Genomic DNA, 576,716 nt, shown 5'->3' on the forward strand with positions numbered 1-576,716 from the left:
TAAGCACCTGTAATCCTATGTCTATTCATGTGAAAATGATCCCACACTCTCAACAGCAATAGATCCTGGAAACTTTATCAGGTGTTGTGAGGCCTTTAAATTTTTGTGAATATATTTTTCACAGTGTTCACACCATGCTGTGGGGTTAAATTCACTCTGTGATAAGTACTGTTTCATTTCCATTTTTACAAATAAACTTTAATCTGAACAAACTGCAACTCACTTAAGTATGAGGGAAATTAAGTCAACAGTCATTAAATGTTACCTTTTGTCCCAGGTCCAAGGAATGGCAACATCTAGACATCCAGGAATCATTCAGAGTATACTATATGAAATCTGAAGTATTAAATACAGAAAAGAATTTCAGAAAATACTGTAGAGTTATGTGGTTTTCTGAAAATGTAACGTATAACTTGACAAACAATTTAATATATTATAGTGCATATTTTATTTTATGGGTAAATGCTTAGGAATAATAAGAGAATAAAGTGTCATGAGTACATTATAAATGATAAAATAAAAACCTCTTTAAATGGAAGAAAATATGAGAGGGGCTAGGATATCACAAATCACATAAATAGAAAACCAATATAAGATTGTTGATATAAACCTAATTAAGACTACACAAGATAAAATTGCTAATATTAAACATTATCATCACCAGATCCCAGGGCCCTAAAATCAAACTACAAAAACATTTTTCAAAATAGGTGAATATAGCAACTGGATTGAGGCATATGGCAACATAAAAGTAAAATGATCATGATCTGGGGAGATGGTTTTCGAAGAATGAACTGCTCAGTGACAAAGTCTTAGCATACAAGTGAGAAACAGAATTAGGAATCCTAGAGCACACATAGGAACCTGAGCAAACAGGGCTCACTTATAACCTCAGAAATGAGGAGACTGAGAAGGGAACCTTGGAGCATTCTGGGTAGCTAATATAGTCACAATTGGCAAGTTCTGAATTAAGAAAGATGCCTAACAAATAGAGTAAGGACTGAATAAGTCCAGTGTTAATTATGCAATTACACAAACATGTACTCAAATGTCTTACATAAACCAAAATATATACACTCAATCATTTGTGTGTATATACATGAATATGAATGTACATAGATTATGAATGTACACCATAGACATATGCAAAATAATAAAAATAAATATAGCAATAATAATCAAATAAAGGCAGGCTTTCAGCTTAAGTGTAGGAGTATGCTCAGAGTGGATTGAAGGAGGGCATCCGATAGGAGTTAGAAAGAGGAAAGGGAGGCAATGAAATGATATAATTCTATTTCAACTAAAAACAAATTAAAAGCAAAAATAGTCCATTTTTGAGCCATGAAAAGATGTATCCTATACAAATAGTAAGAAAAAGTGTTGAAAGAATAGGTCTGTTAAGAGGAACCAAAAAAGACACAAAGGTAGGCATTGCAGGCGAAGGGAAACCAACCCTACTAGGAAAGGCATCTGGTAAAATTGAAAACCACTACAAAGGATATTGAAACAGTGAAACTAATTTTCTTGACCTAGAAGCTACATATGCACATCCTATAAAATAAAACCAAGCACCTTCTTTTTACATGAACAAAGATCATGTATGAAAAACTCATTACAGTTCTTCATTTTCTGAGCAAATATGTGGCACACTCCAAGCTTAGGAAGGAAGGTTATGCTTTAGGCCACCGAGGGAACATAGTCCCTCATGGCAGAGAAGGCATGGAAGCAAGAAGGAAGGCACCTCACTTCACCCCTCCAATCAAGAAGCTGAGACGGACAGGAAATCAACCCTGCTGATCCAACCTCTAACTTGAAACTCTGATTCACTTCTGCAATGTCACATCTGCTTGAATGTTTTACCCTCTTCCAGAAGAGCACTATCAGCTGGAGAAAAGGTGTACACTAATAAGTGTGGGGGGGGGATAATTCACATTCAAGTTATAACAGCAGCTACATAGTAAATATGTGTTCACAAACATGTTCTTGTAAATAGTAAGGGTTCTGATTCTGGAGCATTTCCCTAAGTAGAAATAGGAAATAATAACAGATGATAGCAAGTGACTTCCCTTCAAATTACTAACGTGGCTGTATATGTGCTCACAAGTCAATGTAAAAACCTCATAGTGTGTATTTCACTCTAAATAATAGTGGGAATACACACAGTTTCTAGAATAGAAATTAACCTCTTCAGAGTTGTACATGTCAAGCAACCAATCTTTCCTGCAGACTCCAACAAAGAACTTAAGTGGAAAAGGAACAAAGTCTATGTGTATGAGGATTTGAAAAGTAAATAAGGAAAGGAGAAGGTTGACAGTTGATCAGGATAGGGCAGAGAAACGGCACAAAGACCACCAGATGGAGTTTGGCTGTCAACTTTGCCTGCATCCAAGCTTTCAAGTTCTGGGCAGGATTCTGTCAGTGGTTGAAATGAAAACATTTGGCCCAGTGGCTTGTTTGTCATATTAGAAGCCATTCTCCAGAAGGTGATTAATTGTTACTCATCATCATCTTTGAGCCCCTATCTCCATGCTGAAGAAAGAAAGATAAAGGAAACGAGAGGCATCCTTGACCCCAATCTTGCTTTCTCTCTGGATAAGACCAATAGTAACTTATAACCAACTCCCAATGAAAATAAACATCTAAGGAGTTCCAAGGTGGTGGCGACTATCATGCACTGTATCTGATCTACCACACGGAGACCAGGGATCTGAATGGGAGCCACAGACTGCTAGAACTAGAGAATACTAGGTGAGTAGGTTCCTAGGTCAACCAACAGCCCATGGAGGTCCTGAACTCACTCTCCAGACTCTGGAATAGAACACACCTGTGGACTGCACCTAACCCCTATTCCCCAAACTTGATGTGTGTGACAATGGAACACCGGACCTCCTGGCTGGAGGAGGTCACGGAGAAATGGGTCAATCTGTCCTTGGACCCCTCCCACCCACCACATACCACTCTGTGGGGGGTCTTGGGAGCCACTGGGAAGTCCAAGTGGCTGTGACCACCATGCCCAGCCACAGAGCTCATGGTCTGAATGTGTCAAGATAGAAGCCAGGCTGCAACAGAGAGGTGAGCTTCTTTAACAGAATCCAAGAAATGGAGGAAAGAATCTGATGACTAGAAGATACAATTGTAGAACTCGAAGCAGTAATCAAAGAATATGCTAAATCTGAAAAATTCCTGACACAAAACATCCAAGAAATCAAGGATATTATGAAAAGATGAAACCTGAGAATAATAGGGATTGAGGAAAAAGAAGACACCTGACTCTAAGATCCAGAAATATTGTCAACAAAATCATAGAAGAAAATTTCCCCAATTTGAAGAAGGAAATACATATAAACATACAAGAGGCCTCCATAGCACCAAATAGAATAGGCCAGAAAAGAAAATCATCCTGCCACATAATAACAAAAAACAAAATATACAGAAAAAGAAAAAATATTAAAAATGGCAAGAGAAAAGGTCAGGTAACATACAATGGCAAACCTATCAGAATTACTCCTGATTTCTCATCAAAGACTACAAAAGCCAGAAGGCCCTGAACAGAGGTCCTGCAAACCCTAAGAGACCACAGATGTCAGCCAAATCACTATACCCAGTGAAACTATCAATAATCATTGATGGAGGAAACAAAATATTCCATGACAAAAACAAATTCAAATAGTACCTATCCACAAATCAGGCTTTACAGAAGTTACTAGAATGGAAACTCCATCCTAAAGGGACAAACTATAACCAAACCTACACAGAAATAGGTAACTATACCATTTCAAAACCACAACTACCATAACTCTACTGTAACCAACATGGAAAATTAAGGGACTTAACAATCACTTGTCATTAATATCTCTCAACATCAGTGGCCTCAATTATTCAATAAAAAGATACAGAATAACTGAATGAATGCATAAACAAGATCCAATATTCTTCTGCATTCAAGAAAAACATCTCAGCCACAAGGACAGACATTACCTCAGGGTAAAAGGATGGAAAAAAAGTATTCCAAGCAAACAGTCACAAGAAGAAAGCTGGTGTAGCCATTTTAATATATAATAAAATAGATTTTTAAACAAAATTTATTAAAAAGGATGAGGAAGGACACTTCATACTTATCAAAGGTAAAGTCAACCAAGATGACATCACAATTCTGAACATCTATTCTCCCAATACAAGGGCACCCACATTGGTAAAAGAACAACTAACAAAGCTTAACCCATACATCAATCACCACACATTAATAGTGGGAGACTTCACCATCCCAATTTCACTGAAGAATAGGTCATTGAAACAGAAACTAAGCTAAGAAATAATGTCATTAACCAACTTCATTTGGAAAAACAAAAACCCAGAATAGCTAAAAGAGCTCTGTACAATATAAGATCATCCAGAGGAATCTCTTTACCTGATGTCAAGCTGTACTATAGAGTAACAGTAATTATAACAGCATGATATTGGCAAAGCAGTAAGCTGGTTGATCAATGGAATTTAGTTGAAGACCTAGAAATGAATCCACAAACCTGTGGTTCCTTGATTTTTGACAAAGAAACCAAATCTACTCAAGGGAAAAAGGATAGGTTCTTCAGCAAATGGTGCTGGTCTAACTGGTTGTCTATGTAGAAAAATGCAATTTGATCCATATTTATCACCATGCACAAAACTCAAGCACAATGAATTAAAGACCTCAATATAAAACCAGAGACACTAAATTGGTTAGAAGAAAAAATGGGGAAGAGCCTGGAACACATGGGCACAGGAGACAGCTTCCTGAGCAGAATGCCAGCAGCCCAGGTCTTAAGGTCAACAATTAAGAAATGGGACCTCACGAGGTTGAGAAGCTTCTGTGAGGCAGGAGACACTGTCAAGAGAACAAAGCAATAGCCTACAGACTGGGAAAAGATCTTCATCAACCCTACATCTGACAAAGGTCTAATATCCACAACATATAAAGAACATAAGAAATTAAGCACCACCAAACCCAATAACCAAATTAAGAAATGGGGCTCAGAACTAAACAGAGAATTCTCAACAGAGAAATATTGAATGGCTGAGAAACACTTAAAGAAATGCTCAACGTCATTAGTCATCAGAAAATGCAAATCAAAAAACTTTGAGATTCCATCTTACACCCATGAGAATTGATCAGAATTGCTAAGATCAAAATTTCAAGTGACACCTCATGCTGAGGAGGATGTGGAGAAAGATCACTCCTCCATTGCTGCTGGGAATGAAAACTTGTACAACCACTTTGGAAATCTATCTGGCACTATCTCAGAAACTGGGAATAAGGCTTCCTGAAGACCCAGGTATTCTACATCTTAGAATATACCCAGAAAATGCTCTACCACACAGCAAGGACATATGCTCAACCATGTTCATAGCTGCCTTATTTATAATACCCAGAACTTGGAAACAGCCTAAGTGTATCTCAGTGAAAGAATGGATAAAGAAACTGTTATATCTTGCATTATGGAATACTGCTTCGCTATAAAAAGTTTGCAATAAATGTGAGGACATCCTATTGGTACTCTAAGTGGGAGAAGTATTGGAGAATGGGGAAATAGAAGGTTCCAAAAGGTCCTAGAAAACTACAAGAAGAACATCATGACAGGTGGTTCTTGGCCCAGGGGTTCTGCTTAAACCAAGAAAGGACAATGCATGCAGTAAATGTCAAACCCATACTCAGATCTAGCCAATGAATTGGGAATTCTCCACAGTTTAGTGCAGAGCAGGAACTGATTCTGACATGAACTCGGTGCCCCATATTTGACCACTTCCAGTTTTGGAGAGGCCGGGTGGCACTCAGAGAAAGGATAAGTAGGTTACAAAGATAAGACTTGACAGGCTGTGGTCGTATAATGTGGGAGTGATCTTCCTCAGTCACAGTACCTAGGGAAGGCGAATAAGGTGAAAATGGGAGGGATTGAGAAATGGGAGGATACAAGGGATGTGATAACAATTTAGATGTAATCTAAATAAATTAATTAAATAAAAAAGTAAATAAAAGTGGCTGATGGGAAAGCTGAAATAACACATGATGGGAGCGGTTTAAGGATACCAGGAATTTAAGCTATCAAAGATTAATTTTCTGAATGTTATTCAAAGAAAAACATTAAAATGTACAGTTATTTGAGAAAGCACTCAAAAATCTCTATGCATATTTATACTAAACTTCTGTGTAACTCAAATTGTAACTATAGAGTGTCATGTATGGTTTACATATATGTAAATATAACACTTAAAAATAATCATATGAAAGGTAGGAGAAAAGGCCGACAGAAGTATTCTGTATTTTATGTGAGGTAGCAAACTATTAATTTGTAGGGGGATGTTAACCTCATTATTACATCATATTATCATATTCTCATTAAATATACAGAAATATTGATTGATGATATTGACTAGAACTGCTCTTAGAATTACAAAATTTCTCAGAACTGAAAGTTCATAGCATATTATTTATTAGAAGTTAGCAAAAATAGGATAGGCTAACAACATTTAAGGAACCCAAAGGTACTCATAAAAGGAACAATAAAGGAATGTAAAAAAGAAAATACAATCAGAAGTAAAAACTGAAACAATAACATTCCAAAGCTGATCTTTAACTAGATCCCTTGAATGCTAATTGTGTAAAATAATTTACTAAAATTAGAATGTTATGAAGGATGGTAAAAACATAAAGTTCCTGTTTTTATGCAAAATATAAAACTTTAAACAAAAATAAGATGCAAGGAAATGTATTAAAGCAAAGTACGTTGTAGAGTAAGTATATAGAGATGAGGGGTTTTGTTAACATTTGGATACTAGATTTAAACTCAAAGATTGATAGATGCATAGATAGATGAAAGATAAGAGAAACAGATGACAGATAACAGGTAGTCAGATAGACAATGAATGGATGGTAGATGATTGATATGCAGATAAAAATAGTTAAGATTGATAGGGTTGCTGCTAATGTTTAAAACGTTACAATATTAGAAAAACCACAGTTATAATAGAAATCCTTAGTAATAGTTGAAATTTAAAATAAATGAAGAAAATCTAAAATATAAATATGGATAATTTAATGACCATAATAAGAAACTTAATACATTCTCTCACTAATATAAAAGAGCACACATGGATCAATAAATCCACTGAGAATCTTAACAGTACTACCTGTATCTTTGGACTAATTGCTAGCTTTATAACATTTGTTTTAACACTCTCAGAACAAACATACTTTTAAACACACGTAGAGAACTGATAGTGCAGACCATGTCAGATCATACAACAACTTTTGCTGAATGTTAAGAGTAAAAATACCTACAGTATATTATCTTAACAAGGACTTCAGAGTAAATGTAATAACAGAGTTCTCAGGAAACCACAACCACTTGGTCTTCAACAGTCCCCGGGACTGTGTTGCTTAGTAAGTGTAGCTATTGTGTTGGAAATATGTCAGTGATGTGTTCCAAAGCTACTATCATGGTTTAGTTAAAATCTTATGCTCTGTTCAGTTTGTGTGTTAGCAATTGAGTAGAGCATGGATTTATGAGTTAAAATGCCAGGCTTTATGTGACCTGGTGTTTCAGCTTAGAGTGAGGGAGGACTTGATACAAAACACAGAACTGCAGATATGAGTAACCCAACATGTAGAACTTCATTATCCAAGGGTGATAAGACTTCAGGTTGGGAAGGAACCCAGGCAGGGATTCAGGTTTTGACAGAATGAGTTTAAGATCTGTTCAAGACTTGACCAGTAATAAAGAACACAACTTTTTGAAATTGTTCCCCAAAATGTTTTAAATAAGCTATGAACTGAGAATGTGTGTCAAACAGCATTAAGCAGATTAGCCAATGTAATAATAGAAGGTAGAGAGAGAGCTAGAATTTCATAAAAATACACTTATGCTTTATGCAATATACTGATTTGCAGTGGCTTTCTGTATGTTACCAGAGCAAAATTATTTCTTCTTTGAGATCCATGTGCTTATTCTTTTCTTGGGAGCAATGGTCTCAGAGAGCTCACAGTTAGCATTTCTATGGCCAGGACCATCCTCTGTTCAACATATAGGTAGAGTCTAAACACCTATTTACCTGTCTAAAATATATGTCTCTATCTTTCTATGTATCAACTATTATCTATTGATTTATTTTCTATCTATCTATTTATCTATCTGTCTCCTATCATGATATTTTCATCTGTCATTTGTTGTTCATCATCTATCTGTCATCTATTTATCTATTTCTATCTACACATCAATCATCTACCATCCATTCATTATCTATCTGACTACCTGTTAACTATCTATCTCTGTCACCTGGTTCTCTTATCTTTCATCTATCTATGTATCTATCTATGTATCTGTCTATGTATCTATTATCTATCTATCTCACCTATCATCTATTTATCTATCATGTCTATCTATCTATCTATCTATCTATCTATCTATCTATCTATCTATCTATCGATCTATCTATAAACAATCTATCTATCCTATCTATCTTCTATCTAGGTATCATCAATCCCACCTGTTTATCATTTGTCTATGCACTATGTACTGTCCATCTATCTATCATTTATCTACCAGCATGCATCTATTCTATGCAGATTGTTGTATAGGAGAACCCATGTTGCTAAGTAATATTTTATATATCCATCTATAAAAGTACAGAAGCATGTATATATGTCCTTGCATATTTATACACACTGAGCCAATATGTTCACCTACAACTCCTAAATACATTCTGTGCTCAATATTTTTTAAGAAATTCCATTTTAATCTATATATTTTCCAGAAGTATTTTGTTTTAATATCAAAAGGCTTTAAGACAATAGAACCCAAGAAGGCAAGATAATCAGAAACAAACTCACTGCATTTGCTCTGGTAATTCTATATAGAACCTCAACAATTAAATAGAGAGCTTGGTGTTTAGAATAAGAATGGCTCTCGTAGGCTTATATACTTGAATGTTTAGTCATTGGGGAGTGCCACTATTTTAAAGGTCTAGCAAATGTGGCCTTGTTGCTGTAGATGTGGCCTTTTTGGAAATACTGTGCCACTGTGGATGCATTTTCAGGTTCCAAAAGCCCAAACCAGACCCAGAGCCTCTCTCTTTTCCTCCTCTCTGCAGAGCTGGATGTAGAACCCTCAGCTACTTCTGCAGTACTGTCTCTCTGCCTGACACCATGTATCCCACCATGATGATAATGAACTAAACCTCTGAAACTGTAAGCAAACCCAATTAAACACTTTCTTTTATGAAAGAAACACTTAGTTCTGGTGTCTCTTCACACCAATAAAACACTGCCAGAGACAGAGACCATGTGTTAGGAAGAGATACTATAGCCCATGCACCACCATATGAGGATGCCATCCGTGGAATATCAACTAATTTAAATGGAGATGACTCATCAATTATTCTTTGTAGACAACAAGGTTATCAGAAAGAAACAATGCAGTCACCACAGATATGAACATACTAGCTCAATATATTCATATTTTAATCTAGAATCCCCAGCGACTTTCTCATGCTTGGTTATGTCTTGTTTTTAATAGGATTCATTTCATTTTTGGTGACACAATGCTGTTTCAGCAAGAGAGAATCACTTATAAGACAAATTAAATTCTACTCATTTTCTGTATAATGACTCAAAACTATGAACATCTGTGCTTTGGGATTCTGGGAGATTTTATTACAAATCAGTAAAAAAAATACCTTTTATCTGTATATGCAATACATTTTGTTGAATATTAAAATATTTAAATGATGATAGGGTTCATTTCAGCTGTAAAACACTTAAGGGTATATTAGGAATAAACAAATGTCTCTCATTTCAATTATCAGTTACATATTGAATTTTTTCCATCAAGTGAAAAGCAAATTCCTGAAATTATTTCAACTTCAATTTCCTCTGCTGATGATTACAGCAGCAAGCTTAACACTGCAGCATGTGTTGCTTGACTATTTCTTTACATGCATAACACAATGTATAAAATAGGTCCTTCAATTATCATATATAAAGAAAACAAACAGAGGATTGCTTTATGAAAGTTGTTAGGGCTGTTGACTGAAATCCATGTCTCTTTTGCCTTTTACTCTCTCTCTCTCTCTCTCACTTCTCTCTCTCTCTCTCTCTCTCTCTCTCTCTCTCTCTCTCTCTGGGATACTTTTCCTTTCCTTTTCATTCTTTCCCAATGCTCACTTAATAAATCTCATGTGTGTATATATATATATATACACACACACACATATATATACATGTAAAATGAAAGAGATGCATTATCACAGACATTACAGATACAGTGGTCTTGCTGTATTGGGATATGCTCTTGGGATATTCAGAAAAATTTTTGACATTACAGGGAAATATTTAAGTGTGAAATAGCTGCTGTGTGCTCTAGTTTCTTATACTTTCTTCAGTGGACTTCATATGGAAACAGAGAGCTACAGTAGAAGGGACAGAATATTAAAACAGGAATACATAAGATCTTGGAGGTGTACCAGAACAGGACAGTGGCCTGGCTTCAAGGCAGCAAAGAAAGTAAGGGGCAGGGCCTATGGCACTTTGCATGTGACATTTGCATTGTGCTTTTCTCTTCCATATTCTTATGTGGCAGTATTTTACCATCATGTTCCCTTTCTTGAGTGTAGTGTAGGTAGACATTCTAAGGTTCCCAGTTCCCTGTCCTTCTACCTCAGTGTGCTATTTGGAGATCTATATATCTCTCAGTTATAAAAATATCTTTCCAACCTCTTTAAAATTGCTTTTTCTTTAGAGAAATTTGAGCCTTTGTTGACACCAGCAATTTGCTGGTAATCTTGCTTTCTCTTCTTTCTCCTTCCACCCATCCTGGTTTCAGAGTGGTACAGTTTAGCCACACTCCAACTTTCATATGTTTGGGCTTAACTCAAATGTAATCAAACTGAGTTAGTGATAGGGACATAGTGTCAGAACTCTTTTTGGGGCCAGGGAAAATATCTTTCCTGTTAGGTCTGGAAGTTTTGTTCCATATTCACAACTGTGCTTTCCTTTGTCCATCAGAAGCACATGTTACAATATCAGCCTTACTTGTATTTTATATATATATAATTCATTGATAAGGAGAGTTTAACTGCAGTCAAAAGCACATTCTGATCTTTTGAAATTGTGTTGATAGACTTTTTGTGAATGGATGTTTCTGTTTGAACTATTTGTCTTAAAGGTGATTCAGATACTCTAAGTGTATACATTTGCATGTGCTAAGTTATATTCTCCTGACTGGAGTCCTTTTGGTCTGCCCTGAGAGAATCATGCACACTTAAAGAGAAGCTCCCCCATGGCAGTTTTTGGAATAATCACTTTGCTTGACAATGAGTGACTGTAGCAGACCAGAAAGACTATTGGGATGCACAGCCCTCTGGTGGTGAGGCTCTCATGCAGGCCATGCATACTGCAACCTTTAGTTCCCAGTGGGTTATAGGCCCTGAAAACCAAGGAAGTCAGATTTAATTATTCCTTGGAAGCACTCCTATTGTAGTCTATGGGCTGGATTAGCAATTACTGGGATTTTCCCACTGTTGACAGGAACCACTGTTACAGCTGCTGGTCTGTGGTTTCTGAGGCTATTAGCTCTGAAGTCCTGAAAGCTCTCTGGAAGCCTTTCATCAACATACTTTGTACTTACCCTTCCCTACTTCTTACAGCTTCCTGTTATTCTTCACCCTCCTATCTGTGTTTCTTCTTCCTTCCTTCATCCATCTTGCTCCTGCTCTGCTACTTCTTTCAGTTTGTGAAGCTTCACTTCAGCTATGGAACAGTCAGTTACCTTCCCATTTTTGTTGCTTGCTCATGCTGATGACTCAGCTGTCACTAAAGCTTCTTGTTACTTTAGCCTGCACTGATGAAAGTACAAGAAGAAACCCTTTATAGAAACTTTTTATTGCAACATCAAATGGTGGAAAGGAATTTTAATCCAGCAACATGTCTGCTCTGCCAAGTGATAATATTCAAAGACCTAGGTCTGTGAGATTGCCTAGAATATAGTCACACCCTCAGTACACACCTTTAATTTATCTTGCTGCAATGCACATCTTTAATCCCTCTGTTTGAATTTAATACACACCTGTATTCACAAATAATTATGGCCAATTGAGGGGCAGAATCAGAGAAAGGTTTCAGAAAAAGTCAGAGATAGGATGCATCCAACTATCAGGAAAGAGAACTTAATTAAGAGCAGCAGAGAGGAGCAGAAGTTTATGAAGACAGTGCAGAGAGAGAAGTAGAGTGCTGTACAGGAAGACAATAGAGTGTTCAGTCAGTACAGTACAGTTCAGTGCAGTTTGTTGAGTTTGGTGCTGATCTGTTAGTGGAGTTCCAAGGCAGTTTTTCCAAGCAAAGCAATTCAGTGAGAAGTGTAGAGAAGTCAACTTGAATCAGTTATCTTATGGAAGAATTTGAGGGAGAACAACTGAGTTGAATCAGCCAGCCAGAGTTCAGAAGTAAATAGAAAGGGGGAGTTACTCAACAGTAAGTCTTAGATGCTGAACACAGTCTAGGCCTAGGGTAGCAGATCGAGGTTAGAAGCTAAGGCCTTCAATGCCCAGCCAGGTGGCTAATGGCCCCAGCTCTGAGCTTGAAATAAAGGAGACACTGTGTAATTTGCATCTGGTGGTTTGGGAGGGTTCACAACATGGGCATTACATTTGGTGCTTTCACCGGGAACTCTCTCATACCTCCAGGGCCCCTAGGTCTGGAGGATCCAAGGCTAGCTGCTAAGTGTCTGAGTGCTCCTGTCCTGTCATTGTTTTCCTCTGTTTGAGCAGCTTATTTCTTGTTATGTGTTACTTTTGTTTTCAGGTGTCCCCAGGTAACTCTATCTGTGGCAGTCAGGAATGACTTAGCAGACAAGCTGCATAGTCATGGCTGTGGGGGAGCTTGGAAAACATTCTAGTCCCTGTTGGGGAGATGAAAGTGTCCAGCTGGAGGCTTTAGGACCTTCATCTGGAGGTTTTAGGACTTCAGTCTGGAGTTCTTTGGACCTCAGGTTCTACCCAGCTCTAGGCATATTTCCAAACCACCTAGCTAGTTCTCTTAGCAACTGGCTGAATGTGTCTGTGTATTTGTACTCTGTCTGTTCTGTGTTTGGTCATGGTTGATAATTTGACTGACAAAATGGGATAGACAACTTCTAGCCCCTGGACTTAACACACAATTTTTCAGTAGACATTAGAAAAAAATGATGACATTTTGCTCAACAAATTGGCCAGCATTCAACCTCAAGTTTGTCTGAGAGATGGAGCAGGTTGCTCCTGTGGTACGGCAATATGCCAACATCTCATTACTTGTGTGCACTAGGAAGTCTGTTTTGTACTTTGTTTCATTTTTTTGTCTTTGTGTGGCTCTAGTGAAAAAAAAACTTTTGTAGGACATCCAGGATAGGTCTGGTTTTTTTTTTTATCTAGGCAGAGCCTGATTACAGGGTAGACTGCTTCTGGCTTGGTGTCTGGCAGAACAAGACAGAGCCTGCTGGCTCTCAGGACAGTCCACAATTCTGAATTTTGGTTCTTTTCTCTTGCTGTACTGGTACATTTCCATTTGTGTAGTCCTTTTTGGTTCTGTTTGCTTGCAACTGTCTCATTTCTAAAAATGGGCCAGGTCTCAGGAGCCATTCTGGCCAAGGCTTTCTACTACCTGCTAAAAACCTAAGAGCTTAAGCCTGGTGCCTCCCACTTCTTCCTTGAACACTGGGCTGTTGCTGAGTCCTGGGGAGAGGAGTGTGTCCCAAACATAAAAGGCCCTCTAGGGACCCCTGCCACAAACATAGGGGCTATTTGATTTATTGATGGTTCAAAACACCTGAGTGCTCAGTCAGCAGTGGCATGCCCCCACCTGCTTGTGTCGGGGCTTTTGGATGTCTGCTGCTTGGTCTTGGTAAAGCTTTGTACCTACTTGTAGTCTAGTTGCAAGCCTGGCCTGCAAAACTTGATATACTTGTCACCTGATCCAGAACACTGCAGAAAAGCCGCAGATCCTGCTGTATCTACTGAGTTCAACAGACAACAAGGTACTTTCCCCTTAATGTTACAGCTGGCAAATAAAGGGTTTTTTTCTGTCTGTCTTCAATATGTTAATGTATGTGGCCACAATATGTTAGATTCAACTTGTTTTATTTGAATATATAAATTTATTATGTTCTATACACCTTGGTTACCAATTATTGGTTATTAGAGATGGCTGAAGAAATCTTTGACATCTGTAACAACTTCAACTTATAATTTAAAGTTAAAGGCATTCTATTTAAGGATTTATAATTTGCTTATTGGGTGTTATGCTTAAATTTTAAGTTCAAGTTCTTATTTCAAACATATATTTGTGCATGTGTGCTTGTAACGCAAAAGTTTTTAAATAACAATCATGTGGACCACATGATGTGCAGTGTGCCATGTGGATCTACCATCTTGAGATAGCCATGTGATATAAGACAGCAATTTTAGAGCCTCTGGGTCCTAGTAAGCTGCCTGATTGTCATAAATGTTGATTCAACTTAACAGACTGCTGTTAAAATTTGGGTTTTGTTTCCTAAATTTATGGTTATTATGCTCTACATTTATTCTCAAAAAGATAAAAATCACTGCTTTAGATATGTTTTGTCTTATTTTCTTATTTTCTTTTTTTCCCCTTTTTTATTAATTTATTCTTGTTACATCTCAATGGTTATCCCATCCCTTGTATCCTCCCATTCTTCCCTCCTTCCCATTTTCCCCTTATTCCCCTCCCCTATGACAGTTCCTGAGGGGGATTTCCTCCCCCTGTATATGCTCATAGGGTTATTTTCTAAACATAGCTATGTTTTAAAATTGCCTACCAGGGCCTCTAATAACATGTGACTGGCCACTATATAAATTCTATGATTAAAAAAAAAACATTAAGACCTTAGCCTCTCCTAATGCATTCAGTTGCCCTGCTTAGAACAAAGGACAACTTCTGTTCTTTAAGCTATCTTTTGCTGTCCAGTCTCAATTGATAAAATATAACCAAGCCAGCAAGATTTCCAGGCCATGAATGAACTATATCTATGATTAAAATTTTTACTTTAATATTAGTTCAAAAATAATTTAAAGTTACCCTAAGAACTGATGCAGCTTGTGGTCACCTATATTGGTAAAACAGTTACTGACAGTTAATAAAAACAACTCCAAAAAATAATGTCCCTTTCCTTAGATGGGGTACATGGTTCTTAGTTGTTCAAATCTTTATATAAGATACAGTTTACAAGAGACATCTAAAGACAGACAAGGATTCATCTCAGATATGCTGGCCCTCAAACTTGTCAGACATCTGCTGAATATGTCATTTAACATGTATAAATTTATTATAAAAACAGAGTTTCCCAGTTCATAATGGTAGTTCCCAATGTCTCAGAAGACTTGGACAACTCAGGATTGTGGTTTCTGGCCACAGATCAAAACTTTTCCCAACTTCTACTATTGATCAGCCTAACTGTGGACAAACTGGACACCCTAAGAGTCACTGTCTTATGTTGCTGAATACAAGGTGAGGTCAATCTCTTCCATGTTCTGTTTCCACAGAAACAGCCTCTAATCCTCTGTGCCTGACACAAAATTCTCTCTTCCCATTGTGCCATTCTGCCTATAGATATGACAGGGACACTGTCTACTTACTGGGATATGAGTTAAGTAGTCATCTTGGTCATTTTATCATTCTCAGGTCTCTGAATACATTGATGGCTAAACCAATGGTAGCCTGAAAGATAGAAGATAATTAGATCTACTATTGATAAAAAAATGTCTGTCCAATATGTATGTCAAATCTTCTAGACAGGGAAAAATGTTAATACTTCTGCTGGGTTTCAAAGTCATAAGCCTACTCCATCTTCTTATAGACACAATTTTAACTTCTATCCTGAGTTTGTGATTGTCTCAGCAGATTTTTCACCTGGCTAACAGACTCCATCCAGATCTGCTGGGATTTGGACCTGCTGGAAGCTGATGTAAACCAGTCCCACAGGTGATTACTACCTGTCTCTTCAACTAGACCAGCTAAACAGAAGTGTCCCACTACCCTTCGAGTAGCTTTTCAGTCTTTGCAGGCCCCAATAATGATAACAGCACCCCTAATGTCAGCACGAAGAAGTTACAGAAAAGAGTGACTCTAACCATTTTCCTATTTTATTGGCTGAGAATATAAGCAGAGAGAATATAACTCTCTGACATGAGAGACAAACGACTACAAAAATAGACTCTTAGTTCTATTTATACCAGTCATGCTTTGTGGTCCCTTATATCAAGCAAAAGTTGAGTGCCATCCAGGTCTTAATCATGAGATTGCAGTGCCTAGCTCTAAAATGGGCTAACTCAGAGAAATAAACTTCAGGAAGACCCATCTTTGAATTTTCAGTGAACCTGTCAGAAGTGAGGATTATAGAGACCAGACCAATGCCACTTTATCTTCAGGGCCAAAGAATTTGACAACTCTATCCCCCAGAGATTCCAGGGAGACCCACAAACATACAGCTAGCAACTGTTCCTAGAAAGTTACTCCCAGGGCCAACCAATCAGAGCTACAGATCATCCTGACCATAACAAATGAAAAATTCCCTCCTGTGGTCTGGCCCTGGTCCCTTCACTTAGCCCTGGTCCCTTATCCATTCAGCTTAAAGGGCAACTTTGCTGTGCACCTCTAACCAATCATGTAACAGCAAAGCTTAGAAATGGCTTGGAAACCCCCACTTGCAGTTTTTTTCTTTAAAAACCCTGGTCCCCTAGCACAAGGGGCCAGCATCTTCCCTTCTCATAAGGAGGCTGATGGTCCATGCTCTGAACTTGAAGTGAAGGAAACCCAGTGTAATTTGCATCCAGTTGATTCCTGGTGGTCTTTGGGGATTTCTCAAATTGGGCATTACAAACTGATCCCTTTTTTGAGGAAATAAAAACTACATTTACAAATCAGTCAGCATTGAAGAGTGCCTAACAGTTACTCACTATACGACCATGAGCCTGCTTATATAGCCAGAACAGTATGTGCCCTGTCACCATCCACATCACACGCATGTGAAGGCTTACATTGCACTAAACACAGACTTAACTTTTTAGCACTATTAAATGCAGTCTTTCACCTACATGGAATGTTTCCAGGATCATCTTTCATTCCTGGAGCCTGCTGATAGTGAATACCCTAGTATGACAATCAAAAGCCGCCCTGGATGTGTCTGAACCTACAGATATTGGGATAATCAGCCAAACTCTTATATAGTTTTCTTTTTAAGGTTTCTGTCAGAGATAAAGGTGCTACTTTTGGCCAAAGAAAGTCCATCTGGCTATTGATTTACTGTGGTTTTGCACAAAAGAGCAGAAAAGGAAAGGAAGGGCTTAACAGCTGCCAACATGAGAATCAAATCGCCATTCCTGATGCTGTCTAACACATGAGAGTTAGGAAGGAGCACTTACTGTAAGACCTTAAGGACTTAACACCAATGATGATTTTTTTTTTAGTAAGATTTAAACCACCTTTAACATTTTCCCATTCAGCCAAGGGGACAGGTTACTCCTCCTTAACTAACCATCCTCAGTTGTATCACGGAAAATGACCTGAGCTTTTCACAGCCTCACTCTAGAATCTCTTCACTTTAACATGACTTAGCTTTCCCAACAAGTTACAAAAGCACCTCAGCTTTGTCAAGGTAAAGAGGGCAAACGTTTGTCTCAGAGACAGTACTGCTAACCAGGCAGGGATTCTGTACCACAGTCCTACAAACCAGCCAGGTTTGTTCTCTACATATATGCCAGGATTCCATTAACATGTCACTGTCATGCTACTTTTTTTAATGTTAAGGAAACTTCTCAAATATAAGACATGATCAGCCCACATACTGAAAAGATGTGTATTAGTCATTTATGATTTTGGTTCTGTGTCTCTAGAAATTTAATAAGTTGACCTTTCTTTTTTAAAAATTTTTAATTAATTTATTCTTGTTACATCTCAATGGTTATCCCATCCCTTATATCCTCCCCTTCTTCCCTCCCTCCCATTTTCCCCTTATTCCCCTCCCCTATGACTGTTCCTGTGGGGAATTACCTCCCCCTGTATATGCTCATAGGGAAAAAGCCTAAGTGTCCCTCAGTAGAAGAATGGATAAAGAAACTGTGGTACATATACAGTATGGAATACTACTCAGCTATTAAAAACAAGGAATTCCCGAAATTTGTGGACAAATCGATTGAGCTAGAAATGATCATAATGAGTGAGTTAGCCAGAAGAAAAAAGACTCAAATTGTATATACTCACTTATAAAGCTGACCTTTTTAAAGTTCTCTCAGCCTTATTCCTCTAGACCTTTCAACATTGGCCACATCAGATAATACTTTCTTATTCAGGATTTGTGAAAAAGCTAAAGATGACTTTGCAAGGATTTTGTGTCTACTTGTAGGGTTTTGTTGTTTTCTTTCTTTCTTTCTTTTAAAAAATTTTTTTAGACAAGATCTCTCTATGTAGCCAAGGACAGCCTTGAATATGAAAATGGACATATCCCTCAGCATCCTATAAACTGAGATTTCAAGAACATACCACCAAAGTAGGCTTGCTTTTGTTCATAAAATTTGAAATAATTATTGCAGAAGAAAATCACACAGCTTTATATAGTATCAACAATGGAGCTATTTGTCAAATGTAAGTATGTGAATGCTTTAACAGAAAGTTCTTGTGAAAATGAGGTAGATTTCTGAGTGTGAGGTGACAAGTTACTTCTGACATGGGACAAAGTGTTATGAGACTTTCTATCTACATGGGCCATATCAGACGCGTGAGTGTCTTTGTGAAACACTACAAATCAAAGCTAGACATGTAGATAATCTAGCATGATAATGACTTAATATTTGAAAAAACATAATACACACCAGTGTTTTTGCACAGATTCTTCTGTCATGACTTTGACTAGCTCAGTTACGTGACTTGAAAATGTTGAGATAGCATCAACCTTGACCTTATTCTCCTTAATTCACTGAATGAAAAGTGTCCCTTTGAAATAATGGCATAGAAACATTGGCCTAAATGATGAAAGGATGCTATTAATACTCTTTAAATGAATATAAAATAAGCAAACTATCATTCACCTATTGTAATATAAACATACAAACAAAAGCTCCTCAGTATAAAAACAAAACAACAACAACAGAAAACCTCAGTAAATAAAAAAAATCATTTAATCATTGGGTTTGTATATCTGTGGCATGTATTTTGTATTATATTCTCCAGAGAGTCAGGTGTCCACCTCAACAGGGAATAAATTTCAAACTGACTGGGCTAGATTAAACTAAACTTCTATTAAATTTCTTATTGTTTTACAGGATAACACAGCACTGAATTCAGTGAGAGAGAGGAAATTCTTCTATCTTTTGTGACCTAGATTCTGAACTGAGTGCACAATAACTTTGTTATAATTTTTTACTTAAGATTATCTTTGATTATTACTTCAAGCCAAAGTTAATCCATAAGATAAATAAAAATGAGAACAAAACCCTTACTGTTTGATGAAATATGCTGTGATATCATATTGTAAAGTATTATTTTTGTGTTATTTCCATCATAATTATTACATCTTATTCATTACTTGAAAATTTTCATGTAATGTATTTTCATCATATTAACACCCCTCTTACCTGTCTTAGATTCACTTCAACTTGGTTTCCCTCTTATTTGATTATGTTTGTTTATTTTCTTGTTTTGTAAATCCATAAAGTCTAATTTGTGCAACCCACATACACTTGGATGTGAGGTCTTCCTCTTGAGCATGGTCAATTACCAGTGAAAGCACTCATCAAAGAAAGTTACTGTATGTCTCCCAGAAGCTAATAATTACTGGTAGCTCATCAAATAGGGATGGGGCTTTATGCTAACACTCTTCCTCACTGTGCTATTATTGTGAAGAGAAAGGATAAGTAAGGTAGGTCTTACAAAGGAAATGATGGAGGCGTGTGTATAGTTTCAGAAATTTGGTCATTATTATCATGACAGGCAACATCATAGTAGGCATAAGAGCTATGGTGTTGGAGAAGTATTTGAGAGCTATATCCAGCTCCAGGCAGAGAGAGGGAGGGGATCTGGTATGATCTTTTGAGACCATAAAACCCACTTCCACTGATACACTTCCTTAATCAAATCATAAATCATAGATCATGATGCTTCTAATCTTTTCAAAGATATCCAGTCTCTGGTGACTAATCTTTCACATATATGAGCCTATAGGGGCCATTTTTATTCAGACTACTCCATCTACTTCCTCTCTCCATGCTGGGATTTAATATACTTGGCATTAGGCTCATGGATGATCACTGAACTACTGTGAAGTAATATATACGGTGTCCAGAGCACAAACATTATTTCCTTGTAGTCACATACTGCCTCAGGCTCTTAAAATCTTTATGTCCCTTCTTGAATATGATTTCTGATCCTTGGGTGGAGGGTATTGTTGTTCAGTTTCTGCCAGATGGCCTGGGTTCCACATTCATGGGGTCAGTTCAAGCATTACTTGCTTCCTGATAAGAAGAGATGGAACTTGAGAATACAGGTGTCAAGGTCTCCAAACCCATGATGATGCCAGTGCATCACAGTTCTTTGTGTAGCTGCTATGCTAAGCACAACAGAGGTAGCAGGCAGATATTTGAAACTGGCAGGCAGGCAGATCTGTTGAGGCACTGGCACTGATGGGACAGGCTCCAGGCACTGCTAAGGCAGTTTTGCCATCACTGCTTGACCATCAAGTGCCAAGTGGTGGTTCTCTTCTAGAATAATTGGAGTCTCAGATGGTCATGGTGGAGTAATGGTGAACATATGAGCACAAGCCAGCCAGCCAACCTTTATTTATGAACCTTGAGCAGTGGGGAAGGCTTTGAGGGTAAATGTGTCTGATCCTTGGGTCTAAGGGTACCTGGATGCTTAAGCTACATTTAGGGGTACACTACATCATTTACATGCAATAGCATGGGGTTCTAACACAAGAAGGAAAACACAGTGCTTAATTATACTATACATGGGGGAAGAATGTCTAAGTACAATTAAAAGTCATTTTCCGGATGCTAGGATTTCCTTAAGGTAAGGTGCATTAATCCTCAAGTGCTTTCTGAATAGACTTCTTCACAGGAAAGGGTTGGGCATGAAATTTTACATGAGGGCTATATTACACCCTTTAGAGGATCTGGGGATTACAGATTTCGGAGCTAGAGAACCCCACTGAAAAAAACAGCATGTCATAATAGAACAGGTTCAGTTGGCTATCCAGATACACCAGATTTTGTCTTTTCCAGCAATGCCTCACAAGGTATGTGTATATAGCTGTGTATTTGAATTTTGCTGTTGTTTTAACTTTGTATTGGTTGCTTGTGAATTTCACATCAAGCAGTCCAATCCTACAAACTTTCCTCTGCCCTTGAAACTGTGCCCTCAAATAAAATAACATAAGATAAAATAATAAATAGATAGATTAAAAATTTGTTGTAGAAATTGTAGTGTGTCAAGCAATACACTTTTTGTATATATCTTTACTTAAAATATTCACTTTAATGAGTCATTGGTCTATTTTATGGTCTCTGGCTTCTGCTATACTATCTCTACTGGATCCTCACAGGACTCTTCTTGGATATCCTGTTGTTACTTGTGTCATGGAGATCCTGACCCTTTCACACACTCTAACAGATCATAGACATTGGATGGGCCAACTCAAAACTGTAGATCTGGGCCTCTGAGGTAAGTGAGCTGATTAGCCTGCCAGCTCTTCTCCACCTGTTCCAACAAGGCAAGCTCTCCAGCATTGCCCTGGCTAGCTGTTCAGTTTTGGCCTAAGAATCCTTAGTTCTCTTATTCTCTGCCCTTTGACTACTTGTATGTTTCTTTATTAATAACTGTCTCCTGCAAATAGAAGCCTCTCTGATGAGGGTTGAGAACACTAGTGGGTATAATTATAATTCAGGAGGAGTGGGTTTAATGTTCATTTAGTCAAGAAATAATAAAGTGTTCTCTTCTAGGTGTATAGTCTATTTAGCCACATGTTCTCATAAAAGGATGTGCATAAAAAAAGAAGAAAGAGTGTAAGTACAGCTATTTTTGAAGTTATTATTACCACAGTACCTTTATGAAATATCTTGAGGATTGCATGTGATTGAAATGTATAGGAACCAGCAATGAGATAGTGCTAACTAAAGCATAGTAGGCAGCAAAGATGGGCACCCTAAATCACAGAGAACTGCAAAGGTTTATACTCCCTGGTAACCAATTTGGGTTCCATTTCAAGTATTATAGGAAACTTTAAAAGTTAAATGTTGGTGCTAACCTAACTGATTTATAGTTCTTAATATCTATTTTAAACTTTTCTTTCTAGCTTTTATGTGATGGTTCTATGGTTCTGACTCCAAAGGAGAAGCAAGGAAAGCAACTAATCTATAGCTATATGAACTAGGCAAGAATTTGGAATGATTGGCAATAAAAAGGCCAATAGGATAAAGGTGAGGGGACATCCTTCAACAATAGATCTGGATGTGAGAGGTTGACTTGCAAAAATGAATCTGGACCACTAGTGTGTAGTAACCACCTCCTGGTTTCTTTTTTGGATTAATGGGCTTCCAGCGAGACATGTTGCCTGTTACACTTAATTGCCCACTTTTTTTTTAATTTCTTGTTGCCGTTATTTCTCTAGTTCCTCTGGATTAGAAATTTTTTGTAGCAATTATTGTCTAGTCATACCTTCAATGTTCCATTTTCTCGTGCTATCATATCTAAGTTATTCTCTTTTCTACAGTCTCTTTGCTGAGATTACGGTGCCCATTTTTATCTTTATATTTATGTTAACGCTGACATCTTTCAGTTTCTGAAAAATAAAATCTAGTGTCAATTTTATGTCCCCATCTGTTTGTCTTAAATGCTCATAAAATGTGCCATAAATTGGGAAGACTTGCCAGTGGCCACTTTTCAAGTCACAGCGTAAGTTTCATCTCTTTGTCATCTCTCCTTCTGTCATGACTGAGCAGGCTTCTATGCCTGGTGTGGATTTTCATCTACCCCAGCTTTCCGTCATGGCTCTTGTCAGCAGCCTTGTTATTCTCTCCTGTAGCAGGCTTCCTTCCCAGGCAATAAGAACCAGTGAGTCCAACACTGCTGCATTCTAAAAAATGAATATGCAGCTGTATAAACTCACCAGTGATTAACATAATGCAGCTTATGGAAAACTTTCCTTTTATGTGTTGTTATATGTGGTGTATATTTGAGAATTTACAATCACAGATTATAAGGTCTTTTTTGATTTCCTCATTTGAAAGCCTGATTATTATTGATCAAAGCACATTTGTTTGTAAAGACTTTAATAAGTGATATATTTCCTGAGTTGAGGCATAGGATGCAGAGCTTCTCAAAGCACAAGTATTTAGCATCCATTATGTCAGCTTTCCTGGTATGATGACCACAAAATTTCAAGTACAGGATGTAGTTCTAATCAAATATTAACACAGAAATATAATAACAATAACAACAACAACAATAATAATAGTAAATCAAAACAACAAAGACCCATTGAGAAGGATGTAGGTAGCTACAGCGAATGGTATAGAAAAACACAACTATGCTAGAATAATCATATTTCAAAGGCATCAAAAAGTGATGGAAGCAATAAGGAACTAACAGACTGAATAGCAAGGGTAGAGAATTTCTTCGGATTTTCTTCCCTGCATTAGATTTGCTCCTAAGCCCTTTTAATTTTGTGTGCAGACTGAGGAGAGTGTTAGCATAGAAGAGAGGGACATGAAGTGATTGTTATGACTAGTATTTCGACTGAACATCTGTTGTGCTTGGATACTCCATAGGAATCAAGTAAAGTGTATAGGATTCTATAGGTAACATAATAGATCTGTAAGCTTCTGTGGTGTGTGTGTGCATTTGTGTGCATCAAAATTCAATACCATTTAAAATGTATAGTATAAAACCCTAAATATTCATGAAGGAATAAAAATCTCTATGTGTAAGTAAAAGGAATGAATATCCTCCAGTAAATATTTTAAAATGATCTGTGTCCTGAGGGAAAACAACCTCTAGCGTCAAATCTTGGATCTAGCTAGTTAAGCAAAAGAAAACCTTTCAAGATATATAGAAACTCAGAAAAAGAAAACCATCAGAATATTTTTGGATAATAAGTTAACATGTATGCCTGAAAATGCTAGAATAAGAAAATTCATTCCATTGTAATTGGATAGAATAATATGAAGTTTATGGGAGGTGGAGTTTCTATGTATGGTGAAATACATAGGTAGTCAATTCCATGAGGAGTCAGCTATGCAATAACACACATGCACATATACCACACACACACACCCATATTTATAATACATACATACACATTACCCAGACATACATACCTACATGTACTCACATATGTACACTATACTCATATATGTGTACACATACGTGCACACACTATACACACGTCAACCTCACCAATATGTACACACACAGAATACATAAACATCCACACACATCATAAGCATATTACACACATGTACTTTCAGACATATTCATAAAGATATACCATGAATATGTGAACCCCATCCATAGTTGCATATACATAGAAACCATACACACAACAAATACAATGTACACACATGCTTTCACATTCACCATGAACATGGGACTCTCACTTGCAGATGCAAATAAACACTCACACACATGTACAAACACACATGCACACTCCTAGACACACCATGCACACGTGAGCCCCACCCATAGACATACACCAACATATCCTGTTGAGAAGTATTGCAAGTTCTATTGCTATTAAGAATATATATATATTTTCCAGGTATAAATCAATACTCTCAGCGTAACAGTGGTAAATTAGACCTCTATTTGGATTCTTAATCTTTGTCTTGATCCAAGATGCCAAAAAACATGTATTATCAAGAGAAAGGCTGCATATAAGAATGAATAGCTGTGCTGATAGTGTTAATGCTCAGTTCAGCACTGTATGCACACAGAAATACTAATGTCTTAATGTGCAAATACATATTCAATATCCTGCAACAATAATGGGACACTGTCATTTACCATAGTGTGGTCTTACTTAGAGGCCATTAGGTCACATAAAATAATTCTGACACATAGAGGCAAACAGCAAGGTGTCACACATGGAGCCTTAAATAGTCCCAAGAATGTATACAAACCTGAGAAGCACAGACATCAGTGTATTAGTTACTGTAATGCAATGACTGACAAAATAAATACAAGGGAAAAGAGTTCATTCTGGCTCACAGTGGAAAGACACTGCCCCTTAGGTGGGAAGTCAAGGTATCAGGAGCTTGAGGGGGCTGGTCGTATCAAGTGCACTCTTAGGAATCAGGGTAGTAAATGTTTGATTTCCTTCTTCATGTATCCTGGAATCTCCTCTGCTCATGGAGTGTTATCACCAGATGTAAATGTGGTCCTTATGCCTCATGATGTCTAATCTACATCCTGTCAAGTCAACATTAACCACCATATCAGAAGCAGAGTTTGGAGTAACTGAGTTGAAGTTCTCAAATGTTACAAAATATTAGATACAGTGAAGTGATTTCTGAACTAGAAACAGAATGTGACCCACTCCGGAGACAAATGATAGCATAAGCACATTTGAGCCTTTAAAAAGAAAAGGTATATATGTAAGTTTTTTCCTCATTTTGGTGCCTTCTTCTGCCATGCAGGCACACATGTGGGATGAAAACTGCACAAATGATAAAGGAATAAATCATAAAAAATAAGATTGTGGAGGTAACTACCTTGAGTATATAAGCACTCTTCAATATAAATACTTCATAACACCAAACTGTAAATCTCAGACATAGACATGTTATACTATCTGTTTAATAGTTATTAAGAGTACTATAGAAAAGTTTGCTTGAATCTATGATAATTAATTACATCATGAATATAGAATAATCCATTCATAAAAGCAAATAACTTGTAAACAATGTGATCACTATAAGGATCACTGCAAAGGAACAAAACACTTCTATTGGAGGATATAACAGGATTTTAAGAGTTAAGCTAGTTTGTCTATAGTTCCTCCTCAATGTATGAGTGGGTTCCTTACTCCAGGAGGCTGGGCTGAGAACCTGGTCACACAGCTTTCTTTAGCCTTCTGGAGGCTAGCGGAGGAAGGCTCTGTCCGGAAAACCAGTCACAAAGAAGGGCTACTGGGCAGGGAGGGAGCTTTCAGGCCAGATTTCCCATCTCAAGGAGTATAGGACAGTTGGGCTTAGCCTAGTTGGGACAATGGGAATTTGCCTTCTTTCCAGCGGGGGAAGGGAGACTCTGACCTGTGAAAGGCCAGATAAAGGACCCCATTTGGTTAAAATAAAGACAGTCAAGAGTTGAAGAGCTAGATTTCAATTCACTAAGTTTAATGATAAAAGAGGGATAAAGACAAACACCAGATCTCTGGGTTTTTAAACCAAGGGTAACTGAATTGAAGGCACAGGACCAATACACCTCCCTGGTTAGTCTCCAGGGCAGCTTTGATATGTATTTCTTCAAAAAGAAAGCTTTAGACACCTTTTGTGTGGTTTAGGGTCTGTGCTTTAGAAGTGTTCCTGCAAGGAACCAGCCTTTTAATACAGTTGAGGTCTGGTGGGTTGTTGCCAGCAGGGGGTATGCTCACCTATGTCCAAGCAGGAAGCTTACTGGGAGTGAGCATTTCCTCTGCCTAAAGACAAGGGCCCAAAAATACTATATATTGTTGAGGTTTAAAATTGACCCAAGTTAATCAACAAATGTGATACAATATCAATCAAGATGTATGCAGAATACTAACACTTAGGATTTTGTTCTACATACATAATTATCCTCAAATGTATACTCTTAATATATTAATATTTTAATATTTTGATATATTCTTAATATGTAACATGTGAACAATAAGAATAGCTAAAATTAAAGACAAAATTATAATATTTTTATTTTATGCTACCAGAACATGAATTAATATATAGCATGAGAAGAATGTACATTGCTACAGGGCTAGACAATGAGTTGAACATTAAAGGGTGTGCTTTGCATGGAAATAGGAACATAAACTTTTAAGTATTGAATTGTAAGGAAAGATGGATACAGTATAACTTTTTCTCCTATGAATGATCTAGATCAAAAAGTGCATATACATATATGACATAAATCATTAGGACAGAGGCTGGAGACCAGCAAGAAAGAGAATGTAGAAGGACGTTGGGAAAAAGAAGGGCAAATAATGTGGAATAAAATAATGAAATATATCAAATGTCACAATGAAGCATTATTTTATATTCTACAAAAGTAACAAAATATATTTATGTATGCAGCATACAGATGGATTTTTCCATACACTGTAATACTTTGAGAGAAGAAAAATTATTTTCACATCTCAAGAGTTCTCAAACACTTACAGTTGAAACATATTATAAAGAGTGGCAAGAAAAATCTGTAATAGAGATGATAGGTTATGATACAATTGATGGAGATGTAATACTTCATCAAGTGGTAACCCAGTACTAATTACCATTCTACAAACTATGTAAATGTGAAAGCACTGGGAAGTAAAAAGACTTATAATTTAAAATTGTAAAATATATGAAAACATGTAATTTCTCACAGGCATTATACTTTCCATCATAAAATTATAAGCATATAAGTTGTGCATGATAAACAGAATGATTAAGGCTGGTTTTCTGTTGTTTGTATGAGCAGAAAAAAAGGCATCTGTAGATCTGCATTCATGCCATATGAAGAATGGCATCTAATACTAATTCATAGGGGTTCTATGGCCAACAACAAGAAGCACTTTCTATGCCTAGGCATTGATGTCTCAGCCAGTCTCAGAGCTATTCCTCTATAGTGAGATTAGCAATATAACTTACCTGCTTGTTCTGCAGTTTACGTTTTTCACATGCTGACTGTAGGCCTCCTTCATTCTCTCACAATCCCCGCTCCCTCCCTCATGGCCTCCCCTCCCTCCTTTAGTACGCAGAAAGTGGAACCCTCTTCCCCTACGATCAGACCTCAGCCTATCAAGTCTCATCTGTACTACCTGTACCCTCTTATTCTGTAGCCAGGCTAGGCCATCTTCCCAGTAGGAAGTGATCTAAGTTTGGTAGCCAGAGTGCATGCTGAAGTAGTCCCTACTCTCTACATAAAGAATCCACAAGGAAACTGTGCTACTAACTATGAGGAATGTATCTAGGTCCACATCATACATGGTCATTGGTTGGTGTTTCAGTCTCTGTGTTGCAGTGTAGTTATCCTGTATTATGTGGCTAATATCCACTTATGAGTGAGTATATACCATGTGTGTCTTGCTGGGTCTGGGTTACCTCACTTAGGATGGTCTTCTACAGTTCCATCAATTTGTTTGAAAATTTCAAGATTTCCTTATATTTGATAGCTGAATAGTATTCCATTGTGAAAATGTACCACAGTTTCTTTATCCATTCTTCAGTTGAGTGACATCTGGGTTGTCACCATATTCTGGCTATTATGCACAAAGCTTCTGTGGACATAGGTGAGCAACAAAAGAACCAGACACAGACATTGGATCACATCTGACAGGATGCATTCTTCTCAACATGGTGGACTGCTGAGAACTGATATCCTGTATCCTTCATGTTCCAGCAACAAGTGCTTCTATTGCTACTGTACCTCATAAGAACAAGATAGCTCCAAGGATGTGTTTAAAGAAAGCTTCCAATTCCAATTGGTCCAGCATTCCAGACTGTCCCACAAAGGACTCTAATTAAACCTTGGATTATCAACATTTACAAACTGGACCACAAATGTGATTTCTAGCTTGTTTAACAATTTACCCAATTTTATTTGGGCCCCTAGGCATTGTTCATCCATACCAGCCAGAATAAACCTTAAGAGAAAAATGTCCTATTTCTTTTAAGAAGGTCTGGTAGGTTTTAATTGCATTCTTGGGATATAGATGATTATTATCAATGGGAGTTGGTTACAAGTTATTATTGGTCTTATTTAGAAAGGAAATGAGGTTAGATTCAGTGATGTCTCTTTTTTATTTATCTTACATTCTTAGCTTTAGAGATAGAGACTAAAAAGAATGAACAGGGAAATATAGAAATATATAAGGAAGATAGAACAAAAAGTAGATTAGTGAATCTACTCCTCAAACTAATGCCTCAGTTGTCACTCACAAAGTTATTTCTAATTCACTGGTATAGAATTTTGTATATTGTTACAAAATAAGTTTAATTCTAGATACAGTGGTATAGACCTCAAATGTAAGTTTTGAATATATAATATATATAATGTGGCTGTGGGTCACTGTACCTGCTTCCATCTGCTAATTGAGGAAGCCTTCCTGATGACAACTGAACAAGGCACAGATATGAGTATAGCAAAATATCGTTAGGAATTATTTCTTTTTCTTTTTCTGTTTTGTTGTACCCTAGGTTTCTGGTCTGGGCTGTTTAGTCTCCAGTTACTGCACACCCAGTCAGGGAAATACACACTGGGAAAAAGAAAACATCTTCTACAAATGCTGATGGTCAAGTGGGTTGTCTGCACGTAGACAAATGTAAATAGATCTATGTTTATCACCGTATACAAAATTCAAGTCCAAGTTCATCAGTGACCTCAACATTAAACCAAGTACACTGAACCTTATAGAAAAGAAAGTGGGAACAGCATTGAACACACTGGCATAGGAAAAAACTTTCTGAACAGAACACAAGTAGCCACTAAGTTCAATAATTGCTAAATGACAACCCATGAAACTGAAGAGTTTTCAAAATGCAAAGAATATCATCAATCAGATAAAAGGGCAGCCTAAGGAATGGGAAAATATTTTTACCAAATCCACATTTACTAGAGGTCTAGTATCCAAAATATGTAACCAGCTCAAGAAACTAGATATTAAAATCCAAAATAATCTAATTTTAAAAGGTGGTACAGATCTAAAAAGAAAATTCTAAATAGAGGAAGCTCAAATGGGTAAGAAACATTTAAATAAATGTTCAACATCCTTAGCCATCAGGGAAATAAGAATCAAACCTACTTTGTGATTACATGTTACAGCAGTCAGAATGGCTAAGATGAATAATCTAAGTGACAGCTCATGCTGGCAAGGGTGTGGAGCAAGTGGAACACTACTGACAAGAGTGCAAACTTGTACAGCCATTATTGAAATCAATGGACTTGTCTAGCCTCAATAGAAGAAGATGTGCCCAATCCTACTATTTCTTGATATGCCAAGGCAGGTTGATATCCTCCTATGGTCTTACCTTCCCTGAGAAGAAATAGAGTAGCTGTAGAGTGAGGGGAGTGAGAGAGAGAGGGGCTGGGAAGAGAGGAAGGAGGGGAAGTTTCAATCTGGATGTAAACTTAATGCATAAATTAATTAATGAAAAAAGAAAAGACTAAAAAATAAATACGAGGAGTTAGTAGCACACATCTTTAATCACAGAATGCAGGAAGCACAGTCAGGTGGATTTCTGAGTTAGAGGTCAGCTTAGTTTGCAGAGCAAGTTTCAGTTCCAGACACCAGGGCTACCCAAAGAAACCCTTTTTCTGTAGCACAGCTCAACCAGAAATAATTATAGTGAATCTTATAACAAAATCAATAACCTTCAGAGAAAAAATAATTTAGAATATTATCTGGGTATGGTGGCTTGCACACATAATCCTGTGTCTTGAGAATCTTAGGCAGATATATCACAATGCTCAGGCCAGTCTGGCCTGTACTGTGCTCTTATATAAGAAAGAAAGAAAGAAACAAACAAACAAACAAACAAACAGGTAGAAGAAAAAATGTCAGTGATGTATTCTTTGTTATCAGAACATTATCATAAGTATTAGTCATGTTAGGTAACAAAAAATATGATCAAGAAGAAATCTCAAATATAAATATAAAGAAAGAAAATTCTGAACATTATTTTAAAACATAGACTAGAGACATCACCAAGTTAATACTACACATCACTATGTCTGTGATGATATATAACATATACTTCCCAGAATAAACAGGGAGTTGAAAAACATACTAACAAAATAATACTATCTATAGCAGGAAACAAATGTATACCCTAGACTTTTAAATTAAAATATGTGATATAGAAAGTTTATTTTATTTTTATATTGCTTTCTTCTAGTTTTCATTTTTAAAATAGATTTTTTTCATACAATATATTCTAGCTAGGGTTCCCTTCCCCTTGTAATACTGAGATCACCCAGATTGCGAGACCCCCAAAATGACCACGAAAACTCGATACAGATACAATGTACAGAGAGTCTTGTATTACAGACTCAGAGCTTCAGATCACAATCCTTCCTGACACAGCAGGACAGGAGAGTGATACTGGAGCTTCAAGGATAATGGGAAAACTGTATTTGGGGGTTAGGGTCACAAGAATGTAAGGAAAAAAACATAAGGGGGGATTGTGGGTCTCAGGAATGTCTACTCCCCAGGCAGGTTGATTGGAGACTGAGTCTGGAGGGGAAGTTTTTTGTTTCTTTTGTTTGTTTGTTTTTAAATCTCAGAGGAACATTGGGAATTAATTGTATCTAATTGTTCCAGTGGAGTACTGGAGATTGCTGGTAGGTCTAGTCTATGGCAGTGTGTGGTGTTTCCCAAAACACAGGAAGGGAAGTGTCCCGGAGAACAAGTCCTCATACAGAACATCATTAATTGTAGAATATACATTACATAAAGAATATAACATTAATTTTGCCCTTACACCCTAACATCCTTTACATTTGAGTCTCTTTGATGTGAGAAGGTACTCTGACAGACTATAGGCTAAGAAAAAGAAACCTGTACACCAAACCAGCCATAAAACCATGCACACAAAGCATGTCCTGCCTGCAAGATATAGTGGGGCAATGGCAGTGGTGGTGCAAACCATGTGAGATTGGCCAATCAATGCGTGATTTAGCTTGAGCCCCACCCCATGGGAGGGAGTCCATGTCCTAATTTGACATATATGTTCTAATCATAAGTTAGAAAACTAGTCATTACAGCACAATATCAGTCAGGAACTACATAACAAGAATAAATTAATAAAAAACATTAAAAAAAGAATAATAGCAAGCAATGGCTGCTTAATCAATCTCTCTCTCTCTCTCTCTCTCTCTCTCTCTCTCTCTCTCTCTCTCTCTGTGTGTGTGTGTGTGTGTGTGTGTGTGTGTGTGTGTGTTAGAAGAGTTTGTGAAATCAGCGTATGGTTAAATAGGGAAAACTCTTGTTTCACACCTGAGAGGCTGAAACCCTATAAATTTTCAGCCCTTTACCCTGTGGGCTGATTCTTGAAAGTGTTGCTCAAATTTGGGGTGTGTCTTTCCACATCAACTAAGGCAATCAAAATAACTCTTTAGGTGAGGCTTTCTATTCAGTAGTAAGTTGACATTCAAACCAACCATCACAAGTGGTCATATTGCATTTGACTAAAAGCCTGTCTCGTTAAAGAGGATTTCCATAGCTCTTATTTCCTGAAAACAGCCTTTGTCAATCACAACAGCTCTCCCTTAAATAAGGATACTAAAAATTTGCACAAAGCCTGGTGAGATGACTCAGCAAGAAAAGGCACATGCTCTAAGCCTGAATGCCTAGCCCTTTCCTATCCCAGAACTTATGTGTGTGGGCAAGGAGAATGGACCCTCTCTGGGTTCCTCTTTTCACCTCCGCACCAGTGTTCTAGTTTGCATTCCTCCACACAATACACAAAATAAAGATATAAAGATTAAAAATAAACAAGGACAATAATGCAATCACTAGAAAGGTTTATTTAATGTGTAATATGTGTTAACTTCAAAGATATATATATGTGTGTGTGTGTATATAAATATATACATATATGTATATATCTATATATAGTTTGTTTGTTTGTTTGTTTTCCTCAAAGCAAAACTCCATATTCTTCTGCCAGTTGCTGTTTTGAAGTGTGTAAGTATGTGTTCATGTGTATGTATATAGCATTTTCCTCAATTGCACTTACCTTGCTTTGTCTCTTTTTTATTGTTTTTATTTTTGCGTGTATTGTTGTTGTTCAGTATGATAGTGTCCCTCATGAAGCTGGCCAGCTAGATCCAGAATTCCATCTGACTCCATAGCTAGAATTTCAAATGTCGCCACTGTGGCTTTTACCAAACTTTATAACAGCCATTGTGCTCAGATGTTTCACATGGGCTCTGAGGGCTGAATTTGGGTCCTTGTTAAAGACTGTTTTGTGCTTTTTACATTTTGTTGGCTTTAGTGTACAGGGAGCTCATCAGTATGGCCAGGTTGCAGGTTCTTCTTAGAGATGTTGTTAGGCCTGACACTGCAGCCGCTGCATCAGAAAGCAATCATGACCACAGGAGGTCTTAACAACAGCTGCTTTTTAGACAAAACTTATTCAGCTATTCTTCTTTAGTTGTGAAGATACTTGGGCCAGGAATATCCATCTAAAATGTGTGTTCTCCTTATTTACTAAAGGAGGGATTTTGTAAAAGTGGCCCTTTAAAACTCTAAGAAGATTGTGTGATCGTGTAATTTTTAATTATGTATCTCTTCTATTCAGATTCACAACAATGATGGAAAGCACATTATAATGTATAGGCAGTGTAATATATACCAGCATTTATTTAAGATCTGATTGATATTTTATCATTCGTGTAAAATAATCCCAAAAGGGCAGTTGGTTATTTGTGTATTTATTAACAGAGGGAACTAGGAAACTGCTAATAAAATGAAAATTATCTCCTATCTCTTAGAAAGCTGCTTTTAAACATTTAAACAATCTGTTGATACTGTAAGTACACACACCAGTCTGCCTGAAGCCAGGGGATACAACAGAACATAGGATGGGATCAGCATGCAGAAGTTCTACTCTAAATCATCTAACTATAAATAAGATGCCTTTCTCAGGCTTGGCCTTGTTATCTGTTGAACAGAGATCCAGTGTGACTGCTGAAAAGCCCCTGTGTCCTGCAAAGCTTTCATGATGCTCTGTAAAAGAGAGAACAGTGCAGTGTCTGAGAACAAGAGCTGTGCAGACACTTTTTTCTTTTGGTTTCAACCAGACTAATAATTAACTGAAGGATGCATAGCCCTTACCAACTGTGCATTGATGCTCCATTCTGGACAACAGTGTTATTTGCCCACACCAACTGGATATTTACACATGGATGGAGTTAGAATGTATCGCTAGCGAATGGAAATATATACACATACAATATTCTTAATCAGTACTAGCTGAATTCTGCACAACCCAGTGGTGTTTGTTTCTTTTTAAATACTATTTAAGGTAGTAAGATACAAATTACATTAGAATAATGAATATATTCCTCATATTTTTCATTTTTAAATTTCTGGCCCTTTCCTTGGCTTGCAGCAACTTAAATTAGAGTGAAAGACAAAGGAGGAGATAGAAAAATATGAATAGGAATGAGAGTCAGGGAACAGGAAAAGCAGAAAGTATTCTAGGTTTGTCTAATCTTTTGTAAACTATATCCAATTAAACTCAATATATATATATATATATATATATATATATATATATATATATATATATATATATATATATATATATATGCCAGCAGTAGGAAAAGGTAAGTAAAAGTAAATAAATATGATGAAAATTCACATCTATATCTATTAAAGTGTAAAAATATTTTAAATGAGATATAAAAAATAACAGAAAGGGAAATCAAACAATATCTTACCTCTGGAAAAATCAACAAACTACAGGTTTGCAAATATTACTTCAGGGGCTTCAGATAACATCATCCAAATTTTGTACTTTGAAACTTATGTCTCATTAGTTTTTTGGTAAATCTACTTCTGTCATTATCGTTTACATGTAATAAAACCATCATTCTTTAGCATTATTAAATTGTTATTTAATTAAAGTAACAAGAAAAATGATCTTGATAAATGTTCTCATTTACAGGATCCACAAATAAATTGCCCTTCTCATTCTCAAATCAATATGTTAATTAACTTTAATTTTCATCTGTTAATAATGTGATTTGAGGCAGAAGACATCCCAGAAATGCATATTATATATTTATTAGTTTGGCAGTTTTATTTTGCTTAGCCTGGCCTAACACCAGAATTACAAATTAATCACATTTTAGTGGGGCAAGCAACTCATATAAAAACAAACACCACAAACACAATAAATCTTCTAGATAAATTAATGTGCAACTAATAAAACATTCCACAAACTCATATTCAGTGCATGGCATCAAGAAACTGAAAGTAGAATGCATCTATGCCGACATTTTGACCTAAATAAGGTCATGACTGATGACGTAGTGCTTGTAATGACGTACAAAGCTTTGCATCACACACATTCTGACATAACAAATCCATCAGGACTACCAAGTCTATATGAATGCTAACAGCTATCTGAATTGAAACAGTTGCTGTGGTACCTGGTGAAAGTAGTCATCCAAGGTTCTTTGGCAGAGTCATCATTCAAAGTATTTTAGCCAAGTAATCATCCAAGGACTCTAGCAGGATAAGTTATGCAAGGTACATTAGTTGAATAATTATATAAGTTATTTTAGACTAGTAATTTTCAGAGGTAGTGAAAGCAGAGCATGTTGACAATGTGTGTTCTGTCTCATACCTTCAAATAAAAATGAAGTTCTTTCTTCTAAAGATATTCTTGCTTTAGGTATAAGATACAATTTTATTTAATTTTCATTTTAAAATTACTTCTAAAAATGCAGTGGTCTTTATTTTCATAATCAATTTAAATATTTGTTTACATTTCATTTTAATTTTGAAGAACATTAGAATTGATGTCCAGTTTACTAAACATGTATTGTGGTTTCCTGAATTGAAGTAATAATGTCCTAATTCATCTTTCTGATTCTATGTGTCCCATTAAAAATAAGGGTTTTGTGTCTACTCTTAGCTCTAGCTATCTCTACTGGTAGAGGGCTCAGAGGACTTTATTTCTACATGTAAATGTACAGTCTTCCTTAACATTTCAAGGGCTTCACAAGCTTTTATGAAATGTCCAGACTATATTCAAGGATAGAAAGACTGCAGTCCCATCCTTAGATGTTGTCTGTATACGTCCTCAAATCAAGTTCTTCTTCAGCTAATGGTCTAGGTGAGTATGAGCTATCAACCCTTAGATCTTGTGCTCACTCTAAGGTAGCACCATAGGGGAACACAGGATCCGCTTCCTTACCTGTACTTACAAATATTCCTGAAAACCCATCCCCATCCCCAAATTCTAGTGGAATTAACTGGTACCTCAGTTACCACTGAGTTACAGTTTAACTTCTTTACACCCTCAATCCTGACTCTTTCGCCTCTTTTTTAACTTTATAAATGTTTTATAACTTGTAAAAAATAAGAATACCGCATACGAAAATTAACCAGACCCAACATCTATGCAACTCAGTGAATATCTACATAGTTTATAGTAGGCACTCAGATGGAAGCAGGAGCTTCCATTAAGTTGCACAATTCCAGTGTAAACAAGTAACATTTGTATGTCATTTATCAGAATATTCCTGCATGAGGTATCTTGTCTCCTACGGAACCAGCCCTGTACCTGTCAGTGTTAAACTTGACCCCCAAGGAACTGATCTGGTCTGAGATTGTGAAGAGAAGAAAGGAGCTGCTGGCAGCTGCTGTAAGCACTTCCCAAAGCCCAGGTTACCATAGCTGCCATGCCTATTGAGCTGTAGCAGCTGTTACTAGTTGACATGATGATCTGTTACATCCTTGACCCCAGTAGAATATCAATGCTCTCATTTATACTTATTGTTTATACATGGTTACCATTTTAATCAGAACAAAATGGAGGAGTATAATGCAATAGGATATTCAGAGACAGAGACATTTTATTGCAGAATGCTGTAATTGTGTCATTTTATTAGTTTGTTCTTTTTGTTTTGTTTTGTTCTGTTTTTTGAGACAGGGTTTCTCTGTGTAGCCTTGGCTGTCCTGGACTAGCTTTGTAGACCAGGCTGGCCTTGAACTCACATTGATCCGCCTGCCTCTGCCTCCCAAGTGCTGGGATTAAAGGCGTGAGTTTATTCTTAATATTTTACTGTACCTCATAAATGGATAATTATGTATAAATTTAACTTTGTCATATGGATGTTTATTTTAAAAAACCAACCAATCAAATTATAAACATTTTTTTTATTTTATTTTATAGGTATGAATGATCTGTCTGCATGTAGTCTGTGGTACCTACAGAGGTCAGAAGAGGGCATCAGATCCTCTAGAACTAAACTTGGGGATCGTTGAGCAGAACCACATAGGTTGTGGGAACCAAATCCAAGCACTTCAGCGAAACACCAGGTGACCATAACAGCTGAGCCACCTCCCCAAGCCACATTTCTAATCATAACTATTCAATACTCAACTTTGAATTAACGTGAGCCCTAAAATGATAAAAACAGAAAATGACCCTTCCAAATATGGTTCACATAAACAACTGAAACAAATATCACCTGGGCAGCTGCGAGGATCTTCAAGTAGGCAGTTTCCCAAAATTATTAAAATGTTCCAGTAGCCAGGGAAGAAACAGCATTTGAGAAGTTTGCAATTAAATGTGCTGACACAGTTTCCAAAAAACTAAATGCCTGTTTCTAATTACTTTTCCTTTAGAGTTGGAAGCTACAATTGAAGAAGTGAGAGCCCCCAGTTTTCTCTCAGCAGGTCATTAACCCTTGGAGCCTGCAAGGAGAATTCAGCCCCTCCTTAAAGGTAATGGGTCACTTACTCCATTGCTGACCTGTTTACCTCGAAACCCCAAACAGGTAATTTATAGGAAGCCCAAAAATCTTATAAAACTAAGAAGAACATTTTAAAGTTTTAATGAATTGAAAAAATTATGAAAAATCTATTAACTCATTTTCTGTTTTCTTCTGCCCTTTCTTTGCTCATATATGTACATATATATGTGTGTGTTCATTTGTATGTATATATACATTATCATGTTTATGTATACATACATATATATGTACATCTATACATGTATATTTGTGTGTATGTGCAAGTAAACATATAGATATATGTGTATATAACAGTTTTATGAACCAGAAAAGATACACCACTTATCTGTTTCTACATATACCGTGAGAAAGATTAAATTATAAAATTAGTTATTGACTTAAGCGTTACAATAAGTGCTTAACAGCAACTAATGAAAATTTTGTAAAAACATCTGTTTCTCTCAGAGTTCCTGGATAATGAAAGAAAGTTGACATTGAAGTGAGGAAAATCACTGATACTTTAGTGTGGAGAATGTGGTGATGAAGGCTGGGGCACCATAGCAAAGCATGCACAGCTACTAAACTGCAGCCACGAAGTCCTCTCATTAGGATAATGGCTTATTCTGCCTCAAAATTGCATTTAAAGGTGAATTTCCATGGCCCGAAGAGATGACTCATCAGCAAAAAGTAGTGCTGTACTTGCAGAGGATAACGGTCCAGCCACCATCCCCCACACCTGGCAACTCCAAACAACTTGTAAATCCAGTTCCAGTGAGTCCAACATCCCTTGTCTCTGAAAACACAGATACACATACACATATGTTCTTAAAAAGTGTAAAAATGATGAATTCCATAAACATGCCCAATATATACACTATATATATATATATATATATATATATATATATATATATATATATATTAGTTGTGTGCATAATGGTACATTATAGGTTGATAATGATGATGTATATAGGTAGATAAAGAATACTATTCCATTTTTATCTAGAAATTTTCAATTTAAACGGATACTTAACATTTATACAAGCAAATTAAAGCTAAGTAAGCTTATATTTCTTTGAACAATACATGATAACAATATTTTAAGTGCAGCTATAGAAATTATAATCCTTAATTTTATTGTTTATATTGAATTATGCTACCAAGAAAATGTAGGAACTTAATAATACGTTTTGTGGAAATTACTAAGACTCATGCTTATGACACTGTATGACATTTGTATGTCTGCCATGTGTTGAGCGTGAACAGCTAAACAATGTGGAGTGTGTAGAAAAAGGGCTGGTTCACTTTGGTCCTTGTGCACCGTAGTCTAGGAAGAGGGAGAACACCTCTGAGAACTTGCCTTCCAGACAGATGGCTGTACAGTAAAACAGAATGGCTAAGGGAACTTGTAATGAGGCTGGGGCTCACACTATGATCATATTTACTGCAGGGATAGGATTCACTTCAAGGTGCGTCAATGGAGAAAGAAACAAGACTGGTCATGCTGAGTCTCTGAGTCTTACCTTCCGTGAGAGAGGCAGGAAGACCACAATCTGCCCAAGAAAACTTGACAGCTCTTCAGCCACCATAGATCAAGAACCACACTTGTATTCTGGTATTGGCTCCTACTTTCAGTCAGTTGATAGATGTTCTGTGTAAATGACAATCAAATAGGAAATAATGAGCCATATTTATTGCCATGAGTTTACATCTCAGCTTTTGTTATCATTGGCCCCAAAACGATATAGCTAATTCTATTTACAGATATCTCCTTTCCTTTAACTGTGCAGTGAATTAAAAGACCTTCGGATTCCTTCATGTCTACCCTCACATTTTCAAGCCATGAGATGTCATTTCAGTTGACTTTTAACTTAGCAGTGGCAGGATATTTGAAGATCCTGCTAAAACGTTACAGTTGAAAATTTCACATTTTGATAATATGTCTCTTTTCTAAGGTAAAGGACCTAGTCTACCTGGTGTGTGCCTGTGTTCTCGTTCTTTCTCTCTCTCTCTCTCTCTCTCTCTCTCTCTCTCTCTCTCTCTCTGTGTGTGTGTGTGTGTGTGTGTGTTTACTAAGGATAGGCAAAAAATGACAGGAAAAGGAGAGGAGAAAGAGAAGAAAAGAGAAGAAAGAGAGAGAGGAGAGAGAAGGGGAGAGGAAAGAGAATTCTTAAATCATGTCAGTGATACATTTGAGTCAAATAGATGAGTAACCTCATATATACCTCATCAGGAAAGAACTAGCCTTAACTGCTCATTCTAGTTTAATTTTTTTTTTTACTTCACAAAGCTAGATTTTTTTTTTAGTACTTTTAGATAACGAAGGGATGCATGGGAGTTGTAAAGTGGCATTCTGCTCAACATTAGCCTAGATGACCAAACTTATGTTTTAAACTTTTCATTGTGATTTCTTCCATTGCTGATTTAATACTTAAGGTTAAGTCTGCAGTGAAAATACAGTCAGCAGGTTTGCTTACAATTACTTTGTGGTATTGCTTTACACTTGAAGCTGCATTTTGAGGAGTGTTGGATGTTTTTATTTAGGTTTCTTGTACTGCTCGTCACAATAAGAAGACTCACACAATGACTTGAGACATACATTTTTATACACAAGATTATTCTCCACATAATAGATCCTCTCATCTTTGCCATCTTCTTCCTGGCAGGGTTATTTGTTTGCTTTCATGTCTCATTTTGCAAATACCTTGAGTGTCTGATTGACTGAATGTTGAGTTATTTGACTCCAATGCTATGTTTGTATTGCTATGTTTTGCATGCCTGACCTTTAGCCTGTATATTCTGAAGCTTAACTACTAGGAGTATTTTTATTTAGGAGGTATTACATTCATCAGTGAAGTAATATCTGTAAATTCATTTAGTGATTTTATCTTCTTTGATGATGTCCTCTGAACTTCACTATATTTTATATGAAAGTCATTTAATGGCTCAATCTTTCCCCTCACTAGGGCCTCTGCAGCACAATTAATCTGGTCTTTCAGGTTTTACTTATCTCTAGGCCTTTTCCATAAAGGTTGTGGGAATTTTTGGTAGTGAAAATAGTTTGATATTTCTTTCTGAAATAAATAATCTGGCTACCTGTAACTTTTATCATATCAATTATTTTAATGTCATTATTAACATGACTAGGATCCAGTATATCATCATGCAATTTAACTCTTCCTTGTCCCAAATGACATTATATTTTATATTTTTATGTCCTTCTTTTATTAGTAAATGAATTCTTTCTTATTTTGTTTTTCTAATTTCTTAGAATAGTAGGAAAAGTCATTTTTTTCTGTTGCTGCAGTATTATTGTACATCTCTTCAGCACAATTTTTCAAGAATTAGTGTCCTATTTGTATAGTATCTAATGTCTTAAAAACTAATATTTGCTAATTTTTGATACTTTTAGGTAAAATTATATATGCATCACTTTACTTAAAATGTGTGGAGAAATATGCATGTTTATTTATATCAAGAGTCCATAAAACATATATTAATTCAATTTGCAAAGTCAATTCTAAGTGTACTATTTTAGAAAAGTTCAAAGTTAAGTAAAATCCTAAAAATTATAACTATATCTAGTATCTTCCCATTCAGATTTTCAAGAAATATTCAGATTTAGTAAAGTCAAAATAACATGACCTTTAACCTTTTACCCTGCAATGAAAGCCTGTCTCTATGTCATATTGCAAAAAGCTACTTAGCAAAAATGGGTTTATACTCATTGGTTATGAAATTTAAGTTTCTTTTCAATATGGTCATTTAACATAAGCAACGCATGTGTAAATACATGTGCATCTACATGCATACACAAACATATACCTGTAAATGTAATAGATCTCAGTAGTTATGTTAAGATACTCTTACCAAATAACAAATCCACTTTAAAGCCATCAGCAAAGCTTCACATATTTTCCAATGGTAAATTCTCCTTAATCTCTTAAAATGACATAAGACAACACCTTTGTTAGAATTACTTATTTTATTTGTGTATATCGCTGATTTTCACCTGATAATAATTTGTCAAGGAACTTTACATCTATTTGTATAACTTAAATAGCTCTTGTCTCTTTTTAGTGTCAATTCCATGTTCGATTATGAAAAGCTGAAGGATTTAAAAAACTGTGGTTGCCAAATACAATAACCAAAACACTTGCTGTATGTAGTGCACTGTATTTGTGTGTAAAATAAAAAAAAATACCTGTGGTAGATTTCTACCTTGTCTTGAAATCACCTAAAAACTGTTTTCATAAATATCATCCACATGTATTCATGTATCCATTTGTAGTATCATTTTATCTACTAAAATGATTTCAGTTTACCCATGACTGTTGCCATACTCAATTATCTTCTCTCTTATATAATTGTTTAAAGCTCAGAAAAACTAAATTTTACTTCCAGACAGAGTTCCATAAGCATTCTTTTACCCCCTTTTTCTTATGTATCACATTTGCTTTGCTAACAAATTCAGCAAATCTCTAAAGCAATTTTTTTTCTCCAAGTCATCACCGGCTTGGAGTTTTGCAACATTCTTGCTGTTGTTGTCACTTTAATAACTCTTCCTCTAATATCATACCATCAATTGCAAATCTCATTCCCCCACTTTCTTTCTCTTTTCTTTTTTTTTATTATTTAAACAGTTTTTATTTTTACACATGCATTTATATTATTACACATAGATACAATTAACTACCATCAGCAAGAAGAACCACGACACAATCAGGAATTATATAAATGCTACATTCTTAGTGTTTTGGCTATTTGTATTTGACAGCCTTGAAGAAGACATCTTTCCTATCTTGGTGCATCTAAATTTCTGAATGTAAATCAATCTCCATCCCATATTGTCATTATCAGTTTAAAACATCTATCTATACCTCTTGACCCCCAAACAACTAGGCTTTATTGTAAAACTAAGCTACCTGGTTTTCAACTCCAGCAGAGACTTGAAAAGGAATAAACGTGATTACCTGAGTAAGCCAGGAATGCAGGTTAGCAGCTTTCCAAATGAGAAGATGACAGAGACGGTGTTCTACCTGAATAGTCACCCAAAACTCTCTATAATGTTGGAGCATCTTCTTCGGCCTTCTGGCCCAATACATCTGACAGACATATTTGTGAGGCAAGAACTATTGAGAACTTGCTTATCACAGATGGACATCCTTTTGCATTAGTAATAGACAATACATTTTAGAATACTAGGAATGCACCAACACATATAAACAGTAAATATTTGGGCAGATGGAAGTGAACATGCATTTCATACCTTTTGTGTAAACCCCTGGGGATGTGCCAGCATGTCTCAATGAAAGCTAAATAATCTATGAAAAGAGCTCTTTCAAACTGTAAATTTAATGAGTTGTTAATGTAATTAAAATGTGTCGATCCCTCAGATTGCCTTGTTTATTAACACTTCATGTTGCTTCTTCTGCTGTATTCAACCCAGCTAATCTGTGTAATATACAATTCATTAATTTTATCATCTTTCCCCCAACCTATGGATTCCATTAAATTCTTGCTATTTCCTGGAAATGTGTGAAGTTTATATTCCATCCTACTGCTATTTTACATGCTATTTGTCAAGGACCTCAAATATGCTGGTTCATGTTTATATAGTTTACATCCATCCTCTTAGCATAAAAGCATACTTCAATATTATTACTTCTTCAATGTTGACAACATGCAATATTGATATAAAACCTCATGCAACACTTACATAACAATCTACTTGCTATACCCAAATTACTTGCTAAAATGTAAAGTACTCTTGATTTTCAAAGCAGTGGATAGGTTCACTGGTATAAGAGAGGCACAATGAAAATTAGTGTAATGGCAACAGAAAATAATTGGAGAGAGAATAAACTTTTAGGAAGGACTTCCTAGCTAAAGTGAACTCATTTTGCAGTTCTGTGTCAGCTGTTGAAAGGTAGCATAAAGTGAGCACATGTGAAAAACTGGGGAGAGACATGATAAAGGACTGAAGTCAATTCAACATAACTCCTCTGTACAGGAAATGCTTGGCTGGAATATGGAAGCCCTGAAAGGAAATGATAGAGCAAACTGCAAAATCAAAGAGTTTTATGAACTTTATAGATTATGAAAAGAGTGTATGCACCAGCTGATGCATCTGGGGAAGAGTTTTAATACGTCTGCACTGAAGTGACACTCTGAAATACTCATCAATGACTGTAGAACTTTCATTTGTGTATGCACAATAGATGTGCACAGTTACCATCTGGAAGTATGTCTAAGAATCTTATTCTTACCTGTCATTAATTGTTTCCATGTTACACTTCCAGTAAGACACCTCACTTCTGGCTGATGGATATTTATTGTTAAGAAAAAAAGAAAGTAAGCACTCAAGATTAAATCTAAGAAAGATATATATGGGCTATAGGAGAGATTTTCCTTTCCTTCTTTTGGCAGAATTTTTTTTTTTGGTAGAGAAAATATTTTCAAATTTCTAACTATATGAATCCAAGTAATTTCTCTAGTGATTTAACTTTCTCTTAGATTAGCCATTTTTTAAAAAAAAAAATTATCTTAATTATCTCAAATAGTCATTCCTAGTTGCCAGGACCCAGGATGGGAATCTGTACTTAGAACACAGGTCAGAGCAAAGGCTCTAGCAGGAGACAGGACACACAGCTGTGGTTAAGTCTAGGAAACTCTTAGCACAGTGGCCTATCAGAGCTTAGCATCTTTCTTTTAGGCTGAACTTTATATATGCCTGAATCATGATTTCTCAAAACTGACTTTTATGCCTCCTTTCAATGTGCACTTAGTGTTGGGCATTTCCTCTATATAATAAATTAAAGCAACATTGAAAATGTTCTGATGAATTTTATAAGTAGTAAAACCTTGTGGCTTTGATGGAAGATTAGAAAGTTATTCACTTGGAAAATTAGGACTTCAGGTTGTGATGATGAAATAACAAATAAATGTATTCAAGTTAGCAGGGAAATTTTAATACTGTCTATTTAAACTAAAATAGAAGTTTGAATTATATCTGTCTCATAGAACTGTACAAGAAATATATAAATTTATAAAAATTCAGAATCAATAACAAACAACATATAACTTCTGGTTAACTGAGAATATGGTTCAAAGGCTTTAACTTGTATACTTCAAACAGAGGCAGTCTGATTATTTTCTTAATTTACTCAGTTCCCTTTGAATTTCTGGAAATTCACTATAAGTTGTTAAAGTTCATTCATGACTAATATCATCTGTAGCACCCTGGTTCTCAGGTTCCATTTAATAAAATTGTGCTGTGTTTGTCACTAAATTTTTCTTTATATATGTTGATGACCATTAAATACAGGAAGAAGAACACATAGTTATGTCCCATAAATTAAAGAATAAATACTTAGGACAACAGCAATCTTTTTCTCACCTTCATAGTTCTAATATTCTGTGTTCCTGTCCTTTTTTTTCTGGAGTCTGCTGTAGCTACCATTTCCAAATCCCAACATAGAAACTAAGCAAAGTATTGCAAAACAAATAAAACTTGAGAAGAGGGTAAAGGCAGTCCTCCAGGAGGCTTGCATAAGAACTTAGGAACAGTTCATATGTCAGCAATTGAGGCAGGCTAAGCAGGCCTGACAAGGAGTTTGGCTGTACTTCAGAAGATGGTGAGAAGAAAGAAAATTGTCAGAGAAAAAGCAACATGTGACTGGAGTGCTCAGAGGGTAAAAAATTGCTCCTCTTGTAGAGGAATCATATCCCACTGCTAAAAACTACTTGTAGCTCTAGCTTCAGGAGTTTCAACGCCTTCTGTCAGTCATGTGTTCACAGGGTAATTACACCAGTGATCAGGCACATAAATATAAACATAAATAAAAATAAATTTAAAAGAAAAGACAATGTTTAAACCATACTGAGGTGCTGTACCACAATCCTGGGAAAGTCGTTTTCTATCGTGGTGGTACAGACTAAAGCATTGATCTCCATTATCAGAGAAGAAGCCAGATATTTAGGGAAAATGTTACGTATGCGTAAAATTGGAGTAGAAACACAAGTGTATGCCTTTTTAGCATAGTAAGGGCTATGCAACATTTACAAGGGAAGTGATACAAGAAGACTGTGTGGAGATTAAAAAAAATTGATAACCAGAATGAAATGTAGGAACAGGTGTGAAAGGGAGACGTTAAAAGGACAAGAAGAGCATTGATGAAGAAGGGTAGGTGAAGAAGCTAGCAGGGTGCCTGCAGACCGGGCGGTGGAGATGGAGTCCATCACAAGATGAGGAACATAGACTAAAACTGTCAACTGGGATGGCTCTAATACTTTGCCCCAGGGTGGGAAATACTTAGTGTCAGATGTGTGGCTCTCAGTTCAGCATTTTTGTTTAGTGAAATCTCAGGACCAAGAAGTAGGTGAAGAAAAGAAAACAGAAATGGAAATTAGACAAAAACATTTATACCCTTTGTCAACTGAGCAGAGTAATGTTGTTTGGGTTTGTCCTGGAATTTATGTTACTATTGTCTCATCCATGCTCACACCTTTAATCTTAAAATCAATGTGATTTGCAGGTCCCCTGCAGTCTTGATTTCCCAGGACTTGTGCTCTAAGCTTCATGATGGTGGGGATTTAGTTTCTAAATGAGCCTCAATTCCCTTAAATAAGACAATGGATCAAAATAAATAATGGCACTCTAATGTGTTTGAACTTTTGTAAAAGAAATAGTGTTGTGAAACTTTGTTACAAAGAAAGAAAGCACCTTGGGGCAACATTGTGGACTGCCATTCATTCACGAGTAATGCCTGCAGGGAAATATCAGCTTCCTACAGAAGTAGTATAAGAATTATGAAAATAACTTGATAGATAGTAAACTACATAAAATATTATTTCCTGTGATTGATGGTCTTGGGACTTCTGAGGTAAGCTGTACATGTATAGTATGTTTCATGTCAAAAATGCATAATAAAGATGTGTGTTTTATGATTTATAAAGTGCTGCATAGCTGGTTAAGATATATTATAAAGGTCATGTTCATTGATCTTCCAAGAAATCATAAGGCAGTTTCTTTGCGAGTATTTGATGGTTTGCTTGCAAACATCAGTGACAAAAAAAAAGTGGGGAAATGGAGGGATTGATTTGTGACTTGGAGGTAAAGACAGCACTCAAGGCAGAATCACAACCAAACACCATAGTGAATTGAATCAAGGAGCAGCAGGACTGTCCAGTACACATGGACCAGTCACTGGAGGCAAGCTTCCCCATGGAAGGGTGAGTCTGTGTAGGGAAGTGTATTACTTACTTCTCTCATGGCTTGTGACCAAACACCTTATAAGAAGCAACTCAAGGGAGGGAAGGGTAATATTGTCCCAAGTGCAGTTGACACATTCGAGGATGGCAGTGAGGGACCATCTTATGTGGGTAGTGTCAGATGTTGATGGCTGTTTCCCTCAGATGATGAGGAAAAAGAGAAAGGAGAGGTTGTTGCTACCCAAGCTCAGATCATAAGCCAATTAACCTTCTCTGGATACATTTTCACAGATACACAAAGATATGGCTACAGTAATCCCTTAGGCATTGCTTCAGACCACCAAGCTGACAATCACAATTAGCTGTGCTTGGTAGCTGACCTCTAGATGCGGCACTGCAGAACATGCTATAAAGAAAAGCTGTTTGCACTGTGTTCTGTGTGTAGGGTTATTGCCTGACATTTTTAAAACCATGGCTCATAAATCTGTTTTTAAAGAAAATGTCCTTTTTTTTTTTTTGCTTCATTTCTGGGTGGATAAGTAAGCATACAATTCTATCCTCCCGCCCACCAATAAGGAAGGAACTTCTGCTTTTTCTGTCAGTCTGAAGCAGCATGTAACTGATTTGTGGAATAAAGTGTTGTAGGAGTGTGATGCTATTTCAATCCCAGACACACATTATAAAACAGCTATTTTTATTTTAAAGCTTTAAACTATATTGTATAGAACTAATATATTGCGGCTGCTTTGACTCCTTATGAGTACTATGAAGATGAGACACTCAATTGATGTTAGTATGCAAACTATCTTACCACCACTAAAGATCCAGGCATATGCTTATGTATTCCAGCTAGAAAGTGGTTTCCAGGCCCAAGCTATTCTGGCAGTAATATTTCAGTTATAAATAAAATGTCCTCAAAGCCCTTCCTGAGTAAGCAGAGAAATGTATTTGTTTCCTCAGTTTTTTAAACTTTGAATTTTAGGAAGAGTTTAGTATATGGTATCAATTTGACATCATTCAGGTACGTTACTGATAATGAAATAATTAAATTTAACTCATTGAGTTTAAAGTAAAGGTTAGATAACTGTAAGATAAAATGTCATAATGCTAAACTAACATTATTGTGTTAGAAGAACAGAACTAATGGAAAAATAATAATATAATATATATAAAATTTAGGGAAATCAGATTATTTTCCCTATCCACGAAAGTTGACATATCAGGTCATCATCATAATTTCCATGTTGGAACCTGAAAGAGTAGGTTCTCATCAGCAAATGATGATTTGCCACCGAAAACGAGGACTAGCAGGCCAAGAGCAAAATCTTCCTTCTTCCAAGTCTTATGTATGATACCACCAGAATGTGTGCTCCACATTTAGAGTGAGTTTTCCAAAATCAAATGATTCATTAAAAAAATCCTTTACAGGTGTTCCCATCCACTAAAATTTTAAATAATTCCAGATGTAGACAAGTTGGCAACCAAGATTCACTGCTATGACTATTACCAAAACACTTAGGTTAACAGCTTTTACTGAATGTTTACCTTAGAATTAGCAATATACTGAAAGACAGAGTGAAGAGTCCATAGTTATTCCCATAGTCTCAATGTAAAGAAGAAATATATTTGTCTCTCATTATTCTTTGTTAATTTCTCATTTTGGCTATTAGCAAGGAAACATTTCTAAAAGTTGTAAATAACTTCTGACCCCAAGATGATCTATATTTTACTATAATATATTAGATATATTTAAACACTTGGCAATAAGTGAAAATAAACATGCTACTGATATGAGATACACCAAATCATGATTGGCAGCTGGGAGAACATGTTTGTAGAAAATTCATGATATGTAGAATCAACAATGAACAGACACACACAAAATACATACTGATTGGCTATATATTAAAAAGGAATACAATGTAGAAATAGATAAACAGATATCAATGCATTAATACTATATATGCACACACATAAACATACAGAAAATATGGGAAATTTATTAATCAACTGAGTTATTTATGCTTTATCCTGAAAAAGGAAAGGATCACCTCTCATAGAGAAAGCACACAAGGTCTGATAAAAGTGAATCAACATAAATCAAGATAGTGTAGGCTTGAATTTTACGTTCAAATCACCTTTATACCTTTGAGTTTGCTATAAATTTTTAAGTATTAAACTAAGGTCTTGAGATGAACTTAATATCTTTAAAAATACTTCATAACAGAAATATAAAATACAATGATTGTTAATGCCATCATGAAAGAAGAGTTTTAGAAAGATCAGTCTAGCTTTTCAGGTTTACTACGTAGGCTTTGTTTCTTTGGAAACAAAGAAAATGAATAAAAACCTAATTTTCATCTAGGCAGTTATAGTTTAGAATGTCCAAGTGGAATCTAATGCTGGAACTGAAGTTATTTTTGTCTTGCTGGTCATTTGGATGAGTAGCGATGAAAGACATAGGCAGATCACTAATACTTCTACAACTTTGTCTTGTGTAAGAAAACAAACTAATTGAAGAATGTAGAAGCTGTAACACAATTAACTATTGGGAACTTGAATAACAAGAAAGTGACCTTCTCAAAAGTTGGCTTACCTAGTACTGAACGTTGTTAGATAATGGCATTTTACATAGACATTTTACTATTACAAAGTGTTTACCCACTTCTGATGAACTTGGTTTAAATAAATATGATTAAGTAAGAGGATAAATTGTTTAGTGTATTCTGATTCTGTATACTTGGCTAAATGCTATCAAACTCTAAAAATGGATACTTCAACTCTGGGATCTACTAATGAAAGACAGAAAAGAAAGGTGGAGAATGTGGGAAGAAAATTAAAATTGGTTTCTCACATTATTTTCAGATATTACTTCTTTTGTTTCATGTCTATATGAACAGCTAGCTTTGCACAGCCTTGTACTGGAGATTCACATTGAATTTAATTTATTTTCAAGTTTCGATCTGCATAATGTTGTCATAAACCTTAATGTGCAGAGCAGTGATATTTCAAGTAGAGTTTTATACAACAAAGTTGCTGTTGTCTCCTTTTCAATTTATGGTAACTCCATGTCCTAATTCTTACACTGCTACAGAAGATATATCACTGATTTGTGATTACTCTTTGCTGGCTCCTTGCCAATGTGTTGGGGTTGAAAAATAACTATAGTGTGTCACAGAGACAAGAAGAAAGCAAGTCCACTCTTATGATAAGATTTTTTTATAATCCTTCTATTAGTGGTGTCTATTTGAAAGGAGGGATAAATAAAGATTAAATTAATATAATTCCAATAATATTGATTAAATTATATATCATTTGTCCTGCCAATCACTTAAATTTATATAAAAATTACATGAAAGATTATTTAAATTTACTTTATCAAATTATAAGTCTTCATTTAACTTTAACATTAAGTGAAAGTTTGATCATATATTAAATATGAAGAATAGGCTATTCAGTTTACACTCAACACAGGTATATGGTATTCACACTTTTGGCAACACATTTCCCTTTGTTCCCTAATCCTTTTTGAGTTTCTGTTCATTTTGAATTAAATTGAAGATTGTCATATATAAATACTTCCCTATGCATCTTAAAAAGCTTCTTCTTAAGTTATTTAGTATATTCAACATCCTTGACATTTTCATAACTCTTGATTCCTGGGTAATGCTCACTTATTAAATGATTAAGCCATAATCAAGTACCTTTTAGATCTCACTCATTGGTATTTGTTTGTTTATTGTTGCTTTTGATGATCATTTGCTATTGAAATGAGTCATTTTCCTATTAAATATAACCCTTTTCCTAATGGATAAAATAAAAAGGCGATTATCAGTTCTATAACTCATCCATTCTCTAATTCATTTTTTTTTGTTTTCTCTGAATGAGGGAGGGAGAGAGTCAATGAGGCAAAGACAGAGGGATGGAGAGAGGGAAGTCTGACAAGCTATGGAGGGAGAAAATATGTACACTCATTTGGACATACAGCACAACATATTGCTTTCATTGCTAAAAAAATAAACATAAAAAGTAACTTAATAATAAGTTGAAATGAAGTTATACAGTTTGGTTTTGGGTAAGCAAATATATTATCATAGAATAGTTATTCCAACATGATCCCTAATTGTGTCAATAAATGAGTGTTTGCATTTTGCAGAATGTGACATTTTATTGTTTTTCAACACATAGAAAAGATAGTCTTGAAATTTTTGAGAGTAATATTCTCAATGAAGAATATACAAGAAATTTAAGACAGTAAACATTATCTTCAAAGCATGCAGGTTTTGGAAAAAAATTTTGTTCACATGACCTATCATAAGCTCTAGTATAAGGCAGAAAATCCAGGAATATTACATGTATATAGCAATAAACTGGAGATCCTCAAAAAAAGCTTAATGGAGGTTAAGAATATGTATAATCTGAGTTAGGAATAAATATTTTAAGAAAATCACAAATGGGATTTTTTTGTTGTTGTTTGTAATAGTCCTGGCTGTCCTGGAAGTCCCTTTATAAATCAGGCTGGTGTCAAACTCACAGAGATCCACCTGATTCTACCTCCCAAGTGCTGGGATATGCACCACCATGCCCTGCTTTTTAGAAAGATGTTTTTAAAATAAGGACTAAATATGGGTTGGAGGCATTTAGGAAGATTATATGAATTGAGCAAGTAAGGAACCTGTGATTACCCAAAGGAAATTGAAGGTTCATGAGGTGACTCATGGACCTAGAATCTGAAAAAGATAGCAATCTCAAGTAGCAATGTATGAAAAAAAAATCATTAAACATTTGCCAATAACATGCACTTGTAAAGTGACCCAATTGGCACAGGGAAGTATTTCTAATGGTACAAAAACCAGAAGGAAAAGGTTCTGCTGAGAAGTTTTTGAAAACAGGAGAAATGTCAAGTTGAGAAAGTGTCTGTTTTTGTTTCACAGCTGTGAGAGAAGCTTGAGAGAAGCATGGGCCTCTGTGCTGAAGCCAGGGTCTTCATAGTAAAGGCAGAATGTGACTACAGAAGGGCAAGAGGTTCTCACTCAGAGATGCGCTGAGAGTTGTAGGAAAGAGTGGAGGGATGAAGGACCCCGAGGGTTTAGAAGCTCCACAGGGAGATATTCAAGGCCTGCAGATCTGGACACAGGTGGCCTGCACAAACTGATGTACCAACTAAGGACAAAGCATGCAGAGAACCAAGATCACCTGGTTAGATGTAGCCAATGGACAGCCAAATCTTCAAGGCATGGGGGGTGAGGGAGGACTGCCTCTGAAACTCTGAATGAACTCTGACCCCCAGGATTTGATCACTGCACCTTAGCAGGACAGGCTTGCAGGCACACAAAGGAAGGACATACAGGCTATCCTGATGAGAGCTGTTAGACTGTAGCCAGACAGTGGTGTAGGAGGGCTCCCCAAACAAAGTCACAGGTCTAGGGGAGGGAAAAGGGCAGAATAGTGAGGGAGGATGGGAACAAGAAGATAATAGATAATGTGTGAATAAATTATAATACATTTAAGAGATTGAGAGAGAGAGAGAGAGAGAGAGAGAGAGAGAGAGAGAGAGAGAGAGAGAGAGTTGAGAGAGTTATAGTTGGAGGAGGTGAGAGAGGGAGTCAAGAAAAAAAAGAGCTAATGATCTTGCATCACTGACATGCACCTGGCATGCTATTTAAGTGATAACTTTAACTTTTCATCCTGGACATGTCACTGTGTGTTTGTGTGGTGGGCTAGACTCCTGTACCTTGCCATGAGGTGAGAATGGCTGCCATTTGTCCTAAGGTTCCTAGGATCAATTTTGTGTTCTGAGGGCTCTTACACTAGTAGATGTGACCTGTTTCCATGCTCACAGCCTGTCTCTGTTCTTGTGAAATGAGGCTCCAGAGAAGACAGTCACAAAGCATTTCTGTAACACAGAGATATAATGGAAACCAGAGAACCTGAGAGGGTGTGGGCCTCAGTCCTGAAGCAGTGCATTGGACTGAAATCTTGATGGCCTTCATAAATGAAACCTATGGGACGCTTGTGTTTGGTGGCACTCAGAGGAAGGATAGCAGGCTACCAAGAAGATACTTGATACCCTATGAGCATATACATGGGGAGGAGATCCCCCTCAGTCACAGTCATAGGGGAGGGGAATAAGGGGAAAATGGGAGGGAGGGAAGAATGGGAGGATACAAGGGATGGGATAAGAATTGAGATGTAATATAAATTAATAAAATATGCTGGGCATGGTGGCACACGCCTTTAATCCCATCACTCAGGAGGCAGAGGCAGGTGGATCGCTGTGAGTTCGAGGCCAGCCTGGTCTACAAAGTGAGTCCAGGACAGCCAAGGTTACACAGAGAAACCCTGTCTCAAAAAACAAAGAAACAAAAAACAAAAAAAAAAAAACCAAAAAAAGAAAAGAAAAAGAAAAAAGAAAAAAGAAAAGAAAAGAAAAAAGAAAAGAAAAAAAGAAGAAAAAATATTTTTAAAATGTCAAAATTTCTCACACATTTGAGACCCTACTTTCATGAAACACTTATTTTCATGTTTCCTGCACAAGCACGTAGTCAAATGAAGCATTCTGAGATAGAACATTCTTTATCTGAGTAAGTTTCATTTTTAAGAAAGGAGGAGAAATCCAGGGAAAACAGACATCTTGATTTGAGAGACAAGGACAGGGTTAGAAGTAAGTTAGAAGATAAGATGTGCACAGAGAAAAGGAGAATAAACTTCACAATGGGATGGTATGATTTAGAACACCGAGTGAAATGATATCAAATGTACTGTTTCAACATGAAGGAATTTTTGATTCATGAGCTAAATTTACTTGTTTCCTAGGAAGATATAATTAGTGAATATACTAGTAAAAGTACAAGGCATTGTGCTCAAGAACACTTAAATTATTCTTAGTATTACATACAAATACGTTTTTATTTCTTTCCTTAAATTTTAATTTAAGTTTTAAAAATTTATTCACTTTATACCCCAATTGAAGCCCCTTCCTCATTTCCACCTGTCCCTACCCTCCCACCATCCCCCCTTCTTTGCTTCTCCTAGCCCTCAGAGAGGTGGAGGACTCCTCCCCTATCATCTGACCCCAACCTATCAAGTTTCATCAGGACTGCCTGCATCATCTTACCCTGTGGCCAGGTAAGGTACCCTGCCAGGGGCTAGTAATCAAAGTATAGGCAATAAAGTCCATGGCAGGGATAACCCCTGCTTCCCTTAATAGGGGATCTACATGGCGACTGAGCTGCCTATCAGTTACATGTGAGTGAGAGGATTTAGATCCTCTCCATGCATGGTCCTTGTTTGTTGCAAAAGTCTCTGCTAGCCCCCACCCCCCCCCCCCGCCCTGATTTGTTGGCCCTGTTGGTCTTCAGGTGGAGCTGCTTTCTGCACTGGGTCCAGTGATTGCCCCAACTCATCCATAGGACTCCCTGTGTTTTCCCAAAGTTCAACTGCAACAGTCAGCTTCTGCTTTTATGAATGAGAATTAAACATCCTCCCTGGGGTCCTTGTTATTTAGCTGTTTTAGGTCTGTGGATTGTAGTATGGTTATTCTGTATTATATTGCTAATATCTGCTTACAAGCAAGTATATACCATGTTTGTCCCACTGAGTCTGGATTACTTCACACAGGATAATCTTTTCCAACTCCAACCATTTGCCTACAAATTTTATTGTGTCCTAATTTTGATAGCTGAATAGTATTCCATTATGTAAATGTACCACAGTTTCTATAGCCACTCTTCTGTTGAGGGACATCTGTGATATCTCTAGTTTCCCACTAATACATATAATGCTTGTATAAACATAGTTGAGCAAATGTCCTTTTTGTGTTGTGAAGCATGTTTTCAATATATGCCCAAGAACTGTAAAGTTGTGTCTTGGTGTAGAGTTGTTCCCAATTTTCTGAAAAACCTCCAAATTGATTTCCAAAGTTGTTCTAAAAGTTTGCACTACTAAGAGCAATGGAGGATTGTTTACCTTTTCTGAGTCCTTACCTGCATGTGTTATCACTTGGGATTTTGATCTTAGCCATTCTGATAGGTGTAAGGTGGAATATCAGAGTTGTTTTGATTTGCATTTTCCTAATGGCTAAGGATGTTGATCATTTCTTTAATTGCTTCTTGGCCATTCCATATTCTTCTATTGAGAATTCTGTTTAGCTCTGTACTCTTTCTTTATTGGAATATTTTGTTTGTTGGTGTTTAATTTCTTGGTATATTTATATATATATTATTAGGTGTCTGTCAGAAGTAACGTTGGTGGAGACCTTTCCCCAGTCTATAGGCTGTTATTTTGTTTTATTGAAAGTGTGCTTTGCTTTACATAAAGCTCTTCAGATTAATGAGATCCCTCTTATTATTTGTTTTGCTTAGAGCCTGAGCTGTTGGTGTTCTGTTCAGGAAATTGTCTCCTGTGCCAATGAATTCAAGGCTTTTCCTCACGTTCTCTTCTACTAGATTTAGTGTTTCTGGTTTTGTTAACATCCTTGATCAAGATAGGAACTGACAAAGTCAAGATTAGCATATGGCAATAAGAGGAAAGTCATAACTCATCTTTGTTTAAATGTTTTATTTTTCATTCCTGTTTTGCATTAGCCTTGTTTTTTCTTTTAAAACACATCAAAATATTGTTTATTTCTATCACTGAAATCTTGACACACATTAAATTTATATCCAAGATAAAAAAAAAATCCTTGATCCACTTGGACTTGAATTTTGTTCAGGATGATAAATATGGATCTATTTGCATTTTTGTACATGTAGATATCCAAATTAGACTACCGCCATTTCTTGAGCATGCTATTTTTTTTTATTGGTTTTGGCTTCTTTGTCAAAAAAAATTTTTTTTTTTTGGTTTTTTCGAGACAGGGTTTCTCTGTGTAGTCTTGGCTGTCCTAGACTCGCTTTGTAGTCCAGGCTGGCCTCGAACTCACAGCGATCCGCCTATCTCTGCCTCCCGAGTGCTGGGATTAAAGGCGTGTGCCACCACGCCCGGCCCCTTTGTCAAAAATTAAGTGTCCATAGGTAGGTGGGTTTATTTCTGGGTCTTTGATTCACTTCCACTGATCCACCAGTCTGTTTCTATGCCTGTACCATGAGTTATTATTATTATTATTATTATTATTATTATTATTATTATTATTATTATTATTATCATTGCTATTGCTTTATAGCACAGCTTGAGCTCAGGGATGAAGATATGTCCTTCCTGATGATCTTTTATTGTACAGGACTACCTTAGGTATTCAGGTTTTGTTGTTGTTTGTTTGTTTTTGTTGTTATTTGTTTTGGGGGGTTGCATAAGAAATTTAGAATTGTTTTTTCAAGCTCTGTAGAGAACTGTGATGTTAAGTTGTTGGGAATTACATTGAATATGTAGATTGTTTTTGGTAAAATGGCTTTTTTTTTTTTACTAAGTTTATTCTACCAATCAGTAAGCAAGGAAGATATTTTCATTTTCTGGTTTCTTTATTCAGAGACTTGAAGTTTTCATCACACAAGTCTTTCACTTGCTTGGTTAGAGTTGGTCCAAGATGCTTTTGTTTTGTGAATAGTGAGAAGGGTATTGTTTCTCTAATTGATATCTCAGCTTGTTTGTCTTTTGTATACAGGAGGGCTATTGACATTTTTGAGTTGATTTTGTATCTAGCTACTTTCACTTTACTGGTGTAGTTCCTCAGCTGTAGCAGTTCCTTGGTAGAGTTTTTGAGATCATATATGTATACTATCTCATCATCCATGAATAGTGATAGTTTGACTTCTTCCTTTCCAATTTGCATACACTTGATCTCCTTTAGTTGTCTTATTGTTCTAGCTTGGACTTCAAATACTATATTGAAGACATAAGGAGAGAGTGGACAGCCTTTTCTTTTCCCTGATTTCAGTCAGATAGCTTTAAGTTCTCTCCAATTAGTTTGATGTCGCCTATAGGCTTGCTGTGTATTACCTTTACCATGTTTAGGCATGTACTTTTTACCCCTGATCTTGCCAAGACTTTTAACTTGAATGGATGTTGGATTTTGTCAAATGATTTTTCAGCATCTAAGAAGGTGATCCCTTTGGTTTATGTGGTGGATTACCTTGATAGATTTCCATATATTGAACTACCCCTGCATACCTGGGATGAAGGCTACTTGGTCATGGTGGGTGATTTTTTGATGTGTTCTTGAATACTTGCTTTGTGAGTATTTTATGTCAGTATTCATAAAGGAAGCTTGTATGAAATTCTCTTTCTTTGTTGGGTCTTTGTGTGGTTTAGGTATCAATGTGACTGTGATCTCATAGAATGAGTTAGGTAATGTTCATTCCATTTGTACTTTGTGGAATACTTTGAAAAGAATTGGTAATAGTTCTTTGAAGGTCTGGTAGAATTCTGTGTGGAATTCATCTGGCCATGGGCTTTTCTTGATTGGAAAACTTTTGATGACTGCTTCTATTTCCTTAGGGCATATAGGATTATTTAATTTGTTTACTTGATCTTGATTCAACTTTAGTAAGTGGAATCCATCAAGAAAATTTCCATTTCATGTTGATTTTCAAATTTTGTGTCATATAGGTTTTTGATGTAAAACCTAATGATCCTTTGATGTCCTCTGTGTCTGTTGTTATGCTCCCCTTTTCATTTCTGATTTTATTGATTTGTATAGTGTCTATCTGCCTTTTGGTGAGTTCGGCTTATGGTTTGTCTCTTTTGTTGATTTCTTCAAAGAGCCAGCTCTTTATTTAATTGATTCTTTAAGTTGTCCTCATTATTTTTAATTTGTTGAATTAAGACCAGAATATACCTCTTGGGTGTGTGTACTTCTTTTTTTTTTTTTTTTTTTTTTTTTTTTTTTTTTTTTTTTTAGAATTTTCAGGGGTTCCGTTAAGTTGCTTGTAGGGAATTCTCTAATTTCTTCATGAAGCCATGAAGCTTTCCTCTTAGTACTGCTTTTGTTGTGTCCCATAGATTTGGAAATGCTGTGCCTTTATTTTCATTGAATTTCAGGAAGTCTTTAATTTCTTTATTTCTTCCTTGACTAGTTGAATAGAGAGTTGTTCAGTTTTCATATACATGCAAGCTTTTTGCTATTTCTGTTGTTGTTGAGTTCAAGCTTTAGCCCAGGGTTGTCTAATAAGATACATTATTTGAGGTTTGAAGAAGGTTCTATGAGGTCTTGAGAAGAAGGTATTTTTTGTGTGTGTGTTTCAGTGAAGGATTGTACAGTTGTCTGTTGTCCATTTACTCATGCCATCCATTAGTGTCATTATTTCTCTGCTTAGTTTTTGTTTTGTTGACCTGTCCTTTTGTGAGAGTGGAGTGTTGAAGTCTATCACTATTAATGTGTGGGGCTTGATGCGTGGTTTAAGCTTCATCGGTTTTTCTGTTACAAATGTTGATGTCCTTGCATTGTGGCATAGATGTTCAGAATTGAGATGTCATCTTGGTGGATTTTTCCTTTGATGAGTATGTGAAGTGTTTTTCCTTATCATTTTCTGTTAAATTTGGTTGAAAGTCTATTTTATTAGGTATTAGAACAGCTACTACAGCTTGTTTCTTGGTTTGGAAAACCTTTTTCCAGTCCTTTACTCTCAGGTAATGTCTATGCTGAGGTGTGTTTCTTGTATGCATTACAATGGTTGGTCCTATTTATGCATCCATTCTGTTAGTCTGTGTCTTTTTATTGGAGCATTAAGACCATTGATGTCCAGAGATATTAATGTCCAGTGACTGTTACTTCCTTTTATTTTCATATTGGTTGTTGTGGTGTGTTTGTGTTCTTGTCTTCTTTTGGTTTTGCTGAAGCAAATTTATTTAAATCATGTGGTTATTGTGTGTCATTAATCTCCACCAGTGGAAGCATTCTTTCTAGTGTCTTCTGTATGCCTGGCATTATGCACTCCCTTAGCTACAGCCTTCCTTATCTCCAGAAAAGGGGAATACCCACCCCACCCCAACTTATCATGCTAAATCAGGACTCAGCTCCACCTAGTCAACTGAGAGCAGGAAAGGAAACCCCTTAGGGAGAAGTGATCAAAAGCAGGCAACAGAGTTCATGTTATAGACAGCACCCACTTAACCTACTAGAGAAGCCAGAGATCAATCTGTCCATTGGTCACGTATGTATAGGGCACCCAGGTCCAGTCCATGCACATTCTATGGTTGGTGTTTGCATCTTGGTAAACCCCAGTGGAATCTAGGATAGATGACTCTGTTGATCTTCTTCTGGTGGTCTTGTCCACCTCAAGGGCCCTCCATTCTCCCCCTACTTCCACAGGACTCCCCAAGTTCCTCCAAATCCTTGGCCATAAGTCTCAGTATCTGATTCTATCAGCTGCTGGATGGGGCCTGTCAGAGGACAGCTATGCTAGAATTTTGTCTGTAAACATAGAAGACTGTAATTAATGGTGTCAGGTGTTGGCTCCCTCCCATGTGGTGGGTCTCAGCTTGGACCAAGCATTGATTGGGCATTCTCTCACCCAAAAGATGCTCCACCAAACTGCAAGGACATTTGCACAACTATGTTCCTAGCAGCTTTATTCATACTAGGCAGAAACTGAAAACAACCTAGATGTGCCTCAACCAAATAATGGATCAAGAAAATATGGTATATTTATACAATGAAATACTACTCAGCTATTGCTAGTGTCCTTAATGAAACTTGAAATTTGAGAAAGGTTTTCTTTCTTTCTTTTCACTCCAAAAAGTTAGAATTAAGTACAAACTGGATATTATTTCATAAGAGACTTGATAGTACTTTTCTCAATTTGCTTTTTGAGGTCTGCTTCTTTTGGGTAGTATAATTATAGATATTTTTATTTTTGACCTAAAACTGCATTACCTCAGCATATTTATAAGGAAAAGCTCTCCTTGAAAGGTCAGGTTGACCAAAAACTGTTTATTTTCAGCATACTCTGTGGCCTTGTAACTCCTAGAAATTCACCAACCATAAGCACCCTTGATACTAACTATAAACTCCATTGGGACAAATAAAATTAAAGGTCAACTAGAACTGTTTTGTCTATTAAGCAAAAATAATTTAAGTCAGAGGTGACTACTCTGCTCCACTGCACCCCTTGTGAGCTTTATCTTCAAAAGTTAACTGTGAAAAAAACATACAATGTAAAGTTTGTCTGCAGAGTCCACTGTGTCTCTCACCATGGTCAGTCATGGAATATTGTGTTCAATAAGCCATCCAGATCTAGCGGAGATTGGTGTCTGAGTGTGCAGCTTCCTCTGTACCCTAACAAGCTTTTTTATAGATATTGTCAATTCATGATTCTCTTTTGATTCCATCTTGAATCATAGGCAATTACATCTCTGAGATAGTGTATGTGAATAGGAAGTTGTTTTAATTTCAAAATAGTAAGGCTAATGCTCACAATGATTTGAATACAATACAAAGCCATGAGGTAGGTGGAGGGATTTTCTCAGTCAACATATTTTAAAATCTGTTTTGCTTTTGTAACTGAAGATTCTGTTATGACCCATTGGGTTCCTGAGAATACAAGGAACAATGACTATTCTGTTTTCACAGAAATAGCAACAACATCATGCTTCTGTTTCTTCCTGGTGTTAATTTACATTACGTTTTCCAGAATTATGTTAAGTGGTCCAGGATAGCTACCTGTTTGCTTCTTTTACTTGAGGGATTTACCATCTGGACCTGCTGATTTACACATGCTCACTTTTCATGAGTACTCTCCTATCAGATCTTTGCTCAAAAACTACTTGGCAAAATTCGCATTAGTTTCCAGTTACTTAATTTTTGTTGGTAGTATAGTTATCTCAAAATTAGGTAGGCAAAAGTTAATCACTTCCAATTGTATCATCACTTAAATTGTTTCTTATAGGAAATACTATAAACAATTCCTGATGATTTGTAAGCTGAGACTCTCTTCTTTCTTTCTTTCTTTCTTTCTTTCTTTCTTTCTTTTTTTTTTCTCTGAATGACGACTTGATAATGGTGAGAGAATTGATCTTCACTCTTGGCTCAATCTTAGATCCAGTCATTATCCTTGCCAAACCACTTCGAAATGAATTCCTTTTAAAATTCAATGCAACATGGAATTACATTGTCTAATTTTACTGCCATGACCAGTTTCATTTAAATGTGACAGAGGAAATGCGAAAACCCTCTCATAGCATCTATGATATTCCTTCAGAGGTTAAATAAGTTTTTCTTACTTTAAGAAGAATTGTATTACAGAAAAAGAGCCTATGGAAACACCTGCTTGTAAATAATCAGTCCAAAATATATTAACTACTGAGTTTATCCTTGAGTTGTTAACTGGGTGCTAATGAGACAGTGTTCACAAGGACAACATACAATGCTTTTCATCTTGTAGCTTCAATTCTTTCAAAGAAGATGATCGATAATAAGTTATTAATGGTAGCACTTATAATTTCTCTTAGAGTTTTGTTTATTACTGTGGCATTACTACACAGGTTTACCTGTTTAGAATAATGATGAGAAAATGAGTGTTGTGTGCGACAGCTGTGTGATAAATAGGGCGACATAGAATGCCTCTCTGAAAATAGTTTATCCCTGCTGAGGAAAATGAGGGGATCTCAGGATGTTCAGAGTTAAGTGAAACATGAAGGACCTTGCTGTGTTCTAGAAACTGAGCATTGCATGTGCATGGGCTTTAAAGACATTGAGGAAAAGGGGGTGCATCAGAATAGTTTTACCAACTGATTTGTATATCAAGACTATTCTATCTACTTGGGGTGGGGATGAGATATTCTTCAGTTGTATAGTCTCCATTAAATAACATTCTATCCTAATTCTGATTAAATTCAAACACACACACACACACACACACACACACACACACACACACACAGCATGGAAATGGAAGAGAAAATTTGAGGAAAAGGATTCCAGCACGAAAGAGAGGATATGAGAGAGGCAATGAAAGATGAAAGTGACTTGGAATCATTACATAGTTTAAACTGTCAAAAACTGCAAGAGTAATAAAGATAAACATCAGGGTCACTAATTACAAAGATGAACCCAGGGATAATGTTTCACAAGAAGCCTAAGCAAAGAAATACTGAAGCATTGTACAGCCAATGAAGCTTGCCAAAACTTAGAAACAATAAAAGAGAAGGAGTCCGCCATCAAGTGAGGCAGTGAGGACCTCAGAAGTGCCAAGAACCATTAAAGGAATGAGTGATTAAATAATTGAATTTATGTATTCTCTACTATAAATGCAGAGATTAATTTATGTACTGACAGTCATGGTGATTCTGAGACACTGCTTTGTCTTTGGGGCTAAAAAATGGTAAAACACTGTCTTCCCTGGATTAATACTCATCTGCCCTATTGCAACTCAAATATACCCAAACATATTTTTCTGAATATACAACAACTGTCATCATAGAGAAGATTTTCATGAAATGTTAAAAATTGTTTCAAATTAAAGAACTTAAAATTAATTGAGAGGATATTAATAAAACAAAATAGACATAAAATAAGTAAGTGGGTTCACTCCCAAAACAAAGGGAATAATGCTTCATTTGAAATATGTACTAATTAAATAACCTTAACAGTCACATGATTGGACATTTCAGTTTTTATTCTTATGATAGCAATATAATAAAAAGCTTAAATTTCATACACACACACACACACACACACACACACACACACAGACACACACACGGGAGAGGGAGAGAGAGAGAGAGAGAGAGAGAGAGAGAGAGAGACAGAGAGAGAGAGAGACAGAGACAGAGAGAGAGAGACAGAGAGAGAGAGAGAGACAGAGAGACAGAGACAGAGACAGAGAGAGACAGAGAGAGACAGAGAGAGACAGAGAGAGAGAGAGAGACAGAGAGAGAGAGAGAGAGAGAGAGAGAGACAGAGACAGAGAGACAGAGACAGAGAGATTTAAATCTGGCTTTGATTTCTAGTAGATGAAACCAAATAGAAAAAGAAGTGAGTTAGGAGACTTTAACAAACTATTTTAAAAGAGTGTGTACAGTATTAAGAGAACCAGCAATGAGTCTACAGGACCCAATATTGGAACCCCAAGTCTCCATGTCCAGTGCACTGCTCTCCACGGTCAACTGAGACTCGAGAGTTCTGAGTTCCACATTAGCCTAGTCTGCATGGGCTCCATGGTTCCATGATGACAAATGCATACAAACAAGCATACAGACTTGATTACTAGGCCAGGTCTTTCAGACAGTGGAAGGTGTGTGCTGTGATCCAGAAGACAATGTGTCAGCTGAGGACAATTCTACTATGGGGGAGAGTAGAGTAGAGTACATATGTCCACATGTAGAAGACAACAGCCTTCATGGAGGCCACATATGCTGTATTTCTGTGCTCTTTTTAACTATCCTTCTTTCTATGTCTGTCCACAGCTTTTCTTTCTTTTGTGCACTCTATCTTATTTTTGTTTTGTAACTTGAGAAAATGATACTAAATATAAGTGAGTGACTTTTTTTTAAAGTTGGAGTCTCATCTGACTGTGAGGAAAAATGAGATGGGTTTTTTTTGTTTGTTTGTTTGTTTGCTTGTTTGTTTGGTTTGGTTTGGTTTCGTTTTTTTTTCCCACTAGTAAGTCTGTCAAACTGCAGGCATGGGAGCAATTGCCTCCTGCCTCCCATATGTTTTACTGTGCAGGCATTTTCTGATTGAGCTAGTGGAAACTTTAGAGGAATGGCTGGTCAGGTGAGCATACCAATTTATTTTCCTTCTCTAGAAGTACTAGGGATTAGTCATATGGTCTCATTTGTAAAATCAGTGAGAAGAATGGTGACAATTTTGATTTATATATGGAAAGGAGACATAATTAATTTACCACTCAGTAAGATCTCCCTAAAAAGACAAATACTGTGACTATGAAACAGTCAGCTTAAAGTTGAAAATAAATACTTTCGGCTCTCTCAGAGTCACTAGGTACACAGGTTTCTAAAATGGCTTCTGTACCTCTTAGTTGTCAAGGCTTTAGCTCAGAGTCTCCTTTCATGTAGCTATTTTTAATAGGGGGAGATTAACACACGTTAGAATGATTATTCCATCTCATGGGGTGTCATTTTGGAATAGTTCACAGTTTACTATTCTGGAGGCAATGGGACTATGGAAAGTCAAGCCAATAAGTGAAGCAGACAAAATAATCATGGAATAACCAACTTTATTTAGAACCACAGACTATTTATATTCTGAATGTTAAGAAGAATTGCATGGGTAAAAATAAAAGAGTCCAATCACAATGGCAAGCTGCACAAGGCAAAAGCATGGTTTTCCTATATAAACAAACCAATAAAAATAGCCAATTGTATTGAATGATATGAAGTAAAGGAACTCCTATCCACTACACCTTGGAGGGATACATGAGTGTGATCCAAGAACAATTTCTTGTTTTTCAAAAAAAGAAAACTGGGATGACAAGGCTCTTGTCTTTGTTTCTTAGAGTTTTTTTCACAAGCATTCAGAAATCTGCTCCCATTTTTGTATGGTGTTTCCATATTTCACATAAGACAACCAGGTATAGTGAATTGAAAGTTATATGATGAGTATAACGTAGAATTACTTTATCATAAGTATTCAGTTTGGACACAAGGTTCTATTGTACATAAGGATTGCAGGAAAAACACATATATGTGCATGCATGCACACACGTGTGTGTGTGTCCATATGGATGTTCTTGTTTACAGGTGTCTACGTTTACAAGCATATGTGTATGTGTGGAGAACAGAGGTCAATGAGATATCTTTTGCAGATGCCATCTAGGTTTCTGTCTGTGTTCTTAAGACAGGCAGGCCCCTCATTGACCTTGACTCATTACTTACTCAAGATTGACAGTAAGGAAGTCAGAGAATCTTCCTAATTATATTTCTCCAGTATCAAACTGCCATGCTTAGGTTTTTTTTTTTTTTTGCTTGTTTTTGACATTACAGTATAATTAGATTTTTTCCCTTCTTTTTATCCCTCCCAACCCTGCCATATACCCCTCTTTGTTCTCATTTAAATTCATGACCTTTTAAGAAACTAATCATTGTTACATGCACATATGTGTATATTTTTCCTTAAGTATACACTATTCTCTATAGTGTTACTCCTATATATGATTTCAGAGCTGATTGCATGGTATAGATGAACAGTTGGTATTTTCTTTTTGAAGGAGAATATTTCTCCCACACTCAGCATTTCTTGATCACCTGTAGTTCTTTGTGTGGGGTTAAGTGTAGGCCCCTCCAACTCACTCCCATCCATTTCCACATGTCCTTGTTCAGGTCACAGCTGGATCGTCATGGTGGAAATACTCTTCTGGTGTGATTCCTAAGATTATTATCTTGAGACACAATTTTGCAAAAAGTTCCCTGATCCTCTGTCTTTTATAGTTTCTCTAATTCTTTTTTGTAATGATCCCTAGTCCTTCAGTGTAAGAGTATTTTATGGTTATATCCTTTGGGACTGGGCTCCACAACTCTGTGTTTTGATTGGTTGTGATTTTCTGTAATGCATTCTGTTGGATGAAAAGAGAAGTATTGTTGATATGGAGTAAGGACTACACTTACCTGTGGATATAAAGAAAAATGTTTGGAGAATACTATCATCAAGAATTCACCGATTTCCATCTGAAATCTAAAAATTTTCATATCAGAAGCCCACTAGCATGTACATCAGGCATCTACTTGTAGAGAGCAGTGTTTGTGAGCTGTACGTACAGACCCTTTACTGATGGCAATGCACATGGATTATAACCATTGATAAACTCAGAATAATGTCTTTCCAGGCCAATATCAACGATCTTCCTCTTAAGTCTTGCCCTAGTCTATGAAGTTTGAACCATTCCCTCTTCATTTAGGAACAAACAGTAAAGTCGATCATGTGTAGGTGACTGGAGCCAAAGAGCTGATCCAGATGGAAGGCTGAAATCCAAGCAGGAGGAAGCCCTTGGATCAATAATAATAAGATGAATGATGTGTGGCAGGGAAGGAGGCCAAGAATAGCAGGAAACTTCTAATGTTGTGGTAAAGACAAAAAAATAAAAGAAATATTTGGAGTTTTCCAAATGTCAATTTGGAACAAATTGAAACCAAAAAGTAAAAATTTCATTAAATTTTCTCTAAATGTATAATTATTTTTAATAGTTAAATAAGTATAAACTTTATTTTAGGCAAAACAGTGTTGCCCACTGAGTCCTGACAGATAATGATGAGTAGTTAATGAACTACAGTAATTACAAAATACTAAACTATTTAATAATATAGCTACTAAAATAAATCAATAATCACCTTTATTAAAAATCAAGACAATGACACAATATTTTATGAAAGATTTTATTGAGTTTGGCTGGGCTGAATACCTGTCTCTCAGCCAAGTCAAGGACCAGATGAGATGTGAAATGTACGTAATTTGCCATTTTCTTAGCCTTCTACTTAAAGAACTTGACCCATCCTAAGTGAGCTAACCCAGACCCAGGAAGACACACATGGTATATACTCACTTATAATTGAATAATAGTCCAACATGGATGTCTTCTGAGAGTCATCACTCATAAGGGGATTGAGACAGATGCTGGGACTGGCTGTTGGGATGCCAGGTGAGAGAGGTCTGGAAGAATGGGGCGATAGAAGGACACCGTACAAGAAGACCATCAAGGTTAGCCAGGTGGGCCTTCACAAACTGCTGTACCAACCAAGGATGATGCATGTAGTAAACCTAGACCTCCTACTCAGATAAGCCAATGGACAGCTCATTCTCTGAGATTCCATCTTACACCCATCAGAATGGCTAAGATCAAAAATTCAAGCGAAAGCACATGCTGGCGAGGATGTGGGGAGAGAGGAACACTCCTTCATTGCTGGTGGGAATGCAAACTAGTACAGCCACTTTGGAAATCTATCTGGTGCTATCTCAGAAAACTGGGAATAGGGCTTCCTCAAGACCCAGCTATTCCACTCCTTGGAATATACCCAGAAGATGCTCCAGCACACAACAAGAAAATTTGCTCATCCATGTTCATAGCAGCCTTATTCATAATAGCCAGAACATGTAAACAGCCTAAGTGTCCCTCAATAGAAGAATGGATAAAGAAACTGTGGTACATATACACTATGGAATACTACTCAGCTAATAAAAACAAGGAATTCCCAAAATTTGTAGATAAATGGGGGGTGGGAGGGGGACTGCCTCTAACATCAACTTTGGTGCCTCCTATTTGACCACTTCTCCTTCATGGGGAGGTCTGATGACATTCAGAGGAAGGGGAAACAGGCTATCCAGATGAGACCTGATAATCTTTGACCATATGGTGAAGAAAGAGGTCCCCTTCTGCCACAGATGCAGGGGAGGGGAATAGGGTAAAAGAGGGAGGGGGAACAGGAAGATGGATTTGAGTTGGTAGTAATCAGGATGTAATCTGAAGAAACCATTTTGGAAAATAATTCAACTTTAAAAATTATCATGATTTCCTAGGCCATGGTGGTATATGCCTAAAATGCTGGCAGTTAACATAGGCTTAGGCAAGATGATAAGGAAAACCATACCAGTCTGGACTAAATATTGGGAACTTGTCTCAAAAAGTCCTCCAAATGTGATTTAAAATTTAGTTTAATGAATTTAGTACTTCAATTCTGCTAATTAATGAATGAATTGAAGTTAATTAATGTCATATCTGCGGGTCATATTATGTTACTGTAAGAAATTTTGGAAAAGAGAGATGGAGGGGTGGTAATCTTCAAATTCCAAACACTATTCTCTCTAACCATTATCATGAAAAACAAATTGAGTGAAGGCCTTATCATTTGTCCAGCAGCAAGGATAGTTGGTCCACAGTGGTGATGTGAAGATGGTGTTTAATCAAACAGCTGTTAAATAAAGTGGTTCAGAAAAAAGACCATGTGAGTGGTTCCATGGCTATAGGAAGGGATAATTTGTGTGGCTTCTCTCCATTTGATGGAGGCTGGGTAGCCTGACCCTTGGATTACAAAATCACCTCTGAAATTACCTAAATACAAAGAAATGGGAAAGTGCTATACAAATTGTTTTATCAAGCAACTCCAAGGTGTGTGTGTGTGTGTGTGTGTGTGTGTGTGTGTGTGTGTGTGTGTACACTGGCAGATGGTGTTCAGGTGTCAGTTCTTACCTGTATATCTTGTATGATACACAGCCTCTTCCCAGTTATATGAACCAAGACAGCTGGTGAGTGAACTTCTGGGAAGCTCTTTTCTCTGGTGTTTAGATTTGCAGTGTAAGATCATTTACCTACAGAGCCTCTCCCCAGCCACTGAGTAGCTTTCTGAAATAATATTTAATAAACATTCCCAGTAATCTTAGTTTTAATAGAAAAGAATTTGATGTCAAATTAGAGAAATACGTTTTAGGAAATGATAGCTTAAATGCAACCCATTCATTCATTTCCATCCTAATAATTCAAGTAATTATTAGCACAGGAAAAGAAAACAAGGACAATTTGTGCACAATTAAAAAACAATATACAGAAAGTAACTTAAAGTTATAAATACATTTACTAACTCTAAAGAATGAAAGTTATTTTTAAAAATCACCTACAGGTCTACATGTCTGAAACAAATAATTACATAATATTGCTTAGAAAATATTATCTGACTTTCAAAGAACATCACTTGTCTAAAAGTAAATTAAATGCTTAGATGGAAAATATGTTGGAACAATCAGGAATTAAAATGAACAGAAATTGTTAATACTTTTCCCACAAGGAAGTAATATTTGTTCTCTAGCAACACTCTTTGATGCTCTTCTTAGATGGTAGGATATGGCAGATGAAGCATCATATGCCTCCAGGTTTGATGCTGAAGGACATGACCACTTTCAGTCCTTTTCAAAAGAGCAATGTTGAACCCTGCCCCTACACACACACGCGCCACTGTGCTGAGATCATGGCACACAGAGCTCCACAAAGGGACCTAAACCCAATACCCTCAGCCAAATTAATAACTCAAAATCCTCCCCAGACTGTTTCAGTGTGATCTATCTATTTTGTCCCTTGTCTCAACTCTGTGCAGAGGGAGATAAGAGAACTGTATTCATGGGCACCTGGTCTGAATGAAGATTAATGGGAAAAAGGAAAGAAACATTTATTCACTGGCTTAAGTCACTAATTCTGCATCTTAAGGGAAAGCAGATTTAGTCATGGTTTTGAGTAGTCAACATTTTAACAAATTACTTTTCTCCAGATTGTTCCATAGACTGACATAAATCTGAGATCAAAGGTCCATGAAAAGGAAGAAAGAACACAATGCACAGCAGTGCAAACATGTAATGTTTAAAGCTGGTCAAAACAAGTGTTTGCTTTTAGAACTGCACTGCTGGTTCCTGGCATTATTCCTACGTGGGGCCACTTGGAGAGACCAAGGCATAAATCCTTCATGGGTTTAAATATTCTGTTTGCTAATTTGGGTGTTGTTTACATGATGTATTTGCTGTCAGAAGATTAAACTGAATTTGCACTAATTGAATTTATTTATGTCTGCTTACTTAATATTTACTAAATATTTACTGAATTAAGGAAAAAAAAACATGGGAAAACATTCTAAAAAGATAAAAACATTGATTCAAATCATCCATGACTATATGAAGCTCTACTAATAAAAAATAATTTCAGGCATAGTTTTACTTTTGAATATGTAGATATTTTATATATATATATATTTGTTTCCTGAAAATATACAAGAAGCAAACTTGTGGTGATCAAGAAAATACTGAAGGATTGTCCAAACCAAGAAAGGGCGATGCAGGCAAAGGAATAAACAGTGAGGCACCACATGTGGAATTCTAGACCAGCAGATGCATAAGTAATCACTAAGAAAACCACAATGGTTCATCAATAGAATAGATGCCTCCCACCATCCTGACAACCTGCATTGTCACCCTGGGGGCCTATAATATGGAAGAAGAGTCAGTTGTTCTCTGACTCTACACATGGGCTCCTAAAGAAACACTCACACGAAGACATAAATGCACATCATAAAACATGAAAATTGCGTGCTTTATTTTAAATTATTTTATTAAAATAAAATGTTACTATCAGTATAGTAATTGTAGTAAATACACCATATAACCCAAGCTGTTCATAACAGACAATTTCATGTAAGATAAATTGTAAATTACTTGTTAACTAAAACACACCCACAAAAAAAAAAATAATTCAACAAACAATAACATTTACAAGGTACTTTCATTTTCACATCTGACTTGGAAAGTTCTGAAATGTACTCAAATAATTTTACAAAGATTTTTATGAGATAGTTTTCACAAATGGAGAAAATTGGCAATGCTGTGGGTTTATAGAAAGTATCAGCCTGCTGAGTAATGTTGATTTGATTCTTTCTCCACTGTCCTGGGACGTTATTACCACAAGTCTAGAACAAAATTATCATTATTTGATGTAAAGGGAATTTTCAAAGGAATTGCTACTGTGTTGCTAACTACATTGGTCCTTGCCTTGGTGAGGAAACCTACCTGAAGAGGTAACATTTCATTGAGATTAGATCAATATGAAGAAATGGATCCCTCAAGCACAACTGAAACAGTCAAAATAAAAAGATCTTCCCACATAAGGCACAAAAGAGATTGCTGTTTTGAGTGGTATTGTAAACACATAAAATAGTGATTGAGAGGAGAAAGTACAAGTTGGAGATTCGCTAAAGGGTGCTAAGAATAAACATAGCTGGGGTCTCCATTTCATGGCTAGCAAATAAGGAGTAGGGACTTGTATGCAGGACAATTGGAGCTAGCACCCACCCATTGCCAAGTGGTAGCTGTGGCTGCTCTTCAGGAAGAGTTCTAGGATAAGAGGCAGGTAACATACCCCATGAGAAGCTAACTCTGAGAAGTGAGGGGAAAATAGAAAATGACTCTAGAGATACGTATTTGCTACTATTAACTTCCTCTTACTTTTCCTGATATTGTTTTCATTTTTGTGTGACAGCTAGGAGCTAACTCTCTTCAGACAAAACCATCATTGAAGAAACAAGCCTAGGCGTCTCCACCACCTTCCACAATATATCTGCTTTTCATAGCAAGCTCTTGCGCCATCTCAGCTTAGACAATATGTACTTGGATGTAATCCACACAACATAGTATAAGGGAACTGGAAGCAAGATCATCTCTTGGTCATTTTTCTGGACTTCACTTTAGATCTTTTTCCTTCCTTACAAAATATCTTATAGCAAAGATGAACATTTTTGAAAATACTAGTTTGAACACATCTTATTATGGGGATGAAATTGGACTCCTAAACAAGGTAGGAGTTGCCATTCACTCCCGTTGGCACTGTAGCCTATTTTATTTAAATTTATGTTCTAAAGACTCTTAGACAAATATATACATTGCATAAATCATCAAGGAGATTGTCTGCTCTTCAGAAGAAGATGTTCATGTTAGACATCCTAGCAGCTGGACAGGGAGAGAAGAAGCCAGGTCATTGTCATGGTTTCTTTGGCTCTTAAAAACAGATAAGAGACTCAAGCAAGACAGGACTTTCTTTTAAAAACTTTGCATTGTCAAGGTTACCTTTTGTAGCATTGACTTAAGGATTCATACAAAACATTTTCTAGTTGAAAAGCATAAATTCTGATTATTTGACCATATACATTTTGAAAATTCCTATAAATCATTATGTAAAAGCTCTTTCAAATTAAAAATATAAATCATTTATAATTAGAAGTTTGCTATTGCTAGTAAAAAATTGTATTTTTAGAAGTTACTTTAATAAGATTATAAATTTTGGACTACCAAAACAATTATGAATCAAATTAGTTAAATGAGTAAGGCAAAAATATCATCTGTTACTTAAAAAAATAAACATAGCACAATATTTTAATAAAATCTTTCCTAAAAACAATTTTTTACTGATGATAATTAGCACAGATTCTCTTGTAAGTAAATGTATATGCTTGAATTACTGAGGCTCCTCACATAGCACAGTTGTTCTGCCACTGAGCCTGCCCTTAATTTAGACTTCAGTATTCTTCCCTTTATGACCGAATAATTTTCTTTTGTTTCTACATACAGTTAAATGTTTGGAAATAAAATGCAAAAAGGACAAAGTATGGTAATTAAGAGAGAGGAGATGTAGTAGTCAAACCTAGTAATTGCATATTTATGCACGGATGATAACCAAAGACACAGCCATGAAACAGTACTAAAACCACCTCCAGCAGCTTCACATGGATGGCCTCAAACTGCTTCTGTTGCCTCTGAAGCGTCTGGGCTTTTTATATTCATTATTCCTGTATGAAGACAATCACACACTTTCATTTCTCTTCATTTACCATCATGACTATACTTACATTCCGTTTGTTCTTAGCATAATAGGAAATTGTCTTAAAAAGTGATGGCATCTGGGGATTGATTTTAACACTTTGCACTTAGTCACTCAAATTTCATCAAGTCTTGTAGGGTCTTTAAATTATCAGTAGTGTGTTTGCTATATGCTCATGAATTGAAAATTATATGGACATGTTATCTGTTCTGTGTTGGTTCAGTTCCTGGTAATTATTATGTGGCCACAGCAATAGTGTGCATGTATGAGACCCATCCAACTACATGTGCTAGCCATATATTTAGGAACTTGATTGACCTTTTTGATTTATTATTTTTATCAATGAAATGAGAGATTATAGTGCTATAACTGAAGAAAGGGATATAAGTTAAGAGGGTTCGAGTAGAAACATCCTTGTCTAACTAGAATCCCCTGGATAATCTATGAAAAAATAATTAAATATTGTGCTAATGTTTGAAATTGGTAATGCAGCAATTTTCAGAGTACTGAGCCCAAAATTATTTATAAAATCTAGTAATAAACATTTGAATTTATTTCTTTTGATTAATTTATAGTGTAAGAAGGTCATGAAAATTACAAATAAAAGAAAATGACTACTCTACTTAAGTGCCCCAAACATACCAACTAAAAGTCATTTGTGAGAGAAGCCAAAAATAATCTAAACAATAAATCTAAATATGGTTGAAATTGTACAAAAGTCATTATGTTGTCCCATCATTATCAAGTAATCCATACAGGATATGAATTTTCAAGAAAATTACCTGCTTATAATATGCTCATTCCTATAAGACAGTTTACAATTTTTTAGAAGATTGTGAATTAGAGTCATCATGCATTTACACATCTTCACAAGCATAAAATAGAGTGTTGAATTCATAGGAGAGATGAGTGGTGTACCAAGACACAGGGGTTTAACAAAACACACACACACACACAAAAGATAAAATCCAGAAATACTTGAGTTTAAATAGGGGAATACACAATGAACCTTATCATAAGGCATTAGGAAAATGTCGTAGGGAAAAGAGTGAGGTATCTCCCACCCCAAACATGGCTTTTGATAAAAAAAAAAAGAAAAAGAAAAAGAATAAAGTTGAACTCACAAGTTGTCACCCTGGAGCTACAGCTAATGATGGAGACAGGAGTTACTGGAATAAAAGAGTCAATGTCTGGAGAGATGGCTCAGCTATTGAGAGCACTTGTTGGTCTTGCAGAGGTCTTGGGTTCAGTTCTCAACCCCCTGTAACTCCAGCCCCAATTCACTACTCTGGCATCGAAGACTCTTGCACACAAATGCTATATTTGAATACATGCTCGTGTATTCAATTGAATACTCGCAAATACACATACAATATATATTTAAAATAGAAAAATTTTAAAAAAGAATCATCTATTGCTGTACAGCCAAGGTTTTGATATATCAACCTGGTTTGTCTCCTGCTTAGTAAACACTATGAAAAGGGGCAGAAAGAATCCACAATCCAAAGGATGGACAGTCACCATACAGTCCACCATGATAAGGAATGTCTGCTGCGGCTCCTCTCCTACAAGAGGAGATATTGGCAGTTGAGGAAGAAAGTGTTGCTTTTTTATTTTTAGATGAGGTTGATGAACGGTTACCCATGCCCCAGTTGATGACCCCATATACCTACGAATTGAACATAGGGGCTTACTGATGGTAATAATGAAGAAAGAGGAAGTTGTGAATAAGACCAGTTGGCGACCTGGGAGAGGTGGGTAGAAGGAAGTGAGAATGCTTATGATCAAAATATTATATGTATTTGTGAAATTTCCAGTGAATAAGTAGATTTATTATTATGCAAAATGTATATATGAGGCTTAAAATACATTTTATCTACTTAAAGTTCTAACTTTTTGAGTAACCACCAGCTGAGTACTCAGAAATGTTTTCTTTCCATCTTCTGCAGTGTAGAGGATGTCATGTGCAACTTGCAAAAAAAAAAAAAAGCCAACCTTATCTGAACTGTAATGCATTAGCAAGAATTAACATGGTTTTAGTAGATGATAGATTAGATTATATAAATGTGGAAAAAAGAGAATCAGCCAAAGAAGGCATGATAAATGATTCAGATGAAGATAGAAAACCATATTCAGGGAGGAGTAGACAATTGATTTCTCAAAAGAGCAAACAAACTCCAAAAAGTAGGATGGACATGAACATTTCTGTAGATGAAACTAGGGGCCTCAAGTGCCCTGCTAAGTGGCCTACAGTCTACTTCATGAGCCATTTCCAGGAACCTAAGCAGGGAAGAATCAGCATTGCTATTTGCCGTTACGCAGTGTTTGGGAAACGATGATACTCCATTCTGAAGAGCAGCTTGCAGCTGGAAGAGGGAGTTAGCTGACTGTGTTTTCAAAATTAGCTATAACCGTGATAGCAATAAATAGTTAATGTTGCACATGTTCTTGAAATATCAAAGCAATTTCACATTTTAAGCATGGTTTTTACATGTTCTATAGATTAAGTCCCTGACTTAAAATGTACAATATCATAACATCAAGACTAATATTAAGAAGTGATTATGGGATAACCATTGAGATGTAACAAGAATAAATTAATAAAGTAAAAAAAAAAGTGATTTTTCTAAAGTGCTCAAGAAATCTTGGAAAATCCCACAGTGCTCATATTCAAAAAAGAGAGGTTCATACTTGAGGTTAATTATTTTGTGCTATATAAATTTGCCTTTATTACATGTGTTTCCAGAAATAAACACTCACTTCAGTTGTGACATTGGTACAAAGGTCTGAATTCTTTTAAAATCATGGAAACCTATGTGATTTTTCCATAGTGCCACATATCAGTTTTCTCTAGTCTTGGAGAGATGTAGGTAATATTTGGAGAAAAGAGAAGAGTGCAGTTGAGACAAATCCCAAAAGCCTAGCATCACTGCTTCTGGAAATAATAAGAGTAGTAGTCAGCCTTCACCAGGGATATTTTTAAATTTTTTATTAATTCATTCATATTACATCTCAATAGTTATCCCATCCCTTGTATCCTCCCATTCCTCCCTCTATCCTGCTTTTCCCCTACTCCCCTCTCCTATGACTGTGACTGAGTGTGACCTCTTCCCCCTGTATATGCTCATAGGGCATCAAGTCTCTTCTTGTTAGCCTGCCATCCTTCCTCTGAGTGCCACCAGGCCTCCCCATCAAGGACACATGGTCAAATATGGGACACCAGAGTTCATGTGAAAGTCAGTCCCTACTCTCCACTCAACTGTGGAGAACATCCTGTCCATTGGCTAGATCTGTGTTAGGGTTCGATGTTTACTGCACATATAGTCCTTGGCTGGTGCAATAGTCTGAGAAATCCCCTTGGGCACAGATCCACCCATTATGTTCATCTTGTAGATTTCTAGGACTCTCTGGATCCTTCTATTTCAAGATCTGAAGATAAAAATCGAATCTATGATAAGGGACCATGGATATTTCTTGCACCCCAGTTTGTTTCTATTTCCTATAGTGTTATTCCAAAGTAACAGAGAAAATAAGTGCAACTTGTACAGAAAAGTATCGAGTATAGAGGGGCCATTCATAGGCAAGCTGTCTCCTGATAGTGAATCATCTTTAAAAGAAGTTTTGGTAGGACTTGATGTTATATTTGTGTAGTCTGTCCTTAAATATCAGCAGAATTTCAAAAGCAGTTTTGAGAACTGTTATCTATTGAAAGCATTAGTCATAACTTCTCATTTTCTTGTTTTTCTCTTCTGAATAAAATCACCTCATAATTTTATATTTCACATGACAAGTATTTTGATTTTTTTTCTTAATCACTTGTTAAAGCACTGCAACTGTATATTTTCTCATCATACATACATTCAAGAAAAGAAATTAAAGCATATATTCAGAATAACTGTCAGGTCCCAGTAATGATTCTGAAAATGATTTAGTGTGATTTATCACTTCTCATATTGAGTTTGTGTTATAGATTACTACCTAACAGACACTATAAGTAGCTAGCCAAGTGGTACATAACTTGTTATTACTCCATTTCTCCTGAATATTGATTTTTTGTTACAGTGCCAATCTATATTGCTTTTAATTGTCAGAGATTCCTCATTACTAAGCCAAAATCCATTTCAGCAGACTTTAGTGTAGTTATATAAAAACTATGCAAAGTTGCTACAGTTAGAAATCAAGTAGAAGTCTGTGTACTATTCAGTAGGTTGGTGAGATGAATTATTTTAATCTTTTGGGTGTATGCTGATGGCTTAGGCTAGTTAAAATCTACCTAGCACATTTGCGACTACTACCAGCTTTCAGAATGCTAATGTTACTCAAGCTGCATATTTTACCTAGCAATATATAGATATGGTTGCCCAAACACCAAAACCAGTACCTTATAAGATGTTTATTAGATCATCTGGCATTCAGTGCAGTCATTAAGTAAAGCCTGCTTCTCCTTTATGTGCAGGAATATCCAGTTTCCCATAATTATAGAGCTACAATAGATGCAACAAATACAAATATGTTACAGGAAAAATAGCCTAAAATATATTGTATGACACTTAGATATGAACTAAGTGTCTAGAACTCCAATAATATACTTAATACTTTTGTGGATTGTTAATGAAAATAAAGTAGCAAATAAGAGAAAGATAAGTGAAGTATGTCAAGTTTCTACAGGCGAGCTACACAGATTTGTATCTAGTAGAAATAGTGATTAGGGTAAGTAAGATAAATTGAATATAATTTTATACCTATGGTAATTATAACATTGATTTAATTTTGGTTGAATTTTAGGAAGGTCAATTGCCCTTAAGGGCTTATGCTACTTGAAATATTCAATACTTGCTTTTTGTTTTTTAACACAGTTTTTTTTTTATAGTTTTATTAAAAGTAACTCCATTTCCTCTATTTTTGGACCAAGGAGTTTAGTTAGCACTACTTACAGGTGCATTAGGCACTTATGAGCAGCCTTTTCTTTATTATGTAAGTGAAGTAGAGATTAAGAGAAATGAACATCATAAGTCTATAGATAATCAGGGTAGTAAAACAACTTTATGTGCCTGAAAGAGGAAAGATAGATTAATTATGCACTTCTCGAATTTGTATATAATATATTCATCCCTCAGTCCAATTTGTATAACCTCAATTATGGAGCAACATTGTATTTTCAGTCTGATTTTTTTGTTTGAAATCTTGATGAAGAACAAGATAGACAGATGATGGGCAAGCATTGCTATAGATTAAATCTAAATATTATTAGAGAGTAAATCTAAGCCAAATTAAGCTACTATTTTTTTCCACATGGAGTTGAAAGTGATGGAAAGAACAAGTTAATTTTCTACAAAGGTGTACAAATTCATAGCATTTCACAGGTACACAAAATACAATAGACATGAGCACACACAATATATACTCACCAGACACATACACAAATACACACCACAAAACCACAAAATACACATGCTAGCACACACATACATGACCCATACAGAAACACATACTCAGAATGAGAAGGCTAACTGGAGATGGTGAACTTGTATTAAATGTTCTGGAAGAGTGCATGCCTATTATTTATAGGCAAAATGAGTAGAATATTTATTCCTACAGTTAAAATATAACAAACAGAACATTAACAAACAAAACTTAATATAGAAATATAAAAATACACCCTAGAAATAAAAGGAAATGAGGCAATAAAATAAAAAAATCCTCAATACTTTTTTTTCATTTTTCTTTTTTTTATTTTTTATAAATTTTTTTATTAATTTATTCTTGTTACATCTCAATGGTTATCCCTTCCCTTGTATCCTCCCATTTTCCCTCCCTCCTCTTTTCCCCTTATTACCTCCCCTATGACTGTTCCTGAGGGGAATTTCCTCACCCTGTATATGCTCTTGGGGAATCAAGTCTCTTCTTGGTAACCTGCTGTCCTTCCTCTGAGTGCCACCAGGTCTCCTCCTCCAGGCGACATGGTCAAAGGTGAGGCACCAGAGTATGTGAGAAAGTCATATCTCACTTTCCACTCTACTGTGGAGAATGTTCTTCTCCATTGGCTAGATCTGGGTAGGGGTTTAAGGTTTACCGCCTGTATTGTCCTTGGCTGGTGCCTTAGTTTGAGCGGGACCCCTGGGCCCAAATCTGCCTATTATAATGTTGACTTGTAGGTTTCTAGGACCCTCTGGATCCTTCTACTTTGCCATTTTCCCATGCTTCTCTCATCTAGAGTCCCAATAGAATGTCTTCCCCTCTGTCTCAGTTTCCTGGTAAATGAAGGCTTTCGTGGGATTTCCCCTTGGGCTAATATGCAGATATAAGTGAGAATATACCATTTGAGTCTTTCTGCTTCTGGGTTAACTCACTCATTATGATCATTTCTAGCTCAATCCATTTATCCACAAATTTCAGGAATTCCTTGTTTTTAATAGCTGAGTAGAATTCCATAGTGTATATGTACCACAGTTTCTTTATCCATTCTTCTACTGATGGACACTTGGGCTGTTTCCATGTTCTGGCTATTATGAATAAGGCTGCTATGAACACGGTTGAGCAAATTTTCTTGTTGTGTGCTGGAGCATCTTCTGGGTCTATTCCAAGGAGTGGAATAGCTGGGTCTTGAGGAAGCCCTATTCCCATTTTTCTGAGATAGCACCAGATATATTTCCAAAGTGGTTGTACTAGTTTGCATTCCCACCAGCAATGAAGGAGTGTTCCTCTCTCCCCACATCCTCGCCAGCATGTGGTGTCGCTTGAATTTTTGATCTTAGCCATTCTGATGGGTGTAAGATGGAATCTCAGAGTTGTTTTGATTTGCATTTCCCTGATGATTAAGGAGGGGAGCATTTCTTTAAGTGTTTCTCAGCCGTTTGATATTCCTCTGTTGAGAATTCTCTGTTTAGTTCCAAGCTCCATTTCTCAATTGGGTTATTTGGTTTGGTGGTGTTTAATTTCTTGAGTTCTTTATATATTTTGGATATTAGACCTTTGTCAGATGTAGGGTTAGTGAAGATCTTTTCCCAGTCTGTAGGCTGTCGCTTTGTTCTCTTGACAGTGTCTCCTGCCTTACAGAAGCTTCTCAGCCTAATGAGGTCCCATTTATTAATTGTTGACATTAATGTCTGGGCTGTTGGTGTTCTGTTCAGGAAGTTGTTTCCTATGCCAATATGTTCCAGGCTCTTCCCCACTTTTTCTTCTAAGTGACTTAGTGTCTCTGGTTTTATGTTGAGGTCTTTAATCCACTTGGATTTGAGTTTTGTACAAGGTGACAAATATGGGTCCAGTTGCATTTTTTTACACATAGACATCCAGTTAGACCAGCACCATTTGTTGAAGATGCTTTCCCTTTTCCATTGAATGGATTTGGCTCCTTTGTCGAAAATGAATTTACCATACGTGTGTGGATTTATATCTGGGTCTTCGATTCAATTCCACCTCAATACTTTTTAATCTAAAAAAGATCATTCATATTATAAAAATAATATGGTCTGTTAGCATTTATGTATAAGAATACCCTCCTAGTTTTAGCCACTGACAGAATTCTGCCTAAAGATGGACAAGCTTGGATGCAGGCAGAGTTGACAGCCAAACTCTGCCAAGACAGAGTAAGCAGGTCCTCAATAGTTCCTGCCTCACAAGTATGTCTGTCAGATATACTAGGCCAGAAGGCTGAAGATGATGCTTCAATGTTATAGAAATGGTTGGGTGACTGTTCAGGCAGCACATTGTCTGTCATTGTTTTTTTCACTTTGGAAGTTGATAACCTGCACTTCCTGTTCACTCAGGTCATTAATTTTATTTCTTCTCTGGTCTCTGATGGGGTTAAAGATCAGATAGTTTAGTTTTACAATTAAGCTTGTTTGTTTAGGGGCTATGTTTTTAGGTTTAGATACATGTTTTAAGTTGATAGAGATGAGACAAAATAGATATTGATTTACACTTAGAATTTTAGAATGAGTTAAAGGTCAGTCTAAATTTTCTAAATTTTCTTCAAGTTTGACAAATACAAATAGCCAAAGTACTATGAATGTAACATTTATATAATTCCTGATTGTTTCATGGTTCATATATATATATATATAGTGTTTGTGTGTGTAGTATAAATGTATATGTTAAAAAAGATTAATTAAAAATATATTGTTCTAAATATGACTTGAAAATTCACCGTATACAACATACTAAAGTAAAAGTGAACATTTTCAGTCTAGAAAGTGCAGCATTTCTAATGAAAATGTACATACAAAGAAAAATGCAACAATGAAATTTGTAGGTAAATGGAACAATGTGGACAGTATTATATTAAGTAAAGTGACCTATTCTTAGAAAGACAAACATTACACATTCTGTGTCATATGCAGATCTTAGCTTTTAATATTTAAATGTATGCTGTTGACACACACACACACACAAAAACACAGCTCTCATATCAAAGGGGATAAAATGTAGTTTATGAGCATAGTCATGACTACACACTCATGTTATATCAAACTCTCTGTTCCAAGGTGAATATAATTTGGTGAAGGTCTTATAGTAACAAATAAAAAAATTTACAAAACAAGGCACATTTTAAATACACTGGTGGAAACATTAGGTCAGTGTATTAGAACAACTACAAGAGACCTCTGCCACAGCCCTTAACTGCTACCTGATGATATTCCTAGATTTTATTTATTATTCATAAGAATGTTAAGCCAGGCACAAAGTAGACAAACAAAGGCTTTTGAAGAAGCTACAGATAGTTCAAAATAAACTGTAATGAGACTATGGACCAGCAACATTCCAACTTCTCTGCAGGAAAAGAAGTTCTAAACAGTTAATTAATTGGAAGGATAAGTAGAAGGGCCTTTTCCCTAGAAACATCTCTCTCTCTCTCTCTCTCTCTCTCTCTCTCTCTCTCTCTCTCTCTCTGTGTGTGTGTGTGTGTGTGTGTGTGTGTGTGTGTGTGTGTGTTTGTGTGCTGTGTACAAGTAGGGGTATAATTTTGAAATAAAACAAGAGTATCATGAGAAGAGAGAATGAGATGTTGAAAAATGATGGGAGGATTTTAAAATAAGTGATATGAAATTGGAAAAGAAGGTTATTGGAGGAAGGAAGAAAGAGGAGACAGGGAAGAGATGATATATAACAAAGTCGGACAATTTATTTAACTGATACATATATACATACATACATATATACATATATACCAAGCAGAAAATTACTCACACAATAATAAAACAGATCCGTAAATTAATTATATTTTGGTCATTACTTGAAACATGAGTAGGCCTTTCTTATGCCCATACTATATTTAGTTTGATTTTTCCTTTTCCTTTTAATATTTAAGTATTTACATCTGATTTTAATAAAGAATTTTAACACAGGGAAGATGCCATATTTACAAGGTAATTTTTAGCATACACTTAAGTTGAAAAATCATTACAAAACCTATTACTTTTTCTTAGAGCTTTATCTAATTTTAAAGGATTACTGTTTCAGTTTTTGAATGTCACATGACACTTGTACGTATTTCTGAAATTACATTGTATTTTAAAGCATCTTTAGCTTATATAACTATCAAATCACAGTCATTAGTGTTTGCAACTTTTCAAGCATTTTGTACTTCTCTGTGCTTGGACCTTCACACCATTCTAGTTATTTGAAAATGTATGTTAAATTGTTTAAGCAGTAACTGTTTAATTCTTATACTATAGAAATCTAAACACCATTTTCCTATGGAATTGTATTTAAGTACCCCTTATGCATCCCTTTATCATTTCTACCATCTGATTGCCACTATTTTATTATTTTCTCACAGTAGAACACTTTAAAAGCTTGCACAAACCCCCAGAACCTGAAGGGTCTCTGTATTCTTCTTATGTAGGAATGATCATTTCTATTTCTTTTTATTTCTCAATAAAACTTGGTTTCTAGGACCCTCTGGATCCTTCTACTTTGCCATTCTCCCATGCTTCTCTCACTTAGAGTCCTAATAGGATGTCTTCCCCTCTGTCTCAGTTTCCTGGTAAGTGAAGGCTTTCATGGGGCTAATATGCAGATATAAGTGAGTATATACCATTTGAGACTTTCTGCTTCTGGTTTAACTCACTCATTATGATAATTTCTAGCTCATTTGGACCCAGGGGTCCCACTCAAACTAAGGTACCAGCCAAGGACAATACAGGCCGTAAACTTTAAACCCCTACCCAGATCTAGCCAATGGTGAGAACATTCTCCACAGTAGAGTGGAGAGTGGGATATGACTTTCTCACGTACTCTGGTGCCTCACCTTTGACCATGTCGCCTGGAGGAGGAGACCTGGTGGCACTCAGAGGAAGGACAGCAGGTTACCAAGAAGAGACTTGATACCCTATGAACATATACAGGGTGAGGAAATCCCCCTCAGAAACAGTCATAGGGGAGGATAGTAAGGGGAAAATGGGAGGGAGGGAAGAATGGGAGGATACAAGGGATGGGATAACCATTGAGAAGTAATAAGAGTAAATTAGTAAATAAAGTAAAATAAAATAAAATAAAATAAAACTTGGGTGGTTGGGAAGCTCACAGACCATAAGAGGAATGAACCCACTATCATAATTTTCCAAAAAATATATATTATCAAATTACTCTCAAACTTCATATATCTTCCTGGAGTTGAGCACAGTTTCAGATCCTATCAGTGACTTTTCTTTATGAAGTAGAGAGTGGTTACTAGAAATTCCCAACTGGCCCAAGTGCAGAGAATAAGTAAGAGTGGAATGCTCAGCAGCAGATTAAACATTGATTTCTCACCCACTCCAAAGGATCATGGACCATTGCAGAAGAGACAGAAAGATTGTTAAGAGTCGGAACTCAGCAAGGAATGGAGCAAAACATTGTCTTCTGGACCTGCAAGGAATCTGCACTCATGAACCCACAGGAGCTGTGGTTGCTTGCATAAGACTTGCACAAGGATAAGCCATTTGACATCCTATTATGAAATAGAAAAGGTTCACCTGTAACCTTAGAATGTATGAATAGTTGACGTCTTCTGGGGAGTGACACAGTTTTTTCTATGATGTGACTCATGGTCGGTCTACTATAGGCCATTACATAGCTCCATATCTAGTAGTATACGGAGTGGACAAACGGAAGTAAATAGGTTACTAGAAATGAAGAGAAAAATGTGCGGAGGTAGGGGAGTTCAGGGAGATCTAATAATAGTAAAAGGAAGAAATTAGTAGGAAATATGATCAAAATATATAACATAAAATTCTCAAATAAATAATAAAATAATTTTAAAAACAAATAATCCTCTGAAAATAAATAAATGTCTTACAGAAAGAAAATGAGCATATTTGTGATGGTCCTGCTTATGAGACTTCATTGCTGCCAGCACATGTCCTTGTACTTTTTCCTCTATCATTTGTTTTTTCATGTTCTGTCTTATTCTTCTGTCATTAATTACAAGGCACTTCAGAATTTTGTGAGCAAAAAACCAGCGTCTCCTTAATAGGATGTACAATGTCATCAATAATACTTCTGTGGACACTGACAGCTTCATTCTGGCTGTTGTTTCTGTGGACTGTTATCTGACCCTCTGTAACTTATGACATATTCTTGTCTTTTTGTCCCAGGAACTCTGCATTCTGCTTCTGATTGGCTTGAATACTAAGTGTATTTTTAGATGCTCCAGCAATCTTATCTTTTTTGTTTCTTTTTTTTTAAATTCCATGCAGTTGATCATGTTACTTATGACACACATCATTCTCACTTTATTTTGCTCCAGTATTGACTCCAACACCGTGGTGTCAGCTGTCTTTTGGGTTTATCTTGTCATGGATTGAATCCATTGCAATCCTTTTTCTTGACTACAATCATAAGGATGTTGTCTCCCACAGGAATGAGAAAGGCTTTTAAATGTGCCATTCTCCATGAGTACAGTCACCATTTCATAGAAGTCTCTTATCAATGTGTGTTTCATGAGAGGAAAAAATTTCAAGGACAGCAAAAGTGGCTTTTGTGTTCTATAATATTATTAGCACCATGCTAAACCAACTTGCGTACAGCCCAAGAAACCAAGATGTGATTGAAGCCCTAAAGCCCATAGGAAATAAATATTTCTGGTGGAGACCATGAGTTCAGTGTCAACAGCCTTCAAATAGAAAGATCACACCACACACACACACACACACACACACACACACACACACACACGATTAGTCACTGTTATTTGACCATGTCCCCTGGAGGGGGAGACCTGGTGGCACTCAGAGGAAGGACAGCAGGTTACCAAGAAGAGACTTGATACCCTATGAGCATATACATGGGGAGGTAATCCCCCTCAGGAACAGTCATAGGGGAGGGGAATAAGGGGAAAATGGGAGGGAGGGAAGAATGGGAGGATACAAGGGATGGGATAACCATTGAGATGTAACAAGAATAAGTTAATTTAAAAAAGGAAAAAAAAAGAAGATGCTCTAAACATACTACTTAATTATCACAAAAATGTATTATGTAATTACCAATAGCATCTGATACCAACACCAAATTCTTAAATAAATGTCTTACTTTCTTGGGTTACAAATTAAATTCAGCTCTCACATCCTTATCCATATTTTACTACTGAGCTAAATACCATGCCTCCCCCCAAAAAACAGGCTTTTAACATGAATGTTTCTGACACCAGAAAAAAGAAAAGAATGTATAAACAGGTAAATATCACTCACTCAGTGTGGGCATTTGAATGGGGAAATGTGTGACCAATGTGTTTAATCAGTTAACCATCCCAGTATTCTCTGTCCTGATTTTCCTTTTGCACTCAGGTTTATTCATTCCATGTGGGAATGGATTTTTGTCAGATAAATGATTATTGCCAATGAAGAAGTCTTTCTTTGATATATTCTCATTGAATTTTAACACTGTTTCATGAGTCTCATTCTTTTTGTGCTCAGGACTAAGGATAATTGTGCCAGTCTTAAATACTTCTAAATAAAATTCATTCAATAAGTTATGAAATCAGTATTTGATATCTTATTACATTTTTCTGAACACTCTTTCTTAAACTTTCCATAACTATTGTAGATCTCAGCCAACAGTTTCTACAAATTTGTATCTGACATGTCTTATGTTTACTCCTACTTTTCACTTTGTTCAATGTCTAAGAAACCACTAATATTGTTTTATATTTTAATACCTTATTATACATTGATTACACATAAAATATGCACATGTACATTAAAAACATACATACATATAAATATACATGTCTTAGTTACTATTCTCATTTTGTGTCAAAAACGTATCTGACAAAAACAAATTAAAGAATTAAAGGTTTGGGGAGTCATAATTTGGAGGCACACTACATCATGGTGGACAAGGCATTACAACAGGACCAGGAGGCCATTGATCACACCACTTTAGCAGTCTGGATGCAGAGAGAAAAGACAAGTACCCAGATTAATTGTTTCTTCTCCTACAGCTGAGGAGCCCATCCCAAGAAATGGTGTCACACATATTCAGGGTAGCTCATTTGATGCATCCATCTACCTCATAAGCATACCCATGGATGTCTGCAGGGTAATTTTAGATCCTTGAAAGTCAGCTATCTATCTATCTATCTATCTATCTATCTATCTATCTATCTATCTATCCATCTACCCATCTATCCATCTATCATTTATCTATCTATCTATCTAACTATATTCTACTCTTATAAATAGTGTGCCTTTAGTGCCTTTAGTACTAAAAGCATAAGCAAACTGATATTCCTTTCACAAATAAACTTGCAACTCAGGAGAAGACAGAGACTATATATATATATTTGGTTTTTGTTTAACTATGCTTTTTGAGATTTGGAGACTTGATTTAAAAATCATGACATCTAGAGATCCAAGACAGCAGCGCTAATCAGATAGAACATCAGAGTAGCAGGATAGTCTTGGCTGTGCAGCCACCTAAAGACCAAACAGAGAGCTATAAAACACCAGTGCTGTCGATCCCTAGTCAGGGCCCAATATGTCCTCACTGTGTAGAGCATGGGTGAGTCCAAACTATGGCCACCCAGCTAATCCACAAAAAAGTCCCAGAAGACAAACCACATTAGCTCCCATCTAGAGAAGGACTATGAGACACCCAAACAGCTTTGAGTTTTGGATCACTCTCTGCCCACCAGCTGAATACCAGCCTAGGCCATCTGGGTTACAGAGCAGATAGGCAGAGCCCTGCCATCTCTAAAAGGCCTATGGAGCACTGAGCAGTTTTAGGCTCTGATTTCTCTCAGCTTTCTGGCTGCTTACTGGATCTGGGACACAGAGTGGACAGGCAAAGCTGAGAACCTAGCACCGGCCACAGGGTGCATTAGCTGCCATCCAAAGAAAGGCTGCAGGCAGCACTCGGGAGGCAGAGGCAGGCGGATAGCTGTGAGATCGAGGCCAGCCTGGTCTACAAAGTGAGTCCAGGATGGCCAAGGGCACACAGAGTAAACTCTGTCTCGAAAAAAACCCAAAAAAAAAAAAAAAAAAAAGAAAGGCTGCAGGGCACCGAAGCAGCTTTGGGCTTGGATTTTTCTCTGCCTGCCAGATGCTTACCAGCCTAGCTCATCTGGGTCACAGAGCAGATAGGCAGATCCTTGGCAATTTGGGAAGGCCTATGGAGCACCAGAGCATCTTTGGGATCCGATCTCTCTCATTCCCCAAACTGCTTACCAGCATGGACCATCTGGGACACAGAACAGATAGGCAGAGCTGTGTCTGGTGTTGGCCATAACCCACATTTGTTGCTATTTCAAGAAGGCCTGTGAGGCACACAGTATTATTGGTCTCAGATCTCTCTCAGCCCCCCAGCTGCTTACCAGCATATCCAATCTGGGACAAAGAGCAGATAGGCAGAGCTGAGTATGGCATGGGCCAAAACCCACACTTGCTGCCATCTCAAGAATGTCTGCAGGGTACTTGAATAGCTTTGTGCTCAGATCTCTCACAGCCCCCCCAGCTGCTTACCAGCATAGCCCATCTGTAACAAAAAGAAGATAAGCAGCTCTAAAAGGACTGTAGGACACCTGGGCAGATTTGGTCTTGGAACTTACTCAGCCTGTTCCTTTCCTTCCTGACCCAACTGGAATACAAAAAGGGAATCATGAAGAGATGAGCTGGGTGCAAGCTCCAACACCAACTGTCCACCATCCTGAGGAGGCCTCTGGGGAGATCTAGAAAACAACCTTCAGATTTAAGCTCTTGTTGCTTGCTCCCAACCTGCCTAGTCCATGTGGGACAGAGACAGTGACCATGTTGGAGGAACCTCTAGGCCTACTAGTACCTGAGACAACCAGATGCCTAGAGGGTGGTGCAAGAAGACAAGCAACAAAACTGAGAACTGTACAACAACAACCTGGAGATATAAAGACCCATGAAGCACAGGAAGACTTCAAACCTGAGGTGCTAAAAATGATAGAAGCCTTGAAGGAAGAAAATAAATCAATCAAAGAAATACAGGAAGATACATCTAAACAGATGAAGGAATTAATAAACCCTATAAGCAATTAGAGGAAAATTCAAACAAATGAGAGAAAGAAATGAAATAAATGAATAAGACTATTCAAGACCTAAAGAGGGAATTAGACGCAGGGAAGAAAATGCAATCAGGGGTGATCTTAGAATTTCAAAACAGGGAAAAGAACAGGAACCACAGACACAAAGCAGCACAAACCAAATACAAGAGATGGAAGAGAGAATCTCAAGCATTGAAGACACAATCAAAGTTATCAATAGATCAATCAAAGAAAATGTTAAAACTAAAAACTTCTAACATAAAAACCCATAAAATCTGGCACACTATTAAAAGACCAAATATAAGAATAATAGGAATAGAAGAAAGAGAAGACTGCAAGCTCCAAGGCCCAGAAAACATTTTCAATAAAATCATAAAAGAAAACTTCCCCTCCCTAAAGAAAGAAATTCACCTAAACATAGAAGAAGCCTACAGAAATCCAAGTAGATTGGACCAGAAAACAAAATCCTCTTGCCACATAATAATAAAAACATTAAATGTAGAGAAAAAGAAAGAATAGTAAAAGCTGTAAGAGGAAAATGCCAAGTCACATATAAAGGCAAATTCATCAGAATTACACCTAACTTCTCAACAGAGACAATGAAAGGCAGAAGGACCTGGAAGATGTCATACAAACATTAAGGGACTACAGATGCCAACCCAGACTACTGTACCACGCAAAGCTTTCAATCAACATAGATGGAGAAAACAAGATATTCCATGAAAAAAAAAACCAAGTTGGAACAATACCTAGCCACAGATCCAGCCCTACAGAAGGTACTAGTAGGAAAACTGCAACCCAAGGAGGCTAGCTACACCTAGGAAAACACAGGAAATAAATAAACTCAAACTAACTAATCCAGAAGAAAGGAAACATGTACATACTCTATCACCACAAACATAAAAATAAAAGGAACTAACAACCACTTGTCACAATATATCTCTCAACATAAATGGCCTCAATTCTCCAGTAAACAGATACAGGCTGCCAGAATAGATGGGAAAACAGGACTTATTATTCTGATGCATACAAGAAACATACCTTAGCAATAAAGATAGACATTACCTTAGAGTAAAAGGCCGGAAAACTGTATGCCTGGCAATCAGACCTAAGAAGCATGCTGAAGTATCTAGTTCTAGTATCTAATAAAATAGACTTTCCGACAAAACTAATCAAAAGAGATGGGGAAGGACGCTTCATATCCATCAAAGGAAATTGATGCAAAAATACTCAATAAAATACTCATAAACCAAATCCAAGAACACACCAAAAATATCATTCACCATGTCCAAGTAGACTAATGCACCAAACAAGGACAATGTATGATGTGGACCTAGACCCTAAGTTTGATAAATTATTGAGCTATCACTCTAAGTGTTATGCCAATATCTAAGTGTGTCTAACTCCAGTAGATACCGGATTATCAGGAAGTGTGAAGCCTCTCAGTAAAGGACAATCATAGAAGTTCTTCCCATCAATGTAAGTTTAAATTTCTGTTTGCACTGTTTATGCCAATCCCTCCTCTGGAGTCTCTACTTTCAACAAAGCCTTAAATGATTACACCAACTATGTGATGAAGATGGAGTTCCTTCTGCATCTGTTAGATGGCAGGAACTCTGGGTTTTGGACACCCTGTGGAGGCCTCCTAAGTGGTTCACACTAAGGATCCATTTCATCACAGCATCAGGCCCCATCGGAACAACCATTTTCAAGAGGAGAGATACCAGTGTTGGAAGTAGCATTTAGTTGCAGAAGCACTGGGTTATTAGGAAAGATCATCACCATTAACACATGTTAGAAATGTGAACGGGATGCACAGGAGTCATGAACCAGAGATAATTGCCTCAAAAATTACAATTTGTGTGTGTATGAGGCAGTGACAACGGGAAAACAGCTGGAAATTAAAATATCATGACTAATCTTGCACCTGTCCACAACAGAAATAAAAATAGATGAGAATCTCTGAAATCACAAAAGAAAGAAACTTATTTAAAAGAAAAATTCAAGAAAAGAAAGAAAAAGAATGAAAGAAAGAACACTGGTGTATTTCCTTTCTGTGATCTGAAGTTGATTGTTAACATATCCTTTTATCCATACCTATTCTCGAGGACAGATACATAGATAGATGCAATGTGACAGCATTATGAAACTTTAGAGACATGCATAGCTATTTTTCTTCAGTTATCAATTAAATATTTTTGCAAAGCCAAAGTTAAAATATAATATTATACAGTCATGTAAAGATTTTCAAATGAAGCTTTAAAATGCTGAGAAAAAATTGATTTGAACATTATAATTTCCTGAGTAGCAGGTCTCACATTCTGGAAGAAGAAAACAAAACAAAATAAAACACACACACACACACACAAACCAGAGTGGCTTGTCATTTAGTGACCAGAGTATAAGTTATTGTTCACTCGTGAATATGCTGTGATATTTATTGCCTTCAACATATAAAATTCTTAAATTGATAGGAATTTTTTATACTTAGTTAACATTGTGGTTATATTTTAAATGATTTTAATATGCTCTAAATTTATGAACATCTATATCCCTTCTGAGAAACACACACATACATGTATATACACAGACATGTACACACAGACACACAGACTCTCACACAAACACACACACAAAAGAACAACACAAAGTTTCCATAGGATATATGAGATGAGCTGGTTTTAGGTTTAGATTTCAAATGAAATGACTGAATTTTTGTGGATTCTTTTTATTCCTTAACAATGAAAGCTTAATCCTCCAACCTAATTAAAAAAAAAAAAAGACATTTCCAGAGGTTTATGAAATAGAGAGTGGAGTAGTTTTCAGGCAATAAAATTATAAGATGTAACATGGGTTGGAATAATGTTTACATAGGAATATAGAAGCCATGACAGGGAACACAAATATTTGATATGATGGGGCTGACAGTAGCTCAATTGGTGAAGTGGTCATTAATGGGCTTTTTTCTCTCTTTCTTTCTTGATGATGCAGATAAAGGCCATATTAGGTCAGATAAAAAGCAAATAAAGGCTGTTTCACTAGGCACTGCTCCTAGGCAGCTTCATTAGATTAAAACAATAGGGTTGAGGAAGGCATGTACCTTGGCTAGGGCTGAGAAGTTTTATAGACTTGTTGCTTTCTTTTTTATTTTATTTTTATTCTTTTTATTAATTTTTTTAAAATTTTTTTCTCCTTTATTAATTTATTCTTGTTACATCTCAATGGTTATCCCATCCCTTGTATCCTCCCATTCTTCCCTCTTCCCATTTTCCCCTTATTCCCCTCCCTATGGCTGTTCCTGAGGGGGATTACCTCCTCCTGTATATGTTCATAGGGTATCAAGTCTCTTCTTGGTTTCTCACATACTCTGGTGCCTCACCTTTGACCATGTTCCCTGGATGGGGAGACCTGGTGGCACTCAGATGAAGGACAGCAGGTTACCAAGAAGAGACTTGTTGCTTTCTTAATCTAGAAGGAGATACAATAATAAACAGATAACTCAGTAGGACTAAGATGTTTAAAAATTGTTACTTTATACCATGTGGTCATGTTAAGTAAATGAAGTCATATGGCAGGTTGCCAGTCATGTGCATACTTACATCCTGGTGGGGACATCAGCCAAGATGAAGGAAAGACATATGATTGTTGATTAAAATGCCAGAATGAGCTAATCGCAAGACAAAGTTATAGTATATAAGTGCAGATTTATTGGGAGTAGCTCTTCACTGCTATGTGAGGGGATATGGGGATATGCATACAGAGACAGGAGAGAAAGAAGAAAAAGACAAGGTGAGAGAGAGAGAGAGAGTGAGAGAGAGAGAGAGAGAGAGAGAGAGAGAGAGAGAGAGAGAGAGAGAAGGAGGGAGGAGAAGAGAAGGGAAGAGAAGAGAAGAGAGAAGGGGAGCCAATATGAAGTATAGATTACATAGTGAAGGGGGAAGAGAAGCCCTTGCTCCTGCCCTTGGCATGGAAATTTCATGGTAGAGGGCAGGTATGCCAAGCATTCTCTTCAGCAGGTAGAGAACAAGGGAGGCTGGGAGAATCTGGGAGGCAAGGTCCACTTTGGTATGGTCTGAATCCAAACATTTCTGATATAAAAACATTTGTTTTCTTAGTAGATCTTTATATTTTTAAAGGATAGATGTATGCATATATACATACAGAGTTATATCCATATATATAACACAGATATAGGAGGCCAAATAAAGCTTATTCAGATGGCCACTCAACTGTCACTTACCATGTGTGAACTTGAGTTGCTGGGCTTGAAAATAAATTGCAAGTTTCTCATTGTGCACACCTATGTGGAGTTTTAATAACTAAATGTCTTCACTTTTTATATTACGTTAACGCTGGCTGAGTTATAGGGCCACCTGCTGCTGATGTACTACTCCATCTTAAAAATATTAAGAGTAGATTAACCAAGTCATTATATCTTAATTTAATAATAAGCATTACTGTGGAGTGAATGTGTGTAGGTGTCTATTAGGTGTGTTTTTAAATTATTTTTTATTTTTACATATACCATTATATTATTACACACATATAAAATAATCTACATACAGCAAAAAGCATTGTGAAAAAATCAGGAATTATATTACTGTTGCAATCACAATGTGCTGGCTATTTTTATTTGGCAACCTTGAAAAAAATATATTTCCTATCTTGGTGATGCTAAACTCTGCCAAGACAGGGTAAGCACGTCCTCCATAGCTCCTGCCTCATAAATATGTCTGGGCCAGAAGGCTGAAGTTGATGCTCCAATGTTATACAGAGTTTTGGGTGACTGTTCAGGAAGCAAACTGTTTTAAATTATCCTTAATAGCTTACTTAATAGCAAACTGTTTCTGTCATTTTTTTCACTTTGGAATCAGCTAACCTGCATTTCCTTTTTTCTCAGGTAATTAATTTTATTCCTTCCCAAGTTTCTAACAGGGTTGAAGACGAGATAGTATAGTTTTAAAATTAAGCTTAGTTGTTTAGGGATTAAGATGTTTTTAGGTCTAGATAGATGTTTTAAGTTGATAGAGACAAGATATGTTAGGTATGTTTTCATAAACCTGATGTGCATATGTTTGGTTGGGGGTAGCATTAGGAAGGTGAAGTGTGCAGGGGTTGTCTGCATTGAATGTGCAGAAGAGCAGGTACTAGCTCTGTTTGGGCTTTAACCCCAGAAACCACTAGAAGTAGCAGGACAGTACCAACATCACATGAACACAGGCACCTCATGACAAACCAGGCTGGCTTGTTCAACTGCATAATGCTCTGGCACTGTATTTTAATGGCCTGAATTCATTAAATTAATTTTATATAATCAGAAAAGCAAAATCAAAATGAAACAAAACAAAAGCTTATTTGGGTAATTAATCTTCACTATAAGTATAGTTATAAACATATTAAAGATTATGATTATTTATGAGGTAATTTATAATTAACTTGTATATTTTGATTATGCTTGACAATTTATAACAAGCATTTGTGTGATTAGGCTTAAGCTGAAGGCTATCTTAAGACAGTAAAGGGCTAAAAAGTTGGGAAAATGGCAAGGACCTTGGATGAGGAAGCTGCTATCAAAAGGTCATAAATTGTATTGGAATTTATTTGGATAGCAACAGTGCAGAATTTAGCTTTGGGAAGGTCAGGGGAGTAGCAGCTAGGATGAAAAGAGTAGCTATTTTGGCACGATGGCAGTGAGGAGGAGATGGGAATGTTGGAGTGGTACAGCTGAAACAAGTTTCAGGACCCAGAGTAGCAGAAGTAGGGTATGTCTGGAGCTCAGACAAACTGAGAGGATGGAGGGGAGCTTTGCAAGAGCCAGAGCCACATGGAGGACACAGAAGGCTGAAGAATCAGACTCTAGAATTTGGAATCAAAATTTCAGATAAATATTGGTATATACCTCAGGAGGGTTAAATTAACATCTTGGTTTGGAGCAGCCATTGCATCTGGAACAAGGTGACTGTGTTGTGGTGAGGAAGGGGGAGGGTAGGAAGGATCCAAAGGAGGGGACTCAATTGAAGGCCCAAATCCTTGGAAGCAAGGAGGGGGTCTGTCGACCTGACCATCCTTGATGGTAGGACCTGAGCCATAGAATGTTGCCTAAAGAGAGAGGGACAACGGAGTGGTTCCCAAAATACCTATAGAGAAAGGAGTTCAGACTGTCTATAAGTAGGCAGAAAATTCCAGTATCATGGAGGATGTTATAGTCAAGAGTCCCCTCTCACGGCCATTTAGCCTGGGTACTGAAGCCAAGGCACAGAACAAAAGAAAATCAGTGGTTTGGGGCACAAAGTGTGAGACAATCCCGATTTAGATAAATTTAGTAGCAGGTACCCGGGGTGACTAAGGAGAGGGTTTAGTCTAGGGGTTGGGGGATGGGTGTTGTTCATTTCTCAGCCTGTGCTGTGGACCAAAGAGCTAGGTTTCCTTTGGAACAGCCTAGAGTGAAACATTGGCGGTTGTTGTAGTGTAAGGAAGGATGTCTCCAAATTCCTAAGGTTCCCTGCAACAAAAGCTATCTTTGTTCTTAAATGGATTGGCTCGTCTTGGCTCAGTTGCAGTTTGGCAGAGGATGTTGGGATCCTGCATCTGGAAGAGGCACTTGGTACCTCTTAGGCTGTGACTAGAAAACTTACCCAGAGTCAAAAGTCTATCCCATCAAGGCAGAGAGGAAGAGAGAGGGTGAGGAGCAGTTTCCATAAGACTGAGGGCCAGCCCACCAGGCTAGGGGCTAGACACCTCCCAGATTTCAGCACCAAGAAAATACAATTCTCTCCTCCTTTCCTCCCTCCCTCTCTCCATCATCCCCCTCCATCTCAGGGTAGATTAGATGAGATTAAAAGCAAAGGCAGGTTTATTAGGCACTGCTCCCAGGCAGGTTCACCTGTCGCAAAGAATAGAGCCTAGTAAGGCATCCACCTGAGCAAGGACAGAGAAGTAAAGGATGATGGCGAGTCAGCCAAAAGATGCATTTGTTCCCAAGTATGTTCGAGAGCTGAAAGGGAATTTGGGTGGCAGGCAGCACCAGGGAGGAGGTTGTGACAACTGGCAAGAATAAGGAAGTGGGCTGTAGCTCCTTTCCTTTGATGAGAGGGATCCCAATGTGGGTGGGGTTATGGAGAACTGCAGACAGGGTTTTCCATCTTGTGCTGGGGTTCCAGCCAAACAACTATGAGGACTAGAATTTGATCCCAGGATCCATGTGAAATAGCCAGGTATTTCCATATTCAGTGCTCATATGCTCTGCACTGAGGAAGAAGAGTAAAGGACCCTCAGGTTTTCTAACTAGCCCAGAATAATGGATGAGCTCTTGTCTCATTACATTGCCAATCACAAATAACAATTAAACAAACATCCCCAACCCAAACTTGACACAGAAGTCCTTACATAAACAAGTGAACACACGCACACACACCCCACTCCAGTTTTTACTTAACAAATAGGTTTGTACAGGATAAGAATGGCCACATTTTTGTCAGCTAGAACCATAGTTTCAATCTGAAACACATGGAAAGAAGGCTTTTGCCATACTAATTTACATTTAAGGATGTACTCACCAGTCCCAGCACCAAGTTCATAAATTCATTTAATTCTCATAAGCAAACTCCAGGATGTTTACAATGGGTGTCCTCACATTGCAGGTCAGAGAAACTAAAAATGGAATTTTGCCTATGACAATATAACTAAAGATTATCCAAGCTGAGGTTATTGTGTTAACATGGTGAGTTCAGACTCATTCATGTTTAACCACTTTGCTGTAATAGTTTTAAAAAGTATGATTGAAGTTACCAATCAGAATTAGACAGATGCATACACACGGAAGCCAGTATTATGGATTTTCTAAACTATCTAGTGCTAATGAAAGCAATATAAAATGGTACAGAGCACTGGAACTGATGGATTGATTGTGGTGAAAGATTCAATTAGGATGAGGGATTCCCAGCGTAACCATTCCTTCAGCATTGTTCTTCTGTAAGACAAAGTTAAACTTGACTTTACTTAGCACAGGGAAAGAGATTCCAAAAATGAAGGGGGTATTATAGAAACTCTCTTGGAATTCTGACTTTGATAAAAATAGCTTTAATGATGATGAAGAGTAACTTGAACAGGATAAGATGGAGGAGGCTCATTTCTTCCCCATGGACTCAGGATAGGAACTTGAGATCTTACCATGTAGTTTTGGGAATTTAGGAGGCATGCAAATTAGGGTGTCTCTTTCCCTCCCGCAGGCATGTCCTCATGAAGAATTTTAGCTTTGTGCAACATTGTAAATATTTTCCTAAAGTGACTTTCTAAGACACAGAACACAGAATATGGCAGCTCTTTAACTTCTATAGCTGCCTCTGCACCATGTCTAAACTGATCTGTGAATAATAAACACTATAACTTCTACCATAAGCTCATCTTAGAGAAGGCATGAAATTTACCAAACTTCAGAATGAAGATCCTAGACACACAAGGTACTTTGGCTTGAGCTAGATTCTTAGTCTTTTGATTAGTTAACAGTAACTGTAAATCCTTGCTTTTGTTCTTTCTGCTTCTGATATGCTCATTTACCACAAGGCTTTCAGCAATATTTACAAAGACTCACAAAACTTATCTGAATTTGACTCCAAACTATATACTGATAGCCTGTACCTACTCTTGAATTATACCCCAAAGTAAAATTATATTGAGTCATCTAAATTTTAATTTGTCTAAACAGTTTCTTTTCCTGAATCATTTCTTCCATGTGGGGAGTCCCTCCTTTACTCAAGCATGAGGAGGAAGCATCCTCATCTTTTACTTGTGACTAAGGCAATCTTTGACTGATTGATGCTCCTGATGATGATGAGGATTGAGGTCTTTATACTTCTCTCTTATTATTCTTGGTCTATACCATCCTTGCAATAGCACCCTTTTCTAAGCATTCTTATTTCCAAATAAAAGGTGACTTTAAGACATGCATATTCATAATAAACTCGGCCAGTTCAATTCATTGGTAAAAAATAATTAAGTGAACACATTATCAAAATTTTATCATTAAAGTAATTATAATGGTTTTCTTAAGAGTTCTCTTTAAAAGAGATTAGTTATATATTAGAAGATTTTTTTTTCATAGTGTTTCTAGATAAAGTAAAAAGACAAAGTAGACAAAGCAGTCATCCTGTTAGAACAAAATAAATTAAGGACATTGTAGAACCTAGTAAAACTTTTAAAATTTAGTATATCTGAAAAAAATATACTTGATTTGGTATAAACAGAGTAACAGAATGTTGAATTGCAACCTTTATCCTTATTTAAATTTTTAGAACATTCTCATAACAATTGCCTTAACTAATCTTATAGTCCAGATTATTCATTATATTAAATAATAAATATTGTTTAATCTTATCTTCATACAGTGTTAAATTTTAATTTTCTCATTCCTATATTAGAACTAATTTTATATATGTATTATCAGATATCATGGAAATATTTCATTGCCTACTATGACTATGATGTGGAGTAATACAAAAATATTAACACCCTCACTTCAATTTATATAACCACAGGATACTGCTAATAGTAGTATTTTTCCACTACCAATAGTGGAATGATTATAGACTTTTGTGTTATACATGAAAGAATCTGTACACAGAGGTGTGCACTCTAAAGTCTTCGTTTAAACTCTGATAAGACATTATATCTTCAACAGAGAAAGAAAAGAAGCTCAAGAAAGATCTTCAGGGAAAGATCAGACATTCTGTCTTGGTCATGGGGAATTTAATGTGGTCAGGAGACATTTAAGTAGAGATGTCTGGCAGACAGAGAAAGATAAGAGACCAGACAGAAATAAAGAGGCAAGAAACAAGATATACCTTCCTATCAGCACAGACAGCAAGCTGTGGGTAAATGAGACCTTTGTGATTATAGGTAGGTCAGAAAGCGGAGGAAAGTCCATGGAACATAATGACCAGTGGCATCCATAAAACACACATATTGCTGCTCAAGTCATTTGTATACCTTTTTCCCATTTATTAAAAGCCTTCATGTGTATTATGTAATGATTTTAATGTGGAAAGAGTAATAATCATCATTATTTGACAGAAGTCAATGGCCTGTTGGAATGACATAGTGGATGTGTTTCTAGTGGCATGGAAACATGTCATAAAACACCCCAGACCATCCAATCAAGAACTACAACGGTATAAATAAATTTGAAAAAAGGTCCTGTTTTGCAATATTCTTTATTGATGCATTTACTTCCCAAGAAATAATAAGATCAATATTATTAGGTTGTCTGTCCATCAAAGTCAGCTTCTCTGACCTTCTACATTGTAACTCACACTTGTCAGATCTCTCCATATTTCTGAGCATATCCTGTTTCCAGTAGTCATCCAGACCCCTCAACTATAACAGTTACAAAAAATGACTATGTAGTGGATATAAACATGTTTTTGTTTTGATCCCAAATTTGGGATGAAGAATGGACTTATGAGAGAGCAAGTGATGTTTATCCACTTAGAAGTTGTACCATGGGGGAGGGGAGGCTTTGTTTTTGCCAGCTGAAAAACATCCTAGTACAGAATAGATAGATATATATACCAAACAGGAGGCGTGGTGTTTGGGGTCTTGGGACTGTTTGGCTGTTCACCCCTGCACTTAAGACACTCAAAGAGAGAACAACTCCAGCGGAGGCTTCCAGGCTCTTGGCTCTGGCTGCTGTTCCAGGTTCCAGCAACAACTTTTGTGAAATTGTGGGTCTGCTGAAATCCTGACAACTATGCCAGGGGAATCACTCCCGGGAACTGAATTCAACAAAGTCTACTTCTTCTGTTCCCTTAAATCTCCTTTCTCTTATATTTAGGGTAGGTGGATTGGAAGGGAGGTATAATCATTTAAAGAACTCCAATAGAGTAGGTTTGTAAAAGTTGAAAGCAACATAACTATAGCAATTAAATGCTCTAGAAACAATAAATCAATTATAATTCATGAAAACTCATGAGTAAGAACTAATATCATTTGCAATTGATGGGTGCGAAATGGATAGAAAAGTTAAATTCAATAATAAATCCTAGAAATGGTATTTGAACCTAAACTGTGTTTTTGTGTCTGTGTGGGCTACTTAATAATGGTTCTCTGAAAGTGAGAATAAGTACTACTGAACACTGCAAATATTTGTTATAAATCAAGCATTAATTTTTTCTAAATGTGAATAGTAAATAAAACTTATATAATAAGTAGTACTGTACAGAGTAGGCACAATAGTACATAAAACAAAGGCTTTTCTATTAGGGATATGTGGACCTGTAAAAAGCCCTTAAGTGAGACAATAGGTATGTTCCAGGAAAGTCTATATCTGTGTACACATACAATATTTGCATGTAATTATGTACCAAATAACCTTTCAGTGTAGATGGCCCATATTTGGTGACCAAATAAATTTTTTGTAATGTAACTGAAAATTCTTGTCACCTACTGACATTATTCTAGTCATGACAAAATTGTAGGGATTCATTATAGATACAAACACCCTTCTAGTCGTTATAAGCATTTTTTCCCCTGGGAAAATGTGAACAAATGTCTACTTTCCCTAAAAGGAGAAGTAATTAAAGAAGAAATAAGTGATTCTGCCTAGTCTAGTTTAGTGAAGGAGTGATTTTATTGTGGCTTTAACAGAAATATGGGTGAGGAGTTACTACAGAGACTGTGATAACTGACAGGCATTTGCATCACTCACAGTTCCACTACATCACATATAAAGACTCATGAAATGTGCAATGCTGGAGCCTTCTCCATGACATGCATTTGCTTTTGCTGGTGAGAACTCTCCATCAATTGTAATTGCTCCTATATTCTGCTATAGAATGACTATACTATATTATACTAAACTATACTATACTATACTATAGTCTATATATACTAAAGTTTTATAAAATATGAGGGAAGGTGTTCATGAGTGTTATGTTTCAACAACTTTCTGAACTTTATTAGATGTGTACTTCCTAAGCCTTGTAAGTTTAATTTACTTCCTCTGTTTTAATGAGAAACTCCCCAGAATAGAATATTTTCTTCAGTGAAAGTTGTTACAAAAACAACTTTCTGTGAAAATGGGGCAAAGTAATGTACACTCAGCATGCAGCAGGCTACTCCATTGGGCATTGGTTCAGTGCATGGTTTGTTGTTCAGAAAAGAGCAAAGGCACAAAAGTGTCCAGCAACACATTCTCAGAAGCCATCTATGTATGCTGATAGGAAACATACAATATTATAGTATAGGTGGGGAAGCTACAGACTGCCGCACACATATAAAATGAAATTAGAGTCCTTACCTTTTGGCCAATGAGCAAAAGTAATCTAATACCTCACAAAAACTCTTGGTGTGTAAGGTCAAGGATAAAACATTTTTAAAGGCAAAAGACTAGAGAAAAAAAAGTTACATCAGTCTAAAATAAGAGTCAGAGTAACCTTGCAACTTCTGTTATGGCAGATCATATGAGTTATTTCTAATAAAACATGACAATTAATTTTGATTTATACTTTGTTAGCTATTTTAATTTATGTTTAATATGTAAAAAAAAACATTAATTACTTTGGTTTAAACTTCTGATCCATGGTCAGTGCCATAGAGAAATTCCAAATACATTACCAAGGCAGACATGGCTACTAAGGAGGCTAATGGGCTGAGGAGCATCAAGCAGATAATAAATGGAGTCCATTCAAGATAGCATTGCTCTAATAATTTCAATTGTTCAATTCATATTCTGTTTTATGTGTTTCTGGTAATGTGAGTTTATGGCGAATATTATGAGAATTGTGCATGATCGAAAGCCTAGAGCATTGAACACCCAAAGTCACATAAGGCAGTGATTTGAGATCATTATCTTCCTACAATGGATATTAGAAATGCATAGAGTTAAAAGGGGACTCCAAGAAGGGAAAAAGCCATTAAAGTTTCTTGTCCAGGATGTTTATATTGTGATGGCAGAAACCAAACAAAGCCTAAGGTAATTGCTATGAGATTGTTCAGTTCTGCAGGCAATCCTGGGCTGACCAATGGAGGGCAACATGTTCTATGAAAAATCCTGTGGATCAAATAGGGAGGTATAATGGACTGGTCAGGTATAGCCTATATAGTGAATGGTAGTCAAAGCTCTCAGTTATCCATCTTTTACTTGTGCTTTGTAAGCTGTTGCCCTTAACTATTTGATAGCTATTACCTCTAGATGATGTTGTTACCATAAACCATGCACGTGTCTCACTGGTGTTCATTAGACAGTGTGTTCTCTGTTCTCACATTTACATTGTCAGATTTTATCCTGGTAACATAATTATGTATAGGTTTTATGAAACTACATGAAAATTCCATGAGGGTCTGTGTGTATTTACAAGTTTATATGCATGTGTATATGCAGATCAATGATAAATTTCTGTGGCATTAGGAGTTCTGTCCCTGGGTCATTTATTATGTGAACTCTCATGGTTATGAGCATGTTTAGGAGATTTGCGTGAAACTGGGCTCATTAATGTTTCATCATGGAAAGTGGCAGAAGCCATCACAAACTTGGAATTTAAGGTGGTTAAGAAAGCTACTGCAAAGAGACACCATAATTGCTCATTCTCTGTAATTAATCTCAATGAGTTCAGAAGCAAGACTTATGTGGCACTGTTGGTTTGGTCTGATTTGGGTATCCCATATGGGGATAAGCACTTTTCTTTCCCCAGGAAAAAAGTATAATCCTTATAAACTATAAAAGTCCAAGTGTTTCTCTTTTAGCACCAAATATGATTAAAGTTGTTCTTCTCAATGTCAACAACCTCTTAGAGCTACATTAGTTAAGGCTCAGGTTTTTGTGCTTTTATGTGATTTCTCTGTGTGCAAACATGTGTGTCTCAATGTCCATATGTGTTTGAGCTTTTTCTTTGGCTTTTTCCCTACTGTTATTGCTTTGTTTGTTTTTGTCTTGTGTGAGTTGGTTTTTATTTTCTTTTGTTTTTTATTACTGTTCTTATTATTTTTAGATGGCTGTTTGTATTCTGATGAAAGAACAGTATAGATTTGAATAAGTAAGGAAGTAGGGAAGGTCAGGAAGGAGTTAGGAGAAAGCAATTACAATCAGAATATACTATAAGAAAAAATCCATTTCCAATTAAAATATGTCACTACCACTAAGTGTTAAATACTATATCAATCTAACTATCATAAAATATTAGTTTACTGTAAAACTTATCATAATAATTGAATAGCACATTCATAGCATATCCATGTGTGCAAGCTCTGCATTATTTACATTGTACTTGATTATTAAAAAGACTCACAACAGCTCAGTCTGTATCATTCCTTCAACTGTTACTGACAAGTGTTAAAGAAAATATGTAACAAAGGGATTCTTGTATCTATCTCCCTCCTCCATTCTGTGGCTTCTTAAACCCTGTAACTCCAGATCTAATAGATAATGCCCTCTTCTGGCCTCTGGCCATCTGCACATGCGTGCACATGCACACACACACACACACACACACACACACACACACACACACACTAAAAGTCTTTTAAAAATGTTTTATATGATAGTTTTAGTTTTACAGCATATTAATTTAACTAATCACCAGCAGTAATTTTCGCCTAGATATTGTGTTTTCTCTCAGATATGTTTTGACTAAGTTTCCAATATCAGACAGGGTTTCATGTCTTTTGTATCCATAATATATGATGTCTTCAGTAAGAGGGCCTTATAGTCTATTTATGGTGGACAACCAAGAGGAATGAAGGAGGTTTTGTTTTAGAGGACTAAGGATCCTCCCTGGCCATACTCTCATACATGGGTATCTGATATCTGGAACTGTGATTTTTGTTTAGTAATCTACCACTTCTTGCACCACCAGTATCTGGCAACACAGGGTATCTCCCATCTAATTCTCTTCTTAATTGTATCTTTCATTGGGTTTTAAACTACCATGTTCCATCTGATGTTTACATATAGCTTTTGTTTTTGTTAACCCTTCTTCTTGAACTTTCACCTCATTCATCTTACTGTCAACTTTAAATAGAGCAGTTTTTCTATCCAGTTAAGAGTGGTGAACTCAAAGATTCAAGGTTGCTTATGATGCCAAGAACACATGATGATTAAATGCTGAGTCCTGAACAAGGAATTCACACCATGCCTTATAAGACATAGTGAGCACTGCAAAAAGGAGGGTACAAAGATAGTAAAAACCAGAAGCTGTGAAGTGTTATAAAAGTCTAAAAATCCATGAATACATTACATATTTGAAAATAAAATAAATCTTGTAGGTAAAATCCTGAGTCATAATGTATGCCTGCATGTGTAAGAGAGATAGAGAGATAGACATAGATTATAGGTACATGATAGATAAATACATAAGATAGATAGATAGATAGATAGATAGATAGATAGATAGGTACATAGATAGATAGATAGAGGATAGATAAATGATCAAACCATCCGACTTTCAAAATTGATAGTCTTGAAATCTTTAAAAATCATGTAGTGTAATGAGAAAAAAAAAGACAACTGGAAATGAAATCATTTCTGTGGGAATAGTAAGGGGCTTACTTAAACAGTAGGAGGATGGATGAAGGTTATTGTTGTTTTATGTAGGGCTATATTTATCCAGGCATGTACAACTATGAAAACACCCAACTGCGTGCATGTCATACATCAGACCCTGTTGATTGTCAGCAAAGACAGACCATTCTTACAAAACAACTTCATAAATTACCTCAATCCCAATTATCAATTGACTATTTGTTGACTTTCTCAGAATATTTGTGTGTGTGTGTGTGTGTGTGTGTGTGTGTGTGTGTGTGTGTGTGAACTGTCAGTGATAAGGAAATTTGTGATGCAAAACATGTTATTAGTATTGAAATGTACCAACTACAAATAATAGCCATATTGTAGTCAGTGTAGAAAAGGATAACTATACTGTTAGATATCCAGTTCTCTTGAGATTACATCTATTATTTACTGAGATTCCTACAAAAATTTTAATTAACATTGTTTGCATCTGTTTTGAAAAATAGAGGCTGTTTAGGTTCTCAAGATCTATATGGTAATTGTATGTTGGCAATTCTTTAACATCATTTTAATAAAAGTTATCATGTGCTATACAGTATCTACTATGCTGTATAATGGACATGTAATCAAAAATCACTAGGCTAATTAATAAGATATGCAGTGTGCAGGAGAGAAAAAGATTATGTTAAAATAGTATTTTATACATTAGAAAAAATTCTAGCTGTGGGGTCTTAGCTCCAAGTTGAACCCAAAACAAAGAAACAATAATCATACCATAATGGAACTGGGCCTTGTGCAGCCATTCTATGTACAAACTGTATCTAGTGAGTACCCAAGGACCAGGCCATGAAGAAGGTCATCACTGTAACATTGTACAGGCCTCTACTGTCAGGGACCTATTCAAAGAAAGTGTCTTCTTTGGTTATTATGTACTTCCCAAACTCAAGGCCAAGACACATTACAGCATGAGTTATACCATTCAGGGCAAGGTAGAAAGGAATCAATTTACTAAAGCTGAACCACAACTCTACCATGACTTAAACCAACATTTCTCAATCACTGGATTGTGACCCTTTGGGGTCACATTTCAGATATCCTGAGTATCAAATATTTACATTATTCAAGTTCAAAACAGTAGCAAATTTAGTTATGAAATAGCAATAAAATAGTTTTATGTTTGGGGCTCATCATAATAGAAGGAACTGTATTTGGGAAGGTTGAGAACTACCCACTGCCTTAGATGCTGGTACTGCATTACAACTGCAACCATAGCCACAAAAACAGGTGGCTTCATAAGGACAGAAGGAAAAAACCCTCCGGAAAAAAATAAAGTTAAAGTTTTGTTTTAAAATGAAATTCTACAAATAGAATGATTTAATAACACTATTCCATTTCCACTAATGTGAAAAATAATATATGTCTTATTGACGTAATAAATATATCCAGATATACACATTAAAATTATAGAATATGTTGGAAGAAATTGATGAAGAGGTAAATGAGTAATTATGATAAATATTAACAGATGGGCTTACATACTATCAGGGTGAGGCAAATTAATCTGTGCCTCAATATAATACTTATCAAAATTCAAATGATTGTTTATGGAAAAGTAAAACCTTACAAAACATGTATAAATGCAAACAATACTGAATAGTCAAAACTGCTTTGAGTGAAAGACAGTATTGTGCTATATTTACCTATTTTAAGTTGTTTTACACATGCACAGATTCCATTCTGTTCTATATTGTCTTTTACATTCTCCAATAATAGTAGATGTCATTATATAAACTGAATTTTCATGAGTCTTTAAAAATAAACAAGTACAATGCAAATAATGCAGGGTTCACAGAGAAATCAATTCCATGAATGTGTTATTAAATTATTTGGATAAAGTATTAGAGTAAACTAACATTTTACAAAATTTAGATTGATATGTTTATCATAGTGATGATGATATACTTTTTCATGAAAATAATTTTACATGACATATTCTGGGAATTAATATTTTCCTTCCACAACTCCTGTTAATATCTGTGCTTTCCAGTGGTAGTAAGTAACCCCTATGAAAGGGACCTCTATTTGACCCAAATAGAGGTCATGACCCACAGGTTGAGAAGCTCTGTCTCACAGGATATTCTTGAGCTCAGGATTATAAACCTCCATTAGAAGTGTGTGTTGCCATCCTTCGTCATATGTCTATTTTTGGAATATAGTTTGGGAGACTGAATTATGTTTTTCCCCTCGTAAAATTCTTTCCCCATTAACTATCACTTTTTTTCTAAATTTGTCAGTAAGGTCTGTTTACCTCTTGTTTGTGTGCAGAAATGTAGCCTAAGGCAAAGTTGTTGGATGCATCTTAGATGCTTAGTTTCTGTGAAGTATCACCTCCAGGCTTTCACTGTGTGCTATAGTCACTTGACAGCATCCTTCTTGTTAATAGTTAGCAAGTAAAAACAGGAGGCAGAGGTACCTAAGCTGTAAATAAGAGCTGTCCAGAGCAACCATTTTAGTGCTGAAGAAACACAAATCACAGTAAAATACATTGACTCTCACACACACCATGATTCTACATTTGATGAGTTCAATTATAAAAAATTAAGATTAACCCTTTACAAATGAGGTGCATGTTGACTCTTTTTTTGAAATCTACAGTGCTTTTTTGCTTCATCTAAGTGCATTATCTTATAGTGATATTAAAATCTCTATAAAATCCAAGCTCATCTTTCCCTCATCTACCTATTTTTTCTTGAACAGGCATGATCTTCTTTCAGTTTCCTAAACATCCCCCACTATTGTGATTTTAGAACATTGGTTTAGTGTTTGCACTAAGTAACTTCATAATTGCCTTCAGTTAATGACTTTACTACTTTTTCACTAAAGTCTAAAGCCAAGAACCTCCTACTTCCCAAACGTATCCTACTGTTTTCCTCCACTACATATTACCTTTCAATATCTTTGATAATTTATTTATTTAATGTATTTATTAATTACTGTTTTCTTTATCAGAGACTTTGAATTTTGCAGAGGAAAAAAGAACTGTACCTAGACCTGCAAGTCTAAAAGTATATGCTGTGATCCACAGGTGCTTGTAAAAGCAAGCAAAGGGGAAAGAATATATTTCTGCATCATAAGGCTGTGAAAGATATCTTTATCTGAGATACAAAAGCTGAAAAAATATTGGAAAGACCAATTTTATATGTTTAAGTATTGACTGTGGGATACTTTGATTTGAGAGTTTCTCCACCATTTATACCATATGTACAGAAGAAAATAGTATCAATGTCTTTTCCAAATCATTATTATCATGGTTAGAATCCAATCACTGCTCTCAAATGAACAAAGGATTGTTACAGGAAAAAAAAATATGTGATTATATTGTACTTAACTTTTGCACTGCAAAGCTGATCAGCTAGATGACTTAAGGGTGTGGTTCCTGTTAAGTTTTACTTCTGGATATGAGAAAGTATTCAGAAATATGATAACAGTTTCTATTAATACTAAATAGTTATCTAAGAACATTTCACAAAAAGACTGCATCAGTGAATATGTGATAAAATAATAGAAACACGTTACAGAGAATTTTCCATTATTTTCATAAATATGAATATGGAAGCAACCTCTGTCTTCAAAATCAAAAGCTCAAAGATATTGTTTTTCAAGGTGAAAAATTATGAGACACATGCTGGTGAGAATGTAGACAAAGAGAAACACTCCTCCATTTTTGATGGGAATGCAAACTTGCACAAAAACTTTCAAAAGCAATCTGGCACTTTCTCAGAAAATTTGAAAAAGCTCTACCCCAAAACTCAGCTATACAACTCCTGTGTATATACCCAAAAGATGCTCTATAATACAACAAAGATATTTGCTCAACTATGTTTATAGTAGTGTTATTCATAATAGTCAGAACCTGGAAACAACTAGATGTCCATCAACCAAAGAATGGATAAAGAAACTGTGGTACATAACAGAATACATTTCAGCTATCAAAATCTGTGACATAAGGAAATTTGAATGAAAATGGATGGACCTGGAAAAGGTCATATTGAATGAAGTAATACATATCCAGAAGAACACACATGGTATATACCCACTTAAAAGTGGATATTACCCATATAATACAGAATTACCATATTACAATACACAGACATAAAGAAGCCAAGTAATAAGGAGGACCTCACAGAGAAGGATAATTAATCCTTATTTGGAAGGACAATTAAAATAGCCACTGTGGGTAGCTGAACAGAGGGAACCTAATGAGAGTCTACCATTGATGCCCTCTGAAAGACTCCACCCATCAAGTGATGGAAGCATAAGCCAAGTCTTGTAGCGAAATTTTGGGCAGATCACAAGGAGTCCTATGGAAGAGTAGAAAGATAGAAGGATCTGGATGGGACAGAAGCTTCACAAGAGGACCAACAAAGTCAATAAATCAGTGCTAGGGGGCTTGGCAGAGACTGATGAACCAAAAAAGGATCATGCATGGAGAGGACCTAGATCCCTCACACAGATGTAGCTGATAGGCAACCAGTCTCCATAAGGGTCCCCTATTAAGAGGAGTAGGTGCTACTGCTGCCATGGACTTTGTTGCCTACACTGTCATCACTTTTTTCTGGTGGGAAATCTTACCACGACAAAAAGGAAAAGCATACAGGCAGTCTAGATGAAACTTGGCCTGCTGAAGTTAATTGGTAGAGGAGAAGGGCTCTCTCTCTCTGAGGACTAGGAGAGGGGATTAAGGCAAAGAGGAAAGAAGGGTGGGACCAGGAGGATAAGAAGGAAAGGACTATAATTGGGATGTACAGTGAACAAAGTTGTAAAAATAAATTTAAATTTTAAAAAAGAAAAAAAAAACAGAAAAATTATGTGACATTTTTTACAGACTAGTACCAAAATGTGATGAGTAACTAAAATATACAAGAAAAATACATATTAAAAACTCAAAATGGGGACAGATTGCTGGAAGCCCAGCTGCCTAAAGCTTTCCAAATCCCAACTTCCACTGTCTGGTGCTCTCTCCACCAGGCCATCAAGCCAAATACTCAAGCTCTGCCCTGCAGCCCAGGGACACATTCAGCTGCCTTGAGGTGAGAGTGGTCCCTGACCTCCATTGGTCAGGTGTGCAGGCACAAAACTGGAAATACCAGCTTCATCCAGGTTTGTCTATCCCTCTTCTAAGCCCCCTCCTTTTCTGAAGGCACAGGGTCAGTTTCACTGTTTTGACATCTATAGTTTGCCACCCCCTCAGTCTCATCCACTCATCTCCATCCACCCAAGGGTAAAAGGTTCAGCTGCTGTGAATTGAGAGCTCTCCCCAACTCCCATTGATTGGTCTTGATATCCCAACTTCCTCTAACCACCTAGTCAGATACCCTAGCTTCATCCAGGAATCCAGCCCAACCAAGGTCACCAATTGGACACACCAGCACTAAACAGGAACATCTAGGAACAATCAAATGGGTAGAGCAGGATATGAGCACAAACAACAGGAGCCAAGGTAATATATCATCCACAGAACACAAGGCTCCTACTATAGCAAGCTCTGGATACCCTAACATAACCTATTCACAAGAATTATCCCAAAATCCAATCTTTTAAAGATGATAGAGACCTTTAAAGAGCAAATGCGTAAATCACTTAAAGAAATACAGGAAAATTCACTCATATGGGTAGAGGAATTTAAAGAAGAAATTGATAAATTTCTTAACAACATATAGGAAAATATAATTAAACAGGTTAAAGCCTTTAGAGAACACACAAATAAATCCCTTAAGTAAATACAGGAAAACATAATTAAACAGGTGAAAGAGATAAATTAAACTGCTCCAGACATGAAAATGCAGTAGAGGTAATAAAGAATGCACAAACTGAGGAAATCTAGGAGATAGAAAACCTAGGGAAGTGATCAGGAAAAATAGATATAAGTCTCACTAACAAATAATAAGAGATGGAAGAAAGAATCTCAGGCATAAAAGACACAATAGAAGAAAATTATAGACCATTCCAATGTGTGTGTGTGTATATATATATATATATATATATATATTACATCTAAAAGATTCCTGTTACAAACATCCAGGAAATCAGGGATACTATGAAAAGACTTAACTTAAGAATAATAGGAAATGAATACCCTGAAGAGACTCAGTTCCAAGGACCAGAAAATATTTTCAGCCAAATCATGCAAGAAAATTTGCCTAACCTGTGAAAGAAATGCTTATAAATATTATAAGAAGCTTATGTAACACCACTTAAATTTGGCCAGAAAAAAAATTCTCTGGCCACATAATAATCAAAACAATAAATCTACTGAACAAAGAAATAATATTAAAAGCTGCAAAGAAAAAGACCAAGTAACATACAAAGGGAGACCAACCAGAGTCACATCTGACTTCTCCACAGAGACTTTAAAAGCTAGAAGGCTCTAGACAAATATCTTGCAATTCTTAAGAGACCATAGATGCCAATCTAGACTATTATACCCTGGAAAACTCTCAATCGCCATAGAAAAAGAAAACAAGATATTCCAAGGCAAATCCAAATTTATACAAATTCTATCATCAAATCCAGCTCTACAGAAAATACTAGAAGGAAAATATATCTAATTCAAGGTTATTAACTACACCCAAATGAACACATGAAATAAATAATTCCACACCAGCAAAAACAAACAATGCAAGCACACACAATCACACACACTAACGTCTCAGACAGCAGATTAACAGGAATTGGCAACCACTGTTCTTAATATCTGAATATCAATGGACTCAATTTCCCTAATATAAAGATATAGGCTAATAAATTGGACATGAAAACAGGATCCATCATTTTACTGATTACAAGAAACACAAGTCAGCCACAAAGATGTACATTTCCTCACAGTTACAGGCTGCAATTTTTTTTCCAAGCACAGAGACTCAATAAACAAGCTGGAGTAGCCATTCTAATATATAATAAAATAAACTTCCAACCAAAATTAATCAAGAGATGGGGAAGGACATTTCATATTCATCAATGGAAAAATTCCCTAAGATTATGTCTAAATTTTGAACATCTATGCTCCAAATGCAATGTCACCCACATTCATAAAAGAAGCAGTAGTAAAGCTTAAATCCCACCTTGACCCCTGTGCATTAATAGTGAGATACTTCAACACCCCATATTTACCACTGGACTGGTCATCAAGACAGAAACCAAATGTAAAAGTGATGAAATTATTTGACAGTATGAATCAAATGCACTAAAAGGACATCTACAGAACATTTCACCAGAATACAAAAGAATATACCTTCTTCTCAGCACCACAGATAATCAAGAAAATTGAAAAAGCTCCAGTATTCTATCAAACCATCATGGAATAAAGCTGGACTTCAACAACAACAGAAAGCCTACAAATTCATGGAAACTGAAACACTCTCTACTCAGTGATCACTGGGCCAAAGAGGATTTAAAAAGTCAAACACCTTCTAGAATTCAGTGAAAACGAGGTCAAAACATACCCAGTCTTATGGGACATAGTGAAGGCAGTTCTAATAGAAGAATTCATAGCACAAAGTGACTTCATAAATAAATTGGAGAGATATCACACCAATGACTTATAACACACACACACAAAATCTCTAGAAAAAAAAAGCCAACACATGCAAGAGGAGTAGACATAAGAGATGATCAAAATCATGGCTGAAGTCAATAAAATAAAAGCAAAGAGAACAATACAAACCATTAATGAAACCAAGTGCTGGTGCTTTGAAAAAATCAACAAGATAGAAACAACCTTGTCTAAACTAACTAAAAAGCAGAAAGACAGTATCCAAATTAACAAAATCAGAAATGAAAAGGGGACATAACAGCAGACACTGAGCAAATCGAAAGAATCATTAGGTATTAGTAAAAAAAAAAAAAACAAAAACAAAAACAAAACCTGTCCTTGACAAAATTGGAGAATCTAAAAAAAAAAAAAAAAAAAAAAAAAAAAAAAAAAAAAAGGACAAATTCCTAGATAGACACTACTTATGAAAACTAAATCAAGACCAAGTAAACTATTTAAATTGTCCTATAATTTCTAAAAAGAAATTGAAGCAGCCATTAAGAATCTTCTAATCAAAAATATTTTGCGGCCAGATAGTTTTAGTGCAGATTTCTACCAGACTTTCAAAGAAGAGCTAACAGTAATACTTCCCAAACTATTATACAAAATACAAACAGAGAGTACATTGACAAACTCATTCTATGAGGCCACAGTCATCCTGATACCTAAACCTCACAACAACTCAACAAAAATTTTCAGACCAATCTCCCTTATGAACATTGATACAAACATACTCAGTAAAATGCTTGTAAACTCTAATCCAAGAACAGGTCAAATATATTATCCATTATGATCAGGTAGGGTTGATCACAAGGATGCAAGGATTACTCAATATATGAAAATCTATCACTCTATTACACCATATAAACAAAGTGAAAGGGAAAAAACACACGATCATCTCACTAGATGCTCAAAAAGCCTTTGACAAAATCCAACACCCATTAATGTTTAAAATATTGGAGAGAACAGGATGTAAAGCACATACCTAAACACAATAAAGGTAATATACAACAAATAGCTCACATGAAATTTAATGGAGAGAAATTTAAAGCATTTTCCACAAAATCAGGGACAAGACAAGGCTGACTTCTTTCTCCCTGTTTATTCAACATAGTACTTGAAGTTCTATCTCGAGCAATAAGACAATTAAAGGAGATTAAGGGGATACAAATTGTAAAGAAGGAAGTCAAAGTATCACTATTCACATATGTTATGATTATACACTTAAGGGACCCCAAAATTCTACCAGAGAATTCTTATTCTGGAGACATGGTCCATAAGGACTACAGATCGCCAAGCTGTACATCTCCTACATATGTTTAAGGGGTCTAGGTCCAGCTCTTTAACTTCTACAATTGGTAGTTCAGTCTCTATGAGTGCCTATGGGCCCAGGTTTGCTGTCTCTTTAAGTCTTTTTGTGTATCTGATGCCGTCCAACTCCCTCAATCTTTTCTGCACTCTTCCACATAACACTCTGAGCTCCACCTATGGTTTGTCTGTTGGTCTCTGTTTCTGTTTCCTTCAGATACAGGATGAAACCTCTCAGAAGACAGTTACTCCAGGTTCCTATCTTCAATCACTAATGGTGTCAGGGGTTGGCTCTTTCCCATAAGATGAATCTCAAATTGGGCCAGTCATGGGTTGGTCATTCCCTCAATCTCTGTTCCAACTATATCCCTACACTTCTCGTCAGCAAGACAAAATTTTGGTTGAAGATTTTATGACTGACTTTGTATGTCCTTCCATCCACAGGAAGTCCTACCTGGCCACAGAAGGTGAGAACTTCTAGCTCCATATTTCCTGCTGCCAGGAGTTTCAGTTCAGTTATCCCCACAGAATGCTGGGAGATTCTGGGGATCCTGTCCTAGAGATGCCCTCTCACAGATTTCTGTTCTCTTTCATGGTCTTCCCCCCTCCTCACACATCATCTCCACCACCTTTACCCTCCCCATCCTTTCCTTCCAGATACTTCCTATATCTATTTTATTTCCCCTTCTGAGTAAGTTTCAAGCATCCTCCCTTGTGCTCTCCTTTACTTCTTTAGATCTGTGGATTGTAGCATGGTTATCCTGTATTTTAGGGCTAATATCCACTTATAAGCATATACATACCATGTGAATCTTTCTGGGTCTGGGTTACTTCACTCAGAGATATGACTTATTATGAGAAATAAATTTACCTTAATAAAGAAAATTTATAAATATATACCAGCTTGTCTTCTGCATATTCAATGAGCTGTTCAGATGTTATTTTCAGCAATACTTCATTATTATCAGTTTGTGGCAAGCACTCAATAGCAATGGTTTTATCCTTGTTTATTGTAGGGTTCCCATGAGCCTCTTTTGATCAAAAACTTGATTAGAGTTTCCTGAGACTGAAAGTTTCATTTGGTGATGAGAGGTGTCTAGTTGGAGTCCTATCTCCTCTATTATTTGGTGATTATATTTAGATTACCTTCATATATGTGCGATTTAACATTTAGTAATATTTCTTTTATAAATGTGGGTGCTCCTGCATTTGTGGCATAGATGTTCAGAATTGAGACATCATTTTAGTGTAGTTTTCTTTTGATGAGTATGAAGTGTCCTTCCCATCTCTTTTGATTAGTTTTGGTTGAAACTCTATTTTATTAGATACTAGAATTGATACTCCAGTTTGTTTCTTGGGTCTCTTTGCTTGGAATACAGTTTTCTAGTCCTTTACTCTGAGGTAATGTCTGTCTTTATTACTGAGATTTGTTTCTTGTATGCAGCAGAATGATGAGTCCTGTTTTTACATCCATTCTGTCAGACTGTGTCTTTTTACTGGGGAGTTGAGGCCATTGATATTGAGAGATATTAAGGAAAGGTGGCTGTTAGTTCCTTTTATTTTCATGTTAGTAGTGGTAGAATGTGTGTGTGTGTGTGTGTGTGTGTGTGTGTGTGTGTGTGTGTGTGTTCTCTTTCTTTTGAAATTGTGTATTGAGATTACTTATTTCCTGTGTTTTCCTTGGTGTACTTAGCCTCCTTAGAATAGAGTTTTACTTCTAGTACCTTCTGCAGGGCTGGATTTGTGGCATATAGGTTTTTGGAAGTATGACCTAATGATATATGGATTTCCTCAATGTCTGTTGTTATGTTTCCCTTTTAATGTATGATTTTGTTGACGTGAATATTCTTTCTTTGCCCTTTAGTTAATTTGGTAAAGGTTTGTCTATCTTGTTGATTTTCTCAAAGCATCAGTTTTACTTTTGTTAATTTTTTTTATTGTTTGTTCTCTTCAATTCTAGTTTAGAGCTTTCAGGCCTGAGTTTGGTTATTTCCAGCCATCAACACCTCTTGGGTGATTATGCGGTCTTCTTTCCCCTTGAGATTTAAGATGACCTCTTAAGTAGCTAAGAAATTTCTTTATGAAGGCACTTAGTGACATGAACTTTTTCTCTTAGCATGGCTTTAATTGTGTTACATAAGTTTGAGTACATTGTGTCTTCATTTTCATTGAAATTTAGAAAGTCTCCAACTTCTTTATTTCATCCCTGACTGAGTGGTCATTGAGTAGGGAGTTGTTCAGTTTCCATGACAGTACAGGTTTTTTTGTTATTCCTCTTCTTGTTGAAGTACAGCTTTAATCCATGGTGATCTGATGAGATACAAAAAGTTAAACCACTTTTCTTGTATCAGGTGATGCTTGCTTTTGGAGGAGTTTCCATGAGGCTCTGAGAAGAAGGTATATTCTTTTGTGTTTGGGTGAAAAGTTCTATAGATTATCTATTAGCTCCATTATGTTCATGATTTTTGTTAATTTTGTTATTTCCCTATTTAGTTTCTGTCTCAAAGGTCTGTCCATTAGTTAAAGTGGGATGTTAAAGTCTCCCACTATTAATGTGTGGATATTGAGAACAATGTGTGATCTACGTTTTAATAATATTTCTCTTACAAATGTGGGTGGCCTTGTATTTGGAGCATAGATGTTCAAATTTGATATGTCCTCCAGGTAGATTTTGTGTTTATTGAGGATAAAAAGACTTTCCCTGACTCTTGATTAATTCTGTTTGAAAATCTACTTTATTAGATATTAGGATGGCTACTCCAGCTTGCTTCTTGGGTCTGCATGCTTGGAAAACCTTTTATCAGGCCCTTTACTCTGAGGTTGCTGAGGTGTGTTTCTCATATGCAAAAGAGTATTGGGTCCTGTTTATGCATCCATTCCGTTACCTGTGTCTTTTTATTGGAAAGTTGAGTCCATTGAGTTTGAGAGATATTAGGAACAATGAATGTTAGTTTCTTTTATTTTAGTGTTGATGCTGATAATATTTGTGTGCTTATCTTCATTTGGTTTTGTTCCAGCTGGAGTTGTGCATCTCTGTTACTCAGGAGTTGTGTTTGGGTAGGCAGAAGGTGCTGGGTGACCTTGTATTCTTTTGGCTTTGAAGCGATCTACAGTTTGTCTGGGACTGTGTATCCCTAGCTCCCAGAATTCCTCCTGTCATCCAGGAAAACACAGACATTCTTGCTAAAGTGTCTGAAGCTGAGATACATGCTTAGTACATAGTCTCTTATATCTTTGTTCTCAGATAGAATTCATATTCTGCTTCTCCATCTTGGATCTCTTAAAAGATATCCTTGATGACTGTGTCTTGACTATGAAGTTGACTAAACTCCCTTCACAGCACCCAATAACAGTGCTCAGAACACATCACATTGAACCAGTCAAGCTTGCTCAGGTACATAAACATTTCATTAAGTGCTTTTCAGCTACTTTTATTTTCTTTTTGAGACCTCCATAACTATATCTGTATGCCATCTTTTAATTGGGTTATTTGTTTTCTTGATGCATACCTTTACTGGTTAGTGTTCAAGGTAGTGTTCCAGGTACTAAAGGAGACAGGTAAACAACAATCCATCTAAGAACCTTTCAATTTACAATGATGACCTACAGCCAAAATGTGGTAGTGATACAAAATTTGTTTGTCTAACCAACCAATATCTGATTGAACTTAAGTTCCACTCCAAGAAATGGAATCCATTCCATAAAACAGCTTGAGTTACCAAGAACCTGATAGTGCATAGGCCAGGACCTTAGGAGAAAAACAAATATTACTGTTCTGCTAAAGGAATATAGCACTGAAATGACTCCAGATATTCTGCTATATTTGTAGATCCATGCCTTGCTCAACCATGATCAGAAAAAAACCCTGTTCATTGCATAGGAATAAATTCAGAGACCAAAAGCTGGACAATGTACAGAAAGTGAGAGAGTCATGGGAACGCTTAGTCACAAATAGGATGTCTCTATTAAATCCCTCTCTTCAGGGCTCAGGGATTCCTATGGAATATAAAGCAGAAATGTTGCAAGAGATAAAGATGGAGGATATTAAGGAGACAAGACCTTCTAAACACAGCAGTACCATTCCACACAGGAACTTACGTATACTGTGACAGCATGCACAGGGCCTATACAGGTCTATTCCTGATGGTGTCCAAGCACTGAGAGTAGCAATAGATACAAACTCACACTCAGAGTGTAGAAATGATCTTCTCCAATTTATAACCACTCACAAATGAAAAATTAGGTATAAAAATAACAGTTAAAGCCAGGCCTCATTCCCAGCACTAGATAGATAAAAGAAAATTAATTCAATGATACTTTTGGATATTTTCACTTTTTCTTTATTTCTTTTTAAAATACTCATACTGGTTTTTTCTGGGTATTTTTCTTTTCTTTAGCTTATGTGTCATGATTGTTTTATTATGTGTTTAAGGGATTTATATGCATGCCAATGTGCAGATCGCTACATCTATATGTGTTTCTTATGGTTTTTTTTTTTTTTGGCTCTTTCTTTTCTACTTCTTTTGTCCAGTTGAAGTTTGCTTTTATTTTATATTATCATTATTTATATTTTTAGATGCATGCTTCTTTTCTAACAAGGGAAAGAAAAATGTGTTTACATTTGGGTTTATAAAAAGACAGAAATGATCTGGGAGAATTTGGAGAGAGAGGAACCATAATTAGAATATGCTATATGGAAAAAATCCAATTTATCCAACAATATTTTTATTAATTACTTAGGAATTCCATGCAATGAGCTCTGATCATATTCACTTCCCATTCTTCCCAGGCCAACCTTTCCACTCTTTTACCCTTCCCCCTTTCAAAAAACCCCCCACCAAGTCTAAACTGTGTTGTCCATATACTCACTGCAACATAGTCAACATCATCTCCAAGTGGCCTGTTCCTGAAAGAAAACTGGGACCTTCCACACCTCCCACCCCGCCACCCAATAGAAGTTGTACTGTGTATTTTTAAATATATTTCAATTGCATTCCTTATTCCTCTTCTTCCCATCAAAACCTTATCCTACCTAACACCAACCCCTAACACTAAGTAGGAGATAAGAAGGTTTAGAAGTGAAAGGGGAGTAGTTCTTTTTAATATTTCTTGCTGGTTATGGTCCTTGGCCTTCTTGGGCAAGTGCAGTCTTTGTTTCATGATATCACCAATTTCTTTTTTTTCAAACTGCATCAACAGCAACTAGGAACAGCAGGGGGACAAAGAAACCTCCTTTTTATGGATCCCCCTCCCATCTCTGGCATTTATACCCTCTCAGTCCTCAGAATTAAACTATCTGCAACTGGCAAAGATCATGGCCCTCTATGAGCTCTCAGGTGGCAATCATAGTTAACAGGCGTGGACATACTAAAAGCAGTCCCATATCCCACACTTAAGACAAAAACATGTTTAAATAACATGCTTTAGTTATTAAAGAAACTAATAACTTCCACTACAAAAAGGCATTATTGAACAGATACACTGCAACATCATTATCACAGGTTTTATGAACTCCCTTTAATAGCAATCTCTCTGGAATCTTTCTTTCTTTCTTTTTTCTTTTCTTTTCTTATTTTTTTTTGAGGGTGGCAATTTGTCACAAAACCTTCAATATCTCTGTATTGTAAGTCTTTAGTCATCCATACCTCTTCAAAAGAAATTTACTTTACCATAGCACCTGCTGGCAGCAAGGATTATGGACTTTCACATGGTCTCTAGCAGCCTCATGGATGGTGAACTGCAATGTGGTTTCCATTTACAGCACAGACCATGGACATCAATCTGGTCCCAGGAAGCAGCAACCCAGATTGGATTAAGGACATCAATATGTGTTAACATGATTGCCAGAAGCACTGATCTAGAATATGAACATGGTTTCTGGCTGTTTTCAATAAAATAAAATGAAATGAAATATTAAAGTTAAGTTTGTAGTTTATGACACTGCCCCTGGGGTGATGTGAATTAAATGTCTGCTTTAACTTCCCATAGAAAGACCAATAAAAAATGATGCTAATAATGTTCTATTGGGTAAACAATATTTTTTTTGACTTACTTACAGAAGTATGTGTGAGGGGATACCTTCAGAAGAAGAAATATAGAAAAGACATCTATATCACCAAAACAATCAATACAGCATGACTGACAGCTCGTAAAGACCTGGAACTCTGAAACTTGACACATAATTTGCAGACAGCTTGACAATTTGGAAAGTATCTCTTGTAGAATCTCAGCTGGACTGGGTCTTTTCATCAGTCCTGACTGATTAACAAGTTTGAGAATGGAGGGGTCTGTGCATCTCATAAGTTTTGTGGAACCTTTTGAAGTTTCTGGCTTGTTGACTTCTTGAATTAATCCATACCATAGGCTGGACTGGCCTTAATCTGGCAGAGATTTCATGAATCTTAAAGATCCTCTCTTTGTAAATTTTTAAGTTTTAAGGAGATTTTTCTCCACAATGTGATGCTTCACCTCCCTTTAGAACATCATGAAACTCTATATAATTTTTGATTCTTATAGTGAGACTCTATGTCAACCATAACCTCACTGCCCTCCAACTGCAGTACAAGTGAACAAAAGTTCTATCTAGGGCAGATTTGACAAAAAAATCTGCTTGTCCTTCTCACTCCTAATCAAGATTTACTATTATTCACTGTGACAAGAAGACAAATGACACTTCTCACTCCCTATACCAGGACTGTAGGGACATTTTTCTGATCTTCAGTGTATAATAGAGGTGTCTATACTAGAAGCTGTGTTAAGACACAAGGGCTACATTGTGTGAAGAGACTGAAGAGGTAGCACAAAAAGTATCCATGGGCAGAGGTAGTTGCTATGGAAAATATAGCTCCAAGGCTGAGTCAAATAGAACAGATCTTGTCTGTATGAGACTAATGAATTTAAGCTAAAGATCTTATTGAATAAACAGCTTCACCTAATTAAGTGCAAGAAGATAAGACCAGTTTATTTACTAGAGGGAAACAGACAAAGAAGGAGAGCTCTCCAGGATCAAAAAGATCACTTATACTGGCTTTAAAAACCACTCTTGCATAATTTACTATAATAGACTTCTGTGTTCCAGGGCAACAGAACAATCCAACTACAATTACAATTGCAGACAAAGAGGAAAAATGTGAAACTAACCAGTGAGCAGGCCAAAAGACCAGGAGAATAAACAGAGGAACCTACTCAAACCACTGTTACCCAATAGCACTTCAGACTGTGGCATCCAAGGTCATAATGAAGGCCCCACAAAATGGTGGACATTGCAAGAAAAATAGTGTTTCCCAAACTTTTATGACTTTCACTATTTTATCTAAGTCACAGAAGAAATAAGAAAAACACTCACAAAACCTTAGATAAGAAGAAGTAAATTCATATCAGGACTATGTTCCACACATTACCAAACTGGCAATCTTTCAATAGAAAAATATGACACTCAATAAGACAAGAGTGTGTAACTCAATGACATAAAAGGAAAAGTGGGTTAGTATACTTTTACTAAGTTAACAATAAAAGTCCATATTTGTAAAGTAATCCAAGAATTACTTCCTTAAATGTTCAGAAAGATTCTAGTTAAGGATGAGTGATTCCTTTTTCTTTGTCTTTCCAGAAAGCATGTGGATCAAAGATAAATTAACTAGTTTATGCATGCATCTTTGTAAGGTAATTTCTTTAAGAATCAGATATAGTATAAAATCATTGTTGTCAATGAAATGATAAGACATAATTATGAATCAAGGTAAGTTATTTTATGTAAAACAAAACTTTATATTTTTGCAGAAGATTAAAGTTCATTTAGCTGTAATATTAGTTAGATTGCAGAGGCAAGTGTTCACTCTGTGTTCACACTACCATATCCACAAAAATAATGTTTATTTCTAATTGAATCTTCAATCATCAATATATGTCATTATCTTTTTAGAAACTGTTTCCAGTTCAAAGATTAGTTTCAGGTAAATTATTTAATTTCTCAATCCTGGAATCTGTATAAATAATATGTTTTCTGTAAAAATAACCTTCACCTGCAATGGGTGATAAGGTCACAAAATTAAAAAAAAAAAAGAATAAGCAGCAGTTCTCAACAGAAAGATGCTGCTATAAGCCTGTGCAACTGACATCTGTCCTGAGTTTGGCCTTTTAATAAAACTAGAAGCAGAAGTTACAGAAGCTCAAAAAAAAAAGTCAGTGACTGCTAAGAAAAAAAAAGAAGTGGGTTGTGACCTTAATTCTATAAGTGCTTTCTTCTTACTTTTGAAAACATCCTGTGATCGGCAGAACAGCTGCATGAGCTGTGGCTGAATTCCCTGTCAGATGCTTTGTGGTGAGTAAAAACCAGGCTGGAATGTCCAAGGATCAGTTAAGGGCTTAGAGCAAAAGTTAAAATGGCATGGCATTGTTGCTGGTCTTCAGGGAAATAAGAGAGCAGCAGATGAAACAGAACACAGAGTGCCATTCGAACTTGTGTAGCCCATCAGAAACCCAGCATTATGGGGCACATGGACTCTGCCACTGGGGAAACAGGAACCGAGTTACAGCAAGGTCAAGATGTGTCCAGACTTCAAAAATTTCAATCTTGAGATAGGGAGAAATAAAGATCAATCCCTCCTTATTCTCAGCCTACATGTCCCAGCCCACATAGTCCTGATACCAAGGTAGTCACACACAATATCATGTGGTATTCCTCTGTAAGCAATTGAAGGCTTTCTAGCACCGCGGGCCCCAGCCAATGATGTTAACTCACCTCAAAACACCTACTACCTTCCCCAGGTTTATATAGCCCTTATTCTCCACACCAAGCCACAGAGCTAACAGAACTCAGACAAAAAGTAAAGGAAGTAAAGGAAGATGACATTCATGTCCTTTGGACAAAATCCCTCCTACAGAGTAAAATTGCTACCTTAAATTCATTCAAGTTTGGTGGGATAGCTGTCTCTCATCCCTGCCAAGTCTAATATTTTTCTATGAGAATCTTTCTTCCAGGATGAATGTCTCAAGCAAGTTATAAAAAATCAGGACTAAGTTGACATTCAATGGGTATGATGAACTTTTTGACCAGAAAGCTCTCTCCATGGAGACCCAACAAGCAACATAGTCCCAACAAGCATATTATTATGACCAAGTGCATTTTTGCACTCCAGACCTGGCATAGGATCACCCCACCCACTGGCTCAGAAGACCCAACTCCTCCCTGCTTTTACTCCACCAAAATCCAGGGGAGGCTCTATCCAATTGTATTCTTAGGACTAGAGACTTTCTTCTTAAGAAGATCATCTGGGAGGCCATGACTTCTGAGTCCAGGCCAGCTTGCAAAGGTCACCAGGATGTGTACTATGATAGGTGGTTGGTAGCCACCAAAGATGTAGAAATAACGTCACATTAGGCTATTTCTGTAGTCCAAGCAATAGCAGCAGCAATAAAAAACAAAAGATATCTGCTATAACTCTGGATAGACAGGATACCGAAAAAATGAATGCCTAAACAGGACCCTTCACACAAAGTATTTCAATGTCTTTAAGACAGTCTTGCCACCTATGGTTGGAAAGGTTTTTACTGAAAGAAAGATGGTTTCTCCTGTTATGATAAATATGGTAAACAATTAGAGCCTTAAACATAAAAGATGGCAATCATCATCTCCCCTCTGCAGTAAGAGGGAAAAGTGCTTACACAGAGGCCTTATGTGTATCCAGCATCTCTGAGGACTGCAACTCAAAAATAACCATTAAAAATAGACAACAAGGCATTAAATGGCATATTAATACTGGGGCAGACAAATCAATTTTCAGACAAGAGATCCCATGATATTGGCAGCTAATCCTTGGGCCATGACTTCTAGGCATAGGGGGCTCCTCCCAATGCATTTATCATTTACATACGCTTACACATGGGAAGACCCTGATGGAGTTACTGGTCTAACATGTCCCACACTAGCTCATGTGGTCATTAATATTCTTGGAAGCAATATTTTCCAAGCCCTACAGGTGATCCTTGCCACCTAATCAGGAAAAAAAAATAGCACCAGATGTCAAAATCTGTTCCTTTTGGTATAAATATAGCCATTTTTTTTCAGGCCTATCTGCCACGTTAATCTCAGCTTGTTGATGTAGAAGAATCTCTGTCCAAGGTCAGTTTGACTATAAACTATGTTTATATTCAAACTCTTTTTTTTCCCAGAAATTCCCTAACCACAAGTACATCTGGCCCAGCTGCCAGGCATATTTTCAATGTTAGCCAAAATTGCTTGTCAAGTTAACAAAATAACTTCAGTCAGAGTTAATCATCATGTTTCACCATCCATCCCCCATCTAAGTATGAACTAATTGTGGCTTTTACCTTTATAAGCTTACTTTGAGAAACATTCAAACCAACAGTTTAGCTATTGAGTCCCTGACTGCAATTGTTCTTGGGGTGTGTGTTAAATAAACCAACAATATCTGAGAGAGATTAATGTCTGAATGGTTTGTGCAGCTAATCTTGCATTATAACACAGGATAGGTGATCATAAATATAAGGAAAATTAAACCCCCCAAATCCTTTAACAAATCTCTTCCAAATCACTCTTAATTCTCTGGGCCATTGTCAAACTTAATACTGTCTGATTCAATTGGCTCTCAGATGAACTGGTTTATGTTGAACAATGGCCTTTATCAAGGTCAAAACTTGAAGCCCTCATACAATTAGTAAAAGAGCAGCTTTTACTACATCATATTGGCTCCTCCAGCAGTCCATGAACACCTCTGTGTTCACTATAGAAAATGAGGTCAGGAGGGGTGGAGATTGCTACCATACTTAAGGGTGATTAATAAAAGCATGAGAGTCTGGAGTTTTGCACAAAGGGGTTACCCATGTCTCAGCCATCCTTACCAATGTCTATTTATTGGAAAGGAACATCTAAGACTACGTTTTTATTCCGCTATCATAGAGACTATGAAAATTTTGGTATTTTTAAATAACCCCGATTAACAACTCAGGGCCATCCTCACAATATGAATGAACAGTACTTCCTTAGGAAGTGGCTAACAGTCTGACTCTTCACCAGGAAACTGTGGACACTTCATGAAAACCTTACTGAAATAAAAGGCTCAATGTATATCATTTAATGGGTGACATTCTGCTGATATGTGGAGATTCTTCCATTTCCCCATCCCAATGTAAAGACCAATTAATACCTTCCATATCCTCTCTAGGATTTAAAATAGTCCCTCACAAAATACAACTATTCCACTTATCACATTTTTGGACACATAATTTTTCCTCACGTCAATATATCCTCTTAAATCCACCCTTTCCTTCCCCCAAAACTTAACTCTTGCCTTCCTCCTGAGCTTTTTGCATAACCTTCACTGGCTTTGACTCCCTTCCCACAAGCACTCTCCAGCCACTCTTTTACCTCTTAAGGGAAATAAAAACCACTCCTCCACACAGACACCCCAGAGGTAGTCCAACCTCTAAATTATGTCAGTACCCCCTAAGAGACATGGCTCTTGCTAGATAGGACCAAACTATGCCTATACAGCTCCTTATCTTTTTAAAATTATTGTAAATTTAGTCACATTACCTCCTGATCATATCCTCCTCTCTATTCTCCTTTTGGTCCCACCCTCCCTTCCTCTTTCTCCATATCCCTCCCCTAGACTTCAGAGAGAGGGCCCTTCTCCCCTATCAACTGACCCCAGCCTACCAAGTCTCATCAGGACTGACTGTACCCTTTTCCTCTTTGGCCTGGTAAGGCTGACTCACCATGCGGAAGTGATCCAAGAACAAGCAACAGAGTCCGTAGCAGACCCAGTTACAGTTCCTCTTACTAGAGGAATCAGACAGGCCACACAGCTCCTTATTTTAATGCCTCCTCTATGCCTGTGGAAGCCCTGTAGCAGACCTGGGAAGTGTTAGAATAGCTCCACACCATGTCTTCTGGTGCACCTAGACTTCTGACTGAGATGGATGCACTTGCTATTATGATTAAGAATAGCAGGGATAGGACGCTGCAAACCTTAGGAAAATACTCAGATATTCTTGACACCACTTTTCTTCTCACTGATATTCAATGTCTACTCATGATGTCATTCCCACTTTGCTATAAGCTTAATAGAAGTCCCAGGACAAATTCATAACCATTACACTAACAAAAATGATCTTGTTCTACTACTCAGCCCTCACAGTTCCCAAGGTGATCTCCCACACCTACACCTATGCCCACCTTCCCACCTACAATTTCCTACCCACACTTACTGCAGACCCACTGTCCCAGCTAAGCTTCATTCCTTCGAGTTAAGCACCTGTATGCATTTTGATTTCTGGTTTCCCCAAAGGGAAGTTTCAGACTCCAGGTCCAGGCTAACACACAAAGGTACTTATACAAAACAAGAAGGCAAACAAACCCTAGCAGGCTGTAGAAAATGCACAGTGTATCAATGTCCATTCCCCATGGGCAACACTGTGCAGATTTTCTTCATTGGTTGTATATAAATATCACTGTGTTAACCGACTGACATAGATTATTGGGAATCTTTAATGTTTTAAGTGCAGGTGACCCACTGTTTACTCTTACGGAAGGCAAATAGAAGCAGTCCATGGACTCAATCACATTCCAATAGTGATGACATAGTTTTTACCTAACTGTATTATAAAAAGACATGCATTAATTCTTTACCTTAGACCAGTACTATTGGGAATAACTGTTATGATATTAAAACTCAGAAATTCTGAAATTCATAGCCATGTTTAATCTCTGTCTTTCTCTCTCTCTATCATCTATCTATCTTCATCTATCTATCTATCATCTATAATCTATCATCTATTTATTTAACAACTAATCTGAATAATTGTGATTGAATATTTTCTTTTTTAAAATATATTTTATTAATTTGTTCATATTACATCTCAATGGTTATCCCATCTGTTGCATCCTCCCATTCTTCTCTCCTTTCCATTTTCCCCTTACTCCCCTTCCCTATGACTGTGACTGAGCAGGACCTCCTCCCCCTGTATATGCTCATAGGGTATCAAATCTCTTCTTGGTAGCCTGCTATCCTTCGCCTGAGTGCCACCAGACCTCTCCATCCAGGGGACATGGTCAAATATGGGGCACCAGAGTTTGTATGAAAGTCAGTCCCTACTCTCCACTCAACTGTGTAGAATTTTCTGTCCATTGGCTAGATCTGGGTACGGGTTTGAAGTTTACTGCATGTATTGTCCTTGGCTGGTGCCATAGTTTTAGCAAGACACTGGACCCAAATCTGCCCATCATAATGTTCTACTTGTAGGTTTCTAGGACCTTCTGGGCCCTTCTATTTCCCCTTTATCCCTTGCTTCTCTCACCTAGAGTCCCAGCAGGAAGTCTTCTTCTCTTTCCCACTTTCCTGGTAAATGAAGACTTTCATGGGACATGCCCCTTGGGCTAGTGTCCAGATATAAGTGAGTATATACCATTTGTCTCTTTCTGCTTCTGGGTTAACTCACTCATTATGATCATTTCTAGTTCAATACATTTGTGCACAAATTTCGGGAATTCCTTGTTTTAAATAGCTGAGTATTTTTCCAAAGTGTAAATGTACTACAGTTTCTATATCCATTCTTCTACTGAGGGATACTGAGGCTGTTTCCATGTTCTGGCTATTATGAATAAGGCTGCTTTGTACACAGTTGAGGAAATGTTCTTGTTGTGTACTGGAGCATCTTCTGGGTATATTCCAAGGTGTGGAATAGCTGGGTCTTGGGAAAGCCTTACTTCTAATTTTCTGAGATAGTGCCATTTGGTGTTATCATATAGATTTTCTTCAATTCAGGATATGATTATTAATCTCATCACCAGATGGCCTGACTGATTCATTTAATGCCAAATAAATAAGCAAAGCAAAGCAGTGGTGTAGGCAGTTTGTTCAGTGACCGAGCTTCTTCTTTGAAGCTTGCATGAATGAGATATATATATATATATATATCACTGGAGGATATTTTGTACTTTACGCTTTCAGTCTTCCGGAGTCCTATGGGCTTCACAATAAAAAGTATTTCAAAGTGTTGTGAAACAAATAAAAGTATATTTGTTACTTCATAATTACTTTTGGTAACGAGAAATGATTTTTAATCTTCACATAAATCATATAATAAAAAATGAACTACTGTCTATTCTCTATCAAAATACCTACACAATTTTTTAAAGACATTGAAAGTTCAATTCTGAACTTCATATGGAAAAACAAAAACCCAGAATAGCTAAAACAATCTTGTACAATAAAGGATCCTCTAGAGGAATCCCCATACTTGATCTCAAACTGTACCATAAAGCAATAGTAATTAAAACAGCATGGTACTGGCACAGCAACAGGATGACTGATCAGTGGAATCGAATCGAAGACCCAGATATGAATCCACACACATATGGTCACTTGATTTTTGACCAAGAAGCCAAATCCATTCGATGGAAAAAAGACAGCATCTTCAACAAATGGTGCTGGTCTAACTGGATGTCTATGTGTAAAAAAATGCAACTGGGCCCATATTTATCACCTTGCACAAAACTCAAATCCAAGTGGATTAAAGACCTCAACATAAAACCAGAGACACTAAATCACTTAGAAGAAAAAGTGGGGAAGAGCCTGGAACATATTGGCACAGGAGACAACTTCCTGAACAGAACACCAACAGCCCAGACATTAATGTCAACAATTAATAAATGAGACCTCATGAGTTTGAGAAGCTTCTGTAAGGTAGGAGACACTGTCAAGAGAACAAAGGGACAGCCTACAGACTGGGAAAAGATCTTCACCAACCCTATATCTGAAAAGGTCTAATAACCAAAATATATTAAGAACTCAAGAAATTAAACACCACCAAACCAAATAACCCAGTTGAGAAATGGGGATTGGAACTAAATAGAGAACTCTCAACAGAGGAGTATCAAATGGCTGAGAAACACTTAAAGAAATGCTCAACCTCCTAAGTCATCAAGGAATTGCAAATCAAAACAACTCTGAGATTCCATCTTACACCAATCAGAATGGCTGAGGTCTATTCTCAAATAAATGTTTAATAAACTATATTGGAGTGATTCATATAATTATGTGCAGGTTTTTGAAGCATAGAATAAACTTGGTCTGTATATTTTAATTATCATTTTTGATTTTTGCAAATTGTATATGTTAACAGTTCCCTATGATAAGCAAAATTATAGTATAATAAAAAAGCCAATATATAAGGTATTCACATTCATTTCATTTTATAAATACAAGTTTAAAATACTAGTTTAAACTGGCTTTATACTTTATTTAGTGCTTAGCTTTTTTCATATCTTTTGACTATGTCATAATAGCTGCATGCAACACCAGATGGTCCTGTCAGTGCCAGGCTGCTGACCTCAGCAGATTGAGCTTCCAAAATTGGGCTGATAGAACTAACCAGGTCAGTCCCCACAGCCTGGAAGGGACTTCCACACTCGAGGGAGAAGCTGGACTTCCCCGGGGGTCTAGAAGGGAGTCTGACTTGTGGCCACAGCTCAGTGGGACTGAATCATCAAAGGTGGGCAATATAAGCTGATCTGCTCTCTAGACTGATATGGGCAGGAACATGTCATGAGCCACAGTGGTCAGGGCCTGGACAATTGGGCAGGTAAAGCCATAGTCTCCATAGCCCAGCAGAGACTTACATGCGTGTGGGAGGAGCTGGAATACCTTGGGTTTCTGGAAGGGAGTTTGAGTTGTGGCTGTGACTCCTTGGGGCTGAGTTGCCAAGGGTGTGCAATTTAGTCTGCTCTCTAGACCACTCTGGACAGGAACCTATCTGTGGAATACAGCAGGCCAGGCCTGTACAATTGGACAGATAAAGCCACAGTCACCACAGCCTGGCAGGGACTCCCCATGCTTTTGGGAGAAGATGGACTGCCCTGGGTGTCTGGAGGGGAGTCTGAGTTGTGGCTGCAGCTCGGTGGGACTGAGCCACCAAGGGTATGCCATCTAGACAATTCCAATATCTAGACTGCTCTGATCAGGAATCTTTCTGTGGACAAGGGCAGTCCGGGCCTGGACAATTAGGCAGATAAAGACACAATCCTCATGGCCTGGCATGCTCTCCTACACACAAGGGAGAGGCTGGGCTGCCCCGAGGGGTTGGGACAGAAAATTAAACAGTGCACCCCCACCACAGCTGGTCTGAATCACCTCAGTAGTGTGAACAGAATCAGGCAAAAGCCTGCCTCTGCTGACCCAGTCAGGAGCTTAAGGGGTAGAACAAAGTCTCCTGGAGCAGATATCAGGTCACCTGCCTGTTCCAGAGAAGAACTCCCTGATTACCACAGGGATCACTCATCAACTTCCCACTCTCACTGACAAATGAATAACACCAGAAGCTACCACAGAACAACAGACATAGCAAAATGAGTAAAGGAAAACAAAAACCGAAACAGATCATCGTTCTCAGATCCCAGCTGTACCAAAGAAAGTAATACTGAGAACTCAAACACAATCAAAATACAAGATAATGACCTCAGATCCGTAGTAATGTATATGATAATAGAGGAAATGAATAAAATTCATAACCAAATGCAGGAAGATGCAGCCAAACAGGTGGAAGACATAAAAGAAGCCTATAGAGACGCACTGCGAAAAAATTCAGGAAAATACCAACAACCAGATGAAGGAAATAAATAAAACAGTTCAAGATCTGAAGATGAAAATGGAAACAGTGATAAAAGCACAGAGAGAAGAAAAACAGGAACAAGAGACCTTAGAGAAGAAAGTAAGCACCACAGAAGTGAGCTTCTCTAATAGAATCCAAAAAATAGAGGAACGAATCTCAGGACTAGAAGATACAATTGTAGAACTAGAAGCAACCCTCAAAGACAATGCTGAATCTGAAAAAAAAAATCCTGAAACAAAATATCCAAGAAATCAAGGATACCATTAAAAGATGAAACTTGAGAATATAAGGCTTTGAGGAAAGAGAAGAGACTCAGCTCCAAGGTCCAGAAAATGTCTTCAACAAAATAAAAGAAGAAAATTTCCCCAATTTGAAGAAGGAGATGCATATAAGCATAAAAAAGGCCTACAGAATAAAAAATAGAATAGACCAGAAAAGAAAATCCTTCCAACAAGAACATCAAAAATTAAGAGACTTAAGAGTCACTTGTCATTAATATCTCTCAACATCAATGGTGTCAATTCTCCAATGAAAGGACAAAGACTAACTGAATGAATACATTAAGAAGATTCAACATTCATCTGCATTCAAGAAACATATCTCACACACAAGGACAGACATTCTCTCAAAGTACAAGGCTGGAAAAAATATACAAAACAAATGGTCACAAGAAGCAAGCTGGTATAGCCATTTTCATAGCTAATAAAATAAATTTCCAACCAAAATTAATCAAAATGGATGAGGAAGGACACTTCATGCTCATCAAAGGTAAAATCAACCAAGAGGACATCATAATTCTGAACATCTATGCTCCAAATACAAGGACACTCACATTTGTAAAAGATCTATTAAAAAGACTTGAACCACACATTGATCCTCCCACATATTAATTGTGTGAGACTTCAGCACACCACTTTCACTGAAGGATAGGTCATTGAAACAGAAACTCAGCCGAAAAATAAAATCATTAACCAACACCATAAATCAAATGGATCTAACAAATATTTACAGAAATTTCACCCAAACAAACAGGATTATACCTGCTTTTCAACACCCCCATGGAACCTTCTCCAAAATTGCTGACATAGTAGGTCAGAAAGCAAGCCTCATCAGATACAAGAAAATTGCAATAATATCTTGTATCCGATCAGACCACCATAGTTTAAGGATGGCCTTCAACAACAACAGAAATAACAAAAAGCCTACACACAAATGAAAAGTAAACAACTCTCTACTTAATGACACCTGGGTCAGGGACAAAATAAGGAAAGAAATTGAAGATTTCTTGAAATTCAATGAAAATCAAGGAACAGTGTACCAAAATTTGTGTGACACGTTGAAAGCAGTGCTAAGAGGAAAATTAATAGCACTAAGTGCATTTAAAAAGAAAGTGGAAATATCTAAGATAAGTAACTTTTTAAAACAATTTTTATTAATTTATTATTATTACATCTCAATGGTTATCTCATCCCTTGTATCCTCCCATTCCTGCCTCCCTCACATTTTCCTCTTACTCCCCTCCCCTATGAATGTAACTGAGGGGGACTTCTTCCCCATGTATATGCTCATAGGGTATCACGTCTCTACTTGGTAGCCTGCTATCCTACCTCTGAGTGCCACCAGGCCCTCCTATCCAGGGACATGGTTAAATATGGGGCACCAGAGTTTGTGTGAAAGTCAGACCCCACTCTCCACTCAACTGTGGAGAATGTCCTATCTGTTGGCTAGATCTGGGTACGGGTTTGAAGTTTACTGCACATATTGTCCTTGGATGGTGCCATAGTTTGAGCAGGACCCCTGGACTCAAATCTGCCCATCACAATGTTCTTCTTGTAGGGTTCTAGAATGCTCTGGATCCTTCAACTTTGCCATTCTCCCATGCTTTTCTCATCTATAGTACCAATAGGTTGTTCTCCCCTCTGACCCAGTTTCCTGGCAAGTGAAGACTTTCATGGGACATGCCTCTTGGGCTAGTGTCCAGATATAAGTGAGTATATACCGTTTGATTCTTTCTGCTTCTGGGTTAACTCACTCATTGTAATCATTTCTAGTTCAATCCATTCATCCACAAATTTCAGGAATTCCCTGTTTTTAATAGCTGTGTAGTATTACATAGTGTAAATGTACCACAGAGCCCTTATCCATTCTTCTAAAAAGGGACACTAAGGCTGTTTCCATGTTCTGCCTATCATGAATAAGGCTGCTATGAACATAGTTGAGCAAATGTTCTTGTTGTGTGCTGGAGCATCTTCTGGGTATATTACAAGGAGTGGAATAGCTAGGTCTTGAAAAAACCCTATTTCCAGTTTTCTGAGATAGCATCAGACAGATTTCCAAAGTGATTTTACTAGTTTGCATTCCCACTAGCACTGAAGGAGTGTTCCTCTCTCTCTACATCCTCACCAGCATTTGGTGTGACTTGAATTTTTATCTTAGCCATTCTGATGAGTGTAAGATGGAATCTCAGAGTCATTTTGATTTGCATTTCTCTTATGAGTAAAGACGATGAGCATTTCTTTAAGTGATTCTCAGCCATTCGATATTCCTCTGTTGGGAATTCTCTGTTTAGGTCTGAGCCCTATTTCTCAATTGGGGGTTTTGGTTTGGTATGTTTAATTTCTTGAGTTCTTTATACATTTTGGATATTAAAACTTTGTCAGATGTAGGGTTGGTGAAGATCTTTTCTTAAGGCAGGATCCCCAGGCAAAATATCACACAGTGGTTGTAATTGGGAATTAGTGAGTTTTATGTAGGGTCACAGCCATTGTATATCCCCCAGCAATTTTTGGAAATCATTAAGTGTTTTCAAACTATCAGTTCTTAATGTAATTTTTTTGTGGGGTAACTCTATCCTGACATATTCTTGCTCCTAGGTAATCAATAATTGTAGTCTTCTGCACCTTCTTTGGAGCAATGAACAATCCTTTTACCTTCAAGCTCAGGACTAGCCGGGTGTAAGCTTGAACTAAAACCTCCTCACTCTTTGCACAAATCAAAATATCATCCATGTAATGAAAGCACTTAAGTTGAGGAAATTCTTTCCTAAATCCCCAAATAGCATCAGCGACATATAACTGCCACATTGTAGGACTATTAGCCATTCCTTGTGGTAACACTACCCATTCATATCTCTGATCAGGCTCTGTATGATTTATTGAGGGTACTGTGAAAGCAAATCTCATTGTGTCTTTTGGAGACAGAGGAATGGAGAAGAAACAATCCTTGATGTTTACCACAATAATATGCCAATTTTCAGGTAAAGTGGATGGCAAAGGGAGGCCTCTTTGGACTGGTCCCATCATTAATAGCTCGCAAGTCATGTAATAACGTCCATTTACCTGATTTCTTTTTTATAACAAAGATGGGTGTAGTCCATGGTGAAACTGAGGCCTATAAATGACCTAGTTCCAGCTCTTCTCTAACCAGCTCATGAATGGCTTGCAATTTTACTGAGGGCAGGGGCCACTGGGGAAGCCATACAGGTTCCTCAGTTTTCCATGTAATGGGAATTGTATCCTCAGTGGCCCCTAGGAAAAATCCAGACCCTTACGGTCAAGCTTAGGGATGCTGGAAATAGGATCTGGGCATCCCTGCAAAAATTTTCCAAGTCCTTTTCCTTCAATATATCCCATATTATTCATCATCTCCTGGGATTGTCTGCTGTAGGATTCCTGATTAGTGATCTTATATCCCATTGCATTCAATAAATCTCTTCCCCACAAGTTTATGGCGACTTCCTATACATAGGGTTGGAAAACTCCTCCATGTCCTTCTTCATCTTTCCAAGTTAGCATTCTGGTACAAATATTTGGGGTTTTCTCGAAACCCAGCCCTCTGAGTAAGTGACTAGAGGTTTGATCAGGCCATCCGGGGGACCAATCACCTTTAGCAATTATACTTATGGCTGCCCCGGTATCCATAAGATGAGTGATTGCTTTTCCTTCTATTAAAAGTTTTAGAGTGGGGCAATTTTGTAAATTCATAGCCACGTAAACCGAAGCTCCTAAGGATCCAAATCCCTTCCCTCTACATGTTTGATCTTTTGCTGAGAATAAATTATGACAGCTAGGAAGAATGAGCAACTGTGCTAGATGGTCACCGGGCGAAATTGCGCTCACCCCACAAGGAGATGAGATCATAATTTTTACAGTGCCTGTATAATCTGAATCAATTACACTGGGATGAATAATAAGGCCTTGCAATGTAGTAGAACTACAGCCAATTAGTAGTCCCACTGTATCTTTTGGTAGAGGGCCAGTGAAATGAGTGGCTACCAACTGAGGCCCCATTTGTGGGGTCAGTACGAGCCTGGTGGCGGAACAGAGGTCGAGGCCTGCGCTCCCTCTAGTAGCTCTCCGGGGCATTGGCATTCTATGGGAGGACGCAGACTCGGCCACTGTTCTGGAGCTCTGGTCTCCTCCATTGCCCCATATATTTGAGGGCCCTGAGGATGAGGGCCCCGTGTCCCGTTTTTTGGCCATGCTCCTCCAAATCCTGCTGCTAGTGGTTGACCATTAATGTATTTTTCTGACCGGCATTCATTAGCCTAATGATTTCCTTTCCTGCATTTGGGACAGAGGCCAGGTGTAAGTGGAGGAAGATTTTCACTATTCTGATTAATCCCCTTGGGACACTGGCATTTGAAATGTCCTTCTTTGCCACACTTGAAGCAATGTTGAGGACCAGTAATTCCATTTCTATTCCTTCCTTGGGCTGCCTGCATCACGGCTGCAGCCAATCCTGAATTTGATAATGGTCCTCCTATCTCTCTGCAGATCTTTAACCACACATCTAAAGATTTATGTTTGTAAGGATTTATGGCTTGTCTACACTCCTTGGTACATTGCTCAAAAATAAGTTGTTTTATCAAAGGCATTGCAGTATCTGGGTCACCGAAGATCTTTCCAGCGGCATCAACTAATCTGGCCACAAAGTCGGCAAATATTTCATTGCCTCCTTGAATAATTTTAGTGAGATTTCCAGATACTTCCCCTCGTTTAGGAAGGGCTTTTCATGCCCTTGTGCCAATAAAATTAATTTGCTCAAAAACTTGCACCAGATATCCTGTCTGTTGGTTAGCAAAATGTCCCTGCCCTATAAGCATATCCTGGTCCCATGCTGGTTGTCCATTAGCTGCATTGGCAGCTGCCTGCTCAGCTGAGAACTCAATGTAATAAGCTTTCCAATCTAAATAGGCACCAGGTGAAAGACAGGCTCGTGGTAAATTTTGCCAATCTGAGGGTGTCATGCAATATCTCCCTAGGGATTCCAACTGCACCATAACAAAGGCTACGGTCATGCCATAAGCACGAACAGACTCAGCCAGTCTTTGACAGTTTTAAAAATCCAAGGGTTCATGATAACGATTCCCTTGTGCATTCTGAAAAACTGGGTAACAATGAGGGGCATTTTGCAACTGAAATTGCCTTCATACCTCAGGACAGGTAGACCTGCCTCCCCCTGGTATATGGGGCGGGGGTCTTATTCCGCCTGGAGATTTAGGTAGCTCTAGTTCAGGAGCTGAAGGCTGTGTAATCTTGATCCCTTTCTTTATTGGTATAATAATACTATCTAGCCGTTCAGCCAACTCCTCTAATTCTTTATCCTTGGGGCCATAATTGTCCCCTTCAAACCGTTCCTCTTTCACTTTCCCCAAAATATAATTCCCCATTTTGTCCGAGTCCCGGAACCTTATTGTCTCAAAGCCTGAGAACTTAACAATTATGTCCCACTGACCGGGAACTTACCAGCTAACTGCCCTGGCTGCCGCAAGTTCTGAGATTCCCCATATGGGCCACCAAAATGTCGATGCCGCCCCCGACCAGCAGGAAAGACACCAACACCGGGAACTCTTCTTGCAGCAGTTTATTCAGGAACTTTGACTACCGGAGCGACCTCAGGAAAAGCTTCCACAGAACCTTTATAGTGTGCCTGGTCCTATCAGAGACTGCCACATTGTCACTCTTGGTTGGTGTGGTCAGATCACCCCACCTCACGCTATGCCTTGTTCGGATCAGGCCACCTCACACTATGCCTTCAGGCATGCACATAAGGGGCTTGCTCAAAGGTGCATTGCACATGTGCATAAGGGGTGCATTGCACAGGGGAAGCAGCAGGGGGTGCTGCTATCTGTGGTTCTCCACACAAACAAACAAACAAAAATAATCCTAGAGTCAGATGATTTCAGGGCCGAATTCTACCAGCCCTTAAAAGAGAAGATAATACTGATATTCTTCATGATACTCCAAAAGATGGAAATGGATGGAACATTACCAAACTCTTTCTATGCAGCCATAGTCACATTTATACCTAAACCACACAAGACACACACACACAAAAAAGAGAATTTCAGACCAATTTCTCTTATGAACATTGATGCAAAAATACTCAATAAAATACTCACAAAATGAATACAAGAGCATATCAAAGCCATCATACACCATGATTGGGTAGGAGTCATTCCAGGCATGCAGGCTTGGGTTAACATAAGGAAAAACATCAATGTAACCCACCATATGAGGAAACTGAAAGAGAAAAACCACATGATCATCTCCTTAGATGCAGAGAAAGCATTTCAGAAAATCCAACACCCATTCATATTTAAAGTTTGGACAAATCAGGGATACAAGGCACTTACCTAAGCATAATAAAGGCTATATAAAGCAAACCCATAGCCAACATCAAATTAAATGGAGAGAAAAATCAAGGAATTTTTCTAAAATCAAGGATGACACAAGGTGCCCACTTTCTCCATATCTCTTTAATATAGTTGTTGAAGTACTAGGCAAAGCAATAAGAAAACAAAGGAGATCAAGGGGATCCAAATGGGAAAGAAGGAAGTCAAATTATCCCTATTTGCAGATGATATGATAGTATACATATGTGACCCCCAAAATTCCACCAGAGAACTCCTATAGCTGATAAACAGCTTTAGTAAATTGGCTGGAAAAATACTAACTCAAAAAATACAGTATCCTACCTATATACAAATGACAATCAAGCAGCAGAAGAAATTAGGGAAACCACACCTTTCATGTTTGCCACAAGAAATATAAAATATCTAGGAATTACTGTAACCAAGCAAGTGAATGAATTTTTTGGAAAAAAAAAATCTTTAAATACCTGATGAAAGTGATTGAAGATGGCACAAGAAGATGCAAAGATCTCCCTTGTTCGTGGATCAGGAGAATTAAAACAGTAAAATTGCCCATCTTACCAAAATCAATTTACAGATTCAATGCAATCCCTACATAATACTTACAAAATTAAAAAAAAAACATTTTAGGTCAATCCACTACTTCATATGGAAAAAGAAAAAAAAAACAGAATAGCTTGAAAAATCCTATATAATAACAAATCCTCAGGAGGAATCTTCATTCTTGATCTCAAACTGTACTATAGAGCAAGAGTAAATAAAACAGCATGGTACTGGCACAGCAATAGGCTGGTTGACCACTGGAATCGAATTGAAGACCTAGATATGAATCCACACACAATTGGTCACTTGATTTTTGACAAAGAAGCCAAATCTATTCAATGGGAAAACTATAGCATCTTCAATAAATGGTGCTGATCTAACTGGATGCCTATGTGTAGAAAAATGCAATTAGACCTGTATTTGTCACCATGTATAAAACTCAAGTCCAAGTGGATTAAAGACCTCAACATAAAACCAGAGACATTAAATCAGTTAGAAAAAAAATTGGGGAAGAGCCTGGAACACATTGACACAGGAGACAACTTATTGAACAGAAGAACACCAGCCCAGGCCTTAAGGTCAATAATTAACAAATGGGACCCCATGATGCTGAGAAGCTTCTGTAAGGCAGAAGACTGTCAACAGAACAAAGTGACAGCCTACAGACTGGGAAAAGATCTTTACCAATTCTACATCTGACAAAAGTCTAATATCCAAAATATATAAAGAACTCAAGAAATTAAACACCACCAAACCAAATAACCCAATTGAGAAATGGGGCTCAGAACTAAACATAGAATTCCCAACAGAGGAATATAGAATGGCTGAGAAACACTTAAAGAAATGCTCAATGTCTTTAGTCATCATCGAAACGCAAATCAAAACAACTCTGAGATTCCATCTAACATCCACCAGAATGGCTAAGATAAATAGCTCAAGTGATAGTGCATGCTGGTGAGGATGTGGAGAAAGAGGGACACTCTTTCATTGCTGGTGGGAATGCAACTTGTACAGCCAGTATGGAAATCTATTTGGTGCTATCTCAGAGAAGTATGAATAGGGCTTCCTCAAGAACCAGCTATTCCATTCCTTGGAATATACCCAGAAGATGCTCCACCACACAACCAGGACATATGCTCAAACATGTTCATAGCAACCTTATTCGTAATGGCCAGAACATGTAAACAGCCTAAGTGTCCCTAAGTTGAAGAATGGATAAAGAAACTGTGGTACATTTACACTATGGAATACTACTCAGCTATTGAAAACAAGAAATTCCTGAAATTGTGGACAAAAGGATTGAACTAGAAATGATCATAATGAATTAGTTAACACAGAAGTAGAAGGACTCACATGGTATATACTCACTTATAATTGGGGACTAGCCCAAAAGGCATGCCTCACAAAGGTCTTCACTTACCAGGAGATTGGGATAGATGTGAGGACATCTTACCGAGTCTCTAAGTAAGAGAAATATAGGAGATGGGGATATAGAAGGACCCAGAGGGTCATAGAAACCTATAAGAAGAACATAATGATGAGTGAATCAGGGCCCAGGAGGGTCTGCTAAAACTATTGCACTACCCAAGAACAATACAATAGTAAACATTAAACTCCTACTCTGATCTCGCCAATGGACAGGACATTCTCTACAGTTATATGGAGAGCAGAGACTGATTTTGATGCGAACTCTGCTGCTCCATATTTGACCACCTCCCCTTGGTGAGGAGGCCTGGTGGCACTCAGAAAAAGAATAAGCAGGCTACCAAGAAGAGATTTGGTAGCCTATGACCATGTAGTGGGGGAGGATGTCCCTCTCAGTCATAGACCTAGGGGAGGAGAATAGAGTGAAAGCAAGAGGGATGGAGGAATTGAAGGATACAAGTGGTGGGATAACAATTTAGTTGAAATCTGAATTAACATATTTTAAAAATTAAACCATCATGTTTAATGTACGTGTTTCAATCAGAGATTTTTTTTGTAGAGTTCATATTTTTAAAGATAATAACTATGAATTATTGACATTTATATCACATGAGGAGCAATCAATAAATGTTATTTAGGAATAAATTAAAAGTGACTCATTTTTAGTCCAATTCTAATATTTCAGGTTTAGTGTCATTAATTTAACAATAAACAACATAGAAAATCATCCTGTGTTTGAAACAACTACTGCTAATATGGTCTCTACAACTCAACATTAGTAATCACTCTGTGAAGATCCAAGATGACACCACTGAGTGTGCACAGGATTTGAACCGCAAAGCAGCACTAAAAGTAGAGTGACGAACAAGCTGTTCTGTGTATGCCAAAACCCCAATACCCATTTTTCCAAGGCGGAACAAAAGTCTACAGTAAGGAAACTTGTGGGTACAAACTCAGGTCAGCCTGTTAAACCCAAGAAAAACTCCTGGCATCCCAGAAGAGTTGGCCTTATTCTCAGGCCACAGATACCCACTCTGACCTTCTATGAATACCTTCAGGGTACCATTGACTACAACATCAAGCACCCATTCTCACTGCCATGTCGCACATATCTTCTTGGCACCTCAGCTAGAGGCCCAAAACATGGATTGTCATGTAGAATAGACATTTTTCTGGTATTGTGGCATGCAGCTCTAACCTTTGGCTTCCCAATTCAGTGAGCATATTGGGTGAGCAGTGTCTGAGCACATTGTCTGGGCAACAGGACCACGTTAACTTTGGAGCAAGAAAGACAGTAATGGGGCAGTGGAAGTGGACTACAGGAGTTACCTTGGCTAGAAAAGGGTCTCTTGGCTCCAAAGGAGCTCACTTGGTCCCCAGGATCATACATCTAAGGATAGCTGAGGAAACGTCCCTGAGAACCACCTTCCATTCCATGGTAATTCCAACCACAATCTGTGGAGGACACCTACAGGAACAAAGAGGTTCATACTTAGGGATCTTCCCTCATCCCTGAGATCTCTGGAGGGCAACAAGTTCTACAAGGCAACACCATAGACAAACAGATGGGTAAAGGCCAGCATAAAAACACAATCAACAAAAACCAGGGCAAAATGGCATCTTCAGTTTATCCTATTGCATGAAGCCCTGGTTCCACTAACACAACTGAAACTCACGATAATGACACTAAATATTTCCTTATAAAAATGGTAATGGATGACATTAATAAAATGTTTTTAAAAACTACAAAAAGGTACAGCCAAACACTTTGAGGCCTTTTGAGCAGGAATGAATAAATCACACTAAGTATTACAGGAAAATACAAAGAGGAAAAATTTTAAAATCATTTTTAAAAATGCAGGAAAATATAAACATGTAAATGAAATCAATAAAAGAATTCAAATTTTGAAGATGGAAATAGAAAAAACAAAGGAAGCATAAACTGAGGAAATCCTGGAAAGGAAGAACTTAGGGACGAAAACAGGAACTACAGAGGTAAGTAACATCAAGAGAACATAAGAAATGGAGGAAATAATATCAGATACAATGGATGAAATTGATGTGCCCTTCAAAGAATATGTAAAATCTCAAGAATTCCTGATTGAAAATGTCCAGGAAATCAAAGACTCCATGAAAAATTGAAATCTAAGGATAACAGGAATAAAAGAAAGGGAATATTTCCAGGTCCAATGCCCAGAAAATAATTTGAACATCATTATATTCACCAGTCACAACTGACTTCTCAGCAGAGATCATGTAAGCCAGAAGGGCCTGAGCAGATGTTTTGCCATCCTAAGAGACCACAGATGTCAGTACAGACTGCCATACTCAGTAAAACTTTAAACTACTATAGATGGAGAAGAGAAGATATTCTGTGATGGAATCGAGCTTAAACAGAATCTCCCCATACACATATCCAGCAGTACAGAAAATACTAAAAGGCAAATTCCCAACTGTGCAGTTTAACTACACCCCACCAAAAACACAGGCTATACATAGTTTCACTACAAGGAAACCAAAATAGACAAACACAGAAACACACTTCCACAACCAACATCAAAATGAAAGGTTCTAATAGCCAGTGGTCATTACTAAGTCTCAACATCAGTGGATTCAACTCATCAATGAAAACACATAGTCTAACAGAAAGTATGTATAAACAAGACTCATCATTCTGTTGCAAACCAGAAATACACCTGAAGCACAAAAATAGACAATACCTGAGAACAAAGAATTGGTTAAAGCTTTTCCAAGCAAATGGACCCAAGATGCAAGTTGGAATAGGCCTTCTAATATGCAATTCAAAAGACTTTTAACTAAAATTATTTTTAAAAGCATGAGGAAAGACACTTCATACTCATCAAAGAAAACTTCCACCAAAATGACATCTCAATTATGAAATTCTGTTCCCAAAATACAAGCAGATACATATACATAAAAGAAATGTTACTAAAGCTTAAATCATGCATTGAGCCTCACACATTAATAGCTGGAGCCTTCAATACCCCACTATAACTAATGGATAGATCAAAGAGACAGAACCTACATGGAGAAAAAAAATGAAAGTAATCAATGTTGTGAATAAAATTATCTAACACACACCTACAGAAACTTTCACACAAACAAAAGAGAATATAGCTTCTTCTCAGCACCTCACAGAACCTTCTCCAAAATCAAACATATAATCTGTCACAAAACAATCCTTAACAGATACAAGAAAATTGAAAGAATCTCTTGTATCTCATCAGTCAACCATGGACTAAAGCTGGCCCTCAGCAATGACAGAAATAAGAAAAAGCCTACACACACATGGAAACTGAACAATTCTTTGCTCAGTGACAACTAAGTAAAGTTAAATACTTGCTGAAATTTAATGAAAACAAAGGCACATCATACCCAAAACTATGGGAACTAAGAGGAAAGTTCATTGCACTAAGGAACTTCATAAAGAAATTAGAGACATTATATAAGATAACTGCAAGCCAGAAAGCCCATTGGAAAAAAAGGAGCACACACCCAGGAAGGGTAGATGAATGGAATAATCAAATTCAAGGTTTGAAATCAATAAAATAGAAACAAAGAAAACAATTCAAACAATCAACAAAATCAAGAGCTGGTTCTTTGAGAAAATCAAAAAAATTGACAAACCCTTAGCCAAACTAACAAAAAAACAAAAAAAGGAGAGTATCCAAATCAACAAAATCAGAAAGTTAAAGGGAGAAATAATGGCAGAAACTGAGATTATCCAAAAAATTATTAAGTCTTAGTTTGAAAGCATATATGCCATAACATCTGAAAATCTACATGAAATAGACAATTTTCATGATAGATTCAACTTGCCAAATTTGAATAAAGATCATGTAAACAAATACAATATTCCTATATATCATAAGGCAATAGAAGCATTCATGAACAGTCTCAAAAAAAAAAAAAAAAGAAAAAGAAAAGCAAGCCCTGGGCCAGATAGCATCAGCCATCTGCAAGACCTTCAAAGAAGAGATAATACCAATACTCTTCAAACTATTCCACAAAAAAGAAACAGAAGGAATATTACCAAACTCATTCTGTGATGCCTCAGTCTCCTTGGTACGTAAACTATACAAAGACTCACCAAAGAAAAAGAATTTCAGACTAATTTCTCTTATGAACACTGATGCAAAAATACTAATAAAATACTCAGAAATCAAATCTGTGAACACATCAAAAATATCCACCATGAGCAAATATGCTTCTTTCCAGGCATGCAGGGGTGGTTCAATATACATAAATCCATCAATGTAATCCATCACATATACAAACTGAAAGAAATAAAAATACATTATCATCTCCATAGATGCAGAAAAAGAATTTGACAAAATCCTACACCCATTCATGTTAAAAGTTTTGGAGATATCAGGGATACAAGGCACATACATAAACATAGTAAAAACAATATACAGTAAGCCTATAGCCAACTTCAAAGTACATTGAGGGATGCATAAAAAAAAACTCCCTCTCAAAGCAAGGACAATACAAGGCTGTTCACTCCTGTCTTAACCAAAGCAATCTACAGATTAAATGAAATTGCGATCAAAATAACAACGCAATTATTTACTAACTTTTAAAGAAGAATTCTCAACTTCATATGGAAAATGAAAAACCACAAATAGTAATGATAATCTTGTACAATAAAAGATCTTCTGGAGGTATCTTCAAAATTGATCTCAAGCCATTCTATAGAGCAACAGTAATAAAAAACGGTGTGGTACTGCCATAGAAACAGACAGGTGGATCAATGGAATCAAATTGAAGACCCAGATATAAACCCACACACCAATGGACACTTGATGTTTGATTTTTAAAAAGCCAAAATCATACAATGAAAAAAGAAGATAGCATCTCTAACAAATAGTGCTGGTCTAACTGGATCTCTACATGTAGAAAAATGCAAATAGATCCATATTCATCACTCTGCACAAAACTCAAGTCCAAGTGGATTAAAAACATCAACATAAACCCAGACACAGTTAATATGTTAGAAGAAAAAGTGGAGATGAGCCTTGAATTTACTGGCATAAGAGACAACTTCCAATAGAACACCAAAGCTTAAATTGTAATATGGGGAGGCATGCTAGGAGAAATCAGCCATGCCAGGAGAAATCCTCTGTGTAGGCCACATGCTGTGATCTTAGAGTTGTAGACCTTTGCAGAAGGAGGTCGCCGTCTATAGGCTATCTTTGCATTATTTACCTTTGAAAAAACAAGGAAATTTTGACAGGGAACTACTCAGAGGAGTGTATTCCTGCTGTGGGACTAGGAGGAATTGAATTTGTACTGGAGCGTGTGGTGTCCTTACTATGTAAGCTGCACTTGCATGGAATAAAGTAGAGCCTTGGTCAGGACTTCTTGTTTGGTTCCATATTTCTCATCTTTTTCCCCCCCTTTCAGTCTGCACTCCCTCTTTCAGTGAACCTGTTCTACTTGTCTCATGGGAAGGGACATTGTAAGATCAACAATTAATAAATGGGACCTCTTGAAAGAGAAAATCTTTATATAAGGAAAAAAAAAACCCACTGTCAACAGAACACAACAACAGCCAACAGACTAAGAAAAGATCTTCACCAATCCTACATCTGACAGAGGCTAGTATACAGTGTATATATAAAGAATGCAAGAAATTAAATACCAACAAAATAAAATAATTGAATTAAAAAATAGGGTACATAACTAAACAGAATTCTCAACAGGAGAAGACCAGATAGTAAAAAAAAAAAAAAAAAAAAAAAAAAAAAAACAATTAAAAAGTACTCAACATTCTTAGTCAAATGCAAATCAAAACAATTTAGATATTCTATCTTATATATCTGATATTCCATCAGAATGACTAATATCCAAAATTCAAGTGACAACACATGCATGTCGAGAAAGGAACACATTTCTCCATTGATGGTGGCAGTGCAAATTTGTACAACCACTTTGGAAATCAATCTGGTGCTTTTTCATAAAGCTGGGATTAGTACTAGCTAAATCAGGACCCAGATATACCAATCCTGGGCATATACCCAAAAGATGCTAAATCACATAGGATGGACATTTGCTCAACTATATTCATAGCAGCTTTGTAATAGCCAGAATCTGGAAACAACCTATATATGAATTACCAATGAAAACTAGTAAATATTTTAGTAAATTACTTTCTAAAAATTTAAGCATATGTTGACTACGTATGTAAACTTATATTGGGATAGAGGTGTTAAAAAGTTAATTTAAAAAGCCTGTTAGAAATAAGGGAGAAACCTTTAAACAGGTGTCCAAACCCAATTATATTAGTCTCATGTTTCTTTAATAAATACCTCTTAAATACTAAGAATTTAAACATTCAACTTAGTATCAAAGCAAACTTTTTAAATATGTTATATTAATAATCTATAATAGGTGCATTGATGTATCAAGAGTAGCTATTTGTATGAAGAATTAAGAACCCATATTCTAGGAAGTAAACATTTCATTTTCAGCGAAATTTTATTTTCTAATGAATTCTAACTTTATTACTAGCAACTTGTTTAGTACCCATCTGTGAGTGTTGTAAATTACTCATATATTATACCTCACCTCAATAAAAGAGTAGATAGTAATAACATTTAGAATCAGAAGTCAATGCTCTTCCATGTTTAAACTGTGTAGCAAAAAGTTAATATAAAAATGTCATTCTGTGAAATGTTAAGTCTTGGGAAACTATGTAATTATCCTTGAATGAAGCTCTTGAAAATATTTTTTGATGCTAAGCACATTTATTTTCTTTAAATATATTACATGTATAGATATTTTGTCTGAATATGTGTCTATGTAACATGTGTGTATAGTACTCATGGAATCTACAGGAGGATTTCAGATCCTCTAGACTAAGACACTTATGTTCTGTATTATGTCCAATGTTGGACTTTTAAGAATTTATTTTCCATTTAAAGGTCATATCAAATGGCCTTCAGATTCTGGGTTAGGGACATTCATTGAAGTTCCAGGAGGTCTGATGAACTCTTTTGTCTTCTTCAGGCCCTACACCAAGGTAGCACAGAGATAAACACTCCAGTAATAATACTCATATACGTAAGACAAATACTTTCAAAAATTTACACATCTGTCTCACTTCTTTCATCAACTCTTCTAGAAATGTTTTTTCAACTCCATTGTATCTAAGTTTTAAAAAAGCCTTTCTGAAGGATTCAGATTCAATGCAAGATCTAATATTGATTTCAACTGCAGTAATACTGTTTTTACCATCTGAGACAGTATGTCAGGCTTAATTCAAATGATATTTTCCCAATGTTTCCCAAGTCAAATATTTTTGAGGTTTGCCAAGACTTTTCCCATAGCAAAAATTAAAATAATTGGTGTAATGGTTCTGATCACCTCTGAAGTGTTTCATGGTGAGTCTTATAGTCTTCCATCTGATCTTTGTAAATGTACACTAATATTTCCAGAAGTGCCCATTTTTGGTACCGTTTTCTGCAATCTCAGAACTTTATGCTTCCTGGAACTGTGCACATGTATCTTTCAACTACATCCTCCTATTCCTCTGGTGCTTTTCAGTTTTGCTGAACATTTGTTCTCTAATGTTGAGTGGCTTTGCCCTAGCAACATATAATACACCATGACTTTGGTGTATTGATTGATGATGAAACTTTACCAGGCACATAAAAGTATGGAGTGGATGGACTTATTGACAGCTGGCTAGTTATTACTCTTGAAGAAAGCCCATAGGGGAAGGTACAAAACACTAACTTATCTTAGTGGTACTAATGAAATTAATAGGCATTTCACTTATTTATGTGCAGATGTTTGAAATGTACTCTATAAAGTAATTAATAATATCTATCCTAACTGATTATACTTAATTCAATATATCAACAATTATGACTAACCATGAGCTAATATTCAAGAAATTAATTCATAATCATTGGAAATATTCTCTTTATAATGATAGAAATTTTAGATACATTATTTTCTAAATTACAAACGCATGTTTCTCACTATAATGCTCTCATAAAAAGCTTATTTAATTCATTCTCTTCGTGAGAAGAGCCCAATTAGATGGCTATTTAAGCTTAGCTTGCTGTTCAAATTTAAACTTCACCTGTACCAAATTAGAGGTACTAAAAATGAATTAGATTATTGATTAGGGAACAAAAGCCTTCTTACTTTCAATGTCCTTATATAACCATTTTATTTCTAAAGAAATGTTCATTATAAATGTGCAACCATTTTATCAAAAATAGAATAAATAATTCTAGATTTGGACACTTTTGGACCCTTACTCATAAATAGCAGTTAATTTCAGAATTATTAGATATTGTCCCAATGATCTAGCTGAAGAAATGATCATATATATAGATTTAGCTAAGTAATATCACTGTATTAAAGCCCTCTCTTGGGAGAAAGTTATATTAATTTAATCTATAAAATGAAAAATACATACATACATATATATTTCACCAAGAGTAATAATATATATATGTACATATTATACTAATTTATTTAATGAATTTTTCTTTTGAAATAAAGAAAGTAATTCCTCCTAAACATGTGTGATAAAATTATGATATGATAATAGCTAGACTTTGGTGTTACAGGAAGAAAAATTAAGAATAATATCTTGATCATAATGAGATTAATGTGTTGAATTCAGTTGAATTCTTACAAAAATTAAAAAAATATATATATAAATTGGTTATTAAAAATATGACTCAATTATTGAGAGCATATACTGCTTCTTCAGAGAACCCAAGTTCAGTTCTCAGTACCCATTTCAACTGCCTGTTACATGTACTGATACAAACCTGCACACAGACAAATGCATGCATATATAATTAAAGATTAAAAATATTTCAAATATACTAGCAAAAAAGGACAAGAAGTGTATAAATTACTAAAGAATATTAACAAAAGAAAAGTTACTCATCTCTTCTCACAGAGAATGAAATATTTAAAAATGTTAGGAATATAGTCTAATCTGTTTTTTATTTTGGAGATGGCAAAATTTAAAAATAGGCATACTATTCCTTGTTAAAAATATGTAATGAAATGAAACGTTGTTATATAAAATCCTTGACATTCATACTGAAATTACATGTCAATAAAAGTACGTATAGAGATAGTTAAAATTTCAGGGCAAGAATAAAACCACTTTTAGAAAGATATTGTGTTCATTTCCATATTCAAATAAGTCAGTACAAGCTTTTTCACTAAATTATTCTTGAATAAATACTTCTTTTACTATTTGGAAATAAATTGAAGAAATGAACAAAAACAGGACTGTTCATTTAGCATGCTAAAATACATAGAAAGAAGATACTTTTAAATGATCATTAATATTCTTTATTGAATTTTAATAGTGACCTATTGAGGTTCATAATCTACTTATATTTCCTTATATTATTTAGTTACTTGTTTCAAAACACTTTGGTTTTGCATTTAAAAAACAAACATGCTACATAAAAATTTTAAATCCTGATTTATTTCAAGCATGTTAATTGATTGAATATCTCAATTTTTAACACATCCAAAGAGATGAATTTTCAAAGGATTTATAATACACTTTATTCAAAATAATCTTCTAAGTTTTATATGTGTGCATATTTAATGAGTAGATATATTTATAGCCATAATGACTATCTTATTTCTAACTTAATATACAACAGTAATTTAAATTAAGTCCATAAGCAACTTAAGAAATATTGTGATAATGGGTAGTTGTAGTGCATGCCTTTACTTTCAGCATTCAGGAGCATATTCTGGCAGATCTCTGAATTCGAGGTCATCTTGGACTACAGAGTGAGTTACAATTCTGCCAGGCCTAAGTAGAGAAACTCTATCTCAAAAATCCAGTGTGTGTGTGTGTGTGTGTGTGTGTGTGTGTGTGTGTGTGTGTGTGAAAATATTTTTACAAAAAAAATATGTCTTCCAAAATTTAAAAGCTTATTTCACTGTGTTTCTTGTTTATAGTACCACTTCAATTTCCATGGTACTTCAAAATATTGGAAACCTGTTTCATGCACACACATTCATACATTTTAATCTCACAACACTATGGTTGGTTAGCTCTAAGACCTGCATGTAAAATATCTTTTATAAAATAGCCTCATATCAGCATGTAACTTACTCATGACCTCACATCATTACATTTCTTACAGCATCTGGTAGAATGTAAGTGACTTATAGATCATCCTTAGACCATGCTATTTAAGGAATAATGGTAAATACAGTCTGTGTATGTCTATATCCATCCCTTACTTCAATATTGTTTCAATATCTCAACAAATTCATTGAGCTATAGAGATGGAAACTACACTGTGTTGATGTCAAATAACCTCTAAGATGACTTTCATCAAGGGTTCAGGAAAAACTCAAATGTAAGAATAAAATTCCATATAATCCATTTTAATGTTTGTAAAAGTATACTAATATTTGTAAACCTTTAAAGTAATTCCCTGACAATATGATGCAACATGACTCATTTACTAAAACAGTCACTCTTCTATAAAAGTGAACATGGAGTCACTGTAAAGCAAATGTGTTTTCCTGAGATGTATATTTCACATCTTCTCAGTAGCTTCAGTTTTCAGATAAAAATCATCCTTTGCACAAATATATTTCTATGGAAGTCCTGAAAAGGATGTCATAATCTTTAAAAAGAAATGTTAGTAGTAGTTTCTACTTCTTTTGTAATTAAGAAAAATCATGTAGAATTTGAATAACCAGTAATGTAGCAAAACATGTTAACAGTTCTCTTTAGTTTCATCAGAATTCATGTTTAAAATGCAAAAATTGAAGGCCTTTCTTCCCCCTTGTTTCTGAACAAAGGATTCAGATTTGTAGAATTTATTTGAGTCTCAATGGAAACCTTCCATTTCTCCCAGTCAAAAGCAGTTTCGTTGCATGACCATTATATTTTCTTCATTATTAAACAATGCAGAATAAATATTATGTAATATAACTGAACTTGTAGTTTATAATTCGTCGAATTAGAGAGGGAAATAAATCATTTAATACATGGGGACCAAAAGTCCAAGTAGAATTAAGTTTGTATAGAAGTCATGAAATATTATGCATTGACATTTAAATTTTTCATAAGTATTTCATTGATATTTTAATGCATAAATTAGATTATCATCTAGATTGCAATTTTTTTAAAAAGTTAAACAAATTATATAGGATTGAAGTAGTCACTACATTATAAAAACAATATATTTTATTAGAAATGGATAAATGCAGTTTATACATGTGTGTGCTTACATAATTTAGAGAATATAAAAATGGTAATATATATTGACATTTGACTATTGTATTTTATAATATTGCTCATTTACTCTTTGCTTTTTTCAAATTAATTTGAATCTTATTTCCTATGCCCTCTGAAATTTTCATGTCTGATTGTCTTTGTGTTCAAATTGACCAAAATACTTTTGCATAATTTCCCCAATATTATAAGTACACTTCTTCATTAAGTCTTACTTAAGTAAATATTACTATTTCATTTGGATATGCTATTTGGGTTACATTCAAGCAATCTGCTTAAATATCTTTTAATGTATCTTCCAAAAATATATAAAGCAAGATATTAGAACTTTAGGACTCTGAAAAGGAACAAATACACTGTTATATCCAGGGATTCCCTTCCTTAAACAGTAAAGAGAGGTGGCTGAGGTCAATATTGAAAACTCTCTTATCAAACTAATCTAATTAATGGTCATTTGTTCCTTTAAGAACACAAACACAATGAATGAGGACATGAATTTGGGGTTATTTGAATGATTAAAAAGATGCCTATTCATTAAGATGGTACATAGGTTGAGAAGTTGGAACTGTAGAGCTTAATCAATGAGATACCGAGTTCAAAGCTCCTCACATGTGAAAGACCCTTATGAAAGCTACAAGTTTTTTCTTCTTTCTTCCAGTTTGTTAATATGGTGGACTATACTGATAGATTTATATATATTGAACCATCCCTGCATGACTAGGATGAAGCCTACTTGGTCATGGTGAATATATCTTTGATGTGTTCTTAGATTCAGTTTGCAAATATCTTATTGACTGTTTTGTATCAATGTTCATAAAAGATATTAGTCTCAAATTCTCTTTTTTTGTTGGGTCTTCATGAGGTTTAGGTATCAAGGTGACTGTGGCCTTATAGAATGTGTTGGGTAGTGTTCCATTAATTTCTATTTGTGGAGTAGTTTGAAGAGTATCAATATTAGCTATTCTTTGAAGTTCTCATAGAATTCTGCACTGAATCCATCTGGCCCTGGACCCTTTTTGGTTGGAAAAATTTTGATGACTGCTTCTTTCTCTGTAGGAAAAATAGGACTAATTAGTTTGTTTATCTTCTCTTGATTCAATTTTGGCCAGTGGAATACTTCAAAAAATTGTCAATTAAACAGGAGCTAAACTAATAAATAATGACACTAACAGATCTCACTAAATAAATGGATCTAAGCAATATCTACAGAACTTTTCACCAAAACAAAAAAGATTATAGCTTCTTCTCAGAACCTCATGAAGCCTTCTCCAAAATTGACTATATACTAGGTCACAAAGCAAGCCTCAACAGATACAAGAAGATTGAAATAATACCTTATATCCTGTCAGACCACCATGGACTAAAGCTGGACTTCAACAACAAAAATAACAAAAAGCCTGCACACACATGGAAACTGAACAATTCTGTACTCAATGACAACTGGGTCAGAGAAGAAATAAAGACAGAAATTAAGGACTTCCTAAAATTCAATGAAAATGAACGTATAACATTCCAAAATTTATGTGACACATTGAAGGCAGTGCTAAGAGGAAAGTTCATAACACTAAGTGCCTTCATAAAGAGATTGGAAACATCTCATATAGACAACTTAACAACACAGCTGTAAGCCCTAGGGGAAAAAAAGGATGCAGAAACATCCAAAACAGCTGGAAATAATCAAGCTCAGGGTTAAAAATCAACAAATTAGAAACAAATAGAACAATTCAAAGAATCAACAAAATCAATAGCTTGTTTTTTCAGGAAATCAACAAGTTTTTATATTCTTTATGTGGGCTCCTCAGATAGTATGAAAAAAGAATAAAATGCAGACAGGTTATCTCCAGGAATAATAAATGTGATTAAGTAATTTTCAGTCAGTAGTATAAGGTTAGATTGAGTTTAACTCTTTTTATAATTAATTATTTTATTTTTGTACATATTCATTTATATTGTTACACATATATACAATAGATTACCTATGACAAGGCGAACGATGACATAATTAGGAATTTTATAAATGTTGCATTCTTAGTACTTTGGCTGTTTGTATTTGACAGCCTTTAAGAAGACATCTTTCCTATCTTAGTGCATCTAAATTTGTAAATGTAAATCAATCTTTATCACATATTGTCATTATCAACTTAGAATACATATCTAGACCTAAAAACATCTTAACCCCTAAACAAGTAAATGAACAAAGCAAAGTTATTTTAAGTAGGTTTAGAGTACAATGGCCACTTGGAATTTCTCAGAAGTTAAATATGTAAGAATAATGTAAATAGAGAGATAAAAGATTTACATTCAGCATACAGGGTCATGGTGAAAAATCATTACAGATGGAGCAACATACTGTATTTCTGGGTGAATTTTTTTTTTTTTTTTTTTTTTTTAGGCATGGTTTCTCTGTATAGCTTTGGCTGTCCTGAACATTGCTCAGTAGACCAGACTGGCCTCCAACTCAGAGATTTGCCTGCCTCTTCCTTCTGAGAACTGGGATTAAACATGTATGGCACCACTGCTGGATAACCTGGGTGAGCTTTCAACAAGTAATATATGTGAGTGCTCACAATTTGATGAATAGATTTACTACACTGACAATAAAAATTCCAGTAAAAATTTTTGCAGACATAGACAAAATATTTCACAAAATTTAGATAAAGAAAAAGGAAAATTTTAAAGCAGTCTTGAAAAACAGGGTAAAGTCAATCCAATAAATATATCAAATTTGAATATATTCTATTAAACTAGAATGCACAAAGTTTTGTGGCTGGAAAAGAGATGAAAGTCCGCACAGATTAACATATGGAAGAACCCAGAATTGGACTTCTGCATATTTTACATAACTATACAGAAGTGTTTAAATGATAAAGAAAGAGTCCCCCACATATGAAGCCATAGAAAATGATATACATTTAAATAATACACATATTGTATATAATATTATAAATGCTATACAATAATTTGTATAATATACTGAAAATAATTCATGTACACACCACTAGTGGGAATATTTAATGGGACATACATTCAGGGAAGCAATATATCAATCGATAAAATAATAAAATATACAGGTAACCATGTGACCTAGCCATTGCATTCCTCAGTATATACTACAGAGAAATTAAGAAATGTTTGAGTGTAAAACATTATATGAATGTTATGAATACTTTGTTCATAATGATTAAAAGTTGAAGGTATCAAAGCTATTATTTAATATGCAAAAGATTTTAAAAGTAATCATCGATCCTGTAAAATAATATTTATCATAAAAAAGAATAATTAATATATATTACATTCTAAGTTAATTCCCAAATTAGTATAGTGAATGAAACAATAATACAAAAGTTTACCTATGTTGGCTTATATTTATATAACATTAATGAGGTACCAGAATTAAAGAAGAAGGATATATGATAGGTAAATAAATAGACAAATATATGCACATATACATATATGCACACATAGACACAAATGCTATAATTTAATGGTTCCTTGATGCAAAATACTTTATATAATGTAGGGTAAATTATGGTGGCATCTTATAAAGCATATAAATATGTATAACTCTAAAAATTTTGTAACAGTTGAAAATGTATACAAAATATTGAATATTATTCATACTTAGGGAGAATGATGAAGAAAAGAAAACTGTTTAAATATAGGGTTATAGAATATTATGAGATAAAATGAATTGGTCTTCACTTAAGAAAGTTTAAGGCCATAACAATATAGCTAATGGACAGTTGTAAGTCCTTAGGGGTTTCATTTTCTTCAGTAGAGTATCACTGGAAAAATACAGTTCTAAGCCGTGATCACTCAGAAAACATTTGTGAAACACAGTGGAGCATAAGTCAAAACAAAACAAAACAGAGCACAAAACCAGAAAATCAAGAACAAGAATGGACTTGTAGGAGGAGGTGAGGTCAACAGGTGTGGAGAAGAAAATAAGTAAGGATGGGAGCAGGAATAATTAATAAGCATTCATTATATACACTTATCAAATTGCCAAAGAACAAACTTAGTAGAGGACTTTTTTCTTTAAACAGCATGTAAATGATTTATTAGCTGTGTGATGTTGGGTAATTCATAAAACATTTCCTCTGTTTTCTCATCTGTGAATAAGAAAAACAGCCACTGTTGTAACAAAGGAAATTGTGAGAAATGCGTCTATGAATAATGTATGTGGAAGGAAGTCAGAACGGTCAGTTCATGGGTTGTATAAATCTTAATTACTATGATGGTGAATTAGGTTCCTTTCTCCTTGGATATTTGACTCTCATTAAGGATGTTAAGGATGTGTATAGTGACTGTGAAGGTTTCTTTTCTACATTGTATTATTTAATTCCCAACATTACTTCAGGGTAAATATGCCAAATAAATTTGTCAAAACCGTACTAAAGTTTTTTGGATGAGTGCATAGTTGTTCTAGGTCTTTCTAAATTTGTTCCATTTTCAGAACATTATAAAGAAACCCAAGTTTAACTTCCTTATTCTGTATGTTCTAAAATACAAGGTGAATGTTCAACTAAATTTGAGCTGACTTTCCACTACCCTTCATTATACTATTTCAAGATGAATGGCTCTTCATGCATTTCCTTGTTTCCTAATACAGCACCCAGGGAGATTTCAGTTACCAAAGGGTCATCCTCACTCTAAATATTCATTTCATCCTAGGACTAATAAACTATCTTTGCCTGATGAAGTGTCTGACACCACACCACACAACATGGTACCGGTTTCATACCAGCTGTCAAATTCTGACCAGTCAAATCACTCCTCATCAAGGTTAGCCAACCATATTAGTAATCTCTGTATACTTTTGCTTTGTTTTGATTTTTTTCAGCTCATTAGTTTAGCTGACATATACCTACTGAGCTACCACAATGGGTCAAGTGAATCTCCAATGTACTATAAAAAGTAACCCAAATATCTCACCTGAAGAAAAAAATGTATTTAATCATGAATAAATGAGAAAAAATACACATACAAAGGAATTTAGCCAATAGGAATGTTCAAGTAGCATACATGCTCACAGAAGGAAATAAAATACCAGTAAGAAGGAGTCATATAATCTACATGGAAACACACATTTCAGTCAGACAGTGATAGCTATAATAGGTATAAATCCTAAATTTTCTATGAAAAATTCTATGGAAGAGCCACTATTGAAACCACAATTCAACAGTTAAAGAAACCAGAAAGCAAAATAAGATTTAGATATATGTGTTTATGAGTTAGAAGATACAGTATTTAAGAACTGTCAGTCACCTCCAAAACAGACAATCTTAAATATCCAGGTATAAAAACTGTAAGTCAACAAGTGTAACATAAAATGCATGTGAAGTAGAGTTTGAAGTACATAGTACTTAAAAACTTAAAATACTGGATATGTCAATTAAAATATTTAAACATAATTATACTATCTAAAAATTTAGCAATTATATTTACAAATTAATGTTACAATATTTTAAATAAAATAAGCAAAAATAGATGAAAAACTTACAGGTAAATTATTCTGATAATCAAAGAACTAATTACCTATTATTAATATTTTCCAAGTATATATTAGATATGGGAATATGAATGTATAATTACAACTCAAAACAAATATAACATTATTATATAAAAATGTATATAAACATTAAACCAATACCATCGAATTCTCATTAGAGAAAAGATGATGCAAACTTTGATTGTCTTAGAATTGCTCTAGAAACAAGACAAAGATTCATTATTACCAATAAATAATGTTAAAATATGGCTAACAAGAATATGCATTAATCAAACATTCCCTTAAAGTTTAAAAATAAATATCTTAAATTTATGTCTTATGTGGAAATGAAGGGAAGCAGTTGCCATTTTAAAATGACTCTTTGTTCTTGTTTCACCATTTTGTGTATATAACTCTCACTTTACAACCAGACATTTATGGTAGATACACAGGACACATAGTTCCTCTATACATCACCTCCACATATAGCTAGATGATGCTGAAATGTATTTGTTTATATATAAAAAACATATATACGTAGATTTGTATATATTTTCATACATGTACATGTGATACATGTGACACATAAATATCTATACATATCTATATATTTGTATACATATATACACATAAGTACTTATGTGTATACATAATGAATATATATATATATATATATATATATATATATATATATATATATGTACATCCATATATGTAGCCCCATACATTGTTATATGTGTAAATGTGATATATGTGACATATATGTGATATATGCATTAGTAGGTAGATATCTGTGTGTATATATGTATATATATATATATATATATATATATATATATATTATATGTATCACAGCCTATTAATGCTGCCCTCATATGAATGTATTTTTTAATAAATAATTTAAAATAGAGGTATTTCTTGAGAAGTATCATTCCTCAATGAGTGACAATGTGCATCTGCCTCATGGTGGAAGGAGTGAAATGACTTCTATAAGTTATCCTCTGGCCTTCAGGTACATGGGGTGACATGTTTCCACACTGGTGCATGCAGCTACATGAACTCATACAGTCACACTCACTCACTCACAATTTAAATGAGGGGTGAAGGAAGATAGGAAAGACTGAAGTCTGACAGTTTTTATAGATAATGCAAATTATATATTATGGATATGTTTACAGTAACTTCAATTCACTTCTTGACATTTTTATGCTTCAAAAAAGTAAAATAATTTGCTAAATATTTCCCTTGATTAAATTATAAATAAATACTTTTTTATAAAAAATTGTGTTAGCATCGGTATGACTTTGTCATTGTTTGACTATATCTAAACTTATTTTATTAGAATTTCAGAAGAAATAATTTCAAAAAAGCTTTGACAAGCATAGAATTTTCAATTGTATACATATTATAAATCCCAAAGGAAAATCTTGACAGACTCAGAAGTGTCAGCATAAACACAACACAGCATGAGAATTGCTGCTATGTTTAAGGAAATCATTTACAGAGAATAAGGGAGGATAAAATAAAAATGTAGTAACTCAAAAAGAACATCACATAGAGCTTGCCAACTTGATTTCTATGAAATTAAAAACAAACAGGAATGACAACAAATCAAAACGCTGCTTGGCTAAGTGTATGAATGTGGCTTCGCTGTCCAGTATAGAGTTTCTTCAAAGGCTTAGTTTGTGACTATAGTTAAGACCACTTTTATTTGTCAAGAAATAGTCACAGAGTTAGGAAACAGGGAAAACAGTAAGGAAGATATCAGAATGCTTCATTGCACTCTCCAAATCACTGGAGATGCATGCTGGGTTTTGGGGGTAAGATTGTTGCATTTCACAACTGCCTAGCTCTTTTTTGAGGTATAAATGTCTTTGATGTTTGTAAGTAATGATATCTTTCAGTAATTAAATAAAACTTACTCAAATCTATTAAACATTTGTTTCATAATGATTCTTCTGACATGTGGAAGTTTGAGGCCATAATCCTTACAAATCTAATTTTATTTTCCTAGCTACTATTTGTTTATTATGGGACATTTCCAAATTGTTTATAATAAAATAATGAACTTTGTCAAAAGAATACATAAATAATATCAATTAGTAACATCCCACATATGTCCTTGGACAGTTTCAAAACTTTATAAAACTAAACACTCATTTATGTCAAATTTGTTATGGATTCTGAAACACTTTGCACTTTAACTTGTATATTTTGGAAGTATGATGTACATACTAGAAGCTATATATTGTAAGGTAGCTTCTGACCAATTAAAATCCCTAGTGCAGAAATTCAACTTGAATATTATGACACTCTCCTGCTAAGTTTTGAACTGTGTATCCTTCTTTGCTTTCTCTTTGTTCACACATACTCACACATGTACACAAAAAGTTTAGCTTAGGAATCAAGTTAAATTCTCACACAGAACACTTTCATCAACAAGTGTGACACTAACTCCTTTGATTAGTTTTGTTGAAGCTAATATGACATATGTAAGAACATGCTCCTTGTTTGTTTGGCTGTTTTATTTTGCTTCTTCAGACTCCCTGTCTACCCTTATTAACCCAAGCTGACTCTTTCAGCCCCTCCATTCTCAGTTTCTTCTTCACATTTTTGTTTCATATGTGAGAGTGCCCACTCTCCACCATTTCTCATCTCCTTGTGTGGCAATTTAAGAATGGCTCACATAGCGTCATATATTTGACGACTTAGCCATCAGAGAGTGGCACTATTTGAAAAGGATTTAGCAGGTGTGGCCTTCTTTGAAATAGGTGTGGCCTTGTTGGGTGTAATGTGTTATTGTGGGTAGGCTTTGAGGCTTCATAAGGCCATGTCAGACTCATTTTTGTTCTCTTCCTGCATATCTGGATGCTCAGCTACTTAACATATTTGAAAATTTTCACATATGGGTACTGCATTGACACTCTTTCTACTCTTCTGTGCCCACTTTCAAGCCTCCTGTGTGCCCTCCCCATTTTCATCCCGAATTCATGCTGTTTTTCTTGAATTCTTTTTGACACATGCGTACATTAACACCACTGACTGAGTCTACTTTGTGTTGCTTACGAATGCATGCACTCAGAGTTGACCACATGGGATTAAATAACCTATCAAGACATTTTCCCCGAAGAAAACTGATTGTCCCTTACTCAATAGCCATTAGTTGCCTTTAATGCTTCACCTAGTGTGAGGGCTTTGTAAGATTCTCATATTTATATCAACTAGAAAATAATAAAAGTCATATTTGATATTACAAAAGCAAACACTGACATAATACAGTGCTGAAATGTACTTCTGTCCTTATTAAGTTTATGAGGTAATATCAAGTTGCCTATTTTCATAATAGAAATCACATGAATGCAGACATACAGGTAATTTTAGTGCCCCCTTGCCTTCTGATCACTTCCTTTTTGAAGTAAAATTATTCCATTATTGCTTTATTTACATTTACTTTTACAGGATGGAATTTTAGAGAAAATAGGACTGCTTTTCTTTGCTTTAGATTTACTTATTCTACAGTCTAACTGGCTTTAGAAATTTTTTAGAGAAAAACACTGATTAAAGTGAACTTAGGGCCAGGCGGTGGTGGCGCACGCCTTTAATCCCAGCACTCGGGAGGCAGAGGCAGGCGGATCGCTGTGAGTTCCAGGCCAGCCTGGACTACAAAGTGAGTCCAGAACAGCCAAGGTTACACAGAGAAACCCTGTCTTGAAAAACAAAACAAAACAAAACAAAAAAGTGAACTTAGACTAAAAACAAATAAAATACTGAAATTTTCAATAATGTTCTCATTAGATGTTGCAATGAAATGCCAGTTCGAAGACCTGTTTTGTGATTATTAGCTTTTGTAAGTAGCAGAAAGGCAGATATATTCTTCTGGACAAGAAGGAGGGAAACGAAGTCCTTGTCCTACATTTTGGTTGATGCCTTTGAAAGCCCCAAGTGTGCCAGCATGGTAACCAGCTCCTGGAATCCTCTCTTGCTTCCCAGCCTAGAGCCTGCTATTGCTTACATTTGAGACAGAACATGAGATCCAGAATTAGAGCACACATAGCTAATTTTAAGTCTATCCATTCTTTGCTCTCCCTTGAGGAACTCATCCTCTTCTTTTGGGCCCACTTCTTCTTCTACTAGTCCTTTTTAAGCACATACCCTTACTAATATCCTACTTTCCTTCTTCTGAGCACCTTTTTTTTCTATAAACTTTCAGAATAAAAGTTGCAAATAGAAATCTCCTACAGAGGACACAAGCACATTTTACTGAAAAGGAATTTGACAGTTGATGCCAACAGAGGGACCGGACCCAGTTCATCTCCTCTGCTTTCTGAAAGTTCAATGACTCCTCTTGGAGTTCCTAGAAATGGGGAATAAAATTGGTCTTCCAAGATGGTCCTGTCAATCTTTGGAGACTTTGCAGGAGTTTCTTATGCTTCATTGAAATTTAACAGAACAAAACATTTCCTTCTCTCACACTGAGGAACAGAAGCACAATAAATGACGGATTCAACTAAAGTAGATATTTAAACAAACTTGTACAGATATGGATGTATTTTTATGCACTGGAACTATTTAGAATATTTTACCTTGAAAGACTTTCAGATTTGGGAGATATGACAGTTTATCTAATGATGGCTGTATTGTCATTGATGCACTAGGAAAGCACTTTGTACTTAGGCATATTGTTTTGTTGTTAACACTAACAGTATGTGAAGATCAAGAATGCAGAATATAGCTATATCCCAATGACCATTAAGTTTTCTAAATTGGTTTAAGGAATTTTCATTTTACTCAGAAAGTGTATTTGGAGAACTTCCACAGTTAATGACTAAACTTTAGACTTTGTTTTGGAATAGAAAAAAATAAAGCTAACCTGGACATTTTACAATTTTACTCCAGTTAGCATTTTTTATGTCAAACCTTTAAAGTACTAGTTAACACTTCCCCTCAATGAGATGTAATTACAGTGTGTAAATTCCTTGAAATACAAAGGCAATGTAAAGAATGGGAAAATGTTTTGTTTTGTAAACTTTGTTCTTCTATCTACATTTTATTCAGATATGGATTTATTTAAATGAGTGTGTCTGTCATAAAATGGTGGAGATACATGTTCTTTCTGTTCAGAATATGCAGAGTTAACATTAACTGTGCTCATGGTTCTTTTTGCCCTTTCTGGTAGGTGCTCTAAACTATGAGTCTTGGTCTAACATATACTGTCTGTCCCTTAAAGACACTTCTGATGAATTATATAGTAGAATCAAATAGAGGGTGTCTCCTTCATTACCATGTGGCATCCATGTATAAGTATGCAAGAATTTCATCACATCCCGTGTTAAAGTTCTGATATATTTACATAATCTCTTTACTAGTAAAGTGGATCTGATGAGACAATCCTATAATCCTAGCCCTGTAAATAAGAAGGTATCCCAGCCAGGACTACGTGAGTTTGCCTTAGGAAAAATTTTTTTTACAAATTCCTACTTGTTTTTAAACTTTAAACTTGGTTTCAGTCTGAAGGATTCCTGAAGTAATTCATATTTGACACAGGAGATAAGTGACATAGCACAGTTCCTCTGGTGAAGCAATCCATCCTTCAGTTACCACTTACTAGGGATCATTGGAGTAAAGAAATGGTAGTCTAATGTTTTACTGTAAAAAAAAGTGAAATGGCTTTATACTACAATTTGAAAACAGGTTGCCAGATGTGGGAGCAAGACACATATATATAATCTAAGTTCCAGAGCCTGAGAAAGGTGAATTGTGAGTTCAAAAACTGACTTAAACAGAAAATGGCAAAATACTAACAAATGTTCTTTCTTTAAACTTAGACTCCATTCCCTTAGTAACAATTCATAGATCATCACCATCCTGCTAACTAGAAACTGGAAGTGCTCTCAGGCACCAACAGACTGAAAAAAAAAAAGTTATGAGCAGTAGTCCAAATACATGACAAGCATTTTATTCATCATACTGGGCAACTCAGTTTTGCACACATGCTGTTGTTCCTGTTCAGTATTACAATAGTAATTTTTGTGCACAAACTTAAAGTCATGTTCAGTTGAATTTTGCATTTGAGATTGTGTTTATTTTTTAAAAGGATATTTCTAAATATATGGTTTGTTTCTTCCAATGTACTCTGGGGTGTTTTTCTTTGTATAACCCACAGCTTCCAAACATCAGTAAGGAATGTAGAAAGAGAATAAAGGGAACATATAGAAAGGAAGATGTTGTTGATAAAGCTGAACAATTGTGTCTAACTTATTTCTACAACCATTGGAGTAAAAGGAGTGCAAATGTCATTTTATAATGCAAAGGTTTGGCATAAGGGGACCTACTTTCAACAAAAGGAGGAGGGTGGTTTACAAAATAAAATAGCAGGAATAACACAGTTATTCCCATGAATCCCTGCTTCTGAAGCAACATATTGGCAGTGACAGCGTTTGTAGTGTGAAAGCTCAAGTCAGGAAAGCCAAAGCTCCTTTCTGTGAATATGAGTTTGTTATGCAGCTCTTGTAATGCTAACCAAATACACATCTCATACATACAAACAGTATTACTTACTTTCTACAAAAAGGAAATAAAAAAGAGTTGTGATTGCAAGCACATCTGAGAGTTTTCACAGACAGGAATAGCTGCAAGGTTTCTTTACCTTTATCGTATTAAGCAAGTGTCATAAGTCTATGGAAATGAGTGATACAGCCATTCAATATTAGAATACAGCAATATAAATATTAGAAAATTAGAGAAATAGCTACTTTCTCCAGTTAGTTTGTTAAATAAATAATTATGGGAACATAAAATCAACACAAGTCAAAACATTCTTTTGGAAAGATAAGATCTTTGCTATCTGGAGACATTACGTAGGTGAAAAACACAAGTAACCTTCTACTGAACTCTAATTAAGAGACCATGATGAATGTAGCATTTAACAAAGATAAATCTTAGGTGCCTTCTGTGGCTTTTTGTTTTTAATAAGAAGACTCAACAAAGATAATTAGAGTTGTATTTCAATAAGAGTCTCTTTAATTATTTGTGAGATCTTAAAGCATATGGGATATAGCACCTTTCTCTCTCATTTTCTCTCATTTTCTCTCATTTTCTCTCTCGCATTCTCTCTCTCTCTCTCTCTCTCTCTCTCTCTCTATCTATCTATCTATCTCTCTCTCTCTTTCTCTCTCTCTCTCTTCCTCTCCCAACCACATGCCTGATCGTGCAAGTGGCCCCCACCACCACACATCATCACACATGCTCAAATACAAATAAACATATGCATATGCAGCTACACAACACCTATGTGCATGCTCTCTCTCTCTCTGTCTCTCTCTGTCTCTCTCTGTCTCTCTCTGTCTCTCTCTCTCTCTCTCTCTCTCTCTCTCTCTCTCTCTCTCTCTCTCTGTCTCTCTCTCTGTCTCTCTCTCTCTCTTTCTCTCCTCAAGGACATTTCAGTTGTCCTTGCTTGGTAGAATGTAGATCCTCATATTCAACTGAAATAAGTCTCCAAATTACTAGACTTAAAAGAAAAATTTAAATGATCGTACAATTGAGAAATTTAAAATGATAAGAAATCTGAGCAGAGTAAGAATTAATTTCAGAGGAATTTATACAGTTAAGTCTGGTATAATTTTTTTAGACTGTTGGCTTCAGAAATCTGAATAGGAGTCCTTGATTTACAATTTGTCCACCTTAGTGACTTAGTGGTAACCTCAAAACCCCAACTAGGGAATGAACAAATGTCAAGATATAGATTAAACACTTTATTACTGAGCCAAGAGCTAGGCTGTTAGAACCATTAAAAAGCTTAATGGTAAATGTAGACCAACAATTGACATGACCATGATTTAATATACTAATGTTTAATGTGTATAACTTATTTCTCCTAAACAACTTGATAGCACTTTCAAAGCATTGAAATTAAACCTTGTATTATAATTGAGTTATGTGGGTACAATCATTCATATTAGAGTGTATATATAATGTGTCTGAAGAATAATCTTATATATGATTTCTATACCACTGTATGTAGAACTTATTTTGCATGTATATACAAAATTCTATATCAGTAAATTAAAAATATCTTGTGAGTGACAGTTGTGGCATTAGGTTGAGGAGTAGATTCACTAGTATACTTTTTGTTCTATCTTCCCTGTACATTTCTATATTCTCCCTCTCTTTCTTTTCAACCACTTTCTCCAAAGAGGATGCCAATGTCTAGTATACTGCGAGGAATGCCTCCTGTCAGGTTGGGTCCAATGTCAGTGTCTGATTCTTTTCTTCTGAAAGCATATAATTTCTTATAAGCATCATACAGTCCTAAAATTATAAGTGTATTAAAGTTGTGCGTGATGCATGGAAAAATTAAGGCTGGGTTTCTGCTCTTTGTATGAACAGGAAAAGAAGGCATCTTAGGTATATCAGATAGATAGGACTCTATAGAAAGGCAAGGTCTTCAAAAACTCCAGAGACATGCAGAATATGACATTTAACAATATTTTTATTACTGTAAACATTCATTGACAATGGGACAGGTTAACTCTTGGCAATACCCAGTCTACCTCGAAGAAGATAATGAGCGTGAAAGAACCTCCTTATGGAGATGGTTCAAGTGCGGCAAACAAGCCACTGTGTAAAAGAAATGAAGATTTCTAACACAAACAGAATTCTGCCTAAAAGGCAAGATTAGATGCAGGCAGAATTGGTTTCCAAGCTATGCCAAGACAGGGTAAGCATGTCCTCAATATTTCCTGCCTCACAAATATGTCTGTCAGATATATTGGGCCAGAAGGCTGAAGAAGATGCTCCAACATTACAGAGAGTTTTGGGTGACTATTCAGGTAGAAAACTGTGTCTGTCATCTTTTCATTTGGAAATCTACTAACCTGTACTCCTGGCATACACAGGTAATCAAGTTTACTCCTTCTCAAGTCTCTGAGGGAGTTGAAGACCATGTAGCTTAGTTTTACATGAAGCTTTCTTGTTTAGGAGTTAAGATGTTTTTAGGTCTAGATAGGTGTTCTAAGTTGATAATGAGAATATGGGATGGAGATTGATTGCTTCAGAAATTTAGATGCACCCAGATAGGAAAGATGTCTTCTTCAAGGCTGTCTAATACAAATAGCCAAAACACTAAGAATGTAACATTTATATAGTTTCTGACTGTGTCATGGTTCTTCTTGCCATAAGTAATCTATTGTATCTATTTGTAATAATATATGTATATGTACAAAATAAAATGATTTTAAAAAAGCTTAATGGATAAACACTATCACAAGTGGATCTGAGAATATGATTGCCAGTTGTTAAGAAACTTATTGATGCAAACAAAGGAAATTTTAAAAAGTGTTTAAAATTTTTTTCTTGTGACAGAAAATACTTGATCCTTCTTCATTCATAGATCACCTACCTGAATTGTGATTTATGGAGTGGTAAAAGAAAAAGCCAATTGAAAACTTGACAGATAAACTCTAAAACATTTACTAATCTGTTTGACTTTCTTTCAAGAATTGACTCATTTCAATGATGAATTTATAGTAAGTGTTGGGCTAATGGAAATGTCAGGTTTATATTTATACATTTTCTACTATATTTTTTAACATTAAGTTTTAAAATGGATATATATGTACCTTTTATTCAGATGCATGCATTCTCATAGCCATAGGTGGTTTTTTTTTTTTTGGTTTGTTTTTTGTTTAAATTTTGTCTTTTGTTCTTTCTTACCATGAGTTTTACTGAAATGCATGATATATTTTCATATGCACACAACTTCATGGATATCTCTTATATATGCAGAAAATTAATAGCATAAGCAACTTTGATATATAGATGATGAAATGATGGGTTAAGGGGATATTTTTTTATTGTGGATAGCAAAACATAAGCACATTATCACCAAAGCTCAGACTGTATGTAATACATCTGAGTCTTGTTTTGCTGCTCTGCCCATATTTTCAATAACTAAGCAAGTTTTGCTTAGTTAATTACACAAAAAGAAAATGATATATTTTACAAGCCATTATAATTTGAAATTTAATTTGAATTCAGAACAGTAGGAGAAAGGTCCCAAGACATATATTTATGTTAGAGCTTTGGATAATGTCTGCCTCTTAAAATTCATTTTTAACTTATGGACTGTAGGAAAATATTCAATGTCCTAATAGCACAATGCTACTCAAGAAAATATGTAGAAAGACACTGTAAAAGTGTATCATCATGTATCTTTTAGGAGGAGATTGTAACAATTGGGTGTTTTAAATGTCTTTTTGGAGCTAAATGTTACTAAAAATTCCCTCAAATCCACCTCTGTTATCAAAAAGCAGTGTTTTAGGTGGCCATGATGTCAAAAAAACAACAACAACAACAACAACAACAAAACTGACTAGGTCAGAAATTCCATGGAAAATTACAAGTAAAAATATGTCAGTGTTCAGGACAGGATACAATGAGATGTGTTTGGTCTCTTCCTTTGTTTTATACACAACTTCCCCAAATTCAAGGAAATGTGGATGCTTTGCATAACAGCTTTGTACTTGTTTTATATTCATTTTTGTGTTTGTCATCGTTTCAACTATTTCTTTTCTATATTTGAATATGAATAAACTTTAAATAATAAATAAAATAAAGTGTGATAGTATGATATGAACCAGACAGTCTTCAATGAGGGAAGTAACTTGGTCAGTTGACTTACGTCTATGAAATCAACTACAAATTCTACAGTTCAAGTATTAATTAGTTAAACACACAACACTATAAAATAAATCTAGGTTATAATTTACATATCAAGAAAATTTTAAGGAGCATACTAAAATTTAAGTGTGCACTCACTATGTTATAGATAAAATTAAAATCATCCACATCTATTTGTATATAAAACATAAAATCCTACAAAGGAGAACCCTTTGGAAACTTAAGGATAAAACTTAGTGGTAAGGTGGTTAATTTAATATTAAACCACAGCTCTGAGGCCACATAATACAGCTTTGACTCTGGGTACTATTTGGAAACAGGTTCTTCATTGTCATCTAGCATAACATAAAAGCATGGTTAAGACACCACCAGCAGGGGTCCTGGTGTCTACACACACACACACACACACACACACAGAGGCACCCACCAGGTTGAACAACTCATCCATATATATTGACTCATCAAATTACATTCAAAAGAGATAAATAAATCAGGTAAGAAAACATAATAGATGCACAATAAGCACATATATCCTCCTTTAGTAATCAATTATAAACATTTAATTTACATATTCAATATGGAAAGACAGCTGGTAAACTGGACAAACTGAAGCAAAATAGAGGACAAACACTATTACTGGATAAAATATTGAAATCACAACCACAAAGCAATGCAATAATGACGACTGGAGTTTTCAAACTGTAGTGTTGATGCTTTGTACACTTACCTATCATAAATTTATACATAAGCATATACAGAACTTATTTTTTATAGGCTATAGAAGATTAATCAGGATTAATTCACAATGGGGCTGTTTGGTAGTTTTATGTCTGGTGTGGAGAAGGGAGTGAGAAAATAGACTTGTTTTCTCATTGGAATTATTCCTCCATTACCTCAAACCATATTCCTATGTGGAAGATCTCTTTGAGAGTTCATAAGAGAAAAAGACTATTTTCCATGAAGTGATGTGGAGGTTGAAGCACAGGACTATAGGTGCTAAATGGGGTGTTCAGCATACAATATGGGACCCAGAAAACCTCAAAGCAAACAAACAAAATAAATATAAATGTAAAATACTTTGACCTTTTAAAAATGAAGAAAATTGATGCTGTCACAGCAGTTAAGAGATTTTGAACAGGACCTGGGCTTCATTCTCAGCACCTATATGGCTTGCATAGTGGTTATTTGCCTCTGAATTTTCTCTGGCTCTCTTTCAGAGCACCTGATGCCCTCTTCTGGCTTCTTCTGTAAGCACCAGGCTTGCACATGCATGCAAACAAAATATTCATAAATTATCATTTTTTCATTCTTGTTTATAATTACATATTGACATTTAGGCAACATTTCTAGATAAAACTGAAGATTTTCAAGCAAAGACATAAACTTTTCAATGTGTTAGCATCACAGAAACATGTGAAAAAGATGGGAAGTTTTATCAAGCTGAGGAACTGGGCTGGGTCTAAGAGTTTCCATGACAGCATTGTATACTTATAATTAATAAGAAAAAAGAAATAATGACATGTACCCTCACCTCACTCTGTCTGTCTAATATGACTTCATAACACTTCAGTTCATAAGAGTTTGCTGATTAAATTTGCAATAAGTTTTTAAAGCAACTCGTATCTATGTCCCACATTTATTTTGTTGGAAGTCGAGCCAAATCTTACCTTACAGCTACATGCATGATATTATTGCCATTTCCCATCATTTCCCTGTATACTTGGCTTTTCTTTTCCTCTGGAATTGAGACACTTTGCAGACATTATCCAATTAAACCTCATGAATTCTGCTTTGAGGGAGGTAGGAGTAATAGTTAGTCATATGCCCTTCTAAATTTATATCACCACTGAGCAGTGTAGAGGACTTAGGAAAACCAACAGCTTATAATTATCTTTCTTAAGTTTTAGAGGCATATTCTCATACAGTGAGGCAGCCTCCATTAACTCAATATATATAATAGCAATAGAAAAGAAAATGCTTAACAATTTAAAAATACGACCTTCAGTTCATACTGTGTGAATTAATTGGTAGAGAGGATTTAAGCATTATTGCTTGATATTAGAGTAGATTTGGGCCTTTTGCACGATATTTTCTGTTTAATCTTTATGCAAAATTAAAAACATACACACATCTTACACTGAACCCATTCCTAGTCACTGGAAATTGTGGTACCTAAGAAAATTTAAAATTGTAATATATTTATTTCCATAACTTGAGAGAACAGTTTATTTTTTTATAAGTTTTATACACTCATATGTTTCTTGGGACTACATAGTCAGTTATCTAACATCAGATATTTTAACAATGCTTTATTTTTTTGTTGAGAATTTTATTCAATATTTCCTCTGTCTGTCTGTCTGTCTCTCTGTTTTCTGTCTCTCTCTTTCTCTGTCTGTCTGTCTCTGTCTCTCTCTCCCTCTCATAGATTACATCCCAACCCTCTATTCTGTCTTGTCCTTCCCCACAACCTCCCATCCTACCAGATACACTCTTCCTTCTTTTCCATTCAGAACAAAGCAGGCCTCCCATGTATATCAATTGAACATGGCTGAACAAGTTTCATGAAGACTAGACACAAACCCTCATATCAAGACCAGATGGTAATCCAGAGGAAAAAGTCACCAAAAGCAGGGCAGAGAGTCAGAAACTCTCCTCCTCCTCCTCCTCCTCCTCCTCCTCCTCCTGCTGCTGCTGCTATTAGGGTTCACACAATAGGACCAAGCTACACAATGCTAATGTAATCAGTTGACACAGATCAGATGAATACAAGCCCCATGAATGTTAGTTCAGTCTCTGTGAGAACCTATAAGCCCTGCTTAATTGATTGTGTGGGACGTATTTTTGGGTGTCCTCAGGCCCTCTGACTTCCACTATCCTTCCTCCACCTATATTTTGGGTTTCCAAAGCACTAATTATTATTTGGCTGTGGGTCTCTTCATTTGTATTTGGTCCTATCAGTTGAAGGACAAAGGTTCTCTGATGACAATTGGTCTATGAGTATAGCAATATATAATTTAATACCATTTTTTTCTTGTTTTGATTAGGTTTAGTCATGTTTAGTTTTATTTCAGATTCTGGGTTGTTCAGCTTCTGCTTTTTGGCCATTCAGGTGGTGTCAGGTATGGCCTACCTTTCAAAATGTGGAACTCAAATGAGACCATCCAATGGTTGGTCACTCCCACAAGTTCAGAGACACAATCATCCTAGCACATCCTGTACACAGGACAAATTGTAGATCAGAGGGATTGTGGCTGGTTTGATATCCCAGTCCTACAACTGAAAGGTTTTTCTTGGTTATAGAAGAAAGCCAGTTTCCCCAATCCAAAATCTTTGGATTCTAATTAGGGTTACCTTTGTAGATTCCAGAGAGTTTCCATTGAACTAATTTTTCATACCACCCACAAAGTCCCCTACCCAATTCCAGTAATCTTTATTGACACTCTCTTTCTTTCCTTTTAAAATATATTTTATTAATTTATTCATATTACATCTCAATGGCCCAGGCCATATGCTGAATTAAGCCAGAGTCTCAGGGCCAGGACTGCACTCTAAGCTCAGCTATAGTCTCTGGACCCAAACTGACCACCGAATTCAGCTAGGTTCTCTGGATCCAAATTGCCCCTCAAGTTCAGCCAGGGACTCTGGGCCCAAACCACATGCCAAACTCAGGTAGAGTCTCTGGGCCCAAACTGCCCGCCAAGTCCAGCTAGGTTCTCTGGGCCCAAACTGCGTGCCGAACTCAGCTAGGGTTTCAAGGGCCATACCACACTCCAAGTCCAGTTTGGTTCTCAGAGCATGAGCTGCACACCAATTTGAACTTGTGTCATGGGGCCCAAACCATGCACCGAGTGCAGCTAGGGTCACAGGCCCAAATCATGCAAGGAGTCCCCTTTCTGGCAGCAATTTCCACCGGTTACCACGCCAATTGCCTCTGCTGGAGGATTCCCAGCTGCCCCTCTGCTGCCGATCTGGTACAAGAAAATCTGCAATCCTCCCGTATACAGGTTTTCTGTATTTTGGTCCTTTTTAACTGTGGAGTACTCCCACTGTAGTGAGGTGGGGAGCTTGGTGTTCCTGGTTCAGAATTCCGTACACTTCCCTGAATTGTTTACTGGAGTTTCTAAACATGGTCCACACTGCTCACCACCATCTTGGATCAGCTGACACTCTCTTTCAATCCATCCTCCAGCCACCATCTTCCTATTCTCATTCATCCTTACTTGTCCTCAGTCCACTCCCCCAAAACTATTCTAATTTCCGTTGTCAGAGAGATCGATGCTTCCCTCTCTGAGCCCTCTTCGTTACTTAGGCTCCCAGGTGTGTGGATCATAACAGGATTATCTTTTACAGAATTGCAAATATCCTCTTAAAATGAGCCCATGTTTGTCTTTCTGAGTCTCAGATAGTTCGCTCAGAATTATTTTTTCTAGTTTCACCCATTTGCTTGCAAATTTCATGATTTTTTAAATAGCTCAGTAATACTCCATTGTGTAAATGTACTCGATTTTCTTTACCCATTCTTTGGTTGAAGGACATTCAGGTTGTTTTAAGTTTCTGACTGACTAATAACACTGCTATGAAAATAGTCAAGAAAGTGTTCTTGGGATAGGACAGAGATTCCTTTGGGTATATGCCCAGGAGGGTTACAGCTGGAACTTAAGGTAGATCAATTGCAAATTTCCTGAGAAATATCCATATTGAATTCCAAATAAGTGCACAAGTTTGCACTCTCATCAATTCTGAAAAAATAGTTCCTTTTGCTCCACATCCTCACCAACATGATTTGTCATTTGTGTTTGTGAACTTAGCCATTCTAACAAGTATAAAATGGAATCTTAAACTAATTTAATTTTCACCTCTTTGATGGCTAAGGATGTTGAACATTTATTTCCTTATTATTAAATATTTTTAACATATATACTTATATTATTACACACAAACGCATATATAATAAACTACCCACAACAAGAAGAACCATGAAGCAATCAGGAATTATATAAATGTTACATTCTTAGTGTTTTGGTTATTTGTATTTGTCAGCCTTGAAGAAAACGTCTTTCCTATCTTGGTGACTCTAAAATTCTGAATGTAAATCAGTATCTATCAACTTAAAACATCTATCTAATCCTAAAAACATCATAACCACTAAACAACTAAGCTTAATTGTAAAACTAAACTGTCTGGTTTTAAACCTCATCAGAGTCTTGAGAAGGAATAAAGATAATTTAACCCAAGTACACAGGAGGTGTAGGTTAGCTGTTTGCCAAATGAGAAGATGGCAGAGACATTGAACACTTCTTTAAATGCTTCTCAGATATTTGAGAATCTTCTGTAATAATTCTCAGGTTAAATATAAATACAGTTTTGAACAGGATTATTTGATTTGTTGATGTCTAGATTCTTGATTTCATTATAATTTTTGGATATCAACACTTTTTCTGAGGTGGAGTTGGTGAAGATCTTTTCTCATTCTGTAGGTTGCCATTTTGTTATATTGACAGTGTCCTTTGCCTTATAAGAGCTTTTCAGTTTCATGAGGTCCCACTTGTACTTGAGTGACAGATATGGATCTATTTGCATTATTTTACAGTTAGACCAGCATCATTGGTTGAAGAAGCTTTCTGGTTTCCATTTTATATTTTTGGCTTCTTTTTCAAATGTAAGGGATTCCTAGGTGTCTGGATTTATGTCTGTGTCTTTTATTTAATTCCATTCATGATCTTGTCAGATTTAGAGGAATACTATTCTGTTTTTATTATTATATCTCAGTAGTAGAACCTGAAATCAGAATTGATGATACCTCTGGAAATTATTGCTGTTCTTATTTTTGTGCAGATGGTTTTAGATATCCTAGGATTTTTGTTTTTCCTTGTGAAGTTGAATATTATTATACCAATATCTATAAAGAATTGTACTGGAATTTTGACAGGAATTCTGTGGAATCTATATATTGCTTTTCATAGGATGGCCATGTTTACTATGGTAATTCTATACATCCATGAACATGAGAAATCTTTTATAATCTTATGATTTCTTCAATTTTTTTCAAACACTTGAAACTATTACCAAAGAGATATTTCATCTCTTTCCCTTTTCTTTCATTCATTCTTTTTTGTGTGTGTGTGGTTATTTTTGTATTTGTTGTTATTTGGTTTTGATTTTTGTTTTGTTGGGTTTTTTTTTTTTTGGTTGTTGTTGTTTTTAGTTAATCCAACTACTTTGCTGATGGTGGATATCTATGGTAGAAGTTCCCTTGTTGTTGTGGGGATTGGTATTATATATTATCATACAATGTATAAATGAAAATACTTTGACTTCTTTCTAATTTGTATTCCCTTGATCTCATTCAGTTATCTTAATTCTCTAGTGTGGTATAGTGTTCTTGTAAACTGTATACAATTTACCCTTGTTCATTCAAATACTGATTTCTCTACCCCAATCTTTTGTTTGAATCTGGACACTGCATTGTGATGTTTATTCTGGACATCTCCTGTTTCAAATTGTGTAAATATATCATCATTTGCTCACTGTATTGCCAATAAAAACCAAATAGCCTATACTGAGTAATAACAGAGAGTAGGGTGGGACATCCTGGGTTAGTGAAGGAAGAAGAAAAAGCAGGAGAGACAGGTACAGTGCAAGTGGAAAGAGCCAGGAAGTACCAAGAGCAGTGATCTTGACCTAGGATTTGAGTAAAAAGCAAGAATAATGTGAGATTTCAGAATAGGAGGAAGCTATACTAGCTTAGAGGTTTTAAGATTGAGTAATTATTGCACAGTATTGTTCTATAGGCTAATTAAATAGATCTTAGTCTCCTTGTGTGGTTATTTGGGCATACGCCTGGTTAAGATTGTATATTTATTAAATTTATGATTTATTAAAATTATAAATGTTAAATGCTAATAATCATTTTAATAAATGGTGAATCAATATGTGGTTTGAATCTTATGTTTATAGCCTGAGAAGTCATAAGTGAAAGACAGTTCTTTGCCAAAGAGAAGGGAAGCAAAGACTTATGCATTTGACAAGTGCTGCTCCTTGCAGCTGCCCAAAGACTCATCTATCACAGAGCAGCAGCAGCTATTGACACAGGCAAGTAGCAGAGGTGAATCTAGGAGGCAGGCAGTCTTCTAGACAGAGATAGGCCTAAAATTACACTTAAAATGAATAGTGCTTTGGCAGAGAGCACTTGGAACTTTCCTGGCTTTGTTTTGGTTGCTGTTGTTATGGGCCCGGTTCCAGTGCCTTTAATAGTGATCACAATTTTTCATGACTTTTCCCCCAAAGTTCAAGGAGAAAGTAGTCAGAAAGCCTAGGAATGCAAGGCTAAATTATGGATACTAGGAAGGGAAAAGGAAAAGGGAGCTCTTACCAACAGAAACTAGGGTAATAGCGACTGGAATTCAGAATGCTCTCACTGAAAAAGTTTGTTATCTCTTTCTAGAAAGGGTATGCCAAATACAACTTAATAACTGAAAAAGTTTGTCATCTCTTTCTAGAAAGGGTATGCCAAATACAACTTAACAACTAAATTCCAAGGAATTATAAATAAGGCTTTGCTTGTTGAAGCCTAAATTGACACAATTGGCCCAAAATTTAAAATTTTTTGCCTCTTTGCTTGAATTTTATTTCAAAGGTTTTTATTTTCCTAATAGAAGAAATACATTTTGTTTGACATTGCTAAAATATAAGCTTTTTAAAGATATTGCCTGGATTTGAAATTTATAAAAAAAATTAAACAGGTTGATTATAGCACAAATTTTTTGTTCCAACACAAGAACAGGCAGATTTTGGAATTCTGGATTAGGTTGCTTACACAATGAAGTTACAGTGGGAATCCCTGGCTGATAATCTGCTTTTCAAAGCCTTGTTGCTACAGAAAAAAAAAGAAAGAAAGAAAAGTTTAGTTTAAAATCACTGCTGCCATTAACAGTGGTCAGATGATGTATTTTTTCCTTGAAATTATGAGACACCATTGACTCCAGATGTGAGCATTTAGATCTATACATTCTTATATAGTATCTATACAAAGTATCTATACACAGATACTTTTTGAGTTCTCTATTTTTTCTGTAGTTGAGCCAGGAACACCAAGGTCCCCACACCACAGCAGCAGAAGTGCTCCACGGTTCGGAAGGAATAGGGTGCAGAGGATCTGCTTGCCCCTGCACCCGGAAGGAGCGTGGACTTTCTCAGATCAGAGCAGCAGCAGCAGAGACAGCAGTGGCACCAGTGGCACCAGCGGCGGTGGATGAGGTTTGCAGCTCAGAGCCTTCCAGTGGAGGCGATTGGTGTGGTGGACAGTGGGAGTTGCTGCGGGAGAGGGGACTCTGGACAGGATTTGGGCCACGTGGTGCCTTGAGACCCAAACTGGACTCAGCAGACAGTTCAGCCCCAGAGTCCTGGGTTTGCTCAGTGAGCTGTGCTGTGGAGAACCTGGCTCAGCTCAGCAAGCAATTCTGCCTGAGGCACATCTCCCCTGCTGTGACACAGGCTGGGCCAAGTTCTCACTTCCACCCTAGGCTCCAGCTCAGCGAAGCCACAGTTTTCCTGATGTGATGCAAGCTGGGCGGAGTGCTCACTTCCACCAGGTGCTTGCTCAGCACAGTTGCAGTTTTCCTGTTATGATGCAAGCTGGGTGGAGCACTCACATCCACCCTAGGTGCTTGCTCAGTACAGTCACAGTTTCCCTGCTGTGATGCAAGCTGGGCAGAGCACTCACATCCACCCTAGGTGCTTGCTCAGCGCAGATGCAGTTCTTCTGCTGTGACGCAGGCTGGGTGGAGAGCTCACTTCCACCCTAGGCACTTGCTCAGGGCAGTCGCAGTTCTCCTGCTGTGGCAGACGGCTCAGGCCCTGAGAAACTAGCTGAGCTCGATGCATGGTTCGGGCCCAGTATCCCTGGCTGGACTTGGCAGGGAACCCAAAAGGCTGTGGATACCTTGGCCTGATCCAACGCTCATTCAGAGACCCAGAATAATTGCAGGACACACAGCAAAGGGGAGCCGAGGATCACTGGCTGTGAGAGCCCAAAACAACAGGGCTAACCTCCTGACATTCACACCAGTGAAGTATCAGGGCTTCCAGCCTATAGAAATCGTGAGAAAACAAGTGAATCGATCATCCGACTCCCTCCACCCAACTCTGGAAGTTACCCAACAAAAACAGAGATAGCAAGATGTCTAAAGGACAGCGTAAAAGCATACACAAAAAAACCCAAAACAATATGGCGTCTCCAGTTCCCAGCTATCCCAAAGAAAACAACCCGGAGAACTCAAATACAATGGAAACACAAGAAAATGACCTCAAATCCTTGGTAATAAGGATGATAATGGAGGAGACAAATAAAATTCGAAATCAGATGCAGGAAGACGCAGCCAAGCAGGTGCGAGACATAAAAGAAGGACATAGAGTAGAACTGGAAAATTTTCAGGAAAATGTAAAATACCAGATGAAAGAAATAAAAAATCCATTCAAGATATGAAGATGAAAATGGATTCAATGATAAACACACAGACAGAAGAAAAACGAGAACGTGAGGCCTCAGAGAAGAAGGCGAATGACACAGTGCTGAGCTTTTCTAACAGAATCCAAGAGATGGAAGAACGAATCTCAAGTCTAGAAGATAGAATTACAGATCTTGAAGCAACCATTTAAGAAAATGCCAAATCTGGAAAACTCCTGACACAAAACATCCAAGAAATTAAGGACACCACGAAAAGAAGAAATCTGAGGATAATAGGCATTGAAGAAAGAGAAGATATCAGACTCCAAGGCCCAGAAACCCTTCTCAGCAAAATCATAGAAGAAAATTTCCCCAATCTAAAGAAAGAGATGTCTATAAACATACAAGAGGCATACAGAACACCAAATAGAATTGACCAGAAAAGAAAAACTGCCCGTCACATAATAATCAAAACACAAAACATACAGAACAAAGAAAAAATATTAAAAGCTGCAAGGGAAAAGGGCCAAATAGCATTTAATGGCAAACCTATCAGAATTACACCCGACTTCTCAGCAGAGACCATCAAAGCCAGAAGGGCCTGGACAGAGATCCTGCAAACGCTAAGAGACCACAGATGCCAGGCCAGACTACTTTACCCAGCAAAACTATCAATAACCATTGATGGAGAAAACAAAATATTCCATGACAAAACCAAATTCAAACAGTACCTATCCACAAATCCAGCTTTACAGAAGGTAATAGAAGGAAAACTCCATCCCAAAGGGTCAAGCTACAACCAAAACTACTCAGGAAATAGATAAGTATACCATGGCAAAAACACAACTACACAAACGCTCGACTGGAACCAACATCAAAATTAAGACTCTTAATAGTAACTGGTCATTACTAGCTCTCAACATCAATGGTCTCAATTCTCCAATAAAAAGACACAGACTAACTGAGTGGATGCATAAACAGGATCCAACATTCTTCTGCATTCAAGAAACACATCTCACCCATAATGATAGGCATTACCATAGGATAAAAGGTTGGAAAAAATATTCCAAGCAAATGGTCACAAGAAGCAAGTAGGCGTAGCCATTTTAATATCGAACAAAATAGACTTTCCACTAAGATTAATCAAAAAGGATGAAGATGGACACTTCATACTCATCAAAGGTAAAGTCAACCAAGATGACATCACAATTCTGAACATCTATGCTCCTAATCCAAGGGCACCCACATTTGTAAAAGATCTGCTAAAAAGGCTTAAACCACACATCAATCCCCACACAATAATAGTGAGAGACTTCAACACCCCACTCTCTCTTAAGGACAAGTCATTGAAACAGAATTAAGCCGAGAAATAACATCATTAACCAATGCCATGGGTCAAATGGATCTAACAGATATCTATAGAACCTTTCACCTAAACAAGAAAGAATATACCTTCTTCTCTGCACCCCATGGAACCTTCTCCAAAATTGATCACATCGTAGTTTACAAAGAAAGCCTCAACAGATACAAGAGGATTGAAATAATACCTTGTATACTATCAGATCATCATGGGCTTAGGCTGAAATTCAACAACAACAGAAATAACAAAAAGCCTACACGTATGTGGAAACTAAACAACTCTCTGCTAAATGACAGGGAAGAAATAAAGAAAGAAATCAAGGAGTTTCTGAAATTCAATGAAAATGAAGGAACAACATACTCAAATTTGTGGGATACATTGAAAGCAGTGCTAAGAGGAAAATTCATAGCACTAAGTGCCTTTAAAAAGAAATTGGAAGCATCGCACATAAACACCTTAACGACACAACTGGAAGCCCTAGAAAAAAAAGAAGCAGAAACACCCAAAAGGAGTAGACTTCTGGAAATAATCAAACTCAGGGGTGAAATTAACAAATTAGAAACTAAGAAAACAGTCCAAAGAATCAACAAAACCAAGAGCTGGTTCTTTGAGAAAGTCAACAAGATAGACAGACCATTAGCCAAACTAACTAAAAGGCAGAGAGACAGTATTCAAATCAACAAAATCAGAAATGAAAAGGGAGATATAACAACAGAAACTGAAGAAATACAAAGAATCATAAGATCCTACTTTGAAGGCATATATGCCACAAAATTTGAAAATCTAAGGGAAATGGACAATTTTCTTGATCAATTTCACTTGCCAAAGTTGAGTGAAGAACAGATAAACAAGCTAAATAGTCCCATTTCCCCTACAGAAATTGAAGTAATCATTTATAGTCTCCCAAACAAGAAAAGCCCAGGGTCAGATGGTTTAAGTGCAGAATTCTACCAGACCTTCAAGGGCGAGCTAATACCGAAACTCTTCAAGCTACTCCAAAAGATAGAAAGGGATGGAACATTACCAAATTCATTTGATGAGGCCATAGTCTCATTGATACCTAAACCTAAAAAAGACTCAACAAAGAAAGAGAATTTCAGACCAATTTCTCTGATGAACATCGATGCAAAAATACTAAATAAAATACTTGCAAAAAGAATACAAGAGCACATCAAAGATATCATTCATCATGACCAAGTAGGCTTCATTCCAGGCATGCAGGGATGGTTTAATATATGGAAATCCATCAATGTAATCCACCACATAAACAAATTGAAAATAAAAAACCACATGATCATCTCTTTAGATGCAGAGAAAGCATTTGATAAAATCCAACACCCATTCATGTTTAAAGTTTTAGAGAGATCAGGAATACAAGGCAATTTCCTCAACATAATAAAGGCTATATATAGGAAGCCAATAGCCAAAATCAAAGTAAATGGTGAGATACTAAAGGAAATTCCTCTAAAATCAGGAACAAGGCAAGGCTGCCCACTTTCTCCATATCTCTTCAATATAGTACTCAAAGTTCTAGCCAGAGCAATAAGACAACAAAAGGATATCAAGGGTATTCAAATGGGAAAAGAGGAAGTCAAATTATCCCTATTTGCAGATGATATGATAGTCTACATAAGTGACCCTCAAAATTCCACCAGAGAACTCCTACAGCTGATAAACACCTTCAGCAAATTGGCTGGATACAAAATTAACTCAAAAAAGTCTGTAGCTTTCCTATACACAAATAACAAGCTTGCAGAGGAAAAATTAGGAAAACTACACCCTTCACATTAGCCACAAGCAATATAAAGTACTTAGGAGTTACTCTAACTAAGCAAGTAAAGGACTTGTTTGAAAAAAATTTCAAAACTCTAAAGAAAGAGATTGAAGATGACATGAGAAGATGAAATGATCTTCCTTGCTCATGGATCAGGAGAATTAACATAATAAAAATGGCCATCCTACCAAAAGCAATCTATAGATTCAATGCAATCCCTATCAAAATACATACACAATTTTTTAAAGACATTGAAAGTTCAATTCTGAACTACATATGGAAAAACAAAAAACCCAGAGTAGCTAAAACAATCTTGTACAATAAAAGTTGCTCCAGAGGAGTCTCCATACCTGATCTCAAACTGTATTATAAAGCAATAGTAATTAAAACAGCATGGTACTAGCACAGCAACAGGCTGGTTGATCAGTGGAATCAAATCGACGACCCAGATATGAATCCACACACATATGGTCATTTGATTTTCGACAAAGAAGCCAAATCCATTCGATGGAAAAGGGATAGCATCTTCAACAAATGGTGCTGGTCTAACTGGATGTCTATGTGTAAAAAAATGCAACTGGGCCCATATTTGTCACCTTGTACAAAACTCAAATCAAAGTGGATTAAAGACCTCAACATAAAACCAGAGACACTAAGTCACTTAGAAGAAAAAGCGGGGAAGACCCTGGAACATATTGGCACAGGAGACAACTTCCTCAACAGAACACCAACAGCGAAGACATTAATGTCAACAATTAATAAATGGGACCACATTAGGCTGAGAAGCTTCGGTAAGGCAGGAGACACTGTCAAGAGAACAAAGCGACCCCTACAAACTGGGAAAATATCTTCACCAACCCTACGTCTGACAAAGGTCTAATATCTAAAATATATAAAGAACTCAAGAAATTAAACACCACCAAACCAAATAACCCAATTGGAAATGGGGCTTGGAACTAAACAGAGAATTCTCAACAGAGGAATATCAAATGGCTGAGAAACACTTAAAGAAATGCTCAACCTCCTTAATCATCAGGAAAGTGCAAATCAAAACAACTCTGAGATTCCATCTTACACCCATCAGAATGGCTAAGATCAAAAATTCAAGCGACACCACATGCTGGCGAGGATGTGGGGAGAGAGGAACACTCCTTCATTGCTGGTGGGAATGCAAACTAGTACAACCACTTTGGAAATCTATCTGGTGCTATCTCAGAAAAATGGGAATAGGGCTTCCTCAAGACCCAGATATTCCACTCCTTGGAATATACCCAGAAGATGCTCCAGCACACAACAAGAACATTTGCTCAACCATGTTCATAGCAGCCTTATTCATATTAGCCAGAACTTGGAAACAGCCTAAGTGTCCCTCAATAGAAGAATGGATAAAGAAACTGTGGTACATATACACTATGGAATACTATTCAGCTATTAAAAACAAAAAATTCCCGAAATTTGTGGATAAATGTATTGAGCTAGAAATGATCATAATGAGTGAGTTAACCCAGAAGCAGAAAGACTCAAATGGTATATACTCACTTATATCTGCATATTAGCCCAAGGGGCATGTCCCACGAAAGCCTTCACTTACCAGGAAACTGAGACAGAGGGGAGGATATTCTAGTGGGACTCTAGATGAGAGAAGCATGGGAGAATGGCAAAGTATAAGGATCCAGAGGGTCCTAGAAGCCTACAAGTAGAATATTATGATAGGCAGATTTGGGCACAGGGGTCCCGCTCAAACTAAGGCACCAGCCAAGGACAATACAGGCGATAAACCTTAAACCCCTACCGAGATATAGACAATGGACAGAACACTCTCCACAGTAGAGTGGAGAGTGGGATATTACTTTCTCAAATACTCTGGTTCCTCACCTTTGACCATGGCCCATTGGAGAGCGAGACCTGGTGGCACTCAGAGGAAGGACAGGAGGTTACCGAGAAGAGACTTGATACCCTATGAACATATACAGGGAGAGGTAATCCCCCTTAGGAGCAGTCATAGGGGAGGGGAATAAGGGGAAAATGGGAGGGAGGGAAGAATGAGAGGATACAAGGGATGGGATAACCATTGAGATGTAACAGGAATAAATTAATAAAGGAGAAAAAATAAAAAAAGAAGACAATAGTTCACATATATGAAGACAATATACTAAGAGAATTTCTAAAAATAAAAATTAATTTATCGTTTATCAAAATATTTACATGTACAAAAATTGGAACACTAGTATTACTCATCTTTCCCATGTGATCCTGGGATTGTTTTAATTTGTGTTGTCTAAAGTGGGATTTTTAATTTTTATTTTTTATTTCTTACTTTAAATACATGTCTGCATGTGTATCAGTGTTTGCATATATGCATATTAATACAAGTGTATGTGTATGGAGACACTCTCAATGGCCAGAAAAGAATGAAGGATACCTTTTGAGTTAAGGGTTGCAGGCAATCCTGAGTCATCAAACAAAGATGTTGGGAACAAACTTGGGTCCCCTGGAAGAGCAGTACATACTGTTGAGCCATCATTCCAGTTTCTTTGAAATTAGATTATGAATAAATGACTCTAGCCAAGAAATTCTGGGTGTAGTGGAATTGATCCTGATTGTGACTTATTTAAATCATGGTTTTCAAATTGTCTTTTCTGAAAAAAATAGTAAATGAGATTTCTTTCCCTTTCATTTTTATTAAGTCATTGTTAGCAAGGCTTTCATACCTACATCTCTCACTCATATTTATAGTTTCTCAAAAATGTTTAAAAATTTTTTTATTCACAGAAAATGATTAAAACCTGTGCCTGAGTACATATACACTTCAAACCCCACTGGGAAAAACCTTGTCAATCAAATTTCATACTTAAAATACATGTAAATATACTTTAGTAAATAAGGTGAAAAATTATATTCATACAATTCTTTATATTTCATTTCTTTTCTTTCTTTCTTTCTTTCTTTCTTTCTTTCTTTCTTTCTTAATCGTCATGAATTCCATTGATTTCAATTAACTTATTAAGTCATTTCAAAGGCAAGATGAGTCTCCATTCTATCTCACTGCTTTGTTAGGTAAGTTGTCACTGATGGCAAGTACTACATTGATGCTCTGATAAGTCCCTGGTTCTCTACAGCTTTGACTCCTTTCTCCCACACTGAGATGTTCTCTTTGTGTAGTTCATAAGCTGCAGCATTGCCCTAACAGTAACTGTTAACTTGAGGTGAATACACAGCCATCACCATGCCACAAAAATAATTTGGTATGATTTACATAAATGGGAAAGCTGAAAAAAATTTAACTTGTTATATTAGCATCAAACAATGCCCTACATCTCTTTCTCTCCACTTCAATCTGTACTCTTCTTGTTTTCCTTCCCTTGTCTGTGGCTCAATTCAGTGTATACAAAATTACACATATTCCAGTGTGCATAATTTTGCATAGAGGATTATTTTGATGTAAAATCAAAATATCAATAGCACAATGGCCCGAATATGCTATCTATCTGTTCTTCCCTCCCTGTGAAGAATTTTCTAAAGACTTCATATTATAGAATGTTAAAGGCAACCTTGCCTTTTCCTTTGTCACAGACTATGTGCCTTAAAGTTAGGCAAAAAGTTAGAAATATCACTAAACATGTTTCCTATGTTTGATCACAACAGAGTTTAGGAAGAGTATCAAACTAGAAAACCAGTTAGGACCACAGGCTGCTCCATGTTGAATTCCTACCACACACCTATAAGTTTCAAACTGTTTAAGCAACACCAAGGGACCCAATGTCATGGCCCACATATGAATCCTGAGGGCACTGTACACCAGTAGTGCACAAATATACATGCAGACAAATTATAGCATAAAGTAAATATTTAAAACAAAGTATAATATCATCAAATTCCCACTTGAAAAATGAATAATTTCAAGAGTACAGGATTAGAAAATTGTGAAAGAACTAAAAATATTCAAAGAATGCACAAAAACATGTTTTCAGTAACATAAGAAATAAATATAAAGTTAGGAAGCATTCAATGACTAAGTTTTTCTCATAGTATTGATCATTTTCCCCATTACTCTTGCACTTATAAGAGTACTTTTTGGTATGACAACTTCAGTTAGATAAAGGTTATTACTTTTTCAAGCTGGAAACACCTTCTAGAATTAATTTTAGGCATGCTATTAGAAAGGCCCAGATTTGAGTTTCTTTCCCTCTCTGAATACTTAGAAATTTCCAATTTTGCTAATTGAAATTTCTTCATTTTTCAAGATATCAAATGTGTCATTTATTTCCAGCCACTCAGAAGTGGTCAAAGATACAGAGAAAAAGAGATTAGGGTATGTTCAGATCCAACAGGACATTCATCATACTCTCTCTCAAGGCTCGGAGACCACTGTAGAATACAGAGCTGGAAGACTAAAATCTTGATGTGGTGGGTGACTACACAGAAACAGTGTTTTTCAGATACAGCAGAGTGGTTGCACACACAGGCTCATAGTGGCTGTGGCTGAGAGAAACAAGATCTACATAATCTCAAGCCAGATAAAAATCTAACATAGAGAAGGGATTTGTACATTATGTACTTCCAACAAAGAGAGGGGGTGGGAGAGAGAATGAGACAGAGAGAGAGAGAGAGAGAGAGAGAGAGAGAGAGAGAGAGAGAGAGAGAGAGAGAGAGCCTGGAAATACTCTTGACATTGTAGACGTGAGAGTTCATATGGGCATGATCAGCTTTCTGTCTCATTTCTACTAAGAAATCCCAATACATTCGTAGTGGTGGACTATTTATTACTTGCCACAACCTGAATATTGTCATCAGAATAATAGAAAATAGGACAAAAAGAAACTGTCCTTGAATTTTTTATCTCAGCCATTCTGATGGGTATAAGATGGAATCTCAGGGTTGTTTTGATTTGCATTTCCCTGATGACTAAAGATGTTGAGCATTTCTTTAAGTGTTTCTCAGCCATTTGATATTCCTCTGTTGAGAATTCTCTGTCTTAGCCCCATTTCTCACTTGCTTTATTTGGTTTGGTGGTGTTTAATTTCTTGAGTTCTATATATTTTGGATATTAGACTTTTGTCAGATGAAAGGTTGGTGAAGATCTTTTCCCAGTCTGTGAACTGTCACTTTGTTCTGTTGACAGTGTTTCCTGCCTTACAAAAGCTTCTCAGCCTCATGAGGTCCCATTTATTAATTATTGACCTTAAGGCCTGGGTTGTTGGAGTTATGTTCAGGAAGTTGTCTCCTGTTCAATGTATTCCAAGCTCTTCCCCACTTTTTCTTCTAACCAATTTACTATCTCTGGTTGTATGTTGAGGTCTTTGATTCACTGGACTTGAGTTTTGTACATGGTGACAAATATGAGTCTCATTGCATTTTTTTACACATAGACATCCAGTTGGACCACCACCATTTGTTGAAGATGCTATCCTTTATCCATTGAAAAGATTTGGCTTCTTTGTCAAAAACCAAGTGACCATACGTTTGTGGATTCATTTCTGTGTCTTCGATTCAATTCCATTGATCAAGCAGCCAATTGCTATGCCAGTACTATGCTGTTTTAATTACTGTTGCTTTATAGTACAGCTTGAGATCAGATGGAGAGATGCTGGCAATGATGTGGAGAAAGAGGAACACTCCTTCATTGCTGGTAGGAGTGCAAACTACTACAGCCACTTTGGAAATCTCTGTGGTACTATCTCAAAAAATTGGAATAAGGCTTCCTAAAGACCCAGCTATTCCACTCCTTGAAATATACCCAGAAGATGCTCCAGCACACAACAAGGACATATGCTCAACCATGTTCATAGTAGCCTTATTCATAATAGCCAGAACCTGGAAACAGCCTAAGTGTCCCTCAGTAAAAGAAACTGTGGTACATTTACACTATGGAACACTACTCAGCTATTAAAAACAAGGAATTCTCATAAATTATTGACAAATGGATTGAACTAGATATGATCATAATGAGTGAGTTAACCCAGAAGCAGAAAGCCTCAAATGGTGTATACTCACTTATATCTGGACACTAGCACAAGGGACGTGTCCGATGAAATTCTTCACTTACCAGGAAAGTGGGACAGAGGGAAGGACATCCTATTGAGACTATAGGTAAGAGAAGCATGGGAGAATGGGGAAATAGAAGGATCCAGAGGGTCCTAGACGCCTACAAGAAATTTATGATGGGTAGTTCTGGGACCAGGAGTCCTGCTCAAACTATGACACCAGTCAAGGATAATACATGCAGTAAACTTTGAACCCCTAATAAGATCTAGCCAATGGACAAGCTATTCTCCACAGTTGAGTGGAGATTGGTGTCTGACTTTCACACAAACTCTGATGCCCCATATTTGACCACATCCCCTGGATGAGGAGGCCTAGTGACACTCAGAGGAAGGATATCAGTGTACCAAGAAGAGACTTGATACCCTATGAGCATATATTGGGGGAGGAGGCCCCCCTTAGTCACAGTCATAGGGAAGGGGAGTAGGGGGAAAGCAGGAGAGATGGAGAAATGGGAGGATACAAGCAATGGGATACCAATTGGGATGTAATTGATATGTAGTACAGCCACTTTGGCTGTACTAGTTTGCATTCCCACCAGCAATGAAAAAGTGTTCCTCTCTGTCCACACCCTTGCCAGCATGTGGTGACACTGGAATTTTTGATCTTAGCCATTCTGATTGGGTGTAAGATGGAATCTCAGAGTTGTTTTGATTTGCATTTCCCTGATGACTAAGGAGGTTGAGCATTTCTTTAAGTGTTTCTCAGCCATTTGATATTCTGTTGAGAATTCTGTTTAGTTCCGAGCCCCATTTCTCAGATGGGTTATTTGATTTGGTGGTGTTTAATTTCTTGAGTTCTTTATATATTTTGGATATTAGACCTTTGACAGATGTAGGGTTGGTGAAGATCTATATTTTCTTTCTCATTATACCTGTGTGTACTGTCAATATCATCATACAATGTTATTAAACTGCATAGGTTGTGTTACATAGTGAGAGCAGTACATGGAGAAAATGATATGTTTGTGTGACTAGGTCTTTTACATCTGATAATGTCACTATTTTAATCAACACAATGTTACTTCAGCAGAGAAAATACATTTAATCTCACTGATTCTAAGTTATTTTAATAACAGTAATTCTTTATCCATTCAGTCTGATCTTAACTACATATTTTCAGTGATTTGTATGTAAGTTAATTGAACATGAGATACATTTTGAAGTTTACTGGGAAATCAACCTGCATTCACTTGTGTGATGATGTGTATTGCACTCCTAATTAACACTTCTAGATGTAAGTTGGTTTTACTTACATTTCACATGAATAAAGCTGATTAGGTGACAGATGCCTTCGAGGATTTTGTCTTGGTGGAAATGCATTTGGTTAGCTCTCCATGGTAAGTAATATCAATAAGCAGGCACACTTTCAAAGTAATAATTTATTAAGACTGCATTTTCTCCCTGAGGAGTAATTTTTAAATAAATGCATTGATTCAAAATCTGTTTTGTAGCAAATAAAGTGATCCTAAACTTTGACTCACAGGTTATTTAAATCACTGAGAAGTACTGTGCAAACTATGGCACTGTCACTTAAAATTATTCCCACTCTATATCTTCACAGTTGTGACATGTTTTAAACTCCATAATCTATCCCAAAGAGGAGCCCACTGATGGCAAAATATCAAATTTATTTATCCATTATAACATGATCCATCCATAGACGATATCTTGTCCTGACAGGGTCATCATATTGCAGTTCTTGGCAGGGCTTGTTCTACCCAAGAGAAGTTCCGCTGTCTACCATTTACACTTGGTGCTGTTTTGCTGCTATCTCCTGCTGATGAGGCTTCCATCAGCAGACAGATGGAGCCATCCACTCCAAACCTGCAAGCAGTTCGTAGGGGTCAACCCAGAATGTGAGTTCAGTTGGGGAAAGCCTGAACAACTCTTGACTGCTCAGTTTAATCTGTTGGGCTACTTTCCTAGGGAGTGAAGTCACGGGAAGGTTTCAGATTCTCCCATGCCTTCTATGCAGTTTGACAACATCAGATCCTGTAAGGAAAATCTTTATTTCCAAGAACCCCTTTTGCAGTCCATCTTGTAGGGGAATTTGCACTATTACACTTGAAAGTTATCACTAACTTTTTTTGGCAGCTTATAGGAAACAATGTTTGAAGTATGTTAGTACTGGAAATTTTACAGGTATATTTTTACATAGCACTTAAATATATAAATGTACATAAATACAAGCTAGTACACATGACCCTGGGGGAAATGGTCAGACCTTGTTTGTGGTTTTGGCTTTGAAAGTAGCAAGTTACCAGAATCTGCCGTGGCAGCAGGCTTTTAAAAGACCCTTAAAAAGACACTGTCTCAACTGTGGTTGTTAGCACAAGATAGCTCTCTGTACATTTGCTAGTTTCTAATTTTCTAAGACTGAGTGAGTAAACCTCTTACATTTAGAAAGTAGAGGTCTGGTTTGTAACTTTCCATGTATTCAACTGGGTAGAAGCCTTTTCCACAAACCACCATTTATTTTATGAACTTTGTTAGTCATCTTTTATTTGGTAAATTGTGAACTGGTGTAAATTTGTACAGTTCCTGTAAATTGATTGTGGCAAAGATGTACAGATTTCTATATTTTGGATGAGAAATTTTTCTTCTCTATATAATACATTGTATCTTATCTTGGCATTTTTATTTTTAAAAATCTCTTTTCTTGCAGTGTTAGCAGTGTTGCCATGAATTTGGCTTCAGAAATAACAATGATAATTCCTGTCAATCTCAGCTCAGATTGTCAACTTCTGGAGGAATGTTTCAACTTTTACATCCATGTATGAAAAGAAAAGTACTATGTTTTCTTCTAAACTTGACTTTGGGAAAATAAAAAAAAATCAAATTATATTTGGTACTTGATTTCAATTTATGTTCTGGCATTGGAACTTCTATTCATTCTCATGAACAAATAAAATTTAATCATGTCCTACAAAAGCAATGAAAACAGAAATATATTCATTTCATAAAATAGGTGACATGCATATAACTTTGTAATTGGTGAATCCCATTTTTTATGTCTCCCTTTCTCCTTCTATGAAATAGCAAATCTAATGAATGAAGAAGCTTTCTTTCCTTCTGTTAAGTTCAAATGCAGAAAAGTTTCACAAAAATGTGAAAAGATCAGTGCCAAGAGTGGATTTTTGGTCAATGAGGTTGCACAGACTCCAGAACATTACAGGTTATTATGAGTTCTCTTAATTGCTTTCCTGAATTTGAGGATAAAAACCACATCCTCTAGTAACAAAGATCAAGAAAATTATGAGCAGAAAGTATCAAGCTTATAGTTAACTTTCAGAGTGTTTTGCATGTACTAGAATAGTAAAGTACTTATCAGTCTTACCCATCTTGTGATACCTGTGATATACAGTAATTACCATCTTGGCAAGATATACCCACTGGTGCAACAGTGACACAAACATTATTGAAGTATCCAACTACTTTCTGATTAGACTTATACCCTCCTCCAAAAGAGTGTAGCCATATGTGACAGTGTCTGGCTACAAATCTGTGACTATGCAGACCATAGCCCACAGGGGAAACCAACTACTTTGTCGGTGTTGTTTTTCAAGACACGGTTTCTCTGTATATCTGCTCTAGCTATCCTATAACTTGCTTTGTAGGACAGGCTATCCTTAAACTCACAGAGATCCACCTGCTTCTGCCTCCTAAATGCTGGGGATAAAAGCTTGCATCCCCATGCCTGTCTTCAATTACTTATATTGTGCCAAATGGGCAATATATTAAACAAAGTCATGATAGCTTGCCTTTATGCCCATGGGCTAGTGCATCTCTCAAACTTTCTCACAAAAGCTTCTTTATTCTCTTTTTTATTAATTAAACATTTTTATATACATGTATATTATTACACTTATACAGGATAATTACAGTACAACACAGAGACTGAAATCTCAACCAAGGACCATGTATAATGTGGACCTAGACTTACTGCTCAGATGTAGTAGCACAGTCTCCTTGTGGATACAACATGTGGAGAGTATGGACTACTTTGGACATGCACTGTGAACACTGAATTTAGATCACTTCCCCCTGGTAAGACAGCTTTGCCAGGCTACAGATGAAGAGGTTACAGGTAGAAAAGCTTCTTTATTAAGTAGATGATGATTAATAAAGCAGCCCACAACTGGTCAAGGTACAGAGAAAAAAAATTATGGAATGTTCAGCTTATATGAAATATTTATAATCTATCCTATTTCCAAGGATCAGAGACCTCTGCAGAAGAATGACTAGGAAGACTGTAAGAGCCTGAAGTAGAGGAGACAATTTTCAAGACGCAAGAGTGCAGATACAATAAGAGACATTCCTCTGTGATCTCTGCTTTATAAGTTTGGTTGATATCCATATTTTTCACTCCCTGTGGAAACATATGCATACCCACAACCGCTTCTCAAAACTATTGCAGGTTTCCATTTCATACTCAACATATCCTTGTAGAATATGGGTTGTCCCAGCTCCTCAGTTTTTTTCTATTACCCAATGTCTCTCTACGGCTGATGTCCCTTCATCATTAACATTAAGAAAATTTAGAGTCAACAAAGCATTATTTAATCGGTCCCTGTGTGTCTTTACTGTTTTCTTTTGTTTAATAAGCATTTCTTTTAAGGTACAATTAGCTCTTTCCACAACTCCTGTGGAGTTGTGAGGTATACCAGTAACATGTTTTATATTATAATACATAAATAAGTTTTTCATCTTAAGGGACACATATGCAGGAGCACTGTCAGTCTTAATTTATGCAGGTATTCTCATAAGTGCCCTTATTTACAGTCAATGAGTAATCACACAGTCAGCCCTTTCAGAACTTAAGGCAGTTGCCCATTGAAAACCTGAATATGTATTAATGGTATGATGCACATACCTCATTTTTCCAAATTCTGCAAAATGAAACACATCCATCTGTCAATTTTCATTCCTTTTGTTACCTCTAAGGTTAATTCCAGCAGGTAATGGTATTTGACTATATAAGGAACATGTAGGACACTTATTAATTATTTCTCTGGCTTGTTGCCAAGTGATAGAGAATATTTTCTTCAACCCCTTACCATTGACATGATGTTTTTCATGAAATTTTGAGGCCTCAAATACATTACCTATCAATAATTTGTTGATCTCTTCACTTCCTTGTGCCAATGGACCCAGTAAACCTGTATGGGGTTGAATATGGGTAATATATTAGGAATAATTTCTGCTTCTGATGACCTATTGCAGTTCTGTAAATAATGTAGTCAGTTCTATGTTAGGAGTAGATTCAGCAGTTTCTATATGCAAAACAACTCTTTCAGCATATTGAGAGTTAGTAATTATATTAAGAGATTCAGGAAAATTTAACAATACCATAAGGATTGCATATAATTCTGATTTTTGAACTGATGTAAATGGGCTTTTAATCACCTTAGTTATTTTCTCAGACTTATAACCAGCCATACCTGATTTATTTGCATCAGTGAAGAAGGTGGGTGCCCCTGACTTTGGTGACCTCTTTACAATACTTGGAAGGATCCAATTAGTTCTTTTTATAAACTGTATACATTTGCTTTTTGGGTATCTATTGTTAATGTCTCCCAAATAGTTACTATAAGCTTTTTGCCAGTCTTCCTTAATTATCCATAATGACATAATCTCAGACTCAGTAAGAGGCACTACAATTTCTGCCGGGTCCATCCCTGACAGTTGGTGCAACCTTATCCTTTCCTTTCTAATCAATTTAGAAATTTTCTCTCTGTATGTTTTCAATTTTTTGCTTTGTTTATTTGCCAGGAATATCTATTATATGATTCTGTCTTCCCTTTGCATAAGAAGCCCAGTAGAAGAATGTTTTGAAGGCAAAATAACCAGAATGCAACCAAGTTCAGCATCAATTCTATCCACATATGCCTTTTGAAGTTTTTGTTTCACCAGAATTAACTCCTTTTCTGCCTCGGCAGTTAGATACCTTGGACTGTCTAAATCTGAATCCCTCTTTAATGTTTGAAACAAATTACTTAACTCATAGGTAGCTAACCTTATTATAGTTCTTAACCAGTTAATATCTCCCAATAATTTTTGAAAGTCATTAAGAGTTTGCAATTGATCTCTATGGATCTGTACCTTTTGTGGTCGAATTTTTTTGTTCAGTTATTTTATAGACTAAATAGGTAATTGAATCTCCTCTTTGTATTATTTCCACAGCAATCTGTAATCCAAAGCATGGCAGAATTCTTTGTGCTTCCTGAAACATTTTTTTCTAAAACACTAGGATCAGATATATGATATATATATATATATATATATATATATATATATATATATATGGTATATAATATAAGTATATGATATATGGTATATGGTATATGATGTAAAACACTAGGATCATATATATATATATATATATATATATATATATATATATACACATATGTTGTATATATATGGTAAATGATAGATTGAGGAAACTGACTATGCATTATTTCTAAAGGTTGTTGCACAAAATATTGGCATAAAGTTGGGCTATTCAACATTCTCTGTGAAAGTAACTTCCAATTATATCTCTTCATTAGAGAATTACTGTTAAGAGTAGGTACTGAGAAAGCAAAAGTTTCCCTGTCCTTCTCATGTAGAGGTATGGTGAAAAAACAATCTTTTAAATCAATTGTAATTATATGTCAAGACCTAGAAAACAAGGAAGGCAAAGGAATTCCAGGTTGAAGTGAACCTGTGGGTTGAATCACCTTGTTTATGGCCCTCAAATTCATTATCATTCTCCATCTACCTGAATTCTTTCTTACTACAAACACAGGGGAATTCCAGGCACTGGAAGATTCTTTCATGTGTTTAGCCTCCAGCTGCTCTTTCACTAAATAGTGAGGCTCCTGCAACTTTTCTTTTGCTAAGGGCCACTGGTCTTGCCATACAGGTCTGTTTGAAATCCATGTTAGGGGCATGGCTGTTGGTATCTCAACAGTGGCCCCTCTTATAAATTTTGACAATCTAAACCTGAAAAGTTCTGAGGTTGGACAGTGGGTATAGCTTGTGGTCGCCCATGAAAACTTACATTAATCTCTTCCCCAGAAGTGCGTACTAATTCACTGCTAGTTTCAAGATTGCTTATCTCTGTATTTCCAGGAATAGTAATCTGAGTACCCCATTGTTTCAAGAGATCTCTCCTCCATAGATTTATGGGAATGTCAGCCACATAGGGTTTCAGCCTACCTGTCTGCCCTTCTGGTCCCATATACTAAAGCCACTGCACACTTCGTTTTATTTGAGATAACTTACCAATTCCTACAATTTCTGTATAAACCTTAAGTGGCCAATTTTGGTTCCAAGACTTCTGACACATGATTGAGACATCAGCTTCACTGTCCACTAAGCCTTCTATTTTAACACCATTCAATTGTATAATTAACTTAGGTCTCTTATCATTAATTACTGTTTGTCAGAACACATGTGTCCCTGTGCTTCCAAATGCATTAGTCCTTTCCACTTGAGCAGCTTTGCCCTTAATGTAAGGAAACAGTAGGAGATGAACAATTCTATCCCCAGCATTGATTTTCAACTCCTTCTTTACACATGTCATGATTTTTATTTCCACCTTAGAATCTCCATCTATAATACCTGGATGCATAATAAAACCATGAGAAGTCATCCCATTTCTTCCCAGAACCATTCCTACTGTGCCTGAAGGCAAAGGACCAAAACCACCAGTATTTAATTTGTAACATTCAACCTGGGGAGACAAGGTAAGAGACATATTTGAAGCTAGATCCAAGACTGCACTGCCTTCAGTAGCATGCATTAAATCACAAATACCCAGTTCCCGTTTTCCTGCGTGTTTGTCACTTCCTGACTGGCCAAAGGAATTCGGCTGGCATTGTTTATGGTGGCCTGAGCCGGTAGCCCCCTCCTGCCATTTCCCATTGGCAAGATATTGCCTTGCAATCTCTCTTAGACTGCCAATCCTGAGACAAATGTTTCCCTTTCCCACAGTGACTACAGTACCCTGGAATTCTTGGTACCTCATTACCATTATTGCCAGAACCTCTTTGTTCTCTCCTATGAGTTTTGTTTTCTGCCAGGTTATTGTGCTTTCTATCTCTACAGTTTCTTTGTACATGACAAATTTTACCACAATTAAAGCACTGAGTATTATGATATCTGGAGTCTCTGGCTAAAGCTTGTCCCACAATATTATTTTGATATTCCTGAGAGTTATTATTAACTGACTCTTTTACCCAGTCATCTAATGGACTGCTTCTTTCCTTTAATGGTCTAAGCATTCTCTTACATTCAGTGTTTGCATTCTCATAAGCCATGATAAGTTTTAATGCCTGTTTGGTGTCAGAATCTGGTGACACCCTATCCATAGCAGATCCTAATCTCTGCAAAAATTCTGTAAAGGTTTCCAGAGGTCCTTGGAATACTTCAGTAAATGGAATAGTTGTTTCCCCAGGTTCTTCTACCAGCTCCCAAGCTCTCATGTCTGCATTACAACATTGTTCAATCACTCTTATCCTCAGCTTGAATTTTTCTCTTAAATTAGTACATTGCCCTTCACCGAGCAATTGATCTCTATTAATATTTATTTCCTGTGTCATATTTTCTTGTTCTATTCTTACAGCCTCCGTTCATCACCATGATAACCACTGTAACTGTTGTGCTGCTTCCAATACAGCTGAAACTAAATTTTTCCAATTTTGGGGAACAAGTTTATTCTGCATGGCCCAGCTGTTTAACATTTCTTTAATGAAGGCAAAGTGCATACCACATTTGATGATAAATTCCTTAAAATGTTTTAAATCTGTCATGTCTATAGGATACCGGGTCATTTCCTCATAACCTTCAGCACCATTTTGCATGGGCACATGTCTTACAGTGACTGGAAAAGCTGAAGGTGTCTGGGCTACTCTGGATATGTCCTCCACTGGGACATCCCTCCAAAGACCTTTTGGTATGCCTGCCTTCCTTTTTTTCTCCTTTCTGACCTTTTCCACCCTTTTTAACCAAAGGTGACTTCTGCTTTTTCAGCTCTTCCAGTTTTTTCTGCATTTTGCCCATTTGTTCAGTCAAGTCAGTAATTCTTTCCAAAAGGATAGAGTTTATTGACTCTTCCACTTTTTTCTGGCTTCTTGGTTTCTCCATTTTCTGTCCTTCATCACTCCCAATTACCAAAAATTCTATTTGCTTTCCCATCCCTTCATTTTCTTTCCCCGGTCTTTCTATCTGTCCAGTCGAATATGCAATCTTTTCCAAAAGGATAGAATTTACTGACCCTTCCAGCTTTTCTATGTTATTAGCCTTTCTTGTAATCCTTCCAAGAATGAAATACAATAAAAGAAGAAAAAAAAAAGAAAAGAAAAGAAAAGAAAAAACAGAGAATTCTCTCTAAGTATAAGGCAGCAAAGAGTTTTGCAATGGTAGTTGCTACTTTGCTGATACCCTGAAATAGCATTTCTGTATTTTGAATTCAGAATCTTTCCTCATAACATTAAAAACTGTGGTACCCATCGGGCCCCATGTCATGCGCCACTTGTTGACTCTGTCTCTTAACAGTTAAACTTTATTATACAACCCAAATAGCTTACACAAAAGGGAAAATTGGTTAAAGGGAAACAAGAGTGAACCTTCCAATATCCATTCCATGAGACAGGTCTCTAGGTGTCTCTGGCCTGCTCGCTGCTCTGGCCTGTTCCCTGATCCTTTTCCTGATCTATGTACGCTCAAGCCCAGTCTGAACCTGTTGCTTCTCTCTCCTTTCTCCTGCCTGTCTCTCACATGCAAAGGGTGGTCTCTGCCTCCCATTGATGGTTGATTAGAAACACAATAGTCCAGGTGGAGTCCCTAGGTCCCCTTCCTGAATTTCAGGCCCAGGATGGTTCGACCCAGTCTATATCAAGGTTAATCTCAGGGAGTTTCTGTGGTATGTCCAAGGACAAAGCCTGCCAAGACTGCTTTCACCTGTGACAAAGCTTACAACCTTTCCCATAGACACCATCTTTTATGGTCCAATCTATTTGGTCTTCTCTATATTCTCTTCTTTCCCTCCTCCTCTCTCCTTTAGGTTTTGAAATTTTTCTATGATTTTGTTGAAAATACTTTCTGTCCATTTGACCTGGAATGATTTTTGCTCTATTCTTCTCATTTGTACATTTGTTCTTCATAGTATCTCAGATTTCTTGGATATTTGCTCATGGATGATAATGATGATGATGATGATGATGATGATGATGATGATTGGATTTAACACTTTCTTTGACTGAATTATACATTTCTTCTACCTTGTCTTCAACATCTTCCATGTATTGAACCATGTTTATGAGGATTACCTCTGAGGTTTTTATTTGACTTGTAAATCTTTCATTTCCAGTTTCATCTCAGTTCCAGGTCTTTCAAGTGTTTCAGGTTCTTGAACATATTCATAATAACTATTTTGAAGACTTATCTTTTCAAACCACTATATTACATTTCTCAGGTACCACTTTAGTAATTGTGCTAGGTTATGGCAACAAAATATTATCTTGGATATTTATTATTATGTTCTTGAGCTACTTTCTGGATATCTGAGTTTGGGAATGATTGTAATTGTAGATGTTGATATCTGGTCTTTCTTGCATGGGTGTTCTGTTGCTTTACTTCTTTTTCCCTCTTTGTGCCTTAGGAATGTGTGGCTACTGAAGGTTGTGTGTGTAAAGAGTGATTTTGAGTCCTTACCAGGTATGGCCACTGGAGTTATCTGGTAGAAAAGCTTCTAGATATTGGAGGCTGGCAGAAGGAATGGAATGACCTGGTATGAAGCTTGTCTGAGAAAGTCTACAGGAGTAAATAAAGACTGGTCATCCTTAAAGTCCAGTCTCTAGGGAGTGGACGCAGAAAGAGGGCAGGCCTTGCGAGGGGTCAGTTATAGGACTGGAGATGAGAAGGGCAATTAAAAATGCAGGGTCACTTACCTGGTCAAGGCTGGTATGTCTGATGGGTTCCTAGGTGAGGAGTGCTTCCAGTTATTGGTGGCTGACACAAAGTGATGGGAAGGAGGGAATGTTGGGTCCACTGTGAGGCTCTGCATAGTCCTCAGGGAATCAGATATCATTTTATATTACTTTTAATTGGGTGTATGTGTGCCAGTGTGTGCTTGTATATACATGTAGAATATGTGCCCAAAGAGCCTAGAGGCCATCAATTGCCCTGAAGCTGGAATTAGAGAAAGATGTGAGCATCCCAATTAGAGTGTTAGGAACCAAGTCAGTTCCTCTGGAAGAGCAGTAAATGCTCTTAACCACTGAGTTACCACTCAATTCCTTAGCAACCCTTCTAGAATGGCATAATATGTTCACTGAAATTGTTGACTGGTTTTTATATGTACTCACATCTTAGTAAAAAAAATCTTGTCTTCATTTATTTATTTCCTTACATTTTAAAATAATTAGTATTTATTTAAATAAAAGACATTTCAATGTAAAGCAATGCATAGCTTCATCATCTTTCATGAGAAGGAGTGCTTCCCAACATCATTCAGTTATTCACAGGCTGATGATGAGTTTGTAGCTTTGGTTTGTTCTAAGCCCACCAGTCACAACACAACACTCAGTTATCTTTAAAGCTTCACTCAGTGCCTAGTATGTGTCATACTTTTGATCACATGTGAATTCATGAATACATTGATGAGTATAGACTTAGTCTATTTGTTCACTTATATAATATACGTATCAGAGAAGTAAATTTGATCCACATTAAGAAAAAGAATAAATAAACAGTGAAGAGAGGAAACAAGTAAAAAAGGTAGAGGGATTAATATTAATAGTTAGGAGCATGTGCAAATGAATGCCAAAAGTTGGCCCTATATTGTTCTGCTAGATGTAAATAAGGCTTCACTTCTTACTACCTACACAGACTCTGTGCCCCTTTTGTGGGATACTAACTCTCTTCTGAAAACTTTCTTGAGGATTTTGTGAATTTATTTAGAACATCAAGGTAGATTATTTCCAACACAGCATACTGTGAATTTATTGTTACTCATTAGGTTTTATTTGAAGAATGTAATATAATAACATTTGTTTTGTTCCTTGCTGTCTTTTCATACTACATAGCTTCTCCTTGCTAAGCATAGCACTTCAGATTTTTATAATACTTATTTATTTATTTATTTATTCAGTTTAAATCCTCATTGTAGCTGCATCCCCAAATACATGCTCTCTTTCTCTCTCCTATCCCTCTTCTACTCCTTAAAAATGGGAAGCTCCCCCTTCCTATCTATCCAAGCTCATCAAGTCATTTCAGTACTGAGCATAATCTCTTCTCCTATGGCCTGGCAAGGTAGACACAACAGGGGAGGTAATTAAAAAGCTGGCAAGAGAGTCTGTATCAGGGAGAGCCATGCCCCGGCCCCCACCACTCCACTTACTAGAGGACCCACATGAAACCTGAGCTACCTATATGCCACATCTTTGTAGGGGGCCAAGGTCCAGTCTATGAAAGGTCCTTGGTTAGTGTTTCAGTCTCAGCAGGCCCCTCTGGCCCTTGGTTAATTGGATTTGGTGTTCTTCGTGTGGAGCTCGTGTCACCAAGTGCTTTTCTCCCTTTCCCCACTTGGACACAAGATACTCTATGCATCACCCAATATTTGGCTGTAAGTCTCAGCATCTGCTTTGAACCACTGCTGGGTAGAGCTTCACAGAGGACAACTTTGCTATGTTCCTGTCTGTAAGCTTACCAGAATATTATCAATATTGTCAGAGGTTGGCTTTCTCCCACGTGATGAGTCTTTGGTTGAGCTAGGCATTTTTTCAGTCTCTGCTCTACCTGTTCTATCTTTATCCCTGCACATCTTGTATTTGTGAGTGGGTTATTTTCCCCTCCATATACTAGGGGACTTGTCTAGTTAGAGGGTATCCTCTTATATCTCTATGACCCTTGCTACTAGGTGTCTCTGCTAGAGTCCATCTCATATCTTTCCAGAAGCATACCCTGACTTAGCTCTCCAGCTTGCCACAAAGATGCTCTTTCCCACAGTTTCCCTTTTCTCTACAGGCCCTTTGTCTTCCTGGCCCTGCTCTCTCTAGGTCTGATCTCTACCCTTACATCTCTCTGTGTTTCCTCTGTTACCATGTTTCCTCTCTTTACCAAGTACTTCTGTCTATTCTATTTTTTTTTCTTCTGAGTGAGATTTAAGCATCCTCTCTTGGACCCTCCTTGTTACTTATCTTTGGGTCTGTGCATTGTAGTATATTCATCCTGTGGATGGCTCAGAGGTTTAGAGCATTGTCTGTCCTTCCAAATATCCCAAGCTCAAGCCCAGACAACCACACTTAGGAGTTTATGGGCATTAGTCATAAAAAAAAAACAAGCAAATTGAAATGTAAATATTTAAATAGGTGCTGGTGTCTGCACTCAAACGTTATCCCATATTTATACAAGCTATAACATCATTGCACACCTTCCTTATTTTTTCAGTTTTATGTTGTCTTTATATAATGTCCTTTGTCTTCTGAGAGAAAAGTTAAGAACAATAAGGCAGCAAAACTCTGTAAAGTCTGGCATAAACAAAAAATTACAAGACTCTGGTATTGAATCTTGGTTTCCTGACTATCCAGAAACAACAAACAGGGTATCAGCTTTGCTGTCCACATGTTAAATGATTGTGGACAAACTATTTGAATTCTATACAGACCTTATGAAATAGGAGGATCATTCAGGAGCTCAAAGTCATCCTGACCTACTTAGTGTGCTAGCACCAATTGTGGGCTACCTAACTCCCTGCTTTAAAAGAAAAGAGCGGTAAATAAATAAATAAAATCCAAGAGATAAATGTTTACTTTTGTAATCAAATGGTTTTAGTCAAAATCCCAAGGTAAGATAGTCAGGGAGTATATAATCCTATTTAACACACTGAGCCGAAACTAAATATGCACATGCTGTACCAAATACAAAAGTAATATAAAAATCTATCACAATTCTGGAACTACACATGAGAACAATACCAATCTTAGCAGACAACGTATGTATTTATCTTCAAGATTAGCTTCAAGTAATGTTTACTCAGAATTGTTTTTGGTATTGTTGTTTGTGTGTGTGTGTGTGTGTGTGTGTGTGTGTATGCATGCACATGTGTGTGTGTGTGTGTGTGTGTGTGTGTGTGTGTGTGTGTGTGTGTGTATGTGTGTGTGAGATACAGTTTGGAAACAGGGTTTCTCTGTGTAGCACTGACTATCCTGGAACTCTCTGTAGACTAGGCTGGCCAGGAACTCAGAGATACCATTTCTCTGTCTTTTGAGTTCTGGGATTAAAGGTGTGAACCACTGCCACCCAGTTAACACAGAATAGTTTTAAAGCATAAATAATGGCTGCAGTAAAATTATATATTCCTTTGATAACACCTAGGGCATCAGGCATGGTAGACCACTATCACCAGCACCCCTTAATTTTGAGATGTCTCTAATTTTGCCTGAAAAACTTCAATTTTGTGATCTTCTTCCACAGCCTTACAAGTAGCAAAGATTTGACAAATGTACCACTATGACTAGTTTTAAAAATTAAATATTATTATATGAATTTTCGGTTTTTTTACTTAATTAACATACAAAGTGATGTTTGGCTGTGGCATTTCCATATATACTTTATTTTGGATGGTCCACCTTCCTAATTCCTTTTTTCATCCCCTGATCTACTTGCATCATTCCATGTACAGCGGTAGCTTTTAAATTTTCATGTGACATATGTTTCATTACAGTATCCCTATTTCTTCCTGAAGTATTTTTTTTTCGTTGAATGGCCACTTTTCTTATTTCAAAAAATTCACAGACATTCACAATCACATAAACACATGTATATAAAAATATAAGCTGGTGTTTGAGAATGAACTAGAATATGATATATTGTCTATGTGAGCCTGGGTGTCTTCACTTAGTGTAATAATTCTCACATCCATTCTTTTTCCTGATAATTTCATGGTTTTCCAAACTGAATACAATTTAATCTTGTATATATAACACATATTAATATATGTTGTAGATTTTTGGTCATATTGCTCTATCTAGTCTTGTTGATGTATTACTGGTCTTTTGCTTATATAACATGGGTCTTAATTGTCAATTTTTATGAGTTCTGTATATGTGTTTAAAAAAAGTGTTTGATAGAGCCTGCTTTCTCCACCTCTCTACCCCTTCAAACAATGACTATAGGTTGTTGGATATTGTTCTATCTCAACTCCACCTCCTAAAGTTTTAAGGGAAACTGCTGGAACTGCATGCTGGGAGGGGGGTACAAAAGGAGACAAGTGATCTGTTAGATGATTAAGATGATTGTTGATGACATTGCTTCCCTGGATAACATTGATTGGACCATTGTCCCTGGACAGCAGACACAGATCATAACTCAGACTCAGAAAATGAGATGAATTTTCAGACTTCTTCACTAGTTCTGTCTGTAACTAAGTTTTATTCAATACCAGCCAAATAACACTGAGATGATGGCCGTATTTTCACAGTAATATATCAGCTTATTAGAGGAGACCTTGACAATTTCATTGTTTTGTCATTAGAACCACACTGGCCATTGTAAAGCAAATATACTCTAAACTGTTTTGTATATGTGTATATGCACCAATAATAGCACAGAAGACTATGCTATTTGTTAAACAGATGAGCACTTATTAGATGTGCACTAAATATAGATACATTTTAATGATAAAATACAAAACTAATTGATACTCTTCATGATTTTTTAAATACTGTGGTTTAAAATAAACTAAACTTTTGAAAATAACTGTTTATATTCACTTTCTTACATGATAATTGAGAAAAATGTATTTAAATACAAGAAAACTATATGAACACCAACATCATACATGTTAGTGTTAAATTAATACTATACTTTTTTATTTTGTTTGGTGGAAGGCAATTATAGTTTCTTGATTTTTAATTTATATATATATGAAATACCATATAAAAATTTGAAGCTATAAATTGTATACAACGTGTTTCTTTATGAGAATGAACTTGACCATTTCCAGTGATTTATATGATTCAAAGTGTCATAGACACACATTTTTAGCATACTATGATGTTAATAATATGCATCATAGTTGATTTTTAAAAATCAGCAAGAGCTGCATTATTATTTTATATTCTTATAGTTTCAATTAATTGATAACTTTCAATTTATTATCACAGGTTATGACCAAAGCCTTAGCCATATGGTACTACCTATCTTTTCTCTTTTTTTTACTTTAGTTTATTATAATTTATTCAGCTTACATCCTAATTGTTATCCCCACTCTTGTATTTTAGCATTTCCACCCTCCCTCCCTCTTCCACCCTATTCATTTTCTGTAGACCTCTGAGAGAAGAGGACCTCCACTCCTACAATATGACCGCAAACTATCAGGTTTCATCAGATAACCTGCTTCTTTGTTCTGTACATTTACTGTTTTGTTTATTATGTGGCAGGCAATTTTTCTTTTCTAGTCAACTATATTTTGTGTTCTATGTGCATCTTGTATATTTATAGGCATCTCTTTCTTTAAATTGGTGAAATTTTCTTCTATGATTTAAAAAATATTTTCTAGGCCTTGGAGGTGGGCATTTTCCTTTTCCTCAATTCCTATTATCCTTAGGTTTATTCTTTTCCTGGCTCCTTGATTTCTTGTAGGTTTTGTGCCAGGTTTTTGTTTTTGTTTGTTTGTTTGTTTGTTTTTAGATTTAACATTTTCCTTGATGGTTGAATCAAATAATTCCACTGTATCTTCTACACCTGTGAATCTTTGTTCCATCTTTTGTATTCCTTTGGCGATGCTTACCTCTACACTTCCTGTTTTCTTCAAGGTTCTGTCTTCCCAGGCTTTCTTCAGATTGTGCTTTTATTATTGTTTCCATTCCCATCTTCAGAACTTGAACAATTTTATTGATTTCTTTCACGTGAGTGTTTGCATTTTCCTGAATTTTTTCCAGTGATTTCTTCATTTCTTCTCTGTAGGCCTCTCTAAGGGCCTCAATCAGTTTGGCTATATCTTCCTTTATTCCTGTATTTGTTTGTGGGTTTTCTTTGCTCCCCTCATTATCATCTTCATTAGGAAAAAATTGAGGTCATTTTCTTTTGTTTAAGGGTGTTAGCTTTTCCAGGGCTCATTGTTTTGGGATAACTGGGTCCTAGAGATGTCAAAATATTTTACCTTTTGTTGTTTGTGTTTTTACACTGGCCTTTAGCCATCTTGTTATCTCTGGTATTGAGTGGTAGTTTCTTCTGTCCTTCACTTGCTGGTGGGAGCAACTCTTAGGTGAGTAGCTCTAGGTTGATATCTCTAACCTGAGGGAACAGGGAGCTCTTCAGGTGAACCAGGTAGTGACCTGAGATCAGACCTGGGAATTTCTATGGACCAGCTGGGTGACATAAGATCAGGTCTACCTGTGTTCCACTGTGATTATTCCTCTTTGCATAGAAACTCAGACACTTTTGTAGTTCACAGTTCCCTCTGAGACATACAGTGCTGGTAAAGTATGCCTTGCCAGACATGTGGCTAGACCTCCAAGACAGTGTTTGTGCCTTCCTGGACCCAGAAACCTTCCTTGATAACTTTCCTTAGATTGGCTAGTTGACCTGAGGTCAAATCCACTTGTGTTCCAGGCTGTGGAGAATCCTCTGAGATAGAAAACCCAGATACTGGTTTTTATAGCCCACAGTTCTGTCTGAGACACCGAGATCAGGTGTTGTGTGCCCTGCAATGTGTGGCTAGATCTTGGATCCCAAACTTGTGCCTGGATAGATTCAGGAAATTTAAATGCATTGCTCTGGGGACATGAGGTCAGATCTACTTGTGTTCTAGACTGTGGGTTGTCTTGGGGACTAGAAAAAACAAACACTGCTGATTTGTAGACTCCAATTCAGTTGGATACTCAGAGTGCGGATGTTGTCCACAAGCAAGCAAGTGGCTAGACTTTGGAGTCTTTAAACATGCCTGCAGGGAACTACGGTCCTTTCTGTGATTATGAGGTGGCACAAAACAGACCCACCTGTGCTCTACATATTCTGGACCTTTCTCACCTGGGAATGACCAACACTGGTGTTTCGTAGTTCTTTGTTCAGTCCTTAGGTCACTGTACATTCCTTGCTGTTACACTAATCAGACACTGTGTGTGTTCAGTGCTGCCATCTAGGATTAAGCCCCCACCTATCTTTTCAAGAGTTCAAGTGTTCTTATCAATTTTACTAAATAAACTAATGCATTATCACTGACTTAAAAAGTGATAACCTATCAGAAATTATTACTGATTCTAAAAGTTCCCTAACATATGGAACACAGACATGAGTAATTACTGACCACCACATTTGTTTTCTGTGAGGATAAGTAAATACCTAGGCAAAAGTGCTAGGACTGAGAAACTGATGGAATGGGGGGGGGGTGGACAGACAGAGAACTAATTATTGTGCCTATTTACATTCCATTGCATGTATACCTACCTTTTGAATATACATAATTGTCATAGAAGAAACTAAAACATTCTGAAAGAAAGGAATCTAACATATTTCCTAGATGTTCAAAAATAGGTATGTGTGGCTTAAAATAAACACAGAAGAAAGATAAGACTACTAGGTTCAGATATTCAATCTGTAAACAATAAATAATATAGACTGGTTCTTTTCATATTATAATAAGGATTTGAGTGCAGGAATTTTATGACTAGGCTCAGTTAGTACAGACCTTTCCAAAACCATCACAGTACTGTGAGAAATAAGTAGTTTGTCTGCTCAGAGTTGTCTCACATCAAAAGCAAACGATTATAGCAGCCAAATCTAGCTTTAAGAAGGTGAAGAGGTATTTCAATAAGCATATTTCTAAAGACCTCAGATACTCTATCTTCAAATTTAGGATAATGACATTTCTATAGCATAGCTGATAACCAAAATATCTGGAAATATCATTTCTGTATCTATTTACATCAGGAACACCAGTTGAGATAAATGGCACAACATTTATGTCAAATTTTCACAAAATAGACCAGGATAATGAACAGAATCATTAGAATGAAATGTATTAGCCAAAATATCAGAATTAATATAATAGTTCACCTTTTCAGAGAAGCATAAATACAGTGATTGTATTTTAATTATGTGTCTGATATATGTGTGTGTGTGTGTGTGCAAGTTTGTGTGCATTTATGTATATATGCATGTGCTATATTATATTGGGAAAATTATATCTAAGGGAGTGGCATATTGTGCTATTTAACCACATAATGGGTTATAAGTATTCATAATATTTCAATCATCATGACAGCTGATAGTTCCAAAATTTTTTTACAGTAGCTTTAGAAAATTCTAAGAGCTATACAGTTTGTAATACAAGGCATGACATATTTTTTGAAGAAATGTAAAAATATATGTTAAAACCGTTTTTTGATCTTTGTAAAAAAGAGGAAGGAAACCATTCTTTTTAAGACATCTGACCTCAATGAGCCTGAAATGCACTTTCAGGATGAATTTATGTGAGCCAAAATGACAGCAACACAAGTGTCAGAATCAGACCTACATGAAATGAATAAAGAACAAGGCACCAGAAAATTTGAACTATTGAAATGTGAATTGTATGTGAATGATCTCCATGAGAAAGAAGATGTAAAGTAATTATAAACATAAAGACATGCACTTGAGTTACTGGTCCAGCCTAATGATGGGAAGACAAATGAAGAGGCAGACACATTCATGTCAGGAAGATAGGCTAGTAAGCACTGATCTTTTATAACGACCTACATGATAACACTAAAAATGATCCTATATAGCATATACACAAATTTTTAAACATTTTGCAGAATGTTTTAAGAAAAATATCATAAATAGAAATGAAAATTCATCTATTAAATAAAATCTATAGTTCAATTATAACACATTTGTAACATAGTTTCATAGCTATTTGCTCTTCTTTTTATCATACATTTGTCTACTTGGGGATATAATTGAAGAGTGACTAATCACCTAATCAACAACCAATAGATCCAGCCTTGGGTTCAGCCCTGCTAACTGTCTTGAAGGGACTAGCAGGATCTCAATGGATCACAAAGTTTTTAGAAACACAGGAGGTTCCAGGAACAAACATCCAATGCCACAGACAACCAGATAGCTAAAGGTGAACATACAAACAAAGTAAACAACAATAACAACAAAAACCCAACCAAACAAGTAAACAAACAAACAAACAAGAAACAGGGTAATATAGCTCCACCAGAAACTTCTATAGGCAATGGATGGTCTAATGCAACTGAAACAAAGGAAAATGACCTTAAATCTGTGTTTATGAAGTTTTTAGAGGCATTGAAAGAGAAAACAAATGAATGCCTCAAAGAAATACAGGAAAACACAGTCAAACAGGTGAAGGAAAAGAATAAAACTGTTCAAGATCTGAAAATGAAAATAGAATCAATAAAGAAAACACAGACCAAGAAAATCCTGGAGATGGAAAATTCAGAGAAGAGAACAGAATCCCCCTCTATATGCATCACCAATAGAATAAAACATATGGATAAAAGAATCTCATGCCTCGAAGATACAATGGAAGAAATCAATGTATCTGGCAAAGAAAATAATAAATCAAGAAAATTTCTGGCACAAAAATTCAATAAGCCAAGACACCTTGAAAACATAAAACCTAAGAATATGAATTGAAGAAAAAAAAGTTACAAGGGTCCAAACACTAGAAAATATTTTCAAGAAAACCAAAGCAAAAATGTCCTCAACCTAAAGAATGAGATGCCTATAAACATACAATACGCTTACCACCTTCTTCCCACCACATAATAATAAAAACACTAAATATACAGAAAAAATGAAAACGATAAAAGTGACAAGGGGAAAAAAGCCAAGTAATGTATAAAGAACTATCAGAATCACACATGATTGCTCAGCTCTGGGCCTTTGTCTGTAGGTGGAGGACAATCTCTCTCCTGGTAAGCTTAGAGCTTGGATATAGATGCAAATTTATCAGTGCCTTGCAACAGTCCTCAAAACCCTACAAAAATGTGTCAAAAGGCTAGTTTCTTGCAGAGATGCTTTCAAGGGAAATTGTACAGACTTTAGTCCAAAAGGTGTCAAAAGCTGGATCTTTGAAGAAACATGTATCAAAGCTGACCTGAATTGATCCCAGAGGCAAGCCCCAGGAGGTGTCCTGGGTATGACTCCTGCAATTTACATACCCTTGGCTTAAAACTCAGGGTTCTTGAGGTGGGAGGACACTCTCCTCTAACACTCTCTACACATGCTCTTGTACTCTTGTCTCTCTTTGTTTTGGTGCTCTGTCTTTGTCTCTCTTTTATCTTTATGTGGCTTAGAACTTTAGTGAATTAAAAGGTTGCTCTTTGACTCTTAGTTATTTTTATTTTGACCAAATGCATTCAGTTATTTGGCCTTTTCTCATGTCTTTGGCTCCTTCCCCCCTCCCCCCTGCCTAAGGGATGTGGACTCCAGGCCTCTCAATCCAGCTAAGAGCATGGCCACCTTATGCTCCCTCAAACTAGGGGATCTGATTGGAAAACTCCCTTCCTACTGAGGATGCCTTCTGTGTGATATGTTCTCAGGGCAAAGTCTTCCTCAGATAACCTCCTATAGGCTGAAGAAAACTCTGCAACCACATTCTTAGCCCAGCTTCTCTGAGAATGAACCCACATTCAACAGTGACTGTGAAGGTCAGAAGGGCCTAGACAGATGTCATGCAGATGTTAAGAGACGTTAAACACTAGCTGAGCCTATTATACTTAGAACACTTTCAATCACCATAAGGGAGAAAGCAAGATATTACAACACAAAAGCAAATATAAACAAAATCTATGCCCCAAACCAACCCTACAGAAGAGAGTAGAAGGAAAACTCCATCCCATGAGGTAACTTACACCCAATTATAGATAACATCACCAAAGCAAAACCAAAAGAAGAGCAGCACACAAAAACATAATCACCACCAACACCAAAATAAAAGGAACTAACAATTAATAGTTACTAATATCTACTAACATCAATGGACTCGACTTTCTAAAAACAATACACAAGCTAACAGAATAGAGGTGTTGACAGGATCCAACATTATGCTGCATACAAGAAACATACTTCATCAACAAATATAGTCATGCCTTCAAATTAAAGGGCTTGGAAAAGGCTTTTGAAGCAAATGAGACCACAACCACCCTGATACATAAACCACACAAAGAATCAACAAAGAAAGAGATATTCAGACCTATTTCATGCATGAACACTGATGCAAAAATACTTAATAAAATACTATCAAACTGAACCCAAGAACACATTAAATACATCATCAACCATAATCAAGTAGGCTTCCTATAAAGGATAGAGATACAAAAATCCAACAGCATGATCCATGATATAAACAAACTGAAAAAAATCACATTATCATCTCCTTAGATACAGGAAAAGCCTTTGATCAATCCAATACCACTTCATAATAAAAGTCTTGTAGAGATGTTATATAGGCCCATACCTAAATGTAATAAAGGCTATATACAGCAAGTCAATGGCCAACATCAACTTAATTGAAGAGAAATTGAAAGCAATCTGATTAAAATAAGAGACAAGTTAAGGCTGTAAACTCTCTATATATCTCTTCAATACAGTGCTAGCAGTTGTAGCTCTAGTTACAAATGGAAAAAGAAGTAAAATTATTGCTATTGCAAGATGATATTATAGTATGGCTAAGTGACCTCAAAATTCCAATATATAACTACTATAGCTGATAAACACCTTCAGCAAAGTGGCTGGATACAAGGTAAACTCAATCTACAGAGTGAGAGAAGATCTTCACTATTCCTACATCTGACAAAGGGCTAATATCAAATATATATAAAGAACTTCAAAAATTAAAGAGCAACAAACAAAATAACCCAATTTAAAAATAGAACACAGAGCTAAAGAGAAAATTCTTAACAGAGGAATTTCTAATTTCCAAGAATTGTTTAAAGAAATGCTCAAGTCCTTAGTCATCAGGGAACTGTAAATCTATAATCACTCAGAGATTCCATCTTACACCTTTCAGACTGGCTAACTTTCAAAAACTCAAGTGACAAAACATCCTAGCCAGAATGTGGAGAAATTGGAACACTCCTCCATTGCAGATGGGAGTGCAAACTTGTACAACTTTGAAAATCAATCTGGCACTTTCTCAGAAAATTGGGAATAGTTCTAGCTCAAGACACAGCTTTACCACTCTGGGACATAAACCTAAAAGATGCACCGCCATATAACATAGGCATTTTCTCATCTATGTCCATAGTAGCTTTATTCATAAAAGGAAGAATCTGGAAACAGCCTATGTGTCTCTCAAAAAAAATGGATAAAGAAACTGACACATTTATACAATGGAATACTACTCAGCTGTTAAAATCAAGGAAATAAAGAAAATTGTAGTCAAATGGATACAACTAGAAAAGATCATTATGAGTGAGGTATTGCAGACCTAAGAACTCACACATGTCATATACTCACTTATAAACATATTTTAGCCCAAGAAGATAAGTAACAACAATGATCCAAGGAAGGATGCTTAAGTCTCATTAAACAGTGTAAAGAGGGAACATGGTAGGAGCAGGAGCACAGACAGATATAAGAGTTCAGATCAGACCTGGGGAGAGCCGGGCATGGGGGTAGGAAGACAGAAGGCCTGTAGAGAAAAGAAAAACTGTGGATGGGAGCATCTCTGTGACAAGCTGGAAACCTAAGTCTGAATAGCCCTCCAGGAATATATGAGGGGAGCTCTAGCTAAGACTCTTAGTAGCAGGAGTTATGCATGCTTAAGAGGAAACACTTCAACTAGATAAGATTCCTACAGGAGGGAGGAAAACACCAACCCACCCTCAGCTACTTGGATACAAAATGTACCCTGCCTACAAGACATGGAGGGATAAAGATAGAGCCAATAAAGTAGAGATTGAGTAAATGTACAACCAATGCCTGGTCCAACCCAAGACCGACCCAATGGAAAAGAGACAACCCCTGACACTATTAATGATACTTTGCTATGCTTTCAGTCAGGAGCCTATCAGAGGTGTCCTTTGAAATGCTTTACTCAGCACATGTTGGAAACATTTGCCATCCAAACATTGGGTTAAACATAGAGTCTATTAGAAATGTGGGCAGAAACATAAAAAGACCTAGAGGTGACAAGAGCTACACAAGACCAACAGAGTGAATTAGCCAGGGCTCAGAGAGGCCTGTGGTGTCTGAAGCACCAACCTAGGACCATGAATGGACTAGTCCTAGGCCCTCTGCAGAGATATACTTAATGAGCATCTCAGGCTTCATGTGGGTCCATTAGTAAGGGGTTGGAGGCTGTTTCTGAATGGACTCTCTTGCCTATATTTTGATCACTTCCTTTTAGCAGTATTGCCTTGTCGGGCCACAGGGGAAGAGGACAAACTCTGTCATGATGCACCATGATGATCTAGGGTGGGTTGGTACAAGGTGGGGGCTTCTCTTTTCTGAGGAATATGGCTAGGGAAGAGATGATGGGACCAGTATGAGAGGATGGAATGCCTATTTGAGGGGTGTAAAGTGAATTAATAAATTAGTTAATTAATAACAAGTTGAGAATGAATTCATTGTCTTCTACATTTCTGTGCTTTACCTCTGAGAATGATGTAAATGAGATACAGAAAGATGGAGTTGAACAAAGTGAAGATAAGAGAACTATGCCTGATTTAAAATATATAAATATTATAAGCCTGTCATCTGAAACTATGTCCCTCCAGTTATATGTATAAAATAAGTTGCTGTACACAAGTACACATAGTTTATATGTTCTTCAAGTGATTTATAGTAGTGCAAGCATTAGCATTTCTCAGTTAATAGAGTAAACCTTTCCTTTTTTAGAGATGAGTATCTCATGTACTTTCTGTAGGATAAAAAAAGCTCACTAAGTAAATAATGAGTAGAATATACTATTATACATATAGAGATTTAATCAGTGTATAGCAAAACCATTGTTAAGCCTCATCTTTATTGAACACATTTTCAGTGTGGAACACTGAAACATTTACTTTCTGCTTATGTTGAATTAACTCATTCATTTTTCTTCTAAAACTCAGTCTCCCATTCCTATGGTTAATCTCAATCTAATGTGTACATTAGTATACAGAATTATTGGACACAATGTAAAACACCTGATTTGGTTGTGCTTCCTGTAACCTGAGGGCATCTCTATCCAAAATGTCTCCTTCAGACAGTGCAACTGGAGTGAGTATCTTTGTCTGAATTGAGAATATTCTAAGCAGAGGCTTAGTGATTAGAGGCATTCTTAAAACAAATAAAATAGAAATCTATAGCTATGTTACAATGAATTATTTGGTCAGGAATCTAGTTAAAATGTACAAACTGTTAATAGCCTTCCTCCTTTTTGGGAAACCATTTTTTTAAATTTCAGTACAATGACTTGCTCACTGATGCTGCAAATGTGAGAACTTGTTCACAGCTAATTAAGTGCAAAGGTGTCAGGGAAAGAACAAATATGGGACAAATAAAAAGAAAAGTAGGTGCTTCTAAACTTATCAATCTAGGGGGACTCCAAGCCAGCACAATTAAAATCCTGTAAAATTTATTTGAATATGGTAGAAAATAATATAAACATGGGGGATGTTAGATGCATGAAAGAACAAAATGAAAATGTAGAAAATGAGGGAAATAACATAAAAAAATACATCAAGACAACAACAGTTTCAGAATCACAAGGGAATAAAAAAAATTGTATAACACTTATGGGAAAGGCCTTTTTATAAGAAGGCAAAACCATTTCACTTTACTAAATGAAATCTTCCCAGTAGTAAAAAAGTCAATCACTGTTAACAGTGGCATCTTTCCAGAGATACCAGTTTAATGCTAAAATAAAATCACTTTATTGATAGTATTTTTAATTTCTGTGTCTTTCATTCAAAATATCTTATAGGCTTTGAGCTAATTACTGAATCATCATGCATATTAAAATGGTAGTGTTATTAAAGATAAAAGAGAAAGAGCTTGTAAGAATGTAAGAGCCAGAAGAGATAAAGGAGGGGGTGTGTCAGAGGAGTGTTTGTTAGAATTGAAGTGGTAGATTGGATATTAAGATTAATCTGTTATATCTTCAGTTTTTAATTCATTCAAAACACATGAGGTACATGGGTCAATATGAAACGCATTGTGTTATGTCATCCAGTCTATGCAAAAATGATGTGGTGCTTGTTTCTTGTTAGAATGCTTTAGGGAGGATTTATAGATATATTCAAAAATTGTTAGTACACATTAGTTATTTTCCTAACTGCTATTACAAAATACATCACAGAAGCAACCTAAAGGAGCATGAAATTTTTTAAAATATGTTTTATTAATTTATTCACATTACATCTCAGTTGTTATCCCATGCCTTGTATCCTCCCATTCCTCCTTCCCTCCCATTTTCCCCTTACTCCCCTCCCCCATGACTGTGACTGAGGGGACATCCTCCCCCTGTATATGGGAGCATGAAAATTTTAAACTATTTTATGTATATGAATATTTTGTCTGCATGTATGTCTATTCACCACATGCATTCCTGATGCCCACAAAGGCCATATGTGGATGTTAATGAGTCATATGAGTGCTTGGGCACAAACATGAGACCAGCTAATATGAGTACTCTTAAAATCTGGACCATGTCTAGAGACTCTAAGAAGAGATCTGTTTTGTCTCATAGTTATGACTATATGTAGTTTATCACAATGGGAAGGATCAAAGATGGAGCACAAGGTGGCTAGTCATACTGAGTCCACATCAGGTTGCAGAGAGTGATGAATGCTGGTGCTCACTTCCTTTTATTTATCACAGGACGACACAGAGCTCACATGATGACACTGTCCACACTCAGGGTAGGTTTCTTCTTCTCAGCTAAATCTCTCTAGAAATATCCTCTTAAAGCACCCAGAGATGCATTTCCTAGGAAATCCAAAAGCTAATCAACTCAACAGTGAAGATTAATTATTAGTGTATTATATTAGAAATATTTTACAAAATATTTTATGAAAATAAAGAACAGATGTTCCATTTCCAATAGAAAGTATAAATGACAGAGGTTCTGTTCTGAGTAGGCCTGCCCCACTTTTATTTGGTTTTGTTACAATCTTTAAAGCTTTTATTGTAATGTAAACTTTCTTTTTCTCTGCATTTTCAAGTTTATTGGGACATGATTAAATATAATGTAAGATTTGAAACAACAAAGAAAGGCCAAAGAAAGCTGACCTAAAGATGTAACTATATATATCTTTGGTAACTTGAATAAGATTTATCTATTTGGAAAAACTGAGTCATATAAAAACTGATATTTTGAAAAAGTACACTATAAAATATTTATAGTTGATATTCTCTGTCTTTGAATTGATGGTTTAAAATTTATTTTGACACTACATGTATTTCAATTCAAAACTATAAATTGTCAGACTAAAACTTAACAGTGATAAATTATAAAATCCTAATCTTACAAAAGTTACTAACTTATAATGAATTGTTAAAGATAATTAAATCCTGCTAGCTAATGGCCAATCACTTATAAATGATCAAATTTTTTATTTTCTCAGAACCATGTTTATATTAATATTAAGTACAAATGTAACTCATTCACAGAGACAAATTTTGACCTTTTGTATATATGGTCTGAAAGTTTAACCTGATAAAATTAACAAAAGCCAGATTTGTTTCATTTAAAATAATATTCAAAATCAGGCACTAGATAATATTCCCCAAACTTTCAAACAGATCTACTGACTGTACACATAAAGTGTTAAATGGAAGGAGCAGGAAAAGGCTTCCCATACAGGTTGAAATTCCAGGCAACAGTTCTAAGGCTACCTCCAAATAGGCCTAAAGGCTTCAAATGTACACTCAGGAGAAGAATGCCCCTAAGCTCTTTAACTTTGCCTTCTATCCAGTCTCTGTTTCAGCAGATTTCCACCCAGCTGATGGATACTAATCTGGAATCAATCAACCTTGGTTCTACAACTACTTTGAAACCAGCTCATCTCCCTAGCTTGGCACTCTTCTAAGCAACGGGTCTTTGTCCTGATGACTGCCAAAAAAGGAGTCACTTATCTCTTCCTCAGTGGAAAATCTTGTTACTACATAAAAAACCTGGTCAAGTAAAAGAGCAGATTAAATCCTATAATAGCCAGCACACCAAATCTGACCCCCAGGATCTGATCCCAATACAGGACTCTCATTATGTTCTTGTTGTGGCCTTGTGGATTACGACTCTGATCTCTGTTCCCCTCATAGCAGGATGGTTTCCCATCCTTTTCTGACATTTTTTACAGAAAGAATTAACAATGCAATTTGCCAATTCACAGTGAACCAGCTACTTCTGACAGAATTCTGTCTGATCTCCTAACATTGTAAATTGACAACATTCTAGATTCAGTTTTCCCCCAAAGTTCCCACTCAACTAGAGGTAGCCAGAGGATGGCCACTTACCATTAACATCAAAAAAGGCTGGAATAATAGGTCACAAGCCTACCCCAAGATGTAAGTGTTGCTAGAAATGTTTTAGAATAACTGCCTTACTTGCACCAGAAATCTACAGTGTTTCTCAGATGCCCTTAATGGCTTGCTGATTGCTGTTAACCCCAACTGTTGCCCTGTCCTCTTTTGTACCTAATCTCTACACCTGGATGTTCCAGGATCTGAAGGCCACCACAACCATACACCATATACCCCAATTCTCTCATCCCCATGCCAACCTGTCCACAACTCATTATTTACCCTTAAAAAAAAAAAAGATCTTCAGATGTTTACTGTCTTCCACTATTCATGGAAGCCAGGTGTTTTTGTTTTGCTTTGTTTTGTTTGTTTCCACTACACTGTTCTCTCTATTAAGTGGCTCAGTATTTTCCTGTTTCAATATTTACAGTGTTTCAAAGTCTAATTCAAAACTAAAGATAAGAATGTCCCAAATTGCAAGCCAGGTGCTGGTGGCACACACCTTTAATCCCAGCACTTGGGAGGCAGAGGCAGGTAGAGCTGTGAGTTTGAGCCCAGCCTGGTCTACAAAGTGAGTCCAGGACAGCCAAGGCTACACATAGTAACCCTGTCTCAAAAAACCAAAATAAATAAATAAATAAATAATAATAAAAATAAAAAGAAAATAAAAGGAAAAAATTTCCCAAATTGCAAATCAAGAACTCTGAGAATTTCACGCATCTCAGAAATGAAAAATGTTTGTCTTGGTTTCTAGACCAGTTAGGAGTCAAGAAATCAGCCTTTCATGACAAGGATCTCAGGACACGCTCTCTCTCAAGAAAGAAAAGGAAGAGTCCTGGTGTATGAAGACATACACTTGTTTGTAGTTCTTTTGTTTGACATCACTTAATTTCTTTGTGTCTCAAATCCAAATCTCTCTCTTATCTGGGTGAGGCTATGGTGCTGGTGCTGTCAGAGTCCTGAAGACAAAGGTGATGAAGCAGCATCAGAATCATGGAAGTTGCTCTATACACAGGCCACAACAGGGATTTTTCCATGTATAGATTGGAGGGAGTAATGGTAGTGACAATGGAGAAGGTACAAATACACCACAATTTCACCACCCTCTGTGAGGAGGCTTTAATATGAAAGGGAATTTCTAAAAGAAGGAAGACATTTCTGAGCCCCAGATATATTGAGTGGCTACATCAGCATTTCCGTGGGTCATGAAATCCATTCACAGGAATTGCATATCAGATATCCCACATATCAGGTATTTAAGTTATGATTCATAACAGTAGCAAAATTACAGTTTATGAAGTAATAACAAAAATATTTTTATGGTTGGGGTGTTACAACAACATAAGGAACTACATTAAAGTGTTTCAGCATTAGGAAAGTTGAGAATTGCTAGGCATCATGGGTGATGAAGTGGCAGCAGTATTAATTTCTTATTTCCCAACTTTAAGGATTAGAATAGCATGTCTGATTTTTTCCCAAACATTCTAGCCATTAATTGGCAAGTTGCTTTGGCGGTCAGGTTTGACTATGTGTTATCTACACCATGGGAATATTAAGCAATAGTGCCATCCTCAAGAGTTTTATTTTCAATAAATAAAAGGCAAATGTATCGGGGATATTACTAAAACTAAGACTAAGAACAATAAATACAAATGTGAGGGGTTGCATTTGTAGGGCTACACAAATCAAATAATAAGCAGTTACTTTAAAAGGGATGTTGCTTCCTCACACACTTTCCACATTAGTAAACAGTGCAAAGTTCCATCTTGGTCTTTTACGTGCTGAGCAGAGCAGAGGTAGCTCTGACCTTCAACCCAGGACCTGCCTATGGATCAATAAAACAATTATATTAAATTAAGTCTGTGTCCATAAGTGAGACTGGACAGTAAGATGCTATTTTTAATCACTTAAAATCTTATTTTTTTCCTTAAATAAGTTACCTTTACACCAAAATGAAAACAATTCTATGTGAATTATAACACAGTAAATTGTTGGCTCTGTTTCTTAACAATTAAACTTTATTATACAACTCAACTAGCTTACACAAAAAGGAAAAAAGGTTAAAGGGACAAAAGAGTGAACCTTCCAGTAACCATTCCATGGGACGGGTCCTTTGGTGTCTCTCTGGCCCGCATACTGGTCCAGCCTGTTTGTTGCTCCACACGTGCTAAAGCCCAGTCTGAACCTCTTGTTCTCTCCTCCCCACCTGCCGGAGTCATGTGGGAAAGGCGGTCTCCTTCTCCAGTTGAGGATCAATTAGAAAAACAATAGTCTAGGTGGGGTTCCCAGGTCTGCTTCCTGAATTCCAGGCCCAGCATGGCTCCACTTAGTCTGTCACAAGGTATTCATGGGGTGCCCCATGGGTAAAGCCCACCATGACTGCTTCCACCTGTGACAAAGCTTAATCTTTCCCACAGTAAATCAAATCAAATGTTATTGTTTTATTTTGTTTTGTTTGAGACATGGTGTCATGTATCACAGGCTATCTTGTGCTCAGTAGGCTGCCCAATTAAAATCTTGACTGTATCCCCTACTGCCTCTTCCCCAAAGTTTTGGATTGAAGGTGTGTACTTCTGTGCCTGGGATAAAATTGAGGGCCTCACCCATGCTAGACAGGTGCTACCTCACTAAAGCCTTATCTTCAGAGTAAATCAAAATAATTCATTATCACCAAGTCACCTAGGAAGAGACAGACTGTTGAAGGGACTGTCCTAAGACAACATAAACAAGTGTTTCTTTCTTCTCTGATTACACGTTATTAAATACATGTGTCAAGCATTCCTTGAAGCTCCAGGAACTCCACTGAATTATACTGTGCACAGAATATATCATTGTATGTTGCTACTCAATTGCTGCCACTATTAAGAATTCTAATTTATGCCAAAAACATCATTAGAACTTTTAAGTTCACAATGTCCCCTCAGCCACACAGAGAAGTCCATCTCTGGGTTCTTTATGCAAGTCTCCTGAAGCTGCTATTGCTTTACCTATTGGCCGAGCCAGGCTTTGCTGATGGCATAAGCACTTTGTCACAGTCGATGAAGCTGATAAATGGAGTACCCTTATCTAAGCAAGGACTATTAATAAAACAGCACTTAATGGGGGGCTGACAGCCATGCAAGCCTCTGTACTGACACAGAGGAGGAGACAAAAGACACATCCATCATCACCCTTCATCGATCAACACCTAGGTCTCACTGTGTGGACAAAGACTACAGCAACATTTAGTAGTTTGCCATCCCAGTAGTCAGAACATTTGTTCTTTCAAATGTATGCAACGGAACATTTAAAAAGGAAAAGAGATGTACTTAGCTGTGCCTGTATACAATAAATCCCTTTAACAGTTTATTCCCCTCCTCTAATCTTTCCAGTTCCTTCTTTCTTCTCCTCCCATTCATACCCACTTCCCTTCTGTCTCTCATTAAAAAAGGACAGACTTCTAAGAGATAACAACAAACCATAACAAAATAAATATAGTAAGATTAAACAAAACCTATCACATTGAAGTGGGACAAGGCAACCCAACAAAAGGAAAAGAATCAGAAACACACTCATTCTCATACTCAGGAGTCCCATAAAAAACATTAACTGAAAAACATACCATGTACACAGAACCTTGTGACTCTTGCAGGTCCTGTGCTTCATATGAGTTTTGTGAATTCACATGATTAAGAGGCCCTTGTCTTCTTGTGTCATCCATCCACTCTGGTTCTTACACTCGTTTTTCCTCTTCTCCCATTGGGCTCATTGAGCCCATAGGGGAAGCATTTGATGTAGTCATCCTGTTTAAAGCTGAGTGTTCTAAAGTTTTGCTCTCTTATCATAATGGCTGGCTAGCTGTGAGCTCTGTATTTGTTTCTTGTGCTGCAGAAGGAAGTTTCTCTGATGATGACTAAATAAAGTGCTGCTCTATAAGTATAGCAGAATATCATTAGGAGTGTATATATATATATATATATATATATATATATATATATATATATATATATATATGAGCAGTAATATTTGAATTTGTACTAGGCCTTTGGGCTATCTAATCTCTAGTTCTTGATAACCCAAGCAGTGCCCAGTATGAGTTTCATTTCATAGAGTGATACTTATGTCAAATCAGACATTGGCTGATTATTTCCACAAGCTTTGTAACACCATTGCCCTAGCATATCTTACAGGCACAACTATTACATGCTATAACTGGGTTGGTGAATCCATTTCTCATTTGGTATCTTTCTGTATCAAAGACACAAGAACATAGGGGTGATGATTGTTTGTAGATACAACTAGACTACTTCATGTTTAATGAGCATGTGGGTGTTGTCTTCAGCAATGGGGCCTTGATATCAGTTGGTGGACCACACCATATTTTCTTGCCAACAGCGTGAGTTTTACAGATTTTTCCTGGAAACACTTTGACTAAGAATTCAATTGGAAGTAATTCAGTCTAGGTACTGGAAGCTTTGTTTAGTGACAAGAGATGACCAGATGGGACTCTGGTCCCATTATTTGGAAACTTAATTAGGATTGCCTTCTATATTTTATGAAGGTACCATTGCACTAGGTTTCCATATCATCCCTAACATATCTCTCAGTTCTAGCTGTTTCTGTCCACATTCCCACTTCTTCCCCAAATAATCCTCTTGTTCCCATCAGCCCATGGCCCTATTCAACCCATAAAATTTATTCTATTTCCCCATCCCATGGAAATCCATCTATCCTAGTGCACAGTACCTTCTTCCTCTTGAGGTCTTGGTTATTATTGATTAACAGCTAATATCCATATGTAAGCAAATACACATCATATTTATCTTTCTGGGTCTGGGTTGTCTCATTAATCTTGAATTTTTTCTAGTTCTATCCATTTGTCTGCATTTCAGTATGTAATTTTTTTGGCAGCTAAGTAACACTCCATTGTGTAAATATACTACATTTTCTTTATCCATTTTTTGGTTTTGGTATACTGAGGTTATTTCTACTCTCTGGCTATTGTGAATAAAGCAGCAATATACATGGTTGAACAAATGTCCCCATAATAGAACAGAGCATCCTTAAGATTTGTTCCCCAGAGTACTATAGCTGGATTTGTATGTAGATCAATTCACATCTTTCTGCAGAACAGCAACACTGATGTCAACAGTGGCTGTACAAGTTTGTACTTCCAGTATGGAGGAAGGTTCCCTCTGTTTCCATATCCTTGTTAGCATGAGATGTCACATGTTTTATTGATCTCAGAGATTCTGAGAGGTGTAATATGGAATCTCAAAGTAGTTTTGATTTATATTTCCCTGTTGGCTAAGAATGTTTAATGTTTCTTTTAAAGGTTTCTCAGACATTTAAATTTCCTTCTTTGGGGATTCTATATTTAAATATACACACCACTTTTAATTGGATTCTTCATTTTTTTATATTTACTTTCTTGACTTCTTTTTAATAGTTTGTATATTAGTCCTATATTGGAGGTAGAGTTGATTATAATCTTTCTTCTATTATAAAGGCTGTGTCTGAATAATGGTGTCTTTGCCTTCTATATACAGAGAGAAAACCAGAGTTCTATTGATAAACAAGTTGCCAGGAATACTAGTTTGGGTGGGAATTAGGGATATATAAGAAAAAGAGGAAATAAATAACATGGGGCTGATACTTTCCTCTTCCTAATCTTTCCTAAGAATATAGTTGTATAGCTCTATCCAAACTAGGTGTTGATGTCTGTGAAGGTGAAAGCTAATACTTATTGTTGCTAGAAATGTTTCAATACATCTTCCATATTTCCTTCCTACTCTTTTTTTTCAGTTTTAAATATCATCTCAGAAGATTTAATATGTCATCGCTTTCTATATTCAAAACCTTCATTATTTTCAGCCAGAGTTATTTTTTTTATCCACTTTCAACACACTACAAGCCAACAGTTCACTATAGCATAGAGTTCCTTGAATATTTACAAGCCATTGATCGTGGCGTAGGGAGGCTTCTTGGAAGTTACCAAGAAGAGACTTGATACCCTATGAGCATATAGAGGGGGAGGTAATCCCCCTCAGGAACAGTCATAGGGGAGGGGAATAAGGGGAAATTGGGAGGGAGGGAAGAATGGGAGGATACAAGGGATGGGATAACCATTGAGATGTAACAAGAATAAATTAATAAAGGAGGGAAAAAATAAAATAAATAAAAATAAATTTTGAGAAAAAAAAAAGAAAGAAAATTGTGCAACAGAGGCTAAAACAGTGGCGGTCATAACAACTGAGGCTGAATTCCTTCCTACTCTTTTTAGGTATAGGTGAAGGATCTTAGCTGCAAAGCTGTAATAAGTTTTGATTTTGCCTTTTTGCAAAGTACCTATCAAACTGAATTAAAGTAAAATCAAAACATCAAAATGGGTAAGGACATTTGTAGACATTGTTAAAGGGTGAAGCTGGTAATGGGAAATATTTAATTTTTATGGGCTTTTGATAGTTTCTTTGAATGAGATTTATTTTTATCCTCAATCTTTTGATTTTGATTATAGCAAACATTACATAAGTAGAAAAACTCATGTCAGATCTTCCTTTAATACAGTGTCTGTATGGATTTGGATATATATCTTTCTATTAATATATTAATATATATTAATATATATAATATACTCTTTCTATTAATGTAAATGCTCATCTGTAGGATACAGTTGATGAAGGCAATATAGAAACTCTGTTTTACAAAAACTCAAAACCAGATGCCAGTAGTTTTGACTAAATGAAGCATTTTGCACATTAACTACAATTAAAATGTTAAAAAAAGACATTTCCAATGGATAATTTAGAAAATTTGTCGATAAATACCCTGCATGGAACTTTCATTTCTAATGTTAAATCAAAAAATAAAAAGGTTAACCAATTTCATGTCATTCAGATAAGCTACTGATGTGTTGAAAAAAATTTTTTTGACCTCTGGTTGGGCAGAAGGTGTCTGCCAGAGAGAACTGAGAGGGTGGGAAAAGTACATGGGAAACTGGCCTACGTGGTCTTCTGCTGGGTATGGCCTGTGTTTGATACTGTGTATCACATGATCTAAGTCGCAGTAAATTGCCCTTAGGAGAAAGATCAGAAGCCAGAGCTTTACCAAACTATGTACTGAACACATATCAGAGACAGATCATAAAGGATTGCCATTATTTATACAGTTGAAAAACAGAAAATAAACTCAGAGACAATTAATATAGTTTTGAACACATATCCAGTCATGAATGATCTTGAAAGTCAGTTGATTAAATTATAAAATAGGTACTAGATGTGATCATAGTATTATAGATCTTTAATTAGTTTTTAATTTGATGTGTTTTTGTGTATCTATACTCACATGTGCATGTGAGTGCAAGTGCCTTAGAGACCTTCAGAGATTCTTGGATCTTCTGGACCTGGAGTTATATGTGTTTGTGAGCCAGACAGGGTCCTGGAAACAGAACTTATGGCCACTGCAAGAATGTCACCTATTCTTCACGGTTCATCCATCCCTCTAGCCTGAACAACTTTTGATAAGGAAAGTAAAGAATGTGTTGGTACAAAGTCAAAAAGTGATTTGCACACATTGTATTGATAGCACATTTGAGTGACACAGTAGGCGGTATGTAACATTTACAGAACTAAGGTGATAAATCTGTCACCTCATTAAAGTCATCCACAGATGTATGTTGTGTCTTATAAATTTTAATTCAGCATTTCTCTGCCCTATACTAGTGTCTGCACATTCAGAACTGGAATTCAGTCTACATTATTTTTTGATAGTTTCTATAGGCTCTGGCCTGGACGTGTGCTTGACAGTTATTACAAAGGTATTATGGAGGTATGTTTCTTCTAGTACTAGATATCTACATGAAGGTTGGGTTGGAATGTCAGCACTAATGTGCAACTGCCTGAAGGCCAGAACTGTGGGATTTGATATTGTTTCTCATGTCTAATGAAATCATAGTAAGTATGAATTTTTCAGATATGTATCTGTTAAAAAATACATTTTTCTGTTTTCAAACCTATCAAAGGAGGATTATTTCTGGGTTTTTTTTTTGTTGTTGTTGTTTTATTTTGCCCATATTTCATTTCATCATGTCATATAAATGTCATTATGGAGAAAAAAATGCTATGTTGAAAAAGCGATCATATCTGACACTAGGATAGGCTCTCTCATAAAATTTACTAATTAATCCCCAGTGGTGTGGAATTAAAATATTCTGTTATATTCAAGTATAAGCAGTATCTTTCTTGACTTTCCAGTGAGCATTCCAAATTGCAGAACATTCCAAATTCCTCAAATGCACCACAAGATTCCAAGCATCTGTTTTTGCACATGCTCTTCTCTGTGAGAACTCCCTGTTAAATATCAGTTTGCACCTTAATACTGCAGTCTTGAAAGTTGTGGGTGACTCAATAGTTTATAGAAGAATCTAATTATCACATTCCTCTTACTGTCTGCAAACTACTTCAGAGAAGGACTGTGTCATATCCATTTCTAGCTCATTACCTGATGCTGTTCCTTGCATAGAGCATACTTTGCTAAATGAGTGACAAGTGAGGAATTTTTAACACACTTTAAGTATAAATAAAAAGGATTACAACATTCCCTATCAAGTGTCCTACAAAATTCAAGTATACTTCAATTTCATGTGGATATTTTTTTTTGTATCTGTGTACCTGCTTGTGCATTTGCAGGGACATTGATTATGAACATGTGTGTGGAAATCAAGGGAAAACCTCAAGCTTCTGTTCTGTTTTAAGATGCTGTATCTTTGTTTTCTTAATTTCTTTAGATAAAGACCCTTACTGGCCTTTAAATAAACCAGAAGGCTAAGATGGCTAGTCAATGAAGCACAGGTATCTATCTACCTACATCTGTTTTCTCAGCATTGGGATCAAATTCAAGTCCACATGATGCAAGATAAGTTCTTCTAACTAGGCTAATTTCCCTACCTTGTGCATTCAATTACTGATGAATAAATTCATATATAATAATAAGGTTTAACTCTTACCAATCAACATTGACAAAATTGAGAAATATGCAAATCAGATTTCCCCATTTGAAAGTAAGTTTACAGAATGCAGTGTACTTAAAATTGTCATGAATAAAACCAAGTAGCTTTAGTTTAAGGATGTGGATTCTTATTTCTGAACAGATCAGAACATTATAAGAATTCTGTTTCATTGTGTATGGTTGCATATGCGGGCACTTGCAAATGAAATATAATGAAGTGATTTCACATGATAAGATGTTTCTGACAAAATGAATCTGTCTTTTATTAATGATGTAACTGAAATTATAATGTCTTTAATAAATGTACCACTGTATCTCACATGCTCAAAATGAAAAGGAGGAACTGGGACATATGCACATGGCACACAAGTTCCTTGTACTTGTGTTGTCAAGGGCAGCCACGGTTGTGGGTTGTAAAAATTACAATGTTAATTTTAATTGTTTTTCTATTTCTACTTTTATTTCACAGTATAACATTAAAATGGAAGAAAAGAGTGTAGGGATGTTTCTTTCTTCAAGTGAAGTCAATGAGTATTTATCCAGTTCACTTTATTCATTATGAGGACTCAATCGAATACTCCACTTTGTCTGCCTGTTAGTCAAGGAGCCTGTGGCAGCTGTTCCCCTAGGACAGGGAAAATTTGGTCTAGAAATAGAATTTGACAGCATTTGACTCTCACTGATGCTTTAGGCAATTTTTCTCAGGAAAGATACCCACAATGCTAAGGTTCCATTATTCTTTGCTGGGCAATTTGTATCATTATTATTCAACATTTCATTTGATTGAGAACAGAGTATTCCAGACTGTTGAAATCACTGAATGCAACGTGCAGCCCATTAGAGAACATAGCTTAGAGCATTTGGATTTCTGCTGCTTTGACAAGGTGGCTGACAGCTAATCCTGCCATCCTGACACTTGTGCTCCTGTCTTGCTCTACTCTAATAAGGTTAGCATTCCAAAAAAGTGTCCCCATGTTGAAGAGGACCCATCAGAATTCATTGCTCTGGTTGACTGGTAAGTCAGAGATGGCCTGGAAGGTGTCTATGACATGTCTGTCAGACTTTGATGGAAGCACTGTTTTCAGTAAATTCTTAGCTTCTGTCTGATGATTGGTATGTTTTCTTAAGATTCTGATAGAAGCAATGAGTTTTTATTGCTAAGCACCTCTATTTGAAAGAGATTTTACACATTCTGGTTTTAAAATTGTTCAGATAATAGTTAATTAAACAGTGTTCCTCTCTCTCTCTCTCTCTCTCTCTCTCTCTCTCTCTCTCTCTCTCTCTCTTTGTCTCTCTGTTTCTCTCTCTCTGTTTCTCTCTCTTTCTCTCTGTCTATCTCTGTCTCTGTTTCTCTGTCTTTCCCTCTCTCTCTCTCTCTCTCTCTCTCTCTCTCTCTCTCTCTCTGTGTTTGAATGCATGCATGCATGCATGCATGCATACATATCCATATGGCTAGACTGTGTAGAAAAACGTGCACATCTATAAATGTGACTGAGGTCAGTTATGGACTTCGATAGGTCTAGCATTTAACTTCTTTTAGACAGGGTCTGTCCTTAGCCTGGAACCTGACAGACAGGGTAGCCTAGCCACTCAGAAAGCTCTGTGGTCCCTCTCATCTCTCCCTCTTATCTCAGCGACACTGATTTACCAAGACTGCACCACCAAACAAGTTGGTGCCTTCTTAAGATCACATTAGGGTCCTCAGTTGCAAAATAAGCACCTCAACAATGAAGCTGTCTCCCAACCCCAATAAAAGAATCCTGAAATGTGATGGAGTTCTTTTGCTGTGCTGTGGTAGAAAGGTAAGGTGCTGAGAAAAAGAAATTACAGCAATCACAAAGTTAAACCAAGTCATAGCTGCGTCTGGACATTCAATTTTCTGGAGTAAATCACACTACACATTTATTTATTTATTTCCTGCAAGTTAATTCTTAACACTATAATCTAGTAAACAATACAGCATCACATATTATAAACCAATGCATGTTACTTTCTGGCCATTTATCACCATTTTATTTAAGTACATACTTATGCAAATTTGAAGAGAGAGAGTCAGTTTCATTCATCACTAGAATCCTAACAGCTGCAGGGTATTGGTTTATTTGCGCAGTAGAAGAGAAACAGAGCAAAACATTGTTACTTAAATAAAGCTCTCCACTGTGCTCCTCTACCTGACAGAGCCACCAATCTGGCTTCAGTCAGGCTAGCTGGCTCTTGCTCTGACCTTCTGTCTGCTCTTTATACTTAGTCTTCCAACCGTCCTCTTACCAACTTCTCCTCATTACAAATAATGCACAGTGACTCAGTTCTGCACCAGTATTTTTACTTGTGTTCCTAAAGTAGGTGTAATTTTTGTTTACTAAGTATATAGCAAGGAATGTAAAAGAAAAAAATTGCAAGTAGCAGGTAGATATAAAACATTTTCAACATCAGGCACTCACATCAAAGTGAGAAAGCTAGAGTAGTCCAGATACAGGAACAAATATAGGTGGTGTCATCTCATTTAATGGTCACATTTAGCCTAAACTGGGGAGATGACATCATGCCAAATCTTCCAGACTGAAACTCTCCATTGAGTTTGTGCTTCTGGATTCTTGTCCCCACTGGAAGCATTTCATGCCATAAAAGAAAGAATAGTAATATCTATTGGAAATGGCTTATGTACCTGATAATTTTACATCCTCTGTTTTGATGTTTTCATTTCTTCCTCTATGAGACTAGGGTTCCAGTCCAGTCCAGGACAAGGAGTTTGAGGGGATGTTTAAAATATACATGTTTTCTTATTCTCACAATCTTCTCTCTAATAGCATAAACAGCAAGTGACAATTCACCAATATGTTGTGCATTGTAACAAGCATAATGAATCTGTAGTACACTAATGACAGGTCAATTACTAGCTTCATACTCTACAATGCAATAGCTGAGGTCTAATTGTTAATTTGTTCTTGTTTCCAAAGGAGCTAACATGGTACAGTGTGAAGAAGAGCTCTGTGGGATTGCAGGTATGTACTCACAGTCTGCTTGTGCCTGGAGCTTCAGTTCTCTCAAACAGTCAAAATAATTGTACCTCTGGTGCAGCCTTGATAAGGAGGGGATACAAGTGACTGATGTATGGGGATGGCTTACATACCTCATCTTTTATCTTCAGGGTGGAAACCAAAACAAAAAAAAACAAACAAACTCTCAGCCCATTTTTCTCATAGGATCTGCTGCATAGATTTCCATTCAATGTTTTCTGGGTTTTCTTATCAGAGGGTGCCATGCTAAAATTAGTGCGGCTCTTCTCTAATGCTCATCCTTTCACTGTTTAAATGTCTCCCAATCTTGTCTCAGTTGGGAGCTGCTTTTCTATCCTCAGTACTGCTGGAAACTCTGACCCTTCTCTCACTGTTTTTGCAAAACTTCAAGTTTATATGCTATGGAGAAAAATCATATGCTGTAAGTTTTGATCTTTTTAAAACTTACTTTTTTGGAGTTCTTTAACGCCTCTATTTCCCTTCCAACCCATCTACCATTGACAGCAGAGAAAGGAGGTTAATAGAGGCAGTGAAAGTAGACCTTTTCAGACCCAGTTCCTTGGTATTATTTCATTCTTTGTCAGCAGGATTCCAGGACACTCATTAACTGGCAAACCTGTAATTTAGCAAAAGCAACTGCAACAAGTGTTTTCTGGAGCATTTCTCTCTAGGAGCATCTTGAAGCAAAACAGTGATCAGCCAGGTGATGTGTAGTGATGTACATTTGCCCAATTGTTAAAAGCACATTTTTGTATATAAAAGCTAAAACCACAGTATCACACTAACACCTGCATTCCTGTGCACATACCTCCAGATAGACATGAACACACATCATTTTAAAATTAAAATCTTTGGGAACAATTTTGTCATTTACCACTTTGTTAAAATTGTTACAGGCATCACCAAAGTCCTCTAAACCTGTAGTCCATTTGCATTTCTCCATAGTTGACCTTATTCTTTCCTCAAGTATGTTGCTATTTGTGTTAGAAATGCATGCGGTTCAGTTTACAATAAGAATTCTTACATGTTCATGAATCAGACCAGGTTCACACTGAGAATCTTGACACTACTTTTGACTCCTGTGGTGAGAAAGGAAAAGTCTCAATTGTGGCTCTCTGTACATAGGAAAGGGCTATGTTTGCTGGGTGTGGAGTCAAAAAGCACAGCTCTGAAATTGCAGCAAACTTTTTGGTAGTGAATGCTTCTGCAAGGGCAGCACTTGTGAAGGACTACCCACACTCAGAGTTTAGACTATCTTGCTGATTATGTGCTTACCTTTATAAAACAAGCTTTTGAAATATGGTTAATGCTTATTTCCCATTCCTATTCTCATGGAGTGAGAACTTATTTGAGCTAAGGCACTGGACATGCACTAATATCTCTCCCTTAAAATTGTGTGAATCGTATATCTTCAAGAACAGGAGCCATCTGTTTAAGAGAATAATCCAATAAACAGGATTATCCCAGTGTCTCATGTTGTTGCTGAGGCTCAGTGTTAGTGTCATTTCTGAATCCTAATGAATTCACTGGAGGTCAGAAGCATCATGTCCCAGATAATCCTTCAGCAAATACCTAGCTTCTTGCCTTCTGGGTCCATACAGTGTATAGCACAGCTTTTTAATTCTAGGCAGTATTATTAGCTGAAAATAGGAATGTGGTTTAAAAATAATCAAATATACACAATGCAACCTCCTATATTGCTCAAATAGATATAGCTCAAAGAAATGGGTTTCTTGTCATATTCGTAGCATATTCTAAGGCATCTTTCATAGAGTTAATTTTCTATTTTGATCTGTAGATGTCATTCAGGTGTATGCTGCTGACCTTTTTATTACGGGTAGATTTCCTTCATCTATTTAATCTGTGAGACAATGCACAAGCTTTATTTGTGATTTATTAATTTTAGGACATTCTACTACATGTATGAAGATCAATGAAATTCTGCCTAAATATAAGGCATTATTCCATTCAATTTTAATGATTCTTCCACTCTGAGCAAATGAAGGGCAGTCACAGTCAATTTGACTCTAAGTGACACATGCTTACTTGGAACATGGAATGAATGATCTGGTTTAAAAGCATTCCTATTTGAGACTTGTTTTTAAGGATATGACGTCCATTTATCCTGCCTTATTTTCATTCTTCTTCTTCAATAAACTCCACTCTTCTCATTACCCAGTTTAGATTCACAGTATTATAAAGTAGGTTTCCATGTCGACTCTCCCAGCTTCCAGTTCTGTTTCTCAGGACTGTAATCCCAAGCAGATGCCCCAGGCCCTGCTGGGGAGCCCCTACCTGTGGCAGGTTCTGAGCTTTTATTCTACAGACCCTGCTCCAGCTACACAATAAACACCTGTTTCTTCCTCAAGATATTTTTCTGAATATTCTCTCCCTTCCTCTGCAAGCTACTCACTGTCTATCACTTTCCAATAATTTTGTTCTCCGGAATCCTTATTTTCTTCCTTTTAGGTATCTATTTCCAAACTGTATATTTATCTCTAACGTTAAATCCCTGGCGATAATGTGCTTCACTGAAATATGATGTTCTCTGAATTCTCACCTATCAACCATTGTCTAAGCCATAAACATGGCATGAATTTTTTTCTTTATCTTACATTCCTGGATAAGTACATGGAAATTTCCCTTGTTGGACCTTTTATTTCGTAAATGTCTTTTCAAGTGAAGCTTCAGGAATTTCTCAATTTGAGTATTGCTCAATTGACTATCATCTTGATGCTAATTTTGCAAAATATTTTCAAGAAAACTGAGAATACTTTTGAAGAATTGCCATCATTTAAAATCTTCAAGTATATCTGCTTATCATGGTGATTTCATATGAAGTGAACCAACATCAACAAACCAACCAACCAACAAACAAACAAGGCCCTGGTACTCAGCTTCTCAGTTCATTTACAAAAGGAAGCAAATCCTTCTTTTACAATGGATTTATATGTCAGCAAGCTGTAAGTGCTCCGTAGTCACATTTTACACAGTGTAACTGATATACTACCTAATGTAAGTACCAACTGTGTGTGTGTGTATGTGTGTGTACATGTATGTGTATGTGTGTGTATGTAAATAGCTGCACATAAGACCTAATGAACAGTGTGTGGTGTGGTTGTATTCTAATGCAACCATTCTAATAGCCTTCTAATTGCATTCTAATTGCAAGCTCTTAGCCTGGCCACATTGTTTATATCAAGCCTACACACAAGCCTTCACTCACAGACAATGCCACTTAAGTCTTTACAGCCTTCATTGCCCTGCCCACCCCTTCTGGTGGCATATTGATCCCTAACATGCTCTATCCGGCCTCCTGGCTCAGGCCTTTGCAGTGATTCTTTGGCGACTCTACAATATCAGTTGGGTTTCCTTGAAGCTCCTTGGGGCCACTTCTGTGCTCTAACTCCTGAAGCTTGCTGGAGTCACCATGCTTTATGTGGTGGTTCCCTCATTTCTTTGTGGATGCTTTTGTTCCTCATCTTTTTTTTTTTTTACCCCAAAGCACACTCAAATCTAAATTTGTCTCCTTCTGTGTTTCTCTCTCTGTTGAGAGAGTGGGCAGTTGTCTTTGTGGCCACTGTTTTATAAACGTAGGAGACTATAACCGTTTGTTCATCTTCCATTAAACACTATGAAGTATAAATTCAAGGACACAAGAAGACTCAGGATGCTTGAAATACATAAGGCACAATGAACGCAATGGAATCAAACTTATGCTTTGATTTTAGGCAACAGTATAAGAATTACAAATTAAAACAGAAAGATAAGTGTGAATTTTTTTAACTATGAAGTCAGCAGTATTTGAACCTGCTTATATGTAGTTGAGAATTGTATCCTTGAAGACAGGATTGAGACTCATTAGAAGTCACCCACTGTAGATAGGATTTCATAGATTCAGGGTAGAAAAAAGCCATCTTGTTACCATTCTCAGTGCTCAGAATGGGATCCACATGTTTCACAGGAGGGAAGCATTGAGAACAGAGCTCACCCCTCTCAAAGGAAAGCCTGCACAAGTCACTTTACTCTCTGTAAATAGATGCAATAAAGCATTATGATTGTTTTTATTTAACTTGCTAGTAACTTAATCCCAGGAAAGTCAATGAAATAAGTTATTAGTAGTAGACAGTTAGTACTTCAGACACAAATAGATATTTCTAGAAAGAGAAGTTTGGGAACCACTGGCCCCTTGATAGAGAGAAGTAAGGAAACAGAGACCTGTAAAAGGAAGGACTATGAATTGCAAGTTTTTTTTCTGTTTTACCTGCTAAATGATGAGCTGAGATGGTCTAGACCAAGAAGCCTGAAGGTGGTTATCATGCTGACCTGAGTGCAGTCTACCAAAGGGCTAGACGGCAGTGCAAGCGCAGTCCTTCTGAGATTTCCTGTGCCTGACCAGGGTTGAAGTGACTCTAGTATTTCACCATGAACTCTGGCGTTCAATGACACCCTTCTGGACCTTCAATGTGAGCAGTTACTCATGTTCCTAGGGGATTATTGTTATCCCCTGGTAGAACAAAGCTACTCTTCTGAAAGTCCAAAACAACTAGATTAATCATAGGGATCATGTCTACAGAAGAAGATTCTATTTTTTCTCCAAATCATGGTCTGGGTAAAAAGTGTAAACAGTATCTTCATTTTCTCGTTCCTGGTCTCCTACCAACTTCTCTAAGAGTTTCTGATATTTTCCACCCAGTGTTTGCTTAGAGCCAGCTCAAGCTTGAGGCTCTCTGCTTCTTGAGATCACTTAAGTCCAGTGCTTGTCCTGGTTGATCTCACAGCTGCCTCATGCTCATCTTCTGCTTAACACTCACTGCCCAGCTCAAGTGGGTCTAGAGTTAATGCTGAGCTTCCTGGGTGCTGGGATAACAGACATGAGTCACTGAAAACATGTTTATCACTGAAAAACCAAGAAAGCAGGACTAACTGGGTCAATGTGAACAAGCCAGCAATGATGGGAACCTTACATGCTAACTCAGATAAAGAAAATACACATCTCTCTGTTATTGCTCTCTCCTCTGTCCCCACCATCCCTCTCCCTCTTTTGTTTGCTAGATAATTTTCTGCATGCACATACACTCATCTGCCTAACAGAAACTGTATTTCCATAAAGTCCTAAAAAGTGTAACAGCATGATGGAACTGTCACCCAAGGTTTATGATACTGTTCTGAGTAAAAAAGATTAAGTTGTATGGCCTGTGTACCACCTATGGAAATTTAACTGGCCAGACACCTGAGACCCATTTCAGTCTCTTTGATTCAGAGATTTTCTCTTCAGCTTAATCCATAGAGAATGAATTTCATTTCAGCCTTGTGGACTTGACAGTGCACATATAAAAGTATTCCCAGATTAGGTATGCTTGTTTAAGAAAATAGCAGGGCAAGACCACAAGAAGTTACTGTGAAATCACCAAGAATTAAGAGGGAAAAAGGGGGTTGACAGGCAGTGAGGACCTTCTCCAGAGGGCTCTTATATCTTTTAGTTTATGTATTTCCTCTGGGCAGGGAAGGAGGCAAAGGAAGGTTTATGACATAAGGGAGTGCCAAGGCTTCATTTATACCTCTAAGGATAAACAGTCGTGCAAACTGCTGCTAATCACCTGAGCATGAGGTTGGCTTAGGATTTCATGTGTCAAAACAAGATGTAGCTGACCTAAATAAGGAAGGACTGTGGCTGCGCTTTGGAAAGGAGACAGGTTTTTTTTTCCCTTTGGTGGTTGTTTACATATGAGATGTTGGACAGTCATTTTATGATAAATATCAGGGTATTTAAGTCACAAAGGCTGAAGCCTCACTAACTAGTTTTAAATTCTCACTCTATTTCTTTGATAAGAGCGAGCAGGTTAATGGGTATTCATGAGTCAAGAAATATGTAAAGTCCTCATCCTGTTTTCTGACACATTTTAAGCAGTTGCTGTCATTTAGTATAAAAGGACACAGTTTGGAAATATAACGGAGGTAGATAGTATTCTATGAAATGGAAAAGGCAGAATGGAATTAAAGTCACAGTTGAGCAAGAAAGAGCTTGCTGGGAAAATTCAGCTCACCTGTTCACTTGTTTCCTAGGAGGGAAGACAGGGTATGTCTGATGAGGTAGAGATGTGACTTTTGCTATCATGACTGGAAACTTACAAGAGAAAAAGTATCCTTTTCTTGTACTTCAGTATGTAGTGTATATATATATACACACACACATATATATATATATATATATATATATATATATATATATATATATATATATATGTTTCCTCTGATGGGAAATTGTGATTTATTCCATATCATCATTGTTTGTATAACAAAAATAGAAAAGAAAACATTTTTAACATCCCATATCCATACTCGATATTTTCTATCTGTAGACTGCAATCTGAAATATGTTGGAAAACATAGAATTAGCTAATTATTTTGATTTGCTGAGTTTCCACCTATTTCATTATAAATAAATATGTAAATGATAGAAATGAAAGTTTATAGAATTAATATCATTCTGTCTTTTAAGCTCAAAATTTTATTCAGTTCTCTCAAATAAGGTAAAGATATTGATGTCCACAAGTCCACAAATAAATTGACCAAACTATTCTCAGTAATTATATGGCCAGCAAAAGCAGAAAGCAAACACTGCATCAACATTCCAGTGTATTGACGCCTAACCTTTGTATTGACACTTACTTGTCTTTTGCTTTGGAAATCAAAGCCAGAGATAATTTCCTTCCAAAATCATGATTCAGCATTTGACTCAGTCCATTAAAATTGGGTCATATTTCAAAGTAAGTATACATGTCATATTAAGTTATTAAAAATAAATTAGTAAGGGCAGGTTTTGGAATTTCAGGTCAATAAGTATAGTTAGTGTTCTGCAGTCCCTCTCCTCATAATTACTTTTAATATTTCTCTACAAACCACCTGAGTGAGTATAAGGGAACTTCTAAGGAAGCAATAAACTTAGTTATATAATAATAATATAATAACATTACCTAAAAATATAGTGAAGATGTTGTCATTAAAGATGAAGGGATCAATAAATTTGGTTATGTTCTTAATCCAGAAACTACCTGTAGTATCAAAGCAAGGAGCATATATCGCTGTTGATCAAGAGTTGTCATTACAGATACAGAGAGAAAATTTTGAAAGATCAGATTAATATTATAATATTGTTTTAAAATATGGACTGAGAGTTATGCATATATATGCATATATATATGGAGAGAGAGAGAGAGAGAGAGAGAGAGAGAGAGAGAGAGAGAAATCTGAAAAACTCAGAATAATATTATATATACTATTGCCTTAAAATATATATATAAAATAATGAGGGCAACAGATCCATTTTAAATGGACTAGACACATGAAAATGATTTCAATGTTTACTAAGATACAATCAGTTATAGGGGAACATTAATAACATCATTGTGTTACATATGTTAATGTAAAAGTTAAATTGACTTTCTATCTATCTCTCTATATATACATAAATATGTGTGGAAACATTTATATCTGAGCTTAATTAAATGATACTATTTATTGTTTCTTTAGTAGTATCAAGGAAGGGTTGATGATGTTTTTTTAAACTCTCTCTAAACAGTCAGGAGTAGACTATTGGTGCTATTAGCCATTTGGCTTCCATCAAAACTTGTCTACTGTAGGTCTACACTGTTATGGGAACCATGGCCCATTTGTAAGTTTGCTGAACTGACTAGATCCCAGTCACTTTAGTCAAGAAAACGAGGCATTGTTTGACCTTAGTGACCTTGTTTGATCCAGGATAGTTTGACCACTAGACATTTCACATGAGGATAGCAAGCATTGGCATCTTTCTTCTCTCTACCTTATGGTTCCACTATCAACCCTAGTAAGAATTTTCTAATAACAGTTATTAGGCCTCATTCAGAGTTTGGCCATATAAGGTTTTTCTCCTTGCCCCTTCTAGGCCTTGATGTATAGATGAAGTGAGTTACAGCACCCCATCCTAGCCATTATATTTGTCTACATAAACCTTGGCCAGAGACACGGCTCACCTCCACAAGGTCATAAATGTGATTCTTTGCCCCAAATAAATAGAAACATATTTCCAAAGCTGTTCCTTATTCCCTAACAAGATCCCTAACAAGATCATGGAAACAGCCTAAGTGTCCCTCAATAGAAGAATGGATAAAGAAACTGTGGTACATATACACTATGGAATACTATTCAGCTATTAAAAACAAGGAATTCCCGAAATTTGTGGATAAATGGATTGAGCTAGAAATGATCATAATGAGTGAGTTAACCCAGAAGCAGAAAGACTCAAATGGTATATATTCACTTATATCTGCATATTAGCCCAACGGGCATGTCCCACGAAAGCCTTCACTTACCAGGAAACTGCGACAGAGGAGAGGACATTCTAGTGGGACTCTAGATGAGAGAATCATGGGAGAAAGGCAAAGTAGAAGGACCCAGAGGGTCCTAGAAGCCTACAAGTAGAACATTATGATAGGCAGATTTGGGCCCAGGGGTCCCGCTCAAACTAAGGCACCAGCCAAGGACAATACAGGCGGTAAACCTTAAGCCCCTACCCAGATCTAGCCAATGGACAGAACACTCTCCACAGTCGAGTGGAGAGTGGGATATTACTTTCTCACATACTCTGGTGTCTCACCTTTGACCATGTCCCCTGGACGGGGAGACCTGGTGGCAATCAGCGGAAGGACAGCAGGTTACCAAGAAGAGACTTGATACCCTATGATCATATAGAGGGGGAGGTAATCCCCCTCAGGAACAGTCATAGGGGAGGGGAATAAGGGGAAATTGGGAGGGAGGGAAGAATGAGAGGATACAAGCGATGAGATAACCATTGAGATGTAACAAGAATAAATTAATAAAGGAGGAAAAAATGTGTCTATAAAGAAAAATAATTGTTATCCTTTACTTTATGGCTAATATCCACTTATAGGTGAATACATGCCATGGATGCCTTCTGTGTATGGGTTAATGCACTGAGGATGCTATTTGATTGCAAATTACATGTGCCTTTGTTTTTTAATAGCTGAGTTGTATTCTATTGTGTAAATGTACCATATTTTTATCTATTCTTTAGTTGAAAGATATCTAGCTTGTTTCCAGTTTCTGGATATTATGGAGAAGCCAGTTGTGAACATAGTTGAGCAAGTGCCCTTGTGGTATGGTGAAGCATCTTTTGAGTATATGCCAGGAGTGGTATAGATGGGTCTTGAGGTAGAATTATTCCCAATTTTCCAAAAAATAAAAACCCACAATATTAATTTCCTAAATAGTTGTACAAGTTTGAATTTCCACCAGCAAAGGAGGGGTGTGCTCCACTTCTTTCATATCTTTGGTAACTTGTGGTGTCACTTGAATTTTTGATCTTTGCCATACTGACAGGTGTAAGATAGAATCTCAGAAACACGTTGATTTGCATTTCCCCTGATGATTAAGGACTATGGATATTAGCCATAAAGTATAGGTAAACTATGTTACAATCCACAGAACCAAAGAAGCTAAGTAACAAGGAGGGCCTTCCAGAGAATCCTTGAATCTCACTCAAAAGGAAAAAAATAAGGGAATTCAAGACGGTGAAGCCAAACACACACTTTGTTTGATCAAGAGGATAGCAGTAACTATTCAGCAACCTATGGACTGATCTGCAAAGCACAAAACACCAGTAATGCTGACCTAAAGGTAAGAGTGGTCTAAACTGTGTGGAACAAAGTTGGTTCTGAACTTTGGCCACCCAGCAAGACCACAGAAAAGTCCTGGGTCCCTCCAGAAATGGGCATACAATCTCCAAAGACTAGAGCCAGATGACTAGCTGGTTGGCAGCTCTTGAACTCCTGGAGAGAAGAGGGAACTGTGGCTTGCAAAAACCCACAGCTGGGGTCTGTGTGTTCCAGCACCAAGCAGACACCACAAACTGGAACCCAAGTGGTTATGACCTCAGGTCACCCAGAAAAGCCACAGAAAGGACCAGAGTCCAAGCAGCCACTGGGCACAAGCCACAGGCCCAGCTGCTGGACAGCTTTTGACCTCCAGGAGCACAGAGGGATATATGGACTACAAAAACACCAGCATCTGTAGCTTCTGATATAGAGGAGACATCACAGTTTGGAACAAAAATGGATCTGACATCAGGTCACCCAGATAATCCACAGAAAGTTCTGATGTTCAAGCAGCCACTGGGCACAGTCTCCTCCAGAGAAATCACAGTGAGGAGAGGTCAGCATAAGAAAACAAGCAACAGTCCCCACGATCATTTGAATCAACCAGAAACCAGCAGTCCCACCACCACAAAAAGCCCTGGATGTACTATCATATCTGATATACAAAAGAAGGGTTTCAAATTTGAGGTTATGAAAATGATAGAGAACTTAAAGGAGGAAAATAAATCTCTCAAATGAGAACAGGAATACAAAAAGAAAGAGATGGATCAATTGAACATATCACTTAAAGAAATTTGGAAAAGACAGGAAACTACTATGAAACAGGAGAAGTAAATGTATAAAAGGATTCAAGTACTAAAAATGGAGAGAGAAACAATGAAGAAAACAAAATCCAAGACAATCCTGGAAATGGAAAACCTAAAGAAGACAGGATCTACAGGCATAAGCATCACCAACATAATACAAGAGATGGTGGACGGAATATCAAGGTTAGAAGATATGACTGAACAAATCAATAAAACAGTCAAAGAAAACATTAAATCTAAAAAGCTCCTAACAAGAAAATCCAAGAAATCTGGAACAGCATCAAAACACCAAACATAAGAATCATAGGAATAGAAAAAAAAGAAGATTCACAACTACAAGGCCCAGAAAATATTTTCAACATAATCATGGAAGAAAATTTCCCTAACGTAAAGAAAGAAATGCCTATAAATATACAAGAAGCCTTCAAAACTCCAAATGGATTGGACCTGAAGAGAAATTCCTCCTCCTACATAGTAATGAAAATACTAAATGTATAGAACAAAGGAAGAATATTATAAAGCTGCAAGAGAAAAAGGCCAAGATGCATATGAAGGCAAGTCTATCATAATTACACTTGACTTCTCAAAAGAGGCAATGAAATCCAGAAGGGCCTGGATGGATGTCATGCAGAAACTAAGAGACCACAGATGCCAGCCCAGACTACTCTACCCAGTTTCATTCACCATAGACAGAAAAAACAAGATATTCCATGAGAAAACCAAGTTTGTCAATACCTAACCACAAATTCAGCCCTAAAGAAGATACTAGAAGGAAAACTCCAACCAAAGAAGGGAAACTTTACCCTGGAAAACAAAGGAAATAAATAACCCAACATCCACAATAACAAAAGAAAAGAAGCTCACACACACAATCTACCATTACCAACATCCAAAAAAAAAGAAAGAAAGAAAGAAAGAAAGAAGGAAAGAAAGAAAGAATAACCACTAGTCATTAATATTTCTCAACATCAATGTCCTCAACTCCTCAATGAAGAGACACAGGCTAACAGAATGGATGTGAAAACAGGACCCATCATTCTGCTGCATACAAGGAACACACCTCAGCAATAATGATAAACATTACCTTAGAGTAAAGGGCTAGAAAAAGCTATTCTGAGCAAATGGATGCAAGAAACAAGATGCAGTACTCATCCTAGTATCTAATAAAATAGACTTTCAACCAAAAGTAATCAAAAAAGTGGTGAAGAGCAATTCATACTCATCAAAGGAAATATGCACCAAGATAATCTCTCAATTCTGAATATCTATGCCCCAAATGCAGGAGCACCCACATTTATGAAAGAAACATTACTACAGCTGAAATCACACATCAAGCCATGAGCATTAATAGTGGAATACTTTAACACCACACTCTCACCCATAGATAGATCATCAAGGTGGAAACTAAATGGAAAAATAATGAAACTAATAGGTGTCATGTAGAAAATGGACCTAACTGATATATATACATAACTTTTCACACAAACATAAGAAAATTCACTTAGCTATCAGCACCTCATGGAACCATCTACAAAATCAACCATATACTTAGTTACAAAGCAAACCTCAACAGATACATAAAAATAGAAATCCCTTGTATTTTAGCAGACCAGCATAGATTAAAGATAGAACTCAACAACAGAAAGAACAGAAACCCTACAAACTCATGAAAACTGAATAACTCCCTACTCAATGATATCTGGGCAAAGAAGGAAATAAAAAAGAAATTAAAAGCTTCTTAAAATTCAATGAAACTGAAAGCACAACACACTCAAACTAATGACAAACAATAAAAGCAGTGCTAAGAGGAGAAAGATCATAGCACTGTGTGCCTTTATAAAGAAATTTGAGAGATCTCATACTAGCAAATTAACAACACATATGAAAGCTCTAGAACAAAAAGAAGGAGACTCAGCAAAGAGGAGTAGATGGTTGGAAATAATCAAACTCAGGGCTGAAATAAATAAAGTAGACAGAAACAGAACACTTCAAAGAATCACCAAAACCAAGATCTGGTTCTTTGAGAAAATCAACAAGATAGACAAACCCTTAGCCAAACTAACTAAAAGACAAAGGGAGAGTATTCAAATCAATAAAGTCAGAAATGAAAAGGGAGACATAATGATAGACATTGAGAAAATCCAAAGACTCATTAGGTTGCACATCAAAAGCCTGTGTGCCACCAAATTTGAAAATCTAAGCAAAAAGGACAATTTTCTTGACAGATACCCACTCCCAAAATTGAGTTAAATTCAGGTAAACAAATTGAATAGCCCTATATCTCCTAAAGAAATTGAGGCAGTCATCAAAAATCACCAATCTGAGAAAAGCACACTGCCTAGATGAATTGAGTGCAGAATTCTACCAGACTTTCAAAGAAGACTAATAGGCACATGACCAAACTCATTCTAGGAGGCTACAGTCACCCTGATACCTAAACCATAGAAAGACTCAACAAACAAAGAAAAATTTGAGACCAATTTTTCTTTTGAACATTGATGCAAAAATAATCATTAAAATACTCACAAACCAAATCCAAGAACACATCAAAATATCATTCACCTTGACCAAGTAGGCTTCATCCCAGGTATGCAGAGATGGATCAATATATGGAAATCCATTAATGTACTCCATCGTATAAGCAAAATGAAAAAAAAAACCAACAAACACATGATCATCTCCTTAGACACCAAAAGATCATTTGAAAAAAATGCAACACCCATTCATGTTTAAAGTCTTCAAGAGAGTATGGATACAAGGCACATAGATCAACATAATAAAGGCATTATACAGCAAGTCTATAGTCAATATCAAACCAAAGGGAGAGAAACAAATCAATTCCACTGAAATCAGGGACAAGACAAGGCTGTCCACTCTTTCCGTATCTCTTCAATAAAGTGCTTGAAGTCCTAGCTAGAACAACAAGACAATTAAAGGAGATCAAGGGACACAAACTGGAAAGGAAGAAGTCAAAATATTACTATTCATGGATGATATGATAGTATACACAAGTAACCCTAAATTCTACCAAGGACCTCCTACACCTGATAAACACATTCAGCAACAAGGATGGATACAAAATCAACTAAAAAGATCAGTTTTATACAAACTGTATACAAATGACAAAGTGTCTGAGAAAGAAATTAAGGAAACTACACCGTTCACAATAGCCACACGTGGTATAAAGTACCTTGGTGTAACTCTAAGCAAGGACGTAAAAGACTTATATGAAAAAACCTTCAAGTTGCTAAAGAAAAAAATTGATATCAGAAGATGGAAAGATCTCCCATGCTCGTGGATCAGGAGAATCAACATAGTAAGATATCTTACCAAAAAACAACCTACAGATTCAATGCAATTCCCATCAAAATACCTGCACAATCTTTAAAGATCTTGAAAGATAAAATCTAAAATTCATATGAAAAAACAGAAAACTCAGAATAGCTAAAAACAGTCCTGTACAATCAAAGATTTTCTAGAGGTCTCTCCATCCTGGATCTCAAGCTGTACAATAAAGCAACAGTAATAAAGACAGCACGGTTCTAGCGTGACAATAGGAAGGTAGATCAATGGAATAAAATAGAAGACTCAAAAAAAAAACAAAAAAAAAAAAAAAAAAAAAAAAAACAAACCCCCACACACCTATGGGCATTTGATTTTTGACAAAGAAGCCAAACCAATACAATAGAAAAAAGATAACATCTTCATCAAATGGTTTTGGTCTAACTAGAGGGCTACATGTAAAAAAAAAAAAAAAAAAAACACAACTAGACAAATATTTACCACCCCGTACAAAACTAAAGTCTAAGTGGATCAAAGACCAGCTAAAACCTGACTCACTAAATCTATTGAAAGAAAAAGTAGGGAAGATCCTTGAACTCATTGCCACAGGAGACAACTTTCTGAACAGAACACCAATAGCTTATGTTTCAAGATAAACATGAAACTGAAAGCTTCTGTAAGACAAAGGACACTAACGACATAACAAAACAACATCCTACAGACTGGGAGAAGACCTTCACTAACCCTACATCCAACAAAGGCTTCATATCCAAAATATATAAAGAGCTCAAGAAATTAAACACCACCAAGTTAAATATCCCAAATGAAAAAATGGTGTACAGAGCCAAACAGAGAATTACCAACAGAGGATTGTCGGTTGGCAGAGAAACATTTAAAGATATGTTCAACATCCATAGTCATCAGGGAAATGCAAATCAAAAGGACTTTGGGATTCCATCTTACACTTATCCAAGAGGCTAAGATAAAAACTTCAAGTGACAGCACATGCTGGCAAGGATACAGTGAACAGAGAATACTCCTCTATTGCTGGTGGGAGTGCAAACTTGTATATCCACTTTGGAAATCAATCTGGCACTTTCTTTTAAAACATAATAATTCTACCTGAAGAGCTAGCCATACCACTCCTAGGCATATACCCAATATTTGCTCTACCATATAACAAGGATATTTGTTCAACTATGTTCATAGCAGCTTTATTCATAATAGCCAGAATCTTGAAACAACCTGCATGTTGCTCAACCAAGGAATGGATAAAGAAACCGTGGTACATTTACACAATGGAATACTACACAGCTATTGAAAACAAGGAAATCTTGAAATTTACAGGCAAATGGATGGAAGCAGAAAAGAACATCCTGAGTGAGGTAGCCTTGACCCAGAAAGAAAAGCATATTTTATACCCACTTATAAGCAGATACAAGCCACATAATACAGGATAACCACACTATAATACAGACTGATTCACCGTCAAAGGACCATGTATTATGTAAACCTAGATTTTGTGGTGAGATGTAGCAGATAGGCAGCATAGGTTCATAGTGTGTCCCAGAATATGGGGAGTGGGAACTACTTCTGCCAGGGACTCTGGCAACCCAATTTTGATCATTTCCTCCTGGCAGAGTGGCCTTGCCACAGAGAAAGAAGATACAGGCAGTACAGATGTGACTTCATAGACTGAGGCCAGATGTTGGGGGAGGAGGGCTCTCCTTTCTGAGCACTGGGGTAGGGAAGGAGAGGCCATGAAGGATGGAAGGTGGGATCAGGAGATAATGAGGAAGGGGGCTACATTCTGGATGGGAAGAATTCAAACTGCAGAACAAGCAGGTAGCTTATATTGCTATTTTCACTGCAGAGGAATAGCTCTGAGACTGGCTGAGACATGAATGTCTATGCATAGGAAATGCTTCTTGTTTACTACAGATTTCCTGTGATTAATTATGAAATGCCATTCTTTGTATGACATGGATGAATATTTACAGAGGTCTTTTTTTCAGCTCATACAAGAGCGGAGAACCACCCTTAATTGTTCTGTGCTCCTGTACATTAAACCTCACAATGCTACACAACAGATGATATTGTTAACTTTTGTTTGCTTTATGCATGCTTAGCTGTGAATCCGAATATGAACAAGTGAGTGTTTCCATATGTGCACATACATTTGCATGTGTGTAGTTCACTGTGTGCCGGCATATTAAGGCTGTTTTTGGCAGTTGGTGTGTTCTTTGATTGCTTCTGATTTTATTTACAGAGGTTACTGATGAACCTGAAGCTTGCCTGTCTAACAAGTTTAGCTTTGTCAACTTCACGCACCAGGAATCTCCTAGCTCTACTTCCCAGGAGCTGGAATTATAGGTAGCCACCACTCCTGTCCAGCCTTTGTGTGGTTCTGTGTGTGAGGCAGCTAATCCTCAAGTTTGCACCGTTGGATCCACTGACCTATGTGCTTTTACTTTCATTAAATACTTACATAGCCTTCTGGTATTGACAAAATTGTCTATTAACATTATTATGTTGGTAATCATTTTATTGTGTTAATATTTAAAGAACATCTGGCTTGCATTCTAGGCTTTCTTATACTGTTTGCTGTAATGGGATGGGATTAAATGGTTTGAATCCAGATTAATGGATGTGAATTTTATATGAATTTTCACAGACTTCTGTGAAACCTCATCAAGGGCTGGTGGGTGACAAGAGGAAAAGACACTACAGGATTTTCCTCTGGAAAACTCCAAAGACATAATATAGATGATCTAATGAATCCCATCATGGTTATGTGTTGAAAGAAATTACAGTGAGACACAACAGACAACAGATGAGTATTTTCATTATTTTAGTATTTGGCTGGTCAGTGTAGAAATTGTCAGTAGATTTTCCAACCTCCTCTCTCATAAAGCTCAGCACTGCATTTGTTCTGAGCTTTGGACCACTCCCGCAGGTATCACAAAGAGTGGCAGTGATCTTTCAGATAGATGTTTGATGTGATTCACAAAGGAAAAAAAACAGTTTGCTAAAATTTATATCCTCCTTTGAAGAGAAAAGATGAGCTATATTTAACAATACATGGAGGAAGTAAATGTTATTTAGTAGTAATCACCAGCAAGCTGAGAATTGTAGAAGCTCCAACTTAAATTCCTGAATGAAATAATTTTGTTCAAATGAAAGCTACAGAGTTGAGTGGAGTAAATGCTGTTCTGAATATAAGAAACACAAGAATTCCTCCAAGAAACGCTCACATAGTCCAGCCCTTTAGCTCAACAGATATTTAAAATTGAAAATAAAGAATGATTTGGCTTGTGAAATGAAAGGTTTCAATTTTCATACAAAGATATGCTAAAAAGAGTTAAGCACAGTGATAGCTACTTCTGATGAACTGTGTAACTGAAATGGAATTCTGAAATTCCTTCAAAATGAATACTAGCAGAAAATTTATACTGCATTTCCATTCAGCATCTGTATATGTTTCTTTCAACTTCAAACATGGCATTTCTCACAGCACGCTCATGTACACATGCATGAACACACACACACACACACACACAGAGAGAGAGAGAGAGACAGACAGACAGAGAGAGAGAGAGAGAGAGAGAGAGAGAGAGAGAGAGAGAGACAGAGACAGAGAGACAGAGACAGAGAGACAGAGAGAGACAGAGAGACAGAGAGACAGAGAGAGACAGACAGACAGACAGACAGACAGACAAAGACAGTGACAGAGACACAGAGAGAAACTCACATGAACATATATACATAAATATACATACATACATACATACTCTGTACTAAAATATGTTAAGCATATTTTATTGCTATTCTTTATTCTGTATGAATGTACATGTTTCCTTTTGTGATCTCTGTATTAATCTTTGTCCTATTGCCAGAAAAATAATATCTAAGCTCACATAATAATAAAGAAGGAAGTTCAGTTAGCTCCTTGGTGTTCTATTTTTATCCTAAATAACGTAGGAAATGAAAAGATAAGTTTGATATGCACTGAACTCAGGTCCCATGCAAGAGAAGAAAGAGCTCTTGTCTAATGAATCCTTACTATCCCAAAGGAAAGGGGAGTGACATTTACACTACATGATCACAGATATATTAAGAAATAAAAATATCTCCTAGTTTTTGTTTCTCTTTTCCTTTTATTGAAAACTAATTATTTTCTCATATAATATATCCTGATTGTAGTTTCCCCTTTATTTTTTGGTTGCTTTTGAGGAGCTTGTTTTTAATGAATGAAGAAAACAGAAAAAATCTAAAAATTTGAATTCAGAATGTGTTTTCAGTATGCAACCAAAATCAGTTTAATATCCATGAAGAGGGCTCTGACAAAAAAGAAAGAAAGAAAGAAAGAAAGGATTGGAGGGAGGGAAGAAGGAAAGAAGGAAGGCAAGCCAATATAATTGAGTCAATGTCTGGTGTGAAACAGACCTTAATTTACATCCTGACAATGGGATGAAAGAAAGTGCCAAGACCAAAGTGGGCTATGCAGACACTGGATTCCTAGCTTGGGCTGTGACTATAACTCATGTCTTCTATTTCTGCATTGCAAAGTTCCATCTAAAAATGTGGAAAATATAGTATATCATAAGCATTTTACCCAGTATGCATCAAGTGTGTTTAAACTTATTGCTTGTCATTTATAGAATCTGACCACAAAGAAAAATCAAGAATAATGATTGAAAATCGCTGTATCAAAAGAGTATCTAAAAGAGATATTTGTGACAAATCTGTAGCACGAAAACCTGGAGAAGAAGATGGTCATTTGGATAGAGCTCAGGTGAAACATGGAAGATGATATAGAGTCTCAAGGAAAAGTCTTATTTAAATGTCCAATTATAATGACAAAAATATTTGTCACACTATATGCTAAGTGACACAGGTGCTATATAAAACATTAAGCAACACCTTATTTATCTTTTAAATGTATTTATCTGTGTGTTTATGTGTATGTGCCTGTGTCTGTCTGTCTGTCTGTCTGTCTGTCTGTCTGTCTGTCTCTCTCTCTCTCTCTCTCTCTCTCTCTCTCTCTCGTGTGTGTGTGTGTGTGTGTGTGTGTGTGTGGTTTTACAAGAGGTTATGAGCCACCAACAGTTGCATTTGATTACAACATAGATGTTATAATTGTAATAATGTATTATTTTTAACGTCACCAATAGTGGACTTTGAAAAAGATAAAGTAGAAAGAAATACAGAAAATCACTGGACATCAACCTCTCTGGATTTCACAGACACACAGACACACACAGACACACAGACATACACACACATACATGCAGCCTGAAAAGCTATGTTCACACATCTGTAATAAGTTCATATTGCACATACATAAAACAAATTGTATAAAGAAGACTACATTACATCTTAGGAGATAAGAAAATAACTGTGTATAAATATAGGCACACTTGTGTGCAGTTGCACTTGTGTGCACATGCTTTTGCAAGATAGAAGTCAACCTTACATATTGTTCCTTAGGATCTGTCCTCTTTATGTTCCTCTTTATGTTTTGGACCAGTATTTCATTGACCTGAAACCCACTGATTAGGCTAGTCTGTCCATTCAGTGAGACTCAGGGGCCCACCTCCTCCTGCCTCCCCTCAGTTTGTGATTAAAAGCACATGCAAACATCTCTGGATTTATAAATGGGTTTTTGGAGACTGAATTAGGGCTTTTAGACATGTGCTGCATATGCTTTGCTGATGGAGCTATCTCCATTGTCCATTTTACCACACACATCTTTTGTGTACTTTAACAGTAGACAATAATAAATATAATGAAGAAATTAAATTTAGTTCCTAAATTATATTGTTCTTGGTCATTTTTAAACACTTCTGAGTTGCTAATACTAACTGGAGTATTTTGTAAATATTTGATATATTAATCCAACAAAAGAGTAAAGCTCAAACACCCTGTTTTAGGACTGTTTTAACACCACAGAAAACAAGTATAAAACAAGGCCATGCAAAGTGTCATTTAACATGAAGATAAAGAGCTCTAATGCTATGTAGTTTTCAACTTAGTATTGAGGAATTTCCACCTTCAGAAAAGCAGTTAAATCTCAAGCTAACAAAGCTTACATGTTTTAGTAAGGTTGGAAAGTAATAAGACTCACAAAACTCCTCTTCAAGTTCACTGAAGCAATAACTTGGAAGAAAATATTCAGGACTATGGAAGTGCCTTCAAGTGGTACAGGATCCTCATACACATAACGTCTACAAGTCTCAGTCATGTTAACTTTTCCACAATGTCGCTCATGCTCCTGTATGTAAGGCCTCACCCACACTCCTGTAAATAACACAGAATGTTTATCCTTTCAAAAATCTGGACATAGGTAGAATTTGTGCTTTAGTCTTCCCTTGGTGCCTTGTCTAGATTGAGTGGATATTGGATCGTGCCTCCACAGATAAAAATCAGCTGCTCTCAAGGACAATACAGGCCATAAACTTCAAACCCCTACCCAGATCTAGCCAATGGACAGGACATCCTCCACAGTTGAATGGAGAGTGGGGTATGACTTTCACACGTACTCTGGTTCCTCATATTTGACAATGTTCCCTGGATGGGGAGACCTTGTGGCACTCAGAGGAAGTACAGAAGGCTATCGAGAAGAGACTTGATACCCTATGAGCATGTAAAGGGGGAGGAGTTCCCCCTCAGTCACAGTCATAGGGGAGGGGAATAGGGGGAAAATGAGAGGGAGGGTGGAATGGGAGGATACAAGGGATGGGATAACCATTGAGATGTAATAAGAATAAATTAATAAAATAAAATTTAAAAAAAGAAAGGGTGAAGGAGTTGGAGGGAAAAAATCAGCTTCTCCTCCATTGTGAGCCGAACAGCTGAGCACAATGCCTATCCAGAGATTATGTGTCAGATTAAATAGGATCTTTAAAAATACATGTAGGTAAAGATCATAGAAGGGGAAAGTGGTATCAGATAGGAAATACAGATGATTTGTGCATGGTGGAAGAGACATAGAGATAAAATGCCAGCCAAAGAAGTGGAAAGATGATGGGCATTCATGTGTTGAGCAAACTGAGACTTAGTTCTTAACAGAATTTGATGGCTCTGGAAATAGGTTATACACAATAGTCTAATAATCTTGCCTTTCTTGAATGTCGTTACTGTCTCACCAATTCTACTTACATGTTTCCTAATGAATTTATTCACCTTCTCCCCTTTTTGTTTCTTTTTTTTAAATTATAATTTATTCAGATTACATCCCAATTGTTATCCCTTCACTTGTATCTTCCTGTTCCCAATCCAATCCCCCTGTCCCCTATTCCCCTCCCCTAGACCTCTGACAGACCACAGCCTATCAGGTCTCATCTGGATATCCTGCTTCCCCTTCATCTGTGTGCTGCTGGGCATCTCCACGAAGGGGAAGTGATCAAACTGGGGGCACCAGAGTGGAAATTTATGCAACTGCTTTGGAAATCAATCTGACACTTTTTTAGAAAATTTCAATTAGTCATACCTCAAGACCCAGTAATACTACTTCTGGGCATATACCCAAAAGATGCTCCACTATACAACTAGGATATTTGCTCAACTACGTTCAGAGCAGCCTTATTTGTAAAAGCCAGATTCTGGAGACAACCTAGATGTCCCTCAACAGAAGAATGGATAAAGAAACTGTGGTATATTTATGTAATGGAATACTACTCAGCTAATAAAAACAAAGAAATCTTGAAATTTGCCTTTTTCTTTTCATTTGTGTTTTTCTAGTTCTGGAACCAACCCAATTCCTTTTATGTCTCCACATTCAAATTCTTTTTCTATTAGAGATGTTCTGCCACCCTGAGAATGGGCCTCACATATCATTTTGGCACTCTACAAGCATTTTGAAGAATTTGGTGTGTGTTTGTGTGTGTATGTGTGTCTATGTCTGTGTGTGTATTATGAATGTTCATAAATATGAGGATGTTACATTGCAGGGGAGTGTGAAAAAGAATATTGGGTATCTCTGACACACCTCACCTTACTTTTTCAAACAACAACTCATAGTGAACCTAAAGTTTGCTTTTCAGCTATACTTTCTATCTAGTAAATTGCTGGGCTACGCCTATTTTCATACCCCAGCCCTGGGTTTCAGTTTTATATCTGCTATGAACATGAAGTCAACTCTACTTATGTGCATAGAAAGTACTCTTACTTATGGAGCCATCCCCTAGCCCTTGGAATTTCAGTTTATACAAAAATAGCACTTGGAGAGATCTTGTAGTAGTGTCCATTTAATGCAATTTCATTTAAGTATGCACCACTTTGAAAACAGTGGAGCTGTATATTCTCTCAAATTTGAAGATGGCAAACTGAATTGTAGAATGACAAAGGACCTGCTGATCAACAATAAAGTGAGCTTTAATGGTAAATATATGTCTTCCAAGGAGTAAATGGCATTTTTATATTCACACATTTTAGCTACTCACCTGCTTCTTTCATAGGCTTTATCATACCATAGTAATCCATTGTGTGTGTTTGTATCCATGTGTGTGCGCACAGGTGTGCACACTCATCTGTGCTGTGGTGTGTGCATGTGGAAGTCAAAGGCTGGCTATTAAGAGATTCTATTTCCTCCATATAAGTCTCAAGGATCAAACTCAAGTCGTCAGACCCGGCAGCAGATGCCCTCATGCTGAGGCTTCTTGTTTCCCTTCTATTCACTGTATATACTTCTGGAACAAAAGCCTAACTCTATTAGTTCCTCTGGCCTAGGCAGTTGGTCTAGGATTCTGCAAACTGCAGTTGCTTTTTTGTAAAATGGAAAATAATATAACTGTAACAGTTTATGTTTTTTTAAGATAAAAGAGTGACAAATAACTTAGCCTTTCTTCTTAAAATGCCCTAAAATTCATATCATATATATGAGTAAATCCCATACTCAGCTGCTACATTACACAAGATAAAGTTAGGAATTAAATTGTCTCAGTTATGAATGTATGTCAACATGGAGCATAAATCAATTGTGGTAATCTATTAAAAATAAAAAAAATGAGTACTCTTGGAAAATATTTGCTTCTGACTAAATATGTAGCTGTGATAATAACCTCAACTTGTTTATTTTATCCAATTAATGAGTAACTGAACTCTGTGGCAGTGAGCTAAACTGTATTTAAGCTGGTCAAAAAGAAATTTAAAATTAATGTATCATCATTGCAACAGAGCATATGCATCCTTAAGATTGATGGAATCTCTTTTCTTCATACTCCAATGTATTAGCCTATACCTTGCCCTTTAAAAGACAGTAAATGTCACTTCTTTAAAGACAGCTTTATACTCTTTAGCTTTCTGTTGATTGACACATCTTGTGTTTATGACAAAATCATTTTAACATAATGTCAAGTTTATTACAAAACTTGATAGATGACAGGAGGCACCATAGAAAGCTTTTATCTAATGGTCATCTGGTATAAAGCAAAATGAAGTATTCTTCACTTGATTATTCAACTATGACATTAAGGTAATGATGCATATTTTTTAATATCAGGGAGCATTTTAAAATCTTCTGCAGCTGTCTATTGCCAGCCACATGAGATGTAGCCACCACTGTGAAGTTTTCTAGAGTGACTCATCCTCATTCTCATCTGTACTGAGAACCCATGCTTCTGGAAGAAGACACGGTCAAGAAAACATGCACTTAAAACCTAAGGGAGGGAGGAATGAGAGGATACAAGGGATGGGATAACAATTGAGATGTAATATGGTTAAATTAATAAACTATAGCATTAAAAATAAAACTGAAGGGTTGGAAAGAGCCTGGGAGCCTAGCTGAGATCCTTATCTGCTAGAATAAGTTGAGACTCATATTTTGTAGGGACTGAAGGCTGCCTTGAAGAAGAGAAGATACTTCAAAGAGACACCTGAACACCTCCTGTTGGCTAAAAGACTACTAAAAAACTTCCAGAGAAATCTTGTGCTGTAGGAAAAAGGGAAAGGCTGAAAACCCAGTATCTGTTTGGAAATGTTTCTATATGCTCTTGCATTTTATTGCTCCCTCTCAATGGATCAGCAGACCAAAGCACAAACTATGATGGATCAATTATAAGTGGGGACACATCTCAATCAGAACTCATTGGTAATGGATAGCTTTTGCCTCTGTTTAAACCTAAACCTCATGTATGTGCAAATATGTGCTTATAATTTCACTGTAACCATTGCTTGCCATGCTTCCCAATATCTCCACTGTTGTTCATTATTAATTGTCTCTTTAGTTGGCCCATTGATGATTAGCCACCTGGCTAAGCTTCTTGGTGGTACAACTGAACAGACTTGGACCCAAACAACTCTAGCAATAGAAATGCTAGACAAGAAAATATGGTGTGAAATATCTAAAAAATTTTCCTTAAGAGGTAATAAAGTAAATATTAAAAAAAAACAGTCAGGGGCTGAAGAGACATATCAGTATTCCAGATAATTAGATGTTCCTGTAAAGGGCGATGTTTCCTTTCTAGCAGACACATGACAGGTATTTCTAGAGGACCTGTCTTGCTCTGGCCTCATCATGTGCAAGTCATACACACGGTGTATATACATATATACAGACTCTCACAAACAAAAAATAAATTTCTTCTCTTTAAATAGTCATTTCTACCACCATTTTATCAACTACCTCAAAATAACATGCTTTCTAACAGTTACAGTAAAAGGAAAGAGACATCATAACTGACTATAAAGTAAGAAATAAAATCCACTTAGTTTTTTCAAGCACTGAGTTATTGCCTTAAAAACATTTCTTGTTGAAAACATGGATGATTTATGAAAAGGTATAACAATAAATTATGAGAAAATAAACTCATTTTCAGTCCACATTACTTTTCTTTATTCTGTAAGGCTGCATCATCTTATTAAAGATTTAGATTAAAAATGTTACGTTTATTCAGAGGGAAAACAAAAATAAGTCACAGTTAAAATTTTGTCAGCCTGACAGTATCTAATTGGTTAAAAGCAGCCATAGATTAAGTAAGTGTTTTTCTTTGAACTAATATGTCAAGTCAAGCTTTCCTTACACTATGGGGAACAGTAAAGTGATTATTGTGTTCATAATTTATGCATATGGACATCATATTCACCATGCAAGCATAACGCATTTTTCTGGAGTATTCCTACTAACTTCCTTGCCATGTAAACTCCCACAACTTATGTCTACCTCATGTAGAAAAAGAATTGTTCTCATCCTCTAAAAAGTGATTTCCTGGAGACTCTTGTGGAAGACTGGAGTTGAGTTCTCACCACCTATGTCTGATGGTTCAGGGCTACCTATAATTCCAGCTCCAGGGCATCTGACATTCTCTTCTGGTTTCTGTGGGCACCTGCACTCATTTGGACAAACCTACATAGAGACACAAATGCACATAATTAAAAATAAACCTTTTAAAAGTGACTTGTTGAGTAAAGGTGTCATATGTTACTCTGTTGCAGATTTTATACTTTACTTCCCAGTTTCTCCTTACCTTTACTTTTGACCCAAGAAAATACTTCTGGAAATGGTTATGTTCAGTTATTATCTAAGACTAAAATATCTTAAAGTATGAAGCATTTGTTAGTATACTACTTCTAAAACAGGGAACAAAGAATGTCAGTTTCTAAAGGGAAACTGCTGGTTCCTGAGTCAGATCTTACTGAGTCTCTGATTGGTCATAAGAGTTGTGCAACTAATTAAAAATATGCCTTAGTGGCCAGGTCCTTCCATTGTGATACATTCTAACAGAGTTATGTAGTTATTCCTAGTAGGTATTAGTTTTCTTTTCTTGGTAGCTCTGTTTTAAGGGCTTTATCTAATTCTACTCGCCACAGCATATGTCCAGAAGAATGATGCCCAGAAACGGTACTGAAGATGTAAAATCAATTGCTCATTTCATACTTTAGTACCCAAAGACATCTGGCCTTACAGCTAGACCTTGAAATGTGAAACTTAATGCTACCTTGGAGAAAGAAGTCAGGTTTTATGAAGTGTCATCTTTTAAGACCCAATGTATTTATGAACACAAGAAGACACTCATATTGTATCCTATACTCCTAAGGAAGAATGTATGAGTTCAGGGCACTATGGATGGAAGCAGGTCCCACTTAACAGTGTTTTGAATGATCCACTAGAGGATTTTCTGTTTCTTATCAACACAAACCTGCAGGGTTGTATGCTTTAGGCCAAAAAGGAATCATACACTTACCAGGCAACACATAAAGGTTTCTATAGAAAACAACTTTACCATAGCTGCTACCAGAACTCTGCTTTAGGAATCAGCAGACAATCACAGATTTTTAAAAAGCCAAAGTAAATGAACATGATTAGCAGCTAACAAAAATGCCACCTGTGGTTGAAGTGATAAAAAGAATATGACCTAAGTCGCTGGGTCTGTTTGAGCACCTCTGACACTCACGTGGTTTATATGTCCATAAACCTATGTGATAAAGTCACACCAAAAAGGCACTGTTACAAAGGTTTGGATCTTTAAGAAATAAAAGTTTGGCTGTGTCTAGTTAAGGTCCAAACACAGATGATTAGTAAGCATGAAGAACTCAGAAATACTCTGCAGTGAAGAGAATTATAGCAGGAGTATCCTCACATCCTTGCAGGGAGGGGCTGTGCAGATAGAACCCCCATGACTTCAAGTCTGATTTCCCCATCAGAGGAAAATGTCCATAAAACTTGCAATACAGTTGGTCCTTGAATCCATGCAAAGAAATATATGTACATGATGCAATAAATTGACTGACAGTCATGAGAACACACCCTATACTGTACACACTGTAAGGATTTAAAAAATATTTTTTATTATTTCTTTGAGAATTTTATGCAAAATATTTTGGACATATTCATCCTACTCAATTCCTCCTCTTCATGCCCTTTAAACTCTGTCATTCTTGACCAGACATCTTTTATTTTTCCTTTCCTTTCCTCCTCCCCCTCTTTCTTCTTTTCCTCCTCTTCCTCATTCTCCTCCTCCTCCTCCATCCTCCCCTTCCTCTACTGCTTCCTCCATCAAATGTGTGTTGTTCATGCAGTCTCTGTATCGGCCCTCCTCTTTTGTGCAGTCAGCCTACAAGAAGGCTAATAATTTCAAAACAATACCAAAAACTGTTTCCCATCTCTCAGGAGCTATCAAATATTACTAGTGACTCACCTAGTGGAGAGACTGCATGTCCATACTGTTGTGCTGGTAATTTCTGGTTCTGAAGCTTGTATCTCTGTTCTGAATCCTCTAATTGTCCAAGAGTCATATGTTCTACACACTGAACTTCCTCTCCATGTATGCACCAAGTTCATACTTTCCTCCACAAGTGTTTGTGCAATTAATGATTCTGACAAAGAAAACAAAGCATAGCTGTTCCTAAAAAAATAAAAATAAAAAAAGAAAAAAATAGAAAAAAGAAAGAAAGAAAAAGAAAAAATACACTGCCTTTGATAATTGACACTGAATACTGAGTTCCCTAACAGTCTTGACAAGACAATTACTTAAATTATATGGCAGTCATGGTTATTTTTGTTTGTTTGTTTGTTTGTTTGTTTGTTTCTACTTTGTGTTTTTAAATCATTGTAATTCATTTTCTTTGTGTCAGGCTTAAAATCTTTTCTCTCAGTTGTTTTCCTCAAAATCAAGATTTCCATCTCTCTTCAATAAGCACTTCCTATAGTCACTGTGTGTATATTTGTGTGCTTCCGTCATTCTAGGCAATTTTGTCCATGATGCAGCCCATGAGACAGGAAACTGAAAGAGAAGATTGTCCCAGAGGAGACAGAATCAGAGGATGTGTGAGTTTATGCTGCCCAGCAGTGTGCATTGCCCTTTACCTCCCAGCAGAAACTCTTTTCTGAAGGCCAGTGTAGATATAAAGAAACTAAGGCATGGAGAGTATTTTGTTTATTGCAGTTGAAATGATGGCACCATTTGCAGAAGAGACAGGATGGTGTTATTTAGCACTAGGGTCTACAGCATGGTAATTAGGGAAACCAAGTGGGTTTGCTCTTCAAGCAGACTAGAAAATGATAAACAGAACAAAAAAAATCAGTACAAGCTAAAGTTGGGGTAGAGGGTAGACATACAATAATATATATATATATATCCCCTGTTCCTACCTTGCTTACCATTTATAGCTACAATTCAAATGCGGATTTTTTTTTCTGTTCAGTATTGACACATGAGTCAGTTTGAAGACACTGACATTTCTTATGGATTACAATAGAAAGTACATCATCAAGAGAAGAAGTCCACACAGCACCTTGGAAATGCCACACAGCAACAGGTGCCAGGTTCTGACACCAAAAATGCTAGAAACAGTAGCTTATGGGATTCAAGTTTAAAGATACATGAGGATCTTGTTGCACAATGATCAAGAATGTCAATATTGTGATAATAAAGTGCCTGAGAAGTTACTGAAACTCGAAGCTGGACATTGGGCAGAGTGCTGAGATTTGTAGGGTGGCCTTGCTGGGCCACAGAGGAAAAAGTTACATGTAATACAGAGGACACTGGATAAGCTGAGGTCAGAGCATAGGGGAAGAGGACTCCCCTTTCTAAGGACTAGGGGATGTAGGGAAAAGGGATGAGGGAGGGGATGGGATTAGGAGGTGCTGTGGGAGGGGGCTGCAATCAGGGTATAAAGAATTCAAACTACAGAATAAGCAGGCAATTTATATTGCTCATCCCATTGCATGGGAATAGCTCTGAGACTGGCTGAGATACAAATGTCTTTGCATAGACAGGCCTCATGTTGGTCAAAGATTATGAGTTATCATCAGAGGCCATTCGTAGTATGGCCTGAAGAAACATTTGCAGATGTCTTACTTCTGCTCACGCAATAAGCGGAGAGCCATCCTTAATAGTTCTGTACATCCCACACACCTCATACAATTATAATGTTAGAACTATATAAAACTTGTGAGAAATTATGTTTAAAAAAAAAGAAGAAAAAAAAAGAACTTGGACAGTGATGCTGGATAAGACCTCACAGGATTCATTCCTCTCAGCATGCTGGATAATGGCATCCTTCATCCTCCAGGTACCAGCCTCAGGTGCTTCAGTTGCTGTCACACATCAGAACTGGACAGGTTCTGGACACCGTTGTAGAAAGCACCTGATCCCAATTGGTCCAGTATTTCAGACTGTCTCACACAGGACTCCTATTAAACCTGAAATCTCTCAACATTTAAAAACTGGACCACAAATGGTATACCTGGATTCCCCCCACTTTTTGGCCCCTTCAAAGGTATTACTTGCCCTAAATAAGCCTGAGTAAACCTTAAGAGAATGATGTTCCAGTTCCTCCAAGGGAGGTTAGGTAGATTTATGTTTTCTCTCTTGGGCTACAGACGCTTATTTTCATTGGGAAGTGATTATACATTATTATAGGTTTTAGAAAATGATAAAACTATGTTGGACTGAAGAGTGTCTCTCTTTTTCTCTACCTTTTCTTCTATAGGTAAGGAGATACAATCTGAAAAGAAAGAAAGGGGGATATAGAAATATTGAGGGAGCATAGAACAAAATGTAGATTATTGAATCCACTTCTCAACTCAAGGCCTTACTTGTTACTCACAAATAAGGTAATTTTTAATTCATTGGCATACTATTTTGTATATTGATGCAAATCATGATCATGCCAAAAATTAGTCTAATTTTATCACAAGAATATATATCCTAGGTCTAACAGATAGATATGCTTCTATACTATGACATTTAAAGGTGTTTTTATTACTCATAAAGATTTTTTTTTAACAATTAGACTAGTTTACATCTAGCAATACCCAGCCTACCTCAAGGAAGATGATCAACATCAAAGAAATCCTGATGGAATTGGCTTCAAATATGGCAAGCCGGCCATGGGGGAAAATGCCCTCCTCTCTGCCACAGACAAAATTCTGCCTAAAATTGGCAAGCTTAGATGCAGGCAGAGTCGATGGCCTAACTTTGCGAAGACAGAGAAAGAAAGTCCTCAATAGTTTCTGCCTTGCAAATAAGTCTGTCAGAGATATTAAACTAGAAGGCCATAGATGATATAGAGAGTGTTGGGTGACTGTTTGGGCAGTAAGTAAACTGTCTCAATTAGTTTTTCATTTTGGAAGCTGCTAACCTTCACTTCTGCATCACTCAGGTATTTAAGTTTTATCCCTTCTCAAGTCACTGTTGGTGTTGAAGATCAGATAGTTTAGTCTTACAATTAAGCTTAATTGGTTAGTGAGGCATGTTAAGTTAATAGATATGAGATATGATAAATATTGATTTTCATTCAGAAATTGAGACCTGACAAGAGAGGAAAGATGCTTTCTTCAAGTTTGACAAATACAAATAGCCAAATCACAATGAATGTAATATTTTTATAAATCCTAATTTTCTCATGGCTCTTCCTACTGTATTTAGCTATTTTATTCATGTTTAATAATATATATGTATATGTTAAGATTAATAAATTTTTTTAAAGTGTCCAAGCCCACCAAGCACAAGTTCCACATGACCTTGTAAGTCACACACCCTGCACACTGTAAATGAAAAGACAATCTGAAGATCTGAATACTATTGGATAAAACTCTTCCCTGCTATTAATAAAAGTTTGAAATTATGTCATGCTCCAAGTATTTGAATGAAAACAGTCAGCCTGTTTTACAAATGGGGGCCTAGGAGCAAAGAAGATACTAAGTGCAAGTTCCGTTCCTGGCCATAACCAGTAATTGTGTCTGGAATCTCATGATGGCTTTGGAAGTTGACATAACTTTCTAGAAAATTGTTGACTCAGAGCAAAAGTTCAGGGCATGTCTCTGAAACACCTGCCTCCAAGATAACCTGAACAAACAATAGACTCGGGTTCTCTAGCAAGCAGAACATGTGCTGTCTCTGACATGAACTCTGCTGTCTGCTGTTAGATCTCTTTCCCCTACCTGGGCTGCCTTGTCTTGCCTCAGTGGAAGAGAATGTGCTTAGCCCTGATGAGACTTGGTGGGCTGGGCTGGGTTGGTGGTGAGGGGCGACACTCTTTTGAGTAGAGTGGGATGGGGCCAAGGGGCAGAAGACACGAGGTGGGACCAGGAAGAAAGACAGGAGGGGGCTGAGATCAGGGTGTAAAGTGAATAAATACATGAACAAATGAAAGAAAAAACATTTCTATCTGATAAATTAATGTCAATTCATAGTTACTAAAATTTCCAGAGTTTACATTTAGACTTATTTTAAAATTTCTACAGGTTGATTGCTGTGTCTGAATCATATGGAGCCATTCTCCTTTCTCCCAGATCAGGAAAGAAGGTAATTTTTGAAGTGTGTTTATAGACAGGACAAGTACAACAACATTTGTCTTCTAAATGACAATAATTTACTCTGTGGGGTATACATTATAGATATTTTCCCCACTGTTTGTCTCAGAAAAATCATTTCAAAGAAAAGATTTTAACAAATTTATTTGTCAATCTGTAATTTTCAAATAATCTTGTAGCAAAGATCATTTTTAGATTTTAAAATTATTATTTCTTTTTAATTGCACTTGGTTGTGTCCATAAATGCATTTGAATTTTCTAGGCTGCCTTCAATTTTCAATGGCAAATTTAAGATGGGCTTTTATTTTTAATTCAGACTACTACATTGAAAATTCGTATTTGTTTTCTTGTCTGTCTCCTACAAATGTTTTTCACCCTCTCTGCAATAAAATTATTATTTCATTTGGAGTAAGACTCTGGAATCATTTACATGTATTATATGCTAAAAGGACAACAACAATAGACTTGTCCTTCTTGTCCTTCAAGGTACAGTATTTTTGCATTTGTGTCACAAAATAATTTTTACATTCTGTGGAATGAATGTAGCATCCTCAGATATGATAAATATCTCTCTCTCTCTCTCTCTCTCTCTCTCTCTCTCTCTCTCTCTCTCTCTCTCTCTCTCCAACCCTTCTGACTTCTCTGTAGATCCCTGGGTTTTAAGGCAGGGAGTAGGGGATGGAGAAATGGCTCCAAGGCCATATTCTTGCCAAGGACCTAAGTTTGCTTCCCAGTACTGAAGTAGGACAGTACACCTGTAACTCCTGCCCCACAGGACTGGACACCATATTCTGGCCCCTGTAGTAACTGCACTTATTCACATGTAGAAAGTCATGAACAACCACATTCATATACACTAATTAAAATTAACCATAAAAATCATAAATATAAATAAATAAGTAAATAATACAAACAAAAGTTTTGCTGAGCTGCAAGAGAGTTCTTATTTCTTGTGACTTTTAAGATTACCAAGCTTAGAAAATTGAGAACAGCTCTACCTCAAGACACAGCTATACAGTCCTGGGCATATAGACAAATGATGTTCCAGGATACAACAAGGACATTTACCTAACTATGTTAATAGTGGCATTATTCATAATGTCTAGAAACTGGAAAAAAGAGATGTCCCTCAACTGAAGAATGGATAAAGAAATTGTGGCACATCTACACAATGGAATACTATTAATTTTTCCAAACAAGGACATCATGAAATTTTCAGGCAAATGGATGGAGCTGGAAAGGTCATCCTGAGTGAAGTACCCTAGACCCAGGGAGACATGTACAGAATATATGCACTTATAACTGGATATTAGCCATAAGGTAGAGGATAACCATATTAAAACCCACAGATCCAAGAATCTAAGTAACAAGGGAGGTAGGGAGTATGCTTAATTCTTTCTTTTTATTTATTTATTTATAAAAAATTAATTCACATTACTTCCCGATTGTTACTGCCCTCGCTACTATCGTCCTGTCTCCAAACTCCTTCCTTCTTCCACCCTACTCCCTTCCCCTAGTCCTTTGACACAGGCAGTGTGGCTCCTCCCCCACCATCTGACTATAATCTATCAGGTCTAGTCAGGAGTTCTTGCTTCCCTTTCTTCTGTGTGCTCGAAGGCCACCCTGCCAAGGAGAAATGATCAAATCCCAGGTAACAGAGTGCATGTTGGAAGCAGTCCCTGCCCCCACCAACACCACGTGGAGAATAAGCTGTTCTTCAGCCACATATGAACTGGAGGTGGTCTAAGGTCTCTGAATGCATTGTTTTCTGTTGGTATATCAGTTTATGCAGGCCATCCTGGGTCCAGATTCCTTGAGCTTGAAGGTCTCCTTGTGGAGTTCCTGGGTTCTTCTACCTGCCAACTCTTCCATATACCACTCAGTGCTCCACCCAGAGTCTAATTGCAATCCTGATCCACAAGTGCATAGATTCTCTCAAAGGATATCTATGTTGGGCTGACATCCACTTATAAGTGACTGTATATCACGCATGTCTTTCTGGGTCTGTGTTGCCTCAGGATGATTTTTTCTAGTTTCATCTATTTGCCTGTAGATTTCATGATTTGTTTTTTGATAGCTATGTAATATTCCATTGTTACATTTACCACAATTTCTGTATCCATTCTTTGGTTGAGAGACATCTATGTTTTTTCCAGATTCTGGATATTATGAATTAAAGTGCTACGAACATAGTTGAGCAAATGTCCTTCTTGTATGATGGGTTATCTTCTGGGTATATGCCTAGGAGTCCTATAGCTGGGTCTTAAATAAATTTATTCCCAGTTTTTTGAGAAAGCACCACATTGATTTACAAAAGGGTTGTACTATTTTTCACTTCCACCATCAATGGAGGAGTTTTCCCTTTCTCCACTTCCTCACCAGCATGTGCTGTCACTTGATGTTTTTGATCTTAGCCATTCTGACTTGTGTAAAAAGGAATCTCAGAGTCATTTTGATTTGCATTTCCCTGATGACTACTGACGTTGAGCATCTCTTTAAAAGCCTTTCAGCCATTCAAACTCACTCTTGAGAATTGTCTGTACCCTATTTTAAAATTTGATTATTTGATTTGTTGGTGTTTAATTTCTTGAGTTTTTTTTATATATTTTGGATAATAGCACTCTATCAGATGTAGGGTTGGTGAAGATCTTTTCCCTGTCTGTAAACTGCCATATAGTTCTATTGACAGTGTCCTTTGATTTACAGAAGCTTGCCATTTTCCTGAGGTTCCATTTATTAATTGTTGATCTTAGAGCCTGAGCTGTTGCTGTGAAAGACTTCACCAAGCAGGGGATCAAAAACCAAGATGAGTCTCACAGACAAACTTTCGGCACAGTGCATGGAGTCATATGGAAGAGTTGGCAAGAGTGATAGAAGAATCAGGAATAGAGAGGAATTCCATAAGAAGACCAAGAGAGCCAACAAATCTGGGGCTAGGGGTCTGGCAGAGTGATGTACCTAACAAGGACGTGAATGGAGAGGACCTAGGGGCCCTACCTATCTGATGTAGTTGATAGGTTGTTTAGTCTCCATATGGGTCCCCTTTTCAGGGGAGCAGAGGCTGTCCCTACCGTGGACTCTGTTCCCTGCACTTTGATCACTTCTTCATGGTATATGCCTTACCATGCCACAGGTAAGAGGATGCAGCCTTGATGAGACTTGATAGGATGAGGTCAGTTGGTAGGGGAGAAGGGCTTCCCATCTCTGAGGACTAGGGAAGGAGAGAATTAGGGAGTGGGAGGGAGGGGCTACCTGGAGGATATGAGGGAGGCAGCAATGATTGGGATTTACAGTGAATAAAAATTTTAAAATAAAAAATGGTAACAGGAACATAAAAAAAGATTAGCAAGTTTATAGGTTCAAGAAGCAATATTCGTAAGGAATTGTTGGTTCAAACTTGCAACTTCCTATATTCATACCAGTAAAATCCTGTCCATTTCCATGTAGCAGAGGCTCTATGCTTAGAGGAAAAATTAACACTAAAAGGACTTTCTTAAGAAATACTGTACCTCTTACTGTGAATAGATATGTCAATCTATATAGTAAGTCTCCTTGTTTCTTAAATATAAAGTGTGCATTATTTGTTAGATGGTGTTCTAATTGTTTCTTTATACACTTATTTTAAACAAACACTATAAGCCATGAGACATTCATAAAATCTATTTTCTACATGGCATTCAGCAAATAATAATGAAATCTTGGAAAACTGTAAATTTATACAGACAATATTCTGGAGTACTAGGATCTGAGACTTGTTTGTTTTGATCAAACTAGCTCTACCTCAAAACTCTGCTGTCTTGATATGTAATGAACATATAAAGGTGAGATTAGTTATAATTAGAATTTTAGAAAATTGCTTCATGAGGTTAGTGTCATCAAAAATGTTAAATTTGTAATTGTAGGGTTTTTTTTAGATATTTTTCCATCTATTATCTCCCTTTCATGTTCCAGAAACTGTGCTGGAGACATATCAGTAACATATAGCCTCTGGTCCCCCAAAGCTTGCACTGAACCCCAAAGAGAAAACCTTCAAAGCAAGTAAATAAAGTGAAATCTTTCCTTCCTTATTTCTTGCAGAAATACCAGCTCTTACTGCAGTTGATGCTATACATTCTTTTAAAAGTTATTTGTGTATTATTTATTGTTTATTAATTTTTACTTATTCTTCTCTCATATAATACACCCAGTTACAAGAAGACTAGGAACAGACTGTCAGATCAAGGCTGGATGAGGTGACCCAGTAGGAGGAAAAGGGTCTCCAAATCAGGCAAAAATTCAGAAAGAGCGCTCAGTCCTACAAGAAGACCAAGCCACACAACCTTAACATACGATCAGAGGACTTAGTGCAGTCCTATACAGGCTCCCTGAATGCCACTTCCTGAATGTCTGTGTCAGCCCTTATGAGCACTGTTTGGTTGATTCTGTGGGCTGTGTCCTTGTGTTGTCCTTGACACTTTGTCTCTATAATCCTTAGCACTCTTATTCCTCTGGATTCCCAGAGTCCTGCCTAATGTTTGGCTGTGGGTCTCTACATTCTCTCTGGTCAGTTTGCTGGATGAAGCCTCTATGAAGAAAAGTATACAAGGCTCCAGTCTTTGAATGTTGGAGAATATCATTAAGATATTGTCATTGTTCTATCATTTCTAAGTTGCTGAGCTATCCAATCCCTTGGCAATGCAGGCAGTGTCAGGTCTGGGCTCTCTCTTGCGGCATGGATCTCAAGTTGGACCTATCACTGATTGGCTACTCCCAGAAGCTCTGAGCCACCTTTATCTCAGCATATCATGCAGGCAGGACAAATTGTAGGTTAGATGTTTTGTGGCTGGGTTGGTGTCCCAGTCTTTCCACTTGCCTGGTTACAGAAGATGGCCATTTTTAAAAAATATTTATTTATTATGTATACAGTATTCTGCCTGCATGTGTGTCTGCATGCCAGAAGAGGACAGCAGAGATCATCGTCAATGGTTGTGACCCACCGTGTGGTTCCTGGGAATTGAACTCAGGACCTTTGGAAGAACAGACAGTGCTGAAAATCATGCTACAATCCAGACTCCAAGAGGCTAAATAACAAGAAGGGATCAGGGGGGATGCAGGAATCTCCTTGGGAAGGAGAAAAATAGAATAATTTTCCAGGGTAGCCTGGGGGTGGGAAAGTTTATAATTACAAAATATATTTATTGTATTTTATTCTTTATACTTATATTTTGTAGTTATTGGTTTTGTTTTTTGCTATGCTTTCTTCTTTTCATTTTCTTTACAAGGATGTCATGAATTCCAGACTGAACATGAACTCCATGTAAACTTCAGACTCGCTTTGAACTCCTGATCTCATTGCTTCTACCAGTCAAGCACCCCTTGCCTTGCCTCCATCCATATTTTCTATTAAATAACATATCTACAAAAATATGAGGTTTAATCATAAGCTAATATACATAAATACACATAGGCATTTCCAAATTATTTTTGAAAATTGTAGCAAAATAAAGGGAAGTGGAAATTAATAATGAATGAAAATGCATATGTACTTGGAATTTTTATATTCATTTATTTATGTTGTGTCATAATAATTCTCTGTTACACTGTTAGCTATACTGATAAAGCATCATTCTTTAATCATTATTCTTACCCTAATGCCTAAAATGCTTTACTACATAAAGTACATTCTTAATAAATATTTATTGGGGTGGCATACACAAATTTTTATTTTCCTATAGTCCCTCAAACCAGGTGCTTTGCATATTCAATTACCCTGAACATAAATCCCTTTGCAATCATCTTTCTGAAAAAATTGTCCAAACATCAGCACTATTCTCAATAGTTACAAGTTTATTATTGTGACAGAGAAATGCAAGGCTTTAGTATTAAAAGCCTCAATAATTTAATAATAACTTCACACTTTGTGTGCATAGGAGTTGAAAGTCACATAAGTCAGCAAATTTTCAGAAGTCACTGCCCTAAGTATGATGTGTAGTTCCACAGATACTGAACCTGTGTCCATCACCCACAGAGGTCTGCTCTACCTCAGGTTTGTGCAGCTATGACAAAAATCCTTTTGCTCCAATCCAGTATCCATAAGAAGATTACATGGACCAGCAGGAAGTGATGGCCTTCAGACACATAGCCCCCTTCCACTGCCTGAAACAAAAGTTCTAAATGTTTTTTCCCCCCTCACTGCATGACTATAGAGTGTGTCTCATTAGGCCGCCTGTGGTGCAGCAGTTCCACAAAAGCCTGACAGATATAAAATGTCACTACAATCACTTTTACCAAGTACTGTCACCCATGTTTAGTCGGCTTTTAGTTTTGTGGAAAGAAAATGTGGAAAGGCCATAAAGGTTGTTCTTAATGGGAACAAGCAATTTAGTCTCAGCTCTAAAATAAGGACTTTCATTAAATTATGTGAGCATCATGACAGAAATTCACCCTAGTGAGCACTGTATTTATTAAGATAAAGGTCATCTCATCTCCATGCACCCACCTGCTCAATGGCAGCTTCAGGATGTACCTATTTATCAAGATTGCTCTCTGAATAGATCTGAGCATATTTTAATGAGTAAGTATGAGTGCAGATATTAAGGAGAAAGCAATTTTATAATTGATTTAATATGTTGTATGTTTTATTAGGATTGAGGTCACACAGTGCACCTCTGCTTTCTCTTGCTTGGGCTACAAATGAATTAAACAACACTCAGGTGTATTCAGCAGTTGTAAGGCAAAATATTGCACTGAAGCGTGGTTGATGATTATGCCAACAGGTCAACCAGCTAACACTGAGTTCCAGATCCAGATGGAATAACTTCCTTATAAACAGAAGTCTCACTGTCCTTCCTATCCTTTGCTGTTTGGGACAGTTCCTGAAAACACAAAGTCAGTGGAAACATCAACAAAGGATTATCAAAACACACACACACACACACACACACACACACACACACACACACACACACACACCCCAATTTAGTAAACATCTAGATTCTTCTCTCCCAAATGTCCAGCAGATACACTAACCTTTTTAAAGGAAGATCTTTGGGTATGGACAGGCAAATACAGTTTTACTAATGAATAATTACTCTTATAATAAGCACATTGAGAATAAAGAAAAGCATTACTTTATTTTCTAAAATGTCTCAGGTAAAATTGTTTGTTGCTTATAAAACTTCAAGATTTTAAAAACACAATGATCTTTTAAGAATATTCTCTTAATAAGAAGAAATATATTATTTATTCCACATCAAAGAGTAATTCAAGAACTGCGCAATCATTTTAGGATAGTTGTCACAAATATTCCAGGGGGAGTAAACTAACTGTGAAGGACTTGAGGCATGAGGACCCTGAGCAGTGTGCCAGTCACAAGATGGAGCACCCCTGCAGTGCCTGAATCTAAAGCTAGTATGTGCATCTCTGGCCCTTGCTTTGACACACGATAGCTATCCAGTGACAGCTATTTGTCATTACTGACTGTGATCACTCCTGTCATGCTTTATAAGGTGATGGCTACTGTTCATGCAGGTATGCGGAACACTCATGGGCTTAAACATATAATCTGCAATATATTACTGGCTTACCCTGCAATGATGACCATCATTTTGTAGAACCGGGTTGAATATTTCAAAACAAGAAGTGTCATTGTCTATGCCAAGGTGCCACACTGTGATGGAGTCTGAACCTTCAGCCAGTTCAACTGGTGATTTGCCTTATTTTATTTACAAAATAGTTACTTGAGTTTGCCCAAAGTTATTGTTTTACCCAAAATATGCATCAGTGAGGTAGAGACAATTTAAGCCATGCACTATGTATTGGGACCAAACCCCAATTCTCATTCTCCTCCATCCTTTTCTTCATCTGTGTGTGTTTGTGTGTGTGTGTGTGTGTGTGTGTGTGTTTGTGTTTGTGTGTGTGTGTGTGTGTGTGTGACCCACTCCTTATGCTTGTGTGTGCCAGGGGATTATTTTCATCTGTGTGAGCATTTGTGGGGTGAGTTTGAGTGTATGTTCACTTGTGTGCACTTGCATGTGATAACCAGAGGGGGACACTGAAGATATTTATTTGTTGCTTGTACTTCATGTTTTTTTTTTCACACAGGGTTTATCACTGACCCTGGAGCTCATTGATTCAATAGAGGTTCATGGGCCTAAATCATGGGCCTCAGGGATCTACCTATCTCTTTCCTGACATCACTGGAATTACAGGTCTATACTGACAACACTATGGTTTTTCCTATTTGTATGGTTTTTTATTTGAATTGTAACTATGTATGTGTACCTGTGTGTGACTTAGCATGAAAGCAAAGGCAGAATATAACTTGCAGGTGTCAGTGTTCTCCTTCCACCATGATATAGGTATCAGAAGTTGAAGTTTTTTTTCAGGTTTAGCAGCAGATGTCTTTTTTTTTTTTTTTTAATTTTCTTTCTTTCTTTATTTTTTAATAATAACACATTTTTATTGAAAATTAAAAATAATTCCTATTATATCTCATTTTCTATCCCATCCCATGCATCCTCCCATTCCTCCCTCCCTCCCACTTTCACCCCAATCCCCCTTCCCTATGACTGTGGCTGTGGGGGACCTCCTCCCCCTGAATATGGTGCTAGGGTATCAAGTCTTTTCTTGGTAGTACGCTATCCTTCCTCCGAGTGCCATTGGGCCTCCCCAACAAAGGGACATGGCCAAATATGGGGCACCAGAGATCCTGTGAAAGTCAGTCCCCAGTCTCCACTTAGCTGTGGAGAATGTTCTGTCCCTTGGCTAGATCTGGGTAGGGGTTTGATGATGACTGCCCGTTTTGTCCTTGGGTGGTGCCTTAGATCAAGCAGAACCCCTGGGCTCAGATCTAGCCATTATAATGTTCTTCTTGTAGGTTTCTAGGACCCTCTGGGTCCCCCTACTTGCCTATCCTCTATATTTTCCTCATCTAGAGTCTCAATAGGATGTCCTCACCTCTATCCCCATTTCCTGGTAGGTGCAGACTTTCATGGGACCTGTCCCTTGGGCTAGTGTCTGGTAATAAGTGAGTATATACCATTTGACTCTTTCTGCTTCTGGGTTAGCTCACTCATTATGATCATTTCTAGTTCAATCCATTTGTCCACAAATTTTGGAAAATCCTTGTTTTTAATAGCTGAGTAATATTCCATAGTGTATATGTACCACAGTTTCTTTATCCATTCTTCTACTGAGGGGCACTTAGGCTGTTTCCATGTTCTGGCTATTATGAATAAGGCTGCTATGAACATGGTTGAGCAAATTTTCTTGTTGTGTGCTGGAGCATCTTTTGGGTATACTCCTAGGAGTGGAATAGCTGGGTCTTGAGGAAGCCCTATTCCCATTTTTCTGAGATAGCACCAGATAGATTTCCAAAGTGGCTGTACTATTTTAGCAGCAGATGTCTTAACACACTGAGCCATTTTTCTGGCTCAAGCCTAGCTTTTCACGTGTGTTCTGAGATGAATGAAAGTGTGTGTGCTCACGCTAATGACACAAACACTCTATACTAGCTGAGCTATAGCCTCACCCACAGTGTTTCCTGTAGACCATTTCCACTGTCTACTTAAGTCTAATAGAACATTTACTAGGCTGTGTCATAAGTCACACCTATTCCTGAAATTGCAAGTCATGTCTATAAGCTACATAATTCCAAGACAACAGTTGCTCAGTAAAAGCAAATATTTCATCATGGATTCACCATATTTTCATGTACAATGATTCTGTACCCCTCTCCCACATCCGCTTCCTTCCTTGTTCCCCCTAGTTCCTCCCAAACTCATGACCTGTTTCATATTTAATTAGTATTGTTCCACAGTGAATTTACAACCTGAGTCCATTTAGCATTGCTTATATGCCATATGATCATAGCTGACCACTTGGATTTGGACAACTGATGCAAGTTTTTCTCCATAGAGTAGGCTAATTCTTTCTCAGTATCTGTTGACCACCTGTGGCTTTTTATATAAGAGGAAGTCTTGTGGAATTTCCCCATCTTTTTTAACATATCAACTTCCTTTGTCATTATGCAGGTCCTATTCCAGCAACTATTTTGTTGAGATTTTATGAGTTCAATTTCCCTATCTTGTCCAGAGAGCAGTATTTCACAGCTGGTGTCCTGAATCTCCAGCTCTGACAGTCTCCTGACCTCCTTTTCACTATTGCCCCTAAGCCTCTGTATGGGGGTTGCAATTCAGTTTTAACAAATGGCCCATTGTTTAACCACCCCATAGTCACTTATTTTCTGTATGTTGATCAGTAATAGATCCCAATAATAGTCCACTTGTGGTGCAATAAGAAACTTCTCTGAGGAGGGGTGAGAGATATACTTATCACGTTGGGCCATCATCAACACAGTCGTCATTTTTCACTATGCGGTCTTTATGCATCATGGTGTTAAGTTTCATATGTATATCAGTCATATCAGACAAAACTGACAATTGGGATATTAGTAAAATCTTACCCAAAACAAAAAACTCTGGGCCTTTCTATAACTTGTTCACATCAGAGTGAGACTGCGCACAAATTAGGCACAGCCCTAATATGAAGCAAGCCATCTGGATTTTCCTTCCTGGATGTATTTCTCTGTGAGTGCCTTAACACTGGGAACTCAGATGTTAAATATAAATTTCATCTGAATTATCATAGGACTAGTTCGGTTCCATTGTTAAAATTTTAACTCCATGAATAGAGAAGCTTTTGTCTTTTTTATATATATTAACTATTATCTAGTAGACCAGAGTCTGTAGACTCCAACCTTTTTCAAACCTACTTTATTTGGGGTACTGTAATGTGTATACAGCCCATCCAACACACCTACCTTAGATGGGAGAGAAAAGAAGTTAATGGGAGCAGGAGAAGTAGACCTGGTTGAATTCAGTCCCTGGGAGTGATTCCCCTGGTGCAGTTGGCAGGATTTCAACAGACCAGCAATTCCACCAAAGTCGCTGCTGGAACCTGGAACAGCAGCCTGAGCCCAGAGCTTTGAAGCCTTCCCTGGAGCGATTCTCTCTCTTGGAGCATCTTGAAGAGTAGCGATGAACAGCCAAACAATATCAAGATACAAAAAGGCATGTCTCTTGTTTTGGCCTCATATATGTATCTCCTCTCAGAGTGTGTACAAAGATGTGTATCAGCTGGCAAAAATCAAGCCATCCCATGAAGTGGCTTGACTTCTAAGTGGATAAACATTACCTGCTCTTTCATAAGTCTGCTCCCATCCCATACTTGGGATCAAAACAAAAACATGTTTGTATCCACTACAAGAGCCCTTTAAAAGGAAAACTGCCACCCTTTATTTGTCAGATATGCATCATTCTAGTTTCTTTCTGGGATAGGTCAATCTAATCTTCTTTGTGGATTGTTTCAGCATCTCACAGTTACTAAATTCCCCTTTAAATTTGAATACATCATGTTCAGACTTAATGTCTCAACTCCCACATTATGAATAGTTCGGGACTTAAGTCTGAAACACAGATCCTGTCAGAAACCTAGCATTCTTTCCAGGCTCTTTTAAATGAGCTGGGAGAAGGAGCCCCTTCCTCCTGCTTGAGGCCGAGGCTTTATTCTTTACCCATCAGGATGAACAGCTTCATCCACTAAACTGCAGCAGGCATTAAGAGATACCTTTGTTGTTTCTTTTGACATGCTTCTGTCAAGGAGATGGGAAGGGATTCCTGGCAGAGAGCTCCCACCCACAGTGGCATATTGAAGAGCAAGGCCACTGGGGAGATTCTTAAATTGCATCTGTTTCTCTTTAGCCCACACTGTTTGCTAAAAGAAACCCTTTGCTTTCCTCCATCCTGTGATGGAAGCTGCTGCTGTGTTGGGTAGAAACTTCATTTGAGGAATCTGAGAATGAGTTCAGACTTACTGAGTTCAGTTAAATATGAAAGCTACCATGAGATGCAACACTTGAAATGTACAGCAAGTCCAGTGCTAAATGTGGCTGTTTCAGTATTTCCCTAATTCTCATACACTCATGGACATCCATATCATCCAGTGTTGACTTTGTGTTTAGAAAATTTAGAATTTGAGAAATTTTCAAATAATCCTTGAAATATATATGCCAAACTTTAAATGCATCTGTTTTCAAGAATGGTGCTATAATAAGTATAAATGTGTAGATATTCAAATATGCCACAATTGTTCCTCTCTTTTCTCTTAGTTTTGAAAAAAACCAAGACATGCTTTTCTTTCAATTTAATATCTATTGAATTATTTTCAAATGATCATTCTAACACTTGTGACTTTTTTTCTCACTTTCAATTGATGTTTTCTTAGTAATTTCTAAAATCATTTTAATGATATCCATGTTCTATGTATGACATTGTCTGTTTTTATCTGTTTAGAAATTGCTATGTTTCCAAGTGTCTTTGTTATTATGTTCTCTTGAGTATGCCATTTTAAAACTTATTTATAGTACCTCTTTAAGCTTTTCTGAATAAAACAATCACTTGTACTGTATTTATCTTGTACCTATCTTATTTTATTTCTGGAAGAAATGCATTTCTTAATGTCCTTGATATCATTTAACCTGCTGACATAACAATACTAATGTTTACTGCTCTAATGTCTTTCACATTTAAACATATCTTAGACCAGTTGTGATGAATAAAAACTGCAAGCCTTTTCTTGACAGTTTGGATAGAGCCAGGATAGACTGTACCTGCGGGATCCAGAAATAGACAGCCTTAGACTGAAATTCTGTTCTCTGAACCATAATGTAAAAGTAACCTTTATGTTCTTCCTTACCTGTCATATGGTGGTAATAGGTATGTAAGTTTCAGAGTAAGAAATGAGTAGAATGCCCCAGCTTTTGTTCTTCACAGGGCTTGAATGAATTAATGTTTGGTATAGTCACATTCCAATGAGTTAACAATGGCTTAATGAAAAATACAGTTATTAAAAAAAAACAGTAGTACTAACTACAAATTAAATATTCCATTTAAATAAGCAATTTGTCAGATTGCATCTATTTCTGTTTAATTTTGAATTTTATTTTATTTTAAACTCTCTCCATCTCTCTGTTTCTGTCTCTCTGTTTGTCTCTGTCTCTGTGTATGTATGTGTGTGTATATGTGTGTGTATTGTGTGTATGTGTGTGTATGTGTGTGTGTGTGTGTGTATGTGTGTTTGTATGTGTGTGTATGCAGTTGTACTTGGCCAGAGAAGGGCATGGGATCTCCAGTTACCTTTCTTCAGTTTTGTTTTGTAACTTATTGCTTAACACTTTAGTAAATATCTGCCTGTTATATGAATATATTAAACATTTAAATAATCCAAATTGCACCTCATTCAAAACAGCAAGACTGTTGCCTGTGGGATTTCTAAGGGAGGAATACAGTGACTTTTGCAAATGGTTTTACCATATTCTCTTGAACAAAAGCATGTATGTGCTTAGCAATAACTCTAAAACCCAGTCTTCTATACAGTATTGCAGCATTTGAGATGCTAAGACTTTTTCAAAATCTGTTTAGGCCTTCAAAATTAAACATGAGAGGGAGAAAATGAGTTGTAAAATAAAGATGAAGCAAACAATAAGACAAATTGAGATTTTTTTCCATATGAAATCTAAGTTTGGCTTATGAAAAAACATAAAAGAAAGCATAGGGGAGGGACACAAATAAGAACTGAAGCAGTTAAGGTTTTATTTGATCCACTCACAATACAGGCTAAGTGAAGGTATTCAAGACCAGACAATTGAGCTTAGAAAATTGAGCTCCCAAAAGGGGAAAAAATATGAAGAAAAAAATGTGAAAATGATCAGGGCAAATGAAGAAGGACTAATTGAAAACTGACAAAGGTACTGAAGTGAGAACCAAGTCCAAGCAACCAAGACAGTCTGGGATTCTGAACCTTTGTTATAAATAATAATATGCAAGCACTAGCTATGGGAACAAGTTATAACAGAACAAGCTGAGTGGTTAGCTGAGTCAGTAGTCTGCTTCTTCCCAAGCACGAACATGTCAGTAGGACCCAAAGCACCCAAGTAAAAGTTTGTTCTGAAGCTTGAGCTGGGCCTGGCTAGTAAGGCTACAGGGAGCTCTGTGTGGTCCAGGCAGAGGTAAGTCCAGTCTCCAAATGCAAGATGGAGTAATTGAGGAGGTCACCTGACTTGATCTTTGGTATCTTTTGCACAATAGTGCACACATACATACATGCACGTGAGCGCGCGCACACACACACACACACACACTACAGAAAAAAAGAGAAGAAGAAAGAAAGTCAGTCTCAGAAGAAGAATAAACTCCCTTGTAGATCAAATCCATTACTATCAATAGCTATCAATGAAAGGGACTGGCTCACTGAAAGGAAGTTGAAAATATGCACTCAGCTTGGTACAAAGTGTCTGCCTCATACTACATAACATTCTCTTTCTCAATAACATATTACTTACCAAAGTTGTATCATGCATTACCATCCTTACACACACCCTTCATGTCTTTTTGCATTCAGAAAAGAGGCACATTTTATTTCCACCCTTTTATGAACCATAGATTCTTTTCTCATATGCTATATCCTGACTATAGTTTCCCTTCCCTCTACTCCTCCCTGTACTTCTCCATCTCCTCTCCTGTCCGAATCTACTTCCCTTTCTGTCTCTCATTAGAAAGGAACAGGTTTCTAAGAGATAACAACGCAACATTACAAAATAAAGTAAAATAAAATAGAACAAAACCCATCATATGGAAACTGGAAAGAGCAAGCCAAGAGAAAAGTTAAAGAACCCCAAAGAGAACACAGAAGAATCAGAGACCCTCTTATTTACACACGCAGGAGTCCCATAAAAGCGCTAAATTAAAAGCTGTAGAATATATGCAGAGCACACGTTGCAGACCTATACAGCTTATACTTGCTGTTTCAGTAACTGAATTCATATGCTCAGCTGTTTCAGATTACCTTGTTCGGCTGGTGTCCTCCATAGCCTCTGTCTCCCTTACTCCTTCTGTCTTCTTTTCTGTGAGGTTCCCTGAGGTATGCAGGGAGGAGTCTGATGGAGACATCTCATTTAAGGCTTCGACACATTTTAAATGTGTAACTAGGGAGAGATCTTCTTCACTCTTATACAAGTCATAGTTGTTACAAATTGATTATGGGTATCCCTATGAACGCATTACATTATTCAAAGTATTTGTTCTAAGACAAGGGCAAGAGGAGCACGTTGGAGGAAGCTCGTAGCTACATCAAAAGAGGCTCCTGTGAGTGGTATGCTTCCTCTCTTCTAAATAGAGTGTGAGACAAAAAGGCAGGGCCTTGCTAGTTGGTATACAAGTGAGCTGAATCTCAGTAGGTGGTATCAGTCAACTGAACTATAACTTCTCGACATCACATCCTGGTACCTGAAATGTGGATCTTCCCTTGTAGGTAGGTCAGTAAATAAAACATCTTTTCACTTGGTCTGCGAGCTTTGAAGCCAACAGATCGTCATTATATAGTGAGTATAAATGGTTGCAGGCTCCTTGCTATTTAGATAAACAAAAAATTGAATAATCTGTTTAGCATATAATTTATTCTACAACCTTCTTTTGATGCCAAATTTTATTATTGCTTATCATTACACTTGACACCAAACCTAACTTTTGTTGTGTTCTTTTCCTGCAGAAGTTGTGCTTTCACATAATGTTACAAATATTATCACTGACTACCATTTATTAAAAGCTAATTTCCATATATAAGCAAATACATAACATATTTATCTTTGTGTTTTTGTGTTAGCTCACTTGGCGTGATTTTTTTCTAGTTCCATCAATTTAGCTTAAAACTTCATGATATATTTTAACAGTTGAGTATTACGCTGTTCTGTAAATGTAAACATTTCTTAGTCAATTCTTCTGATGAGGGATATCAAGGTTATTTCCATTTTCTGGCTATTATGAATAGAAATTCCGTGAACATGAATGAACAAGTGTCCTTTTGGTAGGATGGAGCATCTTTTTTTTGTATATGGCCAGGAATTTCATAGTTAGATCTTGAGGTAAATCTGTGTTCATCCTTCTGAGGAGCTGTCATATTGATTTCCAAAGTGTTTGTACAAGTTTGAGCTCTGACCAGAAATGGAGGTGTGTTCTTGTTTTACATCATTGCCAGCATGAGCTGTCATTTGTGTTATTGCTCTTAGTTATGCTAACAAGTGTAAGATAGAATCTCAGAGCACTTTTGATTTGATTTTCCCTGATGTTTGACATTTCTTGTTTCTAAGCCATTTAGGATTCCCCCATTTAAAATAGAAGAATCTGCTTAAATATGTTTTCCCATATTTAATTGGATTATTTGATGTTTTGATATCTAATTTCTTGATCTCTTTATATATATTTAAATATCAGTCCTCTGTTTTATGTGTAATTAGGAAAACTTTCCATTCTGTAGACTGCCAATAGAGGTAGACTAGGGAGACACATGCATCTCTTTGGGAGGGGGAATAGAATAAATTTTAAGGATAGACCTGGGCAGAAGTGACAGGAATGGTGGTATCAGGTGTAGACGGGGAGGGAGATGGTGTTGAAAAAGGGAATTTGGGGACAGACTGCTAGGTTGTGAAAACCTAGTGAAGCAGAAACATCTTAAAATATATGAAGGTAATCATGTTGAAGGCTCTAATGAGGATGAAGAAGTCTTAATTTGCCATCTATTGTCACCAAACAAAGCTTCCATTACAGAGCCTCCATTAGCTCCAATCAAGTTGTTGGCCAAAGAGATCTAAGTCCCCAAACAAACTAAGCTCTTGCCAAGATAATAGATTGTTCTCCATAATCTAACAGCAAGACCCCATTTCTGAAGACTACACTTACACAACTCACTGAATGTACAGAATTCAAGCTGGTGCGTACATAGAAACTTTATCCTACGTTGTAATAACTTTGGTACAGAAAGCTACTCTGTAGGCTACCAAAGGAGAAACGTATACATCAAGCCAGCCACAAACTCTTTGATCTAGCGTAGTGTTCAGCATGAAAATTTTGCTAGGGCAATAGCGGCACAAACCTTGTGGGAGTAACCAATGTCTAATTTGACTTAAGGCGCATTCTAAGTGACAGAATCTACAGTTGACAGTGCTTAAATGGCCAAGAACCAGAAACTATATATCTTAGAAACCTAGGGTAAACCCAAATACTTAAAAAGTGATAGAAACATCTCCTGATGATGTTCTGCTTTACTCATAGGTCACTTGGTAGCCATCATCAAAGAAACCTCCTTCAGCATCAGATGGGAACAAATACAGAAGCAGTGTAAGAGCCAGATGGGGTGGAAGACAGCAGGAAATTAAGGCCCTCAGAGATAGCTGAACAAAGCTCACATGAATTCACAGAGACTGAGGGAGCAAATACACAGGTGACATGGAGCCATTGTGTACATATTTCACTTTAGTATTATTATGAGACTCATGAATGTGTGACTAACTGTGTCTCTGATTCTTGCGACTTCTCTTGGGCTCTTTTCTTTCCGTTGATTTTGTCCAACTTCATTGTCATCATGTTCATTTATCTCCTTATATTTGATTTTTATGTTTTGATTTTATTTATTAGAGCCCCATTTTTCCCTTATGAGAGACAGAAAGGAAGTCAATATGGGCAGAAGAGGAGGTAGTCAGGAATTGGAAGATGAAGAAGGAAAGGAAATTATAACCAGGATGTATTGCATGTGAAATAAAGTCTAATTTCCATAAAAGGGATAAACACAAGTGTTACCAACTACATCTATAAATGTTTTCTTGAAAAGCACATGGCATATAGAAATACACAATCTTGCATACACACACACACACACACAGACATATGCACTCTTACATACACATGGGATACAGACATACTCACTCTCATACATACTCTAGCACACACACGTATACAAATAAACACACACACATGCATACATACATACACACACACATGCACACAGACTCACACACAAAGATACACACCCATGTGTATGCATTCAAGAAAAAAATAAACTCTCCCCCCTCATATATTGTCAATCACTAAAGGGAATGCTTCATTGCACTCTTGATTTCACAAAGGAGGTATTTATAAGCATGACACTTTCCTTTTGATAGGTTAGATTTCCACTGTGAGCATCACTGCAAAATCAAAATTTTACATTATTCTCATCCTTACATATAATGTAATACATTATTATCTTTAATATTTTTATTTATGAAAAAGTAAATATTCTTTTCTATCTATGTATGAAAACATCTTTCTAGAAAAATTAATTCAACATCTCTAGTTTGGATTCAATCTTTTCATCATTTTTATGCTCTTAAATGATTAGACTGCCAATAAAAGTCAACTGCATTGAATTAAATTCACTGCCAATCATCCTGTTCAATGTCACTTACCTAACCCCCACAGGGTAATGAGGCTTACAGTATATGCTCATCTCACTTAAATCATTTACCACAAAGAGGGATTTTGTAATAAATGCAGCTGATGTGACTTTTACAAAAATTAAGAGATGTGCAATACAGTTCTCACTAAAACAATATGAACTTATATGGACATATGGAAGATTCAGACTTAAATAGAATTGTTTTTTCATTATGTTTAGGTAGAATTAAAAAGAAAACATAATTAAAGTTTTAATGGTATTTTAAAAAATTCATATTTTAAAATAAGGTTGTATGTTAATTACTAAAATATCACTACATTGTAGAAATATTAAAATTAAATGTTAACAGATTTTAAAATTTTAAAATATTAAGTATATTTAATCTTTTACATTTAAAACTATTTAAAAATCAATTTATTTAGGCTTGAAAACTAGATTCAATTCCCAAATCCCATATGGTAGGAAAGAAAAAAATCTTGCAAATTTTCCCTTGACCTCCACACATAGGCAGTAGCACAAGTGAACACAGATACTCAGACAACACACATACAGAAACATAATCATAGACACAAAATAAATAAATAACAATGTTTTCCACCCTACTACTCTATTTTTTATCAGGCATCATATTTCAATGTTAATAACAACCTAAGAGACTCATGTGGGGCGTGCAAACCAATCATGTCTTCTAGCCCAAAGTCTTGCTTCTGATTTCCTGGCCATATTTCAGAGTAATTACAATGGAGCAATGGATTATCTCTGCACAAACAACAATTCATAAGGCATTTTTATTTTTACTTATATCAATACTTTTATTTTTATTTTCTTTTGTGCATTTCTGTCTTTTTAATTTGCCTTACTTTTTTAATCATAACGTTTATCACCACTATCACTACAGCTCTTAGCAGATTTGTATTTTCTTTGTTTGTTTTAAACAATTTTTTTCTCTCATAAAATAAATCCTGCTTATGGTTTCTCCTCCTAGTTCCTCATATCCGCTCCTGCTCCACCCACATCCATGCCCATTCTGGTGTGGATCAACTCTCTCAAAAAATTTGCTTCTCTTCTTGGTAACCTGCTGTCCTATGAACATATACAGGGGGAGGTAATCCCCCTCACGAACAGTCATAGAAGAGGGGAATAAAGGGAAAATGGGAGGGAGGGAAGAATGGGAGGATACAAGGGATGGGATAACCATTGAGATGTAACAAGAATAAATTAATAAAGGAGAAAAAAATTTGCTTCTGTGATTGAATAATAAAATAAAATAAAATTTAATAATATTTAAAAAAAACTAACACATCGGAATAGGACAAACAGACAGAAGGAAAGGATCCCATGAAAGTATGCAAGAAACAGGTATAGATGCAGACACCCACTTGTTTGCTCACTCAGGAATCCCATAAAAACATAAATCTAGAAGCCATAACATATATGATATCTGTATATAATATATGTTTATGTATATATAAAACAATATATAACTACACACACACACATACACAAGTCCTGCTGGGTTAGAAAATGAAAAATAGGTATAAAGAATAAAACATTTAAATTAAAAATAATAAAGATATGACCAAAGCTATAATCAATATAAATTTTGTTTTGATAAACAATTTTTGTTTATTAAAAATCCACACTTTCATTTTTATTCTCATGTCACATAAGAAATAGTTTTTTCATCATAAAATTTACTCAAAGACAGGTCTCTTGTATTTTGTTAATTTCATTTAACATTACAGTTATTTTAGACTTGATAATAGTGACATATATTTTTAATCTCAGTAATCAGTAGGCAGAGGCACCTATATCTCTCTGAGGTGGGCCATCAGGGTTTATCCAGTGCACTTGCAGCCAGCAGAGTGATCCCATAACTCAATAATGTGTGTGTGTGTGTGTGTGTGTGTGTGTGTGTGTGTGTGTGTGTCTGAACTCATGTTTGTTAAGGATATGCCTAATGTATGAAATAAAGAAACCACTTATCCAATAGTTTTGCTGTGAAATACTGTAAATATACCTTAATTCTGGCCATGGAGATCTATTGAACAAAACATGTGAAAGAAAATGCAAATTTGGTAACATAAGAATGTCCTCTGAGTGCCACCAGGTCTAGGAAGGACAGCAGGTTACTAAGAAGAGACTTGATACTCTATGAGCATATGCAGGGGGAGGAGGTCCCCCTCAGGCACAGTCATGGGGGGGGGAAATGGGAGGGAGGGAGGAATGGGAGGATACAAGGGATGGGATAACCATTGAGATGTAACAAGAATAAATTAATAATAAAAAAAAATTTTAAAGTGCCTTTCAAAAAAAAAAAAGAATGTCCTTGTTTTTAGCATTTCTTAGAAGCCAATCGTTAGTGTAAAATTTGGAAGCATAAGCCACTATAAACAACAATTAAAGAGAAAGTACTTCTGAGCCAGTTTTAAAGAAGGAATTCTAATTCTGGCACTGACTGACTGTACAAAGTAGTTGCAGATATCACAGTTTTTACTTCTTTAGTTTCCTTCCCTATAACCCAAAGTCAAACACAGCTTTCCTATAATAGACAGAGGCAATATATGTAATACAAAGAAAATATCTTGGCTTTCATAAACATTCTTCAGGTTCCTGACATTTGTGAGACTCCCCATGAAAAAACTAGTGAAAATGGGTGAATGGAAAACATCTAATGGTTTCCTCTCTCACCTTGAAGAAGAACGCCATGCCTCAAAGGATCATGCTGGTTATTGCACACCCCTTTGTTAATAAACCAAAGTTTGAAATTCTCTAAACTTTTTGTCAAGATCATTTTAACTGGGACCCAAGAGTGTAACTCCCTACCCACTTAGTCATGGGATGGGTGTGGGGTTATTATGATCCCTCATCCAACTTTAGAGTGGAAGGGACTGTATTTTTCAGATTATAAGATGCATCTGACCATAAGGCACAACCAGTTTTCAGAGCAGTAAAACAGGAAAAACAGGAAAAGCAGCAATCAGACCACAAGGCACACCCTAATACTGCCCCTAAATACACACATACTTTTAGGGGAAAGTGTGTATTATGGTACAAAAAATAGTAATAAGACGGGAGAACCTGCTTCTCTACTGATCTGGTGCGGTGAAGCAGCTGGAGAGTCAATAATTGTGTTTCATTGAATTCTGTTTGCATTGTGTGTGGAGCCAATTATTTCACCTGGGTACCTTAGGGAGGAATTGATGGAAGTTATCATCCTCTGCAATAAGTTACAACACAGTAGCTTCTAAAGAAATGTTTTCATTCAGAAAAAAAAATTCCTAGAAAAGATATGTCAGGGAAATCATATATTAGGCAGACTCTGCATCAACTATAGTGTCATTTCAAGAGTCAGCATGGAATGTGACATTTTAAGAGCATGTTTGTAAGGCTCATTTAAAGGCTTTCACCTGGAACTATTTAAAGAAAAGCAGCACGATACATGACTATGACAGAAGCAAAGTTTTGGGATGACAACCCACATACGGGTATATACCCATATATTGACTTAAAAACAAACAAAAACCACTGAAACCAGAAAGATTGTAAGTCTCACACTAGAATTGTTTTACAATCAAATTCTGGATTTAACCTCATCACACATTGTATGATATTTATGTATTATTGATCCTACTTATCACATATTATCAATTTCAGTATATTGTGATAGAAATTAGAGTAGAGTGCTGAATTAACAATGACTCAAGTTTTCTCAACCAAAGGGACAATGTAAGATACAGACCAACATATGAAATCTATTGTCTATATTTTCTCACATATTACAACAGTATTTACCAGTGGCTAACACATGATGGAAAAATTGCCAGACAACTGTAAAATATGAGAGTCACTGTTAGGAGTTTCAATTTAATCTGCTTTCAGAAATCAATAATAATCAGAGATCACATTGTAGCATCTAATTTAATATTATCTTGGTTACAAGGCTCATCTCATTTTTAAATAAGTTAAAATTTGATAAAACAAATGTCCTTAGGGATTGAAAAAATAAGCCCTAATTGAATATGCTACAATCTCTAGAACATGAAAAATGTTTCAAAAACCAATAAATACAGCCTCTAAAAGTACCTATTGAAACATTAATATGTCAATTTCTAAAATACAAATTTAAATGGAAATATCTTGATACATTATAAGGTGATTATATTATGAAACATAATATAAATATAAAAATAATAAAATATTATAATGTTATACAATCTCTAAAAACCTTGGGAGAAGGACAAGATCTGATAGCTGTAACATGAACAGCAGGTGATTCAGAATGAAGTCTAGCTCAATTCCATTCAAGGAGTTTTGTCAGAATGAAAGGGGTGTGAGGCCAAGATGGGACTTGAGGTGCAAGGGAACACACTAGACAGAAAAAGCATAACATAGGGACATCCCACCTGATGGTGCCTTAGAGGAAAGGTGAGGAGCTTCATTCTGAGTTAAACCTGAAAGAACAGTTGCGAACAGGAGTGGTGGTTGGGAGCCATCAGGGTCATCTCAGAGAAACTGTACAGGCCCTGGAAATCTCTGGACCAAATCCCCAGAGGCCTGATTTTATTTTTAGGAGTGTCATGAAAGATCCTAAATCAGGAGTTGCTGTTAGGCCACTGCATAAACAGCTTAATTTTCTCTTCCATAGAATATTTCACCACCACGGAAGGTGTGGCCTGATCCTTGGGATCTGACCTAAAGGTGCATCCTCATGTATTGCAGTGGTTTAGTCACTGCAAGGAAAGCATAATAACAATGGATGCTTGAATGTTTCCTCTTAGACATTTTCCCCGTCTTTCCCCCTTTCTCCACTTCCCTCCTCCTCCCCTTCTGGCCCTTTTCTCATGACCCTTTTTTTCTTCTTTTAGTAACAGCTTGATTGATAACTTCATAGTACCAGGCTTTCCCCTAGAGATTAAAGCCTCCCCTTCCTTTCTGGAATCACTGTGTGGTAAATGCAGTATGTTTGTCACCTAACTGGTGAAATTTCAAAATCTGACCCCCACCATTCATTAGTGTCACTTTATTTTTGTTTAAATAACTTTACCTAATTTAAATACCTCCTGGACGTAAATCAAAGGGAAACATTTATATGTAACAATTATATATACCTGATATATAAGGTATTAGGGGAACTCGTTATTTTGAAATATGAAAATTTTAAAATACATAAAACATGGCTGTTCCAAAGTGATCTCAGAACATAGTTAATTTTTATTATTACCTCTTTCTTAAATACAAAAAATACAGAACACTTAGAAGCATTTTAAATCATAACATTAGAAGCTGAAGATCCAGGAATGACCCCATTTTTTTATGATGCAAGAATGTAGATTGCTTTCTAGTTATTCATACACTGCTGAGTGTGAGAATCAGAAGTCACTTCATGGTCACCCAATTCTAATTCTCATTTTTATGCCTAAGGATATAATTTTGCTGAAATTTAAAATTCATAATAGAATTAAGAAAATATGACTTAACTCCATATCCTGATAAAACATCAGTCACTAAATAATTCAACACAAATGAGTGTGCACACACTAAATCTCATAATTTTACAGTGTGATTCAAGTGTTAATTGAATTAGTAAAAACTGGGTTTGTCTCTTGTTTTAGATCAATTCGCAAAAGTCTGTACCTGGGTTTATGTTCATTTTCTCTATTTTTCATATTTTTTCTTATATACCCATTGCTTTTCAAATTGAGTGATTTAAAGCTTTTATGAGTCAATGAAAATGCAAGTAACATGCCAAAAATGAATGGTGTACCCCAGGTCACATAATAAAAAATGCACAAATATTGTGCTTAGGTCTGGAAAATTTGAATTTAATCCCAGCACTTTTTAACTAAACTATCTTCTCTAAAAGATTTACTGTTCAAAAGCCAAATCACTGACTTTTGGGAAATCAAGATTGTAATAGAATTGGATATTACATACAATGCAGCATTTGAACACATATAATTTTCACCATCAATATGAAAATGCCTCTTTCATTTATCAGAACTGATAACTGATATTGTTTGTGGGTGACCTTCACCTGTTGCTTTATAGCAGTTAATCCAACCCTCCCAGATTAAACAAATATAAAAACAAGTTGCTTTCTCTATTTGTTCAAGATGTGTGTGTGTGTGTTTCTTTGTGTTTGTGCATGCATGAGTTCCTTGTCTACTTTAAACTATCAGAACATATTTTCTTAATACTAATCCTTTCCTCAGAGAGAAAATAGCAATACAATTTAGATTTTCTTCTTCCTCCGTTTTTCTTTTTCTTTATAATCTATTACTTTCCTCATAAAATCAGTGTTTTCCACACAGGCAACCTGATAAAAGAACATTTGTAGAAGATTTTTTAACATTATGATGAAGAGCTGTAAAGATTTATAAAGGGTGGATGAATGAATCATTGTTTTATAGTTATTTATAAGGTCATTCTTATGAGAGCTTTGTTTATATTCTCTTTAAAATATTGTTATCAAAGGCTACAAGATGGAAAGAAAGCATTAAAAATGAAAAGAAAAGCACAAGCCTTCATGACTAAGTATGGGTGTATTTCCTTGTGTGGAGACAACTGAAAATCTTTATAAAGGATTTTAAACGAGAAGTTAAAAAATCTTGCTCTTTCATACAAACTTTTTCATTTTAAAACATAATCTAAAAAACTAGATTGGCAACAAAAAGAAAACATTGAAATCCCTTTATATTCATGCATGCTCTCCATTCATTTAAAACAAAACAAAAGGAAACAGCTACTATGTTTGTATAATATTAAAAAAAAGGCCAAGTTACCATAATAAATACATAAGGCAAACAGGTGCCACAATCACTCACATTGTGCTGAGAGACAAGAGATGGCAACTGCCCAACACAGCATTGTCTTGGTGTCTAGGTAAAGTGCAGAGAGTTTTGGCTCTGTTTCTTAACAATTAAACTTTATTATACAACCCAACTAGCTTACACAAGAAGGTAAAAAGGTTAAAGGGACAAAAGAGTGAACCTTCCGGTATCCGTTCCATGGGACAGGTCCTTAGGTGTCTCTCTGGCCCGCGAGATGGTCTGGCCTGTTCGCTGCTCCACAAGCGCTCTGCCCTGGGCTGACCCTGTAGTTCTCTCCTCCCCACCTGCCTGAGTCACATGGGAAGGGCGGTCTCCTTCTCCCACTGAGGGTCAATTAGAAAAACAATAGCCCAGTTGGGGTTCCCAGGTCTGCTTCCTGAATTCCAGGCCCAGGATGGCTCCACTCAGTCTGTCACAAGGTATTCATGGGGTGCCCCAAGGGTAAAGCCCACCAAGACTGCTTCCACCTGTGACAAAGCTTAATCTTTCCCACAAGAGAGGCTGAATTAGAAGGATCTGCAACTCATCTCTCTACAGAATCAGTATTGGCTAAAGGCATCTCATGTAGGTCTCTGTGCTTTGTTTTGATTTTTTTCTACTTTTGAGACACAGAATAAGATTAACAGAGAATTTGAGACGTCACTAGGAATGAGGACAAAGACGTTAATGAATTGATTTCACAGATTGCTAATATGGACCTTGATAGAAATTGGTGTCCACCAGTATATGAGTACTCATAGATGCTAGGGACAGGTCAAGATAGAAGCTCCTCCCCCAACAATTTATTGGTCATCTAAATATTTATATTTCAAGTGTTCATTTCTGTGAGAAATTCCTATTGCTTATAATTGACTAAATTTATGGCATTTCTAATTGCTATGCAGATTTAGACGATAGAAACTTACCCCAAATACTACCTTCTCATATTACTAAATTATTATCAATAATATTTCCTGTATTTATGAACTTAAGTAACAAATGCTTCATTACACAACGTGAATGAATTACGTGGCTAACTTGTGGTATAACACATTTGCAGTGTTGTTTAAATATAGTGTGGCACAGAACCTCCTGCCTCTCGTTTATATCTCATCTATATTAGCTACATCACAGTATTATTTAAACATTTCACTATTGACTTGTGGCAGTCAGTATACTAAAACTTTAAACATATTGTTTGCATTTGTCCTCATAGGACTTAGTATTGGCTATAACCCCTGTTCTCCATTTGAGTAAAGAAAGTAATTAGAGGTAATTAACTTGCTGAATTTCTTAGTTAGTAACTAGGAAAGCCAAGTAGGCCCAGCTGGGCTGACTTCTGGACCCTTAGTCATAAAACACTGGGTAGTATTTCATTAAGCATGGCAACATAACAGTTGTCTTCATACTAGCATGATATTGGCCAGCTTTCTACCTTTGTTCTGAAAATACATTTGGCACAAAGCAATAGATTATAAAAAATTAACATGGTGCATTTTAATTTTTTATTCTGGCTTAATGAAGTTAGAAGAAAACATACCCAGTTAGCCTTAAACAGACAAATAATCAATATGCATAGTTCTATCTATCATACTAAAAAAAAAAAACCCACACCTATTTGACTCTTAACATTGACAGGAGTTCAGAACTAATATTTATATTATCACATAGATAAACTTACAAGCTCATAGCCTTTAAGGTATGGGTAATAGTCTTATCTAATCAAGTGCTTTTGCTGAAGTATTCTGTTGATTTAGAAAAATAACCCTTGTCTTATAATCTTATGCTTAGATGTATTTGGTTGAATATAAAATTCTTCACAATGAATTATTTGTGAAGGAAAATGGTGCCTCTGGCTCACTTCCAGTGTAAAGTTTGTTGTCACAATGCTGATTTTGTTTACAATTATCAGGTTACTAAGTGTGTTTGGACTGCTATGAGTCAGCTATACTCATAAGACAATCAGAGCTAATGCAAATTGCATTATCAGAAAGGCATATGCATCTTTCTTCAGGGAAGATTCTAGAGATCTGGCTCAATGAGGCTCTCACGAGAAGAATTTGAGGAAAGAAAATAATGGAAAGGGAGGAAATGCTTTAATTAAAATATCCAAATACTTAAAAAACAAAGACCTTTCAGTCCATTTTGTATTCTTGCATAGAGTAAAATGCTTTGAGACTAAGAAAGAGTGATCTGGAAGTATTTGAGAGCCAACCTCACATAGGACATGGAAAGATTCAAGTTCTAACCACCCAATACGAAACTCTTAAATATGTGGTCATTCAGGGGGAAACACTAGAAAAACTTTTCAATAATCACACAGGAATTTTAATTGTTGAATAAAAGTCAATCTAACAAATGCCAAAGAAATATCAGAGCACAAAGAAGTAACTCAAAGATGACTATGTTATTAGATGATAAATCTCTTACTTCATCCTCAAGGATGACAGCCTGGGGTAAGGGGATGGGTAGATGAAGAGCTTTTCAAGACAGAGAAATTAGCAAACAAGGCAGACTGAAATGCTCATTAAAGGAAAAAGATAAATTATAAAAATGCAATGATTAAGCATAGGAAACATGTTGTAGATCTAGAAATTTAAAAATCAAAATTACTAAACCTCATGTATTCACTGATAAATGTGAGCTTAAGGAAAATCAATCATCGGAGAAAGGTGCTGAGATGAATAAATAAAATCTCTAAGGTAGATTTTGGGACTTCTTATACAATGGTTGCTCAGTGTGCAGGATAGCCTTGGTTCAGTCTCTAGAAGTAGGAAGGAAAGTGGTTACAATCTAAAGGAAAATATGAGCAGAGTAAGTGAAGCAATGGAAGACAGAGCTAAACTACTTAGGTAAAATTACAGTGGGTTACATGAGTGGTTTATCCAACAAACACCGGCAGCCTTGAAAATTTAATCATAGAATTCCAAAAGTCCCAGAAGGAGTCAAATTTATGGCTCATTCTCCAGCAGCTTTTCAGAGGCTGCCAAGTTGTTTACCTTCTATAGAATTCATAAGAAGTGAGGAATCCAAGACAGGGGACATGTTTAAAGAAGTACTGAGTGAAATGTCCTCTGTATTAAGCCACTACAGAAAGTAGATTAGTATAGAAACAGGAAGCTTTGACAAGGATGGTAGTAACTGAGTGGCCAATAAAAATGGAAGGCTATGCAACAGTTGTTTGTCCTGGGACATTGGACAAGGGTGATGCAAAATCTCCTGCAACAGTAACTGGAAAGGTCACATGTCTGCAATGCACAGACACCTCAGATGACCACTCAGCAGTCAGCCTCCATAAATTCACAGCTCTGTGAAGAAGGTAGGCTAGATATTAACCTGTCAGATGTACCACATGCCTGAAACTAGAAAAAAATTATGTATCCTCTCCCAAATGATTTAGTGAGGAACTACCAAGATGAGGTTTTTCCCACGTTCCTGACCTGTAAATTGAAATTGTCGCTTAGAAGTACTAAATTTTTATATATGTGCTAGTAAAATTTTGATAATTAATGCATTAATTAAATTTGTAATTAAAAGATTTCACACATACACTTTCACAACTCGCAGCCCAAGATGGATTCATTAGCAGATTCCACTAACATTTTAAATACAGGAAGTGCAAATATTACAGAAATCAGAATAAGAGGGTTTATTTCTCTTATGATGTAAAGTAGGCTTTACATTTGTAAAAACCGTAAGGTTTGGCACTGGAGATATACTCAGTGGTTAAGAGACCTTGTTATTCCTGCAACAGGCCAGATTTGGTTCCTAGGATATACATGATGGCTCACAACTGCCTATAACTCCAGTTCTAGAGATCAGTTATAGTATTCTGTCTATATCCCACAGGCTAATGCATACACAAGGGGCACAAATGTACACTCAAGCAAACATGCACACAACTTTTTTAAATCATGATTTCAAAAGCATAAAATATTTCATATATATATATATATATATATATACATATACATATATATATGGATAGACACAAAGGGATGCAGGATAGGTGAGCCGGAGACATTTCTTTTTATTCAGGCAGGTAACATTATTTGATGTTTTGAAAGTCAGTGTAAATAAACATTTTAATTGATTAAGAGAATGCAATTATAATACTTCAGAAGAAAAACAAATGAGAAAATTCAGCATTCAGGCAAAAAAAAAAAAAAAAAAGCCTTAGCAAATTTACAGTCTTACAGGTACATATTATTTTTCATTATATGAAATTTGTGGAAATATATATATGTGTACACACACACACACACACACACACCAATAGGTGTTAAGAGAGATTTTTAGGAGTGTACAATAGAACACAGGTGAACAGGTAATAGGGACAGGTGAAGGAGAATAATGGGGAAAAGTCTAAATGAAAATGGCGATGGTTGAGTAGGGAAGAGAAGGAGAGTAAAGAAAGGACTATTATCGCTGTCCGTGCTTTGAAACGCTATATAGATATCTGCATACTTGGAATATTATTTGCTAAACTATTGACCTGTTCCTAGTCTTCCTTTGTCGCAACATGAAATGATTTCTTGATTTGTCATATTTAGGAATCACCTCAACCATAACCAAAAACACCCTTCTTTGTGATCCGCCCCATGGCTCCTGCTTCAACATGGAGTCACAATAGAACCCCCGCCAGGAGAACATCTTGAAACCCACTACAAGATGAGAGAAAGCTATGATCTGTTCTGTTCGCTGTGACTAATGGCATTGACATATTTCAATCCTTTCTCAGTTTATTCTGAAGCTGGAAAAGGAAGCCTGTGGCATTCATAACATTTCCTCAGTATCTCAAACATGCACAATGAACTGATAAGGCGAATGAGATCAAGAAGTCAAATGGCACCCAATCGTACACAACCATGGTGGGCACAGCCATGATGGGCATTCGAGAAAACATCCAGTACTCAGATACATGAAACACAGCAAGCTGGGGAACACAAAGAGCCTGGGCATGCTTCAATAAGGCTGTTAATGGATGTATAAAAGGGGACCAAACACTGCATTGATTACGTTACTGAATTGCTAACTCTGTGAGAGTTCTTTGTAGAAGTTAAGAAAATAAATAATTTATACGTCAACATGGGTAGACCTGGAAAATATAGTGTTGAGTGAGAATAGTAAATAAATAACAGTTAATCCTACCAGTCCACGAGCATATGAGGTTTTTCAGTTTTCATAAATATTCTGAAGTTTCTTTTTTCAGTGTTTTTAGGTTTTCATTGTATACAATATTTTACTTTTTTAGTTTAATTTGTTATAGGTTTTTTTAGGCTATAGTGAATTTCATTGTTTTCCTTATTAGGAATGGCAACCAAATATCAACAGTACTTTTCAGTTCACATTGATGCTATTGTGGGAATAAAGATATATGACCAGAGACATTCATTCACATGATGCACTATTAAAAGCTGCCCAGAAACCATGACATCAGTAAACAATGGAAATATAAAGAAAACAGGTCTTTATTACCTTCTGTCATTAGACAACATCATGGACTTGAGAAAAACAATTAAAAGTTTGTGAACTTCAATTTTTTGTCCTACAGAAATGGACCTGAAACCTGGATCTTCAGAGTTTTTCTTTTACTACTAGAATATTTATCCATAGCACTAATGTGATATTCCAAATCCCATACCAGCACTTCCTTAATTTTTGGAGAAAGAGAAGTGTACTTTCAGTAAAGGCTAGTAAGCAAATATATATTCAATTTTTCTCTAGCTAAGTAATTTACAAATATGTACTCTTGCGATCTCACATGATTTGCAATGATTTTCCTTTTTATTGTCTTTTAAAACTTGTGGACAAATTGAACTCGGTGGGTTTCAAAAAAGAGAAGATGAAGTTATATGAATTTGTGGATAAAAGTAAATATTGAAACAATGAGGTATAAGTATGGTAAAATCCTATTGTATAAACTGTCCAAGAATTAGAAATTTATTATTTTTTTAAGAAATGACCATGAAAATCACTGTCCCCCACTTGATGGCTTCCATATATTGAAGCAGACGCTCAAGTAATAAGAGCTTTATATAGCTATCACTTGGACCTAGTTAGGAACATTCATTTACAATATTTCTATCAGATATACTTCAATTTTCCATAGCGATGACCAGAAAGAATGTCATGTGAATATCTAAGAGCTAAGTAAATCAAAATAAGAATCAGTAAGCTCAAATGTGTCCTGTTAACTGCCAGAGGTGACTTTTATGCTAAGAACACATGCATTTTTTTTTCATCATTAATGTGTTTTTCAGATTTCATTATTTTCATATAAATTGAATATAGAGAAGCCTGAGTATATTTTCAATGTTTTGTCTCTTGTTTTAGTTTAAAACCTTTCTACATGTTTTATTTATTCCTTCCAATATTTCACTAGAATAAAGAAAATGTTTCTTCCTTTGCATTTTACCTTCCAAATGAAATAAAATTGGGGCTGCCCTGTTGGCTGAGTTTCACCATTTGGCATATATTCAATTGGTGTCAATGTTTTGTTCATCCTATGTAGCTGTGTGCAGAAGGCTAAGGTGTTATCACTGCAGACTTCCAACTCCCTCCCTGCACATGCTTTCTCCATGAGGCCAAGTTGTTTTCTACCTTCTGACTAACAGTAGGACACTCTACTTCTCTAAAGGCATCAGTGGAAAATTGGCTGCTGTAAACCTTAGTGTTTAGGATGTATTTGCTTTCTTTTTCATAGTGAGAAAAGCTTACATTACTTTTTCATCTTCCATATGAAACCATAATCAAATAATGTTTGACCTCAAATGACAGGTAAGTTGTATTGATTAAATGAAACACTGTTTCACAATAAAGATCACTTTTGACATATCTGGCTCAATGGATACAGTTTATCTGATACAATTTGGCTCTAAGTATCTTTGTTAGGCTTCATTCTATGTAGCATTGACAACTTTTTATTTAACTGTTATAGGGATCTATCAACAGCTCATTAACTTTGGTTCTTTCTCAGACCACTTCAAAACACTGTTGTGTTGCAGGATATTTGGTCACACTATGAAACCTGAGATGGTGTTGTTTAGTGGGGGAAAAAAAACACTATTTCTAGATCTGGTGTGCCTCTGTCCTAGCACATACCTATAATCCAAAACAGAATTAAAGTTAAGCCCAAGTCAAGAGGCAGGGCAACCAACTAGTTGACAGATAAACATGGGGAAATAAATAGAGAGTAGGAAGTCAGGAGAACAGATATAGAGATGCATGGAAAATAGAAGGGAGGGTTATTCATTTTAGGGTTCTCAGATAGGACATTTTTTTTCCTTTCTTTTGCTTTTTGGGATGTCAGCTGAAGGGGAAGGTCAACTGTGTGTTTTCTTTGCTTCTCTGATCTAGCAGGCTGACTACATCACCCCAGCAGCTAGCTTTTTTGTCTTCATTGGCAAAAATCAAACAACTGAAGTGCTGTTAAACACAACACTGTTGGAGATATAGCTATGACACTTTTGGGTGCAGATTTTATATTGGTGATCATAAAACCAAAATGAGAGAATTTCCTAAGAAGAACAAATTTTCTTTTGCATATTAGCCCTTTTAAAGAACTTTCTAGTTTATATAAATTATATCTATAATTTACATATGTGTGTTGGTGCTTGTATGTGATTATTATTTCTACTTTTGTGTATGTGTGTGGTGTACATGTCTGTGCAGAGTCATGGTCCATTCATTGGGGATTTGTATATGTGTAAGTGTAAAAGAGTTGTCTATATTTGAGTTTACAGGTCTGATTTGACATGTTGTATGCTTTTCAATTATTCTCCACCTTATAGATTGCAGCAGGGTCTATCATTGGTAAGGATAATGCTCCAGCTGGGATACTCTAGCTAGCTTGTTATGAGCATCTCCTGTCTCTACTTCCTGCAGGCTGGACTTATAGGCATGGAATTATCCTCAGCCCAGCACATATGTGGGATCATGAGGATTCTACAATGTGAACACTGGTCCCCATATATGTGGGGCACGTGTTTTAGCCACTAAACCATCTTTTTTAGTCCCCTCTAAATAAGATTATGAAACTGTAATTTTGAGTTCAATAAAAACATCTTTAATCTGAAGGTCTCTACATTTATCATTCCAAATGTTGTTCTAGTTTTTAGCTCAAAAAAGATGTTCTTATATTCTCCCTAAAAATGTGAACTCTGAATGTTATGTTCTGTTTTTCTACCATTAAAGAGTGTTTGCTTCAGTAACAGTTCCTTCTAAACATACTGCTCTTAGTCTTTCAAAATGACTTGTCAAAAAGAGTGCTGAGAAGTGGAAATTGAAATAAATAAACAAAAGCACACATTTAATGAGAAGTCACCAAGTGCCATCATTTTTCTTACTTCTTTAATTAAAGCACCTAAATTAATTAGTTTTTCTGCTGACAGTTAATTCCATAACCACCCTATCTACTTTTCCCTTAGAACATAAATTTCAATTGTTCTCACTGGTATATATCTATTTACTAGATACTAGTATCTAGTACTAGTATCTTACCAACACATTAAGATATTACAATTAATTACACTTCTGTGGTTTATTTCTTTGCCCATCAAGAGGCTATTGTGTAGTTCACCTATAGGAGGTGTTGGGCAGTTTCGATTATGCAGTGCTTAGACACTAAACACTCTTCTTGCCTGTACAATATTTGTATCTTGATGAGAGAGGAAAATGAGGCATTTCTGAGGAGAATAATGATTTTCTATTCTTCTTTCCATGGGATGAGATCCATGTTTTCATAACTTATACAACTTATGAATAGAGAAGGGCGGAGCACTTTGATATTACCTCTTGCTTTTTAAAATTCCTTTGTTTTGCTCTTTGGGATGCCAGCTGAGGGGGGGAGGCCAACTGGGTGCTTTGTTTGCTTCTCTGATGGAAAAGGCTGACTATATTACCCCACAGCCAGCTCCTGAATCTTCACTGGTAAAAATCAAACAATTGACATGCTGTTTTTTAAAAAAAAACAACACTGTGGTGATTTCACTCTTTTTTTGAAAGTGATACCTTGAAGTTGGTCACTTTTACCTGAGTCATTCAAATGCTATAAAAGCAAGCAGTCTGAATTAGTGGCTTTTGGAGACTGAGAGCAGGAGCAAATGTTTAGGACATGTACTGCAGGGAAAAGATGAGTCATAGCAGACTCTTAACCACCCAAGTAGTCACATCCCGACAGACAGTGAAGGAAAGGCTCTGGGAAAGAATAAAGTTGCAGTGAGCATTTTGCAATAGAAATAATTAGGTAAAGTTAGCGAGGAAAAGAGACATTGCTTGAATTAATTGTATTACTTGTGATTTGATAAATTTCATTTCTTGGTATTTTTATCGTAACTATGCTTTTAAAGAAAAAAGATATTGAGCTTGTATGTCTAATAGACTCGTTGCTCAGGATGAGAGAGGCAGCACATTAAGATATACTGAATTGGACCAGCAAGATGGCTTAAAGTAGGTAAAAGTGCTTGATGACCTGAATTCAATTCCCAGAATTCCTGTTGCACACCATGTAAAGTAGGAAATTGTACTCATATACATAAACACAACAAAAAAATTACAAAATATACACAAAATAAAATGGAATATATAGAATAAGGAAAAATGAGATGAATATGGTTGGCAGTTGTGATTAATATATTATTTTCATCTTAAATATAATTATTATGTTTATATATTTACATATGTAATATATATTGACTATATGTTGTTAGCATTTTAATACTAAAGCTATATGATACTTTACATTTGATTTTGTAACTATTGTTCAAAATGCCCACAATATTTTCATAAATTTCTAAGAGTGCTAATTTAATTTTTTTGTCATGTATCCACACAGTTTACACAATTTCTGAATTCACTTATTTTCTCAGTATATCATTCTGAAGCTCAAATTTTAAAGGGCAGTATTTAATTTCTTTTATGAGCACACTTACATTTTAAGTAGCCTATTTGCATAGAAACTGGTGCTGCATAAAGCTCTTTCAAACAAATGTAGCCATTAATCTCATAGTATCCTGGTACCACGGGTGGGCAATTTTAATGTTGTTGGAATATGAGTAGGCTCATCAATTGTGGTTAAGAAACTTGCCAAGCCATTTTTGTTAATCAATAGTGAAGCCTATATTGGACATCTAGTCTACTAGCAGGCAGAGAGAATGCCTGCATTTAAGTATAAATATGATGTATCTGAATAATTTTGTAAACTATTTCAGTTAAGGTTGCTGATTTTTTAAAAATCTGAGAAAATTCAGAAATAATCTCATTTATGGAAAATTTTGGAATATACGTTTAATCATGTTCCATGTTTATAATTATTTATGTACAGTTCAGGAAAAATAATCTTTCAAAATGTAAAAACTTTTACCACTAAACTCACAAAAATAAATTCTTTAATGATGATCCATTAAAATTAGAATAAACCCTAAATCCTTCAATACGAATTAAATTTCTTATTTTCTTTTATTTTTCTTTCAAAATAAATTCACTTCTCATACAATGTATCCTGATTATAGTTTCTCTCCCTCCCTCCACTCCTCCTAGTTCCTATCTACCTTTTCTCCCTTCCAGATCCCCTCTTTTTCTCTATGCCTCTCATTAAAAACTGTAGGCTTCCAAGAGACAACAACTAAACAAGACAAAATAAAATATAACAAGATGAAGCAAAAGCTATCATATCAAAGTTGGACATGCTACCCAAAAGGAGAAAAAGAATCCCAAGAGCAAGCAAAAGAATCAGAGACCCATTTGTTCCCACAATCAAAATTCCCATAAAAAATATTAAGCTAGTAGCTATAGAATATACACAGAGTGTGTGGTGCATATCCATGTGGGCCCTATTTTTGTTGCTTCAGTCTTTGTGAGCTCACAGGCTTCTTGATTAGTTGAGTCAGAGGGCCATCTCCATCCATCTCCTCTGGCTCTTACACGCTTTATGCCTCCACTTCTTTGAGATTCATGAACCCTGAAGGGAGAGATTAGATGAAGACCTTCAATTTAGACTTATCTATCTATCTATCTATCTATCTATCTATCTATCTATCTATCATCTATCTACCCACATATCTATCTATCTATCTATCTATCTATCTATCTATCTATCTATCTATCCTCTCTTTTTGCAGAATGTCTGGCTATTGGTTTCTGCATCTGTTTCTATCTGTTGCCAGAAGAAGCCTCTCTGATAATGACTGACTAGGTAAGACACTGATCTATAAGTACAGAAGAGTATCCTAAGTAGTTAGTTTATTGATACATTTCTTTTAGATCAGTAGTTTTTGGTTTTACTCTAGGTCTCTGAGGTATCTAGTCTCTGGTTTTTGGTTATACAATTAGTGGCAGATATGGGTTCCTTCTTGTGGTGTGTGCCTTAAGTCAATTAATAATAGATTGGCTACTTCCACAAGTCCATGTCACCATTGTCCTAGCATAGTTTTCAGGTAGAAAAAATGGTAAGTCAAATATTTTGTGTCTGGGTCAGTGTCCACATCTCTCTTTCAGTAGCCTGCAGGGTACCTTCCCTTACCAAAAAGACTAGAATACAGGGATGAAGGCCTCATAAAGGAACTAGCTCGCTCCTCCATGTTCAATGAGCAATGTGGCTACTGTCCTCAGTAATGGGGCCCCTCAGCGAATTTTCAGAGAGCAACTCATTGTCTTAGGTACAGCTTGCTTATTTGGGGATTACCATAGGTATTCCTTATCCAATAACACAATTGAACGTAGCCCAGTCCCACCCCTGGAACCCATTTCTGGAAAAAAAAAATAAGAGAATTGCCTCTTGAAACTCCAAATATCCCGTTATTTGTCTTCCTCATTAAGATCGAAATTTTAACTGACTACCACAAAGGCCCCCAGTTATAACCATCTCTCTCTGTACTCTCTATCCCATCTTCCCCCACCTAATATCCTTGCTTTTGTCCCCTTCTGCCCCCAGTCTGACTTAAAATATATTCTATTTTTCTATACCAGAGATATTTATGCATCCAACCTAGGGCACTCCTCTTTACATAACCTCTTTGGATCTACAAATTGTAACTTGGATATCATTTACTTAATAGCTAAGAAATAACCATTTGTAGTTGAATACATACTATATCTTTCTGGGTTTGAATTACCTCACTCAAGATTTTTTTTTGTAGTTATATCCACTTGGTTTCAAATTTCATGATTTATGATCTATTGAATAAAGTTATCATATTTTCTTTATGCATTCGTCTGCTTATGGAAACTTTTGGTCCAGTTTCTATCTATTATGAGTAAATCTGCAGTGAATGTGGTTGAGCAAGTGCCTTTGTAGTGGGATAAAGCATCATTTTGGTATATGCCCAAGTGGTAAGTAGCTGGTTCATGAGTTAGATCATTCCCAATCTTCTGGAGGAACATCCATACTTGCTTCCATAATGGCTGTACAAATTTTCTCACTCCCAACAGCAATGAAGGACTGGTCCCCTTTCTCTTTATGGTTGTCATCATCAACTGCCACTTATGTTATTGATCTTAACCATTCTAAGAGGTGTAAAATAGAATCTCAGAGTTGTGATTTGCATTTACCTGAGGCCTAAGCATGTTGAACATGACTTAAATTTGTCTCTGCCACTTGACTTTCTCTATTGAGAATTCTCTGTTTAGATATGTATAACATTTTAATTGGATTCTTTTGGATTTTGATATTTTGTTTCTTGACTTCCTTGTATATCTTGAATATTACTTCTCAATTGGATGTGGAGTTAGGAAAAATCTTCTTCTTTCTGTAGGTTGACTTTTGTCTGATTGAGTGTCCTTGCCTTACAGAATCTTTTCGGTTTCCATAGGTCCCACTTCATGACTGCTGATATTAGTGCCCGTGTACTATCAGTGCTCTGTTTAGAAAGCCAATTCCTCGGCAAATGAGTTTGAAGAGATTCCACACATTCTCTTATATCTGGTTCACTCTATCTGCTTTTATGTTCAAGTCTTTGATCCACTTGAATTTCCATTACATACTGGGTAATAATTATTGATCTATTTGTATTCATCTCCATGCACACATGCAACTTGATCCACACCATTTGTTAAAGGTACTTTCTTCTTTTGTATATTTCTGGCCTCTTTATAAAGAGTCAGTTGTAGATTTTTTTAAAAGAATGTGTATAGATTTATGTCTGTGTCTTCAATTAGATTCTATTGATCAGCACATCTTCATATATACCAACGCTGTGATATTTTTATTACTATATCCATGTAGTACAAATTGCAATAAAAATGGTGAGAAGTTTAGCAGTTCTTTTATTATTCTAGATCATTTTAGCTGTCTTGCTCTTTGTGTTTTTCTGCTTGCAGTTGTGAATTCTCACGTCAAGGTCTATAAAGAATTGCACTGGAATTTTGAAGGGGAATTGCATTGAGTTTTTAGATTGCTTTTTCAGGATGGCCATTTTTACTATGTCGATCTTACAAATCTTCTAATATCTTCTTCAATTTCTTTATTCAAGGACTTTAAGATTTTACTATAAATCTATCACTTGTTTTTGTTAGAATTACCAATATATTTTATATTACTTTATGCTATTGTGAAGGTTTTGTTTCTACAATTTCTTTCTCACTCCATTTATGATTTGGATATAGGAAAACTGCTGATTTTTGTGAATTAATTTTGTATCCAGCCACTTTGCTGAAAGTGTTTTCAGCTATTAGAGCTCCCTCATGGCTTTTAGAGTAACTTATGCATACTATCTTATCATCTGCTAATAAAGATACTTTTACTTCTTCCTTTTAATGTGCATCACCATTGATCTCCTGCAGTTGTCTTATTGCTCTAGCTAAGACTTGAATAGATATGGGGAAAGCAGACAACACTGTCATGTTCCTGATCTACAGGGAATTGCTTTGATTTTCTCCATTTAATTTGATCTTGTATATAGGTTTGCTGTAAATTTCCTTTATTACATTTAGGTATGTCCCTTGTATCCCTAATCTCTACAGGACTTTTATCATTTAAGAATGATGGATTCTGTGAATTTCTTTCTCTACATCTAATGGAATGCTTTTTTGTGGTCTTTTTCTTTCAGGTTCTTTATACTGTAGATTACAATGACTGGTTTCCTTATGCCAAATTATTCCTGATTCTGTGTTATAAAACCTACTTGATCTTGGTGGATGATCTTCTGGATGTGTTCTTGGATTCCGCTTGCTAATATTTTATGGAGTATTTTTTTCATCTATGATCAAATATTCATAAGAGAAATTGGTCTTTTATAGTCTTTCTTTGTTGTGGATTGTGGATTGTGTTTCAGGCTGCCTTTGGACTTATAAAATAAATTGAGCAATGTTCTTTCTGTATCTATTCTGTTGGATAACTTGAGAAGAATTGGTATTAACTGTTCTTTGAAAGTGTGGTAAAATTATGTGCTAAAGCCATGTTGCTCTGGAGTTGCTTTTTGTTGAAAGACTTTTAAATGACTAATTGAATTTCACTAGGACTTTTATGTTAAATAGAATTACTCATCTGGTTTTGAGTTAACGTTGGAAAAATGTAACCTGTGATGAAAACTATCCATTTCTTTCAGATGTTCCAATTCCTTAAAGTTCAAGTTTTTATACAATGTCCTTATGATTCTCTTGCTTTCCTCAGGTGTCTACTGTTATATACCACTTTTTTTTTCTGATTCTATCTCTTACTCTTACTTGGTTTGTATAAACAATTGTCTGTCTTGTTGACTTTCTTAAAGAATCAACCCAGTGCTTCCTTCATTGTATTGTTCTTTTTGTTTCTATTTTATTGACTTCAGCTCTGTTTGATTATTTCTTGTCATGTGGTTCCTTTGCATATGAGTAGTTTCTTTTGGTTGTAGAGCTTTCACGTGTGCTGTTAAGTTACTTGTATGATATCTGTTTGGGTTTTTTTTTTAAATGTAGGTTCTTAGAGCTATGATATATCCTCTTAGTACCACTTTCATTGTGCTCCATAAATTTGGGCATGTTGTGCATTCATTTTAGTTTAATTCTGTGAAGTCTTCAATCTATTTCTTTATTCCTATCATGACATATTTTTTACTCATAAAGAGTTGTTAGGTTTCCATGAGTTTGTATGCTTTCTGTTGTTTCGGTTATTGTTGATATCTAGTTTTAGTCCCTAGTGGTCTGATAGAGGGCAAGGAATTATTTCAGTTTTCTTATATCTGTTGAGGCTTGCTTTGTGACTGGATATATGGTTAAACCTCATGAGGCACTGAGATCCATTTAGTTTATAATATCTATTAGTTCTGGTATTTCTCTCTATTTTTTTTTTTCTGTATGACCTGTCTGTTAGTGAGAGTTTGGTACTGAATTCTCCCAGTTTCAGTGTGCGAGGGTCAATAGGTGATATATGCTGTAGTCCTGTTTCTTTTACAAACTTGGGTTCCCTTGTGTTTGGGGCCGAGATGTTAATCGAATATATCTTGGTAGATTTTTTTCTTTGGATGAGTGTATAGTTATCCTTCCCTCCCTCTTTTGTTAAGTTTTGGCTTAAAGTCCATTTTGCTTGATATTAAAATGTCTACACAAGCTTGCTTTCTAGGTCCATTTTCTTAGAATATATTTTTCCAACCCTTTACATGGAGGTAATGTCTGTATTTGATGTTGGTGTGTGTTTCTTGGATGCAGCAGAAGAATGGATCTTGTTGTTGCATCCATTCCATTAGTTTGTATCTTTTGATTAGGGACTTGAGTCCATTCATATTAAGAGATAAATATTACCAATGAATCATAATTCCTGTTGTTTTGTTTATGGTGGTGGTAGTTGTGGTGGTGGTGATGGTGGTGGTGGTGGTGGTGGTGGTAGTGTGTATGTGCCCCCTTTTTCCTTCATTCGATTTTGTCACTCTGTGATTACTTATTTATGTTTTCATAGAAGTAGTTAAGCGCCTTAGCTTGGAATTTTCTTTATAACTCTTGTAGGGGTAAATTTGTAGATAGATATTCTTCAAATTTGACTTTATCATGTAATATCCTATTTTCTCCATTTATAGTAATTCTAAGCTTTGCTGGGTACATTAGTCTGGGTTTGCATCTATAACCTCTTAGAATCTGCCATTCATCTGTCCAGGCCTTTTTGGCTTTTAGAGTCTCCATTGACACGTCACATTTAATTCTAATAGTTCTGCCTTTATATCTTACTTGATCATTTTCCTTTGCAGCTTTTAATATTCTTTTCTTCTGTATATTTAGTGTTTTGATTACTATGTGGAGAAGGAAATTTCTTTTCTGGCCCAAACTAACTGGTTCTGTAATCTTCTTGCATCTTTGTAGTCATCTCCATCTTTAAATTAAGGAAATTTTCTTCTATAATTTTATATTGATGACCTGGGTTGGTCTTTAACTTCTTTTTCTAGTCCTATTATTCTTAAGATTGGTCTTGTAACAGCGTCCCAGATTTTCTGGATGTTTGGTGTGAGGAATTTTTTTTTAAGTTGTAACATTTTCTTTGACTGATGTATCTATATTTTATATCTTATCTTCAATGACCGGCATTCTTTCTTTCATCTCTTACAGTCTCTTAGTGAAGCCTTTCTCCACAGTTCTTGTTTGGTTTCCTAAATTTTTATTTCCTGAATTCCCTCGGTTTGGGTTTTCTTTTTTGATTTTGTTTCCATCTTAAGATGTGAACACTTTTACTCATTTCCCTCCTGTTTTGTTTGTGTTCTACCAGATTTTTAAGAGATTTCTTAATGGCCTCATTAAGGACCTCTATCATCTTCATACAAGCCATTTTAAGCTCCTTTTCTCATGCTTCTGCTATTTTGGAATTTCATAGCCTGCTGGGCTTTAATGGAAACATGTTGCCTGGCTTTTTTGTGCTTGTGTCTGGGCATCTAGGATTGAGATGATTACAAGTATAGGTTCTGATTTCTGGATTTATCTTTGTTGGCTGGCAGGTGTTTTGTTCCTTATTTCTGTTTTTTCTCTATGTTTTGGGGAGTATAATGACTGTGTGTTGCCTAGGAGGAAACTTTTTTGAACCTGATGTGTGTGGCCATTGGGAATTCCATGTAAAATGTGTTTTGGGGGTATAGGGTACTTACACGTGGGAATTCGAAAAGGCTAAAGTTTTGAAGTGGTTCCCAGGAGAAAGAAGATCAGAATGCCCAATCAGGATCTCCTTATTTTATCTACTTGGAAAGGGTTGATGAAGAATAGTCACCCCAGATGATCTGCTATGACACTGAAAATGAGACTTGAGGAATGGAAGAAGAAGGGAATATCTACAGTCAGCCTACCTGCTTTTTGGGCAGTCATGATTGGTGGGTAATCAGGAGTTGCCTGCCGAATTTGGGAACTGTGATAAATCAGTAAGTGGAGAAAGGGAGACTAGGAGGAGAAGCTCTATGGGATCCTCCGAAGATGAGGGAAGAGGAGAAAGAAAGGCTGCAGCAGGCGTTCTATTGCAGAGATGGGGGTGTACCTGCAGGGCTGGCTTTGGAATAGAGAGGGTAGTGGTGAAGGTTTCATGTTAGCTTACACATTTCCTTGTTCTACTTAGCTATTGTGTTTCCAGTGAATGCCTACTGTTATTGGAAGCTGGGAAATGGGGTGACTTTGGGGAAGAAAAGATGGGGTGAAGATAGTAATGATCTTTTGGTGTTAGAGTCAGAGAGGAAGGAATGGGATATCACAGCAGGTTTTCTGCTACAGTCTTGGAAAGAATCTGGAGGAAGAGTAGGAGAGGTGGATCCCTTGTCAGCCTACTTGTTACCCTGGGCAGAGCAGCTTTTGAGTTGTCAGAGACTGCCTGGAGGGGTTGAGGTTTGGGAGAAAGTGATGTGCAGCTGGAGGGAGGGTTAAAGGAGCGATCTCTAGAGTTCACAGCACATGGGAGTAGGGGGAGAATAACAGCTGTCACAGGGTTTTCTGCTGCAAAACTGGGGGATGAGATTGGGACATTCGTCCGAGGGAACAGCAAGATGGTTATATCTAAAATACATCATGTATAACTAGTAAAACAGCAAATAATGAAGCATGCCTTATTATTAGAAATAATGACAACAACAGTGTAGTGTGTTCTTGGATTTCTTCATTCATTAAGAAATTGAGATGATCTTAGGCAAACAGTGACATAGAACAATAATAAGTAAGCCTCCCAGTGCATAGATGTAGGATAATTAAATGTCCCTAATGCTTTGTTTTGACCAATTACCCACAATGCGCCGAGCCACCAACCACTAATCACTTACATGCCTTACAGCTATATCTTAAGGATGCATTTTCTCAATTGAGGCTGCTTCCTCTCTGATGACTATAGCTCAGTTCTCAACCTGTGGGTCAAGATCCCTTTGAGGTTGAAATGATCTTTTCTCAGGGTCATCAAAGACCTTCTGTAAGCAGAGATATTTATATTATTCATTACAGTAGTAAAATCACAGTTATGGAGTAACAATGAAAATAAGTTTACCAATGGAGGTCACCACAAAAAGGTACTTTATTAAAGGTATTAAGAATTAAAAAATACTTTATAAAAAGGTATTAGTTGTTAAAGTTAAAGGTATTGGGTATTAAAGATATTAGAAATGTTGGGAACCACTTCTCTAACATGGGTCTAGTTGGCATAAAACTACCCAGTAGAGCATAAAAGAGTAGTAAGTGAAAAAAGAGGTCATAAGTTTGTAGCAAAGTGTAGAGTATGACAGAGAGTTTAGTGGAAAGAAAAGGAAAGGATAAATGTTATAATTACAACATTACAGTTGCAATATTATCATCATTATTAAATATTATAACTGCAATAAAGATTTATTTTAATCTCAAAAATTAAAAAAGTAAAGTAAGGGCACTTGCTGCTCTTGCAGAAGACTTAGGTTCATTTCCTAGTACCCACATGCCAATAGGTTTATCTTCATGGAATCTATCACCCCCCTCACTTCAGAAGACTTATATACACTTATATATATATATACAGTAACACATATGCATATCAAATAAAGAATTGATCTTTGACACATTAAATAAATCAGTGTGAGCTTTACACATAAATGAACAAGGGAAAATAATATTTTGTGTTTATTTTTTTAAAAGAGAAACAATCTGGGCTTCCTCCTGTCCATTCTGCTGTAGAAAGGTATGTGTGAAGATAAAAACACAGGGCGAGAAAAGTGCTGAGTACTTGAAAAAGCAATCATTGAGACCATCCTATTGATATAAATAAAACCTTCTCTCCAGTGGAAAACTTTTCACAAAAATGCTGAAGACAGTTGGCCAAATAATAATGCCAGAGTTAAAATGTACTTTGCTCAGGAATTCATAACTAAATTTGAGGGAAAACACCAACACATCAGTAAGTCAATGAACATTTTATCAAAAATAAAGTTCAGGCTTTTTTGATATATTTATAAATCAAAGAAGTGACAGATGTTATTTTAATATTGACACTTATCTGAAAGGATTGGCAGTGCACAGAGACTAGCCAAAAGGTATGGTTTTATTATTTTTTCTTTCTTTCTTTTTTTTTTCTTTTTTTCTTTTTTTGGTCTATTTGTATTATGACAACTTAAATAGAAGAAAACATTACCCAGTTGGGTCTTGAGCGAAAGGATTAAAAAGAAACATGTTAACTTTCTTGACAGGCCAACTTGAAGGTTAGTTAAGTAGATAAATGTCCAACTTTTCAGATACACTGAATAAGAATAACTTATTTTAGAAAAAAGTTACAGTTTGATGTGAAAACGGTATATGATTTTCTCAAACAGGCAAAGTAAAACAAGCATGTAAATATTGCCATTTTCCATATATGTGTAAGAAAATTCAGTTAAATTCTATAGGTTTACATACTTGAGAAATAGGTGTGTTGTTCACACACTGGATAAAATAAACATGTACATACTTAGTTTAGGGTAATTAATTTTTTATTCCTATAGCTGGAGACTTCAAATGATCTGTTTAAAGTTAATACCAGAACCAACATTTTAATACATTCCTGAATAACTTCCCAGAAACAATGACCAACATTTCTTAATTCTGCAGTTCCCCAAATTTTCCAAAAATATAAATCCTCAGTATTCTCACCACACATCCTAATAGGTCAAATTGCAAGAAGGTGGGTTTGTGAATTTATCTCATGGTGCTGTGGTGACCAGGCACTATAAAAGCATATAGAGAAGTAGATGTGAGACAATATTTGAGTTAAGAAACTCAAATAAGGGGATTGAAATAAATAAAAGATAATAAATATATAATAGATTCTAAATGTCTTAGATAATTTTCATGTCAGGGTTAAATTGCTATTAAATAGCTGAGAAGGAGCACTCGGGAGGCAGAGGCAGGCGAATCGCTGTGAGTTCGAGGCCAGCCTGGTCTACAAAGCGAGTCCAGGACAGCCAAGGCTACACAGAGAAACCCTGCCTCAAAAAAAAAAAAACACAAAAAACCAAAAAAAAAAAAAAAACTGAGAAGGAGCTAATTTACTATATATATATATATATATATATATATATATATATATATATATATATATACATACATACATGCTTCAAGCATTAAATTGTCAACACAGTGGGTTTAGCTATATGAAACATGTGCTCAGCTCAGCCTTCAGTCAGGAGGAGTGGTCAGCAGCAACACTCATATCCATCATCCAGCAGAAAAGTGTATTTCAACTTCCACTAATATCAGGAAACAAGCCAATGTTTATCAAAACATTTAGAATGAAAATATGTAATAAACAATCTTAACATTTGTTACAATAAGATAGCAAACACATGCCTGTTAACTGTATAACAAACAGAACTCAGTTATAAATAGAATATACTTTATTATTAGAGAAATCTTAGAGAAGAGGCTCAAAGTAGACTATATGAGAAGAGGACAGAGAAACATTAGGATAAATAGACTCACCAAAGTAGGAAAGCTGTTTTCTTCAAGGCTGCCAAATACAAATAGCCAAAACACTATGAATTTCGGAATGTTTCATGGTTCCTCTTGCTGTAGGTAATTTATTGTATATATGGGTAATAATATAAATGTATACATAAAATACTTAATAAAACTGTAAAAGAAAATGTGTGAAACTTTCATTCTGAAAGTGGAATTAAATCCTCTGTGTAGCAGTTTAAATGTTTTGATGCACAGAAAGTGAAATGTGCTCATAACAGTTTATAGCTTGAGATTTTTTACCAATGTGACACTAAATAAAGTTAACGGTGATATTGCTAAGTAATGATGAGCAAACATGGTCATGTGGTAAAGGCACGCCATTTGATGGAGAGAAGAAAAATCAAACTCTGTGAAATTGTCTAAAAATTAAACATTTTAGGTCAGAATAATTTTTAACTAGCTGAACTTACAGAAACAACTAAAAATAATAATAGGTTTGGGGAGAGAAGTAAGCATGGGAGGTCCAAATCCATGTGGTTGTAGTGAAAAATCCCTAATGTTTGTGACAAAATTAAGCAGGATTAAAAAAGGACTCAGTTACCCAAGACTTATATCATCAATGTAGGTCTTGATCTGTTGTAACGATTTTACTGTGGATGAAAGAATAAAGGCATTATAACTGAGGAAGAGATACAACCATACATGCTAATATAGATGTCTAGAAGACCCTGGAGCATAAGTGCTTCAGTTATATGGTGTTCTTGGCTTGTGAGAGACAGATAATAATCTGGAGGCTACAACAAAGCAGAGGCTCACCATTTTCACCATTGATAGCAAGTAGAAAAACTACTGCCTGAAATATCTTTAAGTATGTAAAACACAAACGGTAGCCTTGAGAGAAGGTTTTCTACATGTAGTAGAGGATATGCTCCAGAGGAAGGGAAGACGAAGCAGGCTGACATTTGGAAGAAAGGAAATAGACATCTAGAGGTGAGTTCTGTAGTGAGATATTTCTTAGAAATTATATTTTTGCTAGTGACAGGTTCTTAGGACACCCACATGGAGTTTTAAATTTCTTTTATTTAATCCAAACTTTTTTGTTTTTGTTCTTCATTTTTATTTAATTTATACATTCATCTTACATCTCAACTGTTATCCCCTTGCTTGTATCCTCCATTCTTCCCTCACTCCCTCTTTCATGTAATTCTACTTGCTAGGTCGGTGACAAAAGGTGTTATACTCCCCGACCATAAGGTCACAGCCTATCTAATCTCATCCTGTTAGCCTCCTTATCTGCTCTCTGAGTGCCACCAGGCCTCCCCACCAAAAGGAAGTGGTCAAATATGGGGCACCAGAGTTCATGTCAGAGCCAGTGCCCACTCTCCACTTAACTGTTCACCTCTGTCTTTTTACTGGAGAATTAAAACCATTGATATTGAGAGACATTAATGACCAGTGACTGTTAATTCCCTTGATTTTGATGTTAGTTACAGTAGAATATTTGTATGATTATGTTTTTGTGGTGATGTAGTTATCTATTTCCCTTGTAATTTTGATTGTTACTTTGGTTTGGAGTTTTCCCTCTAGTACCTTCTGTAAGGACAGATTTATGGGTAGGTACTGTTGGAATTTGATTTTGTCATGGATTGCTCCATCAATGATTATTGATAGTTTTTCTGGGTATAGTAGTCTGGTCTGGCATCTGTGGTCTCTTAAGGTTTCAGAACCTCTGGTCAGGCCCTTTTGGCTTGTATGGTCTCTGCTGAGAAGTTGGGTGTAATTCTGATTGGTTTGCCATTATATGTTATTTGGCCCTTTTGCCTTACTGCTTTTCCTAATTTTTCTTTGTTCTTTATATTTTGTGTTTTGATTATTATGTTTTGGGAAGATTTTCTTTTTTGGCCTATTCTGTTTAGTGTGCTGTAGGCCCCTTGTATGTTTATATGTATCTCCTTCTTTAAATTGGGTACATTTTCTTCTGTAGTTTTGTTGAATATATTTAATGGGCCTTGTAATTGGACATCTTCTCTTTCCCCAATGCCTATTATCATCAGGTTTCATCTTTTCATGGTGTCCTTGATTTCTTGGATGTTTCTCTCAGGAATTTTTCAGATTTAGCATTTTCCTTTGTGGTTGTTTCAAGTCTATGGTTGTATCTTTTAGTCCTTATATTTGTTCCTCCATCTTTTGAATTCTGTTAGAGAATCTTACCTCTGTATTGCTTGCTTTATTCTCTAAGTTCTCTTGATCCCATTTTTCTTCTATCTTTGACTTTATCATTGTTTCCATTTTCATATTCAGATATTGAACTGTTTTGTTAATTTGCTTCATCTGATTGTTTGTATAGTCTTGTATTTCTTCCAGTGCCTAACTATAGGCCTCTTTTATGTCTTCAATCTATTTTGCTGTATCTTCCTGCATTTGTTTATGGATTTTTTTCATTTTCTCCATTATCATCTTCATTACTAAGGACTTGATGTCATTATTTTTTTGTATTTCAATTGTGTTTGTGTTTTCAGGGTTGCTTTCTTTGGGGTAGCTGGGATCTGGAGGTGACATATTGTTTTGGTTTTTGTTGTTTGTGTTTTTTTACAGTGGCCTTTAGTCATCTTGTTGTCTTTGATGTTCGTAGATAGCTTGTGGTGTTCTTCACTGGTCATTGAGAACGGATTCTTGTTATAGGTTGGGTCCCTTGCCTGTGAGAATCAGGGAACTCTTCCCTGGAACAGGCAAGTGACCTGTCTTCAGCTACAGGAGACTTTTCTCCACACCATGGGCTCCCCACTGGGTCAGCAGAGGTAAGTGTTGGTGCTCTGCAAACCCAGGATCCATTTGAGGTAGTGTATGTAGAGCTGGTTATCCTGTGTTTATCTGAGCTTTGAATACCCTGCCCCCAGGCCTCTGGCTTTGGAATCCTAGGCTAAGATCACCTTAGAATGCTTGAACTCCTATTCACTTCTAGCAGTTGTTTAGGTTTCTGCCTGATCCATCAAGGCAATGGGGCCTAGGTTTTGCCCACCAGGGAGAAAACATCTGCTGCCTTCATTTTGTTGTTGGTTGGCTAGATTTCTGCCCTATCTCCTCAGGCCTGTAAAGCCTCTCCAAAGCATGGGAGGTCCTTTTGGGCTATGGATCATGTTTAGGCCAGTTCAGTTCTGCTCAATTGTGAAGGAAGCCCACTGCGGCAGGTATCTAGGGTTCTACCTAGCCCCATTCAGAACATGCATCTGTGGCTGGATAACATGTCCAGAGCCCCCTGAGCCCCTAAGTGGCACTTGGGGTTTTCTGTGACTGTCACAGTGTGGGTGGGGTTGGGGGTCTGAGGATAGATCCACTTGTTTTCCTGAGATTTCCCCAGGCCAGGAGCTCTGGTGTTCTATTCTGCAGAGTTTAGTCCCATATACCAAGTTCATGCTGTAGAGTACTGCTGCAGTTCACAAGCAGGTTCTAGTCCAGACTCAGGGGACAGGGCTCCTGGCCTCCAAAGGTGGTTGGATGACCAGAGGCAAGACCCACCTGTCATCTATACTGTGTGGATCATCTCACCTAGTGTTCTCCAGGTCTTGCTGTCTGTGGCTCCCCTCTGGTCTCCAGTCTCCATCCTGTAGATCAGATCAGTGCATGTTCATCCACAACATCTTGGAATCCAATGGTAGTTTTAAATTTCAATAGGAAACATGAGTGCCCATCCTATGTTCATGTTAAATTAATATTCAATACAGACATAAGACTTTAAGATTTTAAAATTATGATAGTTTTATAATGTTATCACTATAAATGGAAAGATACACAAACCCTAAATTGAATAAAAGTGATTCGAATCAGAGAAAAGAATATTTAACTTTCTTACAAACTAACATTGGCAATTTTTTTCCATGCCCCCCTAGACTCATATGATTGAATGCTTGGTCCATATGGAGTAACACTATTAGAATATATGACTTTTTGGAGTAGGTATGGCCTTGTTGTAGAAAGTATGTCATTGTGGGGGTAGGCTTTGAGGTCTCTTCTTCTGTAGCCATACCTAATATGGCACACTGTCCTGCTATCTGCAGATCAAGATGTAGAACTCTCAACTCCTTCTCCAGCACCACATCTACCTGGATGCTCTCATGCCTCCCACCATGATGACAATGGATTAAACCTCTGAAACTTTAAGCCAGCCCAAATTAAATATTTTTCTTTATAAGAGTTTCCTTGATTATGGTATCTCTTTACAACAATAAACCCCTAACTAAGACATTGATTATTTGAGAAGGTAATGCAATATACCCTAATAACAGTTGCTTCTCATACCTCCCATATTCATCTTCTCACCATTGTGCCTTCCCTTCAAAAAGAAAGTAAATGCACTAAGCTCAATTTGTGTTGCCTATGTACTCACAGGAAGATGGTCAAACTCCAAAGTGGCCAATATATTAATGATAGCTGAGTCCTTCTCCATCCCCTGGCAAAGGGATAAACAGTGAAGCATCTCTAACAAAATTCAGCATTCTTACAATTTGGAAGGACTCTCTTCAATGACTTTCTGTCTGGACTGTTTCTTTTGGGATGGTGGGGGATATAAAAGAAGGCTTCAATATCTCTTATTGTCAGTTTTGAGTATGCAGGGGTTGTACTAAAGAAAAAAATAATCTAGGCCTTTAACTCCTGCAGAGGCACCCTGTTAGATCAAAGAACATTGCAGTCATCAGAAATCTAGGTAGATTATCTGTTCATGGTCCCCCACCCCCACTTTCTTACTGTCTATTGACTCCTAACATTCTTTCTCCTTATCATCTGTCCCAGGCCCCAGTTCCAGAAGAGGCACTCTACTTCACCAGAATCTATGTTTCTAGCTAGAACTCCAGGTAGGCTGCCCACTGCAAACCCCCAATACTCTTTTAGTGTCTAAGCACCTTATTCCCAATAACCGCTCCCCTCCTTCTCAGCATGCCTCAATCTCCAATTCAGGCGCAGACACCCTTTCTCAAACAGAGGCCATGCTAGACACCAAAAGTCCAGCTATGCCACTGAGCAGAAGAGGGGACCCTGTCTCTGTGTTCCTGGTCACCCTATTTACAGTCTGTCTTCCCTTCCTAGTCTCCATGCCCCAGCCATCCACCCTATATCACCAGAAGTCACACTGGCCTCCAGAGCTTTGAGTAGGGGGGCCAATAAGTTATCCATCTCACTCTCTCAGTTTCCCCTCACCTTATTCCAAATACCTCATACTTCCTTGTCACTTTGCTCAAACACTCAACTTGGCCAGATACCCTGCTCTACCAGAGACTACCCTGGACCAGAAGTCTAGTTGTTCAGTCCTCAACTCAAATGGAGAAACTCTGCTCAAGCAGAAGTTTGAGCAAGAAGATGAGAAAGTAACCAGAAACCAAGAAAAAAAAAAGCAGCCTTTCAATAAAGACAAGTTCAGAAATTGGCACTTACACTTATAATCATCATAAATCCCGATTGCCTTGATGCTAACTCAAGAACACAAAAGACAACAGACAGGAAATTTTGTTGCCCCAGAGTCTAGTTACCCTAATTCAGCAAACCCCGAATATGGCAATGCACAAAACTAAAGAAACAGTACTTAAAACCAACTTTATAAAATATATGGAGATACTTAAAGAGAAAAAGAAATCCCTTAAAGAAAGACAAGAAAAAAAACAGTTAGCAAGAAATAATTAAAACTGGAGACAGTGAACTAGCGTAGTGAGTATTGAGACCCATGAAACTGAAAAGCTTCTGTAAGGAAAAGGACACTGTCAACAAAACAAAATCACACCCTACAATCTGGGAAATTTCTTCACCAACTCTACATCTCACAAAGGGCTAATATCCAAAATATATAAGAACTCAAGAAACTAAACACCACAAATGCAAACACCGCAATTAAAAATGGGGTACAGAGATAAACAAAGAATTCTCAACTGAGGAATATTGATAATTTTAGGTCTATATAGATGTTTAAATTGATAAAGATGAGATCTGATGGTTATTGGTTTACATTCAGAATTTTAGACTCATTTATTTTCTTTAAACTGTTTCTTTGCATATATTGTGAAATTCAACTTTAAAAGTTCTCCATTGAGAGTATGCTCATCTCTACTCTTGTATTTAAAGTATAAAACCCAAGTTTGAAGTACAAAAGCCAACATTCATGCTTATTAACTGAATATTTATTAATTATATCACAGCTTCACCATATAAATAGTATCTATTTTACTATATTTATATTATTTAACCATTTAAAAGATTGTTTTTGCTTTGTTGACAGTTTAGTGTATCAATAAATAAACAATGTTATGGGGCTGTTTATGCTTTCTTTATAATTTATTGTATCAATAAATAAACATGTTTTGAGGTACAGTATGGTGTTTCAACATATGGAGGAGACACTATGATAATCCATTGAAGAAATGTACATAACTGTAAGTTGGTCCCTTGGTCCCTAATATGTATCACTCTTTTTGGAAATTATGGAATTTTCATGAAATGAGCTTTGATAAAGGAAGTACTGTTCCTGGGTTTGTGCTTGTTAATGTATAGTCTTGCCCACTAGTAGTTCACTTTCTCTCCTGTTGTCTGTAATTGAAGACTTGATCTCTCAACTTCCTGCTCTAGCTGCATTTTACCATGCCATATCTTGCCATCAGCAGCATGCCCAGGGACCCAGGAGTGGAGAACATGCAACTCGTTTGACAAATATTGAGCCTGAGGTCTCCTTTAGATGACCCCAAATAGACAGGGGTTGAATTGCCTGACAAAGATCCAATACCTCCTGACCCATGAATTCATCTGCTGTTTTGATGCCACCTATTATTTTCATAATGGCGGCTTTCATTCTGTTCGCCTCTCTTCTTATATTGATGTGCCCCCCCTTCCCCTGTTCTTGGTTCTCCAAAACTCACTGAGCAAAGAAAGCTAGAATTCTCACTAAATCAAGTAATAATACATAGCCAGCAATTCATGCTTAAGAATAAGATGTTTCGTATGAGGAAGCAGCTACAATTTGGGAAAAATTTAAGAGTTATTCCTTACTAAATTTTTCAATGGTTTATGATTTACAAATGTCATATGCTAAACATGAGGCATTGAGGAAAGACATTTTCTAGGGCTGAACTTTTTATTAAGCAAAAAGATTTTAAAAAAACCATAATCAAACAAACAAACAAAAATGCCTAGGTCTTGGAAGTTTAAAGAGAAGGCTTGGATGGATAATGAGGAAGGTATAAACCAAGAGTGTAATGGTGAGTAGAGCAGCTTAGATTAATGATTTGGCTTTTATGGAAAGATTGGCTGCCACACATAGCAGACATTGGAATTGCCATACTAAAGAGGAAAAGATTCCATAAGAAGATGCCTAGCTAGGCATCAAGCTGAGCTTAAAAAAATAACCACAAGCTGAGGCTATATCTAGTATTTCTCTACAAAAATAGCCTAAGAGTACACATGTCTAGATAAAAGGAAACCATAAAAGCTCTGCCCTTTGGACAAAACCAAAACTGGCTTACGAGTTCAAACATTGAAGTTAATAAGAAATAAAATGATGTGTTTGCTTTTGGGGTTAGGAGGGCATAGACATGGGACTTGCTTCTGTTTCCTGAAATTTAGATGAGGTTGAAATTCTGTAGAATTATATGCGACTGTCATGTTACATAATTGACTTTATCTCCGTAAAATCTTTTTGACTTCGCTTCGTTTAAAAAAATAACCTAAATAAAGAACTGAGGTTTGTGTTCTATGGTATGCTTGCATGTTTACGTGCCTGCCTGCTAGCAGCTACTGAGAACACTGTCGGACAAGTTGCATTAAACATCTGACTTGAGAGTTGATTTTTCCACTGCTCCTGTTCATCCCTGCTTCAAGGACCCTCACAACATTTGGAAATGCAAGGGCTGGTCCCCCACAACATCCCACAATATTGATGTCCCATCTAGAGCCATAACCCAAAATATACTTTTTATTTCATAAGTTGCTTTTGATGACAACAGAAAAGTAACTACAACACTGAATAAATACATAAATAATATTAATATATACGTGTATATGCTTCTATACTTCTCAATCACATTTTCTTATACTTGAAAAATATAAGAAAAAGTGGCCATTTTATCTCTACAAATTATTATACAATTTATATATTATAGAAATAATTTGCTGTAAAAGTTTTATTCAATATGACTTTTTCATGAAGAAGCTTTAATAAGTTCTTCCAGGTTGTCAGGAATGTCTATGGAAATGTTGATTTATTCTTCTGAACTTCTCCACAAAATAATTCCATAAAGAGGATGTAGTGTGGCCATGCTAGGTGAAAGTAAAACAAGGCCATTCATGTTACAAAGGGCAGAGGGCAGAGAATGAGAGAATCATTACACAGCCTGTATTCACCTGAGAGAAAAAGTACTTTTCTTTAGCCCCTGTGCTTTACTGACTGTTCTCATATCTCACTGGTGTGTCCTTTACATGTAAATGACTACTCCTTCTCACACTATATAACATATTTATTTAAAATATTAGTAGTTAGAGAGAAAATAATTTTCAGGTGGGCTATCAAGAGAAAATTTGCAGCTAAGGTAAGGTAAATCATTTCTACTTTGAGAAACTATTCTAATGTGTGGTGATGAGCATAATTTCTTATTATGCTTTTCATTCAGTGTTTTTGTGACATGCACACAGTTTAGCAATCATTCTCTGCAGATGTTCATGAATTATTGATCTAATCTCTGTTTAACAACCAAAACCACTTTGCTCCATTTTTCTTATAAATGACAGATATTATGTAAAAATACAAAGAACTCGATTATTCATGATTTAAAAGTATGCTTTCAAAGTACACCAAAATGCCTTAAAATAAATCCAAACTGGTCATTTACATAACATTCTTTAACATCTAAAAATATGTATAGTTACTCCAGTGATGATTATGTGTATCTGGAGCACTAAAAGCAACATGACAGCTATGCATGAAGGAAAATTTGGTGACTGGAATCAATAAACTCTCTTCAGTTCTTAACATTAGCTTCTCAGTTTCCATTCAAGTTATCAGAATCTAAACATCAACAGTTCATACCTTCAGGGATTTTATCCTTTAAAAACTACAAAAATGACTGTTACTGAGGGGGACTTCCTTCCCCTGTATATGCTCATAGAGTATCAAGTCTCTTCTTAGTAGCCTGCTGTCCTTCCTCTGAGTGCCACCAGGTCTCCCCCTCCAGCCACAGTCATAGGGGAGGGGAGTAAGGGGAAAATGGGAGGGAGGGAAGAATGGAAAGATACAAGGGATGGGATAACCATTGAGATGTGACAAGAATAAATTAATAAAAAAATAAAGTAAAAAAACTACAAAAATGTTTAAATTTAACTCGTGTGAACTGTCAACTTGGAACCAGTGCCATGAATCTATTTTTATAAGGAAAAAAAATGAATTTCTTGTCAACTTTTGTTTCAATTATACTCTCTTGGATATTCAAGGACAAAATATATTTCTCAAATTAAAAAGGGCATCTATTTTTATAAACAAGTGGATTGGTCAGGTAGCTTTTTTACCTACTTCAATCTTTTGGTGTAATGTAGCTTCTATATAGAAATTAATTTTATTCCAATTGAAATTGAAGTTTCCTTTCAGACAAAATCTCATGAAAAGGAAATGTAAGCATCGAGGAGAAGGGAAGAGCACTGAGTCATAGGCTAGATGAAAACTAACCACTGATTTTTATTTCCTGGAAGTGGAATGTATGATTCAGATGCTTCTTGCAAGGCTATAAGGCTATTACATGTATCAGTCATGGATTTTAATTAGTGAATGAGCTTCCGTTCCCAACATATTTAAGGAAATCCCTAAAGTTCCTTTATTTTAACTATAGCTATAAAAGAACTGATAAGAGGTAACTTGGTTGAAGAAATTGCAGCAGATTAACTTTAAACCCTTTGCCATGAAATCTTCATAGAAGTGAGGTTAAGAGAGAGATTGAGAACAAAAAGGGGAGGAGAGAGCATATCTGGAAGGACTTGAAAGGATAGAGATAGCTACTTAATTTTTTTTCTGATTTTATCTTTTTCCAGAGAATATGGAAGTGGACAATATCTCTGAGACAACTGGCGTCAAGAATGATTTATTCTGAAGGAGCTTGGACTATAGTTCCAGTGATTGAGTGCTTGCCTCGAAGTAGAAATCCCTGACCTCCCCCCTAGCACTGCATAAGCAGGCAATGAGCCTAGTGTTGCACACCCATAACACTCCTCCTCTCAACACTTAAGAAGAGGCAGTAGGGACAGAAGTTAAGGTGGTACTGGGATATACATGAAGGCCAGCTTGAGATGCAAAAGAATCTGTCTCACAAAACCAACCCCTGATGGATATTAGTGAATACCCACAAGAATGTTTATCCAACCATATGTGGTAAAGGCATTTCAGATTTAGGAGGAAATAAGACAGCACTCCACAAGACAGGAAAATACACAGCACTGCAAATGCTCTCAGCTTCTGGGTAACCTGAATTAGACAAAGCTTTATGAATACTGACCCAACACAATTCCTCAAGGAGTATACTTCAAAACTTTGAGGAAATTCTTCAATACTCATATCAATTAAGCTATGTTCAACTAAACTGTATTATGTAAAATAACTCTAATTCTGAGTATATTAATAGTTGTCAAGTGACTTCACAAGAACTAAATGTCAATGACAGCCGTAGAATGTCTCTAACAATGCAGGTGGATGAATGATTCTTGGCAACCAGCTCAAATGACCATTTTAAGAGAAACACAGCAAAGTTAATTTTTAGAATATTCATTATTTTATTTAATTTCATGTGTTCTTATTTTGGAGATAAATAGAAAGTTCATTTCTTTAGCATTTATAATTAAAAAGTCATGTATAATATATATGCTGCTGTTGGAAAATTACATACAAAAATGTCTAAGGATATTTAAGACATAGAAATATTGACCAAACTACCCTGAAAGTCCTCTCCATTTTACAGGGTTTTGCAGAAAATATGGTCATACATATTGTACCATGAAGATTCTAAGTAATAATTTTATTTCATCATGTAATACAAACTGAAACTTAACATGAAAAACAGAGCCTCTTGCCTTTTCTGTATCTTCTTTGTCTAAGTGAGGCCTCATGACTTTTTTAACATGTGGGGACAGGATAAACCATTGTTTGCTACTCTTCACTATACCATGCCTTCAAAAGTAAGCAGACAGCTTATATGCTTCAGTTTTTTTTCTTCAGTGTTTATCCAGCACATGTATTACAAAGAAAACCCTTAAAGATGGATGAATCATAAGAGAAGAAACTGACTGAGTGGCAAAGACTCTGTGCTTCTCCATTATGATAGAGCAAAAACAATAGTTGCATAAGAGGTAAATTATGACTTATCCTTTTCCTATTTATCATGTTCTAATGTCAGCATTCTTTTTTCCTTTTTTATTAAATATTTTTTTTATTTTTTACACATACACTTATATTATTGCACACATATACAATGAACTACCTACAGCAAGAACAATGAAATATAAATGTTACTTTCTTAGTGTTTTGGCTCTTTTTCTCTAGCAGCCTTGAAGAAAACACCTTTACGATATTGATGTGCCTAAAATTCTGAATGTAAATCAATGTCTACCATATCTAATCATTATCAACTTAAAACATCTGTCTAGACCTAAAAACATCTTAACCCCTTATTAACTAAGCTTAATTGTAAAACTAGACTATCTGGTCTTAAACCCCATCAGAGACTGGAGAAGGAATAAATTTAGTTACCTGAGTATACAAGGGGTAATGTTTAGCAGCTTCCCAAATTAGAAGATGACAGTGACAGTTTGCTGCCTGAACAGTTACACAAGGGTTTGTAGTGGCTCCCTTGTTAAAAGAATATGTAAGCCATAGTCAAGGAATAATTAACTTGAAAGTTTATGATAAACAAAATTATCTTATGAAATCAAGCTGACATAAAATAAAGATACCACACTTCATGGTATCTTTGTTTCATAAAAGAAGAAGCTGAAAAAACTGTCAATGCCACTAGCTTGAATGAAAAAAAGAAAAGACATAGAGAGAAGAATAAAAGAGAAAAAGAAAAGAACCAAGAGAGGAGGAAAAGGAAATGAGAGAGAAATGTACTGACAGTCAAGGTAAACTTTAGGCCAAAATAAATTTACTTTATGAGTAATGACTAGATGAAGAGTGATGAATGTCTTTAAAATGTGAGTAACTATAAATATTTCTCTTACTTTCAGTGCAAACATAGCAACAGGGTCATTGTAGTAAATTCTATGCTAATATAACTACATAAGCTTATAAGTTTAGATTAGTGAACAAGACAATACATACACATGCACACGTACACACGCACACACACTGTGCAAAGACAAAAGACAACCAAAAAACAATTTCTATGAAAACCATCCTCACAGATAGCATAGAAATCTAAGACTTTTAACTGTTTAATTGTGAGAATATGTTACTGGCCTTTAAGTCACCAAGTATATGTTACATGTAAGCCCAATGAAAAGGAGAAATTTTTTGACAAGTGATAATAGATATCCTTTTCAATCCTAACACTCTAAAAGCAAAACCAGTTGGGAACTTGTCTGTAGGACAAGCCTTCATGACTAAACTCTATAATGTGCTTTAACCTGTGGACTTTCGGCTTCTGATTTCACTTCTTTGTGGGTAAAAACAAGGTTTGCCTTAAGCTGTCACTACAAGTACTAAATAAGATAATAGGTATAAATTTCCCATGTCTCAGGCACAAGTCTACATACCATATGAGATTTGGTCAACTAAAATTCCTTTCAGAGTAGTGGGGGATTCTTCTGACAATTATGCCAGTTCATAGTCATAAACTGGTTGATCTCAATCAAGCCAAATAGAAAACATATTCCATTATTATGATAATGTGTGTGTGCACAAACACATATTTTTGGGTGCATGTGTGATTAAATGTTTGAGCACATGTGTATTTATGTTGGTGTGTGGTGTGTGTGTGTGTGTGTGTGTGTGTGTGTGTGTGTGTTTGGAGGAGAGGCTAGCAAATGAACCCAGCCTGTATGCATTTACTATTGAGCTCTTACCTCTTACATCTGTCTACTGTGATTATTTTATCTGTATGGCTAATAATGTTTATTATTAAGCCTATAATTATTATTACAGTGGTATTTTCTAACCCACTAGTAATCAGCCAAGACACAGACACCTATTATTATATTTTAAAATAGCCTTACTTAACATGGGGCACAGCAGATATTAATTCCTTAAATTATATCCCATATTGGGCAGGTATGGCATACCTAACACAACCGCATGCCACTTGCTTCTAAGGATTATTTCTATCCAACTACCTCCCATCCATAATCCCAAATGCTTGCTGATGCTCTTCATCTGGACAGAACCCTCTACAATAAGACTATGAAGAGCCTATCTTAGATCAGTGAGTAGAACACATCACTACCCATCATTGGCACATGAATTCCACCATTCATAGCCTGTCTTGGGTTAGATAAGGCTCAGACTCACTCTTACCCATGTCTGGCTTGTCTCCATATCAACACATGAAGAAAGGCAGTATCTTTGAGCCCTATGCCATGCCCTTGTGCTTCTATCTGCTGCAATTGTGTTAGAAAAGAAGGAAGGCACATGTTATAATTTAGAGCCCTGCCATCCCTGCCAAGGATAATCCATGCTGTAGAATACTATTAATTCTAAAGAGATTATATTGAATGGGAATCTAGCTGTATCCTACTCACAAGGAGTCTATGGAAGTCTACAATGACATTGTACCTTGCTCGGTCATCTCAAATCGCTAACCTCTTTGTTTTTTTTTTTTTAATACATTTTTATTAATTTATACATATTACATCTCAGTTGTTAGCCCATCCCATGTATCCTCCCATTCCTCCCTTCCTCCCACTTCCCCCCCCTACTCCCCTCCCCTATGTCTGTGTCTGAGGGGGATCTCCTCCCCCTGAATATGCTCATACGGTATCAAGTCTCTCCTTGGTGACCTATTATCTTTCCTCTGAGTGCCACCAGGCATCTCCATCCAAGGGACATGATCAAATATGGGGCACCAGAGTTTGTGTGAGAGTTAGATCTTCTTCTCCACTCAACAGTGGAGAATGTCCATCGGCTAGTCCGGGTAGGGGTTCAAGGTTTTTACTGCCTATTTTTTCCTTGGCTGTTGCCACAGTTTGCGGAGGACCCCAGGGCCCAGACTCGCCTGTAGTTTTCCAGGACCCACTGGATCCTTCCATTTCCTCTTTCTCCCAGGCTTCTCACACCTAAAGTTTCAATAGGATGTCCTCCCCTCTTACCCATTATTCTGGTAGGTACAGTTTTTCATGGGGACGTACACCTTGGGCTAGTGTCTCGATATAAGTGAGTATATACCATTTAGGTCTTTTTGCTTCTGTGTGAACTCACTCATTATGACAATTTCTAGTTCAATCCATTTGTCCACAAATTTTGGAAATTCCTTGTTTTTAATAGCTGAGTAGTATTCCATAGTGTAAATGTACCATAGTTTCTTTATCCATTCTTCTGTTGAGGGACACGTAGGTTGTTTCCAAGTTCTGGCTATTATGAATAAGGCAGCTATGAACATGGTTGAGCATATGTCCCTGTTGTGTGGTAGTACATCCTCTGTGTATATTCCAAGGAGTGGAATAGCTGGGTCTTGAGGAAGCCCTATTCCCATTTTTCTGAGAAAGCACCAGATAGCTTTCCAAAGTGGTTGTACTAGTTTGCATTCCCACCAGCAATGCAGGAGTGTTCCTCTTTCTCCACACCCTCGCCAGCATGTGGTGTCAGTTGAGTTATTGATCTTAGCCATTCTGATGGGTGTAAGATGGAATCTCAGTGTCGTTTTGATTTGCATTTCTCTGATGACTAAGGAGGTCGAGCATTTCTATAAGTGTTTCTCAGCCATTTGATATTCCTCTGTTGAGAATTCTCTGTTTAGCTCTGCGCCCCATTTCTCTATTGGGTTATTTGGTTTGGTGGTGTTTAATTTCTTAAGTTCTTTATATATTTTGGATATTAGACCTTTGTCAGATGAAGAGTCGGTGATGATCTTTTCCCAGTCTGTAGGCTGTCGCTTTGTTCTCTTGACAGTGTCACCAGCCTTACAGAAGCTTCTCAGCCTCATGAGGTCCCATTTATTAATTGTTGATGTTAAGGCCGGGGCTGTTGGTGTTCTGTTCAGGAAGTTGTCTCCTGTGCCTATGAGTTCCAGACTCTTCCCCACTTTTTCCTCTAACTGGGTTAATGTCTGTGGTTTTAAGTTGAGGTCTTTAATCCACTTGGACTTGAGTTTTGTGCATGGTGACAAATAGGGGTCTAATTGCATTTTTCTACATGTAGACATCCAGTTAGACCAGCACCATTTGTTGAAGATGCTGTCGTTTTTCCATTGAATGGATTTGGCTTCTTTGTCGAAAATCAGGTGAGCAAATGTGTGTGGATTCATCTCTGGGTCTTCAGTTCGATTCCATTGATCCACTAGCCTATTGCTGTGCCAGTACCATGCTGTTTTAATTACTGTTGCTCTATAGTACAACTTGAGATCAGGTATGGAGATTCCTCCAGCGGATCTTTTATTGTAAAGGATTGTTTTTGCTATTCTGGGCTTTTTGTTTCTCCATATGAAGTTGAGAATTGTTCTTTCAATATCTTCAAAATATTTAGTAGGTATTCTGATAGGGATTGCATTGAATCTGTAAATTGCTTTTGGTAAGATGGCCATTTTTACTATGTTGATTCTTCCAATCCACGAACATGGTAGATCCCGCCATCTTCTGATGTCATTTTCAATCTCTTTCTTCAGAGGTTTAAAGTTTTTTTCAAATAAATCCTTCACTTGCTTGGTTAGGGTTATTCCTAGATATTTTATATTGCTTGTGGCTATCGTGAAGGGAGTAATTTTTCTAATTTCTTCCTCTGCCTGTTTGTCATTTGTATATAGGAAAGCTACTGACTTTTTTGAGTTTATTTTGTATCCTGCCAATTTGCTGAAGGTGTTTATCAGCTGTAGGAGTTCTCTGGTGGAATTTTGGGGGTCACTTATATACACTATCATATCATCTGCAAATAGGGATAATTTTACTTCTTCCTTTCCTATTTGGATCCCCTTGATCTCCTTTTGATGTCTTATTGCTCTGGCTAGAACTTCAAGAACTATATTAAAGAGATATGGGGAAAGTGGGCAGCCTTGTCTGGTCCCTGATTTTAGAGGGATTTCCTTGAGTATCTCTCCATTTAATTTAATGTTGGCTATTGGTTTGCTATATATAGCCTTTATTGTGTTTAGAAAAGTGCCTTGTATTCCTGATCTCTCCAGAACTTTAAACATAAATGGGTGTTGGATTTTGTCAAATGCTTTTTCTGCATCTAAAGAGATGATCATATGGTTTTTCTCTTTCAGTTTGTTTATATGGTGGATTACATTGATGGATTTCCGTATGTTAAACCATCCCTGCATTCCTGGAATGAAGCCTACCTGGTCATGGTGAATGATGTCTTTGATATGCTGTTGTATTCGCTTTGCGAGTATTTTGTTGAGTATTTTTGCATCAATGTTCATAAGAGAAATTGGTCTGAAATTCTCTTTTTTTGTTGGGTCTTTGTGGGCTTTAGGTATCAATGTGACTGTGGCCTCATAAAAGGAGTTTGGTAATATTCCATCCATTTCTATCTTTCGGAATAGCTTGAATAGTATCGGTATTAGCTCCTCTTTGAAGGACTGGTAGAATTCTGCGCTGAAACCATCTGGCCCTGGGCTTTTTTTGGTTGGAAGACTATCAATGGTTGCTTCTATTTCTATAGGCGAAATAGGGCTATTTAATTTGTTTATCTGGTCTTGGTTCAATTTTGGTAAATGGAATCGGTCGAGAAATTTGTCCATTTCCCTTAAATTTTCAAATTTTGTGGCATAAATGTCTTTGAAGTAGGTCCTTACGATTCTTTGTATTTCTTCGGTGTCTGTTGTTATGTCTCCCTTTTCATTTCTGATTTTGTTAATTTGGATAGCTTTTCTTTGTCTTTTGGTTAGATTGGCTAACGGTTTGTCTATCTTGTTAATTTTCTCAAAGAACCAGCTCTTGGTTTTGTTGATTCTTTGGATTGTTGTCTTTGTTTCTAATTTATTGATTTCAGCCCTGAGTTTGATTATTTCCAGGCGTCTACTCCTCTTGGGTGTTTCTGCTTCTTTTTTTTCTAGGGCTTCCAGATGTGTTGTTAGGTTGTTTATGTGGGATGACTCCATTTTCTTTTTAAAGGCACTTAGTGCTATGAATTTTCCTCTTAGCACTGCTTTCAATGTGTCCCACAAATTTGGGTATGTTGTTCCATCATTTTCATTGAATTTCAGGAAGTCTTTTATTTCTTCCCTTATTTCTTCCGTGACCCATGTGTCATTAAGTAGAAAGTTGTTTAGTTTCCACGTGTTGGTATGCTTTTTGTTATTTCTATTGTTGTTGAAGTCCAGCCTTAGACCATGGTGATCTGATAAGATACACGGTATTATTTCAATCTTCTTGTATCTGTTGAGGTTTGCTTCGTGACCAACTATGTGATCAATTTTAGAGAACGTTCCATGGGGTGCTGAGAAAAAGGTATACTCCTTTGCGTTTGGGTGGAAAGTTCTGTAGATATCTGTTAGATCCATTTGATTCATGACATTGGTTAATGAAGTTATTTCCCGGCTTAGTTTTGAAATCAAAGTCCTATCCTTGAGTGAAAGTGGGGTGTTGAAGTCTCCCACTATTAATGTGTGGGTATCGATGAATGGGGCAAGCTTTGTTAATAACTCTTTTACAAATGTCGGAGCCCTTGTATTCGGAGCATAGATGTTCAAAATCGTGATGTTTTCCTGGTTGACTTTACCTTTGACAAGTATGAAGTGACCATCCTTGTCTCTTTTGACTAATTTTGGTTGAAAGTCTATTTTATTAGATATTAGAATAGCTACCCCAGCTTGTTTCTTGTGACCATTTGCTTGGAATATTTTTCCCCAACCTTTCACTCTGAGGCAATGTCTGTCCTTGTGGTTGAGATGTGTTTCTTGAATGCAGAAGAATGTTGGGTCGTGTTTATGCATCCATTCTGTTAGTCTGTGTCTTTTTATTGGAGAGTTGAGACCATTAATGTTGAGAGATATTAATGACCAGTGATTGGTAAGTCCCTTCATTTTTGGTATTTATAACAATCGAGTTTTTGTGAAGTTGTGATTTTGCAATGGTGTAGTTATTTATTTCTTATGTATTTTTGGTTGTAGTTTGACCGGTTGGGGTGGAGTTTTCCTTCTAGTAACTTCTGTAAAGCCAGATTTGTTGCTAGGTATTGTGTGAATTTGTTTTTGTCATGGAATATCTTGTCTTCACCTCCAATGGTTATTGATAATTTTGCTGGATATAGTAGTCTTGCCTGGTATCTGTGTTCTCTTAGCGTTTGCAGAACCTCTGTCCAGGCCCTTCTGGCTTTCATGGTCTCTGCTGAGAAGTCAGGAGTGATTCTGATAGGTTTGCCTTCATATGTTACTCGTCCTTTTTCTCTTGCCGCTTTTAATATTTTTTCCTTGTTCTGTATATTTTGTGTTGTTATTATTATGTGGCGGGAAGATTTTCTTTTTGGGTCTATTCTATTTGGTGTTCTGTAGGCCTCTTGTATGTTCGTATGCATCTCCTTCTTCAAATTGGGGAAATTTTCTTCTATTATTCGGTTAAAGATATTTTCTGGGCTGTGGAGTCGGTTACCTTCTCTTTCCTCTATCCCTATTATTCTCAAGTTTCGTCTTTTCATGTTGTCTTTTATTTCATGAACGCTTTGTGTCAGGAACTTTTCAGATTTAGCATTATCCTGGATGATTGTTTCCAATTGTGCGATTGTATCTTCAAGTCCTGATATTCGTTCTTCCATTTCTTGCAATCTGTTAGATAAGGCCACCTCTGAGATGTTTGCTTTCTTTTCTGATGCTTCTCGATCGCGTTTTTCTTCCGTGCGTTCTTTTATTATTTCTTCCATTTTTATCTTCAGGTCTTGAACTGTTTTAATAATTTCCTTCATCTGGTTATTTGTGTTTTTCTGAAATTCTTCAAATGCCTCTTTATATGACTCTTTTAAGTCATCAGCCCTCTTGTTTGCTTCCTCCTGCATTTGTTTACAAAATTTATTTGATTCTTCCAATATCATCTTACTTACTAAGGATTTGAGGTGGTTTTCATGTATATCCATTGATGTTGGGTTCTCCAGGTTGTTTTCATTAGGATTGCTGGGATCTGGAGATGCCATCCTGTTTTGGTTTTTGTTAGCATTCTTTCGTTGTCCCCTTGTCATTTTGGTGAATCTAATGTTGGGAGGTGGTTTGTAGTGACCTTCCCTGTTTGGGAGTGGATAGTTGATGTCTGCTTATAGGTAGGGTGCCCTTACCTGTGGGGAACAGGGAGTACTTCCCTGGACCAGGCTGGTGATTCAGATTCTACTCCTGTAGATTTTTCTCAACACCTTAGGCTCCAGGCTGAGTCCCGTGAAGTAGGTTTCTGTTTGGGCCTTTTCCCCTTACTGCTGTATCTCAAGTCAGCAGTATTGGGATCTAGAGTAAGGTCAGCACACAAGCTCTCTGGTTGTGTAGGTTGATCTCAGCTGTCTGTCTTTCCTGTTGCTTTGTAGCCAAGACCCCAGGTGGATCAGATCTTCTGGGTTGTAGCTGTCTTAGGAGCGTTCAGCCTTTCCCATGAATTTGGGAGTTCTTGCTGGGTCTGCAGGAGCTGACACAGCTAGGATCTGCCTGTTGGAGATTACAGGATCTGTGCCTGTAACCATACGGTTTCAGGCCACTGGCAGTATCTGAGGAGGTAGCAGTTTCCACGCCCCTGTATGCCAGGCCACTCCCAGCTTGCTATAAATTAGCGGTTATACCCTGCACATATGAGCCTCAGCTCCCTATATTGTGGGATACAGCTAGGGAGAGCCCAGTCAGAGCCAGCAGTTCGTCCCCGTGGCTGGGGACAAAAGCAGGTTAGACCGCTCCCAGACGCTTTAAGGCAGCAGTTATTCCCTGCCAGCAAGGCCCACAGCTCCGGATAAAGTGGGCGGTCCTAACGAGGGCGCGCAAGAATGACCCCTGCTAGGTCTATTGTTCAGGTAGAGCCCAGTCAGAGCCAGCAGCTCGTCCCCTTGGCTGGCGACAAATCTCCTGTATTTTCCCTTTCTGCTAGAGAAAGGCAGAGTGCGTCGCCTTAGGGCAGCAGTTATTCCCTGCCAGTAAGACCCACAGCTCCCGATAACCTGGGTGGATCTGTCGCGGGCCCACAAAGATGGGCCCAGTTAGTTCAGTTGTTTGGGGATTGCCGGCAGTCGGGCCACGCAGCTGGCGCCAAAGGCAGTTCAGACCGCTGGCGTGAATCTGCTGCCGGAGTACTGCCAGTTCCCTTTAGGGCAGTAGTTAGTCCCTGCAAGTGTGACCCTCGGCTCCCTATAACGTGGGCGGACCCACTGGGCTGTGGGAGCAGACCACGCCGTTTGCTAACTGCCCCAGTTTGCAGGGTCAAACCTTTGTGTCTGGCTTCAGCTTGAGCGCAGGACGCGGACGCGGTCCCCAGATCTAGTTGGTTTTGGTGAGACTCGCCACCTGTGTTTTCACCCGGGTTAGGCAGGTGCCGTCCGCAGTTCGGCGCGGTGTGGATGTACAGGATCAATGGTAGTTTCACCCTATTCGCTGAGACTCCTCAGGCTTGGGGCTCCGGAAAATCTCCTCCCCAAATGGCGAATTTGGGTTTTTTGTGCTGGCTACAGCTTGATTGTGGATTCCTTTTCAGAGTTTGGGGAGTGCGTTTAGCCCTCGGGGCTGTCGCTTGTCCCGGGGTTGGACCCCCTGGTGGTCTGCGGAGTTTGGGGCCCCACTCACCTACAGTTCTCAAAATCCAGCAGTCTGTGGTTCCATTCAAGTCCCTGGTCTCCTCAGAGAAGATCAGCTATGGTGCCTACTGGTCGGCGCCATCTTGGAATCCGCTAACCTCTTTGTTAAATCATAAATAATATTAGTAAAGCAATGGCAAAAACAATAGTAGATATGATAATAACCACAGAAATTACAGAGATTTTATCACTCAACAGCATGCCACAATTCTCTTTTCAGTTCTCCACAGTTCTGCAGATGAAACTGGCCCTAACAATTAAGGTGGAAAAGTACTTATAAACCTTAAAATCTGAGTTTCCTGAAGGAAAATTTTCCGGAGGAGTCTCTGCAAAGCACCGTCTCCAAAGTTCAGTCAGGTCCTTAAAGAGGATGCTTCACAGGTACTGGAACACTTGAGTTCTCCTTTCCTCCTCATACACAGGGAAATCAAGCAATGAGTGTTGTTGACATATGTTATCCCAAGAAGCAGGTTGAAGAAGAGGAGGATCAGGAATAAGTTTCCAATGAAGCTTCACCTCCAACATCAGGATCATCAGCAGACTCATCCAGGCCAGCACCCATTTGACACACAAGCCTGCCAGGTAGCCAGCAGTGTGCAGCATGATGTTCCTGTGAGAAAACACAGAGTCTCAACCCCATATTAATACAGGGTCAGGTCCATTCTACTATTCAGTTAAAGCATCCTTCCATTTCACTCCTCTAGTGAAGGATGGCTGAGTATTGGTGTGCCAGAATCTACTGGCTGAATAATTTTCTTTGGCATCAAGCAGTAAAATATTTAAAATAAAGAGAACATGACTCAAAGCATTTTTAGGTGATTGGGGGTAAAATTCCCCCTTCTTTACTTTTTCTAAATAGGTTATTATGGTGGAGTGAGCTCTTTTGTCCATACCTTGTCCTTGAAGATTATAAGGAGTACCTGTAACATGCTTTATGGAAAGAGTCACAAAATTTTTGAAAAGCTTTACTGATATACTCTGAGCCATTATCTGTCTTCATAGCCTTAGGCACACCAATGTGAGAAAAGGCAGACAGACAGTGAGCAATTAAATTCTTTGTGACATCTTGTGGTTGGAGAGAAGCAATTAAATATCCAGAACATGTATCTATAGACACATGAAAGTATTTTAACTTTTCAAATTCAGGTATATGAGTAACATCTATTTGCCAAAGTTGGTTAGGGACCAGTCCTCTGGGATTTACTCTGAGATTTTGTACAGGAGGAAACTGTGGAAGTCTTAGACTTCGGTTATTAATATGATGTAAACCATGAGCTTTTGAGCCTTTTCTACCTTTGTAAGGCATACCAAATTTTTGGTAGCTACATCTGCTAATGCATTACCTGCAGCCAAAGGTCGAGGTAAATCATTGTGAGCTCTTAAACGTCCTATTAAAAAAAAAACAGTGTTTTCTCTTTAGAATAGCTGTCTGGATTTGAGAAAATCCACTAGCCCATGATTGGGGTTGGATTTGTCCTGAAGTTTCATGGCGAGGAACTGCTTCTGCTATATAACCACTATCTGAATATAAATTAAAGTAACAAAAGGAATAATGTTGGAAAACAGTAGTTACTGCTTGTAGCTTAGTAATTTGAACAGACTTAACAGTAGAAGGAATAATATATGTCTGTCCTTCTTCTATGTAGCTAGCTCTTCCATTAGAAGACCCATCAACAAAAATTAGCAAACCATGTCTCACAGTCTGATATTGAGTTATCTTAGGAAAAATAACTGGTTGTTTATTTTAAAAGTGGATAAGCCTATTAGAGGGAAAATGGTTATCCATATATCCACAAAAGTGTGCACAAGCCAACGGCCAATCATCCATGTTAGCAGAAGCCAATTTTGCTGTTCCTCAGAATACAACTGAGTAATAAAAACAGGTTATTTGCCAAAATACTTTCTTCCTTACAATCAACCTATATGAATCAACTTTGCAACAGCCAAATAATATGGTACTATTACTTTACTGGGAGAAGATGGCAAATGTCCCTGCATAATAGGAGCACCTTGCCAGAACACTGCACTAGGCATAGTTTGAGTGGTCAAGAAAATACACCCTAGCAACTTGTCATAATCTATATAGGTTATGAATTGATGGGAGATAGCCTCTTCCACTAATGCCAAGGCTTTTCTATCTTCAACTGTAAGCTCCCAGGGTAAAGTTGGAGAGGAATCTCCTTGTAAGGTTTTGAATAAGTGCCACGAATCTCCAGTTGTTAATTTTAAATAAGGTCTAAGCCAATTTATATCACCAAGCAACTTTTGAAAATTATTTAAAGTCTTTTAATTATCCACTCTCAATGTGATACTTTGGTGTTTTATCTGAGAAGGAAAAAGCTGGAATCCCAAAGGAATATGGATTAACCTTTTGAACTTTATCAGGAGCTATTTTCAGACCAGATTGAAATAATTGGGTCTCCATAAAAGCATAACAAAAAAGCACTTGTTGTCCATCCTTTCCAGCGATAAGCATATCACCTATGTAATGAATGATATATAAGTCAGTATATTTTCTCTAACCTTTTGTAAAGCTATAGCTATGAATTTCTGACATAGGCTAGGGCTGTTAGCCATTCCCTGAGGCAAAATCTACCAATGATATCTCATCATTGGCTCTTTAAAATTCACAGAAGATACACTGAAAGCAAAGCAATGAAAATCTTTTGTGTGCAAGGGAATACTGAAAAAAATAATGTTTAAGGTCTATGACAGTTTTGAAAATATCCCTGGGAACAGTCACAGGAGAGGGAAGTCCTGGCTGCAATGCTCCCATAAGTTGTATAGTCTCATTAATTTAATTTACATCTATGAAAGTAACTTAGCTTATCAGGAGATCACACCCTGTGGAGAACAGGTTGGAATTCAAGAGTTCTGCCTGAGTTAATCCTCAAGTGCTAGGATTAAAGGTGTTCATTACCATGCCCTGTCATAGTGATCCACCTGCCTCTGCCTCCTGAGTGCTGGGATTAAAGGTGTGTACCACAGCACTTTGTTTAATTATTTCATCTCAATTCTAGTAAAAAAAAATCTTTAGATATCTCAAACAAAAATTAATCAAGGAAAGAGGATAATTCTAAGTTCTAGGTAGTCAACTACATTTCCTAGGGTAGTTTAGAAAATTATCAAATCCTAGGTCCACCTCTCCAACTGACAACATGTCTGTAGCCATCTCTACTCTGTAACAGTGGAGCCCACAGATAACTAGGAGCAGTATCTGTAAAACTATCTGGCCCAAGGATGTTCTAGTCCTGGGCTTGTTTAGCTAGTTTGATCTAAGCTGGAAACTCCCATCTGTAATGTTTGGTTATAAGGACAAGGATATTTTATCTCTCTTTTATGAGAATCTAAATTTTTTTTAGAAATATCTCAAGTAAAAATTAAACAAAGAAACAAGAAAATTATACACACATTGTAGCTAAGGAGTTTGGCATTATCACCATTCCCTAGATCAGTTTAGAAAACTGTTAGTCTCTTACAATAAAAATTAAGCAAGAAAATTCTAGTTTTAGGCAATAAACTCTATTCTCCAAAGGGTGCTTCTCTAACCAGGAACATTTTCACAGCCATCCCTGTTCTGTAAGAATCGAGATCCACAGGCAGCCAGGAGTGGTGCCTGTAAAAATGATTTGGCCCATGGATATTCCAGCCCTGACCTTGTTCTCCATGGGTAGCTGTTGTGCCTGGGTCTAGGCCCTGCAGAGGGCGGGCCCGCTGCTGGCCAGCACCAGGGAGGCATTACTCTTACTACCTCATGGGCTGTGCATACCATGTTGGGCCGCACTGTTGTTTAGAAAATTGGGCAGCGAGTAAAGCTTGGCCCTCTCTCAAAATATAGAAAAATGAAACAATATTTAGACAATTAAACAAATTTACAGACATAAACATATACCTTTGACACGAAGATCATAAAGCAAACAAACAGTCTGATAGGCAAGACAAAAAGAAGCAGGTTCAAAACCTTGACAATAAACAGCATGTCTAGGGTCTAACCCATCTTTAACTAAAGCCAACAAACACACAAGCAAAATATATATAGGAACCTTTTTAAGTCTAAAAGCATAATATAGTGCTCAGGTAATTTTTTTTTTTACCAACTCTATCTCACATTTTAAAATTAACCACTTCTTCCTCAAGAAACCATGGACACACTTCATTGACGAACTCTAAAAACTTAACCAATTCTTCAGTATTTACCCTTATTCCTTGTGTCTGAAGCTTACTTTCCAATGTCTCTCTGAATAAATCTTAGCTATTGTTCTGTCCCGTGTTTGCATTGCTCACCTTGCCATTCCTCTGCAAAGCAGGCAACTTTGGGGGAAATGGTCCACTTGTCTTTTCACAGGGCCCACTCCATGCAATATCCATGACTTAATTGCTCATTTTCAGACCCTATTCAGGTGCCAAATGAAGTATCCTGGCCCATGGGACAAATCGAACCAGGGTTCACATGAAAGAGGGAGTGGGGATTTGGAAATCTATCTGGTGCTATCTCAGAAAAATGGGAATAGGGATTCCTCAAGACCCAGCTATTCCACTCCTTGGAATATACCCAGAAGATGCTCCAGCACACAAGAAAATTTGCTCAACCATGTTCATAGCAGCCTTATTCATAATAGCCAGAACATGGAAACAGCCTAAGTGTCCCTCAATAGAAGAATGGATAAAGAAACTGTGGTACATATACACTATGGAATACTATTCAGCTATTAAAAACAAGGAATTCCCGAAATTTGTGGATAAATGGATTGAGCTAGAAATGATCATAATGAGTGAGTTAACCCAGAAGCAGAAAGACTCAAATGGTATATACTCACTTATATCTGCATATAAGCCCAAGGGGCATGTCCCACGAAAGCCTTCACTTACCAGGAAACTGAGACAGAGGGGAGGACATTCTAGTGGGACTCTAGATGAGAGAATCATGGGAGAATGGCAAAGTAGAAGGATCCAGAGGGTCCTAGAAGCCTACAAGTAGAACATTATGATAGGCAAATTTGGGCACAGGGGTCCCGCTCAAACTAAGGCACCAGCCAAGGACAATACAGGCGGTAAACCTTAAACCCCTACCCAGATCTAGACAATGGACAGAACACTCTCCACAGTAGAGTGGAGAGTGGGATATTACTTTCTCACATACTCTGGTGCCTCACCTTTGACCATGTCCCCTGGAGGGGGAGACCTGGTGGCACTCAGAGGAAGGACAGCAGGTTACCAAGAAGAGACTTGATACCCTATGAACATATACAGGGGGAGGTAATCCCCCTCAGGAACAGTCATAGGGGAGGGGAATAAGGGGAAACTGGGAGGGAGGGAAGAATGGGAGGAAACAAGGGATGGGATAACCATTGAGATGTAACAAGAATAAATTAATAAAGTAAAAAAAAAAAGAAAATAGGTTACAGAGATGTGAGAAATATTGAGTCAATATTGAGTCAACTGAATCTGGAGATTTCTGATCAAGAATCACTTTAATGCCAACAAGTAAGACTTTATATACCAAGGTCAATAGGATCTATTCTATTCCCACTCTCCCTAGCCCCCAGGCAGGAATACAATTGCCTGAATAGCTCCCTGTAAGAACTTCCTTAATCCTCTAGGTGGTTCCCTGTAAGGATTCCCTATTTCTTTCAAAGATTAAACAAACAAACAAACAAACAAACAAAAAACCCCAAAGATAGCCTAGAACACAAGAAGTCCTTCAGTAAGAGTCAGCAACTTGAAGGTCACAGTGTGCAGCCTAAGCATGGGATTTCTAAGATGGCAGAATTTAGCAGGGCTCCCCATATGGCCACACCAGCCATATGCTTCTTCATTTTCTAAGCCACGGCATGGCCTCCTCCTACCTATTCTTCTCTGGTCCTCCTTTCCAAGAGTCCTTCTGTCTCCCACAGTCTGGGAACCTCAGTCACACCTATCTTGTTTGCCCTGCCCAGGTGTGATGGTCCTCTATTGGTCAAACAGAAAGTTCCTTAGGTAAGGTTACTGGAGTACAGAGATATCAAGCAGTAATTAACATCCGAGTATATCAGACCAACCTCCAGTATGAGTCCTATGTTATTTTTGATTAATAATTTTGAAGAAAAAAGCATAAAAAGGATATAGTCAGTATAAGGCTAGTTACCCACAAAACAGTCCAACAATAAACCCTTGGTTGAACTAATCACAGTTAAGTGGGGTTTTTTTGTCATTGTTATTTGTCTTTAATTCATTAACTTTCACTCATGTCACATAAATATCTTGATATTATAAGAAATAGTCTTTGGAATGCTTTCCAAATAAATATGAAAAATAATGCATCTGAAGATACTTTTAAAATGTTTACAGGTGTATGAAATGCAGGAAGAATTAACAATTCACCTCATTTTCTGTTCTTCACAATAATGATATATGGAAAGAAAGAAACAGTTCATGCATGGCATAGCCTCACATGAAATAAGTAGAGATAAATGGGATTTGCTTCAGAAATTATCTGCCAGCAGGTTGTATTGGTCAGGAAGAAAAAATCTTAAAACAATTATTTTTACCAAAATTGCACTGCCATCCTCCTCAATTTTGATGTCTGAGGAAAAGTGACCTTATCAGTACTCTTTTATAATTCAAGTAATAACTACTCAGTTGATTCTTATTTAAATACATCTGATCTTATTTGTGCACAGGCAAGAATGTATCTGCTAATACATCAATCTTTGGCTCTAGAAATCCATTTCATGGTGTGAGGTATGTATTTTAAGTGATTTCATTTGACATATTTGTGAAAATTCAAATCTTGGCAAATAGATTCAGGAAAAATTAATTTAGAAAATAGCTATTCTTTCACAGAATATTTTTCCAAATATGTTTCTAGCTTTGAGTAGCTCTGTTAGTGAGCTTTGTTAGTCAGAACAAAGATTTTCTTTGTTGTTTCTTTTCCTTCTAATCCATGTTTTCAGTGTGTTTTGGGCACATTATTCACTTGGGTCAGGAAGAATAGGAGCACATGCCTAGGTTATCTGTGTTTCTTACAGGGACACTGTATTATTTCTGAGTTCAAGGCAAGTTTTCATTCAAACAGTCAGTGGGATCTCTTGGTTTGTCATTGCTTTTAGATACTTATGTTGACTTGTTTACTGTCTATAGGGTGTTCTGACCTCACATATATTAACCAGAAGAGTCTTGTGGTCTAACTATATGATAGACTTCTTGTGTAAATGAAGGCCTTTAGAATGTTCCCAATTTTCTGTAATTGAAGAATTCCCTTTCCTCAATCAGTATAAAGGCAAACAGCAGAATCATCTTCTGGCTCTCCATTTCTTTGCTCATGTTAATCAGTCAATATTGTTTGCTGAAGTTGTTTACACTCCTTTTTCATTTTAGTAAATCACTTTAGACTTGCTTAATAGGAAAATGAAATTAATTGTACTGTCAGTGGCTACGAGGAGGAAGAATAAAATGGATCCCTGGAAGCAGGGCCATATACACTGTCAACAGCTATCGACCTCTCCAAAAGTCTCATTGAGTCTCAAGTATCCCCTAAATTTGGGCACAATGTAGTTGATGTTTACTGTCATTTTCAGGGTATCTCATACATGGAAAGTGACAAAGTCTTTATTTTTTTAAGATTTATTATTTATTATTATGTATACAGTGTTCTTTCTGCACGTACACATGCAGGCCAGAAGAGGGAACCAGATCTCATTATAGATGGTTGTGAGCCACCATGTGGTTGCTGGGAATTGAACTCAGGACCTCCGGAAGAGCAGTTAGTGCTCTTAACCTCTGAGCCATATCTCCAGCCCCCAAAGTGACAAAGTCTTGACATTTATTTTCACTAATACAACTCATACTCACCAGAGGAAAGTTGGCTTTTTCAGAGAAAAAAAACTTCTATTGTTTAAAGTGAAAAGTGTTGGCATAATGGGATAATGTAGATCCTTAGCAATTATGTAATTACATATGTTGCTATAGAAACTCCTCTAGAGAAATGCCTTACTTCTTTGCCTTATAAAATGGATGGTAGGTCAAATTTTTAAAACTTTAGCTGTCAAAATAGTTTTTAAAATTATTTTATTAAATATATTTTACATATACATTTACATTATTATACACGTATATAATAAACTACCTATACACAAGAAGAACACTGAAACAATCTGAAATTATGTGCATATACATATAGTGTTTTGGCTATTTGTATTTGGCAGCCTTAAGGAAAACATCTTTGCTATCTTGGTGAGTCTAAAATTCTGAATGTAAATCAATATCTATCATTTTGCCTAAAAATAGGCAGGCAATCTCTCTTAGCTTAATATTCATAATTATTATTGAATTAATTACTATTTTTATGTTATCAATTGTACAATTATACTTATTTCATTTGATTTTATTGTCAGTACAGATCACAAAACATTAGGAATTTAAGTAGCAGCGATACTGTTGGATTGGAGTAGCAGGAGCAATGATTGTTGAGTATTTATTTTCCTCATTGACATTTGAACCAAAAATAGCAAGTGTGATTTATTTTGTAACTAAAATGCCAACATAAATTAATGTTTACTTCACTCATGAGCAATCAAGATATTCCATGGTGGGGGTACATAAATCAAAACTCATTTTACATTTCAAATTATATTGCACTTGATTATACAATTTTTAAAATCTAAAATAATCAAGAATTGCTTAAGGAAAACAATGAATATCCTCAAAAATGCTGTGAAGTGAATTAGTTTGTAGAAATATAACCTACCATTGAGATTGTTAGGGCTCCTTATCTGCTCATTGTATGAGCAGACGTAAGATATTTGCAGATCTTCATTCATGCCACACTAAGAATGATCTCCAATTATAAGTCACAGAGAATCTGTGACCAGCAAGAAGCCTTGTCTATGGATAAAATTTCATATCTCAGGCAGTCTCAGAGCTATTCCCATGTAGTGGGATTAGCAATATTAGTTACCTGCTTGTTCTGCCATTTCAATTCTTTACATCATGTGAGAAATTATGTTCTCACAACAAAAGAACTGGAAACAGATGCTGGGTCAGACCTGACATTATTCATTCCTATCAGCAAGCTGGATACTGACATCCTGTACCCTCCATGCTCCAGCCACAGCCATCTTAGTTGCTGTTACCCATAGAACAGGACAGCACTATAAAAAGTTTATGATCCCAAATGGTCCAACAGTTAAGACTGTCCTACACAGGACTCCTATTAAGGCTAGAATTTCACAACTTTTGAAAAATGGACCACAGTTGCTGTCCCTGGCTTACTTAACCATTTCCTCCATTTTTTTGTGTGGAGCCCTTCATAGAAATTATTCACCCTAAATGAGCCTGAAGAAACCTTAAGAGATGAACGTACCATCTCCTCTAAGGGGTTGGATAGATATCTGTTTACTCTATTGGCCTACAGATGCTTATTTTAATTGGGAGTTGGTTATAAGTATTACTAGTCTTTCACAGAGAGGAAACTAGCTTTGACTCAGGGACGTATCTCTTTTCCTTTATCTTTCTTTTGTAGGTAAGGAGATATTAACTGAAAAGAAGGAAAGGAAACATAGAAATATAGAGGGAGGATAGAACATAAGATAGATTATTGAATCTACTCCTCATGTCAAGACACTAATTGTTACTCACAAATAAAGTTAAATTTTAATTCAATGGTATTGAATTTTGTATATTGATGCAAATCATGTTCATGTCAACAACTAGTCTAATTTTACCACAAGAATATATACTCTATGTCTAATAGATAGATATGATTCTATAGATATATGAGGTAAAAGAGTTAAATACGGTCTTCAAAAACCTCAGAGCCCTACATTTTATGGCATTTAAATATGTTTTTATTATTCTTAAGATTCTTTGACAACAAGACAACAAGAAGATGAATATCAAAAAATCTCCATATGGAGTTGGCTTCAAATGTGGTAGACAAGCCATTGAGTAAAATGTCCTCATTTCTGCCAAAGGCAGAATTCTGCCTAAAAATGAGCAAGTTTAGATGCAGGCAGAGTTGATACCAAGACTCTGTGAAGACAAGGTAAGCAAGTCCTCAGTAGTTCCTTCCTCACAAATATGTCTTTCAGATATATTGGGCCAGAAGGCTGAAGATGATGCTCCAACATTATAGAGAGTGTTGGGTGACTGTTCAGGCAGTAAACTGCCTTGGTCATTTTTTTCATTTTGGAAGCTGTTAATCTGCACTCCTTGTTCACTCGGGTATTTAAGTTTTATCCCTTCTCAAGTCTCTGATGGGTTTGAAGAACAGATAGTTTAGTCTTTCAGTTAAGCTTAGTAGGTTAAGGGTTAAGATGTTTTCAGATCAAGATAGATGTTTTAAGCTAATATAGATATGATAGATATTAACCTCTATTCAGAAATTTAGACCCAACAAGATAGGAAAGATATTTCCTTCAAGGTTGCCAAATACAAATGGCCAAATCACTATGAATGTAACATTTATGTAATTACTGATTGCCTTGTGGTTCTTCCTGATGTATGTAGTTATTTTACTCAAGTGAAATAATATAAATGTATATGTTTTAAAAACTCATTCATAGCCAAAAAGAAAAAAGAAAAAATACTTGCTACTGAAGTCTTATCAGTACTGTCTGTAGATAATAATTAAACTACTAATTATGATTACAATAAAACAATCCGTATTTCTATCACTTTCGATATTCACATGTGGATTGTTAGGAAATACTTTTCTTTTAAATTTTCTTTCTTGAGACTCGTATTTAACAATGTATAGAAAATGTTCAGAAACCCTGTTTAACAGTCCCATCCACTCCCAAGATTATGTTTAATAAAATGTGTGTATTATTTCTCTAGTGTTGTGATAAAACACCATGACCATGGCAACTTATAAAAGAGAACATTTGATGGTGATGGCAGTGGTGGATGTAGTTTGGCAGGAAGAGAGTCCAGGACAGTGATTTCAGGGAACATGGTAACTGGCAGGCAGGCATGGTGCTGAAGCAGACACTAGAAATGACTCCAGGCTTTTGAAAGGAAGGTGAGAAGGAAGGAAGGAAGGAGAGAAGGAAGGAAGAGAGGGAGAGAGGGAGGAAGGAAGAAAGGAAAGAAGGAAGGAAGGAAGGGAAGAATATAGAAATAAGTGGATGAGATGGTGCAGGAGGAATGACACCTGAGGTTGTACTCTGGTCACCACATGTGCACATATGTTCACACTCACACACACATATGGGGATGGGATTCTGTTTTTAAAAAACAAAAACAGAAAGAAATACTACCTTCCTAAGCTTCTCAACAATAGCACATCGCTGTGGAGACATGGAAACAGCATTCTTATTGTTGTGTTTTCTTTTCCACAGTCAATGCCATGTCCCTTCTGAGCTGTAACTCAAGTAGGCTTTCAATGACCTGTATTGTATTGTTTATTTTTTCTCTCTCTGAAGAATTTCTTTTAAAAGCTAGTTTGTTGAAAAAAATCTTTATTTCTCCTCTATTTTTGGCTTCATCAAATACTTAATAGTAATAAATTTGTGTGAACAAATACATTATAAATTACTAAAATATATTGTTATGGAATAGTGAACTGGACATTGGCTTACATTAACATAAATATGCTACATTAAACTAACAAGGTTTATGGAAGCCATATTTATGACTGTGATGAAAATGAGTCATGTCTACTTGGAGAATCATTGTAAAAAAATTTAGAATTTGTGTTTCTTGTTTCTTTTATTTTAAAAACTTAGAAGTTCACTCTGCTCCTGCCTCTGTTTACACATGTTCTGAAGTGAATCTAGATATTTCTATTAATGTTTCTTGTTAGATTGCATACGTCCCCTCAAATCTTGCCTTTCTTTCTTTCCATCTATGGAATTTGAATTTAAAATGCACATAGGGAGTTTGGCATGTGTGTGTGTGTGTGTGTGTGTGTGTGTGTGTGTGTGTGTGTGTGTGTGTTCTGGGTCTGTTGCATCTGTGATGTAATGTCTAATGTTTGTTTGGGTAACGGTCCAGTCATTACTATATCTCATATTACTTCTGTCCTCTTTCCTTTACTCATCCCTCTCTTTCCCCTTCCTTCCTTCCTGAGCTATTCATCCCTCCCTATCTCCCTCATCCTCCCTTCCCCTCCTTTGCACCCATTCTTCCTCCTTTTCTCATTCCATCATTTTCTTCCTTATCCACTTTGTAGTCTCATCAATTCAATTATTGATGTCTTATAAAATACACTATAGAGGATATAAATAGATATTCCAATAAATAGCTCCATTGTGCAAAGTCCATCACTCTCCTGAGCAGAGGAGCTTCTGCTTCTGTTTCCAGCCATGGGTGTAAAACATTCCCAGCATGTAAAAACATTTTCTGATATAGATATTCTTTATTGCTTAAAGTTATTTTTGGATAATCAATTATATGTACATGAGTAATAATGAAATCAATGTCCACACTCCCTCTCCTTTCTTGAGGCTGGAATGTAAGCATGTGAAATGGCAATTTTATTTCAATGGCAAATCTTTCTGGAGACTGGCATCCAACCCAAAGCAATTTAGGAAACTTTTTAATTAATTCATTTATGTATTCAATTTACCTTCCATTCATAGCCCCTTCCCTCTGTTCCTCCCAATTCCACCATCTTTCCCCCATATCCTCAGAAAAGGGAGCCCATTTCCCACTCATCCACTCCAACTCAACACAGCACATGAGTACTGACTTCATTTGTTTCCCTTGTGGCCTGGAAAGTCAGTCTCATCAGGAGAAAGTGATCAAAAGCAGGCAACAGAGTCTATGTCAGAGACAGTCCCCACTCCCTTTACTACAGAATGTACATGAAGTCTAACCTTCCCATTGGCTACATGCATGTAGAGAACCTAGGTACAGTCCATGCATGGTCCTTAGTTGGTGCTTGAGATTCCATAGGCCCCACTGGGCCCTGGTTAGTTGGCTCTGTTGATCTTTTTGTGGAGCTCTTGTTACATCTAGGTCCTTTGATTATTTCCCCAACTTTTTCACTTGTCTACATTTGCTTCACCCAGTGTTTGGCTATGAGTCTCAGGATCTATTTTGAGCCACTGCTGGGTAGAGCCTCTAAGAGAACAACTGTACTAGGCTCCCATCTGCAAACATAGCAAACTAGCATGAATAGTGTGAGGGGTTGGCAATGTTCAAAGGGTGGGTCTTGGGTTGGGCCAGGCATTGGTTGGACATTCCCTCAATCTATATTCTATCTGTTCTGTCATTATCCTTGCCCATCTTGTAAGAAGAATCAATTTTGGAACAAAGTTTTGTGGATGAGTTAGTATTTTCCTCCCTCCTTTAGGAGTCTTGTTCAGTTAGAGGGTGTCCTTTTCAGTCTCTTTCCACAATAGAAGTCTCAGTCTCATATCCTTCCAGAGGTCTATTCTGACTTAGGTTTCCAGCTTGCCACAGAGGTGCACCCACACACAGTTTCTTTTTTTTCTGCATGCCTTCAGGCCTCCTGACCCTGTTCTCCGAGGTCTGATCTCCACACTTTCTTTTTGTTCTGCTTACTTGCTCACTCTCTTCCACCAATACCTCTCTCTGTGTTCTACATTTCCTTCTAAGTGAGATTTATGCATCCTACTTTGTGTCCTCTTTGTTATTTTTCTTCTTTGTGTATGTAAATGTTTATCCTGTACTATATGGCCCAAATCCACTTATAAGTGAGTATATACCATGTGTGTCCTTCGGAGTCTGGATTATCTCACTCAGGATGATCTTTTGTAGTTCCAATCACTTGACTGCAAATTTCATTATTTCCTTGTTTTTAATGGTTGAGTATCATTCCATTATGCAAATTTCTCAGTTTCTGTATCCATTGCTCAGTTGAGGAACATCTAGCTAGCTTTCAGATTCTAGTGTTTATCAAGAAAGCTGCTATGCATATTCTAGAACAAATTTCCTTGTTGTATGGTGAAGCGTCTTTTGGGTGGAAACACAAGAGTAGTATAGCGAGGTCTTAAGGTAAAGTCATTTCAAATTTTCTGAGAAAGGAACAGAATGACTTCCAAAGTTTTTTGTACTCCCACCAGCAAGTGAGGAGTGTTCCTATTTTCTCTATATCCTTGCCAGCATGTGCTGTCACTTGAATTTTGTTTTTAGCCATTCAGACAGTTGTAAGATGGAATGTTAGAGTTATTTTGATTTGCATTTCCTGAAGGCCTTTGAGCATTTCTTTAACTGCTACTCAGCACTTGAGATTTGTCTGTTGAGAATTCTCTGTTTAGCTCTGTTTTTCATTTTTCAGTTGGGTTATTTTGTTTGTTGGTTTGGTAGTTGTTGTTTCTTGAGTTCTTTATATAATTTTGGTAACAGATCTTTGTTGTTTGTAGGATTCATAAAGATCTTCTCCCAATATGTAGACTGCCCGTTTCTTTTCTATAGAGAGTGGTCTTTGTCTTACATAATATTTTCAGTTTCAAGAGCTCCTGTTTATTATTTATTGATCTTAAGGCCTGAGTTATTGGTGTTCTGTTCAGGAAACTGTTTCCTATGGCAAGGAGTTTGAGGCTCTTCAACTCTTACACTTCTAATGAATTTAGTGGATCTTGTTTGAGGTTTTTGATTCTCTTGGCCTTGAGCTTTGTGCAGGGTGACAAATATGGATCTATTTGCATTTTCTACATGTGGACATCTAGTTAAACAAGGAATATTTATTAAAGATGCTATATTTTTCCATTGTATGGCTTTGGCTCCTTTGGAAAAAATCAGTGTCCAGAGGTGTGTGGGTTTATTTCTGGGTCTTCAATTCAATTCTCTTGATCAAATCAGTCTATTATAATGCCAGTGCCATGCAGTTTTAAAATTGCTATTGTTCTGTAGTATAGCTTGAAGTCAGGGATAGAGATGCCTCCAGAAGTTCAATTATTGTATAGGGTTGTTTTAGCTATTCTTGATTTTTTATTTTTTCTATATGAAGTTTAGAAATGTTCTTTCAAGGTCTGTAAAAAATTGTGTTGGTATTTTGATGGGTATTACATTGAGTCTATAGATTACTCTTGGTAAAATAACTATTTTTATTATGTTAATCTTACTGCTCCATGTATGAGATATATTTTCATCTTCTTATATCTTCTTCAATTTATTTCTCCTAAAACATGAAGTTCTTGTGATACTGGTGTTTGACTTACTTTATTAGCATTACCCCAAGATACTTTATATTATTTATGGTTATTGTAAAGGATGTTGTTTCCCTAATTCTTTTCTTAGCTTGTTTGTTATTTTTATACAAGAGGGTTATTTTTCTTTAAATCAGTCTTCTTTCCAGCCACTTTGCTGAAGGTGTTCATCATCTGTGGGAGTTCTCTAGTACAATCTTTGTAGTCACTTATGTATACTATGATATTAGAGTTTATATTTCTTTGGGATTTGAATGCTCCTGATTTTCTTTAGTGATCATATTTCTCTAGCTAGTACTTCTACTACGATATTGAAAATATATAGACTGAGTTGGCAACCTTGTGAAGAAAATCATCCATTTCCTTTAGATTTTCCAATTTAGTGGAAATCAGGCTTTTGAAATAAGTCCTAATGGTTCTTTGAATTGTCTCATTGTCTTTTGTTATGTATGTTGTTTTTTTATGTTGTTAATTTGGGTACTGTTTCTGACTTTTAGTTAGTTTGGCTCTGTGTTTGTTTGTTTGTTTGTTTTATGTTGTTGATTTTCTTAAAGAACCAGCTTTGGCTTTGTTGATTATGTGTATATTCTGTTTCTAATTTATTGATTTCATACACGAGGTTTATTATTTCCTGCTGTCTACTCCTCTTGGGTGTGTCTGCTTCCTTTTTTCTAAAGCTTTCAGGTGAATTGTTAAGTTGATAGTATGGGCTCTCTCTAATTTCTTTATTAAGACACTTAGTGCTATGATCTTTCCATTTAACACTGCTCTCATGGTGAGCATAAGTTTGGATATGTGCCTTTATTTTCACTGAATTTTCAGAAGTCTTCAGTTTCTTTCTTTATTTCATTCATTATCCAGTGGCCATTGATCAGGGAGTTGTTCAGTTTCCATGAGTGTGTAGGCTCTCTATAATTCTGTTGTTGCTGAGATCTGATCTGATAAAGAATAGTGGATTAATTCAATTTTCTTATCAGTTGACCTTTGCTTTGTGATGAACTATATGGTCAATTTTGGAGGTTACATGTGGTGCTGAAAAGGAAATATCTTCTTTTGTGTTTTGGTAAACATTTTTGTAGACATCTATTAGGTTCATTTGATTCATGATATCTGTTAGTTTCATTATTTTTTTATTTAGCTTCTTTTCCAATGATCTGTCCATCGGTGAGAATGAGGTATTGAAGTCTTCCAGAACAATGTGTGTTGATCAATATGTTATTTAAGCTGTAGTAATGTTTCTGTTACAAATGAATGTATCATTGTATTTGGGGCATAGATGATCAGGATTGAAATGTCCTTTTGCTGGATATTTCCTTTGATGAGAAGGAAGTGCTCTTCTCCGTCTCTTTTTATCAAATTTAGTTCAAAGCCTATTTTATTAGATACTTGCATGGCTACTCTAGCTTGCTTATTGTGACCAGTTGCTTGGTGTAACTTTTTGCAGCCTTTTATTCTGAGACAATGCCTATCTGTGTTGCTAAAGGGTGTTTTTTGTTTTCAACAGAAGATTGGATCCTACTTACAGACCATTCTGTTATCCTATGCCTTTTTATTGGAGAGTTGAATCCATTGATTTTGACATATATTAGTGACCAATGATAGCTTCTTTTATTTTGGCGTTGGTGGTTATAGTGTTTGTATGCGTGTCTTCTTTTGGTTTTGCTATTGCTATCTATATCCTGTGTTCTCTTGTGTATAGTTGACCTCATTGGGTTGGAGTTTTCTTTCTAGTATCTTCAGTAAGGCTGTGTTGGTACATAGATATTGTTTAAATTTGGTTTTGTCTTGGGAAACATTGTTTTCTCCCTCTATGGTGATTGTAAGATTTGTTCGCTATAGAAATCTGTGTTGAAATTGTGGTCTTAGTGTCTGCATGACATCTGCTCAGGTCCTTCTGGCTTTTATAATCTTTATTGAGAACTCAGGTATAATTCTGATAGATTTGCTTTTATATGGTACTTGGCCTTTTTCCTTTGCTTTTTAATTTTTTTTTCTGTTTTGTAAATGTAATGTTTTGATTATTGTGTATTGGGGGAATTTCTTTTTTGGTCCAGTCTATTTGGATTTCTGTAAGCATATTGTAGGTTTAAAGGCATCACTTTCTTTAAATTGAGGAAATTTTCTTCTATTGTTTTCTTGAAAATATTTTTGTTCTTTAGGGCCTGGAATCTTCTTTTTATTCTATTCCTATTATTCTCAGACTTTGTCTTTTCATAGTGTCTTTGATTTCTTAGATGTTTTGTGTCGGTATTTTTTTATTAAACATTTTTCTTTGACATCTATATTGATTTCCTCAATTCTATCTTCTATGCCAGAAATTCTCTCCTTTGTCTCTTGAATTTTGTTGGTGATGCTTTCCTCTGTGGTTCTTGTTCTCTTCTCTAAGTTTTCTATCGCCAGGATTTCCTTTCTTCATGTTTTATTTATTGATCCTATTTTCATTTTTATGTCTTGAACAGTTTCACTCATTTCCTTCAGCTGCTTGGGTGTCTTTTTCTGTATGACTTTGATGAAATTATTCAATTCCTCTTTAAATGCCTATAACAACTTCATGAGGTTAGATTTTAGGTCATTTTCCTGTGTTTCAGCTGCATTAGAATATCCAGTGTTTGGGAGGTGTTCTTGTGGAGCCATTTTGTCCTGTTTTTTGTTGATTGTATTCTTATGTTTGCCTATATCCATTTGGTTGTCCATGGCATTGGCTGTTTGTTCCCAGAACCTGCTGAGTTTTTCAGGCCTTTGTGATCCATTGAGGTCTGGCAGACTTTCTCAATACAGCTAGTAGACCTGAATTAAGTGCTGGATCAGCATGTCTTTGGAGTCAGGAGTTATCCTCAGGCTGACAGTGGAAGTCCAGAAGAACGGGAAAAGGTGCTGGAGTTTCAGAACTAGCCACACAGTAGCTTGTTAACTGAGCAGAAATTTGGCCCCGGACACTCAGATTTGGCTGGTTTCTGCCATTTTTGACTAGGATCCCTGTACGCTCCTATTATCCAAATGGTCTCCACAGGGCATCCGTTGGTTGGCAGTTGGGGGTTCTTCCCAGGTATCCAGGTATCCAACTCTCTGGGAAGTGGAAAGGATCCATGTTCTGGTTGCTGGAGCAGATTTCCCCTATTACTGGGAGCCCACACTAGCATAGAAAAAAGCACTAGACACTGTGTACCCCAGACTGTCTGTTGACTCCTGGACCTGGAAGAGATGTTTAGGGTCTTGGAATTGTGTGTCTCCATCTCTCAAGGTATTCCATCCCAACCAGGAAATACCAATATTGGTGTTTGGGTATCAGCCACCAGGTTACTTGCCAGATATATAGTCACTGATATTCTGCCACTCGGGTATGGTTGCCTTGGCCATTGCTATCTCTGAAGGTCAATTTAGATAACTTTTAAGAGTCACCTTTAGAGATCAAAATGCATTGCTAAAACACACAGAATTCTAAGGGATAAATATGACACTATGCATGCGTCATTACCTCACCATGTAACACTTTTGAAGCCTGCTTCTTACATTCAATACATGGAAAGCATTTCACAAATGCCAGTCACTCCTAGTTGCACATACCCCCTTACATTATGCTGCATGTATAATGAATGGATAGTTTAGTGATAATGTTACAAGGACATTTAATGTTTTCTAAATCTGGCAAATTGAAATTATATTTTATTTGTTTAGATTCTTTCACTTTTTCAGGCTCAGTATCAATCCTTTGGACTCAAATGCTGGGTAAGCACTTTGTGACTAAACTATGTGCCCACCCCCTAAAAGTACATGTTAGACTGTGAGTTCCTCAGCTTTTTATCTACTAAGTGGTTTTTAAATGTATCTCTAATCAAACATAATGAGGAAATAGAAGCATCCAGAAGGTCCTAGATACCTACAAGAAATATCATGATGGGAAGATCTGGACCCAAGAGCCTCTGATCAAACTACTGTACCAACAAACGACAATACATGCAGTAAACATTGAACCTCTACTCAGATCTAGTCAATGGACAGGACATTCTCTACATTTGTGTGGAGAGCAGTGACTGACTCTGACATGAACTCCAGTGCTCCATATTTGACCACTTCTCCTTGGCTGGGAGGCCTTATGACACTCAGAAAGGATAAGCAGACTACCAAGATGAGACTTGAGGGGCTGGAGAGATGGCTCAGAGGTTTAGGGCACTGGCTGCTCTTCCAAAGGTCCTGAGTTCAATTCCCAGCAACCACATGGTGGATCACAGCCATCTATAATGTGATCTAGTGCCCTCTTCTGGCCTGCAGGTGAAACACTGTGTACACAATAATAAATAAATAAATCTTAAAAAAAAAAAGGTGAGACTTGATAGGCTGTGACCATATGGTGAGGGAGGAGGTCCCCTCCTGTCAAAGACCTAGGGGAGGGTAATCAGGTGAAAAAGGGAGAGAGGGAGGAATGGGAGGATACAAATGATGGGATAACAATTTAAATGTAATCTGAATGAATCAATAAAAAACCAAAGTGTCAAGAAAATACACTTTAAAGTAAAATTTAGGCACAATGAAGTTCACATATGTACTCCAAATCTTGAATTTTTGAACCTTTCATGACATACTTTCATAAATCAAGTTCAGTAGTTTTGGTTTTGTTGATGTTGCTGCTGTTGTTATGCTATGTTATGATATGATATTATATGTTACTTTTGCCTTACCTTTTGACCATGATTGTCAAATGGCAAGGAATAATGAAATATAAGGAATGCCCCAGTGCAGGTGTGGCTTTGCCCACTCTGACTGCCTTCATACACACTGGGTGATAACACTTATGTTCGACTCTGCAAACAAAGAATAAGGATAAGAAGATTTCACTTTCCTGCAGATATGTGGCACAAAGAGCTATGAAAGCTTTTGAGAATATAGTTTTTAATATTTCTCTTCCTCGAGGCGTTTTGTAAACTCCAGCCAACTACAGTACAGATTGAATACCTGAGAAATTGCTACTTTACCCTACTTATATAATTGTCCAAGAAAAGATGCTTCATTATGACATTTTCATATATCAACCTGTCTTAGTTACTCTACTATTTCTGTGAAGAAACACCAGGACCGAGGTAACTATTATAAAAGAAATCATGTAACAGGGGACTTGCTTACAACCTCAGGGAGTTCATCATGGCATGGTGCTGGAGCAGTAGCTAAACTATATCTTGATATGAAGGCAGCAGAGAGAAAAATAGAGCAATGCCACCTGGTGTGGGCTTTTGCCATCCCTCCTAATCATCAGTTCATCAGTTGAAAACTAATCATCCAAACATATGTGCCCATGCAGGACATTCTGATTCAAATGACCACAATATCTCTGATATTGTTTCATTCTCTTTTTTTTTCCTTTCCCCTTTAATATTCCAAAGGGTACCTTTCTACTTTGATGGCTCTCACAGGGATTTCACAGGTTAAGATAATACAAAATATTTCTTTGTGATTTTGGCTTCTTTTACTAAACATGACAATTTTCTGTTCCGTTCATTGTCTTCAAATTGGTACATTCTCTGTCTGTGTTAAGCTTAAATAACATCATTGTGTCTAGATTCCACATTGACTCTCTCTCTCAATCCTAAGAGAGGTGAATAGACTGATCCTAGAGACTGATGACATGTGTTTTATGTTAAATAAAATATGAGAGGAAATAAAATTTACTGAAAACAATAATTTCACAAAGGTTTTACACTGAATATATTTCTGCCATATTAAATTCTAAATGGAATAATTTGTTTTTAATGTCTTTCCTATTTTCATTCTTGTGTGATATGTCCTGAAACATTGCTATTTTGCACTCTTAAATACTCAAAATGGTGCTACATAGAAGGGCTCAGGAGAGAAGATCAGCATCTGCATAAGCTTGAAGGTCTTAGCTCAGACTTCCAGAAACTATGTAAAGTCTGCACATGGGGACATGTGTTAGTGATTCTCCAACAGCACTCAGTCCAGCTCCACTGGAACCCAAAATAGAACAATCAAAAAACATGCTGCTTTGAAATGAAGTAGATATGAACATTCCTAAAGGTTGTCCTCTGGCCTTTACATCTGCATTGTAGATACACACACACACTCACACAGTAAATAAAAATACTGTTTTGTAAAAGAAGAGATAGTATGTCATTTTGTTTATTTTTCTCCTGCTGTTCTGGGCTGTAGCAAAGGTTCTTACACAAAACAACAAATGCTACATCATGAATGAACAGCTCCAGTTCTTCCTCCATTTTTTCTAAATTCAAATTGTTATTAATTATTTACTGGCTCATTGTCCCAGATGCAAATTGATTTTATTGGTGATACTGTTGTTACATCAGCAAATATTGCACTCAGATTGGGAAACCATAAATGTCATCAAGAGAAATTAAAATATACACTTTTGTTTTAAAAAAAATTATTTGAACAAAGGCAAAAAAATTACAAAGAGGCTTCACCCTGTTTAATGGGACATAAAGGGTTTATCCACAGACTCATTCAGATGCAAAACAGAAATGATGCAAACAAGAACCAAACACCAATGAAGCTATGAAACAAAGAAATAAGATCCATCAGACCAAGTTTGCTAGGCAGATATTAGCTTGTGCCTGATCCTGTTAAGAAGCTTATTGTTATGAAACACAAGTACACTTTCTATATTCTAGAGTACACAGGTAGCGACAAACAGGATACTATAGAGGCACACACTCACAAAATGGCCCAAGTTCCCATTTGGAAGAGTGAGGAGCCTTGCCTAAAATATATTGTGCTCAAGATTGATCTAAAACTAAGTTGTTCCATGTCATAAAGTGCACCGAAGTTGTTGTAGTAATATGCATATCCCCTACTAGGAAAACTCATGAGGAATATTTTAGATAACTGAGATTAATTGCCAATATAGTTCACCAATATTGGCAAATTTTTAATAAACCAACAAGTTAATTCTTTCCTGCTGACAAGTGACTGACATGGTCTGGGGACCCTTGGATGGCACCAGGCCAGTCTCCAATTCATCCAGACAAAGGGAGCAGATGGCACAGTGGCTACTCTGTTTACACTGAAATGATCCCATTATCATTATATTTTTTCTGGCAAGAAGATAATGGATTAGGGAATTCTTATTGGCAGAGAACAACACTTTCAAAAATTATTCCCTTAAGCAATACAAAAAAGAAATATATATGTAGTTGGACATAAGAAATGCTTACTCCTGACTAGGATTCCATACTTCATAATGTTTTCTACTTATAACCATTTTTTTAATATCATGAATAAAATACTCATTTTAAGCCATTATATAAAAATTTTAAGTTTGCACTTATTCATTTTATGTGTATGGGTGTTCTGCCTGTCTGTATGCCTGTGCATTCTGTACATTCCTAGTGCCTGTGGAGGTCAGGAAGAGGGCGTCAGATCCTCTGGAAAGGGAACTGCAGATGGTAGTGAGCGGTAAAGCAGCCTTGGAAACTGAACATGGATTCTATGGAGGGTATGGTATTAACAACTAAGCTATCTCTCAGTTTCTTCATTGTTAACATAAGATCAGGAAATTATTACTTTTGAAGATGAATTATGAGGATAATATGGGAACTAATTTAAATGTATATATATATATTCTCCAAGTTTTATTTTTTGTATCTACAGATAGATGTTAAGAGAATTTTTAAATTTTATTTATTCAGCTCTTAATTTTTTAAAAATCTAAAATGGTTCTTACGTAGTCAGTAATAAAAGAGATTTCTGGAAAAGTGGTCTACTTACTCCACATAATTCCTTTTATTTTCTTTATGAAATTTAGTATAGAACTCAAAGTATTAGCCAGATATTTGTTTCTTGAAATTTCAAAAAATCTTTATAACTTTATATGTAAGAAAAATCAGTTCTTTATATAAATAGTTATTGTTATGAATCAAAGTAATTACCTTGAGAAACAGCACCTTATTCATATATACATAAGGCATTTTCTGCTGTTCATTGTTTGCAAGGTAAAAGCAATTAAAACTTATTAGACCTTTTATCACAAAAACATAGTTGAGTAATATTCCCTAATTTTTTGATTAAGGCAACAAAAAAGCACTTTGGTGGTCAAACAAACTATCATTTTCCACAGACTAGACCTTAAAGTAAAAAGAAATACCTGTGTTATCTGTGTCATGTTCAGACAGTCTTCTTATGTGCCAATGAGTTCTAGGCTATTTCTTTCTTTCTTTTCTTTTAGATTCAGGATAGCTGACCTTATGATATCCTTGATACATTTGGAGTTGAGTTTGGTACAAAGTGATAAGTATGGATCTATTTGGATTTATTTTACACATAGCCATCCAGTTTGACAAATGCCTTTCATTGAAGATGCTGTATTTCATTCAAGTGTGTATTTCTGAATTCATTATAAAAAATCTGGTGTCCATAGATATGTATAGTTATGTCTGGGGCTTCAATTTCATTTTCATCAAATATCTATTATGCTAATACCAAGGTGTTTTTAATTGCTATAGCTCTAGAACATATCTTGAAATTGGAGATGGTGATACCTCTAACAGTTCTTCTATGCTTTAAGATGTTTTAGCTTGCTGGGATTTTAATGTTTACAAATGAAGCTGAAATTGTCTATTCAATTCTATATATAAATACACTTGTACAATAGTAATTTAAATGTTGAGGGAGTAACCAACCACTACCTGTTAGAATTTAAGTCCATTGCATAAAATGGAACCCATGCCTGTCACTGCATTGACAGCCAAGAACCTAACACTCATAAGCCATGAATACCATCGAGGTAAACCCATATTATTGTTTTTCTGAAGTATTACAACAATAAAATGACTTCTGACATTGTGCTATACTCATAAATCAGTATCTCCCTCAGCACTTATCAGAGAACATTCAGCTTGAAAAACGTAAGAACTAATAAATAAATCCATAACTAGACAATGTACAGAGAATCAGAGACTTCAGAACACACAGTCCTAAGTGGGATGTTTCCATCACACTCATCTCCTCAGGGCTCAGAAAATTTTTAGAAGAGACCCAGAAAGATTATAAGACCTGGAGGAGATGGAGGGCACCAAAGAATCCATGTCTTCCAGACGTAAGAGGATTGATAACATATGAACTCACAGAGACTATGGCAATATTCACAGGACCTTGACTAGTTCAAAAAGAAAAAATGTGGAGTCCCAATGCTTAAAGAGGGAAGTGTACGTGATCTGCCAAGAAACTATTTCCAACTGACAACAACCTATTACAAACAAAAAATAAGGCTTTTCTGATGGAGTACCTTAAATAGGGAGTCACAGATACAGTGAACTCAGCGAAGATGAGTTGGGATGGGTGCTGGACCAAAGTCCGACTATCTATACATACCCTCAGACTCTTTGACTATCAAAGACCGCCAAACCAAATCAGAGATATCACCAAGGGAAGAGGTCAGCTTAAGGACACAAGCAATAATTCTAAGAGCCATTTCATACCACCAGAAAACAGCAGTCCCACCACCACAATAAGCCCTGGAGATATATATTTTCACAGCCAAGTCACAAGAAAAAATTTCAAATCTGAGGTTATGAAAATGATAGAGGCATTAAATGGGGGAAATAAATCCTTCAAACTAGAATAGGAATATACAAAGAAAGAGGTGAATGACTTGAACAAATCTCTTAAAGAAATCAGTAACAGACAGGAAACTACAAGCAAACAGAGTAGGAAATGAATAATGACACAAGACCTAAAACTGGAGATAGAAGTAATGAATAAAACACAGTCTGAGAAAATCTTATAATTGGAAAACATAGGGAAGAGCACAGAGACTGTAGACACAAGCATCACCAAAAGAAAAGAAGAGATGGAAGACAGAGTATCAGAGGTTGAAGATATTATTGAAGAAGTCAATACAACAGTCAAAGAAAATGTTAACACTAAAAGGGTTGAAATATGAAAAAACCTAATCTAAGAATAATAGGAATAGAAGAAAAAGAAGACTCACAGATCCAAGGCCCAGAAAAGAATTTCAACAATATGATAGAGGAAAACGTCCCTAACCTTAAGAAAGAAATGGCCATAAAATAAAGAAGCCTACAGAATTCCAAATATATTGGGCAAGAAAAGAAATTCCTCCTAGCACATAATAATCAAAACATTAAACATACAGAATAAAGAAGGAACATTAAAAGCTGCAAGAGAAAAAAGGCCAAATCACATAGAAAGGCAAATCTATCAGAATTATGCCTGCCTTCTCAACAGAGACTATGAGTGCCAGAAGGGCCTGGATGAATGTCATGTGGATACTAAGAGAAGAGACCACAGATGCCAACCCAGGCTACTACACACAGCAAATCTCTCAATCACCATAGATGGAGAAAACAAGATATTCCAGGAAAAAAACAAACAAACAAAGATAGTCCCTAGCCACAAATCTAGAACTATGGAGATGCGAAAAGGAAAATCCAAACCAAGAGGCTGACTTTATCCAGAAAAACAAAGGAAATAAAAAAAATCCACATCTGCAAAAACCAAAAGAAAGAACAAACAGACAGTCTCTGAGAACACCAACATCATAAAAACAGAACCAATAACCACTGGTCATTAATATTTATCAATATCAGTGATCTCAACTCTCCAATAAAAAGACACAGTCTAACAGAATGGATGTGCAAACAGGACATATCATTCTGCTGCATATAAGAAACAACCTCAGAAATTTAGACATTAACTCAGAGTAAAAGGCTTGAAAAAGGTGTTCCAAGCAAATAAACCCAAAACGCAAGGTAGAGTAGCCATTCTAGCATCTAATAAAATTGATTTTCAAACAAAATTAATCAAAAGAGATGGGGAAGGACATTTCATACTCATCACAGGAAAAATACACCATAATGATTTCTCAATTCTGAATAGCTATGGCCCAAATGCAGGAGCACCCACATTCGTAAAGGAAACATTACTAAAGCATCAAGCCCCACATCATCAAGACAGAAACTAAATGGTGAAATAATAGAACTGACAGATGGAAAAAACCTAAGTAATATCTACAGAACATTTCACCCAAACACAAAAGAATATATCTTCTTCTAAGCATGTCAAAGAACCTTCTCCAAAACTGACCATATACTTGGTCACCAACAAACCTCAACAGATACAAGAAGATCAAAATAACCCATTGCAACTGATCAGACCACCATGGATGAAATCTGGATCTCAACAGTAAAAAGAAACAAGAGAAAGGCAATGAACTCAGGCAAACTGAACAACACCGTACTGATTGACCTCTGGTTAGGGAAGGAAATTAAAAACTTCCTAGAATTTAGTGAAAAAAGAAGGCACACATACCCAAACTTATGGGACATAGTGAAAGCAGTGTTAAAAAGAAAGTTCATAGCACTAAGAGCCTATAAAGAAATTGGAGAGATCCCACATTAGCAACTTAATAGCACATCTGAAATCTTTAGAACAAAAAGAAGCAGACACACCAAAGAGTAGTAGACAGCTTGAAATTATCGAACTCAGGGCTGATGTCAGTAAATTAGAAACAAAAAGAACAATTTAAAGAATCAAGGAAACCAAGAACTTGTTCTTTGAGAAAATCAACAAGAGAGACAAACCCTTAGCTCAAGCAACTAAAAAGCAAAGGGAGCATATCCAAACCAATGAAGTCAGAATTGAAAAGTGAGATATAATGACAGATACCAAGGAAATCCAAAGAATCATTAAATTGTATTTTAAAGGCCTATATGCCACAAAATTAGAAGTTTTAAATGGTTTGGGCAATTTTCTTGATAAATTTCACTTACCAAATTTGAATCAAGAACAGGTAAATAAATTAAATAGTTCTATATACACAAAGGAAATGAAAAGTGTCATCAAAAGTCTCCCAAACAAAAGAAGCCATTCATTGCAAAATTATACCAAAACATCAAAGAAGAACTAATACCAAAACTCCTCAAACTATTCCACAAAATAAAGTCAGAAGGAACTTACAAAACTCATTTTAAAAAGCCTCAGTCATCTTAGTATGCAAATCTCAGAAAGATCTAAGAAAGAAATAGAATTTCAGATCAATCTCCCTCATGAACATTGATGCAAAAATACTCAATAAAATACCCATAAACCAAATCCAAGAACACATCAAAACTATCATCCAATATGACCAAGTAGGCTTCATGCCAGGCTCGCAGGGGTGGTTCAATATATGGAAATCCATAAATGTAATCAACCATATAAACAAATGGAAATTTAAAAAAGACATGATCATCTCCTTAGATGCTGAAAGAGCATTTTACAAAATCCAACATTCATTCATGTTAAAAAGCCTTGGAAATACAAGACACATACATAAACATAGTAAAGGCTATATACAGCAAACCTATAGCCAACATCAAACTAAATGGAGAGAAACTTAAATCAATTCCACTGAAATGTGAGAAAAGACAAAGCTGATTGCTCTCTCTATATATGTATTCAACATAGTACTAAAAGTTCTATCTACAGCAATAAGTCAACTATTGGAGACATAGTTGGAGAACAAGGAGATACAAATTGAAAAGGAGGAAGTCAAAGTATCACAACTCACAACTGGATGATATAATAGTATACATAAATGGTCTTCAAAATTCAACCCAGGAACTCCTGCAGCTGATAAACACCATCAGCAAAGGGGCTAGAATAAAAATCAATGCAAAAAATATTAGTAGCCATGCTGTATACAAATGACAAATGGGCTGAGAAATAAACTAGGGAAACTACACCCTTTACAGTAGCCACAAATAATATACAGTTTCTTAGTGTAACTCTATCCAAGCAAGGGAAATGACATAAAAAAAAAAATTCAAGTCTCTGAAGAAAGAAATTGAAGAAGATATCAAAAGATGGAAAGATCTCCCATGCTCATCGATTGGGAGAATCAAAATAGTAAAAATGAAAAATAATAGTAAAAATGGTCATCTTACCAAAAACAATCTACATATTCAGTGCAATTCCCATATAAATACCTAGATAATTCATTACAGACCCTGAAATATCAGTTCTCAACTTCATATGGAAAAACAATAACAACAAAACAAAATAATACAAAAAACAAAGAATAACTAAACCAATCCTATACGATAAAAGATCTTCCAGAGGAATGTCCATCCTGGATCTCAAGATATAGTATAGAATAACAGTAGTAAAAACAGCATGGTACTGTCCTAGAAATAGGGTGGTTGATCAATGGAATTGAATTGAAGACCTAGAAATAAACCCACACATCTGTGAACATTTGATTTTCAGCAAAGAAGCCAAAACCATACAATTGAAAAAAGAAAGCATTTTCAAAAAATGGTGCTGGTCTAACTAGAGGTCTACATGTACAAAAATGAAAATAGGTACATATTTATCACCCTGAATAAAACTCATGTCCATGTGAATTAAAAACCTCAACATAAAACCAGACATCCTAAATCTGTTAGAATAAAAATTGGGGAAGAGCTTTGAACTTATTGGCAGAGGAGACAACTTCCTGAGCAAAATACCAATAGTTCAGGCTCAAAGGTCAACAATTAATAAATAGAAAATTATGAAACTGAAAAATTCTGCAATACAAAGGACACTGTCAAACAACAACCACAGCAGCAGCCTACAGACTAGGAAAAGATCTTTTCCAACCCTATGTCCAACAAGGGGCTAATATCTAAAATATATAAAGAATACAAGAAATTAAACACCAGCAAAACAAATTATCCAATTGAATAATGAGGTACAGCGCTAAACAGAGAATTCTCAATAGGATTATTGAATGGCTGAGAAACACTTAAAGAAATGCTCATTGTTTTTAGTCATCAGGGAAATGCAAATCAAAACAAATCTGAGAATCCACCGTACACCTATCAGAAGAGCTAAGATAAAATTCTCAAATGACAGCACTTGTTGGCAAGGATGTGGAGAAAGAACAAGACTCCTCCATTGCTGGTGGGAGTGCAAACTTGTGCAACCACTTTGGAAATCAATCTAGTGCTTTCTCCAAAAATTTTGAATAGTATCACCTAAAGACACAGCTATACTGCTCCTTGGTATGCTCCACCATACAACAAGGTGATTTGTTTAACTTTGTACATAGCAGCATTTTCCATAGTGGACAGAATCTGGAAACAACCCAGTTGTTCCTCAACTGAAGAATGGATAAAGAAACTATGGTACATTTACACAATGCAATACTATTCAGCAAGGAAATCTTTTGTTTTACAGGCAAATGGATGGAACTAGAAAAGATTATCCTGAGTGAGGTAACCCAGTCCCAGAAAGACATGCATGGTATATACTTACTTATAAGTGGATATTAACCCAACACAGATGTCTTCTGAGTAGCCCATGACCAGCTAATTCCCCATGTATGGAATGGAGGCAGAGGTGGGGACTCCTGCTGAACCTCTGAAGAGAACTCTCAGCCACTCCTTAGTGGAGAGGCACTGAGGGGAACACAGAGGACGGGGATGTAGGCTATATAAATAAGACCTGATAGGCTGTGGTCAGAACATGGGGAAGGAGGACCTTACCTGTCAGAGCTCTAGGCTAGGGGAATAGGACAGAAGAGGGAAGGTGGGTGGGAACAGGAAGATAAATGTGAGGGGATTACAATCTGGATATAATGTGAATAAATTATAATAAAATAAAAAATAAACTCAATCATGGCTTTCTGGCTTTCTCTAGGTTTTTTTGGTTTTTTTGTTTGTTTTTGGTCTCGTAATAAATTGTTCAGGCTTTTTCTACTAATCTTACTAGTGTTTTGCTACTATATTACAGCTTCCAGTTTTGTGGGGGGGGGTTGAGAAGTGAGTATTTGGTGTATGCATGTTTGCGCGCGTGTGGTGTGTGTGTGTGGGGGGGTGTATGTTTCTTCTTATTTTCAAATGGTTCACTTTTTAAGTTCTCTTTTTTTCTGTCTGTTTTCTACAGAGATAGAGAAAAAAGCATAGACTTGGATGAGCAGGGAAGTAAAAGGTTTTACAAAAAGATGGAGGAGTGGAAAGTATGATTAGAACATATTGTTCAAACTTTCAATTCAAAAGAGAAAAGAAAAATTTTAAGAATAAAATATTTGAATAATAAAAGACAAAGTAAATTCTGAATGTCAAGCAAAGTAAATATCATTTTTAAATTTTATTTTGATCGGTCATTTTTCTGAGTACAAATTTTTTAAATGGCTAGAAAATTGGTAAGGAACTTTGATGATGGATTTGTTGTAAGAAGGTGATGACATTTAAAAGGTTAGCATTTATCTTAGGAGATTAAGTGTCACGATTGAACAGTGGACAAGGATAATCAAGTCAACTGGATAAAGAGGAATTTGAACTATAAAACAAAGCAATGAGGCTGAGTTTTGGATGTATTTAGCTGAGGTATCTACCGGATGTTAACAGTTGTAAACCTCAGTGTGAGATTTAGAGGAGCCATCTTTTCTAGATCCAGTAGATTTGAGAGATGGGAAATTACAGTAAACACCTGGGAGCAGAGCAACCCAGCACGGTAAGGGAAGTGAGAGAGATGAGAGAGGATACATCCTGGGTAACCCTGCTGAGGTAGTACAGTCTTACAACCACTTGACTCAGGATAAATTGATATATTTTTAAGATTCAGAGTACTGAACATTTGTTCTGATTTGTTGATTGGGATAAGAACTCTGTTGCACTTTTCCTTTAGTTTAAATGAGAATCACATATCATCAGATCTGCAGTACAGTTTATGATACACTGATCTAATGGTACAATCAGAACTGAACTGAGCCGAGTGTAAAATACAGGTAAAAGAGTATAAAGAGCATTAGATCAATATGAAGAAGGAAGTTCATAGAAAGGAAAAGGTGGTTGCTGGATTCCTGCTGCAGAAAGGACAAAAGAAATTCAAAGCTTATCACTGGATTTTCAATCAAGTCATGGTGGGAGTAAAAAGAAAACTGATGGTCCCTGATGGGATGAGGAAATTGAAACCATAAAGGGGTGTTTTTTATGGAGACTTGATTACAAAGGAAATGTTTTAAATAAAATAATTTTCAGCCAAGAATGCAAAGCTCTCATTACATTTTCTAAAAGTATATAGCCTCATTAAAAAAAAAACTCTGAAATGAGCAAGTCCTTCTTACCATGTGTGTGTTTGTGTATATGTGTGATTTTATCAGTATAACATGACCAATTTTCAATTCTGTAGCTTATAACTCCATATGGTGCCCTCTAGTTTATGTAGTAGACTTCAATGAAAATGTAATTTCTTCTCATCAGAGGAGTAAACTCTATAGATTCATATATAATTAGAAAACAAAATATTAGAGGAGCCTCGTGTTGTAAGGAAGGCTAGCAAGTTACCATTGCCACTGGGTTAGTGTAAACCTAATGAAAGATGTGTGGAGTGGCACAGTGTGAGGAGAATGCTCATTTCATAAGGAGTGAACACATACCCTGAGAATGATAAGTGAGCATTAGGAAGGCAGTGGAAACATGAAAATGTCTGCTGTTACTTTGTGTTTGTGAGCCTTTGATGGGTTTCCAGCCAGCAGTCTACTCTGTTGTAATGTTTTGCTCAGAACAGATGATCTGGGAATAACCAAATCAAAGTAGCTATTGTCATCTAGTGATCTTGTTACTAAAACACAATTCCCTATGCTGTTACATTTTTATTATCCTTGAGCATTGAGAGAAGAAATAATTAAAATGTGTTTCATGATTGGTGCACATTGTGTCCAAAAACACCAAATTAATATTTTTTCACAAAAAGGTTTCATAGAGTCACTGCTTGCTGCAGAAATGGGAGAGATGTTTTGTTGGTGTGTTTACTGTATCTTTGACAAGATTCAATGACACCATTGTCTTGAATATTTGTTGCCCATATTTAAATTATGAAATTTGTGAAAGTGGATTCAAACTTTAAAAGTTATTTAATGCTTTATTTGAAAGTCTATAAAGCATGACTTACAGCATTTTAAAATAGATGAGCCAGAGAAAGTAAGTTTCTTAAACAGTAGATTTTCCCCCATGTAATTATTTACTGTGCTTCTCCATTGGCAATGGATATTTTTGGAAGATATTCACTTGCTATCTTGAGGTTTTTATCAGTTATCCATTTACTGCTGTGATAAAATACTCACAAAAAGCAACTCAGAAAGGATTTATCTAGTTCCAGAGGGCACAACCATCAAGGTGAAGAAGTCATGACAGCACTCAGAAACAGGAAGCTGGCAGTCACATTTTCATCTACACGCAGGATGCAGAGGGAAAGAAAGAAGGGAAGAGTCAATCTATAAACCTTCAAAGCCCACACTCAAGTGCCATGCTTCACCACCCAGCATGCCTCTCCCTCTGAGTGGTTCCATCAGCTCCCCAAGTGAGTCACCAGTTGGGGATCTAATATTAAAGTATACAAGCCTATCAGGGACATGACTCATTCAAAACATTGAAGAGTTCTAACAGAAGATTCTACCTGAGCATCAAGTGTGCTTTAGTTGAACATCTAAATTTCTTCTACTGCCTGGTATTATTGCTTTTACTACTGATAACTCAAAGTTATTGAATACTGGCAACCTGTGTTAAGTGACCTATAGTAGCATTTGATTCTCAGCCCATTGACATTAATACATCTTCTCTAATAATGACTGTAAAATTAAACAGGTTAAACACTTTTCCTTAGCACACTGTCAATAGCCACAAAACAAAGATTGTGACTGATTTAAAATCAACCTTGAGCTTGAGTTCTTACATCATTGCTTCGTGCCTCTGACTCATCCAGACCCTATATAGATTCCTGTTAAAGTGCACCCAAGTGATACCTTAGAGATTTAAAAGAGGTAACATCACAGACTTTTATTCATGTCCATGGATGTTATTTGTAAGTTATTTTAAGTTTGTGACCTTTAATAAGGTTGTGCTTAAAATATCTGTGCATGTATTTATGAAAAAAAGCAACAGCAGTTTAATATTGTCTAGGTCATAATTCATGACTCTAGGTGAGCCATTTATACTGTGAAGGTAAAAATTTTTAAATTGTATTAAATATAATCACATTCTAATGGACACATTACTCTGAAAGAGTACCACACTAAGTTCATTGAGAAACCTATTTGATGATCTAGGGCCTTCAGAACAAGGGAAGAATATTCCTATAAACCCATTTATGTCTGTAATTGACTTGAAAATTAGACCACCACAACAATGTTAAACAGGAGAAACATGAGCATGAATTAAAATTTAAATATGCCCAAATCTTCAGAAGGAAAAAAATGTTACCTGGATAAAATCTGAGAAGAATAAGTTCACTCTCATTTTATGAAAAATATGTTGGGCGGCAGTGATAATAAACACAGAGGTCTTGAGCAGGGCTTGATGACCCACAGCCAAAATCACAGTACCCAGGAAGCTGAGGCAGGACACTTGCTTTGGGCTTTGATCAATCTTGGCTCTATAGTGAGTACCAGAACAGTCTGAGACTCAGTATGAGACTGGATATCAAAAACATATTTTCTAAACCAAAGATAAACAAAGGGTCAGGCTAGAGACTTGATGAGATGAGTCCAGGGATCACATGGAAAATAGTGAAAGACTAACATTCACAGACTCACACATGCCCATTAGAGCATCACATCCCAACTTCCAATGGTAATTATCCCTATCCCTTATGGTGTAGGGAAAGAATCTGTGATGGCTAAGCTTGGTTGTCAGCTTGACAGCATCTGGAATAAACTAAAACCCAGGCTTCTGGAAACTCCTGTGAGGGAGTTTCTTGATCACCTTGAATAAAGAACGCTCATCCTAATGTGAGCTATACTTACTACTAAGGCCCAGTAAAAGGATATGGAAAAAGGAAATTTCCATTTTTGCCTATTTGCCCTCACTCCAGTTGGCAAGTTCATATATCCTGTTGCTGCATTATTTCTTCACTAATATTAGAGCCAACTCTTTGGGCTTCCAGTGTAGACTGAAATCCAGGAGTCCTCTAGACTTCCATCAGTAAGTGGGGAACCCTGGGACATCCAGCATTTGGACTGAGCAAACACAACATTCTCAGCCTCTCTAGCAAGACATTGTTGGACTCTCTAAACCTCACCCTGTGAGCAATCCAATACACCCCGTTTAATACACATATTTACTCATTTTGTTCTTTATTTTTCTCATAGAGATTTTTATGACTTGATTTTAGGTAAAACAGACATGCCCAGGAGTAGCAATCCTTTCCTGAAACTCACTTTCTCAAAGATCAGTAGAGCAAAGCACTCAGAGTCTCAGTGTGCCATATTTTTTTTGTTGGATGTTCTGGAACCATTCAAAAGAAAGATGTATTGATAGTATAGATAAAAAACAGATTCCTATCTAGTAGGCCAGTTATCTAGCATCTCAGGCTAATTTTAGAAAAATCTCAGTTGAGAATTTAAACTACTGCCAATCAAATTAATGAAACTACTTAATGGAATATTGTAACAAATGGCCTCCTTGAATTTGACAGCTGTGGTTTCCTTTGGCTAAGAATGAAGAAAAAAGAAATTTATTTTGCCTCATCTTTTCTGGTGGCTGTGTTGGTGGGTGCTGTATCTTGGATCACAAATGAACTACAGATATTTAAGTTTGATCCATCCCCTGGGGCATGGTGGTACTTAATAAAGGTGTCACTCCTGAGAACTGATACTCTTGCAGGAAGATGAGACAAGCGGTTGCTTTTGCCATGGCCAGCACCTTGTGGTACTGCCATGTCACAGACTTTAAAGTATTAGCTGAATGACAAAGTCAACATTTCTCCTTATAATTGGATTTGTCTTTGGTATTCATTACAGTATCAATCACTTAATAGTGTCTTTATGTAATAGTGACAGAAAAACTAAGAAAGTTAATTTTTTTTTCAAGAACATGGGTGGTTTTGGTTTGATTTCTGTGGAACATTTTTGTAATTCTTTTTTTAAATTTGCAACTATTTTGTATTATAAAGTTTTAAAAATCAACTAAAGGGTGTTTACTTGATAGACAAAATTAAAAAAAATTTTTTCACTGGAAAGTAGAAAAACAGTACTAAAGAAATCCAGTCAGAAAAGGTGTTGTGAAAACAGCTTCCACTGTCAGTAGCTGGAGATTCCACAGCCCACAAAGAAAAGTGATCTATTAAATTATAAAATGCATAGCTAAGAAAAATCTCATATGAATCACTAGGAAACTGAGGAATTTACATGCCAACATTCTCTAGGCATTGACTGAATGTAATTAGGCATCAACAAGCAATAAAAAATAAATAATAAAATGTGTTTCACTGTCTTGCCTCAGAGAGAAATTGTTCTGCAGTTATATCTGACACCTCCCTCTCTGCACTTTAGTTCCCAGAGCTGAGGTTGTTCAATAGCTTGAGCACATGGAAAATTGAGACTAGCAAGTTTTGATGCTGGAATTGTGCTTCAATGGTTACTGTGTTAAAAACTCAAATAGTAAGGATGAGAACCTAATCCCATATGAGGACAACAACCCAAACACATGTAATCTCACTTCCTATCAGTTATAAATAACAAACTGTCATGGGAGGAAGTTGGACTCGTGTTTTGAAGGAATATAGTCCATTGTAAGTACCAGGATATAGATGTGTGATTCTCTGTTGTCCTGAGCTGGTGACATCTTCTTTCTCAGAGCCCTGAGATGCAGAGACCTCCGTAGGCTGGTTATAAACTTAGGGCTCATCCTACATATGCATGCTTCTCCCTATCAGTTCCCCCAGGCTCCTCAACCCGACAAAACAGGAATACCAACTGAAGTCCTAGTGTTGAATCCTGTGGGTCTCATGTCTACTGAAAACACTTTCTGATTTCTAATCTGATCTCATTTTGTCTACATTTGCAACTCATTCTCTGAAGTGTCATACAGGCATGAGATTATTGTGTAGTTTAAATTCTGATTTCCCATCTAAATGTTGTATATGCCAAGAAAGCAGCTGATAGCCAATCAGTGATCAGAGGAGACAATAGTGTTAGATTTCCAGCCACCCAGAGGAGAAGGAGTTAGCAGAGGAAGCAGGGGATTCAGCCACAGGTAGAGAGATCCAAAGAAGATCAGGAGGAAAGAGCTGGGGCTGAGAAAAGCTACAAAGTGCAAGTTTAATTCAGGATGTTTGCTAGGAAGTCTAACAAAATAGCCTACGGGGCTAAAGAATTAAACTGATCAGGATTTTGTTTTGAAGCCATGTATTATAAAAGAGTCTCAATTATTTGTGTGATAGCTAATAGCAACAAACACAGTCTTATAAAAATCACGTCAGCAATCTCAGGCTCTAGTTACACTGAATGGCATATAAGAAGAGGCAGAAAATCCATGATGATATCTTATTTGTAGGGAAAACCAAAGAGTTCATTCTGATAGAAGTAAAATTTAATATTCAAAATATTTCTTTTTTTATGTCTTTACCATTTTTCATGATTAGATATGACTTCTTTGTACATGCAAGAAAGCATCTGTCTTCTCTTGTGAAGAATAGGTGAGTCAGGATCACGACAGGTTATAACTCACTGCTGAACAGTGAAAGGACACCAGAGATACAGATGTCAACACTGATTGAAGACTCCTTGTTTTCTGACCTGAGACAGTCACATTATTATGAGTGGCAGATTCTGTATGTGACAGACACTGCTTGAGTGATGGTGTCAGTGACAGTTAAGGAAGAGAGCAGGATCAGGCATGCTACTTATTATGTTTTATATTTAGAAGGCAACTTGATGATCTGGCAGCCACTGACCTTCTTCAATGGATTATTTCTCAGACAGAAATAATTTTATCATCAAAACAAGATGGTAAATGGAAACACTTCTTAAAAATGTTTTTATCTTTTTAACTTTTCCTTTGAAGCAGACATCTCTGGCCTAATGTCCATATTTGCGTGTTTCTCTGTGTATAGTCATTTCCCTCTTTTCTATCTGTTTCTTACTCTCCATCTCTCCCATCTCCCTTTCTTTCTCTCTTTCTCTCTCTGTGGTTGTGTGCCTGAAATCTCTATCATATGACAGTCATAATAAGAAATCCAGGAATTTTAGATCTACCTTCAGAAATGCTTTTTTTTTAAACCCCAACAGATTCTTTAGCATACAAAAGTGGATGTAAAAATTAGTTACAGTTTCCAGAATCCAGAAGGAAAATGAAGTCCACACCTGAGCATGCTCTGAGCAAGGAAACTTGATGAAGGAGAGTAACTTTGAAGACTCTCCCAGAATTAATCACACTCTCTCCTACAGAAAGTTAAACTGCACAGGCAACTGGAATTGCTTGAATACTAGCTTAATTTTAACTAAATTTGAAGAATAATAAAAGTCTAAAATTGGAGCCAAATCCTAACACCCTTTACAAGGTGGAGAAGGTCAGTGGGTTTTTATGTTACTTATATATTTCATAAGTATATGTTTAATTTTTTTCATCTTTGGAATAAAGTCACCACAGGGTGTAAGCATAGGTTAATGACTTTTAATTAAATGTATCATTTCAACTAAATTAAATGACTCATGTTTAATAAGTATGCATTCAGATCTGTACTCCAAGCAAGTTGATTTGCTTTTGTTTTGCCATGATTGTTTCTTGTTAAAGTAATCTTAGTATTTGATAGACAATATCTGAAGATGTTTCACAATTATGCAATGAAAATAATCATTAAAACCATCATAATAGCATGATTCCTAACTCAAGCCATTTCCATTTCCATGGTGGACTATACTAAAATAATTCAGGGGATGCAAGCCTGGGATTCCTCAGGAAGGAGGGGCAAAAGGTTTTAGAGGTCAAGGCCAGCCTTAGGTACATGACATGTTCAAGATAAGCTACATGAGACCACCAAAAAAGAGCAGAAGGTGGGGATAAAGAATGCAAAAGCTGGGCAGAAGACTTTAAAGATACTTTACTATCATAGAGAACCAAAACATCCCTCTGTGGGAAAAAAAACTACACTCTAGAAGTTGGCAGAAGGTAATTAGATAGAATGCTTTCAATATCAGAAGCTAACCTGACTCATTGGCCTGGAGTTTTTCTTGGCTCTTGGCAAGACCTATCCATATTCACATGATTTTGCCCACTACCCTAATGTTTTAATATATAAATAAAACAGGAACAGGGTGTTACATATCAAAGGGTTGTTCTGTTTCCCTCCACATATTTTTCTTCTCCTGTATTTAGCTAATCTATTTTGCATGATTTCCTTCCTTGGTGCAATTACATCTTGGGTGCCTAAAGCAGTTTTCTGAAGAAGAAGCTTTCTCAAGCAGCCTAAAAACTGTCTGGCTCTTCACAAATATGTAAAAGCTAGAGGAGACTGGGTTGGAGGATGGTGGGATGGCTCAGCACTCAAAAGTGAGTGCTGCAAAATCAGCCTGAGTTCAACCTCAGGACCCCAAGTGTTAGAGAAGAGAACTGACCACCACTAGTTTGTTTTCTGTTTTAAACATTTTATTTGTTTGTTTGTTTATTTTCTTGTTTATTAATTTAGTTACTGTGTATAGGTGCCTGAGTGCATGAATATGCACCACATTCATAATTAGCCTTGTAAATTTCAGAAGAATGTGTTGGTCAACTAGACCTGAAGTTATAGTTGATATTAACCACTTAAAGTAGATATTAGGGACTAATAACCATTGATCAGGTCCACTGAAAGAGCAGCAAGTGCTCTTGACTGCTGAACCATGTCTCCACAACTTCTATATACATTTTTCATTAGCTTTTATGTCTACTGAACAATAAAACTAAAATTTGTAAAAGGGACTTTTATTTGTCTGCTTCAACTGTACTTAGATGCTTACTTCCTCTGTCTTCCGTAGCACCCACTTTCAGTTCTCAGCATCCATACTGGGGAGCTCACATTTCCTATTACTGGAGTTTTAGATGATCTAATACCCTCTTCTGGAGCCCCTGCACTTGCATGCACAAACTCACCCCCACCCCTCCCATACACACACAATTTCAATAATAATTAAAGTGAATTTACAGAAAAGAGTTGCTCCTGCAAGCCTCCACCTGCAAGAACACAAGAGCCATTTTGTTGGAAGCAGAGAGATCAAATGGGTCAGGGAAAGGCACAACAGCTCTGTGAGTTGTCACCAGATTTGGTAACAATGGTGGAATAGCTGGATTGTAAAATAAATTTCTAGGGAAAGTCCACTATTCTGGCTTTAGTTCCAACTTAGTTCAAGTTTAATAAACACAATGTGTAAACATTTTTCTTGTGCTATATTCTTCAGATTGACAATTTTTTGTCAGTTATCACAGACTACTGAGTGAAGGAAGAGACTGTTAATTCTAGGACTACAAATGAGATGAAAATTCTGAAATTCCTAATCTACAAGGTTACCCGACTGGGTAGCAGAGAACATGCACCTTGGAATTCAGATCTCTTAATTGGCACTTGGAACCTCTACTGTAAAAATGGTACAAGGACATTCAAAGTTAATTTCTCTCACTCTGTCTCAGTGCAATAAGTATGTATGTATATATGTATGTATGTATTAATTTTACTTGAAGCAATAACTATACATTTATACAGCATGAAGAAATAATACAGTGTATGAGACTCATTATTATCTACAATGGTACTCTTTACTCTGCACGTGTTTGTGGCTGTGCATGCTCATGGGATATGTGCCTTTGATTTATGCACATAGATCAACCTCAAGTATCATTCTCAAGGGTCATCCACACTGGATTTTTCCACTAGGGTCTTTTAGTACAATATTGAGCTGAATAACTTGATTATGCTGGCTAGTTAGTAATGCTCAAGATCCCTGCTTCTGTGGATCCCAGTGCTGGGAATGCAAGCATATGCCTCTTCTACATCCTCCTCTGAACACGGGTGCCAAGGATAAACCTCAAGTGTTCATGTGTCTTGATGAAGTATTTGACTAACCCAGCCCTGTATATACCCTTTTGTATAGGTCTTTTATTCATGTAAATATCATACTTGGAGATGAAAATGAACTCCAGGTTTTAAGATATTAACATATAGGTAATGGCTACACAAATAAATGAGTGCAATAATCATGTTTGCTGTCTTGTCTTGGAACACCCTAGCAGCTGTGACTGGAATGTTGGCAGTTGCTCTTCTATCTCTCATATTCCCCATTGCAACTCCCACATGCTCTAGTGTGACCATTTTAACACAGAATACTTCCTGGGTACATGCTCATGATTCCTAAGATGCAGATGAAGGATGAAAATAAGGCACTCACAATCTTTTATTTCATGGTTTTGGCTCAAAAGGCATGGTGTGGCCATCTTATCAGAATCCCGTGTCCTGGGCAGAACTCTGTCCACCCCCATGTGACTAAGAGAGGATATGAATCAGCCCCTGAGTTTGGGGCATGATAGAAAACCCCTCACTGCAGGAAAAAGCAACTCTTTGGAAGTGTATGGAGATGATCTCACTGGGAGAACCACGTGGTTCTTCACACATCCAGTCTACACACTCATTCCCAAACACATTGCCTAGAATCAAATGTAATGTCATCCCTGAACCTAAGACCAAGACTTGATTCTAAGAGTTCACAGCAGCACCTTGTTGCAAATTAAAATGAACTTCTTGTAAATTCATTTGAATGTTATGTAAATAGTCCTGATATGGCTGGTGAGTGTGTTTCACAGCAGAGACATTATGAGATATACTACAATGTCCTTTAGATAGTAAATGATTGTGCTGCCAGTTTATTCCTAAAACTGTGCTTCTTTTTAATGCAGCAGCAACAATATTAAGTTAATGTATTGAATTTTTAATTCAAATGCCCTGATGTCTCTTATATTGAAGATCCTTTCTTTTCTTTCTTTCTTTCTTTTGAGACCAAGGACAAGACAAATATGGAGACCTTCGAGAAATATCTGATGTTCAGTGGACACTCTATCAGCTCATCTAGTTTACTGGAATTAGGTTTATGTTTATGTGATATGACACTTAAAAAGAAAAAAAAGCAAGCCAGCAGCAAGAAAGAAAAAAGAAAGTAAGAAAGAAAAGCTTTGCGTTCTCCAAGAAGTAAGCTAACAATGAAAAGCAGTCAATGATGTGCTGAGTCCATTGTGTGTTACTCTGGTCTTTAAGTGAACAGATGTAAACTTACCTCACAAGTCTTTAGATGTGGTTATACTGTTGAGAGAGTGCAGGTTCTACTTCACTTGTTAGATGCTGTTCCCAATTAGTACCTCTCAGAGGACTTCCCCCAAAGTGCCACTGAACTTCAACCTTCACTGCAAGTTGTCTTCAGGATGAAAATATCATGGTTCAACATTTTTAAAGGAATGCCACTTCATGAACACGATATTAATTCTAATATGAGCACTGGACAGACGACATTTATCATAGGACCTTTAACTAACAAAGTGACTGTACCCACAGCAGTGAGGAGGTATTACATGAAATTCAGCATGAACTGGAAGAGCTCTAGGTATTTTTTTTTCAATTTCTTCTTTTCTCATCCATAGATCCTGATCCATATAATTAATCATTTTATTTTTCAACTACTGAATTCCTTTTCCATTTCTAGATGATAAGTGAAGCTTGGCAGACAAGATGAAAAGGAGTAATTAAGATTCTGTTTATTCTGTGAGTGGCATGTCACACGTCCTAATGATTAACAATGAACAATATATGCCACTTATTCTCATGTTTGTTGGCTGCACTTAGGAAAAGACTACCTGTGACCCAGTCAACACAAACCATATATTTGTAATGGAAAGAGATCTGTTTGCCAGGACTCATTAATCTAAGTATCAAAGCCATCCTTTCTTGATGTTTAGCTACCACCTGTCTCCTGTTGGGGAAAGTGTCACACCTGGAGAGGTTAGGCCAGATACCTGGAATCACTGCAGAACAGAGAGGCAAGCAAAGCATGCAGGAGCCAGAAAGCTTTGGCAGGCAGCAGTTTTGATGTACAAGGCTGCATATTGCTCTTCCCTCCTGTATCCAGAGGCAAAGAAAGAACATATAAAAAACAAGCAAAAGTGATCCCAGGTTAGTGAATTGAGTGGACTACATGTTGTTTCTGCCTGTGAAAACATGTTTGCTCAGTTTATGAAATTCAATAAATATCATATTTAAAAACATGAACATACTTTTGGCACAACTCTGCCACTGCCTGAGTGAATTGCCTGACACAAGTCGCTTCACCTCTGAGATAGAGTTGCTACAATTGCTGGCTTCTTTCAAGAAAGAAATGAGTAAAGCACATGAACCCATGTGTACCTAGAGAGAATTTCTTCTCAAATACCATTGAGTTTGAGTAACCTAAAGAACTAATAAAGTCAGAGCTTCATGGGACAGAGAGAGAAAAGGCTACCAGCAACTTCAATGACATCCTCCTCTCTCCTGAACAGAACAGATTGCTCTGTAACACAACACAACACACAGACACAGACACAAATACACACACACACACACTATAAAAATAGTGGTTATGTTTCTTTGCTGCATCTCAAAGTCACAATATTCTATAGTACTCTCTTAGGTAATTTAGTAATATTTCTCTAATCATTATACAATCAATAAAATTGTGGGTTTCTGGATACATCTCCTCATGAACACCATGTACTTTGTTTATATCTACTGCCCATTAATGTCTCTACTCTTACTCCTCTCTGTGCTACTACTGCTGTTCTTCTCTTCCCATTTTTGATGTCACTACATTCAACAAAATGATTCTATCTAAATCACCTAGCCCTTGATAATTTGATAATTATGTGCAAGAATATTGAGAGGTTTTTTTAAAAAGAAAAATTTTAAAGTAATGTAATGGTTTTTATGATCTTTGATAGAGAGCATATGTATCTCATTAAATAGTCTTCTTCCAAACTTGATATGTATAAGAAACATAGGAATAAGGTATTATGGGCTTTCAGGTCTACAATAATTAAGACATAAATTTAGATGTGCTCCTATTAGACAGGGTAGTTTTATTCTAACAATAAAGCATTTGTTCACCATCTTAAAAATCAATAGATTTAAGAGATCTATAGAGGGTTAGGTGTTGATAGATTTTCAGGTCAAAGAGTACCAAAGTTGCCAGTAACCATTGAAATTCAGAAAAGAGACAGGGAGACTTTCTCCCTTAGGGTTGAAGTCCATTGATATCTTGACTTTGGACATCTGACTTCCTGAAGCATGAGAAATTAAAATACTGTTACTTGAAGTTGCTACATTTAGAGCAAGTAGTAAAGACAGCTATAGAAACCATGTAACAGAGGGAGTCTAAAACAGATGAGAAAGGCAGTAGAGGCATGGAAATAACACCAGACAAGTTAAAGAATTCAGCCAAGCCAAAGTGGACCAAGGTAAGCATATACTACACAGAGAGATGGGCTGGCCTTTACCCAAGTAGCAATTATAAACTCAGTGTGTCCCACAGGTTTTTATATATTTGTATTTATCAGAACGGTTGACATATTCATGGCGGGAAAATCTTTGTTTTCCTCTTCCAAACATGGTAGACTAGATCTGCCTTTCGAGTAATTAATCTAATGACCTTGTTCCTATTGAAAAGACATTCATGCTGAAATTTCCATTACTGCTGGGAATCTAATTCCTTAACAAGTTAGCGTCATTCTACTCTCTAATAGACAATTACACCTTTTAAATGGAGGTGGAGCAGACCCTCTTTCTTTAGTGACTTCCTTAGGCTAAGACTGTCCATAGACCTACCCATAAACCATACATTTCTGCTGTGTGTACGAGATGGGAAACTAAAGCTGACTTTGTTAGGTAGGAAATGTGTTAGTATAAGTGACATGATATAGTGACTAGAGGTCCCAGTAGGATTTTATTCCATTTGACCCACTAGAGATTATGGTGCTTAGCATAATGTTTCAATATGCTCCCTTTGAGGAAGGCAGAAATTGACTCTACATAAAAGCAACAAGTCATGGCTATCCCAGTTGAAGAAAAAAAGTTGCAGAAAAACTGAGAAGAAAGGATAGAGCAACAGACTTAGTATGAAAGAAAATTTTATTCATTAAATAAAGACAACTATCAGAGAGGGGAAGCCATCATGTTGTGGGGTAGGTATGGAAGTTTTGTTTTTGTCTTTTTGTTTTGTTTTGTTTTTTGCAGCACATTCTTTTTTTATTTTTTAAATATATTTTATTGATTTATTCATATTACATCTCAATTGTTATCCCATAACTTGTATCCTCCCATTCCTCCCTCCCTCCCATTATTTTCCCCTTACTCCCCTCCCCTATGACTGTGACTGAGGGGGACCTCCTCCCCCTTTATATGCTCATAGGGTATCAAGTCTCTTCTTGGTAGCCTGCTATTCTTCCTCTCTTGAAGTCTGTTTTTTCTTCCCAAAATTTTATGTGTAGGATGAGATTCCTCTTTGGGGATGTTTAAATAGTGTTTTGTAGCCACACACTTAAATATCGCCACTATTATTTTGCTTGTATTTCCAAGAAAGTTAAATACCTGTGAGTAGCCACACTTTAAGGCTTCTCCCCCTTTTAGCTTAGACATTTGTCAGGTGATATTTTTAGGGACTTTGGTGGAAACTCTTCATTATTTAAATTTATCATCTGCTGGAATGGGTCAACATGTTACTAACATTCTAACTTACTTTGGAAGCAACAGAGAAACATCCCCCTGCCACCAAAATGCTCCTCTTTGCAAGGTGTACTACAGTTAAAATCTGAGCCTTGGGGTCTCCATGAACTTAGTGATTGAGAGAATGAGAGACTTTCTGGAGTTCTTGGACTGTTAGAGGGTCCTGTTATCTTCTGGGTCTTACCTGACCTGAACAGGCAAAGCCAAAAACAGCAGATGTGCTTTTAGCCCCTCACCTTCACTGGATCAACCAGCCCACTTAGCTGTTAAACACGCAAATGGACAATTTCAATTTCAGGGAGGTAGTACTGAATTTTAATACTTTTGTATACCATTCACAAAAAGTTTAAATGGTAGTGACCACTTTTCAAAAATATACTGACCTCATTAAAATTCACATAGACTCTGGGTCCTTCCAGCAACAGCAAAAGAATAAGCTGAAATCCTCTGTCAAAAGTGCCAAGTGAATGACAATTAGGAAAGTGACCAAGTTCTTAGTTTTGGAAAAAGCAAGAATTTTATCACCAAGCATTTGTTCTTCTCTTCTCTTCTCTTCTCTTCTCTTCTCTTCTCTTCTCTTCTCTTCTCTTCTCTCTCTCTCTCTCTCTCTCTCTCTCTCTCTCTATATATATATATATATATATATATATATATATATATATATATAAAATTGATAGATAGATATCCCTCCCTCTCTTTCTCTGTCTCTCTTTGTGTGTGTGTGTGTGTGTGTGTGTGTGTGTGTGTGTGTGTGTGTGTGCGCACGTGCACACATGACAGTGCAAGTATATGCACCCTGCATGTGTCTGAGGCTAAGGCAGGTGTACTGCTTTATGTTTCTCAATCTTACCCACTTGAGGGACAGTCTTTAGGGGAACCTGTTGCTAAATGGAGCCAACAGATGTGAGTAATCATCTTGCCTCCAACTCCTTTAGCTACTACTATAAATGTAGGTACACCTGGCTTCTTAATATGGACATTAAGAATTCGAACTCACATCCTCATGCTTGTTCAGCGTCCCATTTACCCATTGAGCCATCTTCCCAGACTGTGAAGATATGCTGTGACTGTCAGAAGACTTGGCTACTAATGCTAATCTGTAGTTTTCCTAGTCTACCCAGTATTCAAAATAAAGATCAGTGCTAGGATGCTTGCTAGCTTGTGTAAGACTGTGGATTCTCCCCTAGCTAAACCCCTATCTTAATTAACTAAGCAAAGACCACAAACTGGAAAACATCTGTCATGTGGGGCTGGTGGCACAAACCTGTGACTCCAGTTACTCAGGAGGCTAAGGCATTTTCAATGTCAACTTGAGCATACAGTGACCAGAAAGTAAGCACAGACAATGTGAGATTTCTATTCAAAACACTTTTAAAGAGACAGAGAATGCCTACCCTCTTTCATTGGTCCTTAAGGGCTTTGTTAGCGTATGTTGAAACTCTAAGCAGTGTTTTGAATTCCAGTATCAAGAGGCCTTGCTTGCACTCACCATTGTCTGCTGCCTTCATACCTCTGCATTCCACAACTATTGTTGCCCAGGTTCATTTCTCCCTACTTGACTCATCTCAGTGCTGAGCTTCTGTCTTTCCTTTCCCTATCTACACTCTCACTGCTATTTCAAAGACAAGGTTATACAGGTATTTTGCTTTTTCCTTCTGTGTGCTCAAAACAGATTAGGTATTGTTTGAACTAAAGTACTTTGCACTGGGACTAAAAACATTATGACTTATGGCTCCTCTCAAACACCAAAACAGGCTTTATTAGAAGCAAAGTGGTTTCTAAAAAATGTGTATTTTTATAAAATGAAATGCCTTTATCCCACAAGGTGTCTACAACATAGAAATAACATAGATGTAGGCGTACATGTGTGTGTGCATCACCTTGATGCAGCAGCTTTCTTGATGTTCTGCTTTGGCTTTGTTGTGATTTTCTCTTCCAAAGGTCTAATGAAAAACCATCTCCTCAGAGCAGCTGCTCCTCTAGCGCGGGGATAAAGCAGGGGTGTTTTTAACATATGGTATTCAAAGTGATGCTGGTCCAATCTGAGCTACACAATAGGTGATCTTATGATTCTTAACAGCTCTCCTAAATAGCAATTATGAAACACATTTATGTAATACCAAGACTGTCCCTCCAGGTGAGCTGTCCATACACAGTCCATCTGTATCCAGCACAAATGTGGAGTTTATACTATTTTAATTAGCTCATAAATAATTCATAACAGAGCAAGTCATTCATTCATTAAAGGAATAAAGAAAATTTATGACCCAAAAGGAAACAAGTGAATTTAGAACTTTGGGAATTCAGGTAACTAAAGGGAATAGTGTACTCTTGATTTTGATCCAGTTTGTGATTTATGAGTAAAATCCTTTAATGCTGTAGTAGAAAACATTGACATTAACCAGAATAATATTAAGATTAAATTTTATTGAGTATTTGTGCTTATCTAAGCCATTGTTTCAATGTCTAAAATCTAATAAGAAAATTCCAAGTGGTGCCTGTGTCCTTTTAACTCTGTCTCTGTGAAAAACATTGACAGGAGCTTCCAATACATTTAAAATATGCCACTCAAAATGCCTATAAACAACTTCAAAAATTTTAAATATTGTTTGTGTGTTAAATTAGACCTACAGACCTATTTGTTTACTACTGTGGTGTTTCTGTTTTTAAACTTAACCTTTAATTTTTCAGAATTTGGCAATTAATAGTAGTCATGTAATATGTCAAAATTTTGACTTTACTTGAGAAATACAGGTATTCATAATACTGAACTCAGTCTAAGTTCCTATGTGTTCACCAAGTATGAATTTTTTACTCCTATAATCACACATAAACTTTAAATTATATCTAAGAATAACATGAACCAAATTCTTTTGTGCTGTCTGTGTAATATTTCAATATAGCTAGATTGAAACTTGTTTCCCTGAACCCTCTTGCTGTTACTTTTCCACTTAAGGAAGGCATTTTTTTCTGTGAAAGAATTGGCATACCTCCTCAGGAGAAGGTAATACCTGATCATAATTATTCTATCTTTTCTTGGATTTCTAGTTTTCTAGCTTGTGAATCAGGTATTTGTTTACCTTAACAACATTGCTTACCAATTGGTATATATGAAAATCAATGGTCAGAAACAGCAAATCCTGACAGCTTTCAGCATGCCCTGAGATCATTCCTGTTTGGGGCTTCCGTTTGTTCACTTGTGACTGCTGGACTTTAGTTTCTCTTCTTGGAGCATCAAGTTCTAACATCAAATGGGAAGGTAGGAAGACAATATCTCAGGCACCGACTAATGAAAGAGTTAACAAAACTGCACGAGTTTAAACCTTTTCTATTCATCCAAACCATTTCCATGATCTGCACAGTTGTTGTGTAACCATACTCTGAAAACAGTCAGTGATGTGTGAACATCAACAGCCACACAGAAATAATATATGTGTCTATTCTAATAATAATTCATAAATTTGAAAGCTTGTAATTTCCTATACATTTTTGTTTTTCTGTGAATAGTACTTTTGTAGATTATTTATAAAATGAAACAACAACCAACAACAAAAACCATTTATTTTTCATTAGGGAAAGCATGGCAAGCACAACTTAATTATCTATCTCACATGGTAGAATAAGTCTACCAACTCCAGAAGAAAAAGTGCTATTTAATAGAAAGGCCATGTGTAAGAATGGGTCTGAGTGGTATACCTGTTTTTATGGATCATAGAATATTTATTGAAGAGAATATAATTAGAGATAGTAGTACTTAGTAAATAATGTGTTTTCTTATTCTATTTTCCTTTTGAATATGCAGTCTTTTGGTGTGTGATTATATATTGTTTGGTTTGATTATGAAATATGTGTGATAGTAAGTTAAGTGAGATACTTAATGATAATAGATTCTCAAACTGATACATGGGATTGCAAAGAATTAGTACCTCTGTATCCACTGTTGTTTACTCAATAGTGGCTGTCTAGGTCATAAGAGCCACAGAGCCATTTTGAGGACAAAGTTACATCCTGATTGCCCACCTTCCAGAATCCTTTGAATGATTCCCCAATAACAAATTGTTATTTCTTCTTGTAACAATCCATTTCTGGAAAATGCTGATGGATCATGATGCAAGATAAATTGTCATTTGGAAACCAAGAGCTTCTCCTTCTGATCTCCAGAAACATTATCATCTGTAAGACAATTGTCAGTTCACACTAATCAGACTTGTTTGCAAAGTATCTGAACTTAGTCTAAGTTCAGCTACACAAAGCCAAGGATTTCCCCTGATGAAACTGTAAGAAGGACAGGATATATAATCTTAAAATATGCTTAAATAAAATAAGAAACTTTCAAGATGATTCCCAGGAAATTTTGTAGAATTTGAAGAAACAAGGACAGTAAGCAGTGTGAAAGTAAGTACAGTGACACACCACTAGTCATGTAGGGAAAGGCATGGTAAGTGCTTTGCTCAGGCTGGCATTTGATGTTGTTTTTTAATTACTACTGTATCCCCTTCCTTTACTGCACAAGGCTACCAATCATCCAGACAAGACTGTTATTTTGCCAAAATAGAGTGAGTGGAGTTCTTCAAAGAAAAATGGCCAGAATGATTAGAAAGAAGTATTAAAAATAAATCATTCGCTTGTCTATATGATTTCTGGGTTCCTGTTATGAAGAAAGCTATGAGGGAATAAATCTGAAGAAAGAAAATGACACTTTCTTTTAAGTCTTTGCTTTGAACCAAACTTGAAGTCAGGGACTATCTTCTGTAAGCTAAAACATATGCTATTTAATCCTATGATTCTATCATTTACAGCTAGACTATCTTCACATATTGTAAATCCCAGGACATCTGATAGCATATATTTTATTCCCTAAGATGTTCAAATATCTAACATGGAATCTTGTAAAGGTTTACAATCATAAAATCTGTGATGATTCATATGAATAAGACATTGTGTCCATGCGACAGGCATTTAGCTGAAACTCCATCATCTTCAGTGCAATAGTTAATCTCTAGAAGAAGAGTTACTTTTATATAATATTTGCAAGAACAGTTTCATATCAGACAAATTTTGGTTAAAGAAATAAAAACCAAAATTCACAGATAAGTAGGTTCTGGGGAGAGCCAAGCCATTTTATTATTCCTGATTCTATGGAAACAATCCCCTCTGAGGTCATGGTGACTTCAAAGTACAGCTATTAGATAAGATCTGCTCTGTGGATACTTGTCTCCCTGGGATATTCCCATGCAAGCTCATATATTCATGGTTTTTGCATTCTACACTAATATATACTAAACTCAAATTGGGACATATTAGGGCTTTTTTTTCCCAGACCAGCAAAATGGCTGTATTATATTTCACCTTTATACTTAGTCATTAAAGTTACTCACAGGTGTTCTCGATGTTCCCTGAGAGATCTCTTCACTATGGTTTTAGTATTATTAGCCTTTGTGGCTGTAATTCTTTGCCTGATGTAGGCTAAGTTCAAAAATAAATTAAGTTTATTTAATTCATGGTTTCATGGCCTAAACTCCATCAGTTAAGTGAGGGGATTATGGAAAGATGCAAAGAACGCACAGATGAAGCTGTTAAATTTTAAGATAGAAAACTAAAGAGACTGAGTGATGGTAAGGCTCTCAGTTTTATACCTTGCGATCAGGACTGACTTACTGCCAGAGACCAATATTCCCATTTGCCAGCAGTGCCCTTAGTGGTTTAATAGTTTCACTTCTTAAATGCAGTGCCCACACTGCAAATACCCCGACATATTGAGTGAAGGACTGCAGGTTGAAGAAGACTCAAGACTGTGGGTCATCCATTCTAAGAGAATGCCCTTTAATGAGGAGGGGACAAGGCCTTTTATACAGAACAGAGGCAGGTAGAAAAATACAAGAGGATGTAGGTGAGAAGTTCCCAGGACAAGAGGAACCATGTAACCAAGGTAACCAGGGTATAAAACAGGAACTTGTGGTCAGCTCAGTGAGGCACAATGTTCACAACCGGAAGTTGCCAGGATAGAATAACAATTGCATACCAGCCAAGGCATGGCCCCAGGGGGCCCAAGCCTAACAGTTCCCAATAGCTCTCCCCTTTATGTAAATTAAATGAGCCGCTGTCTTCGGTTGCCAGGACATTAGCCCTCTGCCTTACCCATCCTTGGTACGGCTGTCTCAATACACAGTTGGCCTGTCTTAGGTTGGCAGGGGCCTCCAGGGTCGTACCTGTCACTGGACACTCGTTTATCAAGGCTAAACCAAATTTTGGGCAGTGGGATTATCCAATGCCAGGGACGAAAGGACCTGTTTGGTGTGGAACTGTTGAATGATCTGTTGTTTTTCATGTAGAAGCATTGGTCACCTTAGGTGGGGTAACGCAAGCATGATGATATGTAGGATAACAAGTAAGCATATGAACATCCCACAAAATATCCATTTGCTCTTGCAACAAGGCTGTCTGCTGTTTAAGATTCTGAACAGCCAATGGAATCATAAAGTTCAATGAATTTTGAGTAGATAGGGCACTGGCCACCTCCTCAAAAAGTTTTTCCAAAGTCTAAATTCTGGGAGATGGCAATTCTAGTAGCTGTTGCAGTGGTGACAGCTAATGCGATGGGTCCGATAATTGCGGCAGTGATATCAAAGTCTCTCTTCTCTCGAAGAGGATTAAACCACTCTCTCCTGTATGCCCCACTGGAAATGGAATTATTCCAGGCACTTGTACTCATGATCCTCCTGCCTCTGCCTCCTTCTGCAAATCCTACTGGTGTGTGCCACCACTCCCAGCATCAAGATTGGGGGATTCTTCACCAGTGCCCATACTGTCTCCTGAAGGATGGTGGGCAGATAGATGAGAGACAGGATATACACAGTGTCCAGGACCCAAAAGGGTACCTCATTGTCCTATGGGAACACACAAGCAGATCTTTGGGCCCATACCAAAAGAGGATCCGTACCCTTCTATACGCCAGTAGACAGATCTTTCAACTTCACCATTCCTTTATGTCTTGTAGGAGGTCTTTAATGCCTATCTTCAGCACAAGCTCCAGAAGCATCAATAGTTAAAAATGTTCAAATATATAATATATAGGCTAATTGCGAATGTGGGGTAGTTTTTCCACTATATTCCTCCTTCTTAATCTTTCATAAATAAGTTTTAAATGTGTGGTGTGCCCATTCTATAATAACTTGGCCCTGCAGAGTATGGGGTATGCCAGTCTTATGTAAAATGTCATCGGGAGAGAGAAAGGATGCAAGACCTGTGCTAGTGTAGGCTAGTCTATTATCAGTTTTTAATTGTTTGGGAGTTCGCAGGTATGAGAAGGCCAGCAATAAATGTGCCTTGACATCCTTAAATTTTTCTCCTGAATGGGCAGATGCAAAAAGGAGTCCAGAATATGTATTAATGGGTACATGTACAAACTGTAATTTAACAAAACTAGGAACACGAGTAACATCTGTTTGCCCAATGTGATTAGGCATAAGTCCCTTAGGATTGACTCCAGAATGTAAAATAGGAAGGAATTCAGCACATGATGGGCAATCCTTTACTATTTGGATGGCTTGATTTCTAGATATTGTAGTATGGTGTCGCAAAGATTCAGCATTAAGATGAAACTTGGCATGAAGTTGGCGAGCTTTATCCATACCAGTCTTTTGAAAACAAAGCATGGGCATTTGAGTTAATTGGTCTGTTCTGTGATTCCCTTCAGCTAAGGGACCAGGTAAGGAAGAGTGGGCTCACAAATGCCCAATGAAGATGGATGAGATTCAACACCAAATAAGCCCTTGTAATTCCAACACCAAGTATTGTACATTAGAGCCAGGTGAAATATATGGACAAGTCTCTAGAGGGGCCAAAATCTGAGTTATAGACTTACTATCAGAAAAAAATATTAAGCGGCTAATCAGGAAAAAATTGTAAAGCTAATATAACTGCCCATAATTCAGCTAATTGCTCAAACCGAGTGGGTTCAGTTACGGGCTTGCTTATAGACTCTGATACTATGATGGCAATACCAGTAGAGGTTTCATAAGTATATCCCACTCTGGCCTTAGTAATAGGTTGTTGTTTAATTATTTTAGGAAAAATCATAGGATGTAACTTTAAAAAGTCACTCAGCTTATTAGGAAGATAGTGATTATCAAATTGACTAGAAACAGAGGACAAAAATACAGTCCAATCGTCATTATTTTTTTGTAACCATAATAATTGTGCTGCAGAAATGGGTGTAATAATATGATCTGGGCTTTTATTGAAGGTTTGTATACTTATTTTACAAGCTTTGAAAAGTGACACCATAGCCTGAGGGTATGACATAACCATTTTTGTAGGCGACACTTGTGAATGAACCCATAACATGGGCCCAGTTTGTCAAAACATCCATGTGGAGGCATAGTTTGTACAAAAGATTAATAACTGTAATGGTTGGTTGTAATCTACATAATTAACATGTGCTTTGGTCAATGCCTCTTGCACTGTCTGGATACATGCATGTCCCTTAGGGGTTAATATTCTGGCAGAGGAGGGATCTGAATTACCCGGCAAGATATCAAAAAGAGGCTTCAATTGAACAGAGGAGATTCCTAGGCTAGGTTGGATCCAATTGATGTCTCCTAAGAGCTTTAGAAAATCATTTAAAGTTCTCAAGGATCTAAATGCAAGGCAATCTTATGTGGGTGGCTTGATACCATTTTGAAGAAGTTGATGGCCTAAATATTGATAGGAGTATTGCTGTTGAATTTTCTCTGGGGCTATTTGTAATTTGGCTTGTTTTAATACTCCTTGTAAGATTATCCCAGGAAAAATAACTCCTTTCAGAGGTGCAGAGGCCTCAGCCAAAGAGACTTGACTCTGAAAATCAGGATTATAGGTCAGAGGTCGATCCATGTCTCTTTTAGTGTCTGTCCCACCCTCTAGAGTCATTTTGTGCAAACACTACTTCAAAGTCTTGATATATGCTCTTAATAAACTTTCCTCATCCTCGGACTCCGAGGAGAAAGTATCCACTGTATCTGAAGCCAGTAACTTCAGAAATTCTTGTTCTTGTACCTCATTTAAAGTTTCATTCAAGGACCCTAATTGTTCTTTTATTTTTTCATTGGTACTTTTGGACCCTGGCCCAAAATGTTGGACCCTGGAGTAAAATTCGGTAAGGGGGTCGCCCCGAGAAACCACTCAAGTCACCCAGCTGAGAGGTATAAGTAAAATTTATTACTGACACACCAGAAGTCCTAATTGTTGATGTGTCAGGGTCTCTCAGCACTCAGGAGGCAAAGAACCCGATAAAACCACAGCCAGGGGGAGGACCTGACTTTTAAACTGATTGGTTGGGCTGCTGTATCTAAGGTATATGAGCAGGATGATTGGCTTGGGCCGGGTCAACTAGGGGACAGAGATCAGGCCGTGTGGGGGCTTTTTAGGGTGGTTTCCTGGAGCTGCAGGCGGTGTTTTGTTTTGCCAACTGAGGTAGAACTAGGGCAGAGGTCAAATGGCCCCGAGCTTAGCCTTGTTTTTCAGGCTTTTCATTCCCTCCTCTTATTGCATGGAGGATCAATCCTGAGGATCCTGTGTTTTAAGGGCTTGATACTGTTGGGTTAATATCATGGCTTGAGTTATGTTTAGTCTATCTTTGATGAAAGTGAGGAAAATGTAAGGGCCAAGGGTAAGGACTACTATGAGGATCAAGAGGGGCGCTAAGAGTGTGGAGACCAGGGTAGTAAACCAAGGAGACTTGTTGTACCAGCCTTCAAACCACCTTTGATCTGCTTCCTGCTCTTCTTGTCTTTTATCTACGTGTTCCCGCAGTTTGGACATAGAATCTTTGACTACCCCTGAGTGATTTACATAAAAACAGCATTGTTCTTTGAGAGCAGCACTTAACCCCCCTTCTTTCAGGTCAAGTCCCCTTTGGTTTTGTAACACTACTTCCGATAGCAAGGTCAGGGACTCTTCTAACTTAGAGATAGATTGCTCTGTGGCTCGTAAATCTTGACCATCGCGTCTCTGAGTTGTCTGAAATGTTGGGTCCCCTGTACAAGGGCTGCAGTTCCCATTTCTACTCTCATTAGTGTGTTATTCAGAAATGTCCCAGTTACCGGCAGCCAACTGACAAAGGTCGGGCGTGAGAGTGGGCCACCAAGTCCAGGGAGGCGCTTCCTGGGAAGTCATCCAGACTATGTCCCCAGTTTGAGAGATTATTTCCCAGGTCAGAACCTGGGGCATGTGGAGGTTGGAAGCGAGGCAATTGGGTAGGAGCCACCCATAGAAAATAAAGAGGATCAGGGAGAACCAAGTTTGGTCAGTCTTATCTTGAGTGGATCCTGGAGCAGTGTAGCTGTCATCGTGAAGTCTCAGTGGCTGGGTTCTGTGTGGTGGGAGCAGCTATCGCATGGGCGGCATGGATCCAGGCAGCTATTCCATCCACTTTGAGAGTGGTGAGTGTGGTCAGGAGGACAGTGTAGGGTCCCTTCCACCGGGTCTCAAGTCCCTGGGACCGGTGTCGTCGGATGTAGACTGAGTCCCCGACGTGGAAAGAATGTCCCATCTGCTTGTGGCCAGGCTTGTAGATCTCAGCAAGGAGGGGCCCAAACTTGAGCCTGTACTGCTTGTAGCCCTTTTAGATGAGCCTGCAAATTGGTTTTGGAAGCAGAGAGCTGATAAGAATTGAGCATGGTGGACAGAGGCGGTGGCCCTCCATATAAAATTTCATATGGAGTCAGGTTAAATTGAGAAGGGGTATTTCTGGCCCTAAATAGGGCCAGAGGTAGGAGGCATCTACAATCTTTTAAGCCAGTCTTTATGATCAATTTAGTCAAGGTCTCTTTTTAGGGTTCTATTTATCTTTTTTACCTGTCCTGAACTGTGGGGTCTATACCCACAATGTAATTTCCAATCGGTCCCCAGAATCTTGGCAAATCCTGACTTACCTGGGAGACGAAGGCTGGCCCATTGTCTGATCCAATTACCTTCGGGAGTCCAAAGCGAGGAAAGATGTCTTCCAGGATGGCCTTGGTCACTGTTTGTGCAGTTTCTCGGCAGGTGGGGAAAGCCTTTTCCCATCCTGAAAAAGTGTCTATGAAAACCAATAAATATTGATACCCCACAGCTGGGCATTTTACCTCAGTAAAGTCTACTGCCCAGTAGGTTCCTGGTCTGTCCTCACGGACCCTGGTTCCCTCCGGAACTTGGTTCTTGTCAGCATTGATTTGTTGGCAGGCCTGGCAATTAGCTATGGTTTTGTCAATCAAGGCATCGGCTCCAGGAACAATGAACTCCGTTTTGTCCAAAATCTGTCAAGCTTTTTTGATCCTAGGTGGGTCCAGGCATGCATCTGCTGAATCATGGCAGTTGCCTTTTCGGCAGGTAGTACGGTCTTGCCGTCTTTGATCCACCACTGGAGTTTTGGATCTAATGAGGCTCCTAAGGCTTGAGCTTTGGCTTGGTCTTCTGAGGTATAGGTGTCTGGTTCTAATTGGCTAATTGTCTGATTGGCTTCATCGGCCTCTACAGCCAGCATCAGGGCTTCTATGAGGACAGCTTGTTTCGCCACTCGGTCTGCTTGTTGGGGTCTTGTCCTTTTTGATGTCCAGGACAGTAAATAATGGCCACCCGAGCAGGTAGGAAGAGGGCTTTTAGTAAGGCCTTAATTTCAGGCTTGTTATTTTATCTTTTTGCCCTCTGATGTTAATAAGCCCCTCCATTTGTAGATGTTCCCATGCACCAAAAAAAAAAAAAAAAAAAAAAAAAAAAGCATACCGGCTGTCGGTGTAGGTGTTGGCCTTTTTGCCTTGTGAGAGTTCTAAGGCCTTGGTTAGGGCTATGAGCTCAGCCTTCTGAGCAGAGGTTCCTGAGGGAAGGGCCTGGGCCCATATGACCTTCTGCCCATCTACCACCACTGCCCCAGCCCACCTGGTACCTGAGTCTAAGTAGCTGCTGTCATCCGTATACCAAGTGTGGTCAGCCTCTGGAAGCTCGTGGTCTTGGAGGTCTTCTCGAGTTCCATGTGTCTCAGCCAGCACCTGGTGGCAGCTATGTGAAGTCTTCTGTTCGTGATCTGGGGCTGGAAGCAGTGTGGCAGGGTTGGGAGTAGCTGTGGGTCCGAAGGTAATTCTGTCAGAGTCTAAGAGCAGAGCTTGGTAGTGAGTGAGATAGGTGTTAGTGACCCATTTATTGGAGGGTTGGCATACCACTGCCTCTAATGTATAAGGTGTGACTATGGTCAGGGGCTGCCCCAGAGTCAACTTATTTGTGTCCTTGACCAGTAACACAGTGGCGGCCATGATGCTCAGTCAGGGAGACCATCTGGTGGCTATGGTGTCTAGTTGTTTAGACAGGTAGGCCACTGGCCATTTCCAAGGCCCCAAAGTTTGAGCCAACACCCCCTTGGTAATCCCCTGCCTTTCATCCACATAGAGGGTGAATGGCTTTATGGTGTTGGGTAATCCCAGGGCTGGGGCAGACAGGAGGGCCTTTTTTTGACTTTAAAGGCCTGTTGTTGGGGGGGGCTCCCCAATGGAAAGAGTCAGTACCCATTGTTAGGGGATATAAGAGGGCAGCTAGTTCTGCAAAACCTGGTATCCACAATCCACAGAAGCCTCCTGTCCCCAGGAACTCTCTTAATTGTCTGGGGTTATGAGGTGGGGGAATCTTGGCTACCATGTCGATTCGGCTCTTGGTAAGCCATCTTTTTCCTTCACACAGGACATAGCCCAAATATGTTACCTTTTGTGAGCAGATCTGGGCCTTCCTGACCAAGGCCCAATAGCCTTTGTTACCTAATTCTTAGAGTAAGTGTCAGGTGGCAATGGTGCAGGCTTCTCTGGTGGGAGCAGCCAGGAGGAGGTCATCTACATACTGCAGGAATATTACCTCAGGGTTCTGAGTGCGGAAGTTGGTAAAGTCCTGGTGTAGGGCCTCATCAAACAAAGTTGGAGAATTCTTGAAACCTTGAGGGAGGCGCGTCCAGGTTACCTGGCCTGATAGTCCTATCTCAAGGTCCTTCCATTTGAAGGCAAAGTACGATTGGCTTTGAGGTGCCAACTGTAGGCTAAAGAAAGCATCTTTTAGGTCTAAAACAGTATACCAAGTGAAATCTGGCCTCAGAATGCTTAGTAGATTGTATGGGTTGGGCACTGTAGGGTGAATGTCCATCACTCTTTTATTGACTTCTCTGAGGTCCTGTACAGGCCTATAGTCCTGCATCCCCGGTTTCTTAACAGGCAAGAGTGGAGTATTCCAGGGGGACTGAGAAGGCTTTAAGACTCCCAGCTGTAGGAATCAGTGGATGTGTTTTTTAATGCCCAGCCGGGTATCTTGGCTCATCGAGTACTATCTAATTGAGACCGGTACAGCCAAGGGTTTAAAAGTCACAATAATAGGTGGCTGTGTATGGGTTAGTCTGAGCCCTCCTGTCTCTGCCCATGCCTGAGGGAATTTCTGGAGCCAAGGCCTGTCTTCTGAGAGGGGCTCTTAAGAGGTGGGCTCAAATAACCTGCACTCATCTTGCAGTTTAACCGTGATAATCTGCACAGATGTTCCCATGGCATTACATACCTGTGGCCCTTCTTCTGAGAAGTGTATCTGGATCCCCAACTTGGTTACTAAATCTCTTCCTAGCAGGGGGTAGGGGCATTCAGGAACTACTAGGAACTACTAAGAAGAGGTGGGTCACGGTACCTGTATCGAGGTTTACAGTCCGTTTATTAGTCTATCGATGTAATTTGTTCCCGGTTGCTCTTTGGACCCAGGAAGTTTTGATGACATTGGTCAGGACTTAATGCTGGGTACCTGTGTCTACCACAAAGGTGGTATGGTGCCCCCCGATGGTGAGAGTTAGCTGGGGCTCAGGGGGCACCACAGAGCCCTGACACCCTCAGTTGCTTTCCTCTGACTGGCTTTTTCCGGTCCTTAGGGCACTTGGGACAGTCTTTTAGCCAGTGTCTGCATTCCTTGCAGTAGGCACATTGGTCCTTGTCTACTCTGGGCCACCTCCATTCTCCCCCATCTCTGTCCTGCCTTCTTGGTCTAGAGTTATTTATTACCACTGTGGCCAATATTTTGCTTAAGTTTCTATCCCTTTTCTGGTCTCTATGATCCTCTTGTTCCTCCTGTTCTCTGGCTAACCTAGTCTCCTTTTTCTCTTGAGTCTCTCATTTGTTGTAAACCTTTTCTGATTCCCTGATTAAATCCTGTAAGGAGTATGTCTGAATGCTATCTAGTCTCTGTTATTTTCCTTTAATATCAGGAGCTGCCTGATCTATGAAGGACATGACCACTGTTGCCTTGTGTGTTCAGCTGCCATGGGGTCAAACAGAGTATACATACGGAAACCCTCTAGTGATCACTCCAAAAAGGCTACAGGGCTCTCGTCCTTTCCCTGAGTAATAGTTCTTACCTTGGCCACATTGGTGGGGTGCCATCCAGCCCCTTTGAGACCTGCCAACAAAGCCTGGCGATAGACAGGGAGAGTCTTCTTACCTGCAGGGGTTTCATAATCCCAGTATGGGCATGTGAGGGGGAATCCCACATCGATCTTGTTAGGGAGGAGGGGGTAAGGAGAAGGAGGAGGATCTAGGAGGAGAAGGTCCTGGGCAGAATCCAGAGGCAAGATGGGCTTCAGATTTTGTCAGGAATCAGGGTCCCCAGTAGTTGGAGTCTGGTTCTGGGTGGTTGATGAGGTCACTGGGAGAAGTACAGATTCAAGTCTCATTGGCAGCTTAGGTGGCAGGAAAGGGTAGACCCAAGGAGGAGAATCAGAGAACAGGTTCTCTCATGTCAGAATGTAGGGTACCTGGCTGATATGGCCATGTGGGCCTGGGCTAAAAACTTTGGAGATGATGAGAGTGTTAAAGGTCCCCTCGGGTGGCCATCCTGCAATGAAGGTGGGCCACTCTGAGGAGCAGAAAGTCTGCCAGTGTCCTTTGTGGATGCCCACAGAGAGGTTTGTGCGCTCAGCCTCGCACATCCTTGAAATGGCCAAGTGTTAGAGTCAAGGGGGTGGTCACAGTCAGTACCATGTCAGTGTTGATCTCAGTCAACACAAAAAGGTTGATAACACAGACAAACAAAATTAGCAGATAGGAAGACACAAGCCGCACGACGAAGTATTGGCACCAAACTGAAAGTACAGCCAAACTGAAAGTACAGCCAGACCACCACCGGAGCGTCCTCCAGGGTGAAACCAGACCATCTGGAGCATAACCCAGGGTGAAGGGGAGAAGGTGCCAGATATGTCTGTCCCCTTCTTGCCCCAATACAGATTGCCCGCTACCGAGAGACAGAAACACAGACAAATACTAAACAAAAGTAACTCACATCTCCATCTTTTGTCAATGGCCCGGGCCAAAAAGGGCCTTCAGCAAGGTGAGTCGGTGGTCCTGGAATGACCTCCAGATCCCAGATGACCCCCCAAATGTTGGACCTTGGACCAAAATGTTGGACCCTGGAGTCCAATTCGGTAAAGGGGTCGCCATAAGGAACCACTCAAGTCACACCAGCTGAGAGGTATAGGTAAAATTTATTACAGACACACTAGAAGTCCCAATTGTTGATGTGTCAGGGTCTCTTAGCACTCAGGAGGCAAAAGACCCCGATAAAACTGCAAGCCAGGGGGAGGACCTGACCTTTAAACTGATTGGTTGGGCTGCTGTATCTAAGGTATGTGAGCAGGATGATTGGCTCAGGCCGGGTCAACTAGAGGACAGAGAGCAGGCTGTGTGGGGGCTTTTCAGAGTGGTTTCCTGGAGCTGCAGGTGGTGTTTTGTTTTGCCAACTGAGGTAGAACTAGGACAGAGGTCAAATGGCCCCGAGCTTAGCCTTGTTTTTCAGGCTTTTCAGTACTATGCAGGGCATCTTGAACGAGATGCCATGAAGAAAAGGTAGCTATAGGGACCCTTCCTGAGCCCTCTCTCTGTAACATCTGTTGTAAATCACTTTTTACCTGGTCCCAGTCCTGTAAATTCAATCCCCCCAATACCAGAAACCAGAGACTGCTCTGTTCTATATTTTTAATAAATTCATTAGCTGTCTTATGTTTAATGCCGGTGCCCTGTTCCTTTAATAACTTGGTTAATTGTTCCACCATGAGGGCAGTGGATGTAGTGGCACCCATTTTCCAATACACCTGTATCTTACCTTCCTCAGGCGCTGGCCAGCTTCCCTGGGTGACTTGTTAGTATCCTCCCTTCTTTCTCAATTTTGGTGGGACCACCATTTGCAGCGCCCATGCTGCAATTACCCCGACGTATCGAGCAAGGGACTGAAGGTTGAAGAACACTCAAGACAGCGGGTTATCTGTTCTAAGAGAATGCTCTTTTTTTTTGTTGTTGTTATTTTATATTTTTTTCTTTTTTTTTCTTTATTAATTTATTCTTGTTACATCTCAATGGTTATCCCATCCCTTGTATCCTCCCATTCTTCTCTCCCTCTTCTTTTCCCCTTATTCCCCTCCCCTATGACTGTTCCCCTTTAATGAGGAGGGGCCAAGGCCTTTTATAAAGTACAGAGGCAGGTGGAAAAATACAAGACAATGTAGATGGGACAAAAGAAACCATGTAAACAAGGTAATGAGGATGCAAAACAGGAACGTGTGGTCAGCTCAGCAAGGCACAGTGTTCACAACAGGAAGCTGCCTGGACAGAATAACAATTGCATACTGGCCAGGGCATGGCCCTAGGGAGCCCAAGCCTAAGAGTTCCCAGCACTTAAACAGTCTTTCGTTAGGTATTTCCACAGTGAAGACCAAGCTTTACATGTATGGCCCTTCGGAGAGGCACTTGGATTATTGATGACACACTGGGCTTTATCACGCTATAAAAGGAATAAGAAAGCCTGCTTTGCCAGCCATGGATTAGATAGTTGGTCCTCCATGGGAAAGTTATATTCAGAAATTGGTCTGGCTTTTGGATTCATCTTTCTGAATTCAGAGTTCAACTTGCATTGTATCATTATAACTTGTCTACCTATGCTGTCTAAGCCAGCACCTTGAAATTGTCCTTTTCTATAGAAAGCACACTGACCTTCAAGGTACAAGTTTGCTGTTTGTTTTGTCCTATTAGTTTTATCAGGATTCTGCTTCTATGTGTCTTTGATCACTGACCCTGATCCAATGCCCTTTCTTGACCTCTAGACTATATCGTCCCTCTACTTGCTAATCCCTCTTCTTGCTTCTAATGGCCCCTACCCTATGGGATCTGTGCCTGTAGCAATACTTTCAAAGAAGGCTTTTATTTTATGCATCTCGTTATGCTTCTGCATGTGGTGTTTGTTATTCAAACTGCCTGTGGGCTCTGTGTGATACATATCCTTCTCCAGGCAGGAAATTTCCACTTTTACTGGAAAATCAGTGGCATGGTCCATTATGGTAGAAAACTGCCCTGCTAAGAAAATAACTGTCTGATGTTTGAGTTTTATCTGGTTAGTTCTATTCCTGTTATGATAGTGGGGCTGCCCTTATTTTTTAAAATGCATGATTAGTCATCTCAACTCTAGTGCCAGGAGCATGAGCTTTGTGCACCTGCCTCCTCCTCACATGATGGGAATGAGGATGAGGTGGTTGGTCAGCATCCACAAGGATTCCCACAGGTCAGTGTTGCAGAGGCTATTAGCCACATGTCATTCAGGTCACTGTGACCTTCATGTTCCTGCAATTTGACTGTGTTGTGCTAGAGACTTGAAGGTCACCTATATGATAACTCAAAACAAGGTCAGTCTTACTATTTATTTTATTAAAGTTTTATTTTAGCATGTTTTAAAATTAATTATAAATTTGTATGTCTCTGTGTATAGGGGGTGGTTTCTTAGGGTTTCATTGCTGTGAAGAGACACCCTGACCATGACAACTTTTATAAAGGCAAGCATTTAATTAAGGCTAGCTTATAGTTCAGAGGTTTAGTCCACTGTCATCATGGTGAGAAGCATGGAGGCATACTATTTTTAACTGTTTTATTATTTCATAGATATACAATTATATTAATTTATAAACTACTGCTTAGCTTTTGATGTTAAAATTTGTTTATTCTGGATTTGGAGTGGATTTTCATATCAGTGAAGAACATGATTAGAAACTTCAATACTGAAAGATACAAACTTGAAATGAAGAGCAGATTCTACATCACCAGAACTTGAACTCTAGGCAAGTTATTTATCAGTGGCATAAAAAATATCCATATTGTCCATTTCTGGCCTAAAGGTCATGCTTAGTAAAAACGACTTTGCAAATTGTACAGTGATATGCATCAAAACCCTTCAAAGGCTTAGTGATCAGGAAAACATTGAGAAGCACACTCCAACCTGTCTTACACGGAAGCAGAGGAGAAGGGATCAGGTACAGCTGGGTGAGAAGTAGAGCTCTGACTTTTTAGAAAAGCCTTTAACGCCATGATTTTCAGTCTTTCCCTGGGAAGCAGGGCAACCAATATAGATTGTAGCAAAGTCTTGCTTTTAAGTTACCAGAGATCTTTAGCTTCCAAGCAATTAAAGACCTTAAAACAAAGAGATTTATCCAGTGGCCTCTGAGGATGGAGTCCTGCAGATGAAGATCTCAATGTCCTTAGTGCAAAGCAAAGCTGAGCTTGCAAGCAGAATTTCTGGTCACTTAGCAATGTCAAGAGGCGCCCTTACATCACCACCTTCCACACAAAGCCAATTACCATCCTGTGGCACTAACAGGCATCACTATGCAGTTTGGAAAGACTTTGTAATAACATGGATGTCTTTATCTATAACTAACTTGGAGACAGTTAAGATAAACTGAGATCAAGTTGCCTTCTCATTTTGAGTTGTTAACCTGTAAAGCAGATCGGTGAAGGATATCTTTAATTCTACTTATACCTGCATCTGAATTGAGAATGTTTTACTATAGAACCACTATCAAAATGTAAAAAGCCCGCTTTTCTTCATTTGCAGAGGTGTAAAGTCTGTTAGTTATTCATTCACTGTGTATTTACTAGAAGCTAAAGGTAGATGCCTGCTACTGTGAAAAAATGGAATTATTCTGAGAACACATACCTGGAGTTAAATGTCATTAGACGTCTAGGAAGCCTGGGTTTAAGGATTCTCAAAGACATGTTGCACTTCTACAACTCCAAATATCATTGGTATTTTTGAAGAAGGTCAACCATAAATTGTAATTAAATTTTGTTGTTATTGAAGTCTCTGTATAACCATGAAAAGTTGATTTTGGAGCTAAAGGTAAGTCAAAGTAAGGTCAACTGACTGGGATATTTATGTTCTGAATTTAACCCAAAGCATGTGCCTTTGAGTTTAACACAATGTTTGAAGAATTATACTTTGCTTTTGTTTTTAAAAAGCTTCTGCAAATGTTTATTGTAAAACTTATGCTGACACAAATACAGAGCACAGCGAATACCCAAATCCTCCACTAGGGGATTAAAAGATATAAAACAATACACTCTGAGTAAAAATATTCTATGTAAGGAAATCTAGACACAGAAGCTATGAATAAAATATTAACAAATATTACACAAGTATTGACTGACAGCAGTCAGCTTTCTTATGTATGTTTTTTGAATGAAACTTTTATGATGTCATAAGGATATCTTTTCACATTTCATATGTAAACATCATAAGAAATTAAAATTTATCTGAAAGCTATGCATAGCTAGTTTTTGAGCAGATGAACGACAATGTTATTTTTATATGCTAGGAAAGTCCCGAGTGATAAAACATAAGGAAAAAGCAAGGACTAAGAAGGTCCCACATTGGCCTGATTTTTGTCTAATCAGTAGATAATTTGTAGAAATTAATCTTCTTAGTCTTAAAACACATTATAATGTATTGGGGATAAATCTTAATTATTCACAAGAGCTCTGGCCTTCAGCTCTGTAGACTGTACTATGTGTGGCAGTCAACTTCATGAGCCACTGCTTCTTTGTTTCAAGTACTTCACTGTCGCTATTGAATAAATGTTGCCATGCACAATATATAAATAAGTGGCCAGCAATGTTTTCTGGGAAAATTTCTTTATTGAACCGGCATCTTTCTTGAGTAAAATAATGTGTCAATTCCTAGCATGAATTTCACTTTAATCCAAAGCAAGTATGGGATATACAACTCAGCTTCCACAGGAGGACACCAGGTTTTTGGAGACTAAATATAAAATTTATTCCAAGTTCCTTAATGTTTAGTAGTATAATATGAACAATGTACACAATTTTTAGTTGTCATTTCACTATAACTTAGCACTCAAGTTTTGAATAGGTCATTTTTAAATGGAAGCATTGACAGGGCAAAAGATAACATGAAGTATCAAGTAGATGAAATATATTGATCCACTAAATTTTTTATCAGAAAGAACTGGGATAACACTGAACCTTACTTGAGATGTAAAATCAATTACAAAGAACTAAATGTAATGCTTTGGGAGCCTGAGGATTGCATCTGTGTGCAAAAAGAGTCTGTTTCTCTGAGGACTGTCAGGTTGCAAGAAGAGAGTCAGAAAGTTGTACTTATTCATAAGAACACATCCTAACAGGCTTGTTGTAATATCATAAAGTACTATTTCCCAAAGTTAGGGGAAAATCACAATCTTATAACTTGAAATCCACACATTTTTTAAATAAAACTTTAGAATACCCTGATACATAGACAGAAACAGGCATGTGTAGACTGTATTTTATTCATAGATCTAATAGTCTTAGAGGACTGTGGATCTACATCCTAGAGGTCTGATTTGCATCTCACCTTTCACAAGCAGATGACACAGGGAGGATGATAATTATTTGATCATTTTAAAGCTTCACCTTGCTCCTCTCTGTGGTCAGTCAGTCTTGTTTCTGAGATTTATGCCACTGATGATTATTTCCTTATTGTCTCTATGGCAGAGAAGGTGTTGTGAGTTTGATTTTTCCACTGGAGCCTGCTCTTTAGATGACTGAAGGTTAACCCTAATCAGACAAGCCACCACCAATGTGTGTGTGGGTTCTTCCTTTTAAATGGACACTCCTCTACAGATCTCAGGAGAGGGCCTGGTAAGCACCTCTATTCTAGGAGGGAAGGTTAAGAGGGCTTATGGAGGTGATCACAGCTACTCTGATTGGAAGACCCAATGGCCACATCTAGAGGACAGAGGTTCACTGTAATGGCTGACAACCAGCAGTACTAGAGGGACATGCAATGGTTCTGTAACTGAAGGCAGGAGAAAGTGAGAAATCAGGACAATAACATTTATTCCCCTGTCAAGTTTAAAAACCTTTAAAACTTAAAGTTGGTATAACTTTAATAAAAAAGGAAATATTCCTGCTGAAATGAATTAAAATGTTATATTCCTCAGTCCATTCACATTTGGTTTGTTTATTTGTTGGATTTTTTTAAAGACAGGGTTTCTTTGTGCAGCTTTTGCTGTCCTGGATTCACTTTGTAGGCCAAGTGACATAGAGAACCGCCTGCCTCTGCTTCACCAAGCCCTGAGTTATAAGCGTGTACCACCACACGCAGCTCATTTTCAGTAGTAAGCATGCATTTTTATGTAGAAAAAATACACTTTTAAAAACATCAGTAAGATTCTGGATTGTTTTGTCACCTGAAATAATTGAAACTGTTATTTGCTTTGTCTCAAAAAAAAAAACCTGTCATTTTTAACAAACTAAAGCCGTTTTTTATGGAGCTAAAATGTATTATCATCTGTATAAATATCCTTCATGCTACTTTCAAAATTCTTCTTAGTTCACCTATTATACTGTTAATTTAGGCAGTGGATTTGCATATAAATATATTTATCAGTATTCTTGGTGAATCAGTTTTGTCTTCTGCACCTTCCCCTCTGCTTTGCTTTCTGATACTCTCTCCTTTGACACCCTCAATTTGGCTTTTGTTATGCTCATCCAACTGAAAGAGTAATATCCTTAGCTGAACTCCTGAGTTTCTTGGTGTCAGGTGTACAATAGACAATTATCCTTCAAACTCCAAAGAAGTTGCATTAGTGAAATGAGAATGAATTTATTGGACAGCCATCATCTTTTGCATCATTACTTAATGTCCATTCTGGCAACATTCAGAGAAGGTGGAAGATTGATGCATGTCTTGAAAAGATAATTTCAGAAGTAAGATTTTAAAAATAAAGAAAACATTATTTGTAAACTTCTGCCCAGTCATTGGTATGTTGAGCAATTAATATCTGTGATATATAAATTGGTAGTCTATTATTTGTCTGAAGTAATCTTTTAAAACATGTAAAGTTGGCTACATATATGGCTTTGTACACTGTGAGGAGGTAAGACTCTTAAGAGTGACATTTTGGGGGTGAACATATGACACACTGCTCAAGAGAACTTGTTGCTCCTGCAGAGAAACCAAGTTCATTTCCCAGCTTCCACAAGGTGTTTTACAAGTATCAGTAACTCCAGTTACTAGGAACCTAACACTGTCTTCAAATTCCTCCAACACCTGGCATTCACTCAGTGCCCATACATATGTACACACAAAACACTCATATACATAAAATTAAATACATAAATCTAAAATAAATGTTAAATTATACATCCTTCCCTCTCTCTAAGAGATGTATGGCTTTTCCTGGGGAGATGCACAGCAATGTCTATTTGATATAGAGAGAGAGGGAATGACAAAGGACAAACCAAGAAGTGATCCCTTATACTGCAGGTGGCAAACTAATGAGTGTGTTGGGGTTATTTAGAGGAACACAGTGACCCAGGGAGACTTATCTCTCCAAGGCCAACCTAGCACCACTGAAGACCGACAAAACTCCACCTCTGGAATCTGTTGCAACAGTTACGGAACATGGTACCCCACACTCACCCCATCCACACCCATGCTCCCTGTCTTGGAATGAAAAATCCCCAGTGTGTATGATATCATTTCTCTCTCTTTTTTTTCAAAATAATTTTTTATTAATTTATTCTTGTTATATCTCAATGGTTATCCCATCCCTTGTATCCTCCCATTCTTCCCTCCCTCCCATTTTCCTCTTACTCTCCTCCCCTATGACTGTGCCTGAGGGGGACTTCCTCCCCTTGTATATGCTCATAGGGTATCAAGTCTCTTCTTGGTATCCTGCTATCCTTCTTCTGCCTTGTTTCTAAATATTTTCTGCATTTAGTTCTCAGATTACTGAGACCAGGACTGAATCTGTACTTTCTGACAAAAAAAAAATTTTGGGGGTGGTCCTATAAGTTTTTGTCTGATTTGCTGTGAGTCTATGATGCCCATAGCCTCATATATATGGGGCCCATGGAGAGTAGCACTATTAGGAGGTATGGCCTTATAGTGCCTGTGGCCATGATGGAGGAAGTGGTCCATGGGTTTTGAGTTCTCATATATGCTCAAGCTCTGACTATTGTGGAACACAATCTGTCCTCACTGCCTGCAAATAAAGATGTAGAACTCTTGGCTCCTCCAGTACCATGTCTTCCTGTAAACTGTCGTGCTTCCCACCATGGTGGTAATAGACTAAGCCTCTGAAACTATAAGCCCGTCCAATTTAAATGTTTTCTTCATAAGAGTTGCTATGGTCATGGTGTCTCTTCACATAAATAAAAACATAATTAATACAGAAGGAAAATGAGTCTATAGGGTTTTGGCAGATGATTGCCATTACATGCTTACATACCTTCTTTATTCCATGTTTCCACTTCTTTTAAGGACTCCAAAACCAGAGTTACATCAACTATTAAAATTCTACATATTCCATGATGTCTTGCTCATGTTTTCCAGCTTATGTTTTGTCTTGTTCAGCCTGCATAATTCCTGTTGGTAAGTCTTTGTGTTCACTCATTGTTTCATCTTTCCATTTGTTCCACTAGACATCCATTCTATAAATTTTAGTGGTATTATTTTATTCTTAAGGTATTTTCCATTGTCTTCATGGTCATGTCTTCTAACTTGACAGAAACTCTCCATTTGTATTTATTTTCATGCATACTTTAATTTTTCTGGTAATTTTTTTTTTTAGAATGGAAGCTTTACACTACTTACTACACAATCTCGAAACAGATGACATTGTTGCTTTTCTTTTCTATGCACATTGATTTGTGTGTGTGTGTTTTGTTATCAATGGTAAAAAACTTTGAGCTGTTCCAAGATCTTTGTAACTTTAGTATTTCTAGATAAGCAGTGTGTTGTGTTCTTCATGTTATTTGTGGGTCAAAACTCACACTCCTCACTAGACCTCCTTGGATGCTCTTGGTTAGGCAGTATTGCTGTCATCCTGATGGGAGACCTTAGATTTCAGTTTCCCTGACAGACACCACCGTCTATAGAATATAGAGGTCTTCCTGCTTGATGACCTAGGATAATGTGCAATAATACAAAGGAGGATGTCCTCTGAGTAGCCATGCAGAGTGGCTTGTGGAGTCATTTGAGAGGGCTCAGGATCAACCTCAATATGTGTTGACATAGTAGGGAAGCCCTTTGCCTTCCCTGTCTGTGAGAAAGCATTAGATTCTCTGTCTTATGGGAGAACAGGCTGCAAGTGGTGACTTATTTTTTTATTTGCCAAAACAAAAAACAAAAACCCAGAAGTCTAAGTTCTACATGCATTGATGCAGTAAGACTAAGGTAAAGAATTTCTTGTCTAAAATCTTACAGAGTTTCTACTGTCCTTTTTAAAGAGGAAAGATATTGACTGGGACTTTTTGCTATTGTTCCCATTGGATATTCCAGCTTGTTCACTCCTTTCCATAAAGTCTGCAATTTATAAGGCCAGGTGAGTCCTGATCTGTGGCCCTTGCCACACATTAGCATGACTATAATATTTTTGTTGAACATAAATCTAGACACTACTTTAATGGTATTTCCTAAATGGGATTAAAGAATAATTAGTTTATACAGAGAAAGGAGGCTTATTCTCAAAATTAGATAATCTGAGAGTGCTTTGTTTAATCAGAAATCATTAAAAGCAAAACTGAAGCTTTTACAAAGAATGATTTTTGCCTGTTACATGCACGTTTATCACTGGACAGTGCACGTCAGTCTCCCTTTATTGATAGTATAGCCTACAGATCATGAAGTTGCCTCACCAGTCTCTTCAACCACATGAGCCAATTTTTTGAGATAAATAGTAATCAGAAGTTGAGTGTTGCTATGAGAGAGCCTCCGAAACATGGAATTGATTCAAAATGTGCTAGCAATGTATTCCTTTTTTACAAAAGAGCAAAGTGGCTCATATCCTCAACCTCAGCCCGGCCCTCAACTTAAACCCACTGTGGTTCAAGTAACACTGTGCTTATACCATTGCCAAGTATGGCATGTCTATGTGTGTGCTTGGAATGGCAGAAGAATTTAGAGGTGAATATGCTGTCAAGGCCTTATGGCCTAGAACAGATATACACACTGCTGCTGTGGATATGCTGGGAGGATCTGGTGTGGAAAGCCAATGTAGGAATGTTGACATCATTGCAGATGCTGCATATGCCATCTTCAAAAGGCCAAAAAGCTTTACTGGCAACTTTATTATTGATGAAAATATCTTAAAAGAAGAAGGAATAAAAGATTTTGATGCATATGCAATTACACCAGGCCATCCCTTGTTACCAGATTTCCTCTTAGATGAACATCCAGATGCACTTTATGAAGGAAAATGAATCACATGACCCTGTGCCAGAAGTAAAATAAGAGCAGCCGCAGCCATAGCTGCAATCCCAACCACAGCCACCACCACAGCCGCAACCACAGCCACCACTGCAGCCGCAGTCAGTGCTGCAGCCACAGCCACAACCAAAGCTGCAACTACAGCCACGACCACAGCCCCAGCCACTGCTGCCACCACAGCTACAAGTGCAACCACAGATTCATCCACAGCCACAACCACAGATGTATCTGCAGCCACCACCAAGACCAAATTTTGGAGCTGTGGAAGAAACATTTAGAATTGTTAAGGACTCTCTCAGTGATGAAGTTGTTAAAGCCACACAAGCTGTCTATCAGTTTGAACTCTCAGATGAAGACAGTGGCACATGGTTTCTTGACCTGAAGAGTATGGGTGGGAAAGTTGGGCACGGACAGCCTTCCAGCCGGGCAGACAGGGTGAGGAGCATGACCACTGATGATTTTATCAGAATGTTTTCAGGGAAACTAAAGCCAACCATGGCGTTCATGTCAGGAAAACTGAAGAGTAAAGGAAACATGGCCCTCACGATTGGAGAAGCTGATGACCCAGATGAACTCCAGGCTGTGAGGGACCAGAAGGAAAAGTATCAACTGTTCTCCTCTGAAGTAAAAGACTCAGCAGTTAAAAACCTACTGGCTCCTCCATGGTCTCTTAAGGACACATGTTTGTTCTAGAAAAAGTAGAGTTTCTGTATCTATAAGACTTGAAATTATAATTAAAACAACTAACCAATCAAGTATAAGTTGCATTAAATAGCATCCTAACAAAAAATATGCTAGCAGATTATGGAAGCCATTTTCAGATGCACTGTGAAAATATCTGTACCACATTTTATCAATGTATGGACTTCAAAGACTGTAATGGGAGTTAGAAGGAAGACAACAATGACAAGGAGCCTCATATTATACTAGCAAGCTGATTTATCAACACAAACAGTACTGGTGGAAAATGACCGCTAAGGATCTTCTGGTGAAGACTCAGAAGGACATGACTGAAGTTTTATCGAAAGCGAGAAAGAATACTAGGATCCTCAACAGATACTTTCAGAAACTTAGCTGAGCCAAGAGTAGCTCATGCCTATAATCCCACTACTCAGGAAGCAGATGCAAGAAGAGGGCCTCAAACTCACAGCCAGCCTAATCCACATAACAATTTCCAGACACACCTAGGGCTACATAGTGAGACTTTTTTACAGAATGGTGGGGCAGGAGAGAGGGGTAGAGGAAGAGAGAGGAAGTAAGAAAAAAGAGAAAAAATGGTTATGTGAGGCCTGGTAAGGCAGTCCAGTGGTAAAAGTGTTGGATGTTGGAGCATATGCCTGATGACCTGACTTAGATCCCTGGGTCCCATTGTGAAAGAAGAGAACTGACACTTATGTTTTGCCTACCACAGAGTGCTCTGGCAGGTGTGTGTGTGTGTGCGTGTGTGTGTGTGTGTGTGTGTGCGTGTGTGTGTGTGTGTGTGTGTGTGTGTGTGCGTGTGTGTGTGTGTGTGCGTGTGTGTGTGTTTATATGTGTGTGTCTGTCTGTCTGTGTGTGTCTGTCTGTGTATGTCTGTGTGTGTGTGTGTGTCTGTCTGTGTGTGCATTCAGGTGTTGATGCACTCACAAACATACACATGATGGCACTTACACTATATACATAAATATCAATAATAAATGACATTTAAAAAACAATTAAATTGTTCTGTGTTTGCATGGATGAAATAGTTTCTGTTGGTGAGTTTTCACATTTTGCTGAAAATATCTCTAAAATATAAAAAGTTAATGGGCAACATCCTTACCCTCAGTTCCTCAGAATGTGACTTCTTTCTCACTAATTTTCTTGTGGATATAATAAACTTAACGTGAACCATCAGAATGGACTCTGACTCAGACTGCTTGGAATCTTTATTTTAATTAATTAATTTATATATTTATTCACTGTACATCTCAATTATAGCCTCATCCCTCCTCTACTTCTGATACCACCCTCCTTTCTTCTTCCCTTATTTTCCTCCCTTATTTCTCAGAAGAGAGCCCTCTTCCCACCCACCCAAGCTCCTCAAGTTGCATCAGGACTGTTGGCTCTCTTTATTAACAATTAAACTTTATTGTACAACTCAACTAGCATACACAAGAAGGAAAAAAGAAGGAAAAAAAGGTTAAAGGGACAGAAGAGTGAACCTTCCGGTATTCATTCCACAGGACTGGTCCTTAGGTGTCTCTATGCCCCGTGTGCTGGTCTGGCCTGTCTTCCTCTCCGCATGCTTTCTCCTCTCAACCTGTTGTTTTGTCTTCCCCCCACCTTCCCAGTCACATGCAAAGGGTGGTCTTCTTCTCCCTTGAGGGTCAATTAGGAAAACAATAGCCAAGGTGGGGTTCCCAGGTCGTCTTCCTGAATTCCAAGCCCAAGAAGGCTCCAAACAGTCTGTCACAAGGTATTCATGGCTTGCCCCAAGGGTAAAACCCGCTAAGACTGCTTCCACCTGTGACAAAGCTTAATCTTTCCCACACAGGACTCAGCACATTCTTTTCACCTGTGTTTGTGAGGAAGCTCCACTAGTGGGCAGTGATAAAAAATTTGGTAACAGAGTTCATGTCAGAGGCAGTCCCCATACCCTTTGCTAGGGGATCAAGATGAAGCTGAGCTGCCCCTTGGCTACATCATTGTAGGGGCCTAGGTCCAGTCCATGCATGGTCCTTCATTGGCGCTTCAGCCTCCACAACCTTCTCTGGTCCCAGGAGACTCAAGGCAGGGTAGGCTTCTGGGAGGATATGGGAGGTGACTCTAGCTGAGATTCCTAGTAGCAGGATAATGGAGACTAAAGATTTCATTTTCTAACTAGACAGGATTCCTAGTAGAGGATGGGGAACACCAAACCACCTACAAAAACTTCAACCCAAAATTTACCCTGCTGGCAAGATGTATAGGGATCAAGATAAACAAAGATTGAGGGAATGTCCAACTAATGTCTGGCCCAACCTGAGACTCATCTCATGAGAAAAAGCCAACCTGTATAGGTGACAGGCGTGCTACAGGAGACCAACAGAGAAAACTTACAAGAATCGTTAAAAGAGGGTGATGCCACATGAACCCAGCCCTGCATGGCCATCCACCAACCAAGGGAAGAGTTGGTGTTGGGCTTTTCTATCACATTTCTTGGAAGCAACCACCAATGCTACCACCTTGCTTTGCAACTCTATCCTTCATAGTTATGCAGTAATGCATGCTTGCCCTTAAGTCACCCAATTTTCAATGTCTTGCTATTGCTTCATGCCCTAATTTGTTTGAGCTGCTAAAAGTAAGGACATTCTACTTGGTGGCTTTAATGAAAAATATTTGTTCTCACTATTTTGACATTCTAGGTCTGGTTGTCCTCTGTCAGAGTGTCCTCTACATGTCGGGTAGGCAAGTGAATCATGAAGGGATAAGAATGAAAATTCAGTTCAGATTGACCTTATCAATCTGGATCAAGATTTCTAAGGAACATGATGCCAAATGATTCATTGTCAGCATTTTAAAAACATGGTATTATTTGGGAAAAATGTTTCTTGGTGTAATACAATCCCAAGGAAGCATAATTACATCAAAACTCAATTCAGAGCACATGTCATTTCTTCCAAAAAGTTGGGTTCTAGAGATAGGCCACATGTACTAGCTTAGGGTCACAGGGAAGGTTTTGTCCTGGCCTTAGTCATACAGATGGTATAGAGGTCTTTTATGATGTGGGCTACCTCTGGTATTTGTTGTGGGAGTTTGGATAGAAGAGTCATTTACATAACTAGCCATATCCAGTCCTGGTTGTAGGACCTTTATATGGACTGGCCCATCAGATAATCAACAGGTTATACAAATCTAGATGCTTAATATTTCAAGATTCCTTGAGCCCTAACACCCCATGACATAGAAAGCTGGGTTCTTGCATCCACACTTACATAAGCTTTTATGCTTCTTTTAATAGCAGATATCCCACCAATGAGGATTTCATGTCAATGTCTAACTTCATCACAAGAATCCGCTTCCAACCACTATTCTCATACTGGGATTTGGGTTCAATATGTGGACCCTGTGCTTATGGATGAGTAAATATGTGTGTTCTGGTGCATGTGCTCATGAATACTCATGAAGATCAGAGAAATATTTCTTCAGCTGTTCTTCTTTATAGACCATATTTTTTTTTTAGAATTTTTTCATTGAAACTAAAGTTATCTGTTTCTACTAAGCTAGCTGGCTACTGAACTCTAAAATATAACTTTCTCTGCATTCCACTCCCTCCACCAATGTTGAAGTTATAAACATGAACAGATATGCTGGGCTTGTCCTGACATTGGTCCTGAGAATTTGAACTTAGGTTGACTTGCTTTCACACCAAGTTTCCTTACTCATGGAGATACCTTCCAGGCTCCTCAACACATGAATATTTAGAAGATTAAAAAATTCAGGCTATAGCATAGTCCCAAAAAATGAAAACTTAGTAAAGGGAAACTTAACTAACATTCCAGGTGACCTGGTAAAAAGAAGGATGTGTTATCTAATGGAGTCTCAACCCTCTGACACACCTTAAAGCCTCAGTAACATGGATCAGATCTTTTCTTCCCCCCAATCCTATCATGTATCAGTCAGACTGACATTGAGTAGAAAAATGAGGATTCAATGTTTAAATTAAAGTGAACAGTAAAGACAGTCCAAGTGGGAGTAGATGTGCAGATGGATCTTTGGGCCTTTGTTTCATTGATACAGTGTCTGCAGGAACTCCACAATGTGAAGATGTTCACAATGCCCAACATCTAACAATCTAAGGAATATTTGGATGGTAAACAACAATAACCATCACATTTCAAGGCCCCTGTATTACTTCAGATTTTAAAGCCTCCTTTTTTTTTAACCTTATCTCTCTTAGAAAGACTTCAAAAAACTTCAACCCAACCTTGAAAGATTAAAAACTATACTTTCTAAATATATGGGCCTTGTGTGAACCAGCAACTAAGTGCAGATGTTAACATTTTTCTTAGTCTGTGGTCAAGAGTAGATTATTGAGTCTTAGAGATGGTTTTTGATCCAACACAAATAATGTTTATAAATTTCTGAATTGTATAGTTGACAAGAGTGTTTAGTTAATATTATGAGCATCTCCCAAAACTTTGCTACAGTGCCAGTTTTTCTTATTTATGCCATCACCGGACAGAGATGAGCTGTCTGCTTCTTGTACTGCCTCCATATTTATATATTCCCTCCAATCCCACATTATTTACCTCAGGCCTTCCGTCTTCCTGAGTGTCTGATGCATGTTTTCAGTGCTCTCTGCTTTATGTACTCTCTCTGTTGCTCTCTCCTTTCTGCCTCTGATTTTCTGGCTAATCTCATTTTAGAAGGAAATTTAATTCCAAACATCTTGTTCATGTTTTATTTTCCCTTGCATATATTGCCATTGCAGGGTCCTACCCTGGGATGAGTGAAGGGCTTGAAGAAGGGTGGGTGCAAGAGTGATGAGGGAAGAAAGAAGGAAAAAGGAAGAGAAGGGAGGAATGAGTCAGGAATCCCTATCAGAAGGGATTTAACAGCTGGACTGACTGGCAGTCAGAGTGCTTCTTTATATGGAACTCAGTAGGCAGAGACAGATGCATATTGTTCCAAAACACAGATCATATCATTCTTGTGCCCAGACAAGTGTTTAAGCTTCTGCTTGGTCAGAAGTTTAATCGTCATTGATAAACCATGCCATAACAGAATTACTATTTTATTTCAATTTTCCCTCATAGACTCCACAACCCAACTTTTAACAACATTGAAGTTTCAAAGGCTTATTTTGCCAAAACATGACAATCTATTCTCATACTGGTAATTCTTGTGGTTTCAAGGGCACTAGACAGAAAAATCTCTTAGCCAGACTGGGCAGATTGTTATGTCCCAACCAGTGTATTATAAACTTTTAATAGTCAGAGTCCTAATTGTCATTAGGCCCAAGAAAAATATTCAGGCCAAAGCTTCTGCAGTTATTATTCAATTTATACCACAATATAATGTTTCTATTTTATATGTTTGTAGAATTTATTTATACATCTAATCTTTGTTCCTTGGACATAGGATACTATAGTGGCCCTATATGAGTTAACATTTTATAAGAAAGAGAGGTCTTACTATTGTATTCCTTTATAATTTATTCACACCATTATTTGTCCATAATTATAAGGAAGAGGTATTTACTTTTATCTGTTGCCAACTTCTGTAGCCTACTGCTCCATATTGTTTACTTTGGTTTGATTGTTTGTTCCTGAGTAAGGAACATTCAGGAGCAGATATGCCAAAGAGCATCTTCAAGTCAGAGCCTTGTAAGGAGTCCTCTGGCATAGTTATTTGACTCACAACATCCAGGGCATAAGGAAGACCTTTGTGTGAGACCAGATGTGGATAGCTCCCTAAAAACAGGAGAAGCATTATGGTCAGGATATTCCCAGGGAAGCTTAGAAGCAATATTTTGGGGGAAAGGGCATAAATGATTCAGAAGAAAAATTTAGTCATTTCAATATCCCCAAATTGTACAAAAAAAAAAGCATGCAACATGTAGAGATCAAGGCCAAAAAGTAGAGGACAGTCCCACAGTGATTGCATTACTCAGCTCAGCTTTTGCTGGAGTTTTGTCAAATAGTTGTGCTGGCCTTATGACTTTCACTGTTCCCATTAGACTGGCTATACCATTGCTACCCTTTGTTAGTTTTCATGCTACTGTATTCATGCAAGGCCTCTTACTTTTCATTGTTAACATATTAGATAATTAGAAATGGGTTTCTCTCAAGAAATAGCTCACCCTGCCAATGAGTTTAGAAATGATTGTATTCTGTCAATTTTTAAACTACCAATTTTACTCTGCAAGGTTGAAATTCAATTTCAAACTAATGTACATATTTAGATGCAGGTTGACTTGTGTAGGCCCTGCTGTGTGTTGATGCCCTAAAGTAAATAGGATTGATTGTAGTTATACCTTTAAGATTGTAATTGGGGAACAATAAGGCTATGTGTATGAATCCTACTGCACTGTGCCTGTGTCCTCATAACAAGAAACTCTCTGGACAAAGAGAAAAGACAATGTATCTAGGGAAAGGAGAATCACCTATAATCCATATTGATATCTAAGCAAAGGCCACAGATGAAATCACCTTTATCAACAACTTCACCTTCTAACCTTTGGGCATGGTGATTTCCATTGATTACAGATCTGACAGGACCTAGGATAGCCTTGGAGACAATCCTCAGGGCATTACTGTGGGGAGGTTGCTAGACAATTTTAATTGTGGTGTGATGATCCACCCTGACTGGTGAACTGAATGAGCAAGAGAAACCTAACTGAGCCCCAGTGTTTCCCCCCTCTTCCTGCTTCTGGAATGTAGATGCAATTTTATCAGCTTCTCTAAGCTCCTGCACCATAGATGGGCTACAGTAGCGTATAGTCTTAACACTTGATTCAAATAATCATTTCTTTTCTTTTATCATAGAACAGATACAAGTAATGAACACAGCAACATTAACTTCTGTTTAACTCCCACTCTAGGATTTTTGTTAGCAAAGTCCCTGCAAACTCATATGGACTTCCAAATAGTTCCCAATAATAAAACTACTGGGATTGCTGTTTAGTTTTGAAGAAAGGGCCATTTTGTATCATGCTTGTAATTGTATACCCCATTCACTTGGCTACATGCAAAGTTACTCCTCTGTCTCTGTCTCTGTGTCTCTCTGTCTCTCTCTGTCTCTGTCTCTGTGTCTGTGTCTCTGTCTCTGTCTGTGTCTCTGTCTGTGTCTCTGTCTGTGTCTCTGTCTCTGTCTCTGTCTCTCTCTGTCTCTCTGTCTCTCTCTCTCTCTCTCTCTCTCTCTCTCTCTCTCTCTCTCTCTCTCTCTTTCTCTCTCTCACACACACACACACACACTAATGATCTTGATCTCAAAGTTGTCGGTCTCTTTGGAAGCCATTTTTAGACAGAAACTTGGTTAATTACTTATCCCTTTAAATATTAGAGCTGTTCTTATGGCTTATTAAAGTTGAGACTCATATAGTCGACTCAAAGTATTAGGAAGTTGGAACTCTTGTAAGGTAAAGGACAAAATGAGAAACATCACCTTTGCTTTCTTTATGGATAACTGTTGGCTGCATATGATATTATAAATCTCATTTTTGCCTCATATTACATATCTTCAGCTTCTGTAAGACAATGCCATTGTTTGCACCTCTAATGCCTAATATGACTCATAGGTAATATCAGCATTAAGTAAATATATCCTTGCTAAGACAAAATGATTGCTTAAATGATGTATTTTGTCATCATACTTCAACACATATTTTTATATCTTTTACATTTGTCTTTTTCACCTGGTTAACTTATTCCATGACAGTTGTTCAATGTTTTATTATAAAACACCAAAGTCATATAACATATACTTTCTTATTTTTAACTTTCAACTGGCTCAAAGGTAGGGGCTTATCTGTTCATTAGAAAATGGTCAAAAACTTGCAAATCACAGTAGAAAGTAATAAGAAAGTACCTCTTTCTGAGCAGAAATAGAGAATTTTTGTGATTAGACTGCTCTCAGTCACCTTAGAACTGGGCCAGAGAGTATGTTAAGCATCCTGCTTTCCAGAAAAACATCCTAGGATGCAGACTGACTGAAAGTGGTCAGGATATTCACAGTCAGGACCTCAGCATCATGCCTCATCCAATAAGACACCCTGTCTCTCAATACACTAAATTGAAGAGTGAGTCATAAGGAGATCAATACTGCTAAACTCCAGCAAGGTTACTTGGACCAAAACACATTCCATTTCCTCATTAGCAATGGAGCCAGAGACAGTAGGGGGGAGTTTCCATCTGAAATTACATGCAGATGGAGCCTCCAAAGAGCATGGAATCAAATATATTTTATCAAAACTAACTTTAAAAATGCATGTTGTTTCCTCCCACTTATTCAATAATTTATTAATTGCAGCTTGCTTTCCTTTTCCCACTGACATTTCCATTTAGCTTTTCTTTTCCATTTTTGTTAGCTTTGGGAATTATAATTTAAATGAACTTTTGATAGATTTGAAGAAATTTCATTTCTGTTTTTCTAATTTTCTTAATTTTTAATGAGATATATTGATTTATTCTCTTTTTTTAATGTTTTCTGACAGAAATCACATAGACACATGATGTTTCTGTTCTTCTCAGGATCTTAGATACTTGTTCAGTCTTTAGTTCCATGTGGTATAATGCAAATATAAGGTGAGACTCAGAATGTTTAAATCTTTAATAATGATTAGCTACAGCAAAACTAGTGATGCCAATTTATATTATATATTCTTTAAATCAGTATATTGTAAATACCATTTCAACATAGAGTCAATATATAAATTAACAATAGCCTGTTTTACGTCCTTAGCATTGGCATTACAATGAGAAGCTGTCTGTAACTACAAACCCAGAAATAGTGGCTGGTATAAGCAAGTGCTGTAATAAACATTGCTTTCCTTTTATTAAAGAATATTTCTTTGTGATTAATAAAAAAAGAAATCTCATATGTAGTTTGAAGATACAGCATATATAAATTGGGACAAGACTCATTTACATGTGTGAGGGCCCTGAGTGATGAAAGGCTTTCTTAGATGACATCACAATCTCTCTAATCTAAATGAATGACTCTCTCAGTGCTCAGTATTTCTCAAAGTTACATTTCAAAACAATCCATGTTTCTTAAGACTTTGAACACTTCAATCCAGCCATTACCATCACTACTATATTTTAAATGTGTTTTTATTGCATCTCAGAGTATCTGCAGATAGTACCAGACATGGGAGTGCTCAGAGAATGATTTGTATTTGAATTAAGCCACATGAAGGTAGCAACTGGCAATGACCCATATTTAACAGTGAAAGTTGTTAATGGCTGGCTGTGGACCACAAGCTGGATAACTTTCTTTTCATAGTCTAAATAGAGTGACACAAAGTATCCTCTCTTAAATAACATAGATTAAATGGGGTGTTGTCTTCTTAGAACATGGGCTGCTGCTGAAATTAAACATGATGATAAGCCAGGAACATGGGTAAAAGTATAGACTCATGTGATAACACATATGCACAAATAGAAATTTTGCAAATATTACCAAGTCTACACAAGATTCAATAGATACAAATTTGCTATTTAAATTAAGAAGAAATATGGGCACAGGTTGAAGGAAGCTAGTAAACATTTAACACATTTTGAGAAACAGTGTCCAAATAAAGCAGACGTTAACATGTCATTAGTTGATCCTTACTGACCTATGGCACTATGATATATATCTACTGATGTAGTAGCAGCATATCTTATGAAATATGGCTAGAAAATATGTGTTCCCACTTAGAATTAATAAAGTGGCAGAAGAAGAAACTGATATTATGAAAACTTAAAATTCTTCAATTATTTAAAACAATAAAGGGGAGTACTATAATTTATTCTTAGTAATTTCAAGGTTAAAATTAATAAGCTTTATTTAATGTTGATATTAGTTGGTTAGTTAGTTAGTAGATAGTTGATTCTTTAGGTATTTAGTCTGAAAATGCTAGCCACATAGAGTACTTATGTTTTTATTCCCTGAAAATATTTTTTATCTTACACAGCATTCATATCCTATATTTACACATTTGAATTTCTTAAGTATTGATTCAAGAGAACTATCTACAATGGCTGTTTTGTTGTTGTTGTTGTTGTTGTTGTTCATTTTTGATGGTGCTTTTTTCCACCCTGAAGTCTGCAGGATTTCTTTTTTCTTCTAGGCCACTTTGTACATCTAAAGAGAGGGAGCTAATTAGATGTTAATAAGCCTGAAGCACATAGAGGCTGAATTCCTTCCTCAAAATCAACAGTTTGTAAAAACAGAAGTAAGAAGTGGGAGACTTTGATTACTGACCCAAAGAATGAGATCTAGGTGGATTTGGTGGCACACACTTAAGCCCTGCACTAAGAAGGCAAAGGCAAGTGAATCTCTGTGAATTCAACACTAGCCTGGGCAACACAGTGTTTTGGAGGTCAGCCAGGGTGGGGACTGTGGTCCTAGGTAGGGCCTAGTGGGTGGTGAGGGAGCTTCCATACTGCTCTACTAGTATGAGTACCCATACTAGTCGGTCTTGGCACACCGAATGACACTAACAGATGATTCTATAAAACTTGTAGAACTGCAGAATGGCTCCAGAACATGGACGTCACTGCTTCCTCTGTCTTCAAAGAAGTCCCCTTGAACAGTGGCAGCATGGTACCTCTGCATAGTGTTAGTGGGATGGCTGCCAACTCCAGAGCACATGTTGATTCCCCATTTGTTGAAATGCTGTATGAAAATGCTTGCTGCTGCACAAAAAGATAGATCTGCACCTACATGCTGGTCTCAAGTGTCTGTTTCCCAGGTTCTTGACTCCATCTCCCTCACCATCTCTTGGGTCCTGGTTCCAAGGAGCTAGCACTACACTGAGTGACAAGATGTGAAATAGGGAGGAGCCTCTGAACAAAGACATGGTACTGTCTCCTCTCTTAAGATTTACTCTAATTAGATTTGTCAATATGTTACCATATGCATGCCTTAGAAAGAGTATTGGATTGGAGATTGGAGATGTTTACCTAGCATGTTACAGCCATGGCTTACTAATTAGGAAGTACTTTCTTGTGTGCTGTTTTGAAGTTAGTTTCCCTAGGGTCAAATTTCCAGTGGCTAACATTTTAACTGCTCCCACAGGAATCCTTGGCTATGGCCCTGCCAAGTGCTCTAAGAATCTAATAACTGCAATGTTCACCTCCTTTTGCACAGGATATTTTGTCATTTCCAAGCAGCTCTGAGTTTATAGAATGTTTCAAATCATTCTCCCCTTGTAAATATGTTGAAATCAAAATCAACCTGTGTTGCAGAAATAGGTAAGAACTTGAGTTCATTGATTTTCTAAAAGTAATTAAATCTGTTTTTGAAAATTTTACATATATATAGTATGTAGTGCATTCTAATAAGTCCCATGTCCCATCTTTACTTACCTTTCCTTCCATCCCTGTTAGATCCCCTACTTGCTGACATTTATGTCTTTGTCTTTGGTTTGGTTTTGTCAATCAGGGTCATCTCTCAGGCCCTGGCTTTGGAACTATTCACTGGAGCTTGGTGGGTTCACTGTGAAGACAACGACTTTTCTTCTCCCACATGTCCCCAGTGAACAGTAACTCAGCAGAAGAGCTAGGGTCTAGTGAACTCCTCTCCCATTCCTGACTGATGGCTGGAAGGGCCGCTTTTGCACAGGCTGAATTCTGAAAATTGGCTGCTGGTAGGTCAAACTTTTAAGAGCTATGGCATGCCCAGAAGATGACATTGCTCAGCCAATCTCTGTATTCCAGCTCTTGAATATTTTCTGTCAGTTCTTCTAAAGTATTTCCATGGCATCAATGGAGATGAAATAGCTGACTTGTTTAAGGATGAACCATTGGCTGTAAGTTAGTCTCAACACTTTGAGCAACCATGAGTATTTGAAATAACTGCCATTAAAAAAAAGGCATCTTTCAAGGATGCTGAGAGAAGCATTTGTCTATGGGTATAAGCATATATATGGAAAATACAAATTGAGAGTATGTTCTGTACACATTTTACTGGGCAGAAACAGTTCCATGAATTCCATGTTTGCTAAGAATAAGTTCATAGGCTGACCTTGAGCTTCTGATTCTCTTGCCCTCTTCCAGAGCACTAGGATTCTAAGTGTGTGCCACCATGATTGATTTAAGCAGCACTGTGTGTGCGGGCTAATAAGTTACAACTCCAGTCTTCAATACCCCATTTTCAGGGGGAAGAATCCTACGAATCTGCTATCTCTCATGTAGCATTACTGCTGGTATCTACAATGGCCAAATAAGTCACAGTTTTTTGTTGGATGATTATTAATATTTAATATTGAATTACTATTTTAGTGAATTTAACACATACCAGCTTGAAGTGTGCATGTTATCCTTACTGAACTTGTTTAGACACTATTACAATGACTGGATATTTTATAAGACACAAGTTTTTCTGTTTGTTCATTGAGACATGGTCTTTCTATGTAGCCTTGGCTGTCCTGAAGCTGCTAGCATAGGCCTGGACTACCTAAAACTTACAGATATCTTTCAGTCTCTGCCTCTCATGTCTTGGAATTAAAGGCATGAACCATTATGCCCAACTCACATTTTTTTCTAATTAGAATATGCTGATTTCTGTTACAATGTATCAAAGAATATTGTTCTTCATGAGTCTTTAATTTTCTAGTCATTTCATTGGTATATAATGGCAGCCTTGAGCAATATTACTTGTTCAAAACATGATTGTATCCTTTCTCAGCCTGTCAAATTGTTTTCCAGAATATGGAAATATTACTTTATAATCCCTCTAATTCTATCAGTGCTACAAAGTTACCTCAATTTTCTCCAAATCATCTTCTTTTTCAAAGGTGATCGCAAGGAAAACCAAATCAAACTTCCTGACATTTCAGGACAAACTATGTTTGCCACAGTCTCTTTACACCTCTTCTCTGCATGTAAATGGTGTACACACATGGGTGGGTAGTAGCCTATGCGGGGGGTGTGTTTTAATCACTGATGCAATCAAAGAAGGGTTTAGCTACCCAAAGTGTCAAACAGCAGGAGAAATAAATCAGGACATGGAATTCATAAAAGCAAAGCTGTTACTTGTTCTTGGAGGAGGTAATAAGCAGAACACAGAGAGAGTGAGCAAGAAGTAAGGACTCTACACAGACTGGCAAATGTAGAAAGGCTGCCGGGCATGCTTTATGAAGGATACTCTTAATTGCTCCCTTTGGGAATATTTAAAAGGTGGCCAATGTGATATTGAAAAAACTGTATTGGTGATCTGACAGTGGAGAAGGAGACTAGATGCAAGATAGAGCTAGAGACAAAATGAGAAGGCTGGATAGAAAAGAGGCTTGTGTACCTGCATGTGATGGATATGTGTACATATCTTTGTAGGTTTATGTGTTCTTATGCATATGGTATGTGCATGTATATGTATACACATGTGTTCATAATGTTCAATTTTGCCAACTTCAGGTTGCATTCTATAGTAAGAAAAAAAGTGTGACCAGTGAGCATCCATGAATGAAAGCAGCATTTATAAATTTTTTTTCTGGTGTGAAGATAAAGTTTGTGTGTGGTCCATAAATGGTGTATTGTCAGACACCTTCATGAGGGCTGAGGATTAAGAGTATACATAACTCCCTATGCTCTACACTGAGTTAAGTTGGTCTCATAAACAACAATGCAGCATATTTTCTACAACTTCATATTGGTCTTTACTAGACTTATTATTTATTTATTTACTTATTTATACTTACTTACTTACTTACTTACTTACTTACTTACTTACTTACTTACGGGGTCCCTCTACAGAACCTTGTCTGTCCTGGAACTAATTTTATAGACAAGACTGGCCATGAAATTACTGAATTCTACATATTACTGAGTGCTGGAATTCAAGACATGAACCACAATGCCAGGCAGTATTTCTGAAACTTATAACCAAAAAGTACATAGCCCTTCAGATACAGGACACAGAAGCCCATGAGCTATAACTAACCTAAAAGCTGCCTCCATGAAGACTAGGTTTCAAGCTATCAGAAGGTTCCAAACGTACTTCCAAAGGAAGAAGCAATCAACAAATCTAGCCAGCTATGCCTATCATTCACAACAATGACCAGCATGACACAATAATCCTAAGTGTGCTGTAAAGGCACACATACCTTAGTGCTAATCAACTGCTCTCTAATTGGACTTAAGATTTACCAAGATAAGGAAATTACTGGAAAATGCCCAGGGCTAGTTAAACAATAGGTCTTAGAGGGAAACTTTCAGCTACCACTTTATTGAGTGTAATCTGTAAACACATTCTATATATTGTATTTGTATGGTGAGGTAAGTAGAGTTCTCACCTCTCATGTACAAAATTCCCTTTTATGTCAAAGCTATAGAAAACTATAACTAATCAGACATTGAGCTGTGGAGCTCAGTGTCAACAGATGGATCTACAAAACACTCCTACACACAAGGCTCAGCAAACACTGTAGATAAGGGGCCACAGAATTGTAAGAGTTAGAGGGTCAGGGTTTGCTGTGAGATTAAGTCTACTGAAAATGTCAGAAGCTTCAACCTAGAAGTTTCACCAGCATGGATACCTACACAAGACCTTGAACATTAACATTGAATAAGAACAACAACAGTAGACATGTTAATGTGTTATTATTGATTGGGAGATGGGGAATGTAGGAGGCCTTAACCATCCACAAAGAACTAGAGCCAACCTAGAGAAGAGCATACCAACTGGTTATCTAATTCTAAATGGACATCCTTGAAAACATATTCATAGAAGTAACATTAGACTAAAAAGTTTGCATTCATTCAATTTAGGACCAGACACACATACACTCACACATACACATGTGTGTGTATGATATATATATCAGCTATTGCTGAAAGGAGGCCATGGATTTGAGAGAGAAAGAGAGAAGGAGAGATACATTGGAGAATTCACAGAGAGGAAATTAAAATGTGAAATAATGTAATTAGAATCTCAAAACTTAAAAAAAAAATCAAACAACCAAAAGAGCCAGGGCATATATCACCACAAAACTTGAGTATAAGATCTGATTTGAGGAACAACTTACGAATTAATTATTGCTAGAGATGTATCTATAGAGGTTAAATAAGTCACTACAGCATGAGTTTTTGGTGGGTTCCTATGCTTTATAATGAATATCTAGCTCAATATGGCTGCAATCGGCTGAGAATTATATTATTTTGATGTAAACATGCAAGCAAACAAAAATTAACTAAAGCTCAAGCTAGGCCATTCCTCAAACACAGATTATTGATTTTCCTATAAATTCTGGCAGTTAAACCTTGCCATATAAGTACAGTCGGGAAAGAGTCCCTGTACCATGGTGGTGTTTTCATGGAAAGAATTTTGTTTCCTATGATAAGCACTAACTTCTCACTTTTACATAATCACTCTGCTTTCAGTTTTGTCGAAGGTGATCGGATGCCATTTATGGAAGGATGCTGTGATCCCAGAGTCTATCAGCATGTCCCTTATATCTTCCTGGAAGGATGCTGCTGCGACCCCAGAGCCCATCAGTGTGTCCCTTATATCTTCTTTGAAATACTTGCTAATTTTCTGTTTTGCATTTAAATTGTCAACCAATGCTGAGTTGGTTTTGAGTTGATATTTATAGCTGGTGAGAGAAGATAGTGTAGTTTTGTTTTTCTGTATATGGAAGCCTGGTTTCAAGGGCCCAATTTGTTGATAAGGCTGCCTCTCAATTCCTGTTCTTTGCCAGTTTTTTTTTAAATGCAGAGCTCTGAACATTTGTGGTTACCCCTAAACTGTCTATTGGGTTTTGGTAGTCTGTGTGCCAAAATGTATGTAAATATTGTGTTCTTTTTTTTATTGTAACTTTTGGGTATTAAAAGATAGATTATATGATATTCCCACTTTTTTTTTTTACCCTAAGATTGACTTAAATATTTGTGATGGATTTTCCCATTGTTATAGTTTTCCCTTAGTTCTAGAATGTTTTCTTTCCCTGGTTCCAAGATGAATGCCTCTGGTACTTTGCTAGGGATTGAGCTTGAAACCATGATGGGTAGTGTAAACAGTTGAGCAACATCCGTTATCCAGTTTCTCATCAGATATCTTTCTCTTCTTAGCCTCTTCAGCATCATTTGTCAGAGTTTTATAGTTTTAACTTTGTAGGTCTTGTACTTTTGCATTAATATTTTTTAGTATTTTTGTTTATCGTAAGTGGGTTGCTTCACTGATGTTTATTTAAAATGAATCAGTTACCTACAGTAATGCCTCTGCTTGTTTTGTTTTTTCTTGTTTTTCACCCCGCAAAATGGCTAAATTCTGACACTGGTTCTGATTGATTTTAGAGGGACTAGTGGCTTTCTCTATAAATAAGATGGGTTATGTTAATTCTAGAGGTATGAGAAGAAAGGCCACTGACCCAATCATGGCCAGATTAACAAAAGTAAGCTTTTTTTTCATGTACTCAGGCTGTTTCTCCCGAAGGTGGGATTCAAGAGACCAGCATTTGGCATGGAGAAGATATGGGTTTTTATGGGTCAGTAATAGAGGGTTTCCAAATGGGGATTTGGCTGGAAACTAGTTGTGGTTACAGAAGCAGAACATAAACATAACAACTTGTCATAAGAACTTTTCGAAACAACCACATGGTTGTTATTTCCTGGAACAGGAAGTACAGAACTACTTGGCGTTCACGTGGACATAACCCCATACTTAAGAAACACGTGTCATCATAAACAAGGATGAATTTAGTTTGTCTTTACTATAGGATGGATTTCAAATCTAATATGGAGGCAGGATTATTTATCAGGAAGTGATGCTGACAATTGATTGTTGTACTCTCTCCTTTCCAGTTTATCACACTGTATGTCAAAGAGAGAAGGATGTTTAATCTGTTGACAATAAGGCTATTCTGAGATGCTGGATCAATGTTCTGTAGGTGTCTGGTTCTTAAATGGCCCTAGTATGTGAATATGTGTGTGTTTTTCGTATTTTGTATGAATAGTACATCCACTGATACAAGGCAAGTGCTGATTTTCCTGACAAGAACTGCTATCCTCAAGTCAATCTCTTCCCTTACATTTATTAGTATTTGATGCATATGTTTAGTTGTAGTGGTATATACATATTTATCATAAACATTTGCATACAAAAAATACAGTCTTTTCAGAGTACACTGTAGTGTCACCCCACTTTGGGAATTATATTCAGAGGTCAGAAAAAGGATAATTTTCATTTGAATTTGTAGTGAAAAAACACACTGGTGACATGCTGATATGGAGGAACAGAACATTTTAATATCTTTTATAATAATACTCAATAGATACTATCAAAAAGGGAAAAATGGTGCTTTGTGACACATTTCCTTGGGAGATCTGAACAAATATTTGCTCACACCAGATAGGGAGCCAATGAAAGACCAAATTACAGCTATCACAGAAGTCCAACTTGGTGAGCTGATGAGTTTGAGTGGGGTTATTTACAGGAATATGAGTGAAGAGTTTCTTACAGGAGCCGAAATGACTCAAAGACAGTGGCCTCACCTAACCCCATGCCAGCATGAGTAACAGCTGATCAAAGCTGGAAACCCTGAGCACACTGCAAGGCCTGCAAGCAGCTCAGCATGTTGCAGAGTACCCACTGTGGGTAGTTTAGTGAGCCTCTGCTATATTTGTCTGTCTTCCAAGCAGCTGTCTTGGTACCGGGCACATTTGAGGAAGATCAGCTTGTGTGGAAGGGTCTTTCAGCAGTTCTTAATGCTCATGACTACTAGTGTTGAGGGGTCTATTAGACTATCAGTTTCAGGGACTTCCTGGGGCTGAGTTGTTTACTCTGAGTTGTTTACTTCCTGAGCATAAGGACTCTCCCTGCTGGGTGGAGCTTTTCTCTACCCATTAGAACAAGTCCCTGCCTTAGGAGCTTCCTGCTTTATGGAAGATTTTGATCTCTAGGGAAACTGCTACACAATTTCTTAACTCGTGATTCTAACATCAGTGTTTTGGGGGGATGTTTTACAGATAAGCATAGCTAATAAGAACAGTGTCAGAACTTAAACATTTTTATAATAATCATTTCATTTTTAAGTAATTCAATGTAGAAAAATTGTACTTTGCTCATGTGAGGTCAGACACAAGATATATCCAACCCTGAGGCCAATTTTCTCTCTGTAAATTCCTCCTTGCTGTGGCTCTCAGGAGCTCTTTCCAGGGTTTTCTCCTGTACCCCCCTCCATGCTTTCCCAGATCTTCTCTGATTGAAGCACAGCACGCACTCGCTTTGCAGCAAATCACCTTAAAACAAACATTTTCTCTGTCCTCTCCTAGCTGTGGGACTACAGAGAAACTGCCTACCTGTGTGGTGCAGCGTTCTGCATTTTCACAGAAGGGTCATTAGTGTCTGACTCACAAAGTACTTGAAGAGAAAGAATGAAAATATTTCAGGAGAATTATGGTCTGGCATGCAGAATTTAGTAGTCACAATGGCTCTTTTCACCTTCAGGAAACTTTCTCTTGATTAGAAATAAGTACCTCTTTATTTGTATAAATGTTGATGTACATCATGTTCACATGTCTACATATGGCCACACACCTGTCTGTCGGTCCACAGATATTGGACCACTGCATATAAATAGTCCTTTTACATTTTCATTTTCTATTTTATTCCAATAAATCTGACACAGCCAGTTTAAAAGAACCTGATAGGCTGGTTTCCCACAGAGAGCATGTATTCAAGATAATGTTCACAGCTTGCTATAAATACCAGCCTACGATCACAACCTGACACTACCATAAAATGTACTTTAAAAAGAAATATAGGAAATGGAAGGAATAATGGGGCTGTAAGTTTATTCTAATATCTTCTGCAAAGAAGGAAATACATGCATGAAATACCATAGAACTGAACTCTGATATACAATCTGTCAAAATGTATTTCGCATTATCATCTGAGGTCCAAATAACATTCTATTCTTGGAAATACCTTTTGTTCACAGTGTCTCCTCTTCCCTCAGAGTTCAGTGAAATCACTTTTCTTTTGTGAAAGTAAAATGCTCTGTCTAGGGATCACAGAACACTATCATTTATTTTAATTAGCTGGTATAATTCTAATCAAAACTAAAGTTTGTGCCAAAAAAACTCTTCTATCATATTTCTTTAAGAATGCTTTTACTCTTGTGTTTTTCAGCCCTGTTCCGCTCATGCCACTTACCTTGCTTACTAAGGGAGTATATACGAGCAGGGTCATGACATTAAGTTATTGTTGTTCTTATTTGGTATGTTATTCTGTAATTTAAACTTCATATTTGAAGAATGTAAAAAGACAAGATGATGAGCAATGAAGTTGATTTGCAATATTATCTATCCTAAAAAGAATCCTATTTTATATATTACATAACTCTGACAAAGACTTAAACCTATTTAATTAGGAAGAGATGCTCACTGTAAGCTGAGTCTGCAGACATACTTTCATCCATGGAGGCTTCAACTTAAGACGGTACTAAGGTTTTTCTGTCATGTGTTAGCAGAACATAACCGAAAAGGCATTGGATCAAGAGTAGTGAGGATGAGAGAGTCCAATGTCCTGTAAAGGAAAAAAAAATCACTTCTATTGTATCTGCTCATCCTCAGATTCTATTTTTCCCATCATGCATCAGTGATAAAATTCTTAGAAGCTTATTTAAGGTGTTTAACCCAGAAAGTTCTGAAAAGTCCTGTACTAGGATGTTGTATTGCTCATACACTGGGAAGAAATCAAATGTGTTGGAAGGTTAAGCACAAGGCTTTACCTCAGAAGGCATCATCTGAGAACTGTTATTGATGAAATGTTTGACTTCAGGCTAAAATGTATTACTTATGCCAAACTTCATGAGGGAGAATTTTTGTATCTAATATTGGTCATTTTGAAAGCATATTCCAGACATAAAGGTCTAAGTCTGACAGGACTGGACTCAGCAAAAGTGATTTTCCACAGTAACTTCAGAAAACTATATCTAAATGGTGTCTTTTTGTCTTATTTTTGTTAGCCTATATGCAAAAGGCAAAGACGTATAATACTTAAATGCATTTCAAATATGTGACCTAATTATATTTCAAAACTCCACATTAATGTTTAATAGCTATTTGAAATTAAATGGAGAGTCTTATATAAAGCTTTATTAAAATGAAATAAAAATGATTTAAAAAGGTCTTCTGGAGTCCATAACCCACAGTTTTTCTGTTGTTTAGTTGGGAGGATAGATCCTTGCATCTTAATGTTTAACTGAGATGGCATTTCTTCTGATCCCAGCAGTTCTAAGCCTTTCATTCACAGAACATTTGGACACGGATATAATTAATTATTTTCTCCACCATATGAACATATGTTTTCCATGACTTCAGTACTATAACACTTGTCAGAAACTTTAAATTACATGTAGACAATCAGAGCCTCCTCACACAATGTGTGGGCATGCACGTGGTTGTGCGTGGGCATGTGCTTGTGGTTGTGCCTGTCCGTGTGTGTGTGTGTGTGTGTGTGTGTATGTGTGAGTGAAGGGAGTGTACATGGAAATGGTAAGTGATCATCTTTTTCAGCATGAATGAGCCAATCAGAGGAGGATTTTGTGAGGTTCCTGTGGCCCAGTGGGTCTCAACTTTCCTAGTGCTGTGGCAACCTCCGAACTTAAAATTATTTTTGTTGCTTCTTCATACTGTAATAAAACTGTGAAGTGTATTTTAAATATCTGTGTTTTCTGACGGCCTTAGGCAACCCCTGTGAAAGAGTCTTTTAACTCCCAAAGGGGTTGCTAATCACAAGTTGAGAACTGCTGCTCTTGCCTCATTGTTCTCTGCCTTATTGCTTTGAGTCATAGTCCCTCACACCGTCAGCTGATTAGGCAGAAAACTCCCATGATTTGTTTGTCTCCATGCCTTAGTGCTGAAGTTATAGAGACAGAGGCATGCCTAGGTCTGTCTTCCTTCCTTCTTTCTTCCTTCCTTCTTTCCTTCTTCCTTCCTTCCCTCATCTCTCCTTTCCCCTCTCTTCCTCCCTCCCTCCCTCCTTCTTTCTCTCTCTTTCTTTCTTTACTTCTTGTTTCAAAAATAAATGCTCCTTTACAAATTAAGATTTTCCTCTTTAAAAATACAGAAAATTTAACCTAAGGTAAAGCATTCAAAACTTGTTTTAAAGAATTTGTAAAATAAATAAATTTTACTTCAATGCTAGCATTTATGTTAATGCAAAGACTCAAAGTTAGAGTGAAGGGCTCACATGGTTGCAGTGATCTAGATAGGTTTTTGGGTGCCTATTTTTGACCATCTTAATATAGAAGTGCAGGAATTCTTATGAAAGTGCTTATATTAGTCTACAAATAAATGTTCCTATGTTTTTTAGTTCTGTTTGTGATTTTCCTTTCTTTGAATTAACACATTTTAATCCACATTTGTTTCTACTAGCCAAATTTCAAAAGGCTAAAATATTTTGCATACAGAGAAAAAGTCAGTAAGCGCCCACATTGCTGTATGTTGCCTGTGGATGAAGCCAATTCATTAGGTGTATTTGGGAGCATCCAATTTGTTCTGATTCTAAAGGAAAAGAATTACAACCATATCTAGACTTAGAGTGATGTTTTCTTTCCTTAGATAGTCTTGTGACTTGTTTCATGTAATGCAGAGCTGCTGCTGAGCCTTCTAGTTGTTGTTGCTTCTAAATCACCATCCTAATGTCTACATTTGTAGAACTGCAGACAGGCAAGCCATTGAATAACATTCAGTGTCTAAGGATACATGACATCTCCAATAAAAACACACTGTGACAAAGAAATCCTTCTTTTTCTAATCTGTCATTTTCTTGCGTTTCGCTTATACCTTATACACTGAACCTTTCCTGCCATATTGCATTTTTTTAACAAGAAAAGTTTAGAAAAATATAAGTACAGCAAATTAAATTCCTTGAAAAGATTCCACCAATAATAACAACAAAGCCAGCTCTTTTCAGCATGATATAAATCCCTTTCAAAAGAACTGTATGTAAAATATTCATGTGTTGCTTCCCAAGATAATCATGCAGGAAGGATGATGAGAGTGTGGGCTCCCCTATAAATGCTGATGCTGTTCATGTCATCTTGATGAGACATTAGGTGGCACTAAATATCTCATTAGCAGTAAGAAAGAAACTCAGCATCCTACTGGTCAGGTTCTGAGTGAAAAAAATCAATGAAAGTGGAGACACGCGATCACTACGGCCCTTCTAATCTTAAATAGCTTAACCTTGAGTTAGGAGGCAGCGTGTACGCATTGAAAAAATGCACTAGAAAGTACAATAATCCAAAAGCACGCACAATCTATTAATTGATGAGTAATGATAACAACAAGGAATATTTAATGTTGAAATTCAACATGAGTAGTTAGAAAATTTAGATAAAATATCCATTGGAATAACTTCAGAATATAGTTTTAAAGCAACTTCTGTGACAAGAAGAAAGTCTGGTCAAATATTTAATTCCACATCACTTCTCTTTCTTTATTCATTGAAGATATTTTAAGATTGTGTGGAAGTCGCCGGGCGTGGTGGCGCACGCCTTTAATCCCAGCACTCGGGAGGCAGAGGCAGGCGGATCGCTGTGAGTTCGAGGCCAGCCTGGTCTACAAAGTGAGTCCAGGACAGCCAAGGCTACACAGAGAGACTCTGTCTCGAAAAACCAAAAAAAAAAAAAAAAAAAGATTGTGTGGAAGTCAAATAATGAATGAAAGATATTTGGTAAAAGTATGCTGTATTATATATATATATATATATATATATATATATATATATATATACATATATTCAAAAAAGATTTCCAGAAATAGTATGTATCTGAAGACTATCTCACAATGAGACCCTTCTGAGCATGTGGAAAGTGTATATGCACAAACTTACTCACAATAGACCAAGTCATGACTCTAATATGCATTCTTCTTGGAAAAGATTATTAAATTTTTGTTATTATTAGATAGAGATATCTATTTCTTATTTCCAGTTATATGACTTCTTTACATAGTAGTTCATAAAACAAATAATGTTTGATATAGTAATTTTGTTTGATATGAAAAATTTTAATATAATAAATTGAAAATTAATTTAAAAATCTCTGTCTAGCATTTTCCATAGTTAATATAATATATGCATCTTTTCTAAGATAAATTGACAATCATAATATCAGACAAAATCCACACTTATTCAAACCAATTATCTAATATTCCTAATATTTATTTATTTATATTTTTTATTTTTAGATGATGTTTCTCTGTGTAACAGCCTTGGCTATACTAGAACTGACTTTGTAGATCAGGCTGGGCTCAAACTCACAGTGATCCACCTGCCTCTTCCTCTTACATGCTGGGACTAAAGGTATGGACTATCGCTTACAGTTATATTAATCATTTTTAAGTAACAGGTAAGCTTACACAATAAAAATCATACAACTAAATATTTCATTTTAAAACTTCATCATGTGAGGTGTGGTCAGAATTCTGCCTAAGGCTTGATTCAGACTTCAAGTGTACAAAATTCTATAGTAACAAAGGGCCTTTAAAAGTATGTTTATTTTATTTATAAATTATAGTAAAAATTCTAATAATTTCTCTCTTCTTTCTTATATGAAATATTTGTACTATTGAGGGTTTAGATTCATATATCCAGACTACACACAATGTAGTATGTCAATGAAGATCTTGCAAACTTCTTCATCCAGGAAAATTTATAAAAAGCCAAACAACTGAGTGGTTTAATTTTATCAAAGGCTTCAAATATTACTCATTATTAATCAAGTAGTATTTTCTTTTGCTGTGTTCATGTTCATTTCCTTAGAAATTTTATTGAATTTGGTGGTTGACAATTTCATATATGTGTGAAGAGCATTCTGTCCCTGTAAGCCCTTACCTTCTCTAAAATCCCACTAATTCCTATTATTCCTTTCCAAAAGTACCTTATGCCCATTCCTGACATTATGTTTGAACACTAGATATAACTACCTGGGACTCATTTGACACTTTTTCCATAGGCATGGGCACTTCTGTAATATTGTGCAATGTAATGATTTCTCAGAGAAGTTGACTCAAACAAATCTTGTTGAAGCACTTGAAGATCCTTCTGAGTCAGTGCAATTGGAGGTGAAGATGTCCCGTAATTAGGAAATAAATGTCTATTTCAAATTCATTGAAGTGGTGAATAACTAGGTGACAAGTCAGATGCTGTGTGGAGTAGTAGATGGCTTATAAATTAGGAGTTAAATTGGGTCATTCGAAGTGTTGGTCATAGTGGAAACAGGGTAAAAGAAAGGCAGGGGTTTCACCTGAAGTCTTACCAACTGCATTGTTGGTAGCAGAACAATGGAGAATGTGTACAGACAAGTCATCAAAAAGAATGTGAACTTATTCAGAGCTCCTCCTATTAGTCATGAGTCCATGAAAGCTGTCAGAATCAGGCTGAGCACAATGATAAGTGGTTCTCCAGACCATTTCTGTCTGAAGCAAAGACCAGTGCAGTTTTGAGCAGTATAGAAATTCCCAAAAGCCTAGTCTCACTGTCTATGGTTCTCTTCCCTTTCCTGTATCTGCTCTGATCAAAACATCACACACCCTCTCTTCCAGAAAAACACCATCATGTGACCTCTCACAAGATAGCTTTCAGCAAAACATGACCTGAAACAACTGAATCTTCAACAAAGCAGAAACTTTCACTTCACACTTATTTGGATTTAGCAAGACCTAATGAGGTACAGCATCATGATTTGCATCATCCTCAGGCATTTTATTTGTGGATTTAATCTGCAACAATTCCCCCACATGCTGTGTGCTCAACCCCTCCTCATTCTTTAGTATCCACCATCAGAAGCATGTTACTTAATTCATCATTCTTTCATGGATCTGAATTACCTACTGGATCATTTTAAAAATTTGATCACAGATGACAATAAATTAGAATTAGTATTATTTGTAGACATTTTTCTCCATAAGTGGCAAGAAACCAACATTACTAAAAATAATATATTAATATAATATATAATAAAGTAAAAAAAGTTGAATGAAAATAAAATTTAATAACAGAAAAAGGAAATGTGAAATACATATTCAATTAACTAATTATATCATACATCATTTAGAAAAGAAAGTTATGCTTAACTTTGAACCAACAACTGCTACTTAGATTTATTGTAAAAAAATGATTGCCACTTTGTTTAAAGGGTAATTTAGTATGTAAAAGTAGATCTTAACAAGGCCAAACTATGTTAGTGCCATTCATAGTCATTAGAGACCTTAGTTTATTAGCCAGCCCACATGTATTGAACAATATTATGAATCAGGGAAGAAGAACCTAGGAACCATGGCTTTCTAAATTATTGACTTTTGCTACAGAATCATGACATAATTGGCCTCAGAGTAGTTTAGTATCAGACTGCTATTTCTACATGGGCTCCATACTTGTGAGACAAGAAGAGGGTTTGTTTCCTTACACAATTGCTTGTTCCGCTATTAACTTGGTTCACTGGCTGCCACTCACCCTTGGAAGGTAATACACCTGACTTCTTCATTGCCTTTTGTTTCTGTCTGAGTTTGCTCAGCCATAGAATGAGATATGCTTCCCAGGGTACTTGTCAGATTCTTGTTAGTTGCTGTGGATTGGAAACACAGAGGATATCTCATTGCAGAAAAACAAAGTTGTGTTTCCAAGTTACAACAATATACCTATGTGGCTCCGTTCCTTAATTGTATGGTGAGTGATTAAAATGCTCCTTCTGGTGAAGATTTTATTTTACTGGTTTATTTGTTCTCATACAAAAATCAGGAAAAACTAACATCAATATTTATATAATTTATTGTAGGGATTGTTACTATTTGTGATACATAAATTAACATTTGTACAAATTTCCAGGTTGGCTATTCTCTATATGCAGTAGATTATGTTAAAATATTATTTAATGTCCCCATATGTAAGGTTTTATTCACTATTATTGGAGAAGAATGACTAGCTAGTCATGTACAAAAATGAATCCTAGAAAACTATTCTTATAATCCTGTTATACTGATAAGTATTTTAATATAAATAATAATGTGTAAATTTCTATTTTTACTTCAGTTGGGTATTAAATTTGTACTCTTGTTTCTGCTGGGTAGTATAAGGTGATGACGATGATGATGATCATACTGTTGGCAATGAAGGTGATGGCCATGGTGATGAAGATAAAGATGGAGGTCATAATGAAAATAACTATGGGAGTTCTGGGAAATTTTTCCTCGAATGAAGAATGAAAGGTGGAAATGTGTTGGTTGCTTGACTCTTTTCTAATTGTTCCTGATAAATAATTAATGAAGCTTGTCCCAGCTCTTTGCTCTCCTTTGGAATATATCATCAGGATGTCACATTATGGCTGTTATTTCATATCATAGCTTAGCGCACAGATCTCCCTGTTTAATTTTGTCTGGTAGCCCATGAAAACCCATGCCTTATTTCTGTACAGCTTCCTGTGCTTTTATATAGGACATTTGTTTCATCATTACTCCCTAGATAGAATATTATACACTGGAGAATTTCTGTAAGATCTCCAACATGATTATAATGTTGAATGAATTCCCAGGTAAGGGATGACCATGAGTGAGAGGGCTCAGTGGTTAAGAGGTTGTAGTTTTCTCCCAGAGAACCTAAGTTTGGTTTCTGAGAAGCTTACAACTGCCTGTAACTCCAGCCCAACTGTTTAATGCCCCTTTCTGGCTCTTGTTAACAACCGAACTCACGTGCACATGCACACACAGAGACACATACATTCTTTGTTATTATTAAAAGTTTTGCTTATTAAAGTATCACAAACAAGTCACTCTTTGTTGAGACTGACCTACTCTCAGCACATGAAGAGTTTAGGTACAGAAATAGCTGGGCAACCACTCTAACCAAATACGGTGGTACAAAAATTTCCAGCCAGTATGAGTAAACTGCATCCATGGCAGATTTCAGGTTGTCTTGCTGTTGCTAATGGTCAGCAAAAGATTATCACAGGTTATTGGACCAGAAGCAACACAGGAGAACTACCTTTCATATTAGAAATAAGTAGCTCTAAAGTGAAGCTGTGCCCATTGTGAGATATTCCTGTCTTCCCCAGGTTTGATGGCAGCTGAATTTCTTCATTCAAGAATTCTGGCTTAATTCAAAGCTAACTTCAAATATCACAACCACACCCACACACACCCACACACCCACACCCACACCCACCCACCCACCCACACACACACACACACACACACATACACACACACATCTCTGTTTTCATTCTATGCTTTTAATGAATTGTGAACAACTTGGAACAACCACATAATCTAGTATATTTTTCTATTTAAAATTCTTAATAATTCAAACCTGCAAATTATCTTTTACCCTGAAATTTCTCACAAGTTTCAGCAATTAAAATTCCATCTTTGGAGGACTATGATAATGCCCACCATATTCTTATTAGATGTCATATCATCTAAGGTAATTTTATTTTACTTTTTTACAAAAATATTTTAAAAATTATTGACAACTCATTTTAAAAACATTTTTAAACCCATATTTCCTATATATTTTTCATGTGGCTTTTTTAAATGACTTCATTTTACATGAAGGTAAATATTATTCAAAAACTAAAATATTCACACTGATACCATATTATGCATGACCCTAAGTTGTGTGTGACTTGCCTTGCATCTTGTTGTCCTCCATCGCTGTGTGTAGTTTCTCACACTGCAATTATACTGTCTCATTAGCATCCTCTAAGATCTCCAGCCTTGGTTTTCATGACTTTGACATTATGAAAGATTTGCCAATTAGTTTGTAGACTGTCTCTCAGTCAGATTGGTCTCAGGTTTCATAATTAAATTCAGAGGTGACGCTGAGCCCTTTTCAGTACATATCACCAGGCAGTAAATGTTCCCTAAGTACCTTGCCTTTAATGGCATCCTTTTGATCCGCGGTCCAAGTAGCTTCTAAAACTTTCTATAGGTGAAATTTTCTATTTCCCTCTTTTGATCAACACTGAAAATGAGATTAAAGGCACATGAGTCATTAGCAACTAGCTACTGAAAGAATAACAACTTCACTATCTTCCTTTAAAATATAAGTCATCATTTTACATAATACTAATAGCTAATCATAGTTTTATATAGCTAGGAAGAGACTGTATATGAATGGGAAATGTTTGTTAAACATTTATTGTTATATAGTAACACTAAAGATATGGAGAGACTAAACTAGTTTTAATTAGATACTTTACAAAACAGGCACTTAACAAAACACAGACTTATAATTATTACAGGATAATTTTCCCCATAAAGTGAATAATTTAAGTTCATAATTTTATATTCATGTAGTTCTTTGCTTCTCTTAAACAATCTGATTAATCCCCATCACTCCTAGGTTCTTATCTATCACTTACTAATATTAAAACATAAAGCTCTGTAACATTGCACTATTTTTCCTTTATATTTATAAACCATACCATATAATAAGTGGCATTAATATAATAATGTCAGGTTGTAATTATATATATATATATATATATATATATGTATATATATATATATATATATATATGTGTGTGTGTATATATATATATATACACAATCTTTTCCAAAACATAGAAAAGAACACTGTTTTTAATCACATTATATATGTGTTAATACTGAAACAATCTAAATTTGAAAAGCTTGAATGTCAGTGGTTCTTAGGAGTATGGATAGAGAACTATCAATGAAATTCTATTAACTATAGTAGGGAAACATAAAAATTACTGTGATCCATATGCAGGTACAATTTAACTAACAACCCAAATTTAGCACTTGAAAAAAAACATTTAAAATACTGTATTACTTCAAAAGCAAAAGGAAAAAGAGTCTATATTTAAAACAAAAAATATTTAACTGGCCACATTAATACTAAAACTTTCATTGCAGTAAGACAAGAAGGAATGTTCCTTCTGTTGGTCAGCGATGTGCGCAAAACCCCATTGGCATTTTGCTTAATGGAGGAAAAGTGGAGTCCTCTGCCTAAGCTGTGGAAATGGACAAGGTTGTTCACTCTTAAAATTTTACCCTAAATAAAACTTGAAATAATTACCAGAGAAAATATGCAGAAGTACATGAATTAAAACCATCCTTATAAATATGGTGAGTTTGAAATAATATCTTTAGCAAATGATATTATTTTTTCCTTTTTACAGAATTCCCCTAAAATTTAATCATTTTAATCAACATGATTCAGCTTATGTTTGGGTTATCCTGTGCTGCTTTGATATGTGTGAATTCGGCATTTATTCTAGTCAGAGTATTTAGATCTGTAATCCCAGATGAGCTTCTGCTCTGTGAGTAAAGTAATTGGAATCCTATATCCACATGTGTTGAACTCTATCATGCATGGCATTACCCTAATCATCCTACTTATTTCTACCATGTAACTGAAGCCTAACAACCTTCCACCTCCACTTTCCTAATAACCCAACTTCTAGAAAGCATTATTCTATTCTCAACTGATATAAGGTCAACCTTCTAGATTACATGTCATCGGCAAGGAAAAGATACTTCGGTCATTGGTTGGTCTTTGTGCTGAGACATGCACTGACCTGAAAGAAGGTTTCATGGACATCTGTTGTGGGTAGTTAGGCTATTCTTATACAGATATTTTCTCTGGATTACCTGTTCATCACTTAAAGATTGTTGTTAAATTCCTTTGATCTTATTTTATTGGCATCAACTCTCCCCCTAAGGGTCTGACATATTTTAGAACTGCAAATTAAGAACACACATATGCATTTTTTGGTTGAGGGCCATCAAGGTTGCTTCCAGACTTTGGCTTTTATGGATAAAGATGCTATAAACACAGTTGAACAGATGTCTTTGTTGTGGTGGAGCATCTTTTGGGTATCTGCCTAGGAGTGGTGTATCTGGGTCTTGAGGAAGAGCTTTTACCAATTTTTTGAGAAAGCACAAGATTGATTTTCAAAGTAGTTGCACAAGTTTGCACTCCCATCAGCAATGGAGGAGTCTTCCCCTTTTTTCCACATTCTAGCCAGCATGTGCTGTCATCTGAGTTTTTGATCTTTGCCACTCGGATAGTTGTAAGGTGGAATCTGAGAGTCATTTTGATTTGTATTTCCTGATAACCAAGAATGTTGAGCATTTCTTTAAGAGTTTCTCAGCCATATGATATTCTTCTATTGGGAATTCTCTGTTTAGCTCTGTACCCCATTTCTTAAATGTGTTATTTAGTTTGGTGGTATTTACTTTTTTGAGTTCTTTATTATTTTGGATATTATCCCTTTCCTTTTGTTAGATGTAGGACTGGTGAAGATTTTCCCAGTATGAAGGCTGTTGTTTTGTTTTGTTGAGAGTGTTCTTTGCCTTAAAGAAGCTTTTCCCTTTCACACGATCCCATTTTTTTTTACTGTTGACCTTATAATCTGAGCTGTTTGTGTTCTGTTCAGGAAGTTGTCTCCTATGCCAATGAGTTCGAGGCTTTTCCCCACTTCTTATTCTAACAGATTTAGTATGTCTGGTTTTATGCCAAAATCCTTAATCCACTTGGACTTAAGTTTTGTACAGGGTGATAGATATGGATTGATTTGCATTTTCCTACATGTAGATATACAGTTAGATCAGTACCATTTGTTGAAGATGTTATCTTTTTTCCATTATAAGGTTTTTGCTTCTTTGTCAAAAGTCAAGTGCCCATAGTTGTGTGGGTTTACTTCTAGGTCTTTGATTCAATTCTGTTGATCAAACAGCCTATTTCTGTGCTAATACCATGCTATTTTTATTACTGTTGCTCTACAGTACTGCTTGAGATCTGGGATGGACATTTCTCAAGAAGATCTTTTATTGTACTGGATTGTTTTGGCTATTTTCATTTGTTTGTTTGTTTGTTTGTTTGTGTTTTGTCTTTCCACATGAAGTTTAGAACTGGTCTTTCAAGATCTATAAAGATTTGTATAAGTATTTTTATGGGAATGGCATTGAATCTGTAGATTGCTTTCAGTGAAATGGCCATTTTCACTATGCTTATTCTCCCGATCTGTGAGCATGGAAGAATGGATAAAGAAACTATTGTACATTTACACAATGGAATACTATTCAGAAAATCTTTAAATTTCTAAGCAATAGGGGGGAACTAGGAAAGATCATTCTGAGTGAGGTAACCTAGAACCAGAAAGACATGCATGGTATATACTCATTTATAAGTGGATATTAGCCTACTGTAGATGTCTAGGTGAAGCACTGTGAGTTTTATGGAAGAGTTGGGGGATACAAGGATGGGGAGGTATCTTGAGCTACACTGGAGATTATCAAGGCTGGCTGATCTGGCCCCAGGAGTGGGGGGCTCCACAAACTGATGTACCAACCAAGGACATTACAAGCAGACTACCTAGACCTATTCAAATGTAGCTGATGGAAAACTTATTTTCCATGTGGGGAAAGGGGAGGGGAATAGGGTATAGGTCTGACAAGAACTCTTCTGTCTGTGATTTGATCACAGCCCTTTGGCAGAGAGACCCTGTGGGAACACAGAAGAATGGGATGCAAGATATCCAGATGAGAACTGATAGTCTGTGGTCAGATGGTGGGGGAGGAGGACTCCATTACTCAGAGGTCTAGTGGAGGGGAATAGGGCAGAAGAGCAAGGAAGGGTGGGAACAGGAAGATAAAAGCAAGGAGATTATAACTGGAATGTAATGTGAAATTAATTCTGTTTTTTAATTTTAGCATATTAAATTTTAATTATTTTATTTATTTGCTTGAAATGATATTATAATTACACAATTCTTGCATTTCATTCCCCCCCCAAGTACTCCCATATACCACTTCTCTATCTATTTCAAATTAATGGCTTTGTTTTCATGAAATATTGGTATATGTGAATATACATATATATTCCTAAATACATAAATAAAATCTGCTCAGTCTGTATTATGTTAATTGTCTGTAAATTGATAAAGTTGAGATATAATACAGACTTACATTCAGAATTTTAGATGCACCATGATAGAAAGATGTTTTCTTCAAGGTTGCCAAATACAAATAGCCAAAACACTATGAATATAACATTTACATAATTCCTGATTGTTTCATGGTTCTTCTTGATGTAGGAAGTTTATGATATATATGTGGGAAATAATATAAATGTATATTTCAAAATAAAATAATAAAAATATAAAAATACAATAAAGAATAATACCACATGTGTAAAAATATGTTGGTAAATTACATGTTTTTTTCAATATGTGAACCACTAATCACAATGCCACAGAGGCCTTATATCTTTAAATTAATTAAAGAAAGTGTTATGAAAATGTTCAAAACATACATATATTTCGAAGTAAAATATAAATTTAAGATACTGTGCAGAAAAGTTAGAGAAAAATGATAACTTAAAAACCAAGGGAAAATTCTAGTTATCTTATTTCAGTCACATGTTCATAAGATTTATTCTGCCTGGGTCACAATTGCTTAGAAAGAGAGTAGGAAACAAGCACATCCTCATTGCTTGGTTACACAGAAGAACTCTATAGGGAGATTATGTTCATCAAGGAATGACCAATGGCACACACACATAGCTTCATAACTTTTCTTCTATTGACTTATTATGACTAATGACTCAGGTAAAATGTTAAACAATTCCAAGAACATAAAATAAAAAATTTTTAAAGAACATACATAAGCACCCATATAATCCTAAATTCTTGTGATTGACTCAGTCCTTTTATGGCTATATAAAAATCATTATTATTTGTTCTATGTCCTTTTGCAGCATTAGCAAGAAATAGAAGTTGTTTTTATTTCCTCAGATGACTGGATGAGATGAGACCCATTCCTAACAATTTCTAGGTTTTTTTTTTCTGCACTATTTTGGCCCAAAAGCTTCTTAAAGCTGACAGGATTTTAACTGGCTTGTCTTACCTTCTCATTGAATTGCTCTGTCTAGCCTCAAACTAATTCTAGCAATATGTCTTAATCTTCTGGCTTCTTTTCATTCTCTGGTCTGATATTCTTGTTCTATGGTTGACTTTTGATGTCAAGTGAATTTACTATAATCTTTACTTAAATATTTGTATATCTCAAACCAAATATAGTTTAATAGCTTTTAAAATATATTGTTTTAGAAAAATTTACATAGGTTTCCTTATACTGATTTTAATATTTAGTATTTTATAAATATAGTAATATAAATACTCTGAGCAATATTTGTTGAAATTCACTGACTAGGGAAATCTGAATTTTCAGACATGATAACCACTTCACTTCCATCTTCCTTGGTCTAATTAAAAATGTTAGTAATCGATGTGTCTCCAAATATGACAGAATTGTAGTTTTATTGAATAAAAATGCCATATTTCAAATAAAAAATGGTTAGCTATTTTGAAGTAAAGCATTTGAAAACTCTGCATTAGACTACTTGTAAGAAGTGATTTTTTAAAAATTTCTGTTCAGTTACCACCTCAAGTAGGTTCTTTTTGAAATAGAAACCTCAAATTTTTTGCAGATGAGGTAGTTTTACTGGCCTATCTACTGTAGCTAAAATGAATTCTACATGAAAAAAATATACATCAATGAAGAATCCTATAAACAGAATGAGTTAGAATATCCTTAAAGTTAAATTACCAAAAATATATTTACATGGAATATTTCCATTCTAATACTTTCAATATGCTTCACCTTCATCATAACTATGATTTTTAAGAGGATGTTGTACAGTGAATTGTAAATTTAGAAGTAGGTATTGGCTAAAGGTTTCTATATGAATGTAAATGACAACTACAAATAGCTCTTACATCTGTCCACCATGTTCTAGTGTATTCTTTTGGTGGAAAGTTTTAAAGATATTCTTATCATTGATCAGCCTCAAGTCTGGCAGTACCCATACTCAATCAGTACCATTCCAGCTAGCCTTTATGCTGGTAAATAACACAAGGTCTATTTAGAAAAATAACTTGGCCTTATTAATGAATATATATGTAGTGAGGTTATATCACAGAAAAATGTAAAAAACTTTATTTGAGGGTACTGTAGACTAAGAGGGAGTCCAAATTTGACACCTGTGTTTTTCTCTATCTCATTTACCTATCCTTGATGAAGGGCTTATAGCTTTTAAACAGCACAACAAACATGGTATAGCACAGCAATGAAACCCAAGACTTATTGAGAGGCCCTTTGACAAAAATCAATGGTGGATGGCTTTTAAGAAACTTTGTGGTTGACTCTAATCTCCATATACATGTGCATACAGGTGTACCTGCACAATGGAAAAATGATTTTACTGACTCCTCATCACACAGAATAGCAGGCAAATAAATAAACATATGTAGTCAACCTATGTGACCTCCAACATTTTTGTTAGATATTTATACCATTGCTTTCAATGCCTTGCTTGTAGTGGATGATATTATATTTAAATGCATTCATATTTAGCGCACGCACACACACACACACACACACACACACACACACACACACACACACACATTCACACACATTATTATTATTGGTCAGAAAAGAAGCATAGGAGGGCCAAATAGAACAGATGAGGATTGTAGTTTGAGATTAATAGGCATTTGCTTACCTGGGAATTCCAAAACATAGTAAGATTGGTCCCTTTGTTTGTTAAAGGCAAATTAAGCAAGCTGAATACAGAGTAAGGAGACATATTGATGACATTATTTAGGAGACATATTGATGACATTGTTTTAAATAGTATCAAGGGAAATCACTAACTTGGTTGTAAAGTTTGGCAAACAACAGTTTCTGAAAGCAAGAGGTGCTTTCATCAAAAGCTTTTCCTACAAGCAAAAAGAAATGTGATCAAGATCTAGATACCATGCCTTTTTCATAATATACCAATCCTTCTCTAGACTTATAGCATAATAAAATCATTTTGCATGATTTTTTCAAATCACAATCAGTAATCCTTTCACTCTATAGACTATAGGATGGAAAAAAGTCTTGACCAAACATATACCTGACATGGGATTGCTATCTAGGATGAATATATCAACGTACACACACACACACACACACACACACACACACACATACACACACACACACAGTCCAATTTGCATATGGACTCCAAACCCTTATGGAAATAAATTGAATTATTTTCAAATTATAAAGTACAAATGACCAACAAGTGTCTTTAAAAAGTGTTCAACATTTTTAGCCATTACAGAATTTGCAACACATGTGTAGTTTTGTGGTGTGTGCTTGTCCTGAGCATGTGTGTGTGTGTGTGTGTGTGTGTGTGTGTATGTGTTTGCATGTGTACATATATGAAATCTCATAGGAAAAATGGTGACGAGTGAGGCAAATTCATAGTCTAAATGGGCAGTGTAAATATCCTAGGACAAGATTGAACAAAGCAATCAAGCTTGAAGAAAATACACTTTTTTTTCAAAAATGATGGCTTTCCCCAATAGATATATCTCATGGTGTTTGAGAACACATAGGCAAAATTACAGGAACAGAACAACACCGAAAACAACAGCAACAAAACTGTTAAAAATCAAAAGCAATCACAGATGTGCTGGAGGCAGGGCGAAGAGAAGAGAAACATCCACATCTCAAGCCAGAACACTTGGAATAGGCTTCTCATAAAAAAGCAGGTTCCTTTTTTAAAAATGGAATAAGTGAATCTTAGAGTGACAAGCAGAAAAAGCTGGAATAAATGATTAACTCTCAGGATTACTCACATGGCAATGTTCTTTTTAAACTGAGGCAAAAAATGGTCTCAGTATAATAAATACAAAGAGAAGTCAACACCAAAGCTAATGCTAGAAGCAGGGTGTTTACATTTTCATAAACATAAAGCCACAACATCTATAGCTAAGTCTGGGTGTGGGAAAGATTTCTTACTCTTAAAAGTCATAAAATGTACCTAGGTTTGATCTAAAACAAAGCCTCCTTGAACAATGGGGGTGTGCAAACTCCTTCAGGGAGCCTTGTTGACATAGCTAAGTAGACAAGAATAAGCCCATTTCTGAAAAGGGAGAGAGGTTTGATGTGTATATTGGTATGTTTAGTTAAATATGATACACATAATAAAAGTTTAGCGTGATGGCAGCATTGCCACAGAGAATGTGCAGCTACCATGGGAAATATTTGGTGAAAGTAAAGGACAAGGTACTTTGAAAGCATATTAATGTGAGAATTTATATTTGATACGCAGATTTTAAAAACACCAACCAAATATGAAGAATTCAGTTTAACCATAACTGTGCTACTATTTCTGGGTTGAAAGGACAGCAAAGAAGGTGGCAGCGCAGAATGACAGAGTACAGGCTTCTCAGTGACACTAAGTGCATTTCCATCAGGCGTTTCAGTGCAGCCATGCCTAAGTACATGAGCCAGTCTTGTAATACTAGTCCTGTATTAAGCCGTTTGGGTCACAAGAACAGTGTAACAGAAATAGCACCTTCAACGTCAAAGTTTTATGATCTGAGAAAGGTGGGCTGAAGTTTGTTGATAATTCCATGTGAGGAAATTTTTCAGGCTTGTCATTGGCTTCTTTCTAACTGTGTCCTTACAGGCAAGAGGCACAGAGCTCTTCAGTCTCTGTTCCTTACAAAATTAGTAGTCCAGAGAACTTCCAAGATGGCAGTGGCCAGGGTGCCCTTTATCTGAGTGTCAGAATGTCATGAATTATGGATCCAGTGAGTAACCTGGCAACTAACTACAGAGCAACATCTGTATTTCCCAGACAGGAGGGGATATCCTGGCAGAGTTATGTAATACAGTTCCAGGCCCCACACAGTAATTGCCTGAAACTTTCTGCCCACCAGCTCTTTCTACCCACTCGAACATGGGTGCATAGTTCCAGAGGCACTCCATTCCACCAACCAGACCTCACATTCATCCCACTTCTCCTGGGGCAGTGCCTGAATACCAGACATATCAACTCAATCTGCAATGTACTGTCCCACTAGTCCCTCAGGAGAGACTAGCTGTACAATAGGATCATACAGGGTTATGGGTCCAAGATATCAGAGCCATATCTAAATGTCAGGAGCACAGTGTCAGCTTCTAAAGAGAGCCACTGCATGGCTGATTCAAAATTATGCACATTTGCATTACTCTGTACTTCCCCCACCATCCAGAAGAGGACTCCTGTCTCAGAGACATGTGGATCCAGTCTTCAGTTAAGCTCTATTAGCTGTCTGAAACCCAGCTGGTTCCAGAAACAAATAGCTAATGCCACAGACAAGCAGATATCTAAAGGACAATGTAAGAACAAAGTCAACAAAAAACAGGCAATATGGCTTCACCAGTACCCCTAAAGCCATTGGATATACTAATACAGCTGAAACACAGAAAATGAACACTAAATTGATGCTTAAGAAGATGTTAAAAGCACATAAAGAGGAAACAAATAAATACCTCCAAGAAATACAGAAAAATACAATTAAACAAATAGAGGCCTCTAAAGTGGAAATAAATAAATCCCTCAAAGAAATACAGAAAAATACTATCAAACAGATAGAGGACATCAAAGACATACAGGAAAATGCAATCAAACAGGTGAAGGAAATGAATAAAATGATGCAAGACCTTAAAACGGAAATAAAATCAACTAAAAAAAAACACAAACTAAGATGATCCTGGAGATGGAAAACTTAGAGAAGAGAACAAGAGGCACAGATGTAAGCAACACCAACTGAATAAAAAAGATATAGAGAAAATCTTAGGCATCAAAGATACAATTGAATAAATAGATATATTTGTCAAATAAAATATTAAATAGAATAAATTCCTCACACAAAACTTCCAAAAATTAGGACACCTTGAAAACATGCAATCTAAGAATAATAGAAATAAAAAAAGAGGTTTCCAGGCTCAAAGGACCAGAAAATATTTTCAAGAAAACCATAGAACAAAATTTCTACAACCTAAAGAATGAGATGCTTTTAAACATACAAAAGGATTACAGAACACCAAATAGGCTAGACAAGAAATAAAGCCCACCCACCATTTAAGAATTAAGACACTAAATCTGCAGAACAAAGAAAATATATTAAAATATGACAATGGTAAAAGGCCAAGTAACTTTTTTTCCAGTAATGCTACAGTATAATATTATTTATTCTAAAATAAGAAAGGAAGTAAATGTATTCAGAGGTTTGTTGCCAAATTTTATTCCAGATGGGCAAAATTTTCTTGTGCTTCTACAGTAAAATTTGTAATATGTATATTTATAATATATGCATATATAGAATATATAATGTATACACCTATATAAAAAGAAAGATGGATGAGTTTGAGCCATTACAGGAAGCTATTGTGAGTATTTGTCAATGACCAATCAAGAATCATTAGAGACATTTAAGGAATACTAAAATGGGCTCTTGTAAGTAAGGAAGCCAAATACATCTTAAATACAGATGTATCAGAATCACATAGTCTCAAAAGAGACTATGAAAGACACAAGAACATGGGCAGATGTCCTGCAGACACTAAGTGACCACAGATATCATCCCAAAGTGTTATACTCAGCAAGGTTTTCAATCACCATAGAGGAAGAAAACAAGATATTCCATGAAAAGAAAACAACAACAAAGAAATTTAAACATTATCTGTGCAACAACACAGCCCTTCTGAAGACACGAGAAGGAAAACTCCAACCCAATGAGGCCAACTATAGTCAAGAAACACAAGATATAGATAACTTCACAACATCAAAACCAAAAGAAGAAAAGACACACCAACACACAATCACTACCAACCTCACAATAAAAGGAACTAACAATCACTAGTATCTGTAAAAATCAATAGACTCAACTCTCCAATACAAAGATACAGGCCTACAGAATATATGTTTATACAGGATCCTACATTATGCTACATACAAGAAACATTCTTCAGCAACAAAGACAGATATTACTTCAGAATAAAAGGCTGGAAAAGTTCTTCAAAGCAAAACCACAAAAACCAACCGGGAGTAGCCATCCTAAAATGTAGTAAAATGGATTGACAACCAAAAGTAATCAAAAGAAATGGAAGACACTTCATTCTCATCAAAAGAAAAATCCACAAATAACACATATCAATCCTGAATATCTGTGCCCCAATACAAGGGCATCTGCATTTGTAAAAGAAACATTATTAAAGATTAAATCACACATCAGTCCCCACACATTAGTAGTGGAACACTTCAACATCCCACTCTCACTAATGGACAGATTATTTAAACAAAAACTAAATAGAGAAATAATAAAACTCACAGAGAGCATGAATTAAATTGACCTATGAGATGGCTACAGAACTTTTCATGCCAACACCAAAGGATATATTTCCTTCTCAGCACTGCCAGGAACATTATCTAAATTTACCATATAGATAGTCAAAAAGCAAACCTCAACTGATACAAGTATATTGAATGACAGTGTTTTTTCTTACACCACTATGAATGATAGCTAAACTTCAACAACAACAGAAATAACAAAAGTCTACACACTCGTGGAAACTGGACAACTTCATGCTCACTGACAATTCAGTCATGGAAGAAATAAAGGAATAAATACTTCATAACGTTCAATAAGAAGAAGGCACAACAAACAGAGACATATGGAACACTGTGAAAGCAGAGCTAAGAAGAAAGTTCATAGGACTATGTGCTTTCATAAAGAAATTATAGAGATCTTGTAGTAACAACTTAACAACTCACCTGAAATCTTTAGGAAAAAAACAAGCAAACATACCCAAGAGGAGTAGACAGCAGGCTATAATCAAACTCGAGGCTGAAACCAATAAATAAGGAACAAAGAGAACAAAAGAATCAATGAAACAAGAGCTGGTTCCTTTGGAAAATCAACATGATAGATAAATATTTAGAAAAACTAAAAGAGAGAGATAGTATCCAAACTGTCAAAATCAGAAAGGATAGAAGGCATAAAAAGAGACACTGACGAAATCCAAAGAATCAGTAGACCTTACTTTAAAAGACTATATTACACAAAATTGAAAAGTGTAAAGGAAGTGGACAATTTTCTTGATAGATTTTACCTACCAAAATTAAATCAAGATCAGGTAAATAGATTACACAGTCCTATAACCTCTAAGGAAATAGAAGCAATCCCCAAAACTCTCCCAATGAAATAAAGCCCAGGGCCAGATTCATTCAGCTCAGAATTCTGCCAGATGTACCCTGCCTACAGGACCTGCAGAGATAAAGATAGAGCAGAGATTGTAGCAATGTCCCACCAATGCCCGGGCCATCCTAAGACTCACCCCATAGAAGACAGCCAATCCTTGACACTATTAAGAATACTCTTCTATGCATGCAGACAGGAGCCTATCAAAGCTGTCATCTGAGAGGGTCTACCCAGGAGTGGTTTGAAACAGATGCTGAGATCCACAGCCACACATTGGATGTCTAGTGAAAAAGTTGGGGGGGGGGCAGGATAAAGGAACCTACAGATGACAGCAACTCCACAAAAAGACCAAATTAGCCAACTGACCAAAGCCTAGAGCTGCCTGTGGAGTATGAAGCACCAACCAAGTACCATGCATGGACTGGACCAAAGTGTTCTACATAGATAAAGCCAATGGGCACCTCATGCTTCATGTGGGTCTATTAGTAATGGAAGCAGGGCCTGTCTCTGACATGGACTCTGTTGCCTGTTTTCAATCACATCTTCCTGATAGGACTATCTTTTCAGGCCACAGAGAAAAGAGGCAATCTCAATCCTTATTTGGCTTATTGCACTGGGATGGGTGAGTTGGGTAGCTTTCCTTTTCTGAGAACTAGGGGGTGGCTTTGAGAGAAGAAGAGAGAGGAATCTATGACTGGAAAGTAAAATTAATTAATTAAGTAATTAATTAATTAATAAAAACTCTACTCCTACCACCATGTATGTGTGAATACACAATATGCATATAATGCAATATATGTGTGTGTACATATTACTCTATGTATAAATGCTTTGTTATCCCAAAGTCACTCTGAACTCTACACTCCATTGTTATTACACATACACACACACAGACAGACACACACACAAGAATTGGAAGGGAGGATAGGTAAAGATAGAATATGTAAGTAATAAAATAGTATACAGGAGATACACCTATAGTCTCTCTATGTCTCTGTTCTTTCTCTTTATCTCCCTTCCTCTATTTCACCAACATATACAAAAGTTCCTAACTACTTATTTCTCTAAGCATGTCTGAAGCAACATCCTTCTTTCTCTTTTATTAAATTTCTTTTTAAAATCCTGTTGCATGGCTCTACTTTACTAAGGCAGCACCTCAGCTGGCAGTCATTCTCTTATAACTATGGACTGGGCTAACATGGATGTCCTCTGAGAGTCTTTAATCAGCGAGGGAATAGGACAGATGCAGGGACTTGCTACTGGGACCCCAGGTAAGAAAGGTATGGGAGGATGGGGAGATAGAAGGACCCAGAGGACCTACAAGAAGACCATCTAGGTTGGTGGATATGGATTCAGGGAGGCCTGTACAAACTATTTTACCAACCAAGGACAATGAATGCAGTAAACCTAGACCCCTTATTCAGATGTAGCCAAAGCACAGCACATTCTCCACAGTTGGGTGGAGAGACAGGACTGAATCTGACATGAACTCTGGTGCCACCTTTTTGACCACTTCCCCTTGGTGGGAAGGCCTGGTGGCACTCAGAGGAAAGGGAAGCAGGCTATCCAGATAGGCTGTGATCATATGGTGGGGGAAGATATCCCCTTCTGTTACAGGCCTTGGAAAGGGAAACAGAGAGAGGAGGATGGGAAGATACAAGCAAGGGCATAACAATCGAAATGTAATCTGAAAAAAATTACTTAAATAAAAAAATAACTATAGACTCACACTCATTAATAAAAGCTCTTGGTATGTATTATGGTTTTTTTCTGGTGGTGTATGCAAAATGTACATAGTGTTTACAGTTGGATATTGGAGCAGTTACTGCACCTTGTGAAGTCACTGGGTCAAAGACAGACCGCTTGACTGTGTTACTGTAACATGGAAACTCAACTAATTTCTGAGAATGTAAGTAAAACATTCTGGTCAATAAAAAACCACTGTGATCTACTGACCACCAACTAAGTGATGTAAGTACCTGAAAAATTCAGGCTTTCAATGGGAATTTATGGAAGAGTTGAATGCACAGGAAATATTTGCACCTGTGTGTTAGATGCCTTTATTATAATCCCTGTGTCTAACTGCACATAGTGACTCAGTGAAAGCGTAGCAACTTCAAAACTATCCTGATTAGGATGTATAACATTATGCTGCATAAATTTGCATAATTAAAATATATTTCAAAATAAGTCAAATTATTAACCCTTTATTAAAACTTTAGTTTCAATTTGTCTTGTGTAAGTGTTATTTTCTTCCTCTAATTCACTGTAATCTTAATTGGGTAAACCTTAACAATTGATGTTAGCTGCTACCCACTTAAATACAGTATGTAGAAGTTATAGGAAAAAATATACTAGATTCAAGAAGAAAGCTGTTTAATTAGTAAACAAAGGGCCACTAAACAAGACAAACAATTGTAGCATGACTGTTTATCCTAAAAACATTACAGAGAGTTTAAAAAGAACACAATTTAATATATTGGCTTTAATGGCATATTCAAATGACAACATATTTAGCTAAGGCACACAAAAAACCATCAGTAGCTGTGTAGGTTGCCTATAATTTAGAAGAAATTAAATGTTTCAGTAGTTGATCTAGAGTTTCCACATTCCAGTGTATTATAATTAAAGTTAAATAATACTGAATTGATACATTATGTCCAATTAGCAATTATCTAATTAAGGGTTAAGCTATTTCTCTATTAATTTTTCATAAAATAAAACATCTAGTAATAGATGTGTCCTACACAATGTATGACAGTGCCTCTAAATAGTGACCCTAAGGAACCCTCCTCTCCACTCTAGCATAACAGACATGTCTGCTGAACTGAGAGTGAGGGAGAAGGCTTTAATTATTATATAATAGCGTTGATTTCCTAAAATAAAGGCATAGGCAATATTTTAGTTCCAGGTGACCATCAGTGTGGCACACTGGCTAGTGACTCTATTTATGAAAAAAACTAAAGCCATTAAGAAAGACCAACTGTTGTAATATCCTAAAAACACACATTTTCCTATAGGCCATAAGATAATAAAATAATGGAGCTTATCTCACCAGAAATTCCCAATGACTCTGGGTTATGTTGTGAATTTTTTTCTTATTTGGATCTTAACATTTATGCTGTCTTTCACATTAACATGTGCATATGAATACAAGTAACAGTTGTTGAGGCTGTGCTGGTTGTAGAGAAAGTAAATACTAATTCCACAGATCACAGTTCCATTTCCTGATGATTTATTGTTCTCTGCTGCCAATTACAGATTCTACTAGATTTAAAAAATAGAAATTATAATTGCATACCTTTCACTGAGTTCAGGTGATCATGAATTATATCTTACTTAATGTTTATCAAGGTAAACAAAACTTGCAATAAAAATAGATTCTACAAAATCTACATTGAAGTATTGAAATGAGAAATGCTTTTGCTTTAGACTGACCATAGAGATATAGTTAGGGTTTTATTGCTGTGAAAAGACACGAGGAAGAGAGTTAAAGCATTTATTTTGGGCTGGCTTTTTGTTTAGACGTTTAGTTTGTTATCATCATGGTGTCAAGAATGGTGGCATGCAGGCAAACAGGGTGCTAGAGAGGTAGCTGAGAGCTCTACATCCAGATTGGCACACAACAGGGAAAGAAAGAATGAGCAGCTGGGTCTGCCCCGAGCTTCTGAAACCACAAAGCCCACTCCCAGTGACACACATCCTCCCACAAGGCCACACCTACAAATCATGCCACTCTCTATGGGGTTAGGGGGCCATTTTCTTTCAAACCACCTCAGAGACTCACTTCTATATCTGTCACTGCTCCTGTGGGGAAAAATACTCAAACTCAATCTCTTGAACAACCCCAATCCACTGTCTTAAGCTTTGAGACTGGAATGTTCCCACACAGGCTTATGTTTGGAACTTTCCAACATTGCTTGCGGCTTGTGGAGTTGTTTTGAAGGCTGATGAGTATTTAGGAACTCCGGTCAAATCTTGGGTTCTTGTCTTATATGAGCAGTGTTGAAAACAGGCTACATTTTTCTTAAAAGGCTGCTGGCTGAGTGTATACATAAATAATTAGTTAATGCCCACACCCCTATCCTATTTTAGAGAATCATAAGTTAAGTCATAGTTCAATCATTCGTCTGATATAAGTGCATGAAAACCCTTATTGATACTTTGGTTTGGTTTGGAAGTTGTTGTTGTTGTTGCTGTTTTTGTTTATTTTTTACTATAAAATACCTTTTGTCACAGTTGGACAGCAGAGGAAAACTGACAGGGGATAAAGAACTCAGCTTTGTTTTCCAAAGGCGAAGAATGGCAAAAATGGAGGGCAAGAGCGAATACTATCCTCCAAATTGTCATATTTTAAGAAAAACACTTACTTATATTTTAATATCCCCTTGGTTTTCCTTTTCTCCTTTTAGTCCTTCCTCATTTACGCTCATATAAATGTGCATTATAAACATCACAAATGTTTTATTTTAATTTTATCTAAATATGAAGAGAGCTGACTCATAATAGCTGAATTGTTATTATATTTTCCAATTATAGGGGGACATTTTCAGACAAGTATATCCTTGCAGATGCTCTTCACTGCCTGAGATCCTCAGCTTCTGATGATGAGCTTTCTCTTGTCCCACATTTTCATTCCTGTAGCATCTGTGTTGGTAATGTAGCTGTTTGGGTAGTATGGCCAGTATGTGGTAAGTAAGATTAAAAATAAACCGTGTAAGCAAAAGAACTCACGCATTGAAAGAACAACAGGGGTCTGGAGGATTTTAAAGCTAGACAAAGCACTGAAAATCTCTGCCCTGACTTTTCATGTAGATAAAAAGGTGAACATCCAAAAGCAGAATTTGATACAAATCTGTAACAAGTCAGTAAAATAACAAACAAATAAAAGAAAACCCAAAAACCCTGGGCACATAAGAGGTCATTAAAAATTGTTCAAGAATTAAAATAATTTATAAGTAGAATATTTTTTCTTTGTTTTTCTTTTGTTTTTTATACTTCTGTTTTATTACATATGTATAAAACAAACTATGTACAGCAGGGAGAACCATGTGACAATCATGAGAATAATGAGTTCTATGCATGTTACATTTATAGTGAATTAGCCATCTACATTTGTCCCATTTGAATGTCCTTCCTGTCTTGTTGAGTCTAAATTTCTGGATGAGATTCAATATCTAGCCTATCTCAACTCTAATAGCTTAACTTCTTTGTCTTGCTCTAAAATGATCTTGTCCCCTAACCAACTAAGATTGTTATAAAACTATACTATCTTTTCTTCAATGCCCCTCAGAGACTTGAGAAGGAATAAAACTTAAATTCCTGAGTGAACCAGCAGTGTGGGTTAGCAGCTTCCAAAATGTACAAATTGATTTAGACAGTTTACTGCCTGACCAGTTACCTAATACGCTTTATAAAGTTGCAGCCTCATCTTCAGCTTTCTGGCCTAATATCTCTGCCAGACTTGTTCACAGGGGAGAACTATCGAGGACTTGCTTACCCTGACTTGGCAGAGTGCAGCCGTCGACTCTGCCTGCATCCAAGTTGCCCATTTTTAGGCAACGTCTGTTTATGGAAGGAATGAGGACATTTTGCCCAGTGGCTGGTTTGACACCTTTGAAGCCATTACCATAAGGGGGTTCTTTGATGCTCATCATCTTCTTTAAGGTTGGCTGCATGTTGTCAGGAGTTAACTTGTCTTGTTATTGAAGAAAGTTAGGATTTTAAGAACAACTTTAAATACCATATTCTGTGTGTCTCTGGGGCTTTTGAAGACCTTATTCAACTAATTTATCATATATATTGATAGATTCATATCTATCTGTTAGATTTAGGATATATATTCTTGTGTTAAAATCTGCCAAGTATTTGACATGCCCATGTTTTGTATCAGTATACTAAATTCTATAGCAATGACTTAGACATAACCTTCATTATAAGTAACAGTTAAGGCCTTGAGTTAAACAGTAGGTTCAATCATCTAGCTTTTGTTCTATCCTCCCTCTATGTTCCTAAGTCTCCCTTTTTTTCCTTTCAGCTCCTATCTCCTTGCCTACATGTGCAAGATAAAGGTAAAGAGAGATATTCCTGTGTCTCCCCTAATTTTTTCTCTGTTTAAGATCAATAATAACTTATGACCACCTCCCAATGAGAATAAGCATTTGTAAATCAAGTGAGCAAACAGCACCTATACAACCCCCTAGAATATACTTTAAAAGATGGAAATATGGCTAGAATTAGAAAGAATACCTCAATGATAAACAGGTTTCATCACATCTCTACAAGTATTAATTGTTAATAAAGACATGAGCTGGATTTTATAGCTTATGAATAAATTAATAGGGGTGTCTCTCATATGCAGCCAGAATCAATATATAACTTTATGGAAATGCCAGGGAAGGAGGAACAGATGTGTTCCTTGATGAAGTGGGTCCTCCAAATACCTTACTTTACAATGCTAATGGCTATATATGATCTTAGTGTTTCTTCTACAAAACATTTGAAATCCTGATAAAACAGTAAATATAAAGATTTTGAACTAAATAAAAATTATGATTATCACTAATAGAACCCTTTACTCAAAATCATGATGATGATGATATTTATGATGATGATGATGATGATGATGATGATGATGATGATGGTGGTGGTGGTGGTATTAATGGTGGTGGTGGTGATGTTTTTCAGATACTGAACCCAATGTCATCCCTCCCTCTCTCTCTGTCTCTGTCTCTGTCTCTCTCTCTCTGTCTCTCTCTCTCTCTCTCTCTCTCTCTCTCTCTCTCTCTCTCTCTCTCTCTGTCTCTGTGTGTGTGTTTGTATGTGTATCAAGAAACAATATTTATTTTTTATCCTTATTCTTCCTATTGTGACCTGGGATACATAATTGTTAATATTGTGAAGGATATTGTGATATTATAAGATCTCCTAAGTCTGCTAAGCTAGTTAATATGAATATTGAAGTAGATACTAAACATTTTCAGGGTTCTTTAAAAGAGTTATTTACTCTACTATTATACAAGTTTCCCAGGACTTTTTTGGGAAATGGGGTTGTGTGGTTTGTTTTGTTTTGAAGCAAAGTATTATATGAATTTAGGTTGACATTGTAAACAAATGCATAATCATATAATGTAAGGGACAAAAACCATATCAAACTAATCATATCACAAAGTCAAATTTGATTAATAATGCTTTATAGAGATTATTTAAAGCAATGTAATGGAGGATTTATTTATAGGAGCATGGACGATCAAAAGCAAACACAATACAAAAAAAAAAAACCCTTATTTTAACATAAGTGAAATCTCATCAAAGCTGCATCCCTGAAGCTTCTTCTTGGCCTTCAGACAGCTAGGCAAGTCAGAAAGCACCTTCTGGCAGCTTGGCTGCTCTAAGAGTTTCCTCTCTGCCCAGCTATTATTGCTGTATATATGAACTTGGAGGAGAAGGAACCTTGTGAACCTGGTAAGTTTCAGGAATTTCCCTAACCTGGCAAGTTGTTCCCTTTCAGAATCTGAACAAGATCTCATCCTGGATGCATTGTTTTAGCTTTTAGGAAACGACTAAATGATATACAGTAAGACAAGATTGCTCAGATTGTACTTGTACTTCTCATCCCAGGAGATTCACCTTTGAAAAAACCTGAAATTATACACCTGTACCATTTGACCTTTCAAAGAGTAAGAAAAACTACCACAGCTTAAATAGGGACTTGATCATAACATACTGATAATGAGAGCCTTCAATATCTCACTTTCTTCAATAGACAAGTCATGCAGACAAACACTAAACAGAAGAATGATGAAAATAACTGGTCATAAAGCATATATATGTGTGTGTGTGTGTGTGTGTGTGTGTGTGTGTGTGTGTGTATTATATATAATACAGATATAATATACATACATATATATGTTGCACCCAAGAACAAGATAGTATACCTTCTGTCCACATCATGGAACTTTCTCCAAAATTGACTGAACACTCAGACACAAGAAGTCTCAACAGACAGAAAAATAAATGAAACAATACTTTGTAGCCTATCTGACCACCACAGATTAAGTTGGTTATCAACAACAACAGAAACAACAGAAATCTTACAAACTCATGGAAACTCAACAATTTCTTACTGAATGAAAAATAAATCAAGAAATAAATTAGTAGCCAATTTCCACAATTGAATGAATATGAACACAAAACATTCCCAAACTTATGGGACACAATGATGGAATATCTAAGAGGCAAATTCATACTATTAAGTGCAAGTTCATAGTACAAGTACATAGTACTGGGGGGATCCAAGATGGTGGCGAGCAGTGTGGACCGTGTTTGGAAGCTCCAGTGAACAATTCAGGGAATTGCACAGATTTCTGAGCCAGGAACACCAAGGTCCCCACACCATGGCAGCAGGAGTGCTCCACATTTCAGAGGGACCAGGGTGCAGAGGACCTGTGTGCCCCTGCACACAGGAGGAGCATGTATTTTCTCAGATCAGAGCAGCAGTGGCAGAGACAGCAGCAGCAGCAGCAGCAGCAGCAGCAGCAGCAGCAGCAGCAGCGGCACCAGTGGCAGTGGCTGAAGTTTGCAGCTCAGAGCCTTCCAGTGGAGGCGACTGGTGTGGTGGACAGTGGGAGTTGCTGCACAAGAGGGGACACTGGACAGGATTTGGGTCTCGTGGTGCCTTGAGACCCAAACTGGACTCAGCGGACAGTTCAGCACCAGAGTCCTGGGTTCACTCAGTGTGCTGTGCCGTGGAGACACTAGGTCAGCTCAGCAAGCAATTCTGCCCAAGGCACTACCTAAGCGTAGCTGCAGTTCTCCTGCTATGACACAGGCTGGGCCAAGTGCTCAGTTCCACCCTAGGCACCAGCTCAGCGCAGCCGCAGTTCCCCTGCTGTGACGCAGGCTGGGTGGAGTGCTCAGTTCCACCGCAGGTGCTTGCTCAGCACAACCACAGTTCTCCTGCTGTGACACAGGCTGGGTTGAGCGCTCAGTTCTACCCTAGGCACCAGCTCAGCACAGCCGCAGTTCCCCTGCTGTGACACAGGCTGGGCAGAGTGCTCAGTTCCACCGCAGATGCTTGCTCAGCGCAACCACAGTTATCCTGCTGTGACACAAGCTGGGCAGAGTACTCAGTTCCACCCTAGGCACCAGCTCAGCACAGCCGCAGTTCCCCTGCTGTGACACAGGCTGGGCAGAGTACTCAGTTCCACCGCAGATGCTTGCTCAGCACAACCACAGTTGTGCTGTGACATAGGCTGGGCAGAGAGCTCAATTCCACCCTAGGTGCTAACTCAGTGCAGCCACAGTTCTCCTGCTATGACGCAGGCTGGGCAGAGCGCTCAGTTCCTCTGGAGGAGCCACTTCAGCGCAGCCACAGTTCTCCTGCTGTGGAAGACGGTTCAGGCCTTGAGAATCTAGTTGAGTTCAACATGTGGTTTGGGCCCAGTATCGCTGCTGGACTTGGCAGGGGACCTGACAGGCTGTGGATACCTTGGCCTGATCCAATGCTCATTCAGAGACCCAGAACGATTGCAGGACACACAGCAAAGGGGAGCTGAGGATCACTGGCTGTGAGAGACCAAAACGACAGGGCTAACCTCCTGCCATCCACATCAGTGAAGTATCAGAGCTTCCAGCCTATGGAAATTGTGATAAAACAAGTGAATCTATCATCAGACTCCCTCCACCCAACTCTGGAAGTTACCCAACAAAAACAGAGACGGCAAGATGTCTAAAGGACAGTGTAAAAGCATATGCAAAAAACCCCAAAACAATATGCCATCTCCAGTTTCCATCTATCCCAAAGAAAACAACCCAGAGAACTCAAATACAACCGAAACTCAAGAAAATGACCTCAAATCCTTGGTAATGAGGATGATAATGGAGGAAACCAATAAAATTTGAAATCAGATGCAGGAAGACGCAGCCAAACATGTGAGAGACATAAAAGAAGCACATAGAGTGAAACTGGAAAATTTTCAGGAAAATGTAAACAACCAGATGAAAGAATAAATAAAACGGTTCAAGATCTGAAGACCTATAAAGCGACAATGGAAGAAACTCAGGAATATACAAAAAATCAGATAAAAGAAATCAAAAAAATCTGTTCAAGATATGAAGATGAAAATGGATTCAATGATAAACACACAGACAGAAGAAAAACAAGAACGTGAGGCCTCAGAGAGAAAGGCAAATGAAATAGAGGTGAGCTTTTCTAACAGAATCCAAGAGATGGAAGAACGAATCTCAGGTCTAGAAGATACAATAACAGATCTTGAAGCAACCATTAAAGAAAATGCCAAATCTGGAAAACTCCTGACACAAAACATCCAAGAAATTAAGGACACCATGAAAAGAAGAAATCTGAGGAAAATAGGCATTGAAGAAAGAGAAGATATCAGACTACAAGGCCCAGACACTATTCTCAACAAAATCATAGAAGAAAATTTCCCCAATCTAAAGAAAGAGATGCCAATAAACATACAAGAGGCATACAGAACACCAAATAGAATTGACCAGAAAAGAAAAACTTCCTGTCACATAATAATCACAACACAAAACACACAGAACAAAGAAAAAATATTAAAAGCTGCAAGGGAAAAGGGCCAAATAGCATTTAATGTCAAACCTATCAGAATTACACCCGACTTCTCAGCAGAGACCATAAGAGCCAGAAGGGCCTGAACAGAGATTCTGCAAACCCTAAGAGACCACAGATGCCAGGCCAGACTACTTTATCCAGCAAAACTATCAATAACCATTGATGGAAAAAACAAAATATTCCATGACAAAAACAAATTCAACCAGTACCTATCCACAAATCCAGCTTTACAGAAGGTACTAGAAGGAAAACTCCATCCCAAAGGGCCAAGCTACAACCAAAACTACTCAGAAAATAGATAACTATACCATGGCAAAAACAAAACTACACAAGCCCTTGACTGGAACCAACATCAAAATTAAGACTCTTAACAGTCACTGGTCATTAATATCTCTCAACATCAATGGTCTCAATTCTCCAATAAAAAGACACAAACTAACTGAATGGGTGCATAAACAAGATCCAACATTCTTCTGCATTCAAGAAACACACTTCACCCATAACAATAGGCATTACCTCAGGTAAAAGGTTGGAAAAAATATTCCAAGCAAATGGTCACAAGAAGCAAGCAGGCGTAGCCATTTTAATATCGAACAAAATAGACTTTCAACCCAAATTAATCATAAGAAATGAGGATGGAAACCTCATACTCATCAAAGGTAAAGTCAACCAAGATGACATCACAATTCTGAACATCAATGCTCCCAATACAAGGGCATCCACATTTGTAAAAGATCTGCTAAAAAGGCTTAAACCACACATTGATCCCCACACACTAATAGTGGGAGACTTCAACACCCCACTCTCACTGAAGGGCAAGTCATTGAAATGGAAATTAAGCAGAGAAATAACATCATTAACCAATGCCATGGGTCAAATGGATCTAACAGATATCTATAGTACCTTTCACCCAAACAAGAAAGAATATAACTTCTTCTCTGCACCCCATGGAACTTTCTCCAAAATTGATAAAAATCGTGGGTCTCAAAGCAAGCCTCAACAGATACAAGAGGATTGAAATAATACCTTGTATCCTATCAGATCACCAGAGCTTAGGCTGCAATTCAACAACAACAGAAATAACAAAAAGCCTACACGTATGTGGAAACTAAACAGCTCTCTGTTAAATGACACCTGAGTCAGGAAAGAAATAAAGAAAGAAATCAAGGAGTTTCTGAAATTCAATGAAAATGAAGGAACAACATAACAAAATTTGTAGAATACATTGAAAGCAGTGATAAGAGAATAATTCATAGCACTAAGTGCCTTTAAAAAGAAATTGGAAGCATCGCACATAAGCACCTTAACGACACAACTAGAAGCCCTAGAAAAAAAAAAGCAGAAACACCCAAAAGGAGTAGACATCTGGAAATAATCAAACTCAGCGGTGAAATTAACAGATTAGAAACTAAGAAAACAGTCAAAAGAATCAATAAAACCAAGAGCTGGTTCGTTGAGAAAATCAACAATATAGATAGACAATTAGCCAAACTAACTAAAAGGCAGAGAGACAGTATTGAAATCAACAAAATCAGAAATGAAAAGGGAGACATAACAACAGACACTAAAGAAATACAAAGAATCATAAGATCCTACTTTAAAGGCATATATGCCACGAAATTTGAGTATCTAAGGGAAATGGACGATTTTTTTGATCAATTTCACTTGCCAAAGTTGAGTGAAGAACAGATAAACAAGATAAATAGTCCCATTTCCCCTACTGAAATAGAAGCAATCATTGATAGTCTCCCAACCAAAAAAAATCCCAGGGCCAGATGGTTTCAGTGCAGAATTCTACCAGACCTTCAAGGGCAAGCTAATACTTATACTCTTCAAGCTGCCCCAAAAGATAGAAAGGGATGGAACATTACCAAATTTATTCTATGAGGCCATAGTATTATTGATACCTAAACCTCGCAAAGACTCAAAAAAGAAAGATAATTTCAGACCAATTTCTCTTATGAACATCGATGCAAAAATACTAAATAAAATACTTGCAAAACAAATACAAGAACACATCAAAGATATCATTCATCATGTCCAAGTAGGCTTCATTCCAGGTATGCAGGGATGGTTTAATATATGGAAATCCATCAATGTAATCCACCATATAAACAAACTGAAAATGAAAAACCACATTATCATCTCTTTAGATGCAGAGAAAGCATTTGATAAAATCCAACACCCATTCATGTTTAAAGTCTTAGAGAGATCAGGGACACAAGGCACTTTCCTCAACATAATAAAGGCTATATACAGCAAGCCAATACCAAAATCAAAGTAAATGGTGAGATACTAAAGGAAATTCCTCTAAAATCGGGAACAAGGCAAGGCTGCCCACTCTCTCCATATCTCTTCAATATAGCACTCAAAGTTCTAGCCTGAGCAATAAGACAACAAAAGGAGATCAAGGGTATCCAAATGGGAAAGGGGGAAGTCAAATTATCCCTATTTTCAGATGATATGATAGTCTACATAAGTGACCCTCAAAATTCCACCAGAGTACTCCTACAGCTGATAAACACCTTCAGCAAATTGGCTGGATACAAAATTAACTCAAAAAAGTCTGTAGCTTTCCTATACACAAATAACAAGCTTGCAGAGGAAGAAATTAGGAAGGCCACACCCTTTACATTAGCCACAAGCAATATAAAATATTAAGGAGTTACTCTAACTAAGCAAGTGAAGGACTTGTTGAAAAAAAATTTCAAAACTCTGAAGAAACAAATTGAAGATGACATGAGAAGATGGAATGATCTTCCTTGCTCATGGATTGGGAGAATTAACATAGTAAAAATGGACATCCTACCAAAAGCAATCTACAGATTAAATGCAATCCCTATCAAAATACCTACAAAATTTTTTTAGACATTGAAAGTTCAATTCTGAACTTCATATGGAAAAACAAAAAAACCCAGAATAGCTAAAACAATCTTATATAATAAAAGGTGCTCTGGAGGAGTCTCCATACATGATCTCAAACTGTACTATAAAGCAATAGTAATTAAAACAACATGGTACTGGCACAGAAACAGGCTTGTTGATCAGTGGAATCGAAACAAAGACCCAGATATGAATCCAAACACATATGGTCATTTGATTTTCGACAAAGAAGCCAAATCCATTCAATAGAAAAAGGATAGCATCTTCAACAAATGGTGCTGGTCTAACTGGATATCTATGTGTAAAAAAATGCAACTGGACCCATATTTGTCACCTTGCACAAAACTCAAATCCAAGTGGATTAAAGACCTCAACATAAAACTTGAGACACTAAGTCACTTAGAAGAAAAAGTGGGGAAGAGGTTGGAACACATTGGCACAGGAGACAACTTCCTGAACAGAACACCAACGCCCCAGGCATTAATGTCAACAATTAATAAATGGGACCTCATGAGGCTGAGAATCTTCTGTAAGGCAGGAGACACTGTCAAGAGAAGAAAGTGACAGTCTACAGACTGGAAAAAGATCTTCACCAACCCTACATCTGACAAAGGTCTAATATCCAAAATATGTAAAGAATTCAAGAAATTAAATACCACCAAACCAAATAACCCAATTGAGAAGTGGGGCTTGGAACTAAACAGAGAATTCTCAACAGAGGAATACCAAATGGATGAGAAACACTTAAAGAAATGCTCACCTCCTTAGTCATCAGGGAAATGCAAATCAAAACAACTCTGAGATTCCATCTTACACCCATCAGAATGGCTAAGATAAAAATTCAAGCGACACCACATGCTGGTGAGGATGTTGGGAGAGAGGAACACTCCTTCATTGCTGATGGGAATGCAAACTAGTATAGCCACTTGGTAAATTTATCTGGTGCTATCTCAGAAAAATGGGAATAGAGTTTCCTCAAGACCCAGCTATTCCACTCTTTGGAATATACCCAGAAGATGCTCCAGCACACAAGAAAATTGGCCCAACCATGTTCATAGCAGCCTTATTCATAATAGCCAGAACATGGAAACAGCCTAAGTGTCCCTCATTAGAAGAATGGATAAAGAAACTGTGGTACATATACACTATGGAATACTATTCAGCTATTAAAAACAAGGAATTCCTGAATTTGTGGATAAATAGATTGAGCTAGAAATGATCATAGTGAGTGAGTTAACCCAGAAGCAGATAGAGTCAAATGGTATATACTCACTTATATCTGCATATTAGCCCAAGGGGCATGTCCCACAAAAGCCTTCACTTACCAGGAAACTGGGACAGAGGGGAGGACATCCTATTGGGACTCTAGATGAGAGAAGCATGGGAGAATGGCAAAGTAGAAGGATCCAGAGGGTCCTAGAAAAATACAAGTAGAACATTATGATAGACAGATTTGGGCCCAGAGGTCCCATTCAATCTAAGTGGCCAGCCAAGGAACTTTCACATGCCGTAAACTTTAAACCCCTACCCAGATCTAGCCAATGGTCAGAACATTCTCCACAGTAGAGTGGAGAGCGGGATATGACTTTCTCATGTACTCTGTTGCCTCACCTTTGACCATGTCCCCTGGAGGGGGAGACCTGGTGGCACTCAAAGGAAGGATAGCAGGTTAGCAAGAAGAGACTTGATTCCCTATGGCATATACGGGGTGAGGAAATCCCCCTCAGGAACAGTCAAAGGGGAGGGGAATAAGGGGAAAATGGGAGGGAGGGAATAATGGGAGGATACGAGGGATGGGATAAATACTGAGATGTAATAAGAATAAATTAATAAAAAATCAAAAAGAAAAAAAGAAAAAGAAAAAGAAAAAGAAATATATAAAAGAAAAATAAATAAATAAATAAATAAAAAGACACCTGAAAAAAAAATAGAACACACAAATATCGTCTGTTATATCAATCCTTGAAACAGCAGTACTTTTCATTACAAAATAAAGAGATTACTTTTAAATATCAAACAAAAGAAGTACATAGTACTAAGTAAATTGTGCATTCTAATACTGCTAGTTTAATAACTCACCTGAAAGCTCAATATTAAAAAAAAAAAGAAAGCACATTCAAGTTACTAGACTGAAAGAAATACTTAAACTTATGGCAAAAATAAAATAGAGACAAACAAAGCAATGTATTGAATCAATGAAGGAAAGAGTTTGTTCTTTTGAAGAAATAAATAAGAATGAGAAAGCATTATGCAAATTAATTAAAAACAGATAAAGAATATACAAATTAACAAAATTAGAGATGAAAAAAGTGATATAACATAAGACATGGGGAAAATCCATAGAATCATAGGGACATACTTTAAAAATCGACACTCCACCAAATTACATAAATATAAACATGATAATCTTTATTTATATCACTTATTCACATTAAAATAACATCATATAAATAATTAAAGCAGATTAATAACCCCTACTGAAATAGAGCAGCCATATAAAGTTGATCAGCAAAATAATTCTAGAGCTGAATTCTTTTAGCACAAAATTCTACCAGGCTTTTAAAGAATAGTTAATGTCAATAATCCTCAAATTGTTCCATGAAATAGAATTAGAAAACTATTGGTCAATTCATTTGTAAGGCCATTATCAATCTGATAACAAAAGGACAAAAAGACCCAACAAATAAAATATTACAGATCAATTTTTCTTATTGAAATAAAAGTAAAATTCTCAAAGATATTTGCCAACTAAAATTTAAAAATTATCAATTTCTGTATTGTAGTGTAATTATCCTGTGTCTAATATCTGCTTATGAGAGAGTATATACCTTGCATGTTTTTCTGGGTCTGGGTAACCTCACTCAGGATGATCGTTCCAGTTCTATCCATTTACCTGCAAATTTCAAGATTTCCTTGTTTTAATAGCTGAGTAGTATTCCCTTGTGTAAATGTACCAAAGTTGCTTTATCCATTCGTTGGTTGAGGGACATCTAGGTTGTTTCCAGATTCTGGCTATTAAGAAAAAAAGCTGCTATGAACATAGTTTAGCAAATGTCCTTGTGTGGTAGAGCATGCCCAAGAGTGGTATGGTTAGGTATTGAGGGAGAATTATTTCCAGTTTCCTGAGAAAGAGCCAGATAGATTTCCAAAGTGATTATACATGTTTGCAGTCTCATCAGCAATGGAGGAATATTCCCCTTTCTCCACATCGTACCCAGCATGTGCTGTTACTTAAGTTTTTTATCTTAGCCATTCAGATAGATATAAGATGGAATCTCTGAATCCTTTTGATTTGCATTTCCCTGATTACTAAGGATGTTGAGAACATCTTTAAGTGTTTGTATTATTTTATAGATTCCTTGACAATAACACAGGATAACTTCTGGCAACACACAGCCTACCTCAAAGAAGGTGATGAACATCGAAGAACCTCCTTATCAAGATGGCTTCAAATATGGCAAACCAGCCACTGGGTAAAATGTCTCCGTTTCAGCCACAGACAGAATTCTGCCTAAAAATTGGCAAGTTTGGATGCAAGCAGTGTTGATGGCCAAATTCTGACAAAACAGTGTAGCAAGTCCTCAATAGTTCCTAACGCACAAATATGTCTGTCATATATTGAGACAGGAGGCTGCTGCAGATGATGCACCAATGTTACAGAGAGTTTTGTGACTATTCAGGCAGCAGAATGTCTCTGTCGTTTTCTCAAGTTGGAAGCTGCTAAACCGCAGTTCCTCTCTACTCAGAAAAATAATTATATTCCTTTTCAAATCTCTGGTGGGGTTGAAGACCAGATAATTTAGTTTTACAATTAATCTTAGCTGGTTATGAGTTAAGATGTATTTAGGTCTAGATAGATGTTTTAATTTGATAGAGATGAGATATGATAAATGTTGACTTAAATTCATAATTTTAGACTCACTAAGATAGGAAAGGTGTTTTCTTCTAGGTAGCCAAATACAAATAGCCAAAACAGTATGAGTGTAATTTTTATATACTTCCTGACTGTATAGTAATATAAAAATAAAGAAAAAATACATCAAAAAGATCATCCACATAATCAAGTAGGCTTTATGCTACAGATGTGGGGATGGTTCACCATACAAAAATCAATAAATGTAATCTGCCATATAAACAAATTGAAAGACAAACCAGAATACAAATTATATACTTAACCATAATGCAAGTAGTTTACATCAAGACTATAGCCAACATCAACTTAGAAGGAAAAAATTAAAGCACTTTCACTAAAACCAGAATAAGAGAAGATTATCTACTCTCTCCATACCTTTGCAATACCGTACTTGAAGTGTCAGCTATGCCTATAAAACACTAAAGGAGATCAGGAGGATACAAATTGAAAAGTACGAGTTTAAAGTATCTTTATTTGCAGATGATTTGGCAGTATCCTTTAAGAAAATATTCATGAAACTTCTACACTTAATAAACACTTTCAGAAAAGTGGCTGGATTCAAAATTAGTTCAAAATAAATCAGTATCCTCTCTGTATACAAATGACAATATACTGAGAAATATATCAGATAAACAACACTTTTTTACAATAGCTTCAGATAATAAAAAATACATCATGGGATAACTCTAACCAACCAAGTGAAAGAATTGTATGATAAAAATTCAAGTCGTTTAAGAAATAAATTAGATATCAGAAGATGAATAGATCTCCAAAGGTCATGGATTGTTAAGATTAGTATAGTAAAACTGGCCATCCTACCAAAAGCAGCCTACAGATTCAATGCAATCCTCATCAAAACTCTTACAACATTTTTCATAGGTCTTGAAAGGACAAGTATCAGTTTCAGATATAATCAAAATAAACCCAAGATAAATAAAGCAATCTGGAATAATAAAAGAACTACAAGAGGTATCACCATCCTTAACTTTAAAGTATACTATAGAAACATATACAAATAAAAACAGCATGATAATAGCACAAAACACCCATTACGATTAATGCAATAGAATGGAATGATTAATGGAATAGAATTGAATAATAAATCTACACACCTTTGGACACCTATTTTTTTTTTTACAAAGAAGCCAAATATACACACTGGAAAAAATACATCACCATGAGCAAATGATAATGGCCAAAGTAGATTTTGGAATGTACAAAAATTGAAATGGATCCATATATAGCACACTGCCTAGAGCTCAACTCTAAATGAAGCAAATATCTCAAAACAAACATGTACACACACACAGGGGCACATGCACACACAGAAAGAGAAAAGAAGAGAAGAGAAGAGAAGAGAAGAGAAGGGAAGAGAAGAGAAAAGATGGCAAGGCAGAGAATAATCTTGAAATCATTGACATGGGAGATGACTTTCTGAAGAGAGCACATTTATCACAGACACTGATATCAAGTGTAAACAAAAAGGACTTTGTGAAACTGAAAACATCTTATAGCAATGACACCATCATTCAGACAAAGAAGCAGCCTACAAATTCGGAAAATATTTTTATTAGTTACATACCCAATAAAGGATTAATATCCAAAACATATAAAAACTCAAAAACCTAGATCAAGAAAACAAATAATCCACTTAAAACATAAGCTTCAAATCTAAACAATAATTCTCAAAGAGGATTCTCAAATGGTTGGGAACCACTTACAGAGATGTTCAGCATCAATAGTCATCAGGGAAATGCACATCAAAAAATACTTTTGAGATTTCATTTTATATTTTTGGAAACAAACATAATTTTATTTCCTCTTTTTTACATATACATTTATATTATTACACACACATATGTATATATTAAGCTGCATACAGCAAAAAGAACAATGAAACAATCAGAACTTATATTAATGTTACATTCATAGTGTTTTGGCTATTTGTATTTAGCAATCCATCTTTCCTATCTCGGTGAGTCTACAATTCTGAATTTAAATCTATATCTATCATATCTCATCTCTACCAACTTAAAACATCTATGTATACCTAAATATACCTTAACCCCTAAACAACTAAGCTTATTTGTAAAACCAAATGATCTGATTTTCCAGCCTATCAGAAGGAATAAAATTAATTACGTGAGTACACAGGAAGTGTGGGTTAGCAGCTACCAAAGGAAAAAAAATTGACAGAGACGGTTGCTTGAACAATCAAACAAACCTCTCTATAACATTCGTGCCACATCTTGAGCTTTCTGGCTGACTATATCTGACATACGTACTTGTGAGGCAGGAACTATTGAAGACTTGTTTGCCCTGTCTTGTCAGAATTTGGACATTGACTCTGACTGCGTCTAACTTTGCCCATTTTTAGACAGAATTATATCTGTCTCTGAAAGGAGGACATACTGCCCAGTAACTGTTTTGCCACCTTTGAAGCCATTTCCCTAAGGAGAGGTTCTTTGATACTCATCATCTTCTTTAATAGTGTTGCCAGGAATTTATCTGTCTTATTGTCTATGAATCTTTAAAATAACACAGCTAGCTTTAAATGCCATATTCTGTAGGTGTCAGGTTTCTGAAGACTTATCTAACTATTTTAGCTTATCTATCTACAGAAACATATCTATCTGTTAAACCTAGGATACAAATTCTTATAATATAAATAGACTAGTAATTGACATAAGCATGATTTGATTAACTAACAATTAACTTGTATAATTTAATTATCCTAAACATCCTATAATCGCACTTTCATAGTATTAGAAGTAAACCTTTTATTCTACTTAGATTGTATGGGTACAATACTTCATATTAGAGGAGACATATATATATAATGCACATAAAAATAATCTGAAATTTGAATTCTATATTAATGCATCAAAACTAAACTTACTTTGCATCAATATACAAATTTCTGTACCAATGAATTAAACATAACCTTGTGGTTACCATTTAAAGCCTTAAGCTGAGGAATAGAATCAATAATAATTTGGCCTATCATGTCTATATATTGTTATATTCCTCCTTCTTTCTTTTCAACCCCTTTCTCCATATCTTAGAGGAGAGATGAAGGAAAAGAGAGACATCCCTGAGACCAACCTTGTTTTCTTTCTGAATAAGACCAATATTAGCTTATAACCAACTCCCAATGAAAATAAACATCTATATCCCAAGAAAGCAATCAAAACTCTACCCAACCCACTTAAAGGAAATAGGGACATTGTTCTCTTCAGGTTTCTTCCAGTTGATTTATGATAAACAGTACCTTTGTAGGGGCCCAAATAAAATAGGAGAAATGGTTAAATAAACTAGGAATAGCATTTGTGGTCCAGTTTCTAAATGTGGAGACATTCCAAGATTAATAGAAATCCTGTATACAGGACTATGGAAATCAGTATGACAATTCTTCCCAAGATGGAAATTGATTTTCCTCAAGACTGGCATAGGTGATTCATGGAGAGAACACTTCATCCTACCACAGAGATCTTTATTCAGACTTGCTAATTGCTGAACTATTCACAATAGGCAGAAAGTGGAAACATTGTAGATATCTGCCAGCTGAAGAGTGGATAAAGACAATGTGGCACATTTCCACATTAAAATATCATTCATATGTTAAAAATGAAAAATAACAAATTCTTAGATAAATGGATGGAACTAGAGAAAAATCATTCTGAATATAGTAACGCAGACACAGAAAGAAAAATACAGTGTGCATTTGCTCATACATAAATATTATCAGTTAATGAATGATAAGTAAGCATCTACCTATAGAATCGGAGAGGATAGATATAGAGGCAAGAACTAGAGAATGGGGGCAGGACAAATAAATTTCCCTAGGAAAGGGAAATAGAATAGTTATGGATGAATGGTGGAGGACTAGAATTAAAAGATCAAGTGGGCAGCTGGTGTTAAGTGAGGGACCATAGGGAGAAACAGCTAAATTAAGGGCTATTTGTAGTTTAGAAACAATGCAGAAGTTTCATGTTTGTGTGTGTGTGTGTGTGTGTGTGTGTGTGTGTGTGTGTGTGTGTGTGTGTACACATAGGCAATCTCAATGAAGTTTTATTAATAGTGAGGGAGACACAGCCCCAACTGGACATCTTTTGTAACCAAATGAAGTTTCTAGTACTGGTAAAGAATTACATCTAATTTAGTTTTGGGCAAAAAGATTCCATGTGTACCCCCAAACAACTTACCCTTTTGCTAAGACTATAGGTTGCCCTCCACAAACTGATAGCAAAGCCCCAATGCTGAAGACAACACCTATACAACTCATTTAACATGGAGAATTTGAGATGGTACCCATAGACACTTCACTCCCACATGTTAGAATCTTTGGTACAGCAAAGCACTCCTCCTCAAAGGAGGAGTAGACACATGCCCTGTCCCTAACCTAAAAGCTATTTCCAACTGATATACTCTTGCATATCAAAATTTTATTTTCTCTAAAGAAGTCTCACTGGGGAAACAAACTCTCTTTAAGTATAGGCTCCATGTGCAACAGTAAATGACCAATAGAAAAAGAACTCAATAGTATCTTTGGTAGTTCCTTGTTCCTTTCACAATGTTGTTTTATTTGTTTATACACACACACACACACACACACACACACACACACACACACAGAGATAATATAAATACTGATAATATATTTAATATATGTCTATATATTTACAACAAAAGGAAATTTGTGCATACACTATGCCTTCTAGTTTATTGTTTTTATTTGATTCCTGAATTTGAGAATGAATGTGTCTTTGTCTATGTCTGTTACTTGAGCCTTCTCCTTTGAGCTTTTCTTTGTTTTTTTTGTCCTATTATGATGTGCTAGGATTTTGAAATCTTACTATATTTTATGTTATTTTATTGTTGTCGTTTGGAAATCAATTTTTTTTTCTGCAGATAAACAGAAATAGGGTGGATGAGAGAGTCCTGGGAAAGAACTGGAAGGAAGAGAGAAAAGGTAGGGTATATTACTTGAATATATATATATATATGTATTGTATAAGAGAAAAAAGAAATCTGTTGAGAAAATTATTTTTGCTTCCTTTTCCTGAACTTATAATACTGAATCATTATCATTTTCTCACTTTGAGTGGAATTGTATAGGTTTACAATTAACATTATAAGGAAGCAATAACAAGGCTTTCTATTTATGGCCTTGCTTTCCCACTTCCTTATGCAGCTCTTAAATGGCAAACTCAGATTCCTTCCCATGTGCTCTGTGGTAATATTCATTGCAGTCATTATTGTGGATGTGAGGTCTCTCCCTTAATTAAGAACTAAAAGGCTTCATTTCCTAAAACAAAAGCATGTGGCAAGTTTTATTGATCAGGTCTGTGTCGCCAGCTGCACACATTAGTGGTGGTTATTGATCACTCTGGCGGTAATGACTTGGGTTCCCTGTCAGGTGGAGTCCACATTCCTGGGAAATATTTTCTTACAACTCTCTAGTATGGAAGTGCACACTCTATTCAATATACACTGCAGCATCTTTTGAAAGTTTTATTGCCAATGAATCATTCTTTAAAAATATAGTGCCATCATTGAAAGAATATTTTTTCTCATCATTATCTATTTAAAAATTCCTACTGAATGCTAATGATGTACTTAGGAACTGGCAGGCTGGGGATAGCCTAAAGAACTGCACTCTCCTCTGACCAACCATGCTCTTATTAAGTTCTCAAGCAATCATTATCATTAGTTTTGGATGACCAAGCTGGGTGAGCTAACTAGTTCATCCTGACAATGTTCAATAGCCAGAATACCTATGTGTGATTTTTTGAGAATTGAAGAAAACAGATTTGAAAACTTTGGGGCCATTAAATAAAATAACTTTTGGGATAATGACTTAATAGTTGACATTTCATAAGAAAAATAATGGTGACATCTTCATCAGTAGAATTTCTTTCTAAATATTGTTCAAATATATGTTACCTTAAGAATTCTCTTGGAGGTCTCAAACTATTCCAAAGAATAGACATAGAAAGAACTATGAAGACACAGTCACCCTGATACTTAAACCACACAAAGACACAACTAAGAATGAATTTTAGATGAATTTCCCTCATTAACATTGATGTAAAAATACCCAATAAAATACTCATGAAATGAATCCAAGAACACATCAAAAATATCATCTTCATCAGTAGCCCTCCTGTATACAAAAGACAAAAAGACTGAAGAAGAAATCACGGAAACCACTCCCTTCATAACAATGAAAATTAATGTAAATTATCTTAGTGTAACCAAGCAACTGAAACACATGTATAACAAGAACTTCAAGTCTCTGAGGAAATTAAAAAACACATCAGAAGTTGAATCAGTATGATTGAGTAAAACTGGTGGAGATCCAAGTTGGTTGGTGTCATGCTGAACATACATAATATCTGATCAAGAAAAAAACTGGTGTAGCCATTTTAATATCAAATAAAATAGACTTTCACCTAAACTTAATCAAAAGAGATGAGGAATGACACCTCATACACATCAAAGGTAAATTCAACCAAGATGACATCACAGTTCTAAACATTTATGCTCCCGATACAAGGGCACCCACATATGTAAAAGAAATATTAAGAAAGCTAAACCACACACTGATCCCCACACTTTAGTAATGGGAGATTTCAATGTACCACTTTCACCAAAGGATAGGTTATTGAAACAGAAACTAACCCAAGATACAATGACACTAACCATTGTCATGAATCAAATGGATCTAACAGATATCTACAGAACTTTCCCACCAAACCCAAAAGAATATACCTTCTTCTCAGCACCTTATGGAACCTTCTCCAAAATTGATCAAAGCAAGCTCAAAAGATGCAAGACGATTGAAATAATACTTTGCTTTCTATCCAACAACCATGGACTACACTGGACTTGAACAATAGAAATAGCAAAAAGCCTACACACACACAGGAACTAAACAACTCTATACTTAGTGAAAATTGCATCAGAGAAGAAATAAGAAAGAAATTTATGTGACACAATGAAAGCAGTGCTAAGAGCAAAATTCATAGTACTAAGTGCCTTCATAATAAATTGAAAACATCTCATATAGGCAACTTAGTGACACATTTGGAAGACCTAGAAAAAAGGGGAAAACATCCAAGAGGAATAGATAGCTTGAAATAATCAAAATCAAAATAGATTAGAAAGAAAGAGAACAATACAAAGAATCAATAAAACCAGGGGGTGGTTCTTTGAGAAAATCAGCAAGACAGAAAAACTCTCAGCCAAAGTAACCAAAAGGCAGAGAGTCACTATCCAAATCAACACAATCAGAAATGAAAAGGGAGACATAACAGCAGACACTAAAGTAATACAAAGAATGACTATGACCTATTTTAAAGGCTTATATGCCACAAAATTTGAAAATCTAAAGAATATAGACAATTTTCTCAATAAATTCCACTTGCCAAAATTGAATCAAGAGAAGATAAACTAATTATATAGTGCTATTTCGCCTACAGAAATAGAAGCAGTCATTAAGAGTCTCCCCTGCCCAAAACAAAACAAAAACAAACAAACAAAAAAAAACCTCAGGGTCAGATGGTTTCAGAGCAGAATTCTACCAAACCATCACAAAAGAGCTAATACAGATACTCTTCAACAGATACTCTTCAAGCTACTCCACAAAATAGAAATGGGTGGAACATTACCAAACTCATTCTATGAGATCACTGTCACTTTAATACCTAAACCTCACAAATATCCAACAAGGAAAGAGAATTTCAAACCAATTTCTCTTATGAACATTGATTCAAAAAACTCAATAAAATACTAGAAACCAAATCCAAGAGCACATCAAAGATATCATTCACAATGACCAAGTAGGCTTCATTCCAGGTATGCAGGGATGGTTCACTATATGGAAATCCATCAATGTAATCCACCATATAAACAAACTTAAAGAAAAAAAACACATGATCATTTCCTTAGATGCTGAAAAAGCATTTGACAAAATCTAACACCCATTCATGCTTAAAGTTTTGGACAGACCAAGGATACAAGGCACATACCTAAACACAATAAAGGCTACATACAGCAATCCAATAGCCAACAATAAATTAAATGGAGAGAAAAGTCAAGGTAACTTTTGTAAAATCAAGGACCAGATAATGCCTCCCACTTTCTCCATATCTCTTCAGTATAGTTCTTGAAGTTCTGTCTAGATCAATAAGACAATAAAAGAAAATCAAGGGAATCCAAATGGGAAATTAGGAAATCAAATTAACTCTATTTGCAAATAATATGATAGTGTACATAAATGATGCCCAAAATTCCACCAGAGAAATCCTACAACTGAAAAACACCTTCAGCAAAATAGCTGGATACAAAATTAACTAAAAAAAAATGAGTAGCCTTCCTATATACAAAATACAATTGTGGTGAGAAAGAAATTAAGGAAACAATAACCTTCACTATAACCAAAAGTAATATAAACCACCTAGGAGTAACTCTAAAGAATCAAGTGAAATTTGTTTGAAAAAAACTTCAAATCTCTGAAAAAGAAGATTGAAGATGACATCAGAAGATGGAAAATTTTCCCTTCTTTGTGGATCAGGAGAAATAACAAAGTAAAAATGGCCATCTTACCAAAACCAATCTACAGATTCAATGCAATCCTTATCCAAATTACCTACATAATTTTTAAAAGACATTGAAAAATGAATTCTCAACTTCATATGAAAAAACAAAAAAAACCCAGAATAGCCAAAACAATCCTGTACAGTAAACAGTCTTCTGGAGGAACTCCTTACCTGATCTCAAGCTATACTATAGAGCAATAGTAATTAAAGCAACATGATCCTGGCATAGCAATAGGCTGGTTGACCAATGCAACTGAATTGAAGACCCAGAAATGAATCCACATACATATGGACAAGTAATTTTTGACAAAGAAGCCAAATCTATTCAATGGAAAAAAGATAGCATCTTCAACAAATGATGCTGGTCTAATTGGATGTCTGCATGTAGAAAAATGCAAGGAGATCCATATTTATCACAATGCACAAAACTCAAGTCCAAGTGATTAAAGACCTCAACATAACACTAGAGACAATAAATCTCTTAAGAGGAAAAGTGGTGAAGAGCCTGGAACTCATTGGCACAGGAGACAACATCCAGACCAGAACTCAAACAGGCCAGGCTTTAAGGTCAACAATTAATAAATGGAACCTCATGAGTCTGAGAAGCTTCTGTAAGCAAAAGGCACTGTCAACAGTACAAAGCAACAGCCTATAGACTTAGAAGAGATCTTCACCAACTCTACATCTGACAAAGGATTAATATCAAAAATATATAAAGATCTCAAGAAATTAAACACCACCACACCAAATAGCCCAGTTAAGAAATGGGGCTCAAAACTAAACAGAATTCTCAACAGAGGAATATTGAATGGCTGAGAAACACCTAAAGAAATGCTCAACATCCTTAGTCATGAGAGAAATGCAAATGAAAATGACTCTGAGATTCTATCATACACCCATTAGAATGGCTAAAATTAAAAACTGGCAAGGATGTGGAGAAAGAGGAACACTCCTCCATTGCTGGTGGGAATGCAAACTTGTGGGTCCACTTTGGAAATCTAGCTGGTGCTTTCTCAAAAAACTGGGAATAGGGCTTCCTCAAGACCCCACTATTCCCCTTCTTGGAATATACCCAGAAGATACTCCACCACACAACAAGGACATATATTCAACTATGTTCATAGTAGCCTTATTTATCATAGCCATTATATGGAAACAACGTAGATGTCCCTTAGTCAAAGAACGGATAAAGAAACTGTGGTATGTTTATACTATGGGATACTACTCAGCTATTAAAAACCAGGATATCCTGAAATTTGTAGGTGAGTGGGTGGAACTATAAATGATCATCGTGAGTGAGTTAACCCAGCCCAGGAAGATACACATCATATATAGTCACTTATAACTGGACACTAGCTGAACATGGATATCCCTTCAAAGTCTTCACCTAGCAGGAGATTGAAATAGATGCTGGGTCTTCCTACTGGGACTCCAGATGAGAGAGGTATGTGAGAATGGGGAAGTAGAAAGATCCAGAATGTCCTAAAAATCTACATGAAGACCATCAAAGCTGGCTGATCGGGACCCAAGGAATCTTCTGAAAGTACTGTACCAACCAAGGACAATGCATGCATTAAGCATTGAACCCCTATTCAGATCTAGCCAATGGATAGCACATTCTCCACAGTTGTGTAGAGAGGACTAATTCTGACATGATCTCTGGTGCCCACTTTTTGGCCACTTTCCCTTGGTGGAAGGCTTGGTACCACTCAGAGGAAGGGTAAGCAAGCTACTCGCTTGAAACCTGATAAACTTACATCATATGGTAGGGAAGGAGGTCCCCTCTGTCACAGACCAAGGGGAAGGAAATAAGATGAAAGAGGCAGGAAAAAAATAATGGGAAGATACTAGTGAGGGGATAACAATTGAGACATAATGTGCATAATTAACTAAAGATAAAGAAAATGAAAATGGCTGTTTTATTCAAAGCAATCTACAATTCAATGCAGTTCCCATGAAAATACAAACACAATTCATTATAGACCTTCAAAGAGAAATCCCCAACTTCATATGAAAAAATAAAACACCCAGAATAGCTAAAACAATTCTGTACAATAAAGAAACTTACGGAGGTATCACCATCCCTAATTTCAAGCTGTACTACCAAGAAATAGTAATAAAAACCCTCATGGTGTTGGCATAAAAATAGTCTGATTGATCAATGGAATCAAATCCAGAAATGCATCTATACAACTATGGACATTGGATTTTCTTGACAAAGAAGACAAAATTATTCAATGGGTAAAACAAAAAATATCTTTACCAAATGGTGCTGTCAAATCAGATGTTTACATGTAAAAGACTTTAAAAAGAATAGTATTTATTCTGCACAAACTCAAGTCCAAGTTGATCAAAGATCTGAAGATAAAATTAAGTAAACTAAATCTAACACAAGACAACGGGGGGTGGGGGTGGGGGGGAACCTTGAACTCATTGGCACATGATACATCTTTCTGAACAGAAACATCAACAGCTCAGGCACTTAGATCAACAACTGGTAAATTGGATCTCATGAAACTGAAAAGCTTTTTCTTTCTTTTTTTAACCTTTATTTATTAATGTTTTCATATTACATCTCAATTGTTATCTCATCCCTTGTTTCCTCCCATTTCTCCCTTCCTCCCACTTTCACCCTATTACCCTCCCCTATGTCTGTGACTGAGAGGGACCTCCTCCCCCTCTATATGATCATATGATATCATTGCTTTGAGTGTCACTGGGCCTCCCATTCAAGGGGACGTGGGCAAATATGGGGCACAAGAATTCATGTGAAAGTCAGTCCCCATTCTCTACTCTACTGTGGAGAATGTCCTGTCCATTGGCTAGATCTAGGTAGGGGTTTGATGTTACTGCACATATTGTCCTTGGTTGGTGCCATAGTTTGAGCAGAACCCCTGGGTCCATCCAGAACCTGGAAACAGCCTGCAAAGCTTTTTCAAGGTAAAAGACACTGTCAATAGAACAAAATATCAGCATACCTATTGGGAAAAGATAATCACTAATCCTATATCTGACAGAGGGCTTATGTAAAATAAATGGAAAAAAACAAGAAATTAGACACCAACAACCTATACAACCCATTAAAAATAGGGTACACAGCTAAACTGAGAATTCTCCACAAAGAAATACCTAATGGCTGAGAAGCAATTAAAAGAACATTTCTGGAATAACTCACTCATTATGATCATTTCTAGCTCAATCTATTTATCCACAAATTTTGGGAATTCCTTGTTTTAATAGCTGAGTAGTATTCCATAGTGTATATGTACCACAGTTTCTTTATCCATTCTTCTACTGATGGACACTTAGGCTGTTTCCATATTCTGGATATTATGAATAAGGCTGCTATGAACATGGTTGAGCAAATTTTCTTGTTGTGTGCTGGAGCATCTTCTGGGTATATTCCAAGGAATGGAATAGCTGGGTCTTGAGGAAGCCCTATTCCCATTTTTCTGAGATAGCACCAGATAGATTTCCAAAGTGGCTGTACTAGTTGGCATTCCCACCAGCAATGAAGGAGTGTTCCTCTCTCCCCATATCCTTGCCAACATGTGGTGTCACTTGAATTTTTGATCTTAGCCATTCTGATGGGTGTAAGATGGAATCTCAGAGTTGTTTTGATTTGCATTTTCCTGATGATTAAGGAGGCTGAGCATTTCTTTAAGTGTTTCTCAGCCATTTGATATTCCTCTGTTGAGAATTCTCTGTTTAGTTCCAAGCCCCATTTCTCAATTGGGTTATTTGGTTTGGTGGTGTTTAATTTCTTGAGTTCCTTATATATTTTGGATATTAAACCTTTGTCAGATGTAGGGTTGGTGAAGATCTTTTTCCAGTCTGTAGGCTGTTGCTTTGTTCTCTTGACAGTGTCTCCTGCCTTACAGAAGATTCTCAGCCTCATGAGGTCCCATTTATTAATTGTTGACATTAATGTCTGGGCTGTTGGTGTTCTGTTCAGGAACTTGTCTCTTGTGCCAATATGTTCCAGGCTCTTCCCCACTTTTTCTTCTAAGTGACTTAGTGTCTCAGGTTTTATGTTGAGGTATTTAATCCACTTGGATTTGAGTTTTGTACAAGGTGACAAATATGGGTCCAGTTGCATTTTTTTACACATAGACATCCAGTTAGACCAGCACCATTTGTTGAAGATGCTATCCTTTTTCCATCGAATGGATTTGGCTTCTTTGTCGAAAATCAAGTGACCATATGTGTTTGGATTCATATCTGGGTCTTTGATTTGATTCCACTGATCAACCAGCCTGTTGCTGTGCCAATACCATGCTGTTTTAATTACTATTGCTTTATAGTACAGTTCGAGATCAGATATGGAGACTCCCCCAGAGCACCTTTTATTGTACAAGATTGTTTTAGCTATTCTGGGTTTTTTGTTTTTCCATATGAAGTTCAGAATTGAACTTTCAATGTCTTTAAAAAATTTTGTAGGTATTTTGATAGGGATTGCATTTAATCTGTAGATTGCTTTTGGTAGGATGTCCATTTTTACTATGTTAATTCTCCCAATCCATGAGCAAGGAAGATCATTCCATCTTCTCATGTCATCTTCAATCTCTTTCTTTAGAGTTTTGAAAGACTCAAATGGTATATACTCACATATATCTGCATATTAGCCCAAGGGGCATGTCCCACGAAAGCCTTCACTTACCAGGAAACTGAGACAGAGGGGAGGACATTCTATTGGGACTCTAGATGAGAGAAGCATGGGAGAATGGCAAAGTAGAAGTATCCAGATGATCCTAGAAACCTACAAGTAGAACATTATGATAGGCAGATTTGGGCCCAGGGGTCCTGCTCAAACTAAGGCACCAGCCAAGGACAATACAGGCGGTAAACCTTAAACCCCTATCCAGATCTAGCCAATGAACAGAACATTCTCCACAGTAGAGTGGAGAGTGGGATATTACTTTCTCACATACTCTGGTGCCTCACCTTTGACCATGTCCCCTGGAGGGGGAGACCTGGTGGCACTCCAAGGAAGGACAGCAGGTTACCAAGAAGAGACTTGATACCCTATGAGCATATACAGGGGGAGGTAATCCCCCTCAGGAACAGTCATAGGGGAGGGGAATAAGGGGAAAAGAGGAGGGAGGGAAGAATGGGAGGATATAAGGGATGGGGTAACCATTGAGATGTATCAAGAATAAATTAATAAAGGAAAAAAATAAAAAAAAAATAAAAGAACATTTCAATATCCTTAATCATCAGGGAAATGAAAATGTTTTGTAATTCTTTGATTCATAACTCACTACTACAAGAAGAAGAATTTACAATGTATCTTCTCACCAACTGTACCAGAGAAGCCCCCGCCTTCAATGTCACTGTCACCAAGGTTCTAGTCTTGCTGATGGGAAAAGAAGGTATTTATGATGGATTGATCAATAAGAAATGTTATAAAATGGTCTCTCCAGCATCATTCCCAGTACTGATTTATTCTGTCCCCTCCCCAACTATTCTCTTCAGGTTTTGCATCCATTCTTTCTATGTACACACACACCATTATTTTGGGGGGCCATTGCCCCATTTCCCTTATTGCTGTCATAACAATGTGTGTTGGGGTCTGGGGCTGGACAGACAGACAACTCCCCCTATCCATAAAAAGTTTGTTTGCTTTTTTCCTGAATATAAATTATTCTACTAAAAAAAGACTCTGAGATTCTATCTTTCACCTGTCAGAATGGTGATTATCAAAACTCAAGTGACAGCATATGCTGACAAGAATGTGGAGCAAGGAGTACATTCCTCCATTGGTGATGGAAGTGCAAGCTTGTAGAACCATTGTGAAAATCAATCTGGAGGGATCTCAGAAAATTGGAAATAAATTTGCATTAAAACCCAGCTATACCACTCCTGACTATATAACCAAAGTGATCCACCATATAAGAATACTTGCTCAACTATGTTTATAGAAGCTTTATTTATAATAGTCAGAAACTACAAATGACCTAAATATCCTTCTACTGAAGAATGTATAAAATAATGTGATAGATTTACACAACAGAATACTACTCAGCTTTTAAAAACAAAGGCATTGTGCAATTCACAGGCAGATCAATGGAACCTGAAAAGATCATACTGAGTGAAGTTATCTTGTCCCCAAAAGACATGCATGGTATGTACTCACTTATAACTAGATATTAGCCATAAAGTACACGATAACGATGCTACAATCCACAGATTCAAAGAATCAAGGAGGGCGGAAGGGAAGATGCTTGAATGTCACTTGGATGAGGAAACAGAATTAGACATCTGAAGTAGGTGGAGAGATGGAACTGGATGGGAGAATAGGTGGGGATGGTAACTGTAGTGGAGATCAGGCACAGGGAGGGGATAGGGTGAGGGGAGTACTAGGAGAGAGAATGGAAATCAATGGGGCTGGCATCTCTTGGATAGGAGAGACTGTAATGACTCTTTGGGGGCGTGGCTCTAGCTGAAATTTCTAGTAGCTGGGGTTAAGAAGCCTGAAATCACCACCTCTTGCAACCAGGTGGGACTTCCAGTGGAGAGACAGGAATACCAGCCCACCTATAAAAACTTTGACATAAAATTTTTCTTGCCTAAAAGCAGTGTAGGGATAAAGATGGAGCAGAGATTGAGATAACTGCAAACCAATGACTTCAGACACACTCCATGGAAGACAGCCAACCTCTGTCTCTATTAATGACATTTAGTTATACTTGCAGACAGCACCCTAAGATAACTGTCTTCTGTGAGACTTTTTGCAACGGTTTATGGAAATAGATGCAAAGACCCACAGCCAAACAATAGGCTGATCTTGGAGAGTCTTATGAAGAGTGGGATTGAGGAAGCTCGAGGGGTCAAGGACATCACAAGAAGACCTATAGGGTAAACTAACCTGGGCCCATTGGGGCTTAGTGCCCAGGTATGCAGCCTGGTCAAATAGTTGGCCTTCTAACAATGGGAGTATGGGCTGTTGCTCTCCTCTGCTGCTTGCCTCTGTTGCTTGCCTCTGGATCCCTTTCCACTAGATGGGTTACCTTCTCAGTCAGGCCTCAATGGATGAGGATAAGTTTAGTATTTCTGTGACTTAAGATGCAAGAGTCTGTTGGCATTCCTTGAAGGGCTCCCCTTCTCTGAGATGTAGGAGAGGGAGGAATGGGGGAAGGGGGCATGAGGATGGAATGGGAAAAAGAGGAGGGAGTCAGCTGGATTGGGCTTTAAAGTGATAAAGAAAGGAAAAAAAAAGAAAGAAAGAACAGTTGTTCATCAGTGAATCAATTTTTATTTTCTAATAGTGTTGTTTTAGTAATGACCTAATTACTGACAACAAACTTACACCTATTCCAGTGAGTGCTATCATCCTAAACCACTGTTAAAAAACATATATTGGTGGGGTTTTTTTGTTATGTATGAAGTCACAGTATATAAATGTGCTTATTTACATAACTACTTTGTATTTGTAGTTCTCAGGACAAATAAGAACTGCTATTCCTCTATCCCTGTTTTCAGAAATTGACAAAGCTCCTCAGAAAGCTAATTCAAGTATTGGTATTAAATAATACAGTACTTTGAACAGTTGAGTGAAGTAATAATAGAAAACACATTTTAATGATTACAAAAATAAGAGATAAGGCACTGAGGAGATGGCTCAAAGAGGAAAGTTCTTGCCGAACAAATATGAGGAAAAATTCAGATCCCCAGCACCCACGGAAACCTGGACATGACTGCAATTATCTGTAACCTCAATGTTTAGGGCCAGAGACAAGTGAATCTCAGGCAATTGCTGAACTGACAGTCTAGCCAGAATGGCAAACACCAGGTTCAATAAAAGACCTCAACTCAAAAGTATCCCAAACCCAACCTTTAGCTTCGATATGTGTCTGATTGTGTGGATACATGTGCGGACGCACGCACGCACACACACACACACACACACACACACACACACACACACACACACACACATATATATCAAATAAAATATATTATACATTTGATCCATGTACTACCACTTCTGAAAGTATCATGCAGTGCACAAAATGATATCTCTCTTTAGGGCTAAAAGCAAGACCTTGGCCAGGCTCTAGTTCAGCAGTATCTATAGAGTCACGTAAAAATTCCTCATCACAGAATCTCAGTGACTGACTCAAAAATAGCATCATCTCTTTATTCCCTAAGTGTAACTCTCCAGTCACTGCCTGCCTCCTGCAACACACAAACAAAATGACACAAAAATACTAGCATAGCAGCAATGAGGCCTCTCCATACCCTGTTTGCTTTATTCCAGTTTCATTGGTCCTATTCTCTTTGTAGGCTACTCATGATATCACCATTTTTTATTTAAATTGTTCATGTGGTTAAATGAACCCAATCCAGTTCTCACTGACACAAAACATCTACTACCTTCCCAGGCTTAAACATGTACAGTGCAAGTCTGGAAACATACACACCTCTCCAGCTTTCTTAAGCCCTTGAAATAGCACCTTTATGGGACACTCATTTTTTACTTAAATGCAATAGAAATCATACTTTAGAATGTTAATTTTACCCAAAATGCATCACAGCTTCGGCACTGTAAGCTTTTTTTCTCTCTCATGCAATCAATTATGTTAGTTGTTATTTTTTTCTAATCTATGAAGCTGTGGAGTGGCTTCCATGAACAGCTTTAATATATTTTCAAGGGATTATTCATTCTTCATTGTATCGGTTCCTTCCTTCCTTCACTGTCCTAATTCTTTATGCACTGTGGGATTTTTTTTATGAAGACTAAGATATAGATTTAAATCCTACTTCTTAAATATATAAATGAGTTGTCTCAATAAGCTATTGCCAAACTTTAAATTCCGTTCATGATTTGCAAGTTTTCTGTGAACATTTTCAATATGAGTTATATGCTTTTGAGTCTCTCTGAACACTGGAATGCAGTCTATTTAAATTAGTATTAATCTTGTGTCTTTAGTATTAAATGTTAAGTTATAGATCCAAAAAGGGCAATCTGCCCACCTGCCAACCCAACTTCATTCTTGTACTCATCCCTATGAATACACTTTGTCCATTCAGGGGCTACAAAATCTCAAGAATAATTTTTTTCTTTCAAAAGTGTAATTTTATACTACTGTGTCCCCAAAGAAATGGAGTGCTCTGTTTAACAGATAAGGAAGTTCTTTTATTCCCAGTTTAAAAAAACACACACACACACACTTGATTGACCTTTTCATGGCCAGGATTTCTCACAATTAGCAATATCAGACATTTTCTTCTACAATTTCCACTACAATATCTTATAAAGGACTGAGTCCAGTATTGCTCAGGTAAAGTATCCCAACATGACAGAGTCCCAGGAACAGGACTGGGAGAGAGCTGTGCTCCTATATGTCAGTACACTGACTCTCCACTTCCCCTCTGTCTTGTTTGAAATGTCATTGCTATAGTCTTTGATTTGTATCATCACACAGGCTTCTAATCAGTGATGTAGAGGGTTAAGGAAAAGACTGTGATTACTTGCCATTCCTTTGCTGATTTTCTGTGAATAGAAGCAATCATCCATCATTTTACATGTCCACAGTGTGCCACTCACCTTACACACATGGGATTTGTGGAACCAATGTCACAAAGCATTCACCAATAAATATTTGACACAGGACGGGATTAAGGATGTGGATAAATTCAATAGTCACTCTAATAACCTCAGTTATTAACAAAATAAACTATGTATATCATGACTTAAAACAAAAGTATCCAAGACCATAAATATTCATTGTCATTCTTTGATTAGCCTGAGGAGTCTTGAGCAATGAATGAAACCTCCAAGGTTATCTATGATAAGAATCTAGAAAAAATTAAGAAGTTGAATTTCACTTAAAATTTTAAACTGCAATTTATCCAGAAACTAAGGATCTAGTGATATATAAAGTACTTAACACAGTTTAAAATATGAGAGTCATCTCTTTGATTCATCTCACATCCCTCTGCAACACCTGAGTTTTGAAGCCTTTCCCCTCCTGCTCTAGTTTCCTGGAGTACCTTTTCCAAGCTCTGTTTCTCTATCATTTCCTTCCATTCTGAAGATTCTTCTGTCACTGAGAAATGACCTCTTATAATATCGTACTTGGTAGAGACCAGAGAATCCTGAAGCTTGGAAACTTCTAAATTTTAGATTTTCAAAATGGGAACAGTTCTTAAATGGGAAAAACAGACCAAAATAATTTAGAGATATTTTAATGTATTAGAGTTCAAGTTCTATTATTTGTGGGAACTGAGATAATTCTGGTTCTCAAAACTTCTAAATGTGGATGTTTCATACAATGCTTTACAAAAACTGTTTCACGAGTGTGGAACTCAACATTTGGGCCTGAGGGGATACACCAGGTGGAAGCAAGACAGAACTCTTATCAGCTGTCCTCAGAGATTACCTATTTAGATTTCTCAGTAAAATTTATGTCCTTCCACTAAAAAGGAATACATTCTTCCTAGATAAATACTCTAAGACTCTCCTCCAGAAACAAGAAAGTTTTGATGAGGTTATCACAACTACCAAATCTGTTGTTCTGAGGGGTAACCCCAGTAATTGTATCCACATTATATAAAACCAAACCAGGCCAATAAAACAAGACTTCAGAGGTTTTTACCAGATTTGCATTTGTGTCTGCTAAGCAGTTCAAGATGACTATTACCCAAACAATACACCAGACTTTCATTGAATTACTAGTAGAAAAAAAAAAAATAAGGCTAAATTGAAAAGTAAATCTATGTAGTGTCCTTCACTTTCTCCACTTCACTTTCTATATATGTACATATATAAGCAGAAGTTAAGAGACTACATCTATTTCATACATAGAGATGTTGTACTTAATCAGCAGATTCTTGTGTGAGTGTATAGATGTAAAAATTACAAAATAATCTATATATGTGTCTTCTAACACAAAAGTCATGCATGGCAAACTTAACAACCAGAAATCTCAAAACAAGAAATATTGATTTCAACATTATCAATATTCTTATAAAAACTGATGAGAAATGAGAAAAAAGATTGCAAATGCTACAAATAGCACCAATGCACTCACTAGAAGTTGAGATCAGTGTCCCTCAGTGTGATCTGCTCAGACAGCCATCTTCCATTGACACTGACTTGACCAATTTGCCTCTTTGGAGAGAAATCACACATGGCACATGTGTGGCTATATACCAGATACATGTGCATGTACTGTGTTTTCCTGTATTTTGGTCATGGCACATAAAATATATATGCCTATGTGTGTGTTTGTGTATATATTTGTACATTTATGTGTGCCTGTATGTATATATGTGTAAATATATGTTTTTGTTTAAATGTGTTTTGAATTCTTACATGCTTTTGTATGTATGTATTTATGCATGTATGCCTTTATATGTGTATATATATGTTTGTGTGATATCTATATTACATGATATATGTATATATATATATGTATATATATACACACATACATAGTGTGTGTTTATGTGTGTGCATGTGTGTGTGTATATATCCAGGTTCTCTTTGTTTATTTTATTAATCTATGATGATGGATATGTTGCCATGTCCATTACAAAATAAACTTACACAAGTGTCTGGGTGGTCATAGCAGGATATACAAAGTCAGGAGCCTGACACTCACGCCACTCATCCAAAAACTGGCTTATACTATGAATAGTTCAGTCTATCTACCAACAATCACAATTTGACTTTTCATGTTATCGCTTAAAAGATATGATTTTCCTTTGCAAAACCCCTCAGAGTTTGAGTTTCTGTGGAAAGAGGCCACACCCCCTTTTGTTTATTATTTTTTACTTATATTTCTTATGTGCTTTCTATATAGGAAAAATTAAAGAGACAGTGTTAAACTGGCTTCCACAAAATAGCAATTTAAATTATCTTCCAGATAGACTCTATTTGATATGCTATTTTCACAATTTTTTTCACAAACAGCCATATGCAAACTTTTATAAAATTGTCCATGATTGTAAGAAAAAAATTAATGGCTTTGGTTAATAGTTGCCAGTTTCCTGTTCTAGCTGACTAGCTAGTGTGGGTCATTGACTTTATAGAAAAGTTCATAGTTATATGGCTTTGAATGATGTAGCTAATCTGCTCTTATCTCTAAAGTCTCTGAAACAGTGTTTATGAATCACATTTCTCATTTTGTACACTTGAACATGGTTAAGTTACATGGTTCGTGCTTCAGAAACATAGCTACAAAAAGAAAATAGTAAATCAGGGGACTGTGCTCTAAAGAAGAGTGTAGCAGAAAAGGCAGACTGTTCATAAAGACATGCATTTATTTTCCCCTTAAAATTGTTAGTTTTATTTATTTTATGTGTATGAAAGATTTGTCTGCATGTGTGTGTGTGTGCACCATGTGCATACCTAATGTTCCCAGAACTCACATTACAGCATCAGACTTTTGAACCTGGAACCATGAACAGTTGTGAGTTGCCATTTGGATGCTGTGAATGGAGCCCTCTGCAAGAGCCACTGCTGGCTGAAGTTGGCTGCTGCCCTTGGTGTGTCCAGACACTACTTCACACCTAGCTAAAGGGAAAAGAGTGAATCTTAGCAAGGTGGGTTTGTAGGATCCCAGTGGGCCACGACTGCAGGAGAAAAAGTCTTCTCTGAGACTATTTTCCATGAAACAACTCTTTTTTTATTGTGGGGAATAGGGATTATATTAACCTTGGGGAAGTGAGTAGGGGCTTTTAGGGTAAGTGTACACCATTGACTGGGACCAAGGTGTTAAGATTGTTTCATTTGCATGAAGACAAAATCCAGGTAGTAGGTGTACATGTGCTTAAAAGGAAAATAAAATTTTTTACTTGAATCCTGGCCCCCAGGCTATGTGACTACTTCAAGGGTGGCAGGGATGAAGGTCCCAAGGCTACATGCTCTTGGGCAAGAAGGCCCAGAACACAGAGGGAGAAACCCTTACTCCAGCTACTCTCAAGATGACATTTTTGGGGTCTGGACACATCTTAACCTGACTCTTGCTCTGGGCCTGTACTCCTACACCATCACAAGACTCACCTGCCCCACAAGCAACAAATGCTCTTAACCACTGAATTGCCTTTCCTCACCCCTTTTCACTTTTACCTTTCTTGAAATTATGACTGAACAAGCAAAGGTAGAAAATGAGATGAAATTGCCTTTGAAATTTCTGTAGATGGAAGTGCTGATTGGACAATGAGTTGGCAATCAGTGTGGGTCATTCATTCAAATAATAATCTGAGAGAAGATGAATATTCAGAGAGTACATATATGAAGTTCCAGAGAAAAGAATAAAAGCCAGAGTGTGGCCTATGACAGTTATCATCCTGTTTAATTATCTGTCATATACTTTAAACAAAGTTTTTTATGTACACATTTGTTCTAAGACAACTATATAAGCATATGACATATAGAAAACTACAATTTTTATAATATGTAATTTACTGCATTTCAAGATATCTATTGTCAATTATATCCTAACTTACAACACTCCATTTTCTTATTCTTCAATGACTACTTGAATGAATGCATGTGCAGATCAGCCCTGAATTTTCACACACTGTTCTGAATGCATTTTGGGGGGTTCATGAAGATATTTCTTACTTATTATCTTATCTCCTCTGTGCAATAAAATAGATATATTGATATCCTTGTATGCCTCAGACTGAATCTGGGCAGAAACCAAGTGTGGTTATCATTTGAGACATTGAGTTGGTTTTCATGCTCTCACCTTTTAAATTAAACCCATTAAAATACCTGAATTCATGCAGTGATCCACATTCAACATAGACTGTGTGCAAAGGGGCAGAACTAGACAGGGCTGATCTGCACATGCACTCATCACTGAAGTATACAGCTACCAGAAAGGAGCACAGCAAATGTTGCACATAGCCCTGGACAGCTGGATCTCTGCCACTCTGAGAGGAATGGATTCCACAGAGCCATCTGTACTCTAGCATCCCTGGCATTCCAGAATCGATTTGTTACCAGTGCAAGTCAATTAAGGACATTGTGTTGATCAGTGCACAGAAAAGTAAAATACAAAATCATTTGAAGGCCAAATTAGTACCTTGTTCACTCAACTTGGGAATAAATTTTTTTTTTAAAAGAGAAGGAACTGTTCTTATTCTCTATAGTTTTAAGTCACAGGAACTATTCAGATACTTCCCAGTGGATTTCTCTGCCAAAACGGTGGTGCTGATGTAGGTATTCTGTTTGAGAAATCGAAAAGCAAATGTGTCCTTTCCACAGCGTATTTAACATTAGGAATATTGTTATATATCAAATATATATTAAAACTAATCATTGAGGAAATTAGTTCTAGGTTTACAGTGCCGATTTTCGTAATTAAAATAAATCAGAGCCCAGATGTATGCTTTCTGACTTTCATCTGGAGGACTGTACATTCCTTTCAGCCTGTTAGTGTTTTGACAGGATGGCTACAATGAATTCATATAAAAGGATAATTATGCTAGAAAGATTCATTACAACAATTAGACACCATCAGTATGGTAATTACAGTAGTACATGTAAGGTGGTGGAATGGAAATAATCACTACTGTACAAGTATTCAAAGTTATAATTTACACTTGAGTGCTCTTTTTATGTGTTCTAGCTTAAGTTGAGGTAATTACATCCTAATATATGAAAATGCAAATAGTGGTTTCATTTTGAAAATTCTCTAATGTTATAGGAGAGTAGTTGTGGAAATGACCTTAATAATGATCATTTGTGAAAAATAAGTGCATTATGGTGATTAGGGAAAATTCTACATTAAAATAAGTAGAATAAATAAATTGTGCTGTCACATTTCTACAAAAAGAGGTTTTACATATTGATCTTACTCCAGACCCATCATTTTAATCATAAAATCTTTGCTTAGAAAAAATGTAGTATTTTGCCTGTGAGTAAAGGTTTAACATTTTCTTGAATATTAATAATAACAAGGAGTTACTAAGAATAACATTGTGCCCACTACACTGATAACCAAGACAAATATCCTATGGTGGTTAGATTTTTTGCCAGTTAATTGAGAAAATGCTTACATCAGATTGACATGTAGGCAACTCTGTCCAGTATTTTCTTGATTAGTGTTTTAGGGCCAGGCAACAATGGGTGGTGGCATCCTTGAACAAGTGGTCCTAAAATATACAAGAAAACAAGCTGAGCAATTCAGAAAGCGGTGCTCTTCCATGGCCTCTGTTTCTGCTTTGAGAGTACAAGGGACATCATTGGTGAGTGTGCAACCTCAGTTCTGATTGGATTTCAAGATTGAAGGGGTTGTGGTATGAAACTGAATCATAGTACCATGTGTCTGGGTCAGAGTCCCATTTGAAGGTGCAACCCACTTTGTGCAGAGTCCCCAAAATTTTGAATATGACAGTACCATGAGATGATCATGAAGGACAAAAGGGAGGTAGATTGGAGTCATCTTAAAAATATAAGCCAAGCTGCATATGCTGTGGATAACAGTACCAGAGAAGTGGAACTTCCTAGGTACTTTAGAGCCCATAAGATAGTGAGTGAGTCCTAGATGTCAGACATGCGCTTTTGAGAATTTGAGAGAATTTAACTTATTCAATTTTTTACAGAAGGCAAGTTTTGAGACCTTCAATGCTTTATAAAAACTTTGACATTTCAGAGGAACTTAGAGGTCTGCAAGAGACTTTGGATATCTTAATGATATGCTTGAATGTTTTCTATTTTAAGGTAATATTAAAATACAACCTAGGGGACAAAAATTAAAGGCAATGTTGTAGTTGAATAGTGCTGTATTAGTATTTCAAGTTGATGGTCAATTGTGAGGGTAGTACATGATAACTTGGCAAAAATTAGGGTCATTTGGGAAAAAGTAATCTTTTTATTACTTTATTAATTTATTCACTTTACATCCTGGAGATATCCCCCTCCCCTTCTCCCAGTCATACCTACCCTCACCCATCTGCTCTCCCCTGTTTCTCAGAAAAGAGGAGCCCACCTTACCCACTGACCCCAACTTCTCTAGTTATTTCAGGACTGAGTCTCTTCCCCTGTGGCATGGCAAGACAGTTTCATTAGGGGGAAGTTATCAAAAGGCAGGCAACAGAGTCAATGTCAAAAACAGCCCTGATCCTCTTATTAGTGGACCCACATTAAGCCTGAGCTGCCCATTGACTTCACCTATGTTGAGGAGCTAGATCTAGTTCAAATAGGGTCCTTGATTGGTCCTTGAGACTCAGTAGGACCCTCTGGTCCCTGGTTAGTTGGCTTTGTTTGTATTCTTATGGATCTCTTTTCACTTCTAGGTACTTTTATGCTTCCTCACACTTTTTTTTTACTAGACTCCCTGTGCTTTGCCCAATGTTTTATTATGAGTCTCAACATCTGTTTCAAACTGCTGCTGGATAGCCTCTCTCAGAGAATAAATCTGTAGGCTCATATCTGCAAGCATAGCAGAATATTATTAATAGCATCAGAGGTTGGTTTGTTTGCATGCAATGGGTCTTGGGTTGGGCCAGGCATTGGATGGACTTTTTTAATTTTTATTTTATTAATTTATTCACATTATATCTAAATGGTTATCCCCTCCCTGTATCTTCCCATTCCTCCCTCCCATTTTCCTGTTACTCCCCTCCCCTATGACTGTTACAGAGGGGGACTTCCTCACCCTGTATATGCTCATAGGGTATCAAGTCTTTTCTTGGTAGCCTGCTCTCCTTCCTCTGAGTGCTACCAGGTCTCCCTATTTAGAGGATGTGGTCAAATATGCTCTGGCACACAAGAAAATTTGCTCAACCATGTTCATAGCAGTCTTATTCATAATAGCCAGAACATGGAAACAGCTTAAGTGTCCCTCAGTAAAAGCATGGATAACGAAACTGTGGTACTTTTACACTATGGAATACTAATCAGCTATTAAAAACAAGGAATTCCCGAAATTTGTGGACAAATGGATTGAAATAGAAATGATCATAATGAGTGAGTTAACCCAAAAACAGAAAGAGTTAAATGGTATATACTCACTTATATCTGCATACTAGCCCAAGGGACATGTCCCATGAAAGTCTTTACTAACCAGGAAATTGGAACAGAGTGGAGAACATCCTATTGGGACTCTAGATGGATGGACTTTTTTTCAGTCTCTCTATCTGCTCTTTCCTTATCCCTGCATATCTTGTAGGCAGGGAAAGTTTTTTTGATGGGTTGGTCTTCTTCTCCTTCCACTAGGAGTCTTTTCTAGTTAGAGGGTATCTTTGTCAATCTCTATGGCCAGCGCTACTTGGACTCTCAGTTATACTAGGAGAACCCCTTGAATACTCCCAGAGGTCTATCCTGCTTAGTCTCCAGCTTATTATAGAGATTCCGCCACCCACAGTTTTTGTTTTCTCTGCAGGCCCTCTGTCCTCCCACCCCTGATCTCCACAGGTCAAATCTCTACCCTTATTTCTTTCTGGGTTCCCTCCCCTACCTTGTTCCCTCTTTAAACCACAACCTCTGTCTATCCTATTTTCCATTCTGAGAGAGGTTTAAGCATCCTCCCTTGGATTCTCTTTGTTACTTATCTTCTTTGGGTCTGTCAATTATAGGAAGAATATTGGCTAAAATTTTTTTTCTTTTTCTTTTTTCTTTTTTTGTTTTTTTGAGACAGAGTTTCTCTGTGTAGCCCTGGCTAACCTGGACTTGCTTATCAGACCAGGCTGGCCTAGAACTCACAATGATACATCTGCATTTTCCTCCTGAGTGCTGGGATTAAATGCATGTGCCACCATGCCTGGCTTTCTTATAAGTGAGTAGATACCATGTGTGTCATTCTGCATTTGAGTAGCCTCACTCAGAATAATCTTTTCTAGTTCCATACATTTGCCTATATATTCATGATTTCCTTCTTTTTAAAGGCTGAGTTGTATTTCACTGTGTAAGTGTACCTCAACATCTTTATCCATTCTTCAGTTAAGGAACATCTGGGTTTTTTTCCAGATACCAACGTAGTTGAGCAAATGTTCCTGTTCTATGATAGAACATCTTTTGGGTGTGTGATGAGGAGTATTATAACTGGGTCATGATACAGAGCTATCCCCAGTTTTCTGAGAAACTGCCCAGTTGATTTCCAAAATGGTTGTATTCCCACTAGCAATGGAGGAGTGTTCTCTTTTCTTAGTATCCTCCCCAGAATCTTCTGTGACTTGAGTCTTTTATCTTAGCCATTCCAACAAGTATAAGATGGTATCTCAAATTTGTTTTGATTTGTAGCTCCCTGAATACTAAACACTTTAAACACTCAGTGCTTCTGAGCAATTTGAGATTCCACTGTTGAGAATTCTCTCTTTAGCTCTGCGCCCATATTTAAATTGGGTTAATGTTGCTGTTTACTTTTTGAATTCTCTATATATTTTGGATATTAGCCCTATGTTGGATATATGGTTGGTAAAAAATCTTTTCCCATACTGTAGATTATAGTTTAATTCTGTGAATAGTGTCCTTTGACTTCCTGAAGCTTTTCAGTTTCAAGCGGTCTTGTTTATTAATTACTCATCTTAGAGCCTAAGCTGTTTGTGTTCTGTTCAGGATGTTGTCTCCTGTGCCAATGAGTTCAAGGCTGTTCCCCACTTTCCCTCCTAATGTATTCAGTGTTTCTGGTTTTATGTTGAGATGATCATTGATACACATGAACTTGAGTTTTAATCAGGTGACAAATATAGATCTATTTGCACTTTCTAAATGTAGACATCCAGTTAAGCCAGCAACATTTGTTTAAGATGCTTACTTTTTTTCATTGTATGATTTTGGATTATTTATCAAAAATCAGATGTCTATCGGTGTGGCTATTAGCTTGCTATAAATAGCCTTTATTATGTTTGTGTAGAGGCCTTGTATCCCTGATCTCTCCAAATCATTTATCATAAAGAGATGTTGGATTTTTTCAAAGACCTTTTTATAATATAATGAGAGGATCATGTGATTTTTTCTTTCAGTTTATTTATATGGTGGATTATGTTGATATATTTCTGTATGTTGAATCATTCCTACATCCCTGGGATGAAGATAACATGTTCATGGTAGATGATGTTTTTTATGTGTTCTTGGATTTGGTTTGCAAGTATTTTATTGAATATTTTTGCATCAGTATTCCTGAAGAGAAATTGGTCTCAAATTATCTTCCTTTGTTGAGTGTTTGTGTGGTTTAAGTATCAAGGTGACTGAGTACTCATAGTATAGAACAAGTTTGTCAATGTTTCTTCTGTTTTTATTTTGTGGGATACTTTGAGGAATATTGGCATTAACTTTACTTTGAAAGTCTAGTAGAATTCTACACTAAAGTTATCTTATTTTGGTTTTGGGTTTTTTTTTTTAAGTGAGGAGATGTTTGATTACTACTTCTATTTCCTTAGTGGTTATAAGACAGTTTAAACTGTTTACTAGACCTTGATTTCACTTTGGTTTATAAAATCTATAAAGGAAATTATCCATTTTCTTTATATTTTCCAATTATTTTGTATATGAACTTTCAAAGTAAAACCTAATGATTATTTGGATTTCTTCAGTATCTGTCCTTCTTTTCATTACACATTTTGTTAATTTGGGTAGTCTTTCTCTATCATTTGCTAGAGGTTTGTATATCTTGATAATTTTATCAAAGAACCAGTTCTTGGTTGCATTGATTCTTTGCATTGTTCTCTTTGTTTCAAATTTATTTCTTCCCTGAGTTTGATTATATCCTATCATCTATTCCTCTTGGATCTGTTTGCTTTCTTTGGCTCTAAATCTTTCAGTTGAGCTGCTAAGTTGTTAGTATGGGATCTCTTCAATTTCTTTATGAAAGCACATAGTGCTATGAGATTTCCTCTTAGCACTGTTTTCCTGGTGTCACCTAAGGTTGAGTATTTTGTGCCTTTATTTTCATTGGATTTTAGGAAGTCTTTAATTTCCTTATTTCTTCTTGGACCCAGTGGTCACTGAGCAGGGAGCTGTTCAGTTTCCATGAGTGTGTAGGCTTTTTGCTGTTTCTGTTGTTGAGGTCTAGTTGTAATCCATGGTGATCTGAAGAAAAATGGATAACTTCAATATTCCTATATTGATTGATACTTGCTTTGTGACAAACTCTATGGTAGATTTTAGAAAAGGTTTGGTGCTGTGCTGAGAAGAAAGTATATTCTTTTGTGCCTGGGTGAAAAGTTCTATTAGGTAGGTCTATTTAATTTGTGACCTCTGCTAGTTTAATTATTTCTTTATGTAGTTTCTGTTTTGATGATCTCCTCATTAGTGAAAGTGGGGTGTTAAGGTCTCCCACTATTAAGGTGTGGGGAATGATGTGTGATTTAAGCTTTAATAATGTTTCTTTCACAAATGTGGGAATTTGTATTTGGAACATAGATGTTTGGCATTGAGATATCCTCTTGGTGGATTTATACTTTGATGAAAGTGCAGTGTCCTTCCACTTCTTTTTTTATTAATTTTGATTGAAAGCTTATTTAATTAAATATTAATATAGCTATTCCCGCTTGTTTCTTGGGTCTGTTTGCTTGAAACAACTTTTTCCAAACCTTTACTTGGAGGTAATGTCTAGCTGTGTTCCTGAGAGGGGAGAGGGGGGGGGAGGGAGGGAGGGAGAAAAGAAGAAGGAGAAGGATGAGGAGGAGAAGAAGAAGAAGAAGAAGAAGCTAGAAGATTAGAACAGATTGCTGAGCTAGTTCGATCTAAGCATAGCAATTCTGGGTCAAGAGAGAATCCAGATTAAACAAGTCTGCTGGAAGAAGAGTTTCAACCAGACTAGCTGAATTGAACCAGCCAGCCCAGAGCTCAGAAAGAACAAGTAAGGGTGAGCTTATTGAGCAGAAAGTCTCAGAGGCTAAACATTCTAGGCCTAGATTAGTTTGTACCAAGCCAAGAAGCTTCCAGGACTAGACCTAGGTTAGTTGAAGGAGGCAGTTAGCTTCCCAAACAACAATTGAGCCAGGATAATAAAAGTTAATTTACCACATAGTCAGCATCCTAGTCCAGCCAATTAAGCATACACACACACACACACACACACACACACACACACACACACACACACACAAACACACACACACAAAAAAAACAAAAAACAAAAAACTCTCCACACTGCCAAAGGTTTATAAGGTCTCTGTTTCACTTGAAATAAAGTACACACATCAATTTCACTGAAGATCATCTGAGACTGATTGTTTTATTCTAAGCTATAACACTGGAGAAAGAAGGGCTTCCCTTCTCCAAAGTATTAATTGCTGGACTCCAGAACTTGACTGCCCACTAGAATATGGCCACAGGACCACCACTGCCACCTTAGCATCTCACCTTGTCTCTGCAGGCATCTGTAGTAGAGAGCTGTTGGCTGTTCCCAAAACATCTATTTCATTGACCTGAATCAGATCAGTCTTCTGCCAACTTCTGGTCCTGGTAGTCCAACTAAAATAGCCACAGCAATTTGCTACAAAGAATTTTTTTTCTCTAGCTGAAAGAGAAGTCTTATGGCAGGGACTTCATTTCATGCTTTGCTGTTCCCTGCCCAGAGTTCAACGTTCCTGAGGAAAGAAGAACCCATGAACCCTGTGCCTCATCCTTTTCTGCCCAGAGACCAACATCATGGTGACCCTCTGGGAAGAGAAGAACACCCTACAGCATGGTGCCTGGTGGTGTCCAGGCATTTCCGGGAACAACGAACCACACCTAAGGGCATATGTGAATGTGTACATGCACCTGTACACATCCACGCAGCATCAAGCACCAAGAAACAAAATAAGTAAAGCAAACCCAGATCTATCTATAACTTCAAAAGTTCCTGGGATAAAAATTTCAAATGAATATTTAAATTGGTGCAAAAACATAGTAGAAAGTAATATTATTCCTATACAGTATTATCCAAACCAAGATGACTCTATAAAAACACTAATATTTTAAACCATAGCACCTATACAAAGCAAGCATAGTTTTTAATCAAATAATGCAAAGTAAGAAAAATATAATTATAAATAAAAGAAATGAAAAAGTTTCATTATAGAATCAGTACATAACAAAGATATGTTTAACAAAATCCAGGATTGAGAGGTAAGAATTCACAATGCATAATGTTGAAAACAATTAATAAAGAGGAAAAGCATCAATCCATCATGCATGTACTGCCACTGTTCTTCAGAAAATTCATTATGTATTTATTTATTCACTCATTCATTCATTCATCCCTTTTGTGTTGAACACTTGTTTGTGTTTTTGTGTATGTGAGTTTGTGTGTGAACATACTTGTGGTCAGTGGACAGTGTTGAGAATTGGTTGACTCCTACCAGGAGGTGCTCAGGACATGAAGTCAGGTCATGAGGATTAGTGACAAGCATTTTTTCTGCTGAGCCAATTTGCTGGACCTACTACTACTGTTTTCAATGGAGAAAGTCTGAAAGCCCTTTTTTGTTATTTATAGGAACTAGGCTAAGGGCAATACCACTCTCTCCCTCCAATGTTTCCTGCAATAGTCTGTGGAAATCTAGACAGTTCAAAAGGTAGAAGAAAGAGTGAGAGAGAGAGAGAGAGAGAGAGAGAGAGAGAGAGAGAGAGAGAGAAAAGAGAATGAAGAGAGGGGAGGAAGGAAGAAGTAAAAAGGGAAGAAGAAAAATGTAGGGGAAGGGATAGAAAAAACGCAAGGCATTTATCATAAAATCTTAAAAGAAAAGTTGTTTTATTTGTATAAGTATTATCAAGTAAATAGAAAAATATGAATAATTTAAAATACTAAGATGGGTCTTAGAGTTAATTTATTTAGTGATACAGAACACATAAATTTGTTTGCTCTCTAAAATCAGCAATAAACAGTAAAATGGAATAAAAATTGTTCATTATACTATGCTACTACCCCTAAGCATGAAATATTTAGGGATAAATATGCCAAAATATGTGTAAAACCTACTTACCCCAACTATGAATGTTGGTGAGATAATGAAATTTGGGAAACTAAAATATTAATCTTGAATCATGTCACTACGCTATCCTGATTATTTTGAGCTAAAGACAATTGGGGCATTATAAACAATAGAGTAACTCTGTTTTCTCCATCTGTCAAAAAAACGCAAGAGCCCCCTCCCCTTGTACCTACAGAAATAAGGGATTAGATGCAACCTCAGCTGAGAAAAGACATAGCCTGGAGGTGTAACATAAACCGTGTTTAGGGACTCTTTCTGCCATGAAATCCCTGAAGCCCCTTGTTCTGTTGTCTTCTAATTTGTCCTTCTCTAGTTGATATAAACACCTGAAATAATTTATTGGAGAATTGTCTTTTCTTTATGACATCTGATAAATTATTTTAAGTAAAGCATTAAACTGAACAATATTTACATAATTTTATCCTAATATGACTAGGCAGGGCCAAACCTCTGATCATTTTAAAATATTTATTTAATGTTTTCACATATACATTTATATTATTACCCACATATAAAATAAACTACATACAGCAAGAAGAACCACAAAACAATCAGGAATTAGATTAATGTTACATTCATAGTGTTTTGGCTATTTGTATTTGGGAACCTTGAAGAAAACATCTTTCCTATCTTGGTGAGTCTAAAATTCTGAATGTAAATCAATATCTATTATATCTAATCGCTATCAAATTAAAAAGTGTATCTAGGCCTAAAAACATCTTAACCTCTAAACAACTAAGCTTAGTTGTAAAACTAAACTGTTGGTCTTTACCTCCATCAGAGACTAGAGAAGGAATAAAATTAATTGCCTGATTAAACAGGAAGTGCAGGTAAGCAGCTTCCAAAGTGAAAAAAAAAAAAAAGAAAAAAGAAAAAAAGAAAAAGACAGAGACAGTGTGCTGCCTGAACAGCAACCCAAAACTCTCTATAGCATATGAGCATCATCTTCAGCCTTCTGGCCCAGTATATCTGACAGGTATATTTGCGAGACAGGAACTATCGAAGACTTGCTTACCCTGTCTTGTCAACTCTGCCTGCATCCAAGCTTGCTCATTTTCAGACAGGTTTCTGTCTGTAACTGAAACAAGGACATTTCCCTCAGTAGCTGCTTTGCCACATTTGATGCCATCACCATAAGTAAGTTCTTTGATGCTCATCATCTTTTTTGAGAGATACTGATGCACCAACCAAAAACCATACATGATGTGGACCTAGACCCTCTGGTCAGATGTAGCAGATAGGCCACACAGTCTCCTTGTGGGTCACAAAATTGGGGAGAAGGAACTACTTCTGACATGGACTCTAGCCTCCCAATATTGATCACTTCCCACTTGAAGGGTGGCCTTGCCGGGCCTCAGAGGAAGAGGATACAGGTAGTACATATGTGACTTGATATACTGAGGTCAGATGTTAGGGGAGGAGGGCTTCACTTTCTGAGGACTAAGGAGGGAGGGAAAGATATGAGTGAAGGAGGGTGCAATTGGGAGACAATAAGGGAGGGGGCTACAATCAGGATGTGAAGAATTCAAACTGCAGAACAAGCAGATAAATTATATTGCTAATCCCAGTACATGGGAATAGCTCTGAGACTGGCTGAGACATGAATATCTAGGCACAACCAACACTTTTTGCTGGCTAAAGAATCCCTGTGATTTATCATTAGATGCCATACTTCATATGGCATGAATGAAGATTTATAAACCACTGATTTTAAAATAGTTACCTTTGCCTCTCATTCAATTACAAAAAAAATCTCATTTGAAAACCATAACCATTATCCTGTTAATACCTCTCTTAATATAGCTAATTGATTGAATATGATAGGTGTCAAAAACCTCAGTAGGATTTTCATAAATTTAGCAACATATTCTGATCTTTAGATGAATAGATACACAACATATCATAAGTAAGCATTTAAAACAAAATACTACACATAATTATTTGCCCTGTTCCTTGGGTGTCACTTGCAGGTTGCAGATCATCAATTAGTTTGTGATAGTCAGAGTTTAGGATGCACTCAGTTGATGGAAAGCAGCTATGCTGATACTGGCTAGGGTGTCAGTTTTTCAAACACACATCACTGCTTTTACTTTGTGTCCATAGCTGCTAGAAGTTCTTACATGTACAATATGGGCACAGGATGCTCACTTAACTTTAGTGCGCATCGTTCCTGAGAAAGTTCAGAATTAGGCAGAAGGCTGTCCATCTTTCAGACAGAACTGCTGAATCCTCAGCCTATTTGGGTGGATTCTGTTATATATCTGCATATTGAAACCTCCTGCCTTGGACTAGAATGGGAGAATGGGCAGGTCTTTCCTTACTATGTCATGGGAAGGCTTCTCCTACAGGCATAGCCTTGAGCAAGGAGCTTCTTGGCAGCATAAAGCCAACCCCACAAGAGGACACAGCTCAAGGCTGTCAGCCTACTGAGCCAGGTGTTATGGATGGAAAATGCAATCATGAAAGGATTATCTGTGTGCAGTGTCTCCACGTCTATTGTCTCTCTGGCATCTGTAACTGCAAGGCTTCACAAACTGTGCCTAGAGTGTGCAAGTGAAAGATGGTTTCTCATATTTATAATCATATTTAATCTTCACAAAAATATTATAAGGGTAGTTTGTGGTACAGACACACACCAAAACAAAAGAAAACAAACAAACAAACAAAAAAAACAGGGATATGGAATACGGACACTAGAGGCTGCCATTAGACAAAGAGTGTGGCCTGTTATTGATTACACTTAAAAGATGAGCTAACAAGTAAAAACGTAGTTCAGTTTATTTGATGAAGGTGGAATTATAAGATTTAGACAGAGGGAAAAGTATACGTGTGCTTTTTACTGGCCCACTCAGTGATTCTGGGTTTCAGTCCAGGGCTTTCAACTCAGATGCAAATGCACTGAAATCTGGCAGGATCAGACAACACAGCTGACAATCAGCTTCAAAATGTCCCTATAAAGGGAAGCTTGCTTATTAAAAATGGAGCACAGTTAGGAGTAGAGAGCATGCAGAATGGAGCTGAATTGGTGGGGCTAAAGAAAACAAATGCCTAAGAAAGAGAAAGGAGAGGCAAACAATCTGCATGGGAAAGCGCCTGACTCTTGAAAAAATTGAAAGCCAATTACTTATCAATGTATAGGGTACTTTTTTTTCTGTATTCAAATGATCTCTCTGTTGATCTTTGAGTTCTCCACCTTAACCAAGTACTTTCCTCTTCTATGCTTTATTTCATTTCTAAGTAGATACAGCTAAGATTTTCTGAAAGTTTAGCTATCATTAGACTATAAAATTATCGACTGCTATTTCCTAGACTCCTACCTTAATCCATCTTCAATTGTTTGACATCAATTAGTAGTTAAAATTGCCCTTTTTTTTTAGCAGTCATATAATACATGCACAGTGCACTTGTCCCTTAAAATGTGAGCATTGGATACAATTAGCCCAGGTGTTCAATGCCTGGGAGTATAGTCTTTCAGTTTCTCAGTGACATCTGGAATCCAAAGGGACAGTGTTCTGGTTTTGCCCTGGGGACATAAGTGCAAGGCTGCAGGCTCTCAGAATTTGAGAAGGACAATGACAACTTTTCCAGCACAGCCTTTGTGCTTTCAGCCTCTAATTTCCAGTGGAATCTACCAAGGACGAGTTTCCCCTGAGGGAAATGTGTGGTCTTCAACGGATGGTGGGGGCAGTGACTGCGAGTTTATTATTAGATGTGCCTTTCATAAGTGAAGTTTTTAAAAGTTTCTGAAGGCCTTGTTTAAATTACTGCATCTGCGGGGCACCTGTAGTTTATCTGCTAACCATGTATGTATGTTTTATGAAGCTATTTAATCTACAATTCACTTTTTTACAAAGACAGTCACCATAGCAACTGACATCTGAAAGTTTCCTGCTAGCTTTTATACAAAAACCATTCTGTACTCACTGAAACATACACACATACATAGAAATGAACAGATACAAATATATATTTGCTCTGGAGAGCATCATGGATGCTTGGCTTCAAGAGATAGACAGCTCATTATTTCAGTCATTATTTTCTGCATCTCAGGCCAGTGTTGGGAGTAGTTAAACATATGCAAAGTCAAGACCTCTAAATTTCAACAAAGAAATTGTTATTCCTTGACACAGAGATCCTTCACCAAAGTCTTAGCAATTGTTTTTCTTTTTTTCACAAAGTCACATAAGATGTCATACTTTTCTTTTGCTCTCTACAGTATAATGAGATAAAAATAATCACCAATCTTTAAAGAAACATACTTTGATTTTTGTGTGAAAGGAATCACAGGAAATATAGAGAGAATTTATTGTCCTAGTAGAAGGATCATTCTCCACACATAAGAAAAGCAGGTGGGGGCTGACGCGATGACATAGCAGTTAGAGGGCAGAGTAATGCTACAGAGGAATGGCATTCAGTTCCCAGTACCCACACATACTGATGATTGCCTTTAACTCCATCTCCATAGATCCAATACCTTCTTGTAGCCTCCCTAGGCATCCATATTCACACACACATACACGCGTACACACACGTGCACATACACATGCACATGTACATGCACACAAAACATACTTATATTTTGTATTCCATGCAAAAGAAGACTTCATCATTATTAACTCCCAAGAATTAAGTAATTATGATGAAAATCATTCAAATGCAGATCTGTGTTGGGCAGTTAAGGCATAACATTCAGTTTCAATTGGGCTTCCTCTCTGTTGAAACATGGCTTTTCTACCTTTGTCTGAAAGTGAGAGTGTGGATGCTACCAATGTAGAAGGCTAGCTAAACAACACCATGTAATCTCTTCTGTATGCCTGTAATGCTAGCATTCAAATGACCAAGATAGGAACTTAGAAACTCTGGGTCCCGGTTAGGTTAAGTACTTCAACCTGATCTGAAAATTACAAATAAGTAAACTAAAAATACTATTTCCCAGAACCATAATCCTCAGGCCCAAAGAGAGCGCTAATTTATTTACTTGACTACTGCTTATCTGTATAAAATATCTGCTTTCAAATATTCCCTGACTTTGAAAGTCATGTTTCTTATCATCAATGTATAAGGTGTTTTATTCTATATTCAAAGGCCCATGTATTGATCTTTGAGTTCTCCACATTGACCAAGATCTTCCCTTTGTCTAGAACTTAGGTCTTTTCATTTCTTATGATCTGGAGGTTGTAGATTTTTGTCTATTTAATCCTTCTGTCCAATGGTGAGTCTTGATATCCTAGTCTTTATTTATAGCTCCTGTGCAACCCCCATTATTCCCATTTGCAGAGAGGGAGACGCTATTTTCTAACTGTTGATTTTGGCTCTATTTACTTATTTTTTTCAAGACCCTGATCCACTTTTACTCAGCCGTTTTCAAAGCAGGATTCTTGCTCTGTGTCCTAATAATCTTTCATTGATAACTCCACAGAAGGCAATGAACTTGTATAATTACACATATGCATTTTTTTAAGGATTAAATACTTGCATATGGTTATTCCTGGGAAGATATTCACCAACTCTGTCTGTTTCCAAGAGCTGCTGTCATCTGAACGTTTGTGGATAATCTTTCTCATTTTTATTTTGTAGTTTGATCCATTGTATTAAACAGTATTTAGATATTGGCTACATCTTTTAATGAATTTTTAAATTTCCTTCCTTCTTCACTTTGCCTGATATTGCAATTACTTGAACTCTCTATATATTGCTCACAGTTGATGATGGCCTCATTAAACTAATTTGTTTACATGTAAATTAAATATGATATATTTCTGAGTTAGTCCTTAAATATTATGATTTTTTACAATATATATTTATCTCATTAAGTAAAGGAGCTAAAGCTGAATTAATTATGTATAGGATTTTGTCTGTGAGAATGTCTACCATGAGCAGGAAATGTCAACATGACAGAAAGGGGCATTGGATCCTCTGGAGCTGAAGTTACAGACAGCTGTGAGCCATCAAGTACAACAGGAACTGTACTCAGTCCCTTTGGAAAGGTACCAACAGTGCCTAACCATGGAACCATCTCTGTAGCCTCCTTGCTGTTTGGGGAAGTGTGGTAGGGTGGGATTCTATGTGTCTCTGGCTGGTGTGGTACTACACTGGTTGCACCTCAGGCTAGAGACACTTATGGCAGACCTTATACATCATCCTCCCAAATGCTGGCATTATAAGATGTTGTGTTGGTATTTCTCCTGAAGGGAAGATGGAGGGTGCCTTATGTATAGCAAAAAAAAAAAAAAAAAAAAAAAAAAAAAACAAAAACAAAAAAACAAAAAAAAAAACATGTAACTTAACAGGCTGACTGAGTAAATTAAACTTACAAGGTTCACAAGGCCTCAGTTCAAGGTTATCAAAGCAGTGACAATTGCTGGGAATGGTTGGCTTCAGCTGAGTGGCCTGTGAGGGGTACTTACAGCTTCAGGGTATATAAGCTGTCACCTACACAGAGAGGTCCTTGACTTTTTATGTTCAGTAATACAGCTACCTTTAAGTCACTCATGCTCTTAAGAGACCCCTTATCCACACTCCTGTCAGGCACCCCAGTAAACCCCGTGGTTCTCTAAGCTGTTTTGGATGAAATAATATACTCAGTCTGTTGCTTGTGTTCTGTATAGAGTAAATACATATTTGTTCACATATTCCCAGCCGAAATCGTACAACACATGTGTGTGATTCCACCAGCAGCCTGATATTCTGTTTGATCTCTATATTTTCTAGCCCACGGACTCCGTGTCACTCAAGGAAGAGGGTTTGCTCTTGCTCTCCTTTGGGTTCTTACTGTGGTTCATGTCCCACTTTGTGTCACCTGTATCCTGCTATTCCTCTTCCCCCAAAGTGTTAAGATGAAAATGTAAACCTGTACGATGTTTCTGAAAATAAGTTTGAGGGTGTAAAAAGAAAAATATTGGAAGCCAGAAGCCTGTGAGCACTTCCAGTGCATGAATCTGGGGCCCTAGTGGCTGAAGATGGCAGTGAAATGGCACTTAAAATAAAATATAAAGTGTTAATGGAAAGAAAAGAAAAGAAAAGAAAGAAAAAACACTTCACCAACTAGCTACATATAAAAGTATTTATATTTTGCAGTAAATATGAGATGAACAGTTAAGTGGAGGTATTATGAATTAATATTAAATTGACCATAAATAGATATTTATTAAAAATAACAAATATTTTGGCAAAAGTATATCATATTCAATAGTTAAATAATTTATATTTACTTTTTTGCACTCAAATTTAATTTTATATTTTATTCATATTTACTAGTTCAGACAAATTAGTTTATGAAATAGAATTTTGTTTTAATAAATTATCTTTCTTCTTAAAGGATGCTTGGTAGTAAAATATGAGTTGCAAATAAACATCAGTGATTTTAAAAATTGTAAATACAATGAATATTAAAAATTTTATTTTACTTTTCATCCTCAATTTTTTTTCAGTTATTGAAATAGACATCAGTGCCCAGAATAAGCTGGTAGCTTGCTGCTCTTTTTTTCACCACATACTCTGTTTTCTAATAGTATACATATGATATCTTGTTCTGTGTCAAACTCCTTTTTATATTTGTGCTGTGGACACAGCCACTGGCATGGCTAACAAAACACCTGCTTTCAACTGACAAATACACATGGTAAAAGATAAAGAAAATTCAAAAGTAGAATTTCTGAGAGCAATAAATACAGGGAGAAGATGGAGTAGACAGAGCAATGAAGATGGACTGTCCAAGGGCATCTTATGAAGGAAGCCACAGTTACGCAAAAAGATGAGGAAGGCCAATGTTATAGGCTATTTAATCATTTAAAATTAACTTTTCATTTAACATTTTTCTTGGATGTCACATGGGAACTTAACTTTAAAGGAGGGGCTGCACAAGAGCAAAAAAATAGTGAACCATCCAGGTAGCCCAGAAGGTAAACAATGTTGGGCTACATGAGGATATAGGAGTTGGAGTTGATGCCCCAGAACTGAAACTAGGATCCATTTCTCACGTCACAGCTCACAAGGTGTGTGGATGGAATAAAGGGAGCACACAGGACTCCATAATAATGCACATGTGGGTTCAGCATGGGTGTCTGACGAATGGTGTTGTTGTAAAACAGGTGTCACATTGCAAAGAAAAGGAACCACACAGTTAGGCTTTGGGTTGAAAATGTATGTGTTTGGATAGAGATGCAAGTAAAATTCTCTGCAGCTAGAGGATTAACCATAGATCCATTAGCATAAGTTCGGCATCATGTTTTTCGAACACTTGTCTCCATTTAAGGTGTGTGACAGTTCGTATAACTCATTCACGCCTAAGGCCAATCATTCTTGTCTTCACTGTACTTAGTTGATACTCTGTGACAGGTGTCTAATAGGTGCTAATTAAACAACTTTCAGTTCATTATCCAGGCTCCTTCCTCTAGGTAAATTCACATAATTAATTGCACTATTTTCTAAAATAATCCCTTATTATTTTCAGGCATACATTTCTTCTCCAGGTTCAAATTGGCTTTGAGGACAAGAAATTACATTTTATATATTCCAACATAATCCTAACAGTCTAAGAATACAAAACATATGCACATGAGTCATAAAAATGAGTTGAAAACATTCATGTACATGGGAAGGAAAATATCTGAATTATTTTAAGGCACTCCATCCATTTGTGTCACCTATATACACACATGGTCAAAGCTGCCATACAAGAGCAAACTTCTGTGACTAGTTCTCATGCTGATACCAGCTTGAGAAGCTCAGCAGTGACAAATTTTGAACATTAGCCAGGTGATTCTGAAAAATAAACTCCTGGTTTCTCCAAGAAGAGGCAGCTTTTCACTTCTGCTTGCCGTCTCTCTATATAGACCATGTAGCTCACATGAGGGTTTTGTCCTTTCTGATTAAGAGAGGAAGGGGATTCTGTCAGGTAAATTGATATCTAATCAGTGGAAAAGACAGAAATTTGTTAACAACAGCAACACTTTTCTACTATTAGTGTATCGCCACAATGGAACATGTGCCATTGTCTTTATGACTGGGAATTCCACTTTCATCAAGGACATTCTGATATCTTAAATGTTTAGAAGAGCAAATAAAAACTAGAATATGTCTTGGTGCACTTCCCTACAATAAGCTTATAAACGCTCCAAAACAGCTCATACCATACGTGTAAAGTGGTTTTGTTTTGCCCAGTAGGCTTGATGTTTATTCTGTATATTCATTTCTATTTATACCTTTTTAATATGGAGTCCTTATTGTCAGAAGAATAATTGCCTCACAGTAATTAGCAGAATAATAGGTTACATAGCATTGTAAGCATATTGAATTCCAATAGATTCATGGTAGGCACAGAACAATAATAATTCATATCAGGTGCTAACACTGCCTGTAATTTAAGGATATGTGGCAAGACAACTGTTTATAGGCCTTTCCATAAAGAAATTCTATGATACCTCTGGTTCCATGAGTTCATCAATGGATAAAAATAATAATTTCTAGATGCCCTAGAGCACACCAGACCCACTGACCTAGAGGAATGTTTACCTTTTGGACAATAAATCTGTCACAGGTCTAAGTTCTTTCTGGTGAGATTTACATACTTGGCATCTGGTGGTCCCCAGAAGTTTGTATTGTATTAGTTCCTGGTTTTGAAAAAACAATTTGAGCACTGAGGACTCTTTCAAGAGTTTTCTTTTAAAACAAACCAAATTTTAAAGGAAATACTCAAAGATTGCTAGGTGTACTGACAGCAACAGCAGTATCTAACTTCTTAACTTCTAAAAATTATTTTAATTAGTTCAGCAATTCTATAAAATTATGAAATAATTAACTCATCTGAACAGCCATACATCTTCATAAAGATTGGTAGGAGACGTGCTCAGCTAAACTTGTTAAATGTCCAGGAAATGGTAAACAGTGAAGGCCTCTTTGACATTCATGCCAGGTTTTTTAGGGATAAAATATAAGAAAAAGGGGTATCAGCAGGAGGAAGCAATTTTGGGGTGCAGTCTCTTTGTGACCCTCAGATTTATCACTAGTGCAGACCTTGCAAAAAACAAAAAACAAACAAACAAAAAACCCCACTAAGTTCCTTCTAGAAAGCCCACATGCCTACTGAAGCCCCTTTTTCTTTTTTTGAAATTTTAATTTTTTATAATTTATTCATATTACATCCCTCCCTCTAGCCACAGCCTATCAGGACTCATCAGCACAACCTACATCCCCTTCCTCTGTATATGCACAGGGCCACCCTGCCAAGGGACAGTGATCAAATCATGGGCACCAAAAAGCATGTTAGAGTGTTGGAGGCAACCACCCTTCCCCCCATCCCCCAAGTGTAAAATTTTATACTTCTACCTACTATGACATTTTTGGATGGTTTCATGAGCTCCTGTCTGTAAACCACTTAGAGATTTGTATGAAACATACAATCAAATACAGATAAATATACTATTTTGTATAATTAAAGCAAGAATGTAATCTCTGGGGGGGTGGCATTTCTTGGAATCTAATAATTGATGTTATGATGAGTTGCATCAGAGTCCCCAGGCTGGCGGTATCGAGACAGTGTTTAATGGCTTCCTTGCAGGAGAAAAAAAAAGGCTTTGTTTTTACGTGGACATTTCCTCACAGTAGTTCTTTGCTATTTCAAACCGTAGATATGGCATGACTGGATGGAAGGATAGGTTCCGTGAGCTATCAGGGACTGAGAAAGACACACCCCTCAATGCTGCAGTTAATGGCTGTCACTGCGATCTTAGTTCCTCAAACACAGTATGGTGGTTGGAATATGATGCACCCCCTTAATCTCCTGTGCTTGAAAGCGTGTTCCCCACCTACAGGCAGTTGTGCTCTTTGGGAAGGTTGTAGAACATTTAGCAGATAAGGCTTTGTTGGAGAGAATAAGTTACTTCATGACAGGACAGACTGAGTTACTTATCATCTATTTACCCATCACTCAGCTACCCATCCATCTATTGTCTATCAATCAATCTATCTATCAACCATATTTTTTGGCCCTTAGATGCACCTTTTTCTGCCTCAAAAGTGAGGGGAGGATTAAGGTGCACCTTATGGTCCAATTGCTGTTTTTCTTGTTTTACTGCTCTAAAAACTGGGTATGTCTTATGGTCAGGTGCATCTTATAGTTGGAAGAATACAGTATCTATCATCTATCTATCTGTCCATCTATCTTCTATCTCTCTCTTTCTCTATCTATCTATCTATCTATCTATCTACCTGTCTGTCTATTTATCATGTTCCTTCTGTCTTTGTAACCCACATATCTATCTTCTTATCATCCATCTGTATATCGACCCATCTGGGCATCCTCCCATCTAACTATCATCTATCTATATATCCTGCCAACAGAGCCTTAAAACAGCAGCCTGGCTGTACTAATACTGTTTCTGTTCCTATTGGTTTTTTTCTGTCAAAACCCATAAATATCACCGTTTTGAATACCAGTATATTTGTGCTGTCTTTTATTCTTACAACTAAATTTAGTTTTCTACTTAGAGTGGATCAAGCCAAGCTAACTGAAAATAGTTTTGATGTCTTGCAGCTATTCATACAGACATTTTAGGCAGAACCTGGGCAAGAGTTGCTCTAAGGATGAGTTTCCTCCAATTACATGAGAGTCTCTTGTGCCCTGATAGTTCCTGTGATGCAGCTTCTTCCTTTTGGTTGCTTTAAGGAGCATTATGTCACATTCCACCTTTTCTGGTGTTTTTGCATAGTCTAAACATATCTCATCTTTCTCACTTTTACCAGTGCTTAGGAGACCCTAGATGATAATTATATTATCCCTATCTTACTAGTCAATTGTGATAGATTCCACACTTTGGACACCTTAAAATTACATAGAAATTAATGCCTAGGTGCCAGGATGTGTGTGTGTGTGTGTGTGTGTGTGTGTGTGTGTGTGTGTGTGTGTGTGTGTGTGTGTTGGGGGGAGATAAATATTTCTTGAGAAATAAGAATCCAATATTAAAATTTTCTTCATCCTCTTCAGTTGTGTTGTTCAGGTCTGTCTGTTCACCTGATGCATGTTGACCTGCGAAGGAACCTGTAAAGTACCTTCTTGTATGCCCAGGATGAGGTAACAGGGCTGTCCTCTTGAGCAATGTTTAGTATAAGCCACTGTGGTCAAATGGGCTTAGATACTGGTTAAAAAATGAAGGAAGAAAAGGGCATTATAAAAACAAAATTATTCAGGGCTTTGAAATCAGGATGTATAGAACATACAATGAGCGGTATAAAACTATATTAGACATTTACATTTACCAAATAGTAGTGATCATCATGGAAATTAATATAGAAATATTTAAGATAATTTCAGAGGATGAGTAAAATGAATAGCATTTTTAAAGTCGCTTTAAAAAAAAACCTGGTGACATAACAGACACTTGTTGGTACTTCTTGAACTTTGAAAATAAAAGAAATAGAGTGTCAAAAGTGATTATAAGATAGAGAAAATAGACTTCATAGCAAATAAGATATCCAGGATGGATTGAGGGACACTTCTCATCCCTAAAAGTAAATCTCAAAACTTTATTCAAAGCAAAGCATATATATGTGGAACATACTGAGTATAATGTAAAGAAATACAAAGTTCAGAGTCAGATCAATAACAACAATGACAAAAAATAGAGAAAAAGCAAGTCACTAGTGGGGAAGAAAAGCCTTGATCTTCCATAATAAAAAGATTTCCCAGAGTCTTTTAGGACTTCTTCATTAATTCATTACTTTCTGATATAATGTTATTAGGTATTTAAAAGTGTCATGCTAAAAATAATTTAAAACAGCAAAAATAAATGTATATGTACAAAAATAAAGTAATTTTAAAAATTAAAAAAAAATTAACACAGCAAAAAGTTAGAATTTTTTAAAAATACAGTTAAAACCCTGTATGTGACTTATAAGTCACAGGAGTATTTAAAGAAAAAGGAAAATGTCAGGCCCATAAATTACTTCATAGTTCTGTGGAAGTCTTTGTAAATGCCACAATAACTTTGGAACATAGGTGAAAGTTTTTGTGAATTACCATTAAATCAAACACTAATGTCACAGTCCTTAAACTTAAGAGCAGTTAATGGAATAGAAAGTAGAGACATGATATTATTAATTGAAATATGTTTTCCAGTGCCAGACATCAGAGCTGTGTGCAAAGGTACATGCAGTCGCCATGAGTTTTAATCACCAAAAGTATGTTTGATTGGGGTCCCCACAGTTTACTTCAAACTAACAGCTATTATTTTATTATACTTAAATTCATAATGACTTCCAAAAAGTATATGTGTGTGTGTATGAGTGCGTATGTGTGTGTGTGTGTGTGTTTACAGTATGTGTTTGTATGTATATGTGTGTGTATATGTGTATCTGTCTGTGTGTGTGTATGTGTGTGTATGTGTGTATATGAGTGTAGAAGGTATATACATATATACACATATATTTATACCATTATTCAATCAACACTACTGTGCATTATTTTAGTGATTATTTGACGATATTTATACAGTGACAAGGAGAAGAGTCTGAGGACAGTATATTATCTATTATGAATAAAATGGAAAGACAGCTCAGCAGTTTAAACATTCTCTTCTATGAGGATCTGTTTTTAATTCCCAACAAAGGCCTATAACTCCAGTTCCGTGGAATGGGACACTCTTCTTCTAGCCTCTACAGCACCATGCACAGATGTGAACATAGATATCTATACACATGTGTAAATGTACACATCAATAAATAAATAAGACAAACCCTTTAAAAGGAACTAATTAGAACTATCTTCACAGAGGAGATGAAAGGACATTTTAAGAGGAAAGAGAAGACTACTATATTTACTGGTTTCACCAAAGAAAAGCAAATTCTAACTAAAATAACTGACTGCAGTATGTATTCAGCAACAAACTAAAGACAATTTGTCTTCACTTGAGGGAGAAGCAAAGGCAATGGTGAGAACTCATTTTTTTAAAAAAAGTGAAATATTAATTCATGACACTGAAGGGGAAAATGCTGGTTCTGACTGCCGTGATGCCATCACTGCTACTCGGTGAGGACAAGGTGGCAATTAAATCCAGAGAAATGCCCATCACAGCGACTTTAGGATTTGTCAGAAATTCAATGGCTAATGAGAAAAACAAATTTTGAAAAATGACTGCAGAGCACGTGCATGAAAGATCCTGACACTACAGCAGTGGACTTAAGATAGTATCAAGCAACCTAACTCCACACAGACAAGACGAGTCCTCCAAGTACAGCATCCCAGGGTAATAGGTACACAGTCCCTACTTCAGCAGAACAGATTTTCAAGGCATGACACAAAAAGAATCATAATAAGAAACACATAACAATAGTTCTAAGAGTTACAATTTGATTTTCCTACAGAACTCATTTAAATAACATTCTCCTTTGGAGGTCATGAGTTAGCATTGGTAGATCTCAGAATGAAAATGGATAGAGTGCAAAAGAAAACAAGACAAAACAAAACAAAATAAAACAAAACAAAAATAAAATCAAAAGAAAAATAACAGAAAGCCTACATTTCAGCCTAAGTGGTATGTTAAAATGAGACTAGATCTGACGTTTTTTCTCCAGTGAAAATGATAAATTGGTAGTTGAATAAGAATTGTATTTCTGGGAAGTGGTGTTGCATACAATTAATCCCAGCACTCTGGGAGCCAGAGGAGGTAGATTTCTTATGAGTTCTAGGCCAGTCTCGTCTACAGAGTGATCGTCGGGAAACCTAGGGCTACACAGAGAAACCCTGACTCCAAAAGCAAAACCAAACCAAAAATGTTTCCCTTCCCATCCCATTCCCCCACAATACAGACACACACACACACAAACACACACATATCATAGCTTCATATTCACACGCAGGGTTTCACACTTGATAGGCAAGCACAATATAACTGAACTGAAGCTCCAGGTGTAGGGTAAAGAAATGAAGAAAAATAAAGATTTCCAGGCTCAAATCAGTGCTTGAAATATATTTAAGCCAAGTTCAACTAACTAAAATCCACTGATGTTTTCCATCACTGCTGGCTATGAAGAATTACCCTGCATGAAAAGGCTAGACCATTGCTGTCTTGAAGCTCTTTCCTATGCGGAAGTCCTGGGCACCATCGGTTTCTATTTCTTTTTCTTTTTAATTTAATTTTATTAATTTACTCAGATTACATCTCAATTTTTATCCCATCATTTGTATTTTCCCATTCCTCCCTCCCTCCTGATTTCACCCTATTCCCCTCTCCTAGGTCTATGACTGAGGGGGACCTCCTTCTCCACTCTATGGCCATAGACTAGCAAGCTTCATCTTGGTAGCCTGTTTATTCTTTCTCTGAGTGCCTGAATCATCGTCAGTTTCATAACAAAGAGAAAGAACTGCCGTGAAACTTCTGACTGGAGAATTCATTTTTTGTCCCTTAAAACCATCCTTAATTTTAAATTAAAAAGACATTTTAAAAATATAATTTTGTTTTCAAAAATATCTTCCTTTTATTTCAGAATTTTACTTATGTCTTATTTATTTTGTGAGCATGTGTGCTCATGTATGTTTACCAACCTGGTGCACACATGGTGACAGTGGACAATGTTGCTCACGGGGAACTGTTTGCCCTGGGCTTTTAATCTCTCACTTCATGCTTTTAATCTCTCACTATGAAGTGAGAGTACAAATGTGGTGTCAATGATTTCTACTAGACTGCTAACAATACTCATCTAAATTTTAGCCTATTTTGTGGTGTGGGTTTTTAATGCCACCAGACAATAAATTTGGAAATTAGATTTATACTTTTCTGATAAACTCTGAAAGTGACTGGCACATCAAAACTCAGGACAAGCATAATGGAAGGTACAGTAGATTCAAAACAAACAACAAAAATGTTCACAGTTTGGTCATTTTCGAAATTGTTCAATGAGACTTTGTTCAACCTGTTCAGAAGTGAAAAATGAATCTCCCTATTGAGCACATCTCTCAGAAAGTGGAGACTAGGGTACCCACGGGATGGAAAACTGCATGATGAAAACACCAGGACTTAATGAAAGAGAAGATGGCATAGTCCGCACTGACTTCCTGCTGTCCTCTTGTCTACATGAAAACCAAATAAAATAAATTGTATTGTCTTCCTCAAAGAAAAAAATGTTGAAGTGTGTGTGTTTAGTTTTCTTTTTGGTTTGTCCTCAGGGTCTAGTGTGACTTACATTGACAAAAACATGGTTTTAAGCTCAAGAAAAAAGAATGTTTTTACCAAATTAATGATGCTTAGTGTTCTGTACTCAATTACCATACAAGTTAGGATATGCTGGCTAAACAACTGTGCTACAGAGCAGCCAGCAGTGGGTTCCTCTGTGATTACTACCTAGAAATTCTAGGAGGGCATGAGTCTCTAGTAGCTTGTCTTTGTCTTCCCCTTGGTATGGGACATAAAAGGAAAAAGGGGCAGAAAAGCCTAAAGGGAATGGTGGCAAGTGCCACCCTCAAAATTAAAATTTATTATTCTCTAGGGAAGTGGGCTCTCCTGCTGTGGGTCTGAAAACCTAAGAGCTCCCTGGAAGTCTGTGCTGGCCAGAGTCTACAACTTCTGCCCCAAGCATTTCATCAGCTCTCAACTCTCTGGGCCTCTTGATCCAACTTGTCTCCTTGTTCACTGGCTGCAGTTTTTGGCTATTGCCATGACCTCGCCAGTTGTGTGCCAATTTCAAGGAAAATATTTAGGTCCTGATGCTCCTAGAGATCCACCCTGGAATTGTTCATGTCTGACGTGCGTATCACTGGCTGGCCTGAAACCAATTAGCTAAATATAACAGGCTGGTCTGGAACTCAAAAATCTGTCTGCCTCCTGAGTGTTGATTTTGAAAGTATAAGCCATGACACCCTGCCTTATAATGTGACTAGGATGCAAACTGTGACAAATAGAGTGCACAGATATTGTTGTAGCGAGGCCCAGTAAGTTCTTCTTGGTACATGCCCAGGAGTGATAGGACTAGATCAGAGTGTCAGTAAGTTAATTTTACTGCAAATGGACAAATTCCCTCCAGGAGGAAAGAGGAAGCTCACAACCATAGATGGAAGCAAAAGATCACATGGCAGAGTATGAAAACCTTTAAGATGCTCACGGGCCACCCCATCAGTATAAATGGAAGCAAATTGTTGCTGTGGTAGAGACTCTGACCAACCAAACTGCTGCAAGTGTTCAAGATTCTGACTGTGGAGATGCCTGAATGCTGTGTAGAGATTCAGGGACAGTTCAATATCTGTAAATCTGTGGGAAAGATTAAGCTTTGTCACAGATGGAAGCAGTCTTGGCGGGCTTTACCTGGGAACCCCACCTGGACTATTGTTTTTCTAATTGACCCTCAATGGGAGAAGGAGACCGCCCTTCCCACGTGACTCAGACAGGTGGGGAGGAGAGAACAACAGGTTCAGCCTGGGTTTGAGCACGTGTGGAGCAGAGAACAGGCTGGACCAGCACACAGGCCAGAGAGACACCTAAGGACCCGTCCCGTGGAACTGATACCAGAAGGTTCACTCTTTTGTCCCTTTAACCTTTTCTCCTTCTTGTGTAAGCTAGTTGGGTTGTATAATAAAGTTTAATTGTTAAGAAACAGAGCCAACATAAATCAGTAAATATAATCCATCATATACATATACTAAAGGGCAGAAACTATACTATCATTTCACTCAGTAAGGAAAAGACCTTTGACAAAACTGATTTGTTCTTCATTGTAAAAGTCCTGGAGAGACAAGGGTTACAGGGTACTGTCTCAATGTAATGAAGGCAATCCTATAAATACTTTCATAAACAATTCAGTATTTTACCAATCAGTAGCCTTGTACATCCACTTCTGGTTAATGTTCTTAATACATTCAAGAATTTAATGAGCTATGCTTGGATATTATTTTCATTTTGCTTTTTATACAATTAATGTTCATATGTGTGTGCATTGTCTTCAATGTATGTGAAAGTATAGATACACATGTGCATATACATGTAAACATCAGAGAAGAACCTTATTCTCAGGAATAACATTTATCTCCTTTGAGAGAACATCTCTCAGTGTCTCAAAGCTCACCTGCTAGGAAAGACTGACTGGACATTGGGCCCCAGAGATCATCCCATCACCACTTCCCTAGTGCTGAGGTTGCAAGTTAGTGGCACCATGACAAGTCTTTCTACACGGATCCAGCAGCTTGAAATCAGGTCCACATACTTGTGAGACAAGCACTTTATTAAATGATCTCTCTCCCAGGCCTGGTATTATTTATTTTTAATGATCAATTGCCTTGAGATTGTATATTTCAATCTATGGAGAATATGAAATACAAATAATACTAGGAAATAAATATTTTAGTTTCTCAGTGTGAGATTAACATCTTAACATGTCTTAATGATGCATTTGTAGAGTCTTATTCAAAAGTGTATTTAAGATTTTGTTCATCATATTCCTTATTGTTATGGATACTGATGCCATGAAGTAAGAAAATGACATTTAAATTTATGTTCTGACAACCTTTATTAAACATAAATTAATGCATCTGCTTTGAATAATAATAGGAAGCATTTTTGTAAATTTTGTATTTTATGTGGGAGCTTTTATTTTTAAATTTTATTTTATCACTATGTTTGAAAATAATATGTTTGTGATGCTTATTTATTTTCTAATGAAAGAAACCAATATAAGTTGTGAATTTGGTTGGGTAAGGAGGTAGGGAGCATTTATGAAAAGCAGGGAGACTGAAAAAATATAGAGGAAAGATCTATTTTGATAAAATGATAATAATAATAATAATAATAATAATAATAATAATAATAATATGTAGTATTTTAGGTTAAATGTTATTCATTGATAGTACATAGTTTTCTTAAGAAGCAAAGATACCAAATTAATCCATAACAAGAGGAACGAAGGAAACTGAAATATTGAGCAGGTTCTTTATATTATTATGGACAATAAAGTTTTTTGTTATATACTATACTTTCATGAAATGGTCTTTCATATGTTGTACAATGGAGTAGTCAATCATTAATATATATAATGAATTCATTGTTATTGCATAGCAAGCATTATGAAGATAAATGGGCAAACTCTGACACAGACAAGGGCTTCATAAGCACCAATTGTTTGTTTAGGATTTAACTCAAAGCTAGATAAAATGGCGATGTACTAAGTTTTGTGCTTGTTCTATTTATTGGCAGAGATAGACCTGAAATTAAAAGAGAGTTAATGAGATGGCCTTTGCTTTTTATTGGTTTAAAAAGCTGTGTGTGTGTGTGTGTGTGTGTGTGTGTGTGTGTGTGTGTGTGTGTATACATGTGCACATGTGTCCTTGCTATACCTACAAAGGCCAGAAAAGTATACAGGATCCCTTGGGGCTGGAGTTATAGGTGGTTGTGAGCTTGTTGCCATGAATTCCGAGCGTCTAACTCAGATGCTCTGGAAGTGCAGCAGTGCTCGGAAGTGCTAAGTCATCTACCCATCCTTAAGTTCATCCATCTTGTAACCTGCCAATGGTACACAAGTAGTATACACGGAGATAACAAAAGGCAAATCTCAGTAGCGTAAGCTTTTTGAGACTAAGAATTATACCCTTGAAAACATTTTTTCCTGCTTCATACTCAGTTCAACAGTGGAAAGTAAGCAAACAAAACAGACACACTAGTCCACTGAAACAGTAAACTGATATAAAGACGAAGCAGACAGAACTCTATCCAGGCACACTTATCACTTATATCATGCCTGGTGAAATTGTGTATTTAGTTTCCTTCATATGAATATGACTGCAGTGTTGTTACAGAATCAGTTACATTTCCTTCAATTGGTTAAAGGTGATAAGCAAATTCCTGGCTGGCTTTGTCTTAAAAAGTTGCTCTGTGTAATGTAGGTTTTCCTGTTTTGACTTAACTGCCAGTAAAGTTTTGTCAACTCTCCTGTCCTTAAAAAAAAAACTCCTGTGGGAAGGCTCAGGTGTTCACTGTGGTCTGGGAATATTCCTGGATCTTTGCAGTTACCATTCAAAGCAAAAGAAACTCAGCAGGAAGGGCTGACTTTAATTGCTTCACAAATCTGCTACTTCTGAATGACTTACATCGCAGGATTTGAAAAGTATTGGCAAGCAGCTTGTCAGGGCTTAATCTCCTGCTAACAGGACTCTGTGTCTGTTCTTAATTCAGCAAGTCTCCTCTGCTTAGATGAAAACACACAGAACCCTGTCATCTTAGTCACATTAGCAAAAGATATCCCTGGCATGGCAGAAAGGGAATTAATACCTTCTAAACTTATTTAATTCAATGTCCCATGTGCTAGTCTGCTAAGAATGATTTTCCCAGTAACCCTTTACTCTATTCAGCATAAGAAAAGGATAATTTAAGCCCAGGTGTTTACATACTCACATACCATGACAAGGTGGCTTTAAGAACATAAAAAAATAGAGAAATGCATTGTAGCAGCATTAGATACATTGCCTGGAACATTCCACAAACATGCATATGAAGAAGGACCCTATAGACCTTCAGCCTGACAGGATTTGCAAAGTCATTTTGGTAAAAATGTGTTTTTAAAGATTTGTAAATGAAATGATATGAAGTGTAGCTGGAAAGCTGGAAAGATGTAGAAACATGGTGTCACTGAATGACAAATAGCATCATGACACCTTGTCACAGAGCTAGAACCATAGAAACATGAGCAAAGGAGTTGAATGAGTGTGGAGGAAAGGGTTGGTAGTGTTGCTGATGGTCCCTTGGGGAGCCTTCTGTTCAGATTGGAACTGTTGGGGTCATCTCATTTCACATGGCTTGAGTGTTTCAGAAGGAATACAGGCCCTATTTACTGTGCTCTAGCTAGCTCAGGATTTAGATATTACAAACAACTCTGAAATCTCTGTGGAATCATCCCATGTTTCTGAGTGCCAGATATCCGATGCAGCATGAATTAAATCAAGAAAACAGTGATGCATTCAGGGCTTTTAATATGAAATCTTAGCACTAGTGAGAGAACCCTTGCATCTCTGTTTACATCCTTACTGGTCAGAGTGCTTCACAAACTGCAGCTTAAACACCTTCTGTCCCAGCAGCTGCCTCCTTTTTTCCAAACAGGCTTCCTATCCTAAGAAGCCTTGCAAAGTCAGAGTTCTCCAGTTAACTTTGTAACCAAGCAAGGCACTTTCTTTGTATAAGTCAGTAACATACTCATGCTGACTGCCTGTAGCTAGAACTTAGCAGCTGACTTATAAGGTTACTGGTTAACTTACACTTTCAAAACTAGAGACCACAGATTGGCACTTCAAAGTAGATACAATAGAGGAGTGGTGCTTCATTATGCTAGCAATAACTTGAAGCTAGAAATGACTTTAAACTTTTAAATTACTGATATTGCCAGGAAAAAAAAGCAGCAAAGGAAAAGAAATGAGAAGAGAGAAAGGACGGAGGAGAGGAAAGAGGAGAGGAGGTGTATTAGTTACTTCTTTATTTCTTTGACAAAAGAGCATAGCCAAGGAAACCCGTAGAAGGAAGTGTGTGCTTGTGCTTGGAGTTCCATGGAGATAAGGATCCATCAAGGATGGCAATATTTCCAGGAGGTAGCTGTGAAGCTGAGCAGGAAGTGCAGGGAGTGCACTGAAGATAGGGCTTGGAATTTTAAACTTCAAATAGTACCTATACCCCTAATATTTAAACAATTCCACCAACTGAGAACCAAGTATTTGATGGCAGAACCCATGGGGCAATTCTCGTTCAAACCTTGACAGAAGGAGAAGAGAAGAGTAGAAATATTATATATGGTGATATTCTATGAAACATTATTTGTGATATTAAATTTTAATACAACCCACATATCTATAAAGAATGCAGTGATCTAAGATAATGTAGTATGTGTAACATAAATTCTTATGACTAAGAATCCAAGACTTTCATCTATCATATGCATAAAGTTATAGTGTAATTCAAATGATGATTTCTGTACCTCCCATATCTGGTTGCAATCTTTGTTTTGAGCATCTCCTGACTCAATACAGTATAAACACTGCTTCTTAGTTGTCCCCTGATATGTCAATAAAGCAGCTTACAGCTAATCGCTTTGCAGGGGAGAGTGTAGGGCTGGAATTCTTGCCTGCCATGGGAGGAGGATTTAGAAGAGGAAGGAGGGGATTGGACTATGAGAGGGACAGGGAAGGGAGGAAGCTAGAACAGCAAAGCTACAAAGTGCAAACTCCTCTGGGATGCACACTTGGGAAGAGGGCAAATTCGCTTAAAGGACTGAGGAATAGAGTTAAAACTCTTATTAATTGTGCTGTGAAGCTTGTTAAAATAATATCATAGAGTTTCAATTATTTGTGTGACAGCTGGTTTAAGAGAGAAGCTGAAAAACAAACATTGTTTTGTAAAAATAACATTAACAATCAATACAATAGTTGTGTAAGATTTTATATATCGTTATGTATAAAATTTTATGCAGAAAATTGACACCACTTTATATTATTTGACATGTATGTATTTGTGTTCATATGTACATGTATAAATCCATAAATACAGACAGAAATATTTACATATACAAATATGTAGATGAATTTAAATCCAGCACTAAAGTAATGTATATCATGTGGAAGAATGAACCGTAATCATTAAAGTATTCAATAAATCCAAGGAATGATAAATCTCTGGAGATCTATATGCATTTATTCCTTGTTGGGCGAGGAGAGCCTTTTTTTTCAGAGGTGTAGTCAATGATAGGATATTTCTGTTGATTATTAAATAATCCCATGGGCATACTTATGTCAGCCACCCTAGTCAAGATCAACAGCCCACAACCAAGGGGTGAAAATGGGAGGGGTCATAAGAATAGAAAGAGGTTCTGTGGAGGTTGAATAAGAGATTATAATGAGGGAGAATATGATCCAATACATTGTATAGACCGACAGGCAGACAGATGATGGGTAACAGAGATAGATGATAGATAAATAGATGATAGATAGATAGATAGATAGATGATAGGAAAATAGATAGATACATAAATTGACAATAGATGAAAGATAAAGATATGATAAATTATATATATGACAGAGATTGATTGATAGATTGTCAAACAGATAGATATTAGTCATGTGTAATGAACTTCTGAAAGGGTTAAAAGGATTTACACAAGATAATATATATATATATATATATATATATATATATATATATATATATATGGCCAATGAAATCTATACAAATATGCAAATATCATAAAAAGGACATTCAGCAGAAAAGCATAACATGACATATAATTATCATTCCATGCATGAGAAAGAGTCCTAACAGAGAAGACATGAGTATCTTGCATATTAAGGAACTAACAAACAGGCACAACATATATGAAACAGATAATGACTAGACTGATCTATGCTTCTGTGGCTGTGTGTAAATTCAATCTCTGTTTCAGTGATCTGTGTGATTATTATACAAATCAGTAATCCTAGAAGGCTTTGATCAATACTAGCAAGTTGATTTGGTTGACATTTACACAGTAGTGGTCCAAACTATAAGAAAATGTATACTTTTGTCAAGCACATACAGAGCACTTATAAATACAACTCTGAGTCATGAAAAATGACTGAGTGAAGTTTGACAACTTTAATTCCTAGTGAATTCTCAGACCATAAAGGATCTAAATTAGAAATAATAGCAGAAAACTGGAGAAAATACTGCAAACATTTTAAAAACTAAATAGGAAATATCAAAGTACTCCATTCTCCAACAAACAATTAAAAAGGAAAAGAGGAAGAAGCAAATTGACTATAAATGAAACCACAACATTTGAATCTAAAGATGGAATTCAACAGATGTGGGTCTAATTCAGAGAGCAGAAAAATTCACTTGCTCATTTACGTATAAAACAAATTATGAATAAATGTACATGTATACATACATGGTATATTATTGGGATAGTAAGGAGGAATAATTTCCATTTAACAGCTATTTTAATATTCTTGTATAATGCGTGTGCTCATGTGCACATGTCCATCATTTAAGAGTGTGGAGGTACATTCATTCAAGTGAGTGACTGTGGGGTGAGCATGTGTCAGTTTACTCTTGTGGGACAGAAGAGAAGCTTGGGAGCAGCATTTCATATTTGGCCATTTCTTTGACATTTTCTCTTTGGTAGTTACTGCTACATATACCAGGCCAGCTGGAACCTGAGGTTCTGGGCATCTCCTGCCTCTACCTCCAACCTCCATGTATAAGCACTGGGATTACAGATGTGGTATGGTTTTACATAAATTCTCAGATTCAAACTGGGCTCTTTGCACACCAGGCATTTTTACCATCCTCCTTAAATAGTGTTTAAAATACATTGCTTACTGTTCACATGCTGTAGAAATGCATGTTGGAACAATGGTTTAGTCTTTCACAGTTTACTGTGTTAGGACTGAAACGTCTAATGTCATTTGACTCACATATTTTTGTCCTGATTGTTTTGGTTATAATGGTCTCTCTCACTAATTTTTTACTTAAAATTAATAAGCTGTGAATAGGACTTTGTCCCCTGGCCAATGGGTGTGGGTTTCTGTGCCATACACATCAATGTGTGCAGCACAAGATTTATAATGTTGGTACAACATTCACCAGCTGGATTATGTGCATTACATGTATGTTTTTATGTGACTGACTGTCCTTGTTTTTGTAGCACAATGAGGCCAAGACTGAGCACATATTTAAGGTCTTTTATTTTCCTACCATGAGTTAATAAACCATTCTTACTTTGCTAGCTTTCCGTGTTCCTTAAAAATTTATTGCTTATCAGAAGTAATTAATGACCCTCTTAACCATATTCTGGGTCAAAATGTTCTCTCACATCTATTTAAATTATTCTTCTACTTAGCTACAAAGTTTTTCATGAATGTCTTTACGTGAACAGTTGTGGTCTTGTAAATGTTGTAAACAAGTATTTTACCTATACTATATTTTGTTTCTCATAATCAATATTAATATGTACAGAAGATTTTTATTTATGGAAATTTAAAATTAAAACAAATTATGTTGGTCAAATATTTCATGTATTCTTCACATAGTTCATTTAATCATGCCCTTGAGGTTTTGAAAAGGGAGACCTGTCAATACCAAGGCTGTTCCCTCTTAGGGCTCATCATGGTTTTCTCTCCGTGAAGCTAAGAGTCACCCTCCTATGAAAAAACATTTGGGATTTTTTCCTCTTTATGTCAAGTAAGTCCCAGAAACTGCATACTACTTGCTCAAATATTGACATTTCCACTGTGAAACCAGCTTGCTGTCTCTGTCACTTCTACTGTCTTGGAAGCTGGTTGCCATGTACTTCCTACAAACTCTCATAATATTCATTCTTTCTCGGGTCTCTGGGTTGAAGATTAAGTACTTTAGTCTCCCAATTAAACTTAAGTTATTTAAGGTTTATGAAATGATTCAAAAAGATATTTTAAGTCTAAGTACATGCTTTTAGGTTGTTTAATACAAGCTATGATAAAAAATAATCTGGGTACAAAACTCTGAGCTCACCAAGATAGGATATGTAAGAGAATATTTTCTCCAAGGTTGCCAGTAAAGATGGTTCTTACTGCCTCATGTTGGCTTTCTCCTCTGCAGCTTCCTGTGAATTAATTATTTGATATTAGAGTTTAATTACTGTGGACACTGTCAATGTAATGATTACATGTTAGTTTTCATAATTATTTTATATTTATTTTTAGTGAATGGGGTTTATTATTGTAAAAGAAAGAACATTTTTATTTAGACAAACGGAGGGAATTGTTGTGGGTTGGTCTGGTGCTATGCCTAAAGTTGATTGGTTAAAAAAAAATGAAGAAACCTGTGAGTAGGTAGAAAAGAGGTAGATGGAGCTTAGGGTCCCAGACTTGGGACTGAGAGGGACCAGGAGGGCAGGGTGTTGTGGGCATGGTGGGGGGAGGAGAGAAGAGGAGAGGAAACAGGAGAGGAGAAAGTCCACATGGGGCAAGAAGGGCCATGAGCATGTGACCATGAGGACAGACTGATGGGCAGAAGCATCCCTGAGAGGAACTATAATATAAAGTGTAAATGGATGTGTGGAGGAAACCAGGGAGTCATGTTATTTAACACCTGTCATAAGTATCAGACAATTTGTAGTAACCAAACAAAATATTAGGAAAACAAGACAACATCATCTTATTAGTTTCCCAAGGCGATTTGCCTCTAAAAGTGGGGATTGAATTTAATCAAGTGAGAAGCACGGCATCGCAAGGATTGCCTGAGGCTCCCAAGGTCTCTGCAGCTTCCTGGGGAGATGGTCTCACAGCAAGGCCAGGCACATAAAGAGCTATATGCTGACCTATATAAAATATTTCAGATGACAGCATTTCATTTCACTTTTAATTTAGTCACGATGTAAACACTTGGTTAATTATTGTCAGCCTTTTCTGATTCCAGTGCACAGTTCTGCAGCAGCATTTGAAGACTTTCTAGGGAATGGAGAACTGGCTGTGATGTGTTTCCTGTCACTACTGTACCTATACAAGTTGGCAGCCTAGGATATGGAAACAGATTTTATGCTATATTTTATCAACAGGAAAACTTCCACTGATGCTTACACTTGGCATGGGAAAGGCATTGCAACACTCCCTTTATATACTTATTTACAATTTTTATTAAATATATTTTACATGTATACTTATATTATTACATATATATATATATATATATATATATATATATATATATATATATAATAAACTACCTACAGCAAGAAGAACCATGAAATAATCAGGAATTAACTATATGTTACATTCATTGTGTTTGGGCTATTTGTATTTGTCAACCTTGAAAAAAACATCTTTCCTATCTTGGTGAGTCTAAAATTCTAAATGTAAATCAATATCTATCATATCTTGTCATTATCAACCTAAAATATCTATATTGACCTAAAACATCTTAACCCTAAAACAACTAAGCTTATCTGTAAAGCTAAACTACCTGGTCTTCAACCGCATCAGAGACTTGAGAAGGAGTAAAATTACCTGAGTATTCAGGGAGTATAGGTTAGCAGCTTCCCAAATAAGAAGATGACAGAGACAGTTGCTGCCTGAGCAGCCACCCAAATTTCTCTATAACACTGGAGCATCATCCATTATAGCTGACATACATATTTGTGAGGCAGGATCTATTGAGGATTTGATTACCCTATCTTGGCAGAGTTTGGCCATCAAGTCTGCCTGCATACAAGCTTGCCCATTTTTAGGCAGAATTCCATCTGTGGTAGAAATGAGGAGATTTTTGTCCAGTTGACATTTTTGAAGCCATTTCCATAAGGAGGTTCTTTGATGCTCATCATCTTTTCTGAGGTTGGCTGGGTGTTGCCAGGAAGTAACCAGGATATCTCTCCTTTCTTTTACCTTTCACTCTTAGGTTTGGAGATAGAGGTTGAAGAAAAAAAGGGGGAATATAGAAATATATGTTTAAGATAAGACAAAATGTAGATTAGCGAATCTACTCCTCAACTTAATGTCTTAATTGTTACAACATTATTTTTAATTCACTCATATAGAATTTTGTACATAGATGCAAAATTATTTTAATTTTAGATACATTGGTACAGAATTCAAATTTAAGATTATTCTAAACACACATAATATATATTCCTACACTAATATGTGGTATTCTATGCATACACCTCACTTATAATCACGCTTTACTTCCAATACTTTGAAAGTGTTCTTGCAGGCTGTTTAGGATAAGTAAATTATATAAGTTAATTGTTAGTTGATCAAATCATGGTCATGTCAATTACTAGTCTATTTTCATCACAAGAACATACATCCTAGGTTACAGATATATATCATTCTATAGAAAGATAAGGCAAAATAGTAAGATAAGGCCTTCAAAAATCTCCGAGACATACAGAGTATGTCATTTAAAGATGTTTTTTTATTATTTCAAAGATATATTTAAAATGAGGCACACTCTCTTTGGAGGGAGGATGGTAGGAAACTGTATTCCTAGTTCACTCACAAAGAGTAGTGGAAGGAAATAAATGGTGTGATAGTGAAGTGGCAACCTGACTCACCAAGGAGTATTAGTAGGTCCTTGGCAGATCTGGGTAATTAAAAACTATCAGTGTGACTAAAGGTACAAAATTAATTATAACTCTGTAAGCACTCATTAATTAATAACAAAACACATTCGCTTTAAACCACAGCTAACTGAATTCTGTCCCTTTTACATGTTGATTTATGCCAGATGGCTATAAAAACGCATTTGATGCAAAAAACTGGTTTATATAAAATGTTATTTACTCTTCAAAATAGTTTAAAAAAAAACACATATATGAGCTGATTGGGGTTACAAACACCTTTTTCAGCTCCTGACACTAACTGTGCTGTATTTAAATACACTTATTCCTATTTAATAGAAAAAGTCTATAAATAAAGTCAAAACTAACAATATATGAACATTTTTTATAAAATATAATATTGAAGAAAATTTCAAATATGGCCAAGAATAGAAAGATATACAAATGAAATATTGTATACTCAAGGTATAGATTCCAATAAGAATGCCCACCAATCACACTTCATTTGTCTCTCTCTAGATATGCCTAATCAGGTACACAGTTTTGTATGTAGAGCATATTTATTTATATGTAATCAATATGCTTCACCTCATCATACATACCTATATATATGCATATAAACATATGTGCAAATATTTGTGTTTTATACACAGATATGTTTGTTTTACACTTTACAAAATAATAATGTTTTGTATAATTTAGTTCAAGTTCAAACACACCTTTTTATTTCCAGGCTGTAATTTGAACTATTGCATCATTACTGACTATATCGGGGTATGAAAGCTTTCATTGACTGTATCTATTCTAAAGGATGCTTTTTGCCCATCACACTTCTATTTGATATTTTAAGTTAAACCAACATTTGTTTTAAGTCAACAGAGCTAGGATCCAAGTGACTCGGAGGGAAGAGGGGAGTTCCACAGTCATGGTTTTAGTTCAAATGTGTGGGAAATATGTGTTCTCTGTGTAAGATGAATTTCCATCTTATTTGCTTTATTCTGAAAAATCATGGTTCCTAACTATTTACAGGTTTGCCGAACATAATTTTGTTTTCTGTAACCAATCTGCCTTGTTCTAGTGGGATTTACTTTCTTCTTCTTCTGTTAAAAGTGAAGTTGCAATTAAACTGGGACAATTAGCAACATGGAAAATCTCTTGTTTCTGATACAGTAAGCAACAACAGTAAAAATGACTTCCTACTTGATAGCTCTGTTGAGAGATACCTCACATATTTAAAGCATATAATTATTTTTTAGCATATCTACAAACATTTCCATGGCCAAATTTAACACATCCCATAACCTTCAAAAGAAATCTGGAACCCATTGGCTATTCTTCGCCTTTCATGGCCTTCAGGGTAAGCAGACCTTGAACCATTGTCTTTGTCTACATATTTCTTATAATAGGGGATTTCAAGTGAGAAGCACTATACACTATCAATGTTTTTGTGCTTTCCTTCTGATGTTATAATGCTTCAACATTGATTCATATTGGAGCACATTTCTTTTATAGGATTCTTTCTAATAGTATAGATATAACTTTCATATCCATTATTTGATGATTGATATTTAATTTTTTCCTTTTGTCTTTGACTAGTCAGTAATATAGATATACTTGTGGCCATGGGTCTCATGGATATATAGGGAGGATTTCTCTACCTGGGGGAATTCATCTGAAAACCAATCTTCTTCTATCCAAAGTTGCCACGACACTTCACATGTCTGCAAAATTACATAAATGTAGATTTTTCTGTCTGTACATCTCATTTGACACTTTACACTCCTGGTGATGGGGATGAACCTTTCCGTGGTGGCTTACACTTGTTTTGGGGGATTACTAATGTTGAGTGCTGGGTGGGATATCTCAGATTCTGACTAAACATCAGTGAACAGAATGCAGAGATAAAAACAGTTAACTGTCACACTGATGATGTTTTAGATGGAAATAGAAAATAGAATTTCTTAGAGAATTGAACCAAACAGAGAGTACCTGACAAACCATAGGGAAGACATGAATATGTCATGTGAATATGTATGTTAGTAATTTTAAGGTCATTTTTTGGAAAATGTCTATTTGAATCATTTGCCTACACTTTAATTGAGTAAGAGACTTAAAATCTAAAACTTAGATGTTATTGTTGCCTCAAAGATTTATGTTTGGTGAGTGTAGTATACAAGTTGGCATTAATGGAGTGCTCTGGAACGTTTCAGAGATACATGACTTTTGTGAAAGAAAATTTTTTAGTATTGTTTAAATATAATCATACATACCAGAATGATAGAAACACATTAATAGTGATATGTTGGTATTTATTCTATCTTATGTGAACACCAAAAAAAAGAACCTTACAACATAAGTTGAATTATATATAAGTGATAAAGTCATGAAAATACCACCAATTATGATTTCTTTTATTGAGCAAAATATTATTTGGCACAGCCTTGCCTCAGAGTGCTTCTTAAATCATTCCTAATATGAATAATTACAACTCAAAATATTTTGATTTATTTTGTGTATTGGCTGCCAAATTTTATTGAATTATTTTATGTAAGTCGATACCATTGTTTTTAAATGTGGACTCTATTAGAGTTTCATTAATTTATCTGGGGATATATTTTTAAATTGTTGGAGGTATTTCTCATAGTAACCTTGCCTATTATTAGATATTATAAGATATCCATAGGCTGACATTTTTTCTCTACACTGATTGTCCACACTCTCTGCTTCATGGTAAAATTTCTTCTTTCCAAATGCCACCACAGTCTCTAATTCACTGTGAACTTCACCCAAACCAGGGTCACGCTGTTTGAGTGTCAGCTTCCAAGACTCTGACCTTAAACTCCTCTTTTTCATGATAACTATCTTTCCGCAATCTTTTTTTTTTTTTTTTCGTATTTCAGTAAAAAGTGACTGAGATAGAAACTTGGTTCTGATGGGTCAATGTTATAAGTATATGTTATAGTTACATGACTTGTGGACATTAACTATATATACATATGTGGCATGGAGCTTGTTTCCAGTTTCTGGCTCTTATGAATAACACTGATGAACATAGTTGAGAAAACGTCCTCGTTGTATGGTGAAGAATCTTTTGGGTATATACACATGAGTAGTAAGGCTGGGTCTTGAGGTAGAACTATTCCCAAATTTTCTTCTAAAAATGTACCAGATTGATTATTTTTCTCTGTCATAACATCCTACACTTTTTGATGAATAATTAATTCTCCCCCATCAAATTTCTATACTCTATGTAAGGATTGGGATTTTTTTTTCGTCTACAAAGCCTCCAGAAGCAATCACATACCATTCAAGGATAAAATACTTAATACATAATACATAATAATGGTAAAAAAAAGTACACAACTATGTTTAGCACATTATGGCACATTTATGATTTATCCTCTAAAACATAAGAGCCTATTTTGTCTTCTGCCCAAATTCAAGACAACTCCTTGATGATTTTAGATTTTCTTTGGAATACAGTGTTTACACTAAAACACAAATCTTCTCCAGTGACAAGCTTTTGGGAAAGAAATGATTTTTTTCCTTTCTTTGTAACCTTTAGCAAAAATTAAGACAAATTAGTATTTCCTTATATTAATATGTAAGCACAGAGAATGCCACCTGATTCTATACATGCCATAGACTAATATTACCTAAAACCTGGAACTCAGCTTACTTTAAAGAATTTTATTAGATTTATTTACCAAATTTAATGGCAAATATAATTGCCAAATACAAGTTTAAAACCAATGTACTTGTTATTGAAATCTAGTTATAAGAGCTGTTGAAGTATATCATATAAGTTTATCTACTACACAGAAAAAATGGAAAGTTATAATAGTATGTGTGCATACTTTGACTGACACATTGATTCATATGGATGATGGCTTTCCATGAGCTAAAAAAGAAAAAAATTATATCATATTTATTTTTAGCATTAAATGATCTTAACTTTATAACATTAAAAAATTGAAGACACAATTTTTCCTTTTCATTAGGATGTGACAAGAGGAATAGTGAGGCTGTAATGCCATAATTTTCACAGTATTTACAAGGAAAGAGGCAGTTTCTCTTCTGTCACTCAAAATGAAAATGCAAGGATTTGAGTTGGTTTAGTTTAAAACTAGTTTAATGTTAATTTTACTACAAATCTAAGAGAGAAGATGGGTTAATTGCAAGGCAAGCCATCTTAAGTCTTTGAATGTGTACAAAATTTTACTTTCACCTGTTTTTATCTGTTGTCATATTATTATGAGTTCTTAGCTATCAGAACTACAAATGGTATGGTCCGTGGAAAGTATGAGGAGTTTCATTTAAAAACTAAACATAAGATCATTCAATTGTGTTTTAAACAGTAAAAATATAAAATCAACTCAGGAGTCTTTCAGAGAATTAGTAAATAAATAAAATCTGAGAAGTATATACAATTGGATGATGAAGGAGGATAGATGAAGGAAGGAGACACTCACACTTATCATGGCTTCGGTAAATCCTAAGCACTTCATTATGCATGGTGAAAGCCAATGTCAAAGGGTGCTGTAAAAGTCAAATTCATGGAAACAGCTTAGGCAGTGCAAACTCAGGATGTTGGGCTTGATAAATACCCATTGCAGTATGGACTTGTGGAAATAATTAAGGTTTGATGCATTTTCCACAATAAAACCTTTAATAAATATATTCAATAAATGCATTTATTGGGATGTAATAAAAAGGTTAAGATATAAGGTGATGTGGGAGAAGAAGAAAGAGAAGACCAGGAAATTTGAGAAAAGCAGGAAGCTATTAGTAACAACATCAAAACTGTGAGTTGTGTACCTTACCTGTGCATTACACAAAGATAGATTTTGGCCTTAAAATGCCTTATTACAACAATGATAACCATTTCCTAGTTAATTTTGGCATGACTCTCTAGAGAGTTTTAATTATTTATTATATCTATTAATATATAAGACTATCATTGATGTTTGAATATAAAACATTTAGGTCATGTTATTTATTATACTCAGGGTTCTCTTGTTGTATGAGATGCATTGTATTACATATAAACTCTAGTCCTCATCTTTTCTGGACACCTGGTTTAATTGGAATCTTATTTTTCTAAAATAAGAATTCCAGTTATTACTATGAATTAATTTTTCTTCACATTTTTATATTGGTATTGGGAGTGGGAAGATAATTACAAAATTGTGTTTAATACAACATGCCAGTTTTCAAAGTGGAAAAACATAGATATTAGTCTCAAATCAATATCAATATCCTTGACAGCATTGAAGATCACTGTACACAGGTCACTAAGGTGAAGATGTGTGTTCATTGTATTTTAAACAATTAAAATATTTAAGTGCCAGTTCTAAAGGAAAAGTTAGATTGGTGAAAACAGTTCTTGTAATGATTTTATATACCTTTAGCATACTTATGTCTCCTTAGAATTCCGTGAAAATTTCACATTTTTATACTGCTATTATAGTCTGTATTTTCTTGCTTCTTAACACATAATTCTGCTCTATTCCCTAAGGACAAGGTTCTATTCTGCATTCTGTAGTGTGTAGTCCTCTCTGTCTTGCAGAGCACTTACAAAGAGCACATAAGCCAAATACGTGCACTTCAAAATCTGTTGGGTGTTTCTGTCAGCCAGATGATTCTTTGTCATCACAAAGCAGGACGGATGAAGTCTTTCTGTGTGACTCTATGTGCATTCTACAGGCACACACTGCCTTTGTCTGTCTTCTGTTAGGAAACTGATGCTGAAACATAACGTGGGACATAATAAATTTGCTTGAAGTGGAAAAATGATTACTATTTTGACTATAAAATGAATAAAAATAATTTTCTGATTGGCCAAGGAAATCTTGATGATTTATTTTGATATAAGGCACACACTGACGACCAGAAAGCTGAAAATTGCACACTTCTCCAACAACATCCATTATAATTAAAACATGTATTTCTAAGAGTTTGCAGAATTTTTTCCAATCTTCCTTTATAACTGTTACCCCCAATCTGGAACAAAGAAACACTGCTTTTGTGTGTGTGTGTGTGTGTGTGTGTGTGTGTGTGTGTGTGTGTGTGTGTGTGTGTGTGAGTCACTATTCTACCAATTACATAATAAGAAAGGAATTACTATGGAATTTGAAATATCAAGTTTATCTTCTCCTAAATCACATTTTTTGTGGGATTTCTAAGTATCTTTATTCAGGATGCTATAGTTTATTGACTATTATTTCTGTGTCATATTAAAGGCCAAAGTTAAGATTTCGATGAAGTGTAAGACTTGATGAAGGCAAAATATATCAATAGTCAGAATGAATGGTAGAGTTCAAGATAAGATTAAATCTGCATATCTAAATGTACATGGTATCTAAGAAAACTCTGAGTTACAAAGGGCACTGGAATTGATAGTTGAAACACTTTGGGGAAACACAAAGCCACATATTGCGCCTCTCATCCAGATCAATTCTTTTAAATATCAAGGATTCTGGGATATAGATTTGTTCATGAATTTGTTTTTATGTGGAACATACTCACTGTCTTCCTCTTCCTAACATTCAACCTCTTGTTATTTTATCTTTAGCACTGGAACTACACAAAATATGTCATCATATATTTATATTTCTTTGTTGCTGCTGCTATTGTTACTATCTATTAGATGCTGTTTCTCAATGCCTGCCCCATTAGCCTTGGAAAATCAATAATACATCAAAATAGTTGCATTCTTGGAATTTTATACACCCCCCCCCCACACACACACACACACATACACTCTTCACAGTCCCTGTGCCTGAACATGTTGACTCTGGACTTTCCTGAGATTCATCCTTTATCTTATAAGTACTTAGCTGATTTTGACTATGTTACAAAGTTAAGATAAAACTATTCTATTTATCTATTTGATGTTGCAGATTTGAAACAAGGCAACATTTCCAAATAATTAATGATTTAGTCAGACAAAGTTCTATAAACAGAAAAATCCCCAAAATCATTTCCTAAGAGAAAATTCAATATACTCTCTTGAATACTTGAAATGGCATAGGCAATGAATCTCTGACTTTTCTGAAGGCTTAAACAGGTGAATACAACAAATCATCTTACCTGGAAACCAAAATCCAAATAGTGATGCTTCCATTTAATATTAGCTCTCAATAGCTCATCATCAGAAGGAGAGCAAACACTCCTTAATGTGATAAAAGAAATGATAAAAACTAAAGATACACAAGAAACACAAGGATGTGGGAAAATTTAACAGGTTGTTGTTTATAGACTGGCAGGTTAAATGGACAGTGTGTACAAGCTCAGAAAATTCAGCTAAGATGTTTGTGAAACTGACTGAATGGTATTTTAAGATAAATCAATCTTATACCTAATATTTAGACATCAATCACCATATATTCAAAAGGAAGAATATATTTTAATTCCTGTCTATATGTAATATTGTAATATCATCATTAATACCCATGATGCATGCACGTGCACGCACACACACACACACACACACACACACACAGAGAGAGAGAGAGAGAGAGAGAGAGAGAGAGAGAGAGAGAGAGAGAGAGAGAGACTTGGTAATTTAACCTTTACTCACAAAGATGATTTGTAGGCATACTTCAAAATCTATTTTTATTCTGTTTTCTTATATCTCTTTCTGCCTTCTCCACCCCAATCCCTCTGACACACCAAATATCAGGTAGGAGAGGAAGAAGTTTAGTGGGGAAATGGGATGTAGTTGTTTTTGGCTACTTCCTGTTGCTTAGGGTCATCAGGTTTTTTGGGTGCAATACCAATCTCCACCGTCAGGATATTCATCCATGAACAGAAAACACAACATCAGCCTTCTCCTCCTCCTCTGACTGTCTACTAAAAGTGTTCTTCTTACATCCTCAATTGTTCTTTCTCTCTGGGATCGTGTAATTATACTCCCTCAGAGTCCACACAGGATGTTTTCCTGCTGGCAAAGACCACACCTTCTTCAGGGGGGCCTTTATCAGCTGTGGACAAACTGGACCAGCCCCCGTATCCCACACCTGTGATTAAAACAAAAACTTGTTTACAAAATATAACTGAGTTTTTAAAGAAATGCAAACTTCCACAACAATGGTTCTGTCATTCACCTTGAGAATAGAGTATATTCTTATTGTCTCCTCATTATTGTGTTATTCACAGTTATCTACATACTTATCTAAGTCAGGTCTACTCAGAATTCCCGAGTCTCTTTACACTAAGATTATCCAGTTATGAAGTTTATTAAGCTGTTTATTAAGACTGACTCTGGATCCATCCATCCTCTAACTGTAAATCATAGAAATGCAGATAGTCATAGTTGGTAAGAGAAAGAAACACGATGACTTGAGTTTGGAAGACAGAAAGGAAACTATGTCCAAAGAACAGAGGTAAACATGTAAAAATAAGTCATAAGAAGACTAATTAGTTTGTTCACTAGCAAACTACCTTAAATGGAAATTTTCTCCAGGGTCATCTGTTAAAGACATGTGTTCTCCACATGATTGGCACTTATATTGCCCAATCCCAGTAAGTAGAAATCCCTGGATGAAGCACAGTTTTAAAAAAAACTATGAAAATTCTGTGCTTCTTTATTAAGTTCTAATTAATTTATTTTCATCATATTAAGAGGTCTTCTGGTTGAAAACTTTGATGAGCTCAACAGCTTTCATCCATACTTTGAGATAACACAAAGAAGAAGAAATGGCTCATAATACTATTTTTGTTAGACTTTCGGGACATTATTTTTTATTTATAAACTGAAAATAGATATACACTATTTATAAATTTCTTTTCATTATGCCTCAGTAAATTTTACTATAGACAAAAGTTTTCATAACCAAGATATTTATGTAATTGATTTTATGAGTGACTTCTATCATTTAAGATTTTCTACATTGATCTGGACCATCAGGTTGTTCTTCGGTAGCAGGTTCCTGAGAGAGAGGACAAAGGCATGAGAAATATTAAATAAGGCAAAAAGCTGGGGTCAGGAAGCCTTCTACAAGCAATGTCTTATGTAAACATCATATGCTAATGAAGCTTATTTAGAAGAACAGCATCTTAAATACAGTTTGCAAGAGTTAGATGGGACAGAGTCAGCAGAAAGTTATCATAAAATGGGATGAAGTCAGCAGAAAACTAATATTGCAATGTGATATAAGGGAACACGGATGTCTCAAGCACGTCAGACAGACTGAGTGCTCATCAGCTTTGCAACTGGCAGCACCAGAATCTTCAGGGTGGAAAGTCAGATATCCAGAAAAACAAAGCCTTAACTACTTTGTGACCTTAGCTGCAGCAGCCCTGTACCTGACATTGACAAGTCTGCCCCTGAGAAAGGAAAAAAAAAAAAACTAGCACTTTCTTTGTCTTTTATGGGCCTCTGAGAAAGCAATCCATCAGCTGGCCTCTCAACACTTCTTGGTTAATTCATTTCATTACTGCAATTGTCTGAAAGTTTTCTTTATTTGTACAGTGTGTTTGTGGATCTAGGACACATATTATTACAGATGGCTAACGCCTTGCATAAAGTTTCTATATAATATTTAAGTAAATTTGCTTCTATGATACACACATTATTTGCTGTTATATATCTATTTTATCTGAATTGAAAAATCCTCCTGGATAAAGGCAAGAGTCTCTATGACTCAGGAAGTCAATTAAACTTATGTCTTAGAAAATGAATACAACTTGCTTAGGACTCAGAAACAACTGGAACTTACCTGATGCTGATATGAGCAGTAAAATTGCTGTGGAGAAGATATTCTATAGCCAGCTTCATCATCAGAAATTTGTGTAGAGAGGCCCAGGGATCCGCTTTTGTGAGTCTTCACCTCTTTTCGGATCAATTTTTCAGTAAAATTGTCTCTGTGTCACTCATAGTCCATTAAATAATATAAATAAACTCACTGCTTCATTACTTTCAACCTGAGTAAACAGTTTTGTTGTTATTCTTATTGTGTTGTTTTGGTTTTGGGTCAGTTGTGTGTGTGTGTGTGTGTGTGTGTGTGTGTGTATTATAGTGCTCTACACCAGATGCATAGATATTTTTCATCTCCATCCAAGAAAGATAATGAAATAGGGGTAATACAAATACTTGCAGGGTGTATTATTGTTTGTTGCAATTTAGGTATGGGTGCAAATGTAGACTCATACAGTAAATACATTTGTGCTTCCTTAAGTGTTTCCTACACAAAGAAAAATAATTGACTATAAACATGCTTTGAAAATTCCTTTAAAAATTAACAGGTCCACCTTACCTACAGACAATGTCTGCTACAACTCCCACTAAGCTAGTCCTAGAGGTAAAACCATGCATAGAAATATGGGTCTATTTGGTCCTTGATCTCTTGTGTCTCAGGCACATCTTAAAGAATAGACAATGTTTATTCTTCTAGAAATCTCTGTTAAAAGGTCTTCAAGTGTTTTTGTTTTTATTTTTTGTTTTTTGTTTTGTTTTGTTTTGTTTTTTTGTTTTTTTGGTTTTTTGGTTTTTCGAGACAAGGTCTCTCTGTGTTAGTCTTGGCTGTCCTGGTTCACTTTGTAGACCAGGCTGGCCTCGAACTCACAGCGATCTGCCTGCCTCTGCCTCCCGAATGTTGGGATTAAAGGCATGCATCACCACGCCCGGCTCAAGTGTTTTTGGTTTTGTTTTTTTCTTGTAGAAATAGGCATTAGTCTACTTTTATTTAAGCAATGAAAGTTCTTAAAATTTCTAAGGCATTGACTTTGGAAATATTTTCAAGTATATAAATATTAGCTATATATGGTTATTATCATATCAAATTTATAATCAATTTACCATACAACTAAAGCAATACGTTCTACTGTACACAGTGATGTTCTTACATGGAAAAAAACTTTAGTAAGCACCTCATCAAAATAATAGCTACCAAGAAATAAATGGCATGGCTCAAATGGGTCAGGTTTCCCTTAATGTAATGGGACATAGGAATTCTTTTGTAAATTCTTCTTCTTCTTCTTCTTCTTCTTCTTCTTCTTCTTCTTCTTCTTCTTCTTCTTCCTTCTTCTTCTTCTTCTTCTTCTTCTTCTTCTTCTTCTTCTTCTTCTCCTTCTCCTTCTCCTTCTTCTCTCCTCCTCCTTCTCTTCTTCTTCCTCCTCCTTGTCATCCTCCTCTTCCTCCTTCTTCTTTTGTGGTTTTACAAGACTTCAAGACAGAGTTTCTTTTTGTAGCCTTAGCTTGGCTATCCTGGACTTAGTTTGTAGACCAAGCTGGCCTTGAACTCAGAGATCTGCCTGAGTGTTGGCATTACAGACATGTGCCATTGTGCCCCATCCACTTGCAAGTTCTTAAGAGAACTTTAAAATGGACTTGGAAGGAAAATCAGAATGATTTTGTAGCAAACTGAAGAGAAAACACCACGGTAGTCATGCTGGAGATAACTGCATCTGTGTGGAGGAGGTGGGGGGGGGGGGAGAAGAGTATCTTTTCTGAGATAGATGTGAAGAAAACAGATAAGCTACAAAACTGTTCAGCATCACCATCCATCTGAAATTCCATCTGACCCAGTCAGTGCAGCACTTATCAAGAAACACATACCATACAGATGCTGGCAAAGATGTGGAAATACAAGCATGCTTTGACTGGAAAAGTGGCTTGCAACTGTGGGAATCAGTATAGAGGTTACTCAAGAAAGCAAACCTAGATGCACCCCATGATGCAGACACCAACCACAGATATTTACCTTCGAAGTCAGCCTGTCACAGGGATGCACACATGCCAGTACCTACCACAACCCAGTTTACACTGGCTACATGATGGAACCACCATGGATTTCCATCAACAGAGGATGAGACAGAGAGATTTTGTTTTTCATCCACACAGAAGATCAAAATTATGTTATTTTCTGGAAATTGATAAAACTAAAGAAAATCATATTAAATCAATTTAGCTGGCTACAGAAAGACATTGTACCATGCTTCTGCTCATTCTAGGATTCATAGACTTTTATCTAGTGAGTAAGTCACAGATGTTTACCTGATCTGAAGGTAAAAACAAACTATCTAGGGAAAAATAGAGAACTAATGAGGAGTAGAAAGAAAAAGAGTATATGAAGACTGCACAAAGTGAGTTATATAATTGCATAAAATGGAATTGTGGAGTCAATATAATTAAATTAGACAGAAAATCATGTAGGCTCAGCAATAGAAGTTTACTAGGAAACATTTTTTTTTAATTTAGAGGACATTTAGAGAGAGAAAGAGTGACTGGAGAGCCAAAAAGGTACAAGGTATTGCCTGATGGCTGTAATCAGGCTTGTAAAGAGAGAAAACAGAGAACATTAATTTCTGAGCTAGAATCCAAAAAGTTACTGAGGTCCGGCTGCAAAAATCCTCCACTGGGGATATGGGAGAGAAAGCTGAATTCTTTTACTTACATATCAGGATGTATGTACACTTAGCACTTTAGGCCTATGCTGGCTAGTCTTGTATCATCTTGACACAAGGTAGTGCTATTATGGAAAACAGAACCGCAACTGAGAAAATGTCCATACAATATTTTCCTATGGCACGTCCATGCACACTTTCTTGATTAACAATTGATGAAGAAGTGCCCAGGTCACCATGGGCCGTGCCACCGCTCTGCAGATAGACCTGGGTGTTATATGAAAGTAATTTGAGCAAGCCATGAGGTAAAATCATTACTCTATGAATTCTGCATCAGCCATGCTGTTTTGTTCCTGCCCTGTCTTCCTTGAATGGTGGACAATAACCGGTTAGGGGAAATAAACCCTTTCCTTCCCAGGTTGCTTTTGATACAATCTTTGCCATAGCAATAGAGACACTACCCAGAACAATGCCTGAATGCAACGGTATCTCGAGAGGGGCTTTGGGATGTAAGTACATAACTCAGTACGTAATAGTGTAGTTATTGATCCATTTCCTCAGCATGTTGTCAGCATGTTATCTTTTGTTTGTTAAAAAAAAAAGTACAGACTTTCTCCTCATCACAAGATATCAATGCCTCTTCCTGGGTAAAGAAAGCAGCTTCTGTCTACATCAATCAAAGGGATTTTCAAACACAAACCAAACCATTTGTAAAAGAAATTAATGGCCTACAATCATGAAGTTTCTATGATGAGATGTCACCATATTGGTGCTTTTGTGTCTCAAAGGGAAGAATCTACTGTGGTCAGGAAGGTTGCTACTGACCATGGCATTTATGCCTGAGGAATATGCCATATGTGTCTGTATTTACCAGATGAGGCCCATGAAGCAAATAGTTTCAGATGATCTCTTTCATTTTATTCCTACTTCCTGAGCCTCCTCATTACCCCAACAACTCACTGTGGTTAAATCTTACTTTCCAGAGCAGTACTGCAATGAGGCAGAAAAAAAAGTCAAGAAAGTAGACATTGATTGTAAGTTCTTAGGTAGGCTGGCCTCTGTTGAGGGACTTTGGGACTCTAGTACTGTCAGCTTGACTTCATATATGGCAGACATAGACCCTTCCAGAATCATATTGACTTTCACACGGTGCCACTGTCCACCACCTACACTAGAATTCAAAAGGATTTGTCTGATTTTTTTTAAATTTAAATTAAAGCACAAATTTTTTCTTTATAAAGTTAGTTGTAGTGCTGTCTTCCTGAGCTCTATTGTCTGGCCCCCACTCCAGCTGTCCTCACTAGGGTTGATTCACCAGCAGCCTCCATGTTAGATCTTTTCCCCTTGACCCACTTCTCTCCATGTTCCCTGGGGCATGCTCAACTGTTCTGAGCTGCATTCTGTCCCCCAGAGCTCCACTGCCCAGCCAACACTCAGCTGGGCTTCACCAGGCCTGCTGCACCAGTAACATGCAGCCCAAGGATGCTCACAAGAGGCCACATTCACCAGGAAATTCCAGGTTAAACTCTCCTTCTGGACCTGCTACACCAAGAACATCCAGGGGCAAGCAGATGACTAACGGCCAGGGTAAGAACGTAAACAACAGGGACCAGGGCAATATGGCACTGGAGAACAGCTATCCTGCTACAACAAGCCCTGGATATCCTAACAAAACCAAAGCACAAGAAAATGACTTTAAGTCCAATCTTATAAAGATGATAGAAGACTTTAAAGAGGAAACAAATCCTTTAAAGGAATATAGAAAAACACAGTTAAACAGGTAGGTGAAGGAAATGGATGAAACTGTTTGAATCCTGAAAATGGAAGTAGAAGCAAATACAGGATATACAAACTGGGGAGGTTTATTGATAGTGAAGATCGATCATTTTTCTGCCAGTTTGACCAACTAGTCAGCCTTAAGATCACTGGTATGACATGTATATGTGAAAATAACAAGACAAACTTGATGACATGAATTCAAGCCCTGGAACACACATATGAGTGGAAGGACAAAATCATCATTACAAAGTTGTCCTCAAATTTTCAAATATTTATGCACATGGATGTTCACATGTGCATGTACATGCACAGACATAGCTAATAATGATGATTATAAAAATTGAAAGCTAAAATAAATGTGTTACATTCTGCAAAGTGATTTCAATCTACTACAGTAAAGTCCTTGTTTCCATCCTCTAAAGAAAATTATATACAAATATTGTCCTTAATATAGACCAGTTAATGATTTTATGTATTTTATTTAATAAAAGTTAAAAATTTCCATGTTTAATATAATTTAATTAGTTTAATATTTATCTTGCTATGGAGCAGAGACTCCTTTCTCATATGCAAAACTGAACTATGAAGATAGGTAAATATACAGTGATGAGGTTGATGGTCTATGTCAAAGCAGAGAATTTTTTTCTTTACAAAATCTTTAATTTTGCTTTTTATATAATCACTTTACAGCCTGATCCCAGCCCCTCCCCCTTCCTATCCAGTTCCACCCTCCAACACTTCTCCCCCCACTCCTACTCCTCAGAGAACGTAAGGCAGCGAAGGGGTACCAATCCACCTTGGCTTCTCAGCACTAAAAGCTAAGTGTATTCTCTCCTTCTGAGACTGGAAAAAACAGGCCAGCTAGAGGAAAGGGATCCACAGACAGGCCCCAGAGTCAGAGACAGCCCCTCCTCCCATTGCTAGAGGACCCATATGTTGTCCAATCTGCACATCTGCTACATATGTGTAAGGGGTCTAGTTCCAGCTCATGCTTGCTCTTTAGTTGGTGAATCATTCTTTATGTGCCCCCATAGGCCCAGGTTAGTTTCTTCTGTAAGTCTTCTTATGATGTCCTTGGCCCCTCTAACTCCATCTACTCTTCTTCCCACTCCTCTACAATAGGCCCCCAACTTGGCCTATTGTTTGGCTGTGTATCTCTTCATCTGTTTTCATTACTTGGTGGGTGAAGCCTCTCAGAAGACAGTTATGCTAGGCTCCTGTCTTTAAGCAGAGCAGATATTAATCAATAGTGACAGAGATTGGCTCTTTCTTGTGGGATGGGTCTCAAGTTGGGTCAGTCATTAACTTGCCATCCCCCCAATCTCTGCTCTATCTTAATTTCTATATTTCTTGTAGGCAAAACAATTTTTGGTTCAAAAGTTTTTTGAGTGGGTTGGTTTCCCCTTCTCTCCACTGGGAGTCCCACTTGGCTACAGGAGTTGGTTACTTCAGGCTCCTTAACACCAGCTGCTAGGAGTCTCAGTGAGGGTCCCCTCAATAGCATCCTTGGATACTCCCCTGTTCTAGAGATGCCCTCCCATACATTTATGTTCTCTTTCTCAGTCCTCCTTCCCTCCACAATACAGCAGATTTTAACCCAGCTTGTCTCCACACCCTCTTTTACTCCAATCCTGTGCTGCTATTATGACAAAACCTCACTTAAAGATGAAAATCACCATTGCAAAATAAAATATTATATCTAATTTTACACAGTGAATATACAGTCTCCATCTTCAGGTTGATTAGGTACAATCAAGTTTGTTATTTTCAATATTTTGCTACAAGTGTGTAGCAGAAGACCCAGCATCATCGATGAGGACCATAATAGTAAAACCATCTAAAATATAAGGACTAGTGAACAAGTGTATCACACATGTACTGTTTAATATTACAGTTGTGTATTTAATATAACTCTCCAGCATGAAGTCACAGATTTAGAAGTACTGACTTGTGCAAATTTGAATTGTAGTTATGTATGTATGGTCATTTTATTTTTCTCATTTACTCATAGACATATTTCCTGACAGTGCTTTCAGAAGTAGGAACAACATGTCACCTTAGATTCAGGCCACAGGAAAATGTGCAAATGTAATTTTTTAAAATGCAAATGAGGTTCTCTAATCCTTGAAGATGCTTTTGTGAGGCAATATTATACAGAACTGTCGCTTGTTTCCCTTGTCACGTCTGACAATATTTAAAAAGGTGAGAACAGGTTTTTACACTTCTGATGAAGTAAACATGTTAAAGAGAAAAAAGTGACATAGAAAAGAGGGATGTTCAACTAACATATATCTGCATGTATGTGGACTAATGGAAATGCAGATTTGTATATAATGTATTGTACATAATGGATTAGATAACTTGTTTTTCCTCAACTTTGAACACGGATAGCTTGAGTTTGCATTACCACATATTATATTGCATATTATATGAATGCATGGAGACAGTATTGACATTGATACTATATATATACATGCATATACACACTCACATATATGCATATATATATATATATATATATATATATATACATGCATACACTTATATGGTTTTTTTTGTGTTGCTCATATGTGTATGTCTTTATGGCTGAGCATTTGGAATTACTTAATTTATTAGGCAACGCATCCCTAGAGGAGACTGGTTCATCCTTTCTTAGCAGCCACTGGCCACCTGTAGTTGTAGTGACTTGTGAGATTTCCCCATTCACATTGGCATGTCAAGTGATAGTGTCCTTTTCAGGTCTTGTCTAGACAACCATACTGTTGCTATTTTGTTAGTAAAATTCCCCTATCATATACAGAATACATTATCACACAGAAGCCTTTCTGATCCCCTAGCTCCTAAAGCCTGCCCTGTTCTCTGAGCCTTGGATGAGGGGCATGTTGTAGATGTATCACTTAAAGCTAGGTTTCCTGTTATCAGTTCTTCTTCCTTCCACTTTTAAGTCCCTCTCCCATTTTCCATCTTCCCTTCATTGCACCACTGATCTGCTCTCCCTGTCTCCAGAGCTCCTTCTTTGTGCTTACCAGAGTGATCCCTTTTATTTTCTTGGTTTCTTTGTTTACTCCAAGTTCTATACTCACATGTAAATATTTAGAACTAGCTAGCATGCAAAAAATCAAGGAGAACAGCAATACTTAATCTTTCCATGTCTAGAAAATTTCACTAATTATAATGTTTTTAAATTTCATTTATTTCACTGCAAGTGTCTGGTTCTGTGCAGCTTAGTAGTATTCCACAGAGAACCCGCACCACATTTTCATCCTCCATTCATCTGTTGAAAGGCAATGTGATTATTTTCATGTCTCAGCTATTATGAATACCACAGCAATGAAAACGACCAAGAAAACACCTGTAGAACAGGATGCCCTTTGGGTATATGCATAGGACTGGTACTGGAGGCATAAATTATCGATCTATTTTTGAAATTCTGATAACTCTCCACACTGGTTTCCATAATGACTGCATAGATTTACAATTCCGTAAAAACTGAATCTGTGGATTCCTCTCTCCCCACATCCTCGCCAGAATTTGCTGTCAGCAGTTTTCTTGATCTTAGCCATTGAAACTGGGATAAGATGAAATCCAGCTATGGCTTCATTTTTACATTAGCTGCTAGGATTTTTAAAAACTGTTTAAATATAGCATATGTGTCTTTATTTGAGAACTGAATGTTCAGATACATAACCCATTTTTGAATTTAGGCATGTCTTTTTTCCCTCTTTGTTCTTTTGAGGAGGGGCGCTGTATATTCTGTTACTAATTATCTATCAGGTTTATAGCTAGCATCGTTTTTCTTGAACCCTATGATGTTCCTCTTCACTTGGCAAGTCAGCATTTTAGCATGCAATATCCAAAACTTGGTGAAACCATTGACCTGTATTTTAAGTTATTGTTGTTGTTTTTGTTGTCATTGTTGTTGTTAAATTTGTTGTTATATGAGTATTTGTGCATTTGTGTGAAGCTATGCATATGCCATGTTGTGTGTGTTAAAGTCAGAGGAAACTTTAGAAAGTTGCTTGCCTTTTCTCCTCCTTTGTCTTTCTCAGTTGAGTTTATCATGTGTTTGTGTTTAATATTTTACCAGGGAAACCACTTCACTGCCCACGCACACAGTCTATTTTATTTATTATGAATTTATTAGTATTTTATATATTTAGTCCCTAATGACTGGATTAGTAGCTAAAAATAATATGAATTTTCCTGTTTGGATGCCTGCATAATTAAAACTTTCTAAAATATACAAGATGAGATCTGAAAGTAACCTGCCTATCCATCCCATGGCTATTATTCCATGTAAGGAAAACATGGTTTCTAATTCTCCAGTAGTGCCTACCTGGGAACAAAGATGGCAAAGCGTTTTCAGCATGATTGAGTCCAGACTGTTTTCTTTCTCTGTTCATCATTCCTAAAACATGTTAACCTTATATGTTCTCAGTTATAAATTGTATTCCAGCTACCCTTGTCATCATGTCACAGCCAAGATCCATTTTGGAGAAAAGATTCTTGACAAATTGCCTAGCCAGGTAGTTCTCACTCTTCTTCATGTTGCAAATGTAAATTTCTATGTTTTCCAGTGATCTTAGGCAACTCCTATGAACAGACTCTTTGACCCCCAAAGGGGTTGCAACCCACCACTGACCTAGATTAGTTTATAGACATGTCTTCATGTTATTGCCTTTTTAATTAAATGATGGAGGGGGATGCAGTCCTATATGGATGGGGCTACTCTCTAGACATGTTATCCTGGTTTAAACAAGAAAACTACCTAAAAATGAATCTGTGAATGAGCCAGCAAGCACCATTCCTCCATGGTTTCTTTTTTTTTTTTTTTTTTTTTTTTTTTTTTTTTTTTTTTTTTTTTTGGTTTTTTGAGACAAGGTTTCTCTGTGTAGCCTTGGCTGTCCTAGACTCGCTTTGTAGACCAGGCTGGCCTCGAACTCACAGCGATCCGCCTGCCTCTGCCTCCCGAGTGCTGGGATTAAAGGCGTGCGCCACCACGCCCGGCTCCTCCATGGTTTCTAATTCACACTTCTGCCTTGACAATCCTTAATTGTTGACTATTACTTAGAAGTATAACCCATTTCTTACCCAAACTTTTATTCAGAGTGTTTTTATCACAGTAATGGAAACAAAACTAGAATGTCTCATCCTTTTAATTCACTCAATTTGAAACATCAGTAACACTTGGTCAAGCTGCATTCACTCTTAATTAGAAAAGTCTAGTAAGCTTACGTATGTCTCATCAAAAAGTTTTCCTGATACTCTTTAGGGACTTCTGTATAATCCACACTAAGTTTCTCCTAATGAATATTTGCCACTTCAAAAACCTTCTTTCTCTGATTCTTTTTAATTTCTTGTAATTTCAGACCCAGTGTTTCTTTACTCTTTATTTCTGCAGAGCCTATTTTCTAAGAACTAGGTTGCCTGTGAGATAACTACATTTCCCAACCCTTAAAACTGAGTCTGGGAGAGATAGCTCAGCAGCTAAGAGCACCTGATAATCTTGCAGACAACCTGGGTTTTGTTCTCAGCACCCAGAAAACAGCTTACAGTTACCTGTAGGTTCAGTTCCAAGAGGTCTGCTTCTGGACTTTGTAAATATGAGGCAGGCATATGGGGCATCTGAATACATGCAGGCACTATATTCATATACATAACATAAAAATAAAGCCTTAAAAACAAGATATTAGTTGCATAAAATATTATAATAAACTGTTCATTTGTTACCTATATTACGTAAATTTTCTTCAAACACTATTAAACCTGTATCACAATTAAGGTTATATAATAGAGATAAGGTAAATAATAAACACTGTAAAATAAGAAGACTTTGGATTTTTAAGTTTCAGATGAACTACTAAGCCTATAACTTGGAAATAATCTGTATTTCATATATGTGAAAATATGTATGTTCAAACATATGGCTGCTTATTTAAATATACATATATGCACACACTCATGAGCCTGTAAATAAGTAGGTATGTTCATAATTCATATTGTCTATAGATCAATGACAGATACTTCATTAGGTACTACAAAGTCAGCAGCAAAAAAAAAAAAAAAAAAAAAAAAAACAAAAAAAAAACCAGCGTGTATGAGTGATCCAGCCTTCGGTCTCACTAGCATAACATAATATTGGACAGATGGCATTTTCATGTGCAGTGAAGCACACTATAGGAGAATGATCCACAAATTAAGAAACTAATCCTGAAGAGAGACTGAAGATATCATTATTTTGGATTCAACTTGAAGATGCAGAGCTCTATATGTTTGCCTGTGAGTGTTCCCTTGTGACAATGACTCTAGCAGCATATTTCCTTTCTTTTTTAGAAATGTATCTCATTAATTATTAATTATTCACTTAACATTCAGGTCATAGCCTCCTCTCCCTCCTCTCTTCCCAGTTGCACCCTCTCTCTCAGTTTCCCCTATCTTCCCTCCTCTACTCCTCAGAAAAGGGAAGGCAGCACCTACATATCCACCACAGAATATCAAATCACATTAGGATTGACCACATCCTCTTCCCCTGTGTCCTGACAAGGTAACCCCATCAGTTGAAACTTATCAAAAAGCAGGCAACAGAGTCCATGTCAGAATCAGGCCCCATTCCCCTTACTATGGGGGCCCAAATGAAGACCAGGCTGCCCATCAGTTACATCTGTATAGGGGACATAGGTTCAGTCTATGCATGGTCCTTGGGTGGAGTTTCAGTCTCCGCAGTTTCCCCCCTCCGCCCCCAAGCCCTGGCTTGTTGGCTCTGTTGGTCTTCTTGTAGGACTCATGTTCCCTCTGAGTCATTTTTGTCCTTCCCCCCCTTATCTTCCACAAGGTTTACTGCAATCCAACCGATGTTTGGCTATGGATCTCAGCATCTGTTTCCATCAGCTGCTGGGTGGAGCCACTCAGAGGACAGCTATGCTGGGCACCCACATGCAAGCATAGCAGAGTATCATTGATAGTGTCAAGGGTTGTCTGTATCTCATGAATTAATTCTCAGGTTGATCCAGTTGTTGGTTAGACATTTCCTTCAATATCTGCTTTAGCTTTTGTCTCTGCACATCTTGTAGGTAGGGTAAGTTTTGGATCAAAGTTTTCATGGGTGGGTTGGTGTTCTCCTTCCACTATGACTTATATCTAGTTAGAGCACGGCCTTTTCAGTATCCATGACCATTGCCACTAGGAGTCTTAAATAAATTCACCTTTATATTCTCCCAGGATCCTACCTTGTCTTAGGTCTCCAGGTTGTCACAGTGAAGCCCCCTTCCAAGGTTTCTCTTCTCTCTGCAAGGCCTCTGTCCCCTTACTTCCATTATCTTCAGATCTCATATTAACCCTCATTTCTGTCTGTGTTTCCTCTCATACCATGGTTCCTCTCTTTAACAAGTCTTGTTGTCCATTATATTTCTACTTCTGAATGAGATTGAAGCATCCTCCCTTGGGTCTGCCTTGTTACTTATCTTTTTTGGGTCTGTGAATTATAGTGTGGTTATCCTGTACTATAAGGCTAAAATACATTTATAAATGAGTATATACCATGTGTGTCATTCTGTGTCACAGTTGCCTCACTCAAAGTGATATTTTCAAGTTCCATTCATTTGCCTGCAATTACATGATTTCCTTGTTTTTAGGAGCTATCCATTGTATAGATGTACCATAGTTTCTTTATCCACTCTACAGTTGAGGGACATCTGAGTTGTTTCCAGTTTCTGCCTATTATACATAATTCATCAGTGAACATAGTTGAGTGAATGACTTTGCTATATTGCAGAACATCTTTTGGTTATATACTGAGGAGTGATGTAGCTAGATATTAAGGTAAAGCTATTCCTAATTGCCTAAGAAACACCAGATGGATTTCACAGTATTTGTACAAGTTTGCACACCCACCAACAGTAGAAGAATATTTTCCTTTTTCAATATCCGCCCCAGGACTTGCTGTCACTTGAGTTTTTGATCTAAGCCATTCTGACGGGTGCACAATGAAATATAAGCCCCTTTGATTTGCATTTACTTGATGACTAAGGACAGTGATGATTTTTTAAAAATACTTCTCAGTCATTTGCGATTCCTCTGTTGAGAATTCTCTTTTTAGCTCTGTTTCCCATTTTTAATTGGATTATTTGGTTTGTTTGTGTTTAATTTTTTGAGTTCTTTATTTTGCATATTATCCTTTTGTCAATATAGGATTGGTGAATATATTTCCCAATCTGTAGGCTGCCATTTTTTCTTATGACAGCCTACAGATTGGGAAAAAAATCTATATTGTCCTTTTCCTTACAGAAGCTTTTCAGTGAGGTTCCATTCAGTCATTGTTGATCTTATAGCCTAATCTGTTGGTGTTTTGTTCAGGATGCTCTCTCCTGGGCCAATAAGTTGAAGGTTCTTCCCCAGTTTCTCTTCTAATGGATTTTGTATTTATGATTTTACATTGAGTTCTTTGACCCACTTGGATTTGAGTTCTGTACAAGGTGATAGATATGGATCTATTTGCATTTTTCTATATGTGAACATCCAGGTGTACCAGCACCATTTGTTGAAGATGCTATAGTTTTCCCATTGTATGGGTTTGGCTTCTAGTCTCCATAGGAGTGTGTTTTTATTCCTGGGTCTTCAATTTTTGTTCAATTGATCAACCAATCTGTTTTATGTCAGTACCATGCAGTTTTTATTTTATTGCTATGTAGTATACAGGAATGGAGTTACCTCCTATCTCTAGAAGTTTCTTTATTTTGTAAGATTGTTTTAGCTATCCTTTGTTTTTTTTCCCCATTTGAATGGTTCTTTCAAGGTGTATAAAGAACTGTGTTGGTATTTTGATGAGAATTGCATTGAGTCTGAATATTGCTTTTGGTAAGATGGCCATTTTTAACTATGTTAATCCTACTGATCCATGAGCATGGGCCATCTTTCTATCTTCTGATATCTTCTTCACTTTCTTTCTTCTGAAATTTGAAGTTCTTGTCATATAGGTCTTTAATTTGCTTGGTTAGAGTTACTTCAAGATACTTTCTATTACTTGTGGCTATTATGAAGGGTGTTGTGTGTGTCTTGGATAAATTTAACAGTTGTAAATAAAGAGATTTTTGGCCAATCACTTGGGCAAAAGGACAGGAAACAGAAAGCAATGCTTCCTGGGAGAGGGGGAGGTATGTTTGTGAACAGGATAAGGGTAGCACAGAACATGGAAGGAGAAACAGGCTAATAGAGTAGGAGCCAGACAGTCTCTTTGAAAGTGGATTTTCCTTGAGAGAACTGGTGCCAAAGTGCAATTAGGCCTATGAGAGATGCTCTTTTGGCCAACGTAAGGACCCAAAGTTGGGCAGGGAGACAGACATGCAAGCTGCATGTCTCCCACATTGGAATGCCTTTGTATGCTGACTGAGTTGATTATCATATTGCTCTGGCAACAAGTTTATTTCTCTAAATATGAGACATTTTCAAAGGGATAAGTGATAGTCATGACTGATGAAAACATAGGGTACAAGATTCCTAGGGTATGCTTAAACTTTAAAATTAAATGACAGTTTATATAAAGTTTATTTAAAACATAATCCATTCTCTATTGTTTAGAGTAACTGGCCTGTCTCTAAAATGGGAAGATTTCTCTCAGGAGATAGGTAGTGCCCTGTCCTATACATCAGGAACCATAAGGTCTAGAGAAGGACATTTACATCTTTTATTATTTCAATTAGATGATGATTTATAGGTTTTTTTTGTAATGGTAATACTTTACATCGTCTTTGAGAAGGATCAAAATACAGCCCACCTATATGAAAATGTCCTTCTGCTCTCACAAAGAACACAAAACCATCTTTAATTGATCTGTGCATCCTGCACACCTTACACACTTATACTTTAATGACTGTATAATGATTATGAGAAATTATATATTCAGAGGAAAAGCAACCTGAAACTGGTGATGCTGGATCGGGCCTGACAGGATTCTTACTCCAGTATGCTGAGCCGCTGACACATCTGTTCCAGCATCCTGCATGTTTCAGCCTCATTGCTGCTCAGCAAAGCCTGTTCCAAGGAGACCTTTAAAGAAATCTGCTGATCTCAATTGATCTAACATTTCTGACTGTTCCAAATAGGACTTCTATTAAGCCTGGAATTTCTCAACATTTAGCAAGTGGACCACAAATATTATCAGTACCTTGTTTGACTATTTTTTGTAATTTGATTTGGGCCCCCATGAAGGCATTCTTCTCACCCTAATCAGTGAAGAATCAGACATAAAAAGAGAATTACAACCCATTTCCATTAAGGGGGCTTGGGTAGGTCTTTGGTTGTTTTCTTGTTCTACAGATGTTTATTGTTGTTGGGAGGTGCTTATAAGTTATTATTGGTCTTATTGATAGAAAAAAGCACGGTTGGATACAGTGCTTTCTTTTATTTTCCTTTATGCATCTATGTTTCTTTCTTAGGCATTGAGATAGGGGTTGAAAAGAAATAAAGAGTAATCAAGAAATATATAGAGATGATGGGACAAAAAGTAGATTATTGAATCTATTTCTTAATTTAAGGATTTAATTGTTATTTACAAATATTATTTTTAATTCATTGGTATAGAATTTTGTATATTGATGCCAAAATAAATTTAACCTTGATAAATTGGCATAGAATTCAAATTTAATATTATTTTTCACATATATTTCATATATTTCTATTCTCGGGTATTATACCCTTATAACTAAATTATAATACATTTACTTCCAATACTTTTGAAAGTGCTATTACATGCTATTTAGAATAATTAAATAATGACCATTATTGTTAATTGATCAACTCATGGTCCTGTCAAATACTATCCAAATTTAACACAGAAATATGAATCATAGGTTTAACAGATAGATGGGATTTTATTGATAGATAGATTATATAAACATAATTGTATAAGAGCTTCAAAGACCCCAAAGACCCACAAAAAGAGACATTTAAAAATGGGTATATTACTTTAATGATTCTCTGACAATTAGACATGTCAACTCCTTGAACCACCCACAGCCTATTTCACAAAAGATGATGAGCATCGATGAACCTCCTTTTGGAGATGGCTTCAAATGTGGCAAACAAGCCACTGGGTAAAAATGCTCTTGTTTCTACCATAAACAAAATTCTGCATAACATGTGCAAGCATGGATGCAGGCAGAGTCAATGGTCAAACTCCTCAAGACAACACAAGCAGGTCCTCAATATTTCCTCCTTCACAAATATGTCTGTCAGTTGTACAGGACCAGAAAAGTAATGATGATGCTACAACATTATAGAGAGTTTTGGATGACTGTTCAGGCAGCAAACTGTCCCGGTCATTTTTTCATTTTCAAAGTTAACTTGAACTTCCTGTTCACTTTAGTAACTCTAATTTTATTCCTTCTCAAGTATCTGATAGGGTTGAAGAGCAGATAGTATAGTTTTATAATTAAGCTTAGTTTTTTAGGAGTTAAGATGCTTTAGGCCTAGATAGATGCTTTTAGGTTGATAGTTATGGTAGATATTGATTTGCTTTCATAAATTTAGACTGATACAGGAAAGATGTTTTCTTCAAAGTTGCCAAATACAAATAAGCAAAACACTATGAATGTAACTTTTATATATATTTACTGATTGTTTCGTGGATCTTCTTGCTGTATGTAGTTTATTGTATATATGTATAATAATATAAATGTATATCTAAAGGGAGCTTTTTTTAGACTAAATGGAGGAATTGTGGAGGACTGTCTTGGGTAGATGTAGCAGTTGTCAATAAAGAGCTGTTTCCCCAATCACTTGGTTAGAAGGACAGGAAGTGGAAGGCAGGACTTCCTGGGAGATGGGTGGTGTGTTCGTGAACACTATAAAGATAATAGAGCATGTGGCTGGACAAACATGCTGATGGAGTTACAGCCATCCTGGAATTCATCAGATTGGCAAGTTTTTGGTGTTGATGTGGGTTTTAAAGGTTAGAGTAGCTCAGACTCTGTCCAACATAGTGATTACAGCTTAAAAATAAATCATAGAGCCTCTGTGTCTGTCATTGGGCAACTCGTTGGTTAAATAAAACTACTGCCTTAATAATTTATTGTATTAATTAATATAAAAAGAATAATTTAACTTCAATAGTGTTGTTTCCCTAATCCAAGAAACATACCCAAATATGGTAAAGGCAATATACAGCGAGCCTATTGTCAACATTAAATTAAATGGGCAGAAAGCCAAAGCAGTTTCATTGGAATCAGGGTAATACACAATGCTAATCACTTTCTCCTTATTTCTTCTTTATAGTACTTGAAGTTCTAGCCATAGTGATAACACAACAAAAGGAGATCAAGGAAATATAAATTTGAAAGGAAGAAGTCAAAGAGTCACCATTTACTGGTGATATGATAGTATACCAAAATGACCCCAAAATTCTACCAGAAAATGTCTACAGCTGATAAACACCTTCAGCAGATTGGATACAAAATTAGCTAAAATCAGTAGCTCTCCTGTATATGAATGTAAAATGGGCTGCAATATTCTTTTTAAATGCTGAATGTGACACATGTATATAAAAGGTTTGTTCAAGTCCACATCCCATTTCTTCTCTTCAATTCCTCTTATATTCTCCAATTACTTATCTTCCCTCCAAAGTTCATGTCTTCTTTTTAAAATACACTGTGACCACTTGGTGCTGCCCTTATGGGCATGAGCAAATGATGGTGGCATAGGCAGTCTTGCATGTAATGTGTCCTGAAGAAGGCAAACTCTCACTAATTTCTTTGTTTGCAAACATCCTTAAATCACTCATAAGTGTCATGACTTATGATTTAGCTAGACTTTTGAAGAATTGTTATGGAAAACAAGATATCAGAGTGCCAATTTAGTTCACAGAGAAAAATGTTAAAATAGTATTTCATATCCTTTTGAAAGAGAAAGTGGGGTGCTTTATACTAAAGTGACAAAATTAATGTTAGTTTTTAAATGAAAGCTATTGCAACTAGGGAAAACAAGTATCATGTAAAAATTTGTCTTAAAGTCAGCATGAATATAGCAAAAGGCACAGTGAGCATCAGTGGATGGGTAACCATTCAGAAGGAGAGTAGGGAAGGCTTTGGGATCCCTTTTCTCATCCATGGTTGAAGGAGGGCCAACTCGTTTAGTGCTCAAGTCAGGACTGAGGAGCACCATCAAATAAGTAGCTGAAAAGCATTTTTTTTTTGGTAGGAATAGTTGCTAATAGTGATTTTGATTCATTGTTTGCTTGGTTGACTTTTTTCAAACAAGGTCTTTCCATTTGGCTCAGGATAGCATTAAAGAAAATACATACCACAGGCCTGATTTCTTGATTATCCTGACGGAGATGCCTTATCTAAAATTGTATTCTAAAATGGAAGACACAGAGCCAAAGTGGATGGCTGGTTTAAGGGGGTCCTCAGAGATGCTAAATGATATTTTTGTCATACAAAGAGTTTTACCACTCAAAGGATCAAGAAAGATGATGATTTTTTTTAAAAAGAGGACTAACACACTTGTTCTGGTGAGGAAGTCACCCTTTATTAAGTTGATGATATGATTCAGTGGAACTGATAAACTGTATGCAGGGAGCCTTCACATTCTGCCCAACTTCACTTCTGCATTAAAGCAAATGGAAGACTTGCTTTATAGTAATGCAAAAGGAAGCATTAAACTCACACAAAATTTATAGTTCTGGATGAAGTTCAGCAGCAAGTTACTTTAATCAACCTTCTCAGTTCCCTAAGCATGGCTATAAATCAGTGGAAATGAGTAAGTTGGAACTTTATTTTTAAAATTCACTTTTAAACATCTTAGCTGAAAAAATGTAAGCTTCAAATGTAAATAATAAGGTAATCTAAACTATAACTCACTGAATATGTTTAGTTCTGTTCCTTAGTAGCTGTGAGATATTTTCCCTCAATATATAAAACAAATCTTTTTATAATAAATACACCAGAACCTCCCATCCTTTCCAACTTTATGGAAATGTTATTATTTTATTAGAAGGAGGTTAGATGTTTTAAGATTATGATTCATTGAAGAGTTTAAATAAAATTAGAACAGAGTTTTAGGCAATGCAAAATGAGTGATAGGTTAGCATGAGGGATGATGAAAATCTGAAGAGGTTAATGAGGAAATCAATTAAAGAAAGATATTATGATTATTTATAAAGAATCAAAATTCATTTCTATTTCTGAGTGTATGCATATATGTGAGAATATGTTTTGCGTGGCAGAGACATTCCCCCAGAGTTGCTATAAAAGACTACAAAAAATAGGCTGTCTTCCACTTCTGGGTGCTTGGAATCTGTGATTAAGAATTCAGTAAGGACATGCATGGCTGTCTGATAGGAGGGAACAGTTTCATGTCATCTCAATTTTCATGACTTGACTATAATCCTTGGTATTTTTACATGACCTGTGCAGAGCCTCAATCCTGCCTCTATTGCAACTGAACTTCCCTCTCTTATATTTACCTCTGTTCATTTCCTTCTCTTACAAGATAACCATGCTGCTAAAGTTTTTACCCTACTCCAATGTGCCCTTCACCTAATTATTTAGTTCAGAGACAGCTCCATTTCCAAACAGCATCACGTTCTGAGATACCAAAGGATAGTGTTTAGGATACCTCTTATTTAACACAAGTGAATTCATAATGGAAGGGATAGAATGGTGATGAAAGACCCCATGTTCCTACAGTTGCTTTCATCAAAGCATTTTCATGAAAAAATCCATGTATTGGAAATTAGAATTATCACTATGAAAATGAGCTCATTCCATGTAATTTTTATAAAGATTTTCTCCACTGTATTACTATACAGATATATTGACTGTAGAAGGAACATGTTTATAAAAATAAGTTCAATGTTAATTAAATTGCATACAGTGAAATATTCTATGGCATTAAACCTAACTTTTAAAATATTATAAAAATAATTTCTTAGAATGTTAAATTATAAAATAACATTGTCAACAGAGGTATAAAGAACATGAATTTGAGGTCAAACAGGTCTATCTGGAAAAAAATAAACTCATACAAATTATGTACTCACTGTAATCTTGTATAGGTAAAAGTTAAACAAGAAGAAGGCCAACATTTTGCAGTAGTTTTTTGTGCTTTATTTTACTAACTATGAATAAACTGTCAAAGGTGTTGAAGAGAAATTATATGTGATAGGCAATATTGGTTCTCAAAAAGAATATATTTACCAAAGAGATGAATTTCTGCATAGTCCTGTGAGGGATTTTTTAAAGCTAAGTGAAAGGAGGAGGAATATTTTACCTTTAGGGTGGTTACTCTTTGGCCTGGCATCCTTAACTTTATAAAAGAGAATGCTAGATGGGTTTGAGCAGTCATCTCTTTCTGCCAATTCAGTGTAACCAGCCACCACACTCTTCTTTCCATGGCTCTCCTGTTATGGTTGATGGTAACCTTAAGCTGAGCCATGATAAACCTCCCTTATAACACTTGCTTCTACAATGTATTTTTTCACAGTAAGATGAACAATGAAATATAAAATAACAATCTGGTAATATTAAGAATTTTTTAAGAAGACCAGGTAGCCTCCCCACAGACCTTCCTTGCTCTCTGTTCCCCCATAACATCCAAACCCTCAGGCTCCCTAGCACTGAAACAGAACACCAAGTGCAGCATCATTTCCTCACTCTCTAGACATCCTGTGGATCCATACACCAACCCTCCCCTCAGTTGCCCCTGGGTCTCAGTTGTGAGTTCTGGCAGACACCCCTTGCTCAACCACAGGCTTTGCCTTCCAGAAAAACCAGGTAGGCTACCAGGTATCCTTCTCTGCTCTCTGTTTCCTCAGAGACCCAACCCCTCATGGTCATCACAGCAACATCCTCCCAATCATCACCCTGTCCATGTTTCCTGTAGTTCCCACAGACCATTCCCTTCTGAACTCACAAAAAACAGCACCTAGACCTACAGCTACTCTAAATCCTCATTAATAGACACCAACATAAAAACAGAAACAATTACAGGAAAACAGACCACTATTCTCCCAACAGGCCATAAATATTCCATCTTATCTGAATCACAATAAAATGCCCTTAAAATGAAATATATGAAGATGATAGTGGTTTTTGAAGAAAGAATAAATAAAACACTTAAAGATTTGATTGAAGGAAATGAACGAATTTTTTTAACATAAAAGAAAAAATAAATGTTTAAGGAAAGAAATAAAACTGTTAAAAATATGAAAATAGAAATAGAAGTAGTAGTTCCAAGATGGTGGCTCTTATCACGCACTGTATCTGATATAATGAATGGAGACCAGGGACCAGATTGGGAGCCACAGACTGCAAGAACTGGAGAGCACAAGGTGAGTGCGGTCCTGCACAATGCAGACCACAGTCAGACTTGGCCCTGGGCCAAACAACAGCCCATGAAGGACCTGAACACAGTCTCCAGACTTTGGAAAGGAAACCACTTTTGGATTGCAGATGGCCTCTATAACGCAGGTGCTCTGTGTATGACTTTGGAACACCAGAGCCCCTGGCCTGGGGAAGTCACAGGGAAACAAGTGAATCTGTCCTTGGACACCCCTACCTAACCTATCCCAGTCCACGGGTAGCCCAGGACACCATGGCGAAGCCCACAGAAGCCAGAAACAGCATGTGCAATCTGGGCAGTTAAACCTGAGTCAGGCAGCCCAGAAACAGTGTGTGCGGTCTGGGCGTGTCTGCCCGAGCCAGGCAAGTGGCCTTAGCAGACAGAGCCTGCAAAATTGGTCTGATAGAACCTAGCCAAGACAGTCCCCACAGCCTGGAAAGGACTCCCACACTCGTAGGAAGTTGGACTTCCCTGAGGGTCTAGAAGGGGTCTGAATTGTGGCCACCGCTCAGTAGGACTGAGCCACCAAGGGTGCACAGTCTAGACTGGCAGGAACCTGTGTGTGGACCAGGGTGGTCCGAGCCTTGACCATTGGGCAGATAAAGTCTCCTACATGCTTGGGAGAGGCTGGACTGCCCCAAGGGATCAGGACAGAAAATTAAACAGTAGTCCCCAACACAGCTAGTCTGAATCCCCTCAGTAGCATGAACAGAATCAGGCAGAATCCTATCTCTGCTGCCCAGTCAGGAGCTTGAGGAGGAGAAACCAGGTCACCTGCCTGTTACAGAGAAGACCTTCCTGATCCCCACAGGCACACATGACCTGTAATCACTAATGAACTACCCACTCTCAACAACCAGTGAATACCACCAGAAGCTACCACTGAACACGAGAGATAGCAAGATGACTAAAGGAATGCATAAGAATGCGAAGAACAAAAACCAAAACAACTGGTCATCCCCAGATCCCAGCTATGCCAAAAAAAAGTAACCCTGAGCACTCAAATACAATTGAAATACAAGAAGATGACCTCAAATCTTTAGAAATGAAGATTATAATGGAGGAAACAAATTCCATAATCAAATTCAGGAAGACACAGCCAAACAGGTGGAAGACATAAAGAAGCCTATAGAGAGGCAATGGAAAATTTTCAGGAAAATGCCAACAAACAGATGAAGGAAATAAATAAAACAGTTCAAGATCTGAAGATGGAAAATGGAAACAGTGATAAAAGCACATAAGAAAATGGGAACAAGAGACATTGGAGAAGAAAGTAAGAAACTTAGAAGAAGTGAGCTTCTCTAATAGAATCCAAATAATGGAGGAATGAATCTTGGGACTAGAAGATACAATTGTAGATCTCAAAGCAACCATCAAATACAATGCTAGATCTTAAAAGTTCCTGACACAAAATATCCAAGAAATCAAGGACACCAAGAAAAGATGAAACCTGAGGATAATAGGAATTGAGGAAAGAGAAGAGACCTGACTCCAAGGCCCAGAAAATATCTTCAACAAAATCATAGAAGAAAATTTCCCCAGTTTAAAGGAGATGCATATAAACATACAAGAGGCCTACAAAACACCAAATAGAAAAGACCAGAAAAGAAAATCTTCCCAACACAAATAATAAAAACACAAATATACAGAACAAAAAAAATCCTAAAAGCAGCAAGAGAAAAAGGCAAAGTAACATACAATGACAAACCTATCAGAATTACACTCGAATTCACAGCAGAGACCATGAAAGCCAGAAGGGCCTGGACAAAGATATTGCAAACCCTAAGAGACCATGGTTGCCAGGCCAGACTACTATACCCAGCGAAACTATCAATAACCATTGACTGAGAAAACAAAATATTCCATGACAAAAACAAATTCAAACAGTACCTATCTACAATCCGGCTTTACAGAAGTTACTAGATGGAAAACTTCACCCCAAAAGTACAAGCCACAACCAAAACTACACAGGAAATAGATAACTACACCATCACAAAAACACAACCACACAAACTCTCTACTGTAACCAACAGCAAAAATTAAGAGACTTAACAGTCACTTGTCGTTAATATCTCTCCACATAAATGGTCTCAACTCTCCAATAAATAGAGACAGACTGACTGAATGGATACAAAAAGAAGATCTTTCATTCTTCTGCATTCGAGAAAAACTTCTCACCCATTAGGACAGACATTATCTCAAAGTAAAAGGCTGGAAAAAATGGACCAAGCAAGTGCTCACAAGAAGCAAGCTGGTATCACCATTTTAATATTTAATAAAATAGACTTCCAATGAAAATTAATCAAAAGGGATGAGGAAGGAAACTTCATACTCATCAAAGGTAAAATCAACCAAGAGGACATCACAATTTTGAACACCCACATTTGTAAAAGAACTATGAAAAAGGCTTACCACACATTGATCCTCCCACATATTAATAGTGGGAGACTTCATCACACCATTTTCACTGAAAGATAGGTGATTGAAACAGAAACTAAGCCAAGAAATACCATCATTAATCAACACCATAAGTCAAATGGATCTAATAGATATTTATAGAATTTTTCACCAAAACTCAAAGGATTATACCTTCTTCTCAGCACCCCATGGAACTGTCTCCAAAATTAATCACATAATAGGTCACAAAGCAAGCCTCAACACATACAAGAAGATTGAAAATACCGTGTATCCTATCAGATCACCATGTTCTAAGACTGGACTTCAAAAACAACAGAAATAACAAAAAGACTACACAAACAGGGAAACTAAACAGCTCTCTCCTTAATGACACCTAGGTCAGGGGAAAAAATAAAGAAAGAAATTAAGAACTTCTCTGAAATTAAATGATAATGAAGGAACAACATACTCAATTTTGTGGGACACATTGAACGTGGTGCTCAGAGCACTAAGTACCTTTAGAAAGAAATTGGAAACATCCCACATAAGCAACCTAATGACGCATCTAGAAGACCTAGGAAAAGAAACAGAAACACACAAGAGGAGTAGATGTCTGGAAATAATCAAACTCAGGGCTGAAATCAATGAATTAGAAACAAAGAGAACAATTCATTGAAGCAATAAAGCCAGAAGTTGGTTCTTTGAGAAAATCAACAAGATAGACAAATCTTCAGCCAAATTAATGAAAAGGCAGAAAGACACTATGCAAATTAACAAAATTAGAACTGGAAAGGGAGACATAACAACAGACACGGAAGAAATACAAAGAATAATACAATCCTAATTTAAAGGCACATATGCCACAAAATTTGAAAATCTAAGGCAAATGGACAATTTTCTTGATCGATTCCACTTGCCAAAATTGAATTGATATCATATAAACAAATTAAATAGTCATATTTCTCCTATAGAAAAAGAAGCAATCATTGATAGTCTCCCAACCAAAAGAGCCCAGGGAAAGATGGTTTCAATACAGAATTCTGCCAGACCTTCAAAGAAGAGCTAATACCGATACTCTTAAAACTACTTCAAAAGATAGAAACAGATGGAAGATTACAAAATTCATTCTATGTGGCCACAATCACGTTGGTACCTAAACCTCACAAAGATCCAGCAAAGAAAGAGAATTTCAGACCAATTTCTCTTATGAACATTGATGCAAAAATACGCAATAAAATACTCACAAGATGAATATAAGAACATATCAAAGATAACATTTACCATGACAAGGTAGGCTTCATTACAGGCATGCAAGTATGGTTTAATATATGGAAATCTGTCATTGTAATCCACCATATAAACAAACTGAAAGAAAAAAACCCACATGATTATCTCCTTAGATGCAGAAAAATCATTTGGCAAAATCCAACACCCATTCATGTTTAAAGTTTTGGAGAGATCGGGGATACAAGGCACATACCTAAACATAATAAAGGCTATATACAGCAAGCCAACAGCCAACATCAAGTTTAATGGAGAGATAGATACTCAAAGAAAATCCTCTAAAATCGAGGACCAGGCAAGGCTGCCCACTTTTTCCATATCTCTTCAATATGTTTCTTGAAGTTCTAGGAGGAGTAATAAGACAATAAAATGAGATCTAGGGGTTCCAAATGGGAAAGGAAGAAGTGAAATTATCTGTAGTTGCAGATGATATCATTGTTTACATATGTGACCCCCAAAATTCTACCACAGATCTCCTACAGCTGATAAACGCCTTCAGCAAATTGGCTGATTAGAAAATTAACTTTAAAAAGTTAGTAGCCTTCCTATGTACAAATGACAGTTATGCAGAGGAAGAAATTAGGAAAACTACACCCTTCATGATAGCCACAAGCAATATAAAATATCTAGGAGTAACTCTAACCAAGCAAAGGAAAGACTTGTTTGAAAAAAATCATTAAATCTCCGAAGAAAGAGATTGAAGATGACATCAGAAGATGGCAGGATCACCATTGCTAGTGGATCTAGAGAATTAACATAGTAAATATGGCCATCTTACCAAAAGCAATTTACAGCTTCAATGTAATCCCTATCAAAATACCTACAAAACATTTTGAAGACATTGAGGATCAATTCTGAATTTCATATTGAAAAACAAAAAGCCTCAAATAGCAAAAACAATCCTATACATAAAAGATCCTGTGGAGGAATTTCCATACTTGATCTCAAGCTATACTATAAAGCAATAGTAATTAAAACAGTAGTAGCAAAGCAATAGGCTGGTTGATCAATGGAATCGAATCGAAGAAATTAAACCACACACATATGGTCACTTGATTTTTGACAAAGAAGCCAAATCTATTCAATGGAAAAAGGGTAGCATGTTAAACAAACGGTGCTTGTTTAACATGTAGAAAAACTCAATTGGACCCATATTTGTTACCATGCACAAAACTCAAGTCCAAGTGAATTAGAGACCTTAATATAAAACCAGAGACACTGACTTGGTTAGAAGAAAAAGTGGGGAAGAATCTCGAACTCATTGGCACCAAAGACAACTTCCTGAATAGAACACCAACAGCCCAGGCCTTGAGGTCAACAATTAATAAATGGGACCTCATCAGGCTGAGAAGCTTCTGTAAGGCAGGAGGCACTGTCAATAGAACCAAGCGACAGCCTACAGACTGGGAAAAGATCTTCACCAACCCTACATCTGACAAAGATTTAATATCCAAAACGTATAAAGAACTCAAGAAATTAAACACCAGCAAACCAACTAACTCAATTGAGAAATGGGGCTCAGAACTAAACAGAGTATTCTCAACAGAGGAATATCGAATGGCTGAGAAACACTTAAAGAAATATTCAATGTCTATAGTCATCAGAGAAATGCAATCCAAACAACCCTGAGATTCCATCTTACAACCATTAGAATGGCTAGGATCAAAAATTCATGTGACATCACATGCTGGCAAAGATGTCGAGAAAGAGGGACACTCCTTCTTGCTAGTAGGAATGGAAACTTGTACAATCACTTTGGAAATCTCTCTGGAGCTTTCTCAGAAAACTGGGAATAGAGCTTCCTCAAGACCCAGCTATTCCCCTCCTTGGAATATAGCCAGAAAATGTTCCACCACATAACATATGTTCAACCATGTTCACAGCAGTCTTACTCATAATAGCCAGAACCTGGAAACAGCATAAATGTCCCCAAGTTGAAGAATGGATAAAGAAACTGTGGTACATTTACACTATGGGATACTACTCAGCTATTAAAAACAAGGAAATCCCAAAATGTGTGGACAAATGGATGGGACTAGAAATGATCATACTGAGTAAGTTAACACAGAAGCAGAAAGGCTTACATGGTATATACTCACTTATAATTGGGCACTAGCCTAAAAGGCATGTTTCATGAAAGTATTCAATTACCATAAGATTGGGATAGATGTGAGGATATCCTACTGAGATTCTAGGTAAGAGAAATATAGGAGATGGGGAAATAGAAGGTCCCAGAAGGTTCTAGTAACCTACAAGAAGAACATCATGATGAGTGGATTGGTGCCCAGGGGGCATGAACAAACTATTGCACTAACCAATGACAATACAAATAGTAAACATCGATCTCCTACTCTGATCTACCCAATGGTCAGGACATTCTCCACAGTTATGTGGATAGCAGGGACTGACCTTGATATGAAATCTGGTGCTCCATATTTGACCACCTCCCTTTGGTGGGGAAGCCTGGTGGCACTCAAAGAAAGAATAAGCAGGCTACCAAGATGAGACTTGATAGCCTATGACCATATAGTGGGGGAGGATGTCTCCCTTGGTCATAGACATAGAGGAGGATAATAGAGTGAAAGCAGAAGGGAGGGAAGAATGGATGATACAAGTGATGGGATAACAATTGAGTTATAATCTGAATAAATTTATAAAATTTAAAAAAAGAAATAGAAGCTATCCTGGAAATGAAAAAACAATAGGAATCAGAATAGTAACCACAATCCAACCAAACAAAAAAGATGGAAGAAAGATTTCTAGACATTGAATATGTGATAGAAGGAGGGACTATATCAGTCAAAGAAAATGTTAAATATAAAAAGCTCCTAACACAAAACATACAGGGAATCTCGAACACTATGAAAAGACTAAACCTAAAAAATATAAGTATGAGGGAAGGAAAAGAAACCCATCTAACAAGCCAGAAAATGTATTCAACAAAATAATTGAATAAAACTTTACTTACCTAAAGGAGATGCCTATAACAATATTGGAAGCATGCAAAACACAAAATAGATTGGACCAGAAAAAGTCCTCTTGACACATAATAATCACAGTAATAAATATGCAGGACAAAAAAAGAATATAAAATTTGTAAGGTTAAAAGACCAAGTAACATATCATTATTTTTATTTTATTAAATCTGACTTATCAATGGAAACTATAAAAGCAAGAAGGTCCTGGAAAGATGTGCTGAAGTCTCTGAAAGACCACAAGTTCAAGCATAGACTACTGTCCCCAGAAAAACTTTCTATCACCATATATAGGGAAAATATTTCATTATGAAGTCAAATTTAAAAGGAGTCTACCTACAAACCCAGCCTTACTGAAGGTGCTATGAGGAAAACTTTAACCGGAGGTGTATAATTACGACTATAATAACACAAAAAAACAAATAATTTTATACCAGCAAAGCCAAAAGATGAGAAACAAACCTACACACACATCACCACCACCACCACCAAGAACATCAACAACATAACAGTAATCTGTACAATTATTGTATAATTTAGGGGGCCTTTTCTAATCATGGATCCTAGCTCTCAAATAATGAAACGAAGACCTATTAGATTTATTCAACAATCTTTAAAGCACTATAACTTGGAGAATATTGATCTCTTCTAACCTGTCTATGCTGGTCTGGTTACTTCTCAGCCATATACCCTAAATTACTTTCCGTATTGTTCCTGCCTGGGCTGCTTCTGCTCCATCCAGTAAATCCTCATGGCTGCCTCCTTTCTCTATGTCTTCCTCTTTGTTCTCTCCTCTCTCTTGGTCCCCACCTGAGACCCCAAGACTGGAAACAGAAATTCAGCCTTCCTGTCTCCTCTACCCAGCCATTGGCTCTCAGCTTCTTTTTTAACCAATCAGGGATAATAGGAGTGTTCACACAGCATTGATACAGGATATTCTTCATAGAAATGACAAAAGCCATGTCCAGACTGTAACAAAATCTTGAGGCAGAGAAGTCAGCATCTGAATACACAGCACACCTTACCAACTCACAACAGAATTAACAAGCATTGGCCATGATCTACCATCAAAAGACGTAGTAACAGAATGGATGTGAAAACAGGACCAGTCCTTCTGCTATATCCAAGAAACACACCCACACAACAAGGAAATTCCCTTAAGATAAAAGATTGTAAAAAGTTATTTCAAATAAATGGACCTAAGAAACAAGATGGTGTAGCGATTTTAGTATCTAACAAAATAGAATTCAAACCAAAACTAAGCAAAAGAGTTTTTAAAAAAAAGGCACTATATACTCATCAAAGGAAAAAAATCCATTGAGATGACATTTCAATTCTTAACACCTGTGCCCCAATCACAAGGGCAGCTACTTTTGTAAAAGAAACATTACGACAGTTTAAATCACATACTGACTCTCAAACACTGAACGTGGTATAGTTCAATAGCCTACTCTCACCACTGTATAGGCCATCAAGACAAAAACCAAACAGAGGACCACTGGAGTTAACAGATGTTACAATCCAAACGGAACTAACAGATATTTACAAAATATTTCATCCAAACAAAAAGAGTACCTTCATCTCTGTACCTCATGGAACTTTCTCTAAAACTGATCACATAATTGGACACAAAACAAGTCTCAGCAGATACATGAAAATTGAAATAACTTTCTGCACCCTACCAGACCACCACCCATTAAAACTGTATATCAGCAACAACAAAAACAACACGATGGTTACAACTCATGAAAACTTAACAACTGAATGAATGAAAAGTTGGTCAAGACAGAAATAAAGAAGGAACGTAAAGGCTTTCTGGAATACAATAACATGAACACATAGCATTTTCAATAATATGGGATGCAATAAAAAGTAGGGCTATGAAGAAAGTTCATAGCATTAAGTGCATATATGTGCAAAATCTCATACTAGTAGCATAACAGCACACCTGAAACCTCTAGAAAAACACCAAAAAAGAAGTAAGCATACCCAAGAGGAGTAGATGGCAAGATATAATCAAACTCAGTGTTGAAATACATAATATAGAAACAAACAAAATATACACTAAACCTTATAGAAGGGAAAGTGGGGAATAGCCTTGAGCATATTGATACAAGAGCTAGCTTTCTAAGCATAACACTGATAGCAAGACACTAAGATCATCAATTAATAAATGAGATCTCATGAAATTGAAAAGCTTCTGAGCAGCAAGGACACCATCAACTGATCAAGTGTCATCCTACAGAATAGGAAGAGCTTTTTGCCAATTCCAGATCTGTTAGAAATCTAAAACCCACAATATATAAAGAAATCAAGAAATGATGTCAGAAAAGGAAATAATCTTATTAAAAATTGGGATACAGACCTAAACAGAGAATTTTCAACAGAGGAATCCCAAATGGCTAAGAAACACTTAAAGAAATGTTCAACATCCTTAGCCACCAGAGAAATGCAAATCAAAACTACTTTGAGATTCCACCTTATATCAGTCAGAATGGCTAAGTTCAAAAACACAAGTGACACTCAGGCTGGTGAGGATATGGAGCAAGGCGAGCACTCCTCCATTGCTTGCAAGAGTATAAACTTGTACAAGCACTATGGAAATTAAAATTGCAGTTCATTGGAAAAAATTAGGAATCAATCTATCTCCAACCTAGATATACAACTCAGGAATATATTCAAAAGACGCTCCATTCTACACACGGACACTTGTTCTACTATGTTCCTTGTGCCTTTACTCATAAAAACTAGAAACTTGAAACAACCTAGACATCTCTCAACAAAAATATGGATTAAAAAATGTGGTACATTTATACAATGGAATATTCTTCACCTGTTAAAAAATGGCACCATGAAACTTGAAGGCAAATGGATATAATGAGAAAAAAAAACATCCTGAGTGAAGTTACCCAGTCCTAGGAAGCAAAATATTATATATAATCATTTATAAGTGGATATTAGCTTTAAAGTGAATGATAATATAGCTACAAGCCATAGACCCAGAGATGTTAGGTTAAGATGAGGGCACTAGAGGAGACACAGGAATAATCCTGGGAAGGAAAAGTAGGATAGATTTTGCATGTGGACTTGGGTCAGGTGAGAACCACAGTGGGAGGGATCATATGGGGTCAGAAAAATGAGATGAATGGAGAGAGTTGGGGTAGATATGAATAGAATTAGGTTGCTTTTGCAGCTGGTGTGAAACCTAGTGCAGTAGAAATTTCCTGCAGCCTACGAGAGTAATACTAAGAATGGTGGATAAGGCATCTACATTGGCCATCTCTTGTAGCCAGGCAAGGTTTACAGTGGCAGGACTGGGGTACATTCATTTTGGGAATATCCTCCAAACAATCTAGGCAGATGCTAGGATGGAGAGTTGCTTTGTGCAAAAGGACAGCATCCATACAACAGTACACCGCACTGAATGTAGACTCCCACACGGAACCTTCACTCCTACATTCAGATCCAGGCATTCTCAGTCTACAGGTTGCGTCCCCTTTGGAAACTGAAAGACCATTTCACGGGGGTTGCATATCAGATATCCTGCAATGACATATTTACAATACAATTTATGACAGTAGAAAATTACATCTATGAAGTAATAACAAAAAATTTTTCATGTTTGGTTGTCATCACAGCATGTGGAACTGTATCAAAGAGTTGCATCATTAAGAAGTTTGAGAGGCACAGTTCTAGTCTCTTTGGTTGGAAGGTACTCTGGAGGTTACTGAAAGAGAGTGTGGACCGCAACCCAGCCCCTAAATCCTTGGATTTACTATCTTTTTTGTGTCCAAGATGTGCTGGGACAATGGTGGCACAGAACTTGCGGGAGTGGCCATCTAATGTCTGATTTAACTTGAGTAAGTCCCAAGTTAAATAATATGAGCTCACATAGACTGAAATGGTAAGCACAGTGCCTAAACCAGGTCAGCTGATTATAGATATTAGGTTGGTCTTTTTGTGGAAGTTCTAGCTATGGAAGTGGATTTATCTCTCATTATTTTGTGTGTTCCTGGGACTCTTGTCCTCTTGTTGGATTGACTTGCAGATTCTGGGTGTGAAGGCTTGTTTTATTTTATTTTGTTTTGTCATATTTGCTTGCTTGTTATCTATCTCTTATAGGCTTGTTGTTCTCTGAAGGGAATTGGAGGATGAATGGATCCAGGGAAGAGGGTAGATTGGGGGTCATGGCTGGGAGGAGCTGAAGGACAAAAAACTGTGTATGGTATGTATTGTATGAGAGAAGAAATCTATTTGCATTTTTTAAAAGGGGAAAAACAGAATTCTTTTAATTTGGTTAGTCAGAAAATATACTGATGGTGTGCCACTCTGAATATTAAAACTCCCATTCATAGAGATGCTATAGGTGGGGTCTAGCCACATTTATAATAATCACTTTACACAGAAGCAGATGTTGCGATGATCTATGAGATTTGAATTGCATGGAAAGATTGACTCCTTGAATAGGTAGCCTTACAGAAAACTAATCTTTTTCCAAGGCAAAAGGCTAATTGTGGAATAATATTTTAAAAAATCATAGAAACTATTTTCCAACAATAGCGTAGAAAACATGAAGTTGCATGGCAGAGTAAGAAGCAACAGCCTTGACTATCCTTATGTTCCAGAGGACTGTGAGCCAGGTATCACTTGTGCCCTTCAGAGAATAATTACAAGCCCACTCCCTGCCCCTGCTGCACAATGCTTCTGTCACAGACTGCCTCAGCTTTCCTCTTATTTTCTCACATATTTTGAAAGATATTTTCAAAACACATGTTGCTCTGTGTCCTGTGAACCATGTCAGTCAGTGAAATTCTCCCATTTTATTTGGCCTTGCTTAAGTCAATATATTTTCACCGAGGAAATACTATTATTAACCAAACAAAAACTAATAATAGTATAGATTATTAATCAAATAATTAATAATATCAGTACTACAAACATGTATATTAAAAACTTGAGCTAATTTAGTAATTAAGCAGCTTACAATGCAAACTGCCCCAGTTTCTTGATTACTATACAGAAAGAAAAATACTGATGACATAAAATTCCAGGGTGAATAAAGACAGAGACTGGGGATAAATGTGAGAGTAAGTATAGACTTTAGTAATTGAAGTAGATAAGTGGAATAATCATAGCTAAATGAACATGTAAAAGGACTGTTTTTTTTGATATTCAAATCAGCTTTGTGGGATATCTAATTTTTCTCTCAGGTAAAGCAAATAACACCAGACACAATTAAAAACAGACATCTTTATTAACTATGTGGTCAGTCTTTAATTATGATTTCCATCACAACGTACTGCATCTATTATTTAGAGACAACAGAAAATACCATTGTTCTTATTGAGAGACTTTTGTTCTTTATTGATATTCAATGTTTTTTTCTGAGAAGATAGCTTTTTTCAGTGATCTTGAGGCAGTATCAGGCATTGTCTCATAGATTAATTCAAACTTTGTAATTACCAACTTACAGAGGATCTGTTCTCTCATTTTAAATTTTGGAAAAATAATATTTGATGGCTATGTGGATGGCAAAGGCAACCCAAAACTTTGCACACCATGTTTGTTACCACTGTCTTCAACAACCAACAATGACATTAAGTAAAGTACACTGTCTAATTAATTATTCTGAAAGCATCATCTAAATTAGATCAAGTCAAATCAAGCCAGACATAGAGTCATCCAAATCAGCTATTAAAAGATTGTTAAGTACATTTACTAATGTAACTTTGTTGGAGGAGCCAGCTCTCCATTCAGACAGCTCAAAGTCCCTTATTTTTTTCCCATTCATCCTTCAAAATGTCAGATCAAGCAATAATAATCAAGAAGTAAAAGACACAAGACCAGAAGGTGATTAAACAAAAGAAACTGCCTTTGAAATCAGAACCTACCAAATGTGATTACAGGTTTCTCCTCTTAGTAGTCTCTGTGAGGTACTTTTCTTTCCCATTGGTTTATTGACACATTTGCTGACCCTTTAAATATTTTATTCCATTTTAATGTTTATTTTATTATGTTTTTAACAGTAGTGTATTTTTAATGTGAGACTCAAAAGGGGGCCTTTTTAAACTTAATTATTAATTATATTAAAACCATAAGAAAATATCCACAAAGAAAGGATAAATTAAGAATTTATAATACCAAAAGAATGTACAGGAGTCTATTGATCTTATGAAAGATAAAGCATATTACATAAAGAGAAAGGAGATTTAAATAGGACAGGAGGCCAGGAAGTGGACTCTTAAAAATGGGAGTATTGAGAGCATTCAAAATAGCTAGTAGAAGCAGCTTTTCAAGAAAACAAAATGTCACACCTAAAGTTTTTCCTTGCAATGAAAAAACAGCTGAAATTGAGATAATCTTCATTAGTTTACACATCTTTTAAAATTTATAGCAGATTTAAAGTGTACACAATTAGACAAGTCTCATAGGTCCTGTTGAGCCTATTCCTGCCACACACTGAATCTTTATCTCTCTTAAACTCAAAATAATATTTGTTGAAAAAATTTTTAAAGTTTTAGTTCTCTATGTAAGGATATTTTGCCCATACATATGTTTGTGTGCCGCTTGTGTGGCTGGTGTAAACAGAAGCCAGAAGAGGGCACTGGTTCCTGTAACTTTCATTAGAGAAATGGTTGAAAGCCACCATATACTTGCTGGGAGCCATACCCTGGTGCTGTGTAAGAGCAGCCAGTGAGTGCAACTGCAGAGCCATCACCAACCCTGAATATAACACTCCTAGTAGAACTGACATGGGAAAAGTATCCAACTATTATGCAGAGCTTACAAACCATTGTTGATGTGAGGAGACGATTGAAATGTTTTGTGGTTTGTGGCAGGCACTTTCTTTGTGCTCTTCAGGAAAGAGAAAGAACAGCATCCTCCTAAAGTTTTCCTGTTCCTTATGAATGAACCAATACAGGTTCTATAACCTGTATTGTCTTGCCATTGTGACCAAACACTGACAGAAGAGCTTTAGTGAAAGAATATTTAATTTGTCTCCTCAATTGAGAGCCAAGGCAGCCATAAAGTCAAGAGCATGTTGCTGTTGCTCATATCAGGGTAGATCAGGAAACAGAGAGATGGGGATAAATACTGTTTCTCCTTTTGATGTAGACAGTACTACCAGTCTACAGATTGTGTTACTACGTCAGCTTCAACTTCCATTTCAAAATGCACCTTCCTTCCTCAGTTTGTCCTCATAGGAAACGCATCAAAGTATGCCCTTGACATTCCTTATTCTTGTCCTTTTAATAATGAGGACTAACCATCATAAAATAGAAATCAATGACTTAACTGGAGATTCCCATGTGTTCTTGATAATGAATTCATGTTTTTCTACCATAGGTAGAGTGGTGAGGGTAGGGCCTGAAGAAAATTTAGACTTTGATTGTGAAGACAAAAACAGAAGAATGACTTAAAATTATGCTGACTGTAAAATATTGAGGATTGGGAGGGGGTGGAAATAGAAACAATCCTTTCATTAGAAGAGTAACAAAATGTTACTGTGGAGAGTGAAGGCATTTTCTTTGCATTATGGCTTATCAGCTATTTGTTTTGGTTTTGTGATCATATATCTGATAGGAACAACTTAAGAAAGGGGGTTTATGTGGGCAGAGCTCTAAGAGTTACAGTCCTCGAACGGGAAGAAGTTACTGTACCAGAAGGAGAATATGGCTGGTCAAACTGAATTCACACTCAGGGCCGACTGAGTGATGAAAGACTGCTTGTGCTATGCTGGCTTCTCTCCTTTTATTCACTCTAGGATTTCAAACTGCTGACCTCACTTAAGATGGGTCTTTCCCCTTTAGTTAACCTAATCTAGGCAATCCCTCATAGGCATGCCCAGGAGCTGGTCTCTTGGATAATCTGTCAAATTGATAATCAATATTAATTTTCACATATACTCCATGTGAATAAAAAAATTCTTGCTCTGCTATTTTTCATTTCTGAGATGTCAAAACTGTTTAGAATTCTGTGGAGACAGTTCAGTGGATGTTGGGATTTTTTTTCCCTTTCTGAGAATCAGATTCCTAGAATGCATGTGAAGTCAGGACACAGCAACCCAAGCACCTGTTATCCCAGTGTGTTCATAGGAGAGGTGTGAGGTAGAGAAACTGTCAGGCAGCTAGATTGGCTTGGCTTACAGAGCAGCAATAACACCCTGTCACAAACAAACTGAAAAGGCATGAGTTGACACACCAATGTTTTCTTATATGCTCTACATGCATACTTTGGTATATATCTATATATCTATATATCTATATATCTATATATCTATATATCTATATATATCTATATATCTATATATCTATCTATATATATATATATCCGCACACCAACACACACACATACACACTTACACACACATGCACAATTTCACAAACAATACATATTCACAAACACACTCACACATAAAATGTGATGACATATAGCCTCTTCATAACTTATTTTCTTCAGTTCCTTGTAGACATACTTGCAGCAACTGCACCTTGGCAATTTAATCAGTATTACAGAGGTATTTCTGGGCTATTCCAAGGAAAGATTTTATGTTATCCTTAATGTTATTGTTCTTTGTTATATATTTATTGCTATGGTTTTATATAACCCTTTGCAGAATGCAATGTTGAGGTAGGGGAAACTCCAACATCCAGGTTCAGGGTAAAAGAGAGAGCTGCAAGAGAAAACTTCAAGTTTGGCCTCCAAGTGTGTATGAGCCACCCTATTAAAAGGAAAGTTAGAGAAATGATTTCACTGATGGCCCCTAGTCAAAGTCAAAGACTGATGAAGACAAAGATGGGGATTCTTGTCAAAGTGTGAAAGATCTACTTTCTTAAGTGATACATCAATGTCCCTACATCATTTCTTACCAGAGTACACCAGAGTCTTCATTATAATGCTGTCCAATTTTATAAAACTTGTAAATTTATCTATACTTATATTTGTGATTAGCTTCAATAATAATGGATAACTATTATCAAATAAAAGGGATTTGGAACATTTTTAGTGTTTCGTTTATCAATTATATACTGTCCTTGGAAATACTATGCAATTAAGGACTACTAATATCTAAGGTAACTAGCATTTATTTCACAATCATTGTTGTATGAACTCAGGAGTATGACAGAATTCACTTTTAACTAATGACACACAACGTGTTCTTATTTCTTTAACCTGATCAGGCAAAAATTTTACATTGTTAAGTATCTAGACTGTATGGGAAGTCTGAAAGCCATATTAACATTTCATAGTTAATACAGAGCCAAATAATAAGAACACAGTTGGAATGGCACAACAATGATGTAAATTTTAAGGTGGTTACTCCTCTGAAAGTTACAAGCCCATTTTATGAGAAGGAGAAAACATGACAATGATTCCCAATGACATACAGATCTCTATCTGCATCATAATTCCTGTTACTGATTTTGAATTCATGCTATCTAGCAATATTTAGCCATCTGTATTCTATCTGTAGGATAGAATAATATTCAAATATATAAAAGACTAACATTTCCATATGATATAACTCACTGTATTATCATATCAATTGTTATATTCATTTAAGTTTATCTATCACATTAACTTGAAGTTATTCAAACATGAAAAAATACCTGCCATATAGAATTCAAATTTCTTTTTATGAGTAATTTTTTCTGTATTCTCATTTTCAATCCAATTTTCATGAGACATCTAAACATCATGAGAATAGAGACAGACTTTCTAAGAAAAGTCAAGCACAGGAATGGCTTCATTTCTCCCATCTGTAGCTGAAAAAAAAATGACCTATTCAAAGACCCATGACCCAAAGATAGCCTCACAGCTTGCCATGACCCCGAAGCTAATCACTGTGCTCTTCGCAGTTATAACAGCAGTTGGTCCTCTACAAAATGCAGTCACATTTTGAATTATTCTTGTCACAGACTTCCAGTTTCTAATGGCACTTCATGCACAGAACTCCCTGTTCTGTGTCCTGTGTCAGTTACTAGATAAAATCCTCTCTCCACCCAGATAATCTTCCTTACATTGATTATAGCTTGTTTACAGGAAAGAATGTCCAGCCATTAAAAGGTGCTATCACAACTGCCTATTAACATGGGATACCCATCTCTTGGGTTATGGGTTCCTGGATCAAGGCTCTGCTCACATTGTTCTTTTGAATGTATTTACTATACTGTAACTACATGGAGAGTTATAGTATACAACTATAGTATATATGTATATACAACATAAAACTTAAAATGTATGTATTCATGCATATATGTAGGTATATTTATTCTTCTGACTAGAACAAGTATGCTTATGTCAAGGGTAAAACATATTAACTTGAGCTACAGCTATGCCAAAACACTTTAAGAAAATAAAATTTTATGTAAACACAATGAATCCATGACTGTCTGGTAAAAGAATGGGATTGTGTCTTTGTATAAACATTGTGAATGCACAGTAGGATTGTGCGGCATTTCACTATGAAATATATGAGTTTCAATTTAGCATTGTAAAGACATTAACTTATTATGGGTTATGAAAGGCACTCAGAATTCTGGCTCTAATTTTATACTAATTTCCCCCTCTGCTGCTTTTATTCTTTATTTACAGGAAGTTAAAATTAAGGCTAAGGATGGAGGGACAGAATATTGCACATGACTTTTCTGCTTAGCCCTGCACACACACCAAAGTGTTTACAGAACAACCACATAGTCTCTGCTACTGACCACAGTGTTTGCAAGAAGTCATATTAGAGGCAGCTTGACACTGTGGAATTACTTGAGAATGTTAGCATTGCCTTTGCATGTTTTCTTATACATTGGTGTGCGGTAGTGTATGAGAGAGACAGAACAAAACAAGACAGGGTGGAAAACAGAATTAGCAGAGGCCAGAAAAGATTGTTGGATCCCCTCAAGCAATAGATCTTTGTGACCTAAATGCTCTTAACTGCTTGCCCATCTCTCCAGCCTCCAACACTGACTTTGAAGTCTAAAAAGATGTATTTTTGTTGCAGGCTTTTTTCTTATCTGTCTGTGTATGCATTCCGTATTAATATGCCTGAGATGAGACTGTGGTGTCTTATCTCAAGCTCAAGGCAAATCTGGAAACTTACAGCATACCACACTCAGTAACAATATGACTGAGTATTATAATGTTCAGTAACTTTTCCTATAAAAATGAAAAGAATGTATTTAAAAGTTAATATGACACTTATGTAAATAATATACCAAACCCCTGCAATGTATATATTTCCATATAAGTGATAAGTATAATTTTTCTTATGATATTATTTATAGAGTATAATTTTTATTGATGAATGGTAAGTACACATATAAATACTCAAATGACAGGAAAGGAAATGCTAAAGATACAAAAAACTATTTGGGGTAGAATTTATTTATTCTTGTCAAGTACTTAAAACTATATTATATATGAGCCCCTGTCTGCCATTCACTAATGTTTTGCTGTGAGTCCTTTGAAGTCAGATTATATATTCCTTACTTGAAATCTCTGTGCACGGTGTGGAGATGAAAAGTAGTTGCCTTTGAAAGCAGTGTGAGTGTGAGGAAGAAGGGGGTGCAGAATGTTGTGCTAGACATTTTTAAGGTTCTTTTTTCCCTGATGGGCAAGTCTACTGTTAGCTGTCACAGAGACTCACAACATATAAATACACATTTTTGATTGACATAGACAAAAGGCAGAAATGCCAATAAGATAGGCCATTTTTAATTCAGTGATTCTGTGTTATTTATGGAGACTGTTGGAAGTATAACATGAATACATGGCTCATTACACAGAGATTACACTCCAGCATGCCCACTGATCCATGAACAGGTTAGAATCCCAGTTCTTCCCCAAGTTGTTTTCACATATTCTCCATCATAATACAAATATGAAAAATTACCTATATGAAAGCTCTTACAGGATGTAGCCAGAAAGATTGTGCTGTATCTTAAATGCACTCTATAAATATGTCAGTTTTGCCAAAATGAGTAGGTCAGTGAGAACTTAAACCATTGTTAATGAGATTAACACCTCATGAAAGGGCTTTGAATAAAGCATTGGCTATTTGCCCTTTGATTTCTTCTATGTAAGAGTACAGTCAGGTGACCCCAGCCAGGCAGATGCTATAGACTTCGGTTTATAGAACACTGAGAGACAAATCTCCGCTCTTTATATATTACCGAGTACTCAGGCTATTCAGAGCAAAATGATCATTAGGGAATCCAGGCATCCATTCTTAGAAAGAAAATAAAAGCAAATTTTATTTTAATTGTAATATATAACGGCTACTTTTTGACATAGCCAAACTCCAATTTAATGAGCACTTATCATATTTTTAATTATACTAACAACCATTAGTATATTTTCAAAAATGAGCTAGGTCCATAAAGATTACAAGTGAGAATAAAATTGTCTTTAATTCCAAAGTTGTAGTGTGTGTGTGTGTGTGTGTGTGTGTGTGTGTGTGTGTGTGTGTGTTATTTATGTGATGATCAGACCCACCTATGCCTTGCTTGAACTTGATATCATTAAACAGGATTTGGATTAAGGAAATCTTTTACATATGCTTCCCATGATTCCAGAAATGTAGTAGGATTTTAACTTTAAGTTACAGTCTCTCTATTGAACTGGTAAATACCCATTTCATCATCATGCCATTCTGTCTCAGAGTACTTTGAAAAGAGAAAATTAAAATTTCTTTCTTTAAGCCACCTAAACATATGAATTGACCCAACAGATAGAACCTACCATTCCTGATGCTATACTAATTTCCTTTAAGCTGAAAATTTCCATGTTTTATTTAATGTCAGTAGTAAAATTTTAATTCATTGTATGAGTGGACAAATACTGATAAATATGTATGCAAAATGATTCCTGTGTTTTCCTGATGTTCTTTCAACAGTAAAAGGAGAAAAGAGGTCATACATTCAAATATTCATATTTAAAACTTACAAAAACTGATCTTTAAAATATTAAAAGCTACATAAATGGTCTAGCATTTTAATATCCAAAGTAGCCATTTTTATTCATGATTATAGTGAAAATTTGCCTTAAATCATCTTCCTGTGGCAAACTATCCTCTTGATTTATGTTTCATTCCTTGAGGATATTAGCCATGCTCTATCACTTACATTTATCTGAAGAAAACAAAACCATACCCACTATTTTAACAGACATAATATGAATTAGTCTGGTCATGGTTAAATACAACATTGCTACATTGAGGCACTCCACATATGAGAGTCACATACTGCAGACACCACCAGGAAACTTGGGGAACCAGGAGTTTTAGACCAAGGAGAAAAGATTGGGGTTCAGGTCTTTGCAGAATACATCATGTTGGCTTAAACCCATAATGGGTAGAAAGAGAAACCACTGGAAGTGGGCCATGGATTTGTGAGTCTGAGGCACAATTCGGCTGTGATTCTTGGGGTGTAGGAGACTTCTCTGAATACTACAAACAACAGCAAAAGTATGACAAAATCCATGAAATTTGATGCTGCTTCTGGCACTGATAGTCACTGCCACCTTGGTGACTTCGTTTTGCTTCAGTGACACATCCAAACAGAAAGCAAGCAAAAGGATAGGTGAAGAGGGAACCACCTGAGGAAGATGAACCTTTTACAGAGTCCAAACTTCAGCATCACAAACGATTCAAGAAATAATAGGTTTAAAGCTAAAAGAAACAACACAGTGTTTCATTGATAACACCACACATAGAATTTTCACAAAACCCTTTTATGACTTATTAAAAATGTACACCACCCATCACTTAATGCATACACTTCAAGTTCCCAAAGAATAAAATAATGGTGGGTGTGTCTGTGTCAACAGTATTGCTCATTCTGAGTGATGACAAGATACTCTTTCACTGAAAAGTCACAGTGGGCTGTGTATGGAAATTCATTTCAGAATGTTTCAAAGTAAGATATGTTTTTCTCCCACACTCTGATATACTCACTGAAAACAAGCTAAATAAATGATTCAAAAATAGTCAGAAGTATACACAGTTAAGTAGTATAAAATTTGAGGAAAAGTAACATTGAATCATTTAGATTTGAAATAAAACAAACCTCTTAAATTTGTAATATAAACTCTTTCCACAGCAACAGCATCATGATTACAGGGAAAAATTCCTATTACTAGGTGGACTACTTAGTTAGTAAAAATGAGCCACGTAGATGCTGAACTGCTAAAAATTGTTTATAAGCATAAAGTCTTGAAAAATTAAAGTGTTATGCCATGTGACAAATTAATTTTAAAGAGTATGTGAAAGAAAACAGAAGTCAGTACAATTTTTGTCTTTGGGGAATGTGTGCTTTCAGCAATTGATGGCAGATACATTGTGAATTTTGTGTTATTATCATTTCTCAAATTGTTCATTCATGGTTTATGCTTTGCCTACCCTGAAAATTTAAAAATATTTTCAGGATTTATTCATTCACCAATAATTGAATTAGGGTATTCAGAAACACAATGATGTCTTTCCTTTGTCCAAACCTATTAATACAAAAGTATACATGATGTTAACATGTTTAAGATAGACCTCCCCCCAAAAAAAAAACCAATGAAGAAAAGCCATTCCCCAAGCCCTGTGCTCACACTTAGCCACCAGCTGGTGCTGCTGGTTTCGATATTTGTGGAGCCTGTAGGAAGTGGAGTCTCACTAAAGAACTTGGAGTGCTTTAGGGTTTCACAAGCCCAGCCCCACTTCCTGTCCACCCTCTGCTTCCTGCTTTCCCTGAATGTGAGATGAGAAGTTCCAGGTGTGTGCTCCAACCACCATAGATCCATCCATGGTGCTGCCATGACTGAACTTCTTCAAACTGTGAGCCACAATTAAGACTTCCTTTATTAAGTTGCTGTTGTCAGGGATTTTGCTTAAGCAACTAGAAAAAGTAACTAATACCATGAGATTTAATTTTGGATTGAATTTTAATTTTTGTTAATAAGAGTGGTATATGTATCTTGACAAATGGGAGCATGGGAGGAGACTGTAAAAACATACATACATTGCTATTTGTATATAATATGTATGCATTGAACTGCATGTGTTTAGAGGACAGAGAGATGTGCTGAGGCTAAGACATTAGACCATAATAAGCAATTTATTTGGAAGAATTTGAGCCAAAATCCTTAATAAAACACAAGCATATTTTCCGTGTTGCCTTAGGAATATCATCTTAATTTTAAATATGAGACTTTGAAGCTTCAAAGCCTTGTTTCACAGAAGCTGCTGTGCTGATGTGAAGGGAGCCTGTCGCCACAGCTTGTTTTTCCCTCAGGCTTTTCTCTCCCGGGTGACATCCCATGTCAGCAGTTAGCTGGAACAGATGTCGCTTCCAGATTCCAAAGAGACTGTTTCTTTCTGGGGGTAAACACTCCTGTGTGTGCACCGTTGAGGAATGGCCAGCTCCCTTGTTGAATTAACAACAGAATGCACTGCCATCTATGTCCCCAAAGAGAATAAATACCCTTTTAAGGATTTCTATGTGTGTTTATTTTTTTCTAGAAATTTTTAATAATTAAGACAGTACATTCTGTTTTTTTCCCAGTGTTCTTAGCGCATTAAACATGCTTTTAAAAATATTTGGCTTTTCCATTTTCTATGTTGATTTAGTACTGTTTAATTATACTAGCGTGCTTCTGCTGATTGATTTATATTTCAATTACTTTTACCAGGTATAAAAAGTCTTATATTCTTAGATATTAGAGATTATCTATACTTGGGTTGCAAAGTTAGAAAAACACAATATTATGAATGAAAATAATGCATTTATTGAAGTAACTTTCCAAGGAATCGTTCAGAGTTAAAAGCCTCTTCTCTATTTTCTTTTCTATTTATTTGGGGTGGAGGGTGTTGGTTTAAGACAGGGTCTCAATATGCAGCCATGGTTGAAATGTGCTCTGTGAAATAAATTGTCCTCAAATTGTAGGCCATCTTGTCTCTTGAATTATGCCTTCATCCCTGATTATCAAGCTAGACATTTTATCTTCTATACAGCTTGAAAATTGAAATTTGGGGATCCTGTGTTATCATGCCATATCCTAGATGCTTACTACAATATAATTTTTCATTGTTCTTAAAAAAACCTGTTTTGAATTCTTTTACATTAAATCACATAAGGGCTAATTCAGCTATGTCAAAAATCTTCTTACTTTAACTTTAATTATAGAATTATTTCATGCTGTTCTTTTGCCAAACTTTCAAAATCTAGTGCCATTGCCTTCTGCTTTGTGTGTAGTTTCTGACCAAGTTTATGAAGTCTCTAATCTGGATTCCTCTGTGTTTATTCTATGATCTCTGATCTACAAGTTTCAATTGGTTTTAGAACTTTATTGTGATGTTTTCAGTGTTTGTTTTTATTTTTATTCCTGTCTTGGTTTTAAGCCAGAGACTCAGATTGGCCCTAGAATGGTGACCTACCTTGATCTTGAATCCCTCCTCCCACCTCTGCCTCCTCTTAAGTTACCCTGTTTTTACTGTGTAAAAAAGAAAAACTCTACTCTTATTGTACTCACTACAAGACTGATATTAATAATAATATAACTATGTGATTAACTTGAGAACCTGATAGTTATAAACAAACAGAAATGCATACAATTGTGAATGAAACTGTAACTCATGAGTATGTTTCTCTACCCATATTATTTTCTCAGCATTTAATACCAGAAAAATTAACATGTCATTTAGCACCACTCAGAAATTTATCTTGTAAAATAAAAAAAGCAAGAACATATAAATTTCTAGCCTATTTATTAATCAACAAATCAGCTAACCAATTAATCATCATATTTAATTTTATATTATTTTTATTTATATTTTATTTTTTTATAATTTATTCACATTACATCCTCATGGTTATCCCAGACTAGTCCTCCGGCGTGGAGGGCTCCTCGCCAACCATCTGACCCCAGTCTCATTAGGGTGGCCTGCATCCTCTTGGTCTGGGGCACCACAAGTCACCAGCACCCACATTAGAGGGAGGCCCTGATCCTCTTACTAGGGGATCCACATGGAGAATGAGCTGTCCATAGGCTACATTTGAACAGGGGTTCTACCTTCTCTGCCTGCATTGTCCTTGATTGGTGCATCAGCTTGTGCAGGCCATGCTGGGTTCAGATTTGTTAGCATTGGTGGTCTTCTTGTAGAGCTCCTGTTCTCTCTGAATCCTTCTATACCCCAACTATTCCATAAGTCTCTCACTACTCTTCCCAGAGTTTGGCTGACGGTGCTATCATCTGTTTGATCCCCTGATAGGTGGAGTCTCTCAGAGGATGTCTGTGTTGGGCTAATATCCATTTATAAGTAAGTATATATCATGCCTGTCTTTCTGCATCTGTGTTACCTCACTCAGGATGATCTCTTCCAGTTCCATTCATTTGTCTACAAATTTCATGATTTCCTCGTTTTTAATAGCTGAATAGTATTGCATTGTGTAAATGTGCCACAGTTTCTTTATGCTTTCATTTGCTGAGGGACATCTAGGTTGTTTCTATATTCTGGCTATTATGAATAAAGCTTCTAAGAATATAGTTGAGCAAATGTCCTTGTTGAATAGTAGAGCATTTTCCAGGTATATACCCAGGAGTAATATAGCTGCATTTTGATGTAAAACTATTTCCAATTTTCTGAAAAAGCACATGATTTATTTCCAAAATGGTTGTATAAGTATGTACTCCCACCAGCAATGGAGGAGTATTCCTCTTTCTCCCAATCCTTACCAATATGTGCTTTCACTTGAGTTTTTATCTTAGCTATTCTGACAGGTGTTAGATGGAATCTCAGAGTCATTTTTATTTTCATTTAGCTGATTACTAAGGACATTGAACATTTCTATTTAAAAATTTTAATTTATTATAATTTATTCAGATTATATCCTGATTGTTATCCCATGGCTCATAACGTCCAATTCCCACCTTCCCTCCCTCTTCTGCCCTATTCCCAACCCCTACACCTCTGACATAAGGGGTCCTCCTCCCCTACCATATGACCACAGACTATCAAGTCTCATCAGGAAAGCCTGATCCCCCTTCCTCTGTGTGCCCTTCAGGACCCCCCATGAAGGGAAAGTGATAAGATTCAGGGACCAGAGTTTATGTCAGAGTCAGTCCCTGCTCTTCCCACATGTTTAGAGAATGAGCTATCCAATGGCTATTTTGAAACAGGCTTCTAAGTTTACTGCATGCATTGTCCCTGGTTGGTACAACAGTTTGTGCAGGTCCCCTTGGAGCCACATCTGCTGGGCATTATGGTCTCCTTGTGGGGCTCCTGAAACCCCTGCCACCTTCTATCCCCATATTCTTCGATAGCATTCTCAACACTCCACCAAGAGTATAGCAGCAAGTCTGAGCATCTGTGCTGATCTCTTACTGGATGGAGTCTCTCAGAGGACATCTGTAGTGAGCTAATATCTACATATAAGTGAGTATATACCATGCCTTTCTTTCTTGATCTGGGTTGCCTCACTCAGGATGATTATTTCTATTGCATCCATTAGCCTGCAAATTTCAAGGTTTTCTTGTTTCTAATAGCTGAGTAGTATCTGTTGTCTAAATGTACCACAGTTTCTTTATCTATTCTTCAGTTGAGGGACATCTAGGTTGTTTCCAGATTCTGAATATTATGAATAAAGCTGCTATGAACATAATTGAGCAAATGGCCTTGTTGTATGGTGAAGCATACCCAGGAATGGAGTAACTGCGTCTTCAGGTAGCACTAATCCAAATTTTCTGAGAAAGCTCCAGATTTATTTTTAAATTGGTTCTACCAGTATGCACTCCCACCCATATAGAAAAGTGTTCCTCTTTCTCCAATCTGAGCGAGCACCATTTGATGAAAATGCTATGGTTTCCCCATTGTATGGTTTTGGCCTTTGTTAGAAATCAAGTATCCATAGGTGTGTGGGTTTATCTCTGGGTCTTTGATTCAATTCCATTGATCAACCAGCCTATTTCTATTCCAGTACCATGTCATTTTTATTATTGTTGCTCTATACTACAGCTTGAGATCAGGCATGGAGATTCGCCTATAAAACTTTTCTTGTACTGAATAGTTTTAGCTATTCTGTTTTTTTGTTTTGTTTTGTTTTTCCATATGAAGTTGGGAATTATTCTTTTAAGGTTTGTAAAAAACTGTGTAGGTATTTTGATAGTGATTGCATCAATCTGCAGATTGCTTTTAAGATTGCTGTAGGAGTTCTCTGGCAGAATTTTGAGGATCATATATGTTTACTTTCACATAATCCGCAAATAGCAATACTTTGATTTCTTCCTTTCTAATTTGGATCCCCTTGAACTTCTTTAGTTGTCTTATTACTCTAGCTAGAACTTCAGGTACTATACTGAAGATACGGAGAGGGTGGATAGCCTTGTCTAGTCCGTCATTTTAGTGGATGTGCTTTGAGTGTCTCTACATTTAATATGATGTTGGTTATCACCTTCTATAGTTAGGCTTTATTGTTTTTAGGTATGTGTCTCATATCCTTGCTCTCTCCAAGACTTTAAACACAAAGGGTGTTGGATTTTATCAGTATTTTTTTCACCATCTAACGACACGATCATGTGTTTTTTTCTTTCAGTTTGTTTAATATGATGAATTACATTGGTGGATTTCTGTATATTGAGCCACCCCTGCATGCCAGGGTTAAAGCATATTTGGTCATAGTGATTGATATTTTCCACGTGTTCTTTTATTTGATTTGCGAGTATTTTATTGAGTATCTTTACATCAATGTTCATAAGACAAATTGGTCTGAAATTCTCTTTCTTTGTTGGGGCTTTGTGTGGTTTGGTATCAAGGTGATTATGGCCGCCAAGAATGAGTTTGGTTATGTTCCTTCCATTTCTCTTTACTTGAATACTTTGAAGACTATTTGTATTAGCTCTTCTTTAAGGTCTGGTAGAATTCCATGCTGAAACCATCTGGCCTTGGCCTTTTTACTGGTTGAAAGATTTTTGATGATGTCTTCTATTTCCATAGGGGATATAGGACTATTTAATTTGTTTAAGTTTTTTGTTATTCCTGATATTGTTGAGGTCCGGTGTTCTGATAGAATACAAGGTATTATTTTATCATCTTGTGTCTTTTGAATCTTGAGTTGTGTCCTACTGTATCATCTTTTTTTTTTTTAGAAGGTTCTGTGAAGTGCTGACAAGAAGGTATAATCTTTTGTGTTTGGTTGAAAAGTTCGGTAGATATCTGTTATGTCCATTTGATTTATGACATCTGTTAGTGTAATCTCTTGGTTTACTTTCTATTTTGTTGACTTATCCTTTGGTGAGAGGGGGTGTTGTGGTTTGCCACTATTAGTGCAAAGTGTGTTTAAGCTTTAGTAATGTTTCTTTTACAAATGTGGGTGCTCTTGTATTTGGGGCATGGATGTCTCATAAGCCAAATCTAGCATGTGTCCTTTAAAAAATTAGTTTACAATAACTATAGTACCCTATTGTTTGGTGAATTTACTAATTCACAATAAGCAACAAGTAGCACTCTCTTGGATTAAAGATTAGTTAACTTTTAAGCCTTTTTATGCTAGTCATTTTTATTCTTTTCTATTAGCCTAATCTCTCCATATATATGTTTTCACCCCTGTCTGCTATGCTCATCTCTGAATATAAAGACATTTCAAGACACCACTAAACTGATGTTTTTCATACAAAGCAGCTAATGAATCATTATGTACTTAAGTGTGAACTGCAGGTTAATGTTCTCTGAGATGTCAGTTCCCAAAGAATCTGTCAAGGTAATGTAGGTGCTTGTTTGTTTGTTTGTTTGTTTGCTTATGTAGGGAGCTGAAACCAAACCATGAAGTCTCTTTCCTTTTGATTCATGAGTGAGTTACTATGATATGGACTCACTCCTATTTTCATTCCTCTTTGTTTTTTGTGTGTTTTTATTTGATGTATATGAGTATTGTCTCTGTACACATACAAGTGTACTGCATGTATGCCTGGTAGATAAATACATGAGAAAAGAATAGTGGACTCCTTAGAGCTAGAGTTACAGAGAGTTTTAATCTGCCATTTTGGTGCTAGAAACCAGCCCCTCTTTTTCAAGGGCAGCAATTACTCCTAACCCAGAAGCCATTTCTCCTGCCTATGGATTTTTTTTAATTGTTTGGGAAATAACTAGTAAAATTTCATTTTCAGAAATAGCTGCTATCAACAGTATTAAAAAATCACAACACTAACTAAAACCACGTATAAACAATAGGTTTTCAAGATACTTCAGAATAAATTGGAATCACATAATTGAAAACTTTAAAGTTATCTTCAATGAAAAAGACAGCTATCTAGATTTTAACATACATATTTTCTTTATATAGCTATTGGTAGAGCCAGAAAATACTGCAGGCCAAATGTAGCATATTAAATGTACATTTTTACTTATAATTTTTTACTGAAAATAGATTGCCCTAATACTTATTCTAATGACATATCCATTTCCCTAGCTCCTCACAGGTCTTCCTCATATCCCTACCACCGAAGACCAAACCCTTCCTATCTTGTCTGTTATTAGAATATTAATAGGCAACTAAAAAACAATACAGAGTAGAACAAAACAAAAAGTGCCCAAGGAAAAGCAAAAGAAACATATACAAAGACAGTCAACACATACAAAGACAGTCAAACACACATACACACACACACACACAAACACACACACACACACACACACACACACACACGCACTCCCATAAAAATACAAAAGTCAGAAACAATAATATATAAGCAAAAGACTGATAAGGTTAAAAATGCCCAGGCAAAATGTTATGAAACAAGAATCCTCCAAAAAGAATATTGAGTTATTTTATGCTTCACATCTACTTATGGGCATGAAACTTTCCTCTTCCACATGGTTTGTATACCCAGTGAGACTCCAGGGCTGAGACAGGTATGAACTCACAGAGACGGTGGCATGCACCTGTGTAAGCCCAAGCCAAGTGGGGTCCATCACTGGTGAGAGAAATGGACATAAGGCTCAACCTCTAATCCAGAAGCTAACTCCAGTTCACAAAGGTAAAACTAGTTAATTTTTTCCCATCAGAGTCTCAATGACTATTTGTACTACTCTTAACCTTTAACTACTATATACTAAGCTGTCTCAGTTCATCCTACGGAACCAAAGACAGGATCCAGAATTCACAAGTTCTTTGTGACACTATTCACTGTTGCTAAAAAAAATGTAAATAGTCAATGTCTAACAGTGGATCAACAGAATATGAGCACAAATAAACAACATGTGATATAAGCAACCGAAAGAAAGCAAGTCTTACCACTTAAAATACATTAATTACCTAGCTTATACTAAAATTAGTGAGATAACAAGTAGTGCTATTGGAGACCCCTTTGTTAAGTTTAAAAATTACTTTCATAGTTCTAAAGTGTTAGAATTTTCAACAGAAATAGAGGCTTCATTTAGGATATTTTTATATAGCTATTCATAACAGTTTTGCATTGGTGAGAACGTGAACATGGTAGGTAATTGTAAAACTATAAGTGTATAAAATGTTAAAGCCTTGCACTTTTAACTGAACTTATTTTCATTTTGAGATAAAGTTCTCCATACATAGTGTTGAATATATTTTTCTAATTGTAATGAGTTTTTGCTGTTGCTAAAAATATTAATTTATAGTTTTGTAAATTTAAAGTTTTCATCAACTATTAAATAGCTAACCATGATCATGGATTTTTTCATTCAGTTCTATAGATTTTAACTAATGTACTAGGAAGAAAAAAAATTATACAGAAAATGTTTATAAATGTTAAACAACTTTCTTTCTTTTTTTTTTTTTTTTTTTTTTTTGGTTTTTCGAGACAGAGTCTCTCTGTATAACCTTGGCTGTCCTGGACTCACTTTGTAGACCAGGCTGGCCTCGAACTCACAGTGATCCGCCCGCCTCTGCCTCCCAAGTGCTGGGATTAAAGGCGTGCGCCACCACGCCCGGCAAAAATCTTTTTTTTTTTTTTTTTTGGTTTTTTTTTTTTTTCGAGACAGGGTTTCTCTGTGTAGTCTTGGCTGTCCTGGACTCACTTTGTAGACCAGGCTGGCCTTGAACTCACAGCGATCCTCCTGCCTCTACCTCCCAAGTGCTGGGATTAAAGGCGTGCGCCACCACTGCCCAGCTCATTAAACAACTTTCAATAATTGATTATAATTGCAAAATTTTTCCTTTGGTAATTTTCTTATACACAAGTTCATCTGCTACTAGTAATCTTATTTGATTTTTCTTTGGTTTTAGAAGAGTTCTTTTGCTATCCTTAAAAATATCTATGAAATCAGTTTATTATAGAGATTTTTATAGTTTTTTTTTTTTTTAACAAAATTACATTAGGGGATTTTAGATGACCCTTTTGAAACCACTCATATTGAAACTGAAATGAACTAACTGAAAAAAATCTTTTATTCTGTAAGTTTAAATATAAGTTTTTGTAAAAGTATTTTTTTATTTGCCTGGCTCAGCTGCTGTCTTGGAGGCTAACTGCCTCCTTCTGCTAACCTAGGTCTAGTCCTGCAAGCTGCTAACATCCATACAATCTAACCTAGGCCTAGAAATGTTTTAGCCTCTGACACTTACTGCTTAATAAACTTGCCCTTACTTGTTCTTTCTGAGCTCTGAGCTGGCTGGTTCAACTCTGCTGTTCTGGTTCAAACCTCTCTCTCAGATGACTTATTTAATCCAGCTTCTCTCAGGCCAGAATTGCTCGCTTGGCCTCAAACTAACTCAGAAATCTGCTCTAATCTGGCTTCTTCTCATTTTGTGTATCTGTCTTTACTGAGTTCTTTCTCTGCAACCCATCTCTCTATTACTGTTCTGGTAAAACTGCTTTCTCTCTGAAAAACTGCTTTTTACACAGCATCCCTTTCCTCTCTTCTTGTGAGAGTTGGGTATAGCCTATTCTGTCAAATCTTCTCTGATTCAACACCTTTTCTCCCACTCAACTAGACATCACTTTCAAAGACGGGTGTTTCCTTCTACAAACTAACTTTACCTTTGTTTAGGATTAATGGCATGTACCACAATGCCTGGATTGTGCTTTTCTTTACCTGATATGTGTCTATACCAGGCTGGCACTGAACTCAGATCTATTTGCTCCCATCTCCCGGATTACAAGCATGTTTGTATTCTAGCTGGATCACACAGGCCTAGAAGGTCTTCAGATGTGATCTCTTGCCTGAATGTTCATGTTCTGAATTAACATTCTTCTACAAGTGTTATGTATATTTTCATGATGCTTTATTACATCTTTATATTATCTGTTTGAACACATTTTAACTATACTTCTAAGTGTTATATATTGATTCAATTGTACTATAAAGCTGGTCAGTTTCAGCTTTTCCACTATAGTTATCATAAATTTAATTTGGTGTGTGTTAAAAAAAGAACACTTTTCATATTTTCTTTAACTGTTATTTACAGGGTGAGTTAAATAGTGCTAACATATTTTTTCCTTATCCATCTATTAGCTAAAAATGTGCAAAATACTGTATTTTTTAAATGGATAGTCCAATCTGTTACCTTGTCATATTTAATCAAATGTAATATAAATTCATCACTGAACAAATTAGTTTTATTACCAAGAAAATCAAATTCTAGGTGTATTATATATACTAGTCATATAACTTGAACATAGTTAGTTAGCTTCATTGTTTTATTTTGTGTAAGGAAATATCGGAAAGATATTGGTAATAGACAAATAGCCACAAATAACCACATATTATTAAATAATGTATGCCTGAAACAAAAGCAAGAAATTAGGTTTGCTTTCTTTGTTAGATTCATGCATACATGTGAAGAGATAAAATTTCATCATATTTTATGCAATAACATATTTACTCATAACCTTTATACTACCATCGTTTTTCCACATATAAGATAAAAGTTATAATGATTATAAGTTGCTATATAATACATAAACGTCATTGTATTCTGATCAGTAAACTAAACCAGAGAAATTTTGTAGTTTAAATGCAATGTCTGGGAAGTCATTTACAACAGGGCTATAAAACAATAATTTCTATTAGCAATTTAAGGTGATAAATATCATACATCCTAATATTATGGAAATATACTGAATCTAAGCATTTTCAGAATGAGAAATCCCATTATATAGTTTGATATGCTACTGATCAGGACCCTTGTAAGTTTTACTTAAGCTAAGAATCATAATATATAAAGTTAAAATTTGAATTTGCATGTTTAACTAGTACAATAATACTAAGTGTGGTAGTTTTGTTTAGAAATGTCTTCCTTTGGCTCATAGCTTTGAATGCCTTGTCACCAGGAGAGACACTATTAGGAGGTATGGCCTTGCTGGAGGAAGTATATCACTCAGGAAGGGGCTTTGAGATTTTAGATGCTCTAAAGAGGCCTAGTGGTTCATTCTCTTTTCCTAGTGCCTTCTGATCTACTTGTAGAACTCTTTTCTGACACCAAATCTGCCTACCCACTACCATGCTTCCTGCCATGATGATAATGTACTAAACCTATGAACTATACACCAGCTCCAAAAAAGTATTTTTCTTTATAAAAATTGTGATTCTTCCTATTAGGACTCTAGGTAAGAGGTAAGGAAGAATGGGGAAATGGAACAATCCAGAGGGTCCTAGAAACATACAAGAAGACCATTAAGGCTGGCAGATTTGGACTCAGGCGGGTCAGCTCAAATTACTGTACCAACCAAGGACAATGCATGTAGTAAACTCAGAACCCGTATCCCGATCTAGCCGATGGACAGCACATTCTCCACAGTTGTGTGGATACAATGGACTGACTCACACATGAACTCTGGTGCCCCCTATTTGGCCACTTCTCCTTAGTGGGAGACCTGGTGACACTCAGAGGAAGAATAAGCCGGCTACCAGAAAGAGACCCGATAGGCTGTCATCTTATAGTGGGGGATGAGGTCCCCCTTCTGTCACAGACCTATGGGAGGGGAATAGGATGGAGAAGGGAGGGAAAGGGAACGGGAAGATACAAGTGGGGTGATAACAAATGAGATGTAATCTGCATAAATTACTTAAATAACATTAAAAAAAACAAACAAGAATTACCATGGTCATGGTGTCTCTTCGCAGAAAGAGAAACCCTAATTAAGACACTAAGGGCATGTACTCAGTACTTAAAAGACATAAAAGGGGAAATGTTTTTTTTAATTTATTTCTTATTTAATTACTGTCTTGTATCTGTGATTATAATCACCCCCATCCCCCTCTCCTGCTCCTTAGTTTTTCCTACTGACTCCCTTCATCTCAAGTAGTCACCATCCTTCCCCCATGTCTTTTTGTGCATTCAGGTCTTGTGAAGTTTGATAGGAAAGGTATTGGCATATGACCTCCAAGACCAAGGTCTCAGACCAACTTCTCAGCACAAAGGATTTTTATTTGTCCCAGAGAGACAAAGGACAGCAATGAGGAACAAAGACAAGAGAAGGGGAAAGGAGAGAAGAAGAGGGGAGAAACTGGGCAAGGGAGCATATTCACAGAAGGGGACAAAGGAATGCCTCTGGGTAGAGAGGAGACAGACTTGGCACACAGGAAAACAGCAGTTTATAAATGTACAGGGGAGACCCTGTTAGGTTGAAGTGTTTAATTTTAACTGGCCTTGTTAATTAGGTGAACCAAACGGAGCTTGTATTTGCTGTTCTTCAATACTTTGATAGCTGGACATTGCAATCAGCCTTAGGAGAATGATTTGGCTAAATAAGGGTATAGACCTGGGGGGCTTGCTTTAGTAAAGTAGTCTAAAGTTTTTGGGATTTTCTTTTGTTTTCTTTGTTTAGTTTTGGTTTTGGCAAGGCAGGGGAAATTGAAGAGAAGGGAATAGACTGCCAGAGCTACGCTTGCCACCCTTCAAAGGTGGCCATGGCCAAAAGTGTTGTGTCTTCATGATTGTAATGTCTACAATCAAAACAGCATTTCATAGTCCTCTTTTCATACTCTAACCCTTAAATAATGTTTAGGAAGCAGTTTGGATATAGACTCATTTAGCAAAACATCAGTAGTACATGCTACAGTGGTCAATTTGTTATCATTGATGGTTAGACATGGTAACACAGTTTGGAGTTGAAAGGATCAAATCACAAATATTAAAACATAGCATCAGGACTTATAATCATGCCGAAAAAATCTATATTACAAAATTTACTATCAGATGCCAATGTAACACATAATATTTTTATAACATATTAAATATCAGTGAAAGGATTTAAATTTTTAACTACATCAATGTTTCAGAGGCTTCCTTCTATGTTAATTTGATATGTGGATTTGACTGCTACAATGTTCCCAGGAGTATGTGAGTGCTATAAGATCCTGGTAACCCACTAACCATTAAAGTGAATACACCAAGACCTTTTAACATTTTAAAACTTAGGTCTTAGCTGGCCAAATTCAACTAACTCATCTAAGTTAATTTGATCATCCGTCCCCATCTCACAACTTGCCTAGCTATACCCTCCAGACCCATAGTCACATCTGTCTTCCCTCATATCTCCTAGTGAAAACACCTCTTCTTCTTTTTCTTCCTCTTCTTCTTCTTCCAAGAGTCTCTTTCTCTCTACCAGGAAGTTTCACCTTCCAATAACTGCCCTCACTATTGTCTATCAACTCTTTATTCTACAAAGAGCTACATTCCAGTAAGAACAAATCAGTAGCCAGATAATTCCCCATACATCTATTTGGATTGACCTTTGCCTGATATGAGGACAGGTGAGGAAGGAAAAGCATTTACAGATAGAAATCTGGTAATGGGTGGACAGGAAATTCTATATATTCTGCCATCACTTATCTCTCTGCAGTCATAGCAAATAACAATTGAAAATACAGGGACACACCTACAAGCCATTTGATACAATATATGTAGGAAGGTCATCTCAAGATATGAGAGGGGGTCCTGACATTGGCCAGTGAATTTACTGTGTGATGTAATTACACTTCTTACATGCCTGGATATCATCAGACCCTAATACAGTGAGGTAGTTACACTCCTAACATGTTGGCAAATCATCAATCCTGCCTGAATTCACTCACCTGTTCTGCTTCCTTTCTATCAGTTTTGGTAGGAAACTGTACTATGTCTTCTTCAGCCTTTGGACTCATGTTACAATCATCAGCTTTCCTGCTTCTCAGACTGCCCAGATTTCTTGGATCAATACCTTACACACAGCAGACCATGAAACTTCTTAGCCTCTGTGACTCCTCATAGAATATCAAGTAACACCCATTTCAATTTATAACATTACTCAGCCATAATACACAAATGTTTGTTATAAACAATATTTAAATTCTAATTTTTGAGAAAAACAGATGTTTTATTGATTTTGCTTTGCTTTCATTGTATATACATATTTATATTGAACTAAGTGTATTTTGGCTTTCCTGCCTTTGAGATGAGCATCCCCCATGGCTTTTATTTTTATAAATATGTGATGCAGACAAGAAGATAGCTCTTTTCTTATGTTTATTGATTGCAAATTTATATTTGCGTACAATGTATTTTGATCAGTTTACCCCATTTCTCTCCCCCTCCCCAATTCCTCCCCTAATTACCTCACATTATTACTTACCAATTCTGTGTTTCATCATCTTTTTCATTTTGTCTTAAATTCAAGGTGTTCACTTATTACTGTCAATATATACACGGGTGTGTATGTGTTTTCTGTGTACATGTAAGGGTTTGAGGTTGACCTAATCTAATCTTGTAGAATTTCATTTTGTTTCTGAAGACCTTGGTACAGTATACTTTAAATTATGTTATCTTTCATGATACAAGAATTCATTCTTTGGTAGCTGAGCATTATGTCAGTATATAGAAATGATTTTTCTGTGCACATATTGAAGGAAATTTTAATTAAAGTATGTCTGAACCTGAAGAATTGAATTATTATGAAAAATACAATTTTTTTAAATGAAAAAAAGATTTTTAAAATATCACTGTGCCTGGGTTGCTGGCATGGCTCATGTGTTCACATAGGAACTGAGTTCAATTCTCAGCACCTATATCCTACAGGTCTTCACAGAGGCCTGTCATTCCATCTCCAGGGCCTCAATTCCCTCAAAAGCTCCCGAGGGCTATTGTTACTCAGAACACTTATCTGTGCTGAAAAAGATTCCATTCTTTAGGAAGGACCAATAGCACACATGGCTAAAAAGAAAGTCTGTCCTTCAATAAGAGGACTGATATCTTTAGGTTTAGGTTCTTGTCCTTTAAAGACATAGTTGGCCTTTCTTCTTTGGTCAGAGCCATCTTAGTAGCATAAACATCTAAAGTACCAAAGATTCCACTGCTATGAGAAAACTTTCAAGTATCAAGACACTCTTCCCAAGAGAAACTGTCAAAGATGAACTAATATTTTTATTGTAGTTAATGCAAACCATTTTACCAGAATTATGTTCTATTTTATCTTTATTCAAAACATGTAAACAAATAAAATAGCCACAAACCCCTCCCCGTAGAGGAGGGGACCTACTGGATTAGTCTAAAAAAGAATGTTTCTGTAATTATCTATAGGAAAAATATAGTTTACACATATAAGACATCAACCTTAAGATTAAGAATAAAAGACCTTCTAGAAGAAAAAAATATTTAACATTGAGGCAATGGGTGTAGTGTTTTGAAAGGAAGAATAGAAAAGCACCCAGGGCTATAGTAGGCAACACCAATGTGAGGTTGGTAATGAGAAAAGCTATAGAAAACTGTGAATATGGAAAGGTTCATGATTACCCATGGCCATGTGGTCACTGTAAATAGATCTGACATGCCCCAGTGTGGAATGTCCAACATGAATTCAGGTTCCAATTGTAATCTCTATAGCTGTGGAGTTCTTTTGCCTCAGTGGCCTAGAAAAATTTCAGCAAGTATGAACAAAATAGCTAAGGAAGCAATCAGTAAATGTGAGTCATTTTCTACATTAGCTTTAAAATATAGCAGTAAAAGAAAAATCCCAGAGAATTCATGTTTTTAAAATGTTGTGCATCTTGTATATTTTCTTGGACAATATAGGTATCATTAGCTTACCAAAAAAATTTAAAAACAAAACAAAACAACAATGTAATATATTTTCGCATATCAATCCCAACAGTTTTCACAGTTTTACTTTATCAAGAAAATCATTTCACATATCCTGGAAGGTAAGGTGCAGAATCCTAGCACCTACAGTTTAGAATCTCACCAAATAGTCAATTTGTAATGAGAATA

The 576,716-nt window shown here is 36.7% G+C and overlaps 1 pseudogene across 1 annotated transcript; it reads left to right on the forward strand.

The window, feature by feature from the left end:
- Window positions 1-384,426: 384,426 nt before the first annotated feature.
- LOC311597489 (hydroxysteroid dehydrogenase-like protein 2) lies at window positions 384,427-392,578 on the forward strand (annotated as a pseudogene). The gene is made up of 3 exons: window positions 384,427-384,558; window positions 385,386-385,424; window positions 391,337-392,578. The product of its transcript is annotated as a hydroxysteroid dehydrogenase-like protein 2 (transcript).
- The last annotated feature ends 184,138 nt before the right edge of the window (window positions 392,579-576,716 follow it).

The sequence above is a fragment of the Acomys minous genome, assembly GCF_964271855.1.
Source record: "Acomys minous genome assembly, chromosome: 5".
NCBI lineage: Eukaryota > Metazoa > Chordata > Mammalia > Rodentia > Muridae > Acomys > Acomys minous.